The sequence below is a fragment of the Eschrichtius robustus genome, chromosome 11, assembly GCF_028021215.1.
Source record: "Eschrichtius robustus isolate mEscRob2 chromosome 11, mEscRob2.pri, whole genome shotgun sequence".
In the NCBI taxonomy this organism is placed as follows: domain Eukaryota; kingdom Metazoa; phylum Chordata; class Mammalia; order Artiodactyla; family Eschrichtiidae; genus Eschrichtius; species Eschrichtius robustus.
This window is the reverse complement of record NC_090834.1, coordinates 59,422,532-59,999,247: the sequence shown is the minus strand read 5'-3', so window position 1 is coordinate 59,999,247 and position 576,716 is coordinate 59,422,532. Positions and strand designations below refer to the sequence as shown.

The following is a 576,716-nucleotide window of genomic DNA, read 5'->3' as shown; positions in this document are numbered from 1 at the left end:
AGGACTCCATAAGATGTGCTCCTACCGTGTTTCATCACATCAGAGTGTGTTGTTGCTTGTCTTGGAATCAAATTTAGTAATCAATTCTATCTCAGTAATGAGCTGGAGAAAGGCTCCACATCTGTGATCGTTACTAACCCTCAAAGCGACTTTGGGGGCAGGTGGTGTTACCTCCATTTCACAGGTGAGGAAACTGAGGCTCAGCTAGGAGGAGAGAGCCCGGACTCAGGTCCAGGTGCATTTTGAATTGAAGATTCGATTTGGGCTTAATGTGTATTTTTGAGTACCTGTATGGATAGCACTGTTCCTCTCACGGCATGCTGTGAGGATGAGGTGACCCCTCTTTTACAAATGAAGAGACCAAGATAGGGGTGAAAGGTCTTGCAGCCAGTTGGTGACTGAGACTGAATTTGAATACAGGTCTGTATGTGACATAGGGCAGGTCTCATGCCTCTGTCACATATTCATGGTTTTTTGGGTCATTTTTGGGGGCCCAGAGACAGGGCTGGCAGACAAGAATTAAGGGTGGTCTTGGGGCATCCCCTGCCCAGGGCACAGACCTCAGTTAGCAGGTGGGGTGGGAAGTCTAGCTCAGCGCATGTTGCACAAATGCCTGACAGTTGTCAGGGCAGAGGTGAACATGGTGGTAGCTGAGCAAGGGTCCTCCTTCTGAAGGCACCCCCTGTCATGCGGAAACAGGTAGGCCCTAAATATAGAGAGCCATATCTTCAGGCAGCATGTCCTGGGGCCAAGACCCACAACCCCAAAGCAGGGAACATGTACTCTGTGGGCTGGATGCTCAGGGGGAGGTGGGCTGCAGTTGAGCGCTGAAGACTTGAACAAAGGCCTTGAGCAGGGAAAAATCCAGGGTATGCAGTTGAGGGGAGTGTCTTGACAAGATGGGGGCATCTATTTCTGACCTTGTGTTCTACTTCCCACTACAGCACACTGGGATGAGAGATTCCACCACAAGATGGTAGACAACCGAGGCTTCATGGTGACCCGTTCGTATACCGTGGGTGTCACCATGATGCACCGGACAGGTAGGTTCCTTGCAGGGCAGCGTTGGGGGGGCAAAGTGGGGGCTTGAGGGTGCTTGGGGCCTGGCCCGCCCCTGCCCCACAGTGTGCCCAGCGCCCTTTCTGCTCTTCTCCCAGGTCTCTACAACTACTATGATGACGAGAAGGAGAAGCTGCAAATTGTGGAGATGCCCCTGGCGCACAAGCTCTCCAGCCTCATCATCATCATGCCCCACCATGTGGAGCCCCTTGAGCGCCTTGAGAAGCTGCTGACCAAAGAGCAGCTGAAGATCTGGATGGGGAAGATGCAGAAGAAGGCTGTTGCCATCTCCCTGCCCAAGGGTGTGGTGGAGGTGACCCATGACCTGCAGGTGAGGGATGGCCCAACTCAAGGGCCTGCAGGGCTTGGAGGGGGGCATGGCGCATGGGGCACCCATTCACCAGCTCAGCAGGTCTGTCCTGAACCCCTCTGGGTGTCCAGGCAGTACTGGGCTGTGCTGGGGGAGGAGGCATGGTCCCTGCCCTTGGGAAGATGGCGATAACATCAACAGCTAAATATTGGGTTGGCCAAAAAGTTCGTTCAGGTTTTTCTGTAACGTCGTACGAAAAACCCAAACGAACTTTTTGGCCAACCCTATATAATTGAGCACGTGCTGTATGCTAGGCACTCTTCCTAAGCACTTTGTATGTATTAAACTCTTAATTCTCAAAACAACTTTATTAGGTAGGACTATCAACCTTATCTTACAGATGAGGAAAGGGAGGCTCAGAAAAGTTAAATAACATATCCAAATTCACATTGTCAATAACTCAGGCATCTAGCACCAAGCCATGCCCTTAATCTTAGGCTGTGCTGCCTCTCAGAGTCTGAAGTGCCCCAAAGTGCAGGCATGCCTCATTTTATTGTGCTTCGCTTCACTGCGTTTTTTTACAAACTGAAGACTTATGGCAATCCTGCGTCAAACAAGTCTATTGGCTCCACTTTTCCAACAGCATTTGCTCGCTTCGTGTCTCTGTGTCACGTTTCAGTAATTCTCGCAGTATTTCAAACCCTCCACCAGCAAAAAGATTGACTCCCTGAAGGCTCAGATGATGGTTAGCATTTTTTAGCAATAAAATATTTTAAATTAAGGTATGTACATTGATTTTTTAAGACATAATACTATTGCAGAGTTAATAGACTACAGTATAGTATAAACATAACTTTTATATGCACCGGGAAACCAAAAAATTCATGTGACTCACTTTATTGCAATATTCACTTTATTGTGGTGGTCTAGAACCGAACCCGTGATATCTCTGGGGTATGCGTGTATAGATTGTTCAAGCTGGAGGATTGTCCCCCATGCAGTAATAAGACTAATAATGGCTTTCGGCTCTGAGTCACTTGGCTGGAAACTTAACCAAACCCGCTCAACATCATTTCTCCCTCATGACCACTCTGGGTGGTGGGCAGCAGCTCGGAGAGAAGCAGTGACTCGCTAAGGTCACCCTAGCTAGCGAGCAGTGGAGCTGCAGTTAGTTCTCAAGGTGAAAACTCAGGGTGGCCTTTTTGTCAATCAGGAGAGAAAGATCTTTTCCTCTACTCAAAAGGGAAAACTTTCATCTCATTCCTCCCTTGGATTCCAGAAGTGATTCCTTGGCAGGTCTCTCACCTACAGAATTGTTTCAGACTTGCTGCTGAGAGAGCGTGGAGAGAGAAAGCTTGAGATGAGATGGGGCTTAGGCTCCAAACCAGAGACTAGTGGAGCTTGTGTGGTCTGTACTGTAGACAGCACTGAGGGTTTCCAGAGAGGAGCCACCCGTCTCCTTCTTGTGCTTGTCTCGACTCTACCCCAGCCCCTTCTCCTGCAGTTGCTGTCATCTGACTTCCCTTCTTTCTCCCGTGTTTTCCTGGCACCCTGGGTGGACACACTACCCGCTACCCTGCAATAGACTGAGTTGGGAAATTCCAAGAGGGTGATGCGAAGTCATGGGGACTGGAATAGCTGGGCCTAGAATGCCTGTCTCAGGACACCCCGACTCTCAGATCCCTAGGTCTCGTGCCCGTTTGGCCATGCTGGGGAAGTGCACTGTCCCGCAGAAGCCTGGGCCCTGAAGGCTGCTGTTCACTCAGCCGACAGTCCTTTACTGCCACCTCTTCTGCACTGAGAGCCAGGGAGAGCCCTGAATATGGGCCCTGCCTTGAGGGAGCTCTGAGCCAGGTGCGAGAGACAGACAGGACCACACACTGATAGACAGAGGGAGGCCAGGGGTGCTTAGGCCCAGAGAGGCGTGGCTCCAGTCTTGTGGGATAGGAAAGCCTTCCCAGAAGACATGGAGTCTAAAGGGCCCTACAGAGACAGGGTAGCCACTGAGATGCCATCGAGGATGCAGTTTCAGGGAGGCTGTTGAGTGGAGAGCAGAGTGGGACATGCTGAGGGTTAAGGCTGCAATGCAAGCACAGTTCACAGGAAAGAGCTTGTCCTTGGCTTCCAGGGGTTGTGCAGAGCCTTGGAAGAGGGCGTGTGTGTGTTTGTGTGTGTGTGTGCGTTTTAACTTTTTACTATGGAAATGTATAAAAATATATTAAAAATAGAGAGATTAGTATCAGGAACCCTCATGTATCCATCACCCAACATCAACCATCGTCAACTCATGACCAATAAGGATTCATTTATACACACCCATTCCTTCCCCATCAGATTATTATTATTATTTTTTTAATTAATTAATTAATTTATTTATTTTTGGCTGTGTTGGGTCTTCATTTCTGTGCGAGGGCTTTCTCTAGCTGCGGCGAGCGGGGGCCACTCTTCATCGCGGTGTGCGGGCCTCTCACTGTCGCGGCCTCTCGTTGCGGAGCACAGGCTCCAGACGCTCAGGCTCAGTAGTTGTGGCTCACGGGCCCACTTGCTCCGCGGCATGTGGGATCTTCCCAGACCAGGGCTCGAACCCGTGTCCCCTGCATTAGCAGGCGGATTCTCAACCACTGCGCCACCAGGGAAGCCCCCCCCCCCATCAGATTATTTTGAAGCAAATCCCAGACATCATATCACTCTGGAAAGGTTTTAAGCCCCAGAGTGATGTGGTCATAGCTGTCCTTAGGACAGTCTTTCTCAAACTTGAGCATGTCAAGAATTACCTGGAGAGTTGGTTCAGAAAGGTTCCCAGCCTCCCCCCAGAGATTGTGATTCAGTGGCTCTGGGCTGGAGTCAGGGAACGTGCGCTTCATGTAAGCCCCTGGGGCATGCTGGTGCTGGCGGTCCACCACCCACAGTTTGAGAAGCACAGGTCAAGGTGGCTCGGCGGGGCCATGCATAAATTCTGCCTTTTCCCCATGAGCCTTAGTTTCCTCATCTGTGAAGTGGTGATTGGAAGCTCTTGCAGGGTTTTCATGAGAATTAGGAAAGCAGTGCTTGGCAGTGCCCACGCCATGTCTGGCACACACAAGGTGGCAGGGAGTGGTAATCTCTGCTCTGAGGAAGAGACGGGAGGAGACAGCAGGTGGTGTGGGTGGAGGGTGAGGGTCTAGGAGCCTTACCCACCGTGGCCTCACCGGCACTCATCTGGTCCTGCAGAAACACCTGGCTGGGCTGGGTCTGACTGAGGCCATCGACAAGAACAAGGCAGACCTGTCTCGCATGTCCGGCAAGAAGGACCTGTACCTGGCCAGTGTGTTCCACGCCACCGCCTTCGAGTGGGACACAGACGGCAACCCCTTCGACCAGGACATCTATGGGCGTGAGGAGCTGCGCAGCCCCAAGCTCTTCTACGCCGACCACCCCTTCATCTTCCTGGTTCGAGACACCCAGAGTGGCTCCCTGCTGTTCATTGGGCGCCTGGTCCGGCCCAAGGGCGACAAGATGCGAGACGAGTTATAGGGCCCCAGGGTGGGTGTGGGATGGCAGGGGGCAGCGGGAGGCTCCTGAGACACATGGGTGCTATGGGGGTGGGGAGCTGAGGTACTGACCTTGGATAGTCCACGGGATGGGGGGTGGGAAAACAGGATGACTGGCTGTGTCTGAGCAGACCTTCCCAGCCAGGATTCAGTCTGCCTGGACACGGGCCCCCAGATGTCAGGATGTTGAGCCCAGAGACCCCACATCCTGTGGGAGCTGGGCAGTAGTCGTGGAGCCCTGCCCTCAGCCCTGGGATCCAGCCTGCCTCCGTCAGTGTTCATATTTATAGCCGTGTGCTTTCTCATCTGTGAGACGGAATCGAGCTGGGGGTTCAGCCAAGCCCTCATGGAATGGGGGCCCTCTTCCTGATATTACCACCACCTCAGCCCCTCCCCAGCTCCCTCCCAATCTTCTAACTTCCCTCAACTATAAAACTAGGTGCTGCAGCCCCTGGGACACGTACCCACCCCCCTCCATGGGTCTCACCCCAGTGAGGGGGTCGGGTATAGCTTATGGGGGGGCAGGGGGAGCTCTTGGGCAGACTCCAGTCAGGCATCATGGGGATGAACTTTTTTTTTTCCTTTTACAGATTTTCAAAGATGGGGAGGAAAGGGGGGAAATGAGCCTTTGTTGCTGTCAAACAAAGAACTTATTTGTACAATTGTTTTTTTCAATAAAATTTTCCAGTGAAATTTTGTCAGAGCATGGAAGGGGATTGGATCAGAGATTCCCATCTCATTCTTCCCCGGGGATAAGGGCTCCTTCTGTTAAGCCACGTTTGCTACTAATAGCCCTTGTCAGGCCCTGAAATCCTGGCAGATAACTGCAGATAATACCGTGTGGCAGGCCCACTATGTGCTCAATCGGAAATTGTTTTGGCGGTGGCTGCAGAGCCGGAATGACAGCGCTGGACCTGGAGCCCAGAGCTTTGCTGTCCTGCTGTGCAGGGCCCCAGGGTCCCAGTCTTCAGCCCCCTAGGCTTTCACTTAAAGCTGACCTCATCCACATCCAGGGCCAGAGGGCACAAGCTCAGGCTGCCCAGCTGGGCAGGACTTTGTGAAGAAGGAGCTCGTGGGAACCTTGCTCTGTGTTTGGGTTTGCAGCAGGAGACGAGGGACCTGATACAGCCCTCACATTGGTTACCTTTCATGGTCCTTGGGGCTCCTGACATCACAGCTCAGGGAGGGAGAGGGCAAGTGGGATGCACGGGACAGAAGACCAGTGGCCAGGGAGGCAGAGGAACAGAGGAAACTGGATTCATGACCCATCTCTGCTGTTTGCTGGCTGTGTGACTTTGGGCAGGTCACTACCTCTCTCCGGGCACCTCTCCAGCTTCCGTTTGCCAACAACTCTGCCCTGGGGGTTGTTGGTCCAAGGAGGGAGTCCCTGCTTGGCTGGGCAACCTAGTTGGAGTCCTCCAAGATGTGAATGGGGCTGCAGAAGGGCCAGCTGATTCACTCCCATTATTACCATAATGCAACACAGCTGTTCAGAACTCCAGGTCTGTTCTGTGCTGTGAACCCAATAAATTAGATCTCTGCCCTCAAGAGGCTTCATCTAGAAGTGGAGACGTAGGGACAGTGACAAGTATGCTCGGTACTCACTGTGTTCCAGTCCCCTGGATCATTCTGTTCCCAGACAGGCCACACTTACTCTCCTGCCTCAGGGCCTTTGCACTAGCTGTTCTTTCTGGCAAGTGGTTCTTCTAGATCTTTGCAACACTGCTTTTTTGTCGTCCAGAACTCAGCCTAAATGTCATCTACTCCACAAGGCCTTCCCTAACCACCTAGTATAAGCAGCTCCTCCACAACATCAGTTTCTTTACTACGTTTTCTTGTTTTACTGACTCAGTGCTCCTAAATTATCCACCTATTGACACATTTGGTTTGTCCCCACTACTAGAATGGAAGCTCCACGAAAATAGGGACGATGACTTTTTAAAAAAAAAATTATTTATTTTTGGCTGCGTGTGGGCTTTCTCTAGTTGCGACGAGCGGGGGCTACTCTTCGTTGCGGTGCGCGGGCTTCTCATTGCGGTGGCTTCTCGTTGCGGAGCACGGGCTCTAGGTGTGCCGACTTCAGTAGTTGTGGCATGTGGGCTCAGTAGTTGTAGGTCACGGGCTCTAGAGCGCAGGCTCAGTAATTGTGGCACATGGGCTTAGTTGCCCCGCGGCATGTGGGATCTTCCTGGACCAGGGATCGAACCCATGTCCCCTGAATTGGCAGGCAGATTCTTAACCACTGCGCCACCAGGGAAGTCCCCATGTCTTGTTCATCACTGTATGTCCTGCACTCAAATTCAGTGTCATACACACATAAGGCACTCAAAACGTATTTTATTAAGTGAAAGAGCAGTGTTAGAAGGGCACCAGGGCTTCGGGAATCCAGAAGGGTGCCACGGGTGGGTGCCATGACTGCCATGGGGAGATCAAGGAAGACTCCCAGGAGGAAGTGACATGTGGGCTGCCTTGAAGGGTAAGTAGGCATTTCTTGATCAGAATAATGATTTTAATAATACCAGCTGGTCCTTCCTTTGTATTTTGCTTCTACTATGTGCCGAACACCATGTCGGTCACTTGATATATATAAATTTTATCACAGCCTCCTAACAGCTTGGCTAGGTAGGGATTATTCCCATTTTACAGGTGAGATAACCAAGGCTGAGAGAGGTTAAATGACCTGCCGGAGGCTCCACAGCCAGTGGGGCTGAGCTGGGAAATGCTCCTAGCCAGCTGGAGCGTTGTTCTAACTCCATGACACACAGAAAGGGCAGGAGAGGAACTGGCCAGATTTTAATAGGAAAGGTGCATAACCTCACAGTCTATATACGTTGTCCCACTTAATCCCCACAATAGCCCAGTTAGGTGGGAAGTCTTCCTACTCACACAGGTATAGTTCAGAGATGGGGAGACTGGACTAGAAGTTGGGACTCCTGGACCCAAAGCTCAGCCTGCAACAGCTTCCCCACCAGGTGGGCATGGGCAGTGAAGGAAGGCAGGGCTGAGTGTGGGGCTGCCCAGATGACACAAAGGGGGCCCTGAGGCCACCTGCCTCCATCCGGGCACAGGCGGGAGGGTGGTGGGAGGTCTGTGCTCCCACCTCACAGTGAGGGGTGGGGTTGCTGGTGTGAAGGGCAGGTGGTGGAGGTGGATAGGTCAAGGTTGGGCTGGGGCTGGACCAGCCATGTCAGTGCCCTTGATGGCCCATCACAGCTCTGTGTGGAGCTTTCTTGCCACCTGGAGGCCATTGAAGGGACCTCCTTGTTATTTCCACCACTGCTTGCTAAAAGTCTCAGAGCGATGATGACCTGCTGCACTGTGTGGGTCCTGGATGTGAGTGCCAGTGTGGGGAGATGGGGATTAACTTTTACTGAGCACCGACTATGTGCCCTGCACTGCCGGGTACCCCTGAGGGAAGCTCTTAATTATTAGAGCTTCCCTCAGGGGTAGCTATTACCATCCCAAGTTATAGATGAGAAAACTGGGGTTTAGAGAATAACGTGACCAACCCAAGGCCACCTAGCAGGTCAGTGACAGAGCCTGGCACGTATGGGAGCGCAGGTCAGCTGGCTGTGGAGGAGAGAGGTGGTCGATACGCGTGAGCTCCGTGCTCCACGGTTTATAGGAGGCGGTCAGTAACCAATGGGATTCTATATAATCTTTACTCCAGTCCCCGCAGCTAAAACCTCCTTGAGAGTAGCCCTTGTCTGCCCACGCCCTGGCCACATCCCCAAACCCAGCACAATGCCTGGCACATAGGAGGTACCTAATAAATGCTCATTCAAAGGAAGTGGTCCAGTGGGTGCTTTGGTGCTTCGCAGCAGAGGCATTGGAGCCTGGCAGACCAGACTGGAATCCCTGTTCTGACACTCCTAGCTGTGTGGCCTTGGGCCAGATACTTAACCTCCCTGAGCTTCAGTTTCCTCACTAGTAAGATGGGAATGATAATAGTAAGTACCTCATAGAGCTGTGGTGAGAATGAAATGAGGTAACCCATGGTACCTGGCAAATAATATGTGGCCGAGAAATATTAACTATTAATAAGAGAAGGTAAATAAATCAAGATCATACTGCAGAGCTGGGATTTGAACCCAGATCTCCACAACTTTAAAGCCTGATTCTTTCCATCATGCCATACAACCTGGGGGTCAGGCAGAGCTGAAGTGGTCAGGGAAGACTTCCTGGAAGAAGAGGTGCTAGAGGTTGGTAGGAAAGAGGGGAAGAGGCATTCTGGAAGAGAGGCCCAGCGTGAACAGAGGTGCGGCCGCTGGAAGGGCCACGGGAGCTTGGGACACAGCGAGGGGCCTGGGGGAGGGTGGGGGTGAGATAGAGGGAGGCCTGGCTGCCAGGTGCTGGGCTGAACTGCTCTGAGAGAGGCTGGGAGGAGGCGGCTGACGGGGAGGCCCCGAGGTCAGTGAACGTTTCTGCAGGAGCAGAGCAGTTGGTTTTGCCACTCCCACCGCTCCAATTTCCCTCCTTTTCCCACAGCCCCGGCTTGACTTATCCCCTCCCCTGGACTTTCCTCCCTCTCCTTTTGCTCATGTGGCCTCTTCTGCTGGTATCATGTCTCCCCCCACCTCTGCCAGTGGAGCCCTCCTCATCCTTCAAAGCCTATCTCAAAGGTTACCGACTCTCCAGAGACCCTTCCTGGGCCCCTGTCAGAGGCGCAGCTGCCTCTGTGCTCCCAGAGCTCTGGGGAAGCATCTCTGGGCAGCACGCGCCGCATTTCCCCTCCAGGTGCTCTTGGGGGGACTTGGTCCTTCCATACCTCTTGCTGTCACCTTTCTTCCTCTCTCTCTGTGACATGGACATGTCTGCTCAGCTCCCCTACACGCCTACCACGAGTGTTTCATTTGTGGGGGGAGCACGGAGTCCACATGTCCGGGCACGAGCTGATCCACCTGGCTGTTCCAGCAAGAATTAGAAAGTGTTCTGACACTTCAAATACACCTACTGAGAAGTGGTCAGCTCTCAGACTTCCTTTTTTTTTCATGTCATTCTTCTGTCTTGGTGTAAACCAGAGATGACAAACTCAAGAGGGGAGGCGAGAGGAGGCCCAACGGCAGGGGAGAGCTAAGCTATGTTATATAACTTATCAAGACAGGAGTTTGATGCTGCAGTCAACAAATTACATTGTCAGTTTGTCAGCTGAATTCACAGTGCTGTTAGATCTCAGGTGAAATTTAGGGCACTGATCTCAGGGAGGGAATTAGAGGCCATATGGCAGGATTTGGATGATTTAGAGCACCCCTAGCTCCAGTAAACCCCCGTGCAGCACAAGCTGCCTTGCCTGAAGACCTTGAAGTGACCTTGTCTTGGAAGTTACCCTGCAAAGTGTTTTAGTTGCTTATTGCAGAGAAACAAGCCACTCCACACTTAGTGGCTTAAAATGACAATTCATTCTTTTTCACAGTTCTGCGGATTGGCTGGGCAGTCCTTCTACTCGTCTTGTCTGGGTTCGCTCGGGTGACTGCATGCACTGGATGCTGGGCTCAGCTGGGATGGCTGGGCGCTGAGCCACTCTCTTATGTGGGCCTGCATCCCCGGCTTCTTCCTGGCACAGTGGTGGCCTCAGGATTCTGAGAGGATAAAGGCAGGAGCTAAGCCTCTGAGGCCTGGGCTCCGCAGCTTATATCATGTCGCTTCCATCACATCCTGTTGGTCAAAACAAGTCACGAGGCCAGCCCAGATTCAAGGGGTGAAAAAGAGACTTCACGTCTGGATGGAAAGAGCAGCAATATATCATGGGCACGATTTCAATCTACCCCACAGGGGGAGGCCAAGCCTCTTCACGCAGCAATCCCATTGTCTCCAGTCCCAAACTGGAATTAGACACTTTCCTGTCTCAGAAGACTAGTTCCAGAGTCAGATGGGGGAGGAAGAAGCAGCCACATCAAAAGAATTGCAAGATTTTGCTAATTTATATCACCAAAAAGTCTGGATAATACATGTGGAAATGTTTTCTGTGGGTGCTAGTACATGGAGGGAGGAGCACAATTTTCACTGGGCTGGATTTATTAATATGGGTTCATTTACCTAGGATTCTAGAGTCAGTGTGCCAGCTTGAGCAGCTAGGAGTGGTTTGCATTGTTTGCTTAGCTGGTTGACTGAAACCTGGATTCAACTGAGGCCTATGCTTAATTGATATTGAAATGCCAGAATTCCTTGCTTTAACATAGAGGAAAGAATCCAGTGCTAAGGCAGGGAGCAATGTTGATGTGGATTTACCCTGTGTGACCCACTCACATACTCCCAAGCCAAGTTCCACACTCCCGACTTCCTCTTATGGAGCCTGGAGGAAATTCCCTTCACCAAGGCATGGAGAAACATGTGAGTGAGGGGAGCATCTCTGAAACATGATGTAGTACTTGTTCTCTGCAGGCTAGGGATACTAGTGAAAGACACTGCCACAGAAATGGGCTCCATGATTTTAGTGGAAATGATGGGATCCCAGGGGAGCAGAGCACAGACAGCAGCACTTGGCCATCTGGGACGTCAGATGCCAAGTGGTACTCAGAATGGTCTAACCCACAGATGTCTTTAGCAAAGACTAATTGTTTAAGGGCCAAATAGGACCAAAGGGACCAAATAGATAGGCAGCCTCTAAGTCCTCTTTAATGTATAACAGAAACAACAAAGCAAAACAACAAACAAAACCCTCCAGGCCTGGTAGCAGAAGCCTGATTTGACCCACTATGAAAGAGAACTTTGGTCCCTCACCCAAAGCCCCTTGAATGGAAGAGAGGTCAGTACCCTTCAGAGCGGCCCCTTCAATAGCACCCCAGATACATACTGTAAATCTTCCTTTTAGCAGCCTACCTTCCACAAAGGGCCCTAGGCCATTTGCCAGAGAACTGTGCTCTGTGAAAGGAAAATACATAGGCTTTTCAGGGATTAGCAGACCTTGAGTTTATCTAATGCTAATTCCTGAGGACATAGAAAGCCACTGTGTAGAGGCTCAGGTGTGTCAGGTGACAATTGGAGTTTTGACTCAAGTCCAGGCATGGTGCCTGGACTCATCCTACAATTGTATTTTTTGTTTCAGGGTGTATAATTGAAATTTACAGCACACATGAGCCTCTAGACCTGCGGAATAAGGGCCATTATGGTAGAAAGGGCCAAGTGGAAGCTTCTGGAACTTTTTCTTCTTACCAATCAATAAACTGGTACAGATCTGGGAGAATCACAGAACTTTGTGCCCTCATCAAAACTTGAGAGATGTAGGTTGGTTTCTATTACATCCCACTTAATTTACTTCTTTGGTCTGTGAAGAAGGCACAGGTCTTGAAGAATGACAGCGAATTATCATAAGCTTGCTCAGATGATTCCAGCAGCTGCTATTCTAGGTATAGTCTTTTTATGGGAGCAAATATACATATATTTTGTTACTTAATACGAAACTATTTATCTGAAAAAGAATTTTTTTTTAAACTTCCTCTAGGGAAAATACCAGAAGCAGCTTTCTTTTTCTTGGCAGGGACAGCAAAACAGCTTTCTCATCTTGTCTTGAAACTCCCCAAGTCTCTGATTCTCTGTTACAATGTAACCTGTGGGGATTTTGATCATCCTCCCATAACACACAACATCATACTTGTCTACTACACTGATTACATCATGTTCCTAGGATACAGAGAGTGGAAAGTAGCAGGTACTTTAGATGCGTTGATAAGATACAAATGTGCTGAGAATGGGAGATGAATCCCATAAGAACATAGGGCCCTGCGCCCTGAGTGAAGTTTCTGGGTGTTCAGTGGCCTGGATCATGCCAGGAAAGATATATTAGTCAGGGTTCTCCAGAGAAACAGAATCAATAGAAGATACAGCTATAGATACATGTATATAGAGATAGACACAAAGAGATGTATTATAAGGAATTGACTCACAGGATTATGGAGGCTGAGAAGTCCCGTGATCTTCTGTTTGTAAGCTGGAGACCCAGGAGAGCCAGTGGTATAGTTCAGTCCAAGTTTGAAGGCCTGAAAAGCAGGAGAGCGGACGGTGTTTAGTTCCAGTCTGAAGGCAGGGGAAGACCAGTGTCCTGGCTTGAAGACAGCCAGGCAGACAGCAAATTCTCCCTTAGTCAGCCTTCTGTTCTATTTCAACAAATTAGATGAGGCCTACCCACACTGGGGAGGGCAATCTGCTTTACTCAGTCTACAGATCCAATGTTAATCTCATTCCTTACAAACACACCCGGAATAATGTTTGACCAAATATCTTGGCACCCAATGGCCCAGTCAAGTTGACACATAAAATTGTCACATCCTGAAAAGTGAAAGGAATTTGCTGTTTTCTGCCCCTAGTAGTAGTAAGAAAGAAGCACGCTTGTTGGGCTTCTGTGTATTTTGGTGGCAATGTATGTCACATTTTGGTGTTCCGCTCTGATTTATGGAGTAACTAGTAAGGCTGCCAGCTTTGAGTGGAGCCCAGAGCAAGAGAAGGCTTCCAGGTGTCCAGGCGGAAGGGCAGGCAGCGCTTGCTCATAGCCCTGATGACCCAGCAGATTCAAAGGTGATTCAGGTATCTGCAGCAGATGGGGATGATGTCTGAGCCTGTGGCAAATCCTGAGAAAAGAACCGCAATGGAGTACCTAGGAGTTAGGAGCAAAGCCAGGCACCCCTTGGCAAGCAATTTTCCTCCTTTTGAAGAAGAGCTCTTGGCTGGCTGCTGGGCCTGCTGAGAATGGTCCTTGTGTGGGAGGCACCAGCAGCTATGAAAAATTAATGCCTGTCACACACAATCTTCTCTTTTCTCAGGAATACTTGGGGTATATGTGCCCAGTGATTGCTTCCTGGAATATTAGTGAATCATGTGTCAGGTATAATACATGATTTCTCCCCTTTTAAAGTCCCCCATTTACTGGAATTGGGTTTCTGTTCCCTCCACTCCAGAGACTCTGCAAATGCCAAGTTCACCAGTGATCTCCTCATTGTTAGTGCAATGGATATTTAAAAAATTAATTTGGAAATACGGAAAATTTCAAATGTGCATGAAAGTTGAGAGAATAGTGTAATGAACTTCCACGTACCCATCACAAAACTTCAATATGTATTGACATTTTACCCATTTTGTTCAATGGACATTTTTAATAATCCATCTCATAGGGAAGCACTCATGTCTCTGATCCTGTTGACCCGTTCCTCCTTGATGCTTTCTCCAAGGTGGCAATCTTTTCCAGTTCTCTTCTGACCTCTCTGCTGCGCTGTGGCAGGCTCCACTCAGGGCCTCCTTCCTCTCCTGTCCCTTAAATGTTGGTGTTTCCCAAAGCTCTGTCTTGGATCCTTCTCTCACTTTCCACACTCTCCTTGGGTAAATGCACCCTTTCTTATGGCCTCACATAACTTCCCAGGGCTAGTGAGGCCCACGTTTTAATGAGGTCCCCATCTCTACCTTCATCCTAGACCCTGTCCCAGGTTGAGGCCACTATATCCAGAAGTCTCCTAGATACAAAGCACCTCCCACTCAACATGTACCAAACTGAGTTCATCCTCCTGCCCAAACCTTCCGTTTCCTGTTTTCCTATTCATCCACTCAACATATAGTTATTACATATCTATTGGGTGTGTAGGCAAGAATGGAAGGTTCTGTAATAGGCAAAGAAATCACTGCTATAATAAAAATGATGGACAAGAACAAGTGTTGACAAGAATGTGGAGAAACTAGAACGTTCATATGTTGCTGGTGAGAATATAAGATGGTGCAGCCCTTGCCCCCCAAGAATCAGGTCTAAGCTCACAGAGGATGTTAAACTGGATGGGTTGAGATGGAGAGGGGGTAAAAGTGTAGGTGCTTTGATGGATGAGGGGGTAGAGTGGCCTGACTTGGGAATGGGGGTGTGTAGAAAGGGCAGGGAGCTGGGGGTCTGGATTATGGGGCCTCTGAGGGATGGGCTCAGATGTGGATGGCTACAGGAGTATTTGGGGAATGGCATTAACACCACACAACCTGGGCAGTCTTTGGGAGCTCCGCAGCCAAACGTGGTGCAGGGGGTGTGGGGCAGCCATAGTGACAACCTATGTGTCTTCTCAGGATGGCCTAAGCCTCCTGGACCTAGGGACAGGGTGAGGCTCCAGGAAAATGACTAATATTAGAGTTCCTGCCCACCCTGGCAGTGAGAGGAGGGGCTCCAACTTGATTTAATTTGATTTATCAGAATAAAGAAATGCCTCATTTCTTACACCCTGAGTGCCACCATGTAATTCACATACAGAATTACAAACTGTGATATGTGTGACGTAAGAGGGGGTGGCTACAGAGATAGAGAAAAGAAGGCAGATTCACCATGTATTTAGCCGGTAGAGGGCGCAGGTCTTAGTGACGGATTGGAAGTGGAGGGCTGGAAATTGTTGCAAAAAATTATTTCCAGGTTTCGGACTGAGAATGGCGTGCATTCCCCATCCCCTTCCTCTAGATGATCCATCCTCGCCGCGACAAAGACAAAGACTACGGAAGGTGCCGCTGCAGTACGACTTGGCCCCATGGTCTATCCTGAAACCGCACGCACCGCCTCCTCACTACACAAAAATGCCAAAAAGTGCCCAGGCAGTGCGGGGGTGCCCCCGGCAGGTGTTCAGGGCGGGGATCACAGCGCGAGAGGAGTAAAATCGCAGTCTTTCCCTGGATCCGCCACCAGGGGCTCCAGCGAGGCCTCAGCCCAGCTCCAAGAGGGCCCCCCAGACCCGCCTTCGGGTGGCGCGCGCCCGCGGGTCCCCAGGCTTCTCTAGCCAGCCCGTGCCCGGGCCCTGGTCCGACCCCGCGCCGAGAAGCTCCGGCAACTGGGCCCGGAGCCCAGACGGGGAAACTGACCTGGCCGCACGGGCAAGACGGTGTGCGCGTGCGCGGACGGCCGCGGCTGGGGACTGGGGCTCAGCGCCGCCCGCCCGGGAGCCATGTCGGATCCCCAGCTGTCAGATTCAGAGCCGGGAGCCTGGTTAAGGGCTCTTGGGTGGAGCCTGGGCATTTTCGGGATCCGAGTTTCGGATGCCGGCGCGCTTCCGAGGCCGCTCCGCTGGGAAGGGGCTCCGCCCTCCCCTCCTTCCCTCAGGCAGCCGCGTCTGGGCGGGTGGAGTTACTGGCCGCGGCCCGCCGGAGTCCTTTATCTGGATTCGCCAGGCCGCCGAGGGGAGGGATTGAGAGGGGTGGAGACGATGCGTGCTGGGGAGGGGCTGGGAAATGGCTGCAGCTGGGAAGAACCAGGCCAAGGATGAAGTCTGCATCTGAGAAGGGCCAAGAGCATCTAGTTCATTTCCCGCCTTTCGCCGCCCCATCCCAGGGCGGGGGCCTGAGCCGACCACCTCCGTCACTGGGCCTTCTTCCAATGCAGTAGAGAGCTGGGCGTGATGCAGTGGCCTGCAGCTCAATCCTGAGCTGGAGGTTTTCTGCCTCAGGATCACCTCTTATCATCAGAGCCACTTTATCATCTGGAGGAAATTGAGGTGGCTGGCGCTGGGCTGGAGGTCGATCTGCTTCCACCACCGCCGCCTCTCGGTCATCTGCACTCTCTCCCTCAGCTTTGGACGCTGGGCATCGCTCTCCTTATTGAATCGCTCCTGGCACCGCAGGCCCTGGTCTCTCCTTACAGCTTTGGGCGAGCCCTTCCTCAGCTTCCTTTGTGCCCTTCTCTTCCTACCTTTAAAAAGTCACCAGAGCCTTGGGCTGGGCCCACTTCTCTTTCCATTCTGACACTGTCCCTGAGGGAGCTCAGCCTCCCCATGTGGGGCTGACCCCCGCACCTTGTTTCCAGGCAGCTGTCTCTTCAGAGGGGATGCCCTGGTAGCCAGTGGCTTTCTGGACATTTGCCCCTGGATGTTGCCCATCTCAGAGAGAGCACCATCTGCCTGTCCCGTGGGAATGTGTGTGCCATAGGACCAGGTGTGTGGGTCAGAGGGAGAACTGAAAGGAGGGGCGCGGTGTCCATACACAATACTTCTTTAGCCTCAGCGTGGTCTTTTCTTATCTGCAGGGCCCCATTAGAATTCATATGGCAGCAAACTCTGTGTTGGGTGGGCCAGGAAGAATCCTCATAGTGTGTGTGTGTGTGTGTGTGTGTGTGTGTCTGTGTCTGTGTGTGTGTTTATAGAGGTGGCTTGTGGGGCAGAAAACACTGGTGCTATTGGGAGTGGGGTGAGGAAGCAGAACTGGGGCCTGTTGCTCAGAAAACTGCACCATTTGGAAGCCATCAGTACTTCCTGTGATTTCTCTGTTAGAACCAAGCTGAGCTTCTTTAAAAAGAGACGTTTAAAAAAGAGACCTTTAAAAGGGGTTAGTGTTCATAATGGGTCTCAAAGGTCTTAAAGGGGTAGGAGTGTTCCTTGGGAGCCAGCTTTGGTGGGGTCAACAGGTGGAGCTCTCCTCACACCCCCAGGCCCCTGAGGGCTCTGGGTTTTAAAGGGGAAGCTACTGTGACCCACACCAGTGGGATCCTAGCAGGACCCATCTCTGAGCAAGGCTGAGCCTTAGCCCCCAGCCTTCTTCCCAGTAACACACTCACAGCCTACAGGACTGACCCCCTGACTCCCTCCCTGAGGTCCGGGGGTTCAGAAAACTGGTCACCCCTCCCTGGTCTCTGTTGTCTGCCCCAGAGGCCTGCTACACCCTTTGGTCAGGCCCTCATGAAAATCAGGTTTCTTTCATTCAAGGACATCCAGAGGGGGCTTACCCTGGCCCTCCCAGCCACATCCATGATACCCCTTCCTACCCCCGCTGCCTGGGCTGTCTGTACTTCATAGCCACTTTCTCTGAGAAGCCTTCCTGGATGCCCCTACTAGATTTTCTTTCTTCACTGTCCTCTCAAAGCCAGGCCTTTAGTTGTCCTAGGGCCTCATCCCACGCCACCTTTTATTGTCATAAGACTGGGACTTCTGTACCAGAGTGACCTCATGCCCAGCACTGAGCGAGGCACAAAGTGAGTGCTAAGGACAAGTCAACTGCAGGCATGAATGAGTGGGGGACTTGAGGCATTGTTTTAAAAGCCCTGGCTGAGCTGTCCTGGATACTGAGTGAGGACCAGCAAATGTTAGGTTCTACCCTCATGAGTGTCCTGGGACTCTTCTGATCAGAGGCCTGGTTTACTCAAGAAGCATGACCTCTGGATGATCTTTAGGACTGAGCCCTTGGCAAACAACTGTCATCCAGGATTATCCTGGGCCAGCTGGGTCCCTGCTCCTGTTTCCTCTGCAAGTTTCAACTCTGAACAGTCCAGGGCTCAGCTTGCTGCAGTTTGGTACCTGTTTGGTACCTAGGCTTTCATGGAAACTGACCTGTGAAATAATAGAGCTCTTAAAACCCTTGAAATTTCCTGGGTTCTAGCAGTGTCTTTTGTTTTAATGAGGGGACTCTTGGTGGTTTCTGGATCACTTCAGGATGGGGGCTGGTCACCAGAAAGACCAAGTCACGATTAGAAGCTTGGAATTTTCAGCCCCACCTTCCATCCTCTGGGAAGGGGAGAGGGGCTGGAGATTGAGTTAATGATTGATTATGCTAGCATGATGAAACCTTCATAAAAATCCCCAAAGTTTGAGGTTCGGAGAGCTTCTGGGTTGCTGGAGGCACTGGCAGGGTGGTGTGCTTGGCAAGGGCAGGGAAGCTCCGTGCTCCTTCCCCTATTCCTTACCCTATGCATCTCTTCCATCTGGATGTATTCTTTATCCTTTGAGGATAAATAAGTAAACATGAGTATGTGTTTCCCAGAGTTCTGTGAGCCATTCTAGCAAATTACTGAACCCAAGCAGGGGGTTGTGGGAATGCTGGTTTATAGCAAGTCAGTCAGAAGTACAAGTGATAGCCTGGGACTTGCAATTGGCATCTGAAGTTGGGGGGGGCGGGGAGACAGTCCTGTGGGACTGAGCCCTTCACCTGTGGGAGCTGACGCTGTCTCTAGGTAGATAGCGTCAGAATTTGTTTCAATGTAGGGCCCCCCAGTTGGTGTTAGATAATTGCTTGATGTGCGGGACCTCCTCCACCCCCGCCCCGCCACCACCACCTCTGGTGTCAGAAGTGAAGTGTGGTCACAGTGTGAGAGTAAAAGGGAAACACACGGTGTCCCGCCCACACCCTCACGATGGGGTCCTGTCATCAATCTCCAAGCAACTGCCACCCACTCCCATCTCATGCTGACAACTCACAGGAGCTGGGAATTTCTCAGATGGCCCGGAAGGATGAATGCAGAGCCCTGCATGCCCACCCTCAAATGTGCATGGCGCGCACACACACACACACACACACACACACACACTCTCTCTCTCTCTCAAATGAAGCCAGACAGGGAGAGAGACACTGCTGAGCAAGAGGGACAAGTTTTATTAGATTCCAGCAAGACTATACAATACGTGTTTCATGCAGATTAAATAAGTGTCTTCGCTGCCCCGAGAGGGAGCACTTTCATTGCCAGCTCCTTCTTTGGCATGTCAAGGGGTGAGTGTCAAGGAGAACTTTCAACATATTCTGCATAGGGGACAGTTGGGATCATGACTGGGGGTGGAGGTGATACAGTGGGCAGCTGAGGGTTCCTGAGACCTTGAATCTTCAGAGGCTCAGGGACCACAGGACCTTGGTCCTTTGCTGGTGGTGGCACCAGAGGACCTTGATCTTTCAGAGGCACTGGGGGTATAGGAACTTGATTCTTCACAGGCTCATGGACCACAGGACCTTGATTCTTAGGAGGCTCTGGGACCACGGGGCCTTGATCCTTGACTAGTTCTGGACCTTGATTCTTTACAGGTGCTGCGATTACAGAATCGTGATCCTTTAGAAGCTCTGGGGCCCCTCCACCTTGATCTTTGACTGGCTCTGGGACCACTAAACCTTGATTCTTTATAGACTCAGAGAGCACAGAACTTTCACTCTTCACAGGTGCTATGACCATGGCACTTTGATCCTGTGGTTGCTCTGGGACCATAGGACCTTGATCCTTGACAAGTGCTGGGACAATGGGGCCTTTATCCACAGGTTCAGGGACCATGGGGTCTTGATCCTTGACAGGTGCTGGGGCCACGGGGCCTTGATCCTTCAGAAGCTCTGGTACCACGGGACCTTGATCTTTAACTCTTGCTGGAACCATAGGACTTTGATTCTCTAGAGGCACTGGGGCCAAGCAATCTTGGTCCTTGACTGGTGCTGAGATCACAGAACCTTCATTCTTTAAAGGCTCAGGGACCACGTGATCTTGATCCTTAACTGATGCAGGGACTATGGGACCTAGATCCTTCAGAGACCCCGGGACCACAGAAGCTTGATCCTTCAGAGGCTCTGGGACTGTGGGGTCTTCACCCTTTGAAGGCTTTTGGATCACAGGACCTTGATCTTTCAGAGGCCCAGGGCCCACGGGACCTTGATCTTTGTCTGGCTCTGTGGTTACAGGACCTTGACTCTTACGTGAATCACTGGTGGGTTCGACCTGGTTCCTGCAGAGGAGAGAGAGGTGGTCACTGTGAGGGCCAGCGCTCAGGCCAGGGACAGGGCAGAGCACAGATTGCCTGATAAGTCTTGGCCTAGTGGAGCCTGGGCAGGGCAGCTCTTGCTGGAGAGTCAGGAGGAGAACCTGATCTCCACGTTCTTAGTACAGAATGTGGGGTGGGGTGAGGAGCGGGCTTGGGAACTGGTCATTCAATGTGCTTGCCAATTGATTATAACCTGTGCGTGGCACGGAGGGCAGCCCCCAGGTGACAGTGGCAGGACCGTAGCGGGACTCAGAGTCCTCCAGTGAGCGTCCTAGCAGCCTGTCCACCCCGCACTCCACCCAGGCCACGCTGCCTTCCTCCAGAATATCTGGGCCCATCCTGGGGGCCCATCTTAGCTATCCTCTCAGAGGACCCTACAGGCTAGGGTGCTCCTGTTCTCAGGGCCTTCCCAGGCTCCTTCCCTCCCCAACCCCCTAGTTAGGTGCTGAGTGGGGAGGGGCAAAGTGTCCAAGGCATGCATGAAAGAAAGAGGGAATGTTCCTCTTCCCCACCTCCCTTAAAAGGGAAAACGTAAAAACATATTTTATCACTGACATTGTTTACAACAGCCAGCTGGCCGGGGTGACAATAAAAAGCAGAACAGCTTTTAATTGGTTTTATTATTGCTTTTAAATTCTCTATAAACAGTGCTCCCCATTGTTGCCTGTATCACATTTGGTAGGTGACTGGCTGGGACTCCCCATTCAGGCAGTGAAGAGGCCCTGCTCCCCTCGCTCCGTCCCCACTCTGGCTCCCTCTACTCTCCCTGGGCCCTTGCCCTACTTACTCCAAGGCTCTGGGGCTGATTTTCCAGCAACCAAGAGTCCAGGCCTCTCATCAGAACCCTCACAGTTTTCTCCACCTGCCTCACCGTGGACACCCGCCCCACCTCTCGGCCCACCCCCATCATGGAGAGCAAGTGACATCACTGACACCAAGGGCAAACGTTGCCACACTCAGACCACCCCAGTCAAGATGAGAGTGCACCCTCCTGCCCTGCAGGCTGGGCTCAGCCAGTGTCACAAGCCTATGCACACTTACAGCACATTCTACTTTCCAAATCACTTCTTTCCAAAGCTCATTTCAGCAACCCAGCAATCCTGTGAAGCTCGAAGGGAGGATTTATTACCCTTACTTGTATGATATACAGATGAAGAAACTGAGGTCGAGTGGGCAAGTGACATGGGAAGTGAGGGAACCTGCATGGACTGTAAAGTCTGGGTCTTTCCACTCCTGGGGCCTGTGCTCCTTCCCTTATAGCACCTGCCACATAGTAGGTGCTCAATATTGGTTGCTATTATTACCCTTTTACACATTGCAATCAAGTCTTTATGCTTAAAATCACTTCAGTATTTTAACAGTTCCTATAGTTTAAAGCTGGTCCAGTAAGACTTCTACTTGGTAACACTTTCTTAGCTCATTATGGTTTCGTCTCTCTGGGCCCCAAGTGTGTCATCTATTTCATTGGGTAAAATGATATTTACTCAGAAATTTATGATGATTAGAAATTATGTACATAGAGCACCTTGTACCATATTACTTTGTAATATTATAATGATTTTTCTATTTAATTAGAATTAAGTTACACACATCTGGACTATTTTTAGTCTGACATGTCATCCTGATCCAGAAGCTTTTTACTATATTTAGCATCTTGAGCCCCGAGGAACTGACATCTCTCAGCAGAGCACACGGTGCCACAGGCAGCCTGTCCGTCCAGTCCCTCTTGATGTCTCTGAGCATCACAGTGGACAGAGAGGGGCCGGGGTGGCCCGCTGGTTCAGCACAACACAGAGCACAGCTGCCCTGGCCACAGAAACCCAGCTGGCTGCCATCAGTAGGACCTTAGTGTTTGTGGAGGGAGCCAGGCAAGGCCACGAAAAACATGCAGAATCCAAGGATGGCATTAAAATACCTCTAATACCTGGTGGTTGGCCAGAAAGGAAAAATAAAAACCTAATTCAGAATAGAATCCAGCAGGACACTGATTAGATGAATCCTATCTGGGAGTGAACAACTTGGGTAGAGTCATCCTGAAAGGGGTGAGGAAGCTGAGACAGGAGACAAAAGAGGTGACCAGGGCTTAACTTGACCTCAGGAACTTGGGTTGCAAAACCTATTCCATTGGCAGGACATGGACTCAGTGTCCCATTGGCAGGACATGGATTTAGTGTCCCCTGCTGCCATGGAGATTTAAAAGAGGGCCAGACCCACAGCATGGGGTGCAAAGTATATTTTCCCGGGTGTTTGTGGCACTGGCTCCCACGCCCTGCCTCATTTTTCTGCTTAATGAGCATTCTCAGCCAGCTGTGAACTAACCTTAAATTTGCTCAGATATACACCCCTATGTTGCTCTGGTTAGTAAACTTGTTTCCTTAGTAAGTAAGTGCCTTTAATCATGGAAAGTTTTAGAAAAAAGATTAGAAATGATAAATTAAATCAAATCTATATATTACCTTTTTTGGGTATTAAATTTAGGAAAAATCTGTGTAGATTTAGTTTGAAAGTATTTGTAATGTTTAAAATAATTTGGCATATTATATCTAACAGATTAGCTTTGTGATTCCAATATAAAAGGTGTAATTTAATAATTAATTTAGACTTGATTTTAAGTTGAAAGATATAAGTTAACTGTCCTGAAGCTCTCATACTGTAAAGAAGCCAAGTCTGGACTTTTGGAAAAGCCACTTGGAAAGGCCATGTGGAGAGAGCAAGAGGTACCCAGCCAGCTCCCAGCTGCTCTAACCCCCAGCCGTTCAACTCACCCCAGTTGATACACTGGAAATTTTAGGCAAGGCCGTGTGGCTGACAGGGTCTTGGTGCTCCGGCCGGGTGTCAGGCCTGTGCCTCTGAGGTGGAGGAGCCGAGTTCAGGACATTGGTTCACCAGAGACCTCCCAGCTCCATGTAACATCAAACGGCAAAAGCTCTCCCAGAGATTTCCATCTCAACGCTGAGACCCAGCTCCACTCAATGACCAGCAAGCTACAGTGCTGGACACCCCATGCCAAACAACTAGCAAGACAGGAACACAACCCCACCCATTAGCAGAGAGGCTGCCTAAAATCAGAATAAGGTCACAGACACCCCAAAACACACCACCGGACATAGTCCTGCTCACCAGAAAGATCCTGCCTCATCCACCAGAACACAGGCACCAGTCCCCTCCACCAGGAAGCCTACACAACCCACTGAACCAACCTTAGCTGCTGGGGGCAGACACCAAAAATAAACGGGAACTACGAACCTGCAGCCTGCGAAAAGGAGACCCCAAACACAGTAAGTTAAGCAAAATGAGAAGACAAAGAAACACACAGCAGATGAAGGAGCAAGGTAAAAACTCATCAGACCAAACAAATGAAGAGGAAATAGGCAGTCTACCTAAAAAAGAATTCAGAGTAATGATAGTAAAGATGATCCAAAATCTTGGAAATAGAATGGAGAAATATAAGAAACATTTAACAAGGACCTAGAAGAACTAAAGAGGAAACAAACAATGATGAACAACACAATAAATGAAATTAAAAATTCTCTAGAAGGAATCAATAGCAGAATAACTGAGGCAGAAGAACGGATAAGTGACCTGGAAGATAAAATAGTGGAAATAACTACTGCAGAGCAGAATAAAGAAAAAAGAATGAAAAGAATTGAGGAGAGTCTCAGAGATTTCTGGGACAACATTAAACTCACTGACATTCAAATTATAGGGGTCCCAGAAGAAGAAGAGAATAGAAAAGGACTGAGAAAATATTTGAAGAGATTATAGTTGAAAACTTCCCTAATATGGAAAAGGAAATAGTCAATGAAGTCCAAGAAGCACAGAGAGTCCTATACAGGATAAATCCAAGGAGAAACACGCCAAGACACATATTAATCAAACTATCAACAATTAAACACAAAGACAAAATATTAAAAGCAGCAAGGGAAAAACAACAAATAACATACAAGGGAATCCCCATAAGGTTAACAGCTGATCTTTTAGCAGAAACTCTGCAAGCCAGAAGGGATTGGCAGGACATATTTAAACTGATGAAAGGGAAAAACCTACAACAAATATTACTCTACCCAGCAAAGATCTCATTCAGATTCAACGGAGAAATTAAAACTTTACAGACAAGCAAAAGCTAAGAGAATTCAGTACCACCAAACCAGCTTTACAACAAATGCTAAAGGAACTTCTCTAGGCAGGAAACACAAGAAAAGGAAAAGACCTACAATAACAAACCCAAAACAATTAAGAAAATGGTAATAGGAACATACATATAGATAATTACCTTAAATGTAAATGGATTAAATGCTCCCACCAAAAGACATAGACTGGCTGAATGGATACAAAAACAAGACCTACATATACACTGTCTACAAGAGACCCACATCAGACCTAGGGACACATACAGACTGAAAGTGGGGGGAAAAAGATATTCCATGTAAATGGAAATCCAAAGAAAGCTGGCATAGCAAGTCTCCTATCAGACAAAGTAGACTTTAAAATAAAGACTATTACAAGAGACAAAGAAGGACACTACATAATGATCAAGGGATCAATCGAAGAAGAAGATATAACAATTGTAAATATTTATTCACCCAACATAGGAGCACATCAATACATAAGGCAAATGCTAACAGCTGTAAAAGGAGAAATCGACAGTAACACAATCATAGTAGGGGACTTTAACACCCCACTTTCACCAATGGACAGATCATCTAAAATGAAAATAAATAAGGAAACACAAGCTTTAAATGATACATTAAACAAGATGGACTTAATTGATATTTATAGGACATTCCATCCAAAAGCAGCAGAATACACTTTCTTAGATGCTCATGGAACATTCTCCAGGATAGATCATATCTTGGGTCACATATCAAGCCTTGGTAAATTGAAGAAAATTGAAATTGTATCAAGTATCTTTTCTGACCACAACGCTATGAGACTAGATATCAATTACAGGAAAAAAACTGTAAAAAAGACAAACACATGGAGGCTATACAATACGCTACTAAATAACCAAGAGATCACTGAAGAAATCAAAGTGGAAATCAAAAAATACCTAGAAACAAATGACAATGAAAACACGACCACCCAAACCTATGGGATGCAGCAAAAGCAGTTCTAAGAGGGAAGTTTATAGCAATACAATCCTACCTCAAGAAATAAGAAACATCTCAAATAAACAACCTAACCTTACACCTAAAGCAATTAGAGAAAGAAGAACAAAAAAACTCCAAAGTTAGCAGGAGGAAAGAAATCATAAAGATCAGATCAGAAATGAATGAAAAAGAAATGAAGGAAACAATAGCAAAGATCAATAAAACTAAAAGCTGGTTCTTTGAGAAGATAAACAAAATTGATACACCATTAGCCAGACTCATCAAGAAAAAAAGGGAAAAGACTCAAATCAATAGAATTAGAAATGAAAAAGGAGAAGTAACAACTGACACTGCAGAAATACAAAGGATCATGAGAGATTACTACAAGCAACTATATGCCAATAAAATGGACAACCTGGAAGAAATGGACAAATTCTTAGAAAAGCACAACCTTCTGAGACTGAACCAGGGAGAAATAGAAAATATAAACAGACCAATCACAAGCGTTGAAATTGAGACTGTGATTAAAAATCTTCCAACAAACAAAAGCCCAGGACCAGATGGCTTCACAGGCGAATTCTATCAAACATTTAGAGAAGAGCTAACAGCTATCCTTCTCAAACTCTTCCAAAATATAGCAGAGGGAGGAACACTCCCAAACTCATTCTACGAGGTCACCATCACCCTGATACCAAAACCAGACAAAGATGTCACAAAGAAAGAAAACTACAGGCCAATATCATTGATGAACATAGATGCAAAAATCCTCAACAAAATGCGAGCAAACAGAATCCAACAGCACATTAAAAGGATCATACACCATGATCAAGTGGGGTTTATCCCAGGAATGCAATGATTCTTCAGTATACGCAAATCAATCAATGTGACAAACCATATTAACAAATTGAAGAATAAAAACCATAAGATCATCTCAATAGTTGCAGAAAAAGCTTTTGACAAAATTCAACACCCATTTATGAGAAAAAAAAAAAAAAAACTCTCCAGAAAATAAGCATAGAGGGAACTTACCTGAACATAATAAAGGCCATGTATGACAAACCCACAGCCAACATAGTCCTCAATGGTGAAAAACTGAAACCATTTCTACTAAGATCAGGAACAAGACAAGGTTGTCCACTCTCACCACTATTTTTTTTTTAAATTTATTTATTTATGGCTGTGTTGGGTCTTCGTTTCTGTGCAAGGGCTTTCTCTAGTTGTGGCAAGCAGGGGCCACTCTTCATCGCGGTGGGTGGGCCTCTCACTATCGTGGCCTCTCTTGTTGCGGAGCACAGGCTCCAGACGCGCAGGCTCAGTAATTGTGGCTCACGGGCCCAGTTGCTCCGCGGCATGTGGGATCTTCCCAGACCAGGGCTCAAACCCGTGTCCCCTGCATTGGCAGGCAGATTCTCAAACACTGCGCCACCAGGGAAGCCCTCACCACTATTATTCAACATAGTTTTGGAAGCTTTAGCTTTAGCAATCAGAGAAGAAAAAGAAATAAAAGGAATCCAAATCGGAAAAGAAGAAGTAAAGCTGTCACTGTTTGCAGATGACATGATACTATACATAGAGAATCCTAAAGATGCTACCAGAAAACTACTAGAGCTAATCAATGAATTTGGAAAAGTAGCAGGATACAAAATCAATGCACAGAAATCTCTTGCATTCCTATACACTAATGATGAAAAATCTGAAAGAGAAATTAAGGAAACACTCCCATTTACCACTGCAACAAAAAGAATAAAATATCTAGGAATAAACCTACTTAAGGAGACAAAAGACCTGTATGCAGTAAACTATAAGACACTGATGAAAGAAATTAAAGATGATACAAACAGATGGAGAGATATACCATGTTCTTGGATTGGAAGAATCAACATTGTGAAAATGACTATACTACCAAAAGCAATCTACAGATTCAATGCAATCCCTATCAAACTACCACTGGCATTTTTCACAGAACTAGAACAAAAAATTTCACAATTTGTATGGAAACACAAAAGACCCCGAATTGCCAAAGCAATCTTGAGAAAGAAAAACGGAGCTGGAGGAGTCAGGCTCCCTGACTTCAGACTATACTACAAAGCTACAGTAATCAAGACAGTATGGTACTGGCACAAAAACAGAAATATAGATCAATGGAACAGGATAGAAAGCCCAGAGATAAACCCACGCACATATGGTCACCTTATTTTTGATAAAGGAGGCAAGACTATACAATGGAGAAATGACAGCCTCTTCAATAAGTGGTGCTTGGGAAAAGTGGACAGCTACATGTAAAAGAATGAAATTAGAACACTCCCTAACACTATACACAAAAAAAAACTTAAAATGGATCAAAGACCTAAATGTAAGGCCAGACACTATAAAACTCTAAGAGGAAAATATAGGCATAACACTCTATGACATAAATCACAGCAAGATGTTTTTTGACCCACCTCCTAGAGAAATGGAAATAAAAACAAAAATAAACAAATGGGACCTAATGAAACTTAAAAGCTTTTGCACAGCAAAGGAAACCATAAACAAGGCAAAAAGACTACCCTCAGAATGGGAGAAAATATTTGCAAATGAAGCAACTGACAAAGGATTAATCTCCAAAATTTACAAGCAGCTCATGCAGCTCAATATCAAAAAAAACAAACAACCCAATCCAAACATGGGCAGAAGACCTAAATAGACATTTCCCCAAAGAAGATATACAGATTGCCAACAAACACATGAAAGGATGCTCAACATCACTAATCATTAGAGAAATGCAAATCAAAACTACAATGAGGTATGACCTCCCACCAGTCAGAATGGCCATGTCAAAAAATCTACAAACAATAAATGCTGGAGAGGGTGTGGAGAAAAGGGAACCCTCTTGCACTGTTGGTGGGAATGTAAGTTGATACAGCCGCTATGGAGAACAGTATGGAGGTTCCTTTAAAAGCTAAAAATAGAACTACCATACGACCCAGCAATCCCACTACTGGGCAAATACCCTGAGAAAACCATAATTCAAAAAGAGTCATGTACCACAATGTTCATTGCAGCTCTATTTACAATAGCCAGGACATGAAAAAGCAACCTAAGTGTCCATCGACAGATGAATGGATAAAGAAGATGTGGCACATATATAGTCTGTAAAATGTCCCACCACTCACAGTGCCATCTGTGTGAATGAGACAGAGCCACTCCCCCAGGGTGGAAGCCGATGCGTGGTGGGTGAGTGGAGATGGGCTGGGTTCAGCCCCACTCAGCTCACAGGCCAGCTGCCCAGGGGCCCAGCCCAACCCGCACAACTGAGTCTGAGTCTGGTGCCTTGAGCCAGCTGCAGATCTTCTCAAGACAGCATACGAGACAGGCTCCTTTCACCTCCCAGCCTGTGTACCCTCTCAGAAACTAAAACGACCGCTGGCTTTATCTTGGTTTCTGTGCTAATTGCCTGCCAGGCCTTGGGCAATTACTCAACCACAATAGACCTCAGTTTCCTCATCTGTAAAATGGGGATAGCAATACAAATGTCAGGAACAATTATGACAGAGGATCAGATGATCCTGTTGGGCAGGGATCTGAAATGATAATTTGTGACATTTGTAGAGTGCTTTTGTGCCTTACATGAATAAGTCCATAACCATAATAACTGTGTAAGAGTTTATCAGATGATCACGCGCTCATTACTTTAGCTCACTGGAGCCTCCTGGCAGCCCTGGAAGAAGGCAGGGAAGGTGGTGGACAGCCCTGCAGCCTCACCCTCCTGCACTGTCCTCTGGCTACCCCATGCTGCTGTTTTGTTTCTTTTTGTTTCTGCTGCCTGGATTGCCCTCTTTAACCCACTTTTCCTGTCTGTCCCTGATGGCTTGGCTCAGATCCCACCTTCTTACAAGGTCTTCCTGGAGGCACCTCTCCAAATTAGTTTTGTCTGTACCTCCCTTGCAGCACCATTTTACAGTCTCTCCCCACATTCATAGATACCCTAATCGCATGTCAGTTTTCCCCCATTCGACTGTGAACTCCCTGAAAGCAGGGGCCATCCACCTGGCCTGCAGCCCCAATGCTCAGCACAGTACCTGGAACAAAGAAGGTCAAACAGAAAAATTTACAAATTGTTGTTGCTGAAACCTGGTTCATCATCTATCCTATGGCCCCAGCCAGAAACTCAGAGTCATTCTAGATACTTTCGACTCCCTCAAAACCTTCACCCAGTCCATCAGGAACCATCTGTTCCGGCTCCTAACATTTATTTCCTGAATATTCACATTTCTTTCCCTCCCTCCCTTCCCCCACCAGCTGTGCCATCATCTCTGTGGACCACTGTCACAGTCCCCTAACTGGTATCCCTGGCCCCTCCTCCAATCCATTCTTCACACAGAAATCAGGATGACCTTTCAAAAAAGCAAATCCTTCCCCTGCTGAGGACGCTTCAAGGTTTCTCCTTGCGCTGAGAATAAAGAGGTTTTACCCTGTTCCATGGCCTCACCTCGCTGACCAGCCTGCTCCCACTGTCTTCCAGCTCTCTATGCCCCAGCCTCCCATGCCCTGCTCCTTTCCATTTACAGCTTTTGCACATGCTTTTGTCTCCTCCTGGGACCTTCTCTTGCTCCGTCTTCTCCTGTTAATACTACTCATCCTCCATCTCTCAGCTCACCTTCCCAGGGAAGCAGATGTGACCAGGCCCCTGCTACAGGCTCTCCTAGTCCCTGACACTTTCTTTCATATCCCTTATCACAGCTAAATACTTGCATTCTTTTCCATTAATGTTTCTCCTACTAGACTGAAGCTTCAAAGGGCAGGACCATGTCAGTTTTGTAAGTCATTGTACCTAAAACAGTACCTGACCCAGGGAAAGCCCTGACTAAATACTTGTCGAATGAATGAATAAATGAGAGACTTTTCTGTGCCAGGCTCTGTCCTATTTGCAAAATGTAGCGTTCCAAGGTTACATGAGACAACCAAAGTCTTAGGAACTTAATTTTCTTCCCTCCTTCCTGTTTCCATGGTGACAGGCAATGCCTCCTGGGTACACACACGCTGACCTTGGATCCAAGCTTTATTAGAGTCTGTAAGCAGGATTACCAAGCACTGCCCGAGACTATCTGGAGAAAGGCTGATTCCTGCCATTGCACACAACTCTAATCCTATAATCCACCTGTTTTGTTTTCTTCTCAGACTCTCCTGATGCACCATCACAGCAGCCCGGAGCTGGGGCAGTGCTCCTGGTGTAGGGACCTGTTCAGAAATCAGGGACCTATAGACCCTGTCCTTGAACCCCCTGCTTCCACAGCTTAGAAAAGCCCTGAGAAAGAAAGAAACTCATATTTTCTGAGCAATAACCATGTGCCAGGCTCGGTGCTGGGTATTTTAACCTAGGTCATTTCTTGGACGGTATAGAGCAGGCTGCTGGAGGAGCAGTGCTGGAGGAGAAAGTGCACTGACGGGGCTCGAGGCCAGAAGAGCTGGGTTCGAAGGCTGACTCAACTCCATCCTAGCCATGGGTGCCATCATGGGCATCCAGGCTGCAACGTTTCAGTTTCCTTAATCTATAAAATGGGGATTACAGTGCCCACCTTCCAGGGAGGGTTCATTTATGGAAACACTCATGGCATGACCCCTGGAATACAGGTGATATTTAGTATTAACTAAATGTTAGTCCCAGAAAGGGACTCGGTGATCTGGTCCAATGTCTCACTCTACAGATGGGAAACTAGGTCCAGAGTGGGCAAGCAGCTCTCCCAAAGCCACACAGCTAGAAATAGCAGGTCCAGGACTAAATAGAGGCCTCTCAAAATCTCACTGGGTGGGTAGAAGGGATGGAGCAAACTCACTTGAAACAAAGATGGGCAGGAGGGGCTGAGAGGGGCCAGGCCGCTTGCGCCTCAGGGGCCCTGCAGGAGGAGGGGGGACAGTGGGCTGGGCGATTTCATGGCTTTGTCTCCTCCTGTCTGCCTCCAAGGGTCCTGGACAGGCGCCCACGTTTCCTAGACACAGAGAGAGCTCTCAACACATTATAAGAGATGCAGTTACCCGAGGGGGGGTGTCAAGGAAACCGTCTTTGAAAGGCTTGTTATTCTTATGAAGGATTGCAGGAGACAAGGCCTTCTCAAAACAAGAACTCTCGCCCCGCCCCTCTCTCCCACGGGACTCTGTGGCCTCTATTTTAGCAATTATCGTGGTGTTTGGTAATTACCTGCCTCTCCCCCTAGCTCCTGGGCTGTGTTTTGTCCATCTCTGCGTCGTGAGTACCTAGTGTCTGGCTCATAGTACCTGGCAGCTATTTGTGGGAGTACCGGGTGGCTGGCATACAGCTTTTTCTCTATATTCTATTTGATGTTTTTTCTCCTTTAGCCATTCATTGGACAAAGTCTGCTGAGCCTGCGCTCTGGGTTAGGCCCTCTGCTGGGGGAACAGGCGGGAATGAGCCCGGGGCCCTGACTTGTGGAGGCCCCCGTGTGGGGTGCACACCACGAACACTGTAAAGCTACCAGTGCACCAGGACCACCAGCCCCGGCCCCAAGCCCTCACCTGCCTGAGTTTCTCCAACCCGAGAGGCCTGAAAGTCCTTTCAGTGCGACGACGTCACTTTGCTCGAGAAGTCCTTTCTCTCTGGTCCCTGAAAGCACAACTCTGCAGAGCCACTTCAAAGGCGCCCAGGCTGAAAGGACAGACCTGGGGGTCGTCGGGTCTCCTGAACTTGTGCTGCTGTCTCCCGCTGGCTGGCCCCAGCCTCTGCCCGCGCTGCCCCGGCGGGGGGTGGGGGGGTGGGTCAGGGCCACACAGCCGGGTGGGGCAGCCCACCCTCTGTAGCCCGGACCCTGAGCAGAGCCTGTATTTCTGTCAGCTCCACTCCCTGTATCCCTGCCCTGATCCGGGTTCTGTGCTCTGGGGCCACCGTTCCAGAGAATGCCATGCTGCCTGAGCCAGGACTGATATCTGAAGATATTCCTGGCTTCTCTGGGCAACGCATGTCCCCCGACAGCTCAGAGCCCTCACCATCCCGACTGCTCTCCTCACTGCACATCTCCGTTGGCTTCCCTCCCTTGGAAAGTGTGCTCCCGGCACTGAAAGGGATGTCGCAGTTACAGTCTCCAAGAAGCAGCACCCCCCCCCACCTCTGCCCTGGCACCTCTACTGATACGGCCCTCGGCTGCTCTCTCTAAGGCACGTCAGTGCTGTTGCCCAGCACCACCGTCTGTCTGCCTAGTAACGCCCTCAGCAACTAAAGGTTCGGGTCCGGGGTTACTCCCTCAGGGAGATCACCCTGACCCTCCACCTCCAGGGGTCGAGTACTCCTTCTCCTGTGTCCCCGCAGGCCCCCTCTGTCCCCATCCCCTCGCCCCATCACAGCAGCCTCCATCAGATGAGCTGCCAACCGTTCTGTAGCTGCCTCTCCAGACTGGGGCTCTTTAGGGCAGAGACCATGTCTGCTTCATTCTCTTTCCTCTCTCTTTCCCTCCCTCCCTCTCTCCTTCCCCACCCTGCGCCCTCCCCTCCTCTTTACTCCCTCCATCTTTCCACAAACATTTAATAAATGCCTACTCAGTGCCAGGCTACTGACGAGAGTGGAGAGCCAGAGCGCCCTGGCATAGGGCTGGCACATACAGGAGGCCTCCACCCCAAATGGGAAGCTTAAAAAAAAAAACTCACACAAGATCAAATTCTAACAACTGCATTTACAAGACACACAAATGCTTTCCTATTCTTAACTGCCTTAGCACCTTTTTTGTCCTCCCAAACTGGAACCTCTCTTTATGGTTTTCTAAGAGGACTTTACATTCAATGTGGCACATTGTATCCTCACAGCAGCCCGTCACCCAGGCAGACAGGGGTCACTCGTGCCCCCATTTTCCAGAAGTGGAAGCGGGCCTCCGAAGGGTCACATAGTGAGTCGGTGGCAATGTCAAGACCTTAACTGAGGATGACAGACTTTCAGTCAAGCTCTTTCCTTTCTACAACAGTATCCCTCAGGGGTGTGACTTCAACCATAGAGATTCCAAATTTGTCTGCAGAGGTCTGAACTGGGTCTGGCTTGACATGACTCTGACTGGTTCTGCCTGGTCCAGGAGGCTGGAGCCATTGACCTCTGCAGGTCCCCAGCTCCGAGCTCCCAACTGTTTCTCCTGAGAGTTGCCCCTCTGGGACTCCAACAACCAGTGCCCCTTTGCCTCAGCCCTTCCCGCATCTACTACACAAGGACCTCCCTGGTTTACCTCCTGGTGTTCAGCAGACCCTGGCAAAGAAGACTGTCTCAGAAAACAGGGGCATCCTGGTCTAAGAGTGCCCATCTGCACCCACACCTGTAAACCCTACCTGTATGGCTGCCAGTCAGTGTACCAGCCCGGGGCTACACAGGGAGTCCACCCAGATGTGGCTCATCGCACAGGAAGAGCAGCTAGGACCATGGCTAGAAAAATGGCTGCCACCACAAGCCTTAATTCTGGGTGGGGTGGGTAGGAGGTCGTAACTGTGCTGATCAAACTCAGCATCTGTGACCTTCATCTGACTCACTTTCGAAAGATGATGAGAATACTTAGGGTCACTGAAGGTTTTGGAGCAAGGAAGAGAGAGGATGAAGAGACTGCCTTTTCAGGAATTCTTTACAGTAGGAATCCTAGAGATGGTCCCAAGTACTGGACAAGGAATGGGTTTCAGTCACCCAAACCAGGCTCCAAATCCTGGCTCACCACTTACAAGTTGTGTGACTTTGTTATTTAATCACCTAGACTTGACTTCTTTATCTGTGAATGGGGATGATGCCTACAACAGACTCTCTAGCCCTATTGTGAGGATTAAATGGGAACAAGTGTGTAAAGGTCAAATAAATGCTCCTTCCCTTCCCCTAGGTTGTGCCACCTCTGCATTTTACAAAAGTGGCACCAGACAGCTGGGGCAGATTCCTAGTTTGGATTTTTCTCCACCACTCCAGGTTCCCTGTGGGAAGATGTGTTCTCCTGAAGTACAGGGAGATGGTTGCAGTACGTAGCTAGATAGTTTTGTTTTCTGCCCTGTGTTGTTGTTGCCTTTTCTTTCTTTCTTTAAAAATTTTTTACTTTATTTATTTATTTTTTGGCCACGCCATGCATGGCATGTGGGATCTTAGTTCCCTGACCAGGGATCGAACCCATGCCCCCTGCAGTGGAAGCACGGAGTCTTAACCACTGGACCGCCAGGGAAGTCCCTGCTTTTTCCTTTTTCATTTTTGCTGGTAAATACCTTTTCTAGATATAATCTGCTAAGAACAAAATAAATTCCCATTTGTATAATAAATATTTTAAAAGCTTCCTTGGTTGTTTTAATACCAAGAAGGCAAAGTCAGGGGCATAGTTGACTGTCTCGATGAGCTGCCATGAATCTGATAATCCTGCTAATGACGCTTTTAAAAATGTGAAATGCTGCATTAAAAGGATCATACACCATGATCAAGTGGGGTTTATCCCAGGAATGCAAGGATTCTTCAATATACACAAGTCAATCAATGTAATACACCATATTAACAAACTGAAGGAGAAAAATCATATGATCATCTCAATAGATGCAGAAAAAGCTTTCTACAAAATTCAGCACCCATTTATGATGAAAAACCCTCCAGAAAGTAGGCATAGAGGGAACTTACCTCAACATAATAAAGGCCATATATGACAAATCCACAGCCAACAGCATTCGCAATGGTGAAAAACTGAAATCATTTCCTCTAAGATCAGGAACAAGACAAGGTTGTCCACTCTCACCACTATTATTCAACATAGTTTTGGAAGCTTTAGCCACGGCAATCAGAGAAGAAAAAGAAATAAAAGGAATCCAAATCGGAAAAGAAGTAAAGCTGTCACTCTTTGCAGATGATATGATACTATACATAGAGAATCCTAAAGATGCTACCAGAAAACTACTAGAGCTAATCAATGGATTTGGTAAAGTAGCAGGATACAAAATCAATGCACAGAAATCTCTTGCATTCCTATACACTAATGATGAAAAATCTGAAAGAGAAATTAAGGAAACACTCCCATTTACCATTGCAACAAAAAGAATAAAATATCTAGGAATAAACCTACTTAAGGAGACAAAAGACCTGTATGCAGAAAACTATAAGACACTGATGAAAGAAATTAAAGATGATACAAACAGATGGAGAGATATACCATGTTCTTGGATTGGAAGAATCAACATTGTGAAAATGACTATACTACCAAAAGCAATCTACAGATTCAATGCAATCCCTATCAAACTACCACTGGCATTTTTCACAGAACTAGAACAAAAAATTTCACAATTTGTATGGAAACACAAAAGACCCCGAATTGCCAAAGCAATCTTGAGAAAGAAAAACGGAGCTGGAGGAGTCAGGCTCCCTGACTTCAGACTATACTACAAAGCTACAGTAATCAAGACAGTATGGTACTGGCACAAAAACAGAAATATAGATCAATGGAACAGGATAGAAAGCCCAGAGATAAACCCACGCACATATGGTCACCTTATTTTTGATAAAGGAGGCAAGACTATACAATGGAGAAATGACAGCCTCTTCAATAAGTGGTGCTTGGGAAAAGTGGACAGCTACATGTAAAAGAATGAAATTAGAACACTCCCTAACACCATACACAAAAAAAAACTTAAAATGGATCAAAGACCTAAATGTAAGGCCAGACACTATAAAACTCTAAGAGGAAAATATAGGCATAACACTCTATGACATAAATCACAGCAAGATGTTTTTTGACCCACCTCCTAGAGAAATGGAAATAAAAACAAAAATAAACAAATGGGACCTAATGAAACTTAAAAGCTTTTGCACAGCAAAGGAAACCATAAACAAGGCAAAAAGACTACCCTCAGAATGGGAGAAAATATTTGCAAATGAAGCAACTGACAAAGGATTAATCTCCAAAATTTACAAGCAGCTCATGCAGCTCAATATCAAAAAAAAACAAACAACCGAATACAAAAATGGGCAGAAGACCTAAATAGACATTTCTCCAAAGAAGATATACAGATTGCCAACAAACACATGAAAGGATGCTCAACATCACTAATCATTAGAGAAATGCAAATCAAAACTACAGTGAGGTATCACCTCACACCAGTCAGAATGGCCATCATCAAAAAATCTACAAACAATAAATGCTGGAGAGGGTGTGGAGAAAAGGGAACCCTCTTGCACTGTTGGTGGGAATGTAAGTTGATACAGCCACTATGGAGAACAGTATGGAGGTTCCTTAAAAACTAAAAATAGAACTACCATACGACCCAGCAATCCCACTACTGGGCATATACCCTGAGAAAACCATAATTCAAAAAGAGTCATGTACCACAATGTTCATTGCAGCTCTATTTACAATAGCCAGGACATGGAATCAACCTAAGTGTCCATCGACAGATGAATGGATAAAGAAGATGTGGCACACATATACAATGGAATATTACTCAGCCATGAAAAGAAACGAAGTTGAGTTATTTGTAGTGAGGTGGATGGTCCTAGAGTTTGTCATACAGAGTGAAGTAAGTCAGAAAGAGAAAAACAAATACCGTATACTAACACATATATATATGGAATCTAAAAAAAAAAAAAGGTCATGAAGAACCTAGGGACAGGATGGGAATAAAGACGGAGACCTACTAGAGAATGGACTTGAAGACATGGGGAGGGGGAAGGGTAAGCTGGCATGAAGTGAGAGAGTAGCATGTACATATATACACTACCAAATGTAAAACCGATAGCTAGTGGGAAGCAGCCGCATAGCACAGGGAGATCAGCTCGGTGCTTTGTGACCATCTAGAGGGGTGGGATAGGGAGGGTGGGAGGGAGGGAGATGCACGAGGGAGAAGATATGGGGATATATATATATATATATATATATATATATGTATAGCTAATTCACTTTGTTATAAAGCAGATACTAACACACCATTGTAAAGCAATTATACTCCCATAAAGATGTTAAAAAAAAAAAAAAGTGAAGTGCTGGACTAAGGCCGTCAGACAGTAATGGCTCAGTTCTTGTCTACCTGGGAACTTGCAAATCAATCTTTGTCCTTCCCCCCACCCCATCTAAAGCAAAGGATGGGATCTTGAGCCATTAATGAGAAATTGGTTTGGTGTGTCCAGAGGGGATCAATGAAAATGACCGTGTAATTGCAGAAATGGAATCTGCACCAGGAGGTTGATTGATAAGGTGCTCAGGGAGGAGGGGCTGGGGAAGGGCTGGGAAGGCGAGGGGGCAGCAAGAGCCAGTCCTAGAGGGGCATCATCTCAAGCTGTTGCGTGGCTGAGAGAGTGGATTTGCCATGTGTAGCTCCAGCCACCACCACTCCGTTGGGACTAAGGGTAGTAAGTAACTGGGAAGTGGTGGTCAGCAAACTACCCATAAAGTGAACTGTGACAAGGGCGTTCCACTTACAGTTCACAGAGGCCTTCGTATGCATCCTCACGGGGCCCTCATAATAGTCCTCTGAATCACAAACAGGATTTTCTGTGATCAGACCTCTTACCACCTGCTACCCACACTCTGGAACCAAACAGATTGAGGTCACACTATATTCCTTGCTGACCAAACTCCTACCTTCTGAATTTGGGAGTCATATAGATCTGGGTAGTGGTTGATACTTGTATTCTTGTTATTTCTTTGAGGCTCAAAGAAAGTTAAGAGAGTCAGCCAAGGTTACACAGCTAGTAACTAGTAGAGCTTGGATTTAGAACCAGGCCTGCTGGCTCTAATTCCCAGCCGTTGTTGCTAAGACATGCCCCTGGAGGTGCCTCTGCCATCATGGAGTTAGCAGCTCTGCACTGGGCAGGGGCTGGGCTCAGCCAGCCTCTTAAGATTACCCTCTAACCACGAGTCTATGATTTTATGAAGTCAGGACTGTTTAGAAAAAGTGGTCACGTGACGTACAGAGGAGGCTGGCCCAGAGGCTGGCCATTATAAAAGCAGCAGTTGACTCCTCTGTGCTCAGCCGTTGCCATGACCTTTCTTGAAACCACCCCTGTCTTGTGAGCAGAGCCAGTTACTAGGCAGAATAAAGCCTTGCGGAGGCTCGGTGGTCTCTATGGAGGCAGATGGTGAATATCATCATTCATTCATTCACTCACTGTTCATTCAGCAAACACTTTAGAAGACATTATCCGTGGAAGACAATGGGCTGGAAGCTAGGGCTACAAAGATGAGCAGAAGGACAGGGTCCTCGCCCTGGTGGAGCATAGTCTAGTGGGGGGGACACACACACACACATATGAGCAGATGACACAGTACGTGTGCTAAGTTCCACGATGAAGAACACACAGGGAGCATCTTACCCAGCCTGGGAGGTGCGGGAAAGGCTTCCTGGAGCTGTCCCCTGAGCGGAGTCTTGAAGGATGAGTTAGCCAGGTGGAGAAGCAGGAGAAGGGCAATCTGAGCAGGTGGGGCAGCGTGGGTAAAGCATGGAGGTGAGAAGCAGCATGGTGCGCTGAGCAGACATAAGCTTCTGCAGGCCGAGAGAGGAACCCACGGATGGTTTAAAGCAGGGCGTGACATGGTCAGAGCTGCGTGTTCTAAAGATCCCTCTGGCAGCTTAAACCAGTACCAGTGGCAGTAATTTGTGTATCTCAGCATCTGAAGCTCCCTTGGCCCCAGGTAAGATGTCCGGGTTGAAATAGATATATACAATACCAAATTAACAAGCGACTGAGGGCCACTTATATGAGGACAAGGGACAGAGAGTTAAGCTCGGTTCCACTGTTTGAAATAAAATGCACAAGATGGCGGTCTCTGATCCAACACCTCCAGTGTCAGGTTTGGGCACCTGTTTTATCTTGGTATCTCTAGTACCAAGTATATTTCTTATGAATGAAAACAGCTGGATCATTCTGTATTCAATAACCCAGTCAGTTAATTTAGCACCCAAAAGAGAAAACCTATATATTTGGCTGAGACAATCAGTCAATTCATTCAGGATGTTTGAGCCAGTTGTGTGTGAAAACCTGACCGAACTCTTACTTCCCCTCATTTCTATCTGGTTCCCAAGATTTAAAGGGGATCCTAGGTTAGCCTGCAGTTTGCCCAAGCAGACAGGGCACCTCGAGGTGAGGATATAGCTTAGGAGTCCAACTTGTCTGAAACCTGACTCCCTTCAGGCCGGCCCCCTCCCTTGGGTGAAGGGGAGAAGCAGCCCAGGTGGAGCTGGCAGACACCCTCCTCTCTGAGCTTCCCTCTCCTGTCTGTCACCTGGTGCAAACCCTGTTCCACTACATCAGGAGGGCTCAGTGGGACTGCACAGAAGGAAAGGCTTCGTAAGCAATCGGTAGTTATAAATTCTTAGAATATTATTGCTTAGGTTTGTGGACTCAAGGTAATTCAGTGGCTGGGATTCTTTAAAAGTGTTCTTCTTGATCAGTGTTTGCCTCAATCAGCTTCATATATTGTCAGAGTAACTATCAGAAAGACAGAGAACACAGACCTTTCAAGTACTGTACAGGGAAGGCAGAGGGGCCTGCAATGAGCTCTATTTAGTGTCCACTATGGGTTCCCTATAGCCATCAAGTCACTTCATCCTCACTCCTCTCATATGAGGTGGGTATTAGTGTCCCCATTTCCATAGGAGGACAGTCTGTGTTTAGTGAAAGACACAGACTGGCATAGCTGCCACCGACTTCCATCCACGAACCTGGTAAAGGCCTAAGGGCACCGCCACTGTTAACCCGTACTCACATGCTAAGGAAGAAAATATGTAAGGATGGCAACTCTGTTATTAGAGCTATTCTAGGGTGGTCTAGGTGTCATGAGGGTCGATGCATCAGTGGCAGTGGGATGGAGAGCTTTGGATCACGTGCCGGGTTCTGCACGTTGGTTCCATTGGTTTGAAACAGCTGCCTCTCCTGTCTCGGCTCGGCTGTCCCTGCCCTGTTGGCCTCAGGTGGGGCTGCTGTAGGGTCTCCCCTTAACTGTAGATGGTCCACGGTCTACATCCTGAAAGAAACTTTTTATACCTGAGGTCCTGAAAATGTAAACTGCTCTAAGCATTTTAGCAGGGAGAGGGCCTTGAAACCATGATGACACGTAGAGGGAGTCCGCACACAGAGGGCGTGCACTTGACACTCCCTGAATCTATGGGAAGCAGGCTGTGCATTCTTAAACCCTAGTGGAAAAAAAAAAAAAATGAGGGAAGAACTTCACTAAGAACACAAACTCTAAGGAGGGATTAAACTACGCTTATAACGAATGTAGCAGTGGGGACCTATCTTAAAACTAGAAGCTGGTTTTAACTTCGTTTGCTGTTTCAGGGACGTGATGATAGTAATGGGTGGAGATTTGCCTCCTGGGCTTGGGCAGCATCAGGGAGCACAGCGGACGCGAGGCTGAGGCTCCGGGTGAGCCTGACCACTGGGTGGTTCCCACCTTCCTGCTTCTCCGCTGCCCATTCTTGCCCTTCGATTCTGAGTGCGTCTCACCTTCTCCTGGGTTATTCTCAGTGTCTTCATACATGTGTGTTTTCTGTGTGTCTTCTCTCTTTGCCTCTCTTTCTACCTCTCCTGTCTTTTCATCTCTCTCAGTCCCTAGTTTTGATCAAACAATTCTTAACTGATCAAAAGAGAGCTAAATAATATACTTTTATGTATGTTTTATTATTGGACAGTATTTTGCATTTTTTGCCTCATACAAAAGCAGGCAGGTGGGTGGAATGCTTTCTGTTCATCTGGAAAACAAATATATAGTGTTTTTTTCCACATACATGATCCTTGATTATTCCTACCACGGCTCCTACTCAAAGCCCAGATTTTGAGAACCAGCAACAGAATGAGTCCCAGCCTAGAGCTCCTAGCCTAGAGCGAGAGAGGACCTGTGGCTGGTGCCCGGCTTGAGGGTGAGGGTGAGAAGCACGATGGCAGGAGCATGCGCAGGTGGGGTACAGCTGGGGGTGTGAATGGAGACCCTGGTTAGTGACCCCCCCCACCGACGGCACCAGGACGTCCACGGCACCCTGACCCTCCCAAGGACTGAGCTCACCTGGCATTGGGCTCCCACATCTCTGCTCCTGCAGCCCCTCTGCCTGGCATGACTGGCCGCCGCCCCCCGGCTCTGTTCACTTGGTCGCCACCTGCCCATCCACCGAGGTCCTCCCTGACCCACAGAATCTGCTAGAACAGACTCCTTCTTCATGTTTCACTGTGACTGGAGGTGCGGTCTCAGCCATCCTGGTTCTCTGTTCCAGGCACAATGCCTGGCACATGAGAGGTATTCAATCAACATGCACTGGCAAAAGGAAGCGGGATCCCAAAGTATAGAATCTTTTGTCTCCCATTCCAGCAGAAGGATATCAAAGTGGGCACCCTCGGCCCTGGCTCTGAGGTGCCCACCCTTCTGCTCTCCTGCCTGTAGGCCTGCCCCTGCGTGCCCCACATACCCACGTGCCACCCACTCTCCAAGGTTCCCCCCCCCATGAAGACTACAGATTCCCCACTCCCGGTGGGAAGAATCCTGTCCTCCATCTGAGCTCCCAGCTCCCTGGCCTGTCGTTACCTTGTATGGACTCTCTTACGGCGGCTTCCACACCCCCGTGTTAGGCGCACACCCGACTGTCACGCCATCACCCACACAGCGAGCCAGCCCCTGAGCGTGGAGCCTCCACAGTGACCAGATTAAATAAGTGAAGGCATCTCTGCCATCTCTTGGGAGGAGAAAAACCAGAACAGACAGTCCTGCGGGTTGACGGGAAGAGGGTGGAGGTCGGGGGCCGGCCTCCCGCTGAGGCGAGGTGGTGCTGGCCACTCACCCCCAGCAACATGGGATCAGATCGTTACACTACCTTGTTGGCCACTGGGTCTCCTGGTCCATCGTCGCCTTTCCCAACACTTAGCTCTGACTGCTTGCAATTAGTATCTGAGAGGCAAGTATCTAAAAGAGTCAAGCTGCGTTATGGAGAACCCCAGAGAAACTGCAGGGCGCAGCTCAGCTCGTGGAGAGCGGCTCAGATGGCAAAAGTTGGTTCCTTCACCTACTCAGCTGGGCCTTACCAAGGAAATAAGATCAAGAAAGTGGTGTTCGTCTTTAGCATTTATTTATAATTGGAAAAACTGTTTGTTTGTTTTTCTGAGCAAGCACAGACCACAAGCACGTCACAATCAATTGGCTATACATGAATATTTTTGTCATTTTCTTACTAACAGCAGGAATGAAATAGCACCAAGAGAGGTGTGCGCTACACATACATAGACAATCTGTGGTACGCAACAAAACCCAGGCCACAAAATCGTAATTAGACGCTTCCGGTCTGCCTTGAGAGAGGCAAAGGCATAATGGGAGCACCAGCGGATAACAAAAAGCTTTAAGGACCCAACGCACAGCTTTAGGGATCATCTTTGCAGGTGAGTGAAGCAGAAGGTGAGAAAGCTTCAGTCCTAGCTCTTTTGTCAGGGGAGTTCAGGGAACCACAGGGAAGTGTACAAAAATGGGGCGAACAGGCATTTGAAGCTTGGCCACCTTCAGGAAGGCAACACTAAAACACTGCTTGTGAAACTGAAATCAGTTCCAGTCAGCGCATTTGGGATGCAGAACGAGACCGGCTGAGTTTTATTTGTAAACAGTAGAAATCAAAGGAGGTTTCTTGCCAGTGAAGTGACACATTCAAGAGTCAAAGCGAACTACCAACAGGGTTTTCTCAGTTGGAGGCACTAAAAAGATGGGGAGACTAAAGGCCTGAAAAGACATCCTATAGGTGATCTAAAGTGTCAGATGGGGCAGGGAAGAAACTCAGTGCCTGGGGCCACAAGGTGGGTGGGAAACTCTACAATTTGGGCAACACAAACTTGAATCAGACACAGGGGTGAAGTCCTACGTATCCTGGTTGTGCTGTGGTGGAGACATTTATACACACTACCCACCACGGCTGGCCCCGTGTCGGGCACACAGGCATCCAATAAGCGAATGTTGAGTGAATGGTCCCCTGTGCGTCGTAAAGTTTGATTTAGTTGATGTGCAAAAAATAGATGACTATTCTACGGAGAAATCCAAATCGTGGCTAACATCAACATGTCTGACGAATGCCAGATCTCAAGAGAACGAACATACGTTGGCAGAGTCTCTGGACAAAGTTAAGGTCATGCTGACCGAGCTCTCAGCATGAGATTATTGTTAAGATCAGCTAGCAAATACCTGAATCAGTACCGAGATCTACTCTAGCCCTTTCCAGCTAGGCATCAAAATCTGTGATTCATAAACACTGAAACTCACTAACGTTTTCTACCTTCCTCGGTACTTCTTCCTCACAGTTCCTTCCCTGGGACAGAAAGGAAGATGGCAGAAAGGGCTGGCCAAGCGCTTCATTTCTGCAGGTTCTGTCCTCTTAGGAAATAGGGCCTGCATAGCACAGGCTCAATTAATTTGCAAGAGACTTCTCAATCAGCCCAAAGGTGACAAAATAAAATGGTGTAAATGGGGATTTTGCTGCCTGAACGGTCAGAAGATGAGAGAGCTTGTGGAGGCTCTATTTCCTCCAACTTGAAGGACCTAACGGGACTTTCGAGGTAGGGAACTGTGAGGACTTCACTCATTACCACTTTTATTACAAAAGAAAAGTACGCCTGAGCAGAGGCTGGTGTCACATAACAGCCCAGCGATTTCAGAATGCCGGCGACAGGAAGCACCCTGGGGACATGAGCAATAAAGAGTACTGAGCAACCTACACGCCACCACCACGGGGTTTGCAAACGTAATTTTTCTGGTAGGTACGTGGGGTCTTTCCACAACTCCCTGGCTAATGCCTACAACACAACTCTAGCACAACTAAGGTGGCACTGCTGCCACTGGCAGCTTTGGCCACACAGACACGAGACACACAATACAGGGAGAGCTGCTTTTATTCAGAAATGAGGTCAAAAATGCTTGCTAATCACACAGCAGGGAACTTTCCTCGTCTTAGGCTAAGTCATAGAAATTTCCCATAACCTGAAGTTCAGCATCTCCTGTCCTCTCCGAGGAACAGAGCAAGAAGAGTCCAGGCAGGAACAGTAAACATTGTCACAGTGGCCACTACATCTGCTTCCTGCTGTGTGTTTCTCAGAAGCCAGAAAGCCACATTCTAAATACACTATCCTTACACCTTGAACCTTCTTCCTGGTTTCTCTGTAACCAGTCACTTTGCAAAATCCACAGCACTGGATAGGCGGAGAGTTAACAGGAAAACAATCTTCTCATTTTTGTCATCTTCCTATGATGTCTGGAGTGTACCTACAGCACCTAACCCTTTTGCCCTGGCCTAGTTTTGGTCATCAGTGGCGCGTCATTTACTTGGTATACAATTTAAAGCCCACTGATAGGAAACTAAATGCAGTCACGTGTTTCTAACAGAAGAGTCTATGAAAAAATTACTTAAACTTAACAGACACAACTCATTTTATTGACACGAAGGCCAGAATTTTTTTGTTTGCTTGTTAAATATTTCCACAAATTTTGTCAATTGCCGAAGCCCAGGTCAAGCTTCTAGAGCGCATGAATTTTGGAAAAGAACACTTTTACCTAAAGTTCAAAATTGACCACTGGCACAGACCCTGGGGAGGAACAGGAGGAGGACGCCCTACATTCATGTCTAAGCACCGCCAGGACGGTTCCCCTATGGTCCCCGGGCCTCCCTCGGCGGGTATATTCTCCCCCGCCAGGAGGCACCGCCCTGCACACAGGCTCTGGCTGGTCCAGGGGCCCGTGGTGCAGACCTGGTCTAGAACTGCACGGGAGGCAGGCCGCCCAGTCTCTGAAACAGGATCCGTCTGTTCAAAGAAACCAAAGAGCTCCTAGGACACTCAGGACCCAGGCAGATGGGAAGCCTCTAATCAATTTTGTGGCCTTTTTTGTTGGTTAGTGAAAAAGAAAAAAGAAAAAGGAGAGAAGAAGCAAGGGAAGTGCAGTGCATTACTCTTTAGCCTCAGCCAGCTTATTGTTCATCTCTGCGCTCTGCTCCTTGTCAGCAGGCGGGGCAGCGCTGGCGCCCTCGGCGCTCTTTTTCTTGGTGGCCCGGCCCAACACCACCTGCTTGTCTTTGGCCTTCCTCAGGGGCTTATGGCTCGCGGAGGTCTTTTTTGGTTTGGAACTCTGGAGACTAGGTTTCTCCACCTGCACGGAGAGACAGACAGACAGACGGCGAACAGAAACACAGAAGGGGAGGGAGTAGGAGGGCGAATTTAGAGAGAAGACGTGATTAGTGAAAGGATAACAGTTAACAGCACAGGACTCTGAGGAGCATGGCATGTAAAGCCTCTTCAGTGACGCTAGGCCATCCGGCGTCTCCCCTCTGAAGCCCCCGCTCAGCCGTTCCGGCCGCCCTCTCGCTGGCCACACTGGCCCCCGCTGCCAGCCCTCGCCCCGGGCCACGCCAGGTGGGCTGTGTTTTGTGAGGCGCTCCCTGCTGCCCCTCCCTGCGGGAGGGCTGTACCTCACCATCCTGCTCAACTCAGGCAGGCACGTGAGTGGCTTTAGGCAATGAAATGTGAGCAGAGGTGACGGGTCACCTCCAGACAGAAGATCAAGAGTCACAGCCTGTGCTTCCCAATGTGCCCCTTTCCTCTGCCACAGAGAGGCTACTCCTCACCCTGAATTCCAGACGGAAGAGGTGCCGACGAAGAGAGCTGCAGCCCACCCACGGTGGACCCATACTGGTAAGAAATAAACCTTTGCTGATGGAAGACACTGAGATTCTGGGCGGTTTACTACCACAGCAGGAGCCGGCCTTTCCTGCTTCTGAGCTCCTGTGGACAAACGTCCTCACTGAGAGGCTTGGGCGGGCAGTCTCGACCAGTGAGGCCTTCAGCACTGTCCAGCCATCCCCTCCTCCCCTCTGGTGGCTCCCCACACGGACTTCCCCAGAGCTGCTGTTCAAGCCCACTTCACTCTCCCCAAGCTACCTCCTGCTAGTTCTGCCCCCTCATTCCTGGAAGATGGTCTTTCCTTCTCTTTCTCAAGAACTCTGGGCCACTGGGTATGATCCCTCAATATGCCACCCTCCTCCCACCCACCTCTGGATTCACTTTCCCCAATCTTCCCTCCCTCCTCTACTTGAATCTTCTTTTGTCCAAAGTCAACCCCATGTCCTGGGTCCTACTTCATCTGTGGAAGGTGGGCAGAGATGATGTTGGGCCTCACAGGCTGGGTCATCCACTCAATGAAGTCTAAGGGTTTTCAGTCACCCCTGACCTGTAAATAAGGTAACCGATCGTCCTGGTTTGCCCAGGACTGAGGGCTTTCATGGAATATGGAATTTTCAATGCTTCATCTGGAGTAGTCCAGGCAAACTGGGTTGGGTAGTTGCCTTACCTGTAAACCAGTCCTGGGCCAAAGAGGAGACTCCACTTGACTGCAAGACTTTAAGGCAAAGCAGAGCAAAGGCTCTTAGGTTTTCAGACTTTTACTGCTATTATAGAGAGGAGAGCTGATATTTGCACAATTCCGTATGGCTTGACATCATAGAATAAGCTATGGCATGTATGATTCCTGCCCCAGCAGCGGAGTCTCCAACATGATTCTCCCTCTCATGAATGCATATTGCGATGCAAATAAGGCAAAGCTCTGTTGTCATTGGAAAATCCCTGAATCCATTGTAACTTACTTAGAAATGAAAATCATTCACAAACTGTTTATTATAGTACCAAATTACTTGGAACACATCTTGAAGCTGATGTGACAGGTGTATTGTGATAGACTGAGGATTGTTGCTGGCTGGAGGGAAAGGATAACAAAAGGCAGGTGATTTTTAGGGATTTGGGAGGTCAAGAAGTGTCCAGTGATTGGAGCTGAGGATGAGGCAGGGGCCGGGTGGGAAAGGAGTCAGGCAAGGAAACCTCCAAGGCTGGGTCAGCACTTCAGGGGCAAAAGCACAGTTATTTTAAGACAAGGGGATTTAGGGCTCATGTGAGATTTTCTGCCATTTTTGGGCGGGGGTTTCTCAAAATCAGAAGCTAGTTCTCTGGAAACCTACCAGTCTTTAAGCTGTTTTCATTTTAGGTAATGTTCCTTTAAAAATTCACTTTGAATTTAGCAAAGGTCCCGGGTAAGAAGCCCCTCTGTCTCTGTGTGCTGTGAAGGAAAGGAGGGGCTTTAAAGAAGCCCTTGGGGGCGGGGCCAGAGTTGGCAGTACCCCCTTCCCCGCCCCCCAATCTCTGCTGCAGTTAACCCCTCCATGCCGGACAGTGCTGATGGGTCCCCAGAAGTTCAGTCTCACCTTTGGCGGTTCCTTGAAGGGCTCACTGTAGAGGCTGCGTATTCTTCTGCGATCAATGAACTTATTGTCAGCTGGGGTTGGCTTATTGGCCTCCCCTTTGAACTGGGAGCTGTAGCTGGTCTCATGAGCCATCTTATCGTCTGGTGGCTTGTACTGGGGCTTGGCTTTTATGGGTTTCACAGGCTTGATGTCAGTCCATGCTCTGAATTCATTCCTGCAAATCAAAGAAAGCCTAAGTGATACGATACATCCTGTATCCAGAAGCAGTGCTCTCGCACAGGGCGGCAAGCACAGCAGGTTCTCAGTTAGTGCTTGTCGTGCTGACTGATGTGTGGCTGAAGCGTGAACTCACTCTCTCCTCCTGCGTAAGGGTAAGTGTTCCTTCCTGCCCGGTCAAGGCAGGTTGTGACAACAGCAGGAGCACTTCAGAGAAAGAGCGCGGGCTCCCAGCTCCCACTGTGTGACCATGGACAGGCAGTTCTCATCTTTAGGCCTCATTTTCACAATACCTAAAATGAGGCTGAAAAAACTCAACCCATTCAGTCATTTATGAGTTCAACACGTATGACCGAATGCTGCTGTGTGTGAGGTTAGAGAGCTGTGACTGTTAAATGAGACAATGTGTTGGACGTTGTGCCTGGTACGTTGTGGCCAAACGAAAAAGTGCCAGTTCTGATTGAGTTATTTGTAGTGAGGTGGATGGACCTAGAGACTGTCATACAGGGTGAAGTAAGTCAGAAAGAGAAAAACCAATACCGTATGCTAACACATATATATGCAATCTAAAAAAAAAAAAAAAGGTTCTGAAGAACCTAGGGGCAGGACAGGAATAAAGACACAGACAGAGAATGGACTTGAGGACACGGGGAGGGGGAACGGTAAGCTGGGACGAAGTGAGAGAGTAGCATGGACATATATACACTACCAAATGTAAAATAGATAGCTAGTGGGAAGCAGCTGCATAGCACAGGGAGATCAGCTCGGTGTTTTGTGACCACCTAGAGGGGTGGAATAGGGAGGGTGGGAGGGAGACGCAAGAGGGAGGAGATAGGGGGATATATGTATATGTATAGCTGATTCACTTTGTTATACAGCAGAAACTAACACACCACTGTAAAGCAAATATACTCCGATAAAGATGTTAAAAAAAAAAGAACTCTACCAAAAAAAAAACCATCAAAAAAAAAAAAATGCCAGTTCTGTTCCTTCCTTTGTCATGATGAAGATGCTTTGTAACCCTGAATCTTTAAAGTTAATACTTCTCTTCAATAGCAGAGGGCTTGCTTCTTGTGCTACCTGAACCTTAACAATCTCAATCACTTTAGATGAAAATCCTTATGAAATGTCTAAATGCCTGCAGATCATAAATAAGCAAAATGTACTGAACACAACCGGATGTCACCATGGGGACTTGTGTTGGGATACATGATGTGTAAGAGAGTCTTGGTGGGTTTGGTGTGAATGGCTATTGGTCCTTACCCTAAATGATCCCTATTTGGTGTTTTTTGAGTCAGTGTGCCAGTTTGCTTGTTCATAGCAATCTCTCTCCTGGTTTCTAATCAGCCATATCTGATCTGTTACAGGACTGGAGAGTAGATGGTGACAGTGTTCAAAACAGGGTAAAATAAATGTCGCTGCTGATGTAGGCCACAGGGTCCATCCTGTTTGTTGAGTGCAAGACATTCAATACATAAGCTTTGTGGCTCTGAGGTCTTTATCAGGTCTTCCCTCATTTGGGGCCATGAGAAGCTGTGCTGTGGGAAAGGAAGAGCCAGTGTACGAATATCTGTGGAGTTAGGCTCTCCAGCACCCTCTCTCATCCTCATGGTAACTCCCTCCTTCACGGCTCAGACATGAGTACCACAAACAACAGGCCATAGGGGACGGTAGAGAGAGCTCAGGCTGCCAAGGAGACACACGAATTCTAGCCCTAGCTCTGCCTCTAGGTAGATGCTAAGCAGGCCTCTCCCCTCTCTGAGCCTTAGTTTCCTCATCTGTCAAAAAAAGAATTGACCAGACAATGTCCTTATAATGTCCTTCAGGCTCTGAGGGTCTCTGAGTTGATAAAGCTGGTTTGGTAACACTAAGCCATATCCTGGTCATTTGAGCTTCTGAGGGGCACTGGCTCACGTGTGAGCAGACTGACCACAGTTTCTTAAGAGATCCTCCCGAAGCTTTAGACTTGCCTTTCCAGTGCAGTTGGACCTCCTTCTAAATGTCCCACCAACTCAAACTCAGCATCCCTAGAACCAAATCATCTTGTCTCCCCTGCCAAGTTGTCTTCTCTTCTTGGATTCCCTGACTGCTCCATTGCACTCATTCATTCATTCATTTATTCATTCGTTTATAAAACATTTACTGAGTGCTTAAGGTCTGCCTGGCAGGACTGAACTCAAGGCGTGGGAGAGGGAGGGACTGGAGTTTACTTCAGGGCAATAAGATAGGCTCCATGAAGGAGGAGGGAGTGGGAAGCACAGGGGAGGAGCTCCTGCACCAGCCCGGGAGTTGGGGGTGGATTCTGGAAGGAGTCACGGAGGTTGACAGGGAGCTGGCCGAACGTGGCAGGGCGGGTTTCCAGGCAGAATGAGGGGCATACAAAGAGGCTCACGAGAGGCCCGGCCCCCCAGGAGGACCTGCGGGCAGCTCGGGCGGCTGGGTTGAAGCTTGGTGGGGAAGGACGGGAGAGGCTGGGTAGGTCATGCAGGTCCTGCCAGCCACGCCAAGGGGATGGTCTGGAGTGTAACAAGGAGTTGCCATGGATGCATGGGGCCAGATTCTTCCTGGGGAAGAGAACTTCGGTAGCAGTGTGAATGGGGACAGAGGGGGAGGGGTGGAGTGGGAGGCCAGAGGGGATGTGCAGTGAGCCGGGAGGAAAGCGGAGGCCTGAACCAGGATCGTGGCAGTGGGGACGGAACACGGCACTGAGTCGAGGGAAATGGGTGGGACTCGAACATGGCTGAGCTGAGGGAGGCCAGGCTTGGAGAGATATTTGGGTTTGTGGGTGGGGACACTATCCCCTGAGCCGGGGAACCTGGGAAGAGAGGGGGTTTGGGAGGAGGGTTGAGACCCTCCTGATTCTGTTAATGGCAGCCACCCACTCGGCTTCAAGGCTGCTTTTTGATCCTCTCCTCCCCTCCTCCCCCCCACCCCCCGCCCCCGGCTTCGCCTCTGTAGCCTCAACCAGTTACCATGACCCGACTTCTGAGCCATTTTGGCTCTACACACAGACCCAGTGCTGGCCTGGGTTGCCTCTGGGGCTCGGGCCACATTACCTGCCTGAGGCGCCAGGACTCCCTTCCTTCCTCCCACCCTCAGGCCCTGATACTTGGCCTGCATCTCCCAGTAGCCAAAGCAGTAACAACCTGCCTCCCAAAATACGATGGCAGAAACCTGGATTCTCTGCTCCCACCCCTGCCTGCCTGCCTGCTTGCAGAATGAGGGCTGAGATAGGTATACACTGGCCCTAAGCACTGATTCTGGGTCATTTCTCCCAGGCCAGCTTCTGCAGCTTTCTCTCTCTCTCTGCAGCAGCCCCTGTGGGCTGGCAAGTGTCTCTCTGTGAGCATTTTCCATGGGACGTGTCCTTGTGGGGACAGTTTGGTCACCCTGGTCTTGAACAACTTTGGTACATCATCTTCACGTGGGATGTGTTAATGAGTCCCATAATAAGTTCACTGTACTGATAACAGGCTGTTAGGTTTAAACCCAAATTCTATTACCTAGAACTTTCTTTGAACTCTCCACAAAACCTTCCCCAGCCACATGGAACAATTAATCATATGTCATAAAAAAATTATGTACCATTCATTAGTCACCTCTCATAAGCTGGAAGGTTGTTTTTGTTTTGTATATTCTCTATAATCCTTACAACAACTTTGAAAGGAAGCAGTATTATTTCCCTTTTATGAAAGAGGGTCACCAAGGCTCAGAGAGGTTAAGCGGCTTGCATAAGGCCACACAGCTGGCAAAGAGCAGAGCTGATTCTCAGCCCAGGTCAGTCAGGCTCCACAGCCCACATCCTTCCCACTGCACTCGGACAACGTGCTGGGGCTGCAGCGTGCTGGCGGCCCTCACCGGAGGTGCTTGTGCAAGCTCTGGCCTGCTGTCTGCAATGCTGTGGAGGGTTTATACGACACAGACTGGACAGAGAATACCTGAGCTCCCCAGCCCTGAGATGCTCCTCCCAGAGCAGTATGGACCACACTCTCAGGTCAGCCATGTCCAGTTCCTTTTGCCATGAGTTCATGGTCCCCTGTAACCATCAACTCCCCTTTCTGTGCAATCAGATTTCAGCTTGATCATTCATTCATTCATTTGTTTGGCATTTGCCAAACTCCAGCCATGGCCATGGCATGTGGCCCACAGAGAGGAGGAAGCCAAGGTTGAGGTCTCTACAGTTTAGTGAGTCAGGGTCTGTCCATGTGTGACCCTAAGAAAAGGCAGAATGAAGCAAATGGGACAGAGCTCAGAAGGATAGAGGGGAAAGGATGCTTTATTCTGAGGGGTGAAGTGGGGAAGGCGGCACTGAAGGATGCAGATAGAGAAGTGGGTGGGGGGAATCAGGCAGCGGTGAGGTATTTGGGGCAGGTTCACAGAGCAGCTGAACTGCTCAGGGAGCTGGAGGGTGGGGCTCTTGGAGGGATGGCAAGGTGACCGGGTGGGCAGGAGCTAGGAGCAGGCTGTACAGAGCCTGGAATGCCATGCCTGGATGCTAGTGGGAGGCCTGGGGAGCTGCTGAACACTTCTGAGCGAGGCAGCTCTATTCCTATTCCTCCACTGACGGTGTCCTCCTCCTCTCAGACTGTCCCAATTTTAGTTATTCTTCAAGGCCCAGCTCAGGGCTCTCCTCTTCCAGGAAGCCCTCCTGGATTACTCAGCCCAAAGTCTCCCAGTTCTTGGCTCCTGGACCCCCTACTGTACTATCCAACTTTGTGGTTACCTAGCAGTTTCACATTCTTTAATTCTTTCATGAGTCCGTTTGTCTCTCTCGAGGGATAAGATATATAACAGAAAATTCATGACAGAACTCTCCTTCAAGTCCAATCTCATTTGCGTGGCTGCAGAGGGATATCCTTTAACTTACCCTGTGTCAGACTACAGGTTAGGGGCCTGGCTGGGCGAGGACCTCAGTCCCCACCTGCCCGCCAGGGCCCTTCCCTCCCCCTGGGCCATCATTCAGAGCCACACTCCATATCTTTCCTACATTCCTCTCAGGATTGAAGGGTTTGGCATTCAGTAGGCATTTACTAGAAACAGCTGTTATTTGATTTCCTTTCTGGTCAGCAACTGGCCCTCCTCCTGAGCCCTTCCTGCCTGCCCAGATGGTGCAGCGCTTGCTCCTTGGAGGCAAGAGAACATCTTATGCTTCTATCCGGTGCCCATCATGCTGAAATGATGATGGTCTCACAAACTTGTCTCCTGCCTTAGCCAGAGGCCCTTTTCACCAGGAACTGAGCTCTGTTTATCTGTGTTTCCCTGCCGCCCTGAATAGCATAGAGCAAAACATCCAAGAAACATTTGGAGAATCAAAGAAAATCAAGGGTTCTGTTCTACTACAGAGACTTGTGAAGGCTGCTCAAGCATGGAAGGCTGCTCACACGTGGGGCTTCTATTATTGCTTAAACCACCCCCCTAAAACCCATGAGCCGCAAGTCTGAAGTCCTTGTTGGGAAGAGTTTCCCTTATGAAAGTAAACATGCCAAGTCACCCAAGCGTCCACAGAATCCATCCTCCCTAGATTGACAGGAGGCACCTAGCGCCCCTGCTGAGTGAAGCTGCCTCAGGTGGGAAAGGGGCTGGCTGCGGGCAGCGGGAGCACGGAGAATCAGGACAGGGAAGGAGAGGAAAACTTAACAAAAACTTGCCCAGCACCTACTTGTTAAAAGGCTGAGCCCTTTAAGAATCTAACCCTACTTTAGCCTTTGAACACCCTGTGTGGTCATTGTTATTCACCCCATGCTGTGTGTGAGGAACTGAGCACGGAGAGGTGAAGGGACACCAAGCCAAGCCAGTACAAGCCAGTACATGGTGAGGCAGTTACTGGACCGAAGTCTGCCTGACTCAAAGGCCTTGTTCTGTCCGCTTCTCCACACTTGGGGGTGGGTGAGTAACCCACCTCAAGCTCATAGCGACTCTGGATCCTGGCAGCAAACACAAAAAAGCACTGCCCTTCAGCCTGTCTGGTACACACCACAGTGAGGCTCTGGGCAAACTGGGAGGATCCACGTCTGCAGGCTGCTGCGCTGGCCTCCCAGAGATGTTCCTCATGCCAAGGCTTCTCCTGTATCGGGATGTAAGGAAGTCACGGGGATAGGATGATCCAACCACATTGCCAAGGCCCCACTGTCCCCTAGATGGACCCCATCACTTGAGGCTTAGGGCATCACTGATGTCCTAATAATCCCTGCAGGGGCAGAGAATGGGTTTGGGACTATGATGTCCCTCTGTGGGTGAGTCAACTGCACAGAGAAGTGGCTCCACTGCTATGTTCAGGTCCGGGCATAAGGACTCCTTACAGGACTCCGCTGTTGGCCCCTGTGTGCTGGGGAAACCTATGGAGGGGAGCCTGGGTCGGCCCCCGGGCCCCAGCCAGGGATGGCGGAGCCAGGCCCGGTGTGAGCCGTCTCGGTGTGTGGGGACTTGGTGGACAAGATGTTCCTGGGCTGCTCCCTCGGGACCTTCAAATCACAGCATAGTCACGCTTAGAGCAGCTGCTGAAGTAGAGCTTTTGGATTGTGCTGACCAGGCAGAGTTTTTAAAGGAGTCAACAAATGCTCTACCTTCACCTCCTCCTGTCCAGCCCCTGTGCCCACCTCACCTGGGCCCTCAACACCTCCTCTCCCTGGACCACGGCATCAGGATCCTGGTCCCCATCTCCTCACTTGGACCCACCCAAGACATGCTGCAGGATAAATCTGCTCGGCTGTGAGCACACTCTCCCCTATGGGAACACCTTAGCAGTTCCCAGTGTCCTAAAGGACCAAGTCCCAGCGAAGGTCCCTTCTAGTTGCCACATGTCACGATTCCTTAGGATGATAGGCAGAGCCCTGTGACTTGGCCCCAAGTGACCATTCCAGCCTCACTTCTCTGTCTTCATCAGTCGTCCACATCATCACTGAGTGAGTGTTTTCTGTGTGCCAGGCTCTTTGACTGCGCTGTCTTATGCTGTCCTCACAACGACACTGTGCCACAGGTACCATCACCGACTCTGCCCAGAAGGACTCCACACTGCCCTTCCCCAGACACAGGCTGCACTTTCCTGCTGTGCTGTTCCCCTTCCTGGCACGCTATTCCCTCCACGCCTCCAGTTGCTGAAGCATTACATGACCTACCGTGCCAGGATCCAGTGCTCTCCCCTCCAGGGAGTCCCCAGGCCCACTGCTGAATCAGGCCTTCCTCCTCTGACCTTCATCTCTTGGTAGCACTCACTGTCCTCCAGCTTGTCCTAGGCCACCTGTGTAAATATCTTCCTTCCCTCCCAGGCTGTGCCCTTGTTGAAGGTCAGGACTGGCTTTCTGCATCTGTGTACTCCTCACTGTGCCCTGGAGAGGGATTCAGAATGCAGCCTCCGCCTCACTCCTGTGAACAGCTAAACAGGAAGTCCCTGGGCTGCCCAGCCAGGGAGGGGGCATCAAGTTGCTACACGAGCATCTCATGGCATATATACCACTTCTCACAGTATGTCCACAAATTCCTTGACATTCTTCCCTTAGGTGGAGTTTAATTCCCCGCCCCTTGAATGTGATTGGACTCAGTGACTTGCTTCCAACAAACAGAATACGGTGGAAGTGATGGTATGTAGCTCCCGAGACTGCACCACAAAGCCATTGTAGCCTCCTCCTTGCTCTCCCTCTCTTAGATCACTCAGCCTGGGGACAGCATGCTGTCACGTCACGAGGACACTCAAATAGCCCCTATGGAGAGGTCCATGTGGCAAGGAAACGAGCCTCCTGCTAAAAGCCATATGAGTGAGCCGTCCTGGAAGTGGACCCTCAGCCCCAAGCAAGCGTTCAGGGGACCTCACGAGAGACCCTGAGCTAGAACTCCCCAGCTAAGCTGTTCCTGGATTTCTGACCCTCAGAAGCTGTCTGAGATCATTAACGTTTGTTGGCTTAAGCTGCTAAATTTTGGAGTAATCTGTTACATAGCAATAAATTCTAATACAGACCCCAATCAGAAATTATTCTTCCCATTGAAAGGAGTTTTAAAAACCCAGGGTTCAGGTCAGCAAGGCAGAGAGCACTGGTGTGAGCAGAGCCCAGGAAGTTCAAGTTCCCAGCAGAGCTGTGGCATCAAGTGAATAGAGACGGTCATCCTCGGGTTGTAAGGACCTGAGCGGGAACATTTTGCAGCCTTCACTAGAGGTAGCAAAGCCTCCTATGCAGCAAAGCTGGTTAAGAAATACGTGCCTGGGGGCCTGGTCACAAGCAGAAACAAAGAAACTCAGGCCCTCACAGGAGAAAATGATGCCTCAGCGCACACAGCACATGCCAGGGCTCAGGGAAGCACAGGCCGAGGGCAGGGAGGTGGGAACAAGCATAGAACCTGGGCCAGAAGAGAGACGGTGGTTCCCTGGCAAGAACACAGGCTCTGGAATAAAATAAACCTGGGTGCCATCTTGGCTCTAACCCTCCAGTCAGTCCCTCACTTGCTCTGAACTTCAGTGAGCTCATTTGGAAAGGATTTGCTCAAGGCCTGTTTCACAGGATTGACGTGGGGCTAAATGAGAACGTATTAGTTGCAGAAGACCTGAACATCAGAATTACCAAGTCTATGGTGGATAACTGTATCATAATGTGTTTGGTTTTCATTACAGAGTCACGTGCTCAAGAAGAATGACTGAACGTCTTCTTCATTGCAGTCACGAAGCTGGAAATGCAGTGTGGAAGCCAGATGCTGCTGCAGCCTCACTGACCTTGCAGTTAGTGGGAAGGTCTAAACAATTACACAGACATCAAATATCTGTCCAACTCTTGTTTTTTCTGGCCACTGCAGTCAACAGTTTGGTGCCCAATGTGGACAAAATTTGGACAGAAGCTTCCAGTGGCAGGTTCATTTCTGAATGCATTTCACGTTAGACTTGAACAAAGTAGTGTTCAATGAATGCCTGATTAATTGAATCTCCAATACTGAGGGCCCACTATAAGCAGATGTTCACTCCTTAAGGCCTTGTCCCACTTAAGCACATTTTCTTGCAGTGACTCAAGGGGAGATATTGAAAGAGCAGTTACAGAGGGAGAGACTGAAGACAGGCGAGAGCTGGGTGATTGATGAAGCCAGGTCCCAGAAGAGGAAGGGGGGAGGCATCAGGAGAATGCAGAGAGGGTTTGGCCTTGGAGAGACGGTGTTGTAAAAGAAGAGAATAGAGGCTGGTCCTTCATTTCTCATTTGGAAAAGCCTGACGTTTACAAGAAACAATGAAACAGAAGTATAGAAGGACAATTTTACTGCTGTGAAGAATATCTACATGTGTTAATTAGTACAAATCACCTCTTGACAGAAGTGGAGTCTTAGAATAATAGATTATTGCCAACTACAATCATATATAAATTCTACTTCTCTGCCCATAAGCCCCAGATATATTTATTATGTGTCTAAGTCCTTGGGAAAGATACTTCTTTCCCAATTCTCTTGACAACGAAATTTTCAACAACATTCCTCAACTGCTTTATGAAGGAAGAAAACCACACTTTTAAATCTTAATGGTTTAAAACCTTCGTGTAGATTTTCATCAGTAATTTATGTTGCCATGGAAACATTGTCTTTGTTCAAAAATCGTGTCCACACTTGTTATATTAAAGTGTTCTAGAAGAAGGGAAGCAGGCTCCTTCTTGAACTCAGGTGGAAGCAGTCAGTGAATGCTGTCGGTTGCCAAGCTATTGTCAGGAGTTGGTTAAAGGAAGTAGGATTTGTAGATTAAAAAGAAAAGAACATCCCTGAGCCTGGTGGGGTGCAGGGGGCTTAGAGAGGCTTCTCTCTCCTTCTAGGGGGAGTGGATGATTGCTTCTTCCCGCCAGAGATGACTGGGTCAAGAAAGGAGCTTTATGATCTATGCGTGTGTATGTACTGCATGCATCTTGCAGCTTCTTTTGTGTGAAAGGGAATCTTATAGAGAATGCCAACATTCTAATCATTTAGGATTGCTCTTCTTATCCATTAAAACCCAATAAACACATGCACACCATGTGTGAGATTTTTTTGAAACGAGGAAAGCACACAGTGGGCAAAAAAATTGTCAGTATATAAAGTTCGAAGCTTATCTAATGTGAACGGAGAATGAGAGGAAAAGAATCCTCCTTTCCCTTCCACGGAAAGATCTAGCATGGGCATCAGTTGGCAATGACAAGTGTCAGGACATGGGTTCCCCTCATTAGGTAAATGGCTCATTCTGCAGGTAACTGCTGTCTCAGTCTGTCACGGGCTGCATGGGGCTCACAGGCCCCCGTGCACCTGGGAAACAGTGCCTCACACAGAGAAAGCCATGTGCACGATATATATGAGTATGATATATATGAATTATGAGTACAGATAGTTAAAAATGAAAACTGCTCAAAGTAGGAGTCAGTTTGATTCTACACAAATTAACTTAGGTTTCAGTATCTAGCAGGCACTACGCTAGGAACTGTCGGGAAGAAAAAGGGTCCAAAATAAGAAACGTACAGTTGGCAGAGGTGGAGGATAAGAGTGGGGGAACGTGGTAGATAAAGTAAGTGCACATACAAATACACCTCACGTAGAAACGAGTAAGAGCTAGATGAGAGGTTATAAGAAAATTACAGTTCCCCTTCCTTGCTTGCCAACCCCCACTTTCGCATTATTGTCTGCGTTTATTATTCGCAGGAATGCAGGGATTGTTGCGCTACAAGACCATAGTTATCTGGTTGAGGCTGCTCCCTTCTGGATGGTTGGGTCCCCAAGGATCTGTGTCCATTACTTGAAGAAAGGTGGTTCCTAAGACAGGGAATGGGAACCCTGAGAGTTGCCCTGAAAGGGGGGAAAGAGTGCTGCCTCCTTCTGGGTAAACCTAGAATTCTGGGAGGACACTCCTATGAGATGATCTATAAAAAGTGCCAAGGACATTGTATGATACATACAGTGAAGTGCTCAATAAATCCAGGTTTCCTCATTCTTTGCTCTGTGTATAGGAGGGACTTGATAAATATTTTTTTAACAAATAAAGCTGGTGCTGAAGATAATATCATTTTATGACTTCTTGAGACCTATGCTAATTTACTCTTTAAAGTGTAGCTCCATTACAAGGAAATACTAGGAACAACTTCATGTCATTAAACTTGACAATATAGATGAAATGGACAAATTCTTAGAAAGATGCAAATCACAAAAGCTGACTCAAAAAAGAAATAGAAAATCTGAATAAATGTATATCAAGTAAAGAAACTGAATTAGTCATTTGAAATCTTTCCACAAAGAAAATCCAGCCCCTGGTGATCTTCTATCAAGCATTAGAATTAAAATTCACATTGTTGAATTCTATCAAACATTAAGGAAAAAATAAACACCCAGCCTAACAATCTCTTTTCAAAACAGAGGACGAGAGAACACTTCCTAACTCATTTTAAGATGGGTAAAATCACGTATTACCCTGATACCAAGCCAGTCAAACACATTTTAAGAAAACTACAGGCCAATATTACTCATGAATATAGATATTAAAACCCTTAACAAAAGATTAGCAAATCAAATCCAGCAACATATAAGACGGTTTAACAAGTGATGTTTATCCTAGGAATGCAAGCTTGGTTTAAGATACAAAAAAAAAAAAAAAAAAAAAATTAATGTAATATGCCATTTTCATAGAATAAAGAACAGAAACCATATGATCATCTTAATAGATACAGAAAAAATGTTGGACAAAATCTAATACCTTTTCATGGTTAAAAAAACTCAGTAAACTAGGAATAGAAGGGAACTTCCTCAACCTAATAGAGGACATCTACAAAAACCCTACAACTACCATCATACTCTATGGTGAAAGACTTAATGCTTTCCCCTTAAGATCAGGAATAAGGCAAGGATGTCCACTGTTATCACTTGTATTCAACATTGTAGTGGAGGCCATAGCCAGTATAATAAAGCAAGATAAATAAATTAAAGGCATACAGATTAGAAAAGGAGAGTAAAACTGTCATTATTTGCATATAACATGATCTTGCATTTAGAAAATCGTCAGGAATCTACAAAAAGTTCTAGAACAAATGAGTGAGTTTAGCAAGGTTACTGGATACACAATGAATATACAAAAATTAATTATATTTCTATAGACTAGTCTCAGACAACAAGAAAATAAAAAATTTAAAAATCCATTCACAACAGCATCAGAAAGAATAAAATGCTGTGGAATAAGTTTAACAAAAGAAGTGCAATGCCTGAACACTGAAAACTACATAATATTGCTGAGAGAAATTGAAGACCTAAACAAATGAAGTCATATACAATGTTCATAAATTGGAGGATTTAATATTGCTAAGATGGCAAATCTAGAAATTGATCTATAAATTTGAAAGCAAATATTATCAAGATCTCAGCATGACTTTTTGTAGAAAATGACAAGCTGATTTTAAAATTTATATAGAAATACAGGAGGTCTAGAATTGATACAAATTTTTTGAGAAAGAGAAACAAAGTCTGAGTATTTATATTTCCTTATTTCAAAACTTGTTATGAAGCTATAGTAATCAAGTATGTTACTGGCATAAAAGTAGACACATAGATCTATGAACAAAATAGAGAGTTCAGAAATTGATCTTTGTATACAGTAGTGTGTTGAAGCTGGCCTATCCTGGCTTACAGAGCTGACTGTCAAATTTTCAGGAATTTGGTGAGCTGATTGTTAAACTATTGGTAGCTTGAAATGAGCCATGTAAGAGTATTCATACCAGGAAATTGGCCAACACTACAAATTAAGCCCCTTCTTTTCCCCAGAGAGTTAGTTGTTAAACATTTACCATCATACCATTGCTCACATATATGGTCAATTTATTTTTGACCAAGGTGCTAAGGTAATTCAATGGAGGAAAGGATAGTCTTTTCAACAAATGGTGCTGGGAAAACTGGATATCCATATGGAAAGAAAAGTAATCTCAACCATTACTTTACACTACACACAAAAATTAATTAGAAATGAACTATAGACCTAAACTAAATGTAAACCTGAAAATGATACAACTTCATAAAGAAGACATGGAAGAAAATCTTTGTGACCTTGGAGTAGGCCAAGATTTCTCAGATATGACACAGAAGGCAAAAACAATAAAATTTAAAAAATGATAAATTCAATTCATCAAAAATAACATTTTTAGTCTTCAAAAGATACCATTAAGGCAAGGAAAAGACAAATCATAGTCTAAAAGAAAATATTTGCAAAACATATATCTGATTAAAAATTTGTATCCAGAATATATAAGGATCTCTTAAAACTCAATAATAAAAGACAATCAACCCAATTTTAAAATGGGAAAACTACTGATAGACACTTTACTAAAGAAGATATACAAATGGCAAATAAGTACATGAAAAGATGGTCAACACCACATTTTGAAGGGAAATACAAATTAAAACCACAGTGAAATACCACCACACTCACTAAAATGGCTAAAATAAAGATCACTGACTACACTAAATGTTGGCAAGAACGTGGAGCAACTGGATCTCTCATACATTGCTGATGGGAATGTAAAATGGTACAGCTACTTTGGAAAAAAAATTGTTTTTAAATTAACCGTACACTTACAACATGCCTCAGCAATTCTATTCCTAAGTACCAAGGAGAAATGAAAATATACATCTACAAACAATTGATACACAAATGTTAATAACAGTATTATTCATGGTAGCCAAAAAGCTAGAAACAACCCAAATATTCATCAACCAATAAATGAATGAAGAAAATGGTAAATCCACACAACGGAATAACACTCAGCAATAATAAGGAATGAACTAACATGGGTGAATCTCAAAAGTATCATGCTAAATGAAATAGCCAGACAGAAGCTATGACATATATGATTTTGTTTATATGAAACTGATAGAAAAGGCAAATTATAGAAACAGAAAGATCAGTGGTTGCCTAGGCCTGGGAGTGGGAGGGAGGATTGATTGTAAATGAGCGGGACAGATGACAATATTCTAATACCATCTTTCAGGGATGGTTGCCCCGATGAATAAATTTACTAAATCTCGTCAAACTGTACTTAAAAGGGGTTAATTTTATGTTATGTAAACTATACCTCAATAAAGCTGTTAAAACATCCAGCTGTCTTGTCTTCTTTCCTGACATCCCTCCCCTTGCAGGGAGCTGATCCCTGCCTCCTTTAGTGCCCTGAGACTTCCCTGTACCAGCTTCTTTGTCTGGTTGCTCACACTGCATTCTTGGTTGTTTCCAAGCCCACCTAGGAGGCCCGGGAGGACAGCCAGGGCTTCCAAGCCCTCTCTGTGTCCCAGGTGCCTGGTTTGGAGGCTGGAACGTTTGATCATTCGCCCAGTCAGTGTTGCTGAACACGTAGATAAACACCCTTGTCTTTACTTTTTTAATTGTAAAAGTAACACGTAGCAGTTACAATTAGTTGTCTACTATTCTTTTTCCTATTAATTGGTATGAATCTCTATAAGTATTAGAGATAAAAATAAGACACAATATTTCTTTGCCACTGTGTTTCCCAGCTTGTCTTTTGCCTACCTCTCTATGGCTCTATGTATGTCTATGCAAATCCCGGTTTACATAACAGTGACCTACCATGGTCCCCTGTTTGGACTAGAGCCCTGCTGCTCGGGGCCTCAGGGTGTTTGGACAAGCGCATGATGAGAGACCCCAGTGTTCCACAGCAGTCCCCTGAGAATCACTGGAAAGCTGTGTACTTAAGGCCTGAGGAGGGACAAGAGTCAGCGTGACTTCCTCACTTGTGGCTGCGTCCACATATAAGCTTTAAATTTGCACATGGCCTATTCTAGCAGTCTTTTCCTTTATCCTTTTACTCTTGAGGTTAAAAACCTTTAAAAACCCTTCTCTATGCCGTAATCATATAAATATTTACCTATAGTTTCTTCTTTATGTATTTATTTTTTACCTTTAAATCTTAAGCCATTGGGAATATATTACTATTTTCATGTAGACTGCCAAAACAGAGAAAGAATCACAGTACCCACTATTGTCAAGGATGTGGGGAAAGTGTAGCCTGGCCTAGTGCAGCAGGGCACTACAGTAACTGCAGGGCCCAGCAGAGGGTCTGGAACAACATAAGTATTTGTTGAATTTGTGAATTAGTGAATGAGGCCTTTAAAATTGCTATCCTTTGATCTAGCAATTCCATTTCTAGAACTTGCCATAAAGAGACAACTGGACAAGAAAGTATTTTTTTCAAGTATCACAAACTCTGGATTATCATATGTGAAGGCTGCAAATCACTCCTCTGTTTGGAAATACGAATGCATTCCAAGTCTGACAGTGCTGGAGCACAGCTAAATCTCAGAAATTATTAAATAATATTTAGCCTAACAAAATTAAATAAGTGATCTCCATGATGCCATTTTTCGTGCATTTAATGTCAGTGTGTTTCTTGTTGCTAATGATTCGTTGGAAGCGGTACCCCTTAAATTCTGCCTTTGACTGCCTACGCTCCATCTTGTCTGAGGTCAGGGGAACTCTGGGATGTATCAGGGAAAGAGCAGCCTGGCAGGAAAGGGGTGGGCAGTCGGGTGAGTAAATTAAGGACTTCATTTACCCAGGCAGACTAAACTTTATGGCTTCAATATCATTCTTTCTTTTTACACGGTAAATTTACTTGCAGGAGTCTTTCAGCAGCCTGCTAGGTCCGAGGAAGCAAGAGACATCTCAGAGGCATCAGAGTCTGAGAAAACGTGAGCCTGTTTCAGGCCACACAATCTGGAGGGGCTTCCTCAACACTGGGGTCGAGAATTGCTTCATGAAGCTGCAGTGTAGAACTCAAGTCTTGTTTGTCGCTTGCCTGGGTCAGGGACCAGCGTGACAGTGATTTGGTGTGGCAGGCGCCTTCAGAGGCTGTTTGCTAAGGGGCCAGAGAAGGGCTAGGGCTGCATTACATCCTTCTTCCTCTCTGTTCCAGGGGCAGGAGGAATTTACACGTTCGCTCTTCAACCATCAGTGCAGCCCTTAAGGCTGCAGGTTCCCTGAGTCTCAGATTGGGGCAACAATTTACTTGGGGTGTGTCTGTCAGTCAGGGCCAGATTTGAGCCCAGGTCTGTTCAGCTCCACATTTCAACTCCATAAGCTGCCCCGTGAAACCTGAAACACTCCCATTACTCTGTGTGTTACGCAGGCCTGTCCTTACCTGGAATTTTTTTCTTCCCCCTTTTGACTGGGGAAACCGCTGTGTCAAGATGCAACTCAAATACAGGCCCCAAAAGAGGTCAGGAAAAGGTCTGCATTCCTGAGACGGGCACGTGTTGGGCTGGGACTAGATCCTGCCTGACCCCTGGCCACATCCTGGTCAGCAAACGTGATTGAACCCAGCACCTCGCACACAGCAGGCCCCCAAACAATATTTCAAGTCCTGTTTCATGCCTCTGAGCCTCTGCTAGCTCTCTGTTCAATAGGCACGCATGAAGCATCCCTGAGTAAGGTGAAGTATGAACTTGCCTTTCAGGAACTTTCTGCCCCATGGGGCAGAAGCCCCACCAACACAAGAAAGCAAAGGTGAATGGCAGGGCCTGAGGAGGGCAAGTGCTCTGGAGCTGAAGGTCCCACAGAGGAATCTGAGGGGGTTCAGAAGGTGAGTAGGGGTTTTCAGAGAAGGGGAGGCACTGACATTTCTGGAAGAAGCATTGAAATTCCTGCAATCCTTTCCCCCTCTGAGCTTTCCAGGGCTGTTGATAGGAAGGAGATCCCGTCCATAAACTCATGGACATTGTCTACGCACAGAGCCGTCTTAGCAGCACCCTCCCCCAGCAGCCTGGAAGGGTAGGTTCTAGCTGGTAAGGTCACAAGCTTCCAGCTGGGCAAGCAAAGCCCTTCAGAACACCTAGTCTTTGGGGGAAGCAATTAATATTTCATAGGCAGCCTCCTTCAGATCAGTGCCCTGCCTTCTCTATCTGACACACTGAGCAGGTTATCAGGCCGGCGACTGAGGGGGAGAGAAGAGAAGGGATGTGTCAGGCCCACAGTGAGCCACGTGCTTCACAAAAACACGCTCTCACCTAAATCCCCAGGCAGGCAGAGGACTCCCACCCCAGCCCCACAGCACATCCTCTCTGCTGCCTTCGTCTCTCGACAAGCCTGCATCCTCCTCTAACTGGAGGTTCTTGAGGGAAGGAGCTGTGTCCCCAGAGCTGAGCCCAGGACCAGGCACAGAGCAGACACTCAGAAAAGGCTTGTTGGGTGAACACAACTGCATGAGAATCACAGAACAGCAGAGCCAGACAGGCACCTGGAGACTCTCACCTTATTTTACAGCAGAGGATTACATGAGGGGCAGTGGAGGCAAAGAAGGTGGAGAGGTGAGGTGGGAACACGTACTGGACTTGGACTTGACTCTGGAGGCAGCAGGAGTCACTAGAGACTTGGGAGCCGGGGAGTGATGTGATGATGTGGCCTGGGAGGTACTTTGGTGGGGTGACTCAGGCCACCTGGGGACAATGAGGGGTTGGGGATATGGAGGGACTGAAGCTGTAGATTCAGGTACGTTTTAGTTAATGATGACAGCATTACAAACTTAGTGTCAACTCTGCTAACAGATTATTGAATTTCCCACTTAGTGCCTACAGCAGTTGTAAGATGGTTTTCCTCTGTTGAGGGCCTGCGGTGTGCCAGATGCTTTGTACTCATTTAATCCTCAGAACTACCTTTTCAGATGGACGTGATTACCTTCCATTTTAAGGGTGAGGACAGGACGCTCAGAGAGGTAAAGTGAGTGTCTAAGGCCTCAGAGAGCCTGGGGGCCAGGCACCGTGTCAGCCCCTGGGGAGAGAGAATAAGGCGCTCCCCGTCGAGTGAGGGCAGAGGAGAAAGATAAGCAGCCTTGAGACCTGTGGTATGAGAGGTGCTGTAACCAAGAAACACAGGGGCTGGGAGGCCACAGCAGGGCTCTAATCACTCTTAGGGGGTGACGGATGAAGTCTTATTGTGACAGGTGACAGGAGAAATGCATCACAAGTTGGAAACAGGCCATTATCCTATTAGTACTTGTCTTTTTTTGGGAGCAAAACCAGGCTATGTAAAACCTAAAAAGAAACAACTAAAAGCAGAAGGAAAAGTATGCAGAGCATCACTGCATGAGATTCAAAAATCATCTCCACGCTTATAATCATTTAACACAGAGGCTCCTGCGTGTGATTTCCCAGCAATGGGATGAGCCCTGTCTTTCTGCTGCAGGAAACTCCGGGGCCATTAGTGGAGTCCCAGGGATCGTGGGAGAGAGATGGCTGACAATCCAGCAGCGGATGGCCTCACACAGGCCCACCACTTAATTAGTGAGGGACAGTGTAAGAGAGACACAAGTCAGGGGTGGTGGGGGACAGGGCACCTAGGGTGCTTCTGCAGGAGAGCCAGCATCAAAGGGGGTCAGGAACTGAGACACCGCAAACAGCCACTACTCTGCACATGTGGCCATGCCTGCATGTCCCATTTGTGTTCCTATGTGTGTGTGTGTGTGTGTGTGTGTGTGTGTGTGTGTGTGTGTGTGTGTGTACGGTCCGGCCAAACAGTAAGAGGAGGGAGGGTTGGCCACAAAAGGACATGAAAATGAGGAATTTTCCCACTTAGAGATTGATTTGCTTTGAGATTGATCATGATAATGGTGATGGCAGTGCAGGCAGCTCACATCACAGAGAACCTTCTCAGTGCCAGGGATTGTAGGAAGTTCATTGTGTGCGTTCTCTCATAGGTCACAGAGGACCTATGGGGCTAGCGCTCTTGTTATCGTTCTCGTTTCACAGATGAGGAAACAGGAGCTGAGGGTGTTAAGTGTCACGACCTTGGCTAGCAATAAGTGGAGCTGCTGGAGGTCCTTTATCAAGGGGCCTGCAGGCTGGCATCCGCGCGATGAGTGGGGGCCTCCAGAGAACCCCGCACGGCGCCCCCAGGAGAGAGTCCACCTCACAACACCTGTCGGTCCAGATAGCAGCGGTCACCACGACTGTGTCAGTCCAGGCTAGAACCCTCCTGCTCCCCTCCCTGGGCTCTTGCTCCCTGAACGCCAACCTGGGCAGGTGGAATGCTGGAGGAGGAGAGCCGGACAGGTGGGACATAAGTCCCACCACAGACTTCCGCGCTGGAGCAGGCAGAGCTGCAGGAGGGGAAAAGCCTCAACTTGAAATAGACTGACCCTTTTCCTACAACATGGGACTGGACTTTTTAATGACTGAAGGACTTTCATTCACTGAAATCTGATGTACAAGTGATGGGACTTGCCCAAAATTTCATGCCAGGGTACGGGAAGAACTTGTCCCAGAATAAATTTGAAGGGATAGTGGAGGCAAAAATAAAGTCGCCTTACTATTCTGTCCTACCCTATGAGTTACAATTAGTGAAAGCCTACTGTGTGCCAGAAGCTTTCATAGTTGATTCACACCCTTGATCTAATTTAATCTCAAACCAATCCTTCAAGATAGAAGTTACTATTCCTATTTTACACATTAGAACATGGAGGCTCAGAGAAGAAAAGTGCCCCATCTAAAGTCACAGAGCTGGCAGGTGGCAGTGCCGGGGCCCAGGCTCACAGGGACTCCACCCCAGGATCTTTCTCCCATGTCTTTGCTCCGGACGCCGGCAGCTCAACCTGAGCCAAAGAAAGTCGGGATGGGAGCTTCTTTGACATTCTGAATCACAAGTACATTTATTCTGCATTAGTTCTGCTCTCACTCAATAAAGACTTCACTACAAAGGATAAAAAGGCTTTGGTCTAAATACTAAGTGACTCAAGTGTATTTTAAAATTCTGAGACCAAAGGGATTGGAAAGGAAACAGTTTATTCTGAAGACGCCATCACCTAACTGGCTGTCAAAGGATTACCATAAACGGCAGGAGCCATAATCAAGTAAAACAATGAGAGAGGCTGGATCTGCATCTGCATTCAAGTTGTGAAACAAGGCTGGAGCTATACTGGCAGGGGTGTGCTTGGGTTCCATGGAGTGAGCTCTTATTATAGGACAGGAGAGAATAGGAGGGAAACCACGGCTGAGGGGAGAGAAGAGGAGTCAGGGAGAGTAAATCTCGCTGACACAGGAGCAAGAGTCCCGATTCTTGCTCATAGATAAATATTTAATTTTAATATCTTCTGTTACTACATTATAATTATCCACAGAAAGGAGCTATCTAGAGAAAGGCAAAGACCAGGATCTACCTTAGAGAAGATGCCTCACAAAAACACATACATGGCTGAATTTCGGTCTGTGTGTGCGAGTGTGCCCGCCCTGTTGTAATTATAATCACTACCCCCATCTTGTCATTGTTCTCATCACAGCTGATCTTTCTGTCTCACCCGCTCCCTGAAATCTGCCTGCCAGAGTCAGAGAACGAGCAGGTGACTCGGGCTCACACCTCCCACCTTTGCAGGTGCATTTATGCCTTTGTCTGGTTTTGGTAACAGGTAACACTGGCTTTATAGAATGAGTTGTGAAGCGCTCTTTCCTCTACTCTTTTTTGGACGAGTTTGCGAAGGATTGGTATTAATTCTTTTTGAACATTTGGTAGAATTCACCAGCTTATGTATTTAGTTATTTTTGGTAACCCATTGCACCTGGCACAGAATTGATGTTCATTAAAGGATATTGAAAAACAAAGAAAAAACTAGTGGAGAGACAGAAGAGGGAGGGGCAAAATAGGGACAAGGGATTAAGAGGTACAAGCTACTATGTATAAAATAAACAAGCTACAAGGGTATATTGTACAGCACAAGGAATACAGCCAATATTTCATAATAACTATGAATGGAGTACAGTCTTTAAAAATTGAGAATAACTCTGTTGTACACCTGAAACATATAATATTGTACATCAACTATACCTCTATAAAAACTTTTTAACTTAAAAAAGCGATATTGAAGAAATGAATCTGTTTCTATAATTTTGCATCTTATAAAATTTATAAGATTTTACTTAAATACGTAAGAGGTTACTTGATACATCATAGAATATTACACAAGTCCAGAATGGAGGCCATTTTCCAAACTATTTATACCAGGACTTGAATTTTACAGTTGTGACCTACAATCAGTCCTAAAAATAAACTCCCTCAAATTCCTCTGACTGCCCAGAAATATTCACTTGCCTCAGCCTGTAATGAGTTCCAGCTTCCTCCTTTCTCTTTCCTAAACTCACTCACTGTTCACTAGAAGAACCTATAACTGCACTTCAAATACAAAATGCTTAGCTCAGAAAGCCTTCAAAAAAAGTAGTGATTTTCAGTGTTCCATTAATCACAAGAATTTATTACCTTTTAAAAACAACTGTCCTCCACCTTTGAGTGGCAAACATTACCAGAGAATTTGTTAATAGTGAAAATTCCACTGTTCGCACCCCTGGGATAAAGTCCTGGAATCTGTATTTTAACAGGCTCCTTGGGTGATTCTAATACAGCTGGTCAGAGGAACTCATTTTGGGAAACATCACTTTAAAGTTACCATGACCGTGTGGATGGAAGGTGATGAATAAAGAAACCGTGTCTGGAAAGGGCCAGGCACAGCCCCAGGCTCAAGGCACATGCTGAGGGGCCAGTGTGACTAGTTTAAGTGCCAGCTGAATTACCTCCAAGAGGGTTGCACCTGGGTAAAAAGTTAATTGTTGGCAGGCTTATAGGCCATATCCAAGTATTTGGGGTCACTCTTTCACAATCTCCATTCATTCCCAACAAAGCCTGGCCTATCAGAAAGAGCTTGGGTTTGAATCCCAAACATGCCATTGACCAGCTGTGTAACCGAGAAAGTCACCTGCCCTTTCTAAGCCTCAGTTTCCTTATCTGTAAAATGGTGGTAATGTCATCTACCTTGCTCTGATACTGTGATGATTTAATGAAGTACAGTAAAAGTATTTTCTTACCTGACCTTTGCCCTTTGCTAACCCCCTTCCCTGTCCCTCCTCCAGATGAGACCATTTAACACAGAGCCAGCAGGACACGGCACAGATGCACTTTCACAACTCTGACTATGGATGACTGTCAGGTGGCTGGCTCCCTGAGCTAACAAAACTCAAACATGAAAAGGGGGAAAAAGAGGCAGACTCTAAGGCTGGTGACCAGAAGATCACAGGCTTGCTTCTGAACACAAACCTCAGCATGAGAGCAGTGAAACTCAACTGAAGGAGAAAACGCTTATATCCTTGGTGCTTTGATATATTTAGGGGGAGACAGGAAGGAATACCAAGGTCAGATCTAAAAGCAGATCAATGTAAAGTGATCATTTCTGCTGTCCCAGGAGATAGGCACTGAGTATCCGATTATGTTACTTAGATGGGATCATACAATTCCATCCAGCAAATACCACCTGCCAAGGCATTTCTGGCATATTTTGCTGCAATGGACACCAAGTGTGTGAGTGAGTAAATCTCTAGCGGTGGTGAAATTACCTCGGCGGGCACCATATAGATATTTCTTACTTTAAATCTGTTAATCAACAGATAGTCTAAAACTATGAGTCTCTTTTGATTCCTTTTATATCCACTTCCTACGAGAGCTCTGGGGTCCAAATGATTAGTTCTGTGACCTTGGAGGCATGTTACTTTACTTCACTGAGCCTTTTTATTGAATTCTCACTTCAACCCTATTAACTCTATTCTATTTCCAAGAAAATGAGGTGTAGGGGGTGCCTTACCCAAGGTCACCTAGAAAGTGAGTGGCGGACTGAAACTGGGCAGGCTCCTCTGTGTTCTCATCCACTGCAATTCTGGGCATTTGCCCAAGGACACCAAGTTAGGTGGGCAAGATCTCCTTCACATGTTCTTCTGGGTCTTTCCATATCCATCTATCTGGGATTATAATTTGCCAGAGGGAAGAGTCAATGTGTAATTCTTGTGCAAAAGTGTGTAAAGAAATGACTCTCAAAAACAGACAGTAACAAGTAAAGCAGGCCCCATGAACTTTATCTTCTCCCCCAATTCTTGGAAGTAAGTCAGTATATTTATCCCTCTTCTTCCTTCCTTTCTCACAGAATAAATATGCTTCAGTTACCATCACTTCTGCTTTTTACTATTCAATAATCTACTGTTTTCTAACTGTCTACTAGTCAAAAAAGACATAAGGACCTCAGGGGTATACATAAAAAATTTTCAGGTAAAGAATAGGGATCTTCTGGACTAGGAAAGAGTAGAAAGAAGAAACTAGAACCAACCAGGAGAGTTAATACTGGGGAAATGTGGTGGAATTTTAGAGCTGGTAGATTCTGGAGATGATTTAATCCAGTATATTAATCTTACAAATTGGGAAAATGAAGTAGAGAGAGGGAAAGTAACTCCATGGAGTCACATAAAAACTAGTGGCAGAGAGAGAACCAGCGCTCAAGTCTCTCAAGTCCTAGTCCGTTTTTTTTTTTTTTTTCCCCACCAGAATAGACTGATTGTTTTAAAGTTGCTAATATATGTTGTCATTAAAAACAACAAGAGATACCATCTGCGCAAAACCTAACAGTTTGCAACGTACCTTTATGTAAGTATTTCACTTGAGTTACCATTTAGAGGGCATTAGAAATCATCCCATTGTGTTCTTCAAGTTCCTTGGTGTTTGCTCATAAATCCCTATCCCGCAGGACTTGTGAAGGCAAATGATCTTTCCAACAGGTCCACCTGCCTATTGTTCTTTAGGTTAATCCTCATATGACTTGAAATTAAATCTCCCTCCTTGGGCAGATAACCTGAGCACACAGGATTTTCCATCAGTAACTACTGAGGGATCGCTGAGTGATGCTCAGTAATTCGCTCATTCATTTATCTGACATATATTAACCTAGATTCTGTGGACAGGAGATTGGGATACAACAGAGGCCACAAGAGACCAAGTCCCTGCTGTCTTGGAGAGAGTGACATACATTCCGGTGAGGGGAGATGGGCAATAAACCAATAAGCAGTTATATAATAAGTCAGGTGGTGGTACGTTCTAACAAGACTAATAAAGGTGAACAGAGAGTCACATGTGCCTGTGTCAGTTTGTGCTGTGTTACCTAGGGTCAAGGACAACCTCTCTGATGAAGGGACATTTGGCAGAGACCTGATGAGGTGAGCCTTGTGAATGTGTGGGGAAGAGTGCTCCAGCAGGATGCTAAGATGCTGAGGCAAGAGGTGTGTGAGGGACCAAGGTCAAGGCAGCCGGGAGCAGAAAAGGACAGGCAGATGGGTAGGCCTTGCACATCCGAGCGAGGGATATGATTTTATCCTGCGTGAGTCAGGAGTCACCACAGGATGCGAGGAGACCCCATCCAGTGCTGAGCACCACGATTCACTGGTCATTTTAGGAGGTTAAGAACAGCCACTACTTATGCAGGGAGGAAGCAGGGAGGCCAGGGAGAGGCTACTTCAACAGTCCCCGTGAGAGATTACAGGTGAGTGAGCTGCAGTAGCTGTGTCCCCATCCCCAGGCCAGGCAGATGACACTCTGAGTAGAGACAGGTGCTGAATGAATGAGTAATCTCATACAGGAAGTATGTAAAAAGTGCTAAGGGCAAATAAATGAGAAGATTTATTCCACTTTATGGGAGAGGGGACAGAAATGTCAAAGAAGTCACAGTGGAAGCTTGATGATTAAGAATTCACCAAAGATGCAGAACATAGGGCTTTTCAAGGTCAAAATGGTGAAAGCAAATTCACAAAGACCCCCGTGGTCAGAGTCCTGAGGGCAGGGAGCACGGGGGCGCGTGGCAGTCAATGACCACACGGCGGGCAGCCACTGTGCCGAGAGCCCACTCACATCCCTCCACTCCTCAGGCCGAAAGCCACGCCGGGTAGGCCCAGGCAGGACAAAGGCTTGGCCTCCAGGGGCTTCCGACCTGGTTTCAGCAGAATGGACTTTGAGGGGCTGGTGCCAGAGACCAATGGCCAGGATACTAGTCCCCTTGTCGGGTGTGTCTCTCTCAGCTTTACGGGGGGCAGTGGGGCACAGGAGGCTGATCATCATTGTTGCTGCTGCTCTTCTTTTCTAGAACTTTCAGAGGGCCTTCATTCACTCAGGAATGGGCTCTTCGGAGCACAAGGGAAACTTAGAGAAACATGTATTGAGTTAGAGTCTGTCATACAGAGTGAAGTAAGTCAGAAGGAGAAAACAAATACAGTATGCTAACACATATATATGGACTCTAAGGAAAACAAACAAAAAAAAGGCCATGAAGAACCTAGTGGCAAGACGGGAATAAAGACACAGACCTACTAGAGAATGGACTTGAGGATATGGGGAGGGGGAAGGGTAAGCTGGGACAAAGTGAGACAGTGGCATGGACATTTATACACTACCAAATGTAAAATAGCTAGTGGGAAGCAGCCGCATAGCACAGGGAGATCAGTTCGGTGCTTTGTGACCACCTAGAGGGTGAGAGGGAGATGCAAGAGGAAGGGGATATGGGAATATATGTATACGTATAGCTGATTCACTTTGTTATACAGCAGAAACTAACACACCATCGTACAGCAATTATACTCCAATAATGATGTTAAAAAAGAAAAAAAAAAAGAGATATGCTGACACTTTTCAAAACACTGTGCAGGAAAAATTCTCCCTTTTCTTTTAGTAAGGGTTTAAGGGCTATGAAAACTGCAATTGTCATTTGTAATCTTTTCGCTATAAAGAGACGCCCCTTTTATTATTCTTTCCCAGAGCTTTCTCACACCAAATTACTAATGAGGTAATTACCAACACGATAATTACGGCATGATTACTAGGGGAGTGGAAGGAAAACGCAGAACAAAAGCAGCAGCCAGGGTTTGGGTTGTTCTGTCAGAGATCCGATAAGTATGGTTTCTGTGAAAGGCAGTAACTGAAAGTTTTTCAGTTCATAAAGTGAGAGCTACATCACCAGGGTTTTATAAAGTAATTAGTTAGAAGCATGCCTTTAAACCCCAGCCCCCGGGGTTCCAGTATCTTCTTGAGGCAGCCTGGCTGGGAAAGCAAGGGGCGTCTGTAATCAAACAGCTGCCTGGAATCCCCTCCACCCCTTCTTTCCATGAATCCTGCACAAGCACCTGAATCCACCCGAGCCTCGCTGTACTAGAGACACAGGGGGAAATGCACCTTGGAGGTCTTCCGGGAGGATTAACACAGCGACCCCAAGGTCAAACTAGCGCGGCTTACTAAGCCTTCCTCTCAACCTTCCCAGTCACCACCGGTTGCCACAGCACCATCTGCCGAGACCCCAGGTAGGGAAGGCCAGAGGACTCAGCATTATTCATAATTCTTGCCCACGTATTTTCCCTTGAAAGTGCCCCAATCACTTTCAGTTAGTCTGTCAGTTCATATTTTTTTAAAAAATCTGAGCTAAAAATAGAAATACCGGGGATAAACATGGAATTCGAAAGATCACACAGCTGCACTGGAGGCCAAGCTGGGCGTGGAGCCTGCTGGCCTTCTGAGGGGACTTGGTTCCCTGGCTGTGTTCCCTCCTGAGGCCATCAGAACATCTGTAGCATCAGCCTTCCCCAGCAGCCAGTCTCAGACAGCCAGCGCAGAGGAGGCAGGGCCGGGGCTGTATCTCTGTCGTCCTGTGTTTTTTAACACCTAGCTCAGCAGATGCTACATGAGGCAGGCAACCCAAACATAATTCTTGTTTAAGAGCTGACATGTAGAAGATACTGAAGCACAGCGAAGGTCATGGTTGGAATAAGTACCTAAGATTTCTTTACATATGTATAGTATTTTACTCTTTAGATTCTAGAATGCACCTAGCTTGTTTTCCCTAGGCTGGTCTCCAACTTCAGTGTTCCTGAGGATCAGCTAGGGTGGGAATGAGGGGCTTTTTAACATGCAGACTCCTGGGCGCCATCCTCATAGTCTGATTCTGAGTCCCAGGAAGCTGCATTTTAAACAGACCTTCCATGCAGTTCTTTCTTTTTTTTAATTTTTTTTTTTTTGGCTGTGTTGGGTCTTCGCTGCTGCGCGCAGGCTTTCTCTAGTTGCGGTGAGCCGGGGCTACTCTTCGTTGCCGTGCGCGGGCTTCTCATTGCGGTGGCTTCTCTTGTTGCAGAGCACGGGCTCTAGGCGCACAGGCTTCAGTAGTTGTGGCTTGCGGGCTCTAGAGTGCAGGCTCAGTAGTTGTGGCACACGGGCTTAGTTGCTCCGCGGCATGTGGGATCTTCTCGGACCAGGGCTTGAACCCATGTCCCCTGCATTGGCAGGCGGATTCTTAACCATTGTGCCACCAGGGAAGCCCACTGTGCAGTTCTGATGCAGGTCCATGGACTGTCACAGGGAGAGAAACAACTGAGGTATTCACTTGTTCTGCACAACTTTGATATAAACAGAATATACACAGATATACACAAGATATAAACAGAATAAGCTTTGGTCAGAGGGTTTAAGTTATTTGCCCAGGGTGGGCAACTGGCCAATGAATGCAGAGCTGGGACTCTCTCCCCTCACCCTGCCCTGCTGAAAACCAGTTTCTTCCATTAGCCTTTGTCAGAACAAGTATTCTTGAAATAATCTTTTCCTCTTAACACCCCAAGTGTGCTTCTGTTTTTATTACAGCTTTCCTCCTTGTACAATACAATGCTAGAATAGGCACCTGCCCTGTCTCTGCGTTAAGCATGTCTTTTTATTCTGGTGTTTTGGTATCTGGGGACTTGCTGACCCTGGGGAGACTGCTCCCACCTCCACCCCAGGGCTAGCTGTTCCTAGAGAGCAGACAGGCCTTTCACATGCAAACCACCCAAATCCAGTGCTCACCTCCACCACCTCCGTTACTGGGCTCTCATTCCTGGGCCACTACCCTCCTGCCCTAACTACCCCAGGGCCAAGGCACCAGATAACCATGGACCACCTCTATGCCCCAGAGCCACTGGAATTATTGAAACTCTCCAATCCTGACCCTGCTCAGCCTGTTTACTCTGCCTCACCCATTCCTTCTTGTGAAACCCACAACAAAGGCTCCTGCCCAAGCTTTCCCTCACTCCTGCCTCCTGACCAACCCTCGTGCCTCCCCACGTGGCCCTGCAGTGCATGTGTGGTCTGCCCCTCCTCTGAGAACAAACTGTCTTTTCAATGGCAGTCCTCTCCCGGGTGTGTTGGCTTATCACACCTGAATAACAATAAAGCCTACATTTTCTAGCAGTGTCCCATAGTAAACTAGAAGCAACTTGAGGATAAATTCTGTCTCTCTCCAAACAGCTATTAGATTAACTCAGTGTCTTGTTCACTATGGGTGTTCAAAATATACTTGTTGAATTGATTCTAAAATTTAATCGAGAAGCTTAAGTGAAGCTTCAGTGACTTTGTTCATTTTGGGGGTTAGAATTGGAAGTAAAATTTCAAGCTGCTCCCAAACTTACATTGTTTCTCTCAAGCAGGAGCGTACAAGTGAACAACATATGGTAATATGATGGTTGGGCTATTGAAACTGTGGGTCAAATCCATTTCATCTGCCTTCACTAATCAAGGTCATTTTATTTATTATTTATTTATTTATGGCTGCGTGGGTCTTGTTGCTGCGCACGGGCTTTCTCTAGTTGTGGCGAGCAGGGGCTACAGTTCGTTGCGGTGCGCGGGCTTCTCATTGCGGTGGCTTCTCTGTTGCAGAGCACGGGCTCTAGGCACACGGGCTTCAGTAGTTGTGGCACTCGGGCTCAGTAGTTGTGGCGCATAGGCTTAGTTGCTCCGCGGCATGTGGGATCTTCCCGGACCAGGGCTCGAACCTGTGTCCCCTGCATTGGCAGGTGGATTCTTAACCAGTGCACCACCAGGGAAGTCCTCCAAGCAGCACTTAGCCTAAACAATAAGATGTTTGCCTGAGTTGTTTTCCAGGAACTTGGAGTCAGCTGTGTCTTCTCTGAGCTGAGTTGATTAAGGCTGGATAGGACCACTGACCATTCAGCTGAGCATGCGTGAATGTCCACTCTCCCCTCGGTAACCTTTTGAATGTGCAGAGGGCTGAAGCTTAGTTTCACCTGCACAGAAGACAGTTGTCGCACCTTTTCCCAATCACCTTTCCCCTGCTCCCCAAGCCTCAGACCACCCTGCTTCATTATTCTTTACCCCGTAAATACCCTGAGCCCTTTGCCTTCGGGGAGGCAGATCTGAGACTTTTCTCCCATCTCTTTGTTTCGCTGTCTTGTGAATAAACCCTCTCTTTGCAGCAAACCTTGATGTCGCAGTGTTTTGGCTTGCTGAGCATAGGGGAAAATGAACCTAGTTTGGTAACATTATCACAGGCTCCCTTCAATCATGCAAGGACAGTATTTACTGACACTGAGTTGAAAAAGATACATTTCCTGCTTTCTAGTCTGCCATGAAAACAGACAGTTTTGACTCATTAATAAACATGTAAAAGGACAGAAATATTTAAAAGGGCAGAAACATATCCAATAAAATAAACTCAGCTATTTTATAGAGTCTCCAGTGGGCTAAATTGGGAGTACTTCTGTGCAATGGGATGAGAAATATGCGAGCAAGCAAAATAAAAAGATGGAGCTGCAGGTTGCTTGGTGAGAGAAAAGAAAGCACTGGACCAGGAGTCCAAAAAGACTTAGATTTGATTCCCTACTCTGAACCCATCTGTGTGTGTCACTGGGCGAATCACAAACCCAGATGTCAGCCTCAGCTGCCACATCTGTAAAATGGGAGTTCAGACAAATTACTTTTAAAACTACTTCCAGGGTCTTCCCTGGTGGCGCAGTGGTTGAGAGTCCGCCTGCCAATGCAGGGGACACGGGTTCGAGCCCTGGTCTGGGAGGATCCCACATGCCGCGGAGCGACTAGGCCCGTGAGCCACAACTGCTGAGCCTGCGCGTCTGGAGCCTGTGCTCCACAACAAGAGAGGCCGCGATAGTGAGAGGCCCGCGCACCGCGATGAAGAGTGGCCCCCGCTCACCACAACTAGAGAAAGCCCTTGCACAGAAACGGAAGACCCAACACAGCCATAAATAAATACATAAATAAATAAATAAATAAATAAATATTTAAAAAAAAAACCAAAACTACTTCCAGTCACCAAGCTGCCAGTGGATAAAAATTAAGGCCTTGAAATGTAGTTCTTCTGAAAGAAAGAAGAAAAGAAGGAAGGAAAGTAGGAAGGAAGGGAGGGAGGGAGGGACAGAAGAGGTGCAGCAGGGAAAACGACGTCCATCATGATGTTTTGAATTAACAGCGGTAAAAAAGTGAAAGCAGGTGAAATGTGCAGTAATAGAAGAATGGTTAAATAAAAGGTACTATGCCCACGTGATGGAATAGTGTGCAATCATTTAAATGATGTAAATAAGGAGTTTAATGCTTCAGGAAAATTTGAGGATACTAAGGTAGCCCTTATTAGCCCTTATTTGATCACACTCTCCTCACTCATCCCCGATAGCCCTTATTACAGCTCTCGCGGTGGCTGCTATCACCCCTGTGGAGTGTCTTGCTCACGGTCACACAGAACTGAGTGAACCCATGAGAAAAGAGCTGGTGTCAACAACGAACCAATCTGAGAAACACTCTGTTTCAAATGGCATCTTGGTCTCACCAGCAGTTTGCATATTTCAGTTGGTGATGCCACTTTCCCTCAAATATGACTGGTCACTTGAGGACGCAGCACCCGCCATGCGGTGCAAGTGCTCTTGGGGTAACAGGAATGATTGGGCTTGGTTGTATCAGGAAATTCAGGAGAAATGATCCAGATACACAGTTCTTACCCACTATGCCACATTCTATGTGCCATACAGCATTTAAATCTCAATGCTCTTTTCAAAAATTTCTCAGCAAAACAGTCTCCATTCTCTTCTCCCTTTGGAAGTTGCTTTTCTTTATGCACAGGCTTTATCAAAGTTGCTTAAACACACAAGAAATACCCAATTCAAAAACTGGTGAGACGACTAAAATGGGCACCACTGGCTCAGATGGCACAAGAGCCATCACTTAGGAATATCCATTTTGCATCAATTTGTCCTTTTGGCCTCAGCCATTCATTTTCAACCAGGCAGATCTGCGATGCGAATGCAGGGGGGCGTCTCACTACACATCCCATGTTTTTTTTTTTTTTTCTTGAAGCTAAATGCCTGACTCAAAAGAACCTTTAAGAAAGCAGAATACAGAACTGAAAATGCATGATTTCAACCTTACAAAAATATGCATAGAGAAAAAGGCAAACTAACACCAAAATTAAGGCACCCGATTATGAGTGGTGGGATTTGAGGCAATTAAAAATTTCATGTTTTACTTTTCTACTAAGTTGTACTTTTTTTTAAAAAAAACTAAATTTCCTATTAAAGGAGGGAGGGAGAGAAGGAAGGAGAGAGGGAGGAAGAGAGAGGGAGAGAAATGCTAACATTCAAATTGCCTCAAGAGATCCTCCTGGGCGCAGCTGTGCAAGTCACAGTGCTGTCTGGAGGTTTCCTTCCGGGGCCAGATGCTGGGCTGGCTATGCTCATGCCTCACCCTTGCTCTCACAGCTGACGGCCTCCCACTCCATTGAACACACATGAGTCTGTCGCTTTCAGTTCCACTTGATTTCCACTCTCCCCTCTGGCTGGTGGCCCTGAAGCCCTCCTGGCAACCTCCATACTGGTTCCCATGGATACTCTCAGCTCCCAGACAGGCGGCTGCTCAGAGCAGATGGTCGCTGGCTCTGGGTGGGGCACAGACTGGGGGACATGGGAGTTATCCAGCACCCTGCATCCTTCTGTTCCCCCCCTCCCAACGCACTGCACACGGACACGGACACATACACACACACACACACACACGTCTTTCCCTAGATCCTGCTTGGTTCTGGCCTTGACAAGGAACTCATGATGTTTCAAGTATCACAAACACTACAACAACAATGCTAACATTTACTGAGCACCAACCATCTGCCGGTCATTGACCTACGAAGTGCTTTGCATACGAAGCAAAAGAAATAATTTACCAAAAACAGTTTAAGCAGTTCAGTTTTTCTGACCCAATTCAAACATGACTGTTTGGACCAAGTGTTTTGGGGATTAATGTGACTGTTGACGTGCCTAGGAATAATCTCAGAAGCATACTGAAATTTCAGGTTCCTGGGCCCAAACTTAGAAATTCAGATTCAGAAGGTCAGGCGTAGGACCCAGGAGTCTGGGAGGGGGCACAAGTGATTCCAATGCAGGTGGTCTGGACCACTTGAGAGAAAGCCTGCCCTAGCTCAGGGATGCTCAGACTTTAGAGTACCCGTGGGGTCTGTTAAAATGCAGTCTGACTCAGGATGTCCAAGGTGGTCCCTGAATTTCTGCATTTCTGATTAGCTTCCAGGTGAGGCTGATGCTGCAAGTCATTGGAACCCACTCTGAGTAACAAGAAACTAAACGGTCAGTCTTCCAGAGGCTGGTGCATGCAGCACTTACCTGCCAACAGCCCAATTAGGTAAACCATTGGACTTAGCAATTATTCAGTAGTATGGTTCAGAGAGAGTGCAGAACACTGACCCCACTTCCTGCCAGTGCAGACCAAGAGCAGGACTATATCCAACACATCCACTGGCACGAGAGTCCTCGGCACTGTGCCAACAGTGCCCAGGTTTCCAGTCACGTCCCTGCTCTTCCCCAGCAGGAAGTCTATGCCCAGGCCTCCCATACTATCCCATTTCCTGTGCTTGGTTTCTCACGCCTCAAGCCTTTGCACATGCTGTTTGGGGTGCAATTCCCTTACTACGTGACCTCCATTACCTGGCACCTTGCTGACTGCCCCACAGCATCATGGCACACCCTGCATCCAGCCTTGGTCCTCTCCCAAACCTCTCACCACACAGCTCCCAGACAGGTCTCCTGAGAATGCAAATCCAGTCACTCACTCTCTTGTTTAATATTCTTCAATGGTTCCCTAGAATTCTGGGGATAAGGGGTCCACAAGACCCTTCATGAATTACCTCTGCCCTTCTTCTCTGGTCTTCTTCGACTTCTCACTCTGTTCCTCAGAAGCCTGGGAATGAGCTTCCCTCATTCTATTCCCTCTGCCTGAGATGCCTCCCTCTACCCAGCAGACTTCTATTCAACCCTCAGAACCCTGCTCAAACATCAGTCCTTCAGAAGCTTTCTCTGATTTCCATGTCTATTTCAGATGTCAGTGATGTGCTGCAGCCAGCTCATACTATATGGAGAGAGCCAACTGCTAGATTTTCTGAGCTAGTTGTTAAGCATAGCCATTACAGAAATGTAATTATATAAACATATGATTAAATAAATTATATTAAAAATAAAGGTAAATGCTCAAAACGCACAACTTTCTAATTATTTTACCACATTTTACTGTTATCTATGCTCTGGGGATGATTTAGATCTACTGTATGCATTGGATGGAAAGGCTACATACCGGTGTGCTCCTGCCCACCCTGTAGCAGGTGATGTCAGGTGGGCAGCCTGAAATTAGCCGTGGTGGGAGGTGGGGGGATGTTGACACCGTGGAAATCAGCAAATGCTACAAATCAGCACTAGCTTTCTTGTTTTGCTGATTGTCCAGACTTAAGGAAGTGATAGGGTAAATGTTAATAAAGCAGATTAAACTTAAAAGTGTGCTATATCTGTGGCTGTTCCATTGTGAACAGCACAAAAAATTGAGGAAATATTTTTCCAGTATTCAAAACTATTATCTGAGCAAAGACGCTCACAGCACTGACTAATGAGTGAAGTTCTGATCTGTCTTTGCATCTTCATTGCTTCCCTTTCACCTCCTCCTTAATATAAACAAGAGTAGCAACCAACGTTTGTCAGACCTACACTCGTGTGTCAGTAACATCAGTGCCTTCTTTGTAAAGTCAGATGGTGACGAAGCACATAGTCAGTCTGGTCTGTGACCTATTTGTTGGTGGTGGAATTGTAAAAACTGACGGTGGATTTTTGCTAAGAAATATAAAATCATACTGAAGTTATAGGTGTTTGGAGTTTTCAATAAGAATATTGTGTATTTTATTATTATTTGTCAAGTGTGTTCACATCCTTTATGTCAATAGTATAGAATGTATTTTTTTCTTTGGGGACCTGGTTGTTAACCATTTTCCAGCACAACACTGCAGATGCCCCTGCTCTGTTTTCTTACAGCAGCCCAATCTTGCCTCTTTTTAAATACTTATGAGCCCACAGTCTATAAAATCCCTGATTTACATATTTGTTTCTTCACCCAGTATGAAGACTCCTTGACAGCAGGGACCTCGAACTTTCCATCTTCACAAACCCGCTGATTAATAAGGTTCTTGGCACAAAGGAGGACATTGGTAGGTGCTGAAGGCAAATCTGACTTCATCTATCAAGTCTTTCTTGAAACCCACACTTGACAGAACCAGCCAATTCTGTGCACCTACAGCAATTTCCACACGTCTCACACGTCCCTCCTGGCGGTCCTAGAGATGGAGCTCAGAGTAGGCCTTTGACTGTATGCAGAACCAAGTAATAATAGTAAAACCTGACATTTCCTGCAGATGTTATGTGCCAAGTGCTTCTCTAAGTGCTTTACATGCATTAACTCATTTAATCCCCACCCCATGAGGTAGGTGCTGTTATGATTATTCTCATTTTATAGATGAAGAATGTGAGGTCTAGTGAAGTCAAAAAGCATGTCCAAGGTTAAGGAGCAGAGCCAGGATTAGAACCCCGGTCATCTGGCTTTAGGCATCCAGAAATGAGTGGATGGATGGATGGATGGATGGACGGACGGATGATTTGCAAAGCAGCTCCTCTCCTAGGTAGCTTCTGATTCTATATATTATAGTTTACGTTTTCAACACACTGGAAAACAGGAATTCTTATTCTTAGAGGCGCGTGGCTATAAGCTCATTTCTTTCTTTGAGGTTCCTCTCAAGAAGCCTGCCTGGCCCTGAGCTTTTCTCCCTGTTTGCTCTGGAAGTGCTGAGCAAGGTACCAGGACCCTTGTCAGCCAGTTTCCCACAGATGGCCTGGCAAGTACTCTGCCCAGGGCCTGATTCTGCAACTGTACAAACCACTACTCCAATGGGGGCAGGATGATCTAGGGAGGGGAAGATACAGCTTCAGAAGACCTGTTCTGGGGTGTAAATTATGCTTCCCGTTATTAGCTATGAGACACTGGGGAAGGTATTCAACCTCTCTGAGTCTCAGATAACAAACCTCTACAACAGATTTGGGAAGACTAGCTATAATGTATACTAAACTTTTACTATTATTTCTACTACTACAACTACTACTGCTGATAGTTAATATTTATGATACTTGTATTATGTCAGGTACTAATCCAAGTGGTTTATGTATAGTAACTAGTTTAATTCTAAAAATAATTCTTCAAGGTAAATACCATTATTATCCCATTTTATAAATGAGAAAACTAGGTTTAAATAAGTTAGCAACCCGCACAAAACCAGAGGTATTAAGTCACAGAGCTTGAATTCAATCTAGACTTGCTAGATACAAAAATTAACCACTATATTATACTTCCTCCGCCTCTATACTAGTCTATGGAGAAGCTTTGCAATGGTGTACTGGTGTTCCTAGACAGTGATATAAGATAAAACTGAATATATAAGAGGGAGAAAGATTGTGAAGACAGAGAAAATACTGTCATTAATTGTAGATAATATGATCATCCAAGAATGGAAATTTGGTTGAGTAAGCTAAGTTCTCCTCCCCCCCTTAAAACACATAGAAATGCTGGATAAATTATAATAAAATATAACAAAAATCTTTTTTACATTCAGAGATGAGCTCAAAAGAAATAAATGGGAAAGCTCAGATGCCAAAAACAAAGGCATCCCCACATCAGAGCAGTAAGCCTGAGAAGTGACACCGCTATGGCCGAGGGGAACCCTTGGACCCCAGTATCAGCTCTAATGGTAAGGCAGTGGGAGGAGACCAGGCCTCTGGAGTCTGGGGAGTGGAAACTGAAACTCCAGAATGAAGCAGGGCCACAGAGGCACTCCTGCTGTGTAAGGGAGTTGCTGGCCTAAAGAAGTAGCAAGGAAGCCCCTTTCTGCTAAGGGTCTAGGTGGGGGTGATGGCAGGGGTGGGGAAGTCTGTCACAACCAATCAATCTGCTCAGCATGGGTGTGGAGTCCCTAACTGTGCATAATTGCTCTAGGAGGCCACTTTTACAACCCACAATAAAAACTTTAAAAGCATATGAGGAAATGGTTTGCCATGATGATTAGTGTCCTAAGAACTTGAAATAACATCATGACCTGAAAGAGACTATTTAATAAATGTTTAATGACACAAAGAAAAAGAAATCATAATGAGACAATAGGGCACTATGAAAAAAAGAATAGCATATTTGAAAAAATCAAATAGAACTTCTAGAATGAAATACCATAGAAATGAAAAACTCAGTGGATGAGGTAAAATCATATTTGTGAAAATTAGTGACAAATTGAGAAAATTATCCAGAATTAAGCACAAAGAGATAAGACATATGAAAAGAAGAAGGACTTTCAAAGACAAGGAGGATATATGAGAAGAAACAGCATATGTAAGTTCTAGGCGAGAGAACAGAGAAAAAGGAGAGAGGCATTATTCAGAGATACAGCCTGAGAAATTCATGGAACTGAAGAAGTAATGCATCTTCAAACTCAGGAAAACAGTGAGTCTCAAGCATAAAAATAAATCCATGCCTAGATGCATTATAGTAAAGGGTAGAACAGCAAAGACAAAGAGAACAACGTTTAAATAAAAACAAGGAAGAAAGATCACACAGAAACGAATGACTGTTAGAGTTATGGCAGACTCCTCACAGGTAATGACAGAACCCAGCAGACAGTGGAATGAAGTCTTCAAAGAGCTAGAGAAAACTCTTGTCTACCTAGATTCTTCACTCTGCTAACTATCACTAAAGCATGAAGTGCGATAAAGATATTTCAGACAAAGGACATACTCCAGAAGGCAAGAGTGATAGTCAAAAAGCAATGGTGAGCAAGATATTGCTGAATATTAAGGCAAATCTAAATAAGAATTGAATATAAAAATGTATGATTAGGGCTTCCCTGGTGGCGCAGTGGTTAAGAATCCGCCTGCCAACGCAGGGGACACGGGTTCGAACCCTGGTCCGGGAAGATCCCACATGCCGCGGAGCAACTAAGCCCGTGTGCCACAACTATCGAACCTGCGCTCTAGAGCCCACGAGCCACAACTACTGAAGCCCATGCACTTAGAGCCTGTGCTCCGCAACAAGAGAAGCCACTGCAATGAGAAGCCCGCACGCCACAACGAAGAGTAGCCCCCACTCGCTGCAACTAGAGAACGCCCGCGCGCAGCAACGAAGACCCAACACAGCCAAAAATAAATAAATAAAATAAATAAAATTTTAAAAATGTATTATTGATTATTTCTATATGAAATGTCTTATAAAGCAAAGATGAGCTAAAATATAAGACAACAAGAACATGCAGGTTGGGAGGGGTGATCAGAGGTAAAGTTTGACTAATTGGAAACTGAGATATACAGATTGAAAAAATAAGGATAGCCACCAAAAAACTACCCAGCAACAATAAAAAACAGAAATAGAATGTATAACTTCTACACAGAAGGAAATACAGAAAAGTTTAATCAATTCAATAAAAGGCAGGAATGGATCAAAGCAGGAGCAAAGGAAATCATGGCAAATAGAAAACCTAAGACAATCAGAAGAGAAAATATTAGAATTAATGGGAGAATACAGCAAGTTTATAGGCACAAGGTAAGTATACAGCAATCAAATTGTTCCTATGCATCACCAACAACCAATTAGAAAAGATAATGGGAAAAAAATCTCATTCACTACAGCAACAAAATCTAGAAAATATCTAGGAAAAACAAAGAGAAAAGGAGCTTTTTGAAGTATATAAAAGAAAACCTGTGTAGATGTAATGACATACAGTCATCCCTCGGTATCCGCAGGGGATTGGTTCCAGGACCTCCACGAATACCAAAATCTGAGGACGCTCAAGTCCTTTAGATAAAATGGTGCAGTCCAGTCTGTCCTCCGTATGCCTAGGCTCTGCATCTGCAGAATCTTGTTTACACATAGAAGTATTCAGTATTATTCAAGATCAATTTTCAGATTAATCTATAACTTTAACCCAAGTCCAATCAAAATCTCAACAGTAACGTTTGTGGTGGCTGAAAACTGAGTCCAAAATAATTATGAAAGGGTAAATGCCTAAGAAAGATGAAGACAATTCTGAAAAAAACAAAAAACAACCAGAGGGAGACTTCCCTGTTAAAAATCAAAACACATTGCAAGGCTATAATAGTAAGTGTGGTGTTTGTGAGGAACAGAGAAGTAGGTCATTGAACAAAATAAAGAGCCCATAGCAGATCCACACCAATGAGGGAACTTGCTATGAGACAGAGGGAACTTTTTAAATCGGGAGGAAAATGACCCTTTAAACAAGTGGATTTGGATCACTGGCCTTCTACACAGAAGAATGTGAAACATATCCCTATCTCACACTATACAGAAAAACTAATTCCAGATGTATTACAACCCTCAATGTGTGAAAATAAACCTTGAAATTATCAGGAGAAAATATAAAAGAATGCATCTCTCTCTTTGGGATAGTGAAGTATTTCTTCACTTAGGAATAAAAACATAAACCATAAAGGCAAGGACTAAATACACTGAATACATTAAAATGAAAAACTTCTGTGTGACAAGAGACTCTGTAAATAAAGGTAAAAGACAAGACACAGGAAAAAAGGATAATAATCAGAATCAATGTAGATCAATTAAAAAAAAAGATAACCTCCTAATAGGACAACAGCCATAGGGTATGAATATTCAGTCCACAGAAGAGGAATGCACATGGCCAATAAACACATGAAAAGCTTCTTAATTTCACTGAAAATTAGGGAAATATGAAATAAACAATATACCATTTCCACACTATGAAATTGGCAAAAATTTTAAATTCTGACATTAGAAGAAAAAGGGGTATCTTTATACACTATTCATTGAAGTATAAATGAACCCAGTAATTTTCCAATATCTAGTAAAATGTGTACAACCCAAGATCCAACAGTTTCATGTTTAACTCATAAATATATTCACAGAGAGACATAAGAAAATTCATTGCAATATTATTTGTGATAGTTAAAAATTAGGAAAAAAAATTAGGAAAACCTAAATATAAATAAAGATAAGTAATAATATGTAAATATATTCATATGCTGGTAGATTATACAGCCATTAAAAAGAAGGAACTATATGAGTGGATGTTTACATATGCATGTTTGTATTTTTTCAAGATATATAATGTTGAGTGAAAAAAACAAAGTCACAAAATGATACATAGCGTTGGAGGTCATTTAAGTAAACACACACACACATACAGCAATGCCTTACATAGTTTATGGATAAAGAGGTGTGTACACCAAAAGTGGTGACCTCCTGGGGAGCAGGGGGAGGAACAGAATGGGTCTTTTGGCCAGGTGGGCAAAAAGACCTTTACTATGAAAGACAAAATGTTTTAACACAAAAAAGACTGGAAGTAAATATAATAATTTTTAAAATTCTGGGTAGTAGCAATATGGGTGTTATACTATTCTTTGTAGAGTATTTTTTAAAGTTCTAAAAAAGAAAGAAAAGAGAAAGTGCTTTGAAGATTTCTCGGACAAGAGAGCATCAGCTATTTAGCAGGGAATAAGAGCAGTATCAAATGCATGAAACCAAATCCTTAGCCACAAGCTCCCTCTTCAATGTCATTGGATTTTCCAGTCACGGTCGTGCTCCCTCCTCTACCCTGTGTTGTCTACTGCAAGCCAATGACAAGGGCTCTCTGGTACCATGCATTGGGGTCTTTGAGTCTGGTCCTTTAGCACTGGGAAGGACTTGAGAGGGGACTGGGCCAGACTTCTAGTGACAGGCGAGGAAAATGAAGCCAGAGGAGAGGCTTGTTCAGGGTCACACGGGAAGGCAGACGTCAAGGCTCATCTTCATCCTTCAGGGCTCGGCTCAAATGTTACTTCCTCAGATGACAGCTCCAACTCCTGGTCTAGGTTAGGCCTGTCAGCTCTCATTAAGTGCTCTGTTAGCACCTTGTACTTTCCTTGCCTAAAATTCCTCACAGCTGTGTTTAATATTAGTTATCAGAATGCATGCTTAACACCGTATCTATTGTTGTACTGCTCACCCACGATGAACCGCATCTGTCTTGCTCATAGCGGTAATCCAGGGACTTAAATGCAGAGTCTGATCCCTGAAGTGACTGCTCTCCTGGCCTCTAAAGTGCTGTGCATTTAGATTCCATGCTCATTTCTGAGTATAAATATTTAAAACTGCAGGACCTAATGGTTTACAAAACATGTTCACATCCACACAGCCTATGACATATAATACTGCCCATTTTCTGGAGGAGGAAATTGAAGCTCAGAGACTTGAAATAACTTCACCAAGTTTACATAAATAGTAAATGGAAAGGCTGGGATTTGAACTGAGGTTTATCTGATGCCAAGACATTTGGTTGATCCACTGCACCATGGCTACCAGATCAGTATCAGTGATTATTATTATTATTTTTTAACATCTTTATTGGAGTATAATTGCTTTACAATGTTGTGTTAGTTTCTGCTGTATAACAAGGTGAATCAGCTATATGTATGCATATATCCCCATATCCCCTCCCTCTTGCGTCTCCTTCTCCCCCTCCCTATCCCACCCCTCTAGGTGGTCACAAAGCACAGAGCTGATCTCCCTGTGCTATGTGGCTGCTTCCCACTAGCTATCTATTTTACATTTGGTAGTGTATATATGTCCATGCCACTCTCTCACTTTGTCCCAGCTTACCCTCCCCACTCCCTGTGTCCTCAAGTCCACTCTCTATGTCTGTGTCTTTATTCCTGTCCTGCCCCTAGGTTCTTCAGAACCATTTTTTTTCTTTTAGATTCCATATATATGTTAGCATACGGTGTTTGTTTTTCTCTTTCTGACTTACTTCACCCTGTATGACAGACTCTAGGTCCATCCACCTCACTACAAATAACTCAGTTTCGTTTCTTTTTATGGCTGAGTAATATTCCATTGTACATATGTGCCACATCTTCTTTATCCATTCATCTATCAGTGATTATTAATCTCCCTTACGTTCCTCACAATTTCTTCAGAACTCTTCCCTCTTCTATTGCCCCCAGCCCTAAACACCCTTTTGGTTAAAAGCACTCATGCTTCTGCCAGTGCAAGATCTTCTGCCTTTTCCTCCTTTTCCATCATCATCATCACCATCTTCCTCCTCCTCATGTATCTCCCTGCTACTGAAGTAGGAACAGACACAGAGTAAATCAGGATGTCTCAAACTGTGGACCTCACAGTCATATCCCCAGAGCTGAGCTCAGTGTCTTATACGTAGGAAGTACTCAACAAATAGGAATTGAATTAAACTGAACGAATGAATTGAATATGAATTGAACTGAATCCATTCATTCACAAAGTAATACTCTCTACCAAAATTCCTCCGTCTAGGTAGAGATTAAGGTAGCACTTATAAAGTGTCACCTTCTCACAAATGTTGTTTGAATTAGGACTATCAGGATGTGCTAAAAAGGCTCCCCAGAGAATGGTGTTAGATTAGATTCTTAGCAGCTAGAATCACCAAACCTCTCTCCAATTCATAGCCAGCCTTTGGCTGACTCTGGAGGCATGCTGGATCAGGGGCTTCTTTGAGGAGTCAGAACAAAACTCTCATGGTAGAGCTCTCTTCCATACTTTTCTTGGATGCTGAGTCCTAGGCAAGTGGATTATGTCCCTCTACAACTTTTAATACCACTATTTCCTTGTCTATTTCTTTTAAAGTCTGTTCCAGCACCTGGGGAAACCCTAAATGGATGGTCATAGCAGCCAGAGACTAATAATATTTCACAATGGAGACTCCTGTACCTTGTATCCTTGGTTGCTATGAGAGATGGGTTGGTTACCCATTATATATAAGGACAAAGAGACTCTCACTCATACATCAGTGCCCTGTTGCTTTTCAGTCGTAAGGAAATAAGAGAGTGACTATGTCACTTGGGAAGAATAAATGATGTGCTTAATAAGGCATGGTCAAACCAAGTATTCTCAGGCACTCTGTTCAGGAGGTGATTTGCTACTTAAATACAGAGTCTGAACCTTGGTAGCACAGTATTCCGTCCTCAGTGATATAGATCAGAGATTGGCAAACTATGGTCCACAGACCAAATTTGGCCCTCAACCTGCTTTTGTTCAGCCAGGAGCTAAGAATGTTTTTTGTAGATAAATGTTTGCAATCAATATGATGAAAAAGATCACTAATTTTGAACCCAATTTCAGCAAATGTTATTCCCCTAAAAAATCCATTCTTCTCATTAGTAGACCCATATTGCAAAAGATTATATTCTATTATTATTATTATTATATTTTGAATTTCATCAATAAAACTTTTTTGGAAATTTGTTCTTTCTGGTTATATAAGGGCCAGCAAAGCCTAAGATATTTATTATCTATCCCTTTACAGAAAATTTTCCGATCACTGGTCTAGACCTTTTCAGACTTGCCTCCTGCTGTATCATTCCTCACACTGGGAATATTTGCCATATCTGAATAGCTGTGGTCTCCAAATGCACACCTAGCTCCACATGCTTCAGCTATCCCTTCTGCCTGCAGTGTGTCACCTCCCTGCCCACTGATCGTTTTGTCTACTGAAATCGGCTGATCCTTCAAAGTTCAGCTCAGATGATACCCTCCTCTCTGAGGTCTTCCCTGATCCTTCAAGTCAGACTAAAAACACTCACAGAAAATCTTTTATCTGAGCAGTTCATGGTTCTGTTCCCAGAAATACAGAATGTGTGCACACAGAAGGGCAAAATTACCTCTTCATATTAGCCAAGTGGTACTTGAACCCACTGGGGAGATGGATGATGAGGATAGTTGTTGTTTACTGAGCACTCACTATGGGCTAAGCATTATGCTAAGTACTGCACATACATCATTCATTCATTTGTTCAATTAAAATCTATTAAGCATCTCCTAAAGACCATGCACTAAGCTTGGTGCTCGGGGTGCAGTGGTAAATATGACAGGTAAGAGAGTCATAGACTTAATGAAATGTTAAGTCTTTCAACAACCTTGCAATGTAGGTGTCATTGTCAACCAGGAAACAAAATCAGAGAAGAGAGGTTAAGCAACTTGACCAAACACATACAGTTAATAAATGGTAAGCAGGATTTGAACGCAAAGCTCCAAATAAAGCTAGATATCTGGGAGGGGCTGGAATTACTATTAAGTATTGTATTCTTAAAAGGCCTTCTTCATTCTTATCTCATTGGTAAAGACCTCTAGGAAGGAATGTACAGTTCCTAATCTTTGCCTTCCCGGTGGAACTAACTCCACGCTTTTGACACACTGCACAGGTCAACACCTCCTCAGGAAGTGGTCCCTGATTCAGAATGAATCAGACCCCCCTTTCCTCTATATCCCCTCAATACCTTGTGCATATTTCTATTATTGTACTTGCTACCATTACTATAATTTTCTTAATATGTTTCTCTCACTAGACCAAGAACTCTTTTAGGACAGGTACTATGTAATTCATTTCTAAATCCCCAGGTTCTAGCATAGTGCCTGATACAAGATGTGGCAGATGTTAAGTGAATGAATCACTGAAAGACTTTTATTGGTAACCCACTCTGTTCTGTTCTCTCAGTGATAACAAAAGTGGGCAGCACTTACTGATGGGCATGCACTCATAAAAGCATTATCTCCCTCCACCTCCATCATGACTCTGTGAATTCACTACTGTAATTATCTCCTTTTATTGATGAGAAATATAAAGGCTTTCTAAGGTCACACAGATTTTTAGTTAGAGAGAGATGATTCAAACCCAGTTTTAGTGGTTACCAAATCCTTTACTGGACACCAGGACACCGCCCAGGACTCATACAACCATCTCTTCCATGAATCTTGCAACAGAATTAACCAGCCCTTGCTGTGGCCCTTGAGAACTCTGGCCCTGATTAAACCTCACCAGGCCCTGCCTGGTACTTATGATACTTGCATCCATGTTACCTCCCCCACCAGACGGCAAGCTACTGTATGGGGGAGCGTGTGCTCTGCACCTTGAATCCTCATAGCCCATAGCCCCAGCCGTTGCATGCTCTTAAGATGATGCATTGAACTTGAAATAAAAATGATATTAAGCCCACTACATTATTATTATGATATTATGATCAAATAAATCCAACCTAATTCCCTGCTTTTATAGTATAAGCCTCTTTCACAATGGACTAAAAGCCCTGAAGGATAGGAAGGATTTAGAAAGAAGATGGAAGGCGGGCAGGAGGGGAAATTGTGAGCAAAATCCAGCAATGGTTACGTGTGGAGCTTGTCAAGGCTCAGCTCAGCCTGTGATTTGGCTAGATCACCCGCTGGGGACCCTGAGATTTTAAGGTACAACCAGAACTGAGAATCTGCAGGAAAAAGCATCAGGTGTTGTGAAGGGAGCAGTGGGCAAAAATGCTGGATGCACCAGATAGGTCAGATCCTGGAAAGCCTTGACCGCAGGCTGAGCTGCCAAGGCCTTGCCCTGGAAGGGAAGGGGATCCATGGAGAGTTCAGGACAAGGAATAGTGAAACCATCCATCCCTCTTCCCCTGCAGAACCAGGTGGTGAAGGAGGACGGCGTGGGCTTAGGAGAGTGGGAGTTGGGGGTGCAGGTAGCAGCCCTCCCAGGAATGGCATGTTGAACTGCGGGGACATGGCAGGGGTCTGCCTGAGCCCACGAGTAAGACACAGCTGGAGGCCGGAATGAGGAGAACCAGGCTCCTGAGCCAGACCAGTCACTGACTGGTTGTGTGACCTCAGTCCCCAGACCTCCCTGACTCTATTCTTCATCTTTAAAGAGAGAGACGTTTACCTTAAAAGGTCATGATAAAGTCTAAATAAAAAAATACTTTAAAGCAATTGGCATTGTGCACTCAGCAAATGAGGTTGAAACTCAATTACGTCTCTGTTCTAACATTCTGCTCTTTTGCTTTCTGCCATTGTCTACCTTTCACCCATTATTACGGTTTAATAGAGAACGATTCTTAGGGGCCAAGAAGATTGCAAAAAGGCACTCTAGGATATGCCACAATGTGGGCCAGCTTTTTGAAGTCATTGCACAAAGTAGACAGTGACCACAAGCAACAGCACAGTGGAGGCACTTACGGTGGCTTTTGTGGTTTGGGGCTTGGGTCCTATTTTCCTACCGAAAGAGGTTCCATCAGGCTTGTTCCTGCAAAGCCTCTTCATTCAATTTGAAAAGGAACACACACTGACAATAGACTATGCCGGGATAGGGAGGACGGAGAAGACTACTATTAGGTTATACATGTGTGGGTAGCTTTTGTGGGACGATGGTGGGCCTATGCTCTCGCTCTCGGATGGGAACAGCACAGACACACGTGCTCCTTCCTTGCCTGACTCTTCTTCTGCTCATCCCTGATATGTCGGGGAGGCTGGGCTCTGGCCGCAGCATGTTTTTCTTCTCACTCTCTTTCTTCCCACCCTCCCTGACCGCTACGGGTTAGATCCTCACTGACAGCTCGATATCCAGATATTTCTTTTCCGTTCTGCCTTTTCTCCTGAGCATCAAACTTATATCTCCATTTACTTAGTTTGTAATTTGTTTCTTACTTTTTGTTGAGTTATAACAAACAGAATAAAGCCCATAAATCTTAATGGTTCATATGTATAGACCCACATGACCACCATCCAGATCAAGATATAGAACATTTCCAACATCTTGGTCCATTACCCACCCCACCCCCAGAGATTATCACTATTCTGACATCCATCACCATCACTTACCTTTGCCTGTTTTTGAAATTTCATATAAATGGAATCATTCAGTAAGTACACTTATATCTGGTTTCATTCACTCATCATTATGTCTGTAAGATCTATCCATATTAGTGAGTATTGCAGTAACTTTCTTTTTCTGCTATGTAACCGTGGATCTCAACCAGTGGCAATTTTGGCACACCCAGAGGGCTTTTGGCAATGTCTGGAAAGATTTTTGATTGTCACAACTTGGAGGGGGATAATGTGGGGAACGCTACTGGCAAGGCGTGGAAAGAGGCCAGGGATGCTGCCAAACATCCTACAGTACACAAGACAGCTCCGCACAGCAAAGAATTATCTGGTCCAAAATGTCAGTAGTGCCGAGACTGAGAAACCCTGTGCATTCGTTTGCTATAGCTGCTCTAACAAATTACCACAAACTGGCTGGCTTAAAACCACATGAATGTATTCCCTTATAGTTCTGTAGTTAAGAGTCAGAAATGGGTCTCACTGGCTAGAATCATGGTGTCAGCAGAAGCAAAGGGTTCCTTCTGAAGGCTCTAGGAAGAATCCATTTCCTTGCCTTTTCCAGCTTCTGAGAAGCTGGTGCATTCCTTGGTGCATGTCCCACTTCCGTCTTCAAAGCCAACAATGGCTGGCCAAGTCTTTATCACACTGCATCACTGTGACACTGCCTCTTTCACTTATAAGGGTCCCTGTGATTACAATGGGCCCATCTGGATAATCCAGGATACTCATCCCACCTCAAGAGCCTTAACTTAATGACACCTGCAAAGTCCCTTTTGCTTTGTAACATAACATATTCACAGGTTCCAGGAATTAGGATGTGGACATTCTGGGGTGGGGGAAGGGGACCATGATTCTTTCCACCACACCCTACCAGGTGCTGGTCCACTGTATGAATATACCACAGTGTATTTTTCCTATTGTGGATGGACATTTGGGTTGATTTTACTTTTTAGCTATTATTAATAAAGCTGCTAAACATTCTTGTACAAGGCTTCTGCACTCATTTTTGCTAGGTATATACTCAAGAGTGCAATTGCTGGGTCATAGAGTAAACATATGTTTAACTTGAATAGATAATGCTGTAGAGTTTTATAAGGTGATTGTAGCAATTTACACCCTTTACCAGCAGTGTGGGTTTCTATTTTCATTTTCTATTGAACGCCTCCATGTAGTCTTTCTAAAGACACCTCAAATTCAACTTATCCAAAACTATGCTATCTAGCTCAGTGAATGATTGTTTCCCCAGACATCCAAAGCATCCAAAGGAAACATCCTAGCCTCTTCCCTCTCCCTTTCTGCAGACTTTCAATTAGCCTTACGTTATTCTGTACCATCAGTGCTTGTTTACATCCTTTCCTGGCTGGAGGTCTTCATCATCTCTCACCTAGACCACAGCTTCCTTTCTGGATTCCATGCTCCCAGTCTAATCCCCTCCAATCCATCCTTCCCACTGCTGCCAAAGTCACCTTTGCTAAAATCCAAAACCTAATCCTCCTTCTTCATTTGCTCATAGGATAAAGGAGCTGGCCCAGCCTACCTACCTGGTACACCTCTCACCATTCTATCCTCATCCAATGAGACCTCTAAGTTCTACCTGCTCAGAACTGCTGACAATTTCTCTTCTGTACTTTTACTCAGACTGATCCCTTCCCCATTTAATGCCCATTCATCTTTGAAGATTCAGCCTAGCAGTCCCTTCTCTACTGAACCCTTTCCCTGATAACCCTCAAATCAAGTAGACTTAACCTCTCTCTCCTCTGTGCCCCACCAAACCCTGCATAGACTTTTTGTTAGGGCACCTATAACTTTTCAGCTCACCTGTCTCTGCCTAATAAACATAAGTCTTCCAAGAGCAAGGACTACTTTGTCTTCCTAGGAATTAGCCAGATATAGAGCAGACACTAATCAATATTCAGTGGATTGAAAATGGTTTGAGACAATACATGTTAATATGACGTGGAGGAAGTGCCCTGTGGAGAGAAAGATTAGTGTTAGACAGAGTCTGTGCCTTCAACAGTTTTAAAACCTAAAGACAGACAAGAGGCCTTGTGGGTCCTCAGCTCTAACAGGGAAGTAACAGTACCACTTTTGCAGAGCTACTATAAAGATTACAGGCAAAAATGCGTCTAAAGTTTCTAGCAGCCTGCCAGGCACATAGGAGGCACTTGATTAACTACTACTGTTGTTTCTAATGGTGAAAACTAGCATCTTTAGTGAACATCGAGAGAATTTTTAGTTTGCTGGTCGCAATCCATTTGCAGTTTTCTTCATTTGGCGGAGAATTAGAAGCTCACCTGTTTAGGTGTCTACAACTGACCTAATTTGAAAAGCTAAAGCTGCATTGATTACAGAGATGGCTCTTTAATCCTAGTGGACATTGCTGGATTATTTTAGTTTTATATCCTGGACACAGTGATTCTTTGTGATTATAGATTTAGAACTATCACTGGCTTGACTTTTTTTGAAAGTTCATAGATGCATTAGATGCCATTTTTTTCTAGGACAGCAACCAAGGATTAATTGTGCGTATCTTATCTCCTCTCCTCTTTGTGGGTTAGTTTCAGTAACATTATATCTAACTGCGCAAGGTCAACCAGTGATCTAGAAAAATGCTTTGCACACAGTAATTCCTCAGTCAAAATTTCCAGGGCAGCATAAGGCTTTGCTGAGTTAGGTGCCCAATGTGGTTTCCATGATTAGTCTCTCTCCTGCTTTTCTTCCCTCCCTTCTGATCACTCTTTTGTCTTTTTCATGGTTATCCCTTCTGCTGTCAGTACCCCAAATACATGTATCCCTCAGGGCTCCATTCTCTGATGGCTAATTTTCTCTACTTCCTCTCTAGGGATGATTTCACCTCCTCCCATGGCTTTAATAATATCCACAGGATGTTTCAAATCACAGCCCGATCTCTCTCTACACTTCAGATCCATTTATTCAGCTGCCCCTTGAAACTTCTTGTCAGATATCTCATAGACAACTCAAATTCTAGATACTAAAAATAAGCTCAACTTCCACTCCTGACTTTTTTCTCCTCTACATTCATCATAGAATTCTAAATAAAAGTCTGTTCCTTTTTTTAAAAAATATCTTTATTGGAGTATAATTGCTTTACAACGTTGTGTTAGTTTCTGCTGTACAACAAAGTGAATCGGCTATATGTATACATATATCCCCATATCCCCTCCCTCTTGAGCCTCTCTCCCACCCTCCCTATCCCACCCCTCTGTTCCAATGACTAGGACCACTACCAGTTACCCAAGCCAGAAAAAAGTTATCCTGGATTTACCCTCTTCCTTGCATCTCAATTGGTCATTAAGATCTGTTTTTCAGTAACTGTATGTACTATGTTATAAATCTCCAGTCCCACAGCCTCAGTTCAGGCTTTATCATTGTCCCTGGATTATTCCAATAGGCTCGTTATTGAAAGGTCACCCTTTCTCTAACCTCCCCTGGTCACCGGTCAGTGGGACATTAATAAAATTTAAATCATATTAAACTATCATGTAGTTCCTCTACCTAGATTCCTTCAGTGACTCATTTCTTTAAAAAAAAAAAAATCCAAACTCCTCAGCCAGGGATATAAAACTGTTCCTAACATGACCTATGCCTACCTCTCAGAGAAAAAAAGGTAAAGGAATAGTAAAAATAAGAGCAAAACTTACTGAAAAGGGAGATGATCAACAAAACCAAAATTTGATTCTTTGAAAAGACTAAGCAAACCTCAATAAGACAATTATGAAAAAAAAGAGAGAAGGCACCAATTAATATTAAGTATGAAAGGGGATGTAACGGCAGATAAGTAGAGATGATTTTAAAATCCACAAGATAGTGCTATGGTGACTCTTGTGTCAATAAATTTAAAAATTAAAAAAAATTATAACATTTCCTAGAAAAATATAAATTACTAAAATTGGCTCAAGAAGAAATACAAAAGCTTGAATAAATGAATAACTATTAAAGACATCAAACTGGTAGTAAAAGAATAGTCTATTCATGAAAAAGACACCAGGTACAGAGAGCTTTACAGGAGACTCTTATCAGATATTTGAGGAGGAGTACTTGTTATAAGAATTGTTCCAAATAACTGAAAAGGAGAAAAATCTAACTATCTAACTTTATAGACATAACCATGATTCCAATACTGTACCAGACTGATATAAAAAAGGAAAAGAATTTAGACTAATTTCACTTATGAATATATATGCAAACATTTCAAATAAAAAGTAGCAAAAGAATTCAGCATCACAAACTATATTTTTATTTAAGTAAGATTTATCCCAGGAATGGAAAGATGGTTCAGTATCAGAAAAATCTATTAGCAGATTAAAAATAAAAACCGTAAGACTTTCTCAGTTGATGCCAAAAAAATCATTTAATAAAATTCCATACCAACTAATAAGAACCTGCTGTATAAAAAAAAAAATAAAATGGAATTCAAAAATTCAAAAAAAAATTCAATACCAATCCACATTTTTAGAAACCCCTAGTAAACTAGTATAAAGACAAGTTTCTTAACCTGATATGACGCTATATTATAATGACACAGAACAATCCTCATACTTAATGATGAAACTTAAGAAGCATTCCCATGTCTCAAGACAAAAGCCTATTATCAAAACTATATGGAGGGACTTCCCTGGTGGTGCAGTGGTTAAGAATCTGCCTGCCAATGCAGGGGACACGGGTTCGAGCCCTGGTCCGGGAAGATCCCACATGCCGCGGAGCAACAAAGGCCGTGCAGGAAATGCAAATCAACACTACAAAGAGGTAGTGAGCCTGTGCTCTAGAGCCCGTGGGCCACAACTGCTGAGCCCGCATGCCACAACTACTGAACTAGAGCCCGTGCTCTGTAACAAGAGAAGCCACCACAATGAGAAGCCCACGCACCCCAATGAAGAGTAGCCCCCGCTCTCAGCAACTAGAGAAAGCCTGTGCAGCAACGAAGACCCAACGCAGCCAAAAAGAAAGAAAGAAAGAAAGAAAGAAAAAGCATTAAAAAAAAAAACTATATGGATATCCTCACCAGTGTAGCAATATACATACACACAAAAATATATGAATATCAGAATGAAGACAATAAACTGGTATTTGCTAAAAGTATACATTATCTCCACAGACAGTCCAAGAGAATCTACAAACAAAATTAGAGAGTGTGGTAAAGTTGTTGAATACAATAAAAACATATAAAAATTAATACATATGAGCAATAACAAATTAGAAAATGTTAAGATATATGCTTGAAAATAGGAAAACTAATTTTAAATAGCTCAGAAAAAAAAGATGATAGTATGGCATTAGCTCAGATTAATGGAATACAACAGAGATCTCAGAAATATATTCAAGCATACGCGACCCTTATGTGATAGAAGAGATATCAGTGGGGATATTAATGGGGAAAAGTTGAACTGTTAAAAAGGTTATTGGGATAAATGACTTTCCATATGGGAAAAAGGAAAATCAGATCCCTGTCTCATTCCATACATAAAGCTAAATCCAAATATATTATTAGAGGCTTAAATATAGAAAAATAAAACTTAAAAACTATTGTGTGTGTGTGTGTGTGTGTGTGTGTGTATGTGACTTTTGTGGAGAAAATTACAAAATGTAAGTGAAGGACAAAAAGACAAATAAATGGCAAGCAATACCACGTTTGTATATGGGAAAACTCAATACCTTAAAGATAGCAAACCTTCCCAAGCGGTGTTTTCGCCAGTAAGTCTGAAGTTCACCTGCATAAAAATTACCTAGAGTGCTTCTTAAAATATAGATTCTTAGGCTCCATTTTAAAAGTACTGAATCAGCATGTCTGAGGATGAGGCCCGGGAATCTGCATTTTAGAAAGCTCTCCAGATGATTTTTTGTGTGTACTAAATTTTGAGAACCTCTGTCTTAAGGGAAGAGGTCATAACCTGAATTGCACATGAGAATTATCTGGGGCAGTTTGAAAAGATTCACATGCGCAGGCTATACCCCAGACCAATTAAATCAGAATCTCTGGGCAAGGCAGCTATGTAACAGCATTTTTAAAGTTCTCCAGTGATTCCATTATACAGCCAAGGTTGGGGACCACTGCCCTGGGTGAAGGTGCACCTAGAGTCAGGTCTGTAAGGTTTGCCGCCCTTCCCCATTTGAACATTTACTTCTGGTGCTAACCAAGTAGGAATCCCCCTTTATTTTGATTAAGGAAAACACAATTTCTTTACATAGGGTTATCACTTTTTGGTATCTCCAGTATCCTGTCTGATACATTGCAGGGGCTTGGTGGTCATTTTCCAAAATTAATTCAGCTAAATGAAACTGAATGAAATGAATCAGTATGTAGGCGAATAAATTTTTCATCTAACTTTAAAAATTTCACTGGATTCAACAAACCTATATGATAGTTAGGCACAATGTTACACTGTGAGAGATAGAGATGAACAAAATACAGCCTTTCCCTTCAAGTGTTCCTATCTGGTAGGGGAGGCAGATAGAGACAAAAGTATCTTACAATCAAGCAGACAATGAGAAGTGTACAGAATACGAAAAGGGAATAAGAGAAAAATTAGTCCTGCGTGGCAGGACCTGGAAGGCGTTGTTGAAGACTAGTATCTGAGATTGGCCTTGAAGTATTGCTGGGATTTAGTCAGGAAGATCCTAGGGAAACGGGCAGTTGCCCTGTAGGCACAGGGCAGTTCTGTATAGCATAAGCCAAGTCAGATGGGCCTTTCTCTAACCTTTATGGAAGACTGCAGGGTAGATAGGAAAGGCTCTTTTTCTTTCTGATTTCCTTGTTACCGCTCTCATTTTTCAAGTACTATTTTGCCTCTGGTTTATTAATTCTACCTCCTGGTGCCCCAGCTGATTTCTTCCAGGAAAAGTTGCTCATTAGCATTTCTATGGGGAGCACCTGCTACCCCATCTATCACTCTTAACCGATGGCTGGGGCAATGGGGTTGGCTGAGAGAGGAATTTTAATCCCCTCCTATGACTCATCTATTTCCTAACTGAGAATGCTAGGTCTAAAGTCACAAATAGCTGTGCAATAAAATCCATCCTTAACATTAAAAATAACGAAGACATGTTTCTCAATTTTATAATATCATTTATGTAATATGAATGTATTGAAAATCAACTTCATGATTGAGAATAATTCTAAAGATACCTCAGATACCACTTGAATGCAAAAAGTCTCAGGCTAGTGTGGATAGGTTATGAATTAAATGAACTGTTGAACAGGGAAGGTTTCTCAAAACCATAGTGTCAAAGGACATTTGATGTTATCTACTGATCGTACATTGCAGGAGAAAACCAAATAGCATGTATATGACTCTGGATGCTGAATATATATTTTACATTATGTACCAATATATCCAGCTGATGGACTGTATATCCTTTCTCTATTTAAGCAAACTGCACACACTGATGTTACGTGACAGATGTCATTTGTAAAGCCCATGGGATGAACCAGTCACCATGGTGTAAACCACCATGATTTATGTAGAGTGGCAGAAGAAAAGGATTTGCCAATCAAATTATCAGTGAAATGTAGCCCAGCTTGGCTTCTAAGGTGATGTAAGGCTCATCTACAGAAGACATGGAACATACTTAAATTCAGGAGATATTTAGAATCCTAGCAAGGAAAAGGATGTGAGAGAAAAGGGGGGGAAAAATCAATGTTCCAGATAAGCCTATAATTTCCAGGCATTTTTTTCTTTATAGTATACTTAATTAATTGATTATCTTATTTCTTCATATCTACTTTCACCCAAAGTGCATTTCCCTATTATTAGTTAATTTTTCTTCTGGAAGAAAAAATAATGTTAAATTTCACATCAAATTTGTCAAGTACTTAAATTGTCCATTAAAGAAATTGATGTTTCTTAGCAATACTTATTCTCTTAATGCTTCAAAACCCTTCTGATGATACAGCAAAATGGAACTGCTGATCCCAAAGTCATATGCATAATTAAATTTTACAGAAGACTCAAATTAGAAAAAAATGCTTTTTGAGGTACACAGAGATTTTTCTTGACAGGTTGGTGAAATTCTGATAGCTATGAAAAATAATCATTCTTACCAGCTGCAAGAGCATAGTCTGCCCCTATTCAATCAAATCACTTGCAGGATGTGTGTAATTCTAACTGTAAAGCATGACATGCTTACTGCACAGTTAAGGTGTTGTTTGGGAGGAAAGAGGCTACACAGAGCAAAGGTACAACCCAAAATATTTGGAGTGACTTGTGTCTGAAGGGTGGTTTACGCCCTGACTGTCTGAACCATCATTTATGAACAAAGCAAGTCCTACCAGCCTGGAAACATAAACTGAGTAGGATCATCAAATGAGATTTGAGAATCTGGATCTCTCTTGATTGGCATTGACTATATTGAGGTGAGGAGAGGTAGATTCTGTCTGGTAGGTGGTAAGGTTCCACCTGCCGTAGGGTGGTAGACTGGGCGTAGGATGATGAAGAGGCCAGTCCAGAAATCTGTGATGTTAGGCCAACCTTAGGGTTCTTAGGGAACAAAGGTAGGGCCTTGTAAACAACAAAGCCATGACAGAGTCATAAAATTGTATCTTGGCTTTGTTTTTTTTATTCCCCTTGCTTATTTGTTTCCTTTCTTTTCTTTTTGATCCTCCTTGGGAACAGCATAAAGATTTTGTGAAAATTTCACCTTCTCACAGCTAGAACCAAGGAAAGGATCCATGTCCTTGCCTGACCCAGAGCTTTAAAAGGAAGTGGTGTATTCCTGGGGGACCAGTGTGGTCATGATAACAAGACACCAAGAGACAAATGCCAGGTGGGAGGTGGAATTCGGGAAGAAGGAATAGGGGCCAATTGATTAACTGCCCCTTTTCATTGGGAAATGCTTTCCAGAGGTAATACCTGAGTGGGGGGCAGATTTTGTCTTAACAAGAGAGGATGTCTATCAATGCTATTCTTCCTCAGCATAAGAGGGAGTGTTTGTCATATTTAATGGAGAAGGACATCAGTCTGATGAGGCTACAAATAAGGTCATGGCAAAAGACACTAACTCTGCAGTCCTCCTGTCCACACCCTCCTGCAGGAAGGAGGCAACTGGCTGTGGCATTGATGAAGGACCCCATAAGCCACAGTTTGAACACCTCTAGCTCAATTACTCATCGTGTACATCCGCTTCCCCAGAGACCCCAAACCCAATGCCACATATTCAGAGTCAACAGTGATCTGTTAGCTAATTGTTTCCATTTGAAACATAAGGGCAGGACTGAAAGCTAAGCATTCAGAAATACATATTAAATGAATGAAGGGTGAGAAAGCAGACTGGAAGGACTGAGGCTGCAGCAGAGGGAGAATTCTAGAAAAAGAGAGAGGGAAAGAGAGAGAGAATGAATGAATAAATATGCTCTTGTTTGAAGGCATTCACTTAAAGGGAATTTAAATGTGCTGAAGAGGGGGTTCTTGGTGGTAACAGAATGAGAACCACATTTGGCAAACATGAAAGGAAAGGAGATGCATCAATAGGGGAGAAGGCTGGAAGTGTCTGGGAAGTGGAAATCAAAATAATGAGGCATCATGCAGAAGGCTGGAATGGAACCAAGATGTACTAATTACCTACCATGTGCCAGGCATAATTCTCCTCCTGAATCATCTCATTTAATCTTCAAAATGTCTAGCACAGTGCTTAGCATATAGTAGGTGCTCAAAAATATGCTGAGTATTTAATATTAAATCAATACATGAGCAAACAATCTAAGAGAAGAATCTATTATCCATCACGTCTTACAGATAAGAACCCTAGGCCAAGAAATGTTAAGAAACTTGCCCAGCGAGTCACAGCTAGAGGTGTAAGGAATCTGCCTTCAGCGTAAGTGGCTGAAAGAGGAAGGTGCTCTATAAGGGACCGGCAGGGAATCTAGAAAAGGGTGTGGTGCTTGGTCATCTCCCAGGGATTGAGATAGAGGGGGTAAGAATGAAGGGCCCAGTGAACCGGGCTAGGGAGGAGAGGAAGGGGGAGAGATCACTCTTCTTTGTGGAGGATTGGCCCTGCAGGAAGGCACCGAGGCCCTTGGGCGGCAGCTGAGCCAGCAAGGGGCAGCATCCAGGCTAATGCAGCTGGTGAGTTGGGTGGGGCAGAATGGAAGCACAGCCAGTGAAGAAACTGCAAAGGTCTCTGTTGGGCAGGCAGGGACTCGGGGTGGGGCAGAGATGGGGAAAAGATGGCTGAAGTGGTTAAGTGAAAGACTTTGGCAAGCTGGGATGGATAATACTAACAGCTTTCACCAAAGAAAGAGCCAAAGAGCAGTCGGCCAGGGCTGGGGAGGGGGAGGGGGAGGGGGTGTGTTCTGGGCTGGAGGGGGAGGCTGACAGGGAGGCCTGCGATGCAGAGAATCTGTGGGAGAGGGTAAGGATGACCAGCCCCGTGGCCTGAGCTGCGGGCCGCGTCTCACCTGTAAGAGCTGCTCACCGCGCTCGCCACCTCCTCGCGGATTTGCCTGTTGAGGGCGTCGGCCGCCGCACGCCCCTTGCCCCCTTCGGGGGCCGTGGCCTGGGCTGCGGGCAGCAGCGTCTGCTCGTGCCCCTGGCCCTCGGCGCGACGCAACATCCAGGCGGGCCCAGGCTTCTTGCGTGTGTCGCGGTCTTCCTCACTGGTCGCCCTTCCAGCCGCAAGGCCACCTGCTCCTCCAGGGGCCGCCTCCTGCTCCTGGGCCTCGGCGGCGGCCTGCACCGGCCAGCGCTCCTGGCTCTGCGGCCGGCGCTGGGGCGCCCCGAGCACAGGCGCCGCCGCCTGGGAGGACGTGGGGATATGCACTGGCTTGGGAATCCACGGGTGGTCCCCGCGTCGCGGCAGCGGCCAGGCGCGGAAGTCCTTCTGGTACTGGGTCTCGCGCTCAAAGGGCGCGTCCGAAGGCTGGTACTCGCTGCGCGGCCGGCAGCTCGGCTCCGGCCGCTGCACCTTCCAGGCGCGGTAGTCCTGCCGCATCACCGAGTCCGCGGGGCCCGCGCTGGAGGTGGAGCCGGAGCCAGAGCCCGAGCCCGGGCCCGGGCCGCTCCGGCCAGAGGTGGCCCCAGCCTCGCGTTCGCCGCTAGGCCCCGGCGCCGGCCCTGTTGCCCGGGCAACCGCATCCCCTTCGCCTTGGGCCGGCTGCGTTTCTATGGCGACCGCGCGCGCCGAGGGGGGCGCGGGCGCCGGCTGCGCAGGCTGCGCCGGCTGCTGGGGCGGCGGCTGGGCGCCCGGGTGCTCGGTGGCCTCCGAGTACTTGGTGAAAACCAGCGGCACGGCGATGTCTGCCTTGTCCAGCTGGTTCCAGAAGCGGGCGATGCAGCAGGCGCGCGTGATGCACGGCCACGCCATGGTGCTCGCCGCAGAGCTAGTCCTCCCTCTTCTTGCTCGATTCTAAAGCAAGGCCCTAATCTTCCTCAGTCCCCTGGCCCTCGTCCGGCCAATCTGGTTCTCACCGTGTTTTCCTTGGTGGCCTGAGCTACCGCGCCCTCCTACCTCAGAGAGCACCCGGGAAGGTTGGGTGGGCAGAGCTATCACTGAGAAAGTCCGTAAAGTCCCTCGATGCCCGGCTGTAAACGCCTCCGGGAGCCGCCGCCCAGGTCTCCAGAGCGCGGTCTGCTGTGGGCACCGCAGCGTGAGACACCGCGTCCCGGGTCCCCGGGCGAGGGCGTCTGGGACGCGCCCCTCCCTGCGGCTGCTGCGGCGCTCAGACCCCTGCCAAGCAAGGCAACGCGAGGCAAGGTGGTTGCAGGCTTAAGCCATGGCGCAGAGGGACGGCCGGGCAGTGTGGCCGCAGGGGCCGCGGACAAAGCTCTATCTTCTCCTTCCCGCCGGCGTCCAGTCGCAGCCGGCCACCTAGCAGGGCTCAGAGGATATCACGTCTCGAGGAGACCGAGCATTGCTGCCGCCACCGCTGCTCCCAATGATGCTGCAGCCGCCGCCGCCGCTGCCGCCGCTGCTATCTCTGCTGCGGGGAAGCGGCCCCACCCTTTTCTGCCGGTCAGCAGAGGGGTGGGGGTGGGGGATCCAGGAAAGATGCTGAGATAAAGCGCGATGCAGGAAAAAAAATCACCTGCTGTCGTCAGCGCGCGTTGCTGGGAACTCGCCCTCTCTCTTTTCCCTCCTCCCTCCGATCTGGCAGCTCCTCCCTCTTCAGTTCCTAGGCAACAACAGGATCTGGGGCCTAGGTAGGTTCAAGTACCAGGCTCCTTATGACTTGCTGTCCTTACACTGGTTGCTTCCCAACTGGGAGCCTCAGGCTCCTCTTCTGTGAAATAGGGTCAAACATGTGGGAAGGGTGGGGGGGATTCAATTTAAAAATACGGAGGAAACCCCTAGTGAAATGTCTGTCCCAGAATATAGGTTTTTTAAAAAGGAAGCTCCTGTTATTGGCCAAAGTCTCTGGCCTGGATTTGAACCCCTTTGGCTGGCTTCTGATCCAAGCACTTGTCAGTCTTATCCACAGACCTTGCTCAGATGTGGAAACAGGAACCTGCAGACTGATGGTACCTTAGCTGTTCCCTTCCTAGGGGACCCTTGGGGGAAGGAACGTCTTAGAGCTTCCCAAGAACCATCCAATCCCTGTTCAGCCCAGGGGCCACAGTGGAGGGGAGACAGTGAGAAGTAAATTCTTGAAAGGGGCCTAAGTGGGGAGGTCGGGGAGGGTGGGAAACAGCGAGATCGTGTCCTGGGAAAGGGTAGGCCTGACATGCAGTGGCTTTCTGCCATATTCCTGACCCCTAGCCTTTGCTTTTCTTCTACCTGGGAGGCAGAAAAATTTTGGAGTCAGATGTTCCTGCTTTGGCTCTGATACTTCCTACCTGTGTCACTTGGACAAGTTGGGTCATCCCTGAACTTCAGTCTCCTCACCTATAGAATGGAGGAAATAATAGCTACCTCAAAGTGGTTTTGTGAAGATAGCTAAGGACTCAGAGCAGAAGCTGTGAGTCAAATCAGATCCCAGAGGATTCAAATCCTGGCTTTTGCATGACTTAGCTCATGGCCATGGGCACATCACTGCAACTTTCTGACATTTAGTTTCATCTTTGAATGGGGGTGCCAGCTCTCAACTCACAAGGTTGTTCCGAGAATTAAAATGAGATAATCACTAAAAGTGCTTACCACAATATCTGGAATGTACCAATGGCTCAATAAATGGTAGCTATTAGTATTCACAGGACCCACCCTGGGAAACCCATAGGTGGAGCTTCCCAAGCAGGCCAGGCACTTGGACACCTTCTCCAGGAAGACCTCTTGTTCTTCTGAGTATCTCCTTTTGGTATCTCCTTGCACTGTTTCCCACTCCCTACCCCTAGCTACATTCACTGGCCTACAGCTCTGTTTCTCTCCAATACAGACAGAGTTTTCAGCCTCAGTTAAGCTGGGGGCATTGGTATCTATGAGGGAAAAAGTCATTTATGTGTTTAGATTGGGAATTGATTGCAAAATACAGCTTTTTTTTTAAACCTTAGAATCAAACAGGATGAGAAGACAGCTCTAATTAGTCAATTGTCTGCTGAACTTCCTCCTACTTGGGTCTTGACCTCTTGGTGATTTGATTTGAGTTCCACAAATAAAATGATGCCTGGCACTGTTTTCAGTCATAAGGAGATATATTTCTATAAACAAAATAATCTGGTCTCACCCTTCCTCTCCCCAGTTCTGCAGAACTCCCTGGGATTTGGCTTCTGTCTTTCCAATAATTATTTCCAAAGGTAAAAAGATGGACTAGCAATTGGAGTTGGAGGTCATTAAGTGTCACTGAGACTTTACCCTTCCTTAATTTAGATGCCCACTCTGTGCCTTGGGCACTGTGGAACACAGATGAATTCTAGCTCTGGGGGAGCCCTCAATTACAGGGGTGCATTATGAAAGGACTGGGAGATAGATACATAAATAAATAATTAGCAAATAGTATGGTCAGCATAAGAGAGGTTCATTCACAAGGTGCTGAATGAATGACTAACGACAGATGAGTAGGAACTCTCCTAGCAGAAGTGTAAGTAAGAGTGCTCCAGGCAACTTCATCATCAATATCACCTCCCACATTCATTCATTTGGATTTTCTAAACACGTTCAATCATACAACCTTCCTGAACCATACAATGGCTCAGTGGGATAGTCAAGTCTAATGGTTGTCTGTTACGTGGCTTGCTTAGCATCAATTCTGAAGATAATAACACCTCCTTATTTGATTTTGGAGACTGCTCCTTTTCTAATTTCAGTCCATATGATTTGGGTGGGGTTAACCCTACTCAGTCCACTTCCAGATGTGACTATGTGACCCACACCTGTTTGCCAGTCACTGCATCATGCTGGCCAAAGTGACAGTTTACTGATTGACATGTGATCCACATTGGACCAATTGGAGGAAATCCTAGACTTTAGCTGAAACTATCTGTAAAGAGCCACTCTCTTTTTTACTGAATTGCTACATGGGAGACCATGAGGCTACTGTTGTTAGTGACCATCTTTGCCTTCACTGGGGGAGGCTGCCTGCCTAAGGCTGGTGACGTCAATGTTCTGGATTATGGCCTTTCTAATAGGTGTGCAGTGGTATTTCATTGTCCTAATTTGCATTTCCCTAATGAGATATGATGTGGAACATCTTTCTATATGCTTATTTGCCATCTATACATCTGCTCTGGGGAGGTGTTTGCTCAGATCTTCTGCCTATTTTTTAATCAGGTCGTTCATTTTCTTATTGTTGAGTGTTAAGAGTTCTTTGTACATTTTGGATAACAGTCCTTTTTCAGATATGCCTTTTGTAAATATTTTCTCCAGGTCTATGCCTTATCTTCTCATTCTCTTGACAGTGTCATTTGAAAAGCAGAAGTATTTAATTTAATGAAGTCCATCGTATCAATTCTTTATTTCATGTCCTCCTATGCTATTTTCAAGGAGTTTTATGGTTTTGCATTTTACATGTAGGTCTATGATCCATTTTGAGTTAATTTTTGCGAAGGGTGTAAAGTTTGTGTCTATATTCATTTTTTGTGTGTAGATGTCCAGTTGTTCCAGCACCATTTGTTGAAAAGACGATCTTTTCTCCATTGTATTGCCTTTGTTCCTTTGTCAAAGATCAGTTAACTATACCTACATGGGCTATATTGGGGATCTCTATTGTGTTCCATTGATCTATTTGTCTCTTATTTTGCCAATACTACGCTGTCTTGATTACTGTAGCTTTACAATAAGTCTTGTAGTCAGGTAGTGTCAATCCTCCATCTTTGTTCTTCCTTTTTCAATATTGTGGCAGCTATTCTGGGTCTTTGTCTTGCCATACAAACTTTAGAATCAGTTTATTGATATCCACAAAATAGTTTGCTGGGATTCTGACTGGGACTGTGTTGAAGTTTTAGGGTAATTTTTTATGCAGCAATACAACTAACCCACCCAGGAGAAATAGAAAGTTTTCTTAGGAAAAAAATATATCTTACTAAAACTGATTTTAGAAGGAATAGAAAACTTGAATAGTTCAATAAGTTGAATCAGTAGTTAAAAATCTACCCACAAAGGAAAACAAAACAAGACAAAATAAAATACCTGATACACTGACCTTACAGGTGATTCTCACAAAACTTTCATAAAACAATCCTTATGCTATGTAAATTATTCCATAAAACAGAAAAACAAGGGAGAACTTCCCATCCCAGTTTAGAAAGCCAATATAATCGTTGTACCAAACTAGACAAGGATAATATGAGGAAGAAAAAATTATAGGCCAATCATAGCTGTAAAAATCCTAACTGAAATGACAGCAAACAACTCAAAATTCTACATAAAATTACTAAAATTTCAATATTAGTGTTTAATCCCAAGAATGAACACTGTTTTAATAACAGAAAATCTGTAGATATAATGCTAAACGCTTCTAGATTAAAGAGAAACATCACACAACCATCTCAAATAGATGTAGTTATTTTGAAAAACATGATAAAAGTTGACACCCACTAATTAATTTTTTAAAACACTTAGCAAGCTAGAACGTTCTAATATGTCAAAGGATATCTACCAATAACCTACCAGAAATAGTACACGTTACAGTGAAATATTGGAAGCCTTCCCTCCGTCTTCAGGAACACAACCAGGGAGAGCTGATCCCAGTCGTTAGGGTTGGCTGAGAGAGTCTGGTGGTTTTGGATTTCCAGTTCTGACGCTAGGTAAGGACTGGAGTCAAATACCTCAGTGCTTTTGCTATGGCTGGTATGACCACAGAAACAGGAATTACACCAAAATTGTGAAATCTTTGAATCCTGGAATCAGAATAAAAGAAGGATAGAATCTTAGAATCATAAAATATTTATTTAGAGTCCTAAATCTCATAATAATAGAATGATACAGTCCTAGAATCCTAGAAAAATGAATGTTAAATTCCTAGAATCTGGGAATAATTGAATATTCTTCTAAACTATTTATTTATTTATTTACTTGTTGCAGGCTAAGAAATTCTTCCTTTATTGAGCCAAAATAGGAATTCTTGCAATTTCTTTCTTTCCTTGAGACCACCCATGGCAGCATTTTAAAGTCATATTCAAAAACAACTGTTATATCCCCTAATCTTCTCTTCTCAGGGTAAATATTCCTAATTCTTTCACTTATTATCATATCCAAATATTATACTAAAAGCCGGATACTTTGATACTCTATAGATCTCCTGTTACTCATCAAACTTTCATCCACTGTTTTAACAACTATTGATGGCTCTTGCCTGAAATAACTATTATTATGTTGTTTGCCAAATAGCGATTTTCTACCTCCATTATTCCTTATACGTTTATTAGTTGACATCATTGTTTATACATGTATGGATTCGTGAACTCTTTTTTTTTCCCAGTGGGTTTAGTTTATTACTATCACTTTTTATTTTGATCCTCAAACTACTCCAGATTTTCACAGCAGGAGCCCCTTGGTATGACTCTGCAGCTCCGTTTGAATAAATGATACAGACACATCTTAAGTTCCATAGTGAACACACTCCCTGCCTTCCTTTCTCCAAAGTTACCTCCAAAAGAAGATGGTATAGATGCATGTTTTTGTACATGGATTACATACACATGTACCTACAATAAATGTGGTATTTTTTCCTGAGTGGTATCATACTTAATGAAGCCTTTTCAATGTGCCTTTTCCCTAATCAATAGGAATTTGAGAGTCATCCATGCTGATACAGCTAGATTTAGTTAGGCCGTTTCAACTGCTCTCTAGTAGTCTGTTGCATGATAAACAACTTAAAAAAATCTACATCTCCATTGATGAACAGTTAGGATGTTTCCATTTTTTTTTTTTCATATAATGTCTGAAACCTTTATATTAACATATTTCCATACATATTTCCATACAAATACAAATATAAGATTTTTAGAAATTTCATGTAATGTCTGAAACATTTATATTAACATATTTCCATACAAATAACCCAATGAAAGTTTAGTATTAGTTGTTTTGTTTGTTGTTTTATACTGCAGGTTCTTATTAGGCATCAATTTTATACACATCAGTGTATACATGTCAATCCCAATCGCCCAATTCAGCACACCACCATCCCCACCCCACCGCAGTTTTCCCCCCTTGGTGTCCATATGTCCATTCTCTACATCTGTGTCTCAACTTCTGCCCTGCAAACTGGCTCATCTGTACCATTTTTCTAGGTTCCACATACATGCATTAATATACGATATTTGTTTTTCTCTTTCTGACTTACTTCACTCTGTATGACAGTCTCTAGATACATCCACTTCTCAACAAATGACTCAATTTCGTTCCTTTTTATGGCTGAGTAATATTCCATTGTATATATGTACCACCACGTCTTTATCCATTCGTCTGTTGATGGGCATTTAGGTTGCTTCCATGACCTGGCTATTGTAAATAGTGCTGCAATGAACATTCGGGTGCATGTGTCTTTTTGAATTACGGTTTTCTCTGGGTCTATGCCCAGTAGTGGGATTGCTGGGTTGTATGGTAGCTCTATTTTTAGTTTTTTAAGGAACCTCCATATTGTTCTCCATAGTGGCTGTATCAATTTACATTCCCACCAACAGTGCAAGAGGGTTCCCTTTTCTCCACACCCTCTCCAGCATTTGTTGTTTGTTGATTTTCTGATGATGCCCATTCTAACAGGAGTGAGGTGATACCTCATTGTAGTTTTGATTTGCATTTCTCTAATAATTAGTGATGTTGAGCATCTTTTCATGTGCTTCGTGGCCGCCTGTATGTCTTCTTTGGAGAAATGTCTATTTAGGTCTTCTGCCCATTTTTGGATTGGGGTGTTTCTTTCTTTAATATTGAGCTGAATGAGCTGTTTATATATTTTGGAGATTAATCCTTTGTCCGTTGATTCGTTTGCAAATATTTTCTCCCATTCTGAGGGTTGTCTTTTCATCTTGTTTATGGTTTCCTTTGCTGTGCAAAAGCTTTGAAGTTTCATTAGGTCCCATTTGTTTATTTTTGTTTTTATTTCCATTACTCTAGGAGGTGGATCAAAAAAGATCTTGCTGTGATTTATGTCAAAGAGTGTTCTTCCTATGTTTTCCTCTAAGAGTTTTATAGTGTCCAGTCTTATATTTAGGTCTCTAATCCATTTGAGTTTATTTTTGTGTATGGTGTTAGGAAGTATTCTAATTTCATTCTTTTACATGTAGCTATTCAGTTTTCCCAGCACCACTTATTGAAGAGACTGTCTTTTCTCCATTGTATATCTTTGCCTCCTTTGTCATAGATTAGTTGACCATAGGTGCGTGGGTTAATCTCTGCGCTTTCTATCTTGTTCCATTGATCTATGTTTCTGTTTTTGTGCCAGTACCATATTGTCTTGATTACTGTAGCTTTGTAGTAGAGTCTGAAGTCAGGGAGTCTGATTCCTCCAGCTCCATTTTTTTGCCTCAAGACTGCTTTGGCTATTCGGGGTCTTTTGTGTCTCCATACAAATTTTAAGATGATTTGTTCTAGCTCCGTAAAAAATGCCATTGGTAATTTGATAGGGATTGCATTGAATCTGTAGATTGCTTTGGATAGTATACTCATTTTCACAATGTTGATTCTTCCAATCCAAGAACATGGTATATCTCTCCATCTGTTGGTATCATCTTTAATTTCTTTCATCAGTGTCTTATAGTTTTCTGCATACAGGTCTTTTGTCTCCCTAGGTAGGTTTATTCCTAGGTATTTTATTCTTTTTGTTGCAATGGTAAATGGGAGTGTTTCCATAATTTCTCTTTCAGATTTTTCATCATTAGTGTATAGGAATGCAAGAGATTTCTGTACATTCATTTTGTATCCTGCAACTTTACCATATTCATTAATTAGCTCTAGCAGTTTTCTGGTGGCAGTTTTAGGATTCTCTATGTATAGTATCATGTCATCCGCAAACAGTGACAGTTTTACTTCTTCTTTTCCAATTTGTATTCCTTTTATTTCTTTTTCTTCTCTGATTGCCGTGGCTAGGACTTCCAGAACTATGTTGAATAATAGTGGTGAGAGTGGACATCCTTGTCTCGTTCCTGATCTTAGAGGAAATGCTTTCAGTTTTTCACCATTGAGAATGATGTTTGCTGTGGGTTTGTCATATATGGCCTTTATTATGTTGAGGTAGGTTCCCTCTATGCCCACTTTCTGGAGAGTTTTTGTCATAAATGGGTGTTGAATTTTGTCGAAAGCTTTTTCTGCATCTATTGAGATGATCATATGGTTTTTATTCTTCAATTTGTTAATATGGTGTATCACATTGATTGATTTGCGTATATCGAAGAATCCTTGCATCCCTGGGATAAATCCCACTTGATCGTGGTGTATGATCCTTTTCATGTGTTGTTGGATTCTGTTTGCTAGTGTTTTGTTGAGGATTTTTGCATCTATATTCATCAGTGATATTGGTCTGTAATTTTCTTTTTTTGTAGTGTCTTTGTCTGGTTTTGGTATCAGGGTGATGGTGGCCTCATAGAATGAGTTTGGGAGTGTTCCTTCCTCTGCAATTTTTTGGAAGAGTTTGAGAAGGATAGGTGTTAGCTCTTCTCTAAATGTTTGATAGAATTCACCTGTGAAGCCATCTGGTCCTGGACTTTTGTTTGTTGGAAGATTTTTAATCACAGTTTCAATTTCATTACTTGTGATTGGTCTGTTCATATTTTCTGTTTCTTCCTGGTTCAGTCTTGGAAGGTTATACCTTTCTAAAAATGTGTCCATTTCTTCCAGGTTGTCCATTTTATTGGCATAAAGTTGCTTGTAGTAGTCTCTTAGGATGCTTTGTATTTCTGCAGTGTCTGTTGTAACTTCTCCTTTTTCATTTCTGATTTTGATTTGAGTCCTCTCCCTCTTTTTCTTGATGAGTCTGGCTAATGGCTTATCAATTTTGTTTATCTTCTCAAAGAACCAACTTTTAGTTTTATTGATCTTTGCTATTGTTTTCTTTGTTTCTATTTCATTTATTTCTGCTCTGATCTTTATGATTTCTTTCCTTCTGCTAACTTTGGGTTTTGTTTGTTCTTCTTTCTCTAGTTTCTTTAGGTGTAAGGTTAGATTGTTTATTTGAGATTTTTCTTGTTTCTTTAGGTAGGCTTGTATAGCTATAAACTTCCCTCTTAGAACTGCTTTCGCTGCATCCCATAGGTTTTGGATCGTCGTGTTTTCATTGTCATTTGTCTCTAGGTATTTTTTGATTTCCTCTTTGATTTCTTCAGTGATCTCTTGGTTATTTAGTAACGTATTGTTTAGCCTCCATGTGTTTGTCTTTTTTACGTTTTTTTCCCTGTAACTGATTTCTAATCTCCTAGCGTTGTGGTCAGAAAAGATGGTTGATATGATTTCAATTTTCTTAAATTTACTGAGGCTTGATTTGTGACCCAAGATGTGATCTATCCTGGAGAATGTTCCGTGCGCACTTGAGAAGAACGTGTAATCTGCTGTTTTTGGATGGAATGTCCTATATATATATATCAATTAAATCTATCTGGTCTATTGTGTCATTTAAAGCTTCTGTTTCCTTATTTATTTTCATTTTGGATGATCTGTCCATTGGTGTAAGTGAGGTGTTAAAGTCCCCCACTATGATTGTGTTACTGTCAATTTCCTCTTTTATAGCTGTTAGCAGTTGCCTTATGTATTGAGGTGCTCCTATGTTGGGTGCATATATATTTATAATTGTTATATCTTCTTCTTGGATTGATCCCTTGATCATTATGTAGTGTCCTTCCTTGTCTCTTGTAACATTCTTTATTTTAAAGTCTATTTTATCTGATATGAGTTTAGCTACTCCAGCTTTCTTTTGATTTCCATTTGCATGGAATATCTTTTTCCATCCCCTCACTTTCAGTCTGTATGTGTCCCTAGGTCTAAAGTGGGTCTCTTGTAGACTGCATATATATGGGTCTTGTTTTTGTATCCATTCAGCCAGTCTATGTCTTTTGGTTGGGGCATTTAATCCATTCACGTTTAAGGTAATTATCGATATGTATGTTCCTATGACCATTTTCTTAATTGTTTTGGGTTTGTTTTTGTAGGTCCTTTACTTCTCTTGTGTTTCCCACTTAGAGAAGTTCCTTTAGCATTTGTTGTAGAGCTGGTTTGGTGGTGCTGAATTCTCTTAGCTTTTGCTTGTCTGTAAAGCTTTTGATTTCTCCATCAAATCTAAATGAGATCCTTGCCGGGTAATCTTGGTTGTAGGTTCTTCCCTTTCATCACTTTAAGTATGTCATGCCACTCCCTTCTGGCTTGCAGAGTTTCTGCTGAGAAATCAGCTGTTAACCTTATGGGAGTTCCCTTGTATGTTATTTGTCGTTTTTCCCTTGCTGCTTTCAATAATTTTTCTTTGTGTTTAATTTTTGCCACTTTGATTACTATGTGTCTCGGCATGTTTCTCCTTGGGTTTATCCTGTATGAGACTCTCTGCGCTTCCTGGGACTTGGGTGGCTATTTCCTTTCCCATGTTAGGGAAGTTTTTGACTATAATCTCTTCAAATATTTTCTCTGGTCCTTTCTCTCTCTCTTCACCTTCTGGGACCCCTATAATGCGAATGTTGTTGCGTTTAATGTTGTCCCAGAGGTCTCTTAAGCTGTCTTCATTTCTTTTCATTCTTTTTTCTTTAGTCTGTTCCGCAGCAGTGAATTCCACCATTCTGTCTTCCAGGTCACTTATCCGTTCTTCTGCCTCAGTTATTCTGCTATTGATTCCTTCTAGTGTAGTTTTCATTTCAGTTATTGTATTGGTCATCTCTGTTTGTTCTTTAATTCTTCTAGGTCTTTGTTAATCATTTCTTGCATCTTCTCAATCTTTGCCTCCATTCTTATTCCGAGGTCCTGGATCATCTTCACTATCATTATTCTGAATTCTTTTTCTGGAAGGTTGCCTATCTCCGCTTCATTTAGTTGTTTTTCTGGGGTTTTTTCTTGTTACTTCATCTGGTACATAGCCCTCTGCCTTTTCATCTTGTCTATCTTTCTGTAACTGTGGTTTTTGTTCCACAGGCTGCAGGATTGTAGTTTTTCTTGCTTCTGCTGTCTGCCCTCAGGTGGTTGAGGCTATCTAAGAGGCTTGATGGGAGGCCCTGGTGGTGGGTCAGGATGTTTCCATTTTTTAGTTGTTACAATTGGTACAGGGTATTTTTCTTTATGTCTGTCTCCATTGACGGTATGAGAGCATTTCTCCAGGGCTGACAATCCAGAAGTAAAATTTCTTGGTCATACTATATGCTTCTTTTACTATAGAAGGAACAACTTGCTCTCCAAAGTGGTTTTACCAATTTACACTCCCACCTGTGACATGTGAGAGTTCCTGTTTCTCAGTATCCTCACCATTATTTGGTATTACAAGACTTTTAAACTTTTGCCAGTGTGAAGGCTGTGAAATGTTATATTAGGGGTGTTTAAATTTGAATACTACTAGGGAGGTTAAGCATATTTTCATGTGCTTATTTCCTGTTGGAGTTTCTGTGCATTACCTGTTTGTCTATTAGGTTAACTTTAAAGAATTATTTTATGAGTTTTTTATACATCCTGCATATTAATTACTATGGCTTGTATGTATTGCAAATATCTTCTCCCAGTGTGTAGCTTATCTTTTAACCTTGTTTATAGTGTATTTTGGCATACAGAGGTTTAAATTTTTAACATAGTCAAATGTATCAGTGAAATCAAAGTTTATCCAACTTTGTGGGTTGTAATTTTTGCATCTTTAAGAACTCTTAGCTACTCTGATGTTAAAGATAATCTCTTATATTGTCTTTAAAAGGTTTTGTCTTTATATTTTTAATCTATCTTCTGTGTGTGATGTGAGGGTGTGTGGCAGACACCCATTCTTCCTTGTTTACCATACCCCAACTTATTTCAGTTCCCAATAACAGTGTACTTCCTTCCCTTTCTGACTTCCTTACAGCCAGAAGTGGTCATGCGACCTGATTTTGCCCAATGAGGTATAAGCAGAAGACTGCTTACAAGAAGTTGCAAAAATACTGCACAGAGGACCCTGTATCCATCACCTATCATCACCTAACATCTCAAATAACTATAGTACATTACCAGAAGGAAATTGACATTAACACCATACAATTATTATTTTTTTAACATCTTTATTGGAGAATAATTGCTTTACAATGGTGTGTTAGTTTCTGCTTTATAACAAAGTGAATCAGCTATACATATACATATATCCCCATATCTCTTCCCTCTTGCGTCTCTCTCCCTCCCACCCTCCCTATCCCACCCCTCTAGGTGGTCACAAAGCACCGGGCTGATCTCCCTGTGCTATGCAGCTGCTTCCCACTAGCTATCGATTTTACATTTGGTAGTGTATATATGTCCATGCCACTCTCTCACTTTGTCCCAGCTTACCCTTCCCCCTCTCTGTGTCCTCAAGTCCATTCTCTAGTAGGTCTGCGTCTTTATTCCCGTCCTGCCCCTAGGTTCTTCATAACCACTTTTTTTATGTTCCATATATATGTGTTAGCATATGGTATTTGTTTTCTCTTTCTGACTTACTTCACTTTGTATGACAGACTCTAGGTCCATCCACCTCACTACAAATAACTCAATTTCGTTTCTTTTTATAGCTGAGTAATATTCCATTGTATATGTGTGCCACATCTTCTTTATCCATTCATCTGTCGATGGACACTTAGGTTGCTTCCATGTCCTGGCTATTGTAAATAGAGCTGCAATGAACAGTGTGGTACATGACTCTTTTTGAATTATGGTTTTCTCGGGGTATATGCCCAGTAGTGGGATTGCTGGGTTGTATGGTAGCTCTATTTTTAGTTTTTTAAGGAACCTCCATACTGTTCTCCATAGTGGCTGTATCAATTTACATTCCCACCAACAGTGCAAGAGGGTTCCCTTTTCTCCACACCCTCTCCAGCATTTATTGTTGGTAGATTTTTTGATGATGGCCATTCTGACTGGTGTGAGGTGATACCTCATTGTAGTTTTGATTTGCATTTCTCTGATGATTAGTGATGTTGAGCAATCTTTCATGTGTTTGTTAGCAATCTGTATATCTTCTTTGGAGAAATGTCTATTTAGGTCTTCTGCCCATTTTCGGATTGGGTTGTTTGTTTTTTTGATATTGAGCTGCATGAGCTGCTTGTAAATTTTGGAGATTAATCCTTTGTCAGTTGCTTCATTTGCAAATATTTTCTCCCATTCTGAGGGTTGTCTTTTCATCTTGTTTATGGTTTCCTTTGCTGTGCAAAAGCTTTGAAGTTTCATTAGGTCCCATTTGTTTATTTTTGTTTTTATTTCCGTTTCTCTAGGAGGTGGGTCAAAAAGCATCTTGCTGTGGTTCATGTCATATAGTGTTATGCCTATGTTTTCCTCCTAGAGTTTTATAGTGTCTGGCCTTACATTTAGGTCTTTATCCATTTTGAGTTTATTTTTGTGTATGGTGTTAGGGAGTGCTCTAATTTCATTCTTTTACATGTAGCTGTCCAGTTTTCCCAGCACCACTTATTGAAGAGGCTGTCATTTCTCCATTGTATAGTCTTGCCTCCTTTATCAAAAATAAGGTGACCATATGTGCATGGGTTCATCTCTGGGATTTCTATCCTGTTCCATTGATCATATATGTGTTTTTGTGCCAGTACCATACTGTCTTGATTACTGTAGCTTTGTAGTATAGTCTGCAGTCAGGGAGCCTGATTCCTCCAGCTCCGTTTTTCTTTCTCAAGATTGCTTTGGCTATTTGGGGTCTTTTGTGTTTTCACACAAATTGTGAAATTTTTTGTTCTAGTTCTGTGAAAAATGTCAGTAGTAGTTTGATAGGGATTGCACTGAATCTGTAGATTGCTTTGGGTAGTATAGTCATTTTCACAATGTTGATTCTTCCAATCCAAGGACATGGTATATCTCTCCATCTGTTTGTATCATCTTTAATTTCTTTCATCAGTGTCTTATAGTTTTCTGCATAGAGGTCTTTTGTCTCCCTAGGTAGGTTTATTCCTAGGTATTTTATTCTTTTTGTTGCAGTGGTAAATGGCAGTGTTTCCTTAATTTCGCTTTCAGATTTTTCATCATTAGCGTATAGGAAGGCAAAAGATTTCTGTGCATTAATTTTGTATCCTGCTACTTTACCAAATTCATTGATTAGCTCTAGTAGTTTTCTGGTAGCATCTTTAGGATTCTCTATGTATAGTATCGTGTCATCAACAAACAGTGACAGATTTACTTCTTCTTTTCCGATTTGGATTCCTTTTATTTCTTTTTTTTCTCTGATTGCTGTGGCTAAAGCTTCCAAAACAATGTTGAATAATAGTGGTGAGAGTGGGCAACCTTGTCTTGCTCCTGATCTTAGTGGAAATGGTTTCAGTTTTTCACCATTGAGGACGATGTTGGCTGTGGGTTTGTCATATATGGCCTTTATTATGTTGAGGTAAGTTCCCTCTATGCTTACTTTCTGGAGGGTTTTATCATAAATTGGTGTTGAATTTTGTTGAAAGCTTTTTCTGCATCTATTGAGATGATCATATGGTTTTTATTCTTCAATTTGTTAATATGGTGTATCACATTGATTGATTTGCGTATATTGAAGAATCCTTGCATTCCTGGGATAAACCCCACTTGATCGTGGTGTATGATCCTTTTCATGTGCTCTTGGATTCTGTTTGCTAGTATTTTGTTGAGGATTTTTGCAGCTATGTTTATCAGTGATATTGGCCTGTAGTTTTCTTTCTTTGTGACATCTTTGTCTGGTTTTGGTATCAGGGTGATGGTGGCCTCGTAGAATGAGTTTGGGAGTGTTCCTCCCTCTCCTATATTTTGGCAGAGTTTGAGAAGGATAGGTGTTAGCTCTTCTCTAAATGTCTGATAGAATTCACCTGTGAAGCCATCTGGTCCTGGGCTTTTGTTTGTTGGAAGATTTTTAATCACAGTTTCAATTTCAGTGCTTGTGATTGGTCTGTTTATATTTCCTATTTCTTCCTGGTTCAGTCTTGGAAGGTTGTGCTTTTCTAAGAATTTGTCCATTTCTTCCAGGTTGTCCATTTTATTGGCATATAGTTGCTTGTAGTAATCTCTCATGGTCCTTTGTATTTCTGCAGTGTCAGTTGTTACTTCTCCTTTTTCATTTCTAATTCTATTGATTTGAGTCTTCTCCCTTTTTTACTTGATGAGTCTGGCTAATGGTGTATCAATTTTGTTTATCTTCTCAAAGAACCAGCTTTTAGTTTTATTGATCTTTGCTATTGTTTCCTTCATTTCTTTTTCACTCATTTCTGATCTGATCTTTATAATTTCTTTCCTTCTGCTAACTTTGGGGTTTTTTAATTCTTCTCTAATTGCTTTAGGTGTAAGGTTAGGTTGTTTATTTGAGATGTTTCTTGTTTCTTAAGGTAGGATTGCATTGCTATAAACTTCCCTCTTAGAACTGCTTTTGCTGCATCCCATAGGTTTGGGTGGTCGTGTTTTCATTGTCATTTGTTTCTAGGTATTTTTTGATTTCCACTTTGATTTCTTCAGTGATCTCTTGGTTATTTAGTAGCGTATTGTATAGCCTCCATGTGTTTGTCTTTTTTACAGTTTTTTTCCTGTAATTGATATCTAGTCTCATAGCGTTGTGGTTGGAAAAGATACTTGATACAATTTTAATTTTCTTAAATTTACCAAGGCTTGATTTGTGACCCAAGATACGATCTATCCTGGAGAATGTTCCATGAGCATTTGAGAAGAAAGTGTATTCTGTTGTTTTTGGATGGAATGTCCTATAAATATGAATTTAGTCCATCTTGTTTAATGTGTCATTTAAAGCTTGTGTTTCCTTATTTATTTCATTTTGGAAGATCTGTCCGTTGGTGAAAGTGGGGTGTTAAAGTCCCCTACTATGATTGTGTTACTGTCAACAGCTGTTAGCATTTGCCTGATGTATTGAGGTGCTCCTATGTTGGGTGCATAAATATTTACAATTGTTATATCTTCTTCTTGGATTGATCCCTTGATCATTATGTAGTGTCCTTCTTTGTCTCTTGTAATAGTCTTTATTTTAAAGTCTATTTTGTCTGATATGAGAATTGTTACTCCAGCTTTCTTTTGATTTCCATTTGCATGGAATATCTTTTTCCATCCCCCCACTTTCAGTCTGTATGTGTCTCTAGGTCTGAAGTGGGTCTCTTGTAAACAGCATATATATGGGTCTTGTTTTTGTATCCATTCAGCCATTCTATGTCTTTTGGTGGGAGCATTTAATCCATTTACATTAAAGGTAATTATGGATATGTATGTTCCTATTACCATTTTCTTAATTGTTTTGGGTTTGTTATTGTAGGTCTTTTCCTTCTCTTGTGTTTCCTGCCTAGAGAAGTTCCTTTAGCATTTGTTGTAAAGCTGGTTTGGTGGTGCTGAATTCTCTTAGCTTTTGATTATCTGTAAAGGTTTTAATTTCTCCGTTGAATCTGAATGAGATCCTTGCTGGGTAGAGTAATATTTGTTGTAGGTTTTTCCCTTTCATCACTTTAAATATGTCCTGCCAGTCCCTTCTGGCTTGCAGAGTTTCTGCTGAAAGATCGGCTGTTAACCTTATGGGGATTCCCTTGTATGTTATTTGTTGTTTTTCCCTTGCTGCTTTTAATATTTTTTCTTTGTATTTAGTTGTTGTGATTAATATGTGTCTTGGTGTGTTTCTCCTTGGATTTATCCTGTATGGGACTCTCTGCACTTCCTGGACTTGATTAACTATTTCCTTTCCCATATTATGGAAGTTTTCAACTATAATCTCTTCAAATATTTCCTCAGTCCTTTTCTTTTTCTCTTCTTCTTCTGGTACCCCTATAATTCGAATGTTGGTGCATTTAATGTTGTCCCAGAGGTCTCTGAGACTCTCCTCAATTCATTCTTTTTTCTTTATTCTGCTCTGCAGTAGTTATTTCCACTATTTTATCTTCCAGGTCACTTATCCGTTCTTCTGCCTCAGTTATTCTATTGATTCCTTCTAGAGAATTTTTAATTTCATTTATTGTGTGTTCATCATTGTTTGTTTGCTCTTTAGTTCTTCTAGGTGCTTGTTAAACGTTTCTTGTATTTTCTCCATTCTATTTCCAAGATTTTGGATCATCTTTACTATCATTACCCTGAGTTCTTTTTCAGGTAGACTATTTCCTCTTCATTTGTTTGGTGTGGTGGGTTTTTACCTTGCTCCTTCATCTGCTGTGTGTTTCTCTGTCTTCTCATTTTGCTTAACTTACTGTGTTTGAAGTCTCCTTTTCGCAGGCTGCAGGTTCGTAGTTCCCATTGTTTTTGGTGTCCTCCCCCAGCGGCTAAGGTTGGTTCAGTGGGTTGTGTAGGCTTCCTGGTGGAGCAGACTGGTGCCTGTGTTCTGGTGGATGAGGCTGGATCTTGTCTTTCTGGTGGGCAGGACCATGTCTGGTGTAACACCATACAATAGGCTACATATAGACCTCACTTGGATTTTAGCAGTTTTTGCATGTACTCATTTTTTTAAAATTATTTATTTATTTATTTTTGGCGCATTGGGTCTTCATTGCTGAGCGCGGGCTTTCTCTAGTTGTGGCAAGCGGGGGTTTCTCTTCATTGTGGTGCACGGGCTTCTCATTGCAGTGGCTTCTCTTGTTGCGGAGCACAGGCTCTCGGCACGTGAGCTTCAGTAGTTGTGGCACATGTAGTTGTGGCACATGTAGTTGTGGCTCGCAGGCTGTAGAGCGTAGGCTCAGCAGTTGTGGCGCATGAGCTTAGTTGCTCCGCGGCATGTAGGATATTCCTGGACCGGGGCTCAAACCCATGTCCCCTGCAGTGGCATGTGGATTCTTAACCACTGTGCCACCAGGGAAGCCCCTGCATGCACTCATTTTTAAAAAATCTCTTGTGGATAGTCTATGACATTTTATCACATGTATAGATTTGTATAAACACAACTACAGTCAAGATACAGGACTGTTCTATCACCACAAAGCATCTCTCTCTCCTGCTACCTCTTCATAGTCACCCCTTTCCCTGATTTTCCTGGTGGAAAATGCCCAGAGAGGAGGGGTGGCAACCACTGGTCTGTTCTCCATCTCTAAATTTTTGGTGCTTGAGAATGTTATGTAGATGTAATATGTAGCATATAATATTTTGAGACTGCTTTTTTCACTCAGCAGAGTTCCATGAAGATCCACCCAAGTTGTATATGTCATTAGTTTGTTCCTTTTTATTGCTGAGTATTATTCCTTTTGTATAACCATTCACTCATGGAAGGACACTGGGGTTGTTTCCAGTTTGAGGAGATTACAAACAAAGCTGCTATGAACATGCTTGTACAAGTTTTTCTGTGAACATGTTTTCATTTCTTTAGGATAACTGCTCAAGAGTGCATTTACAGGTTGTATGGTAAGTGTATGTTTAATTTTTTAAGAAACTACCATCTGTTTCCAGAGTGGCTGCACCATTTTTCATTCGCATCAGTGGTGGATGAGAGATTCAGTTTTGTCACTGTTTGGTGCTATCAGTGTTTTTCATTTTAGCCGTGGGTGTGTAGTGGTATCTCATCATTTTAATTTGCATTTCCCTAGAGGCTAGTGATGTTGAACATATTTTCATGTGCTTCTTTGAAATGACATATTTAAAATTACATCTTTCACTGTACTTATAAAAAAGATTATTGAATTTTGGCACATACTGATCTCTACTCAGCAGCCATACTAAATTCTTTAATCAGTTTTAATAGTTTCTAGATGATATTGAACTTATTGTTCACAAAAATGACTATTTTGCCTCCTTCCTTCTTACTTATACTTCTCTTCTTTCTCTTATCCAGTTGTCCCTAATGTACCCCTAGAATTATTATTCTCATCTTTAATGCAAATGTTTCCACTACCTCACCATTAAGCATGATGTTGATTTTTGGCACAAGATGTTTAGAATCCATTCATCTGCTCCAATTTTACTAAGAATTTTTTTAAAACATCAAGAATATATGGTGAATTTATCAAATGTCTTCACAGTCTCTTCAGAGAGGATCACATCTTTTCCACCTTTATCTTTCAACATATTTAATTATAATTTAGATTACTAATATTGCTGTATGGTGAGGCAAAAAAAAAAAAAGAAGAGAGAGAGAGAGAAAAGAAAAAGGAAGCAGTCCAAGCTTGTTTGTAAGTTCTTTTTTTTTTTTTTTTGGCTGCACCACGTGGCACGCAGGATCTTCGTTCCCTGACCAGGGATCGAACCCAGGCCCCCTGCTATGGAAGTGCAGAGTTCTAACCACTGGACCACCAGGGAAGTCCCTGGACTGTTTTCTTTTTGCTGCACTTTTTTTGTCACAGTGGCCAACAGTGTTATGATAACTTTACAAAAAGCATTTGGATACTTTCCTTTTCTGTGCTCTCTAACAGTTTAAATGGAACTGGAGTTATCCCTTTCCTAAGGACTTGAGATAACTTACCTGTGAAGCATCTGCATCTGGGGCTTCTGGGGGGCAGCTCCTTGCCACCTGCCAGAGGGATCATGTCATTCCCTTATTTGAGACTCTTCAATGGCTTCCCAGTGCCCTTAGAATAAAATCTGACTCCTAGCCACGGCCTTCCAGCCTTGCAGGACTGGCCCAGATCTGTTAACAACCTCCTTTCATACAGTCTCCTGCTTGCTGTTCACTGCACTCCAGCTCCACTGGTCCCTTTTCTGATCCTGAAACACACCAGGCTCTTTCCAGCCCCGGAGGCTTTGCATTTGCTGGTTCCTCTGCCTGGAATGTTCTCCTTTTAGCACTTATATTGCATGGCTTATTCTCATCCTTCAGGTCTCGCTTAATATCACATCTCAGACAAGCCCTCCCTCACCATCTTATCTGCTGTGAGGTCCTTTACTTCTCTCTCATCATTCTGTTTATTTCCTTAATGTATCACTCATCATGCTCTGTTATTATCTTGCTAACTTTTTACTTGCTTATTGTTTGCTACAACACCGTCTATCCCACTGTCGACTATGAACCCCTTTGAGTTCCCTGGAAACTTGCCTGTCTTAGGTACTCTGTTTCCATTCTCTAGAACTCTGTTTGGCACATAGCAGACAGCCAAACAAACAAATGAATAAAAAATATTGTTGACTGAATGAATTAATCAGAGGACCAGTGAAGGGACCACCGTTGTCAGAAAACAGGTAAGAAGGAATCACCTAGGGTGGAGCTCAGGTTTGTACAGGTTTAGGTGACAGCGAAAGAGCCAGGTGGAAAGTTCTGATAGGCATTTGGAGATGTAAGAATGTAGTGAATTGAAATGTCGATTTGAGAGTTATCCTTAACCATCTGTTAATGCACTTAATTACCTGCCTACTCATCCATTAATCCATCTGTCTCTTCATTCATCTGTCCATGCATTGATATATTCATTCATGGATTCAGGCCACAAACTTTTGAATAAACCGTGAGTAAACCATGAGCCAAGCCCTGGGCACCAGGGTTACATTGACCAATAGATAGTCTCTGCCCTCAAGGAGTATAAGTCTGAAAGGGATGGGAGAATAGGGGACATAAGTAATAACAGACTCTAGTGAGCACTGCTATGAGGTAGCTACAAGTGCATAATACAGAGAATAGTTGAAAATATACAGATAAAGTAAAGAATTTAATCTTGAGGGTATGCCAGAAATTAGCAAGCAGTGGAGAGGAGGAGCTTATGAGAGCTGACAATCAAAGGAAGAGGTGGTTCATGGTGATAAAAGGAGACATGGGAGAGAAATTATATCACAGTAGAAAAAACTTGGGCTTTAGAGTCAGAATGACCACACTTTGAATCCTAGCCCTGCTTCTTACCAGCTGGGTAAATTTGGAGAAGTGATTTATTCTCTCTGAGCCTCAGTTTTCTCCCTGGAAAATAGAGGTAATAGTGCTACCCTCATAGCAATGTTGTAGGGTATATCCTGCCTGACACATAGTAGATGCTCATGATGGTGGTTGGATGATGATGATAATAGTGGTGATGGTGACGATAGCAGTAATGGTGGTGATGATGACAGTGATGGTGGTGGTGATGGTAGTGATGGTGGTGGTGGTGATAGTGTTGAAGATGGTGATGATGGTAACTGGAAGACAATTTGGATCAGGGGTCCCCAACCCCCGGAGCCTCAGACTGATAGCGCTCCACCGCCTGTTAGGAACTGGGCCGCATAGCAGGAGGTGAGCGGTGGGCAGGCGAGCGGAGCTTCCTCTGCCGCTTCCCATCACTTGCATTACCGCCTGAACCATCCTCCCCCCTTCCCCCAACCCCGTCCGTGGAAAAAATTGTCTTCCACAAAACTGGTCCCTGGTGCCATAAAGGTTGGGGACCGCTGATTTAGAGACCTTACTTCTTGCTTGTTGAGCAGCATTTGACTTGGATTTCTTGAGGCGTTGCCCCTTGTTAGGAGAAAGCTGCATGAAGTTTTGGTGGACAGTAGAAGGGTGGGCCAAGTTTGTGCTGCCATCTTTTGCAGGATGACTGTACTTTTGGTGGAAGCTGGACACAGGCCATCCGCTTCCTGCAAGGAAAATGCATTAGCTACAATCCATTAAGCTGCTTTGCTGACTCAAAATTTTTTATGATGAGCGCTGAAATTAAGTGATTATATTTTTTTCTATTTTAAAAGATATGCCTTCCTGCTGGGCTTAGATAGTAGGGTCAAGTACGATGGTCAGGGGAACTGGTTTTTAGTTAGAATTAATTTTCTCTTGATGAATATGGGGGACTGTGGCTTGTAACTTTGCCAAGAGGATCCGCATTTTGCCTTCTGCAGCTCTGCAGAGTGGAGAAGCACCGGGGATACTGAGGGTGGGAAGGGGGAGCAGGGCCTGTTGGAAAAAGATAACTATTTCTGTCAGGCAGGCCTTAAAGGGTGATTGATAGTGTCACCTGCTTAAAGCACCCACCACTGTGCCCAGCACCCATCAGCTATGTGGCAAATAGACGTCTCAGGGACTTCCCTGGCGGTCCAGCGATCAAGACTCCGCACTTCCACTGCAGGAGGAGTGGGTTCGATCCCTGGTCGGGGAACTAAGATCCCACATGCCACGCAGTGTGGCCAAAAATAACACAAAAACCAAATAGACCTCTCACCCCTCCCTCACATAGGCTTGGCATCCTGGTGCCCTATTGGCAAGGACCACCTAAAAAGGGCAGGAAGCCAGGACATGAGAGCCAAACTCAATGACTGGTGAGATTGTGGGTTCCGAAATGGCTGGAGCGAAGGAGACTGCTCTTTAGCAAGTGCCTTCAGACTGCCCAGCATTGTGCTAGGGGCTTCATGTTTGATCCTTACCATAGCCAGGAGTTAGTATTATCAACTCATTTTGCAAATGAGGAAATCAGGTCTCAGAGAAGGGAAGTGACTTGCTCCAAATCATCAAACTAATTCAAGGTTGAGCCAGCATGTGAGTCCAGGCCTTTCTGACCCCAAAGTCTCCACTCTTTCCATTATATACCCCTGTGAGGTTGGAATGCTGGGGACATGGGGTATTAAAAATGGAGTATCGGAAAGAAGTCTGAGGTGTGGGACAGCCAACAGCTCTGATCTCTCCCCACTTATCTCAGGGCGTTAAGTTCTTGGAGAAGCCAAACTTCAAGAGAGCTAGGTCTGAGCTGGCAGCACATGGGGGGAGGGAGCATGGGAAGCAGGAAGGTACGAGGGGAAGGTGGGAGGGGGTGCTCAGAATTTCCAGGATCTCCTCCTACCCAAAGCCTCTCTCCACCATTTCTCATCCCCAGATCCTCCAGGGCACAGTGCAGGCCGGGAGCCACCCTGCTCTGGTGTGAGTTCAGCCCTAAGCTCTTTGGGGAGCCAGGCCTCTGCAGAGACCCAGGGACCTCTTAACAGTCTTGTGGCCTCATGGCTTGGGGCCCATGAGCTTTCCAGGATCTTACACAAATATTTAAGCCCTGAGAAGAAAACTATACTGGCTCTAAAACATGAGCAGATAAACAGCAACATCAAAATTAATAAATGTTTAACTAAATGACTACAAATGCAGTATTATGCCAACTAGTCACAGGCATCCCAAACTAATTCTTAGTTAGAATAAAGTTAAGTACAAGTTACAAAGCAAAATGAATAATTCACTCTTCACAAAACTCAAAATTATAAAAATCCGTTGCAAAACTTTTACTGAAGTAAATGGTATTTGATGCAGGATCCGTTTATAATGCTTGTCACAGCAAGTTTATTATGCTTGCCAGCCTATGAAGGCCTTAGAAGGCCTCTGCTGGTCTTGCAGGGTGGGGTCCCTTTGGTTCACAGCAGTGGCCACAGAGGAAGGAAGCTGCAGCTGGTTTCCTTGTAGAACTGGGTATCACAACTCAGTAGACAGGGATGTAGCTGGAGGCCATCTGCCATCAGCAGTTGTGGTCTCCTAGGAAACACTGGAGGAGGACAAGGAGCGAGGCAGCTGATTGGCTACACATAGGAGACCAAAACACCCATCTGTCATCTGCTCTGCCTGGGCCAGGAGAGCAACATGCTCAGATGTGGGTTTTAGCAGCTCCCTCTGGCTGCTGCTGTGTGGAGAAGGGGCTGGTCGGAGCAGAAAAACCAGGGAGGAGACTGTAGCAGGGTCCAGTGAAGAGGTGATGGTGGTGTGGCCTGCAGGAGGGGCAGTGGAGACGGAGGAAAGAAGATGGGTTTGAGAGATGTGCATAAGATAGAAACAGCAGGACTTTCTAAATAACTGAATGTGGAGAGTGAGAGGAGGAAGAGGCCTGGATTGGAGGAGGGGATGCATGGTGGTGCTGACAGCAGCAGGGGATGCAGGAGAGCAGTGTTTGGTACATGCCGATGTCAGTTGGCATCATGCAAACCTAGTAGGCTTGAGGGGCTTATGGGATGTCCAAAGGAAACTGTCCAGGATGCAAACTGACGTACTGGCTTCACAAGGTGGGCCCAAGGTGTGGACACAGATGAGGGCACACACATGGGTCAGGCAGAGCATGTTGATTTCACTGAAGGACCACAGGGCAGAGCCCTCTTCCACCCTGGGCTTTCACCTTATACACCATTCATTCGCTCCATCCACGAAACCTCTTCCGATGTTCACAGTCTGGTGGGGGACGAGACGTGGATGAGGGCAGCTGTGCTGCGAGGTGGACAGGGCCCCCCACTGTGAATGCTGTGGTCTCCGCTTTATCTGTTCGGTGTGGCGGGGTCATAGCAGGCCTCGTGGAGGAGGAGGTATTTAACTGGTTCTGGAAGGTTGGGTTGGGTACATACAAGAGAAAGTTACTCTGGGCAGAGAGAAGAGCAGGCTAGCTCATGGAGCACAGATTACTGGCTAAGGGTTTTGCCATGGCTGTTTGGGATTGGAAGAGAAAAGAAAAAGTTCTGAATGAAGACTTACTGAACCTCTACAAGGTGCTGTATTAGTTTCCTATCGCTACTGTAACAAATTACCACAAATTTAAAACAACACAAAGCTATTCCCTTACACTTCTAGAAGTCGGAAGTCTGAAATCAGTCTCACTGGGCTAAAGTCAGGGTATCAGCAAGGCTGATTCTTCCTGGAGGCTCTGAGGGGAGCATCTGTTCCTTTGTCTTTTTCAGCTTCTGTATTCCTTGGCTTGTGGCCCCTTCCTCCGTGTTCCAAGTTCGTCACTCCAGCCTCTGCTTCCATCATCACATCGCCTTCTCCTGTGACTCTCACCCACCTGCATCTCTTTTATAAGGACTGTTGTGATTATATCAGGCCCACCTGGATAATACAGATTAATCCAGGATAATGGCAAACTCCTTACTTTAATCACGTTGGCAACGTCCCTTTTGCTATGTAAGGTAGCATTCACAGTTTCTGGGGGTTAGGATGTGGTCATCTTTGGGGGCCATTACTCAGCCTACCATAGGTGCCCAGCACATTCATCATCCCCAGAGTATGGAGAGCACACTCAGGCCCTGAGGAGCCTGTCTGGTCCAAGGCCCAGCCTTTCAGTTTCTACTCCAGGCTGACTGCAGAAATTCTGTGTGGAATCTGGCCACTGCCCCTGAGCTCAGAGAGTGCCTAGTTTCTAATTAAGTTGTACTGCAATATTTAGGTAAACGAGGTAGGTGGGGAACAGAGAAATGGAACAGGGCTAAACAGGCTCTTTACAACAGGACTTCAGCATACTGTGTACTTTGACTCTCAAAACTTAACTCATCATGAAACCTTTATGAGATAGCAGCGCTCCACTGAGCACAGTCTAGGCAGTGCTGCATAGACCAGGCTACTGCGTTGACTCTTTAGCCTGAAGGGGAAAAAACCTCAGGGGAGGAGGTGTTTCCTTCAGCTCTGAGAAAGAGGAGAGTGGGAAGGGGAAAGCCTTAGTCCCACATTTCTTTACTCAATAAATGCACCTTCTAGGTGCTGGGTATATATTGGTGAGTTGTATAATCGTGTTTCTTGCCCTAAAGGAGCTTACAAACTATGTAATGGATAAAAGTAAAAATGATTGATTTCAACACTACCCCTTGAGATAAGGGCTGTGGAGGAAATGTCCAGGATGGAAGGAGAGGGAATAACAGGGTGTTCAAAGGTGTCATTTAAACCAGAACCTGAAGGAGAAGGAGACAGCAATCCAAAGGCTGGAGCAAGAACACTCCAGGCAGAGAGGACAGCATGAGTAAAGGCCCTGAGGTGGGAGGGTGTGTACATATTTACGGAACTGAAAGGATGAAAGGAGGGCAGTGTGGCTACAGCACATGAACATGGGTGGAGAAGAGGAGAAGGTTGGCAGGAGAAACTACCAGAGAGGTCAGATCACATGGGCACTTGTGGGCCAAGGTGAAGAGTTTGGAAATCGTTGTGTAATTGTTAAGCAGGGAAGTTGCATAATTAAAAAAAAAACAAAACAATAACAACACAATGGCAACATTGTTTGGAGAATAGACTGTAAGAAGCCAGAGGGTAAGTCTTGCTCCTACTGTGTTCCCAGTGTCCAGAGCGGTGCCTGGCAAATAGGACGTGCTCATTTAACAACTATTGGTTGAGTGAATAAGTCAGTAAGAGAAGTAGGACCCTTAAAACAGAGGCTGTTGTGGTAGTCCCTGCAGGTGAAGGACAATGGATATGGGAAGATGTGGGGACATTCAAGATGTATTTTGGAACTAGAAGTGACAGGTGTTGCTGATGGGTTGAGGGTAAAGGGAGTGGTAAGGGAGGAATCTAGACTGTCTCCTGGGTTTCTGTCTCAAACTCCTGGGTAGATGATGGTGCCATTTTCTGTGAAGGGAAAGATTGGGAGAGGTTAAGGAATATTGGGAGTGGGAGTGAAAAAGAAAACCAAGAGTCCACTCTTGCACATGTTAGCCCTGAGATGCCTTTGAGATATCCAAGTGCAGATATCAAGATGGCAGTCTGGAGGAGAGGTAAAGTGTGGATTTATAAAAGTGGAAGTCATCATACACAGATGGGTATTAAAACCATGTCATTTTTTTTTCTTTTAGATTCCATATATATGTGTTAGCATATGGTATTTGTTTTTCTCTTTCTGACTTAACTTCACTCTGTATGACAGTCTCTAGGTCCATCTACCTCAATACAAATAACTCAACTTCGTTTCTTTTTATGGCTGAGTAATATTCCATTGTATATAGGTGCCACATCTTCTTTATCCATTCATCTGTCAATGGACACTTAGGTTGCTTCCATGTCCTGGCTATTGTAAATAGAGCTGCAATGAACATTTTGGTACATGACTCTTTTTGAATTATGGTTTTCTCAGGGTATATGCCCAGTAGTGGGATTGCTGGGGCAGGACAGGAATAAAGACGCAGACGTAGAGAATGGACTTGAGGACACGGGGAGGGGGAAGGGGAAGCTGGGACAAAGTGAGAGAGTGGCATGGACATACATACACTACCAAACGTAAAATAGATAGCTAGTGGGAAGCAGCCGCATAGCACAGGGAGATCAGCTCGATGCTTTGTGACCACCTAGAATGGTGGGATAGGGAGGGTGGGAGGGAGGGAGATGCAAGAGTGAAGAGATATGGGGACATATGTATATGTATAACTGATTCACTTTGTTATAAAGCAGAAACTGACACACCATTGTAAAGCAATTATACTCTAATAAAGATGTTAAAAAAAAAAAAAACCATGTCATGATCAAGATTGCCCAGGTTGAGAGTGGGACTGAAGGGAGAAGATGGCCAGGACTTAGGTGGATTCAAAATGGTGGTCTTAAGTTCAGACAACACTATAAAGCTACAGTAATCAAAACAGTGTGGTATTGGCACAAAAACAGATATATGGATCAATGGAACAGATTAGAGAGCCCAGAAATGAACCCACACACCTACGGTCAATCAATCTTCAACAAAGGAGCCAAGAGTATACAATGGAGAGAAGACAGTCTTTTCAGCAAGTGGTGTTGGGAAAGACAGACAGCTGCATGTAAATCAATGAAGTTAGAACACTCCCTTACACCATACACAGAAAGAAACTCAAAATGGCTTAAAGACTTAAATATAAGATATGACACCATAAAACTCCTAAAGGAGAACATAGGCAAAACATTCTCCAACATAAATCGTAGCAATGTTTCCTTAGGTCGGTCTCCCAAGGCAATAGAAACAAAAGCAAAAATAAACAAATGGGACCTAATCAAACTTATAAGCTTTTGCACAGCAAAGGAAACCATAATCAAAATGAAAAGACAACCTACTGAATGGGGGAAATATTTGCAAATGATGTGACCAACAACGGCTTAATTTCCAAAATATACAAAGAGCTCATGCAGTTCTATCTCAAAAAAAAAAACCCAACAACAACAACCCAATCAAAAAATGGGCAGAAGACCTAAACAGACATTTCTCCAAGGAAGACATACAGATGGCCAACAGGCACGTGAAAAGATGCTCAACATCTCTAATTATTAGAGAAATGCAAATCAAAACAACAATGAGGTATCACCTCACACTAGTCAGAATGGCCATCATCAAAAAGTCGGCAAATAATAAATGCTGGAGAGGGTGTGGAGAAAAGGGAACCCTCTTGCACTGTTGGTGGGAATGTAAATTGATGCAGCCACTATGGAGAACAGTATGGAGGTTCCTTAAAAAACTAAAAATAGAGTTACCATATGATCCAGCAATCCCACTCCTGGGCATATATACAAAAAAGATGAAAGCTCTAATTCAAAAAGATACATGCACCCCAATGTTCATAGCAGCATTTTTTACAATAGCCAAGACACGGAGGAAACCTAAGTGTCCATCAACAAATGAATGGATAAAGAAGATGTGGTACATATATACAATGGAATATTACTCAGCCATAAAAAGAATGAAATAATGCCATTTGCAGCAACATGAATGGACCTAGAGATTATCATACTAAGTGTAGTAAGTCAGACAGAGAAAGACAAATATCATATGATATCACTTACATGTGGGATCTAAATAAAAGATACAAATGAACTTATTTGTAAAACAGAAACAGACTCACAGACATAGAAAACAAACTTAGGGTTACCAAAGGGGAAGGGGGGGAGGGATAAATTAGGAGTTTGGGATTAACAGATACACACTACTATATATAAAATAAACAACAAGGTCTTACTGTATAGCACAGGGAACTATATTCAATGTCTTGTAATAACTTATAATGGAAAGGAATCTGAAAAACAATATATATATGTATAACTGAATCACTTTGCTGTACACCTGAAATTAACACATTGTAAATCAACTCTATTTCAATAAAAACAAACAAAAAGGTAGTCTTAAAAACAAACAAAACAAAAAACAAGTAAACAAAAAGGTCATATTAGTGTGATGATCTGGAGAAATCTGTTTAACCCCTGTGAGTTTGCTTCTTCCTCTGTAAAATGAGAAGAATTCCTCCTCCTAGGACCATACTTCGAAGCACCAGACACACAAGTAGGGGCTCAACAGGGGAGACAGCCCTAAGAGGGCTTAGAATTCCCCATCCTGACAAAGCTGGAAAAGGGACAGACTTAGCTCTTCTGCAGCCAAACGCAGCAGAAATAGACCACTTAGCCATCTCTGTGAGCAAGTTCCCCTCACAGCTTTGCCTGTTATCCAGGCTCCTCCCCGCTTGCCAGCCCTGCCCTACAAAGGCAGTCCATCCTGCTTGCAGATTCTCAGAATGGCCACCAGAGGGAGCGCCTCCTCACAGCTGGCACAGGCTGGCTCTCTCCTCTTTCCCTCCACCCTAAAACTCTCCCACCTCCTTGCCCTCCCTTTCCCTTTACTCGCTTTCCCCCTTTCGGCTTTGTTGTTGTTGTTGTTTTGTTTTTTGTTTTAATTTCAGAAGTATCTGCGAGTTTTAATAAACACAAGAGTCCAAATAGAATTTGGACAGCTCCCAAATCTTCTGTATTGTTACTGCCTTTTATAGTCTAGTTGTAATTACTAATAATCCTGTTTGAAGACTTGTTAGAGCCTTGAGAAATTTTGACCATTTAGTCTGGGTCTTAGGAGCATCATTTCTTTGTCTTTAAGGAGAAGATGGCTCCACTGAAGACTCCGTTCTAATCCAGAAATTTTAGGAATACAGGCTAAGTGGACAGACAGAGGGGCTGAGGCTGGAGCCCGCAGGGCTGCTTTCGCAAACCGCTCTGAGCGAAGGTGGGATGTGAGAGGCAGGTGAGCCACAGGTTCTAGAAAGGGGTGGACGCGCCACGAGACTCGGCGTGGCGTATGCAACCTGCGGGCGGGCCCAGCAGCACCGAAGGCTGGACAGGAGCACGGCGCCCAGACCCTGGCCGGCAACCAGGCTGCTGGCCTAGGGACAGGGGCGGGGGCAGGGGTTGGGGGCAAAGGTTGAGGGGCGGCAGAAATGGGCATCGGGTCAAGGGCCAGGGGCTCGAGGTCAGGGTCAGGGTGGAGGGCAGGGGGGTCGAAGGCAGGGGTCCGGCGGGGCGGGCGCGGGCCCCACACTCAGCAATTTGCCCGAGGAACTCGACCCTGATGCCCTGGTGTTCCAGCCGCTTCTTGGGGTTCTTGAGCGCCAGGCTCACCTTCGGGACACCGTCTTCCAGTCGCAGAAGAGGAAGTACTTGTCCTTCTTCCCATCTTCCGTCTTGTGCTCGGCCCGCTTCCTGCTGTTCGCATCTTTCAGGAGGAAGTCCACCTCCACGCTCTGCGTGAAGCCGCAGAAGCTCACGTCTCCGCCGAGCGCCCACCAGTGGAAGGGTGGGAGGGCTGCACGCGGCGCCGACGCCCGCGCTAACCCGGCAGCGCAGAGCCGGCGCGAGGCCCCACCCGCGTGTTCGTGCGGCGGGGACCCGCCAGCCAGCCGCCCGGCCAGGAGCAGCGCACGCCGCTTTGGCCGCTCTGCCGGACGCGCCGGCCTCCCTCTTTTCTGTATTTTTTTAATCAAAACTTTTCTCTCATCTTCTCTGGGCTAGACTCTGTCTCTCATACTGGGGACATAGGATTCCTGAGCTTGAAGATTTCATGGACTGTTCAAGAAAGGAAACCAGTCATAATCATGGAATGGAGAGTGTGATGTAGCGGAAAGAAGGCTCTGGAGCCAGAAAGACCCAAACGGAACCTCACTTCTGCCTCCTGTGAACTGAGAGCTCTCAGGTAGGCCACTGTGCCTCTCAGAGCTGTGATGGGACCAACAGCTACGTTGGAGAGTTGTTGTGAGGATTATGTGAGATGACAGTTTTCATGTGTGTAAATTAGTGACCTCAAGGTCACCTAGAGAATGAGAAGCAGAGCAGGGACCAGTCAATACCTTTCTTTTGTGCCCAGCATAAAGCCAGCAGCAAAGACAGAAATCCTGGGCTCTTAGGGTCAAACTGTCAAAGAGGGTTCCCTCCTTCTTTTGCTAAAGGCAGGAGGCCACCTGGATGGCAGAGCAGACAGGACCTTGCCCACATGCCTGGAGGCTCAGCACCCAGCAGCTGATGGAGTCCTCTGCACAGCACCCACCTGCTGCACTTGGCTTTGGACTCAGGTCCATTTGGTTATTTCTAGTTGGACAGTTCAGCCTGCTTGCTGGGAGCTCAGAGAAGTCAAGGCCTTTTACCAATTAGTTATAATTGAGTTCTTAATTCCATGCTTGTCTCCCTCCATTCTCCCAACACTTTATGCTCCAGATACTTTCATTCATTCATCCAATAAATATTTGAGTGTCTATTATGTGCCAGATCAGGGAGGTCTTGCCCGTTATAGGCTTGAAAGGACAAGGGGAGAAGCTATCACTGGAGCCTGGGAGGAATGGCGAGACGGAGAAGGTCACCTGACAGGATCTATGCAGCCAACCCTTGAGACCCAGAAGGGAGGTAGTGGTTGATGAGGAGCATAGGAGAACACAGGACCAAGGAAGTGCATGTCTCAAAGATAGGCAGCCTGCTGTGCTGAGAACCTAGTGTTAAAATTAGCAGAGAGCTGGAAATAATAAGAAAGAGTCCAATGGAAATACTAAAATTTTAAAAAACCAATGAAGAACTTCTCAGGGCTCACCAGTAGGCTCAACACATCCAAAGAAAGGATCACTGAACTTGAAGATAGGTCAATAAAAATTACCTACATTGAAACACAAAGAGAAAAAGGAAGGAAAACAAATAAACAGAATAGAGCCCTAAAGTGTTGTGGTACAATATTGAACAGTCTAACATCCATGTAACTGAAATCCTAGAAGGAGAAGAGATAAGAAGAGAGCAGAAGAAATATTTAAAGAGATAGGCTGAACATGTTCCAAAAATAATGAAAGAGATGAAACCATAGATCCAAGAACACAGAGACTCTCAACAGGATAGTTGATTTTTTTGTTTTGTTTTTTAAATCTAGACACATTATATTAAAACTGCTGAAAACCAGATGTAAAGTGAAAATCTTGAAGGCAGCCAGAGAAAAAGATACAATATATTCAGAGGAACAAAAAATTGCATCTTTAAAGAGCTGAAAGAAAAAATATTGTCAACTCAAAAGTCTTTACTCAGTGAAAATATCTTTCAAACATTAAGGCAAAAATACAGATGTTTTTAGACAAACAAAAGCCAACAGAATTAATTCCCAGTAGGCTTGTGCTATAAGAAACATTAAGGGAAGTTTTTCAGGCAGAAGGTATACGACACAAGATACAAACCTGGGTTTACACCAAGAAATGAACAACTCCAGAAATGGTAATAATGGAGACAAATCCAAAATACTTTTAGGGCTTTCCAGGTACACAATCATATCACCTGCAAGGGATAGATTTACTCCTTTCCTCCCCAATGCTTATGCCTCTTATTGATTTCTCTTCTCTCACTGCTTTGCCTAATGTGTCCAGTACAATGTTGAATAGTAGAGGGCCTCTTTGGTTTATTGCTGATCTTATGGAAATGCCTTTAGTATTTCCCCATTAATTTGGATTCTAGCTTTAGGAACAAAGTATATATATTTTACAATATAAGGAAACCAGTCATCAATTTCACTCTGTGGTGAGTTTGGTCAAGAGCTTTTTCAGCATCTATTGAAATAACCATGTGATTCTCTTCTTAAATCTATTAATCTGATGTACTATAGTAATGGTTTCCCTAATCCTGCCTGTTCATGGTATATGATGTGATGTTGGACTGTTTCCTGAAATTTTCTACTATAATATTTCTAATATTTTATTTAGATGTTTTGCTTTAATATTCATAAGTAATAATCAGTCTATAGTTCTCTTTTTTGTGCTGCTTTCTGAAAAATTGAGTTTAAATATCAATGTAATACTTGCTACCTAAGAAAGAAATTGCAAGTTTTTCTTCGTTTTAAAAGATTTGAAACAATTTATGGAGCATTGGGGCTCTTTAGTCTTTACAGATTCGGCAAAATTCTCCTGTGGAACTGTCTGGGACTGGTGCTTTTTTGTGGGGAAATTCCTTGGTAATATTCTCTGTTTCTTCTATGGAAATTCATCTGCTTAGGTTTTCTATCATTAATTGGCTCAGTTTGGTAAATGGTATTTCCCTTGGAAACAGTCAGTTGTGTCTAAACATGCAAATGTTTTTGCATTAAAGTTTACAGAGTAGTTTATTTTGATTTTTATTTATTTATTTTATTTTATTATTTTATTTTGTCCACTCCACACAGCTTCTGGGATCTCAGTTCCAGGGATCGAACCCCGGCTATGGCAGTGACAGCGCCGAATCCTAATCACTAGGCCCCAGGGAACTCCCTCGTTTGATTTTTTAAATTTCTTCTATATCAATTATATCTCCACTATCCTTTCTTCCTTTGTGTATGTGTGGTTTGTCCCTTTTATTCTTGATTACATTAGCTAGTAGTATGTTTTTTTCATTAGTTATTTTTAGAAAACTAAAAATTTATTCATTAGAGCTATTCTTTTTCTAACCTCTCATTAATTTCTGCTTTTATCATTATTATTTTTTTCCTGTGGTTTCTTTGTTGCTCTTTTGATAGATATTATGATGTAGGAATTTAATTCATTTATTCTTTCTTTCATTTTTTTTCACATGTGTGTTTCCTCAAGATGAACTGTGATTCAACATTTTATGAATTCCAACATTCCAAGAGAGAATTTTGGGAATTGTTGAGATGATTCTAAAATGTATATGGAAGAGTAAGGGTGAATTATAGCCTGGACAATTGTAAGACAGAAGAGCAAGGAGGCTTGCCCTCCTAGATATTAGAGCTAAGTAAATAATTAAGATGGTGTGGCACTGGCAGAGATAGATAAACAGACAATAAAAGAGAATAAAAGCCTGACACAGGCCACAAATGTGTAGAAATCTATTGTATGACAGAGGTGGCACATTACCTCATTGGGGAAGGGAGCGGGGGGTGAACAAATGGGGCTGCACAGAATGGTTCTCATATGTTAAAGATACAGTTGGAACCTAACTCATACTGTATAAACATCCAGATGCAGTAAGGACTTACATATGAAAAACAAACAACAAACTTAAAAATTTTTTTTGATTAATTAATTTATTTTTTGGCTGCTTTGGGTCTTCATTGCTGTGCATGTGCTTTCTCTGGTTGCGGCGAGTGGGAGCTACTCTTCATCGCGGTGCACGGGCTTCTCATTGCGGTGGCTTCTCTTGTTGCGGAGCATGGGCTCTAGAGTGCGCGGGCTTCAGTAGTTGCATCACGTGGGCTCAGTAGTTGTGGCTTGCGGGCTGTAGAGCACAGGTTCAGTAGTTGTGGCGCACGGGCTTAGTTACTCCGTGGCATGTGGGATCTTCCCGGACCAGGGTTTGAACCCGTGTCCCCTGCATTGGCAGGCAGATTCTTAAGAACTGTGCCAACAGGAAGTCCCAAATTTTAAATTCTTAATGGTAAATATAAGTAGGAAAAGATTTCCTGAATCAGACCAGGCAATGACTATTTAACAAAAGGCTGATGAATATGAATACATTAAAATGTAAAATGTTTGTTCATCCAGTGACACCTTAAAACACAAGCTAAAAATTGGGAGAAGAGATTCGCAATATGTGCAACCTCAAAGGTTAGTAACATGAGTGCATAAAAAACTTCAAATTTAGACAAAAACCACAAAAAACACTGTAGAGGAATGGAAGAAAATTAAGAATGAGCTTTTCACAGAAGAGGAAACTCCTATGAATAAAGCCACGTGCAACATTCGTGTTCAGGAAGTGCAAGATCCCAACCAGATATCACTCTACACACTAGCAAATAATAATAAGTCTGACCACACCAAGGGCCAGAGAGGTTACACATCTATGGGATCTCGCATATATTTCTGGTAAAGGTATAAACTGGTGCTGCTGTTTTGGGAAAAGCCTGGCACTGCTACTGCCAAGCTCCTGCAGTCACATACTCTGACCCAGCAGTCCCTCCGGCTGTTGAGATTCTGGGAGGGAGAAAGGGCACAGTGACAGAGACCAGTGAGAACGCTGATGTCAGAGTCAATCAAAGAGGCTGGCTGTGGGTGTGGAAAGCAGCTTTCCAACGCGAGAGATATTTAAATCGACAATAGACTAGAACATGAACTTGACATAAAATCATATCCAAATGGCCAATAAACATACTAAAATGTGCTCAACCTCTTAGGCATTAAGAAATCACTATAAGCACAATGAAGTATCCCTGCATACTCACTACAATGGCTAAAATGTTGAGAAGGATGTGGAGCAACTGGAATTCTCATGCGGGCCTTGTGGGTGTAAATTTGTACAACCACGTTGGAAAATATGTGGCTTTTTTTTTTTTTTTTAAATAACAGAAAGGCAAGTTAAATCTTTTTTTTTTTTTTAATTTTTATTTATTTATTTATGGCTGTGTTGGGTCTTCGTTTCTGTGCGAGGGCTTTCTCTAGTTGTGGCAAGTGGGGGCCACTCTTCATCACGGTGTGCGGGCCTCTCGCTATCGCGGCCTCTCTTGTTGCGGAGCACAGGCTCCAGACGCGCAGGCTCAGCAATTGTGGCTCACGGGCCTAGTTGCTCCGCGGCATGTGGGATCTTCCCAGACCAGGGCTTGAACCCGTGTCGCCTGCATTGGCAGGCAGATTCTCAACCACTACGCCACCAGGGAAGCCCAAATATGTGGCTTTATGCCAGGAGACCCAGCCAGTCTACTCCCAGGCACACACACAACAGAAACGTATAGAAATGTGCACCACAAGCCACGTACAGAATGCCTGTACTGCTCTGTGATACATAGGAGAGTTGGGAAGAGAGTAGATCAGAGTTCTCATGAAAAGGAGATTTTTTTTCCTTTCTTTTTATTGTACTGTGTGAGACAGTGGATGTTAACTAAATCTATTGTAATCATTCACAATATATGTGAATCAAACCATCACGCTGTATACCTGAAACTTATACAATGATATTTGTCAATTTTTTCTCCAAAAAATTGGAAAAAAAAAGAAAAGAGAAAAGAATGCCCATAGCAGCACAATTCACAATAGCCAGAAACAGACAACAGCCCAAATACCTCTCAACAGTGAAATGGATGAATTCTGGCATATTCACAGAGTGAAGTCGTATATGGCAACAAGAACAAACGTACTACAAATACACACAATTTGGATGACTCTCAAAATATAATCTTGAGCCAAAAGAGACCATCCCAGAAGGTATATTGTGTAAAGCTCACTTATTATAAAGTTCGAAGCAGAGACGAGGTTGGTGTGAGGGTCGGAGAGGAGAGGAGTGACGGGCAAGGACACGGGTGCTGGTCAGGTTCTATTTGTCCATCAGAGCAGAGGTCACACCAGTATGTCCACTCTGTGACAAAGTATCACTCCTACACTTAGGATTTGTGCCTTTTACTGTATGCTTGATATATTTCAGTTCAAAGTGTACATTTAAATGGAGAGATTTAGGAGAACCGACAGACAGTTGGATGGAGAGGGACGGAAAAAGTCTAGTGTGACTCTGAGGTTTTGGCCTGAGGAACCAGGTCACTGGAGTCCCCTTTCCTGAGATGGCAAACAGCAGAGGAAAGGCCAGACTGGGCAGGTGAGGGGAGGTCAAGTTCAGTTTGAGACAGGCTGTGATGGAGGAGCTGAGCGGGCTGTCAGGGAAGATGTCAAGTAGCCACCTAGCTAGTCAAGTCTGGAGCCTGGGGGGAAGTCAGGGCTGCAGATGCAGTTTGGAAGTGTTTGTCCTGCAGATAGACTCCAAGGCCATGAGCCTGGAGGAGGTCTCTGCAGGAGAAAGGGTGGAGAGAAGAGGGAGGTTCTAAGTGAAACCATGTAACTCAGACTGGGGCTTGAACCTATGGGCTGGGACTTGAACCCAGCCAAAACCCAGACTGGGGCTTGAACCCACAGTCTTTTAACTGAGATCACACACCTGGTCTCAGGACTTAATGAAGCTCAGATTCTTGGTGTCTCATCGCAGAAAGAATTCAGTGAGAGACAAAGAGATAGGTAAGAAGTGGATTTATTTAGAGAGAAACACACTGCACAGACAGAGTGTGGGCCATCTCAGAAGGTGAGAAAGGCACCAGGGTATGGGGTTGTCAGTTTTTATAGGGATGGGTAATTTCATAGGCTAATGAGTGGGAGGGGTATTCCAGCTATTTTGGGGAAGGGGTGGGGATTTCCAGAAATTGGGCCACTGCCTACTTTTGACCTTTATGGTTGGCCTTGAACTGTCATGGCGCCTGTGGGTGTGACATTTAGCTTGCTGATATGTTACAATGAGTGTATACTGAGGCTCAAGGTCCACTAGAGGGACTTCCCTGGTAGTCCAGTGGTTAGGACTCTGCACTTCCACTGCAGGGAGCACGGGTTCGATCCCTGGTTGGGGAACTAAGATTCCACATGCTGCATGGTGTGGCCAAAATTAAACACACACACACAAGTCTAGTGAAGGTCGACTCGTCCGCCATCTTGGACTTATTTGGTTCTAATCAGTTTATGTCGTGTCCTCGGGCTATGTCATTCTTTTAAAGGTTGTGCCCTGCCCTCTTCCCTCTTGTTTCACAAGGACTGAGTGGGCAAAAGGGCACTCCAACACTTAGCCTGATGAAGGCTAAGAGCCACAGTTAGACCCAGGGGCAGCCAGAGGGGCAGGAAAGAAACCAGGAGAGTGTGGAGTCCACAGACCAAGTGGTTTCAAGGAGCAGGGAGTGACCAACTCTGTCTAAGGCTGCTGAGAGGTCAAGATGAGAGCTGAGAATGGACCACTGGATTCGGCAGCATGGAAGCATTGGTGAACTTGTCAAGGGCAGTTCCATGGAACAATGGCATCTGAAGTCTGGAGGAGGGAGGACAGAATGGGAGGGAAGGATGTGGAATGCAGAAGGGGCTCTTCCATGAATAGGGCAGGAGGTGGAGGAGATGGTGGGGCCAAAGGATTTGTAGACAGGAGTTGCTACTCCATGTTTGTGGAGGGGAACAGTGGCAGAAGAGAGGAGACAGTTATTGCAGCCATGTCATTGGGTAGGTGAAGAGGGACAGGATTGCCCTGTACTCAGTGCTTTACCTGCCAAGTGGAGGGCAAGATTCAAGCAAACAGAGAAAGGCATCTGGCAGATAAGGTTTTGCTTGAGGAGGCAAATGTCCTTGCCTTCCTCCTTCCTTTACCTGGCTCCAGGGCAAGTGGGTTCAAAGGTTTCTACCAGGAAACAGATCCTTGCCAGGGCGGGGGCAGGGAGGCGTTGGGCTGGGCAGTGTGGGGTGGGGCACCCTCCCCCCCAACCACTAACGCTTACTCAACCTCTGGCAGCAGCAAAAACCAGTAAGTAGGTGCCTCAGACCACAGCAGAGCTCAGAGAAGACACCGGAATCAACCAAAGAGACAGCATGGTGAAGTTTGCACCCTTGTCCGTGCCATGGGAGCGCAGGATGCAAACCTTTGTGGTCCTGCAGTGGGTTTTCTCCTTTCTGGCTCTGGGTAAGGCGGGCTGGGCTGGGGGGACGGGAGGCCATGGGATTTTTCATCTCACCTGCTGGCACCAGACTGGGTAGGGACTGCTCCCCCCAGGGCTAGTGTTCAGCCTGTACACTGATGCCACTACACTGGCGTTAAACTGTGGGCATACTCTTTACAGACTGGTCAATAGCCATTTCACACACCCACACACAAACATGCACGTGCACGCGCGCACACACACACACACACACACACACACACACACACAAATACCATACACATACCCCATGTCCTCTCTCAGAAGCTCCCCGAAATTTTGCAGCTAAAGCAAGCCTCCAGTTCCCTGCCCCTAGCATCCCTGATGATTGACCTGTGTCTCTGCCCTAAGGGTTGTTAAAACATTTAAAATATCCCCGGTTACCCCATTCCACAGATGAACAGAGAAGCTAATTGCCTTAAATGTCCAAGGCTGTAGGTCTGGGCTTCTCCTACTGCCAGAGGAGGAGAGGGAAGGCGGCAGAGGGAGGAGAGAGGGCTGAGGGCATGGGAGGAGGTGTGGAGCAGGGGCAGGAGGCGACAAGTCGACAAGTAGGCTGCCTCCTGGGCATGGGGCACTGGGGGCCCAGAGCCAGGTGGGCTGAGGCCCGGGGATTACAGGGGATGAGGGACATCTTGCCCAGCTGGCCTTGGGAGAGCTTTCCCAGCAGGAGTGTGTCTGACTGTCTGTGCCCACCCCCAGCCCAGCCCGGGGTTCCTGGGAATGTCAGGAGCAGCACTGGGAGGTCAAGCAGCGCTGGGGCGGGAGCTAGAGGGAGGGTCGCTGAGCAAAGGGATCTGAGCCCACTCGTGCCAGGAGCAGGAGCTTGTACCTTGTCCCTTATCCTGGGGACAAAGGGGAGCCCAGGAGGCTTTTTGGTACAGGAGTGACAAGGTCCAATCTGTGTGGGGCAGGTCTCAGTGCCTGAAGTCTATGGATCTGCTGTGTTTGGGGTGTGGGGCGTAGACCAATAGCAGGTAGTAGCCGCCAGCTAGATCGGGGTCCCCAAGTTATGTGGCATGGGCCAAATCCAGCCCACTGGTTGCTTTTGCATTTGTACAGCCCATGAGCCAAGAATAGTTTTTACATTTTAAATGTTGGCATAATTCAAATGATTATGTGCCTGTGTAATACCCTCCAAGTTGCCCCATATAGCCTCAGAGTCTAAAATATTTACAATCTGGCCCTTTAAGAAAAAGATTGCCTCCCCTGGTCTGGCAGTGGGTGGAAAGAAAGGGCCCCTTTTCAAGGATACTTAGGAGATGAGTCCACAGGGTGGGATTTACAGGCTGGCAGGAGAGTAAGGGCTTCCAGTGGGGGAGTAAACACCACACATGTTGTGAACAGCTGGCTCATGCTGGACATAGAGCAGGCATTTTGGGGAGGGGCAAAGAAGTGGCCGGAGAGGTCAACCAGGACCTGTCACTGAGGACTCAGGGCCCAGAAACAAATACTTTACAGTGGGTTACATGTTTACTCTGTTTCCTTTCCACTCCTCTATAATTCACACACCCACACAGGAAGAAGGTAAGCTCCATTCAAATAGTTGGTCTTGTTCTCAGCTGCATCTCCAGCTCCTAGAAGAGTTGGTGTTGATAAATGTTGAATGAATGAATGTTGGGAGCATGATGTAGACAAAAGAGTAGAATTGAATGCCAGGTCCCAGCCTACTAGCTTGCTGTGGGACCTTAGCCAATTTGCATACCCTCTCTGGGTCTCAGTAAAGTGGGTTCTTACATTTTTCCCCCTTGGTGTTACAAGGTGAAAGAAGGTGTCTCCCTTCCTAAGGGACGGAAAAGATCCCCAAGTTTGGGTTTTGCCTGCTGACAGGAGTTAAAAGGTGACCTCAGGGTGAGGGGGATGGTGGAGAGTTCTTTCTGTCAAGTGCAAGTTCCTCTTGTGTGGGTTTTTTCCTAACCTTAACATGCTATGTTAGTTATAAAAATGAATATGTGCTGTTGTAACACATCCAAACAAAATAGGTATCCTAAAAGTGAAAGACTTCCCCAAATCCTACCCTCCAGGGAGCCACTATTTTTATTTATTTATTTATTTATTTATTTATTTATTTTGGGCCGTACACATCGTGGCTTGTGTGAAAGCAGCCGTGAAAGCGCGGAGTCCTAACCACTGGACGGCCAGGGAATTCCCTCCAGGGAGCCACTATTAACAACTCGGTTTTATTCTCCAGAGGCGGTTTTCTGAAAGGGGGAGCGACCCACATAGACTTTTGATTTTGCCCAAGGGCAGAGAGTCCTAGCTGAGGTTATCATTTTCTCACATTAAATATTTGTTATGTAAATAAAAATGATAAAATCTAAGTCAACTGCCAAGCCATCCTTATCCCTTATCTCCTGGCACCTGCCTCCTCCCTCCAGATCTGCAGGTGTCCTTCCATCCTCTATGCATGGGCATCACAAGGGTGGACATGTTATTCTTCATGCAAATGGTGGCATTTCATTCCCACTCTTCTGCAACTTTCCCTTTCAAGTTTTTTATTAAAAAAACTTAAAGGCAAACAAAAAAGTGATCAACTCACCAGGAGTGTGGTTCGTCCTTTTTCTGAATCCTCCAGGAATCATGAGGCTGATGTGAGAGAATGGGTTCCAGCAGCCATTGGCCAGCAGGCCTGGGAAGGAGGGGAAATGCCTGGAGGGGAGCTGCCTGCGATGGCAGTGACTCAGGGCTGCCGCTCCTTCCGGCTGTTTAAGAGACGCCAGATGAATGGGTTTGAGTGTGAAGCCTCCCCATTTTTCATTATTAGTAACTAATTCAATGCTATTTTAAAATAAAGTACAGAGGTGGAAGAAACCCAAGTGTCCATCGGTCCATTGATGGATGAATGTATAGCAAATGCCGCAAATAACACAATGGAATGTTATTCAGCCATAAAAAGGAAGGAGTTTCTGAAACATACAACAACATGGATGAATCTTGAGGACGTTGTGCTAAGTGAGATAAGCCAGTCTCTCTCTCTCTCACACACACACACACACACACACACACACACACACACACACACACACACACATATTTTATGATTCCTCTTATGTGGGGTTTGTAGACTAATCAAATTCATGGAGACCTAAAAGAGAATGGTGGTTGGCAGGGGCTGGGGGAGGGGGACATGGGAGTTTTTGTTTAATGGGTACAGAGGTTCAGTTTGGGAAAATGAAAAGAGTTCTGGCAATGGATGGTCACGATGGTCAATGTGAATGAATATAATGCCACTGAACTGTACACTTAAAAATGGTTCAGATGATAAAGTTTATGTTACATATATTTTACCGCCATAGAAATTTAAAAAAACAAAACAAGTGCCCCCAAACACAGCACTGGAAAGTCAGCTCCATGAGGGCAGGAATTTTTCTCTGTTGTTCACGGCTGAACCACCAACACCTGGCACATAGGTGTTCTGTGTAAAGTGAACATCTGTGAGCCCCAACCTATTTTCTCTGGCTTATGAATTTTACTACTGTTCAGACTGGGTCAAAAGTCCCCTTCTCCTGGAAGCCTGCCAGGAATGACAGACCCAGTCTACCCCACTTTCAGATGCAATACAACCGGAGGCTGACATTTCTAAGAGTGTGGGTGCATGGTGTTGAGTGGAAGGAATGGGATGGGGAGGGAGAAATATTCTCTGGGAATGATGTTCCATTAGCATCAGGTTAGGGTCAGCCCCACAGACCCCCTGACCCTGAGATGAAGCCAGGATTAGCTTGCAGCAAGGGACTTGGAATCATAGGTAAGAAGGTATTTCCTCACTTGGCCTGGTCCTAGCCATGCTGCACCCCAACCCATGGGCCAGCCACAAGTTGGCCTCTTCCTTCCTCCCTCCTTCACCAGGAAAGGGCATGGCAGGAAGAGGAAGCAGCATAAGCAAAAGCTAAGAGATTGAAGGAACTCAGTCTCTCAGTGTAGGTACACTGAGCAGTTTCATGTGGCCGGAGCATGGGGTGCATGTGGGTGAGTGAGGCCGGAGTGGGAGGGGGATCAGACCAGCCGTGGGGAGCCTGAATGCCAGGCTGAGCTACATGGGCTGTTTTTAAAGTTATGAGAAAACCATGGAAGGACTTTAATTAGAGGCGGGATCTGGCAGGATTTATCTATGGAAAGATGGGCGAGAGTGGACAGAGAGAGGGCTGGGCAGAGAGAATGTCTCCTTTTTCTCTGAGGGCCCAAAGGGTGGAAATGAGAAACAGTTAAACTAGTCACTTCTCCCCCAGGCATTTATTGAGCACCTGGTGAATACAGATGCTTAACTGGACAGAGAGGAGGTGGAGGGGGAAGACTGGAGTGAATGAGGCAGCCTGGTGCAGTGGGAAAAAACGAGTTTGGAGCTAGGCCTACCTGGCTTCAAATCCAGGCTCCCAGTGTGACACTGCATGGGCTGCATTCCTTCCTCTTTGAAGGCAGGGGAGGCCGACCCCTTCTCCCTGGGGTGAGGGCTGGACAGGACAGTGCTGCTAGTGATGGGCATAGGGGGAGAAATCCTTCCTTCACCCCTCTGACCACTGATGGTTCCTGCTTCCTTCCCCAGCCCAGATCTGCATTGTGGTCTTCATAGGTCTCCTGTTCACAAGATTCTGGATCTTCAGTATCCTGTATGCAACCTGGTGGTACCTGGACCGAGACAAGCCACGGCAGGGGGGCAGGCGCATTGAGGCCTCAAGGCGCTGGGTCATATGGAAGTACATGAAGGACTATTTCCCCGTCTCGGTGAGTAATGGGGCTGGCTGGGGTGTGGCCAGGACCGTAGTGCCCCACGTGTCCGTGGGGAAGTGTGGCCCTGTGTGCAGTGAGCAGAATACTGGGCTGGGAGGTAGGAGCCGGGCTTCCACCACTATGTGGCCTGGGGGAGAGTCCAGCTTCTGTCTGGCCATGGTTTCCCACCTGCAGGGATGTGGGGCCAGTATGAGGACTGATGAATGAACAGGATTTGAAGGAGCTCTGTGGGCCATGTAGTGTGGCACACATGTGTATCTTATAGGTATAAAGCCCTCAGTAGCCATGCTTGGGGGTGAAGGTAATAAACTTAAGGTCCTAAGAGACCCTCTAGCCCCACACTTCATAAGATGAGGAGACTAACCCCTAGAGAGGGACAAGGATGTGATCAAGTTCACGTACAAAGTTCTTTTACTGGTTTAAAGTTTGTACATTAAGTCAGTTTAAAGGGACAGGGGAGAGGACCCTGAACTTGTTCTCAGATTCTGCCCCTCACTCTGGTATGTTAGGCATCCTTGGACAAGGCCTTGCCCCATTCTAAATCTTAGTTTACAAAGGTATCCCGTGAGCACACTGATCCCTCCCAGTTGAGTGCTTTTGAATCTCTGACTTTCTGACTCAGGGCACCTCATGGCCTTTTGGACCCTTGACCCTGGACCCAATTCAGTCCTGAGTGGAGCAGAATCCTTGATTTGAGTGAACTGACCTTGGCTCCTTTCCTGAATCCCAGACAGACTAAACTCTTGGGTATAAGCAGCTGGGCAGGGATGATTTATTGTCCAGATAGGCTGGGGAAGGCAATGGGGACTCAGAGAGGTGCCAGACAGGGGCAGGTGGCCCTCCTCTGGAAACAGGAGAGAAGAAACATATAGAGTGTGGCCTCTGGAGCTGAACAGACTAGGTTCTATTATCAGTTCTGCAACATACAAGTGGTGTGACCTTGGGTGGGTTATACGGTCTCTCTGAGCCTCAGTTTCCTCATATGTAAAGTGGAGATAATGCCACGTACGTCATTGGGTTGCGTGGATTCCATGAGACAGCAAGTAAAGCACTTTGTATGTCCTCAGTAAACTAGTAGTTTTTATTATTTTACTGAATCGCTGGGGATTCTGGGGAGATGTGGGCATGGCTACGGGTCTAGGGAGGACTCTGATAGCCCAGAGACCGGCTGTTCTGCCCTTCACACCTGCATGGCTTCTCCCACCCCAGTCTGGGAGCCCCACCTCTTCCTGGCCCTCCAGAAATTAGGCCCCCAGCTGGTAAAGCGATAGGGAATGGAGGAAACAGGCTCAAAGAGGGTAAACAGCTTGGCCAAGTCATGGGCGTTCAGCAGCAGAGTCAGAGTTCCTGCCTTGCTCCCTTCTGAGAGTTCTGGGGCCCAGCAAGGACTAGCAAGGGCTGGGCAACAGCTCGGGTACAGGAGCCCTTAGCATCCAGTGAGCAGGGCCTCCTGGGCAAAGGTAAAGGGTGCAATGGGGCAAGGCAGGGCAACAGGGCAGGGGCTGGGCAGAGGGCAGGAAGTTGGCTGGCAGAGGCTTCCGTGCTCATTAGGGGTGATAGATGTTGAAGGGCAGAGCGAGTGGGCAGTGTTGAGCCAACCTGAGGGGCCCGGGTGGGGGCAGTCTTCCTCGACCCCATATCTGCTTCCTCTGCAGGGTGCCCTCCCAGGACCTTGTCAGCAGAAACGAGCAGGGTTTGCTGGGTCCCGAGGGAAGCCATGGGAATGTCATGGGCAGAGTCCCTCATCCCCACCCCAGGACCTCTGAACTTTGAGATTCTGAATTCCCATCCCTCCCTCTCCTCTTCCCAGGCTCGCTCTTCTGTGCCAGGAAGGCCAGAGTCTCCATGGGAAAGTATGGCCTGTAGCCTGAGAGTGTTTGTGACATCAGCTACCAAGCCAAAGAAAACTATAAGTGGTTTCTGGCCTCAAGCAGAGCTTTGTAGATTCTGGCTCTGTGGTCTCACTCCACACTGTGAGCTAAATCCTGAGTCCACCAGGGAAGGAAAGGCGGCCTGCGAAGGGAAGAGCGCAAGCTCAGGCCCAGAAGCCTGCCACCGCGTGGTTTCTGAGCAATAGTGTGACTAAAGCAGAAGGTGCGCCTGGGAATGAGGCTGGAGAGGTTTTTAGGGATAAGGTAATGGAGGCCAGTGCAGGCCATTCCGCAGAACTGGAGCTCTTCAACTGAAAGCTCTCCAAGGGGCTGTCTTCCTGCCATCCCGCGACCTCCAAAGGACAGCATCTGGCTCTCTTTACAGCTGGAGCTGCTGACAGCTGCAGAAAATGAGGCTGAGCAGCTCTGTGCCTGTCCTATCCACCATCCCCCTGCTCCTCCCCCAGCCAGTTAGCTCCCCAGGAGGGTTTCTCAACCCTGGCACTACTGACACTGGTGGGACACTGGACCTGTTTTGCAGAAATTCCACGTGCACAGTGTTCAGGATTGTTGCCCACTGCAGGCCTGTGGCATCACCACCTGCAGAGGGCGGGCTGTACCACCAAGAGGCCTGCAGGGAGTGAGAAGATGAGCACTTTGACTTGCCTGTCCTGGGCTGGGAGCCTGCGGATTCTGGACCCCACCACCTCCCTGGAGACCCTCCTAGTCTTCCACATACTTTCAAAGCGCAGGCCCTGCAGGGATCTTAGGGTGGCCAGGAGGTAGGGGGTCCCGGATAAGGAGTCCCCACTCTGCTGGAGCTTCCCCACACTCACAAGCCTCTGCCTTCCCTGTCAAATGCATGTGGATCCCTGAGCTTCTATCAGCTCTTACTGTGATTTTATGAACTAGCATCTAGTGGTGAATTTCAAGCAAAATTAGGGCACAGTCTCTGTGTCTTGGAGCTTTCCAACCTCACCCTTAGCCTTCCTAAAGAGCTAATGGTGGAGAATCAGGCACTGTTTCCCCCAGGAGGAGCTGGCTCCACCTCCTGTTACCCTTCTCGGCACAGCTGGTGACGTTCTGCACGCATTGTCTTGCTTTTTCACACGACAGGTGATTGTGGCATCTTCCCATATCAGGACAGGAAGAGCTATGTCGTACATCCCTATGGCTACACAGTGGCCCATGAGGGAATGTTCCATAATTTGTCTAAATGGGCCCCGCTGATGGACATTTGAGTGGATGCTAAGTTTTGGTATTACTAAAAATAATGCTTCAGTTAATAATCTTGTTCAGATGTCATTTTGCACAAGTATGAGAAATTCTGTAGCTAAATTCCTCAGCAGTGGAGTTGCTGGCCTAAAAGGTCAATTACGTTTTTCAATTGTAATATCGATAAATACTGCCTCATTACATTTAGACAGGTTGTACAAAATTATTTTCCCACTAGCTGAGAAAGAGAATTCACAAGCAAGTGCTTCAGTGCAGGGAGCCAGGTATGTTTTTCAAGAAACACACCGAGATGTCTTCCTAAGGAAACACCTTTCCCAATGAGAATAACCAGAATTATCTCTGCTTGCCCTTATTTTCACGTCCAATAAATCCCCACCGAATGAGTGGAAGAGGTTTGTCCTCATCTGGGAAGCAATGGCGCCTCCACCTGTGGTCCCCTCAGCCTTTCTGCAAAGGGTCAAGGGTAACCAGAGGGCATACTGGGGGGTGGGGGTTTGCAGAGATCAAGTCCAGGTCAAGGACAGGACAATTTGGGGCTGTTCAGCTTGGGTAGGGCAGACAGGATCAGACCCCCATTGCTGTCCCTTGGGTCCCACCAGGCTGCTCTGAGAGCGGGCAGCCAGGCCTCTAGGGCCCGAAGGCAACAAGAATCCTCAGGGTCATTCTGAAAATTTCAGCTTGGTGACAGGATGAACTTTCACGGTGCCAGAGCTGAGCCAGAGTGGAATGGACTGCTCATGCCTGGAAGTGCAAATTGCAGGGCCTGTGCAGAATTGTCAGGGAGCCTCCTGCCAGGGGCTTAGGGCTTGGGCCGGGGGCCTCAGGGCCTCCAACTCTGATGGCTGTGCCTCCCAGATAACAGGGCTCTTAAAGGGCAGGCCCGGCAGTTACTGGCAGAGTGGGAAAGGGGTTGGTCACACACACAATCACTGCCCCGGCAGTAATCTTTGCACACTGAAGCCTGTCCAGTAAATGGCGGGAGCAGCATTTGTTAACTCAGTTCCTCTCCTTCCACCCTCACCCCACTTTGCCTGGAAGCTGCTAATGACAAACAGCTCTCCTCTCCCACTCCCTCTACAATATCTAGTGGTCTCCCCGGCACCCTCCATGCTGCAGGACTGACCAGACCAGGGCAGAGCTGCCAATGGCCAGGGGAAGAGGTGGATGGATGGCAATGAAGGTCTGACATGGGGGGAGCAGAGAACCACCAGGGAGACATTTGCATTGTACAGCGGGGTAAACAGGACTAGGGCCAGTCTCCAGGTCTGCACGCTCTTTCAACCACCCCTGATACATCTTGCAAATGCTCACTCCCAGGTCCTAAGCACCAAATTTTCTCATAGGGAGTTTTGTTAAAATAGGGCTCTTCAAGCATAGTGGCACCCCTGTGTGGCCCTTGATGGTGTATGAACTATACCAATTATAATTCAATGTATCAGTTATGATTATCCTGTCCTGCAGTCTTGATAATTCCATGGCACTCACGGACCTAAGCTTCTCAGCAGTCCTGGGAGGTAGGTGGGACAGGGTCAAATGCCCGCATTTGATAAATTAAAAGCCAGAGAGGGAAGCAATTTGTCCGAAGCCAGCAGCGAGTCTGAGACACAGATGGCACCACGGTCTCCCTAGATGCATTCAAACGCATATCTCCATCTTCATAAGAACCTGAGGCTCAGAGAGGGGGAGCAAGTTGCTCAAGGTCACACTGGTGATGGCAGAATCAGGGAGGGCCTGAGATCCAGCCCCGACTCACGAGGTTGCTATCCCTGCAGCTGGTCAAGACCGTGGAGCTGGACCCCTCCCGGAACTACCTCGCTGGCTTCCACCCCCATGGGGTCCTGGCGGCCGGAGCTTTTACCAACCTGTGCACCGAGAGCACCGGCTTTTCTTCACTGTTCCCCGGCATCCGCCCACATCTAATGATGCTGAACTTGTGGTTCTGGGCCCCTTTCTTCAGGGATTACATCATGTCAGGGGGTGAGTCTTCCCACCCCTGGGTAGCCCAGGAAGATGAGGGCTGGAGGCATGGAGGAGGGATTTTAAGGAGGACTTCTAACAATTCTGTACTTAATCCAAGAACATGTGTAGTGGAGAAGGAGGCTAGACCCAAGGAAGCACTTCCCACAGCTCCGTGCCCAGCAAAGAGCTCGGCAAGGGGTCGGGAAGAGGAGGAGGACTCAGCCCCAGTCCTCAGGGAACTCCCAGTTTGGGGGTGGAGCCCAGAGCACACCTCCTCCACCATCCCTGCCCGCTTCACACCATACTTGACCTTCTTCCTCTCCCCAGGGCTGGTCTCAGCAGACAAGGAGAGCGCCGCTCACATTCTGAACAGGAAGGGAGGTGGCAGCCTGCTGGCCATCATTGTCGGGGGCGCCCAGGAGGCACTGGACGCCAGGCCTGGAGCCTACAGGCTGTTGCTGCGGAACCGCAAGGGCTTCGTCAGGCTCGCCCTGATGCACGGGTATCGGGGCAGAGGGCTCTCGGTTCAGTTGGAGATCGGCAAGGATTGTATTTTAGTGGGAAGACAGCAGAGGTTAATGCAGATCCTATTTTGGCAGAGAGACTTTTTTTAAAAATTTATTTATTTTATTTATTTATTTTTGGCTGCGTTGGGTCTTCGTTGCTGCACACAGGCTTTCTCTAGTTGCGGCGAGTGGGGGCTACTCTTCATTGCGGCACGCAGGCTTCTCATTGCGGAGCACAGGCTCTAGGTGCCTGGGCTTCAGTAGTTGTGGCGCATGGGCTTAGGTGCTCCGAGGCATGTGGGATCTTCCCGGACCAGGACTTGAACCCGTGTCCCCTGCATTGGCAGGTGGATTCTTAACCACTGTGCCACCAGTGAAGCCCTGGCAGGGAGATTCTCAATCCATTCACAATGAAGATTCTGTGTTGGTGACGATGTACTGTCTCATTCCCAAATACCCAGAAAAGAGTCTAGAAGGGAGATTTGGTGATTAAAGGGACTAAGTGTCAAGGGTCATACTGCTGAAAGCTTGCATTAGGTCTGAGACGGAGGGGATCTGGGAGAATGGAGTTTGGGGCATTGCTTAGAACTATTCTCCTACCTTGGATCATCTTTGAAGAATACAAGCTAACTGGGGCAGGTGAGATTTTTCCAAAGTTTGCAAATGTTTTTTATCTGGGAGGACTCTCTATAGCATTCTAGTCTCCCTGTCGTGTTACAACTGCCAGGCAGTGGCCCTGAGAGGAGCTGGGACCTGCCCACAATCACAAAGCAAGGCCATAGCAGGACTGGGAGACACCAGAGGCCTCCTACTTCTGGCCCAGGGCTCTGTTCTCTACCCCAATTCCTGGTCACTGGGTCCCTGCAGGAAGCTAGGTGAAAAGTTTGCACCTTCTTGCACCTCCTAACCCTCTCTCCTGTCTCCCTCCAGGGCAGCTCTGGTGCCGATCTTCTCCTTTGGGGAGAATGACCTATTTGACCAGGTTGACAACTCTCCTGGCTCCTGGTTGCGCCGGACCCAGAACCGACTGCAGAAGATCATGCGAGTCTCCCTCCCACTCTTCCATGGCCGTGGTGTCTTCCAGTACAGCTTTGGTCTTATGCCCTACCGCCAGCCCATCACCACCGTGGGTGAGCCAAGACCCAGGCTGGGATGGGGAAGCCTACAGGGCAAGGGGCCCAGGCTGTGTGCTGCAAGGGGACATGCACATGGGCCAGGCACATCTTTGACCTTGTGGAACTCACATTCTAGACTGGGAAACAGTCACACAGGCAGATATAAGGCAGTCTGGGAGGAGAACTCTAACAGAGACACAAAGAACCGTAGCCACTACTGAGTACCGAGCACCTGCTGTGTGCCAGGCGCTGTACTGACTCCTTACATGCAGCAGCTCAGTTATTCCAACAACCTTGGAGGCAGGGACTATCATCCCCATTTCACTGATGGCAAACTGAGACTCAGAGAAGTTGAATCATTTCCAAAAGAACACCCTGCCCTTGAGTAACTAAGTTGAGGTTTGGTCAGGATCTATTTGACTTTTTTATTACACCAAAGAAGGAAGGTTTAATTCGGACCAGATGATCTCATAAGGCTTATTGGAGAAGATGGATACAGGGGAAGGGCATTCCAGGTGTTAGAATTGTGTGTAAAGTAACAATCAGCAGGCTATGAAAGAGAGCCTGAGGGATTTTCCTGTAAATAATGGGCATGGGCTTCAGTGCATGGACTTAGCACCATCTTTCCAGCTATTTGGACAGCTCATTTGCTTTCTTCTTGGATTCCACCTAGGTTCCAATGGCAAAGCTTGTAGAGAAAGGTCTGTTCATCTCCAACCACCCACTCATTTCTTAGTTGAGTACAGACTTGGTCAGCTCCCTACACCATGACTTTCCCTGGGTTGTGTGGTAATATTTTCATGAATATAATTCACAAGTGCTGCCTCCAGAGCCATTCCCAAGAGAAGAACACATAGCAGCTCCTTTCTGAGCCAGGCAGAACCAGAGGAAGGAGGTAGATAGGGCCTCCCGATTCCTCCCTAGAAAGGGGGCACTGCAGGCCAGCATGGAGAGAGAGGGGGAAAGAAGGGCGCTTGGGCTGTGGGCCGCCTCCCCCAAAGACATACAGGCGCTTCCCATCACGGTATCTGAGACTCTCAGAACCACCTGGCCTGGAGGTTAAGAGCACATCCCCAGGGCTTACCACCTGGCACTGATTCTTCCTGGCTATGTGACCTTGAACAAGTTACTTAACCTCCTTGAGCCTCATTGCCTGGCCCGTCAAACAGGAATAATAGCAGGTTCTATCCATATAGGATTGTTAGGACGATTATAAGAGATATTGCTTGTAAATGCCAGCTGGTGGTATTGTTAATATATGAGAATCTTGGAGTTGCCCTAACATCTTAGAACTTATCACCCAAAATAGAATTGAAAATGAGACAGTAAGAGCACTTTCCTGCACCGATGACCATTGTGGTGTGAACCCCAAGTGCCCTGCAGCTCCGGTGGTTCCTGCTCTGGGCCACCTCACTCCTTTGTGTCTTGCAGTGGGGACGCCCATCGAGGTGCAGAAGACACCGCGTCCCTCCCAGGAAGAGGTGGACAACCTGCACCAGCGCTACATGAAGGAGCTAAGCAACCTCTTCGAAGCCCACAAGCTCAAGTACAACGTCCCCAGTGACCAACACTTGGAATTCTGCTAGTGCCTCCCCAGAGGAGGGGCTGCCCCAAAGGACAGGGCTGGCATTAGGGAGAATAGAGGGAGGGGCTGTGATCCCAGAAGGCTTCCCGGAGGTGTCCGTTGAACACATCTCCAAAGCCTTCGATGGCTCCTGCGTTTCTAACCCATGCCAGGCCCCGAGTCACAACTGGCAACGTGGCAGAGGAGACCAGACTCTGGCATCGGTGATTTGCACTCCTGCTGTGACCCCTCTGCAAGGAGCCCTCTCCTTGGTCTGCCCACCTGAGAAATGGGAGAGATGCTGGGAGAGAATAATGTCTGTGTTCTCCGTCCCCTGTGGTCCTGTCACTCAGTGGGCAGGAAAAATTACCAGGTTTTTCTTCCTCTGCCTTGAGTGACAGCTGCAAGAAGCCACCAGCTGCAGCCCTTTCTCCTACAGTTTCCCTCGTCCTGCATCCGGCCTGTCCCAGCTCCTCCCTCCCTGAGCTGGAGAGGAGGGCGAGGCCACAAAGCCCCTGCACTCGCCCTGGGCACCTTTGAGTTTCTGAGTCCTCTGAGCCCTGAAATGGCAGCCAGAGGGGCCCAGAAGGTAGGGAAGGAGAATTGCACTCTGTCACCAGCTGAATGACCGGGGGCGGATTTCTTCGCCCTCTTTCTGAGTCTCAGTTTCCCCGAGTGACTAGGATGACCTCTGACTCTCAGCTCTGATGTCACATGGGCTGAGGGCTCCATGAGGCAACTCCTACTCCATCCTTTGTAAGTTCAGCCCTGACCTTGGTATAAAAAATGGGCTCCATAAATGTCAATTCATCAAATGAAAGATTCTATTTTACTTTTTTTTCTCATCCTCCCCACTTCCACCTGGGAGCGCTGGTCAAAGCCTCACCTTTGTCCCCCAGCCTGGCCCCCCAGCCCTGCTGCCCTGTCTCCCCTTCCCAGATGGTGGATCAGATGGGCCAGAGAATGGCATGTCGCCTCTTCCTCACTGAACAGTCAACTCCAGCTTACCTCCTGTGACCTGTTCTGTAGGAAACAAGGGGGATGTTATGTAAAGACACTGGGCAGACCAGCCAGAGAACGAACACCCTCAGGGATGGGCAGAGCTGCAGTCTCCTCTTGAAATCAGGCTGCCCTTTGACCTGGGAGAAGTTCTCAGGCATCATTATCCACCGGGGACAAAGAGCCTGCTGGGGCCCAGCCTGATGACACAGCTTGCGGGTGACGGGTGGGACAGGGGTCAGCCAGCACAGCTCTGCCAGCAGCCACGTGGCCCGGCCCAGCCTCATCCTCTCAGGCGGACTGGGCTTTGCTAGGGATCAGGAGGAGGCGAGGCGGGAACACGGGAGCTGCTGAGCGAGCAAAGCAGAGAGGAGGGAGGGGGCAGGGCACACGTGGGTGAGAAGTACTGGGGAGGGTCAGGGTCAAGGTGAGGTTTAGGGAAGAGGAGGCTGAGGTTTAGGCCTTTGTGCAGCAAACTTCTATTGAGATAGAGGCGGGGCAGGCAGATAGGGTCCCTGACGATGCCTGGCCTGCTGTCTGGGGGAACTAATGTCCAGTCAAGGAGTCAAGAATTGATCCCCCAGGTAGGAAGGAGCCCTGGGAGGTGCTTGAGCTGGAGCGGGTCATGGGCCAGGTCAGAGGGGCAGTGGATGCCTCAGGCTGAATTGGGCATCTGTCTTAGTGACCCCAGAGAAGGGCAGAGTCAGCTCCCTGAGCCCCGTCCTGAGAACCTGCTACACTCTGGGCTCTGTCTGGGTGGATGCTTCACATGCATTATGTCGATGACACTTACAGTGACCTCTTCATAACAAATGAGGTTCTTGTTAGAGAGGTTAAAGAATTTTAGTCATCCTGGTCCCGATATGAAAGCTGCCTTCCCAGGCAGCTATCACATGCTGCGCTCATCCTGTCTGGTTCTGGACTGAAGCTGCACAGAATGGTACATTGGAAATGGCAGGCGCCTGAGAGCCAGCCAGGCACACAGTACCCACCCCCCGCCCAGCGCCCGCTGCCACTGGCTGTGGGACCCCATACAGGACACAGTCCCTCGTTGAGTCTCAGTTTCTTCACCTTTAAATGGTTCATCCATAAATGATCGTTGAGTAAATGCCAGCTCTTCCTCACCCCTTCCATTTATACATGCCTGGAAAAGTTTTCGAAAGAGCTGTGAAAATTCATGTCTATCACAGACCACATTTGGGCTTTTCTTGGATTCTATTTCTTCCCCTCACTCCCTGCCAGAAAGATGACCCGAGTGTTTCCCTTTTCAGTCTGTTGACCTGGTGCCACGTACGTCCAGTTACACCCTTAGTGAGAGAATGGATAGAAATAGATGGGCAGGAAGACTCCTTCTAGCAGCTCCTTTCAAAGGGGCCCTGAAAAATGCAATAAACAGCAACATATTTTGGCCCTATCAACAAAATGTCAATGCTTAAGGATCAAAGGTGCCCCCTGCCCCCTGCTTAAAAAATGTAAGAATTGTCAGAAGCCTGCATTGGGGATGCCCTAGATCAGTGCTTCTCAAAATGTCTGTGGCAAAGGACCAGATTTTGTATTTTTTGTTCCAATCCACCATTGATCTATCCATTTGTAAAATACAATATAAATTACCCCAGGAATGAAATAAGAAAACGAAGCAAACATAGTGCAAATCAAATTTTTTATTATTAGTTTCAATACACATAAAATTACTCTGCCACATTGCTCTAACATTTCTGAACAGTTACTCCCAAGTTCTGTACTTCCTTTGTCTGGCACCAGTAAGAAGCAGCTGGTGGATGCGGGCAGGTCCTCAGACCACACAAGAGCAGCACCGCCCCAGGACCTGTGGTGCTGACTCGCTGTTGACATGTAAGGTGGTTGTGAGGTGAGGTGCACAGAACCACTGGTGAACTGCTAAGTGCTGAACGCGGGTCAGTTGGGGCCGTGGTCTTAGCCCCTTATATCCTGGTAGGATGAGGGGCTCTGGGAAGGGAAGGACTTGTCTGAAGTCACACAGCTGGAAAGTGGCCAACACAGGGCTGGTCTTAGCTCTCATCCAGGGCTCTTCCAGTCTGCCTTGAGGATGGACACTGGAAAACGCCACCCAGCTGCACCTTTAAGGAAGGACGCGTGGCTGCAGCTGCAGAGCTACCTGCGCAGGGGCAACTGATCCTAGACTGGATCAGGATGTAAGCCTCGGCCACTTTAGCACAAATCAGGACAACCTGGATGGGCCATTTCAGTTCACCTTCCCCCTGTGCCCAATTCCACTGCCTTCCCTTCCTCTTACAGGTGTTGTCCCCAAGGCTCTCCTTAACAAACATCCTGCAGACTAAACGCCATCTCAGAATCCACTTCCTGGAGAACCTACCCTGGGACATCAGGCATGTATGAAAAATGAATTCCCAATGTGAGGCTCAGAGAGGTTAACTGACTTGTCCAAAGTCACTCGGACTTTAAGTGGTTTTTACGCTTGCAGAGCCAGGACTTGAACACAAGTCTGACTGCAAAGCTTGAACCATTTGCCTTGTGAGTGTGACCTCCTGACTACCAGCTTGGAAACAAAGGGCAGAGGGAGAAAAGTTAGATATAATTTGTGAAATTCAAAGTAACTCTAATTTATACAAAATGACACACCATTTTGGAAGACTTTTTGGCAGTTTCTGACAAAGTGAAATATAGGCTTACTGTATAACACAACAATCATGCTCCTAGGTATACACCCAAGGGTTTTGAAAATAAGTCCACACAACAATCTGCACATCAATATCTATAGCAGCCTTATTCATAATCTCCAGTAATTGGAAGCAACCAAGATGTCCTTCAGTGGGTGAGTTGAGAAACATCCTGTGCTACATTCATACAATGGAACACTGCTCAGAAATAATGAGAAATGAGCTATTCACACTGCAACATGGATGAATCATAAATACATTTTTTTAAGTGAAAGAAGCCATAGAAATGGCTACACTGTATTTTATTCCATTCATACGATTTTCTGGGAAAGGATAATTATAGGAAGGGAAAATAGGTTAGCAGAAGTCGGAGATTTAAGGGGTAAGAGCCTTTGACGGGGGAAGCAGGGGAGTTCTTTAGGGTGGTACAACAAATCTATGTGGTACTGTAGGGTGTATATATGACACTATGCATTTGTCAAAACCCACAAATAGTGAACCTTAAAATACAGAAATTAAAACTAAAAAATCGGGACTTCCCTGGGGGTCCACCGGTTAAGACTCTGTGCTTCCACTGCAGGGGGCGCAGTTCAATCCCTGACCAGGGAACTAAGATCCCACATGCTGCAGCAGCGCGGCCAAAAACTAACAAACAAAAAAGGTAAAAGTCAACCAAGAAGTTGATGGATCCCAGGATGGAATGCAGACCGTGACAAAAGAATCTTAACTGAATTACAAATGTATGAGAAAATTTCACTGAACTGAGTGGAGAAAAAGGACTGACGAAAGTAACGTTGGAAAATAGTGTGTTGACTGGAAACTGCCAAATTATAAGTATGGGTTAGTATACAGACCTGTATTTCCAAGCTCTGTCTCCTGAGAGAGCCTAAAAGAAATGTCACCCCAGTAGCAAGTAGCATAGAGCCCAAATCATTGTTTCTAATACATTTTCTAATTCCTGAGATACTTGGAGAAATGACTGATGCTAAGGTAGGGCCAGACTATAAGATGAGGCTGAAGCATCTTATAGTGCCAGAGTAAGGGAATGCTCAAAACACAAAATGATGAGAGCATCTCAAAGAAACACAGGAGCCAAACTGGGAAAGCTCCCAAGGGCCATGACTGGAACAATTTGATCAACAAAACGAATAACGTACTCTTTGGATTATAATCCAAAGTATAAAATAAATGTCCACAGTACTTACTGATATGAATATGACTGATTAATGAATACGTAGGGTAGAAGAGACAGCCTCCCTTATGGAAGAATCCCAAGTAATTCGTGTAGACATTGTCCTCTCAAGGAAGTAGAGCACAAACCTCACCCACTTGAGTTGGGGTAAGACTAGTAGCTTGTTTCCATGAGTCGACTATGGAAAGAGCTGGGGACAGGGGAGGAACAGGGAGTAACTGCACAATAGAAAACCTGGCAAACACTACCTCACGGTCACCAGGTGATCAAGGTCAACATTATCAGTGATGTCATGTTGACAGTATGTACCCTTGATACGATGTGATGAGAATGGCACTTCTCTTCCATGGTCTGCATCTCTAAACACCATAACCCCAGTCTAACGAAGAGAAGAACATCATATAGATCCAAATTGAGTGACCTTCTCCAAAATACCTGAGCTGTACTCCTCAGAACTAAAGGTCATCAAAAAACTAGGACTGAGAAACCATCACAGAGCAGAGGACACAAAGAACACGTGATGAATAAATGTAATGTGGTATCTTGATTGGAATCCAAGAACAGATAAAGGTCATTAGGAAAACCTGGTGAACTTTGAATAAGTTGTGGAGTTTAGTTAGTAATAATGTACCAATCTTGTCTCTTAGCTGTAACAAATGTACCAGAGTAAAGTGAGGAAACTGGGTGAGGGGTATAGAACTCTGTATACTGTCATTGCAACTTTTCTTTAAATCTACAACTATTCTAAAATTAAAATTTGATTTAAATTAAGAAAAATTCTGGGGCTTCCCTGGTGGCGCAGTGGTTAACAATCCGCCTGCCAATGCAGGGGACACGGGTTCGATCCCTGGTCAGGGAAGACCCCATGTGTCGCAGAGCAACTAGGCCCGTGCACCACAACTACTGAAGCCCGCGTGCCTAGAGCCTGTGCTCTGCAACAAGAGATGCCACTGCAATGAGAATCCCGCGCACCCCAATGAAGAGTAGCCCCCGCTCACCGCAACTAGAGAAAAACCCACACGCAGCAACAAAGACCCAACACAACCAAAATTAAATTAAATTAAATTAAAATTAAAAAAAGAAAAGAAAAATTCTGTCGGATGCTGTATTAGCTTTCCGAGGCTGCCGTAAAAAATGACCAAAAGCTTGGCCACTTGAAACAAGAGATATTTATTTTCTCTCATTTCTGGAGGCCAGAAGTCTGAAATCAGTTGCACTATGTCAGTTTACAAATGGTTGGCAGGGCCATGCTCCCTCCTGAGAGTCTAGGGGAGAACATGTTTCCTTACCTTTTCCAGCTTCTAGAGCTACACGTATCTCTGGGCTAGCAGGCTCCTTCTCCGTCTTCAAAGCCAGAAAATAAGTATCTTCAAATCTCTTTCTCTGTTTCCGTTGTCACATCACCTTCTGCTTTCTGGATTTAGTCAAATCTCTCTCTGCCTGTTTTATAAGGATACATGTGATTCCATTTAGAGCCCATCCAGATAGTCCAGGATAATCTTCTCATCTCAGGATCCTTAGTTTAATCACATATGCAAAGACCCATTTTCTCCACATATAAGGTAATATTCACAGGCCTAGAGATTAGGAAACAGATATCTTTGGGGGGACCACATTTTAAGCCCACCACAGATGCCAATCAAGTTATTCATTCCCTTGGAGCCTCAGATTCCTCATCAGGGAAATTTATGTATGCAAATATATGTAAATTAGGAAAGCTGATCTCCCCCTGGACCACTAACTGGGGACGGGAGGAGTCTGAAGAGCATCTTGTCCTAGGCAGATGAGTCCTGACACTACTACACGTTAGCCAGGGTCCACGGTGATAAGAACATGGTAGCATAGGGAAAGCCCCAACTGGGAAGCCTGAGACTTGTGTTCAAATCCCAGCTCTGTTGGCAACTTGCAAGTCACTTTCCATATGTGGAATATTTTGCATTTCCTGGAAACTCATGTATATTAGTCCTGCCCTGCGGGAGGGCCGGGGAGGGACCTCTCAGATCCCTGTAACTGTGAGATGTTATAATTATAGACCTTCACTTTCCTGGGGTCTTCCTATTGCTAAAGCATTTTGGTCCCTCCTAGTAACAAGGGTGATTTTCACTGAGCCCCCTGGAAGTAGTGTGGTGTCCCAAGGGAGTGGCAGGCTGTTGGAGGTCTATTGTGGAGGGGGAGGGGAGATCCTCTTTGTTTCCCAGTTGCTTCCACCCAGGCCCACTGGTCTAGACCAGGGTCAGCAAACTACACTCTGTGTCTGAACGACCTGTGAGGTACGAATGACTTGTCCAGATGAACATTTGCCATCATTTGATTGTAGGGAACTCTGACTGAGCCCCAGTTAGGTGAAATGTCATCCTCCAAAAATTCTGCCCTTCTCATTAGTAGACCCGTAATACAAAAAACTATACTCAATTATTTACTTTGAATTTTGTCTATTATACTTTTGTGACCATTTCTTTCCTCTCTTGTTAGATGACTACTGCATAGAGTCCTTCCTTTGCCTCTTGGCCTGCAAAACCCCCATCAGCCCCCACTAATCGGCTGCCCTACATTCCACTCAAATCAGTCTCAAGCCATCCCCAGATCCACCCTGCACTTTGGAGCCAGAAGGACCTCCCCAGTGTAGGACTGACAACATCAGTCCCCTGATGAAACTGCCCAGTGGATTCTCTGTGCCCTCAGGATGCCTCTAGCCCCTTGGCCGGCTTACTGCCCTTGCAGTGTGGGCTCTGCCTTCCTTGCCAGCTGCTCCCTGCCCTCCTCCAGCCTTGCTGAGCTTCTGCCAGTTCCCTAAGACATCGAGCTTCCCCTAGCGTCAGCATTTTGCAACAAGGTGTTGCCTCTGCAGGAAAGACCTTTTACCCAAATGTCATTTGTCTTGGTCTTTCAGGAGTCCTTTCAGACACCACCTCCTCCAGAAAACCTTCCCTGATCCCACCCCCTCCAGGCTGTCAGGTGCCTCCTCTGGGCTACCATAGTCCCCTGATTCCTTTCAGCAGAGCAGTGACCAAGCTTTTTAAATATCTATGGCCTCCATCAGCCTGGGAGCCCCTCTGAGCCAGGGTCATTCTGATTCTGCACTGATGGCCCTTGCTTCCCACTGGCTGTGATCCTGCTGGCTCTTGCCATTTGGGGAGGATGCAGGCTACATGTCAGGGGCTGGGGCTGCACGTTAGGAGGCCCATTTCATTCCTTCCATGACTGCAGGTCCTCATCTGTACAATGAGGCCGAGAGTCCCCTGGTTCTCGAAGGACTAAGACCTGGGTCCAAGGTGTGATTTGAACAGTGGGAAGATGGACTGGGCAGGGGGCAGCAGCTGAGCTTCCAGATGCTTTTATCAGTGCTCCACAAGCAACACCAGACAGCCAAGCGTGGGTTCTGGGACTGTGTGATCTGAGCAATTCCAGCCAAAGTTCGCCCTTCAGCGGCCAGCTGCAATCAGCCAGGCCCTGGACTCTGCCCAACCCCCTACCTCCCCCTCCCCGGAGAGCCAGGAATAAAAAGGACCTGGCTGGCCATGTGTCTGGCATGAGCTCAGGGATATGCAAGCAAGTGTGAAAATCTATGGATATGTGTCTGCAGGATTATCAATGTGTGTATATGTGCCTGTGTATAAGTATATAGCCTGCACACACCTGTCTGTTACTGGCTCGTGTGTCTGAGTGTGCCTGGGTGTGTGTGTGACTCCGTGCATGTGCAAAGCAAGAGTCAAAAAGCAGGAGGAGAGTCAAGCCCCTCAGTCCTGCCAAACTGTGACATCCTGCTCCCTGGGACTCCCCTGATGCTGTACCCTCCAATCTCACTCCAAAGCTCCAACTCACCTGCAGCTTCAGGCTCCCAGGCCATCAGTGTCCTCACCCCTTCTCCTGTCCATCCAGCGCTGCTGGGAAACACCCGGGATCCTGAAATGTGAGGATGAATCCTGAGGGTGGTGTGCGGACACAGTTGGTGCTCCACCAGATTCCCTTCGCCACGACTCTGCACCCCGTTCTGGGTTCTGTCAACCTTTCCTTCTAACACCTGCCCCTGCACCTCTCCTGGGCTTCCTGGCTCTACTGAGGACACAGTCCCACGTGCAGAGTAGGGGAACACCGCGAGTTCACATCCCCCCTCCTGCCCCGTGCACCCAGGCAGCCCACAGCCCAGACTGACTGGGGAAAGCCAAGCTCCTTGCTCTAAGCGGTAACACGCTTGGGGCATCAATTTTGCTGCCCTGCCAGATGGGGCTGAGGACGCTCCTGATGTGGATCACACCCTGCTTAGCTGCTTCCCCTTCCTCGCTCTGCTGCCCCAACTTCTTCTCCAGCTCCTCCCGTGGGCATGTCCTCAGCAAACCAGGCTCACTGCGCTCCTATCCTATGTCAGGGTCTGCTTCTGGGGAACGTGGGCTTAGAAAACACTGACCCCAACTACCTCCACGCAACCTGGCTGAACAAGGAGCATGGTGAGCCCACAAGGGGACGTGTGTCTCCAGCGGCTCCTCTTGGCCTGCTGCACCCTACCCTCCTCACTGTAGCCCCCCCCACTCCCCATCTTTACTGTAGACCCCAGCCCCTGTCTGCAGCACCCTGCACAGCCTTGGGTTAGGAAGGTTTCTGAGCCTGCTGGGTCCCCCGTTCCTCAGGGTGTCCCTTTAAACCATCACCTCCCCTTGGAGAATGAAGCAGTCATGGTCAGAAAGCAGGAAAAGAGACATCTTACCAGGTGGGGTCAGTGAGGCAAGAGCTGCTCTGCCAACACCCCTCCCCACGCTGCCTTCAAGGGGCCCAGCTGGGAGGCACATGGGGGTCCAGTTGACAAAATCTAGACCTTCCCTTCCTCAGAGGAGGCCTCGTATGGTAGAAAAGGCTCCAGTCTGGGAAGTGGGATTCTTGATCCCAATGGCACCTCTGCCATTGCCTGGCTGAGTAACTTTAGGGAGTCAGCGGACAATCTGAGGGGCTCAGTGTCCCCGTCTGTGAAGCCAACAATGGAGAACAGAGAACATGACACTCAGAGCACAAGATTCAAGCTGCAAACCCACCTATGAGTGTGGCACTCTCTCTCTGAATGAACGAAGCAGCTGCTCATTTCCACAGCACCTTCATTTTCTCCTGTGTCACTGGAGATGCCCGAGGACAGACCTCAGGGCTTGTGAGGATGACAGAGGGTAACTCACTCGGAGCCCTTGGCAGTCCTGCACAGAGTCAGCTTTGGGGGCTGGTAGCTATTTTTGCTCGTGTTATGGACCATAACAGGGCTGTGTGACTGGCTTGGCCATGTGTTCTTGCTGACTTGACACAGCTCCCTTGCTTTGTAAAACCAGAGGACTTCTGGGACTTCCCTCGTGGTCCAGTGGGTAAGACTCTGTGCTCCCAGTGCAGGGGGCCTGGGTTCGATCCCTGGTCGGGTAACTAGATCCCACATGCATGATGCAACAAGAGTCCACATGCAGCAACTAAGAGTCTTCATGCTGCAACGATGATCCCGCGTGCTATAACTAAGACCCAACGTAGCCAAAATGAATAAATAAATAAATATTTTTAAAAAACCAAACAAACAAAAACAGAAAACCAGAGAACTTCCCACAAAGGGCACACCGTCTGGTGGGGGGAGATTTTAAAGTGTTCCCCTCCTTTCTGTCCCATCGGCCCTGCCTCTAATGCCTCCCTGGCTTCACAAAGAAGAAACAGATTCCCCAGGAGCTCCAGGCCAGGGCTGGGGCCCAGTAGGTCCTCAGGATAGGTGGGCTAATTGGCTGGGGATGATGTGTGTGTGAGTATCTGACTCCGTCTGCTGTAGGGCACAGCCAAACTGTTTCCTTTCCATTTGCTAAATGAATAGAAGTGATGTAGGCTTAGCTTACTTTGTTTCTTCAGGTGAAAGAATGTATTTATCTTGTCAGATTTCTTTTCAGTTTTAAAAATATGGTAAAACATAAGTAACATAAAATTCACCATCTAAACCATTTTAACATGTACAGATCAGTGGTATTAAGTATGTTCATATTGTTCCAACCATCACCGCCATCCAGCTACAGAACACTTTCCATCTTGCAAAACTGAAACTCTGTACCCTTTAGATAAAAAATCCTCATTACCCCCACCCCCCATGTCTTTTTTTTTTTTAATCTGTGCAAGCATTGGGTTTTGTGGTGTGATCTCTTTAATAAATATATAGCCATGGTTTCCCACGTGCCTGGCACTGTGCTAGGGCTGAAACAGGAGCAAGTCTAGGGTCATCGCTGGATTCAATGGTGTAGGATGCAATAAGCCTGAACAAAATAGAAGAGATTTTTTTTTTCATTTCTTCATTCAGTAAAACTCTCCTGACCGTGTCTGGCCAGGGGGGCCAGGAAGAAGTGATGGAGGACACGCTCTCCCACACCAGTGGTGCTCACATCTGGTCCAGGGAAAGAGGGCTCGAACCTCCACCCATGCAGGCTTCTCTTCCCCAGGCCTCTGCTTTCACAGATCCCACACACCTTACTGTGGAGGGAGCCACAAGCTGCTGCGGAAATGCAGGGGTGCTGGCACCCCACTGCCTGGGCTGAGGAAGAGCACGGCACAGGGAGTCTGGATGCTGGGATCCAGCCCAGCTCTACTACAGTCTCACTGGGTGACCTTAGCCTCATCCCCGGCCCTCTTTGGATCTCACTCTGCTAACTGTCAATTTGGGACCAACAATCCCCGACACACACACCACAAGTGGCCCTTGTCATAATTAAATAAGATAATGAATATGAGTGAACTTTGCTGATTAAAGTGCTCTGGGAATATGAGGGCTCTGATTACTGTCTTCTGTGATTTGTAATTTAGAGGAATGGGCATGACCATCTCTGTGGGCTGACAGCTCCACATCTGCCTCTTGATTCCCTCCCACCCTGCACCTGACACAGATTCAAACAGCCCCATCCTGTCGGTTCAACCTGCCCTCTACAGAAGGACATTATAGTCCAGAGTTGGCCACGGACTGAGCAAAGGTCGCACGGCAAATGGAAGCCTGCCCTCCCCTTCTCAGGTGAGTATTTTATTACCTAGCCTACCAGAGTATCTTACTAAAATAAATGAGTAGGGACTTCCCTGGTGGCGCAGTGGTTAAGAATCCGCTTGCCAATGCAGGAGACACAGGTTCCAGCCCTGGTCCGGGAAGAACCCACATGCCGCAGAGCAACTAAGCCCGTGCACCACAACTACTGAGCCTGCGCTCTAGAGCCCGCAAGTCACAACTACTGAAGCCCGTGCACCTAGAGCCCATGCTCTGCAACAAGAGAAGCCACCTCAAGGAGAAGCCCACGCACTGCAATGAAGAGTAGCCTCCCACTTGCTGCAACTAGAGAAAGCCCGCGCGCAGCAGCAAAAACCCAACGCAGCCAATAAATAAATAAATAAATAAAATTTAAAAAATAAAAATAAAATAAAATAAATGAGTAAATATTTCATATTGTCCCAAATAGTTCCATATTGTTCAAATAGTACTGGAAGGAACCCTAGAGACCATCAAGAATAATAGAAATAGAAATAGGAATAGAAATACTACTATTAGTACAGTAACTCCACTACTACTGCTATTACTACATTGCTACTACTGATGATGATAGTAGCTAATGTCCTGTTCCAGGCATCATGATGAAAGCTTTGTATGGGTTCATTTAGTCTTCACATCATTCCTATGAGGTAGGTTTATTATTATTCACATTGGACAGATGAGGTAACTGAGGCACGGAAATGCTGAGTAACTTGCCTAGGGTCACACTGCCATGTGGGGCAATCTGATCTGGACATCCCACCTTCACCCTTCTATGGGTTGCCCTGCACATCAGGAAGACTGAAGGAGTTTGTTCAAGGTCATATAAGAGGGGTACCTGACCCTCAGGCTCTGACATGTATCCCCACAGTCAGGAGTGAATCTCAGTGGAACACCATTCACTTCTGCTCCAGACGTCATGCTTGAGGTCTTCTGCTGCAAGTTTATGGGCAAACCCTCCCAGAGAGAACACAGGAACAAGTTCACCTTGTCAGTACTCAGAAGAAAGGTGCCACTGTGCAAGTGGAATAGAGGAAATCAGATAGCATCTAATGAATTCTTAAAGGTCTAATGGGCCCAGCATGTCAGGTGGAAAGAACTGAGAACCTCAGATACAGGGGAGTCAGACTGACATCAAGCTCTTAGCCACAGGCCTCCACCATCACTCCCTCACAGGAAGATCGCATGGGGCACCACAGAGACCTGTCCTCCACAGTCAAAACACCCCAATCTCTTGTTCTGACCCTCTTCTCTACAAAGCAAAACCTTAAGCATCTGGGAAGGGACAGAAAATCAATTTGTTCCGAGGACCCAGGCAAAATTACATTACCTCTGAGGGAGGAATAAAAGCAAAATCATCTATTTCTTGGGAGAGAAGTAGGAAACTTTCTCACTGCCCCTAGGACACAGTCCAAGATCCACTGTTGTCATAGAGAGGATAGAAAACCCCCCTCTCCCCTTGGGGGTAGGGGGCACAGGAAACTGTTTCCAGCCCAAGATCCTGCACTGGTACCAAGCAGAGGTGAGTACCACTGGGGGAGGGTCAGGAAACTCTTTCCCACCCAAGACGAACCACAGATATAAGGTAGCAAATAGTTGCCATGGGGAAGAGGTTCAGGAATGCTGAGAAAGCCCTATGTCCATGACCAAGGTATATAGAGCCTGCTCAAGACTCAGCTGAACCTTCAAATTGAGAAGCCACTGTGCCCTCCATGACCCTATAACAGTGTAACAAGCCAGCAACAGTCGACCACCCAGGGGAGAGACAAGCATGGAGAGAGATGTCCCTGTGTCTTAGGAGTACAGGGACTATGGAAAACTGAGAGTGGGGCAAAAGCCCTGGGAAAGACTTCATCAAAATTTTAAAATTTGTGCTTGAAAGGACATTAACAAGAAATTGAAAAGACAACCCATAGAATAGGAGAAAATATTTATAAAGCATATATCTGATAACAGACTCATGTCTACAATATGTACTATCTGTAAAGAATCTTATAACTCAATAGCAAAAAGACTGCACAATTAAAAATGGGCCAGGGGGGCTTCCCTGGTGGCGCAGTGGTTGAGGGTCTGCCTGCCAATGCGGGGGACACGGGTTCGAGACCTGGTCTGGGAAGATCCCGCGTGCTGCGGAGCAGCTGGGCCCGTGAGCCACAATTGCTGAGCCTGCGCGTCTGGAGCCTGGGCTTCGCAGCAGGAGAGGCCGCGATGGTGAGATGCCCGCGCACCGCGATGAGGAGTGGCCCCTGCTCTCTGCAACTGGAGAGAGCCCTCGCACAGAAACGAAGACCCAACACAGCCAAAAAAATACATAAATAAATAAATAAATAAATGAATAAAAAAAAAAAAATGGGCCAGGGACCGAAACAGACATTTCTCCAAATAAGATACAAAAATGGCCAATAAGCATATTAAAAAATTCTCAACATCATTAGTCATCAGGGAAATACAAATCAAAACCACAATGATATAACACTTCACACCCACCAGGATGGGCACCCACTAGAATAAAAAGTCAAAATATAACAAGCGTTGACAAGGATGTGAAGAAATTAGAACCTTCAATGACTGCTGGCAGGAATCTAAAATGGTGCAGGCACTTTGAAAAACAATCTGACAATACTTCAAAAAGTTAAACATAGAGTTACCATATGACTCAGCAATTCCACCCCTAGGTATAAACCAAGAGAAATGAAAACATATGTTTATGCAAAAAATTATACATAAATGTTGATAACAGAATTATTCATAATAGCCAAGAGATGGAAATAACCCATATGTCCATCAGCTGATGAATGGGTAAACAAAATATAGCACCCACACAACGAAATGTTATTTGATCATAAAAAGGTACTGATACATGGTCCAAAAAGGATTGTCTTAGTCCATTCAGGTTGCTATAAAAAAATATCACAGACTGGGTAGTTTCTACACAACAGAAATTTATTTCTCACAGCTCTGGAGGCTGAAAATCCAAGATCATGGTCCCAGAATGGTCAGGTTCTGGTGAGGGTCACCTTCCAGGTTGCAGACTGCTGACTTCTTGCTGTGTCTTCACATGGCGGAAGGGATGAGCTAGTTCTCTGGGGTCTCTTTTATAAGGACACTAATTCCAATCACGAGGGCTACCCTTTTGACCTAAGCATTTCTCAAAGGGCTCACCTCCTAACACTATCATCTTGGGCAATAGGTTTTCAACATATGAATTTTGAGAGTATAAAAACATTCAATTTATAGCAAGGATGATCCTTACAAACAAGCTAAGTGAAAGAAGCCAAACACAAAATGTCATGTATTATACGGTTCCATTTATATGAAATGTCCAGAATAGGCAAATATATAGATGTAGAAAGTAGAGAAGTTGTTGCTTAGGGTTTGGAGGGATGGGGGATTGGGGAGGTACAGGATTCCTTAAAAAAAAACTTTAATTGTGGTAAAATACACATAAAACTTACCACTGTAACCATTTTAAGGTGCACAGTTCAGTGGCATTAAGTATATTCACAGTGTTGTACAACCAACACAAGTTCCTAGTTCCAGAAGTTCATCATCCCTCAAACAGAAACAGAAACTCTGTACCTATTCTCCCTTCCCTCTAGTTACCCTGGCACAGGGTTTTTGTTCTTGTTTTTGAAGTGATGAAATGTTCTAAAATTGACTGTGGTGATGGTTGTGAAATTCTGTGAATATACTAAAATCCATTGAATTGTACACTTTAAATGATGAATTGTATGGTATGTGAATTATATATCAATAAAGCTATAGAAAGACTGAAAGAAAGAAAGAAAGAAAGAAAGAAAGAAAGAAAGAAAGAAAGAAAGAAAGAAAGGACTTCCCTGGTTGTCCAGTGGTTAAGAATCCACCTTCCAATGCAGGGGACATGGGTTCGATCCTTGGTCGGGGAACTATTATCACATATGCCACGGGGCCACTAAGCCCACCTGCCACAACTACTGAGCATGCGGGCTACAACTAGAGAGAAGCCCATGCACTGCAATGAAGAGCCTGCATGCCACAGTGGAGGATCCCACATGCCGCAACGAAGATCCTGCATGCCTCAACTAAGACCTGACACAGCCAAAAATAAATAAATATTAAAGAAATTGGCCCTAAATCTCCACAAGATTAAAAAAAGAAGAAGAAAGAAAGAAAAAGGGAGGGAGGGAGAGAGGGAGGAAGGAAGGGAGGAAAGGAGGAAGGAAGAGAGGGAGGGAGGGTGGGAGGGGACTGAGAAGAACCCTCTGACACCCTAGACCCCACTCGAGGCACAAGCTAACATCAGTCAACCACTGGAAACATTTGAAATCTATGATGCCTTCAAGACAATGAAAGAAGCAACAAGACCCAAATCCAGCTCAGCTCCTGACTAGATTGACTCCAATAGACTAACTGTCTGAGAGAAAAGGAGGCATGCCTACTTTCAGGCATAAATTCTATTTACCCCAGTTTCTTCTCTTTTTCTGCACACAATGATTAGCATTCCAGCAAAAACTAGGAGATGCTTATAAAAACCCTAGATCAACCCTAAAAATATTTCAAAGAGGTATAATCAATAACCAAGTAGTAGAATAAAATGGAATCATAGTAAAATACTAAATTAATTCCAAATCAGGCATAAAAAGAGGAAAAAAGGATACAAGACCAGATGGCAAAAAACAGAAAGCATCTAGCAAGACAGTGGGTTCAGATCCAGCCACATCTATAATTATATTAGTTGTGAAAGATCTAAACACCCACTTAAAAGACAGAGATTGTCAAACCAAAAAAAAAAGACCCAATGATATGCTGTCTATGAGAACCTCACCTTAAATATAAAAACATATATATGTTAAAAAGGGATGGAAAAAATTACCCCATGCAAACACTAATCAAAAGGAAGTTAGGGTAGCTATATTAATATCAGACAAAATAGATTTAAGAACAAGGAATATTACCAAGAATAGGGAGAGATATTATATAATGATAAGGGAGCCAATTTATCAAAAAGACATTATAATCTTAAATACATACACTAAGCCTGTAACAGTTCATCAAAATATGTGAAGCAAAACCTGATATAATTGAAAGGAAAAATAGATAAATCCACAACTATAGTTGGAGATTTCAGATTTCCTCTCTCCATTCAATAATTGATAAAAACAAGTAGCCAGAAAATCACAAGAATATAGAAGACCCAAATAACAATATCAAAAGACCTGATCTAACTAACATTATTAGAACACTGTACACAACATCAGCAGAATAAGCACTCTTTTCAAGTGCATATTAAAGATTTGTATTTGTATATATGTATTTGCCAAGACAGACCATATTACCACATTCTACCCATGAAATAAACCTCAACAAATTTAAAAGAATTGAAATCACATGAAGTATGTTTTTTAAACAAAATGGAATCAAACTAGAAATTCAAAACAAAAAGATATCTGAAAAATCCCCAAATACTTGGAAACAACACACTTCTAAAAAAACAGTGGGTCAAAAAAGAAATTACAAAGGAAATTTTTAAATATTTTGAACTCAGTGAGATTAAAAACACAACATATCAAACTTTATGGGATGCAGGTAGAACAGTTTGTAGAGGAAAATTTATAGCATTAAAATGCTTGTATTAGAAAATAATAAAGGCTTGGAATCAATGGTCTAAGCTTAAGAAAAAGAAGGGCAAATTATAACTGAAGCAAGTCAATGAATGGAAATAATAAAGATAAGAGCAGAAATAAATAAAATTGTAAACAGATGGAGAAAATCATTGAAACCAAAGATTGTTATTAGGCAAACAAATAAAATTAATAAACCTCTAGTCACACCGGTCAAGAGGAAAAGAATGAACACACAAATTACCAATACCCAGAGTGAAAAAGAGACATCACTACAGCTCCTACAGATATTAAAAGGATAATGAGGGACAATTATGAACAACTTTGTGCCAATATATTCAATATCTTAGTTGAAATGTCCTAATGGAAGGCTCTCAGAATGGCTAAGCTATTTCTTCCTCATTGGTGCCTGGTATAATACGGAGACTTGGCAGACAAGAGGGAAAGTGTGGGTCACAGAGTGCTCAAACTGCTATAAAGAACAAGCCTCCAGACCCAAGAGGATTGGCCTGATAGAGGTCACACTGAGCTAGCTGCCTGGGTTCAAATTCCTCTAAGTTTATTTCAGGTCTGAGCCTCTTTCCCGATACCACGTAGACAAGAGGTAACAATCTTGACTGAATTCTGGGGATAGCCCAGTGGCAGTGTTGGAAAATCCCCAGATTTAGGCTTTCTTTCCACCGAAGGTACTTCGACAGCACCATCCCAATACAGAACTGAAAGGGTGGTTAAAAACCTGTGTTCAGGTTCTCTCTCTCTCCCTCCCTCCCTTTCTCCCTCCCTTCCATCCAAGCGCAGGTGAATTAAAACAAGCAAGGGCTTTGGCATCAGACCGACTAGGATTCCAGTCCCATCTCTTCCTCTAACTAGATATCATCTCTCTAAGCCTCAGTTTCTTTATCCATATTTTAAGGTTCTTGTGAACTCATACCTCCAGGGTTGTGAAGGTTAAATAACAGGATCCTTGTAGAGTGTTAAGCACAAGGTCAATGCTAAATTCATATCAGTCTCTGGTCTCTTCCCTAAAGGACTGTATTTCCTCTTCTCATTTTGACCTTGAACTACAAAAGCTACAGAATGGCAGCAGCTGGGTCTCCTCACCATTGTATCCCCAGTACTTACACAAGTCTTGGCAAAGAGCATGTATGTGATAAATGTATTGAATGTATGAATGAATGAATGAATGAATGGTGACAATTATACTGAGTAACATGAGATGTAATACTGGGTCCCACAATATATTTTTCAAGTGGCCAGAGTGCACATGATTGCAGAGGCAGGGAGTGGACAATGAGATGAATAAGATCCAGTCCTTGCCCTTAAGGAAATCAAAACATTCTTTGTGATATCTTCCCTGTACCAGGTATCGTGCTAGGTGCTGCGACCTTTGGATCAGCCTTGTCTCTGCCTGAGACAAGAGGAGGAATTTAGACTGATAAACTGTTCTATAAACTGTTTCTCCAAAATGTATGCTTCTCCATGCACTTCTCAAGCTATGAAGTTTCAGAAGGCAGGGACCCTGCCCTATATACCTTCAAATTCCCAGCCCAGGTCCCAGTGTTACAGTTTAAGTGAAAGTTTTTAAAAAGTGGGTTTATAAAGAAGGCTTTTTGGAGGAAGATGCATAGATAGGAAGGATGGGCAGGGTGTGGAAAAAGAAAGGCTGGAGGAAGGACACTTCAGTTCAAGAGCACAGTGTGAGCAAAGAGCCAGAGGTGGAAAAGCACATTCAAGGACACAGCAAGTGACATGATGCAACCAGAGAACTGAATCCATATCAGAGAGAGGCAGTGGGGAGAAGAGTGGAAGGAGGCTGGAGAGGGTGGCAGGGCTGTGATCACGTGAGGTCTTGCATGCCAAGTTAAGGAGCTTGGGCCTCATCCTAAGAGCTATGGGAGCTAAGGGAGAAAATGGCTGGACAGTGTTTCCCACACATCATTTCGGGGGTCAGTGTGGAGCACAAGGCTGGAGATGGGAGACCAGTGAAGAGTCTAGTACAGCTGTCTCTGCCAGGGCAGCAGGGATGGAGAGAACGGTGTCCTGCTTGTTGAGGACAGAGGTGTATGTGTATATGATTCTAAACGTGCCCATGAATATGTGCATCCTTCCACAGAGCGTCAGCCTAATCAGAAATCCCAGCGCTACTCAGTTTCACGACCCACCAAACCTAAAAGCCTGGGGGAGGCCAAGAAAACCAAAGAAAGCAGCTGAGATGCATTTGGTCAATTCCTGACTGTATTTCTTCCTCTTCAACATCATCCTGTCAGATTCAACCCGCTTCTGCAGACTTTCAGGGTCTTCTAATCTTGCTTATCTCAGGTAAAAGATTTGCTTTACACCCTTCTTTGTCTCCTGCATGTTCTGTGTCAAAATCCTTGTGTGGGTTGCTGATTTTAAAGCCCCACAACGCCAGGCTGAGAGTGGAGCCTGGAGTTGCCAGGATACTTCACCCTAGGATTAGCTCCCACCTGGAACAGCTACTCTTCCCTGGCCCGGCCCACTCTGGTCTGCTGGTCACCCTCATGCTCATGAACTAGGCTGACACCCAAGGGCCTAGGCCTGGGCCAGCTTGGGACTTTAGTGAAGCCACCGGAGAGGGAACTGGTGCATGAATATCACTCCTTCTTGCTAACTCAACCTCAGCTCCTGATAACCAATGCTTCCTTCTCTCCAGGGCCACCTTTTAAAGTATGAGGTTTATACCATTGACCTCAGAACCAGCCAGGACTTTGCAGCTATTATAGAGCATAGGCTCTGAAGCCAGAATACCTGGACTTAAATCCTGGCTCTGCCTCTTACTAGCTGTGTGATCCTGGGCAACTTTTTAAACCTTTGTGCCTCCATTTCTTCAACTGTAAAACGAGACAAATTACAATAGGATCTACTCCATAGGGTTGTTTTGAGGCTTCAATAAATTCACGCATGTAATATACCTGAAACCAGAACTGGCAGACAATACTCACTGAAGTTTAGCACCTGTTACTACCTGCTGTAGTTCATGAAAGCTGCTGCTTCTCCTTTTGGAAAAATAAGGACTGCTCCACCCTACCTCCAGTCTCCCAATGCTTCTCCCACTGAACATCACTTCCCATCACCCCCCAGAGACTACAGATTCCTCCTGCAGTTTCTCTGAGATGCACTGTCATCTCCTCAGTGCAGAGCAGTTCAACAGTGATTCTCCAAGAGTGGGCTTCAAACCAGCAGCTTTAGCGTCCACCTAGGAACTTGTTAGAAATGCAAGTTCTCAGCCCCACCCCAGACCTACTGAATCAGAAATTCTGGGGGTATGACCCAGCAATCTGTGTTTTACCAAGTCCTCCAGGTGATTCTTTTTTTTTTTTTTTTTACATCTTTATTGGAGTATAATTGCTTTACAATGGTGTGTTAGTTTCTGCTTTATAACAAAGTGAATCAGCTATACATATACATATATCCCCATGTCTCCTCCCTCTTGCATCTCTCTCCTACCCTCCATATCCCACCCCTCTAGGTGGTCACAAAGCACCGAGCTGATCTCCCTGTGCTATGTGGCTGCTTCCCACTAGCTATCTATTTTACATTTGGTAGTGTATATATGTCCATGCCACGCTCTCACTTCATCCCAGCTTACCCTTCCCCCTCCCCATGTCCTCAAGTCCATTCTCTACATCTGCGTCTTTATTCCTGTCCTGTCCCTAGGTTCTTCAGAACTATTTTTTTTTAGATTCTATACATATGTGTTAGCATATGGTATTTGTTTTTCTCTTTCTGACTTACTTCACTCTGTATGACAGACTCTGGGTCCATCCACCTCACTACAAATAACTCAATTTTGTTTCTTTTTATGGCTGAGTAATATTCCATTGTATATATGTGCCACATCTTCTTTATCCATTCATCTGTCGATGGACATTTAGGTTGCTTCCATGTCCTGGCTATTGTAAATAGAGCTGCAATGAACAATGTGGTACATGACTCTTTTTTTTTTTTTTTTTTTTTATGGTCAGTCTTTTTTTTTTTTTTCACACACACACACTGTATTTTATTTTTACAAGAGATAAATAGACTGACACCAAGCATTGTAAATGGATGACCACAACAAAAGCAACAATGATTGCAATTACCAAACACGAAACACACTCATACTATGTCATAATATTCACATTCAGTCCAGTAATCCTCCACTGTAACAGCTCCTTTACTTTGCAGTGAAAATTGATTTGTATATTCTTTGCCTCTGAGTCCTTGTGGGATTTTTTTTTTAATTCAAACAGAAAGTCACAAAAATTATAATCATCCTCATCAGTTCACTCAGTCCCATGTAATTGATTTTTTTTTATCTTGATCTTTTGTTAGCACTTTTATGAGTTCATCAGTTTTTCATTAGAGTTCTGAAAATGCTTATTTATTCTGTTCAGCAATACAGTCAGTTACCAGAAACCTGTACTTGTCAGAGTCTTTTCCATGAATTCCTTGAAGATGAAACCCTTTTATATGAACATATTTGCAAAAGCATCAGAGTACACCCAGAACTGTCTGTAAATGACAAAAGACTTAGAAATGACCACAGTTAAAGATTTGATGAAAGTTCATAATAATGCAATTGACAAGGAAATTTAGTTATTTCTGAGATATACATTTTAAAGTAATAACTAGAATTATGACTTATAACATTATACCAGAACATATAAGATTTTTAGAAGTTTCATGTAATGTCTGAAACATTTATATTAACATATTTCCATACAAATAACCCAATGAAACTTTAGTATTAGTTGTTTTGTTTGTTTGTTTGTTTATACTGCAGGTTCTTATTAGTCATCAGTTTGATACACATCAGTGTATACATGTCAATCCCAATTGCCCAATTCAGCACACCACCATCCCCACCCCACCGCAGTTTTCCCCCCTTGGTGTCCATATGTCTGTTCTCTACGTCTGTGTCTCAACTTCTGCCCTGCAAACCGGCTCATCTGTACCATTTTTCTAGGTTCCACATACATGTGTTAATATACGATATTTGTTTTTCTCTTTCTGACTTACTTCACTCTGTATGACAGACTCTAGGTCCATCCACCTGACTACAAATAACTCAATTTCGTTTCTTTTTATGGCTGAGTAATATTCCATTGTATATACGTACCACAACTTCTTTATCCATTCATCTGTCGATGGACATTTAGGTTGCTTCCATGTCCTGGCTATTGTAAATAGAGCTGCAATGAACAATGTGGTACATGACTCTTTTTGAATTATGGTTTTCTCACGGTATATGCCCAGTAGTGGGATTGCTGGGTCGTATGGTAGTTCTCTTTTTAGTTTTTTAAGGAAACTCCATACTGTTCTCCATAGTGGCTGTATCAATTTACATTCCCACCAACAGTGCAAGAGGGTTCCCTTTTCTCCACACCCTCTCCAGCATTTATTGTTGGTAGATTTTTTGATGATGGCCATTCTGACTGGTGTGAGGTGATACCTCACTGTAGTTTTGATTTGCATTTCTCTAATGATTAGTGACGTTGAGCATCCTTTCATGTGTTTGTTGGCAATCTGTAACTCCAGGTGATTCTGATTTACAGGAAAGTTTGAGAACCACTGCAGCAGAGCGTGGCATAGTGGTGTATTTTGGTAGATCTGGCCCAGAGTGACTGCACCCTCCTCCAGGAAGTTGTCCCTGATTTACCCAGAACCCTCTTTCATTGACCACCCCCCCCAACTTCCTCCCTGGATTGCAGTCATTTGTGCCCAGAGTGCCTCCCCGGATTGCAAGTTCCCTGAGAGCAGGGTTGAGTCTCACCCATCTCCGTGCCTGCACTGGGCTTTGCTTAGAAAGATAAGCTAAATCAAGCACACCACATTTCCAGTTTCCTCTGACTGAGGCTACTATTACTGGGCCTCTGCTCTCTGGGACCCTCGCTCACATTGTGGTTTTCCTCTGGGTATGTTTTCATCTCCGTACTGGGATGCCTGTCTCTTTGTCATTCCTAGTGTCCTCCAGTTTCACTGGTTACTCGGGACATTTTACCTTTCCCTCCGCCATTATGTTTGTCCAAATCCTGTTGGACAGGTTGCCCCATCTCCCGGTAAATCTGGCCTCCCAATTTCTATTTTCAATCATAACTCTTCTATTGATAACATTTGTCAAGTACTAGATGCTAGGCCCTGTGCTGGGCACTTCGTTCATTCTTTTAGCCCTTACAACAACCCTACGAAAGAGATACTTTACTTATTCCCATCTGGATGGAGCATAGGGATACTGAGGCCTGAACATGGTACGTAACAATCACATGTCATCTGTGTCGCCTTGTGGGCTTCTGAACAAGGCTGCATTTGAAGAAAAGATTTCACTGCTAAGGAAAGCTGGGAAAACTACTGCTGGAAAGTAATTGTCTTTTTAAAAAATATAATTAACATATAATATTTGTGGGCTTCCCTGGTGGCACAGTGGTTAAGAATCCACCTGCCCATGCAGGGGACACGGGTTTGAGCCCTGGTCCGGGAAGATCCCACATGCCGCGGAGCAACTAAGCCCGTGAGCCACAGCTACTGAGCCCGCGTGCCGCAACTACTGAAGCCCACGAGCCTAGGGCCTGTGCTCTGCAACAAGAGAAGCCACCGCAATGAGAGTCCCGCGCATCACAACAAAGAGTAGCCCCCGCTCGCCACAACTAGAGAAAGCCCGCGTGCAGCAACGAAGACCCAATGCAGCCAAAAAATATATATATAATATTTGTTTCAGGTGTACAGCATGATGATTTGATATATGTATATTGTGAGATGATCACCACGATGAGTCTAGTTAACATCCATCACCACACATAGTAATTGTCTTTTAATGTGTCTGTTTCTTCCCCCAGAATGCAGGCTCCCAGAGAGTAAGGACTGCACCCCCAGATCAGCACAGGGCTAGGAGGGTCTCCGGAAAGGTGAGCAAGAGGGAGGGAGGGATAACAAAGCACGCACGAGGAGCCCTCAGTGTGAGGGAAGATTTACTCCCTGTCCCTTCCCTGCAGGGGAAAGGTCCTGGGAGAGTTGAGTAAAAAACTTACAGACGGAATGATGCAAGGGGCACTTTCTGCATGTATTGCAACAAAAACATGCTAAAATGGGGCAGGGATTGTTCTGAAGGCTGGTTCCCAAGTGTCTCAGGCCTATTCCTCTCCAGTCAGCCAGACCTGTCCCACAAGACAGGGCCAAAGGCCACTACTGAGCCCGCACTCCCAGGTCAGGCATTAGAGCTGGAGGTCAATGCTCCTGGGTTCTTGTCTGAAACCTGAAGTTATCTTCAATCATCTCTTTGTGCTTCAGCCCTACCTCCATGTCACCAGGTCCTAGAGATTCTAAGGCCTCAGCATCTCTCCAGCCTTCCCTTCTTACATTTCACCCACCACTACTTTAGTTCAGTCTACATCCTCATCACCTCTCCCTTCCTTCCTCCTTTCTTCCTTCCAACATTAGCCAAGTCCCTCTGGTGAGCCAGGCCCAGTGTTGGGCACTGGGACACAGAGAGCACAATGATTCTACCTTTGCCCTCAAGTAGCTTCTTCTCTGCAGGACATGTGTGTAGACACTCAGAGTTATAGATGCTCTGAAAGAAAGAAGCTAGGGGGTCTGACGGGGACACAGAGGTGGAGAGGGTCCTCCTAGGGCCATTACCCTCCAGACCCACTCTCCACCTTTCTCTACCCTAAACTCTGCCTGGATTCCCTGTATAGACTGTGTCACTGGGCTCCTTTACCTTCTGGCCATTGGGAAGTCCTGGCAGAAGATGGGGAGGAGGGAGGGACAGAGAGTGACCTTGCTAGGTCATATGGGCTGTCTGTGCCACAGCTTCCATCAGGCAGCCCTCTCCACACACCTCCCACTCCAGCTGGCCTCCTCCCTTTGCCCTTCAGGCCACATGCCCCCAAAATGTCACTGGCCTTGGGGTACCGCACCATCCCTTGAATTTTTCCCTATATCCTGCCTACATCTTTGCAAATAATCTTTGTATTAAAATTTCCCCAAATTACCCAACTACAGCTATGCTGTTTCCTGTGGGGACCCTGACTAATCCAGGGCAGAGGTAGCCAGGAAGTGTGTCATGGAGGTGACACGGAAGGTGTTCTTACCCGGACAGTGATCCTTCTAAAGCCAAAACCGACCTTATGTCATCCCTGCTAAAACCCTTTATGGCTCCCCATTTCTCTGAGGATAAAGTGCAGACTCCTTAGCCTGGCACCTGAGACTGTACACCATCTGGCCCCGATGAACAAGCAGCATGTGGTGAAATCACTCAGACGGGGGACAGTAGAGATTTAGAAGGGAGAGAGGGAGTCCCAGGAGGGAAGGAGTTCCGTGCCCCAAAGCAGCCCTGCCTGGCAAATTCCTGGATGGGGAAGGAGAAGGTGGGTGACATGTGGCACCGCAGAGCCACACCAGGCCCCCCTCCCCTTGCCATCACCTCTGTCCTCCAACCCTCCAAGTGAGCCCAGCACTGGGAATGAGTTTGACCCAGACAAGCCCTAGCCTTGGGCTATGAGAACTGGTTCAAATCCCAGCCCCAGCATTGACATCTGGCAAGCTCTTTGGGTCTCTGAGCCTGAGTTTTCCCAACTACAAAATGGCAACAACCTCACAGGGCTATGAGAGAAGCTTAAAGGAGGAAAAGGATGGGAATTTCCTTTTGTCAAGCAGTTCCAGTGTTAGGAACTCCCCGTCTCCCCCATCCCACCCCAGCCTTGTGAAGCAGAGAAAGCACATGGACTTGTGGCTCAGGAAGACTTGGATGTGAATCCCAGCTTCACTACTTAGTCACTGTCTCATCTTGGACAAATCCCTTTATCTCCCTGTACCTCATTCGCAAAGCGGGGTGGTAATCACTCCTGGCAGGGTGGCTACCTGGACCGGGTGAGCTCACACGGGCCAGGGCCTGCATGGAGCAGAGCGCTTGTAATTGTTTGTTTCTGCCTTTCGCCCTGTGACTCTCTTAGGACAGGTGTCCTCTCTGCCTTGCAGACCGGCCACTCACCTCCTCCCCTGTGCAATGGAGGGGCTGAGGCTGCCATCACTGTTAGGGGTCTCAGAGGTGCCAGTATCCAACCCCTCACATACCATAAAACTGCACCCATAATTCCTAATGGCAGCACAACCTTCCTGACTGAAGGGGGCGTTAGGACATGCCACCTTTGGGGAAGCCCACCCTGGTCAAACCCAGCTTGGTGGCTTGATTTGACCTCTCCATCTGGGGTTTGGCCAAAGCACTGTGGGAAAAGCACTGGGTTGGGAAATGATGAAGGAAAGGTGACCCAGGTCCTGGAGCCGTCCTGCCCACACACCAGCAGGAGCAGCGGAGCAGTGCATTAGGGCGGGAATAGAGGGATGCTGGAATGAGTGGGGAGGGGCCAGGAGAAGTCAATGCCTGGTGTGAGCTCCCCACACTCACCTCGTGCAGGGAAGAACAGTCATCCCAGGACACAGAAAGCTGCCAAGAAACGTCCTCTCTGGGTTACTCTAACGCTGGGTCTGGTTTTCCATCCAAGCCAAAGTGGACCAAGCTGTTTAAGCAGGAGCCCTGGGCATGGCAGCTGGGGACCAACGGGAGGGAGTTGTCACTCTGTGAGGTGACCCAGAAGGAAGCGAGTGCCCCTCTCAGCCCTCGGACTTGCCTCAGCATCCTTTGGTGAATATTCCCATGTGTGTGAGAAAGGCCCAAATTGGGACTAGGTGTTATTGCCCCATCCCAAGCCCTCACACCACCAAACCACCCACCCACCTGATCTTTCTAACCCTCCAATCTAATCAAGGTGCTCTGGTCATACTCCTCCTTTGGTCCCATCCCACAGGATGAAGCCCAGGTGGGATTACAAGGCCCCTCAGATCTGGTCCAGTCAACCTCTCCAGCCTCATCTCCTACTCCTCCCCTGCCTGCATCCCTCTTCCAGCATCCTTCCTCCAGCCATATCAGGGTGCTCATGGTTCCCACCTCCAGGCCTCTGCCCAGGCTGTAGCCTCTGCCTGAAGGCCTTCTCCTTCCTTTCTGCCGGGCAGAATCCTACTCTTCATCTCAGGTCCAGCAGCAAATGTCGTCATCTCTCAACCTTCTCGATTACCATTCCCTCCTTGGTGCTCCCCCATAGCGCTTTGTCCATGACTCTGTTGTACTCATTCACTGGTCAGTCCACTGTTAACTGAGCCACAAATCTGAGCCAGGCCTGCACTGGGGCACAGAGTGATGAAGTTCCTGCTGATCCTGGGACAGCTCCTGGCCCACGGGAGAGGCAGACACTGCAGACAGTGACAGCACAGAGGAAAGGACTGAACTCGGCACAGCCTCCCACATTTCACTGCACCATAGCCTGGCTGTCTTGCTGCAACCACTGACTTGGGGACACTATCTCTGGGTTGGGGCTCCTCAAAGGCAAGACTATGTCTGATTACCTTCTGTGTCCCAGTGAGAGCCGGGCCCAGGAAGGTGCACAGGAAAACTGTGCTGAAGTAGGTGAACCTGGGATCTGAATGTTTCAAAGGGGCCTTGGTCTTGATCCAAAGTCTTGCCATCTCAGTAGCTTACTTTCATAGCACAGTGGTGACACCCTTCTACATGCTGTGGTTTCATTTGCGCCTCAAATATGGGATAAGAACTGTCACCTCCATTTCATGATGCAGAAACTAAAACCTGGGCTGGGAAGATGACTTGCCCAAGGACACACTGCAAGTCAATGGGACAGGAAAGGCCAAAATGCAGGCCTCCTGCTTCCCAGCCCAAGCTCTGCCCCTTAGATCATACTATGAGGGGAGTGGGTGGGCCATGTGTTCTAGCCCCAGGCCTCCTCCACAGGAGACCCTTCTGGAGCAGGCACAAGCCACACACTGACTTGGGGTCCTTCCAGGCCAGTAGGAGTCTTGCTTCCAAGGGGACCCAAAACACCTCTGGGGAGAGGACTGAAGAATTCACGACACCTTCAGCATCCACCTTGCTGCACTGCTCTTTCCCCAGAAATACATCACACCTGTCCCAACCTCCCAGCCTTTGCACATACCAGACCCCTATGTCCCCCGCAAACCTGGAAGCCGCTAGCTTTACCCCAGTTTCCTAAAAGGCACCAAGCTCTTTTCAGCATCAGAGCCTCACCACATGCCGGCCTCTCTACCTGGAATGCTTTTCCTTCTACTCTTAGCCAACTCATGCCTCAGGGCTCCATGACTTTTTCTCAAGGTTTACTCCTATGGCCTTGAGTGGGTGGAACAAATGGCAATGTTTCTAGGTCCCATCAGTGGCATTTGTCACATGCTGCCCTGGAACTGTGACTTCTGACAAGAAGAGATGGTAAAGACCTCAACGGCAGAGACTCCCTCTCCTCTTACGCCGTGAGCCCACACCCAGCTTGCTCAAGATGTCCCCAAGGAATACGTCTCTTCACTCACATGCTTGTTGCCCACACACCTCCCTTTACCCTCCACATCCAATAATTCATTCCACCACATTCCAGTAGATCTCACCTCCTCCTGCACTTTTCTCCAGACCAGGCCTTCTTTCCATCCTTCCACCACCATCCGAGCTCAGGGATCATTCTCTCTCACCTGGGACCCTCCCGCAGGCTCTTCACTGCCCTCTAGCCTCTAGCCTCTCCCCACGCTATGCCTGGAGGATTCTTAAAAACATAGGTGACCACTGTCATTTCCCTACTCAAAGCTATCCTCCCTAATGTCTCAAGAGTGGCAGTCAAGAACCTTCCTAAGGTCTAGCCCTAGCCTCATTTCCCACAGCTGCCTGGGCTCCAGCCACTGCAGGTGCCCTAACCCTGCCCCAAACATGCTGCCTTTTCTAAGACTTTATGCCTTACCCCTACACCCTCCATCTACAAAACTACTCATCAAAGGGCAATGAAAATAATTTTGGAACCCTTTCTATGTGCCTGGCACTATACTAGGCTATTTTTTCACTTCACCTCATTTAGTTCTCAAAGCACGTCACAAAATAAGTGTTATTGTTCCCATTGTACAGATATGGAAACTGAGGTTCAAGAAAGGGAGGGCCAGAACTGGGCTCCGGGTCGGTCTGATTCCAGCTCTGCTGTGCACTAACCTCTCTGGGAAGTGCACCCAGCCCCCGGCCCGCAGTCCAAGGAAAGGACCTCTCTCCTCTTGGTCTACAGCCAGAGGTTTCTCTCTTGCCCTAGCATTGCTGCCAGCATCCCTATGGCTGCCTCTCACTAACGTGAGCATCCCCAGGACAGGGCCGAGACTGACTGGTTTGGGTCCCCAGCACTCAGCAGTGTATAGATTCTCTGTGAAGTTTCTACAGAAACAGATGGAAAAGTAGAGGCAGCGTGAGGGCTTAAGGAGCCCACCCCTACCTAACTAAGCCTGATACAACCACCAATCAGAGGCGGGACCTCAGCATCTGTAGCCAAGGCGAGGCCCTGCCCAAAGTAAAACACAAACCCACGCCCGCCCCCGCCTGTCCTGCCCATGCCGGGGCTCCCGGCCCAAGTTCCTGCTGGCGGGCTGCACCAACCGCCGCGGGGGTGCGGCGAGGGGCGGGCGGAGGGAGCGGCAGGAATAACCAGGCAGCCCCTTGCAAGGAGGACTCCGCTTCGCGAGCCGCCCACCTGCGCCGAGCAGGGGCCTCCGAGCAGCCCTCCCGCGCCAAGCCGAGCCCGGCGCTCCCCCACCCCAATGGAGCTGGTGCGGCCGAGGTTGGAACGGCCGACCCCGCCCCTGCCGCGTCGTCCCCGCCCCCTTATGAGGTTACAAAGTGCCGCGCTCCGAGCCACGGGCGCAGTGGCCGTGGCCGTGGCCGTGGCCAAGGCTCCAATTTGGGCCGCCGCTCGGGCCCGTCTGGCCGCCCACCCCCCGCTCCCCAGGCCGTAGCCGCCGCCGCGCTCCCGTGCTCGCCGCGAAGCCCTGGCCCAGGCGGCCGCGGCACGGGCCAGGGGCGCGGGGTCAGGCGGCTTCACGCGGAGCCCCGACGTGCACCGGCTTCGCCATGAAGACCCTCATAGCCGCCTACTCCGGAGTCCTGCGAGGTGAGCATCGGGCCCAGCTGGCCGGAGGGAGAGCTTTGACTGAGGAACCATGCTGTCCCGTGAGAGCTCTCGGAGCTGGGCTAAGGGTCTGGGAGATGAGCTGTCACAGCCTAGGGTCTGCAGGGCCTTGCGGACTTTCTCCTGGGGCAGTGCAGCTGCAAGAAGGTTTTCAGGAAAGGATGTGATGAAAGGCTCGAAGGCAGGCAGGAGTGTGTTGGTAAGGTGGGGGCACGTTGCTGGAGGACAGGCCGCTATGGGGGCCGAGGTCCCAACCCCTTTCTTTTCTTTTTGGGACGGCTTGCCGCCCTCTCCCCCATCATCACTCCCATTCTTCCCCCCAACTCACCTGGGTCTGAGATGAGGTTAGAATAATGGTTACCGGGTCTGAACCAGGCAACCTGGCATGGTAGTCATGTGGGCGCATTCTCCACTCTGGCACTCATCGATTTTGGGGACCTCTGTTACATCACTTCTCTTCCTCCAGCCTGTGAGATGGGGTGATAGCTGAGAACTCCTCTCAAACCCCCAGCATTGCTCCTGGCCCCTGGCAGTTCCCTCCCTCTCTCCTCACCTGGTGGATCAAGCTGTGAGGCACTGGATGGGGCAGAGTGGCAAGGGTTTTGCAATCCCCTGAAGCAGCCACCAGACAGGGAACATGCCTGGCTGGGACAGGTATGCCCACACTGTCTCCTTCCTCACACCCATTCTTCAGCCCAGGCTTGGGAGCCCACTCAGCAGCAACTGTGAGCCTGGCACACTTAGAAGGTGGGGCAGAGGACCCTGGGTGCCCTCCAGTGTGGCCCGGGCCCCTGTTCCACCGGTGTGCAACTGAGGCCCTCCGTGAATCAGGGGCAGAGTGGAGATCAAACTCCAGAGCTTTTCCCACTCAAGGAGGAACATCCCTTGCATGCCCCCACCTCTCACCTATACTTGGAGAAACTGCGGTGGGAGGAGGCAGGACCCACCCAAGGTTTCCTTAACAGGTGCCTTGGCCAGGGGATTAAATACAAATCCGGGAGAGCCTGGGACATTCTCACAGCTGTCCTGGTCTATGTGTCTGTCTTGCTTGAATCCTCCGTCCCTCCACCTAAGTCTTTATTCTGCTTGCTGAACCTCTCCTACTTAGGATTTTTCTTCAGTAACTAACAGTAGCCTACTCGACACATCTTCATTATAAAAATAAAACATATGAATTATTGGAATTTTGAAAAATATAGAAAAACAGGAAGAAATTTTAAAACTGCTGGTTAACTGACTATCCAAAGATAGCTTCCTAATAGCATTTTAGTATATTTCTTTATAGTTTTATTTGTACACATTATTTAGATAAAAGTTGAAAGCATGATGTAGATATAGTTCTGAATCCTGTTTTCTCCCTCTTAAGGTTAAATCATGAGTATTTCCTTCTGGTACTCCAAATCACTTATAATATTCTAGTGGCTGCTAGGTGAGCACCCTGGAGCTGTGTCACAGTTTAACCATGTCTGGGGCATTGGCGTTGTTCCCCGTGTGACTATTGGTGTGATTATCTGCCCCTCTTGGTCTGGGTGCTGCTCGTTGCCCTTGGAGAGGTACCGAGCTGCTGTCACCATCTTCGGGACAAGCAGCCTGAGCTGCCCCAGACACCCAGCCCGACAGCCTCTGACAGCCCCTTCTCTCACTTAAAAGAGCTTGTCCGTTCACTGTGCCATTTAATGCCCATAACAGGGGAAGGAAGGGACCTAGCCATGTTCATGCTTTTAAAAATGCTTTTGTCTCCACAGAATGGGATAGGGGTGCTCTCTGTGGTGGTCCTTCCTGGAGATCCCCTTCCCTCACCTCTGCTGTCCACAGACTGTGAGCTCTATCTTCCAGGAGCAGGTGACCCTGACTTCCTCGTTTTTGACCTAGGATTTGTAATTCAGGAGGACTTCCAGTGAATGATTTTGACCAAGTCACTTACTATCCTACCAGGCACATTTCTCCATGTTGTTATCAGGTCTTGAAAACATTAAAAAAAGAAAAAACTGGCTGCAAACAATTCCATCATGGGATGTAGCAGGGGCTGGTATGAAATACAAACCAATTACTTTAGGTGTCTGGGCTCCGCTTTGGTGAAAGACTTGGGTGGGGAAGGGAGAGACTGAAGGAAATCTTGTGTTATCTGGCATCTCCATTAGACCTGCTTTCTACATCCTTGGTCTTTGAAGACACTCCCCAGTGGCCTGGTTTGCCTCTGCCAGTGAGGTCCCATTGTTGGGAGGTGGTGAACACCCTGTTGGTGGTGGTATTCAAGGAGAGACCATGGCTTCTGTGAAGGGAAGACCTGTAATGGGTGAGATTGAAATAGATACCTTGGTGTCTGGTTTCTTGACCAAAAGCAGAGGCCAGCTGTGGGTGCGTGGGTAGGTGGGTGTGTGCTGGAAGTGTCGGGGAGACAGGTGTCTCTGTTGGTATCTTCTAATATCTGAAGGATTTACCTGTGCCAGGGGTGGAGAATGCAGAGTTAGTCATATTCGCACCCCTGCCTTTGCCCCTGGATATGAGGCTCTTCAGGTCAAAGCCCTCTGATGCCTGCCTCTATCCCCAGGCTTCACCATAGGACCCAGCATGAAATGGTGGCAGCCCCAGTAAAATCCTGAGCTGATTTGCTCTGTGAGGCTCCGAAAAGCAAGGCCAGGAACAGGGGTGGCATCATGGGGGGCAGATTTGATGTAATGGAGGAATCCTTTCTGATAGCTATTGAGGATTGCAACAGGTTTGGTGTGGGTGGGGATGGAGCTCTCCATCACTGGGAGTGTGCAAGCAGGAACTTGGTAGGAGGTGAAACTAAGAGGCTGGATTGTTGGAGGCTAACTCTGGAACTAAGGATTGACAGTCACCTAACCCAGTCCTAAATCATAGGATGAGAACATCATTCTCATGTTCCTCCCTCCCCCAATTCTTTATAGCTTTCCTTCCTTGCATAGACCACTTCCCCAAATGCACAAATGCCACTTCAGGGCTATCTGTGCGACTGAGGGCTCTTCTGGGCTGGGAAAGGAGAGCCAAGAGTAATATTTTATTAGCAGGCTAGGTGATTCACTAGCCAGTGTGGCAATCCTGCCCCACCCCCATCCTCCCACCCCTGATTTCAGCAACAAGTACTTGAGTCATAAAATCAAAGCTCTCTGGGAGCGCTGCATCTGGCACAGCCCTCACATTACAGATGGGACACTGAGGGGCCCAGAGAGAAGGGACTGGACCAGGGTCATCAAAGCCAGGGTTAGAACCCAGATCCATCTGCCAGTCACTGGCCGCCTTAAACCAAGAGAGAAGCGTGGTGAAGCCGCGAAGGGCTGAGTGCAGGGCTCTGGCCACTGTAGGTGGTCGTTTCTTGAATGAGTGTAGGTTGCTCCCAGACCATGATGGGAGTGGCAGATCACCCCTTCCCAAGCTTTTTCAGGAAGCTCCCCCAACTTGCCTTGATGAGTACATGCACCACGAGCCCCAGAGTTTTGAGGCCAGGGGAACAGCCAATTGCCCCTCATCGTACTCCAAACCTTCCAGACTCCTCCTTGTGGCCGTGGAGCCCCCTGTGAGCAGTCCTCATGGCCTCACAACGTCCTCTCCTACCATGTCGTGCTCTAGAACTGCCAGGGGTCTTCCTGTTCCCCCAGCATTCCCACCAGTTCAGTCCTACCTCAGGGCCTTTGCATGTGCTGCCCTCTGCCCAGGTCACTGCATGGCTGGCTTTCAACCATTCAGTCTCCTCTCAGAGGCCTTCTCTGACCACACCATCTGGAGAGCCTCCCCATCTTGTTTTATTTTTTATAGCCCCTCTCATTACCTAAATTCTCATGTGTACTTATCTGTTTAGGTGATTGTCTCCCCCAGAAGAATGTCAGCCCTTTGGGAACAGGGACCCTGTCTGTCTTTTTCAGTGTTTGTCCCAGCATTTAACACAGTGCCTGGTGTATAGTAGGTGCTCAGTAAATATTTGTTGAATGAATGAATCATTAATGGGACCTCAGCCCTCCTGAGCACTGCTCCTTCCTCTTGGCAGGAAGCCCTGCTTTTTGCTTCGGTGTGATTTCTCAATTCTTCCTCAGGCCTCCTCTGTGCCCACCCGTGCTGGGTGCTGGGCCTGCAGCTGTTCCCTGCTCTGGAGACACCACAGTCTCACGAGGAGCCGGTTCCAGGGCTGAGTGCCGAGGGTGGGGGGCTCACCACAGTTCCCCCCATTACTTCCAAGGCTTAGAAGCCAGAGAGCCAGGATTCCAGCCCTGGCTTCACTTCTCCTCTGGGTATCTCACTACTCCCCCTAAATGGAAAATAGGATCAGAAAATCTCAAACTCTCAAGGATGTGAGGGTTTAGGTTAACAGGAATGGAAAGAGCTTTGTAAACTAACTTGTGACTCGCCTGTTAGTCCTTGTCATTCATTTTGTGTGTCACGTGCAACAGCCTCCAACACTATGGAGAGTGGCAGACTCAGCTCTGGGACATCCAGGAAGGCTCCTCACCGTGGGGACTTGGGTGTGGGCCCTTCAGTTTATTGATGGAGCACCTCTGTGTGTCAGACTCTGTGCTGCACACAGGTCAATCCATGGTCCCTGCCTTTGAGGAAGTGAGACTAGGGGGTTGACAGTGCACAGCGATCCACATAGTGAAAGGGGAAGGAAGCATGGGTGGAGGCCTGGAGGTGAGGGTTAGGCAGCTAAATCATCCTGGGGTCAGGGAAGGCTTCCTGGAAGAGGCGACAGTCAATCCGAATATTGAAAGATGAACAGGTGTTACCAAGACAGGCAAGAACCTTCAGGTACAGGGACCAGCATAAATAGAGACATGAGATTTGGGTGGGAGGGAAAGCCTGACTGCAGGGTCTCTGGGCTACCAACCTGAGCTGAGGTCCTGGTGTGCTGAGAGACAAGGGAGACAGAGGTCGCTGTATCCAGGCCTGGGGTGGCTCGCCTATGCCCTTTGCAGGGGTTGGGGGTGGAGATTTGAGAGCTGCTGGGAGAGGCACCTGGTGCACTCAGAGTTTCTTGGCCTCTACCACTTCTGGAGCCTCCTGGGTGTGGAGTTGCTACTGGCAGTTTTGAGGGCTTAGGGCTAGGAGTCTCAGTATCCTCATCTATAAAATGGGCAAATGCATGATAAGAATATCTGCCCAGGTTATGGTGCAGACCCAAGGAAGCTGAACACACAAACCCTTTGGGCAAATCGACAAAAGCAGGAAATGTGAATTCATTTCACTATTAGAGCAGATTTAGTGGCCAGGAGGCTCACTCTGCATCTGCTTCCATTGTGACCTTGGGCAAGACCCTGCCCTCTTGGGGCCTCAGCCTCCTCGTCTGTACAGTAAGGAGGGCTGCATAAGGCAGCCCCCTTGGGTTCATTCCAGCTCGGCTGCAGAAGTGTGATTCCGATCATGCCCGATGGCTGTGGGATCCTGGGGGTCAACCTCCTACTCATTCTTGTCCTCAACTTGTCCTTGTGAAAATGGGCTCATGTCCTGTTTGGGGCCCAGGTAAGAGCCCCAGAAGAACCTAGCTCCCCACGCTTGCCCATGTATTGTGATAAGGGCCTATTTTGAGGACTCCTTGGTGGTGACATACCCACAAGCTGGTGGTGTTGCCATGGCAACCCCTCCCACTTCAGTAGCTATTTTTTTAATGTGTCAGAAGATGGGGGTAGAGAAAGCAGGCCGTTGGGGTCCTCAGCAGTCACCTCCAGGGTCCTCCAGGGACACCTTTGGGTCAGCTGTCCCAGTGGGCCCTGCTTTAAGGACACCTAATTTGCTTTAAGGTTACCTACTTAAAGAACACCTAACCCTTAAAGGGGAGATTATTAGTCTTTCGAGAAAAGAAATCACCAGTGGACTGGGACCAGGTGAATGGCTGGCTAGTTGCCTCGGGGCCCTTAGACACCATCTGAAGCTGGTGGAGGGAATGGAAGGGGTGGGCAGCAATTTTCTCCGCTTTCAGGATGGAGCCCAGGACTCCTCGGCCTGGCATTTCCAGTCCTCCATGGCTCACTCCCCCTGCACGTTCTCGACTAGCTTCACCCATTCACACTGTTGCTATGCTTCAACCTGGTTGAACTATTTGCAGTTAATTCCTCAAACTTGTGTGCTCTCTCCCTTCCATGCCTTTTCCGGTGCCATTTATGGGACTCCAGTACCTGGGGTCCTGACCCTGCACCTCCCTCCTGTCAGCCTGGCAAACTTACTCATCCTTTACATCTCACCTGACCCATCCATGACAGCATCCTCCAGGCCAGTTGGGTACCTCCCATGGATTCCCCGGCCCTGGCTTACCCTCTGGGCCTCATTGTTCACAGCCCTGTCTCCCCAGCCGTAGCTGAGGTGGGCAGCCCCGGGGCGGAGCTCCTCCTCCCACAAGAGCCCAAGAAGCAGGGGCAAGGCAGGGTCTGGCAGCTCCCACCCTAGACCAGCGCCTAGCCTGGCCTGTAAAGGATACTCAGAAAGTACTCGCTGAATGAATGTTAATGTTTGGCCTCCACCCTTCTCTCCCTCCTTCTGGAACCTTCCACTGTTGCCCCTGCCTTTAACCGTGGCCCCTCCAGCTAGAGGAGACCTTTCCCTCCTGATTCCCCAGAAAGTTCCATTTGACCCTCTGCCATGACACAGGTCCGTCATCTCTGTTCTTGTGCAGGCCCTGTTTATTCATCGCAGGCCCCTCGAGCATCCAGTTGGCAAACGTTGACCAAGCATCTGCTCTGTGCCTGACCCCGTGCTGGGCACAGGGACCCAGATGAGCAAATGCGCACTCTCTCCCAGAATGAGAAAGGCTGAGTGCAGGGTGAGGTGGGGCACATGGGGTGGGGGAGGAGGGCTACCCCGAGGAAGAATCAGCCAGGAAGGATGAGGCCCTTCTCTGACGGACCAGCGTTCAGGGCCTGGTAGGTACCCAGTAAGTGTGAGCTCAGTGACTGAGCAGATTGGGCCTGGAGGTGACAGGACTGTATTTGGAGGGATGGCAGGCAGGGCCAAGAGTGTAGGGAGACTTCCTAGGGGAAGAAGGGTCTGGCTGAGCATGTGGTAAGGCAGAGAATGGGCACAGCTTCATGTGCAGGGCTATTTGGAGCCCAACCCAGGGCTGGGCCTCTGAGATCAACAGGCATGACCCTCCAGAGCCATGACTGTCCCCCATCGTCACACGTGTGGACTCCTGCTGAAAGGTGCTTGGCGGGGAGGGGACCTGGAAGAGAGCTTGCCTCTGGCCTTGAAGATGTGGCATTTCTTTGGCACTTGGCCTAGCTTCCTGGACCTCAAAGGGTCTGCCAGGAGTCAGAATGTCCATCTCTGTGCCTCTGTGCAGACTTGTTCCCAGCCCTTTGGAGTAGCTTGGGGCAACTTCCTCACTGTCCACTTGGCAGCTGCTGGACCAGGGCAGAGCTTAGGTCAGGCTGGGCCCAGGTGCGGCATCCTTGGGGCTGCGGACGTGAGCAGGATGACTTCCCCACTCAGGAGCCTCTGGCGGCTGTCCACATCTCTGTGACCTCACTGGCATCTTTCTAGCTCTCTAACAGAGGTGCCAGATGCTGTTTGTCCCTTTGCCATAAGTTGTTTGGATTCCTCCCAACAATTCTGGATCATAACAAAGGAGGACGCTGAGTCTTAGACGGGGGAAGTGACTTTCAGGGTCTCACACTAAATAAGAGTCAGAGCCAGGATTTGAATCCTAAGTCTACTGACGCCAGTGCCTCTGCTCCAAGGCAAGGCAGGGGTTGTGAAACCCATTAGACAGGAGTGGAAACCCAGGCTTACTTGGTAATTACCCCACATTCACCCAGGTCTTTCCTTTTTATGATGCTCTTGCCTATACATTACCTCATTTAATTCTCCCAAGAATCTGGCAAGGTAGGTATTAGCCCCACTGTACAGACGAGGAAACTGAGGCTTGCACAGGAAGTGACTCACCAAGGCTGCACTTCCTGCGAGTTGGAGGTCAGGTTCTCCTGACGCCCGTCCGCCTGTCCTCTGTGCCTTCTCCAGGCTGGCATCCCTTCCCAGGATGCCAGTAGCTAAGGAGGGTAGAGGAGGCAGTGTGGGGTACCGAGAGGCCTGACCCAGGAATGTCATGTGTGCTCCAGTGTCCCCGTGGAGGGAAGTCAGCCTTGCTCCATGCCTCCTCTCCACAGGTGAGGATCCTCTTGTCTATCCCTCTAGCTTATTTTTCTTCAGAGCTCTCATCACTGCCTGATGTTACATCCTACATTTATGTGTCGGTGCTTTGTCTCGCCCTCAGCAGAATTTAAGCCCCCTAACAGGTGAGACTTGACCTGCTGCGTTCACTGCTGTTTCCCCGGTGGCTGGTACAGTGCTGGGCACCTCATAAGTGCTCCATGCTTATCCCTGTCCCCACCCACCTCCTCCAGGAGCCTACTTTGGGCTGCTTGAGCCCTTTCCATCTTTCCTATTCTCAGCGTCTGTTTTGGGTAAATGTGAACCCCTGTTCCTGGGTCATTGAACCTTCTGGGTTTGGGCCTGCCTCTTTGTAACTCCGTCTGAGTCTCTATTCCGGCAGTTGCCCCCAACCCCGAGTGCCCACTTTCCTCCTCTTCGCCTCCCAGATCTTGTCTTCCAGGCCCTGCTGAGGCCTCGTCACCTCCTTGGAGCCTCCCCTGCTGATGCCCCCACTCTGCTCCCTCTCCTCATAACACACACCCTTATGACCACATACATCTTGAAAAACTTTGTGTTTGTTCATCAATTCCCCTCCCACTCTGGTCAGTGGTAAAAGCCATGACGAGAGCTAATCACCTAACAGGTGTCAGTCACCTAACAGATGCCAAATGGACTTACATGCATTTTTTATTCTTTTTTTTTTTTTTTTACCTTCCCAACCACCCTGACAGGTAGGGATTCTTATCTTCACTTTACAGATGAGAAACTAAAGCTGAGAGAGGCTAAGTGACTTGCCCCAGGTCACAGAGTTATGCAGGGCCAGGGCTGGCCCAGGGCCCTTTCTCAGATTACGGGGACTGGGGCTCAGACGCTGCCCCCTCGAGCCTGTGTGAGAGAAAGCCCTGGTTTCATCAGTCCTGGGTGCGGCCTGGTCACTTTACTATCAGATGTTGGGCAAAGAGGCATTACACACCCATCCCCACCCGCCATGAAACTTGGGACATGGTTGGGACAGAGAGGCAGCCCTCCCTTCACCAGGAGTGTGTTCCTGAAGTCGGGGTGTAGACAGGCTTGTGTAGTGGGGACCAGCCCTCAAGAGCCTGGCATCATGGAAATGGTGAGAGACTCAGAACTCAAATGCCTGCTGAGAGTCCTGGCTCCCCTATACCCTGACCTCAAGCAAGTGGGTTAACATCTTTTGGCCTCAACTTGCCTCAGTTTCCATCTCTGTGAAATGGGGCTGCCCATCCCTGCCTGTCTACCTTCCCGGAGAGTGCTGTGGGACAGGGAAGCTCCGTATAGACATGGGGGCAGGGGGTTCCTCTCTGGGGGTAAGAGAGCTGCTCTGGGCCTCTCTGGCTGCTCCACTCCCTCTGCCCTCCCCAAATCCAGGAGCAAAGGAGCTGTATAAAATAAATGGTGAGATCAGTGGTGCCCTGGAGCAGCTGTTTGGATTGGTTACTGGCAGCTTCTCTTCATAGAATGAGTCAAGTTACTCTGTGGCCTGTCTCGTCTTCCTTCATGAAAATGAGACATCTGTAGGAAGTGGGTTCTGTTCTTATCGTGGGGTGGGGGGAAACTCATGCTCAGAGAGGGCGAGAGAGGCTCACTCCCCCACCCCATCTCTGGGGTCCTCAGTGATAGGGCCGGGGGCCTTCCTGTCAGGCAGCTCAGTCTAACTTGGGCATCCAGGCCTTCAGCTGCCTCTGGGACTTATGCATTTGTCGATTCATGCAGTAAACCTCTATGAGCTCCTTCTCTCGCCGGCCTGGCTGGGCTCTGGGCACATGGATGAATCAGGTACCAGCCCTGGAACCCAGGAGACGCTGGCCAAGGAGGATGACCAAGGAAGCAGACACTGGCTGCAGTGGGACTGGCGCTGAGAGGGTGTGCAGAGAGTGCAGTGTGCCGGCGGAGGCTGGGGGAGCGGTGGGGAGAGAGCAGATTGGTGCTGAGACTTGTGGTGCCAGGTTGTGGCTCCCTGCTGGCCACACCCAGGACTTGAGGACAGTCAGGCTGGGTATGAAGGTAGTGGCAGTGGTGACATCTGATTGCAGCACTGGCATCTATACCAGCTTCTGCAGGACCTCTCCCAGCCAAAACTGGGGCAGAGGAGATGCTGACAGCTGAGTGGTGAGGTCTGGCAATGACCTGGGGGTGCCCAGCTGAAGCCCCACTTCCCATCTGCCGAGCACCTGTACCAGGGCTATTGCAGGGTGGTGAGCCTCTAGGTGGTATCCTCAGGAGGGTGGACATCAGAGTCCAAGCAGTCAAAGAGATCATAAAATTCATCCTCCCCACCACCATTTTATATATGGGGAAACCAAAGCCCAGAGGGGTGAAGTGACTTGGCCAAGGTGACACAGGAGTTGGTGGTACAACTGGGAGTGGAACCCCAAGGCCTGCTGCCACTTAACTTACTGCACAAGATGCCTGCTCCTCGCCTGCCCCTCTAGAGGAAAATAGGTCATGCATTTCCTCCTGTCGCCTCCCAGCCTTCCCCCACTTTCTTCTGGGGAGAAGAGAGAAGGAACGTGGGGAGACCTGCAGCACAGGGACAGAACGCAGGCCTAGAAGTTAGGCCTGAATTGAGTCCAACTTTGCCACCCCCTGACCAAGTGACCTTGGCTATGTCACTTCCCTGAGCCTTTATCACCATCAAAATGGCAGAGATGATGCCAAACTCACAGGACTGGTGAGGAACCAGAGTGCCTATGGAAGCGCGTTGGAGGCCCTGAAGCTGCATGGGCCGTGCGGGCCGCCTACCTGTCACCCAGCCCCACAGAGAGAGAGCCAGGGGTGGGGGAGGGGGGCCTGAGGATCAGCCAGAGCAGAGACCTGCTCGTCCTTTTGCTCAGCAAACCTTGCTGAGTGTTGACTCTGGGCCAGACTCTGAGAGGCCACTGGGAACCAAGACATGGATCAGACCCAGGCCCTTGGGCAGCTCCCAGTGTGATGGGAGAGTGGACTTGTAATCAGCAGTCGGTACCAGGTGAGGGGCTGTGGGAACCTGGAAGGAGGACTCCATTCCTCTCTTATTTCTCTGTTCTGCTGGCCTCTCCCGACTTCATCTACTGACAGGTTCTTTCCAAGATGGGTGGGGGCTGGTGAGATGGCCCTAGAGGGTTCCACGCTTGCATGGGCCTTAGAGCTGATAATCCCAGAGAAGGAAAGGTGACCTCTCTCCAAAGGCTCGCCTGTTTGGGTTCTGAAGGACGAGCTGCCTTATCTCATTGTCGGGGGTCATCAGGTGGGCAAGGCAAGGAGCGGCTTTCTAGGCAGGGGAGCAATGACTGGATATTTCTTAGATCCACAGGGGGCTTCCACTGGGCCTGTGGTTCAGCATCCTGGACAGGCCGGCTCCCAGGCCTGGGCTCTGTGGTCAGCCAGGTCGGGATGGTCTGGCCAGGAGGCAGCCGAGTGGGCCCAGGCCTGAGGGACACAGAGTGGCAACACCCTCCTGGCCTCCCCCTCCAGGCAGCCCCCTCACTGTGCTGCCCACAGGAACACCTGCCACTCCTCAGTGGACTTTGCATTTCCTAGTTGGTTGCAGAGCGGGCTGTGGGCGGTAGTTGGGCCGAGGCAGGGAGGACAGACTGGGGAGTGTGGGAAAGGCCTAGCTCTGGCCAGCCTGCCCTGGGGCTTGTGGGAGCCCTTCAGGCCTTCTTCTTCTGTGTGGATAATAGGGTGACGGTTGAATAAGACAGTCTACATTTCCTGCACCCTGACTTTATCTAATTGTGAGAGACCTGTAATAGCAGACGGATTTGGATTAGGAAACAAGGAAGAATTTTTCAGTTGTTTCAGTGGGGGATATGTCACCAATATGGACTTACTATGCCTACCCCACCTGCAAAGCAGGAGAGCTCCATGTAGTGAGTGTGACCAGTTGGTTGGTCCTGACCCAAAGGCAGGGGCTAGACAGGGAGCCCTTTCTCTGAGCACTCCTCAAACATTCCTCAAGCACTCTTCGGGGTCCTGTTTGCAGTAGGAAGTGGTCAGATGAGACAATGTCTGATGCCTTTCCTTCCATCACCTTTTCTCCCCTGCCCAGTAGAAGGTGGAGGCCCCCAGCTCCTCCCTGCATGCCTCCCACCCCAAGCTTACCCTACCTAAGACTTTGGACTGAGTGTCCTGTTAAAATGCAGATTTTGGTTCAGTAGATCCAGGCTGGGGCCCTGCATTTCTAAACAGCTCCGAGACCAGACTCTGAGTAGGAAGGTGCTGGAGAACATTCTATCCTCTCTGCAACCAAGGCAACCAGCCTGCCCCAGACCCAGGGCAGGGACTCGCCTACCATGGCCCCTGCTTCCCTTCATCCCGTACATCCCCAGTGGCTAGGGAATGACTTGGCAGGCCGGCCCTTGGATTGGGGTTCGGGCCTATGCTTGGCCTCACTTCCCTCCCGCCTGTACTCACCCAGTACACTCTCCCCACTTCTGAGCACAGGCCACCCTTGGGCCTGCTGTACCCTGAGCAGGGGGCGGGAATCCTGGGTTCTGGCCCTGGCTAGGTAACCCTAGACAAGTCAGTGCTCCTGTCCTCAGCCTCCCCAAATGTTCAGGTGGGCTGTACCAGACGACCCCAGAGGGCCCTCGGGCTCCAGGATGGGGTGTTGGAAAAGTGTGAAGGTAGAAACGGCTGTGATGGTAGGATATTTACGTAGAGGGCAAAGGAGCAGTTATGTGCTGAACCCCTGGCATGCCTGTGTAGCCCAGCCTATTCATTTGCTTTGGTGGGTTCACATACTACCACCTCCGCCCCAGGTGTCCTGTGGAGCGGTAGATGCTACTGGGCACCATTAGACCAGGTGAAGGGGGCAGGACTGATGTGTCTGCCTTGAGGCCTGGTGTTATTTACATGCCTCCCGAAAGTCAAAGTAATTGTTAACTTTCGGCAGATGAGGGTTGTGTCCCTTTCTAATCTCTGCTGTAACCTTGTTGAAATACAGATTTTGAAGAAACACAAGGGCTTGAGTGTAAGCCCTTATACCGCTCGCCCTCCCACTTCCGCAGTAGGCCAGGGTGAAAGGTCACGAGACCCTCAAGGACAAGATTGTGACTCAGCGGGGGGCCTGGCAGAGTGGGTCGTGTGAAGGAATGTTTGACCAGCACACGGTAGGTAGGCACTCGGTGAAGATGTGCTCAGCAAAGGGCGTGCAGTTGGGACTCAGCACATGTGGAGGTTTGAAGCGGGGCACTCCTTTGGTCCGGCTGCCGGAAGGAATGGGGTATGTCAGGAGCCTCGCCCATGCTCTTCCCCAGCGCTGCCTCTCCTGCAATCACCAGGCTTTCCGGTCCCTCTGCCCATCAGCCGCTGGAGTCCAGGGCGTCATCCTGGGGCCACGGCCACAGAGCCAGTTAACTGGGCACATCTTGTCCTAACTTATAGGCTTGGCACTTGCTTGGTAGCAAACAGAATTGCAGCCCTCAGTGTCCCGAAGCTCACTGGCCACTGGAAGCAGAGGTTCCTGGCTGGTTCCTCTCTGGGCCCCAAGCTTTGGGCGCTGAGATGAAGCGCAAAGTGTGAATCCCTCTGAAGGTGGTATCGGTGGTGTTGGTGGTGGGGCAGGAGGGCTCAGCTCACTGGGAAAGGGTGTTAGTCCTGGAGATACAGGGGTGGGGAGTGGGTCAAGGATTGGGGGTGCGCAAAGTACACTTGGAGGAAAAAAACATTGCAGGTTGGATGTTGGCCCTCTGTCCTTGGCCTCACAGACACAGAGAGCAAAGATTAAATATTTGTACTAGATCCAGATAAAGGATAAAGACAGGAGTTTGATTGGGGTGAAGGGGAGGGAAGAAAACTGGCAACTATGGCAAGCCTCCCCCTAGCCTCTTTGGATACCCTGTTTGTTCTCCAAAATGATCCTTTGAGGGGGGACATCATTCCCGCTGGGTATATATAGAAACTGAGGCACAGGGAAGCGAAGCATGTGAACAGCCCAGAATTATCAATACAAAACTGTTGTGTGGCAGGGCTGGGATGTGAGCCCAGATCTGTCTGACGTGTTGGCCCGTGCTCCTCTCGTGTCTAGGAAGGTGTCTGTGGGAGATAACTTGGTGATGGGGACTCTGAGGCTGGAGGGAAGGGTGGACAGGCTGACGTCTCTTTTCTGTCGCAGGCACTGGCTCCAGCATCCTCTCCGCCCTCCAGGACCTCTTCTCCATCACTTGGCTCAATAGGTCCAAGGTGGAAAAGCAGCTACAGGTCATCTCGGTACTCCAGTGGGTCCTGTCTTTCCTCATGCTGGGTAAGCTGGGGCTTAGAAGGTGAGGGCAGGCAGGGGCCACCTCCCCAAGAGATGTTGGAGAGGTGAGGGGTAAAAGCATCCTCCCACCTACCACCTTTTGGGTCCCCGATCAAGTGCTCTACCCCATGTATGCATGAGGACTCACCAAGATTCACTGGGAGGTGGTGGTATGCTTCTCATTTTATAGATAGAAAGCCCAAGTCTCAGAGAAGGTAAGTAACTTGTTCGAAGTCACACAGATTTGGGTCCAGGTCTATAGGACCCCCAAAGTGTGTGCTGTTCCCACATGCTGCCCTGCCTCCCAGCAGACATTTTCCCACAGGTATGTTGCTTTGCCTTAGGGTGGTGTGGTCCTGGGATTGAGTCCTGACTCCACCACAAACAAGCTCTATGACTTTACACAGGTTCCTTGAACTCCCTGAAAGTCAGTTTCCTCATTTTGAATGTGAGGAAGACACTGTCTCACATGTCGCGTGGGGCCAGGGCGTGGTGGGCCCCCAGTGTAGGGAGCTGCTGTTGGGAAGCGCCCTCGGAGCCCCCTCCCAGGCCTCAGCCACCCTCTGCTGAACATGGTCCCCAGCTGCCTCCTGCAGCCCGTTCAAGGCTTCTCCTTCTCTCTCTCGACACCTCCCACGTCAGTGCTTTGGTTGCTTCTCCTGCAGGTCCAGGTTGGTGCCCCCGTCCCCTGGGTTGCCATCTAGACTGGGGTCAGGGTACCGTAGGTTGTCCAGGAGGAGGAAAGGGCCCCTGGCCTGGGCCAGGCCCTGCTCTCCCAGCAGCCTCTCCTCTTCCCCAGGCCCCAGTGTCCTCAGCATAATAAGTGACTTCCCCAGCACCTCAGGGCAGACAAACCTGCTGCCGAGCATTGTAGAGTACATTCCAGAGCCTGTGAGTGAGTCTCTCGGGGCAGCCCACCCTTCAGGATCGTTCAGGCCAATGGGGATCACCAGGAATTACCGTGTCAGTGCTGAGCCGCGTCCTCCCAGCAGGCATGGGGGCCTCTGAGACCACATTTCCAGGGCAGCAGCTGCCCCTCCCTCCCTTGGCAGGGCAGAGGGATGGGACGGGGGTTGCTATTTATAGAGCCCCCTCAGTGGACCAGGCACTTGATGTGTCTGTCTTTCCTTGACTTCCCACTTCACAGGTGAGGAAATAGGGACTCACAGAGGTTCCGTGACTCTCCGAGATGGTGAAGCTCATTCAGAGGCAGAGTGAAGGATTAAGCAGAAGCCCAGAGCACTCACCAGGGAGTCCGGAATTAGTGGACCTGGTCTGAAATAGCCAGTCTTCACCTTGAGGACCAAGAGCGGGCTTTAGGGCGTTCTGTGAACCCCTAAAGTTAGGCGCAAAATTATATGTGAAAGTATGTTCACATTTTTCTGGGGTGAAGGACAATTACTGTCCTCAGATTTTTGCAGAGGCATATGGGCCTCAACAAGATAAAGAGACACTGGTCTAGGGAACAGAGCAAATTAAAAGGGAACAGAGCAAATTAAACTGGCTCCCTGAGGGCTCAAACCTCCAACTTGGCCTGCTTGGCCAATTTTTAGAATCCCGGAGTAGAGAGCACCGTGTAACCCCTCCATTTTCAGATAAGAAGCAGGGATCCAGTGAGGGAAGAGCCTAGCCCAGAATCACATGAGAAGGAAGTAATGGGACCAGAACAAGACCCCATGGACTCCAGCCTCCAGGCCCCTGCCTAGTCTGCTGTACCAGCTCCCTTAGTCCCCATGTGCACCCAGAAGCCACCACTATCCCACTGTCTTAGTGAGTCAGAGCTTGGCTGATGGGGAGCTGAGCAGCTGGTAGAACCTCAACCCATGCAGCATGCGGCAGGGACTGGCCCCAAGCTGTAGGTTAATAATCCATCAAGCCTAACCACAGCCCGGAGACCGGCCCAGCATCTTCCCGAGCCCTTGTGTAGGTGGGAGCCAGGCCTGCTTGGATGGGCAGGTGTGCTGAGCTGCTGCTAATTATTGTCCTGAGCAGCCCTGGCCACTCGCTCCCGCTGCCACCCAAATCTACTGGCAGGCGCTCGCCTGGAGTTGCAAAGGCTGCTGTGGCCCCATGGGCCTCCCTCTCGAACAAAGTGACTCTCCTCCATTTTTTGTGCCACGGATCCCTCTGGTATTCTGGTAAAGACTATAAACCTTATTCAGAGTCTTTAAACGTGTACTACAAAGTACACTGGATTTCAAAGGAAATCAATGGTATTAAAATATAAATATGTACACATTAAGACATTGAATTCCACATATAGTGACACACTCTTTTTTGTTATTACGTTAAATAAAAAGATCTAGCAGCAGGCATAATCATTACTATAATTCTTTTTTTTTTTTTTTTTAGCTGCGTTGGGTCTTTGTTGCTGCGCGCAGGCTTTCTCCAGTTGTGGCGAATAGGGGCTACTCTTCATTGCGGTGCGCGGGCTTCTCATGGCGGTGGCTTGTCTTTGTTGCGGAGCACGGGCTCCAGGCACGTGGGCTTCAGTAGTTGTGGCACATGGGCTCAGTAGTTGTGGCTCGCGGGCTCTAGAGCGCGGGCTCTAGAGCGCAGGCTCAGTAGTTGTGGCGCACGGGCTTAGTTGCTCCGCGGCACGTGGGATCTTCCTGGACCAGGGACCGAACCTGTGTCCCCTGCATTGGCAGGCGGATTCTTAACCACTGTGCCACCAGGGAAATCCCACTATAATTCTTTAGTGATGAGAATAAATGATTTTTCAAGATATCCCCAACTGCCATAAATGTGATACGGAAACATTTTCGGTTTCTATTGGCGTCACTGCCTCCAGGGGCTGCTGCTAAGACTGCTGTGGTCTGGTACGTTCATAAATGAAGGAAACATTAAATTTCTATAAGAGGTGGGTGAAAATTAAGATGTTGGGTTTTTTTTCCACATCCAAGCCCATGGATCTCCAGGTTGGACACTTATCTTTGTGTTAAGTCCTCTTCACACACTATCTCATGTCGTCCTCCCAATACCCTGTTGGAAATCGAGGCTCAGGGATGGGCCATGGCCAGTGAGCGGCAGGGCCCCGGCTTCATGGAAGAGCGTGTCCATGCTCTTCCTGGGCTCCACTGCTGCGTCCCTGCAGTGAGCAGCCATAGGCTGCCCGCTAACGGGCCTTGGGGAGCAGAGTTTTGAATCACGAGCTTGACCATGATGTGTGGGGTGGGGTGATTGTAAAGGTGGGTCCTGAACCTTCTGCATGTGGAGCCAGAAGTTGTTTGCATCTCCGGGCCCCAGGGGGGCTGGTTCCTGCTGCAGCCGCATGACCCAGGGGTAGATCAGGGAGCCCACTGTTCAGAGGACTGGGATTAGACTCTGAGAAAGGCAGGTTGTTTGGTGGGTGTAATTCATTTTTGCTCAATAAACCTTTCCTGTGTTGGTTGCTAGGGCTGGAGGTATTCATCTGACCTGGTTCCAGCTCCCAAGGAGCTCAGGGGCTGAAGGGCCGTCTGCTGGAAGGAGTCTAATGGGGGACGCAGATAACTATGAGACAGATGATAGGGGCTGTGGACACACAGGGGTGAGAGGGAGCGGGGCCCCCCAGCTGAGAAAGTCCAGAACTAGAATGCAGTCTCTGGACTCTCCATCTGTTCTCTTTCCTCCTCCCAGGCTGCCTTAGCACCAGAGTGAGGACAGTGGGTAGGGACTCTCACCTTCCCAGAGAGCCCAGACATCTGGGCAGTGCAGCCTGGGGCTCTGCCCCCTCTGATCCCGCTACCCCTCAGCCAGAGTTAGGCGTTTGATGGCAGCTAGGTTTCCAGGCTGCTCAGACCCTAGCCCGAACCTCATGGCCCTGCCCAGGCCCACCTGGAGCATCCATCTAGCTGCTGAAGGCGCTTGGATACCTGTGGAGTCTAGGGGGCTTGTGACCCCTTTTCTAGGCCTAAGAATGGGGACCAGAGGCAAGCTGCTCAACAATGTGAGTGACTTTGTAAGTGGTCTTAACTTAGTCATAGCCATCCACCAAGCTGCCTCAAGTACTTCACAGTTTGCCTTTAACAGGGTTTTACAGGCTGCAAATGCTTCCCTAGAGACTCACCTTCCCTATCTGTGACGTCACACTCCTAAGCTGGTCCTGAAAAACTGGACACCTGGCCACTCTATGTTCACTGCCTCTCCCAAGATAGTTGTACCACTTTAAGCTACCTTGGGGAGAGACTAGCTCAGAGGCTTAGAACAGGACCGCGTTGTGGATGACAAGGGACCACCATTTTCCTGCCCTTAGCCTCATAGAGTGTCTGTGTCCGGCCCTCCCCTCTCCCTCGGGAAACCAGAGGAGGCTGAGCACGGTGGGAAGAAGAGAGCATGGAATCCAAAGCCAGGCAGCCCTAGAGCACCCGTGACTAGTGCAGCGCCCACCAGAGGGTGTGCAACCAGGGTTGGCTTCCCTTCCTAGGCAGTGGAGGGGACGCTGGACGGAGGCCATGCTTTTCCCAAGCATGAGTGCCTGTTGCCCCTGGTCCTGTGCTAAGTGACAGGGGGCAAAGAAGATGTGGCCCCCCCAGTGTGGAGAATTCAGAGATGAGAGGTCCGTGTGGGAGGATAGTATGATACTGGAGAGCAGTTCCTGAGGTGAGGTCTGAGCTTAGCCTTGAAGGCTCGGTAAAAATTGGAAGGATAGAAGCTCTGATGAGGGCTTTCTGTGCCAGGTTATTCAACCTTATGGCCGGCAGGCCCAGAATAAAGGGACCACTGGAAGCTGGCCCCAGGGAGTCTTCAAGTGTCCCGCTGGGGGTTTTGAGAGAGGGACTGATGGGCTCTGGGCTTTGGCCTAGGACTGCCTGGTGCTTGGTTATATTGGAAGGGGACCAGCCCTCCTCCTGGGGCAGGAATCCCACTCTCCCAGGTCCCAGGGGCTTCTAATTTTTAGTGAATCTCTAAAGCCTGGTACAGATTTTGGTCTTAATAGTCAGACTTGAGGTTTTTTTGTTTTTTTGTTTTTTTGTTTTTTTTAAAGGAAAGTTTTTTGTTTCTTGTTTTTTTTTTCACACTATTTTAAATATTTATTTATTTATTTATTTTTGGCTGTGTTGGGTCTTCGTTTCTGTGCGAGGGCTTTCTCTAGTTGCGGCAAACGGGGGCCACTCTTCATCGCGGTGCGTGGGCCTCTCACTGTCGCGGCCTCTCTTATTGCGGAGCACAGGCTCCAGACGCGCAGGCTCCGTAGTTGTGGCTCACGGGCCTAGTTGCTCCGCGGCATGTGGGATCTTCCCAGACCAGGGCTCGAACCCGTGTCCCCTGCATTGGCAGGCAGATTCTCAACCACTGCGCCACCAGGGAAGCCCCCCAGACTTGAGTTTGAATCCTGGCTCTGCCTCATTTCTGCTGGGTGACCTTGGGCAAGTTACCTCCCCCTAGAGCCTCAGTGTTATCTCTAAAATGGGGTAAAAGTCACGCTGCCCCACACTTGAGACAGTGACTCGGCCCAAGTCCTGAGACATAGAGGCACTTGGCAGGTCCCTCCCTTCGTCCACAGTCACTATGCTGGGCACTCGGGTGGGGAGAACATGCCAGGAGGGGCAGAAAGAACAGCTCTAAGGACAGCTTCACAAGACATCCACCACCTCTGGCACTGCTGCCCAGACAACATGGAGCCCACGTGCCCCTCGATGCCGGGACAGCCCATCAGAGCCTAGGAGATGAGGCTCAAGTCCCCGCGAGCCGGCTCCTCCCCTGCCCCCCCCGCCCCGCCCCCCGCCGTGGCTGTGGGCCCCCTCTGCCCAGGGCCCCAGCTGTGCCTAGCTTAGTGCCATGGTAAACACTCAATCACTTGGTGACCCCCTGCCCAGAGGGGACTGAAGCCCACCCAGGGAGGACAGGCCTGACCGGGAGCCTTCTGCCTCCCCCCCAGGAGTGGCCTGCAGCGTCATCCTCATGTACACGTTCTGCACCGATTGCTGGCTCGTTGCCGTGCTCTACTTCACCTGGCTGGTGTTTGACTGGAACACTCCCAAGAAAGGTAAGACCACAAGTCGCCCTGCCCCACCCCCTCGCCCTCGGGACACTCCCTCCTGCACAAGCTGAAGTTCCTCGTCATGGGTGCTGCCCCTTTTTTGCTTAGCACCTACTATGTGAATAGCGTTGGGCTAAGCCAGGCTGTGGTTCTGGATGGGGGGCGAGGGGGGAGGTTAATAGTGGCTGTGAGGTCACATAGTGGTCCTCACGGGAGCTCACACTCAATCCAGGGTTTGCAAAACGTGAGGGAATGAACTTGGAAAGGGGCCCAGGGGGAGGGAGGAGGATGCTGTATAGGGCGCTGGTCCCCTAGCTCAGGGGTTCACACTGGCTCTGCCTGAACATCACTCTCTCCCACTCCTACTCCTTCCCAACACTGTATTTTGTTTCCTGGAAGGTGGCAGGAGGTCACAGTGGGTCCGAAACTGGGCTGTGTGGCGCTACTTTCGAGACTACTTTCCCATCCAGGTAAAGACTTGTGGGTGTTATCTTGGGAGGGTGGGAATGGATGGGAAATCTGACTTCAAGCCTTAACCCACCCATGCACAGTGACCAGATGTGCTGGGTTGAACCATGTGACATCTCCCACTATGAGCATCTGTTGATACTCTACCCCACTTTACGCAGGATTTGAGGCAATTTAGGATACGTATAATGCTATAACAGGTAAAAAGGAAAATCAGGACTTTGGGGAAAATATACAAGTATTTCACCCATAAGGGTCAACAGAGTTGCAGTGGTTGAGCTTCATGGTCACCTCTGAGCTTCCTGGCAGCCAAGGCAAAAAGGGAAACATGATCGTTATTGGTCCTCATTTTGAGAAAGGAAGAAGTTTGTTTATTCCTTGGGGAAACAAGAGTTGTTCTAGCATTTGGATCTAAAAGGTGTTTCAGATACTGAGATCCTGGGTGATGTAAGGAGCAGGTATAATAGCAGATATTATGGCCATTGCTTGTCTGCCTTTCAGTGAATATTAAAGTCATAACTTAAAATGGAAGTGATTGGGAATTCCCTGGTGGTCCAGTGGTTAGGACTCAGCACTTTCACTGCTGTGGCCTGGGTTCAGTCCCTGGTCAGGCACTAAGATCCCACAAGCCACAAGGCACAACCAAAAAAAAAAAAAAAAAAAAAAGGAAATGATTTATCAGGAGCAATACTACTAAGGTAGTCCAAGTTCATCTGGGCTGAACCAAGGATAGCAAAAGGTGTGAAGGGCTTTCTTTCCTTCTGAAGCTCTTACAGAAATATCACTTCCCTCAGTCAGTCATGGGTAGGTCACTGGGGGTCCTGGCCATGGGGATTAGGGCCCAGAAAATTTGGTGGGCGCTGAATGGAGAGTGAGGCCCTAATTGCAGAAGTGCTTGGGGAAGGCTTCTGGAGGCACTGCTGCTGGAACTCCGTCCTGAAGCTAAGTAGCACTGAAGGGTCAGGGAAAACAATGAGAGCACCTGAGTTTGAGAAGAAGCCTGGGATGTGGCAGATGGTGAGGAGGTGGAGCGGAGAGGGAGGATCTCCATTTATTGGGAGGCTTCTAGGAGCCAGCACTTTTCCCCAAGGAGTCTGTCCTTTAACCCTCACAGTACCCTGTAAGGCGGGTATTAATTTTATCCCATTTTCACAGAAGAGGAAACTGAAGGTCAGAAAGTAGCACAACAGAATGAGGCTAATAGGGGGTTGAGCCAAGATTCCAGTTGCTGTCTTGCCTCAAAGTCTGGGTTCTTCCCACCACAGCATGCTGCGTCCCTATGCAGCAGAGCTGTAGGAAACAAGCTTGGACGAATCCTCAGGCTTCCCTCAGGCTTGGAGGACGGAGGCAGGAAAAGCAGTGCAGTCTGACCCTGGGTGAAGCCAGGGTGCAGTCTCCCCATATGAAGCTGGTTTAGACCAAGTTGATCTCTGGGTTTCCTTCCTCCTGCACCGCTAGCTGCTCTGGGTCCCCCATACTGGTTTTCTGAGCACCTGTCTTCTCTGGGGCCAAACTCAAGGTCCTGACAAGATAAAAAGTGGCTTGGTCTGGCTTTCAGTTACATTCTACCAGACCTCCTGCTGGTGGTCTACGAGCTAGGTTTGCAGGGCAGAGGCATCTGGGCCCTGGTGCATGTTGGTGACGCTGGTGGATTGTGGGTAACTCTGGCAGAATCCTGAAGGTTTTCCCTGCAGGGGAAAGACCTGCCTAGCCAGCTCACTCAGCACCCCAGCCCCGGCACACCCTAGCTGCTGAGGTAACCCGGCAGAAATCGGTGGGGAAATCTGGGATTGGATCCCACCGGACTAAATTTTGAAAGTGGAGGCAGCGTGTGTGTGTGCGGAAGTGTGAATGACGCAGGGTGGTGTATGTTTGCTGTTGTGAGTCAGCAACTGAGACATCCTGGCATGCTGCCTGGGGGAGGTGGCCAGGTAACCCTACATTTCTCCGCTGCACTCACAGGACCAGCTCCCTCTGCCCATTCCAGCCTGATCCCAGTTTTCCCAGGACCTTTGGGGTCAGGATCCCTGCTCCTCCCTTTCCCTGACCCCATCTCTCTGGCTGCAAGGAATCCAAGGCGGTTGTTGCTGGGAGGGTGTTGCATCATAGGACCCAACCCTCTCATTTTGGAGGTGAGGAAACTGAGTCCCAAAGAGGGACAAGGACTGGTCCGAATTGCACAGCGACTCCATGCCAGGGCTAGTACTAGAATCCAGGCCCCAGGTTCTTTCCCACTGGATCCCTACTGCCTGTTTCTCTGCGAGAGATCCAATCCCAGATTTCCCCACTGGATTGAGCCCCACTCCATGGGTCTTCCTCCCTCTGCTTTGCTGTTGGAGACCTGGGTTGAGGTCCTGCCCTGTCACTCTATTCACTGGCCAGCACTGTTGCTCCCCGTGTACTGCTGGGCTCCTGCAGGGCATGGGGACACAGAAGAGTCAGCCCTGGTCCCTGCCCTTGGCTGGGCTCACCCTCTAATGGATCTTGGTAGACTCTGTCACTTTCTGCCCATGGGACCGTGGGCATGCTTTCTCAAGCTCACTGAGCCTCATTACCCTCATCTGTAAAATGGAGCTGTTCATATGATAAAAAGTGGTAAATTATGGTTGGATGTGAGGGATTATGTACTCTTTCTCTCTGCTAGGGCCCTTACCTTGGGGGCCAGGCCCCAGAGTGGCCTGCCCCTCAGGAAACCTCTTCAAGGCCAATAGCTCCCCCCATCCAGAACAGGATGACCTGATGACCGTTGGTCAGTGCTGGGACAGACAGGTACCCTTCCCCACTGATCTCTGCCCTTCCCAAAGAACCAAAACAAAACCCCGTGTCCCTTATCTCACCTCTGTTCCAAGAAGACAGCTGGGAGTTGGAGCCACATGACACGTGTGAGCTGGCCCTGGGAGGGCCCCTAGGCACCAGGACCAAAGCCAAGCTGGGCCTGAGGCATTATGCCTCAACCTGGGCTCTGCTCTTGCCTGCTGGTTGACCTTGGCCAAGCCCCTGCCCTTGGGGCCTCAGGCTCCTCTTCTGTGCATGGAGGGTTTGGCCTTAGTGACCTGATGTCAGGGCTGATGCTCTGTGGAGTCATGTATGACCCTCCTGCCCCACCCGCTTTTCCCAGCCTCTTGCCAATGGTTGGGTAATGATTTCTAACTGTGCCCACCCACCCCTCCCCACTCCCTTATTGGTGAAGCTGTTTGCTCTTTGCCACCAGAGCAGCTCAGCTGGCCCAGAGAGCATCCCTTCTCCCAGCAGATGTGGGGCTCATGTGTTAACAGCAGCCACCAGGACCACCAGCTACCTGGAAGAGGAGTGGGCAGTGCCCGGGTCACCTCTCCTTGAGAGATGGGCAGGATCTTTGGAGAAGAGACTAGGAAACACTCTCTGAGCTTACAGTCACCTATCTGTCCATCTGCCTCATTTCACAGATGGACCTACTGAGGCCCAGAGAGGAGGGACTGTCCCAAGGTCACAAAGCAAGTCAGTAGCAGGACTGGTATAGAAACCAAGGCTGTGTCTGCTTCAGGGCCTGTGTTCTCATTCCTTTGTTCCCCTGCCGTGGTGCCCTGCTGTGTAAGCTTAGGCGAGTCTTCGTTCCTCTCTGGTTCTGAGTTTCCTCCTCTGTATGGTGCCAGGCTGGGACAAGGCTATCTGAACACCCTACCTGCCCGGGGAGGCAGGGTGGGAGGGGCAACTTGCCAGGAATGTGTCCCAGGCTCATGTCAGCCAGCGGGCCTGACCTGGGCAACCCCTCGGGCTGAGACTTTGCCATGGGTAAACAGTCAGGGGACACGAGAGCAGGTATGTCAACAGAGCCTTCATCGGCAGTGGCCTCCCTCCTCCCTCCTGAATGGACACTCTGTCCACCCATGGCGAGGGGAGTGTGGCATGAAGACAGATCAAAGCCGTATCAGAGGCCCGTACTTTTCTGGGTGCTGCACCAAGGGCCATCAACCTGCACTGTGCCCCACGGCACCTCATTTAACCAATGTCCCACCAGATAGAGGCTTGGGGGAGGGAGGAAATGATTTAAGGAGCTAGCTAGGGTTCCACCAGCTGGCCCATCTGTATCCCAGGTCCAGGGAAAAGCACAGCTGGGTGGCCTAGTCTAGAGGTGGAGGATGATTTGCTGTGACCTCCGGGGAAGCAGCAACTCCTTTCTCTAGGTCTTAGTCTCTACCTTGTAATCAAAGGAATGGCCCAGATCAGGGGTCTTCCACCCCATTCTGTGCTGGGGGCTCCCAGGCCCAGCCATCAGCTCAGGAGCAAGTTTCCAACGTGGTACTGGCTGCCTCCGCTCTCACCTCAGTGCCTTCCTCGCCCATGGAAACTGGGACAAGGTGCTTTTTCCTTCTGGCTTTCCCGAGAGCTAATGCGGTAGGGCAGACCTGCTCTCTGGGGCAAACCCTCAGAACAAACACCTCTCGAAGCTCATGCAGAGCTGGGCTTGCCCCACCTCACTGGCCGTGGATTCAGCTGCTGCTCTTCCCCATTTATGTGGTGGGCAGCTAAGGATTACTTGGGGTTTTGAGCAGCTTTAATCTGCTCACCAAAGGCAGAACGGGAGAAAGAGTACAAATGCCCCAAGCAACAGGGTACGACACAGGGGGTCTTCCTCACAGTCACACGTACTGGCAGTTACAGAGCTGGGAGGGGTGCCAGCCACCCTCACTCCCCTCCCCTTCTGGCCTCCATCACCTGAAGATTCAGATTTCAGTTTCCCGGAGGCCAACCACCAGCACCCCACACCCCCAAACTGAGTGCGAGGTTCTCCCCTCAGTCAGGGAGTTCCCAAATCTTGCGTCATAGAAAACCCAGGCTCTTGACATTCTGCCGGTGGCCAGGGGCTCTGCTCCAGCTGGCACCAGCTCAGGGCAGGGGGAACCTTGAAGCACTGCAGGTGGGAATGTCATCAGTGCCACTTCTCCAGAGGCAGGGCAGCCCACCGGACCAAAACGGTCATACCCTTTGACCCGGAAACTGTCTTTCTTGATGTTTGTCTCAAGAATGCAAGCAGACATGAGGACTAAAATAAGGTATTTATGGAAGCATTATTTCTGAGGGAAATTTTAGAAGCTTTTTAAAGGCCCATCAGTCAGGGTTTGATTACAGTTCTATTCCATGTAGCATAGCCATGAGAAGACATGTTACTGAGGGATTCTGATAAGGAAAAATAGCTATGATATGCTTGGGAGGTAATTATTTAAAAATCATATCAACCATATGACCTCAGTTTTGTGGTTTTTAAAAAAGAACATGTGTCTATTTGAGTAGAAAAAAAGCTCAACATGTCAGAGTGGTTTATCTGGATGGAGGTGTGACAGGCGCTTTGGATTTTCTTCCTACTTTCCCATAGTTTTAAAATTCTCTGATTATTCATTAGTTTTCTAATCCTAAAAAAAAGTGATGTTTTTCTGAACAAGATGCCCATCCTCTCCATCCCTCTTAGTACCCCCCATCCCATCATGTTTCCTGTAATACTGGGTCGGTGCCTCTTGCTGCTTAGGGTTTAGGGAAACTTTGCAACATCCAACCCACCGTCCAAGCCACCAGTCCCAGGGCAGGAAGCCAATCATCCTTTAGAGCATCCCAGGACAGCTTTGTTGATAGCACAGCAGGTGAGCTACTCCAGCTGTACAGCTGACCTCCCCTGCCCCCAGCGTGGCTGGCACAAGGGCTGTGGCTTGTCCTTCTGCTTCCTGCATCAGAGCCTGAGCTGAGTCTGGCTGCCTGGAAGGAGGTTTCCATTCAGGCCAGATGCACTGTCCCTTCTCTGGCCAAAGAAAGGGACTTGGACTTTATGCCAATGGAAGCTGGACATCCCTCTTTATCTGAGAGTGACAGGAGTTGCACTGGGGTTTTAGAGCAATCACTCTGGCTGTGGTGAGGAGGATGGGCCCAGAGGGAGGGAATGCAGGAGGCTGGCAGAGTGCAATTAAGAGGACCTGGTGTGTTCGGCTGGAGAAATAAGGGGAATGAGGGAGAAAGTTTCCCACCCCCTTCCCAGGGACTCGAAGTCCAAATGGTGACTTCCAAGTACCCGGCACTGAGACCCCAGTGATGAGAGTCTGAGGTCGGAGGAAAGAGTCAGTCCAGTCCTTCAGGCCCAGGCTTCCAGGGGCCAGGGCACATCTAGTGCCTCCCCTACCTCTGGGTGTACCCCAGTACTCCTCTCCTGGCCAGCTTCCTCTGACCTGAGGTCTTCCCTGCAGCTGGTGAAGACACACAACCTGCTGACCACCAGGAACTACATCTTTGGATACCACCCCCATGGCATCATGGGCCTGGGTGCCTTCTGCAACTTCAGCACGGAGGCCACAGAAGTGAGCAAGAAGTTCCCCGGCATAAGGCCCTACCTGGCCACGCTGGCTGGCAACTTCCGGATGCCAGTGCTGCGGGAGTACCTGATGTCTGGAGGTGAGAATCCACCTCTGCGTGCCCCTGCCTGAGCCACTCCGTTGGCCAGAAAGCCAACCCACCGTGTCCTGGTGCCTGGTCCTGTGTTGGAGATGTGGCCTGCCGAGGCACAGTGGGTCAGGGCTGAGTCGGAGAGCTGTTCATACAATCTTCAGGGTTCAACTAGGATAACATCTTCCCTAGGAAGCCTTCTCTGACCCCTTTTCTGGGCATCGCCAGCCCCTGTGCTGCCCTTTGCACGACTTAATCATCGTCCATGACTCTCATTCTCCACCCACCTTGATCCCCACCAGCCTGACTTACTGGGATTCCCTAGCACCTGGCACCAGCGTGACACAGTTAGGACCTCAGGGAACATTTGCCAAATGAATGCATTCCCTAAACAACCTTGTGTCATTGTCCCCACTTTACAGATAAGTAAGCTGAGGCTCAGAGAAAAGAATGGCTTACGTGGGGCCATACTTCTAAGTGGCTGGGTTAGGTCTGGGACCCAGGCACACGGCTCTGTCTATATTTGACCATGTGCAGGGGGTAGGGAGTGCATCCATGGGCAGCCCTGACTGTGTGTCCCCCCTCCACTCCCCAGGCATCTGCCCTGTGAACCAGGACACCATAGACTACTTGCTTTCAAAGAATGGGAGCGGCAATGCCATCATCATCGTGGTGGGGGGCGCGGCCGAGTCCCTGAGCTCCATGCCCGGCAAGAACGCAGTCACCCTGCGCAATCGCAAGGGCTTTGTGAAACTGGCCCTGCGCCATGGGTGAGTGCCTCCCAGAACACATGTGTGCACACACATGCACACACCCCTCAACAGCTCTGCGCTGTTGCAGCCCAGGGCAGCCGCTCCTTGCCTCCTGAAGGCAGAACCCAGACCCCAGGAAGGCAGAGAAGGGGGTTAGCTATCCTGTGGGGAAGGGGAGGTTGGAGCCCAGAGGTTCAGGCCAGGGTTGCCCAAGCTCAGGCTGGGCGGCCGAGCGGGCAAAGGTGCAGCCTGGGTCTCCTGGGCCCTGGCAGGTGGGCTGAGAGGCCAGCCACGCCCAGAGGCAGCGCTGTGCCCCAGGGCCAGAGCGTGTCATGCAGCTAGGAGAGCGAAAGGCCAGGAAGGAGGATGTTGTGGCCCGAAATATCAAGGAAGGCTTCTTGGAGGGGTAACCCTGAGGACAGGCAGAGAGGAGCTAGGCAGCTTGGATTTCTCTGACCTTTTCTAGGGGTACATTCTGGATAGCCACCTGTTCAGCACATTTCACTGGACAAAGTGCATTTACTTCTACAGTCCCGTTTGATTCTCCTGCAAAATCCTGTAGGGATGCCATCCCCATTTTCCATTTGAGAAAACTGAGTGAAGCTATAGTGACCTGGTCAGGGCCACATTGTAAAGCCCTGACATGCTCCCCAGTCACTAACAGGGGCAGAGGGCCTGTCCCCATCTGGCAGGGAGGCGACATGTGGTTTGGGGTCCCCCGGGTGATTCTTGTACACACCTGACGGAGGGGAGTTTGGCTGGTGTCTGGGGCCTCTAGGGCTGCCAGGAGGAACTGAAGCCAGTGATTGGGCTATGACAGACCCTGGCCTCTCCCTTCCAGAGCCGACCTGGTTCCCACCTACTCCTTTGGGGAGAATGAGGTGTACAAGCAGGTGATCTTTGAGGAGGGCTCCTGGGGCCGATGGGTCCAGAAAAAGTTCCAGAAGTACATTGGCTTCGCCCCGTGCATCTTCCATGGCCGAGGCCTCTTCTCCTCCGACACCTGGGGGCTGGTGCCCTACTCCAAGCCCATCACCACCGTGGGTGAGCCCCCCTTCCTCCAGACCCTGAACTCGGGTGCCGCAGCTAGTTTAGTGGCAGAGTTAGGATTCAAACCCATCCCTGGCTCTGATGTCCATGCTCTGAACCATGAGGACGTGGACCTGTTTGGGTGCTGATGGGAATGATCGTTGGGGGAGGGGGATAGGGGGATAGTTCCATTACCACGAGCTAAGCTGTGCTAGGTGAGAAAACAGGACTCAGCAATTCTGTGTTTTCAGAGCCCAAGTCTATCAGGGAAGACCCCCTTACAGCAAAGACCAATAAGGGGTGTGAGGAGGACGTGCAGGGTGCTCTGGAGGGTCATAATGGACCCCAGGGAGGAGGTGACTCTTTTTTTTTTTAATATAAATTTATTTTTTTATTTTTGGTTGTGTTGGGTCTTCGTTGCTGTGCACGGGCTTTCTCTAGTTGCGGCGAGCGGGGGCTACTCTTCGTTGTGGTGCATGGGCTTCTCATTATGGTGGCTTCTCTTGTTGTGGAGCATGGGCTATAGGCACGCGGGCTTCAGTAGTTGTGGCACACGAGCTCAGTCGCAGTGGCGCACGGGCTTAGCTGCTCCGCGGCATGTGGGATCTTCCCAGACCAGGGCTCGAACCCGTGTCCCCTGCATTGGCAGGCGGATTCTTAACCACTGTGCCACCAGGGAAGTCCCTGTGACTTACACTATTAGCTGAATAGGATTTATCCTGAAAAAGAGGGGAAGAAGAGACTTTTTGTCAGAAACAATAGCCTAAATGAGGTTCCTGCAGCGAGACTGTATAGATTGTTGAGGAACAGGTGCAAATCAATATGACTGGAGCAGAAGCCTGTGAGAAGTGTAGCAAAAAAACTGGCTGCACTTCGCCCCCAGCTGTGTTGTTTTGCGTTCATATGAGACAATTTAGAGGATTGCAAAGAATTATCTATTGTAGGAGTATGTGTGTCTGTGTGTATCTGTTAATGGTTCACAATCTAGAGACCACATAAGAGCATGGAGGCCGCAAGCCATGGACTTCAGGGGCCAAAGCTCACATAGATACTTTGAGTTCTTATCAGGGCCAGATGTTTTGCTTTGTACTTTTTCCAGAGAGATCAACTTCCTGCATTTTAGGTCACACGACCCAGACTCACCCTTGACTCTTGTTATACACAAATCCCGTACCAGGTCTGATGTCTGTGAGGCAGCAGGGACATTTCCATGCACAGGGTGGCTGGAGAGGGACAGGGTCTAGTGAACAGTGTGAAGGAGTTTGCTCCTCACCTTAAGAATGGAAAACTGGGGAGTTTCCTGGTGTCCTAGTGGTTAGGATTCTGGGTTTTCACTGCTGTGGCATAGCCCTATAAGGAAGGATCCCCATGTGATAGGTGAGGAAACTAAGGCGCAGAGAGGTGAAGTGACGTGCCTAGAGCAGGGCAAAAGCAAAGCCATTACCTGATCCCACACCTCTCACAGGAGCTCCCAGCTGAGTACTGTGGGTACAGCTGGACTTGATCCTACCTGCTGCTTAGTGGCTTTGTGGCCTTGGGCAGGTCCCTTCCCATACCCCTGGGCCCCAGTCTTCTCACCCGTAAAAGGGACAACCTGAAATGGAGTACATTCAGCACAGTTCCTGCCAGGTGGCTGGCAAGTAGCACAGGGTCGCTACCATCGGCATTGTGGTGGACGCCCAGGGAGGGTGGGCCGAATGGCGCTGACTAACCAGAGGCCTCTGCCCCATCCCTGCAGTGGGTGAGCCCATCACTACCCCCAAGCTGGAGCACCCGACCCAGCAGGACATCGACCTGTACCACGCCATGTACGTGGAAGCCCTGGTGAAGCTCTTTGACCAGCACAAGACCAAGTTCGGCCTCCCGGAGACCGAGGTCCTGGAAGTGAACTGAGCCTGTCCGCAGGGGCCAGCTTCTGGGAGGAACCAGCTGCAAATCGTTTTCTACCAAGTTCTCTAGTGCTTCTTGTTCTGTAAATGTGGAAGCGTCATGGGTGTCTGTGGGTTATTTAAAAGAAATTATAATAATTTTGTTAAACCATTACAATGTTAGGTCTTTTTTAAGAAGGAAAAAGTGAATATTTCAAGCTCTTTCACTTCCAGTTTGTCCTGCTCTAGGTGGTGACGGACCTATCTGGGCCTTTATGGCTTCTCAGCCAACCCCTCTTCTCCGCTTCCCAAAATTACAGAGAAACTCAGTCCTGGTTAACTGGGGAAGAAGGACAGCCATTCGTGACTCAGGCCAGTTAGATTCTTTGCCCTTTGTCCCTGGGGGATGAGGGGCCAGAAGCTTCCTCTAATACAAACATCTCTATGGCCAGCTACCCCACGCTTGACTGCAGGACCAGCTGCTTCTGCCAAGGGGAAGACTCAGAGGGAACAGGGGTCCCCGTTTTGAAGAGCTCAGGGATCAACATCTGGAATATTCAAGCTCAATTCTCCTTTCTGCCACCCCCCACGGCCCCAGTCTCTGAAATCTGAGCCTGGACTGGCCTCCAGAGAGAGGATGGAGGTGGCGGTGATCCCAGGCTGGGGAATGGCGCTGTCCAGTTTCATCATCTCTTGGGATTATCAAGCCCCACCACGTTCTGGTTGGAGTGCTGGTTTTCCTCAGGGAGCTGACGACATGGACCCAGCACAGACCCTGCATTGGCCTAAATCACATACTTCTCAGTGGCCTCGGTTTGCTTAACCCACACCCTCAGTAGTGGATGTGGGGAAGGGGTCCCATTTCCTGTTTACAGAGGGACCTGGCCTTCTGAGCAGCAGATTGGTCCAGAACAGAAGTTCCCCGAACCCAAACCTCATATATTTGTGCCTTTCTGAGAAGGGGGCCAGGGAGGAAATCTAGTCCTTCGTGTATTCTGTTTTCTCTTGATGAGATCATTATACCATGTTCAGACTTTTGTATATTCCTAAATGAATAAATGAAAATGAGTGTCCTCTATGAGTTATTGCAGGGGCCACATCTGCATCTTGCCACTGACACTTGGGGAGACCACCGCCCCCGCCGGGCTGCCTGCTGAGCCCTCTCCCCCTTGCTTCTTTGGCCCACATAACCCTGTGTGGTGTATTAGTTATTAATTGCTGTGTAATAAATTACTGCAAAACTTAGTGGTTGTTGGGACTTCCCTGGCAGTCCAGTGGTTAAGACTCTGCGCTTCCAGTGCAAGGGGCACGGGTTCCATCCCTGGTTGGGGAACTAAGATCCCACATGCCACTGCAGCGCAGCCAAAAAAAAAAAAAAGACAGAACTTAGTAGCTGCAAACAACAATGTCCACTTTCTGAGGGTCAGTAATCAAGGTACAGCTTAGCTGGGCCCTCTGCTTCAGGGTCTCACACAAGGCTGCAATCAAGGTATCAGCCGGGCTGCGATCATCCCAAGGCTTGACAGGGGAGGATCCACTTCCAAGGTCATTCTTTTGGCTGTTGGCAGGATTCACCTCCTCACTGGCTTTGACCAGAGGCCACTCCCAGTTCCTTGCCACACGGGCCTTTCTGTGGAGTAGCTCACAGCGTGGCAGCTGGCTGCATCAGAGAGAGTAAGCGAGAAGAACCAGAGAGAGTACAAACAGAAGCCACAGTCTTCTATAGCCTAATCTTGGAAGTGACAACCTATCCCTTTTGCCATATTCTCTTCATTAGATGCAAGTCACTAGGTCCAGCTCACACTCTTGAGGATTACACACAGAGTGAATACCAGGAGGCAGGGCTCACTGGAGCCCCTTCACAGCTGCCTTCCACCTGTGGTAAAGGCTACTGTCCTGCTGTAAGGTCCTAGAATAGCTGAGCTAGAAAGGTCCATGTGGATCACTCAACCATGTTCCTTGCCCCTGGCCTCAGTTATACCACAAAGAGGGAGGCCTGGCCTGCTGTCACTCTAGTGATTTCATACCATACCTGGATCTCACAACATGCCACCTCTCTCTGTTCTAATTCCATTCAGTTCAATGAGTACCAAGTACCTGGGGGAACCCTTCCTACCTGAGACTAAAGTGACTTTCTCACTTCCCACTACCTAATGCCTGTCTTTACCATTCACCTCAGGGACCATTCCTCTGTGCCAGAAGATGTGAGCTGGCTGCGTGGGAGCAGAAACAAACACTGGAAACAGCTGAGGATATGCAGGTGGTCAGAGCTGTGACGGAGAGGCCCCTAATCCAACCTGGGGTGCCTCATTGATCTGGGGCCCCAGCCTGAGTTGGGACTCAATGGGTGACTAGAAATTTGCCAGGAAGGAGTTGAAGGGCAGAGCAGCAAGTGCAAATTGGGGAGGCTGCTGATTTGAACCACTGAGAGGTGGCGGTAGAGAGGTCTGCAGTGGGGCTTCCTGTGGAAGGGCAGGGAGCTGGCTTCTCCAGAGTTTTTCGGTGGGGAGGAAGGCAGGGCAGAGAAGAGGTGCCCTGGAGGCCAACAGAGGCTAGATTCTGTAGCTCCAAGCAGGTCTTAGGCCTCAGGCCACAGAGCCCAGGTTAGAGGACAGACATTTCCTTTAGGATGGAGGAAAGGCCTGTTTTCTGATGCATCTCAGCCCCATACCAGCCCCAGCCTGAGGCCAGCCATGACCCTCATCATCTGGCTCCAGGCTAAGCTAGGCCAACCCACAAACATAGGCCATTATTCTCAGCATTAATTTTGTGAAGATTGGATACCTACTGTGCATCAGGGAACTCCACCATCTCTGCCTAAGGACAGGAACAATAACCAGGCCCCAAATCTTGGAGGGGCCACCCAGGGCAACGTAAGTTTGGCCCTCTGTATCCATGGGTTTTGCATCTGCAGATGCATAGCGCCAACTGTACTACTCTATTTTATATGAGGGACTTGAGCATCCTCACATTTTGTTATCCATTGGAGGGAGGGGAGTGGAGTAGGGGTGGGGGGGCTCTACAACCGATCCCCTGCAAATAGCAAGCGTGTCTAGCAGCCAGCTGTGCAGAGCAGAGGCATGCCTCGCTCTAAGCTGTGTGTGGGCAACTCTAGGTAAATGCTACGAACATTGCCTTGGGTTGGGAGTTGTTACCTTTGGAGAGGGAACTGGAAACTCCTTTTCCAGAAGACCCTCTGCCTTTGGACGGTGGGAGTGGGGCTGCTGTCTCAGCCTGAAGGTCAGTTCCATGATTCTGCTTGTTGTTCCCAGATATGGCCACTAGGGGGCACTGAGGATAGGTCGGAGGCAAACGCTGCGTAGCTTCCTAAGCTTTCTTTTCACATTTTGACGCTCATCTAGCCCCTACCCAGGGCTAGAAGCTAGAGATAAATAAAATCACAGACTCCCAAAAGCTCAGAGATAGACAGAAATTTAGCATTCACCGTGAGCAATTCCTCCTAATCTGGGAAACTTGGCACAGAAAGGCCAACAGACTTGCCCCTGATTACTCAGCAAATCAACACTCATCGAATTCCTCCTCTTGACAGGGAATGAGGGGCTTCCAGATTGAATGTCCCCGGTTCTCAGGTGCTTGAAATGTAATAAGGGCGACAGAAACGTAAAGCACTTATCTTTTAAAAAACCTTTGCCTCCTTTTATATTCCCTGTCTAGGTTCTAGATGTCACTACTGCCCACCATCAGCACAACCAGCCTCCAGTCGTGGTGGGCTCTTCTCTCCTCCCCCTTCCCTGCCCCACTCCAATAGCTGCTTGCTGATGCTGATGCTGACATTTTTGTCTCTCAAATCATTCCCTCCTTTCTCATCCCTGATAAAGTATACGAATGAGTGTGGGATCCAGCCTGTGACACTGCCCTTACCAGCTGCATTATCATGTCACTTAACCTTTCTGAACCTCAGCTTCCTCATCTGTAAATGGGAATAATCTATATTACTGAGTAAATGAGATAATAGGTATCTAAATATATGATATAAAAGTAAAATGTATTCATCCAGCTCTCTCAACAGGAAATAATAGCTGTGATCATCATCATCATCATCATACCCTTACTGGGTCTCCCGGACCTATTAAATTGAGCTCCCTGTTTCCAGGCCTCTCTCCAGTTCACTGTTCCTGCAGCAAAGTGGCCAGTCTTCCTTATGTTTTTTTTTTTAAATAAAAGCTTTATTGAGATATAATTCACGTATCATAAAGCCCATCCTTTTAAAGTATATACTACAGTCAACAAATCTATGACAAAGGAGGCAAGGATATACAATGGAGAAAAGACAGTCTCATCAATAAGTGGTGCTGAGAAAACTGGACAGCTACATGTAAAAGAATGAAATTAGAATACTTCCTAACACCACACACAAAAATAAACTCAAAATGGATTAAAGACCTAAATGTAAGACCAGACACTATAAAACTCTTAGAGGAGAACATGGGAAGGGCACTCTTTGACATAAATCACAGCAAGATCTTTTTTGACCCACCTCCCAGAGTAATGGAAATAAAAACAAAAATAAACAAATGGGACCTAATGAAACGTCAAAGCTTTTGCACAGGAAACTATAAACAAGACAAAAAGACAACCCTCAGAATGGGAGAAAATATTTGCAAATGAATCAGTGGACAAAATCTCCAAAATATATAAACAGCTCATGCAGCTCGATATTAAAAAAAACAAACAACTCAATCAAAGAATGGGCAGAAGACTAAATAGACATTTCTTAAAAGAAGATATACAGATGGCCAAGAGGCACATGAAAAGCTGCTCAACATCACTAATTATTAGAGAAATGCAAATCAAAACTACAATGAGGTATCACCTCACACCGGTTAGGATGGGCATCATCAGAAAATCTATAAACTACAAATGCTGGAGAGGGCGTGGAGAAAAGGGAACCCTCTTGCACTGTTGGTAGGAATGTAAATTGATACAGCCACTATGCAGAACAGTATGGAAGTTCCTCAAAAAACGAAAAATAGAACTACCATACGACCCAGCAATCCCACTACTAGGCATATACCCCGAGAACACCATAATTCAAAAAGAGTCATGTACCACAATGTTCATTGCAGCTCTATTTACAATAGCCAGGACATGGAAGCAACCTAAGTGTCCATCGACAGACGAATGGATAAAGAAGATGTGGTACATATATACAATGGAATATTACTCAGTCATAAAAAGAAATGAAATTGGGCCATTTGTAGAGACATGGATGGACCTAGAGCCTGTCATACAGAGTGAAGTAAGTCAGAGAGAGAAAAACAAATATCGTATATTAACGCGTATATGTGGAATCTAGAAAAATGGTACAGATGAACTGGTTTGCAAGGCAGAAATAGAGACACAGATGCAGAGAACAAACGTATGGACACCAAGGGGGAAGTGGGGGGGTGGTGGTGGTGGTGGTGGGATGAATTGGGAGATTGGGATTGACATGTATACACTAATATGTATAAAATAGATAACTAATAAGAACCTGCTGTATAAAAAAATAAATTAAAAAAATTCAAAAAAAAGGAATAAATTTTAAAAAAATGAAGTATATAATTCAGCGGGTTTTAGTATATTCGCAAAGTTGTGCATCAATCACCACTCTCTAATTCCAGAACAATTTCATCACCACCAAAAGTAATCCCATACCAGTTAGCAGTTATTCCTCATTACCCTTCCCGTCAGGCCCTGGCTAAAACTAATCACTAACTTACTGTCTGTCTCTATGAATTTTCCTATTTTGGACATTTTCTACAAGTGGAATTATACAATAGGTGCCCTTTCGTGTCTGGCTTCTTAGATTTAGCATAAAGTTTTTGAGGTGTGTCTGTGATGTACCATGTTTCATGAATCATGTACCATTTGTCCTTTGGAGCATGAAAGTTTTTAATTTTGGTGTAATCAAATTTATCTAGGTTTTTTGTTTTTTGTTTTTGTAGTGTGTAGGCTTCTTAGATATGAAAGCCCCAGCCTAATCCAAGGTCACAAAGATTTACTCCTATGTTTTCTTCTAAACGTTTTAGAGTTCTTAGCTGCTACATTTAGATCTCTGGACTATTTTTTTTAATAAAGTTATTTATTTTATTTATTTTATTTTTGGCTGTGTTGGGTCTTTGCTGCTGCACACGGACTTTCTCTAGTTGCAGTGAGCGGGGGCTACTCTTCGTTGCGGTGCACAGGCTTCTTGGCTTCTTATTACGGTGGCTTCTCTTTGTTTCGGAGCACAGGCTCTAGGCATGCAGCTTCAGTAGTTGTGGCACCCGGGCTCAGTAATTGTGGCTTGAGGTCTTATTTGCTCCGCGGCATGTGGGATCTTCCCGGAGCAGGGCTTGAACCCGTGTCCCCTGCACTGGCAGGAGGATTCTTAACCACTGCGCCACCAGGGAAGCCCGTCTGGACTATTTTGAGTTAATTTTTGTGTATGGTTGCGGTAGGGTCCCACTTCATTCTTTTGCATTTCCATTCTTTTGGATATCCAGTTATCCCAGCACCGTTTGTTGAAAAGACCATTCTTTCCTCATAAAATTGTCTTGGCACTTTTGTCCAAAATCAATTGATCATAAATGTAAGGGTTTATTTCTGGATTCTCAGTTCTATTCCACTCATCTCTATTTCTATACTTACTCTAGTAGCACACTGTCTTGATTAGCTTTGTAATAAATTTTGAAATTGGGAAATGTGAGTCCCGACTTTGTTCTTTTTTAGATTGTCTTGGTTATTCTGTGTCCCTTGCATTTCCATATGAATTTTAGGATTGGCTTGTTAATGTTTGCCAAAAAGGCAGCCAGGGTTTCGATAGACGTTGCATTTGAAGCGACAGATCAATTTGGTGAATGTTGCCATTTTAACAATATTAAGTGTTCTGGATGTTTTCCCATTCATTTAGGTTTTCTTAACTTCCTTTAATGGTGTTTGTAGTTTTCTGTGTACAAGTCTTGCACTTCTGTTAAATTTATTCTTAAGCATTTTATTTTTTTGATGCTATTGTTAATGGAATAGTTTCCTAATTTTGTTTCAGATTGCCATGTTAGTGTATAGAAATACAATTGGTTTTTGCGTATTGATCACGTATCTTGCAACTTTATGGAACTTGTCTGTGTCAAATGCTTTTTCTGCATCTGCTGAGATGATCGTATAGTTTCTGTCCTTTATTCTATTAATATGGTGTATTACATTAATGGATTTGTGTATGCTAAACCAATCTTGCATTCTTGGTAAAAAAAATTTATATGTTTGGATTTAGTTCACTAGTGTTTGATTCACTAGTATATTGTTGAAGATTTTTATGTCTATATTTATAATGAATAAGGGATATTGGTCTGTAGTTTTCTTGTCTTTGCCTGATTTTGGTATCAGGGTAATGTTGGCCTCATAGAATGATTTGGGACGTCTTTTCTTCTGTTCTTGGAAGAGTTGTGAAGGATTGATGTTAATTTTTCTTTAAATATTTGGTAGAATTCACCCCTGAAGCCATCTGGGCCTAGGCTTTTCTTTGTGGAAAGTTTTTGATTACTAATTTAAACTCTCCTTGTTATAGATCTCTTTAGATTTTCTTTTTGTTCTTGAATCAGTTTTGGTAGTTTGTGTGTTTCTAGGAATTTGTCCATTTCATTTGATAATCTAATCTGTTGTTATACAATTGTTCATAAGATTCCCTTCCAATCCTTTTTATTTGTGAAAGGCTGGTAGTGATGTCCTCGCTTTCAGTCCTGATTTTAGTAATTTGAGGCTTCTCTCTTTTTTTTTCTTGATCAGTCTAGCTAAAGATTTGTCAATTTAATTGATCTTTTCAAAGAGCCATCTGGTTACACTGATTTTCTGTTCTTTTTCTATTTTTTATGTCACTTATTTGTGCTTTGTGTAAACGTATTTAGCGTATTTCCCTCTAGTATTTCCTCTGAGTTAGTTTGCTCTTCTTTTTCCAGTGTCTTTAAGGTGGAAGTTTAGTTTATTAATTTGAGATTTGTTTTTCTTGTTTAATACGGGTGAGTTATAAGTTTCCCTCTAAGAACTGCTTTAGCTGCATCCCACAGTTTTGGTGTGTTGTGTTTTTGTTTCATTCATCTCAAAGTTTTTTATAATTTATCTTCTGATTTCTTTGTTGACCCATGGTTATTAAGAGTATGTTGGTTAATTTCCATGTATCTGCTATTTTTCCAAATTTCTTTTGTCATTTATTTCTAATTTCATTTCATTATGTTCTTAGAACATACTTTGTATAATTTCAATCCCTTTTAATTTATTGGGGATTTTTTAATGACCAAACATATGATCTTAGAGAACATTCCATGTGCATTTGAGAAAAGCATGTATTCTGCTTTTGTTGGTTGGAATGTTTTATAGATTAGATATCTATTAGGTCAAGTTGGTTTATTGTGTTGTTCAAGTCTCCTTTTCCTTGTTGATCTTCTGCCTAGTCGTTTTATCCATTACTGAAAGTGGGGTATTGAAGTAACCAACTATTGTTGTTGAACTGTTTATTTTTCCCTTCAATTCTGCAAGTTTTGCTTCATATATTTTGGGACTCTGCTGTTATGTGCTTATGTTTATAATTTTATATCTTCCTAATGAAGTCACCCTTTTATCATTATAAAATGTCTTTAGTAACAATTTTTGTCTTAAAATCTGTTTTGTGTAGCCTGTATTAGTATAATATAGGCACCCCAGTTCTCTCTTGGTTACCATTTGCATGGAATATCTTCTATCCTTTCCCTTTCAACCTATTTGTGTCTTTAAATAAGGAGTGTGTTTTTGTAGACATAATAGTGTTGGACTTTTTAAAAATACATACAGTACTTCTACTTTCTGCCTTCTGATTGGAGCGTTAATTACATTTAATGCAATTACTAAGGTAGGATTTACATCTGTCATTTTGTTGTTCTTTCTCACCTTCCATCCCTGCCTTCCTTTGTGTTAAACATGTATTTTCTAATATATTATTTTAATTCTCTTTTACTGTATATTTTTGAGTTATTTTCTTCATGGTTACTCTGGAGATTACAACTAACATCTTAATTTAAAACTATCTAGTTTAGGTTAATACCAACTTAATTTCTCCATCTTTTGGGCAGGCTGGCCTGAGAGAAAAGAGGGGCAGGCCATACATAGGAATGGTGTGATGGGTTAAATGCTGACCCACAAAATAATATGGACATGTTCTAAGCCCTGGAACTTGTGAATGTGACTTTATTTGGAAAAAGTCTTTACAGATATAATTAAGGATCTCAAGATGAAATAATCCTGGATTATTTGGGAGGGCCCTGAATTCTATGACAAGTGTCCTTAAAAGTAGAAGAAAGGAGAGACACAGGGAAAGGGGAGAGGCCATGTTGAGGAAGCAGGGACTGGAGTTATGTAGCCACAAGCCAAGGAACAACTGGAGCCACCACAAGCTGGAAGAGGCAAGGAAGGATTCTCCTTAAGAGTCTTTGAGGGAGTGTAGCCCTAACACCTCCTTGATTTTGGACTTCCAGCCTCCAGACCTATGAGAGAGTAAATTTCTGCTGTTTTAAGCCAGCCAGTTTATGGCTTAAACGAATACAAACAGTGACCTTCAATCTTTTAGAGGGGTTGTGCCAGTGGATGGCAGAGTCTGGTCTTCTCATCCGTGAAACATTTCACTTTACTTGGGGTAGGCTGCAAATCTGACGCTTTTTTCTAATACTTCTGAGAAGGTGGAAGAAATTCTCATTTAATGGGTTATAATGGGATCACTAGGAGGAGAAAAATAGGAATTTCCCCCACCCCTTGGCTTCAACCACAATTTTTATGACAAACTTCTGCCCTGTATATATTCTAAACTTCTTTTGCGTAATCCTGTTTTTCTTCCTTGTAAACTCTTTTCAAGCTATTTTTCACCACTTATTGCTTAGGGAGTTTTGGTTTGTGTATTTTCAGCTCATATTTTATCATGCATACACACAATTGTATCTCCTACACTTTTTACATAACATTACAATGCCCTTACGCACATTTAAAAAGCACCTATTCTCATTTGTAAAATACCAAATGATTTTTGAGATTTCTAATTACTTTTGATGAAAACCAATACAAAGTATTTTTTCCTCTGATTAAACACAAATGATATATTTTTTAAATTTCCTGTATATGATATAGAAATATATTCTGAGAAAAACATGACTTCACTGTATAAATAAAATTTAAAATATACGCTATAATACTCTTTAATTAGAGGCAGTAAAATGTAGGATTAACAACATTGGAGTTAGACTACTTTCAAACCCCAGCTTAAAACTCAAAACATGTGACCTAGGGCAGGTGACAGAACTCTTGCTTTAGCTCTCTAATCTCCAGCACTGTGGTGAGTGTACACATGAACTGCTTACAACAATGCCTGGCACAGGGACGTCCCTGGTGGCCAGTGGTTAAGAATCCGCCTGCCAATGCAGGGGACACGGGTTCGAGCCCTGGCCCGGGAAGATCCCACATGCCGTGGAGCAACCAAGCCTGTGAGCCACAACTGCTGAGCCTGCGTGCCTAGAGCCCGTGCTCTGCAACAAGAGAAGCCATGACGATGAGAAGCCTGTGCACCTCAACGAAGAGTAGCCCCCACTCCCTGCAAGTAGAGGAAGCCCGTGCACAGCAACAAAGACCCAACACAGCCAAAGGAACAAACAAACAAACAAAAAACAAAAATGAAAAAGAAAAAAAAATAATGATAGGTAGAATTTATTGAACACTTACTCAGGAGACTATTTCAGTTTTCTGCCATATCCCTAGGGGTGAGTGCCAGCTCTCCTAGGGTTTGTGGCATGTAGGTAGAAAAGTCTGAGAAGTGTTATTTACCTCAGTTCTGTATATCTGGCGTCTAGTAATCTGCCTGATGCAGAGTTGAACCTCAGTAAAGGCTTGTGGAAAATCGCTCCTGCTCTCTGTGCTGGAACATCCTTTCTTCCCTCCTTGCCTGGTGAACTCTTATTGGTCCCTCAATACCCAGGTTAAATGTCACCTCCACTGTGAAATCTGACTGTCTTCTCTGGCTCCCACAGTCCCTGGACTTCTTCAGACCCAGCACTAAGCCCCTTGATTTGGGGCTTCTGGCCTCTAGAACTGTGAAAGAACAACTTTCAGTTGTTTTAAGCTAGCCAGTTTGTAGTAATTTGATACAGCAGCCTCAGGAAACTAATACAGCTTGGAAACAGACAAATGTTTTCTGTGAAATTCCACCAGATCTTGGAACCAGATACTTGGGATTTCTCAATTACTCCCTTCTCAACAAACACCTGACTGCATACCCTAGGCTCTAGCCATGAGGAACTACTCAATGTTTCAGAATAGGAGACGGTGTGACATACATCTTAGCCAGCTCTGGGATCAGATCCAAAGTGTCTTCAGCCTTCTGAATACCCTAGAAAGATAGTATGCTTACCTTTTATTAAAATATTTTTAGTGCAATTATTATATATGAGGTCCTGCACTGGGCACTATACTTACATTAATTTACTTAATCCCCACAGCAACCTTGTTACTATTTTACAGATGGGAAAACTAAAGCTGAGAGAGGGAAACTGGCTTGCCTAGGAACATATAACTAGAAGGTGGCAGAGCCAAGATTCCAAAAGTTCCTGATTCCTGTTGTGTCTGACTCTAAAACACTGTGTTCTTTCTGCTAGGTCAGTCCAGGTGGTGGAGAAATTCACAGTCTAAGGGGGAAAAAAGGCAGATCATTATTCTGCAGAATGACTCAATGATATTTATTACAGAAGCAATTGCTATAAATGCTATCATTATGATCAAGGAGGTCTTCATGGAAGAGGTGGCATTGGAACTGTGCCTTCACTTCAAAAACACATGTCCTGATTCTCTGCGAGGTACCGGGAATCCAGAGGTTAATCAGACAAGGTTCTTTTGCTTGAGAAATTCACAGTGTGTAAGTTTGTGTGTTTGCAGGAGGGGTATGTGTGGCTGCACGTGTGTTACACACTTATTAAAAGACAGTAGAACGCAATAGAATAATCAGGAATGTGGTAGAGGCAAGTTTCCTAACTCAGGGTCCCAGAGTGTATCTGAGAAGCCTTTTGGGATCCCAACCCCAGATGAGATTTGATGGGTAAGTAAACACTAGTCAGGAGGAGAAAAGTAGCAAAGGCTTTTCAGGAACAGCATAAACACCCCATTCACAGAAGTCAAACAGCGTCCTGAGGTGCCTGGCTCAGCCTACCAGTTAGTGGAGTGTGAGGAGGGGCGGGGACTTGTGGGTTGGAACTGGTCGTGGGTGGAGCTGGCAGGACTGCCCGACAAGTTTCTGGTCTTGGTGCATCCTGCGTGGTGGCTTTCTGTCGAACCATAAACTATTCCTTTTCAATCCTTACACGTTGACGAGAGTCCCCTCAGGAAAAGATTACTCTGGGAAACTGCAACTACAGACCGGCCACCGCCACCCAGCTGGCGCCAAATGCGTCCCCGCCCTCCAAGGGAGGCCCGTTACCATGGCAACTAGGTCAGGGCGGAAGTGGATCCCAAAACTGACTCTCACTAATCAGGTGACTCTGCTGCCTTCTGCACGTGACACCGGAGCCCAGGCGCAAGGTCTACCTAATCAGACTCCGCCCCTCTTTTCCTTTACTGACAACTGACAGCGACCTCGAGCAATGGTCCTTGCGGCTCCCCCAGGAGACCCCGCCCCGTGGTAGTGGAAGAACCAATTAGACTGGGAAAAAAATGAAGCAACGCCCCAGGTTTTACCTCCCCTTGACAGACGCAATTTAGGCCATCCCTGGGTTCCTCCGCCCCCAGCCTGTTCCTGCCGGCGATAGACAGACCTTCTGCCCAATACCGCGTCCCTTTTCTGTCGTTGGGTCCCGCCCCCGTGGGAGCTGAACCAATGGGCAAGCCAGGTCTCAGCGGGTGGTGGGGGTTGCACTGCGGTAATATGGCTCTTCCTTAGCCAGCGGCGGCGGCCGGCGGTGGGGTAGAGCGGCTCTGCCTCTCGGGTGACTGGTTTCTGGGCTGCAGGGGCTCAGCGGGTCGTGACTAGGCGGTGGTGGCGGATGCCGGAGGAGCGCCGGCCCCGCCGCTTGGCGGCTCCCGGGTCAAGATGAGCGCTTCAGCGTCGGTCGGGGGCCCGGCCCCCCCGCCGCCCCCGGGCCCGGCCGCCGCGCTGCCTCCCGGTTCTGCCGCGCGGGCCCTGCATGTGGAGCTGCCGTCTCAGCAGGTAACCCCGCGGGCTCGCGGCGCTCGGGAGGGGCCGGGAGGAGGCCGATGATGGGACCCCGTGGGCGGCGGGCTGACCCTGTACCGGCCGGGAGACCCTGAGAAGTGACCGGGAAGAAATCTGAGGACCGAGGAGGGCTGTCCAGAGGTCTTGGGAGGGGAGGAATCCAGGGATGGCCGAACCTCTGGGGGATCCTCGAGTCCCAGGAGACATCCCGTTACAGGAGATGGGCTGGGAAGAGGCGGGAAGAGACCCAGTGAAACTCCCTTGGGGCCCGCCTGTCCCACTCCGTAGGGAGCTGGGAATTCCCTGGCGCAGACCCTCCCCTTTATCCCTCTTGGGAAGGGACCCGGGGAAGCCCCGGTGTCCCAGGAGAGACGGGGGAAAGCGCTTTTCCTTTCTCAACTCACTCACTTGCTGACAAACCAATTGGTACTCTGTGCTGCGGGCGAAGTGAGGAGTCTTTAGGGTTTCCAGCATTTACTTTTAATCTCTCCTTATTATGAAGTACTCCCTTAAACTCTCAAGAAAAATCCTTTGGGACTTTGGGTTTCCTTCCTAATTCTCCGACCCCCAAGGAACGCATTTTAGCAATTTAGAGGGGGGCGGGGTCTACTGCATTCCGTCAAATGAGTATCCGTGGAAGCACGTTTGCTGTATATATTCATGTCTTCCCCCATCCTTTAGCAAGGCGTAAAGGGCTTCTTGGATCCAACTTGGATCCACATTGTAAGCGGATAATAAAGAGAGAACACCGAGTTTGGGGACCTGACAAAATTCTTTGTATCACCCACCTATCTGTAGAGTACTTCTTCTTTCCTTCTCTCCCTTGCCTTCTTGCTCTCCCCCAAGAGGAGACTTTGCAGGAACTTTAGCATTAAAGAGACGGAAAGAAAGTACCTTTCATCTTCCCGCATCCACGAAGAGGACCTAAGAGAAACGGTCAGTCGTTGAGAATTTACCATGTTGGGTTTGTGCCAAGTGCTCAGCTGGCTGGTAGTTGATTTAACCTCACAACTCTGGGAGGTAGCTATTTTTATTAGCTCCATTGTGTAGTTCAGGAGACTGAGGCTTAAGTTTGTAAAATCGCTTGGCCAAAGCCTTGCTGTTAGTGAGTGGTGAATCCAGCCTCTGACTGTAGCCCCAGCACGTGGTTGTTGTGCTGCAGACTTGAGCAGTCTTTTCTCCACCATCTCCACACAGGACAGAGTTCTTTCCTACCCTTCCTCCAACTTCCCATCCCTGTCTTAGTACTTAGGAAAGAGTCAGATGGAAGAAAGCAGAGGCTGGGGGCAGAGGGGGGATGGGCAATGGGATGGATTTGAATACAGGAAAGTGTGGGGATGTGGGGACTGCTAAAGGGAAGGAGAGCTGGAGATCAGAGCTACGGTGGTGGCCATGGAGCTGAGTTGTTTGCAGAAGCAAGGGCTTTCTGTGCGGTAGAAGAGGATCTAAAAGACTGGGATAGCATGGGCCCTGGTTTTGGGGCGCTGTTGGGAAGGGAGTTTGTGGAGGGTACGAGTTTGAGGGTACTGAAGTTTGGATTGTATTTGCAAGATGCTGGGGGAGAGTGAAAGTCTGGTGGGGGAGACTAGCCTCTGGAATGAGCATTAGTGTGAATTTTCATGTGTGGGGCGGGAGGTGGGTTGTGAGAGTGGATACTGGGAGAGGCAATGATGGACACTGGTACAGGCATCCTGGAGAAATCCTAAAGGAGTCAAGAGCCAAGAGGGGTTTAGTTTGGGAGAGCTTTGGGAAAGTGTGGGATTAGGAAAGAGAAAGCATCATTTGTTTCATAGAGCCTGTTCTCTGATTACAGTTCCCAGTTTAACATTGGGGGAAATAATCCAAACAAACTGTCCGTGGAATAAATCCAACTGCATTCGTAAGCGTTTGTCCAATTTTTGGATTTGTGCCAAGGGATATGTAGTGGCTTAAGCGTATGGCTGAATGCTCTGTGATCGCTGAGTATGGTATTTACAGCTTTCTGGGGGTGTCATCCTTCTTGAATTCTTGGAAGGCAGCCTACATAACAAAAGCACTTTACTTTTGCTCTTGACATTAATTTTGCTTTCTGGGTCAAAATGCTCAAGTTTTTAGGATATTAAAAAAGTAAACATTTTTATTAAAGGGTTATCTGTATAAAGTGTACCAATTATTAGTACACAGCTTGATGAATTGTCACAAAGCAAAGAAAGTTATGGAAGTACTGCCCAGATTAAGAAGTACAAAATTATTACCATCCCGGAAGTCCCCCTCATGTTCTCTCCCATCTCTACTTTTTCTTTGTCTCCAGAGGAACCACTATTCCGATTTCTAACATAAGAGAAAAGTTTTTGCCTGTTCTTGAACTGTATATAAATGGAACCACACAAAATGTATTCTTTGCTCAATATTGGTTATGAGAATCAGAGAATGTGTGTGTGTGTGTGTGTATAAAAACTTTTTTCTTTTAGCATTAATTTGTTGTCTTTTTTTGCCTGTGGCTTTTGCAGAATTTCAAGGGTTTAGATAAATTGGAAATTCAATTAACTTTCTTTTGAGTAACACTTTGAAAATTGTGTCATTTTAATAGATTCCATGCTATTTGATAAGATGTCAATATTTCTAAACAGGTAAACAAACCTTGTTGATTTAGGATTTCTACGATAAAGTTGATTATTTCAAAGCATAGATTCAATGGTTTCTCCCAGCCATCCCCAGCCTGTTTCTAAGGTAGGGTTTTTCAACTTCAGCACTGTTGACATTTTGGGTGGGTAGGTGGGTCTGTAAGATGTTTTGTCACCTCCGTGGCCTCTACCCACAGTATACCAGCAACACCATCTCAGGCCTGACAGTCAAAAATGTCTTTAGATGTTGCCAAATGTCTCTTAGGGGGCAAAATTACTTCTGGTTGAGAACCACAGTTCTAAGGTATATTTTTGTTTTAGGACAGAGAGTACCCCTGCTATTATTTACTCATTTATTCCAGTCTTCATTAAGTCCCATTGATTCTAGTGGCTGTATTGTTTAAAATATTAATTTACTGTATATTAGTTCCAAAAGTATTGGACTCCCCCCTACCCCCAATCTGCCTCCAGAAGAAGATTTATTTTGTTTTGGCTCAAAGAAAGCCCACAAAACTGTAAGACCTAACTTATTTTTCTTATTTTAATCCACTTTTCTTAAAGAAAAAATATAGTTAACACTGCATAACTCCTGAACCTTTACATTTATGAGTACTAACTACAGTCCATAATATTATACCTACTTGGTTGTGTCAAATGGATCTACTACTTAATTTTTGCCTCCTTTTGCTTCTGTAGGATTTTGCTTTACCTGTAATTTAAGCCTGAACTGGTCACACATTTTGAAGATTGTTTTTGCTCTTTAATTTTTGGTTGAGGTTTGTAATTAACTAGTGAATATAAGCTCATCTGAAGAATAACTTCCTTCACATTAGGCATTTTGAAATAAAAATTTGTGTTTTGTAGTAGAGGTATTTATTATGTCCTTAAAAGTTTGAGAGCATTTCTTTCCTTCCCAAAGGCTTCCTCCTTTGAGTATAACCTAACTACATTTCTCAGATACTCAGAGCTGGGGAGGCTTTTTAGTGATTGTTTAGTGACCCTTTTTGGGTCACTCCATACATAAACACATAGTTTTGCATGCAGTTATAGTCCTAACCTAGTTTAATCCCTTCCATTTAAAAAATTTTACAATTCGTTATTATTTTTCTTAGACAGTTGTCATCAGTATACATACATCTGCCACATTTTTGTATAATAATGTTTAGTTATGTTTGTTTAACCCCCATTGGTAGACTTTTGGACTGTTTCCAGCTTTTCTGTGTTATTTTGTTGCAATGAATATCCATATATAGGTATCTTTGAAATCATTCACTCAAAGGATATATACACATACACATGTATACATATATATACATATACACACACATATATATAACCTACATACACATATACTTTTTTTTGTATTTCTTTAGTTATCAGTTATGTTTTAGTAGCTTCATTTATTATATGCCAAACACTGTGCTAAGTATATGAACTCATTTATCCTTACACAACCCTACGAGTTTCAATATTTTTGCATAGATTTGTGTAGCATTTTCATTTCTTTTGTGACTTGCTTGTTCATGTCCCTGGCATTAATTTTTCTGATTACTTGCTCATGTTTTTTATTCATTTAAAGAGTATTTTTCTTGTCTTTTTATGGGAGGAGGTAGGGAATATTAGTGCTGTTAACCTTTATTTCCCTTGAATTTTTAAAAATAGACTTTATTTTTTATTTTATTTTATTTTTCCTTTTGGCTGTGCGCGCAGCTTGTGGGATCTAAATTCCCCGACCAGGGATTGAACCCGGGCCCCCAGCAGCGAAAGCGCAGAGTCCTAACCGCTGGACCGCCAGGGAATTCCCTAGACTTTATTTTTTAGAACAATTTTAGATTTACAGACAAATTGAGAGGATAGTACGGAAAGTTCCCATATACTGTATACCCATTTTCCCCTATTTTTAACATCTTTCGTTAATATGGTACATTTGTTACAATTGATGAATCAGTACTGATACATTATTATTAACTAAAGTCCATATTTTATTCAGATTTCCTTCATTTAAAAAAATTGTCGTAAGATATACATAATATAAAATTTGCCATTTAAATCATTTTTAAGTATAATTCAGTGGCATTAGGTACATCCTCAATGTTGTGCAACCATCACTACTATCCATTTCTGGAATTTTTCATCATCTCAAACAGAAACCGTACTCATTAAACAACTCCCCATTCTTCCTTCCCCCAGCTCCTGGTAAACTCTGTTCTACTTTCTGTCTCTATGACTTCGCTTATTCTACCTTCTTCTTATAAGGGAATCATACAATATTTGCCCTTTTGTGTCTCGCTTATTTCATTCAACATAATGTTTTCAACATTCATCCATGTTGTAGCATGTATCAGACTTTCATTTCTTTTTAAGGCTGAATAATATTTATATACTACATTTTGTTTGTTCATTCATCTGTTGATGGATCCTTAGTGTTTACCTAATATACTTTTTCAGGATCCCATCGTGCACACCACTTTATATTTAGTTCACCTGTCTCCTTAACCTCCTCTTGGTCGTAACAGTTCCTCAGACTTTCCCTCTTTTTGATGACCTTTATCGTTTTGAGTACTTCTCAGGTATTTTGTAGGATGTCCCTCTATTGGAATTTGTCTGGTGTTTTTTTTTTTTTTTTTTTTTTTCTGATGATTAGATTGGGGTTATGGGTTTTTGGGAGAAAGGCTGGAGAAGTAAAGTGCCATTTTCATTCTATCATTTCAAGAGTGCATACTATTAACATGACTTATCACTATTGATGTTAACCTTCATCATCACCAGTGAAGTTGTGTTTGTCAGGCTTCTCTGCTGTAAGGTTACTTTCTCCCACTCACCCCTCCATACTGGCATCTTTGGGAGGAAGTCGCTATGTACAGTCCACACTGAAGGAGTGGGGATTGATACTCCCCCTCCTTGAGGGCAGAGTATCTACATAAATTACTTGGAATTCTTCTGCATGGGAGAGTTCTATCAGTAACCACTTCCTTTTACAGATGAGGAATCTAAGGTCTGGGTAACTTTCTCAAAGTAACAAAGGGTGTCACCACAGGCACTGCAGTTTAGGTCTTTGATTCCCACTTTCCATAGATACCTATTCTTTTCAGGGTCTGGTGAAAAACAAAAGCTTTAAGTTATCTCAAGGTTCGAGACCATCATGCTTTTTATTTTATTTCCCACAGCACCTTTACATAGCACTGTGCTGATTACATAGTAGGAGCTCGGTACATTTTTTATTTTAAAATTTTATTTGTATACGGATTATTCCTTTGAAGAACTTAACAGCCTACAGAGAGGAAGGAAATGGGGTTGAAACACATATAAGAAAAAAATGATAGAAGCACAAAAGCTTTCTAAAACTTAATTTAGCTGTATGTGATATATATTTTTCCCTTACATGTTTCTGTTTATTAGATGTCTTACTTTTGTCAGTCTGATTTAATCATCTTTTTATTATGTGTTTAAAAGATCTGTTTCGTTGGCAAGGCCACTGAAGGCAGAGAGAAGGCCGTATCTTATTGGAAACATATGCCCCGTGCAATGTTATGTATATTTATTCCTTCCACAAATATTTGTTGAGCCCCTTCCTTGTGACTCAAATAAAAAAATAGTGTATAGTTGTGTTGTATAGCTATACAATAAAATGATGGCAATTTTTGAGCTGTTTTGGTTCTTGTAAACAAATCGGTGTGAGGAAGCTTCAGAAACAAAGAAAATATCAGCATCCTAAAATCATTATTTTTATGTGATAAAATGCCATTAGGAATTCAAGGTTTTTAAATTTTTGTGTGTGTGTGTGAAAATGTTTAGTTTTCCTTTGAAAGGAAAAGCTATGTTCTTATTCAGTGTTAACTTTAAAATTTCTCTACTGGGTCACAGTTCTTAACTTTGCGGCAGAAAATTCAGAAGTGAAACTGACTGGAAATAGAGCCGGAGCAGAATTGAAACCAGTAAGTTAGGCCTGAGTGAGTAGTAAAATGAAAAAAAAAAAAAATTAGGTTTTCATATTTTCCAAATGTATATTTTTGATAATCTGTGTATTTTCATCAGTAGACATATTACTACTGGGGGAAAAAATATTTGTCATTTTTGATGTGCTTGAATGAGTGCAGATACAAACTAGGGATGTTTTAGAAAAATTAGACAGGTCTATATTAAGAGAGGGGTTGAAACATTCTAGGTTTTATACTTTGTTTTAGGTTTAATGGCATCAGTAACTTCTCAGTTAAATTTTTTTAATATCTTGTATCTTAGGAGTTGTGTTCTTAGCTTATACATGTAGAGGAGCACATGGAGAATGGAAACTTGACATTGGAATTTTTTCAAAAACATATTTCATAGTATACTTTTTTGGTTTAATATTATATACCCTTGTTTTCCATCTTATTTTAAGATGGAAGCATGAATTTTGAATCATAGAATTTTATAGATGCAAATTCTGAAGCCCTCAGAGGTGAAACTATTCTCCTGGCCAGAGACTTGGTCCCTCTGTTTATTTCCACCCTCAGGGAGTCAGTAAAGAGTATTAATTTAACAAATCTGAATTGAGTGCCCTGCTCTTCCTGCTGGTGGCAAAGACCTGACCAGATCCTGGGTCTCTCATGAGCATTTCACTGTGCTTGGCTTGGAGTTTTGAGAATTTGTTTCTTAGACTTATCTCTGGGCTTTGACACATTATCCCTACAACTTTGGGGATTTTAGGCTAGAATTAAAATGTAGGAGAGACTGTATTTTAAACTTCTCTTTTCAGGCTGAGCTGTCAGACTCCATCCCCTTTGCCCCTGTTATGGTATGTATTAGTGAAACTTTGGAATGTCCCTGTGTAATTTGAGTGATCAGTCTTCCTGTTTTGTTCCTGTCTATCCTTTTTTGAATATCCCACTTAAGAAGTCCTGATTCTTTACCGCTTCACATTTCTGAAACAGCAGCCATCTGGTGATTGTGGGGTTTTTGATGTGAGGAATTTTATTTGTGTAATGTTTGATGCTGATTGCCATAGACGTCATTTACTAGTAATGTTATCAGTCATTGAAAAACTGGAGTCAAGTGCATTTATTGGTTGAGAAGCTGAGAAAGCTGAGTATTAGAACCCAGCACTTAGGAATCTCTGTTTGCTGGTCCATTGAAATATCTGGTACTTTTTCCCACCATGGTTTTTAGAATGTCCTACAAGATGCAGTCAGGCTTTTTTGAAAATAATGAGGAAAACAAAGAAGCTGAAACTGACAGCTGCCTTTGGCTTTTGTCAGTGGATTCCTGGGTAAGAAAAAAAGAGAAGATACAAATGAGTGAAAGTGGAAATCAGACTTTTATGGTCTATTTTTTTCCGGGAAAAACTTGGACCTCTTTTACCATAACTATATTTTTTTGACTAAGGGCTTAACTGTGAGCTACATGTGTTCATGTTAACCTATGTCAAAACTAGTTCTAAGTGCAGAAGTGGAAGAAACTGACCGAGTAATCCGTCTATTCAACAGATATTTATAAAGTACCTCCTTTGATTTATGTTAAGCACGGGATTAGCAACTATATGTCTTGTTTCCTCCAACCTACTCAAGTCTTTCAGAGGATATGAATTATTTCCTGTTACAATTCCAGTCTTTTTTTTTGTATAAGAGCTAATACAGGGGCTTCCCTGGTGGCGCAGTGGTTGAGAATCTGCCTGCCAATGCAGGGGACACGGGTTCGAGCTCTGGTCTGGGAAGATCCCACATGCCGCGGAGCAGCTGGGCCCGTGAGCCACAACTACTGAGCCTGTGCGGCTGGAGCCTGTGCGGCTGGAGCCTGTGCTCCGCAACAACAGAGGCCGCGATAGTGAGAGGCCCGCGCACCACGATGAAGAGTGGACCCCACTCGCCGCAACTAGAGAAAGCCCTCGCACCGAAACGAAGACCCAACACAGTCAAAAATAAATAAATAAATTTATTAAAAAAAAAAACAAGAACTAATACAGGAAAACTACACTTTTTTTTTTTAAACACAACATGAAACTAATTTAGGAGTATGAAAAAGCTGTGTTTTAAGTCTCGCAGCATGTGGGATCTTAGTTCCCCGACCAGGGATTGAACCCGTGCCCCCTGCAATGGAAGTGTGGAGTCTTAACCACTGGACCACCAGGGAAGTCCCTAAAATGTTAATATAAGGGTATATTTGAAAAGCAGCAACATGGGAAAGACTTTATAATTTTTCATTCTGAAAATAGATCAGAAAGCAAGATAGGCAGGTAGGCTGCAGGGTGCTCATTTCAGGTATAGGATATTTTACAGGACTGTACTCATTACAGGATAGAGTTGGTCCCATCATAGAACTGTACATATAGTAGGTATTTCAAGCTTGTTTTAATGAATTGACTAAATGGAGTTTTTCCTACATGCAAGGTATTTAATATAAATATAAAAATAAAGAACAGTTGTCCCAGTGCTCTTGAGTGACTGGTTTACATTTGATATTCCTTTATTTCTACCAAAAGAAATCAGTCTGATTATTAGATGGGGGCACTAGAATTGCAGAATTTCTTAATTGTACATTAGCTGCATTTTTGATATTTTATAAACTTGGATGTTTTAAAACTACCTGCAAATTACTAAAAATCGTTGCTCACTATTACTACCTTGTATTTTCAAGAATAGGTTACCTTATCAATGCCCTCTTCAGTGAGGTAGCAAAATATGCAGTGCATTTTAGATATTTTATCAAAAATAAAAACAAAGTAAGTTGGTACTTAGAAGTAAACATAAAATCTGTTAAAAAATGGAAAAATTTAATTAATTGGTATTAAATTTCTGATGTGTACCAAATACTGTGTTAGACTCTGGTGTACTTCTTTCTCTAACTTCTCTTATTGTTGGAGTACCAGAATATCTTTGAATACGGTTTTACAATTTCTTAAAAGCAAATAATTATTTCTTTTCTTTTTTTCCCTTTAATATTTATTTATTTATTTGGTTGCGCCAGGTCTAAGCTGCGGCACGTGGTGGGCTCCTTAGTTGTGGCATGCGAACTCTTAGTTGAGGCATGCATGTGGGATCTAGTTCCCTGACCAGGGATCAAACCCGGGCCTCCTGCATTGGGAGCACGGAGTCTTAACCGCTGCACCACTAGGGAAGTCCCTGTCCCTAACATTTTCATTCCTCAAATATTGTGCTCAACTCTGTTCTACACTATCATTTGTATAACAGTTTTTTTGTTTTTTTTTTTTTTTTTGCGTTCCTACCATGTATACCACAGTGGTGAAAAATATGTTTTCTAGAACCTGATGCTTGGGTTCAAATCCTGGTTCCACAATTTCCTGGTTGGCAGTCTGGAAGCTACTTAATCTCCCTATGTCTCAGGGAGGCTCGGATCAAATGGGCATAATAGCACCTACCCTGTAGGGTTGTTGAAAGAATTATGTGGGTCATAAATTTGCCTGAAAAGGTGCTTGGTGCGTAGTAACTGCTCAATGCTCACGAAATATTAGCTCTTGCTACTATCATTACTACTACTACTGCTGCAGTTTGTCAGGCTCCGAGGATACAGGATAAATAAGGCACTGTCCTTGCCCTGGAGGGATTTATAATCTAATGGTTAAGGCAACTACGTCAGCAGACCATTTTAGTGTAATATAAGAGATGGTTTGAACTAAATGCTGAAGTGGGAAAGAGAAGGAAAAGCATTCTAGCAGAGGGACCAGCTTGAGCAAAAAGGTAAGTAGGTGTAAAAGCGAATGGCAGATAATTATGTGAGGCTGGAGTTTAAGGATCTTGGAGGAGGATGGTGGAAACAAACGAGCTGGAGAGGTATAGTTTGGGATTAGATTATGGGGGGCCATGTGTGCCATGCTTTGGAATTTGGACATTATCCTGGAGGTAGAGGGGAGGACTGTCTTTTTTTTTTTTTAGTAGACTTTATTTTTTAGAGCAATTTTAAGTTCATAGCGAAATTGAGCAGAAAGTACAGAGATTTTCCAAGTACTTTCTGCCCTGTACGTACATAGCTTCCCCCATTAGCAGCATCCCACACCACAGTCACATGTTTGTTACAGTTGATGAACTACACTGACACATCATCATCAGCCAAAGTTCATAGTTTACATTAGGGTTTACTCTTGGTGTTATACGTTCTGTGGTTTTGAACATATGTATAATGACATGTGTTCACCAATATAGTATCACGCAGAGTAGTGTCACTGCCCTAAAAATCCCTTGTGCTACACCTACACCCTGTGCTACATCTACAACTCCCTCCCCACTAGCCATGAATGAAAATTGTTCCACATCCTTGTTAGCATTTGGTGTGGTCAGTATTCTGGATTTTGGCTATTTTAATAGGTATGTAGTGGTATCTTGTTGTTTTAGTTTGCATTTCCCTAATGAAAAATGATGTGGAACCTCTTTTCATATGCTTATTCGCTGTCTGTATATCTTACTTGGTGAGGTGTCTGTTAAGGTCTTTGACCCATTTTTCAATCAGGTGGTTTTTTTTTTTTATTGTTGAGTTAAGAGTTCTTTGTATATTTTGGGTAACAGTCCTTTGTCAGATGTGTTTTTTGCATATATTTTCCCCCATGGCTTGTTTTCTCATTCTCTTGACATTGTCTTTCAGAGAGCAGAAGTTTTAGATTTTAATGAAGTCTAGTTTATCAATTATTTCTTTCATGGAGAGTGTGTTTGCTGTTGTATCTAAAAAGTAGTTGCCGTTCCCAAGGTCACCTAGATTTCTTCTATGAATTTTATAGTTTCGCATTTTTACATTTAGGTCTGTGGTCCATTTTGAGTTGGTTTTTGTGAAAGGGTAAGGTTTGTGTCTAGATTCTTTTTTTGTGTGTGGAGGTCCAGTTGTTCCAGCACCATTTGTTGAAAGACTATCTTTGCTCTACACCTACACCTTGCGCTACATCTACAACTTCCTCCCCACCAGGCATGAATGAAAATTGCTCCACATCCTTGTTAGCATTTGGTGTTGTCAGTATTCTGGACTTTGGATATTTTAATAGGTGTGTAGTATTGCCTTTGCTCCTTTGTCAAAGATCAGTTGACTATACTTATGTGGTATAAGTTTCTGAGCTCTCTATTCTGTTCCTTTGATTTACTTGTTTATTCAGTTTGTCAATAGCCACAAAATAGCTTGCTGGAATTTTGATAGGGATTGCACTGAATCTATAGATCAAGTTGGAAAGAACTGACATCTTAACAATATTGCATTTTCCTATCCATGAGTATGGATTTTCTCCATTTATTTAGTTCTTCTTTGATATCTTTCATTAGAGTTGTATAGTTTTCCTCATGTAGATCTTGTTCATATTTATACCTAAGTATTTCATTTTGGAGGAGTATAATGTAAACGATATTGTGTTTTTAAATGCAAATTCCCTTTGTTCATTGCTGGTATATAGGAAAGCAATTGGCTTTTGTAAATTTATCTTGTACCCTGCAACCTTGCGATAATTGCTTAGTTCCAGGAGTTTGTGGTTGATTTTCTCAGATTTTCTACATAGATGATCATGTCATCTGTTGAACAAAGACAGTTTTATTTCTTCCTTCTCAATCTCTATACCTTTTATACCTTTTCTTGTCTTATTGCTAGTACAAGCTAGTACTTGTTTTTCTTTTCTTTTTTAAACTTTTTGTTTAGAAAGAATTACAAGCTTATTGAAAAATTGCAAAAATAAAACTTGTACAAGAATACCTTTATACCCTTTACCCAGAGTCATCTATTGTTAACATTCCATTTGCCTTGTCATTTGCAAGCTATCTCTTCCTAGGTCTATACAGATATAGATAAGTTTTTTGTGTGTGTGAATCATTTGAAGTTAAGTTACATACATCCTGACCTTTTATCCTTAAATACTTGAGTATGTATTTCCTAGACGAGGTATGTTCTCTTTCATATCTGCAGTATAGTTATCAGTTTCAGTGAATTAACATTGATATAATGCTTTTATCTAATCTGTGGTTCATAATCTGTCAGTTGATCCCATAATGTCCTTTATACAACATTTCTTTCTCCAGTTCATGATCCATTCTAGAGTCAGGTATTGCATTTAGTGGTTTTATCTCTTCTTTAAGGTAGAACATTTCTGCAGCTTTTCTTTGTCTCTTTAAGGTCAGTGTCATTATACAGATAGACCCCTTCCTCCCTTTTTAAAATAGACTATTCTTCATTTTCTGTTTACCTGATGTTTCCTCATGATTAGATTCAGATTATGCATTCTCTCAATTGGAATTTCTTTTTCTTTTTTTTCTTTTTTATGGCCATGCCGCATGGCACGTGGGATCTTAGTTCCCCAACCAGGGGTTGAACGCGCACCACCTGCATTGGAAGCTTGGAGTCTTAACCACCGGACCACCAGGGAAGTCCCTTCAATTGGAATTTCATGTGTGGTGATGCGTCCTTCATAGGGTATCACTTCTGGAGACAAATGATGTCCATTTGTCCCTTACTGGCGATGTTTATTTTGGTCACTCAGTCAATATATTATCTGATTTCTCAACTATGTAATTCTGTATGTGTGTGTCTGCCCTTGAAACTAACTAATAAACAGTCTATAGGGAGACACTTTGAGATCATGCGTATATCCTGCTTCCCCCCCCACCCCCCCCGCCCCAGATTTATCATCCATTGATGATTTTTTAAAAAAATTAGTTTATTTGGCTGCGCCGGATCTTAGTTGCGGCACACGGGATCTTTAGTTGCGGCATACGAACACTTAGTTGCGGCGTGTGGGATCTAGTTCCCCAGCCAGGGATGAACCTGGGCCCCTGCATTGGGAGTGTGGAGTCTGAGCCACTGGACCACGAAGGAAGTCCCCATTGATGATTTTTGTCTGAGGTAATCTTGGCTATCATTGTGGTAAAATTATGATTTACGAGCTCTTAACACTCCCTCCACATTTACCAGTCTGCCCTTGGCATTGTATTGTGAGAGTAGGAGAGTTTTGAGGAGAGACTGGCAGTGAGAAGAGTCATTGAGAAGGCGGTAGGGAGAAGGCTGCTGATGAAGTTTCTAAATAAGGGGAGACTGAGGCCTAAGCTGTGAGGCAGTGTGAGATATTCATTCATTCATCATTCCTTTATTCCTTCAGCAAACATTTATTGAATATCCGTGTGGCTGCGCTTGGGATAAATAGATGGTTTTTGTTCTTAAGGAGTTTATAGTCACAGGAGGCTACAGAAAGGCCAAGAGTTGTGACAAAATAGAAGTGCTATTAAGAGGTATATATAAAATATAACTTTAATGTGTATGTTAAATATAACATACACATAAGGCTACTGTCATATGGCACTGTGAAATATCTAATCTTGTCCGTGGTTTACTCATTGGTTCATCCATCAAACACTTACTGAGTATCTACTTCGTGTCAGGTGCTAAGTGCTATGGGTAAAAAGAGGAATGAAACTTGGTTTCTTTATTTAAGGCTCACCCCTCTTTTGGGGGTACACAGCCATATAAACATAGTTGATAAAGCATGATTGTGAGCATGATTGTGGTAAGTGCTGCTGTGATGGTGGCATGTATATAGCATAGTCATGGCACAGAGGGGAGAAATTATCATCTTGGTTTAGAGTAGTGGATGGGGCAGTGTGGTCAGGAAGGATGTCTCAAAAGTGGAGATTCTGAGTTGGGTTATGAGGAATGATTTGACATTTGTCTGCTTAATTGTAGATACTCATTTTAGTCCAACTCTGTGATTACCATTTGCTGTCATATTTTCCTCCAGTCAAGATTCATGGCTCGTTTTCAAACACTACTGCAGAAATATCCTTTAAAAATTATTCATGAATGAATTTGCCACTCTTACCCTTTTATCTTTTGTCATGCTGCCTTGTGTTTTTAGTAGCTAATGTCTTTAAAACCATTCTCGTAGTATTTTTAGCTACAGTAGTTAGAACCATCTCCCCCACTTAACAGGTGAGAGAATCAAGGCCCAGAAAAGAACAATGAAGAGCTAGAGTTCATACCCAGCTATTTTGGTTCTAAATTTGGAGCTTTTCCCACTATCTTAGTCTGTTTGCTTCTTGGATTTAAAGCACAGTTTTCCAGCTTCTTTTTTGTCTCTACCTTCACAAACCTGTATAGCTCGGGTTAGGTGGATAGATTTTGAACCTACAGGTAAACTGACCACTAAAAGCTGAGGCAACCTGTAGGGTAATAATTGTTACATTATTGAACTACCTTATGCACTAGCACTGTGTCTAAGTGCTTTGCAGTTCTTCCCTTTACTCTTCATTCATTGCAACTCTATGAGGTAGAAGCTGTTATTAGCTCCATTTTACAGATGAGGTGTCTGAAGGTTAGAGAGATTAGTTACATACCCAAGGGAAATAGCAGAGCTGGGACTCAAACCTAAGTTGGCTAAGTTTATACCACAACACAAAACCAGTGTTTGGTATAATTGGAATAAATAGCTCACAGTCTGATTTTGATCTGAAGCACATGCCCTTTGTTTTTTCTCAGGTTGATTTAATTGAACTCAGTTTGTATCTGGGAGTCTCTGGAACTGTTTACCCTAGTGCTGCAGTGTACTGGCTGTTGCACAGGAGTTAGTCCTCATGTCACGAGTGGCTTAATCTGCCTCTTCATCTGTTTCTTTCGTGGCTGAGCATCTATAAAATCCCATATTATTGGTTCTTAAAAAAGTCAAAACTTCTTGGTGCAGATGTGGAAATGGGGCAGAGACCAGGGCTCTTAATTTTATTGAATTTATGTAGGAGAGGTAGTCAGAGGTATTTAGTCCTCCGTTTCGTTGTGTAGTTCCTGGCACATCATGGGTACTCCAGAAATGTTGAAATACTTTGGTTTGTTAGGGTACAATGTATAGGAGAGAATTATGAAGACATGAGGATGTTTGTGAATGTTGCGAGCTTATTGAGACAGATTGGGATTGAAGATGGTACTGGAAAGTAGATTTAGGGCCTTTGGATTTATTTAGTAAAGCTTGATTATAGTGGGAGGACCTTATTAGATAAAGGCAACCTGGGTTAGTTCTGGGGCAAAGAGAAGGGGGTAATGGGAAAGAAATAATGGAAATGAAGACACGAAGATTCTAATTTTGCTAATCTTGGTAGGTTTTAAAAATAGAGTCTCCCTGAAATCAGTATGTTAACATTTAATGCATAATGAGGAATATCCTGGCGGTCCAGTGGTTAGGACTCTGCGCTTCCACTGCAGGGGGCATGGATTCAGTCCTTGGTCGGGGAACTGAGATCCAGCAATGCCATGCGGCTTAGGGGCCCCCCCATCCCCACCCCCGTGCGCCGCCAAATGCATAATGGCTTGTACTTGTTTAAGGAATTGTATAGAGATTACTATTTGTGAGCTCTTGTTTGCAGAAGAGGAAGTTGATATGTGTATAAGAGAAGAAAGCTGGTTTTTACAGTATAAACAACAATAGCTTTAGGGAAATGAATGAAGAGTGTGGAAAAGAAGAAACACATGCCAGAGATAACTGTGAAGAAAGAATTGATGGGCTGGGTGGCTGATTAGAAATGGGAGTAGGGGCATGGGACATCTGCCAGGCAAAGATGTCTCAAAGGTTTTGAAACAGGGTATCTGGGAAGCAAATACATGGTGTACATGCACACATGTACACATAGCCTAGGAGATCAGGCCTGGGTGCAAACCTTGATTTTGCTACTTACTAACAGTGTAAACATGGGTAGGTCCATTTACTTAGGACCTCAATTTTATTATCTAAAAAATGAGTAAAATGGCTTAGACTAGTGCTTATTAAACTCAAAATGTAAATACAGATTACCTGGGGATCTTGTTAAAATGTAGATTCTGATTGAGTAAGGTCTGTAGTGGGACCTGAGAATCTGCATTTCCAACAGGTTCCCAGGTGATACTGAGTAGCAAAGGCTTAGATGACTTTCAAGATCCTTTTCAGTTCTGTAACTCTATAATTCTATTTATTGAATGTTTGTCCTTTGGAGATCTGTTATACTCTTGTGACTATTACCTCTATTTAGATAGATGAATTCTAAATCTGTCTCTTTACTTCAGATTAGAAATGCCTAAACCAATTCATCATTTTACACTAACCACATCCCTTTCTTGACATCTCTATTTCTGTTAATACTTTATACTTGTAAAATACTTTACAGTTTTTCAGAGAGCTTTTATATCCATTATTTCATTTGATTCTTAAAATAACCCACAGAGGTAAGCATGCAGGAAATATCTCTGTTTTATGGAAAGGAAAACAGTCTCAGAGAGACTAAGTGGTTTGCCCACTAGTGAGTGGTTAGAACCACCCGTGAGTTCAGAATTACTGACTCTCTTACCACTATGTCACACTGCTTCTGGTAATGACTATCACAGATACCTGGGCTTAAGGGTTGGTTGCCATCTCTGTTTTTTTAAAGATGTAAATTTAGTTTTATTTTAAAAGATAGGTAATATATTCATATGGATCGCAATTCAAAGGTATGTAAGAGGATGCAGTGAAGAGTCTCCGTAACACTCTGTGCCCCAAATACCCATTTTCCCTTCCCTTGGCCAACCAGTGTTATCAATTATATTTTATGCATCTCCCATCATTACATAATTATATTCTTTTTCCCTATGAAACATAAATGATAATTTGTTAAGCACAGTGTATACACTGTTTTGTACTGTTTTTAAAAAACTAATAGTATATCTTATAGATTGTTCCATATCAGTGCTCAAAAAGCTGCCACATGATTTATTCTTTATAGCCCCATACTGTTCCACTGTAGGATATACATTCTGTAATTTAGCAATCCCCTGTTGACGAACATTTAACTTATTTCCAGTTTTTGCTACTGTTGTATTCCATACATCATATTGTATATCTGCAAGTGTATTTTTAACACAAATGCAGAAGTGGAATTTCTGGGTCAAAGAATCTATGCATTTGTAATTGTGGTAGGTATTGCCAGATTGCCATCTTAGAGGTTTTACCAATTATACTTTTTTCAGGGACGTGTCTGTTTTGCCACTGCCTGCCTCTGAATATGTTTTCAGACTTTGTGATCTGTGCCAATTTTAGTGTAGTTTTAAGTTGCATTTCTCTTATGAGTGAGGTTGAGAATCTTTTGTTTGTTTAAGTGCTATTTGTATTTTCTGTGAATTAATCTGTTAATATTCTTTGTCGGTTTTTCTGTTGGGTTGTTGGACTTTTTGTTCTATGAACTCTTTATTTTATTTTTGGCTGTGCCTCACGGCTTGCGGGATCTTAGTTCCCTGACCAGGGATTGAACCCGGGCTCCTGGCAGTGAAAGCGCCGAGTCCTAACCACGGACCACCAGGGAATTCCGATATGAACTCTTTATGTTTTAGTGAAATTGTCTTTGTTATATGAATTAAAATCCTTTTGTTTGGTTTTTTTCCTTTGATTTTGCATATGCTAGTTTTTGTCATGCATAATTTAAAAACATTTTATGTAGTAAATTTTATTGATTTTTTTTTTCTTTCTTTTTATAGCTTCGGAGTTTTATGTCATTCTTAGACTTTTGAGGTTATAAAATAATTCTTCATGGTTTCTTTTGATACGTTTATGCTTTAATTATTTACATTTGAATATTTTTAAACCATCTGGGATTTGATGTAAGGTATAGGGTATGTTTCTTGTATATATACATATTTCTTTTCTTTCCTTCCCTTTCCCTTTCCTGATGGCTACTCTATTGCCCTAACACCTTTATTGATTAGTTCTTATATCTCTAGAGGTCCTTTAACTCCTTTATTTCTTTTATCAGTCTTCTCTTTGTCTTCAACCATATCCGTTATCTGGTTAGTCTCCCCATTAAGCCCGTTTTTGTCTTTGTGCTCCTATAGAGTCTTATCCTTTCTTTCTGGTCTTACTGATAATACTTTAAAACTTTTTATTATGGAAATTTCAGTGAATGAAGAAATATAATGTATATTTTATATATAAATGTGTATTGAAATGCATACATACAGGGTGGGATGTAATAAACTCCCAGGTACCTATTACCAGTTATTGGTAATAACTATCAGTAACTATCACCTCATGGTAGATCTTGTTTTATCTATATACCTAACTAACAATACTTGTCCTCCCTCCCTCACCCCAATTATTTTGAAGCAAATTACAGGCACGATACTACTCTAAACACTTGGACCACTGAAGCTGTCTTCTGTCTTCCGGTTTTTATCCTCCAGGTCATCCTGTGTAATTCTGTGTCTTTCTTCTTACATTTCTAAAATAACTGTTCTTTAATTAAATGGTCTTTGAAAGTATATGTTGGATACTTTTACCTCAAACTGGCTTTTTCATGTGCTGCCCAAACTCCGGTTCTTTAGAAAGATTACATACTCTGAAACTAGGGAATACCATGTTTGTATCCCCACAGTTCCTAGCATAGTCTGTAAAGGAAATAACAGCAAGTAAAATAGAAGAAAGGGGAATGAGAGAGGGAGGATGAGAGAGACATACATGGAGAACAATACTGGATCTGTCACTACAAAGGCCTATTTCTTAGAGCAACACTACCCAGAGGAAACATGGGAGAAAAAGGGCAAGTTTGGACTTCCCACCAAGATGGGGGTGAATAGGGTAGAGATTAAAAAAAACAAAAAAACCCAGAGCCAAAATGTATAAGAAATGTAGGAAGTTCAGAGACATAGATAATTTTGTCTTTTCTTGTGGAGAAGCCTGTTAGTGCATAGTAAATGACTGAATTAAATTCTAGGACTTATTTGAACTTGAGTGAGAGGAGAGTTAATGTCAAAATAAGCGCTTTGGTTCCAAGGTTGTGTAATTTGTGTCAGAGAAAGTTCTCAGTTAGGAACAGGAGCTATAAAGTTTTTATGAGAGATCAGAGTTGGTGGTTTGTTTGTTTAAATCTGTAACATTGGGTGTTGGCACCATCTGCTTTCTCTCCAGCAGCATCGAGCGCTAGTTTTAAAGCATTTTTGTGTTCCTCAAAAGTTTTCACAGTGAGTCTTTCAGCTGGGATCAAGAGATTAGAAAAAATAGTTAGGTGATTGAGACTGCTATAATATAGAAGGGGCTTTTGTATTTTTAAAAAAGACTGACCTAATTTATCAAGCTTAAATTCTTGATTTGGTAATTCAACATTTTTACCTTCCATGGAAATGTGGAAAACTAATTTTCTCCCAGGTTTGCTTTTGTTGTCCCTCAAAAAAGTGTACCAAAGTAGCAGTAATCTGACTTAACCTGGGCCTTAATTCTTCCATGCCAGTTAGCCTGGCCCCAGGCTGAGAATAAATGCCTGACCTGAAAAAGAAATGAACTGGGAATAGGAAAGGGGAACGGTATTCAGAACAAGTTTGACTACATTTCCAAATCAAGTGCTACTTTAAAACTTCTCATAACTCAGTGATTATCTACATTAGGGGTCAGCAAACTGTGGCCACCGGTCACTGGTTTTTTGTAACAACTGATGAAATAAAAAAGGTTTTGACATCGTCAAAGGATTACAGACAAACAAAAACCCAAAGAATTTGCGGAGACAGGATGCACCCTGAAAATCTTGAAATATTTACTTTCTTTTCCTTTTAGAACAAGTTGACCAACCCACGATCTACATCATTCAGGGTATATAGTAGTATTTATTTATGTGGACATTTAAAATTTCTTGTTCTTTTGTTTGTGTTTCATATTAGCACTTTGTTTTTGTAAGGGTTATGCAATTTTCCATTGGGTGAATATACGACAGTTAGAGTGGTTATTCAGTTTTTGCTTTTATAGCCCGTATTTGCATTTGGGCTATAAATCACATTTTTGTGATTTGTGGAATTTCTTGGTCAAATATTATGTGCAGTTTAAAATTTGGTAATTGTTGCTAAATCACTGTCCGTCCAAAATGGACCATTCTGTAAATTCCCCAACATTGTTTTTCTTACTAGCATCAGCCCTGACAGAGACTAAAATGGTTTGGTTAATCATATAGAGCTCTTTGTTTTCTATTGCTGAGTAACAAACAAAAAATTTAGTGGCTTAAAACATCATCATTTATTTTGCTCATGAATATGCAGTTTGGTTCGGGCTTGGTGGGAACAACTTGTCTGTGCTTTACTTGACGTCATTTCTGGCGTCTCAAAGGCTGGGTACTGAAATGGTCACTTGCGTGTCTGGTTATAGCTGGGATCTCTCAGCTGGGGCTGAGAACACCTGCAAAGTCTTTTCCACTTGGCTGCTTGGCATCCTCACAGTGGGGTGACTGGATTCTGAGGAAGAGCATCCTGTAAAGAGGACCAGGTAATTTTACGATTTAGCTTCAGAAGTCACATGGCATTATTTCTGCCACAGTCACAGGCCTGCCCTCATTTAAGGGAGAGGGAACATAGACGCCACTTCGTCAAGGAGGAGTGGCAGCATCACATTGTGAGAGAGCACGTGGGATGCGATGTATTGGTGCGGCCATTCTTTGGAAACTACAGTCTCCACAAGCTGGAATATTTGTTTTGGTGTGCATATCTTTATGAGTGGGATTATACGTCTTTTCATATGGTTATTGCCCATTTCCGTTTCTTTTTCGGTGGCTGCCTTTTTGTATCCTTTGCCCCCTTTTCTATTGGACTATAGATTATTGATTATATTATTGATTTGTAATAGCTCTTGTAGACTAAGCAAATTAGACTCAAAATTTGTTTAGAAGATACATCACCGTGGTCTTAGGAGTTATAAAAGGTGTGTGGGATGATAGCTTAGTTTGGTGATGGTGGGGATTTGTGGAGTCATTATAGTTAAGAAGCGCAGTTTCTCTTGTTTTTTAAGCAAGGGGTACAGGGAAGGGGGTGCACGATAGCCATTTCTTCCTCCTTCTGTTGGCCATCAGCCTCCCTGAGTCGCTCTCCAGCAGTGACGAGGAACAAGATCAAGGACACCACATTTCTCTTGGGTCATTATTATACCTCAGAAACCAGAAAGTTTTAGATACCAGCCAGGGAAAGGTAATATTTGGGAGGAAGATAGAACACCGATGGCGCACCTTACTACTGAAAATTGCTTTGGTTTTCTTTTAGTTCTGGGGTGTGTTTTGACTTGCTGTCACCAAGGTTAAGGTCAAAAATTATATCAACAAAAATGGATTGACCCACCAGAAATGACCATTTTCTAAAATATGGAGATGTTTAACAAAATAAAACATTTCTTTGTACCTTGTCTCTAAATTAGAATGTTCTCTTCATCTACTAACCTGTTAATGGGATAAATTCTTTGTTTTTAAATTAATTAATTAATTTAAAAATTTTATTTTATTTTTGACTGCGTTGGGTCTTCCTTGCTGCACGTGGGCTTTCTCTAGTTGCGGCGAGCGGGGGCTACTCTTTGTTGTGGTGTGTGGGCTTCTCATTGAGGTGGCTTCTTGTTGTGGAGCATGGTCTCTAGGCGCTCGGGCTTCAGTAGTTGCAGAGCGTGGGCTCAGTAGTTGTGGCTCGCGGACCCTAGAGCGCAGGCTCAGTAGTTGTGGTGCATGGCTTAGTTGCTCTGCAGCATGTGGGATCTTCCCAGATCAGGGATCAAACCCGTGTCCCCTGCATTGGCAGGCGGATTCTTAACCACTGCGCCACCAGGGAAGCCTTGGGATAAATTCTTGATAAACAGTTACAATGTAAGTCTTCTCTCTAGTTGTAATCTTTGATAGTTTTATAGGGACTGGGTATGTCATTGTACAGTAGTTCTCATTTTAGGTATGGTTTGATCCAGAGACAAGTTCTGTTGCCAGGACTTTTTTACTTTTATTTTTTTAATTGAAGTATAGTTGATTTACAATATTAATTTCAGGTGTACAGCATAGTGATTCAGTATTTTTACAGATTACACTCCGTTAATAGCTATAATGGCTATAATTCCCTGTGCTCTACACTATATCCTTGTTGCTTATCTATTTTATGCATAGTAGTTTGTATCTCTTAATCCCTTACCTCTGTCTTGCTCCACATCTCTGGACTCTGCTGTCTAACTTGCTGTTTTCATTTCACTGTGGTGGAAGGATGACTGCCAGCATCTCTAGTCCCATGCCCTTTCCAGGTTCTGGGCCAGTAGGGGGAAAAAAAACCTCTCAACAATTTAATTTCTGGGTTTTCTAGGATCCTAATCATGTGTTATGGTCAAGGGGATGGAATGTGCTGATTGGCCTGATCTGAGTCACGTGAGCCTCCTTGGAGTTGGAGGTGGAGTTAATTCTACAGGAAGTATTATATAGATTGATAGCAGAGGAGAGTGGTTCTACAAAGGAATATCTGAGTGTTTTTTTGTTTGTTTGCTTTGTTTTTTGTTTCTTAAACCAAATAGGTGCTGGGCAGGACAAAACAAAACAAAATAAATAAAAACAAAGCAAAAAAATTATTTAATCTACTGTTATGTTTTAAAGCAGTTTTCTAAGAGCATTAGTACTGTTAACAAGAAGAACCAACCATTTTAGATTCTTTAGAGGCACCAGTTTACAATCATACTAATGAGTAACGCTTACTTTTTTACTTAAGCAAATGTTTCAGATCTACAACATATGGCAGTTAAGTCTTGTTTTAGAATTTATACTTGAGAGATTTGTAAAAGAAAAAAGTTAAGGAATTTAGGATCATACTGGTCTTCTACCCACTGCCAACACTGCAGGTAGCAGAGTTGTGCTCTAGCTACATCTATCAATCCTCCAAATCAAAGCTGAGTAAGAAGATTTAATTTTATTTGTTAGTGAACGTTTTTAACCTTTATATAGAATGTTTTATAGTCAGTGTTTCAAAGACATTAAAGCCATGTTAATTCCAACTTAAAAATTAAAATCTATTCAGCTTTAGTTTTAGGGATAGGTGTTTTTAGAGCACAACTTGGATGCCTAAAGCTACTGCTGTAGAAATATACGCAAAGAGCTTTTTATAACTGTGAAAGCTTAGAGCTTTGAGAAAGTATAAGGAGATTGGCTGGTAAAGAAGCTGCATGGAATGTTATCTTAAAGAGTAATTCCAAAGTCTGTGTAAATTTTAATTACTCAGTATTTTTACTTTTCTAAGATAATTGAGCCAGTTTAGATCATAAGACAGATTTGAATTTAACTATCTTTAGATGGGCCATTGAAGAGATAATCTGATATTTAATTTCTGTTTAGACAAGGTCTAAAGCAGTGTATTTATGCCAGATGGTGCCACCAGGCCACAAACTACTGCTAGATTGTATACCCTGGCGCAGTTAAAGGTAGATGAGTGCTGAGGATTTGCTGTAGTCCAGAAGCACTGCTAAGATTTGAGCCCCCTTTCAGTTCTGAGGTCCATTCTTAGGTTTGAAGTGCTCCCTATTCTCCCACCATCTCGTGGGTGGGTGTCAGAATCCACTAAGGGTTCCAGGCCACTCAGGTTCATTGCAAGGCCTAGGTCATACCAAGACCTTCTTGACTGGGTTAATTCACTGGACATGTATTAATTCAGTCAAAAACCGTTTATTGTGTTCCTGCTATTTGCTAGGTACTCATCTAGATGCTGGAGATACAACAGTAAATAAAATAAAGTCTCTCCTTTATAGAACTTATAGTCTAGTTGGGGAAGATTGATAAATATCTGGAACTATCCATAATTCCATATTAGGTATAATTATACATTGTTTTGGTCAAGTATAGATGCCCTGGGGAACTGAGAACCAGAGAGGATCCTTTAGGTCACCTTGATTTCTTTAATATTTCCTTGGATCATAGGGTAGTGTTTTGGGCAAAGGTGGGTGTTATAGCCTAAGGCTGGTGGTAATTTTTGGTATTGCTATTATATTTTGGACTAGGTTTAGTTGATTTAAACTTTTTCTTATTTATTTAACTTTATTTTTTGATTATGTAAATCATTCTTATGGTACAGAAGTTAAAACTACATAAACAAGTATCAGGGAAGTCTTGCTTTTATCTCTATTCCCTTCAACCTGTTCTCACCCCCATAGGTAATAATTTTTCTGCGTTTCTGGTTTAACCTCCCAGTGTTTCTTTTTAATTGCATTAAAAAGAAATGTTCAGTTAGAGAATCAGGAAGGAGGAATCTTCTCTCCTTAACTTTGAAGCATAAATGGATTTCCTTAAAGAGAGTAGTATTCTAGATTGAGGGGCTAGCATTAGCAAAAGCATGGAGCTAGGACCATGCATGATCTTTTTCATGGAACCTTAAGCAGTCATGTGTGACTAAGGGGTTGGGTATATGGAAGATCTAGTGGGAAGTAAGGATAGGTTATGGAGAGGTCGGATTGCACAAGGCTTTGAAAGGAATAACGGGAAGTTTGTACTTTATGCTGGAGGCTTTGGGTAATGTTTTCAGGTTTTTGAATAGAGGACCAAGATTGGAATCTTACGGCAGAATAGATGTGATTGTTGTGTATAGGCAATTAATAGTTCCTGTCAATTAAAAATCTTGACTGAGAAGGTTGATGAAAAATATAGAGTAGAAGGAAATAGTTGCTGTAATCCAGGGTGTGAAATGGAAACCTTTGGCAGACTGTAGAAATATAAGTCTTTTAGAGTAAGCCCTAGGAACTTTTTGTAAGTACATTTGGGACTTTTCGTAGCTTGAGTATTAAACAAATTTATTAGACAATCACCTTCTCTGTCAAAGAATCTTAATCTCTAGATTGGGAGAAAGGATTGGGTTGGTATGTGCATGGAAGGGAAGAACTGAACTTTTCTGTCTGACTGCACATGTAGTTGAAGATGGACTTAGCAAAGTAGGCTTTCAGCCTGAAGGGAGAGCTTTAAGCATATTTTAAAACTGAGCCTATGGTTTCTATTTTTAAGTCTCTGAAGATAATAATCTGACACAGGGAACTAGCTTTTGAGAATGAATCTGTTGTGCTTAGACTTTAGCATTGCCAACTTTTTCTCTTTTTGATATGAGATGATTTGGCTATCCCTTAAGTTATCTTATATTTTTGTTGATTTCTACTGTTGCTTATGGAGCTTTGCCTTTCCAACACTTGTGACTCCAAGTAATTCATGCATCCTAGTTGGAGAAATTGTTGGGAAGGATGCCTGATTAGGAAATAGGGGCTGGTTAACTGCTGGTCAAGTGAGAATTTAAGCTGACAACAGTTGGGTTACTGGCTGGATGGAGTGAACAGTGAGTTATTGCTTTTATTTTTTGGCTTTGGCTTCTTTTCCTGGTTGTAATAGATGATCTGGCATCAGACTGAGCTAGCAACAGAGGTGTATGTATGTAATAATGGCTGATTTTCTGTTGGTATGAGGTGGACTTTGCATGTCTACCAGCATCCTTCCGAAGGAAAAAAAGCAAATTACTATTATACTTAGTTTATGTTCCAGGAAATACTAACGCTATTCTACAGGTATATAGCATTGATATAACATTTATACTTTTCAAGAATGTTTCATATCTGTTATTTCATGCTCCCAACAACCTTGTAAATGATATAGGGCAGGAATAGTTCCTATTTGACAGAAGAGATGCTGAGGCATAAATAAGAGACTGGGTTAAGGTTGCTGGCTCAACAAATAAACGACTGGGACAACTTACTATATTTTATGTTTGAATTGTAACTTTCAGAAAGCTTTATAGGAGGAAAAAGCTGAATACTCCTCTTTTTTTGTTATTATTTTTCAGCGACGTCTTAGACATCTTCGGAACATTGCTGCCCGGAACATTGTTAATAGGAATGGCCATCAACTCCTTGATACCTACTTCACACTTCACTTGTGTAACACTGAAAAGGTATATAAAGGTAAGGGAATCTGGACTTGCCACCCACAGATCGTTGCATCTCATTTTTATTCTTTTGTAACACGAATGATTCTCAGTGCCTCCTGCTAGTATTGCTTACTAGAAAGCTAAGTTGTCATTGCTGTCTGAAAATACTTCATGAGCAGTTGTTATACATATTGAAGAAACATGTCTTTTGGATAGTTCTTTCAGATAACTGACACTTACATTGATAAATTTATCATTCTTTTATGAATGTTAACGTTTAATATCTGTATTCCAGTAGCTGTCATTTAAAACAGGTTATTTGATGGGACTTCCCTGGTGGCGCAGTGGATAAGACTCTGTGTTCCCAATGCAGGGGGCCCGGGTTCGATCCCTGGTCAGGGAACTAGATCCCACATGCATGCCGCAACTAAGAGTTTGCATGCCACAACCAAGGAGCTGGCGAGCCACAACTAAGACCTGGCTCAACCAAAAAAAAAAAAAAATAAATAAATAAATAAAATAACTAAAACTTAAAAAAATTTTTTTTTAATTTATAAGAAAAAAAGGTTATTTGAAGGACTTCCCTGGCAGTCCATTAGTTAAGACTTCGCCTTCCAATGCAGGGGGTGTGGGTTCGATCGCTAGTGGGGGAGCTAAGATCCCACATGCTTCGTGGCCAAAAAACCAAAACATAAAACGGAAACAATATTGTATCAAATTCCAGAAAGACTTTGTAAATGGTCCACATCAAAAAAATCTTAAAAATAAATAAAATAGGTTATTTGAGTCCAGTATCCAGCACTAATTTGCTTTTCTTTGAAATATAATTGATTCCTTTAGTATTATGGTAAAATTTGGACCTAGTTCATATCTTCTCATATCTGTACTTCTTTGTGTACATGCGGTCATTTTTAGAAGGATGGCATGGTTTCTTTGAATTCAGTTCCACATTGAAATGTGGATTCTTCCATAAGTGATAATTCTAAGAGTACATCAGATATTTGATTCAAAATCACAAGCATCTTTTGAATACATATTGGATGAAAGGCACTTTGATATAATCAGTTGACCTGTGTTGGATGCTGTAAGAGAGGAAGCATGGTATAAGGACAGGAATATTGGATTAGGATTGAAACTACATTGATACTAGTGCTAGCTATTTCAGCTAGTATATAAGTATATACTAGCCGTATACTATATACTAAAATAGCTATATGCTAGCTGTGTGTTTTTTGGACAGAGATCATGGCTTTTTTAGCCTCACTTTTCCCATTTGTAAAGTGGAGATAATGAGGTCTTAAGAAGTCAGGCAAGACAGATTTTTATGAGGATCAACTGAGATAAGATGATAACACTTGGTTACATGTGAGTAAAGGTCTATTTATATTAATAAAAGGTGGCATTATTTTAATTTTTTTCTTTTTTTTGGCCGCGCTGCACGGCATGTGGGATCTTAATTCCCCGACCAGGGATCGAACCCGTGCCCCCTGCATTAGAAGCGCGGAGTCTTAACCACTGGATCGCCAGGGAAGTCCCAGATGGCATTATTTTAAAAAGAGGTACTAAGGACTTATTTGAATTCTATCCTGTGGCAAAGATGAAAAATTCAAATGACATTTTATGTTTTTGGTTTTAATTACTTTTAAAAATTGTTATTAAAGCAGTAGTTGTTTAACAACTTTTTTCTTTTTTTAATTTCAGTACCAGTATATGCTAATTTAAAAATTTAATCAGAAATTATATAGAGTAGAACCCCCCCTTCATATACAAATAGCATTAAAGTAATTTCAATGGGTAAAAAAAAAGGACTCTAAATTCCGCCATTTTTACATAGTTTTATTTCATTCTTACTTTTGATTCTAACCATTGCATATTTTTAAAACAATTGTATTAATCTGAACGAGTAACACTAGCTACAATAACAAATACCACAAGTCACTCAGTGACTTGACATAATAAATTTCTTAAACACTAAGTTCAATGTAGGTGTTTTTTTTTCAATAATAATTATAATTATTTATTAAGAAATAAGGAAATTTAGACTTAAATCTAAAGTCTCCCAGTTCTTGAGCAGCAAACGATAGCTAGAAGGCAGGCTTTTCACAAGTATAATCAATTCTTTAATTTATTTGCTTTTCAGTTTTAACTGCAAGGCATAATGTGGTTTGCAGAAATAGACAAGTATTTATTTATTTATTTAGCATTTAAACATATTATCTAATTTATTTATTTATTTTTTAACATCTTTATTGGAGTATAATTGCTTTACAATGTTTTGTTAGTTTCTGCTGTATAACAAAGTGAATCAGCTATGTGTATACATATATCCCCATATCTCCTCCCTCTTGCGTCTCCCTCCCACCCTCCCTATCCCACCCCTCTAGGTGGTCACAAAGCACGGAGCTGATGTCCTGTGCTATGCGGCTGCTTCCTACTAGCTATCTGTTTTAATGTAGGTGTTCTTTATCAGACATTGGCTTGGCAGCTGTCCTCTAAGTGGTGACTCAGGTATCCAGGCTCCTTCTATTTTGGAATGATGCTTCTGGTATGGCAAGAGCAAGGGATTATTTGAGGGAGATTTTTTTGATGGAAATGGTCCACATGAATTCCACGACATTCCATTAGCTGTATATCAGTTGCGTCATCCTTTTTAGATGAACAGGGGACTGAGAAATGTTGTCTTCCTATGTGTCCAGAAGAAAAATGAAAGTTGGGTCACTATTTGTCCGAAGGGTGTAAGCATTTTTGCAGATCTTAATGCGTTTGGTCTGCTGCTCACTAATTGGTTTTATCACTAGTAATATATGACAGTGCCAGAGTACTTCACATTTTTGATAGGTTTCTATGTAATCAGTTCTTGGTTATTACCTTGGTTAGAACTTCTGTGTCCTTGCTCCAGTGTTATCTCTGATAATAGTTACTAATATTGAACTTGGTACATTTTAGGTATTTGGTAAATGATAGCAATTATTATTGGCATTGTAATGTTAACAAGCATAATAGTAGTTTCCAAAAAGAGTAGTCATGGGACTGGTTGATGACCATGATGTTGAAAACTTGTCTAAGAGGGGACTTCCCTGGTGGTCCAGTGGGTGAGACTCCATTCTCCCAATGCAGTGGGCCCGGGTTTGATCCCTGGTTGGGGAACTAGATCCTGCATGCATGCCACAATTAGGAAGTCTGCATGCCACAACAAAGATCCTGCATGCCACAACTAAGACCTGGCGCAGCCAAAATAAATAAATAAATAAATAAAAATATAAAAAAAGAAAAGAAAAACTTGTCTAAGAGATACAATGAAAGCAAAGTGATTTTTTTTTGTTCCTTTTTTTTTTTTTTTTTTGTCTTCTCCAGCTCTGTTTATATCTTGAGCTTAGAAGTTATTATGGACTGTTTCTTGAAGTTATTTCAATAAAATGATTGTTAACACAATTAGGGAATAGTTGGTTTCAGACCACAGGGAAGTCCCGTGTCTAGTAGTGGTATTGAGTCTGTCACTAACCGGCAAGCCCTTTGGCTAGGGCATTTAGTTCCTCTTGTGTGCCGTTAGCTAATTTATCTCTAAAATGAGAGGACTGATGATTTCTGAGACTTTCTACTGCTCCAAAATGTCATGGTTGAATGAAGTCTATTATGTCTTCTTGTTGGGCCCACATATTATGCTCTATAACTTTCAACTACCATAGGAGGAGCCAGGAAGCTCTTTCCTTAGTAAACCTAATTAATACCACCTTATCTTCTTGGACCTGTGATGATAAACATAAATATTCATTGCATGATCATTATGTGGCCCTTGGTGTAGGATGACCACGATGGAAGGCCTATGGGCTTTTCTTACAAAGCCACCTGTCCCACCTGTCTAGTGGCATCATTTCTCAGTTTCAAAAGAAGATTTTTTTTTAAATTAGAAGAATATCTGAAATGCTGATTTCTAAGTTATTCTTTTATTTCAGCTGAATTCACAGGAGAGCATAAGAAGTTACGTGTGAGTTTTTTTGATTTTTGACATTTTTTTAATGCTCTTAGGAGACGGTCTATTTTTCAGGTAGTTCAAATCGAACACCATTTATTACATTCCCAGGGAACAAAGCCTTGTGTTAATGGATGAGGAGCTAGGTTCTAATCCTGGTTCCCTCTTAAACTTGGAAGTTTTGTAAAATCAAGTTTGCTCTTCAGCCACAGTTATTTTCTCACCCATGAAATGTGAGCGCCTGTCCTTTCCTGGAATACCAACCAGTTATTTTGAATACATCAGAAGACAACCTCTATATAATCCAATTTGGTGATCTCATGAATGTCTCATAGTTTTAAATATCACTTATCACCCAAACAGCCCACAAATGTATATCTTTAGCTTCAGCCTCCCCCCTGAACTCATGTTCCTGTATTCAGTTGCCTACTCTACATCTCCATTTGGAGTCTAGTAGATACCTTAAACTTGATATATTCAGCACTGAGATTCTGATGTTTCAGCTCTCATCTACCTCCTGTGTTCTTCCTTCTGTCAGAAAATGACAACTCTATCCTTCTATTTCCTTGGCCAAAAACCTTGGAATCATCCTGGATTGTCCTCTTTTATATTCCACATTCCATCTTTCAGCAAATACTTTTGGTTCTTACTACCAAAATGTATCCATAATCTTTTCCCTTACTACCTCCAAACCACTATCATCTCTTGCCTGAGTTTGTTGAAGTAGACTTCTAACAGGTCTGCCTGCCCACTCACTCTTTCTAGTGTGATCTCAACCGAGATCCTATTAAAATCAAAGTGAGGTCATGTTATTTCTCCCCTCAAAACCCTCCAGTGGCTTCTCATTTCATTCAGAGTAAAAGCTAAAGTTCTTTTGGTTTCCTAGGCCTTTCATGATATGGCCGTCTGTGACCTCCTTCTACTCTTCTAGTTGTCTCTGTTCCCACGCAACTGCCCTTGTTGCTGTTCCTTGAATTCATCAAGTTGACTTCAGTTTAAAGGCCTCTGCACTGGCTGTTTCTTTGGCCTGGGCACTCTTTCCTCCTGATAGCCACATGACTAGCTCCTCTGCCTTCTTTCAGATCTTTAATCCAAATGTTTTCTCAGAGAAACTCTCCTTGATCACTGACTAACCCCTTTTAAAAATTGTGACTATTCTCCTCTCTGTCTTTTGTGCTTTATTTTTCTCCACAATACTCCAGATTGTCTGGCATAACTGTATGTTTAATTATTTGGCTAACGCATGTCCTCTTCACTAGAATGTAAGCTCCACATGGGCAGAAATGTTTAGGTCAGTTTTGTTCACTGCACTATTTCCAGTACTTGGAACAATGCTTGGCACAAAGTAAGCCCCCAAATATTTTGATTGAACTTTTTGGCTAGCTAATGCCATCCATGGTTCAAAATATATTAAAGGTTTATATTAAAATCTTCCTTTCACCTGTCCCATCTCCCTAGTTTTTCACCCCACCGTAGTTTATCTTTACTGAGATTCCTTATGCAAATGCAAGTAAAAATAGTACCAAATTATATATCTATATCTATATCTATATATATATGTCTGTGCCTTGCATTTTTTACTTAATGTAATTTAGATGTTTTTCCATATTATTTCGTAGAGAGCTTCTTTAATTTTCTTTTTTTTCTTTTTAGTTTTGCATTGAACAGATGTACCATAATTTACTTAATTGGCTCCTATTGGTAGGCATTTAGGTTGTTGCAGGCTTTTGCTATACACACAGTACTGCAGTGAACAATTTCATTGGTATACATTATTTTGTATGAGTGCTAGTATAGCTATAGGGTAAATTCCAAAGAGTGGAAGTACAAAGAGAATGTGTACTTAGAGTTCTGGTAGATATTGTAAAACGGCTGTTGTTGACATTCCCACTTGCTATGTACAGGTACCCTTTCTCCCACAGCCTGACCAACAGACTGTGCGGTCAGACTTTTGAAATTTTGCCAATCTGATAGGTGAAAAATAGTTTCATAGTAGAGTTTAAGTTTGTATTTCTTCTATTACGAGTGAGGTTGAGATACTAAAAAAGCATTTATTTAATAAATGGAATGCTGTATAACAGCCAAAACATGCCATTGGAACCATGTCCTGCAATCTCTGCTTGCTTTGTTTGTTTAGGTCTTAGCATGGATAGAGAAGCATTTGTATCTAATAGACCCTTTCACGTAGAGCTAGTCTTGGATGATATCTTTTTGAAAATTTACATGTCTAATAGTTTTGCTCAAGTCGAATTAATAAAAATTCATAGAATTGTATTAATAAAAATTATAGCTTATAAAGTATTCACTATTTCATTTCAGCCTCATAACAACCCTGTTATTTTCTAGGTGTCATTCTCCTTTGAAAGGTGAAGAAACTATGGCCCAGAAAAGTTAATTGACTTGTCCAGGGTCAAGCTTACACATGGTGCACTGGGGGACCGAACTATTTTTTTACTCTAAATTCTCCTAAATTCGCTATTCTGTTGTGCGCCATGCTGCTAATTTCATTGACAGTATTGTAAGTGTAACACAGTGATAGACAGTGTAGGTCCACATTTAACACTTTAGAAATTACCTCAGACCCAGTGATTCCTTTCCAAACTGTATGGCTCCTTTGTTGACCTCTCTCTATTTAAATTAGCAAGTCCATTTTGAGGATCTGATGGAGAAGGCAAATTGTTTAGTTTCATTTATATATACAGTTAGTCAGCAAAGTTTTGGAAGAAATAATGATGCTGTTCATCTTCTTAGAGCTGGAGATACATATTTTGGGGACTGTTTAATTTAGACACTTTACAGATTAAGCTGAGGAATTCTCTCTCAAAAGAAAAGAGGAATATCTTTATTTTTTTCCACTGATTTTAAAAGTATTACCTACTTGGCAGCAAATTCAGACAATACAAAAGTGTATTAAGTGAAAGTACCTTGTAATAACAAACAACACATTTTTAGCACAAAGTCTTTTTTTTTCTAATAACATATTTGACACATATAAATTAGAGTATATGTATGCATATTAAAAAAAGAACATATATACACACACATACATACATATGTACATTTATGTAGTCAATTTACGATTGGCATTGGTTAACCATTTGGGAAAAAATGAAAAGGATAATACTTAGGATTGCCTAGTGTTAAGTGGGATTGTAAAGTGGTACAATATTTTTAGAGAACAATTTGGCAATATATCAAATTCAAACTGTATTTTTCTTTTTATCTTGAAATTTTACTTCTAAAAGTTTATCTTATAGATTCAAGTGTCTTAGGGTATATATCTTTCAAAGATTATTTATAATATTGCTTGAAATATCCAAAAATTAGCAGTAACTTAAATGTTCATCAATAGAAGTTTCCTTTTAAAAACAATTAGAATTCTCCCTTCTCTTAATTAAAATAATTGTTCAAAATAGAAAAATTAGAAAACTGCCAAGCAAAAAATAAAAGTAAGCAGCCTAACCCTATCACCTAAAATAAATGTTGTAAACATAATTGTAAAACTTTGGATCCTGTTGTAAATTCTCTCATAGAACCTGTTTTTTTTCACTTACTGTGACTATCTCACCACAAAATAGAATGATTATCCTTATTATTATTAATTTTTTAAGGGAAGATAAGCATAGAGTAATGTAGATGGTATGTTTTGTCAAGAAACATTTTAACCAAGAGAGCTTGCCCATAAGAATTTTATATCCAGGTCCACTTTTCCTTTACTGCTTGATGGTTCCCAAACTTCAGTCCTGTGGACTACTTCGACAAGTTTCACTGTCTTCGAGTTTCATTTTTAACATATTTTTAAAAGTTCATTATTTCTAAACTCAGGTCTAAGCATAATCTATGAAGTTGTTGATTCAAGAAAAAAATTATTGAGTGCCTACCCTGTGCCAGGAATAGCTTGACATGCTGAGGAGACAGCAGTTATACAGAAACAAATGTTACTGCCCTTATGGAGCTTAAAATTAGGGGTTGGATAGATGAGACATACATTTCAATATGTTAGAAAAAAATAAAGTTTGTTCATGTATCACCTAAAATGGTCTTATGTATCAGTGGTATGTGCATCACCCTTGGAAAACATTGCCCTATAGCAACATAAGGATACAGGGTCCTTGTAGGCTCTGCATTGACAGAGCACCACGGAAGTGACTTCGGCAGGGTCAGCAGAGGGAATGTTGGAGGGTTGTTAAGAATGTCTGTCTGAACCTCTGACACAGTCTCTCTTTTGATTGTATCTTCAGGTTTTGTAACATTTACAACGTAAATGAAGGTTTGTAGAATCATGAAATTTTAGTGCTTAGAGGACCTTGATTATTAGTCTGATTGTCAGAATTGTCTAATGAAGAAATGGGCTCAAGGAAATGAGAGGCAGAATGTTAATGACAAGTAGAACTAGAACTTGGGTTCCCTGGTTGCTAGATGAGTGTTCTTTCCACAGTACTACAATGGATAATTATTGGAGATGTTTGAGAAAAACAGAGAGTATAGAATTGGCTGTAGACAATGGCCGTTGGTAAGGGAGAATGAAGTCTGAGTTTTTAAGGGCTTACCTTAGAATCTGGGGTAAAAGGAGCCAGTAAGGGAAAAATCACTAAATTAAATCTTAACAGATTTTGACCTTTCTTTACTAATGTTTTTTTCCCTTTAAAACATTTAATTTAAAACAACAAGGTCCTACTGTGTAGCACAGGGAACTATATTCAATATCCTATAATAAACCATAATGGGAAAAGAACATGAAAAAGAATATGTATATATATGTACAACTGAATCACTTTGCTATACACCAGAAACTAACACAACATTGTAAATCAACTATCCTTCAGTTAAAAAAAACCTTTTATTTAATCATTATTTCTATTTTAATTTAATTTTTTGCAGATAAATATATGTAGAGAATAGATCCCTTGAAAATGTTTGAAGTGTTTTTACTAGAGCATATGTTAAAAAATTTGTAGGGTTCAGAGTTAGTGAGCTTATTTTCTTCCACGTCACTTATTGTTCTTTTTCTTCTTTTCCAGAATTTTATAAGAGTGAAGTGATTAAGAATTCCTTGGTAAGTTGCCTTTTTGACAGGTACACATGACTAAGCCGATAACTCCTATTTTAGAAAATGCTGAGACATAAAATAAGTTGAAGTTCAGTTTTGGTATTATGATAAATCTACAGTTAGATCTTCTGCTCAGTTATTGCTTAAATCTTCATTGATTTGTTCATTGTTGTATCTCTAGTGCTTAGAGCATGCCTGGCACAAAGTAGGTGCTTGATAAATATTTGCTGAGTGAAATGACATTTTTTCTGTTAAAAACTTGTGGTTTTTTTTAAACTCATTCTATAATTTTGTCACTTCTATTATTAAAAAATAATTAATTAATTAATTAATTATATTTTTGGCTGTGTTGGGTCTTTGTTGCCGCGTACCGGCTTTCTCTAGTTGTGGCAAGCAGGGGCTACTCTTCGTTGCGGTGCGTGGGCTTCTCATCGCGGTAGCTTCTCTTTGTTGCGGAGCACGGGCTCTAGGCCTGTGGGCTTCAGTAGTTGTGGCACACGGGCTCAGTAGTTGTGGCTCGTGGGCTCTAGAGCGCAGGCTCAGTAGTTGTGGCACACGGGCTGAGTTGCTCCGCGGCATGTGGGATCTTCCTGGACCAGGGCTCGGACCCGTGTCCCCTACATTGGCAGGCGGATTCTTAACCACTGCGCCACCAGGGAAGTCCCCTGTCAAGGTTTTTGACTGTTGGACTTACCAAACATCATAATAAATGATACCTTTGTATGTAGTTCTTAAGAATTTTATATCTAGGGCCATTGCATAGGCTCCTTCCACTTGTTTTTTGGCGATAGCATTGCTCAGTTAGAAAGTTGGAAATGTCCTACTTTTGATAATGGGTACACTAGATATTTGCATAAATGGCTCAATTTATTCGGCCATGTTGATAAAAAGAAGAGCTTTTTGGTACTGATAATAATCGTTTTAACAGTCCAGGACCATCCTGGATTTGGCCCCTGTCCACCTTTTCAACCTCATCTGCTAGCAGTTTTCCTCACTCATTGTGTTCCAGGCTTACCTCATTTTTCCAGTGCTTCAAACATGCCAAACTTGTCTTGTTCCTTATGCCACAGCACCTGTTTCCCCACTTCTTCACTTGGCTGAATACTCCTTTGAAGTCTGAGCTATGTTACTTCAGCCAGGCCTTCTATGACTATTCTATCTAAAGTAGTTCCCTTTCCACTCTTTTTCACATCACCCTGTTTTGTTTTTTTTAGAGCATTTGTCACTGTTGGAAACTCTTGTCCATTTATCTGTTTATTATCTGTCTCCCACCTACAAGAACACAAGTTTCATGAGAGCAGGAACCTTGCCAGTCTTGTTCTCCTCTGAAACCCTAGAGTCTAGAATATTGCAGATGCTCAGTGAATATTTGTTAGATGAATAAATAGATATCAGCGATGTGTTATATTTACAGAATCCTTTTACATATGTTGTCTCATTTTGATTCTTAGAACAACTTGTAAGGTAGAGGGGGTAGATCTTAAGAAACTGACATCCAGAGAGACTCAGTGATTTTTGCAGAGTCACACAACTGAGGGACCAGAACCCCAGGTCCAGACCTTCCATCTTCAAGTCTCTACTACTCTTTCCTCTTCATCAAGCTGTCTTCACTGCCCAGCTTGCGGGATCTTAGTTCCCCCACCAGGGATTGAACCCGCGCCCTTGGCAGTGAAAGTGTAGAGTCCTAACTACCAGACCACCAGGGAATTCCCTATATAGGATTTTTTGTTTTAATTTAAATCAAGAGATACATTTTAAATGGCAGACTGAGCACATGTAGTGCCAACAGTGTGCCTAGCTCGAAAGAACTAAGAACAACTATTTTTAAGGTTGTGCATTTAGAGACAGTGACACCCGATGACTGCCACCTGGTGGTCAAAGAGTGTAGGACCTTATTCATTTTAACATTTCTAAAGTCAGAATTTATCTTACAGTGGAAGAAAAATGCTTGTTAGAATTGATGCTAAATTGGAATACGTTAGATGGTAATAAATATAATGGAGTAAAATAAAGCAGTATAATGGAGTATCTGGCAGGGGTGGTTGCTGAATTTTTATGGCAGTCACATAGAAGATCTCATCTGAGCAGACACCTGAAAAAAGTGAGGGAACATACTGTGTATCTAAGTGGGGAAGACTGTTTCAGGCCAAGAATCAGGAAAGTATGAAGGTAGGAGTGTACTTGAGGTTTTTAAGGAATGGCTAAGAAGTTAGTATTGCCTGAGTGGAGTGAGTGGTTTGAGATTTTGCTAAGCAAGCATGACAAGACAGGGGTAAGGGAATTGAGGATCAGGGCAGCAGAGGAAATGACCTGGAGAGACAGCAGATGATAGTCAAGGGGTGGGTGGCATGAGGATGAGATTTTGGGAGGTAACACAAAATTGGAAGCATCTAGTGGACAAGGACCCCCAACTTACTCATTTTTCTATTTTCCAATGTCCCTAGCACAGTGAAGACCAGTAAGTATCTACTGCAGTAACTGGAATAATCCACCGTTGATAGGCTGGATGGTGGAGATGTGACTCCAAATTATATGTCAGACTCCTGGTTTCTTCTCGGATATATTTAGCATAGAACGATTAATGGTGAATGTATAATTCGACTTTTTTATCTCTGGCTTCAGCTAACCATACCCTCCAAACCATTTGTTAACTTTTGGGAACTTTTTTTTTTTGGTTCCGGGGGAAGTTAGATCCTTAGTATTATCGAAGGGCCATTGGGTAATTAAAACTGAAATAATTGAAGCAATAAGAATGGAAGTAACTAAATTCTCTCAAATGGATTTTGTACATACACAAAAGTAGAGGTGAATGGTGTAATGAACCCACATGCATCATCTTTAACAATTATAGTTAGTTATTAGTTTTTGGTTTTTTTTTTTTTACAAAAAAGGAGTTTTTACTTTTATTAGAAAATTAAAAATCTCGTGGTGGGAGGAAGAAGAGTGATAGCTAGTTCGTATGTGTTTTGAACTATCTCTGTATGTGTGTTTCTCTAATAAACAATTAACTACTCACTTGTGATTCAGGTAGTTTATTGGATGCATTGTATACGTTGTTTCTCATCCTGATAGCAGTGCTACAAGGTAGGAGATATTCCTGTTTTACAGTTAAGGAAACCAGGGTTCAGAGAGGTTGAGGAATTTACTCTAGGTCGCAAAGCTGGTGGTGACTGGTAGAACCGATATTCGAGAGCTCGAGAGCTCTGCTCTTTCACAGCACTGTGCTGCCTCCGTTACATCAGTGATGGGCCTTATAATTGAATAAACAAAGTTCTAGAGCAGTGGTCCCCAACCATTTTGGCACCAAAGACCAGTGTCTTGGAAGATAGTTTTTCCACGGACCGGGGGGTTGGGGTGGAGGGATGGTTTTGGGATGATTCAATTGCATTACATTTATTGTGCACTTTATTTCTATTATTATTACATTGTAATATATAATGAAATAATTATACAAGTCACCGTAGTGCAGAATCAGTGGGAGCCCTAAGCTTGTCTTCCTCCAACTAGATGGTCCCATCCGGGGGTGATGGGAGACAGTGACACCCGAATGTTGCTTATGTGTGTTGCTTACGTCCAGTCTACTCTGTAAGATGCAGCTTAATTGTCATTTGCCACTCACTGATAGGGTTTTGATATGAGTCTGCAAGCAATTGATTTATTATGGTCTCTGTGCAGTCAGACCTCTCTGCTAACGATAATCTGTATTTGCAGACACTCCCCAGCGCTAGCATCACCGCCTCAGCTCCACCTCAGCTCATCAGGCATTAGATTCTCATAAGGAGCGCGCAGCCTAGATCCCTTGCATGCGCAGTTCACAGTAGGGTTTGTGTTCCTATGAGAATCTAATGCTGCTGCTGATCTGACAGGAGGCGGGGCTCAGGCAGTAAGGTGAGCAATGGGGAGCGGCTATAAATATAGATGAAGCTTCACTTGCTTGCCCGCTGCTCATCTCCTGCTGTGTGGCCTGGTTCCTAACAGGCCACAGACTGGTACCCGTCTATGGCCTGGGGGTTGGAGAGCATGTATTTTTAGGGAAAACATGTGACAGTTATCAGAACCAAAACTTCTGTTGGAATTGTGACTGCCTGAGATATTTTTAAATCTTTGGGAAAAAAGTGAACAATATAAATACTTTTTACGAGTTACTGGCCTGAGGGATTCTCGAACAAGTATATGTTCTAGTTGAATTGTGACTGAATGAATTAGCATTTCATCTGTGTGTGTGTGTGTGTGTGTGTGTGAGAGAGAGAGAGAGAGAGAGACAGAGGGAGACGGAGTTGGCTCCTCTTGCTTATGCCATCTTATCTTACCTTGTGTTAAACTTCATCATTTTCTAACCTCTATCTGGTCAATTACATAATTTGGAGAGAGTCTAAGATAATTGACACATGCAATTATAGGACCAGGGAAGAACAGGATTCTATGGAAACATGTAGGAGTATCATTTATCTCAGTTTGAGGAGGGTGATTAGGAAAGGTTTCTAACAATAAGTAATTTCTAAGTTGAGACATGAAGGATGAATAAAGTGAATGAGAGAGGGGGAAGAGAGTTTATTGGGCTGAGGAATAACTACTACTTATAAATTTAGTATGCAATTCCTGAGAGTTGTCTTGTATGTTTTGGGAAAATTGGAACAGCTTTTATGAATTCTTAGTCATGTTTCTTGTGACCATACGTTTGCTATTGAGGGATAAAAATAGTGATAACTTGTTTGTGTTTTGAAAATTTTCTATATATGTGTGTTTCTTTAATATATAAGAGGTATCAATTGAGAAGTGTTTTAGAGAAATTGCCCAGGTAATAAATAATAATTTTAGATTCTCCTGGAGGTAAACTTTTCAAAGCTATAAATATCCTAATATTCTGCCACTGTACTTTCAGTGAATAAGATATAGGTCCCTAAATGATGTTAGTATACTTGAATAATTTGTTCCATCTATAAAATGGGCTGATATGTATAGGTTAAATATAAATAAATATCATCTGGATTAAAAAAAATTTTTTTATTATTATTTTTTTTAATTTTTATTTATTTAATTTTTGGCTGTGTTGGGTGTTCGTTTCTGTGTGCAGGCTTTTTCTAGTTGCGGTGAGCAGGCTTCTCATTGTGGTGGCTTCTCTTGATGCGGAGCATGGGCTCTAGGCACGCAGGCTTCAGTAGTTGTGGCACGTGGGCTCAGTAGTTGTGGCTTGCGGGCTCTAGAGCACAGGCTCAGTAGTTGTGACGCATGGGCTTAGTTGCTCCACGGCATGTGGGATCTTCCCGGACCAGGGCTCGAACCCGTGTCCCCTGCATTGGCAGGCAGATTCTTAACCACTGCACCACCAGGGAGGTCCCATGGATTTTTATAATAACATTATCGGGCAGTAGAGTCTTTGAATGTGTGGCAAACTGTATCTGTATCTGAAAGGACCAGCTCAGGAATGATTGCTCGTTGTCTGGCAGCTATTTTATAAAAGCATGAAGGAAGGTCATTGTAATGAGAGGGTTGACAATAGCTCTACTGTATTAACGTTGTATTGGTTTAGAACAGAAACCCAGGCCATCTATTCAACCACAAGAAACAACTTCGAAAGACTACTTCCCTTCCAAAGGCTTTTAATTAGTTTTAGAATGAAGTATTTAAGAATAACTAGTATAATAACTGCCCCCCAAATCATCCCACCCCTTATGCAATATGGCCCTTCAGATATATTCACCAGGTCTTTCTCTTTTTCACTTTGGAAAGGGGTGGTTATTTCATGCTTTTTCTGCTGAGAATTTGAAATTATACTCATTCATATTTCAGAGCACATATATTGATACTTTTGTTGAGAGGTGATCTTACACATAGGGGAGTAAGTGGCTGTATTTTCAGGTGGTTGTAATCTTCCAACTCCTGCTCTTTAGGCTTTAGGACCTGAAATGACATCGTGAGGAGATATCTTTGTTTTATCTCTGTAGGTGTCTCTTTGTAAGATGCTGTATTTTTTCCATTATTGGGTCTTTAAAAATTTTTGTTTTATTACTTTGTATTGAGATACAGCACATATTACAGTAAAGGGCACAAATAATAGTCTGATGACTTTTCAGAGGGAACGGATCTTTTAACCAGATCAAGAAGCAGAACATTATCTTGTGTTCTCCCTCTAGTTACTACCTCCTCCCAAAGAGCACCATTATCTTGACCATAGATTAGTTCTGCTTGTTATTGAACTTTTGTATGGCATATGCTTTTTTGCTTAGCATATATGTGAGATTCATACACATTATTATCTCTTCCCTCTTGCATCTCCCTCCCTCCCACCCTCCCCATCCCACCCCTCTAGGTGGTCACAAAGCACCGAGCTGATCTCCCTGTGCTATGCGGCTGCTTCCCACTAGCTATCTATTTTACATTTGGTAGTGTATATATGTGCATGACACTCTCTCACCCTGTCACATCTCACCCCTCCCCCTCCCCATACACATTATTCATTAATTCTATGTGTACATGTCCTTTGGTGAATATGTGTATGTATTTCTGTTAGGTATATCCTTAGGAGTGGAATTAAGTGCCGGATCATAGGTTATTTTCAGCTTTAGTAGATACTGCTAAATAGTTTTCCAAAGTGTTTGTGCCAGTTACATCCCTACCAGCAATGTGAGGTTTTTAGTTGCTCCACATTCTTGTCCAAACTTGGTATTACCTGTTTTGAAAATTTTAGCCATTCTGGTGGGATAGTGGTATTGTATGATGATTTTAATTTACATTTCCTCATATACTATTCTAATTGGTCACCTTTTCTAGTGTTTATTGGCCGTTTAGATATTCTTTTTTTAAAAAAATTTTGGCCACGCTGTGCAGCATGTGAGGTCTTAGTTCCTGGACGGGGGATTGAACCTGTGCCCCCTGCAGTGGAAGCACAGAGTCTTAACCACTGGACCGCCAGGGAAGTCCCTACATATTCTTTTTTTTTAATTTATATTTTTATTTTTATGAAGTGTCTGTTCTGGAGATACATGCCAATTAAGAACAAACAAATTCTGTGCAAGGAGTTGACTTTTTTAAAAATAAGTTTATGGGATGTATTCAGTCTAATTTGATAGTTTACATAGTCCTTTTTTCATGCTTCCTGTTTTTGGCTATCTAAGGATTTGTGCAGTTGGTTTGTTGAATTCTCCTCTACCCTGTTGTTTCACTCATGCTCTGTGAGTATATAGCATTTTTGTGATCCCAGTTCAATGTGGAGAGGGACTTCTTGTAGACATGAGTACGACCTGGGTCTGGGCTTTGAATTATGTTCTTGTCTCCCTTTAAGACTGCCAAAACCAAAACGTCAAGTTTATATAGGTCAGCAAATGCCTTTAAGAGAAAAGCCCTCTAGATTTACACTTTGGGTTCTAGCTTTCCTTTTTGGCTTGGAAAATCTTTGGTGATGATGGTGGTTATTATTATTTTTAAAATATTTTAGCCAGCATTTTTGTTTTCAGTGGGATGATTGTCTAGCCTGCCATTATCAGAAATGGGTGGTTCCCTTCCATTCATTCCTTGGGCCATGTGTGAAATCTAGTCTTGCTGTTTCATAGTTACCCATCATGTTTTACCCAAAATATTATTATCTTTCCTTATTGTCTGTATTTTTCAATAAATTTTTCTAAGAATAACTTTGGCTTCTTAAAATAATTAAGACTACCTTCAAAGAAAGATTTGCTATTATCAAATATTTCAGTGTGTATTTCCTACAAACGAGGACAGTCTCTTACATAATCACATTAAAATGATTAAAATCAGGAAAGTGTAACATTGACACAATACAGTTATTAACCACAGTCCTTCATCCTCCACCCCCAGCTTTATTGAGGTATAGTTGACAAAAATTGTATATATTAAGGTGTACAACGTGATGTTGTGATATATGTATATATTGTAAAATGATTAACCAAAATTAAGCTAATTAACATACCTATCACCTCATGTAGTTACTGTTTTGTTTCTGTTTTTTTTTGGTAATGAGAACACATTACTCTTTTAGGAAATTTCAAGTATACAATACGGTATTATTAACTATAGTCACCATGTTGTCATTAGATTTCCAGAATGATTTCATTTTGCAGAACTGCAACTTTGTATGTTTTGGCCAACATCTCCCCGTTTCTCCCAACTTCAACCCCTGGCAACCACCATTACACACCCTGTTTCTATGAGTTTGACTTTTTTAAAAGATTCCACATGTAAGTGATATTATGCAGTATTTGACTTTCTTTTTCCGACTTATTTCACTTATCATACTATGCTTCAGGTTCATTCATGCTGTTGCAAATGGCAGGATTTCCTTTTTTAAGGCTGAATAATATTCCATACATATATATGCTACATTTTCTTTATTCAGTCATCTGTTGATGGACACTTAGGTTGTATCTGTATCTTGACTATCGTGAATAATGCTGCAGTGAACATGGGAGTGCCTCTGTCTCTAAGACACTGTTTCATTTCCTTTGGATATCTACCCAGAAGAGGGATTACTAGATCATATGGTAGTTCTATTTTAAATTGTTTGAGTTACCTCCATACTGTTTTCCAACTGGTTGTACCAATTTACATTTCCACCAATGAATTCCTAGTCTTTATTCAGATATTGTCAACTCTCCAGGACTCAATTCAGAATCACTCTGTCTTTAGTTGTCATGTTGCTTTATTCTTCAGTCTGGACGGTTCTTTAGCCTTTTTTGGGGTGTTTTTGACTTCAGCATTTAAAACCATACAGACCAGTTATTTCATAGACTGTCTTTCAGTTTGATTGACTGATGTTTCCTCATGATTAGATTCAGGTTATGCATTTTCGGCAGGAAAACTATAGCTGTAATACTGTATTCTTTTCAGTGCTTTGGTTTAGAAGGCACCTGTTGTTGGTTTGTCCCAATATTGATGTCAACTTTTGTCAGTTGATTAAGGTAGTGCCTGTCACATTTCTCCACTATGAAGTTATAATTTTTCCATTTATAATTAATAAGTGATTTGTTAGGGAGAAACTTTGAGACTTTATATATCCTGCTTCTTATCAACTGTTTGTTTACCAGTTTTAGCATCCATTGGCAATTTTCTCATTCCCATCTTTCAGACTTTTATATTTATTAATTGGCATTCTGTCTTTATTTCCCATTTAATTATTAATTAATTATTAATCTATATCATTATGGATTCAAAGATTCTTATTTTATTCAATGGGTTATAATCCATTGCTATCATTATTTATTTTGTTGCTTAAATTATCCCACATCGGGTTAGTGAAAGCCCTGTGAATTGATTCCTCTTTCCTTTGGATATGTCCACATCATTCTTTGAGTACTTACTTACATTCTGGCACGAGATGTTCCAGATTCATTTTGTACTCTTCCTGCCACAGCCCTGGAATCAGTCTTCTCCCCAAGGAACCGTTGGTTCCTTTTAGTGAGAATGCTAAATAGACAGCAAGATCTGAGCATGCTCATTGTTACTAGTGTGCTCATTACTTCTAGACTTTTTAAGGGACTGAGCTAGGAAATACACACACACACACACACACACACACACACACACACACACACACACACACACACACACCCTATATCTATTGCTCTATCTGTGTATCGATCTATCTTTTAAAAACCATGCATTCATACCAGCATCTCCATTTTCAATCCAATTGAACTCTCAGTTCATTTGTAGCTCCATTCTCCGACAGTGAAAAACCTGGCTTCCACTGTCCTCAGCATCTTTACTCATGCTTAGAATACACAGAAAGTGGCTTTAGAATTGCTAATCCTTACCACTGTAAGAAGCAGACCTATACATTAGAGTTCAGTGTTTATTTACAGTTTTTTTCCCCTGAAGTAAAAGTCATATACAATGAAATGCACAGATTTTAACTATATAATTTGCTGAGCTTTGATAAGTGCATACATACCTGTCAAGGTATGTACATTTCCTATCATTCCAGAAAGTTCCCTTGTGCCCAAGCCCTCCCCCCACAAGAAGAAATCATTTTTCACCACAGATTTGTTTTGCCTCTTTTAGAACCTCATATAAATGGAATCATCATACAGTATGTATTTTTTTTTTCATATTCTGTTTTACATTCTTGCCTTGCCTTTTCAGCTGTACTTCTTTGCGTTGATTTTTTAATCATTGCTTTAGGGATTACTGTATGTTCTCTTAACTACTTCATGTAAAACAGGGGAACCTGGCAACGATATGGTTCCAGTTGTCCTATTTGTGCTATTACTTTCATATTTGTGAACCTATACATATGTTATAAAACCCTTTATACAGTTATAGCTTTTGCTTTAAACAGCCATATATGATATAAATAAAATAAGAAAAATACATGGTCTTTTTTTTTTTTTTTCCCTTTTTTTTTTTTCTTTTTTTTTTTTTAGGATTTATTGAATTATGAACACGCTTAATCGGCAAGGTTCCATCTGAGTTATAATTAAGAAACTATAGTAGTTCTCATTTAAAAAAAAACTTTCTGAAACCAAATCAGGCCCATGTTGAATTTTGGATTCTTTAACATATGCAATTTTCAATAATTGTCAGGTTATTATTGCATTATTTTCCTTTAAGAGTTTAGTATTAAGAAGAGAAACAAATGTTTTGCCATTTAAAGTCTAACTATTTGATATTTTAAAAAGGCTGAATAATAATATATACTGCATGGCTGACTGGCTATTTTATTCACTCAAGAAAAATACCTTACAATTGTTTATCATATATACCTCCTCCAGTAGTTCAGGTAAGTTTGTACAATCTTTCTCTTCTGTGGAGGGAGATGCCAAACCCTTTTGATTATGACATAGATATATTTGTTTATCTTCTCAAAGAACCAACTTTTAGTTTTATTGATCTTTGCTATTGTTTTCTTTGTTTCTATTTCATTTATTTCTGCTCTGATCTTTATGATTTCTTTCCTTCTGCTAACTTTGGGTTTTGTTTGTTCTTCTTTCTCTAGTTTCTTTAGGTGTAAGGTTAGATTGTTTACTTGAGATTTTTCTTGTTTCTTGAGGTAGGCTTGTATAGCTATAAACTTCCCTCTTAGAACTGCTTTCGCTGCATCCCATAGGTTTTGGGTCGTCGTGTTTTCATTGTCATTTGTCTCTAGGTATTTTTTGATTTCCTCTTTGATTTCTTCAGTGATCTCTTGGTTATTTAGTAACGTATTGTTTAGCCTCCATGTGTTTGTCTTTTTTACGTTTTTTTCCCTGTAATTGATTTCTAATCTCCTAGCGTTGTGGTCAGAAAAGATGCTTGATATGATTTCAATTTTCTTAAGTTTACTGAGGCTTGATTTGTGACCCAAGATGTGATCTATCCTGGAGAACGTTCCGTGCGCACTTGAGAAGAACGTGTAATCTGCTGTTTTTGGATGGAATGTCCTATATATATCAATTAAATCTATCTGGTCTATTGTGTCATTTAAAGCTTCTGTTTCCTTATTTATTTTCATTTTGGATGATCTGTCCATTGGTGTAAGTGAGGTGTTAAAGTCCCCCACTATGATTGTGTTACTGTCAATTTCCTCTTTTATAGCTGTTAGCAGTTGCCTTATGTATTGAGGTGCTCCTACGTTGGGTGCATATATATTTATAATTGTTATATCTTCTTCTTGGATTGATCCCTTGATCATTATGTAGTGTCCTTCCTTGTCTCTTGTAACATCCTTTATTTTAAAGTCTATTTTATCTGATATGAGTATAGCTACTCCAGCTTTCTTTTGATTTCCATTTGCATGGAATATCTTTTTCCATCCCCTCACTTTCAGTCTGTATGTGTCCCTAGGTCTAAAGTGGGTCTCTTGTAGACAGCATATATATGGGTCTTGTTTTTGTATCCATTCAGCCAGTCTATGTCTTTTGGTTGGGGCATTTAATCCATTCACGTTTAAGGTAATTATCGATATGTATGTTCCTATGACCATTTTCTTAATTGTTTTGGGTTTGTTTTTGTAGGTCCTTTTCTTCTCTTGTGTTTCCCACTTAGAGAAGTTCCTTTAGCATTTGTTGCAGAGCTGGTTTGGTGGTGCTGAATTCTCTTAGCTTTTGCTTGTCTGTAAAGCTTTTGATTTCTCCATCAAATCTAAATGAGATCCTTGCCGGGTAGAGTAATCTTGGTTGTAGGTTCTTCCCTTTCATCACTTTAAGTATGTCATGCCACTCCCTTCTGGCTTGCAGAGTTTCTGCTGAGAAATCAGCTGTTAACCTTATGGGAGTTCCCTTGTATGTTATTTGTCGTTTTTCCCTTGCTGCTTTCAATAATTTTTCTTTGTCTTTAATTTTTGCCACTTTGATTACTATGTGTCTCGGCGTGTTTCTCCTTGGGTTTATCCTGTATGGGACTCTCTGCGCTTCCTGGACTTGGGTGGCTATTTCCTTTCCCATGTTAGGGAAGTTTTCGACTATAATCTCTTCAAATATTTTCTCTGGTCCTTTCTCTCTCTCTTCTCCTTCTGGGACCCCTATAATGCAAATGTTGTTGCGTTTAATGTTGTCCCAGAGGTCTCTTAGGCTGTCTTCATTTCTTTTCATTCTTTTTTCTTTAGTCTGTTCCGCAGCAGTGAATTCCACCATTCTGTCTTCCAGGTCACTTATCCGTTCTTCTGCCTCAGTTATTCTGCTATTGATTCCTTCTAGTGTAGTTTTCATTTCAGTTATTGTATTGGTCATCTCTGTTTGTTTGTTCTTTAATTCTTCTAGGTCTTTGTTAATCATTTCTTGCATCTTCTCAATCTTTGCCTCCATTCTTATTCCGAGGTCCTGGATCATCTTCACTATCATTATTCTGAATTCTTTTTCTGGAAGGTTGCCTATCTCCACTTCATTTAGTTGTTTTTCTGGGGTTTTTTCTTGTTCCTTCATCTGGTACATAGCCCTCTGCCTTTTCATCTTGTCTATCTTTCTGTAACTGTGGTTTTTGGTCCACAGGCTGCAGGATTGTAGTTTTTCTTGCTTCTGCTGTCTGCCCTCTGGTGGTTGAGGCTATCTAAGAGGCTTGATGGGAGGCTCTGGTGGTGGGTAGAGCTGACTGTTCAATACATGGTCTTTTATATTTACTCCATGTTTACCATTGCCAGTGCTTTCTATTCCTTCTTAAAGATCCAGGTTTCTATCTGGTGTCATTTCTCTTCAGCCTGAAGAACTTCCTTTAGCATTTCTTGTAGTACAGGTCTGCCTGGTTATTCCTAGACCTTAATGTTTATCTTCATTTTTAAATGAAACTCTACCCCTATCTAGCAGGGTTGCTAAAACAATTATGGTGGGATAGAGACTGGGGGTCATGTAAGAATGGAGTTCTGTTGATCTTAGGTTGAAATTCTTGGATGGTGTGGAATCAGAATAAACCTGATTGCACAGTGTGTTTATTGTGTTATTATCATGCTATTTATTGATAATCTTTTGGTGTCCTCAAACATCCATTTTGGTTAATTGGACATTCATTCACTCATTCAGCAAATGTATATTTTTTAATTAATTAATTAATTAATTAATTAATGGCCGTGTTGGGTCTTTGTTGCTGCACGCAGGCTTTCTCTAGTTGTGGCGAGCAGGGGCTACTCTTGGTTGTGGTACGCAGGCTTCTCATTGCGGTGGCTTCTCTTGTTGCGGAGCACGGGCTCTACGCATGCGGGCTTCAGTAGTTGTGGCACGTGAGCTCAGTAGTTGTGGCTCGCGGGCTCTAGAGCGCAGGCTCAGTAGTTGTGGCGCACAGGCTTAGTTGCTCTGCGGCATGTGGGATCTTCCCGGACCAGGGCTCGAGCCTGTGTCCCCTGCATTAGCAGGAAGATTTTTTTTTTTTTTAACATCTTTATTGGAGTATAATTGCTTTACGATGGTGTGTTAGTATCTGCTTTATAACAAAGTGAATCAGTTATACATATACATATGTTCCCATATCTCTTCCTTCTTGCATCTCCCTCCCTCCCACCCTCCCTCTCCCACGCCTCTAGGTGGTCACAAAGCACCGAGCTGATCTCCCTGTGCTATGTGGCTGCTTCCCACTAGCTATCTGTTTTACGTTTGGTAGTGTATATATGTCCATGCCACTCTCTCACTGTGTCACAGCTTACCCTTCATCAGATGAATGGATAAAGAAGATGTGGCACATATATACAATGGAATATTACTCAGCCATAAAGAGAAACGAAATTGAGTTATTTGTAGTGAGGTGGATGGAGTTAGAGTCTGTCATACAGAGTGAAGTAAGTCAGAAAGAGAAAAACAAATACAGTATGCTAACACATATATACAGAATCTAAGGGAAAAAAAATGGTCATGAAGAACCTAGTGGTAAAACAGGAATAAAGACACAGACCTACTAGAGAATGGACTTGAGGATATGGGGAGGGGGAAGGGTAAGCTGTAGCTGGCAGACTCTTAACCACTGTGCCACCAGCAGCAAATATTTATTGAGCATATAGCAGGTACTTTTCAAGCATTGGGGATCTTGTGGTAAACAAATCAGGCAATGTTCCTATCAGAGCTTTTATTTTTTTTTTTTTAGAGCTTTTATTTTAATGCAAGGAAATCAGACAATAAAAATATACAAGTGAAATACATACAAGTCAAAAAGATAGATCAGACATAAGTGCCATGAAACTGGAAGTCATGTTCCCACTCCTGAAATGTCAATGGCCAAACCCACAAAAGCACATACATCAATATATCCCCTAAAACAGAAACACTGCCCTAGTCTGTCCCCGCTTTGGTCAGGAAGAAAAACTGCCACAAAGCAAAGACTAGTTACCCTTATATGAGGACCTTTTGATTTACTGATTAGTGTAATATGAAAATTGATAATTTAATGAGATTGATTATAGTTACATTCAGCAATGAAAGCCCTAACATTTTAATGTAAGGGAAATAAATGAAAGTAAGTAATTGATGCATTGTAGTTCACATCTATTGATAATATTAAAGCCCCTTAACTTTTTCACTTTTCAGAGAATGTTTCAACTATCTGCATAATCCTCTTAATGAAAAACAAAGTTCTTTCAGAGCATAAAGTTGACCATGCCATTCTTTTTTTTTTTTTTTTTAAAGATTGATTGATTGATTGATTGCTATGTTGGGTCTTCGTTTCTGTGCTAGGGCTTTCTCTAGTTGCGGCAAGTGGGGGCCACTCTTCATTGCGGTGCGCGGGCCTCTCACTGTCGCGTCCTCTCTTGTTGCGGAGCACAGGCTCCAGATGCGCAGGCTCAGTAGTTGTGGCTCACGGGCCTAGTTGCTCCGTGGCATGTGGGATCTTCCCAGACCAGGGCTCGAACCCGTGTTCCCTGCATTAGCAGGCAGATTCTCAAGCACTGCGCCACCAGGGAAGCCCACCATGCCATTCTTAACCTTAAAACCTTTCAGTGGCCCCACATCTTGTGCACAGTAAAGTACCACCTCCTTGGCAAGGAGTCTCGTGTTGGTCTCTCCAGCTCTGCGTCCTGCCACTCTTGTGTTGTGCGCTCCAGCAGTTGTCTTAGTTCCCTGACCACACTGTGCTATTTCACACCTCCGAGCCCTTGTTTATTATTTTCCCTTTGCCTGGAATTCCTTATTTTAACCTGGTGAACTACTGTTTGTCCTATAAGAGCCAAGTTTCATAGCCTGTGTGCTGTCTTTCCCCTGTTCCTTCCAAGTTTATTATTCCTTCCTGTGCTACTTTGTAACCTTTTGCATATTGCACTTTACATGAAACAATGTAATTATTTAAAGAGAGGTTTGAATCCAGCAACAAGTTGGAGGTACTTTGAGGGCATTGTGTATAAGTTGCTTCTTAATAATTGTGTATTGTGTTGAATAAATAAATGAATTACCATAGGAAGCCATGTTAATGAGAGATTAGAATATATGCTCCTTCTATTGACTGTAATAAATAAGCAGAGAAATTAAAAAGTACCGATATCACCCTCTTTATGTTAATTGGAATGTCTTCTTCACTTGTTTGCAATTTAATAGATTTATGAGTTCTTTTGGTTAAAGAACAAAATGATGTACAACCTAACTGAAATAACTGTAAACCGTAAACATTCAGGGTCTTCCTAAAGCATGTTTTCATTTCCATCAACAGAATCCAACATGGCGGAGTCTTGATTTTGGAATAATGCCGGACCGTCTTGATACATCTGTGTCTTGTTTCGTGGTGAAGATTTGGGGTGGAAAGGAGGACATCTACCAGCTGTTGATTGAATGGAAAGTCTGTTTGGATGGGCTGAAATATTTGGGTCAGCAGGTAATTTTTAGACTGCAGTTTCAAGTAGTTGTCTTCTCGAAATAAACAGTCTAGCTTTTTCTGTTGAATCTTCTGATTCTACATTTCCTGTTATAAGGAGAGACCCTTTATGATTGTTCACTTACATACAGAAATTTGAGTCATTGCCAGTTTAAAAAATGACTGAAAAAATTTATGAAGAACTGCCTTAAGCTGATAATTTAAGAGGATATTTTTGGGGGGGGGGGGCAGGTAGAAAAGAATATGCTTTCTCATAGCACTCTGCTTGTTCTGTCTTATTGGATGTCTCCCCTAGAATCTGAAAATTAAGTTGAAAATAAGCACCTCTCTTATGACCAGTAGAGTGGGGTTATTCCAAGAATAAGAAGATCTACTGTTTATTGAGCACAGGGATGACAAATGCCTGGCTTATATACCACTACCCATTCCCCATGACTGGTGTAGCTAACTCATCATAGCACTCTTCTAGCTGAGCTCAGAAGTAGCTCCATAATCCTTTCTAACACAGTGTTCCAGGATGCAACTAGAAATATATCAGAATTGCATATGAAATGAAACCTGTTTGCCATTCCCAGACATAAGTAATTACAGTTAATGTTTATAGTGACCTTGTGAAAGTTGATATTATTGCCCATAGTTTCCTGATGGGAAAATTGTGCCTCAGAGAATTTAAGAAACTATCAAGATCACACTGCTAGGTGGAGCTGGGATTTAAATTAGGCCTGACTTAAAAATTCATTCTCTTTCTGCTGTACCACACTGGTATATACATGTAGTCCTTGGTAACCACTCAGCCCACATTGGAATAAATGCCATTTCTATTTTGTGATACCTGTGGGACTACTGATAAAGGTAACCCTAAAATGTTAGTTATATCTACAAACATCCTTCATGTTTTTTTACTATTTATTCAGTATATACTTTCTGGTATGTTTCTTTTAGAGAAACCATTCTACATTTTTCTTTTTCAGATTAAAAAAAAAGCAAAACAGCTCTTCCCTTATTTTGCATAGTATATTTTATTTTGTGTTCTTTTTTGGTGACCAGAACAATGCATGCAATGAATATTTTGCTTAACTAAATTCTAACCTGCTACAAATTCTGTTTTATTTTTATTTTTTTTCTTTTGTTTTAGGGCTGGTCTTAATGAAAACTCATGAAGTAATGACTTGTGGCTTAGGGTCTTTCTCCTCTCTTTTAGTACCAAATGCTTGTTGCCTTTAGCCTGGCTAACCAGCCCTGCCCTGAGGCACGTACTCTTTCTATCTTGCTACCTGCTGGAGTTGGCTCTCTGTGTATAGATTATGATATTAAGCACTTGTTTACGTTGTGTGTGGGTGGGGCTTCTTAACATTAGAGTTGCAGCCTATAGGCTTGTAGGGGAGGGTTTTTTTTGGCCAGAGAAGATGACCTTCATCATGCTTTTCAGTTCACGCATTCCTTAGGTGGTTGTCTTCTTAAAATACCCAGCTGTGCTTATGTCTAACTTACCCTAATTTCAGAGAGTTAGCATTCAGGTGTCTTCTTACAAAGTTGGTTATGTTGGTATCGCAGAGAACAAGAGAAAGAGAAAACATTTTTCTAAGCCAACTAGACACTTAATATCCTTGTAGAAAGTCACTTATGAAATAGGTATAACAAGTAACAGGCTACTAGAAAATCAGATATAATAGAATTACAAATTTTTAGAGGAAAGCAAGGCTCAGATGTGTTAGGTTAATAGCCAGAATCACTGAGGTTCATTGATTGGTCATCTGCTTTCTAGCAGGCATCGTTCTTAGTGTTAAGGATCCAGAGATGAGTCAGATAAGGTTCTTAGACCCGGTAAACTGATGATCGATGAATACCTGCAAAGAGAGCTATGGGAGTATGTTTAAGAGGTATGTAGACAAACCTGGATAGAGTCAGGGAATGAATGACTTTTGAATGAAATTTTTTTACAAGTTAGGTTTTTTTGAGGTATAATTTACATACAATAAAATTTACCCTTTTAATGTATACAGTTCAATGAGTTTGACAAATGTATGAAGTAAGTAACCATCACTACAATGAATAATGCTGCTGTGAATATTTAAATATAGGTCTTTGTGTTGATGTAAGTTGTCATTTCTCTTGAATAAATACCCAGTAATGGAATTTCTGGTTCTAATGGTAAGTGCTATGTTGAAATTTATAAGAAACTGTGAAACTCTTTTTTCGGCGTGACTGTCATTCTGCCTTCCCATCAGCAATGTATGATAGTTCCTTATCTTTGTAAGGACTTATTATTGTCAGTCTTTTTAATTTTCACTATTCTGATAAAGTGGTATCTCATACTGATTTTAATTTTAATTTTCCTAATGATGAACTGATGTTGTGCATTTAAAAAATATGTTTATTTGCCATCAATCCCCCTACCTTCTTTTTTTGTGAAATGTTCGTTCAGATCTTTTGCCCATTTTTTATTTGCTTGTTTGAGTTCTCATTACTGTGAGTTGTACAATTTCTTTAGGTGTTCTGTATGAGTTAGTCCTTTATGAGATATATATTTTCCAAATATTTTCTGCTAATCTGTGGCTTGTCTTTTCATTTTTTTTAAGTGTCATACTTTTTGTTTCTTAGATCTAAGACGTCTCTGCCTAACCCAAGGTTACAAAGATTTTCTTTTATAAAGTTCTTCTAGAAGTTTTATAGTTTTAAGTTTTAGTTTTACATTTATGTCTATGATCCATTTTGAATTAACTTTTATATAAAGAGCAAGATTCATTGTTTTGTAGGTGGATGAACATTTGTTCCTGTATTCTTTGTTGTAGAGGCTGTTATTTCTCCATTGAATTACCTTGTCTTTGTTGAAAATCAGTTGTTGAAAATCATTTATGTTGATCTGTTTCTGGACCCTCTGTTCTGTTTCATTGATCTACATTTCTGTCCTTATGCCAGTACCACCTTGTCTTGATTACTGTAGTTTTATACAGTCTTGAATTCAGATAATATTAATCCTCCAACTCTGTTCTTTTCTCAAAAATCTTTCTGGCCTTTCTAGATCTTTTGCCTTTACATATACACTTCAGAATTAGTTTGTCAGTTTCTACAAAAATCCTGCTGTGATTTTGGTACGTGTTGAATCTAAGAAAATTTGGGGAGATTTGACAACGTAGTGTTGAGTGTTTCAATCTATGGACACGATATAATCTCTCCATTTGTGAAAATCATCTTTGATTTCACTCATCAGTTATTTGTAGTTTTCAGCATACAGATCTTACACATATTTTGTTAGATTTGTACCATGGATTCCATGTTTGTTGATGCTAATTTAAATGGTATTCCTTTTTAAAATATTCCTATTTCCAATTTTTGTTCCTTGCATATAGAAACATTTCTGTTTTGAGCTTGTATTCTATGACCTTGCTAATAAATTCACTTATTAGATCCAGTAGACTTCTCTATTGTGGATTCATTTTGTAGATTGCCAGGTAGGCAATCATATTGTTTGTGAACAGAGAAGATTTACTTTCTTCCTTTCTAATGTTTATGTCTTTTTCGTTTTGTTTCTTATTTCACTGGTTGAGACTATTGAGGTACAATGTTGAATAGAAATAAGTAGAGTAGGCATCTTTGTTTTGTTGCTATTCTTGAAGGAAAGCAGTCTTTCACTATTAAAAATTAATACTGGAACTGCACCTTAGATGGGACTCGAACCCACAACCTTCCAACTGAGACTGCACAACTCATCTCGGGACTTAATGAAGCTCAGGTTCCTTCTGTCTTGATGCAGAAGGAATTCAGCGAGAGGCAAAGTGATTGGTAAGAAGTAGATTTATTAATACAGGACGCTTGTGAAGGATACAAGTGGGAAGGCAAGAGGGCTCTGCCCCGAGAACTAAGTGGGCTACATTTTTATAATCAAAGGAAAAGTGGGGATGGAGAGAAGACCACCTTCTTCCTCTTCCTTTGTAAAGATGTTGCAGGAAAATGAGGCACAAGAGGGTGGTCATGTCCCAGGTCTCGGGTGAGTTCCTGGGACAGTCCTTGGCTTCATGCAGGAAAGAATTCAAGAGTGAGCCATAGTAAGTGAAAGCAGGTTTATTTAGAGTGATAACGCATTCCACAGGTAGAATGCGGTCGGTCTCAAAAGGTGAGAGCAGCTCTGAAATATGGGGTGGTTTTTATGGGCTGGGTAATTCCATAGGCTAATGAGTGGGAGGATTACTCCAACCATTTTGGAGCAGGGGCAGAGATTTCCAGGAATTGGGCCACCGCCCACTTTTCACCCTTTTATGGTCAGCCTTGGAACTGTCATGGCACCTGTGGGTGTGTCATTTAGCATGCTGATGTATTACAGTGAGCGTATAATGAGGCTCAAGGTCTCCTGGAAGTCGAACCTTCTGCCATCTTGGGCCTAGTTGGTGCTAACCAGTTTTTGTTATATTCAGTTTTCCTCAAAGGCTGTGTCATTACTTTTTGTTTGTTTGTTTGGCGGCATCTTGTGGCTTGCAGGATCTTAGTTCCCCGAACAGGGATTGAACCTGGGCCACAGCAGTGAAAGCGCCGGGTCCTAACCACTGGACTGCCAGGGAATTCCCAAGACTGTGTCATTATTTTAAAGGTTGTGCCCTACTCCCTTCCCTCCTGTCTCACTATTAGCCATAAAATTTTAAGACACTTTATTGGGTTGAGGAAGTTTCCTTTCATTTGTAGTGAATTCGATTTGCTAATAGTTTGTTAAGACTTCTTTCACCTATGTCCATGAAGGGTATTATTAGTCTGTACTTTTCTTGCAATGTCCTTGTCTGGTTTAGTATTGGAGTAATGCTGGCTTCATAAAATGAATTGGGAAGTGTTACTATTCTTATATTTTCTGGAGGAATTTGTGTAGAATTGTTATTATTTATTCCACAGATGTTTGACAGAATTCTTCAGTGAAGCCATCTGGTTGTTAAGATTTCTTTGTGAGAAAGTTTAAAAGTATGACTTCAATTACTTTATTAGCTATGGGGCTGTTTAGGTTATCTGTGAATTCCTAAGTGAACTTTGATACTTTGTCTTCCAAAGCATTTGTCAGTTTCATGTACTATTTCAAATTTATTGGTATAAAATTTCCCAGAGGGACTTCCCTGGTGGTCCAGTGGTTAAGATTCTGTGCTTCCATTGTAGGGGGCGTGGGTTCCATCCCTGGTTGGGGAACTAAGATCCCACATGCTGCGTGGTGCGGCCAAAAAATTAAAAAAAAAAAAAAAATTTCCCACAATATTACCATATCCCTTTAAAGTACGTAGGATATATAATGATCCTTTCCTATTTCATTCTTGCTGTTGGTAATTTCTGTTTTCTCCCCTTTTCTCTTGATTACTCTGAACAGAGATTTATCAGTTTTATCAGCTTTTCAAAGATCTAGTGTTTGGTTTAGCAATATTGTGTTTTATAAGAAATATATATATTTGATGCACAGTTCTTGGCTCATTTCTCCTAGAACTCTTGGAATTTCCTAAGTGTTGAGAGTGATAAAGGTGTCTTTTGTTATGTTAATGAGGTGACTTTTGGAAAGCACCTAAGGGTGGGGGCTGGTTGCCCACGGAGCAACCATGTGATAAGAGGATTAGAGGATTGGAACTTTCAGTCCCACAGTCTGACCTCTTGGGAGAGGAGAGGGATTGGAGGTTGAATTAGTTGCCAGTGGTCAATGATTTAATCACTCATGCCTGTGTAATAAAGCCTCCATAAAAACTCCAAAGGATGGGGTCCTGAGAGCTTCTGAGTTGGTGAACACATAGAGATTGGGCAGTATGGTACACTTTGAGAGGGCACAGAAGCTTTGTGCCCTTTCCCCATACCTTGCCCTATGCAGCTCTTCTATTTGGCTGTTCCCTGAGTTACATTCTTAATAAACTGGTGATCAGTAAGTAAAATATTTCTCTGAGTTCTGCGAGCCACGCTAGCAAATTAATTGAACCTGAGGACTAGGTTGTGGGAACCTCTGATTTACAGCCGGTTGGTCAGAAGTACAGGTAACAACCTGTACTTGGGATTGACATCCTAAATTGGAACCTCTAATCTGTGGCCAGTTAATTAGAAGCACAGATAACAATCTGGGTTTTTGACTGGCCTTCCATGTGTGGGGGGCAGTCTTGTAGGACTGAACCCTTAACCTGTGGAATCTGATGCAGGCCTGAGAGCAGGACACCCTGCTGGTGTCCAAGAATTGCTTATTGTTGGTGTGGGAACTACCCACCCACCCCACTGAAATTGGGTCACAGATCACTGAAAGAGGTTTCATTGATTATTGTTATTTTTTTCAATTTCATTGATTTCTGTTTTTTTCCTTTTTAAAAAAAAATATTTATTTATTTGGCTGTGCTGGGTCTTAGCTGCAGCATGTGGGATCTAATTCCCTGACCAGGGATCAAACCTGGGCCTCCTGCATTGGGAGTGCAGAGTCTTAACCACTGAAGCACCAGGGAAGTCCCTCATTGGTTTCTGCTTTTACTCTTATTATTTTCTTCCTTTTGCCTGCTTTGGGTTTAATTTGCTCTAATTTGCTAATTTCTTAAAGTAGGATTCCTGGATTACTGATTTGAGACTTCTCTTTTCTAAAGTAAGCATTTAATAAATTTTCCTCTAAGCATTGCTTTAGCCCTGACCCACAATTTTGATACTGCATTTTCATTTTTGTTCAATTTGAAATATTTCCTAATTTCTCTTTTATTTCTTCTTGACCGAAGGGTTATTGAGAGGTATGTTGTTTAATTTGCAAACATTTGTGGAGTTTTCAGATATCCTTCTTTTGTTGATTTCTACTTTAATTCTGTCGCGTTTAGAGAAAATCATATTACTTTAATCCTTCTAACCTTTTTGAGATTTATTTTATGGTCTGTCTTGGTAAGTGTTTCATGTACATGTCATGTGTATCTTTCTGTCATTTGAATGGACAGAGTGATGATGCAGCTTGTCCACAGTAGCCAGAGCTACAACTACAAGCCAATTTCCTGAATAGCCTTTAGAGACAAGAGAGTTAATCAGGAAGTTTTCCCCAGAAGTCATGAACTAAAGTTGGTTTTGACTTGAATTTTGATGACGAAGAAGCAGAGGAGTTTGAAAATAGCTCTATTCAAGGTAGGAATTTGGAGAATTTGTTGATAATGCTTATATGGGGCACTTGTGGTGGCAGAAGTTCTTGTGCTTAGTTTAAGTGGTTAGAACTTTGTATTAATACCAACAACGATTGTATAGTCTTTCAGTGTTTGGGTATCTTTTTACATTCATACAATCATTTTACATGCACCCAGTGACTTTGGGCCTTTTGAAGGTCATGCGAGCAAGTATGATTTTCCTCTCAGTATTTAACTGAGAAAACAGAAGCTCAGAGAAATTAAGTAACTTGTTAAAGGTCACACAGTGATTGGTGGATTTAGGCTATTATTTGTTCCATTGCTCAGACTATATTTATTATTCATTTCACTAACTTTGATTATGTCTTTAAAAAGTGTGCCTTTTTTCATAGACGGATCAAAATACAAGATTGTGGTTGGATTAAAAGGCTCTATATTCTGTAGTCTCCATATTAAGATTCTGACACGTTTTGGGGTCAGTAATCTATAATTAATGGTAAAGGATAGTAAGTAGTATGGAGTATCATGCAGCCTGTTTTGCTAATTTTCTATTTTTTTAAAATTAAATTTATTTATTTATTTAATTTATTTATTTTTGGCTGCGTTGGGTCTTTGTTGCTGCGCGTGGGCTTTCTCTAGTTACGGCGAGCGAGGGCTACTCTTTGTTGCAGTGCGCGGGCTTCTCATTGCTGTGGCTTCTCTTGTTGCAGAGCACGGGCTCTAGGCGTGCGGACTTCAGTAGTTGTGGCACGTGGGCTCAGTAGTTGTGGCTCACGGGCTCTAGAGCGCAGGCTCAGTAGCTGTGGCGCAGGAGCTTAGTTGCCCTGCGGTATGTGGCATCTTCCTGGACCAGGGCTCGAACCTGTGTCCCCTGCATTGGCAGGCGGATTCTTAACCACTGCGCCACCAAGGAAGCCCTAATTTTCTTTATTAATCGGGAACAAAGGGCTCTGTGGTTGACTGATCCTGATTTTTTCCCCCAGTATTGTTTGTGTCTAACTTCCAAAAGTACTTTCATATCCAGTGATAATTGGATTCATTTCATCTCTATGACACCACTATAAAATAGAACAAGGAGTGTTTCTGCTTTTGGCTGATGAGGGATTTAAAACATGGCCCATTAACATTGATTAGCGATTATATGTTGAGTAGAGCGCTAGGCACTAGGGCTATAAAGTCAGAGTTCCTTATGAAGCACTCGAAGGTTGGAATTAGAACTCAGATCACTTGAATTTTTTTTTTTTTAAGTCCAGTACCTTTTCAAGTCCTAGAACCATGTTGTCTCTTATTTTTCAACAAATTAATTTAATGCCCATCTTTATGAGGCTTATGCTTTGAAAACTTTACCTTCATGTTAGATTCAATCCTGCGCATAATCTCACCCCACCCTTTCTTTAATGGCATGTATTTTTCTGATTTTAAAAGTGATCCATGTACTTTGTGGACAATTTGGAAAATTTTGAAAAGCACAGAGAGAATAAAAAATTATGTGTAATCCTTCTGCCCAGCTGCAACCATTGTTAACATTTTGATGCATATGATTTTATTTAATCTTTTTTCTCCCGAGGTATATATGTGTATAAAATATTCTATGTTTGTAAAATTTTGAGTTTCTTCTAATCTTGAAACTGATTTCGTAGTGCTTTCTCTTTCTCTTTCATAAAATAAAACACTTGAAATTGGTTTATAGTTTTCATTACAAGTTTATTATTACAGGCCCATCTTTTGGTATTGTATTCAGTTAAGTAAATGATGTAGGTAAACAGGGAGCATGTGATTAATTTTGCTTTAGTAATAGATGTAGCAGGTATGGAAGTCAGATAAGTGTTCATAGGACTTTTCTGCTGCTGGCTTTGACCTTTCTATCTCTAGCTAGAAAGAAGAGATGAAATATTCTATTCTGGTAATCCCCCACCTGAACCCTCACATTAATCCTTCACTGCAGAAGCAATTAAAATTTTTTTAGCCACAATTCTTTCTGATCAAGTAATTAAATCTGTTTTTATAGACTTTATACTATTTCGAGTTTTTTAAAAAAATCTTAGTTCTTCAATTTTAAAAGTTCTAATTCTCCCACCTTTTAGGTGAAGTTTAATTCGAGGTTGGCACTGACTGAACCTCGAATCAGTTGCATTTGAAAGAGAGTAGTAGACAGAAAATAATTAGTAGACTTTTAAAGACTTTGAGGATTGGATATTATCTTTAAACTGTCTTTTTGAAAATAGAAAATAATATTAATCTTTTATGTTTTTTCTAGGGCTTCATGTTTTTTAAAGCACTCTAGTAGACTAACTTGGGCTGTGTTTTCTTTGAGATCAGAGAATGTATAGTGTGCCTCTGAATCCCTTATACTTATGGAATAAGTATATATGCTTTCTGTAACATGCTTTCTGTATGCTTTCTGTAACAACCTCAAGAAGTGTTTGTGAAAAATGTGTGTGAATGATGGTGCCTGTGATCTCATGTGATGATTTTGTGAGGACTTTGACTAAAGCAGGAAACTCTAAATTGATCACCTGGTCTTATGATGAGTGATTTGTTTTCTGCTGGCTTGTTAGACGTAGCCAACCTCTTTCTCAGCATTGAAGTAGGTCCTGTCATTTTCTAATCACATTAAAACTTGATTGGAATGAGATGAACTAATAATGTGTTTTCCTCCTCTCTTAGATTCATGCCCGCAACCAAAATGAAATAATTTTTGGGCTGAATGATGGCTATTATGGTGCTCCATTTGAACATAAGGTAAGGGGATTTGCATAACACTGTGAGTTTTGTTTAGTGCAGGTGTGCTTTGATGTATCAGGTAAAAGCTCTGTGTAAATAAAATGTTTTAAGTATCATTATAAGTTTGTTGTTTAGTGTGGCTTAGGGTGAATGCTTAAAGTGAAAACTCATTTTGTAACCACATCAACACATCTTTTCTAAATCCAGATTATATTAATTTTCCTAAGAGAAAATCTCATGTAGCTGTTTTCTACATAATTCTTTAGAGGTTAAAGAAGAATAATGAATTTTAATTAAGTGTAATACAATTTTATTAAATGTTTCAGAAATCTTTTACAACTTTGAATAAATTTAAGAAACCTGAGGCAAGTTATATTGTAGTCATTTGTATTATAGTCTGTGCTGTCTCTATATCTAAAGGTGATTAGAGAAAGGAGAGGTATTTACCAAGTACCTGCTATCTGTGGCACCATGCCAGGTGATTCATGTTCTTTATCCCACTTAATACTAGCCACAAACCAATGAGGTGAGTTTTCTACATTATTTCCTCTTAGTGATCATGTTGTTTTCTAATTCTTGGTTGTCTGAAATGCTCTTGCTAGAATGCTTCATTCATTCAACAGCTATTTACTGAGCACCTGCTGTACATCAGCTACTGTGCTCTAAGCGCTAAGGGTACAATGGTAAGCAAACAGATTTTTTTTTCCCTGCTGTCATGGAGTGTATGAGGGAGACAAGCACTGATAAGGTAACCTGATAGATAACTATATAAACACAATGTTGGTAGGTGCTATAAAAGCATGTGATGAGGATCTTACCTACTCTAGTGGCTCAAGAAAGTTCTTCGGGGACTTGACTTTTAAGGTTACAATCCAGAGGATGAATAGAAATGAACAGTATGGAGGGATGGAGGCTGAAATGGAGAGAGCATTCCAGGTAGAAGAGGGTAGCATGTTGGAAGGCCATGAAATGCTAGGGCAAGTGGTGAGTTTTTGGGACTGAAGGAAAGTCTGGATGATAAGGGAGAAGGATACCAGAGGAGGCTGGAGAGGTAGACAGGGACCACATAACACAGAACCTTTTGAAGGATTTTATCCTAAGAGCAGTAGAGTATGTTGAAGGAGTTTTAGCATGGCAGAGATATAATTAGATTTGTGTTTTAATAATTTCACTCTGGCTGCTTTAAGGACTGATTGTAGAAGAGGCAAGAATATACGTGGGAAGATAGTAAGAAGGATCTTACAGTACAGCGGGTAAGAGATTTGATACTTTGGAACAGGTTTATGGTCAAATAGCAGATAGATTTAGGAAAGTTTTAGGAGGTAAAATCAGTAGGACTTGGTGATGGTTTGAATTTAGGGTGTAGGGAAAAAGAAGGTGTTAAAGGATGACTTTCGGGTTTCTGGCTTAGATGAAGTAACCAGATGGATGAAGGTGCCAGGCACTGAGAGAACTAAGGACACTGGAGGAAGACAGCTTTGTTGGAGTCAGATCGTGAGTGAGTTGAGATTTGATCACATGGGCTTTGAGATACCTTCAAGATATCCATGTGTAAAGTAGGCATTTGGATTAGATGAGTCTGGAGTTCAGAGGAGAGAAGTAGGTTAGAGATTTAAATACAGAGATATAATAATGGCAAATAGTTATTGAAATCATGAGTTCAGATAAGATAGACCAGCGACAAGCTGTACAGTGAGAAAAAAGGGGCTTAATAGCAGGGGGCCTGTGAGGGTCTCCAACTTTTAGAGGCCAAATATGGGAGGAGGCTTTGGAAAAGGTGGCTGAGAAGGAATGGTGAGAGATAGAGGAGGAAAAGAGAGTGAAGTCTCTTGTGGAATCTCAGAGGCTAAAGGAAGAGAGGTTTTTGTTTTGGTTTGGTTTTTGGTTTTTAAGAAGAGGGTGGTCAAAAGAGATGAAGACTGAAAAAGGCCCATTCAGTTTGGCAGAATGCAAGCTATTCTAGGTGACTTCATCAAAACTCAGTTGAAGCTCTGATAAGCTTTTTTTCTTTATTTTAAAGCCCTCATCTTCTAAGTTCCTATAGTATATCAACACCCTATGTACACCTTTGACATAGGTTTTACCACTTTATAGCTCTTCCTTCCTTTCTCGTCTGCAAGCTTCTTAAGGACAGATTTCCATATGTAATTTTGAATTCCTAGTACCTATCATAGTCCTTGAGACATGGTATTTGCTTCGTAAAAATGTTTTATTTAATGAGAGTATTGTGGGAACTGCCACTGCTGTTGTTTGTAATGTCCCACTTATAGGGTTAGGCATCCTGAGTCTGTTGAAGGATTAAGTTCCTCCTGCAACAGGTAACCAACTCACCATCTAGCACAATGTCTGGCATATAGTAATAATATTAATAGTTAACATCTGTTGAATGTATTATGTATCAAACAATGTTTTAAGAGCTTTATATCTATTACTGTATGTAATCTCCCTAAGAATTTTGTAGCCAGAGGCTAATAGTAGTTGAGATTTTGGGTAGGTCAGTAACTAATAACCCTTTCTTCTTCTCCTGAATTTGGAACAAGTTTAGAAATAAGACAGGTGATAAATGGAGATCAGAATGTTGGCGTTATTACTGATAAAACTAATTGGCAAACGTGGCTTAAATTCTGCAACTGAAAGAGCTTGTATACAGTACTTTCTCCCAGAATGAATCCCCATACCACCAAGTAACAAAACAAGCAAAACTACGTTCTTCCCCTTATAGGGACAGATCCTGACCCTCCAAGACAAAAGCAGAATTTATGTGTACTTTACACAGGCTGTTTCTGAATGGGAGGGAACCTGGAAAGAACTAAGGCAGTCATGTTCAGTTTCGTCTCCTGAACTCAGCAGTCAAGCTCCTGCCTATTCTGGGGAGGAGTGAGTGAAGGACACAGAAAAACTAGACTTTTTTTTTTTTTTTTCTTTATAACCTTCTTTCCTGGGAAATGGAGTGGAAAGTTTTTCTCCTATGTGGAAGCATGGGAGTGCAGAGTAAGTGTTTTTCCCTAACAATAATAATAATGTCTAATGTTTAGTGAGCACTTATGTGCCAGGCACTATTCTAAGTGCTTTATATATTTTACCTCATTTAAACCCCACAGTTGTCCTTTTATAGAAGAGGATGCTGGCACAGAGAACTTAAGTAACTTTCCCAAGATTACAAAACTACTAAGTAGCAGAGCTGGGAGTCAAGGCCAGATGAATAAATGTTTTATAATAAGTGGTACATTTTATTCTATAGTCCTTCAGTTAATAAGTTTTGTAAATTTATAAGGCATGCTTATCTTGCCCTGTACTAGCTTTTTTAAAATAATTAATTAATTAATTAATTTTTGGCTGCATTGGGTCCTCATTGCTGCGCACGGGCTTTCTCTGGTTGCGGTGAGCGGGCGCTACTCTTCGTTGTGATGCGCGGGCTTCTCATTGCGGTGGCTTCTCTTGTTGCAGAGCACGGGCTCTAGGCGCGCGGGCTTCAGTAGATGTGGTGTGTGGGCTCAGTAGTTGTGGCTCGTGGGCTCTAGAGCGCAGGCTCAGTAGTTGTGGCGCACGGGCTTAGTTGCTCCACGGCACGTGGGATCTTCCCGGACCAGGGCTCAAACCCGTGTCCCCTGCATTGGCAGGCGGATTCTTAACCACTGCGCCACCAGTGAAGCCCCGACGTAAATGTTTTTAAACATTTATAGCAATTTGACCTTATTTTGCCTTTTTTGTATTTTATAAAAGTATCAGCTCACAGTGGATTGAAGGAAAAGCAACTGACCCTTTCCCACAGAGAGTTTGAGGATCACTGCTATAGACAACAGTAATAAGGTGAGGGAGGCTGTTTAAAGAGTAAGACTCATTGAGGTCGTTGATTTGTTCAGGAGGAGGATAGAGATAGTAAACATGTTAAGAATTTCTTAGAAAAACTTGTGGTCGAGTGTGCATGTTAAAAATGTAAAGATACCTAAATGCTAGAAACAGAGTATAGATTTTTAATTAGCAGAGGGAAAAAAGGAGGAGGAGAAAACTTTGTCAACTTGATAGGAGTCAGAAAAGGAAAACAAAAAAGAAAACAAATGGTAAATAGAAACATGCAGTACAGTGATAAAAATAAGTCCAAATATACTTGTAATCACAGTCATTGAATATGGATAGCATATCTGTGGTTGAAATATTTCATAAAGGATTAAAAAATGCTAAATCAGCAAGGCTTTAAGAATGTATGTTCTGGGGACTTCCCTGGCAGTCCAATGGTTAAGACTCCACACTTCCAATGCAGGAGTGTGGGTTCGATCTCTGGTCAGGGAACTAAGATCCCACATGCTGCGTGGCACAGCCAAAAAAAAACAAAAAAATGTACGTTCTGTACGGAAGGGAAAGGTTTATACTTGTGAAGCGATAGGAAGCATGTTTTAAAGCAACTTTTAAAATACTGACTGAAGTTTTTGTTGACCAGTTCTTCAGCATTCTTGTTTTTTACATTAGCCATAACCAGAAACAACTTGTTATTACTTCTGAGGACTATGTTCCTGTTAATCCTTCCTCTGTGCACGTTAAAGTGTCTTCAGCCACTATGGGTCTAAAAGCTGGAACTTACTTATTTGCTCAAAACTTTTGCCTCTTTGTTTATCTGCTTCTCAAAAAGGCTTTACTCATTTCTGTTGAGTTTTTAGGAACCTAGTAAATCTCTCAACTTTTTACTATATTGGATGAGTATTCAGTCTCACTCCCAGGGGTGTCTTTGGAAACTAATACACTTGGAAATCTTTGACTAAAATATATACTGTGGGTTTGAATCCTTCATTCAGTAACTTCTGGCCTTATTAGGGAGTGATATCTTGTTAATTTTAGGTAGTAAAATTTCATTTATTTGGCATACATATGTGTACATATTTAACAGCAATGCAGACAAATAAATAATTGAATAGGTGATAAAAATCTATCTTTAGTTGTAAACGTGATTCATGATTTTTTTTCTATCAGTAAATATCAAGTACCTACTATGTGCCCATTATTAAACTAAGTACTGTGGGATACAAAAGTATTAGATGCAGAGTCACAAACACTTATTCTTTTAGCAGAGATAAAACAGCATTTATTCTGGAGAATTTAACTGGAGAAGAGCTTCAGTTTACAAATAGTTTAGTTTGAAAAATTATTTTTGATGTCAGTTGTTTGGGTCTTAACACAGGTGAATTACAGCAGAACATTAAGTTATTTGAAGAGAGCCTTAGGAAGAGGTTGGTGAATAAGGCTAGGTGATCTGGAGAGATGTTTCCTAGGTGGATTTTACTGCTAGGATGGCAGTTGGGGGAGCATGGGAAATGAGAGGCTGTTGGGCCAGCTCTTGATCCAATAAGCTGGAAACTTTTCAGATTCCTGTATAGGAGTTTTGCCTTTAATATAGACGTGTAAGATTATCTTTGCCTGAATTTCCTTTTGGCAGCTATTCTTCTGTTTGGGAGGATGCTGACAACTACCTGGGTGAATGGACACTCCTAGTGGTTAAGAATATGGGTTTTGGAGCCAGATTGATGTGAGTTTAATTCCAGGCACCACTGCTTACCTATGAAAGAGATTTTGGGCAAATTGAATCATCTCTGAGTCTGTTTTTTCATCTGTAAATGGAGATAACAATTTCTACCTCATCATAAATTGTTTTGAATATTAAAGGTGATATAATGTATATTACAAGGCTGGCTCATGAGTAGAGTTCAATAATATATGGAAACTACTACTCACTAGACTCTAAACCCTATGATAAAAGGGATTACATCTCTAATGCTTACCACTGTCAGCAGTTGTGTCCCTTGAACAGTGCCTGGCATGTAGTAGGTGCTCATTTTGTTAATGAATGCAGTCCTATATTTAGGACTATCATAGCAATAATTGAGATTCAAAATCTCGAGGGGATGGTATTTTTCTCTCTTACCCTACCTTATCCCTAGCCCCAACTTTTAGTTTTATTTTTATGTAACTCATACTGTCATAATAACTCTGTGGTGTTATTGATAAAGTACAAAGAGCTTTAGATTGTTAAGAATTCTTGTTTTCAGACTTAAAACTATAGCAGCAGTGTCTTCAGAGTCCAGTAGATGGCAATGCTTTCTCATTTTAATGGAAAAAAATTAAAGCAGGAGTAGAATCCAAATAAAAAGGATCAAACCTTTTTGGAATAGTGACACTCTCAGGAGATTAAAATAGCAATTTGGTGATTACTTTCACAAACGCAGCCACATGATTTGACCATCTCAAGTACATAGTCCAGCTGAGATTGAAGGTTTAGGGACAACGGCAAGTTTCAGGGTCTGTTTTGAGAGCCTGTACAAATGAAAATTCCTTATATTTTTCAAGGCATGATACTTTTGAAAAGTAGAAAACCTGAGTTCTAATCCCAGTTTTGTTCTGGTACTGTGTTCCTTGAGCAAATCACTTAACCTTTGTTAGTTTTAGGTTCCTCATTTCAAAAGTAAGAAAATTCTTATCAGCTGATTAATGCTAGAGGGAATATTAGAGTTATCTAGCTCAACACCCTTATCTCAGGGATGAAGAAACCGAGGCTCAGGGAGCCTCATGACCTCTTGAACTTGGCATGGAAAGTTAGTTTCATGCTTTAAGTGGTAACTTAGACATAGCTATAATAATATCATATATATAATATAAAAAAATCACTACATACTTTCATAGCTCTTTTGCCTTGAAGGATTTGCCTGTAAATTATTTTACTCCATTCTTACAACAACCTGTGGGGAAAGTAGAGCAACTGTTATTAGAAGTTTTAGTAGTAGTAGTAGCAGCAGGCCTATATGGCTAACAGTAAGTATTTGGGGAATAAATGAATGGCCAGCATATCAGGATGAGTTGGTGGCAGAACCAGGACCAGAACACATATCTCTGTCTTTCTAGACATGCACTTTCTTCATTACACCATGTCACCTGTGTAAAAGTGAGGAGTAGATGATTTTCCTCGTTAAATTCCTTTTTGAGGTTCCTTCCATCATTTTATTTGACTGTGATTGTGATTAAATGCTGTTAGAGGTATCTTCAACTTACAGCAACTCAGGTGGTCAGGTATTAGTATTTTTGTTTTCAGAATGAAGATGCTGAAACCTAGAAAAGTTAAGAGATTTTTGTTTAGTTAACTTTATAGAACTGAGAAATTAAAAAGATGGCTATTTTCCTCTTGCTGGTTAAATTCATGGATGCTAACTTATTTCCAAAGCACGTCCCATGTGGTACTCAAGCAGAACATTTAGAAGTGGGGATTAAGTATGTCAAGCAGCCTATATTTTAACAACAGAGAAAGGGATATGGTATAACTTCTACCCAGGTCTCTCAGTACGTCATCAGGTAAAAGTTGGAAGATCACAAAAATAGCTCATTCTGTACATACTCTACTCAGTTTTCCTCCCAGAGCTCTCCCCCGACCCTGCCCCCCAACCAGGTTACAAAATACAAGAAACAGACCAGACAGATCCTAAGGGGCTGTTTCTAGTAACTGCCTGCTTCGTTACAAAACATCTAGGTATCTGAGCTCAGTTTAAATCCAGGGTGAAACTTTGTTTCTGAATTATTTGAGCTGGTGTGATATCCTAGTAACAGTATTACTCCAGGTGGGTATGGAGCTTTTGAAAACTACCATTGCTAGTTTTCATTTAGTGAGTACCTACTATATGTCAGACCCTCTACTATCTACTTTACATGTTTTGTTTAATCTGTGTAACAACTCCATGAGGTAATTATTGTCATTTTATAGGTACAATATCCTAGAAGAAAAGGTTCAAGTACTAATCCCAAGATTACTTAGTAAGTAGCAGAACCATGATTTGAAACCAGGTCTGATTTATTCAAAGGCTTTTTCTTTTAACAACTACGCTACGTGGTATCTCTACATTCTTTCCTACTTCACATAGCATGTCAAAGTACCACGTCACTATCTTTACATTTAACCAGAGATATCCACTATGTGTGTTGTGAGAATCAAATGAGAGAGTACATGGGAAAGTGCTTTGAATGGTATAAAGTGCATTATTGTACAGACTTTGGGTATTTATTATTGTAGAGTGGGCATGCAATGCCCATGAGGCCATCAACCCACCAAAGTCCACAGAAGTTCCACATATTAGTCACTCTGTTTGGCTTCCCTCTGAGTCTTTTTTTTTCCTTTTCTCTTGGATCAAATTAGCTTCTGACACATGTTTGGAAAATCATCTCATCCTGTAATTCATATTTATAAATCCTGTGGTCCCCATTCTCTCTCTTCATTGAAGCCAGAGAATAATCTGGGAAAATGCCACATTTCCTGTTATGAATTTGGAGGATCTTGTCTCCTTAGCACAATTTTTGAGCTTTTCAGAATTTTAATACTGGAAAATTCAAAGCCAAGCATGGTTCTTCATGTAGATGTTTTAGATTCTTAGAAAGTAAACAGAAACAGAGCTCCAGACTCATCCGCACTAGGGGATTCAGAGAGTTGGAAATTTTGTTTAAATTTTGAAAACTTGTCTTTACTATTCTTTCTTAGATTTATAATTAGGGCATTCTTGACTTTTTTTCCTTTCCCCTCTGTGAGTCAGTTTTGGTTTAAATTGTTCCTCTAGAAAGCTGGGAATCTTTTCTTCTTCTTCTTTTCTTTTCTTTTTTTTTTTTTTTTTTTACCTAGTTAACATGGTACCACTGTTGCCTTTTCTTCCGTCTCACTTCTCTTCTCTCACAGTTACAGTAACTGTGTATACATCCTTCTTCCTGTTAGGGCGTAAGCTCCTTTAGGGCTGAGATTGTGTCTTACTCACTTTTTTGGTCCCAGGATTTAGTGTAGACTTTGCTTAGAAGATATTTTTCCGGAGTGAATGAAATCCACTAAGATCACATGGTTCCTATCTCTATTCTGTAGTATACTTTTCTCTGAAAGGATGACTACTTTAGCAGGGTCGCTTTCAGTCCTCTTGTTATGGAGTTGCATTGATGACATTTAATGGACTTCATACTTGGAGTGTGTGACTATGATTGTGATTATTTTTTGAGGGTAGTTTAAAACACTGAAGTATGAACAAGAACCTCTTCATCCCTGTTGACTTGAATTAAAAAGAATTGATTTTAGTTTCAAGATCTGTATACCTTTGCTTAATAACACTGTTCTTATTTTCATTGCTTCTTACTGTTTTGAAGGAGAAGAAAACATCTGTTGTCTCAAATCTCAGACTAGATCTGGGGGAATGTACATATTCAGCTCAGGTTCATTGTCGAAGAAGAGGTCTTGCTTTCCCTCCTTAACAGCTCAGCATCTGGGCTTTGTCAGAGCCCAGGGACAGTGGGTGTCCGAGGCTCGAAGGTGCTTGACAGAGACATGTGCACATTTTTTCTTGGTTTTAACTTGCCTGACTCTTAAAAGTGTGTTAATGTCCAAATGAACATACACACATAGGAACACAGGCTGTCCTTTGATTCATCAGGTAGCCATTTTAGGAGGAGTTGTACAAATAAATATTATATTTTTTAAAAGTTTACTCATTGAATCTGAAAAGGTGCTCAAGTTGTAGAATGAGCCATTGGTTTTTTTCCTTGTCCATTATGATTTCTTACTCTACCTAAGTAAGTAGAAGAAGCTCTAGACTGTACACTGTGTAAGGGCAGAGACAGTGTCAGTCTTTGCCACAGAATTATCCCTAGTGCTTAGCACTGTGCCTGGCATGTAGTATTAATTCAGTAGATATTTGTTGACTGAGTGAATGAATGTTGTTGTAGCAGATCATTCAAAATTCTGCTGGCATATACTACTTGTTTGGCATCAGTTGTATAGCTCATTATTCAAAATTCTAGTTCATCTATGTTTAAATAGTTTCTGACCACTTCTGCATAGATATCTGCCATTTGCAAATAATTATACTTTATTTTTTTATAAATTTATTTATTTATTTATTTATTTATGGCTGCGTTGGGTCTTCGTTGCTGAGCGGGGGCTACTCTTTTTTTTTTTTTTTTATAAAGAAAGATATCATGATTAATTTTACACATGGCTTCGGTGTATCATGTTTCTTTTTTTTCTTTTTTTTTTTAGAGATTGGAGTTTATTTATTTATTTATTTATTTTATTTTTGGCTGTGTTGGGTCTTCGTTTCTGTGCGAGGGCTTTCTCTAATTGTGGCAAGCAGGGGCCACTCTTCATCGCGGTGCGCGGGCCTCTCGCTATCGCGGCCTCTCCCGTTGCGGAGCACAGGCTCCAGACGCGCAAGCTCAGTAGTTGTGGCTCACAGGCCTAGTTGCTCTGCGGCATGTGGGATCTTCCCAGACCAGGGCTCGAACCCATGTCCCCTGCGTTGGCAGGCAGATTCTCAACCACTGCGCCACCAGGGAAGCCCCGGGGGCTACTCTTTGTTGCAGTGTGCGGGCTTCTCATTGCGGTGGCTTCTGTTGTTGTGGAGTACAGGCTCTAGGCACGTGGGCTTCAGTATTTGTGGCTCGCGGGCTCTAGAGCACAGGCTCAGTAGTTGTGGCGCACAGGCTTAGTTGCTCCGCGGCATGTGGGATCATCCCAGACCAGGGCTCAAACCCGTGTCCCCTGCATTGGCAGGCGGATTCTTAACCACTGCGCCACCAGGGAAGCCCCCTGTTATACTTTAAACGGATCTCTTCATTTTTCTCTCCAGGTTTGCTTTCCCTTCCAGTTTTTTACATTTTTATTAACTATTTTTCCATTTATCCAGGCCTCAAATTTTGCAGTTAGTTTTGATTGATTTCTTTTATCCACTCGATTCATTCAGCTACTAGACTCTTTTGAGTCCTTTGAAATCACTCATATATATGGCTACTTTTCCATATCCATTGTCATGATCCAAGCTCAGCCTGGCACCCCCATAAGGCTGGATTACTGCAGTAGTTTTCTGGCAGGCCTATGGCTCTGGTCTCTTTGTATCCACTTTGTCTTATTCACCACTGCCTGATTAATCTTCCTAAAGCATACTTTCATTATTTTTTATTCCTTTGCTTAAACGTTGTATGGAATAACTTCTTGTCTGCTAGATGTGTCCAAATCTCTGACCTAATTTCCTTTTCTCCATCAACCTAAATTCAGTCAGTGGTATAGTACTTTTGGTTATATCTCTGCTTTTATCTTTACTTCTTTTCTCTGTCTCTCTCTTTTTTTCTTCAGAGTTTGAGCTCTCATTACCTCTAGTATGTGTGGATTTTTAGAATAGCCTCCTAGTGGTTGTCTGGACATTCTGCTTCTCCTAATTTGTCATATTTGTCATTACCGAAGTAACCTTCCTTAAATGCAGCTCTGATCATTGTCCTGCACTGTCAGAAACCTTTCATGAGTCCAATAAGCATGTAGGTTGTCTCCCTTTTTAGTATGACATTCGAGGCTTTCTGTGCTCTGGCCCTCTCAAATTAGTTATATAGCTATATCTCCCACTATTTCCCCCTCCAGGGTTCCAAGTAATTTTGACATCATTGGAGCTGAACAAATTGGACCACTATTTAATCTTCTCTGAATACAGCTTATGTTTTCCTACTGTCATGCTTTGGCTAAAGGTGTTCAGTCTGTGTGGGACTTTCCTTCACTGCCATTCAGCCTTCTATGCTTCTTAATCTATCCCAAATATTGCTACCCCTGCTGCAGCCTTTGATGTTCCTTCTTCTGCTAGATGGAATCTTTACCATATTGGAACTCCTGTGGCTTTTCTTTTTAACCTTTCTTATGGCACCTTTGCAATTTTTACTTCACTTGGAACCTTAACTGGGTTATATACTTTATAGTATATTGGGTTGTATACTTTCATAAGGATGATAGCAATTGCCTGACACTCTGTATGTATAAGATGTTCAGTAAACACTGAAATGAATAAGTATATATGTATAATGTTGTTTGCTTCATTAACAGTTATCCTGTCAAGTGGATTATTTTAGTAGAACTTTTATAGTTTTAATAAAGGATAGTCTTATGATTGTTGTAGCAGCTGAAAACTCTAAAAATGTACAGTAACATGTTTTAAAAGGTGACTCATTCAGCGATCTAGTACAGGGATTACAGGGATAATCAAATTACAGTCCCCACATGTTTTTATATGGTCTGGGAGCTAAGAACGATTTTTACATTTGTAAAGAATTTGAAGGCGAAACAAAGAAGAATATGCGATGGAGATGATGTGGCTTGCAAAGCCTCAAATATTTACAATCTGGCCGTTGACTGAGAAAGTTTGTTGACCACTGATCTAGAAACACACCTGATCATCTGCCTGGAATTACTCTCGCTCATTGGATATGTGAAATTATCTGTTTCCTTGAATGGTTTAATAGGCACTCACCCAGACTAGTGCCTATTCTGTTCCATTCCTTGAAAAAGAACTGTTAGGCCTGGCTTCAGAAGAATTTTGAGTGACATGTAAATCTCCTCTGGGCTCTTTGGCACTTGGCAGTATCTCACACAGATAACCAGATACAAATGAGCCATTTCTTTCCATTATGATCCTTCATCAGAGGTCTGCCGGGATCGCACATCTGGTGAAGTTAGATGTCATTCAGAGCAAGGCTCTTAGCATATTTCAAGAATGTTAATTGCTAAGTGGTGGCTGAAGCAGAAGGGTTTAATAATGTCCTTGAGTTGCCTTAAATGTACATGGACCCAGAATTTTAGACCTGAAAAAGGTCTTAGAGATCAAGTGTAGCATGGTCATTGAGAACATGAGCTGTGGAGCCAGACTGCATGGCTCTTCTACTTAATCCTCTCCGTGTCTCAGTTTCCTTACCTTTAAAGTGGGGATAATAATAGTACCTGTTTCACAGCGTTGTGTGAGTATTAAACATGTTAACCCTTCACATTAACATTGAAACGTTAATTTAACTTGGAAAACAACACTGCCTGGCATACTGGAAATGCTCATACGTGTTACTTTTGTGTTTGGCTATTATTCTTTACTATTGTTTACATTAGTAGTAGTCTCATCTCATTTTGTAGTTAAAGAAACTGAGGCTTAGAGGAGTTAAATGATTTTCTTCACTTCCGTGACAGGCAGAGTGGGTTAAGACCCCGAATCCTCGCTGTAATGTGTTGCTTTTAGTTGTACATTAGTTGTATGTTAGTAAGTGTGGATAAGGTTTTTTTTTTTTTTTTTAAATTTTATTTATTTATTTATGGCTGTGTTAGGTCTTCATTTCTGTGCGAGGGCTTTCTCTAGTTGTGGCAAGTGGGGGCCACTCTTCATCACGGTGCGCGGGCCTCTCACTATCGCGGCCTCCCTTGTTGCGGAGCACAGGCTCCAGTCGCGCAAGCTCAGTAATTGCAGCTCACGGGCCAGCTGCTCCGTGGCACGTGGGATCTTCCCAGACCAGGGCTCGAACCCGTGTCCCCTGCATTGGCAGGCAGATTCTCAACCACTGCGCCACCGGGGAAGCCCAAGTTTTTAATATAAGAAATGTTTGGCAGCTTTTTGCATAAAATAAGTATAACTAAGTGGAATGTCATTAATCATTTCTCCTGAGAATCTTAAATTTACTTCTAGTATCTTTTTGGGTTTTGTAGCTCATTTATAGGATTATCTATCTCCTGTCTCTGTCCTTTCTTTTCAGCTGCTCTCATGATATGTAGATTATTTCATAGCCAACTCTCTCTCTTTTTTTTTAATTGAGCTGAAATCCACATAACATAAAATTAAGCTTTTTTTTTTTTTTTGGTTTTTTTTGGCCGTGCTGCATGGTTTGCGGGATCTTAGTTCCCCGACCAGGGATCGAACCCGGGCCCCAGCAGTGAAAGCGCTGAGTCCTAACCACTGGACCACCAGGGAATTCCCTAAGCATTTGAAAGTGTGCAGTTCAGTGGCACTGGGTATGTTCACAATGGTGTGCAAACACTACCTCCATTAAGGTGCATGACATTTTCATCACCCCAAAAGAAAATGCCCATTAAGCATTCACTCTTCATTTTGCGCTCCCCAACCCCCAGCAAACACCAACCTGCTTTTCTCTCTATGGATTTGCCTATTGTGAGTATTTTATATAAATGGAATCATACAATATGTAATATTTTATGTTTGGCTGCTTTCACTTAGCTTGAGTTTCTGAGGTGCATCCATATGTAGCATGTATCAATACTTCTTTCCTTTTTATGGCTGAATGATATCGCATTGTATGAATACTCTGTACCACATTTTGTTTATCCATTCATCCACTGATTGATGTTTGAATTGTTTCTACCTTTTAACTGTTGTGAATAGTGCTGCTATGAACATTTATGTACAAGTATTTGCTTTCAGTTCTTTTGGTTATATACCTCAGAGTGGAATTGCTAGATGATGTAGTAATTCTATGTTTAACTTTCTGAGGAATTGCCAAACTTTTTTCCACAGCTGCTGACCACTTTATGTTCCCGACAGCAATATACTAGGGTTCTTAATTTCTCCACATCCTTAACCAACACTTATGTGCTGTTTTTTGTTTTGCTTTCTTTTAATTTTGTTTATTTATTTATTTTTTTTACTTTTCCTAGTGGGTATGAAGTGGTATCTCATTGTGATTTTGATTTGCATTTCCCTAACGACTAATGATGTTGAGCATCTTTTCATGTGCTTATTGGCTATTTGTATATCTTTTTTGGAGAAGTGTCTCTTTAAGTCCTCTGCCCATTTTTTAATTGGGTTGTTTGTCTTTTTTGTTGTTGGGTTGTCAGAGTTCTTTATATATTCTGAATATTAGACCTTTATCAGATATATGATTTGCATATATTTTCTCCCATTTTGTGGGTTGTTTTTTCACTTTCTTTATAGTGTCCTTTGATGCACAAAAGTTTAATTTTGATTAAGTCCAGTTTATGTTATTTCTTTTGTTGCTCTTACTTGTGGCATCATATCTAAGAACCATTGGTAAATTGAAGGTTTTACAGATGTACCCTTGTGCTTTCTTCTAATGGTTTTAGCTCTCACAATTAGGTCTTTGATCCTAATTGTAATTTTTGTATACGGTGTTAGGGATGGGTCCAACTTTATTCTTTTGCATGTGGCCATCCAGTTGTTTCAGCATCGTTTGTTGAAAAGACTATTCTTTCTCAGTCCTGGCACCTTTGTCTAAAATCAGTTGACCATAGACATATGAGTTTATTTAGTATTCTCGGTTCTATTCCATTGATCTATATGTCTGTACTTATGCCAATACCACACTGTTTTGATTACTGCTGCTTTGTGGTAAGTATTGAATTGGGAAGTATGAGTCCTCCAACTTGGTATGTTGTGTTGATTTTCATTTATCAAACCACCCTCACGTACCTTGGGAAAATCCCACTTGTTCCTGGTGTATAAATCTTTTCTAAAAAATTATTTTTAATTGTGGTAAGATATACATAATATAAAATTCACCATCTTAACCATTTTAAGTGTACAGTGTGGTGGCATTAATGACATGCACCTTGTTGTGCAACTGTCACCACTATCCATCTCCAGAACTCTTTTCATCTTATAAAACTGAAACTCTCTACCCATTAAGCAGTTAACTCCCCATCTCCCCCTTCCCCAAGCCCCTGGCACTCACCCTTTTACTTTCTGGTCTATGAATTTGACTACTCTTGGTACCTTATGTAAGTGGAATTATACAATATTTGTCCTTTTGTCTCTGGCTTATTTCACTTAACATAATGTCCTCAAGGGTCATGCATGTTATAGCAGAATTCTTTCCTTTTTAAGGCTAACTATATTCCATTGTATGAAAATACAACATTTTGTTTTTCTGTTCATCTGTTGATGAATACTCAGGTTGCTTCTACCCCTCAACTACTGTGAATAATGCTGCTGTGAACATGGATGTACAATTATCTCTTTGAGTCTTTGCTTTCAGTTCTTTTGGGTATATACCCAGAAGTGGAATTGCTGGACCAGATGGTATAAGCCTTTTAGTATGCTGCTGGATTAGCTTTGCTAGTACAGTTGACCTTTGAAGGACATGTGTTTGAACTGGGCAGGTCTACTTATATGTGGATTTTTTTTTTCAATAAATACAAACTACAGCACTATACAATCCACAGTTGGTTGAATTCATGGACGCAGAATCATGCATACCAGAACCATGGATACAGAGAACTGACTGTAAAGTTATATATGGGGAGCTCAAGGCCAAGTGCAGACAGAGAGATGCAGGACCTGGGACACATGTCTTTATTTAGAGTCTGTGGGTAGAGTGCTTTGGGGTTCCTGGGCTAGGGCTGGATTGGTCAGTTCAAACCAAAAGAGCAGGGTTTTGGTAAGCTCCATGGAGATTTTTATCTAAGGGGTGTGTAAAGTATACAGGTGCTGGGAAGCAGGGGAGACTGTTGATCACAAGTCATAACAGAAGCTACATTTGCTTGTGACTCTGCATCCTGCTATCTAGGGTATGCACTCCATGGGGATTTTTATCTAAGGGGCGTATAAAGCATGCAGGTGCTGGGAAGCAGGGGAGACTGTTGATCACAAGTCATAACAGAAGCTACATTTGCTTATGACTCTGCATCCTGCTATCTAGGGCATACACTTCCCTGAAAGGGGGTCTAGTGTTAGTTTAAGGTCCCTGCAGGCTGCTTGGCCAAACAAAATGGATGCCAGGGCAGCAGTACCATGGAGTAGCTTAGCTAAACTCTTTTACAACTTGTAGATCTGTTCAGACTTTCTGTTTCTTCTTGAGCCATTTTTGGGAGTTTCTGCGTTCCTAGGCATTTCCATTTTATCAAGGTTATCTGATTTGTTTGCATACAATTGTTCATAGTATTCTTCTATAATACTTCTTATTTCTATAAGATTGGTGATAATGTTCTCACTTTCATTCCTGATTTTAGTGATTTGAGTATTCTCTATTTTTGTCTTGTTCAGTCTAGCATAATGTTTGTCAATTTTATTGCTCTTTTCAAAGGACTAACTTGTTTTTTTTGATTTTTCTGTATTGTTCTATATTCTCTATTTCATGGATCTCTGCCCTAATTTTTATTATTTATTTCCTTCTTGCTTTGGGTTTAGTTCTTCATTTTCTATTTCCTTAAGGTGGAAGATTAGGTTAATTGATTTGAACTGTTTCTTTTTTTAAATGTAAATGTTTACAGCTGTACTTTTCCCTCTGAGCACTTTTTCACTGTATCCCATATGTTTTGATATGTTGTATTTTTATTTTTATTCTACTCAAAGTATTTAATAATTTACCTTATGATTTGTTCTTTGACCCACTGGTTGTTTAAGATTATGTTATTTACTTTGTAGTTTGTGAATTTTCCAAGTTTCCTTCTGTTATTGATTTTTAGTTTCATTCCATTGTGATCAGAAAAGATACTTTGTATGATTTCAGTTTTTAGAAATGTATTGAGATTTGTTTTGTGGCTGAACATATGGTCTATCCTGGAGAATGTTCCATGTGCACTTGAGAAGAATATGTATATGGTTGTTGTTGAGTGGAGCATTCTGTATACATCTGTTAGGTCTAGTTGATTTATAGTATTTTTCATGTCTTCTGTTTCGTTGTTTATCTTTCTTATGGTTGTGCTACACATTGTTAAAAGTGGGATGTTGCCTTCAGCTATTTCCCATTTTAGTTTTTGCAGTTTTGGCTTCATATGTTTTGTTATATGTTGCTAGGTACATATACGTTTATAATCATTTATATCTTCTTGACCTTTTAAAAATTATATAATATCCTTTTTTGTCTCTTCTAACATTTTTTTTTTGTCTTAATGTCTATTTGTCTGTTATTAGTATACCCATTCCAGCTTTCTTTTGGTTACTGCTTACATGGAATATCTTTCCATCCTTCCGTTTTCAACCTATTTGTGTTTTTGGTTCTAAAGTGCATCTCTTTTAGACAGTATACAGTGGGTTGTTAAGAAGAAAATCCATTCTTCCAGTCTCTGCCTTTTAATTGTAGTGTTTAATTCATTTACACTTAATGTAATTACAGATGGAAGGACTTCTGCCACTTTTCGATTTTTTTCTTATATCTTTTTTGTTCCTCAATTCCTCCGTTACTACCTTCTTTTGTGTTAGTTATTTCTCACATTTTGATTCCTTTCTCATTTCTTTTACTGTATATCTTTTAGTTATTTTCTTAGTGGTTGCCCCAAGAATTACAATTAACAACTTAATTTATAACAGTCTAGTTCAAATTAATACCAACTTAGTTTCAATATTATACAAAACTTTTCTTCCATATAGCTCTGTTCCCCCATTTTTATGTTGTTGTCATCACAAGTTACATCTTTATAATTGTGTGCTCATCAAAATAGGCTTATAATGATTGCTTCATTTATTTGCTAATTGATTGATATTAAATGCTAAACCCACCTTACATTCTTAGAATAAATTCAGTCAATAACGATGCGTTACTATTTTATCCTTATAACATATTGCTGGTCCAACTTGCTAATATTTTGCTAAGGATTTTTGTGTCTATATTCGTGAGGGATACTGGTCTATAATTGTGTTTGTGTGTGTGTGTGTGTGTGTGTGTGTGTGAGATAAGTTTTGGTATCAGTAATGCTGGTCTTATGAATTGGAAATTGTTCCCTTACCCTCTGTTTTATGAAGGAGTTTGCGTTAAATTGATGATATTTCTTAAATGTTTGATATAATTCAGTGAACCCATCTGGACCTAGACTTTTTTTGTGGAAAGATTTTCAATTACTTATTCACTTAAAAAATAGAGTTATTCAGATATTGTTGTTTTATTGTTAATCAGTTTTGTCATGTATTTTTTCAAGGATTCATCTAAGTTGTTAAATTTGTTGGCACAAAGTTGTTTATAATACTCTCCTAATAACCTTTTAAAGTCTGCAGCAATGTAACTTTTAGAAAATGCTTATACTAGCATTATAGCAAACATTTATACAGTGCTTATCACATACCATTGACTTTACAAATATCAGCTCTTTTAATTCCCACAACAATTTGTGAGGTAGATAATATTACCATCTCCATGTTATAGATGAAGAAACCAAAGTTAAACTAAAAGAAGTTAGGTGCCTTGTTCCAGATTACAGAGCTGGTGTGTTAAGGGCTTAAACTGTAATCCAGGTGGTCTGGGTCCAGAGTCCTTTTTTCTTAACTACTATTTACTTTGCCTTTCTGAAATGCCAGATAGCTGTTCTGTTCTTCCTATGGAATTGTGCTGTGTTCTCTCTAGAAACCATCCTTGCTGCCACCACCTTTACACCACTGAGTGGAAATGTTTCTGGTATTCCTAATTAAAACTTGGAATGCCTTTTCCCCCATAAAAACATTACATATGATGGCTAGGCATACTTGAAATATTATTGTTAATACTCTTCTTCAGCCACATAATATGTTAAAAAGACTTCTGGGGTTTCACTGGGAAGTTCACCAAAAGTTATAATGTGAAACATTGTTTCTGTGGGAAAATGTTAGAAGAAATTTATTTTAAATTCACTTGCCTATAAGGTTAAACTTCAATTATATGAAAGTGTTTCTTAACTTTTTTGTAATTTCTTAATGATTTGAATTTACTGAGTTGTTATTGAATCATAATTTTAAAAATACAAACATCACGATTAATTTGGACACATATTTTGTTTTACTTTGATTAATTTGTTAATTAATGTCTTTTAGGGTTATTCAAATGCTCAGAAGAGTGTTCTTCTTCAGGTGGATCAGAACTGTGTTCGCAATTCTTACGATGTCTTCTCTTTGCTGCGGTAAGAAACTTCTTAGAGTCCTCTTGCATTTTGTCAAGAATCTTCCTCATCCTGAGTTTGTGACATTTCGATGTGAGGAAATGTATGGAATCTTTAAAAGCTGTTACTCAGACTTAGCATTTTTTAGTGAGAGCTTCATAAATGTTGTAGCTACAGTGATTTATCTCTTTACAAAGCCTTTGGAAGGCTTTTTTTCCTCTGGACAGTGGGAGAGAGTGATTGGAAGCCAGTGATCTTAAAACAGGGACATGAGCTGTTTCCGGTCTTCTGCACAATAAAGAGCAACAACCAGAGGTACAAAATTTAGACTTATCAAAACTTTAACAACTATGGCATTACTAGAAAACCCCTTCAGTAGCCCCAGACATAGCTTAGAGTTTTGATCTGCTGTTCATCTTAAAAGAATCATATTTGGCAAGGCAAAGGAGCTCTGCGTGAATCTCATGTGCTCAGAGGCTTAACTGCCTCAGCTCTATATTTTCATAATGTCTGGGCTTAATTTTGAAAGATTTTTAAATTTGGTTTTAATTTTCAACGTGGTAGATCATCAAGGACGTTTCCCCAGGAGGCAGGCTACCAAAATAAATGCAATTTAAAAAAGTTAAGAGTGACACTCAACCTGTGTTCACCCTACTCAGACAGATGGTTCATTGAAATTCGATTTTGACAGTATTTCCTAATGTTTACATAACACATCATAAATTCCAGACCATTAGACATTCTCTATATATCTACTAGAGGAAGAGTCCAGAAGGGTGATTGGACTCTTATCCAACTGGATGATTGTTTATTTTTTAAACATTATGAAATGGGCTTTTCCTTTGCAAATCTTGAATCTTACTGTACATAATGGTAGAGAGTTTGCTGACATGGACTATGTAAAATGCTCTTAAGAGACAATGATTTCAACTAAAGTAACCACACACATTTGATGACTTTTGATTCTTACCTGAGAGGTACTTTCACTTTGACTTCTTAGGATATGTGCCAGAATGGACAGAATTTAGTAATTGGATGGTAGAGATAGATAGAAAGCAGGAGGTGTCTATTATATAACTCTTATTTTTGAGCCTATTCAGTTTGGGACTACATTGAGTTTTAAGTATTGAAAAGAGGAATGTACAGAAATAGTTTGAAATGCGAGGAAGAGACTAATATTTCTTGGCTTGTTTTGCTCAGTAAAATGAGAGTATAGATACTATAATTTTTGAAGATATTTTCCAAGTATGAGATTGTGTGATCTCATTAGAGAAATCAGTGGAATGAAAAGAAAAGGGAATACAGAGTCAGTGAGAAGAGGAGGAGTTAGGAAAGGTGGCATCATAGAATCTGAGAGATTAGAGATTTAAGGAGTATTGAAGGCTCTGTACTGTAGTGATACAGGAGAATAGGAGCTGAAGAAAGACTGTAGGATCTTGGGAATCAACTTGATATAATGGAGAATGCTTTGATTGACCTGACTCTGACTTTAATTATCCTTGATTTATCCTAATTCATTTAACCTCTCTAATTGTTCCAAAATGTGGAAGCAGTGATGTTTCAAATTTGTCTAATTTATAAGCATTTTCACATCTGTTATCTTATTCTCCTAGAAGTTTTTTGTGTTCACAAATCAGGGATCAGCTTTTGTCTTCCATGTAGAAGCTGAGGCCAAGGAGCGTTAAATGATTTACTTATCTTAGGGGGCGCATAGCAAGTAGAGCCAGATTGGAGATTGGTATGAAGGTTTTCTGACAAGCAAATTTTGCAAACCCTTTTCACACTCTCACTTACCTTCCTAGACTGTTGGTTGTTAGGGGCACATAGCATAATGATGGAGAAAATTTCTGAAAATCGTGGAACCCTCCATAAATGCAAAATCATCAGGTTAGTTTGGTAGTGGCTTCATTATTGAACACTGGTTTTGCAATGAACCGTCTCTTGGGGGTTTCACTTCTACCGTGCCTTCTAGATTCCTCAGGTGTGTCGGCCGTTTGAATTGCCTTATTAGGAGTGGCCTGCTCCTCACCGTCGTGTAAATCATTTATAGCTGGTAACACAGATATACTTTTTCTGAACCAGATCAAGTGTCTATTTTTCAAGTAAATTACCTGAACTCAGAGAGTTACTCTGGAGCTAGAAACTTTAAATTTTACTTGTCAAAGTTAATGAGTAAAATGGAACTTTCTCTGGTAATTCAGGCAGTTCAGAGTAACTGTCATGTATCTGCTCAAGCAAAAGTTTTTCTTTTCCCACAGTTCTTGCCATGATATATATAAAGTGATTGCCGAGAAACTTAATTTTGTGCCGATCAATTTTGTTTATAGTTTCCTGTGCTTAACTCAGGCAACATTGTTCCTGGATGCAGTAATTTTTAAAAATATACCTTTTCCTTTCCTGATGATTTCTTGTTCTTTTAATTTATTTTATTTTTTTCATAAATTTATTTATTGATTTATATATATACTTTTATTTTTGTCTGCATTGGGTCTTCGTTGCTGCGTGCAAGCTTTCTCTAGTTGCGGCAGGCGGGGGCTACTCTTTGTTGTGGTGCGTGGGCTTCTCATTGCGGTAGCTTATCTTGTTGAGGAGCATGGGCTCTAGGTGCGTGGGCTTCAGTAGTTGTGGCATGCAGGCTCAGTAGTCGTGGCACACGGGCTTAGTTGCTCTGCGGCATGTGCGATCTTTCCGGACTAGGGCTTGAACCCGTGTCCCCTGCATTGGCAGGCGGATTCTTAACCACTGTGCCACCAGGGAAGTCCTCTTGGTTTTTTTTAAATTGCTAGTCCTCCCTCCCTCCCTCCCTCCCTCCCTCTCTCTCTCTCTCTTTCTCTCTCTCTCTCCTTCCCTCGTTGGGTCTTCAGTGCTGCGCGTGGGCTTTCTCTAGTTGTGGCGAGCGGGGGCTACTCTTCGTTGCAGTGCGCAGGCTTCTCATTGTGGTGGCTTCTCTTGTTGGGGAGCACGGGCTCTAGGCACATGGGCTTCAGTAGTTGCGGCACATGGGCTCAGTAGTTGTGGCTCGCGGGCTCTAGAGCGTGGGCTCAGTAGTTGTGGCACATGGGCTTAGTTGCTCCACGGCATGTGGGATCTTCCTGGACTAGGGCTCGAACCCGTGTCCCCTGCATTGGCAGGCAGATTCTTAACCACTGCACCACCAGGGAAGTGCTGAATTGTTACTTCTTGATCTGTAATTTTATGTAAAAACACACAGAGTCTGAGTTCTTTAATATTACTTACTCCACAAAGTTCTCAGTGCTGTTTGGAGGCAGGATTAGAACCCAGGTCTCCTGTGAATAACTCTTCCTGTGTTTTCGTGCCACTAGTATGCATCTCTACCCTCAACCTTTTTATGTGTAAATGTTACACAAAAAATAGGAAATTTTGACTAAGTAAAGGCTGTTTTTGGAGCACCTAAGACCCTGGCATTATAGCCCCTTCAGATGGATGCATTGTACCATTTTGTAGGAAAACAATGACCTGAGGTTTTATTCTTTTGCCAATAGTTAGGAATTTAGACTAATTCCAATGTTGCCAAAGTAAGAGCAGCTCTTTCCAAGTTTACATTCGGTATGTGTGATGGTAACTGATTTTTTGCTTCTTAACCCTTGTAAATCTCTGGATTAAGCATTATTTTTCATGTAAGCAGACATTTATTTAGGAGACACTTCACTCATTGTCACATTTGATACTTTAGGATGTTCACCACAAGGTGTCAATGTTGCTGTTTAACTGGCATTTGAAATTTCATTTATTTTACAGTTTTGGAATGAGAAACATAAGGTTATGAATCATAAGTGAGCCTTTAATTTAGAAGTTAACTTTTCTTCTCTTTATTGTTATTCTTCCTAGGTTAAGGAGTTTCTAGACTTTCTAAATAGGTTTCTCTTTTTGGGTCTGTTTTTTTTGTTGTTGTTTTTTTTTTTTAATTGTGTTCATGAGAGGGAGTCATTGAAAGATTATAAAGAGAGGAGGAGTGACAGGCTCAGGTGTGTGATTTCGAATGCTATCCATGGTGACAGTGTGGAAGAGACCTGAGGGACGAGACTGGAAGCAAGGAGATTCCTGTAAATCCTACCTGTCCTCTGGAATTGAAAGATTATTTTTAGTGTTTAAAATTTGTTTTGTTTTGTTTTGTTTTTGTTTTTTCCTTTCATACTTTCTCAAAAAGGTAGCTCTATGGTAGTGAAATAAATGACACTAATTCTGTTTTCTTTGAATATAGTTTTTATTCTTTATTTTCCCTCTTTTTTGGCATGTCCTACTTTTGCCAGTTTAATAAGTGGAGATATGGTGGAGGAACCATGGGCTTTGGCCCTCCATCCAGGTTCCAGTCCTAAACTGCCGTATGCCCGTCACTGGGTGCAAAACTATGGGCAAGTTACTTAACTTTGGTATGCCTCAAACTGCTCTTGTAAAATGGGGGTAATATTTGTCTCATAGGAATTATTATGAGAATTAATAAGGTAAAGTAATTGAAAGATTGTAGGACAGTTACTGACACATAGTAGACATTCAATAAATAATAGTTTTCATTTTCCCCTTTACGTCTTCCATCTTGGAATTAGCTTTTTTCTCTATGCCCATGTTCCTTTTTTATATTACCACTAGGTTTTCCAATTTTAAGCATAATTCCCTTTCCGTCTTGCCATTCTAATGCCGATACCTCTGTTTTTTAGAATTACTTTTGTTAATCCTATAACAATCATGATAAAAGTTGTTTAACATGTGCATGTCTTGTCTTCCCTGATGGCACTGAAAACTACTTGAAGGAAGGGATTATTTCATATGGCTATATTTTCTCCTCTCTATATTACTGACAATTCTCAGTTATGTTGGAGTTACTGTGGATTGTGTTGTGATCCTAGAGCCCTAGGTCCTGTGGGTCCTGCATTACTCTTTCTCCCTAGGACTGTCTTTCATAACCAGCATGTCCACATATTAATAACTCTCAAATCTATGTCTCTAGTTCCTACTTCTCTTTTGGAGTTCTGATCTGTAGTTTCCAATGACCATTAGACATTTATACTTTCATGTTCTGTGGGAACCTCAACCCTAACATGTCTGGAGCTCCGTACATTGGCTTAATTCTCCTCTTCCTTTTCTTTTCCCTGGTTTCTCTAGTAGTATCATCATCTCAGGCAGCAAGTGAGCGTAGCCTTCTTTGTTCTCACCTCTGTTTTCCTGGCCTGTTTCCTGACCTCCTAACTAGTCTTCCTACTTCCAGTTTTTCTTTCATGCAGTTAATAGGTATTATTTATTGAGCACTTCCTTTGTGCCAGGAACTATTCTAAGTGCTTTACATGAATTGATTCTTTTAATTCTTACAACAGCCCATGTGGTAAGAACTGTTTATTCATATTTATGGATGAGGAAATAGCGGCACAAAGCAGTTGAGTAGCTTATCCAAGGTCGTATAGCTAGTTCATGTTAGCCTGTATTTAAACCCAGTTTAGCTCCTGAGCCCATGTTCTTAACCAGTATGTGTTATTATTATTTCTCACCCTGCTTTAGTACAATTCATCTGCCACATTGCTGCCAGAGTGACCAAAGATACATCAGTTTTGTCACTCATTGGGCTTAGAAATCTTTGAGCCATCACATACAGGATAAAGTCCATACTTCTTAATTTGCTATTCACTCTAAACACTAGCTCTAAACAGTGTAGGGACTAGTGTTCTTATTTCAAGTCCTCCTGCCACTGCCCGTGCAGTTAGTAGCTAGCATTTACCGAGCACGTAATGTTGTTGTAATTAGTTCTTCATTGTCTGATTCGCTCTCCGCTCAGCATCCCCAAACTGAGAGCTCCTTTAGGCAAGAATCCTCTTTTTACTGATCTTTGTATTAGTCCTGTGATGCTGCATATCAAATATATTAAGCAGGTAATAAATGCTGTTTTGATTGATCAAATCAAACTATTCTTCAAGTTACAGAGAACTGGGTTTTATTTTTCCGATTTCTGGTTTGCACCTGGTAAAATGAGAGTTGTAAAAAATTTCTCGACCATTATGGAAAAAGTGTTGAAAATATAATCAGATCCGTAAACCTTCAGCTGCCTCTTTTCTTTCTGCCACTGCCCTCCATATAATGTCTGGTGGGATTTCAGGATTTTGTGACTTATAATCTTATTCCTTATATAGATTTTTTTCTGGAAGATCTTTATCTGGCTGGCTGGAGGCAGATTGTTGCCCTGTCCCCACCACCAACTTTGACAGAAAATACTTTCTCCTATAAAATTCCAGTTACAAAAGGGAGATGCTCATATCAAATAAATTGTTCTTGCAGTAACGTTTAGAAAACAGAGAGGATGACATGTAAAAGGGCATAACTGTTTATAATCTTTAAATTTTGAACGTGATAACCAACTTTTGGTTTGCAGGGAGGGTTTTTCCCCCTCTCCCCTCCTAATGATCTCTCCCTAAGAGGTAACTGCAAGTATAGAGAATATAACTAAGAACCCAGCCGTAAGCAAAAGTTGTCACAAAATTTATGTACTAAGACTCATATATGTTTCTATTCTTGGTAGAGGCTAAGCTCCTACCCAGTGTCTATGTGCTCATTTTTGATAAATTAGGGGAATTAAGAGGATTACTATTAAGGTAGACACACTGACAGTAAGGAGAAACAAAATCTGATAGTTTGCTCTGTTTGTGCTTTACTCTGTGATTCTGGAATATAACTGAGTGGTAAATCATATCAGCTACTGTCCTATGTTTATACTTACAGTGTTTGGATTTGTAAATAGTCCTCTGTCACTACTTCATGTAAAAGGAGGGCAGAGAGAAATAGACCAGCTGTAAAGAGAGACAGACTAGGTTAAAAAGCGTAGCTAGCATACCTCTTCTGTGTGTGAGCATTCAGTCCTTTACCCAAGTACATCTCCATATTGTAGTTCATAACTGAAGTTAATAATGAGAATTATTAAGTCCACCGTGTTAGTTTTCACTAATGCTCTCTCCATTTAACAGACGAGGACACTGAGGCTTAGAAGGGTGAAAAGACTTGTCTAGCACCATAAATAAGTGTTAAAGCAGGTTTGAATAAAGAATGCATGTGCATGTGCTTTCTTCCATTATGCCATGTTGATACCAAATCATCAGTGGAATATAAAGTTGTCATTGTTAAGGTCTGTGTAAGAAAGCAGAGACATGTGACAAGTTTTAGAAAGGTTTTTAATCAAAATTAAAAATGAAAAAGTTTAGTTATTTAATGTAAATTTTAGTTAAACAATTGATATTTATGTATAATAGCACATTTTATTTTTATTCATCTTTCTCTATACATACACACACACATATATGTACACATACACAGAAAGACACATATATACTTACAAAAATAGAATTTTAACAAAGTACTGGAGTAATTTTAGGTGGAGTTTTTTTTCCCCTTTCTTTTTACTTTTTGGCTTGTCTTCTTCCTTAAACCCTTCTCCCTCACTACCAAAACCACCAGTTATAGACTGAATGTTTGTGGTCCCTCCCACCCCAAATTCATACATTGAAACCTAATCCCCAATGTGATGGCATTTGGAGGTGGGGCCTTTGGGAGATGATTAGATCATGAGGGCCGAGCCCTCATGAATGGGATTAGTGCCCTTATAAAAGAGGCCCCAGGGAGACCCTGTCCCTTTCTCCATGTGACGTTATAGTGAAAAGATGGATGTCTGTGAACCAGGAAGCAGGCTCTCACCAGATACCAACGATGCTGGTGCCTTGATTTTAGACTTCCCAGCCTCCAGAACTGTGAGAAATAAATTTCTGTTTATAAACCACCCTGTCTATGATATTTTGTAATAGCAGCCTGAACTGAATAAGATACCATCCAAACACAGAACACATGTTCACATGACCCCAGTCACCCATGTACCCATGTTAGCAGTCTGTTCTGTATATATTCATATTTTTTCCTATGATCTCTGTGTATATGTTATAGATATCACTGTATGCATATTTATGTACATATGTTAGGAGTTTTAATTGCTATTTTACAAAATTGGAGTGGATATTATATACATGACTCTACATCTTGTTTTTCTTGTTTAACATTCCATGTACAAATCTCTTCAGTTCACTGTTTTAATGATTTCATAATAGCCCATGGTGAGGGTGTACTATGTTTTTCAATCATTACCCTGTTGATAGACATTTAACATTTACTCTGGCTCTGGTTTTTTTATTTGTTTGTTTTGCCATTATGCACAATACTGCAGTAAATATCTATATATGTATATATCCTTATATTTATGATGTTTTTGTTTCTGTGTATTAAATTTCCAGGAGTAGGATTTCTGAGTCAAAGGGCATGTATAGTTTTAATTTTAAGAAATAACATACTGTTTTCCCAAAGAGTGCAAATAATATGTGACATTACTCTTTACCCTGAATCCCTGCTGGCAGTGGGTATCATCATCTTTTTTTGGGATTTTTATTAATTTGATGAGTATAACACCTCAGTGTTACTTTAATTTTTATTAGCTTCAGTACTAGTGCTTAGTCTGAGCTACAAGTGAAAGTGAACATCTTTTCTTGAGTTTGTTAGCCATTCAGTGTATCCTTCTGTGAATTTGCCTATTCATATACTTTACCTATCTTTTTAATTGAGTTGCTTGCATTTTTTTCATAAAATTTTAAGAGTCCTTGGTATTTTTTCCAAATATGCCAGTTATGTATTGACTTAGTATACCTTATACAAAAAGTTTTTATTTGCCATATCATATAATTCTGGTTTTTCTTTGATATCTTCTGGATACTCTGTCTTGGTTTAAGAAGTCTCTCTTATACCTTAGTTCCACCTATATTTTCTAAGTTTTCTTTTGAGATTTATATTATTTTACTTTTAAAATTAAATCTCTAATACAATTAGGAATTATTCTTAAATATATTGTTTAGATATTCCATATATTGTGAGATATAAATTAATTTTCTTCATAGATGAATATCCAGTTGTGCCAGTAACTTCCTTTTCTCACTGAATTTAAATACCACCTTTGTCTTATGTTAAAAGCTCATATATACTGGTATCCATTTCTGGATTCTTTATTCGTTCTGCTCGTTTTGTGTAGTCCTTCGACAATTTCAGATTAATTTAATTACAGTAGTTTTTTGGTATGTTCTAATACCAAGTGGGGCAAGTCCCCTTCTTGCTACTATTCTTTTTCATACTATTTTTGGCTAGTCTCAGAACTTTATTCTTCCATGTGAACTTTAAGGTTATTTTATCCTTCTTTAAAAAAAAAAAAGTTTATTGGAATTCTAACGGGAATTTTTATATTCACGGACTTTTTAATATTTGGAGAGAGCTGTCATTTTTATATTAGTATTCCAATCCAAGACATGGTATGTCTTATATTTGTTCAAATTTTATTTCATTCCTTTGGTAAGATTTTATAGTTCTCTTCATATGGTCATGTGCTTTTCCATTAAATTTGTTCTTATAGTTTTTACACTATTTTTTATAAAATATGTTTTCCATTTCCATTCCTGTGTGCTTATTACTGTTATAGGGAAAAGCTGTAATTTTAAGAAAGTTATATTCAGTGACTAAATCAAATTATTTTTTCTTGTTTTTTAAGGAAAGGTCTCTGATTTTCTTGGCATACACTCATTATTATCAATTAAAAAATAGGTTTATCCGTTCTTTTCCAATGTTTATACTGTTTTCTAGTCTCTAGTACATTTACTAAACCTTCTAGAACTTTAAAAATAACGTTGAAAAGTAATGGGCATAGTGAACATTTTAGTCTAGTTATTTTAATTAAATATTTTGCTGTTCAGGATATTTTCTGTTAATTTTGGAAAATATTTTAGATAGTTCTTCCTATTAACTTTTTTTAGCAATAGATGCTGAATTTTTTGAAATGCCTTTCCGCATTTATTAACATTATATGTTTTTTTTCCTTTAATTTATAGTTGCAATAAGGTATGTAGATTTTTTGATACTGCATTACTAATTAGTTATAGATTATTCTTTTGATCATTACTACAAGTGAGATTGGTGTATAGTATTTGTTGTTTTTGGGAGGAGGAGAGGAAGGCAGAGTAGATAAACATCTTTCCTAAGATCTTAAAATTGAATTGGGAAACTTGTCATCTTTTTCTGTGACCCTACTCTGTAAAATGATAATAATAGCATATACCTCATTGGGTTGTTGGGAGGATTAAGTGAATTAATATGAAGTGCTTAGTACAGTGCCCGAATATAGTTAATGATATATTTGTTAGCTATTAGCATCATAATCAACTGAAACATATTAAATAATTTTGGGAATTTTTAATTCTTTAAAGGTTTGTTAGAGAATTTAGCTATTAAATCATCTAGTTCAGGTGACTTTTATGATAAATCTGACTCTCATACCTTTAGTGCTGTTTGTTCTATTTTATCCTACTTCTCCGTGGTTTATTCTTGATACTTTATTTTTTGCTTGGAAACCATTTACTTCCTCTGGATTTTTAAATTTATTGCTGAAACAGTGCATGTAGTTTTATTTTATAATTCTTTTAATCATTTCAATAATTTATAGCAAATTTTCTAATTAAGCCCAGAAACCACTCTAGTATTTCAGTTAGAAATTTTGTTATATTATGAGCTCTTCCTGGACAGGATGCTTTCTAATGCTGCAGTTGTAATGCTTTTTTGAGTGTGAACTAAAACAAAATATTTGATATGCTTTTTGCCTTTAAAATATTTCTCAGAATGAGAATGGAGAATATAAACTACATAAGTGTAGGGAATTTAGAGCTCTAGTTTATAATTTTGTCCCCAGCATATATAGCACCAACCTAACTCAGAGTAGATACTCAGTAAATATTTGTTAATTGAATGAATGGTAAATTAATAAGTGAATGGATGAAATACAATCCAGTTGGATAATCACTGAATAATAGGTAGGTTTTTGGAGGAATTTTTTAAATGGTAGTTTTTAATCACCTTTTCTAAGATAATTAATACTAACTTTGGATATGTTCTCCTGCAATTATGGTATATATTTACTATAAAATATCTGAGTACTTCATTTTAGACAAAGCGCTTGCTAATGAAAGTCACGTAAAGGCGTTGTATGGTAAATTAACTCTAGTTTATTAAATGAGTTAACCAGTAGTTGTGAGTTACTGATAGGTCTCATGGTCTTTAACTAGGACCTTTTGTAGGCTTTTCATGCTGCTAAGTCCATTTTCTCTAGTGGACTGAATGTTCAACAGGGGTAGCAACATAGTGGGTAAAATAAATGAGCCCTCCCCAAAATAATGTTCAGAACTTCTGGCTTGGAGCAATAGTCAGTTTTCAAATGATGTTGGAATGGTGAGAGAGGTGTATAAAATCAGTAGAAAGAGGTAAAGAGCATCCTTTGAGGGCAGTTAAATATATGAGTAGTCTTCTGCCCCAAGAGATGTTCTCTGTCCCTGCCCCTGTCCTTCAGTTCTGGCTTGATTTCACAGGGTTACTTTACTAAGACTGCTTTGTTTAAGATGTCACTGCAAATTAAAGCTTTACCATTACACCCCTCATAGCTGCCTTGTAACTTCTACATTCCCACTGGTGCCAGGCATGTTCCAAGGCAGCTTTCCAAGGTTTAGTGATTTCACCCTGATGTCTCTGCCAATAAAAACAAACAGTTACCATTAAACACCTACCCCACCCATAATTTGATTTTTACATGCTGTTTTATTAAGAGAACTTAGAGATTTTAGGAGAATTAATACATTATGCTCATCAGGATATCACCTGGCCCTTGAAGTAACTTTTATTCTAAAAGGTGGGATGCTTTACCTTTGAAGAGAATCTGAGACGCAGCATGTTTATCTGTTGAGGAGAGTGGATATTGTAATAACCTCGTTCTTACAATTGATTCTTTATGACTGGGAGTACTCTATTAACATGAGGAGCAAGATTCTAACTTTAGGGACTTATATTCTAGTAGGACGGATTAACAGATACAGCAAACAAGGGGTCTTATATTCATTGAGAAGTTAATAATAATTTCTAAATATTTTGTTGGTATTGTAGGAGTAAGTCAGAATCCCATTCGTTTCTATGCCTACACAGGTGGTAGGGAAAGTGAAAAGTATTTGAATATCTCAAATATGAAAGGCACTTAAATGCTAAAAACTTAGCATACATATTTTTTACAATATTCACAATACTATGCTGCTATTATAGTTCTGTTTTGCTGGTAAGCGAACTACAGCTTAGAAAAGATGAGCTACTGTGTTATTCAGAGTTCAGATCTATTTGATGGCAAGGACCTTTCCAATATATTTCTTCATCTCATGTGGAAGAATTCCTTGTGATCTTCCTTGAGGCTGCCTAACAGCTCCTATGCCCCTTCTGATAAAATTTCTTTGGTGGTACACCTGAGTGTAAATGAGCCAGGCATTTCTCAGAGAGTCTTGTGGCCCTAGCACAATGGAGACTTTCATAATAGGCTCTCCTAGAGCCTCCAAAGTACTGTGCCTCTGTGCCTCCCCATGCTGGAAGTGTTAACTAAAGCCTTGTAGGTTTGCCGTTGAGGAGCGTCTCTATAACTCTATGACCACGTGGTTTCTTTTACTTCTTTTCCTTCAATATGGTGTGAGGTGAGTAGACACAGCGACTTTTCCTTAGTTGGCATGTCTGTTTTCAAGCTCCCAACCATTAAATTCTGACTCTGTAAGAAGCAGAGAGAGGTCTACCGCCATAGAGGTAAAATGACTTATGTAGTAGCATTGATTTTTTGTTTTTGTTTTTGTTTTCTTTTTAAATCTCAGAGATTCTTTGATTCTAGTGACAGAGTCAGATATGAACCTTGGAGTAGAACTGGCTTTAAACAGTTTGTGGGGAGAACATCTGGAGATTTAAATTTATGAAAAATTTAGTATAAGCCAAGAAATTGACTCAACAGCTCTCAGAAAGGAGTTAAGATTATCTTATGTTGCATTAATTAAAATATAGTGCCCAGATCAAGGGAAGTAATAGTCTTCCTGGACTTTGTGTTCATTAGATCATATTTGGCATATTCTGTTTAATTTGAATCCTAGTTTACGTCCATGAGAAAGAGCTAAGGGAGAATGCCAGGGTGATGAGGGGTTTTTAAACAGTCATATGAAAACTAGTTGAGAATAGAGGATATTTAGCTTGGAGAAGAGAGGACTTTGGGAATATGGTTGCTGTATTTAAACTAAACAGTTATTTAGTTAATTTGGCAAACAGTTGTTGGGTAATAATAGTAAAATAGACACATTTACTGAATATATACCATCTGTCAGGTAAGTAGTTTATGTGCTTTATCTCATTTAATCCTCAAAGCAAACCTATGAGACTGATGCTATTGTCTGTTATCCCTATTTTGCTAATGAGGACACAGATCCAGAAAGGGGAATTGACTTGCCTAAGGTTGCATTGTGACAGAGCCAGCCAGCCAAAGTTTTTACTCCATTTTCTTTTCTTTCTCCCATGCTGCCACCCACATTCTAAAGAATGTGGGCTCTTTCTGAAGGGATGTAATTTGGAAGAAAAAAAGTATGTAGCTATATTTGTTCCTGTGGGTAGACTAATGATAGTGCTATGGGGATGGGGATAGAGTGTACTGGGGATGGTAGGATGAGTTATTTTATTTATTTTTATTTTTTTAAATAAATAAATTTATTTTATTTATTTATTTTTGGCTGCGTCAGGTCTTCGTTGTGGCGCACAGGCTTCTCATTGCAGTGACTTCTCTTGTTGTGGAGCACAGGCTCTAGGCACACGGACTTCAGTAGTTGTGGTGTGCAGGCTCAGTAGTTGTGGCTCACAGGCTCAGTAGTTGTGGCTCGCGGGCTCTAGAGCGCAGGCTCGGTAGTTGTGGTGCACGGGCTTAGTTGCTCCGCAACATGTGGGATCTTCCCGGGCCAGGGATCGAACCCGTGTCCCCTGCATTGGCAGGCAGATTCTTAACCACTGCGCAACAGGGAAGTCCCGGGGTGAGTTATTTTAAATAGAGTAGTCAGGGGAGACCTTACTGAGAAGAAAATATTTGAACAAAGACTTGAAAAAGATAAGGCAGCAAGTTGTGTGGGTATCTTTAGGAAGAACATCCCAAAGAGCAGTAATAACCAATATAAAAGCGCTGAGGAGGGAGTGAGCTTGGTTTGTTGAAAGAACAGGTAAGAGGTCAGTCTAGTTTGAGCAGAGTGAGCAAAGTTGGTGGAGACCAGATTGTGTAGAGTTTTTAGAGTTTTTCTATGTATGATGGGAACATGGAGGGGTTTGAGCCAAGGGAGTGATGTGATCTGACTTTTATTTAAAGAAAATGACTGTGACATGGAGAATAGACTGAGGGGAGGGAGAGTAGCAAGAGAGAGAGATTAGTTAAGAGGCTATTGTAGTATCCAGGCAAGAGACGAGAGTGACTTAGGTTGGTCTGATAGCAGTTGAGGTAAATGAAGAGAAGTGGTCCGATTTCTGACATATTTTGAAGTTGGAGCTAACCAGCCTTGGTAATGGATTAGATGTGGGCATGCAAGAGAAACTGGACTTAAAAATAATTTATAGATATTTAATCTGTGCAAGTAGGTGAATTGTGGTGGCATTTATGAAAATAAATGGTATGAGATTTGTAGGTGGAAGGAGGATCAGATAATGGGGAATCAAGAATGTATTTGGGACGTTAGGTTTGAGATATGTATTAGTTATGAAGGTGGAGGTACTGAGAAGGCAGTTGGATATGCACTTTTGATCTCGGGGCTGATTGTTGCCGGAGATGTGAACTTAGGAATTGTATCAGTCAAGGTTCAGGGTAGAAAACATAAATCACTCTAGAGATTTTCATCAGGACGAGATTTCACACAGAGAATTGGGTATTTATAGAATCACTAGACAGCTGAAGGAGAAGAAGTCAGGAGGCTGCTAGGCTTCAGGGACACACTACTTACTGCTAGGCTTCGAGGTCAACCCAGTGATCCAGTGCTCACAGAACTGCTGCTAGTGAAGTAACCATCCCACACCCACCAGACACCTAAATGAGGAAACTGGCTGCTGCAGAAACTCATACCGGAGAGAAGTCTGTCACTGCTGCTGGAAGAATGGCCTCTCCACCTTCTACCTTCCAGAGTTTGTTCAGGGTTCTCCAACATGTAGGAAGGGGAGGATATGGCAGAGGACTAGGGGCAGCTAATAAGTTCTGGGGGAAATCTAGGACAATGTGGTGTCCCAGAGCCAAAGTAAATTAAGTATTTTCAAGGAATTGATCAACTGAATCAAATGCTGTGATTGGTTGAGTAAGAAGAGGGCTGATAATTGAATGCTGAATCCAGCAACTTGGGGCTCACTGGTGTCATTTATAAGAGCAGTTTTGGTGATGTTGTAGGAGTGGGTTAAGGAGAGAATGGGAGTGAGGAAATGAAGGCAAGAAGTGTAAACTATTCCTGCGATGTTTTTCCGTACAGAGTAGCAGGGAAGTGGTACTAAAGCTGGAGGGTAATGAAGGGTCAAGCGAAGAGTTTTTCTGTTTTGAGATGGGGGGAGGTATTTAGCATATTCATGTACTTAAGGGAAATTTGTGGATGCCCGAGAAAGAGAGGGGATAATAGCAGGCACAAAAACCTTTGATAAGTGAGAGACAGCGAGATCCAGTGTACAAGTGGATGGTTAGGCCTTACAAAGAAGGGCTGTCTGTACATACGTGGGGAAGGCAGAATATACGGGTACAGATACAGAATCACATGGTAAATTTGGTGATGGGAGAACGAGTAAGTTGTCCTCTGATTGCTTCTGTTTTTCAGTAGGGTCATCAGCCAGGTGTCAGGAGGTGGAAGGTTTGTATACAGTTTGAAGAGAAAAGAGAAGATTTTAAATAGTCATCCTGGAGAATGAGAGAGTGAATTATCTAGGCCTGATAGTTCTCACACTTTAGCCTGCATCGCAATGAGCTGGAGGGCTTGGTGCAACACTGATTGTTGTGCCTCCCCTGCAAAGTTCCTGATGCATTAGGTCTGGGGTGAGGTCTGGGAATTTGCATTTCTAACTCTTCCAGGTGAACCTGATGCTTCTGGCCTAGTTTCCGTGCTTTGGTTATACATTTAAGGGAGACCATTCAGTATGCTGAGTGTTTTTCGCCAGCTGTATTCAGCCACTTGGGTGCAAAGGTGGAAAAGACAATGAGTTGAATTTAACCAGAATTAGGGTTTTGCCAGGTGAACTCATGGGGAAGAAGAGAGGTCCATAGGAGTGATTTATAATGATGGACCATAGACTCTAATTTGGATAAGGAGAGAAGTGAGGACGTGAGGGAAGTGATGATCAGTGAAAAAGAGGTGGGACGATCAATGGATTGGAAGTTCTGATGGTGAGAACAGATTGTTGGAGTGAGGTACGGAGAGCAGCGGTCAGAGGTTGGGATGCTTGAAGTTGAGGTTTTAAAGCTGTAGTTATTAACTATGATGTAAAGTAAGAGGATAACTGAACTGGCTGAACTGGGTGGAGGTCAAGAATCTGAGAGGTTGGAGTATTGCATGGACGTAAAAGTCCATCAAGAACAATGGCAGGAACAGTAGTGGAAAGAGAGGATGGTGAGTCAGGTGCTAAAATCTTCCATTACTAAGCAGCGATGGGAGGACTGTAGATAACAGCAGCAAGAAGGGAAAGTGGCAAAATCATATGTATGTTAAAAGGACTGTGGGTTTTAGGGAATGGAGGAGAGCAGTGGTCTGGAAAGCAGCAGTGAGTGGCAAAGGAGACATCTACTCCATCTCCAAGCTCGGTGTTATGCAGGGTGTGGGAAAAAACAGTTAAGCTTATTTAGTTCTGACAACAGCCCCTGTTATCCCCACTTCTACAGTTGAGGAAACTGAGTCTTAAAATAACTGGCCTTAACAGTCATAGCTTGTGAATACTGGAGGTGGCATCATGTGAGTCCAGTGGAAGCCTAAGGAAGGCAAATGTTGACTCAATGTAAGAAAGTACTAGAGGTGTGCACCAGTGACAGTGTTCCTTTGGAGGAGAGGGTGAGCTCCATGTCACTGGAATGGATGCCTATCTGCTGCTGCGACCACCGCAAACTAACTTAATCACAGACTGACATAAGAAGAAAACCAGTATATAGTAAAGGAGGAAGGGAATTGATATTTATTAGCTATTGGAGGAGAAGGCAGCGAGGGAGATTAGCTGAATTCAGTTATCTCTGAGATAAGAATTAATGATTATAGTTGCACAATATAGTGAATGCACTAAATGCCACTGAATTGTACACTTTAAAGTGGTTAATTGTATGTTATGTGTATTTCACCACAATTTTAAAATGTCTGTGATTAAACTGGTTATTTCCATTTCATTCTGTTGGCAAGTCATCTTTCTACAAATTTCACATGTAAGGCACTTTGGGTACAAAAAGTAGAAAAGTGGTTACTGCTGTCATGGAACTTAGAGTTTGGGTAAGTGTGTACATGTCTATGTGTATGAAGAGAACTGATTAGGTGAGGTGATAAATCTTAAGTGCCCAAAAATGGTGTGAATAATTGCTGTTGAGCTTCCAAGGAGGAGGAGCTTACATGTTCTGCTACATGTTCTTACCTCAGTGTACTTGGCACAAAACACCTTTCCAGATGTCCTACTTTTTCTCAGTGTTAGAATTTGGGACAGCCCACTTTGCTCAGTTTTCAGCTTGAACTGTGACATCAGTTCAAACATTTGTGGAAGAGGATTAAATTGATGTTTGAAAAGAGCATCTTGTCAACTAAATCCCTAGGGAACAGACACAGTGACAAAATACCAGGATTGTTGATCTTGCAGGGGATGGTTGTATTTTTTGTTAGGCTTGATTACAATCTGGCAGAATTGTTTTTGAATATACATTCTTTGTTTAAATAAAAAGGACTATTTGTTCAGGTTTTGTTGGCTAATTTCTAATAGTATTTTAGGTATTGATTTTTCACAATGGTGTTATAAACATCCTGAGTCTGATGTTACGAAAAATCCGCTGTTCTTTATTTTGTTTTCATTTTTGAACATGTCTGTTTTTATTTTACAAAATGCTTTACAGAAACATTGAAGGATAGTACAGAGAGTTCCTGAACACCCTACCCCTCGTTTCCCCTATTCTTAATATCTTCCATGAGTGTGGTTGAATAGGAAAAACTCAGTCCTCCTCCTATGTTTCTTTTTTACCCTCACACTACTACTACACTCACAATATTTCTGATGCCAGATGTGTGGATTTTTCTTCACACCAAGCAATTCTGCCAGCTGGGTGTCCTGCAGTTTAACTTAATCCTGACACTGTTTACCTGGAGACAGTGTCCGATCGCACAGGTTAAGGGCTCAGTCCCACAAGACTGCCCCCAACTTCAGACACCAATCGCAAGTCCAGGTTGTCACCTGTGCTTCTGACCAACTGGCTGTAAATCAGAGGAGAGGTTCCTACAGCCCTCTCCTCGAGTTTGATCAGTTTGCTAGAAAGGCTCACTGAACTCAGAAAGACAAGTTTACTGACTGTTTACTAGTTTATTATAAAAGGATATGGTGAAGGAAACAGGTGAACATCCAGATGGAATGGATGCTTAGGGCGAGCTGTGTGGGAGGAAGTGCGGGGCTTCCATGCCCTTCCTGGTGCTCCTAGTGCTCCAGGCACCTCCGTGTGTTGAGCAACCCAGAAGCCCTCTGAACCCCACGTTATTGGGATTTTTACGGAGGCTTCATCACGTAGGCATGATCTATTATTGGTTCTGTTTCCCGCCCCTGCCCCCTCTCTGGAGAATGGGAGATAGGGCTAAAGATTCCAAGCTTCTAATCGTGACTTGGTCTTTTTGGTGACCAGCCCCTGTCCAGGAGCCCACCAAGAGTCACCTCATTAGAACGAAAGACACTGCTATCACCCAGGAGATTCCAAGGGATTTAGCAACTGTGTGTTAGGAACTTGGGTCAAGGGCTAAATATTAGAACAAGAAATGCTCCTAGTGCGTCTATCATTTAGGAAATTACAAGCGTTTGGGGAGCTCTGTGCCAGGAACTAGGGGCAGAGTCCAGTATACATGTTTTCTGTTGTCTCACAATGGTATATTTGTTATAATTTGTGAACCAATATTGGTACATTATTAACTGAAGTCCATACTTCATTCAGATGCCCTCTTCCAGGATCCCATTCTGGATGCCATACTGTATTTAGTCATTATGTCTCCTGAGTTTCCTCTTGGCTGTCAGTTTCTCAGATGTTTCTCGTTATTGATGCTCTTGACAGTTTTGAGGATGACTGGTCAGGTATTTTGTAGAATGTTCCTCAATTGAGATGTCTGATACTTTTCATGTTATTAGATTGGGTTTATGGGTTTTCTAACATTTATGATGATCAAACAATTATTACATGATTATAAGAATGTATAAAAATACTAACAACAAAGAATTTTACTATATATTATCCATATAAATTATGGAACATGCTGTGCAATAAACTTTACAGTTGAGAATTTTAGGATGAATTAGGTGCAGGGTTTACTAATCCAGTAATCTAAAAAAGGAATGCCGGTTAGTCATTTGAAATAAAATGTCGCTAGCAACAAATCTTTACTGAGATCCTGCTATTAGTAGAGCCTTGTGTTACTCTGTCAGTCACTCCTCCTCCCTTTCAGTTCCAGCAGGAGCTCTGCACAAAATAAACAATAGCAGAATGAAGATCAGAGTGCTGCTTCATGAGTACATACCCAAACGAAGAGTACAATCAGCGCAGCTCGCTGGAAAAAGGCTGGGTTAGAGCAGGTGGTATAGGCCTAAGGGAGCCTCCTACCTTACCCTCATGTAAATCTTGGCCTTAGATTGCATCTTCATTTTGGGGTGTGTGTTGATGGAGGAGAGGAAGGAAGCGCTGTGCTATCTTCTGTTATAAAACTGTACGTGGTGACATAATTGCCTGTTTAATTACTCTGTTTCCCCTGATAGATTGTAACTTTAGTGAGGACAGGGAGTCTGGTTTATCTTGCTCCCTATTATAGCCTCTGGTGCTTAGCCTATTCCCTAGCACATGGTAGGTGTTAAAGGGGAAGGGGAGGGTGGGACGAATTGGGAGATTGGGATTGACATGTATACACTACCATGTGTAAAATGGGTAGCTGGTGGGGACCTGCTGTATAGCACAGGGAGCTCAGCTCAGTGCTCTGTGGTGACCTAGAGGGGTAGGATAGGGAGGGTGGGCGGGAGACAGATGCAAGAGGCAGGGGATATGGGGATATACGTATGCATATAGCTGATTCACTTCGTTGTACAGCAGAAACTAACACAACATTGTAAAGCAATTATACTCTGATTAAAAAAAAAAAAAAAGAGTAAATGGGAGTTCGTCAGGCAGTACAAGGAACAGAAGACCACACTGGGTAACAACATGTAGAAAGGTAGGGAATGCTTGCCTGACACATAAAATAAATTCTTCCAGATGTAGATCACATTCCTCTACTCTAGGAAACCTTCTTGGTTCATTTCCTGTACCCTTATTGCACATAACAAGCATTCTGTGCCCTGGTTACTTAGCTTTATTAACCTTGCATTATTTTCTTTTTTAAAAGATGCCTTATCTCCTCAATGCTAGCTACTTTTTTGGGGGGGGGGGCGGGCGCAGAGTGCCTGTTATGTGCAGATATTGTGCTAGGTGTCGTTCATATTTTGTTATCCTATTTAATCCTTTCAACAGCTCAACACAATAGGCAAATGAGGAAATTGAGGCCTCCGAAGGTTTAATAACTTGCCTGAGGTTGTACATGGCTTTCTTGGCACCCTCCAGAAGGTTGAGGCCTCTTCTGCCCTTTCATGCTGTTTCTAACAAGATACATTGCTTCAGCAGAATTTATACTCTTAATGAAGGTCTTTCATACTTTTTAGACCTCACCACAATTCCATTCTGGTTGTTTTTTTTTTTTTATTACTATTTGATCAAAGGACCATGCACTCCTAACACTTCTTGAAACTTTGGAGCTCAACCGCAAAACTGGTGAAATCGAACTTCAAATGTTACATTTTCAAGGCTAAAAATGAATGTCTAAGTTAGCGATTCACTACATGATAAACTATTATTATAAAAATGTTTTTATATAGAGCAGATAGAAAAAGAAAGTTTTAAAATTAGTCAGAGAAAAAACATACTTTTTCAAAGTGTGTTAGGCATTTCAGTTTTGATGCTTCAACATTGGGCTCTCCCCTGTAGCCTTGGAAACCATAACTTCTCAGTGCTTGTTTTTAAACTATGGTTTCTTTTAATACAAGTAGATTTTGATGGTAGAAAAAAAGTTGTCATGTGGAATTACTCTGTGGAGCCACTTGAATAGACTTGAAACATTGTTTATGCATAACTAAATTCACCACTCTGAAAAATATTCTCAACAGGCCCAGTATGTGCTGGCATCTGCAAGTCAGCCCATATTTGATACTGAGTTTAGACTGCTCGTAAGAGGTGGTGAAAAGGGTCTCTGATAGAAAGCAAATGGAAACAGCAAGGTGTTGGGGTTGGTTTTTTCCCCCTTTGTTTGCTTTTTAAATTTCTTTTAACCTTTCCTGAGAAGTCATCATTTTCTTTCAAAATGAATTATTTTGTGAATTATAGTTAGCATGACACAACTGTAAATGTTGATGCTTGCTTTATGATTTTTTTTGCTTTGTTTTCCCTTTTTTAATGCTGTTTTCCAAATGAAGAATTGGTGTTATCAGTTTTATTCACTGTGACCATCATTCATATGCTGTTCATTCATTCAGCAGCTATTTATTGCTCTCCTACTAGTTACTGTGCAAGTATATGCTGGGGATGCAAATGTAAGTAAGATATGACCCCAGCCTTCTAAAAGATTTCAATCTATGGGTTAGTCAGACAGCAAAGCACAGAAACACGGTACTGTGTAATAAATACTCTGTGTTCCTAGGAACACAGAGAAAAGAGGCCCCAGGGTGGTCATGGGAAATTCCCTGGAGGTAATGAGGCTTTCTTTCCTTTTCTTTTCTCCACCACCCTTTCTCTACCCTTTTTAAGAAATTAAAGTGAATCCTGCATACTATTCTTATTTAAAAAAATCAAACTCTAAAGAAAAGTAAAAGTTCCTGTTCTACCCACCCTAACCCTGCCCCAGTCTCACTCCTTAGCAATAACCATCTTTAATACTCTGTTTTCCTTTATGATGGTTACTATAAAAACTTAAAATAATATACTTTGTTTCTATTATTTGATAAATTAAACTTTAGATAATGACTCTTGACTTCAGACAATGAAAGAATTTAGCACATTTAGAGTACCTGCCACCTTCTCTCTCTCTCTACCTCTATGTTTTGTTTTGTTTTGTTTTTAATTTTTATTTATTTATTTATTTTTGACTGTGTTTGGGTCTTCGTTTCTGTGCGAGGGCTTTCTCTAGTTGTGGCAAGCGGGGGCCACTCTTCATCGCGGTGCGCATGCCTCTCACTATCGCGGCCTCTCTTGTTGCGGAGCACAGGCTCCAGACGCGCAGGCTCAGTGATCGTGACTCACGGGCCCAGTTGCTCCGCGGCATGTGGGATCCTCCCAGACCAGGGCTCGAACCTGTGTCCCCTGCACCGGCAGGCAGATTCTCAACCACTGTGCCACCAGGGAAGCCCTACCTCTATGTTTTTGTTAGTTATCTTATTCTTACATTATCAAGTTTTTTTTAAAAAAAATTAACGTTTTGCTGTTATTGTAATTAACTCTTCCGTGCTTTGTCTGTAGGAGAACTTAAAAAATTGAGCCACAAAGAAATAACATTACTATAGATCTAAGTATATGTTAATACATAGTTTAATTAGAGTATATAGTAATACACACACACACACACACACACACACACACACACACACACAATATTACTATAGATCCAAGTGTGATTGTCCCATAGCAAAGGACTGATTTTATTTTATTAAAAAAATTGTTATACTCCATTTATAGTTATTATAAAATATTGGCTATATTCCCCATGTTGGTCAATATATTGTTGTAGCTTATTTTATACCTAATAGCTTGTACCTCTTACTCCCCTACCCCTACATTGCCCCTGCCCCCTTTCCTCTCCCCACTGGTAACCGCTAGCTTTTTCTCTATATCTATGAGTCTGCTTTTTTTTGTTATATTCACTAGTTTGTTGTATTTTTTAGATTTCACATATAAGTGATATCATATAGTGTTTGTCCTTCTCTGTCTGACTTAGTTCACTTAGCGTAATGCCCTCCACATGCATCCATGTTGCTGCAAATGGCAAAATTTCATTCTTTTTAATGCTGAGTAGCATTCCATAGTGTGTATGTGTACATGTATGTATGTATATATATATATACACACACATACCATATCTTCTTTGTCCATTCATCTGTTGATGGAAACTTAGGTTGACTTAGGTTGTTTCCATATCTTGGCAAATGTAACTTATGTAGCTATGAACATTGGGGTGCATGTATCTTTTTGAATTAGGTTTTGTTTTTTTTTTGGTACCCAGGAGTAGAATTGTTGGATCATATGGTAAGTCTATTTTTAGTTTTTTGAGAAACCTCCATACCGTTTTCCACAGTGGCTACAACAATTTACATTCCCACCAACAGTGTATGAGGGTTCCCTTTTCTCCACATCCTTGCCAACATTTGTTACTTGTGTTCTTTTTGATGATAGCCATTCTGACAGGTGTGAGGTGATCTCATTATGCATTTCCCTGATGATTAGCCTTGTCGAGCATCTTTTCATGTGCCTACTGGCCATCTGCATTCCTCTTTGGAAAAATGTCTCTTCAGTTCTTCTGCCCATTTTTTAATCAGTTTGTTTTTTTTAATGTTGAGTTGTTTGAGCTGTTTATATATGTTGGACATTAATCCCTTACTGGTCATATCATTTGCAAATATTTTCTCCCATTCAGTAGGTTGTCTTTTTGTTTTGTCGATGGTTTCCTTTGCTGTGCAAAAGCTTTTAAGTTTAATTAGGTCCCATTTGCTTATTTTCGCTTTTATTTCCTTTGCTTTAGGAGACAGAGCCAAACAAATGTTGCTGCAATTTAGGTCAAAGAGTGTCCTGCCTATGGTTTCCTCTAAGAGTCTTATAGTATGTGGTCTTACATTTAGGACTTTAATCCATTTTGAGTTTATTTTTGTATGTGGTGTTAAGAGAATTTCTAATTTCATTCTTTTACATGTAGCTGTCCAGTTTTTCCATTTTCCCAGCAACGTATTGAAGAGATGGTCTACCCTCCATTGTATATTCTTGCCTCCTTTGTCATAGATTCTGGGCTCTCTATCCTGTGCCATTGATCTGTGTGTCTTTTTGGTGCCAGTACCTTACTGTTTTGATTACTGCAGCTTTGTAGTATAGTCGAAGTCAAGGAGTATGATTCCTCCAGCTCTGTTCTTCTTTCTCAATATTGTTTTCACTATTCGGGGTCTTTTGTGTTACCATACAAATAAAAGGTTTTTTTTGTTCTAGTTCTGTGAAAAATGCCATCGGTAATTTGATAGTGATTGCACTGAACTTGATAGGGATTGCCCTGGGTAGTATGGTCATTTTAACAGTATTGATTCTTCTAATCCAAGAACACAGCATATCTTCCCATCCGTGTCGCCTTCCATTTCTTTCATTAGTGTCTTACAGTTTTTGGAGCACAGGTCTTTGGCCTCTTTAGGTAGGTTTATTCCTAGGTATTTATTATTTTCGATGCAATGGTGAATGGAATTGTTTCCTTAATTTCTCTTTCTCTCTTTTTTTTTTTTTTTAATTCATTTATTTATTTATTGGCTGCATTGGGTCTTCATTGCTGTGCCTGGGCTTTCTCTAGTTGCGGCGAGTGGGGGCTACTCTTCATTGCAGTGCTTGGGCTTCTCACTGTGGTAGCTTCTCTTGTTGCAGAGCACAGGGCTCTAGGCGCACGGGCTGCAGTAGTTGTGGCAAGTGGGCTCAGTAGTTGTGGCTCGTGGGCTCTAGAGCACAGGCTCAGTAGTTGTGGCGCCCAGGCTTAGTTGCTCCAAGGCATGTGGGACCTTCCCGGACCAGGGCTCGAACCCGTGTCCCCTGCATTGGCAGGCGGATTCTTAACCACTGTGCCACCAGGGAAGTCCCCTTAATTTCTCTTTCTGATAGTTCATTGTTACTGTATAGAAATGCAACATATTTCTGTATATTAATTTTGTATCCTGCAACTTTACTGAAGTCATTGATGAGCTCTAGTAGTTTCTGGTGGTGTCTTTAGGAGTCTCTGTGTATATAGTATCATGTTATCTGCAAACAGTGACAGTTTTACTTCTTCTTTTCCAGTTTGGATTCCTTTCATTTCTTTTTCTTCTCTAATTGCTGTGGCTAGGACTTCCAAAACTATGTTGAATAAAAGTGGTGAGAGTGGGCATCCTTGTCTTATTCCTGATCTTAGAGAAAATGCTTTCAGCTTTTCACCTTTGAGTGTGATGTTAGCTGTGGGTTTGTCATTTATGGCACAAAGGACTATAATTTTATGTTGCGAACTAACACCAAAGAATTTCCCTAGAGTCAGGGTCTAATGGATTGACTTTTTGGATTCTTTTTGTCTCTTTTTTCCCCAAAGACAAATAGACATTATTTCCTGTGATTGGATGTATGAATTCCAACCTACTTTCTGAAAAAAATTTAATGTCTTTTTTGAAAATTGAAATAACGTAGTGCCTCATTTATTTGGCAGTAGCAATTTATAATAGCCAAACAATAACCTAAAAGTTAACGTGAAGAATCTAAGCTGCAGAAGTATCTCATACCTACAATGTTCTATCTACATTTTATGCATAAGAAAAATCCATAGGCCTCATTCAGAAACTGTTTACTTTTATTTTGTGTGCCATTTTATAAATCATAATGACCTAGTTTCCAAGTTCACTGTAGATTAAATGCTATAATTTAGTGATGCTACTGGAAGGCACATTGAAAGCCTAGAGCAATGTTATGTGAAAGCCTTTCAGAGACAGGAAAGGCAGAAAAAAATTAAAAGCTGACATCATAAGTTAAAATGTATTATGATGTAGGACTGTATGTAACAGGGCAGCTGGTTCTTCAAACCTCGGCATCCTGCTTATGTTCATAGTGATGCACAGTCTTTAAGAAACGATATCATTATTTTTGTCATAACACATTGTCAGAAACCAGGGAAGTGGGTAATACATTGAGGAGATAGCTATTCCTGTGCAAAATAGTTAAATTAAAAAAAAATTGTTTTGACATTTGAAAATGATAAGCATGTGATAAAGTTATCTGGGAAGTTAGTATGTATGAGATGTCTTCTCTGATGTCAGTGGAATTGTATAGTTATTCTGTATATTATATTTGTGATCTCGATAGAAATGCTTTGTTAGATATTGAAAACTCAGTCCCGACAAATTAGCTACAGTGTGGTTATTTTTTTTTTTTAATAAATAAATAAATAAATAAATAAATAAATAAATTTATGGCTGCGTTGGGTCTTCATTGCTACGCATGGGCTTTCTCTAGTTGCGGCGAGTGAGGGCTACTCTTTGTTGCGGTCTGGGGGCTTCTCATTGCGGTGGCTTCTCTTGCTGTGGAACACGGGCTCTAGGCACGCAGGTTTCAGTAGTTGTGGCATATGGGCTCTGTAGTTGTGGCTTGTGGGCTCTAGGGCGCAGGTTCAGTAGTTGTGACGCCCAGGCTTAGTTGCTCTGCGGTATGTGGGATCTTCCCGGACCAGGGCTCGAATCTGTGTCCCCTGCATTGGCAGGTGGATTCTTAACCACTGTGCCACCAGGGAAGTCCCTACAGTGTGGTTTTTACTGTGAAGCAGCTGTTGACCTTGTTGTGAAGTACGCCAATTGGGGAAAAGGGCAGTTTTTTTTCCCCTTTTGTTTGTTTTTGCCATGAATACATGGTTTAAGTGCTATGTTAATGTCACTGGATTGACCTTTGTTTCTACAGAATAAGGGATTGGACAGGCTGCCTTGTGTGGAAGAGTCTTGGTTTGGGATACTGCTACCTTCTTCCAGTACTCCCTGCTTTTATTTCTTGAGTATTTCATGTCTTTTTCCCTCCGAAATGTTTTAAAATGTACAGATATATTGTAGAAATAGTATGAGCCCCCCCACCCGCCTTTACCATTTGAGAATAAATTAGAAAGATGATCCCTTATCACTCCTAAATAAATTAGTGTGTATTTTCTACAAATAAGAGCATTCTTCTTTTTAACCACAGTATAACCATCAAAATCAAGAAGTTAACGTCGACACATTACTACCATCTAATTCACACACCCCGTGCAAGTTTCTCCAACTGTCTCAATGTCCTTTATAACAAAAGGATTCCATCCAGGATCACACGTTGCATTTAAGGATCATGTCTCTTTATTCTCCGTTAGTCCAAAACAATTCCTCAGTCTTTCCTTAACTTTTCTGACTGTGGCATTTTTAAAGATTTTAGGCCACTTATTTTGTAATGTTCCTCAATTTTGGTTTCTCTGATATTTCCTCATGAAGAGACTGAGGTTATGTATTTTTAGAAGGAATGTTATACAAGTGATGTTGTGTTCTTCTTGCATCCTGTCAAGCAGTACACAATTTTGATTTGCCCCATTACTAGTGATGTTAACTGTGAACACTTCATTGGAGTGGTGTGTGCCAAGTTTCTCCTCTGTGAAGTTACCCTTTTTGACTTTGCAGTCTATAAGTATTTTGTGGGGAGGTACTTTTAGATTATGTAAATATTTCATTTCTCATCAATTTTCTGCCCATTAGTTTTAACATAAATTGATGTTTCTTGGCTGAATTAATTGTAAAGTGATGGTTGCCAATTGGTTACTCTATACTTCTATTCTCTTCTATATTCATCGGTTGAGATTCTACTGTAAGGAAAAGCAGTTTTCTTCGCTTCCTCATTTATTTATTTGCATCAGTATGGATTCATGATTCTTTATTCACCCGATGGGTAATAATCTGTTACTATAGTTATTTACTTTGATACTTAAATTAGTCCAGGTTTGGCCATGAGAACTTCTTCAAGCTGGCTTCTGTTTTCTTACGACATATTTCCATCACTCTTTGAGTCCTTCTTTACTTTCTGGCACAGAATATTCCAGCTATGTTCCCTGTGCCCCTGCATTAAAATTAGTCATTTCTCCAAGGACCTTTGATTTCTTTTAGTGAAGAACAGTGTTTTAGAAAGCAAGATCTGGGTCTGTGTGTGTTCTTTGCACCTGGGTTATCACTGCCCCCAGGCCCTCAGTGGAAAGAGCTAGGAGATACATGTATGTGTACACACACACACACACACACACACACACACACACACTCCTGTACTGCTATATTGTCTTTCTCTCTTGTCTATCTATCTAGCTATCTACCTACCTAAGTCGGAAACCGTGAGTTCACACAGATATCATCAATTCCAGTCCAACACCACAGGTTCATTTTAGGTTTCTTTCTGTATTGTGACTCCCTTCTCCAAAAATGGAAACCCAGCTTCCCATTATCTTCAATTTACTTATAAGATCAGTTTCCTCTATATGTAATCAATCTGTTGCTACTGCCATCCCACCACCACCACCATGTGGATACCATGGTTTTGTACCCTGCAATGAGTCATCATCCTCCTACCTCCATTTGGACTCCCCTGTGACCTTGATCAGCCTCTTACAATCCGAGTTAGACTGAAGTAAGTAATTCTGAAGGTTCCTACCAGCCTGGTGATCAAGTATATTTAAAATGTAGAGCAGAATATTACATCAGTTTTTTAGAGCGATGTGAATAGTCAACATGTGGGTGCATCTCTGTTTGCATGTCTATGAATGAGGGACCAGAAAATGAGAAGGGTCATTGTTTCTTATTATCATTAAACTTTAATTAAATCTTTTAAAAGAGGTTGTTGGAAAACTCAGATCTAATTCATCTTTGTACTCTTAGCATCTAGCTCAGCACTGTTCTGCATTTTAGGTTCTGAAAAAATGCTGGTTGAAGGAATGAGTGGATGCTAATGTTTGAGTGTGTCTAATAAATACTTGGTGAATTTTTCACTGTATTTTTTAGGAAAGTACCATAATATCTCTGTCCAAGGGCTAGCTGTGTACCTGTGTAAGAATTAATGCAGATGAAGGTTCTTGAGCTCTGGTGCTAAGGACTTTTTTTTTTTTTAAATTTTTTGTCAACGTAGAGTGGCATGCAGGATCTTAGTTTCCTGACCAGGGATCGAACCCGTGCCCCCTGCAGTGGAAACCCGTGCCCCCTTCAGTGGAAGCGTGGAGTCTTAACCACTGGACCGCCAGGGAAGTCCCCTAAGGACTGTTTAAAAAAACAGCTTTATTAAGGTATACTTGACATATAAACTTCACATAGTTGAGGTGTACAATTTGAAAAGTTTTGATATGCAAACATCCATGAAACTATCACCAAAATTAAGACAATGAACATATCCAACAGCTCTAAAAGTTTCCTTGTGTCCTTGGTAATCCCTCCTACCCACTCATTCTCTCCCCATCTCCAGGCAACCACTAATATGCTTTTCGTTGCCATCGATTAGTTTGAATTTTCTAGAATTTTAAATAAATAGAATCATATAGTATGTGTCCTATTTTTGTTTGCTTTCTGTAGCTCAAGAGAATTATTTCATGTGTATCAATATAGTTCATTTATTTTTGTTATTAAGTTGTATTCCATTATATGGATATTCCACAATACATGTGCCTACCGTTATGACTCAGCCATTCTACTCCTAGATATTTATTCAAGAGAAATGAAAGCATATGTCCAAATAAAGCTTTGTATACAAATATTCTTAAGATCTTTATTTGCATTAGCCAAAAAGTGGAAACAATCCAAATGTGCATCAGCAGTTGATCACTCTGGATCATATAATGAATTGCGAAATATTTCCTCTTCAATTTTCTGGAAGAAATTATATTGAATTGGTATTCTTTCTTCTTTACGTGTTTTGTAGAATTCACAGTAAAGCCATCTGGGCCTGAAATTTTCTTTTTAGAAAGATTTTAACTAAAATTTCTGTAGATATAGGACTATTCAGGTTATCTGTTTCTTCTTGAGTGAGTCTTGGTAGTTTATGTCTTTCAAGGAATTTGTCCATTTTGTCTAAGTGGTAAAATTTAATATATATATACTCTGTAGTGCTATTACTTCTCCTATTCCTACTACTGGTAATTTAAGTCTTCCTTTTTTTCCCCTGGTTAGTGTAGCTGTAGGTTTACCAATATTATTGATCTTCTCAAAGAAGCAGCCTGTGGTATCATTAATTTGTCTCCATTTTGTTTTCTGTTTCATTGATATCAGTTCTGAATTTATTATTTCCCTTCTCCTGTTATCTTTGAGCTTAATTTGCCCTACTTCTAGGTTTTTTGGGGGTTTTTTTGATGGTGAAAGCTGAGGTCATTAATTTGAGGCTTGTTTTCTAATGCATAGTTTTAGTACTATAAATTTCTAAGGAGGAAGCTACTTCATGCATTTTTATGTATTCTGTTTCCATTTTCATTCATTTAAAAATACTTCCTAATTTTCCTCTTGATTTTTTTCTTTGACTCATGGGTTATTTAGAAGTTTGTTACTTGGTTTTCACATATTTGCATATTTTCCAGATTAAAAAAAATTGATATCTAATTAAATTCCATTGTGATGAGAGAAGTTAACATTGCATGGCTTGACTCCTTTTAAATTTATTGAGACTTGTGTTATGGTTCAGAATATGTTCTTTAATGTTAAACATTTCCTGTGCATTTGAAAAGAATATATATCCTGCTGCTGTTGAGTGGAGTGTTCTATATGTTCAAATGTTCTATATCCTTACTTAATTTCTGTCTGTTTTTTTCTATTACTTATTTAAAGAGGGGTGTTAAAATATCCTGTTATAATTGTGGATTTGTCTGTTTCACCTTAACAGTTTTATCACATTTTGCTCATGCATTTTCACACTATTATTAGGTGCATGAACATTTAGAATTATTATGTCCTCTTGACAGATTGACTTTATCATTATGATATTGCCTCTGTAATCCTGGTAATATTCTTCACTCTGAAGTCAACTTTGTATAATAGTAATATAGCCATATAGCCACATCTTTCTTTTGAAAAGTGTTAGCATGGTGCATCTTTTCCTTATTTACTTTTTATATTTTAACCCTTTTGACATTTTTTGTATTTAAAGGAGTTCCTTGGAGATATCATGAAGTTGTCTTGCTCTTTTATCCAGTATGACAGTTTTTACTTTTTAATTGGTATATTTGGACTATTTTTAAATTACATTAATTACTGCTATTGTTGAGTTTAAATCTATCTTGCTTTTTGTACTAAATTTGTCCCATCTATTCTTGTTCCCTTTCTTTATCTGTTTATTTTGGGACTTTATTTCCTTTGTTGGCTTATTAGCTACAATTGTTTGTTTTTGTTATTCTGGTAGTTGTTTTAAGGCTTGTAATGTACATCTTCAACTGATGGTATGTCATGCCACAGACAGTATAAGTACTTCACATCAGTGACCTACATTTTTCTCTTACCAGCCTTTTTGTTGCTTTTGTCATATATTTTACTTATACATTTGTTATAAACCCCACAATACTTTATTATTATTTGTGCTTTAAACAGTTGATTAACTTAAAAAGATTTATTTATTTGTTTGTTTGTTTGTTTATTTTGGCTGCGCCGGGTCTTAGTTGCGGCACATGGGATCTTTATTTGCGGCATGTGGGCTTCTTAGTTGCGGCATGCATGCAGGATCTAGTTCCCCGACCAGGGATTGAACCCGGACCCCCTGCCTTGGGAGTGCAGAGTCTTACCCACTGGACCACCAGGGACGTCCCTAAAAAGATATAAATAATAATAACAGTCTGTGTTTGCCCGCATAGTTATTATTTCTGATGCTGTTCATTCCCAAATGTAGATCCACATTTCCATCTGGTATCATTTTCCTTATGCCTGAAGTATTTCCTTTTGCATTTCTTATTGATGCATTTCTGCTGGTAATTGAATTGTTTCACCTTTTGCATGTCTGAAAATGTCTTTATACCGTCTTGGTTTTTGAAAGATAGTTTCATTGAGTGTGGAAATCTGGGTTAAGTTTTTTTCTTTTCATTCTTTAAAGATGTTACTCTGCTGTCTTCTAGCTTGCACTGTCTCTGATGTGAAGTCTGTCATTCTTGTATTTGTTCCCCTTTATGTCATTTTCTTAGGCTGCTTTTAAGATTTCTTCTTTAATATTGTATGAGCAATTTGATTATGATGTTCCTTGGTATAGTTTTCTTTGTGCTTCTTATCGTTGGAACTTGTTGGGGATTCTTGGATCTGTGGGTTCCTAGTATTCATCAGATTTGGAAATTTTTCAGTCATTAGTTTCAAATATTTTTTTTTTCTGTCTCTTTCTCTACTGTTTTTTCCTTGCACTACAATTCACATGTATATTGGGTCTTGTTAAGCTGTCCCACCACTCACTGATGCTTTGTTTTGTTTTAGTCTTATTTCTTTCTTATTTTGAATATTTCCTATTCAAATGTCCATAGACATTTAGCATATCTTCAGGTATCTTCTTCTGTAATGTCTAATTTGTTCATCCACTAATTTTTTTTCTTTTCAAACATTGTAGTTTTCCTCTCTAGAAGTTCAATTTGGGTCTTTAAAATTTTTTCTGTCTCTAACATGTTCAATCTTTTCTGTCTAGCTTTTGAACATATGAATTACAGTTGTAATAACTGTTTTAATGGCCTTGTACTAATTATATCATCTCTGTTAATTCTGGGCCAGTTTTGATTGATTGATTGATTGATTTTGCTACTCATTTTGCGTTCTGTTTTCCTGCTTCTTTGCGTGTATGGTAATTTTTGGTTGGATGCCAGACACTGTAAATTTTGTTTGTGGGGTATTTTTGTAGTCCTATAAATATTCTTGAGGTTTATTCTGAGATATAGTTCTGTTACTTGGAAAAATTTCTGTCCTTTCAGATCTTGCTTTTAAGCTTTGTAAGGCTGGACTAAAACAGCATTTAGTCTAGGGTTAATTTTATCCACAAACTCTTCTCAATACTTTATTATATGGCCCATGAATTATGGGCTATACACTGTCTAGAAGGAATAGGCACTATTCCTGGCCCTGTGCAGTCTCTGCTTACTTTTTTTCTAGTCCTTTCAGGTGGATTTTTTTTTTCCCCCTGGCCTTGAGTAGTTTCCTCAGGTGATTCACTGATCAGTACACAGCTGAATACTTGAGTATGACTCTCTGCAGATTTTGGAGTTTTCTGTTTGTGCTCTCTCTCTAGAACTGTGTGCTGAGAACTGTAGAACTTGTGGTTTCCCCTGGACTTTCAGTTTTCTCCTTAACTCAGGTAGACGTCTGTACTCGTTGGGATCTCCCTCCCTGTGCTTTGGTCTTTTAACTTTCTCCAGGCAGTAAGTTTGGGGCAATCATAGGGCTCACCTTATATGTTTCTTCACTCTCAAGTATTATTGTCCTTTGTTACCTGATGGGTTACTTGAGACCACTGTTTCACATGTATTCTTAGTTTTTATTCTAGTAGTTTTAGGTGGGAGAGTAAATCTAGTCTCTGTTACTCTGTCTTGGCCAGAAGTAGAATAAGGTAGGCTGGTCCTAAGGATTTTGATGTCCTGAAGACCATTTTGGTAATTTCAGGGTAAAAAATGACTTTATACTGCACTTAAATACAAGGTGTGGACCTTACCTTGCTACCTCTATATCATTTTCTTTACCTCCCTTTGTTCTCATTCAAATTTGAACTGAGCCAAATTTACAGAAAGCCTACTATGGCCCAGGCACAGTAGAATGGAAGTTAAGAAGATTATTATGATCTAATCCCCTTCCACAGAGAACTCAGAGCTTAGAGATGATTAGAGAGGTTATATAATATCCTCCAAATCATAGCTCTTAAATTGGTAGAACTGAGTTTGAACCAGATCTTTTAGCTTCCAGCTGAATGTCCTTTTCACTATAGTAATGCATCCTTATATAATCCCTACACATACATATACAGACATAAAAACATATATGTACCTATATACATACACATGCATATACGCATACATACCCTGTAGAGCTCAGGAGGCCACATGAACATATAGTCTAAAGAAGACAAGACTATAAAGTCTCACCCTCTAAAGATTATATTTTGCTTGTCAGTGACTAAAAGACTTGTGAGACATCTGCAGTTGTGTGAGACTGGTAATGAACTGGAGGTCCAATGGGATGAAAAGGGAGGAAAAAAGAGAGTTGTGCTGGTTTCTTTTTTTTGGAACAGACTTCAAGAGTTTTAAGTAGTAGTGTGCTGGTAGGGGCATGTCTTTGGAGACACTGCACTAATTTTCATTTGTGTCCAGTTAAAACTGCAACAAAACTGCCAGTTTAGAAGGAATTCTGTATTTGCTCATTTTCTTCAGATAGTAGGCCAAGTGGAGAAATTTGTTAAGCCAATTCTGAAATACTATACTAAAAACCAAAATGAGCAAAGTTAATCACATGTATTGGCAATAGAGGATTGCAAGAAAACATTTCAGTTTTTTCACTGATAGCAGTAAGAAGACAATTTGTGTAAGTATAAATGTGGCATGCAAACATGACAAAGAGGACAACAAGGCAGTGTGGCGCAGAGGAAGGAGAAGTGAATTGGAAGTTACGAATCTTGGACTTTAGTCCCCGCTTTCTGACTAGTGTAGCTTTGAGACTTTGGGCAAGTGTCTTTAGCAAACTGGGGTTCCATTTACATATTTAAAATGAGAGCATTGAATTAAAAGACCTCTAAAATAGCTCTGAATACTAACATTAACATAGTCCTTTGACCATAAAAGTGCCCTTAATTGACAATGAGTCGAATTCCTAGTTACAGTTGACCCTTGAACAATGCAGGGGTTAGGGGCGCCAACCTCCCCCCACCGCCCCGCCCCGTGCAGTCGAACATTTGCATATAACTTTTGACTCCCCCAAAACTTAACTATTAATAGCCTAATGTTGACTGGAAGCCTTGCTGATAACATAAACAGTCAGTTAGCACATATTTTGTATGTTATGTGTATTATATACTGTATTCTTACAATAAAGTAAGCTAGAGAAAAGAAAAACGTCCTTAAGAAAATAATATGGAAGAGATAATACCTTTACAATACAGTATTGAATGTATCCATACTGTAAGTTTTCATTGTGTGTTTTCAAGATGAATCATCTGCCAGTACCTACATCAGTGTTGTCTTACATCCTACAAAACACTGTAGACGTTATACAGATTACTAAAACTAGACATCGAAAATGAAAAAATAATGTGAAAAAGAAATTCATATTTATTTGCAGGTATAATGATTCATGTATTGATAAGGAAGAAGCAGCAATATGATTGCTTTATGGTAGCCTCGTGTAATTGGTAGGATTCTTCACGGTAGCCTAGTCTATACACTACTGAATGAATCATTATAAACTTTTTATGGCAAATTACAATTTTATTCATTAATACAGTATTAATTATACATAATTAATACACTCACCTTGTGCCTATGTAAGGATAGACTAATATCTACATAAATTTTATACATTCATGACATACCTAACTTAAATTTTTTTGATATTTCTAGGCTACATAGTTCGTCTGAGTTTTTTCAAATTGTCACAGATCTCCAAAAGATTTTCCAATATATTTATTGAAAAAAATGCACATGTAAGTGGACCTGCGCAGTAGAAACCCCCTGTTGTTCAAGGGTCAGCTGTATTTCTAGAACTAACAACATTTTAAAAATTGCTTTACTTATAGCACCACATTTTAATTTTACTTAAAAGGTGATTATCCAGCCTGATTGCCCATCTAATTCACAAGTTTGGCCCAGATTAATTTTGATGATTTCTCAGTTATCAAGTCTTCCAGCAGAGATAGAGATTTGCCATTATTGAAGATATCCAGAGATTATACCACAAGTTTTGTGGGCAGCTCCCCAAAATGCTTTGCATAGTGGCATTCTTGCTGGAATAAATAAATAGGCTTAAAGAAGATAATAATAATTAGAATCATAGCTAATATTTGAGTACTTTTCAAATGATAAAAACATAGATGCTTTATAAGTATTAATCCTCAGAATAAACCTTTGAAGAATATATTGTTTTTATTCTCACTTGCCAGCTACACACTTAATCACTATGCTATACTACCTATTATATTTATAAAATCCAAGGTTATCAAATTGCCTATTGTAGTTCCACAAATAGACAATATTCATTAATTTTTGTAAAAATTGTGCTTTTAAAAAATCCTATGACTTTATTATATATATTTGCATGTTGATAATTACCATTTTAATTCTAGGTTCTGATTGAAAGGCTTCAAGAATGAGTCATTACATATTGTAAAAAATAGCATCTCGGGTAATTCTGATGCACACTCTGATAATTATCAGGTCATCTCTGGATAGTCTGTCAGTGTGAACTGCTTGTTACTACCCTTCTATTAACAAAATGAGTTTGAGCGAAATGTTTGCAGCTGTCATTAAACACGTTAAGCACAGCTGTATTTTTTGTAGGAAGTTTTTCTCAGTGAAGGAAGCATATTCACTGATTTACATTCAGGAGTAAGCTTCATAAATATGCCTTTCTAACTTTGCTTTTGTTATCTGTATAAACGCATAGAACATGGCTGAAACCAACTCCTCTGTTCAGATTGTTTACATGCTTCTCTATGTCTTTATTATTAATTTCCCTGGAAGTTAGAACTTTTCTGCGAGTGTCTGACAAGATCCAAGAAAAATCTTAAATGTGTCATCTCTTTAAATAAAGCCTCCTTTAGAGTTAGTCATTACTGTCACCCTATCTGTCATCTCCCCCTCCAACCTGATCTTGTTTTATTTTTTTGGTGCAGAGTTCAAGATTAAAATTAAGGAAATGTCATTTTCCACAGTTGAGTAATCTGAAAATCTTCCAGTTTATGCTGGAAGTCATTGTCTACAAGAATTTCATATAACTGAACCTCAGGACCAAGTGGAAAATCATTCTGAATCCTTGTGTTGGTCTATCTGATGATCACAAGCCTGAAAATTGCAGAATCCTAGGTACAGTGGCGTCTCTCAATGTGCCCATGTAATTTTTCAAAAGATGAAAGGTACTAAGGCTTGATGGTAAAAGATCAGGACAATGAAAATGAATGATAATGAAAAATGGGCACTAGTTGCAATATTACATTGCAAAGCACTATTTTTAAAAATAAAAAAATTAAAGGAAAAGAAAAATACCTAAATTGTTGAATAACCCTCCCCTGTTTGTTCCTGAAAAACTTCAGTCACATCTTCCTGTTTTATTTCCAGTTCTTTTGGAATGTGATTATCAGCAACTTTCTGACCTTCAAAGAGAAACAAGAATGAGTTAATTGGAACTCTGTGTATTTGATAGTGTGATTTTTTAAAGTTTCTTGAGATGTGTTGTCATTTTTACCTTGAAGTGAATCTCACCTCTGTCCTGTCTGATGACTTTGAATTAAATGTATTTTCCTTCTTTCTGGTCCCTCAACTCCTTGGTGGAAGCTTTCACCTCTTGGTTAGGCATGGTATAGGTGGCTTTTCCTTGGGGTCTATACACAGTAGCAACTTTGCATAGGCAGAATCTCTCTCCAAGGTTTACAAATTCATGTCTTTTTTTCATGGCTCCACGGCACCATTTTCTGTTAAGATTTAGCCAGTGGCTATAGTTAATAATACTGTATTGCATATTTGAAAGTAGGTAGGGGAGTGTGGATCTTCAAAATTTTCAGCACGAGAAAAGAAGGAATGTGTAACTATAGGTGGTGTTAACTGGACTTATTGTGGTACTCATTTGGAACATATGCAAATATGGAATCATTATGCTGTACACTTGAGACCAACGTAATGTTATGTCACTTATACCTCAGTTAAAAACAGGGGGATTTAACCAAATTAGTAATTTCTTTTTAAATGCTGTTCTTATGAAAGCCGATTAGTTGAAGAATATTATTCAAATCATAATTTAAAAATATATTTAAAAAATCATCAAGTATATATATTAAATACTTGCTAAGTGTGCAATCCTTTGTTAGTTTAGGCACAGTGAGGGAGAGGATCTGAGAAGAAAGCAAGTGCTAAACTTCATGGCACATATGCTTACTGAATGAAATAATGTACAAGATGCTTAGTATTCTTTTTTTTGTGAGCATTAAAACAGATTTAGACGAGATGCCAATGTGATTTCCCTGAAGCCTTCAGGGAAGGATAAAGAAAACTCTTGGATTAGAAGAGTTTTGAGGGTCCATAGAGAGGTATATGAGCATACAATAAGGACGGAGGAGGAGGTAAATATACTAGGAAGAAACTCCTGGAGTAGAAGGGGCATCTTGAAATTATACTGAGTGCAGGACAGTGAAATTCACACTCAGAAGTGTTATTTTGGTGGGATAGGTTGTATGGAGGCAGTGGATTATTTTTAATGAGACCTGAGAGTGATGAGATTTAAACAGTATTTTCAGAATGAATATATGCTACTTCAAATACATTCTTCTTGCCCCATCTTTCTTGCGATCAAGCATTCAAATTTACAAGCTGGTTGACCAGGGTTAAAGATATAGTCTATGGGCGTGAGCCAAAAGGAAAGCCAAACAGTGCATTTGTGGTAATGCAAGTATATTTTATACTGCACTGGTACAATGATTCCACCAATTGAAATGATTAATCTCTTCAGTATGTCATGCAAGGTTAATGGAGAAACTGTTGAAATTAAAGGCATTCTAGATTATGCATGCTGATTTTTGCATCCAGTTACTTTACTGAAGTCTTTTATTCTAATAGTTTTTAAAGACTCTCTAGGGTATATTATGTAAATAATAATACCATTTGTAAATGGTGACAGTTTTGTCTCCTATTTTCTAAGTGTGTTTGTCTTGTTTTATGTACCTTATTGGCTAAGTCCTTCACAGTGAGTATTCTAGTATTACATAGCGAGTCATTCCCAAACTTAGTAGTTGAAAACAACAATTAATTATCCTCAGATTCTTACAGTTCTGTGGAATGTCTTTAAGCTTAGCTTGGTTGTTTTCCCTTGGGGCCTTTCAAGTAGTTGTAATCAGATGGCAGCTGTGGCTGGAGTCATCTGAAGATTCAACTAGGTTGGACATATGGATGCTTCTTCACTGACATGTTTGGTGCCTCAGCTGGGATGGCTAGAACAGTGGAGACTGGCCAGCCATCTCTATCTCCAAATACTTCTCTACATGGCCAGCTTCCTCACATATGGCATTCTCAGGGTAGTTGGATTTCTTGCATGGAGCCTGGTTTGCCCCAGAGTGAGTGTTTAGAGAGAGGAAGTAGAAGTTAAGGGCTGTCCCTAAAACTAGCACAGGCTCACTCCTGCCATATTCTATTTGTCGAAGCAGTCACACAGCCTGCCCAGATTCAAGGAGTAGAGAAATAGATTCTGCCTCTTGGTGAGGAAATATTAAGTCCACACTGCAGAAGACCATCTAGAATGGGAGGTATTATTGTGGTCATATATGGAAAATTCAGTTTGCCACAGAGGGCATCCTTGATATTCTGACATTCCACCATTCATTATGATATAAGTTGGAGTTTTCTGATAGATTCCTTTTATCAAACAAGAAAGTTTCTATGCCTAGTATAACTAAGGATTTTTCTCAGGAACAAGTTTAGTGTTTCTCCTTTGTTCTATTAATGTAGTGAATTACACAGACTTGATGTTAAATGATGTTAAACCATCTGTATAATCCTGTGATAAATTTTACTTGCTTATGATGTATTTATTAATACAGCACTGGCTTAGATTTGCTAATATTTTGTATTTTGCAGTTTTTTATAAGTGAGGCAGACATGTAGTTTTATTTTTGTGTGTGCTGTTCAGGTTCAAATCAAAACTCGTAAGGGTTACACTAGCCTAAAATGAATTGAGAAGCTCTCTATATTTTCTCATGATTTAAGACAATTTATGTAATTTAGACTTAGGTGGTAGCTCTCACCTATAAAACGATCAGGGCCTGCAGTCCCTCTACCCCCACAAGGTATTACCCTTTGGTTACCTTTCTGATTTCTTTGTGGTTATTGGCATAAAGTCATGTATAGTATTACTTTTAAGTTTTAAGACCGTGTCCATATCCTAGTTTGTACTCTTTCTTGTTTCTAATTCTGAAGTACTTTTTATGTACTTCCTCAAGTATGTTTATTGTACAATGAATATATTTTAAATTAAACTTGCATTTTAGCACACGGATGGTTATTATGAAAAAATCTGGGAATGATTTAGCCTACTCTTATGCCAGCTGTGGTTCTTCTTGCCTGAAGTGAGTTTTTGAAATGTAAATTGGAAATTCAAAGCGTTGATTATCGTTTTATAACTTTTGCTTCATCAGTGCTGTTTGTTATTTTTTGAGGACACATCTTGGTTAGACCTGACACACTCATTATCACATGCTTTCACATCACCTACTGTCTCCTCAGTTTCATAAGTAGCAGTAGTGTTCTGTCTTATTTGATGCCATTACCATGATACTGTGTATTCTTCTCAACTATGTGCATGGTCTAGACAGAGGAATGTAGAAGCAGGCTTTAGGGTGGACTTCTGGTCTTTCGGGAAACTGTCATATTTAGTAAACCCATCAACAAGTATTTGAGTGATTCCCATGTGTCCAAGATTGCTGTAGGTGCTATGAAGATACAAAAGATTTCTCAGGCATTCAAAGTCCACAGCAATTTGGCTCTGATCAACCTTCCCAGACTCAATGACATTCTCTCATGTGCCCTTTGCTTTAGCACACTACCTACTTCCTATTTTGAACATGCAAGGCACTCTGCTCCCTTAATGACTTTGAAAAGCTAGTCCCAATACCCTAAATGACTATTCTCTTGCATACAGTTGTCAGAATCCTACCCTTCCTTCAAATTGAAGCTTAAATCCCTTCCCCTTAATGAGCCTTTCCCAAGAACAAGTTATCTCAGACTGATGTGTCCATTTTGAAAGGGTAAGTAGATTTGTAGATCCAGATAATAACTCTGGTAAGGTCTTTGGCAAGCTATGATTGAAAGCTTGGGGAGCAAGATAAGAAGGATAAGCTAGATGATAGTAAAGATAGGAAGATTTATAACTGCTTAATAACTTACCAACCTAGAGGGAAATTTCTAATGGCATGGCATAGGGCTCTGTTTTTTTATCTAGTCTTGTTCAACATGTTCATTCATTCAGTTATTTACTCGTCATATGTTTATTGAGTACTGCATGTTGGAAACTGTGCAATATGCTGGGGATATAATGGCAAACAAGGGAGACATAGTTCTTCCCTTTACGATATTACAGTCTAAGCATTAGAACAAAGGTATAGAAACTTCTGCAAAGCTTAAAAACTTAGAAAGCTAACGCAATGATAGTGTGGAGCTTGTAGAGATGGTGATTACTTTGTATAACAGAATCAGTATATAAGATGATCTCTGGGGACTGGAAAGGTAGAATATATATTCAGCCCATCTTCAATTTCAAGTTGCAATTTAACTGGGATAAATTAAGTTCCCAAACCAATTGTATAAGAAGAGGAAGGCTTGACATATGGACACAGCCTGAGTGAAAAAAAGACGTAGAACCTTTAGTCAGTAGTCAAGTCAGTGTTAATAATCAGTGGAATGTGACTCTCAGAAAAAAATCAGGCTCTGTTGACAGACATGTAGTATCTAGAATGAGAAGTAATAGATCTTCCCAGCAGACCCATCTGAATCGCTATGTTCCTTTATAAAAATCACTCTGTAAGAGGGATTTCGACAATCAGAAATTTGTACTCTAATATTAATGTGATTTGCAAACTTTAAAAAAATGTTCTCAAGGCAGTTTTCCAGGAATTTTTCTATGCTTGATACACTTACAAGAAAACATGAGTAAATTTATCAGTCAACAAGTATTTCATAGAATCTGAGGAAAACAGAATCAGAAGAAATCTTAAAATAGTCATCTGTTGTTTATCATCTACTGTGCTTTGAAGGTCTAAGAGGAAGGGTGAGATAGGCCCCTCTCCTGAGGGATGGAAGGGAAGCTGTGTACTGAAGGTCTGTACCAGAACTGTGGGGAAGCTCAAGAGCACAAACACTAATAAGATATAGCTCTAGGTTTTCAAGGAGTATGGAATCCAGTGCTGGAGAGAGGCAGTAAACAGAGGATCAGAGCATGATGTGAACTCTACATAGAGCCGTCCTCCCAGGGTTATTGAGGAGGACCACAACTCAGATGAGGGGTAGCCTTATCAAATATTATCTATTTCTGGACTTCTACTTGAATTCTTCCTCTTCCAAAAAGGAATTTCTGGGTCGTTTTGTACTGGGAAGTACCCTAGTCTTTTCACACTGCGGCCCAAATAGTCTTAAATTTAAAACATATATTTGGTCAGGTCTCCCACTTTAAACTTTATTCCATTACCTTGGGAATAAAACTCCTTAGCCTGATATACTGAGTCTTCATAATCTGACCTCTGTCTACCTTTGCACCCTCATCTCTTGCCATCCTCTCGCGTATGAGAGGATGCCCCAGCCTTGCTGGAGCCTTGTGCTCCTGTGCTCCAGCCTTGCTAAAGGCTTGCAGTTCTTGAAAATGTTGTGCAGTCTTTTTTCTCTGTTTTTGTATTTGCTTCTCCTTTTGTCTGAAATATCCTTCTTCGTTTTTACCTAGTTAATTCTACTCTTACTTTTAATATCAACTTAGTTTTTACTTCTTCCTAGAAGACTTTACTTCCACTTGATACTACCTCTAAAACAGATGTCCCTCCTTTATGCTCAGCTATTACCCTATATGTACCGCTATCATAGTATTACACTATTATAATTTTTTTTTTTTAGAATTTCACTTATTTATTTATTTATTTATTTATTTATTTATTTATTTATTTATTTATTTATGGCTGTGTTGGGTCTTCGTTTCTGTGCGAGGGCTTTTCTCTAGTTGCGGCAAGTCGGGGACACTCTTCATCGCGATGCGCGGGCCTCTCACTGTCGCGGCCTCTCTTGTTGTGGAGCACAGGCTCCAGACACGCAGGCTCAGTAGTTGTGGCACACGGGCTTAGTTGCTTCCCGGCATGTGGGATCCTCCCAGACCAGGGCTTGAACCCGTGTCCCCTGCATTGGCAGGCAGACTCTCAACCACTGCGCCACCAGGGAAGCCCCTATTATAGTTTTTTGCACACCCATTTCTCCACAATGTTTGTGCATTTGTGAATATAAGATGTAGATCTCTGATCTCTGTATTTCCATTACCTAACACAGGGCATGGGCTCACATTTAGGCACTTGAGTGTTTGTTGCATGAATATGTAAATAAATTGTCTGTTTCTGGAGAGACAGACTGTCTCCAATGACTTTTCTCTCAACACCAGGCTCAGTATTAGCAACATGGAAAGTGCTCAGTGTGAAGATAGGATGAATGAATAAATTAAAATGTGTGTTGATTATTATCAGATAAAGGATTAGACTAAAGATTTATAAAGTGCAGATATTATCTTGACTAATGTGATAATGTGCTCTGTAAATGAAATAATGAAGAGATGATATTTGATCTGGCCTTGAAAGCAAGGTAGTCAAGATTTGGATTGGAAGAGAGTATTAGTTTTCTATCGATGGATAATAAATTACCATAAATTTAGTGGCTTAAGACAATACTCTTGTATTATTTTGTGGTTTCTTTAGGTCAGAAGTTTGGAGCACTGTGGTGATTCATGACTATTGTGTCTAGATTTATTTGACTAGAATTCTAAAAAAAATATTGAAAATTGTATTTAGTGTGGAAAAAATTATAGGTCATAGCCTTTTCAGTCACCAGAAAAATCCTTTTATCATTGATGGAAAGTATTATAAACATGACTAAAAGTACATATATGTTAACTACCTTTATTTTATTTATTTTTTTAAGTAATTTAATATTTTATTTATTTATTTATTTTTGGCTGGGTTGGGTCTTTGTTGCTGTGCGCAGATTTTCTCTAGCTGCAGCGAGCGAGGGCTACTGTTCGTTGCAGTGCACAGGCTTCTCGTTGCGGTGGCTTCTCTTGTTGCGGAGCACGAGCTCTAGGTGCACGGGCTTCAGTAGTTGTGGCACGTGGGCTCAGTAGTTTTGGCTTGCGGGCTGTAGAGCACAGGCTCAGTAGTTGTGGCACATGGGCTTAGTTACTCCACGCCATGTGGGATCTTCCCGGACCAGGGCTCAAACCCGTGTTCCCTGCATTGGCAGGCGGATTCTTAACCACTGCGCCACCAGGGAAGCCCTGTTAACTACCTTTAGATGTATTACCTAATGAAAGGCATTGTATAGGTAATCAAACACTAGCTATTAACACTAGCTATTATTTAGAGCCTAGAGTAAAACATTTCATGTCTATCAATCAGAGATGAAGAAAGGTAAAGTGGTTAGGCCTAGCTATATTATACAACACTAGTCTTTTAAATTATAAGTTTGTAGATTGTGATATTTCTATAGTTGTCTCTAAGGGAATTTAATCGCAGACATGTATTAGAGACTTTGTAATTGCAATGTAAAGAGAACTTGTTTACTATCTCTCTTAGCCTGTAAGAAGAGAAACCTGGAGTACTGGACTGTGTTGCTGGTAGGACAAAGTCTTTAGTTTTTATATTCTGTTTCTCAGTCTAGAAAGATTGTTGACATGTTGCAACATGCATAGTGATGTAGGTGATATCAGACTATGGACACAGCTCTATAAGGCAGGCATTCTGGAGACCGGGCAGATAAGCTACAATTAGTACTGACCAAATGATGAACAGGGTTACCTGTGGTACTGAGTAGAGATTGGAATTGAGAAGAGCAAGAGTTGAAGCTTAGAAATCAGTTAGGAGGCTACTGGTTAGATAGAAGATGATGGTGGCAGTAGTTATAGAGAGAGGTGAAAAGATTTGAAACAGTTTTAATCAAGTCCTTGTTGCTAAATCTGTAGATACTGTCTAGGCCTCAGGTTACTTGATTTTATGACAGTGATTATTACTTCCTTGAGACATTCTGTTCCTTTGACTGCTGTAACACCAACTCTCCCAGCTGTCCTTCTACTTCTCTGGAATTATGGGTCAGAATTTTTTGCAGCTTTTATTTCTTTATTTCTAATCCGTTAAAAATTGATTTTCCTCAGAATTCTGTTCTAGGCTCTGTTCTCTCTCATTCTCACAGTCTTCCAGAATGATGTCATTACTTTCATAGCATTAATAACCATCTGTGTGCTAATGATTGCCATATTTTTATCTCCGGCCAAGATCTGTCTCCTAAGCTCCAGATCCTTGTATTCAACCCATACTCAACACCTCCTCTCGGATGTTGCACAGGCGCCTCAAACTGAAAGCAGAACTTTCTTCTCAAACTGCTCATCCCTGTTCACCCTTTCAATAAATGACATCACCATTTTCCTGGTTCCCCAAGCCGTACATCAGTGATCATTTTTTTCTTTTTCTTTTGCAGTACAATTTATACAACATAAAATTAAGAGAATTTAAATGTATAGTCTGATGAGTTTTGACAGATATACACACCCACATTGTCATCATTCCATGAAGATACAGAATATTTTTCTCTCTCCAGAAAGTTCCCTCATACCTCTTTGCCAGTCATTCTTACACCCTTGTCCCCACCCCTGGCTGAGTCAAACACGTTTCTTATTGCCTCATTTATTAGCTTTTCCTGTTCTTGAACTTCTTATAAATGGAACCATACGGTATACTCTTTTGTTCAGCATACTTTTGAAATTTATCCATATTGTAGTATAGATCAGTAGTTTGTTCCTTTTTATTGCTGTGAGTGGTTTTTCTATGAATATACCACAATTTGCTTATGCATTGTCTTGTTGATGGACATTTGAGTTGTTTACCCTGTGCTATAGAGTAGGTCCTTGTTGTTTTTTTTTGTATATAGAGTGTGCATCTGTTAATCCCAAATTCCAAATTTATCCCCTCCTCTTTAGTAACCATAAGTGTGTTTTCTATGTCTTCAAGTCTGTTTCTGTTTTTGTAAATAAGTTCATTTGTATCTTTTTTTTTTAGATTCCACATATAAGTGGTATCATATGATATTTGTCTTTCTCTGATTTACTTCACTTAGTATGATAATCTCTAGGTCCATAGCATTATTCATTCTTTTTTATGTCTGAGAAATTTTCCATTGTATTTATTGTATTTATGTACCACATCTTCTTAATTAAATTAAATTAAATTAATTAATTTATTTATTTTGGCTTGCATTGGGTCTTTGTTGCTGCACACGGGCTTTCCCTAGTTGCGGCGAGCGGGGGCTACTCTTCGTTGCAGTGCGCTGGCTTCTCACTGCAGTGGTTTCTCTTGTTGCGGAGCCCAGGCTTTAGGCACATGGGCTTCAGTAGTTGTGGCACGTGGGCTCAGTAGTTGTGGCTCGCGGGCCCTAGAGCGCAGGGTCAGTATTTGCTCCGTGGCATGTGGGATCTTCCCAGGCCAGGGATTGAATCTGTGTCCCCTGCATTGGCAGGCGGATTCTCAACCACTGTGCCACCAGGGAAGTCCCAAACACATCTTCTTAATCCATTCATCTGTCCTAGGTTGCTTCTATGTCTTGGCTATTGTAAGTAGTGCTTCTAAGAATACTGGGGTGCATGTATCTTTTCAAATTTGAATTTTCTCTGGGTATATGCCCAGGAGTGGGATTGGTGGAGCATATGGCAACTCTATTTTTAGTTTTTTAAGGAACCTCTGTACCATTCTCCATAGTGGCTGCACCAATTTACATTGCCACCAACAGTGTAGGAGGGTTCCCTCCACACCATCTCCAGGAGGTGTTTACACTTTTTGACTGTTATAAATAAAGTTGCTAAGAATATCTTTCCAAAAGACTTTTGTGAGGGGTTGGAGGAGGAGGATTTGGATGAAGGTGGTCAAAAGGTACAAACTTTCAGTTAGAAAGAGAAATAAATACTAGGGATGTGATGTACAACATGATTAATATAATGAACACCGCTGTATTATTATATATGGAAGTTGTTAAGAGAGTAAATCCTAAGAGTTCTCATCACAAGGAAAAAAAAATTTTTTCTTATTCTTTTATTTTGTATCTATATGAGATGATGGATGTTCACCTAACAGTGCTGTATGCCAATTATATTTCAATAAAACTGGAAGAAAAAAAAGTCTCTTGTGGTCACATGCTTTCATTTCTCTTATACCTAAGAGTGGAGCTTCCTGCTCATATGATAGGTGTATATTTAATTTATTAGAAATTACCAGTTTCCAGAGTAGTTATACAATTTTAGAATCCCACCAACAGTGTTTGAAAGTTCCAGTTGCTCTACTCCTTGACATCACTTGGTATTGTTTTGTAAATTCTAGCCATTATAGTAGGTTTGTACTGGTATATCATTTTGATTTTAATTTTTAATTCTTTGATGACTAATGATATTGAGCAGCATTTTATGTGCTTATCAGCCATTCTTGTATCTTCTTTTGTGAAGTGTTTGTTCAAATATTTTGCCCTTTTTTATTTATTGGGTTGTTTGGTTTTTATTGTTAAGTTGTAGGAATTCTTTGTATACATTAGAAATACAAGTCCTTTGTCAGATATATATATATATATATATATATATATATATATATATATATATATATAAATATAAATATTTTGTCTCATTCTCTGACTTGATTTTTCATTTTCTCCATAATGTCTTTTGATCAGAGTTTTAAATTTTGATGAAGTATGCTATATCAGGTTTTTATTTTATGGCTAGTACTTTTTGTGTCCTATTTAGGAAATCTTTGCCTAACCCAAGGTCATGAATATACTTTCCTACATGTTATTTTAGAGGCTTAATAGTTTTAGCTTTTACATTTAAGTCTTCGATCATTTCAAATTAATTTTTATGTATGATGTGAGGTAGAGTTTAAGGTTCATTTTTTTCCCATATTGATATCTAGTTTATTTTAGTGTCGTTTGTTGACAAAGCTTTTCTTTCCCTAATCAAAATATAAATTGATTGAATAGGTCTATGTCTATATCCTGATTTCTGTTTCATCCATCTATTTCTTTAGCTTTATGCAACTACTACTGCTTTACAAACTAGCTTTATGATAAGTCATAAAATCTGGTAGTGTAAGCCTCCCAGCTTTGTTCTTTAACATTTTCTTGGCTATTCTAGGACTTTTATATTTCCATATCAATTTTCGAGTCAGCTTGTCAATTAAAAAAAAACTACTGCTACGCTTTTGATTGGGATTAATTGACTCTAGATAAATTTAGGGGGAGACTTGACTTCTTAACATCCAATCCATGAAATAGTACATGACTCCATTTGTTTAAGTTGTTTTTAAATTTCTCTCAGCAGTGTTTTCTAGTTTTCAGTGTACAGGTCTTTCACCTCTTTCACATCTAGTTATTTAATGATACTATATAAAAATACCAGTTGATTTTTGTGAATTAGCCTGGAATCTTGCAATGTTGCTAAGTTTATTATTAGTTTGATTATAGATTAAAACATTTTTTTTTCTATGTACACAATCATATAGCATCTGTGAGTAGACATTTTTGCTTCTTCCTTTCCTGTATTTATGACTTTTTAAAATTGCCTTATTACAATGGCTTGGATCTTGAGTACAGTGTTGAATAGAGTAGTGAAAGTAAACATCTTTTCTTATTCCTGATGTTAAGTATTACCTGCAGATTTTTAGTATAAACCCTTTATCAGAGTGAGGAACCTCTCCTTTTTCCTTAGGTTGTTGAGAGATTTTTGTTCTAAATCATTAACAGGTATTGAATTTTATCAAATGCTTTTTTGGGGCATCTTTTGAGATGATATGTTTTTTCTCTTTCATTCTGTCACAACTGATTTTCAAATGTTAAATCAACCTTGTACTCCTCAGATAAATCCACTTCATCAAGATGTGTTATCTTTTTCATATATTGCTAGATTTGATTTGCTAATTTTATTAATGATTTTTGTATTGTCTGTAATTTGCTTTTCTTGTGATGTTTTGGTATCAAGGTTATTCTGGCCTCTTAAAACAAATTGAAAAGTGTTCCTTCTTCTTTGAAAGGTTTTTGTTAAGACTAGTTTTTCACCAGTGAAGCGATCTGAATGTAGTTTTCTGTGTGAGAAGGTTTTTAATTATAAATTTAGCTTCTCTAACTGATAACAACTATTCAGATTTTCTATTTCATTTGTTTGGTTTGGAAACTTGTGGTTTTTAAGCAACTTAACTATTTCATCTAAGTTGTTAAATTTATTGGCATATTGTTCATAATTTCCCTTAATTCCCTTTAAATGTCCATAGGATCTGTGGTGATGTCTTCTCTTGCGTTCTTGATGTTGGTAATTTTCAGGCATCATTTTTTATATCTCCTCTCTAACTTTTCACATCTACATCATCCTTTCTGTTCCTATTTTAATTTAAGACAATGGCTACACTTTTGCTAGGACTGTTAAATTAACCTCATACTAGCCTTCCTGTTTACAGTCTTGTTTCTCTGTATCCCAGTCACCTAATTACAGGAAGAAAGTGCAAATGTCATTAAATCTTTCTTGGCTTAAAACTTTTTAATGGTTTCCTAATACCTTCAGAATAAAAATCTAAGCTCCTTCATATGGAATACAAAATCATTAATGGTAAGGTATCTATTTCTCTCAATAGAATCCTATATATTCTTTTCCCTTTTAATCTCTCCCTGCAAGCCATAGGGAGCTATACTTCACTGACTTTCTAGGTGCTCTAATTTGTCATTCATCATCTTAAAATTGAATGCAACATTCAGATGTGATATGATCAATACTAAGTAGGCAAAAATTGTTTCCTAACTTCTCCTTTACTGAGATTATTGTTAATATCTGATAGGTATGGTCTCAATATTCATTTGACATAATACTTTTTGTTCAATGTATCTTTACATTCACAGCAATATCTAGCTGCAAAGCATTATTTTTAACCCACTTTCAATTTTACTGTTATCTCAAAACATATTGTTATAATATGCATGTATTTGCTATAACCAGAATACCTATCAGATAGCTAGTTGATCCCTATCCTCCCCACACCAGTGATGATGAGTTTTATTTCAGCTTGAGGGTGTTAGTGTTGGTATTGACTAATCACCCAGATGACTGGATGATTTATATTTCTTTATAGTACCATTTCATAGTTTGCAAAATCAAGAAACATTCCTCTGAAACTGGCTAGCTGGTTTGGAGGTAAGGCAGTTGTTTCTTTTCTTGTCAGTCCTTCACCTCTTCACCCCCAGGGGAATTAGGATGTCCCATGTTATGTTTAAAAGCCTAAACACTTCAAACTTTTATTCTCCTGTTGAGCTTGAAAGGGGGACGTCATTAGCTCTGTCTTGATGTAGCAGGGGCTCTGAAAGTCTATTTGGATAACACTGAAGATTGGAGGAAATGTGACTCTGTCTGTGTGTTTTAAGCCCCTAAGGTAAGATCAGAAAGCGTCTGGGGCAGTGAGAGCCAAATAGTTGAAGTCATACATTAATTATGGTCATGAATCATTTTTATTTTTAAAGTCTTTACCATTTGACAAGGTTGTTTGCATAGTACTCTAGTGAGTTTTAGGCAGCATTTTCCCTCCTTTTAAAGTAACAGGCTATTTTGTTGATTTCTACTTTGGGTTGATAATGCCTATCAAATTAGAATTCTGATAACATTTTTAGTAGAAATTGCTTGTTTCTTGCCAGAGTGAACGGTCTTTAATTTATGTGATTTTTGTTTGGAATATATTTTGAAGTTATAGATATAGAAAACTAGTACGTTAGTCTTTTAGTCTTTCACTGATATCAGTAAAAATAATCAAAATCTTGGGACTGACTTTTATATGCAGGCATTAGTCGACCTTCAGTCAGCAATATATTTTGAGTGCCTTTGTGCCACATTCTCTGCTAAGTACTGGGAATGTAAATGAAAAAAATGAGTGTTTTTATTTTCTTTTTTCCCAGAAATCTAGTAAAGAAATAGATAAGGAAATAGGCAGTTGCTGTAAAATGTGGTTCTATAATCTTTGTTAGTGTTGTTGTATACGTGATGCTGTGGATCTCCATAGGAAGAAGTGCCTCTACCTGTCTGGAACAGTCGGGAAGGCCTTTGAAGAAGAAGGTATGCTTGAGCTGCCTGTTAGTGGGTTTGGGAGTATACTTATCTGTTAAGAGAGAGTGAAGCTTGTAGGCAGATAGAACAGCTCACTCAAAGGTACAGAAGGAAGAAATGGCATGATGTGTTTGGGGAGACTTGTTAGTAGTTCAGCACTGCTGGAGTTGCGCGTGCAAGGGAAGAATATCAGAAACGAGGTGGGGACCACATCACAAAGGGCCTCTCCTTGCTTTTAAATTTCTTTAGTGTCACCTTTGTAGGCGAGTATTGCCATCAAGAGAGTGTGTACGCATTCACACCCAGAGCAAGAGGCAATAGGATGAAGGATAATCTCCTCTATTGGATTCCTTTGGAGTCCTGAGGAAGTTGCAGAAGAACTGATCTCATGAGTAATCTCATAAGATTTGCTCCTTTTTAGATGACCTAAGAAATCCTCAGTAACTATCAGGCAACTTCTGAAAGTGCAGAATATGTCATGAATATTTTTAGCGCAAGGTGTCGTAATAATAATGTTGGCAGAGGTGTTGATGCCATCAACTCCCTGATAAAATTAACATCCTCGTATGTAGGATAACTTTCAGTTTAGGACAGTTGACCAGTTTTAAAAATCGGAAGTAAAATTTACATACCGTGAAATACTTAGATTTCAAGTTTAAATTCTGTGTATCCTCCTGTGCGGCTCACCCCAATCAAGACATGGAACATTTCCATCACCTCAGGTAGTTCCTTAGTTCGCCTTGCTCTCTACCCGTCAGTCCTGCCTCACCCAGGCAGCTAGCCACTCTTGATTTCTGTCACCATAGATTGCTTTTACCTGTTCTTGAACTTTGTTTAAATGGAATCATATAGTATGTACTTTTTCGTTCCTGGCTTTTTTCACTCAGCATAATGTTTTTTTGAGATTCATTCAGATTGTTGTGTATTTCAGTGTTGTTTTCCTTTTTATTGCTGAGTAGAATTTCACTGTATGAGTATACCACAATTTGCTTATTAATTCTCCTGTTTGATGGACGTTTGGATTGTTTTCTATGAACGTTCTTATACATATCTTCTTGTGGACGTGTTTTTGTATTTCTTGAGTAAATGGTAAGGAGTAGAAATACTGGGTCATAGGTTAGATGTATGTATAACTTTACAAGAAACAGTTTTCCAAAGTGATGATACTATTTTATACTTCTATCACCGATGCATGCAAGTTTCAGTTGCTGCACATCCTTGCTAGCATCAGGTGTTGTCATTTTAATTTTAGTTATTTTGACAAGTGTGAAATGCTATCTCATTACGATTTTAATTTTCATTACCATGATGACTAAGATTTTGAGCACCTTTTCCTATGCTTATTGACCTTTCTTATATCTTCTTTTGTGAAGTGTTTCACTCTTTTGCCCATTTTTAATTGGGTTGTCTCTTTGTTACTGGTTTGTAAGAGTTCTTTATATACTCCAGGCACAGTACTTTGTCGAATTACTGTTTTACAAATATTTTCTCCCAGTCCATGGACTGCTTTTATATTTTCTTAACAACATCTTTAGATGAAAAGACATTTTTTATTTCGGCAGTGCCTTATTTATCCATTTTTAATTTTAAGGTTAGTGCTTTCTGTGTCTTCTCTAAGAAATCTTTGCCTACCCCAAGGTTGCAAGAGATTCTGTGTTTTCCTCTACAGATTTTATGACTCTAGCTTTTATGTTTACTATGATCTCCATGAATTAGTTTCTTTTGTGCTGTGAGGTAGGGAATGAGATTCATTCCCTACCTCACAGCAACTGTGTTTATCCACTGTTCCAGCACCATTTGTTTAAAAAACTTTCCTTTTTCCATTAATTTGCCTAGGTTCCTTTGTCCAAAATCAGTTGGCCATATATGTGTAGGTCTGTTTCTATACTCTTTATTCTGTTCCATTGATCTGTTGTTTGATCCTTATGCCAGTACCAGATTGTTTTGATTACGTAGCTTTATAAAAAAGGAAGTCTTGAAATCTGGCAGATTTAAAGATTGGTTTATCTCTTCTAGATTCTTTGTTTTTCTATATAATTTATAGTATCAGCTTCTTAATTTCTACAAAAAGAAGCATACATACACACAAAAACAAAGCCTGTTGGAATTGGAATTGTGACTGTGAAATTATTGACCCATATATAGAAATATAAATGAGTGTTTGTTGATCTTGTATCCTGTGACATTATTAGTTCTAGTCGTTGTTTTGTGGATTCCTAATGATTTTCTACATGAAAATCATGTTACCTGTGAATAAAGACAATTTGACCATTTTTAATATGTACATGTATACAAAATATATAAGCTATACTTGAAGACAAAGAGACAAAGAAAAACACAAACCCATAATTAAAGCAAAAAAGAAAAATAGTTAATTTTTTCAATGCTCCTTGTTTCAAAGGGGCTGTTGCTTTAATTCAGTCTTCTTAACTTGGGATCATTGTTAATTTTTTTTTCTTTATGGATACCCAACAAGTAATAGCCTTCATAGCAGTGGGTTTTTTGGGTGACTTTAGTAATGTAGTTAATTTCTCTGGGCCTCAGTTTCCCATCTGTAAAATGATATAGTTCAGTCAGATTATTTTCTAAGGTCTCTTTCAGATTCCTGTGAGTTCTTCATTTTAGCTCTCAATATATCACAGACAGTCAGATGGGTACAGAAAGGGTGTTTTTAGAACATATCGTGACTCTTGTTATTTCCCTGTTGTAAATATGCTAGAGAATTGTGAAATCATCAGTTGAGTTCATTATTAATTCTCTTTATCCTGGAAACTTTGTCCTCATTTTGTTCCATTTATGCCTGTGGCTCTGTGTTGAGTTTATAGTTAACTCACTTAAATTTTTCTACAACTTTTATTTCTAGGCTTCATAGAGCCCAGTGTGCAATTAAACAGACTCAGGTAACTGTTCAGAAAATTGGAAAGGAAATTGAAGAAAAACTAAGACTCACATCTACAAGCAATGAGCTGGTAGGTTTTTATATATTAACCTATTTAAATTCCTTGACTTTAAATATTGTGATCACCGTATTCTTCTTGTATTTATTTCCCTCTTTTTTTCCCCCAAAAAACTTCAGGTAGTTTTTTCTTTCTTTTTATTTTTTTCTCTTAATGTTTCACTGAGACTTCTGTTGGCATTTAAATGTTATAAACAAACTTTCCCATCTGCTAATAGTGTAACATACAAAGTGCCTGCCTTTTTATGCTAGTTGAAACTTTAGATTACATACAATTACTTAGAAGATAATCAAAAGATATTTTATTAATATCTTATAAATGTGAACTCTAGACATGAACTGTCTAGTGAATGAAAAATAGCTGCCAGAAGAAAAAAAATAATAAACTGTAGATACTAATCTGCTTTTAAAAGATGAATTTAAAATTATTTGGATTGAATTTAATAGGTTAGTTTATGGACAGTATTCTGTTTTGGGAAAGATTCTTTTAATGAGGTATTTCCAAAGAAATAGAAATTCCAATCCAAATGGACAGATTTAAGATTTTAGTATAATTTTGGGGTTGCTTTATACTCTTCCTAGTGGGGAAAAAAATATTAATCTTGGAATGAAGATTCTGTCTTTTTAAGCAGAATAGTGGGTATAACCAATAAATGGAACTTTTCTCAAAATGAAGTCACAGTGCTAATGATAGCTTTTGATGAAATTTGTGCTATAGATAATGATACTTAAAACTCAAATCCTCAAATTAAGTCCGAAGTGAAAAATTTTAAGTGTTTGTTTGCACAAACTCGATACCATAGATAGGCAGTATCTTCCAGCTGTCGTTCACAGCACTATCAACTTGGCAAAAGGTCTTTATGTCCCCAAACAAAAGTTCCATTATCTATAAGATTTGTCTGAGATAATAATTCAATGGATGAACTATAGAAAGCAACATTGCAATTAACCTATACAGACTTCTCTCTCGTGGAATTTGAAATTAACGGATGATAAAGTATTTAATCTATATAAAACTGCTGACTTTGACCTATAAATGGCAGTGTCATATAGTTCAGTCTAATATGTAAAATGGCTAGTGCTGTACCTGGCACATAGCAGGCATACAAAATATGGTAGCTGCAATAACTATGGTAGTGACACTTTTTATTCATACGACTTTTCACACCTATGGAAAATCTTCCACTTTGGAGAAGCTGTTAAACCACCTCCTTTTGTAACTTAGGTCCAATAAAGGACCAAACTCCAGGCCACAGATACATTGGAGGAGGAGAAAAAATAGCTAATTTTAATCCTTTCTGTAGTGTACAAAAATACCACATTTTTAGAGCCTTTGGGGAGAAACTGCTAGGTTTTTTCTTATTTTCCTCTCTCAAGGCTGGGAAATTACTTATTTCATTAAGTGACAGCATATGCTTTGTCTCAGTATGGAAAAATGTATGTTTAATCCTATTTTTCTAAAATATAAGTGGTGACACGCAGAGCAAGGTGATAGAATGTATGAGTTTAAAGAGGTCAGGTTCAGAGGTTCACTGTGTGTTTTTATGCGGCCTAGTCAACATAGAAGAAAATCACTGGATTTTTGAACTGAAATTGAACCTAGAAATCTAGTTCCTTTATAACCTCACTTAAAACCATACTCCCCTCAGTACCTTCTGTCCCCTTCCCTGTTTTGTTTTTCTCCATAGTATTTTTTACCCTTTAACATGCTGTATACTTCATATATGTATTTTATTTGTCTGTCTCTCTAAACTCTGTGAGGAGAGGGATTTTTGTCTATTTTTTTTTTTTTTTCCTCACGGCTGTATTTCCCAGTGTCTAGAAAGTGTTTGACACACAGTAGGAGCTCAATAAATATTTGATGAATTTAAGGATGAATCTAGTGTAATCTCTTTTTAAAAGAGCAGGAAAATGAGACCTAAAGAAAGTAAGCAACTTTCCCATGATCATTGACAAATAGAGACAGAAATTTTGGTTTCCTTGTCTCCTTTCAGAGAGTAATACCAGGTACTTGTTTGTTATCTACTGTAAGGTTTACCTGTAGGAAATTAGAAGCCCTTACTATTATATTTTTTTCTTCATTCCCTTTCCAAATTGGCCCAAGGTCATTATACTTCAACCCAAGCATTTTCAATATATAAGCATTAATTTTAGTCTAAGTGTAAATACAGTCAGAAGGCATATTTGATGTGTAAAGAAATCAGATTACCTTCTAAGATCAAATGTAATTAACTGTACAGAAGAAATTGGGTTCATACTTGATGACTTTCGAAACTTTGACATCTTCTCGTCAATGTCCAACATAATTTTTTGGCATTTAATTATGTTTTTTAGGAAATTTCTGCTGTTGTCATTTTGAATTTTTGCTTAAATGTTTTGGGTTTTGTCAAATTGCCTTTCCTTGTATCTGTTGAGATAATTTTATGTTTTTTTCTTGTATTATGATAGTGAAGTACATTGATTGATTTTTGAATGTTCATCCAACTTAGGATTTCTAGGGAAAGCCCCTCTTGTTCATGATGAATTATTCTTTTTATGTATGTTTCTAGATTCAATGTGCTAAAATTTTGTAAAGGATTTTTGCATCTATATTAAGGTGAAATATTGATCTGAAGTTTTGTTTTCTTGTCATCTTGTTGTTTGGTTTTGTTGGTGTAATGTTGGTCACAACTAGTGAATTGGGAAGTGTTTCCTCTATTTTCTGGAAGAGTAAGTGTAGAATTGGAATTATGTCTTAAAGGTTGGTAGAATTTACCGGTGAAGCCATCTGGGCCTTTGTGGAGTCTTCTTTGTGGGCTTTGAGTTAGGAATTCAATTCTTTAATAGTTGAGGTGTTACTGAACTTAGCTACTTCTTGAGTAGGCTTTGGTTGCTTGTGTCTTTCAGGGATTTGTGCATTTCATTTAAGAGGTGGTCTTTTTAATTTTAGCTATTGGGTATATAGTGCTTTCTTACTTTGGTTTATAATTGTATTTCTATGATGATAATTTTTCATATCTTTATTGGTTATCTTTTAGGAGGTGTAATTTTAAATATTTTTGCCCATTAGGAAAAGAAAAACTCTATTTAGATTTACAGAAAACTTGTAAAGATAGTTCAGAAAGGTTCCATACACCTTTCATCCAGTTTCCCTTAATGTTAGCTTCTTGTATCGCCATGTTACATTTGACATGGTACATACAACTTGGTATATCATCAAACCAAGAAATTAACATTGATACATTACTATTAACTGTGGATTTTATTCAGGTTTCACCAGTGTTTCCACTATGTCATTTTTATTTTACTACAGTTTTAGATTTATAGAATTATTACAAAGATAGTACAGAGAGTTTACCCTGTAAACCCCACAACCCAGTTTCTCCCATTATTAACATCTTACCTTAGTATGGTACATTTGTCATAATTATTGAACCTGTATTGATAAGTCATCATTAACTAAAGTCCATGCTTTATTCAGATTTCCTTAATTTTTACCTAATGTCCCTTTTCTGTTCCAGGATCTCATCCAGGAAACCATACTGCTTTTAGTAGCTAAGCTTCCTTAGACTTTTCTTGGTTGTGAAAATTCCTCAGACTTTGATTTTTTTGATGACTTTGACAGTTTTAAGGATTACTAGGTCAGCTGTTTTATATAATATCCCTTGATTGGGGTTTGTCTGATGTTTTGTTGTGATTAGACTGGATTCTAATGTCTTTTTTTGTTCCAGTATCCAGTCTAGGACACCACACTGGTTTTAGTCATCATGACTTCCTAGGCTTCTCTGATCTTTGACAGTTTTTCATTCTTTCCTGTTTTTAAATCACCATGACTAATCACTGTTGATAGTAACCTTGATCACTAGGTTAAGGTGATGTCTCCCAGGTTTATGCACTCTAGAGTTCCCTTTCCCTGCTCAATTTTTCGAAAGCCAGATTCTAAGCCCAGCCTCCACTCCAGAGGAGGGGACTGAAGCTCCACCTCCTGGAGGGGAGACTGTCTACACACATTATTTGGGTACTTTGTGAGGAAGATTTGTTCCTTCTTCCACACATTTATTTATTCAGTTGTTTAATTATCAGTATGGATTTGTATCTATTTATTTTATACTTTAGGTTACAATCTGATACGATGTTCTTTATTTCCTTGCTTCAACTGTGGCATTGAGAGCTCTTTCAGGATGGATTCTGTGTCCTTTTGACATGCCCTCATCTCTTTTCTGTTCGTTTGTTTTTTAAAGCAAGTTCTTAATTTCTGGCACTATGTGATCTGGACTCATCAGGTATTTTCCCTGTCTCAGCCCTAGAATCAGCCATTTCTCCTAGGAATCCTGTTTCTTTCATTTAATAATGGAATTTAGAAACAAGATCTGGGCACTGCGTGTGCTTGTTGCTTCTGAGTTGTAAGTGCTTCTAAGCCCTCTCAGTGGACAGAGCTGGTATATACGGGTATCTGTCTTACTATGTATTAAACTTAACATACATTTATTTATCTATTTTTTGCTGCATTGGCTCTTTGTTGCTGCGCGCGGGCTTGCTCTGGTTGCGGCGAGCGGGGGCTACTCTTCGTTGTGGTGCGTGGGCTTCTCATTGCGGTGGCTTCTCTTGTTTCGGAGCACAGACTCTAGGCATGCGGGCTCAGTAGTTGCAGCGTGTGGGCTCAGTAGTTGTGGCTCGCGGGCTCTAGAGTGCAGGCTCAGTAGTTGTGGCACACGGGCTTAGCTGCTCCACGGCATGTGGGATCTTCCTGGACCAGGGCTCGAACCCGTGTCCCCTGCGTTGGCAGGCGGATTCTTAACCACTGCGCCACCAGGGAAGTCCCTTCCCTCATTTTTAAATGGGACTTTTGTCTTCTTATGCTGTGGTTAAAGACTGTGTGGGCATGCACGTGTGTGTGTGTGTGTGTGTGTGTGTGTGCGTGCACGTGCACGCTCACGCATTTCTGGATACAAGTCCTTTTTCTGATATGTGTGTTGGCAGTATTTTCTTCTAGTCTGTGTCTTGCCTTTTTGTGTTCTTAATGATGCTTTCTAAAGAGCAAAAGTTTCAAAGTTTGATGAAATCCAATGTATTTTTTTAATTTATTTTATGGTTAGGGCTTTTTGTGTTCTTTCTAAGAAATCTATGCCAAACCCAAAGTCACATAAATTTTCTTCTGTGTTTTGTTCTAGAAATTTTATAGTTTTGGACTTTACATTTAGACCTATGATCCATCTCAAGTTTTTTTATAAGTTAAGTGAGGTAACAGACTCCCTTATTATTATAGCTTTGTTGTCTTAGAACCAGATGGGGTAAGTTCTCCAGCTTTGTTCTTTTTAAAAATTCCGGTAGGTTTCTAGGTTCTTTGTGTTTACAAGTGAATTCCAGAATAAATTTATCAGTTTCTACCAAAAAAAAAAAAAAAAAAAAAGCCTGCTGGAATTTTGATAGGATTTATAGATCAATTTGTGGAGAATTGCAATCTTAACCATATCGAGTTCTCCAATCCATGAACATGGCATATCTCTCTCTTTTTTTTTAATAAATTTATTTATTTTTATTTATTTATTTTTGGCTGCGTTAGGTCTTTGTTGCTGCACATGGGCTTTCTCTAGCTGCGGAGAGCGGGGGCCACTCTTCATTGTGGTGCGTGGGCTTCTCATTGCGGTGGCTTCTCCCGTTGGGGAGCATGGACTCTAGGCGCGTGGGCTCAGTAGTTGTGGCACGTGGGCTCAGTAGTTGTGGCTCACGGACTTAGCTGCTCCGCGACATGTGGGATCCTCCCGGACCAGGGCTCGCACCCGTGCCCCCTGCATTGGCAGGCAGATTCTTAACCACTGCACCACCACGGAAGTCCCGGCATATGTCTCTTTTATTTTGATTTTTTCTTTAATTCTCTCAATAATATCTCATAGCTTTCACTGTAGAGATTCTGGGCATCTTTTGTTAGTGTTATTCCTACGTATTTTATGAGAGGTTTTTTTGTTTTGGGCATTATTGCAAATGGGATTGTTTTTGAAATTTTGTTTCTCATTTGTTTCCTGCAAGTATATAAGAATACAGTTCATTTTAATTTAGTAATCTTGCATCTTGCAATCTTGTTATATTAACTTTTAAATTCTAGTAGTTATTTTGTAGATTTCTTGGGATTTTCTATATAAACAATCGTACCTGCAAACTTGGACTGCTTTATGCACTTTAATTTTTCTGCCTTATTTCAGTAGCTAGGGCATACAGTACAATGTTGAATGAAAGTGATAAACATGGAAATCCTTTACTTGTTCCTGATCATAAGGGGAAATCATTCATCCTTTCTCCATTAAATATAATGTTAGCAATGCCTTTTATTGGCTTTAGGAAGTTCCCTCTTATTCCCAGTTTCTGAATTTTTATCGTGAATGGATGTTGAATTTTGTCAAATGCTTTTTCTGCATTTATTGAAATAAATGATCATGGCATTTTCTTCTTGATTCTGTTACTACGGTGAACTACATAGATTTAATTTCAAGTGTTTAATTAACATTGCATTTATGGAATAAACTAATGGCTACAATATAGAGTACAATCTTTTTTATACCTTGCTAGATATGATCTGGTAATAATTTAAGAGTTTTTGTGCCTATATTTATTAGGGATATTGGGAAGCTGTGTTTTAAATTACTTTGTTAGACTGGTGTTAGGATTATGGTAGCCTGGTAAAATTAGTTGGGCAGTGTTCCTTTTGCCTACTCCACCTTGACTAGAAGCGGAAGCCTCCTGGATTTTTAACATTTTCAAATAGTCTGCCGAGATTTCATGTCTTTTTATTCATTATGAGAATATTTAACTTTTTTTCACTTAGCATATTTGTAATAGTGACTTTCTTTGATAATTTTAACATCTGGGTCATCTCAGAGTTGGCATATGCTGATTGTCTTGTCCCTAGAGAGTGAATCACATTTTCCTGGTTCTTCGTATATTGGGTAATATTGCATAGTACCCTGGACATTGTGAGTGTAATTTTGTGGAACCTCTGGATTTTGTTGCTTTTTTCCAAAGAATATTGATGTTTTAATTCTAGCAGGTAGTTAACTTGGTTAGGCTCAAACTGTCATGCCTGCAATGGACATTGCCTCAGATTTCAGGTCAGTACTCTCATCCTTAGGCACAGCTGCTCTCTGTTTGCCTCATGCAGGTATGATTTAGGATTCGGAAACTCAGATTGAATTTAAACAGAATTCGGGGTGCCCCATTCTCTGGCTTCCTCCATTCTGGTGGCCTTGATTGCCTAATCTCTTTTCCCTGGTTCCTCCTGCCAGAAAGATAGTTGTCTTTGTGCTGGTGTTTAACCATAGACACCCTCTGGGCAAAGTCACAGAAAAGGGGAATTTCACTCCTCGTGTTGGTTGTTTGCACCAGGTTCTGAGTTTACCCCAAAATCTGCCTGCCATTGATCAATTTTTAGAACCCTCATGTAGTAGCTTTTTGTATTTTATCTAGAGTCTATAGCTGTTATTTATGGAAGGACCAGTTTGATAGGTACTTATTCTCTTATATCAAATGCAGAACTCCTGTATGTTTTATTATTACATATATTTTTGCTTTATCTCTCTAGCTGGACCTGGGTTCTAGGCCTGACATTGCCACTGAGTCTATGAAATTAATGGATTGGATTGAATATTTTCTAAGGAAAATTTTGCCCTTTCTTAGTGGCTAAGCAGGTATAGGTACAATAGAAACAATCTGTAAATGACGTTTTAAAGCAAATTTGTTAACTTACAGGACAACTGCCATAGTTCTAAAACTTTTTTTCAGATTGTTAATTATTTCCATTTTTTGATGGGAAAACTAGTATAGATGAATAATGCCCTAAACCACTCAAGACCCCTTTATACTCTAAATATTGTAAAGGTCTCAAGGAATTTAGGGTATATCTATTGATAATGCCTAGGTTAATAAAAGACAGATGAATCCTCACATTTACTTCTGCAATCAATCTGTTGTGATATTACAGATCTTATAGACTGGAAAACTCCACTATACAGTTATGAGAAAATGAGAGTGAAAAAGGGAGATAGCAGCTTAGTATTATTATGAAAATATTTTTGATCTCACAGACTGAAATGGTGTTAGGAATCCTCATGGTTTCCTGAACCATGCTTTGATAGCTTTTGCCTAAAAAGCCTTTTTGGCTCCAGCGTAATCTACAAGAAGAAAATTGTTTAATATGTCATTTACAGATTGGTGTGTCATACTGAAAAGAATCTTTAACATTGTCCATCACTGTCTTTGTAAAGATGCATAAAAAGGAGTATGCTTGCAAAGAGATGAATGTATCTGTGATTTTCAGATCACAGACAGTGTTGTATAAAAACACTAAAATCCAATCAAAAGTGATCCTTTGGAGATATACATATGACATTAACTATACTTGGAGTAAACAGGTAAGTAGAATGCAGAAACCATTAGAAGATATTATACTTATGGAACATTAAGATCTTTGAGTACTTAGATTCATTTGAAAGGAAGCAGAACCAGATTCCACTTGGTCAGGGTTTGTTTACTCATCAGCAATTAGAGCCAACAATCCTGGTTTTGAATGACTTGATTTATTTCTGTAAATGGGCCAGTTTTTGCACATGGACCATAACACAAACACACTATACACACACCTTCCTGTATTAGTTTAGTATTTAGACTAACTTGTAGCCTTAGTTCTTTGATTCTAGTAAACATAACCCAATTTGAGCATGTACCCTGGAATAGAGCAGATTAACCCCCCTACCTATGCATATCCCTGTGTTCTTTGAAGAGTTGTTTTTCTTTTCTGTTTTTTTTCTCTACATAGGTAGAATCTAGTTTACATATCTTGTGGAGAAATTCAAGTTAAGGAAATTGAACACATCTCTTTGTGGAAAAAGATTACTTCCTAAGAATTTGTATATTTTTTCCCTCAGTGATGTAAAAACACTGATCACACTACTGGATTACCAAAGAAACCCAGATTGTTTCCTGATTCCTCTCTCTTTCATGATAAGCAACCTCACTGACTTTTGGTCTTTGTTTTTACAGGGAGTTGGCAGGGCAAAATGGCTTTTGTCTCCACTAGACCCAAGCCCTTAGAAAACAGAAACTGTTTCTCATTTATCTAGAAGCACGCAGTAGGCCCTTCATAAATATTTGATTCATTCAGAAAAAAATTGCTTAGGAATGTTTTATATTTCATAGAGTTTTCCAGTAAAATATAATAATGATGATTGGAAATAAGCTTTACTGCTGGAATGTCTTTAACAGACGATCATACCACTGTTCAGAATCAGTATTTCAGAGATGAGGAAGAAAGCATTTTGGGTGAGAAACGATAGCTGTAAAGCACTTTCCACACAACTGCCAAAAGTCATTTTCCATGCCCATTGCCTCAACAAGACCATACCATTACTCATCTCACTGAGTACCCATGCTTCCTCATTGTCTGTGAATCAAATAGAGGTGCTGAGTTTTTTCTTTTAAAGTTTTCCACCAGCTCATCCCAGGGCTTAGTAACCTATTCAGTTTACTTAATGAATGGTTTTTTCTCCCCATTAAAATTTTACTTAGTATATGTCTTAGGCAGGAGACTGTTTGGTTAAGATTTTTCTCATGGAAAATGATGGAAAGCGTATTATTGACACTATTGATAAAGACTAGGAGAGAAGGGTACATACCTTCATAGTGCAGTAATTGTGTGTGAATGCAAACATGTGCAGGCACATATATGTTCATTGTGGGGGTAGGATTTCAGATTTTATCTGGAGGCAAATTGTGGCAAGGTATTTGGATTAAAAGGGAGTCAGAGTAAAGTTTAAACCATGGCTTTATAGGTTGAAGTAGGAAATATTTTTATGGAAAGATAAGTTAACAAACTTATTTGGTAAACTTAATTGTATCTTTGGTAGAATGTGTTCAGATTTGTTTTATTAAATGAACATTCAGTAAAATTGACTTTTTTGAGGTACAGTTCTATCACTTTTTAAAAAATGAACTTTGTGTTTTAGAGTAGTTTTAGGTTTACAGAAAAATTGTGCAGAAAGTACAGAAAGTTCCCCCCCATTTCTTTTGTTATTAACATCTTATATTAGAGTGACACATTTGTTACTATTGTTGAATAAATATTAATACAATATTATTAACTAAAGTCCGTAGTTTACCTTCGGGTTCACTCTTAGTGTTGTATAGTTCTATAAGTTTTGACAAAGGCACAGTGTCATGTATCCACCATTACAGCGTCATACAGAATAGTTTCACTGGCCTAAAAATCCTCCATGCTTCACCTATTTATACTTTTTTCCCTCCCTCAGAACACCTGGCAACCACTGATCTTTTTATTGTCTCCACAGTTTTGCCTTTTTCAGAGTGTAACATAGTTGGAGTCATACAACATGTAGCTTTTTCAGATTGCCTTCTTTTACTTAGCTATATGCATTTAAGGTTCCCTCATGTCTTTTTAATAGCTTTTCATAGCTCATTTCTTTTTATTGCTGAATAATGCTCCATTGTTATTGGATATGCCACAGTTTATCTTTTGACCTATTGAGGCACATTTTGGTTGCTTCCACGTTTTGGCAATTACAAATACAGCTGCTATAGGCATTTATGTGTAGGTTTTTATGTGAACACAAGTTTTCAGCTCATCTGGGTAAATATCTAGGAGCACAATTGCTGGATCATATAGTAAACCTATGTTTAGTTTTGTGAGAAACTGCCAGACCATCCTCTAAAATGGCTGTACCATTTTGCATTGCCATCAACAATGAATGAAAGTTCCTGTTGCTCCACATCCTTGCCAACATTTAGTATTGCCATTGTTTTGGATTTAAACTATTCTGATAGGTGTGTAGTGGTATCTAATTGTTTTTCATTTTTTAAATTTATTTTATTTTTTATTTTTTGGCTGCGTTGGGTCTTTGTTGTTGTGCGCGGGCTTTCTCTAGTTGTAGCGAGTGGGGGCTACTCTTTGTTGTGGTGCGCAGGCTACTCTTCGTTGCGGTGCATGGGCTTCTCATTGTGGGGGCTTCTCTTGTTGTGGAGCATGGGCTCTAGGTGCGCAGGCTTCAGTAGTTGCGGCACGCAGGCTCAGTGTTGTGGCTCACGGGCTCTAGAGCACAGGCTCTGTAGTTGTGGCTCACGGGCTTAGTTGTTCCACGGCATGTGGGATCTTCCCAGACCAGGGCTCGAACCCGTGTTCCCTGCATTGGCAGGCAGATTCTTAACCTGCGCCACCAGGGAAGCCCCTATCTAATTGTTTTAATTGCAATTCCCTGATGACTTGTGATATTGAGAATCTTTTCATATGCTTATATGCTTATTTTCATATGATTATCTCTGTATCTTCTTTGGTAAGGTGACAGTTCAGATCGTTTGCCCATTTTTTAATTGGGTTGTTTATATTTCTATTGCTGAGTTTTTAGAACTCTCTGCATATTTTGTATTCTATTCTTTATCAGATAAGTGGTTTTCAAATATTTTCTCCCAGTCTGTGACTTGTCTTTTCATTCTATTAATAGTCATTTTTGCAGAGCAGAAGTCTTAATTTTAATGAAATCCAACTTAACAATTTCTTCTTTCATGGCTCATGTGTTTGGTGTTGTATGTAAAAAGTCATCTCCAAGCCTAAGGTCACCTAGGTTTTCTCCACTGTTATCCTCTAAAAGGTGAATAGTAATTATTATTTCACATTTAGTTCTGTGATTGATTTTGAGTTAATTTTTGTGAAAGATATAGGTCTATATCTAAATTTTTTGTTTTGTTTTTGTTTGTTTGTATGTGGGTGTCCAGTGGTTCCAGCACTGTTTGGTGATAAAGATTATCCTTTCTCCATTGAATTGCTTTTATTCCTTTGTCAAAGGTTAGTTGACCATATTTGTGTGTTTCTATTTCTGGGCTCTGTATTCTGTTCCACTGATTTGTTTGTCTATTCTTTTGCCCATACCACATTGTCCTGATTACTGTAGTTTTATAGTAAGTCTTGACAGAAGATAGTGTCAGTCTTCCAACTTTGTTCTTCTACAGTATTTTGTTGGTGATTCTGGGTTTTTTGCTTTTCTCTTTAAACTTTAGAATCAGTTTGTTGATATCCACAAAATAATTTGCTGGGATGTCACTGAATCTATAGGTCAAGTTGGGAAAAATTGATATCATAATAGTGTCTTCCTATCCCTGAACATGGACAATTTCTCCATTTATTTGGGTCTCCTTTGATTTCTTTCATTGGAGTTTTGTAGTTTTCTTCATATAGATCTTCTACATAATTTGTTAGATTTGTATCTAAGTATTTTATTTTTTCATACTAATGTAATTGATGTTGTGTTTTTAATTTCAAATTCCCATTATTCCTTGTTACATAAGAAAGCAGTTGACTTTTGTGTATTAACCCTGTATCATGCAACCTTGCTGTAATCACTTGTTAGTTCCAGGAGGTTTTGGGTTGGTTTTTGGTTTTTGTTTTGTCAATTCTTTGGGATTTTCTACATAGACAATCATATCATCTGTAAACAAAGATGACTTCATTTATTTCTTTCCCAGTATACATAGCTTTTATTTCCTTTTCTTGCCTTATTGCATAGCTAGGACTTTCAGTACATGTTTAAGAGAGTGGTGAAAGGGAACATCCTGTGTTGTTCTCCAACATAGGGAGAAAGCGTCTGGTTTTTCACCATTAAGTATTTTGGCAAATATTAGTAGGTTTCTTGGCAAGTATTCTTTACCAAATTGATGAAGTTCTCCTTTATTTCTAGTTGAATGTCACATGCTTTTTCAGCATCCATTGATATGGTTATATGATTTTTTTTTCTTTAGCCTGGTTGATGTGGTGAAATCCATTAATTGAGTATTGAAAGTTAAACCTGTCTTGCATACCTGGAATATAGTTCATTTGGCCATGGTGTATAATTCTTCTTATATGTTGATGGATTTGATTTGCTAATATTTTGTTGGGGATTTTGTATCTATGTTTATGACAAATACTGGTCTGTAATTTTCCTTTCTAGTGATGGCTTTGGTTTTGGTGTGAGGATGATGCTGGCCTCATAGAATGAGTTAGGAAGTTCTTCTGTATTTTGGAAGAGATTTTCAAAAACTGGTATAATGTCTTATTTAAATGTTTGGTAAAATTTACCAGTGAAGCCATCTGGATTGGTACTTTCTGTTTTGGAAGGTTATTAATTATTGATTTAATTTCATATATATATATATATATATATATATATATATATATATATATATATATGTATAGGCCTATTCAGATTGTCAGTTTCTCCTAGTGTGAGTTTTGGTAGATTGTCTTTCAAGGAATTGATCCATTTCATCTAAGTTACCAAATTTATGGGCATAGAGTTGTTTATAGTATTTTTAATTATTCTTTTAATGTCCATGAGATCAGTTGTGATGGCTCCTCTTTCATTCTTCATATTAGTAATTTCTGTCTTTCCTTGGTTAACCTGGCTAGAATTTTATCAATCTTACCTTTTCAAAAACACAGCTTTTGGTTTTGTTTACTTTGTGATTTTCTCCATTTAATTTATTCTGTTTGGAGTTCACTAACTTCTTGAATCTGTAGATTTATTTCTTTTGCCTAATTTGGGAAGTTTTTAGCCATTATTTACTAAAAGTCCTTTTCATTCCTGCCCACTTTCTCCTTTCCTCCTGGTACTTGATGATACAAGTGCTAGATCTTTTGGTATCATACCACAGATTTCTGAAGCTCTGTTCATTTTTATCTCTATTGTTTAAATTGGGTAGTTTCTATTGTTTTATCTTCCAGATTAAAGATTCTTTTCTCTGTTTCCTACATTCTGCTGTTGAGCTCATTCATTGAGTTTTTTATTTCAGTTCTTTAGGTCTTCACTTTCTTTATTGAGATTTTCTGGGGTTTTTTTGTCAAGATGTTCTATTTTTTGTTTCAAGCATGTTCTTAATTTCTTTTTTTAAATTAATGTTTATTGGAGTATAGTTGATTTACAATGTTGTTTTAGTTTCTACTGTACAGCAAAGTGAATCAGTTATACCTTTACATATACATATATCCACTCTTTTTTAGATTACATTCCCATATAGGTTCTTAATTTCTATTGAAACATTTTTGTGATGGCTACTCTCAGATCGTTGTCAGATAATTGTAACATGTCTGTTTGTCTCAAGTGTTGGCATCTATTGATTATCCTTTTTTATTTACTTTGACATCTTCCTGGTTCTTGGTCTGATGAGTGATTTTTGATTGAAACTTGTACATTTGGGGTATTATGTTACAAGTCTCTTGATCTTATTTAAACCTTCTATCTTACCTGGCTTCCTCTGACACCTCTGGTAGTGGAAGGAAGAAGCACCATCTCATTACTGCCAGGTTGGGGTGGAAGTCCAAGTTCCCCAAGAAGCTTCCATTGACACTCATGTGGCAGAGGACTGTTTGCGTGTGAGTGTAAGAGGGCTTGTTAGTGCTGACTAGGAATGGGAGTTCCAGCGGCCCACATAGGGAGTAAGGTGGTCTCAATAGCACTGCATAGTAGTGAAAGTTCTGACTCTCTACTTGGCCTCCTCTGATATTACCCAGCAGGAAGGGAGAAGGTTATCTTGTTACAGCTGTAGTGAGGCTGCAGGCTCCCCCTGTGGTATCCACTGACATTATAGGGGGCTTGGTTAGTTACTGTCTGGAAGGGATGAAAGCACCAGGTCTCTGCTTGGCTTTCTCCAAAATCTGTGGAATATTAAGAGCACCTATGTTCAGCTTGGTAAGGATGGAAATCTACTTTTTGTTTCTATGGATTTGCTTATTTCGGTAATTTCATATAAATGGAATCTGTGGCCTTTTAAAACTGGCTTTTTTTTTTAGTTAGCATAATGTTTTCAAGATTCATCCATGTTGTAGCATATATCAGTACTTCATTTCTTGTTATTGCCAAATAATATTCCATTGTATGTATACCACATTTTATTTATCTGTTCATCAGATGGTGGACATTTGGATTGATTTCATTGTTTGGCTACTATGAATAATGCTGCTATGAACATTCACATTCACATTTTTGTATGGGCATGTTTTTTATTCTATTGGGTATATACATATGTCTAGAAGTGGAATTGCTGGGTCCTAAGGTAATTCTGTGTTTAACATTTTGAGAACTCCATTTCTTTTTTATTATTAATTTGTGTCTTATTGTACTGTGGTGCTAGGAAAGAGGCCTGATATATTTTATAGTGTATTTTAGGTTCTTAGAACTGTTCCCAGATTTTAGATTTTATTTCTACTCTGTTCTTTGCTTACATCTGTATTCTTTCCATTAAAATGACAGGTGCTGATAATTAAGTTACTCAAGAGATCTGTAAGTTACATGAGTATTAAAGTGCTTTAAACCAATCACATTTTGAAACATTGTGAGTGCTCAGTTATTCATAGGCATAACTTTTATATTCATAAATTTACCTGTGCTTTTAATTATTTAGAAAAAAGAAAGTGAGTGCCTGCAGTTAAAAATTTTGGTGCTTCGAAATGAACTGGAAAGACAGAAGAAAGCTTTGGGACGGGAGGTGGCATTACTGCATAAGGAACAAATTGCATTACAGGACAAAGGTGAGTAAAAACACCATACAAACAGCCTAGCCTCCACATTCAGTAATTTTCCTTTCTTTTTCTCTATAGGCTCAAATAGTCATCTTTGTATAAATATACTAAAACAATTTTTTAAAGATTTTTGAAGTATTTTGAAGTTAATATGTACAGTATAGTGTATACACACACAGACACACTTCACATTTTCACAATGAACACACCTGCATAAGCAGAATCTCCATCAAGAAACAGAGACAAGGACCCCAGAAGCCCAGAAGTTTCATGTTCTCTTCCATTCATGGCATCTCTAGCCAGACTAACTACTACCTTGACTCACTATACCAAGATTGGGTTTGCCTAATTTTGAACTTTATACACATAGAACCATATAATATATACATTTTATGTGCTGGCTTTTGTTCAACATTTTGTTTGTAAGATTCATCCCTACCTGAATGTAATGTAGTCTTAGTTTATTTTTGCTGCCAATAGTATTACACTGAGCGAACATGTATTTATTTATTCTTGCTTTTGGCATTTCATTAATTTCTAGTTTGGGACTATTACAGGCAATGTTTCCGTGAATGGTATAGTACATGTTTCTTAAAGAAGTTTTTTGTTTTTTTATTTATGGCTATGTTGGGTCTTCGTTTTTCTGTGAGAGGGCTTTCTCTAGTTGTGGCAAGCGGGGGCCACTCTTCATCACGGTGCACGGGCCTCTCACTATCACGGCCTCTCTTGTTGCAGAGCACAGGTTCCAGACGTGCAGGCTCAGTAGTTGTGGCTCACGGGCCCAGTTGCTCCGTGGCATGTGGGATCTTCCCAGACCAGGGCTCGAACCCGTGTCCCCTGCATTGGCAGGCAGATTCTCAACCACTGCACCACCAGGGAAGCCCCTTAAAGAAGTTTTTTAATGCATTTCTTTTGGATATAAACCCAGGAGCAGAATTACATAGTCCTAGTATATGCACATCTTCAGCTTTAGTAGGTTGTGTCCAAAACTTTTCCAAAGTAGTTGTGCCAATTTACCTCTTCTCCATCCAGCAGTGTATCCGCCATCCTTGTCAGCCTTTGGTACTTTCTGTCTTTTGTATTTTAGCCTTCCTGGTGGGTATGTTGTTAGTGTCTCCTTGCAATTTTAATTTTGATTTCCCTGAAGACTAATGAAGTTGAACACTATTTCGTATGTTTCTTGCTGATTGGGATACATTCCTTTTGAAGCACCTGTTAAAAGTCTTTTGCCGCTCCCCCCACTTCTATTGGTTTGAGTAATATTGTTTTTTGATTATATATTATGGGTATGGTTTCTTTGTTTGAAATATGCATTGAAAATATATTCTCCCATTCTGTGGCTTGGTAGTTCACCCTTTTGTGATACCTTTACATGAACACAAGTTCCATTTTATCAGTCTTGTCTTTTCTAGTTAAGGTCTTTTGTGTCTAGTTTAAGAAATATTTGTCTATTTTAATGTCGTAAAGATCTTCTGTGTTTTCTTTTAAATGCTTTACTCTTGAACTTTTTACATTTATATCTGTAATTCATCAGGAATTTATTTTTTTGTGTATGATGTAAGATAAGAGTCAAGACTCACTTTTTACATATAGATAGTCAGTTGGCCCAGCACCATTTATTGAAAACCATCCTTTCCCCATTGCACTGCTGTTTCTCTTTTGTCATAAATAAGGTAAACATATACTTGTCTGTTACAAGACCATGTGTTCTGTTTCACTGAACTGTTACTCTATTCTTTTGCCCTTATCTTACTGTTTTAATTTCTCTCATGTTATATTTGGTCTTGCTCTCTGTTAAAGTTCTTCAGCTTAGCTGTTCTTCAAGATCACCTAGGTTATTCTTGTCCTTTTGCATTTTCATATGAACTTCTACACAGAAAAGAAACCTTATTAGGATTTTGATTGGGAATACATTTGATATATTTACCAACACAATTGGGGTTAATAGACATCTTTACAGTATTGAGTCTTCCAATCCAAGAAAATGGTATATGCCTTTGTTTGTTAGATCATTTTTACAAAATCTTATTGAAATAAAGTAGTTGTTAGTAAATGGATGTTTTCCATGATTCACTGAATTTATCAATATTTCTATTTTTGATGTTTTATGATAACTGTTATAACTAACTTTTATTTTCTACTTGTTGCTGATATATGGAAATATGAATGATTTTTTTAAAGTGGTATTGATTTTATTATATGTGCAAAGAAATGTTCCCCGGAAGTTTCATAGACAAATTAGCAATTCTAATGTTAGGGTAATGGCCCTGCAGCTGCAGCTCTCACAGTGATTGATGATTTATTTATTTATTTATTATAAGCTAATTATATTTACAATTAAATTCAATTATACTATAATTAAATTGATTCTATTCTAATTATTTTATGACATAAGATAAGAAAATTACAGAAAGTTTTTAAAACAGCTTTATTGAGATTTAATTCATATACCATGCAGTTCATTTTAAAGTGTATAATTCAGTATTTTTTGGTTTATTTATAGGGTTATACAATGATCACAGTCTAATTGTCCCTCCTAAAAGAAAATTCATACCCATTAAACAGTTGTTCCAAATTTCCCCTTTCATAAATCCTAAGCAACCACTGATTCATTTTCTGTCTCTATAAATTTGTCTTTTCTGGACAATTTATGTAAATGGAATCATGCAATATGTGGTCTTTTGTGACCAACATTTTTCATTTAATGTAACATTTCAGGGTTCATTCATGTTGTAGCATGTGTCATTACTTCTTTTTTTAAAAAATAAAATTCAATTACATGGATATACTACGTTTTATTTATCCATTCATCAGTTGATGAAAATTTGGATTGTTTCCAGTTTTTGCCTATTATGAGTAATGCTTCTATGAACATTCATATATAAGTTTTTGTAAGGAAGTATGTTTTTATTTCTCTTGAATACGCCTGAGGGTAGAATTGCTAGATCATGTGATAACTGTTTAACTTTTTGAGCAATTGCCAGCTGTTTTTCACAGCAACTGTACCATTTTACTTTCCCACCAGCAATATATGAGGGTCCTAGTTTCTCAATGTCCTCACCAATACATGTTATTTTCTCTCTTTATTAGTGTAGCCTTCCTAATGAGTGTGAAGTGGTATCTCATGGTAGTTTTTTTTTTTTTTTAATATTTATTTATTTATTTATTTTGGCTGCATCAGGTCTTAGTTGTGGTACGCAGGCTGCTCTCTAGTTGTGGCTCACAGGCTCAGTAGTTGTGGTGCGTGGGGTCTAGAGTGTGCAGGCTTAGTTGCCCCTTGACACATGGGATTTTAGTTCCACAGTCAGGGATCGAACCCGCGTCCCCTGCATTGGAAGGTGGGTTCTTAACCACTGGACCACCAGGGAAGTCCCTCGCATGGTAGTTTTGAATCACATTTCCCTAATGGCTAATGTGCTTATTACAGTTGATTTTTGTATAATAATTTTACAGGCATACCTAATTTTATTGCACTTCACTTTATTGCACTTTGCAGATAATTGCTTTTTTTTTTTTTTTAAACTGAAGGTTTGTGACACTCCTGTGTTAAGCAAGTTTATTGGTACCATTTTTACAATAGCTTTTGCTCACTTCATGTCTCTATGTTACATTTTGGTAATTCTTGCAATACTTCAAACTTTCACATTATTATTGTATTTATTATGGTGATCTGTGATCAGTGATCTTTGATGTACAATTGTACTTGTTTTGGGGCACCACGAATCATGCCCATATAAGACAACGAACTTAATCGATAAACGTTATGTGTGTTCTGACTGTTGCAGTAACTAGCCATTCCCCTGTCTCTCTCCCTCTTCTGGGGCCTCCCTATTCCCTGAGCCACAATAATTTCGAAATTAGGTTAGTTAATAACCCTACAGCGATCTCTAAGTGTTCAAGTGAAAGGAAGTGTCATACGTCTCTCACTTTAAATCAAGAGGTACAAATGATAAAGGAAAACATTTTGAAAGCCAAGATAGGCTGAAAGCTAGGCTCTTGAGCCAAGCAGCCAAGTTGTGAATGCAAAGAAAAGTTCCTGAAGGAAATTAAAAGTGCTACTCCATTGAGTACATGGATGATAAAAAAGTGAAATAGCTGTATTGCTGATATGGAGAAAGTTTTAGAGGTCTGGATAGAAGATCAAATCAGCCACAACATTCCCTTAAGCCAAAGCCTAATCCAGAGCAAGGCCCTAACTCTTCAATTCTATGAAGGCTGAGAGAGGTGAAGAAGCTGCAGAAGAAAAGTTTGAAGCTAGCAGAGACTAGTCCGTGAGGTTTAAGGGAAGAGGCGTTCTCAATAATATAGAAGTGCAAGGTGAAGCAGCAGGTGCTGACGTAGAAGCTGCAGCAGGTTATCTAGAAGATCTAGCTAGATAATGAATGAAGGTGGTTACACTAAACAACAGAGTTGCAGTGAAGACAAAACAGCCATATACTGGAAGAAGATGCCATCTAAGGTGTTCATAGCTAAAGAAGAGAAGTCAGTGCCTGGCTTCAAAGCTTCGAAGGACAGGCTGACTCTCTTGTTAGGGGCTAATGCAGCTGGTGACTTTAAGTCGAAGCCAGTGCTCATTTACCGTTCTCAAAATCCTAGGACCCTTAAGAATTATGCTAAATGTACTCTGCCTGTGCTCTATAAATGGAAAAAGAAAGCCTGGATAGCAGCACACACCTCTGTTTACAGCATAGTTTACTTAATTTTTTTTTTTAATTTATTAATTTTTGGCTGTGTTGGGTCTTCGTTTCTGTGCAAGGGCTTTCTCTAGTTGCGGCGAGCGGGGGCCACTCTTCATCGTGGTGCGCAGGCCTCTCACTGTCGCGGCCTCTCTTGTTGCGGAGCACAAGCTCCAGACGCACAGGCTCAGTAATTGTGGCTCACGGGCCCAGTTGCTCCGCGGCATGTGGGATCTTCCCAGACCAGGGCTCGAACCCGTGTCCCCTGCATTAGCAGGCAGATTCTCAACCACTGCGCCACCAGGGAAGCCCTACCGAATATTTTATGCCCACTGTTGAGACCTACGGCTTAGGAGAAAAGATTTCTTTCAAAATATCACTGCTCATTGATAGTGTACCTGGTCACCCAAGAGCTCTGCAGATGTGGTGGAAATAGTAAGAGAACTAGAATTAGAAGTGGAGCCTGAAGATGTGATTGAAATGCTACAAGCTCATGGTAAACTTAAACGGATAAGGAGTTACTTCTTACAGATAAGCAAAGAAAGCTTGAGATGGAAACTACTCCTGGTGAAGATGCTGTGAAGATTGTTGAAACAACAACAAAGGATTTAGAATATTAAATAAACTTAGTTGATAAAGCAGCAGGGTTTGAGATAAGATTGACTCCAGTTTTGAAAGGAGTTCTACTGTGGGTAAAATGCTAACAAACAGCAAGCACTGCATGCTGCAGAGAAATTGTGAAAGGAAGAGTCAATCTATGTGGCAGACTTTATTGCTGTCTTGTTTTAAGAAATTGGCCATAGCCACTCCAACCTTCAGCACCCACCACCCTGATCAATTAGCAGTCATCAACATCAAGGCAAGACCCTCTACCAGCAAAAAGATTATGACTCTCCAAAGGCTCAGATGATGGTTAACTTTTTTTTAGTAACGAAGTATATTTTCATTAAGGTGTGCACCTGGTTTTTTTAGACATAGTGCTATTACACACTTAATAGACTACAGAATAGTGCAAACGTAACTTTTATGTGTACTAGAAAACCAAAAAAATCATGTGACTTGCTTTATTACAATATTTGCTTTATTGTGGTGGTCTGGAACCAGACCTGTGATATCTACGAGTTATGTGTGTATATCCAAGGAACTTATTAATTCTGATTGTTGTTAGATTCTTTTGAATTTTATGTGTACAGTCAGTTCACCTGCAAATAATGGCATTTTAATTTATTTCCTAATATTAGTGCCTTAAGGGACTTCCCTGGCAGTCCAGTGGTTAAGACTCCACACTTCCACTGCAGAGGGGCGGGTTCAATTCCTGGTCAGGGAATTAAGATCCCACATGCTACACAGCCAAAAAAAAAAAGAGAAAAATTAATGCCTTAAATTTTTTTTTCTTGCCTGATTGCACTGTCTAGTACATCCATTATAATATTAAATAGAAGAGGTGACAGTGGATATCTTTGTCTCATTTCTAGTCTCAGGGAGGAAGCTTTCAGTGTTTCACCGTTAAGTATGGTGTTTTATTATAAGCTTTTTTGTGGTTTTTATTTTGTGGTTTACATTTTTAACATCATTTCCTCATTTTGTCATTTTGTGTTACTATTTTTTAATGAATTTTTAAGAGTTCAGTATGTGAGCATTCATTTCTTTGTCTTTTTATCTTTCTAAAAATCTGTTCACTTGAGGTATAATTTATATACAATAATATTAATCAATTTAATAAGTTTAACTAATGTATTCAGAGAAGTAACTGCCACCATGGTGAATGAAAGACATTTCCATCACACTAAAAATTTCCCCTTTCCTCTTTGTAGTCAATTCATTCCCCTCCCTTTTGACCACTGGCAACTACTGATCTGCTTTCTGACATCATTTGCCTTTTATAGAATTTTATATAAATGGAATCATATAATATATACTCTTTATATTTGGCTCTTTTTCACTTAGCATAATGATTTTGGGATTTATCCATGTGGTTGCATGTGTCAGGAATGAATTTCTTTTTACTGTTGAGTAGTATTCCACTGTGTGTTTGTGGAAAACACACACACGATTTGTTTATACATTTACCTATATACTAGATTTGTTTCCTGTCTTGAGTTATTATGAACAAAGTTGCTGTAAATATTTGAGTAGAAGCCCTTGTGTGGGCATATTCTCTTGGTTAAATAACTAGGGGTGGGGGCTTCCTTGGTGGCGCAGTGGTTGAGAATCTGCCTGCTAATGCAGGGGACACGGGTTCAAGCCCTGGTCTGGGAAGATCCCACATGCCGCGGAGCAACTAGGCCCATGAGCCACAACTACTGAGCCTGCGCGTCTGGAGCCTGTGCTCCGCAACAAGAGAGGCTGCGATAGTGAAGAGGCCCGCACACCATGATGAAGAGTGGCCCCCGCTTGCCGCAACTAGAGGAAGCCCTCGCACAGAAACGAAGACCCAACACAGCCAAAAATAAAAAAATACAAAAATAAATAAATAAATAAAAGATTACTATAAAAAATCCATTAAAAAAATAACTAGGGGTGGGCTTGCTGAATGTATATAGTAAGAGTGTGTTTAACTTTGTAAAACTGTTATACTGTTTGGCATTCCCACTAGCAATGCATGACAGTTCCATTTACTTCATATCTAAACATTTTTCATTTTAGCCATCCTAGTAGATGTATGGTTGTTTCTCATTGTGGTTTTAATTTGTATTTCTCTGGTAACGAATGAGGTTGAACATGTTTTCCTGTACTTATCTGTTATCTGTATCTTTTCTCTGGTGAAATGTTTAGATCTTTTCTGGCTACTTTTTAAAATTTTTTCCCTTTGGGAGTGTTCGAGAATATCTTTTTATTGATGTCTAAGAGTTCTTTATATACTCTAGATACATGTCATTTATCAGATACATGTTTTACATATTTTTCTCCTTAATAATGTCTTTTGAGTTTATTCATCATTTCTTTTTAGATAAACTTTGTCTTGTAGAAATCTTTGCTTAACTCAAGGACACTTAAGATTTTCTCCGGTTTTCTTCCAGAATTTTTATCATTTTAGTTATTAGATTTATGTCTGTCATTTATTTGGGGTTAACTTTTGTGTATGGTGTGAAGAGAAGAGTCTCCTGAACACTGCTGGGACTCTTATTTGTCTACCCGCTCTGCACTGTGGCCTAGAAACAGTCCCCACCCAGTAAGCTGGAGGAGTATAGGGCTCACCTTGTTTGTTTCCCTTCTCTCAGAAACCACTGTCCTGGGCTGCCTATTATCCAGTGTCTGAAACTGTTGTCGTGTATAATTTTGTATGATTTTTTAGTTGTTTACAGTGGGAGGGTAAATCTGATGTATGTTATTCCATCATTCAGAAATAAAAGTCTTTTTCCTGTGCTTTCTCACCTCTGTGCTTGTTATGAGAATATGCTTTTCCCATCTCTACTTGGTTCAGTTATTTTCCTTCTTCAAAGACATACTTAAATATGAGCTCTCTTTCGAGGCTTTTTTCTCCCTCATCCAGAGATTTCTTGCTCCTCCTGTGACCCCATAGTATTTTTTAAAAAATATTTGATTTATTTATTTATTTATTTATTTATGCATACTTTGCCGGGTCTTAGTTGCGTCACATGGGATCTTTAGTTGTGGCATGCAGACTCGTAGTTGTGACATGCATGTGGGATCTAGTTCCCCAATCAGGATCGAACCCAGGCCCCCTGCATTGGGAGTGCAGAGTCTTACCCACTGGACCACCAGGGAAGTCCCCCCCCATAGTATTTTTGATGTTGCTTATTTTACTAATTAGTTGGTTTGGACTTTGAGGGCAGAAACTTTACATTTTTATGTTAGTATCCTTCTTAGTGCCCAGCGTAGTGCCTTACGTGGCACCCAGAGAGCATGAGCACAGAGTGAGGCTCTGAGGGGCTCTCTTCTAGGTAATGTGCATTACATATAGTGCATGAATCTTTTATCCTTAGTTCATCTGCAATGCATCCTTTTTTGGCTACCTGTTTGTTTTCAGTGTATTTCAGACAGCTGAGATTGATAGATAAATGACATGTAATGGCAAACAGAAAATCAGTTGTGTTGGGAGTGTATTTGGAATGTGAATAAAGTAGGCCATAGTTAACAAGTTTTAAATTTTTATACTGTATGAAATACAGGTTAGACTCAAAGAATAATTTTACTTCATTTCAGTAATTTTAGAAAAATATAGTTTAAATTTAAAGGGATAGGTTTTGATTCAGAGTGCTTTGATGCATGCCTGGCTTCATTATTTGCCAGTTGTGTAACCTTGTCCAATTACTTGGCTTCATCTCTAAGATAAAGTTAATAATAGTACTTATGACTATGTTGATATCCTGCTGAGTTTTAACAGGCTCCTAAGTTCTGCTCATGTTGCTGGTCTGTGGAGCACACTTTGTGTAGCAAGGATGTGTATGATGATCAGATGAGTTGTAAAATTGAAATGATCTTATAAAAATAGGAACAAAATGCTTTCTGTCTTATTCCTATATCACACCTTGTTGAATTTCTGTACTGTTTAAAACAAAGTCCTTCCTGACTGAAGATGGCCTCCTATGATCCACCTCAATCTGAATGCTTTAGCCATACTCACGTTCTTTTAGAACTTTTAGAAACTTAAATTTGCTTTAGTCTGTCTCACTTGCATTTAGGCCTCTGTTAATTGGCGCTTTCTCCAGGAAATCTTCACTGGCTCTCTTCCCTTTCGTGTGTTTCCATAGCACCTGTGCTTTTCCATTATAGCACTGTAATTGTTAGTTTCTTTCTTCCTCTAGACTGTAACATCCCTGAGGGTTGGGATAGTGCCTGGGGCATAGTAAGCATTCAATAAATATTTGTTGAAGGAATGAATCATAGTCTGATGTTACGGGCATCACTGCTAAAGGACAAAGACTTCTGTAGCTTCTAGCTTAGTATTCATTTGGGAAAACTGATATTCTCATGAGAAATACTGTAGAAAAAGTGTATATTCTTTGGCAGTGATTGTCAGAACTATCCGCGTTCCAATACAGATTGCATATTAACGTTTATACCTGAGAGTCTGGGATAATGCCATTTAAAATCATGACATATTATGAGCAAAGTCCATTTCCATAGAGTCTCTGTTAGAATGACTCCAAATAAATAGATAGCTGTTGTGTACATATAAGATCTATTTTAAGAGGTCTCATCTTCTGTGAAAAGACACATTTCTTTGGTGCTTTGGAAGTACCATCAACTTTTATAATACTCAGATTGCCTGCTACCTGTAGCATGTATGCCTACATACCTTTTTCAAGACCGTAAGTTTTTAAAATGAAAACACTATAGGATTTTAGAGGGATTAGGGACTTTTGCCTTCTTCTAATAAGAGAAGCAAAAATAATAACAGCTACAGTATTTCAGTTACCATACTTATAGGTATGATATGAGTTATTTAATTACCACATTAACTTTATTAGGTGTAGGTACTATTATTATTTACATTTACAGTTGAGGAAACTCTAGGTCACAGTCAGAGACAGTAAATACCTTACTGAAGTTCACACAACTAATGACAGGTGATGTGGTTAAAATCTTTCTATTGATTCCAAAACTCAATCACAATATGATCACCTTTTTATCAGTAGTGTGATGTGTAAAGTCCATGGAATGTATATTATTAAGGCATATGGTAAAAAGATAGGGAGATATAGTTCTTCAGTTGTGTTCCCAGTTGTGTTTTTCCCTCTTATACTGATAGAGGGAAGTCCCAAGAAGTCTATCACCAGCCTTGAAACAGGTGAACTTCTAAACAGTGACTTCTATCCCATTTAAAAGACTGAGGTATAATAATAATTGCTCATATTTGTAGAATGCTTATTAGTGCCAGGCAGTGTCATGTGTTTTCTATTCTTCATCTCATTTTGTTCCTACTAATTGTCCTATGAATTAAAGGTATTGTTATTATCTCCCTAGTAATAAAGATATCATATATTATTATCCAATTTATAGATGAGGAAACTGAGTTTCAGAGGCCCAAAGCCACATAGCAAGTTATGACAGAGCCTGTGTTCAAAGTTACTGATACCAAACAGTGCTGCAAAGGAAGATTATAGGATTTTGTAAATACCCATTTTAATTCTGACAGTCAAGTCAGAATTAGTTAGCACATTCTTGTATCTCCACTTTATCATGGACAGAAAGGCTGGTAATGCTCAAGTTAAATATGTATTTGCCAGAATGGGTCAGAATTGTTGGTTTTTAACACTGACTTTGTACTTCAGGAGCTTTCATCCCACTTTTATATATGTTTTTTGAGATGAGTATTATTTTATATTTCTCTGAACTCTTAGAATCATGGGCGGGTTAGGATCTAATGTTGGCACTTTGGGCTCAAATCTAAGCAGGAGAAAGAGTGCTGCTATTGGCTGTACTTTTCTGCCATTGGGAATCTCTATATACTGTGGTGGTAAGATCTGACGGGTTGGAAAGAAGGGTTGGCTAGATACAGATAACCATATTTCAGTACCAGTAGATCCTGATCTACTTGTTAGGGACCCCTGTTCTTTATAGTGATTCTGCTGGGTTACCAGGGACTCATTCTTATCTATTAAAAGTTCATTTGTGTTGAACATCATTCTTGTATACTTACATGAATGTACTATTTAATGAATCTTGAGCCAAGTTAAAATATTTTAGAAGCACTTGAGTCACTGGTATTGGTAACATGAAGGGGAAAAGTGTATTTGTCACTGCGTTTGCAGCTTTGATTTAGTGTGTTTGCTAGCCAATAGTGAAATGATTTGCTAATAAAAATATTACTAGTGGCTTCTTACATATCATGACTTCTCTTTGACACTTGGTGCTTATCTACATACTTGGTTCTCAGCCCAAAAGCTCAGTTAAGATACAGAGTCAGTAATATATGACATTTTGTATTTGCTACTGATTTTTCTGAGTGACCATAAAGGATCTAATTAACTTCTGAATCTTTTTATACATCTGTGTAGTAAGGATAGCAGCTCATAGCAGTGCCATAGGGATTAATTTGTGTAAACATTTGGAAGAAACTACTACTTATTATATATTTTATATTTTTGTTCATGAGACTTCATTGCGGCTGAATGATTTATCGCAAAGAGGCAAAAAGATAATTTCTATCCATGTCTCTGACTTGCTGGGTGGCCACATAACTCTGAGGGGCCTCGTTACTCCATACCTGTAAGTTTCCCCTTCCCGTTCCTGGAAGGCAGTGGTTCTCAACTTATGGTCTACAGCAACTTCCAGCTGGGTCACGGGCTGATCTTTTCAGCATTAATGTTTATTTATGTATATATTTTCATTTCCGGCAGATAAATTAGTTATGATGTTCAATAAAAAAAAAGATTTCCCCTCATTAGTGTCTCAAGCCGAATAACCTTCACATTAACTAATTATATATTGGTTTACAGGGTCTTTTGCTCTAACTCAACCCCCAAATCTTTGAAATGAGAAGCAGCACTCTATAATTAATTTGCTTGAAATTTGGTTTAGAAAATGGTATGAAACATTGGTCTTAAGGAAATGTGTTTAGTAGAACTGAAACACATTTAAACATGTTGATAAAATTTAAGAACTCTTCAGTGGTGCCTGGGGAGTGATGTTAACTTTTTAAAAGCAGAGTTCCCTAATCTTTGTAGGAAGGAACTACTTTTTAATCCAGTTAGTTTCTTGATATTAATGATAACATATATGTAGTACTTTATAGTTAGAAAGTGCTTGCACAAAGATGATCATATTTGATCCTTAAAGTTTCTCTGAAGCTAAGTATGGCAAGTATTGTTACCTTCATTTTATATATGAGATGCTGAGAAGGTAAGTGACTTAGCGAGGTACAGACAGGAGCAGAGTTGGAATGTAGATCCAGACGTTTTGTCTCCAAATTCTGTGCTTTTCTCACTATTCCATACTATTTAAAACCTTGCAAAATCTGAATCCTACATAAATCCTATGAAGCAGGTAATTTTTATTGAAATCCTGTAGCATGCCAGATCTTTTTTCACTTACGGTATTATCATTTAATTTTTAAAATAGTACTAAGAGATAATAATTATTACTCCCTTTTTCCAAATGAGGAAAACTGGGGCTTAGAGACATTTCTCAAGGTTGCATAGGTAAGTAACAGATCCAGATTCTGATTTAGATTTATTTCATTCCAAAGCCTGTCTTGTTTCTAACTAAACATAATATCATTGTTGCTTTCTCTGGTATATGTCTAACAGATAAACTGACTGACAGTTTGCTAGTTTTCCATTTTACCTATGGACTTAGATGGAGAACTTTGCTCTGCTATATTCATTTTTATTACAGGATGAGTAAAGTGAATTTTCTCCAAAGATTTCTTTGATTTGGTTGTATCTTAATTAAGAGATCTAGATTAAAGATCTGTCAGTCTCTCAGTTTGTCCTTAGGCAAATCATCCAACTTTTGGGGCTAATTTTCTTTTCACAGACAAACCAAACAAAATTTTGAATTATATAGTCAAGATTTCTTATAGCTCTGAGATTCCAGTTATCTTAGGAGATAGGATTGACAGAAAGGATAGGGATCTCTTCACCTTTTTTGGTGAATCTCTTTATTTTTTGAAGTTTTATGCTAATGATAAATTTCCCAGCAATGAAAGAAGAAAAGAAAAAAAAAAGAAGATTCTCTGACCCAAGTGTGTCTATAGATGCCATTTTTTAACTGGAAAGCCTCCATTTGGTGGGAATGACCTATTGGAATTCTCTAATCAGCCATACTCAACTCCTATTTTACAGAGTCTTTGATCTGTTTTGGTAAGCAAGGGCAAAAACTCATTCTGTAAGTGACATTGTGTGTAGAAGAGGTCAGAAGTGTCAGATTTCATTGCTCAGATCTGGGGAGAGAAATTCCTCTTGGTAATTTCAGTGAATAAAAAGTTTTGATCCTTTATTGCCACAATAAGAAATTATTTATATGAAGTTTCCATCAATTATGATAATTATTGTCATTTTGCAATAAATTTGAGTAATTAAGGTGAAATATATATATATATATATATATATATATATATATATATATATATATATATATATATATATATATATATATATATATATATATATATATATATATATATATATATATATATATATATATATATATATATATATATATATATATATATATATATATATATATATATATATATATATATATATATATATATATATATATATATATATATATGGTTTGTTCTATTTAATTAGCTTCTGCTTGGTCAGTAAATTATTATGCTTATTTGGCCTGCATCTCGGATAAAAGAAGAATCACACAATATATTTAAATTGGTGCTTTAGCTTCCATCAAAAGGTTATAGATTTCTATTTGAACATACAAAGACATTATTAAGCATTGTGTAAGAATTTTCTCCTCATAGGTTATAAGGTCACAAGTTGAAAAATTAGTTCTCACAAACTTTATAATTCAAGATATATTTATTACACATGACAGCAAAATTTAAATTTTATTCGTCTGTAAACGTGCTCTGATTTTCTTGTAGCCATCTGACAGAAATTCCTAAACAAATTTCCTTCAAAACTAATATCTGCCTTTCAAAACTTTGGGGACCTGAGGACAGTTTTCCCCTGGGATTTATTAAAGTTTCTTTACTTTCAGTTGTTGGCCTGTATGCAGCTTGTGAAAGGCAGTAAAAGACAGACAGACAACTTGGTGGTGGGGCGGGCAAAGGTGGATTCTAAGTAAACCTCAGATTTTCTTTTCAGAATGATTCATTTTCCATATATTTGTAATGATTTATTTCAGTAATATCTTGATTGTAAGAAAGTCAAACTGTCATATTTTTATCTCCCCCTCTTGCCATGGAAAATATAGATGTGTAGAAATAAGCCACCGGACAGAATTTTATTTTGGTTTGTCATCATTTTTTCTCTACTTATTACCCAAAAGCATTGGGAGTAGCATTTACAAAAAATACATTTACAATTAGATGTTTTAACACAGAAGTAAAAGGAGATCGTAAGGCATGTAAAGGATGTGGGAAAGGCATTGACGTGTGTTTGTACACGCGTGCCTTTGTCAGTTCATTTATTCATCATTTATGGAGCATACAAAAGGAACCAGGCATTGTGTAAGATGTTAGAAACAGAATGACAGATGTGATGGTTATATGACAGAAATACATGGAGAGTACCATCGGAACACAGAAGATGAGCATCTGAAAATCAGAACACCATGTAAAGGAGGTGACACGAGCTGAGTCTAGAAGAATATGTAGTAGATAGCTAGGGAGAGAAGGTGCGACTTTCCAGGTAGAGAGAACAGTTATACAGAGGCATGGAAGTAGAGTAGAGAATTTCAGGTAATTCCAGTAAAGCCTCAGCTAACCTTTGAGTAAAGGTCCCTAGGAGAGGCTAGAGAGGTAAATAACAACCTAATCATAAAGGAAGTTATGTCAAAAAGTTTGGAGATCTGTTGAAATAACTTAAGCAAATTTCTCAAAGCCAAAAAGTAGATACAACTGTGTTGATGACTATAATATAGAATGGAGATTAGACGTATGTTTTAGAAAATTCTCTTTGAAGAGTTAAGCGTAGAGAATTGTCATGACAGAAGTTATTACAGTAATCTAAGCAGTACATAATTAAAATCTAAACAGTTTGGAAATGTAAAGGGAGGAGGGAGTGTGTGGGTTCAAGAGATATTTAATGATGGACTCTACTGTTAATGGTTTAGTGGATTGGAGGAGAGAAGGAGAGAGAAAGATTTAGATAGTTTCCGATTTCTGGTTTGGACAACTGGCCAGATAATTAACCATTCATGGGAACAAATACTGGAGGAGAAGCAGATGTTGGGGGAAAGGGGGAAAGGGGAAGAATCAAGACTTCCAATTTTGGATAATTATCTAATGGGTAAGATAGTAAACAAGAAACCAACAAATAAAGTAAATGTCAGATTGTGAGAAGGACTAGAAACAAGCTGTGGTGATAGAAGTTAACTATGGGAGACCATTTTTACAAAGATTGCTCAGAAAAGGATGGCTTGAGGAGCTCAGTCTTGCAAGATAAGAATTGCTGGGGTACCAACAATGGGAACAGCACGTGAAAAGGCTTGGACATAGGAAGTGCCTGTATTGTAGGATAGAAAGGACGCCACTGTAGCTGGAACATAATTTGTTAGGAAGAGAGTAGCAGCATGACATGAGGTTGGAGAAGAAGGAATTCAAAGTGTAAGCGAAGATATTTGCCTTATCCATTGAACAGGAGGAGAAGGCTAAGAAAATGGCATGGAGGCTGCTGAGTTTCATATTAGGTTGTAGGTAGGATTATGAAGAAATCCTTCTATTATTTTAAGGCTTATGAGGTAAGGTAATTAATATATTGGATTTAGGGGAGGTTTAAGGATTGGGGGGAATGTATGGAGTAGTCATCTCCAAGAATGAGAAAGCAGACTAAGGAGGAAATTGTAATAGGATTATTGGATGTTGTGCCTATTTGTGCTTTGTGGTTGTTATTTTTAAGGTAAAATCAATCAGGCTGGTTATGTACTTTTCTCTCTCTACTTGGAGCTTCATGGGGGCAGGTTGAGAAAATGCAAGTATTCAGTAAAAGTGAAATTATCCCCATTTTACAGATGAGGAAAATGAAGTTCAGAGAAGTTAACACTTGTTTAGAGCCGTGAAAGTAAAATTTAACCCAGATCTTTCTGATTCCTAAGTCCATGGGCTTTCCAGTATAGTACACTTCCTCCCATAGGATCTGCCTGTTGTTTTTAAGCATTAAATTAGCTCTGACTTTCTTAGCTGTCAAGCCGATTGTGTAGAGTTATGAAAGGTATCAGTGCTTCCCTTTGCCTGTTACAAGGAAGTATATCAGTTCTTTAGGGAGAAAAAAATCTTCTCTTGGCACCAAATTCCAAGAGGAATTTAGCATGCAGTTTCTTATGTGCTAGATATTAGATATCATAATGAAATACAGCCAATTGCAAATTTTTGCAAAAGTTACAGCAAGAAATATCTATTAACCCTTGAGAACGGGAGCATCATAAATCATAGTACAGAAAAGGCATTTCTGTGGGGAGAAAAACTAAAATAGTCGAAGTATATTGCTTTTTGGTCATCTGCCTTGATGTAGAAAGCTCAGAAGAATGACAATTTATTGGTTTTAACTGTAATTTTGACAGGAGCTGGCCACTGGCCAGTCTGAGACCAAACTCTCGGTGAGAGGGAGCCTAAAGAGTCTGTGTTTTGTTTAGTTGATTGAAACAAGATTCATATTCTTTAGCTATTCAATTTATAGGAGACAGCATTGACATTTGGTTATTAAAATTAAAGTGCCTGACTTGAGTTCTTGCTGAACAGAGGGGCCATGGTGTATGCATGGATAGGGCCAAGGGTTTCAGAAAGCAGTTTCGAAGTATGGTAAACCAAGCCATGTACTTGCTTTCTCTCCCTCTCAATGACTCATTGATATGATGATAAAGATACATGCATAAAAAGTAAGTCCTTGGTGATGGTGAAAATAAAAGAGGGTGCCATTGGAATAGCAAAGATTTTTGACATAGTTCTCAAAGACACAAAGTAGATAGAATTGTATTGATGAATAAACTAGAGCAGAGGAAAACTGCAACCTGGAATACAGTGGAAAAGGCTGAAGTGGGAGTTTCTGGTAGAGCTCTCAGATGCCTCAACTTGCAATTCCCAAGTATCGAAATCAGGAATGATGGAGCAATAATTAGGGTAACCGGGCCTACTGGCCCACTTTCTTTCCTTTGTGAATTTGGGGTAACTTCCTATAACATTTGCTCCAACTGCTTTCTAAACATAATGGTTTCCTGACCTGGTTAGGTTCCATGGTATGAGATTTTGGCATAGAAAGGTAGAGCAAAGCCTGACTGTGGAATTTTACAACCAACCCAGAGAGAAGACATGAAAGGCAGCTCTACTTAGGAGTGAAATACCCTAAAGTAACATAATCCCAAAGTAAACTTCACCTTATTTGATAGTGATTTAAAGTAAAGGTACTGCCTTCTCCCAGCATATATACCTTGAAGGAACGCTAATTGTCAGCAGGAACTGCACACTTACGCTGAGCTGCCATTCAGGGGTGAAGCCTTTTATGTAAATAAATCTTTATAGCTTCAAAGGAAACCTGCATTATTACCTATGCTAACCAATCTAATCACTTATTCGTGGATTTAAAGGGAAAACCAAGGGTCATCAGATATTTGAGGAAAACACTATGAATTAGACCAGGTTGAACAAACAGAATCGCTGACCTAAACGAAACAGAAAATACAAAGAACAGAGAAGAGCTTTAAAAAAACTTAAATTAATATCCTCAGATTTGACTTCCAGCCTCTGTCTGGGATGTAGAAAGGTGGAAGGAGCATCACTTCCACACTAACAACAAGAGAAAGCTGGATAATGTACAAAATTATAACTTTTCTTGAATCTATCCAAGTACTAAGATTTCAAGGCAACCAGTCCCTAGGGAAGGGAAAGTATCACTGAGAAAGCCCTACCCAGGGACACAGAGTATGGCCTGGTTTAACCAGGACAACAGAGGAACTCCCTGCCTTCCTCCCCGGCCAGGCTAGAAAGCACAGAATAACAAGTCACTGTAGGTGGAGAGGCAAGAGCATGGTGAGACACCCTTACTTAGGTGCTGGTTCACAGGGAATACCTAAATCTGGGAATAGTATAGTGTCATTGAGAAAAAGCCTCTGTCAGACCATCCTCACCATTACCACCAATGCCACCACCACCCCCAAAAGGGAAAAATTAGAGGAAATTTGAAGAATGTGATACACTGAAGGTAATCATGGCAGCAGTGGAACCCAAATCCAGCTCGGTTCCTGATTGTATTGACTCATTCCTCCAAGTTAACAGAAGAATAAGCATGTCTTTTTCTTTCTCTGTTGCCCTGCAAATGATGTTCAATATTAAATCAAAATTTTTGAGACAAAAAAAAAAAAAAAAAAAGCAAAACCAAACCAAACCAAAAAACCATCACTACCATTACCAACACCACCACCACCAACAAAAGGTTGACAGGAGAAGAAATTAACAGAAAAAGACTTCAGAGATGACTTAGATGTTGGGACTGTCAGAGTATTTAAAATAACTATGGTTAATATGCCTCAGAATTTTGTGGAAAGGTGGATAACATACAATAACAGATGGTAAATTTCAGCTGAGAGGTGGTGGAAACTGTAAGAAACAGTCTAATGGATAGACTATAAACCAAAAACACAGTAATGAGATGAAGAATGCCTTTGACAGACTCATTGGTAGATTCAACACAACTGAGGAAAGAATCATTGAACTTGAAGATAGGTCAACAGAAATTACCCAAACTGAAGTGCAAAGAGACTCTTTCACATAAAACTAAGTTATTTCATTATCAGCTGTCTTATACTTCAAGAAATAATAAAGGAAATTCTTCAGCAGGAGAAACATGATACCATACAGAAACTTAGCTCTACACACAAAAATTGAGAGCTCCAGAAATGGTTGAAAGGAAGATATTATAAAGAAATTTTTTTCTTATTTTTAATTGCTCTAAAAGACTATTGATTTTCTAATGCAAAAATAACAATGTTTTGGAGTTGGTAACATGCATAAAGTAAAATTTATGAAGTATTTTAAGAGTGGGGAAGGGAAGAGTTGGGAGTGTACTGTTGTCAGGATTTTATACTCTACATGAGGTGGTATAATTTTATTTGAAGGTAAACTGTTATGAATTTAAGTTATATATTGTAAACTCTGGGGCAACCACTAAAAATTTTAGAGGGAGGTAAGAACGAGCTGATAGTGAAGAAAGAGGAAGTCATAAAAAAATAATCCAAAAGCACAGAAAAAGAGGGATAAAGAAACAAAGAATAAATGGAACATTGAGAAAACAGCTAACAAAATGGTAGTTTTTAATCTAAATGTATCAATGATTATATTAAGTGTAAGTATTCTAAATACCTCAGTTAAAAAAGAGATTGTTCAGATTTTATAAAGATAAAAAAAAAGACCCAACTAAAGCCTATCTACAAGAAACACACTTTTAATTTAAGGATATAGATAGAGTAAAGGTAAAAGAATGGAAAAAATGCACTATGCAAATACCAACCAAAAGAAGGCCAAAGTGGCTCTAGTAATATCAGGCAAGGTAGACTTCAGAACAATGAATATTACCTGCAATAAAGAGGGATATTACATTATGGTGAAGAGGCTAGTTCATGAAAAGACGTAACAATTCTAAATATGTATGAATATAACAACCAAGCTTATATATATATATGTGTGTGTGTGTCTATTATATATATATATATAAATCAAAAACTGATGGAACTGAAAGGAGAAATAGCTAAATGCACAATTATAGTTGGTAACCATAACACTAATTTCTCAGTAATTTGTAGAACAAGTAGAGAGAAAATCAGTAAGGAGAGAAGACATTAACAACATTATCAACTAACTTGACCTAATTAACAGTAGAACACCAGCAGAATATACATTTTTTTCAAGTACATATGGAATATTTAGTTAGGCCATATTTGGTGTCATAAAACAAATAAATGCAAAATAATCAAAATAATGCAAAGTATTGTCTCTCACCAAAACAGAAATAGCTAGAAATCACTGACTGAAAGATATCTGCAAAACTCTTAATATTTTGAAATTGTACAACACACACACACACACACACACACACACATATACATACCATGGGTCAAAGAAGAAATAACAAGGAAAATTGGAAAATATTTTGATGTGACTGAAAGTGAAAATATATCAACATTTTAAGGGATGCATGCTTAGAGGAAAGTTATATCATTTGATGCTTATACTAGAAAAGAAGAAAGGACTTCATTCAATAACCTAAGCTTATACCTTAACTAGAAAAGAAGAGCAAATTAAACCCAAATCAGGCAGAAGGAAGGAAATAATCGAGGGCGGTAATCAGTCAAATTGAAAACAAAAAGAGAGTAGAGAATGTCAATGAAACTAAAAGGTGTCCTTTGAAAAGATCAATAAAGTTGATAATCCTCTAGCCAGACTGACCGAGTAAAAAGAGAGAAAGTGTGAATTACCAGTATCAGGAATGAGAGAGGGGATATCACTACAGATCCTGCAGCAATTAAAGTAAATAGGTAATATTTTGAATAACATGATCGTAGTGTGTCAGAAGGGCACTGGAACAAGGCTGAAGGCTGGTCAAATCTGGGACCACTTGAGCACCAAAATAGTTAAATCCAGTAATGAATTATAAATCTTTGAAAAATAAAAGAGAATTCATGATTCCATACTGATAATAGATAGCTAATGGAGAAGGAAGGGCTCTTGCTTAGAGAAGAATGCTGACTGATAAGTATGGAGGAAGTACTGGAGTTGGAATATTATTTTGCAACCATAGTAGTAAAAATTGATTCAAGCAGAAGACACCAATCAATGCTAAATCTGGGGAGGAAGTTCGATGAGAAGCAGGATATATCCACGGTCTTAAAGATGGATATCATCGCTTCTATATGTAATATCCTTAGGAGGACACAACACCAATCATGTAGTATTCAGGCTGGTAATATATAACCTGAACAACATGTAAAGAGCTTGAGCACATCATTGCCTCAATGTTATTACTTCCTATGAAGTGACTTTTGGAACTTAGGTTGAGTTTTCTGAGGTATCTTGAAATACTTAGTTCTTCTCTACCTGAGGCTGATTAAACCAGACTCGCTCAGTTTTGTTCCATAGACCACCCGGTGACCAATGAGGTGTATTACCTTTTAACAGAAAAATGAACCTGATATGTTTTGGAGAGATGTTGCCAGTCTGTGTTCTAAAGCCTTAGTTCTGTTAAAGCCTGTGGAAAAACCATAGCCTTTCAGGAGACCTTTTTCTGGGTTTGGATCTACTCTTTTACTTTTTATTTGGAAATCATTTTGGACTTACAGAAAAATTGCAAGAATAAGAGTACAGAGAACACTTACATTCTTCACCCAGATTTACGTATTGTTAACGTTTTACCCCATCTATTAGCTGGCTGTGTATTTTTAAATTTTATTTTCCTTCTTTGTTTTGCAAGGGTTTTGTTCTTGTTTTCTTTTTGGTCGTGTAATATGTTCTAAAGACCTTCAAAGCTAAAGAGGGTGCATAACATTTGCATTTTGAAACCCAGATCTGTCTTGGCCCATTTGTGATTTCACTAGAATTGAGGCAGCCTTTTATCTGGGATGAAGAATAACATTGCAAATTTGTAGATGGAAGAATTCACGTGCTTTCTGGTAAAAAGTGCATTGGGTGAGGGGTAGAGGTTGTCAACCCAAGTGTCTTCTGAAATCATTGAAGGATTATCTCAATGCTATCTATTATCAATATGGAAATCTGGGGAGGAATTATATTGGGGCTAAAGAAGGTAAGTGGTATTCCTTGATTAAGTTCTGTTTGGGGAGCAGAGTTAACAACTTACTGGTCATTTAAATACAGTTGAGAGAGAAGAGCAGGGTGCTTAGACATATGTTGATAAAATTACTTAGGTTGGTGAATTTAGTTCTAAGGTCCAAACTGTATTTTGATCAATTAACCTACTTCTTGTTCCTCCCTAGATGTGCGGAAGAGTTTAGGGCACCTTTTCCTGTTAGATCACAGTTCATGAAACTAAGCTTCTTTTTTTTTTTGGCTGCTTTGGGTCTTCATTGCTGCATGTTGGCTTTCTCTAGTTGCAGTGAGCGGGCTTATTGCGGTGGCTTCTCTTGTTGCAGAGCACGGGCTATAGGCGCACGGGCTTCAGTAGTTGTGGCTTGCGGGCTCTAGAGCACAGGCTCAGTAGTTGTGGCACACGGGCTTAATTGCTCCGCAGCATGTGGGATCTTCCCGGACCAGGGATCGAACCCGTGTCCCCTGCATTGGCAGGCGCATTCTTAACTACCGCGCCACCAGGGAAGTCCCTAAGCTTCTTTTTAAGATCTAGAACTTAGTATGTCAGGATCTAAGACTGTTTTTCTGTGCTTTAGGACCTTTGGACTTTTCTGAGACAGGCTCATTTTCTTAGAGTAGGAAGATGTAAGAGGATTTTATGATCACATGAATGAAAATGGAAGTTCGAAAGTTGATATAAATACAAAAGACCAGGCTTATATACAAATATTAATCATTGCAATGCTAAAGCAATCCTGTAGTGGAATTGAGGTATTGGGGTATCAGTTAAAATGTGGAATATTCTTTTAATTCACATCTATGGAGTTAAATTTTACAAGCCATTAAACATTGTAACTCAGACTATCTGTCAGCATGTAAAAATGCTTGAGACATAATTTGGAAAAATCAGAATATACATTTCCTGCACACTGTGATTGTAACTAAAACTACTTATGTATATGAATAAGATGAAACTTCATAAAAAACTTAATATTGATGAACTATATTGTAGTAGTCAATATGCGGGTAATTTTTCCTGCTCTACTTTTTATACTTTCAGTAATGTTATATAGCATTTGCAGTTAAAAACAAATTAACCACCTTTTTAGAAAAAATTAAGCTTTACTTTTTAGAGCAGATTTAGGTTCATAGCAAAATTGAACAGAAGGTACAGATTCCCCATATACTCCCAACCTCCCACCTGTGCAAAGCTTCCCCCACCAAAGTGGTACATTTGTTACAATTGATGAACCTTTAGTGAATCATCCTTAACACCCAGAGTCCATAGCCAGTTTTTTTAAAAATTAAGTTGTCTGAATTTTGAAAATTGCATCGGGGTTTCTTGGTCAGCGACCCAGAAATCTGTAGGCAGAGAATCCTAGACTCTTACTCTTTGACTCCTGCTAGAGGCTGTATAAAAGTGGAAGCAATAGGCAGTTTATTCTCATTAATCCCCCCAGAAGTCCTCTATCCCCAACCCATTTTACCTTTTAACTCTTTTTATTTCCCTCTCACAGTCAGGGGACTGGGCTCTGCCTGTTCGGTTGTGACTGGGCAGTCCTGTCTGCAGTGTTCCATCTGGAATTGTCTCCTTTCGTCCCTCTCTAGGAAGTGCATTTTCGGCTGAGCACCTCAAGCTTCAACTCCAGAAGGAGTCCCTAAATGAGCTGAGGAAGGAGTGTACTGCGAAAAGGTAAATGGAACACTGAGAATGGTTGTTATGAGTGTCGAGTTTACTTTGAGGAGAGGATTTGGAAAAGGAGTATTTTTTAAAGCTGCCAGTATTAATACCAGTTAATATGCTCAATGCCACTTTCATTTGTTCAACACGTACTGTGCTAGAGGCGGTTATGAGACCTCCTAGTATGTAGTCAGAATCGGAAGCATGGACACTGTTCTTCTAGATTTCAGGGCCACAGCACTGTGACTTAATGTTTGCATCTCCTCCTCTTCCTGTTTTCTACCTTTAGTGCAGCTTACAGTTTTTCTTCAGTAACTTCTTCAGACTTACTCCTGTTAGCTCTCTTGGCTGACCTCAACAGCTCCCAGGTTCTCTCTCTAACATCAGTCTCTCCAATTTTCAGTTCATCCTCCATGTTGCTAAGTAGACTTCTCCTGAAATACTATTTTACCATCATTTTTTCTCTTCTTAAGAACCAATGGTGATTGTTTTGCTTCACTGTCAAATAACCTTCAATAAAATGGCCCCATACAACTGTAGCTAGTTTCAGTCGCTCCGTGACATTCATTTAACAAATGCTAATAGTTTTTCCCTTTATTTTTTCCAGCACATGCTTAACTTGTTGCCACCTCTGATCTTTTCCTCATCTTCACTCACTTTTTCTAGAAAGTCATCCCAGCCTGCATTTTTCTTTAAGAAACCTTAGCAATTGAGAAACCTGAAAATAACCTTGGAGATCATCTAATCCTCTCAGTTTGCAGATAGGAAAGCAAAGCTCTGGAGGTTACTCTGTCCAGTTCACTAGGAAAGCAGGACTAAATCCCTTTAAGTCTTCAGTGCTCTTTGCATTGTACTACTTTAGATTCCACTTTGACCTACTGTTTCTCCTAAATTACCTCCTTTTTAATTGTTGACACAGTTGAGCAGGTAATATGCTCTACGGGTATTTTAGCTGTTGGTCATGTTTCTTAAATAGTTCAAGAGAAGAGCTACATCATCTCATGCCACAGCTTTTTGCTTTGTCCTTTTTTTATTCTGTTATTTTTGTAATATGGCAGCAGGTTATTTTTTGAGGTAGTTATAACATCTGTAGTTGTAAATGAAAATAGAATACTTTTTTGAGGAAATACCATACGGATATTTCCTAAAAACAAATTGGCCTCAGGTTAAATGAGACCTTGGTCAGCTTACTGAGCTTCTCTAAATCTTGTTTCCTTGTTTGTAAAATGGGTATAGTAATATCAACCGAGTAAGTTGTTGTAATAATTAAATAAAGCCATTTGTGAAGCTCCTGGCATGTAGTAGTAGGTGCCCAGTCAATGATTTTGTACGTTTCACATCTCTTAGCATGGTGTTGGACACATAAAATAGGCCTCGGTATAGTTAGCTTGATTGATAGTATTTAGTGATAGGTCAGGACTCATGCTAGTTATTATTCTTGCTTCTACTTCTGAATTTCTATGGCCTAGTACAGACCATTAATCTTTCTGTGCATCAGTTAGGTGGAAATAACTGTTAGAAAGCATGCAAACATGTTTTTTTTTTAACAAATGTGCTTTTTTTTCCCTCATTAGAGAACTCTTTCTGAAGACTAATGCCCAGTTGACAATTCGTTGCAGGCAATTACTATCTGAGCTTTCCTACATTTACCCTATTGATTTGGTAAGTTTCAAATTTTCTGGGGAAAAAAAAAAATTTTTTTAAGATGATTTCTGTTTGAAATTTACTCTCAAAGCAAAAACTCATTGCTCTAGTCTTAATCATATGGTCTGTCATGATTCATTCAGAAGCTAATATTTATTTAAAAACAATAAATGCTGGAGAGGGTGTGGAGAAAAGGGAACACTCTTGCACTGTTGGTGGGAATGTAAACTGATACAGCCACTATGGAGAACAGTATGGAGGTTCCCTAAAAAACTAAAAATAGAACTATCATACGACCCAGCAATCCCACTACTGGGCATATACCCTGAGAAAACCATAATTCAAAAAGAGTCATGTACCAATATGTTCATTGCAGCTCTATTTACAATAGCCAGGACATGGAAGCAACCTAAGTGTCCATCATCAGATGAATGGATAAAGAAGATGTGGCACATATATACAATGGAATATTACTCAGCCATAAAAAGAAATGAAATGGAGGTATTTGTAGTGAGGTGGATGGAGTTAAAGTCTGTCATACAGAGTGAAGTAAGTCAGAAAGAGAAAAACAAATACAGTATGCTAACACATATATATGGAATCTAAGGAAAAAAAAAAAAAAGGTCATGAAGAACCTAGTGGCAAGACGGGAATAATGACACAGACCTACTAGAGAATGGACTTGAGGATATGGGGAGGGGGAGGGGTGAGATGTGATAGGGTGAGAGAGTGTCATGGACATATATACACTACCAAATGTAAAATAGATAGCTAGTGGGAAGCAGCCGCATAGCACGGGGAGATCAGCTCGGTGCTTTGTGACCACCTAGAGGGGTGGGATAGGGAGGGTGGGAGGGAGGGAGATGCAAGAGGGAAGAGATATGGGAACATATGTATATGTATAACTGATTCACTTTGTTGTAAAGCAGAAACTAACACACCATTGTAAAGCAATTATACTCCAATAAAGATGTTTAAAAAAAAAAAAAAGTAGATTTGGAATTAGTTGTCATTAGGTTCCACCATTTGATTTTTTTCTATCAATTTGGTGGTGGGGTGCACTCATCTTCATCTGAAAGAATGCCAAATTATTTCTGGTTTCTTTAGGACCTTTTCACTCAACCAAATTATCAACCTTCACCATATCTGACACATAGATGCAGATACACATGCATTGCTTTAAAAATATAACGGCTAATTAATTTATATTTATTAGTATTACTTAAGATATTCCTGAGGTAACTGTCAGGATATTAAGTTTCTGAATCTGGTTTCTTAGAGTAAATACAAGTGTAACTGGTTAGGATTTGTTTTAGAGAACTAAATCTGCAAAATTTGGTGGGTTTGTTTTCTTTTTAATGAAAAGAGACTTAAAAAACTAATTTTCTGAGAGGAAACCTAATAGGATTTTAGGTTGCTCACAGAATCTTGTTAATTCTACTTAAAATTTTTCATTTATAGCTATGAGTTGGTCAAACGATAGTTTTATGATTAAAATTTGACACAGTTTTTTGCTTAGATATGATGTTTTAAATGTTTATAGTATAGAGAGTTTGAAGTGTATATCAATGTACAGAATAGTATAATAAATCATCATGTACTCATCATTCAGCTTCAACAATTAGGTTAATATTTTGAGTCTGTGACAGTATTGTCTTTGAATTAATACTGACGTAAATTTTTTAGATTTAGAGCTTCTTTGCTTTATACATAAACAAAATTAATTTCATTCTTTGGTTGTATTTACAGAATGAGCATAAGGATTACTTTGTATGTGGTGTCAAGTTGCCTAATTCTGAGGACTTCCAAGGTATTTTATTTCTTTTACTTCTAAAGATTTGGTATAATATATGGGTATGTTACAGGGAAAAAGAGAGATATCTTGAAATGTTGGTTGCCTGGCACTTTATCCAGAAGGGTTTCTGGACCTTCTGTCCCTTCCCAATTGTAAGTATATAGAGTCAGATTCCCTGATGGAAGGCTTAAGAGGATATTTGGTCTAATCATGAAAAAACAAAAAAATTGTTGAACTTTCTATTTGAAAGTTAAAAGAAAATAGTTTTTGAATGGGCTTTAAGAAAATCAGACAGTAGGATTCTCAAGAATACTAATAATATCCCTGTCCTTTTGGTTTGATTTTTCATGAAAAATTTGTGTTGGGAACAAAGCAATAAACATTAATTTGTTCTATTTAGAAAACCGTATTTCTGCTGACGTAAAATGTATTTGGAAATTTAATTTTGTGACATTCCCACCCCCGTAGGTTAAACTTGTTGTACTGTCATTTCTGTGCTCTTTTAACTAAAATAAATTTACATTAAAGATTTTATAGATATGATTCATAGTAATTGCTATATTTAAAAATATTTTTCCTAATCCCTTTACCAGTATGCCAAAGAAAAGAACTTATATTATTTGGCATATTGGTTAGAAAGATTACTTTTATTGTTAGCAAAGTAGGTTCTTTTCTCCTAATATAAACAATGCTTTGAGGACTATTAAGTAGTTGTGTAGATTATTCCCAAAGCTAGCACATTAATCTATTTGGGAATAAGTTATTCAAGAAGAAAGCATTACTAGTTCTGATTGGGACTTTCTTCCATTTCCCTATAAAGAAAATGTTATTTGTGGCCCTTTAACATTAAGACTGTTTTAATATGTTACCTCCTTTGTCCTTTACAACAAGACTTACAACAAGTAGTTGGGACATAAGAAGAGTGATACAAATGAACCTAGCTATGAAACAGATACAGAATCAGGGACACAGAGAATAGACTGGTGGTTGCCAAGGGGGAGAGGAGTGGGATTTTGGGATTAGCAGATGCAAACTGGTATATATAGAATGGATAAACAACAAGTTCCTACTGTATAGCACAGGGAACTATATTCAGTATCCTGTGATAAACCATAATGGAAAAGAATATGAAAAAGAATGTAAATATATGTATAACTGAGTCACTTTGCTGTATAGCAGTAATTAATACAACATTGTAATTCAACTATACTTCAATAAAAAATAAATTTAAAAAAAAATGGAAGAGTGATTAAAACAGGAATGGGAAGACCTGTATTTGAGTCCTGGTTCCCCTTCTAGAAACCATCTATTTTGGAGCAAGTCATCTAAGCTTTGAGTTGATTTTCTAATTGATAGTATGAGCACATTAGTTCATGTACTGCCTGTTTTACATGATTGTTAAGATTTTATTTAAGAGCAAGACATTTTGCCTTATCTTTAATCCTCCTGAACACACACAAAAGAAACCTATAAGGAAGGTGGTATAATCTCATTTTACAATGTGTAAATGAGCTATTTAGTGACTTGCATGAGACCACAAAGCTAAGTAATGATCTTGCTGGGATTTGTCTGGTTTCCATTGTACAGTGTTCCCTCTAATCTCTGTAAGTCATACAGATGTGCTTTGGTGTTAATTTTAGGTGTTACTTTTATGTTATGGTGTCTTGAAGCTCATGACACATCTTTTCCCCCATTCTTTCATTCATTCATTTATTTAATAAACCTATTAAGTACCTTGAGCCCTGTGTCAGGTTGCAGGGATACAGAATATTCATTTATTGAAAAAAATATCATTTGAGCTCCTGAATGCCAGACACTGTGCTGTGTTTTGAGGATATAACGATGGAAAAAGCAAATATATTCTCTTCTTTCATGGAGCATACAACCTATTGAGGGAGACAGGCAATAAACAAGAAAATAAGTATTTAAAAAGTGTTTAATAAAGGAATACACTATCTTAGAGAATAGTGGAACCTACTGTAGATAAAGCAGTCAGAGAAGACCTGTCTGAGGAGAAACATTTAACCCAAAATCTGAAGGCTGAAAGGTACCAACTACACTACAGCTGGGGGAGGAGCATTCCTAGAAGAGGGAGCGGTCATGATGGAGGATACGGAGGAATGGGCTTGATATATGTGAAAAATTCAGAGTGAGGGGCATGGGAGAAGATACCTGTATTTTGGGCAGATCACGTAATCTCTCAGAGCTTAATTTCTTCACCTGTAAAATGAGGTAATATTTACATCTTAAGTTCATTGTGATGATTGACTGAGATTGCATTTGAAAGGGCTTTTCATATAGAAGGCACTCAATAAATGTAATTGGAATTAGTTGCAAGAGAGAGGAAGGAAGGAAGGACAGAAAAGACCAGAGCAGCCCTGTGTGGCTGGAGCATAGTGAGAAAAGGGAAGAGTTCCATCAGAAGAGGTAAGAGGGTCAGCCAGGGCCTTGAGGCCACTGGAAGGAGTTTCTAGTTTATTCTCAGTGGAGTGGGAAACCCCTGAAGGGCTTCAAGAGGGGGGATGATATGAGTTGATCTATGTTTTTTAAAAGTCACTCTGGCTGCTAAATACAGAATGATTTGAGAGGTGGCAACAAGAGAAGCAGGGCTATCGGTATTGGAGTATCACCTTAATTCATTCTGGGATGTTTCTTGATTCTATTTTTGTTTTCTGGAGGTGATTTATTTCCTAGCTTTTGTTTGCTATCTATACTTAGTATGCCCAACAAGCTGAATACATTTCTTCTTCCCTTAACAAAGTTAGTTTAGCTTTCAAGTGCAGTTTTTACTGCTAAAAAAATGAAATGGGAGATAAAGTGAAATAAATATTTCATTCTACTCTAAGGCCCTGTTTACTTCCCATGACTCCTAGGAGTCAGAAATTTTAAGAAGCACATATGGTAGTCTTGGACTTTAAAATCTTACGTTGGCATTCTGTAAGGCACTTCCATGTACTAAATTTACTGAGTGCCTTGTGTGTGTCATTTACGGTGTCAGGTGCTGGGAGTGTACAAAGGTAACCAAGGCATTGATACTACCTCTGTGAAACTTCAGTCCACTTGAGGTTAACCAGGCACTTAGAAGTTTATACCGGTACATGGGACTCAGAGAGTGGGAATAATCAGGTCTATCAGGAGGGAATCAGGAAAATCTTTATAGAGAAGATGATGCCTGAGGTATTTTAAAAGATGAAATAGTATTCCGCTGTTGAAAGAAGGATGGGACATTTTAGGTTTGATGAGTAGAAATATGGTAACGTGGAACATCATACATGATGCTGTCTTGTTTATTTAATTCTCACCACTGTGAGAATTAATTCCTTCTGTGAGGGAAAGAATTATACTCAACTTTTTTTTTTTAAAGACAAGAAAATTGCGGCTCAGAGAGATTAGTTAATTTTTCCAAAGACTCATGCTAGCCAGTGGCAGAGCTAAAATCATCCCTGGTCAGCCTGATTTTAAGGTCCATATTATTCCTGTCATGATGCAGTTTTCTTCCTTGTTTTGAATAATAACCTCTTCCAGACTTCCGACAACTTTTAGTGTTCTGTAGCAGCTGCATTCTTAGTAAGACTCTAGTGACAGAACTCTAAACTGGTTATTCTGTTACATTCATGAGACTTTGCTGGGATAGACTTTACATTGTATGGCTTGATACTGTTTGGGAAACTCCTCCATAGTGACCCAACACTTACTGTGCTCTTCTACTCTTCTAACTGGGTAAGTTTCAGTTAGAATATTCCAGAGAGACTGGGACACAACGGGAGAAAGTTGTCCAGTGAAGGGTATTCATATGAGTTCCATTGACTGAGACATTTCTCATCCGAAATAAAAAAAAAAAAAGAAAACTGTTCGTGTGTGTTTTTAAGTAATCCATAACACGAGAGCCTTTGGTGGTAATGAGACCCAGATTTCCTTCTGTGTCTGTATCCCTTCATGCAGGCATGATTTCTTGGAAAGGAGAGTCCGTATGTCAAACAGTGTCTCATTGAGAACATGGAATCATTCCATAGATGCTGTGGCAATGATTAGAGTCTTAAATATTTTGTCCTGTCTGGATCAGTGGGTGGATGGTTCCTTACCAAATCAGCTGCCTCAGTGATTGGGAAGGCAGGATGGTAAGAGCTTTTAGATCACTTATTGTACTTGGATGCATTTGAATATTAGTAGTTTGTCCAACATGTAAGTCAAAGGGACATTTGAATGAATTTATAATGTTGTCATGGCCATTGTGGGTTTGTGGAATCTATTATCATAACAATTACATAAAAGATTTAATTATTATAAAAATTACTGCCCCCCCGAGTAGATACCTACATTTAAAAAACAAACCGCAGGGGCTTCCCTGGTGGCGCAGTGGTTGAGAATCTGCCTGCCAATCCAGGGGACACAGGTTCGAGACCTGGTCTGGGAAGATTCCACATGCCGCGGAGCACCTGGGCCCGTGAGCCACAATTACTGAGCCTGCGCGTCTGGAGCCTGTGCTCCGCAACAAGAGAGGCCGCGATAGTGAGAGGCCCGCACACCGCGATGAAGAGTGGCCCCCGCTTGCCACAACTAGAGAAAGCCCTCGCACAGAAACGAAGACCCAACACAGCCATAAATAAATAAAAAATAAATAAATAAATTTAAAAAACAAACCAGAAATATTTATTATGAGGAAACTGCAGAATTTTGTTTTGCTTGTAAGCCCCTTAAAACATTGTTTTAATAAGGGCTTTTTCACTTACCTGAGTCTACAGTTTATTCCTGTTCCTCCCTGAACCCTCCCACTCCCCCTCTAACTTCTTTTCACCGACAAACCTATCATCTGTGACCTTTCTAACCCCCAGAGCAGCATAAGGAATACAAGCCTCTGCTCTGCATTAGGTGTTAGGGGCGTCATTAATGCTTACTGGAAAAGCACACCCCAGAGAGCCAGGTTTTGGCTTTGGCAGGTAAAAAGTCTTTTAGATCTTGGAATGCTGGAAACCTTAAACCTTTTGGTTTTTTTAGCTAAAGTGATTGGCAACAGAATGTGACATCTGAGGTTTCGTGGCCAGCAATAGCCATAATTAACCACATGAGCTCACATTTTCCCACTGGAGGTTCAGTGGTCTTGGGGTGATGAAAGTGACTTCCCTACCAGGAGGTGGTTTTCCTTTTGAGGGTATTGGAATACCCTTGGGCCCTGTAATGCCTTACCCGTGGTCCTTTTAAAATGCTTTTTAATGTAAAGCTTCAATATTGGAAATCCAACACCACGGTGTTTAACTGCGAGGCTGTGACGGAGCACTATGGCCTGGAATGGGAAACAACCTAGGGTTTTTAATGGGTGGAGTGGGGAGTCTTGTGGTGGAAACAATGGTGAGTGTGAATAACGAGAATCAAAACTGATTTCCAGTATTAGCCAGTTTTCAGTTTTTGCTATTTCTTTTTGGTTTTTGATGTACATATATAGGATTCTCTTAGAGATGCCCTTTTATGTTTAAATTTAAGCAAAATTGTTTTGTTTTTAATTCATTTTATTTATTTATTTTTGGCTGCTTTGGGTCTTCGTTGCTGCGCGCAGGCTTTCTCTAGTTGCGGCGAGCGGGGGCTGCTCTTCGTTGCAGTGCGCGGGCTTCTCATTGCGGTAGCCTCTCTTCGTTGCGGTGCACGGTCTCTAGGTGCGCAGGCTTCAGTAGTTGTGGCGCACGGGCTTAGTTGCTCCGCAGCATGTGAGATCTTCCCGGACCAGGTTCAAACCCGTGTCCCCTGCGTTGGCAGGCAGATTCTTAACCACTGTGCCACCAGGGAAACCCACAAAATTGTTTTGATTATTGAAAGGAGGTGATGTTAGAAGACCAGTTTCCGTTCTTTTAATATATATGTGGATGTAGTCCTCGAAATAGGCAAACTTAATTCTTTAGTATTACCCTTTTAGTAATACGGAAAACTGGAGATGCTTGAGAGTTTAGCATTGGATAGATTTTTTAAACTATAGTTTGCATTTGACCTATTTTGGGCAGGCTAACTAAGAGGCCTTCTGATTTTTGGAAGTTTTCAAATCCTTTTCTGTCAGGTCACATACGAAAGGAAAAGCTTACTTACTGTACGTTCTCTTTTTCTTCCTCTCCCTTCAAAAGAAGGTTCTGAAAGACCAAGTCCTTTTACTGATAGAAATATTTTAAATTTGATAAGCCCTATTCTTCAGAGAAAGCAGGAGGCAGGATTCAGCAACATCTGATGGAACTCACCATGCCAGCTGTGCTTCCAGGGATAAATATTTGGGGGGCTGGGGTGTAGATACAATTCTCTCTCCCACTCCATCCTCATAGTTTTTACTTATATGGCTTTGACCAAGTCACTTATGCCACATGAATCTTATTTTTCTCATTTCTAAGTTGATAGCATCAGATTCAGTGATTTCCAAGGTTTCTCCTGGCTCTAATATTATATAAGATGATTAAATTATAATGTAATGCATTTACAATGTAATGTAATTTCAGTCTATAAGGTAGTCTGATATACATATTTCAACAGTAGTAAAGTATTGTAGTACTGTGAGTCTGGGCCAAGAGCACATGGTCTAAAAATAGGATTCTCGTCAGTTCGGGCATGCCCAGTAGTCAGTTGAAAGGAATGCTGTTTGATTTTTTTTTTCATCAGTTTGATTTGAGAGAACATGTTACCAAGGACTTTTTATGTGTTCTTTGCCCTTTCTAGAAAAGTGTGAAGAAACTAAGATAATACACGTGTGTCATATGCTTGGTGTGTTCTAGGCTCCGAAGTTAAAAATTGTTACACTCCACAGTAAAGTTCTGCGACAGTGTGGTAGGGTGCTTAAAGACAGAGGCATCCGTGTCAGGTCAACCCATATACTAGCTGTCTTAGTTTGGACAGGTTCCTTAACTTCTTTGAACCTTATTTCTTCACCTATAAATGGAATGAAATAGCATATAAAACATGCCCAGTTTATTAATTGTTGATGAATGAATGACTGTCAGAAATAAAGCATCATGGTCAATTCCTGGCAGAAAAAAAAAGTGTACAATAAAAGTTACCTATTTTTACAGTATGGTCAAGGAATCTGCTTTGGTAGTCAAGGGTGGAGAATGCACTGAGTAGTATACGGCTATAGTAGGGGTCCTACAGTAAGAAGGTAGTGCTTAGATAACCAAGTTTAAATATAAAAAAGAGGAATGTGGAAAATATTACTAATAACTGAAGTTAAAGGTACTCCTAAAAATCAGGAAATACTCAAGCCAAGGTCATCTCAATCATTTCAGCCTTTCTCTAGCCAGATGTATTACAGATATGTGTTAAATGTGTATGTGTGTGTGTGTGTGTGTGTGTGTGTGTGTGAGAGAGAGAGAGAGAACTTTTTAAAGTATTTTAAGAATATTGTATACCAAGCAGTTACTTTTTCCTTCCCCCTGGGGCAAGCTTAAAACTTTTTATTGTGTTACCCTCAGTTCTGGGTACCTGAATGATTATTTGTCACTTGGGTAGGCAGTAGCAGAAATCCAGATGTTGAGTTAAAAATCTGTGACTTCTTAAAATCTGTGACTTCTTAAAAGATACATACTTATGTTTGACTGTAGGAGACAGGTATTTTTTCCAACAGTTGCTTCCACACAAAAATTGCATAAATGGAACATATATGAACAATGTGGTTTTTGGCCTTTTACTATTAAAAACATTTTTTCTCCTTATCCTATCTCAAACTTCACAGACTTAAACAATGCTTTCTTTATGAATATTGAGAACATACCCCGTAAGGATGCACTGTGTTGTTTCACTTCACCTTGGAATTAATAATGTTGTACAATAGTACAACAGTACAACTGTTTTGCTTATAAAGTTGTTAACAAGTAAAATGTATAATGTTAATATAGATGTAATGTTTAAACCTCTGAAACTAATTTTTGCATTGTATAATAGACTCAGGTATTATTTTTGCCCTTAAAAATGCTGGGAAAGAGAGTAATGGAGATTTGAATGCAGTAAGAACTCTTAAGATTATATATCAAATTTTAATCTCATCACATTAATTATTGGGAAATAGTTTTAAATGTAGTAGATAAAATTTCAAATCTTATTAATGTGTTTAGATTTCTATAAAATTCATATAATTTAGATAAGTGAATAATATTTTATCAATTATTTCTTATAAAATCTCTCTTGAAATTGATTTATTATGATCTCATAGCTACATTTATAAGGTAAATAGTTATTTTCTATTTCTCTGTTTTTGAATTTACAGCAAGAGATGATGGAAGCATTGCTGTTGCCCTTGGTTACACTGCACATTTGGTATCAATGATTTCCTTTTTCCTACAAGTGCCCCTCAGATATCCTATAATTCATAAGGGATCTAGATCAACAATCAAAGATAATATTAATGACAAGCTGACTGAAAAGGAGAGAGAGTAAGTATCCTTTTAAAATATTCTTTTAACATTAAGGCAGCATGAAGCATCGACTATATTAGAAATATAAAACGTGACCTAGATTGTGGTGATTTTTGTATATCCTTTGTAAAGTGCTCCATTTCTTTTAAATAGAGTGTAGTCAAAATTGCTATTGTTAGCAAAATTGACTCATTCAAATTTAATTTGCTTTTGTGAGGCAAGTATCATATACTCTGCAAATATTCATGTAATATCTGTTGCCGCTAGTCACCAAATGAAATGCTTAAAGATTTGTCAGAGAGACAACCAGGAAAAAGATAAAAGACTTAACAGCAGATTGTACATATCTAAAGAATGGGTTTGTTAACTGGAAGATAGCCCAGGAGAAAATACCTGACCAGGCACAAGTACAAAAGAGATGGATTTATCGAAAAGTGCTAGACATATGTAGGACACAATAAAAAGTCTAATATACATATAATTGGAGTCACAGAGAGGGAGAAGAGAGCACATAGGGTAATTGTAACATTTTAAGAGATAATGACAGAGTTCAAATTTGACAAAAGACATCAAGCTATAAGTTCAAGAAGCATTAAATGCAACACAAAATAAGTACAAAGCAAACACACTTAGGGGAATTATAGTAAAACAGCTGAAAACCAAAGAGATAAAGTGAAAATATTAAAAGTACCTAGAGAGAAAAGAGATTTGCTTCAAAAGAGCAATAATAAGGCTGAAAGCTAATTTCTTAAGAGAAACATTGGGAACCGGAGGTGATGCAGTGACATTTTTAAAGCATGTAAAACAATACTGCCAACTTAGAATTCTGTATTCAGTGAATTATCCTTCAAAAATAAAGGCAGGGGACTTCCCCGGTGGCACAGTGGTTAAGAATCTGCCGCCAAAGCAGGGGATACGGGTTTGATCCCTGGTCCGGGAAGATCCCACATGCCATGGAGCAACTAAGCCCGTGCACCACAACTACTGAACCCCATGTGCCTAGGGCCCGTGCTCCACAACAAGAGAAGCCACCACAATGAGAAGCCCCGCACACCACAATGAAGAGTAGCCCCCGCTCGCCGCAACTAGAGAAAGCCCACGCACAGCAACAAAGACCCAATGCAGCCAAAAATAAATTAATTAAAAAAAAAAAAAAAGTAAAGGCAAAATAAAGACATTTCAGACTGTCAGTACTGAGAAAATGCATCTCAGCCGACCTATACTAAGGGAAATACTAAAGGCAGAATAAAAATAATCTAGCATAGAAACATGGAAATGCCTCTCCTCCAGAAATTCTGATCCAGTTGATAGGCCCAGACATGAGATATATTTTTCTAAAGCCCCTGAAGTGACTGTAATGTGCAGTCAGGTTTGAGAACCACTGTTCTATTGATGGATTGCGAACGTTGTGTTCGTGGGCGTGAAGAAATGAAATATCCTCCACTCTATTTAGGAAACTGCAAGAGAAAAGGCAGGAAAGGTGGGCATCAGTGGAAGAATTTAGTACTATATCTGGTAGGGCTTGTAAGTGGAGGGCAGGGAGCACATGTATAGTTTTATTCAGTTCCTTTTCAAAGGCATTGATTAATTTATAGCCCAAGTATTATTTTCAATTTCAAAACCTTTTATTTAAAGAGAGCCTGAAATACATATGTTTGACAGAAGGGGACATGAGTATGGTTTCTTTCCTCTTTTTAAAAAATTGAGGTGAAATTCACATAACATAACTTTTTTAAAGTGTACAATTCAGTGGCATTTAGTATCTTCATGGTGTTATGTAATCACCACTTCTATCTAGTTCCAAAACATTTTCATCACCCTGAAAGAAAACCCTGTATCTATTAAGTCACTCCCTGTTCTCCTACCCAGTAACCCCTTTCTTCAGTCCCTGGCAGCCACCCATTTGCTTTCTGTCTCTATGGATTTACCTGTTCTGGATATTTCGTATAACTGGAATCATTTGCAACATGTAACCTTTTGTTTAGGGTTTCTTTCACTTAGCCTAATATTTTCAGTGTATTCACATTGAGCACAATCAGTGCTTCACTTTTATGGCTGAATAATATTCCATTGACTGTATATACCACATTTTGTTTATGCATTCATCTGTTGATGGGCATTTGGGTTATTTCCACTCTTTGGCTACGATCATTCATGTACAAGTATTTGCTTGAGTATCCATTTTCAGTTCTTTCGAGCATATAACTTGAAGTGGAATTGCTGGGTCATATGGTAATTCTATGTTTAACTTTTTGAGGCACCACCAAACTGTTTTCCACAACAGCTACACCAGCTTACATTCCCTGGTATAAAGTGGTATACGTATCATTGTGCTTTTGATTTGTATTTCCTTTATGACTAATGATGTTGAACATTTCTTCATGTTCTTGCTGGCCATTTGTATATCTTATTTGGAGAAATACCTACTCAGATTTTCAGCCTGTTTTTTTTCCTTTCAGTTTTATTGAGATATAATTGATATACAGCACCGTAAAAGTTCAAGGTGTACAGCATAATGACTGACCTATATACATCATGAAATGCTGACCACAGTAAGTTTAGGGAACACCCATCATCTCATATAGGAAAAAAAATTAAAGAAATAGAAAAAAAATTTTTTCCTTGTGATGAGAACTCTTAGGACTTACTCTCTTAACCACTTTTATTTATAACATTCAGTGGTATTAATTATATCAATCATGTTGTATGTTACATCCCCAGTACTTGTTTATCGTATAACTGGAAGTTCGTACCTTTTGACTGCCTTCATACAATTTCCTCCCCACCCCTTACCCCTCCGCCTCTGGTAACCATAAATCTGATCTCTTTTCCTATGAGTTTGTTTGTTTTTGAAGTACAGTTGACCTACAACACTATGTCCTGGTAACAACATAGTGATTTGATTTTTCTGTGCATTTCAAAATGATCACTACAATAAGTCTAATTATTGTCACCATATGAAGATATTACATAATTAAAACTATACTCCCCACACCGTACAATTCAAACCCGTGACTCATTTAATTTGTAATTGGAAGTCTGTACCTCTCAATCTCCCTCACCTCTTGCCCATATTTTTAATTGGGTTGTTCCTGTTTTTGTTGAGTTGTAAGACTTCTTTATATATTCTGCATACTAGACTCTTATCAGATAAATCATTTGCAAGTATTTTCTCCCATTCTCTAGGTTGTTGTTACAGTTTAAGGCCTAAAATTAAGGTCAGTATTATGTGCTGCCTGGATATCTGGTGAAACCAGGAGGGCCTTGAACAGTCCCTCCCAACTCTGCTTCCATGGATCAGGCCCCCTATCCAAACAACCCTCTTTATTCAGGGGTCTAGGTAGTCTCTGCTTATTCCTGAGTAGTGAATTTCAGTTCCTTGCCAGATGGGTAATTATGGAAACAAACCAATCACATCCTCCCCTGGGAACCAATCATCATCACTCTGTCCTTTTCATACTACAGAGCCTGCCACCCATAGCTCCTGGTTGTTCACTCTCTTCTCAAGTGTAACCCCGTGTGAGCCTGCGTGGCATGCGGTGTCCTCCTCCCCTGGGATTTGAGTATGTGTGACTAGTAATCTGCTTTTAATCTCATATGTCCAGTGTCAGATGTTGAGTGTTCAACCATCCCCATGACCCTAGGGGTCTCTTATCAATGGGGTGAATAAGAGGAGATTAAAATAGTTGTTTTACTTTCTTTATAGTGTACTTTGATGCATAAAAGTTTCAGATTTTCATTAGGTCTAATTTATCTTTTTTGTGTGTATTTGTTTCTAGAGCTTTTGGTTTCATATCTAAAATCCATTGCTAAATCCAAGGTCATGAAGATTTACCCCTTTGTTTTCTTGAAATAGTCTTATCATTTTATCTCTCATATGTAGGTCTTTGACCCACTTTGGGTTAATTTTTGTATATGTTATGGCTTAGGGGGTCCAACTCCATTCTTTTACATTAGGATATCCAGCTGTATCTGCATCATTTGTTAAAGAGACTATTCTTTCCTCGTTGAATGGCTTTGGCACACTTGTTGAAAATCAGTTAGCCATAGATTATTTCTGAACTCTCAGTTCTAGCCCACAGGTTCATTTGTCTATTGTTATATCAATTCCACAATACGTTTTGAAATTGGGAATTGTGAATCCTCCAACTTTGTTCTTTTTCAGTACTTTTCTGGCTATTCAGAGCCCTTTACAATTCCACATGAATTTGAAGATCATCTTTTCTATTTCTGCAAAGAGGACCTTTTAATAAGCTGTTGGCTTCAGTTTGCTAGCAATTCATTGAGGATTTTTGCATCTATATTTATAAGGAATATTGGTCTATAGTTTTCTTGCGTGGCTTTTCTGTCAGAGTAATAGTGGCCTCATAGAAAGCATTATGAAGTAAGTGTTCCCTTCTCTTCTACTTTATTGGAAGAGTTTGAGGATTGCTGTTAATTCTTCTTTTAAATGTTTGTTAGAATTTACCAGTGGAGCCAAGTGGTTCTGCACTTTTCTTTGTTGGGAGGTTTTTGATTAGTGATTCAATTTCTTATTATAGGCCTCTTCATATTTTTTATATATTCCTGACTCAGTTTATACCATTTGTGTGTTTCTAAGAACAAGACCATTTCGTCTAGGTTCTCTAATTTGTTGGTGACAGTTGTTCATAGTATTTTTTATAATCCCTTTCGTTTCTGTAAGGTCTTTAATGATGTCTATTTTCATTTCTGATTTTAGTTGTTTGTGTCTTTTTTATTTTCTTATTGTAGCTAAAAACTTTTAGCTAGAATAAGAAGATTTGATGGATCTTTTCAAAGAATTGACTTTTTGGTTTTGTTGATTCTCTCTGTTGTTTTTGTCTCTTTTATCTCTACTCTAATCATTATTATTTCTTTCATTCTGCTAGCTTTGGGTTTTGTTTTCTATTCCTTTAGATGTAAAGTTAGGTTATTGATATGAGAGCTTTCTTTTTTAATGTCAGTGTTTATACCTTTAAACTTCCACATCTCATAAATTTTGACATATTGTATTTTTATTTTCCTTCCTCTCAAAGTATTTTCTAATTTCCCATGTGCTTTCTTCAGTTAACCCATTGGTTGTTTAAAAGGGTTTAATTTTCACATATTTGTGAATTTTCTAGTTTTCCTTCTGTTATTGAATTCTAGTTTAATTCCATTGTGATGGAGAGATAATTTGTATGAGTTCAGAATTTTTTAATTTATTAAGACTTGTTTTGTGGCCTAATATATGGTCTATCCTAGAGAATGTTCCACATGCATTTGAGAAGAATGTGTAGAATATTGTTAGATGCAGTGTTCTATTATATATGTCTGTTAGGTCTAGTTGGTTTATAGTGTTGTCAAGTCTTATATGTCCTTATTGATCTTCTGTCTATATATGCTGTCCATTATTGGAAGTGGAGTATTAAGCTCTCCAGCTATTATTGTAGGACTGTTTCTCCTTCAATTCTGTCAACATTTGCTTCTTTTACTTGGGGGCTCTCGTTTAGTGCGTACGTTTTGAGTTACTACTTCTTCTTGATGAACTGACCCTTTTATCATTATATAATGAACTTTTTTGCCTTTTGTAACAATTTTGACCTAAAGACTATTTTGTCTGATATTCGGATAGCCTCCCAGCTCTCTTTTGGTTACTGTGTTTGGGAATATCTTTCCCATCTTTTCATTTTGAACCTATTTGTATCTTTGGATCTAAAATGAGTCTCTTGCAGGGACTTCCTTGGGGGTCCAGTTGTTAAGAATCTGCTCTTCCACTGCAGGGGGCACAGGTTCGATCCCTGGTCGGGGAACTAAGATACTGCATGCCCCGTGGTAAGGCCAAAAATATAAAAATTAAAAAACAAAAAATTAATTAAATGAGTCTCTTGTAGGCAGTATATAGTTGGATCATTTTTTTTTTAAATCCTTTCTGCCAATCTCTGCCTTCTGACTGAGAGTTTAATCTACTTATACAATATTTAACATAATTTGTGGTATGGAAGGATTTACTTCTGCATTTTGTTTTCCATATTTCTTATACCTTTTTTGTGCCTCATTTCCTCTATTACTGCCTCTTTTTTTTTTCTTAATTGATTTTTTGTAATGTACCATTTTGATTCCCTTCTCATTTCTTTTTCAGTGTATTTAAGATATTTTCTTATTGGTGACTCTGGGGATTATAATTAGCATCCTATAACAATCTAGTTTGAAATGATACCCACTTAGCTTCAGTAGTACGTAAAAATTCTGCTCCTCTATACCTCTGTCTCCCCACCTTTATGTTGTTATTGTCACAAATGACATCTTTATACATTGTGTGCCCATAATACTGTCTTTTAAATTTACCTGTGTAGGTAGTTACCTTCACTGGAGATCTTTATTTCTTTGTCCAGCTTTCAGTAACTGTGTAGTGTCCTTTCATTTCAACCAGAAGTCCTTAGCCTTCACTTCTTGCAGTAAGCCTAGCAGTCAGCCAGAGGTGAAAGCCTAGGGTCTTCTCAGGTGTTTTCTGAGCGTGCATTCTGTTCTGAGCATGTACGTAACTTCTTTTCTATTTTTTAAATTTTTTAATTTAATTTAATTTAAAAAAAATTTTATTTTATATTGGAATATTGTTGATTAACAATGTTGTGTTACTTTCAGGTGTACAGCAGAGTGATTCAGTTATACATATACATGTATCTATTCTTTTTTCAAATTCTTTTCCCATTTAGGTTATTACAGAATACTGAGCAGAGTTCCCTGTGCTATACAGTACGTCCTTGTTGGTGATCTGTTTTAAATATAGCAGTGCGTACATGTCAGTCTCAAACTCCCAATCTATCCCTCCCTCCACCCTTCTTCCCTGGTAACCGTAAGTTCCTTCTCTAAGTCTGTGAGTCTGTTTCTGTTTTGTAAATAAGTTCATTTGTATCATTTTTTAAAGATTCTGCATATAAGCTATATCATGATATTTGTCTTTCTCTGACTTACTTCACTTAGTATGATAATCTCCAGGTTCATCCATGTTGCTGTAGATGGCATTATTTCATTCTTTTTAATGGCTGATATTCCATTGTATATATGTACCACATCTTCTTTATCCATTCATCTGTCGATGGACATTTAGGTTGCTTCCATGACTTGGCTATTGTAAACAGTGCTGTGATGAACATTGGGGTGCATGTATCTTTTCAAACCATGTTTTTCTCTGGATATATGCCCAGGAGTGGGATGGCTGGATCATTTGGTAATTCTATTTTTAGTTTTCTGAGGAACCTCCATTCTGTTTTCCACAGTGGCTGCACCAACTTACATTCCCACTGTAACTTCTGATTCCCCAGTGTGTGTGGGTACTTTTGAATACACTAATTTCTCAGAGAAACTCTCCCCAGCTTTTCCTCCCAGACTTTAGACAGTTTGTTGTGTGTCTCAACCTTAATCTTTTGCACAAGGAGGCTATGGGGTTTGTTGGTTTGCCTTACTTCTTGAGCAGTGTCTTCTGCTTTTCCTCACTGAGTGAGTTCTGACTAGGCAAAACAAAGGCAAGTACCTTGCATTAGTCCTGCAGGTCGCCCCCAGACAAGTTAGGACAAACCAACCCAAATTTTTTTAGAATAAGATCTGCTCTGCTCCCTTAAGAACCAGGGGTCAGGGCCCCACAAGGGCAGGCTGCTGTCTTTAAGACCACTGCTGAGCTGGAGAGGGGGTTAAGGACAAGATAAGTAAAAATGCTGCAAAGCATTCCTTCTGATTTTGAGCTTCCTTTCTCTTGATTCATTGTTCAGGCAGTTGTTGTAAGCCTTTGACTGACAGTTTTTGCTTGATTTTTTTTTTTTCAATGTTTCTCTAGAGGGACAAGTCCTTTGATCTACTTACTGTACCATTTTTGCTGACTCCATCCCATTTGTTTGTGTAATGATGAAAAACACTACTTGTAAGGGATGAAGGGACCCCTAGGTAATTTTAAGAGGAGGAGAATACCATAACCAGATATGTCTTTCACAGAGATGACCTTGTAGTTTTGTGGAGAATGCCTCCCAACCTTCTGTAGGTTCCATATTAAGAAAATTAAGTATCTCTCCAGATTTTTATCAAATTATGCATGATGCTCTGCCTTAAAATATTAGTTATGTAGGAAAATCACTTTGAGAGCTTGAAGGAGGGGTGCTCCTCGAAATGATAAATACCCTCTCTCCAGATCAGCAGCGCACTTTAATTTGTGAAGGAGCAGCTTAACATGTGAGCACTCCAAGTAGTATGCGCCAGTGTGAGTAGTAGGGATGATTTGTTTATTGATTGATTTTCCGAAGCAATGTGGGAAGGCCAGCGAGATTGTGGTGATTATGTTACTCATTTTTTTCTTTGGCAGCCAGGAGAACCACAGGAATTGCTTTTTAGTGAACGAATTTTATATTATACCTCCATCTTCCCCTTTTCACTGAAACACAAATTGTATTTTATTGATTCTAATGTAAATACTTTTGACATTTTAATATTGCTAAAAATGAGATACATCTTACAATTAATGGCATGATTGATAGCATTTATCTTTTCTTAGTGGTACATAAGTTAATGATGCAGTTCACAGTTGATGCTGTCTTAGATTTTATGAACTATCAAATATTTTCACTGGGCAGTAAAGCACTTCAGATCCGTTTTGGAGCAACATAGATGTGTAAATAAATATCTAAATACAAATACATTTATTGATTATGCTTGTTGATTGAATCAGCCTCTCGATTATTAGCCTGGATGACTGAAAGAGCAGATTAGACATGGTTTTCTTTTCTCCTGAGTGTGTCGATTTTCATGTGAACCTTTCCAGGGTATTAGGTGGAATCAGGTCTTCATGGGAAAATAGGAATTAAATGACTCATTGGATAAATTATGCTTATTGTAATAGGCCTAGGAATCCTCGGCCTCTGCCCTCTCTGATTACCTGTTTCATCTGGCTTTTGGAATGTGATATATTAGGGTTCAAAGCTCTATTTAGCTAGTTTTGCTAGAAGGGGGAAAAAAACACCAAAAATTAGTTTTTTCCTTTGTCTGGTCTGTTTGAAGCCCAGGTCTGGACTGATGCCTTGCCTAAACCATTACTTGTGCACCTGCACACTGTAAAGGGAAACTCTGAAATCTTTGCTGCATTTCATTTTGAGGCTCAGACCACAAAACACGAAGGAATGTAGCCAGAGTCCAGCTGCAATGTTCTTTTACCCCTTATTTCTTTTTTCACTGAGGACTGAAAAGTAGGTTTTAAAGTGATTTTTGAAATGAAATGTGTTGGTCATTGTTGTTGTGCTACTTAACCGTCTGTTAGGTAATACATTCAGAATAGACTAGCTCAATAGATTGAGCTACGACATAGCTGGTCAGAGCATTTGGCTTTTTCAAGCCCTCAAAAGATGTCTGAAATTTTTTGTTTTATTTTCAGAAGGAGAAACAGGGAGTGGTGTAAATTGGCAGGCACTTTTGAAACTTCCTGGCCTGTCCCTGACAAGGTTTTTACAGATCTCTAAAAGCTGGTCAGCTATTTTTCTGTAGTGGAATTATTGGAACCAAGAGAAATGGTAGTGCTGCTTTTCCCATTTTGTGGATTTTTTTGTGCTTATGTTTATTCCTGTGGAAGATCTTCTAAAACCCCAGGAATTGCTTTTTTAACCCTATTGGTTCTGATTTCTTTTAGAAACAAATTCTAGAGTGCAAAGACATTGTGATATATCCAAAATCAGACAGTAATGGGCCCAGATTGTAGGCATTGCATGTGGATCTCATGCTCATGAGAGAAGGAATGGTCAGTTTTAATGATCTGCCACCTTTTTGTGACTGGGGTGCATATGGCCATCATGCATACTTATACATAAAGGAGCTGGTGAGACAGATCCCCAGGCCTGTGACTTGAGCCACCTTGCAGCCGCCTTGGCATGTCTGGATGTTTATGGAGCTTCCCCTTCAGCATAACCAGGTTGCATTTTGCCAGGAGGGAAGGGACAAAGGAATTTGCCGAGTGGCAATGATCAGACTGATGCCCTATCTCTGTATTCCTTCAGCCTACCTCTTGGCCTGGCCACATTGACCTGTTAATAAATGAATGAGAATTTTTTCTAATGGTGTCTCCTTGAATCAGTGAGAATACTTTGAATTTTATTTGCATAAGTAGCAGATTCTCTATAGAAATAGTGACTGACCCTTGGGATTTCATTAGCATGTATTGAAAACCTAAATTTTTTTCAGACTGTAATTCTGACTCCTCATTGCTATTCTTCTCTGCTTTAGGCATACTTAAACACCTGTTGACACATCTTATATTAAAAATTCTAGATTCTTTCCTAAAAACATTCTCAGCTTCTGTTTGTAATCAAGCTGTTTTAATGTGGAGAGTTCAGAAGTAGTCGCTGTTTTCACTAAATTAGCATGTTTACTTTCATGGCGTCCAATTAAATCTGATGGCCTCCTTCCAGAAGTGGGAGATTTTCACATGATGCTTAGGCTTAAGTGATGTGGCCTTAATTTTCAACTCTTCTACTGTTTATCCTATAAATTAGAACATTTTTTGTAACCTTCATCTTCATTTTATTATATGTTGTTGCTCAGATGCTGGCATTTAAAGTAGTCAGGAACTCAGACCTCAGACCTTTATATTGAACAATGATTGTGATGACTTGAGGCAGAGGGTGAACCAAATGCTTTGGTTTTCTATTTTTTCTTGCTGTGCACCTTAAAAGTATAATCAAACAAATATTTTTCAGTGTGACTGATATAGCTGAAATGAATAAAATTATTAGTTCTTTCAGGTTTTCTACTTGATTACAGGAGTGTGGCCTAAGTTGAAAGATCTCTGTTCATGTGAAAACTTTCCCAAATGTCTATAGTACAGCTCCATTATAACTACCTAAGGGTACACCATGGAACAAAAATAAAGATGAAAAAAAATGTTTCTGAACATGCAGCATTGTAGATGTTGTGTTTTAAAACCAGTCAGAATATTCTTAGGTCGTATGAGTCACCCCTTCATTTCACAAATGGAGAAAGAGGTTGAAAGATGAAGTAAGGTCAAATAAGAAGTTAACTAAGCCTTCACGTTGATCTGGCCCCCTGAGGGAATCAAGCCCAGAAGATGGTCCAATTGTTAAGTGTAGTACTTTTAAGCGAGCATTTAGGAGATGGAAGAAGTATATTTATCAAAAAGGGGCTATATATGAGACTGAAATACCCCTTTCCTGGTTTAGGGGAAGCTCACTGGTGAAAAATGCCATGATGTGAATTCCTATATATTAAGCGGAGTCACCGTGTTCTTATTGAAAATGTTAATTATTTAAATCTCATTTATCAGTTGGTTCACTTAACATTTGTTTTTCCTCTAAAAGGTACAATGCAAAATGCCTCTCTTTTCTTCTCTCTTTCCTCAATTTATTTAAACTAGGCAGAGTTTGTTTTTGTTTTTTAATCACTTAAGTCTTTGAAGTTATGTTGGTACTTCACCTCTAATCACTGAGCAACTGGGGAAAGGTTGTCCTCTCTGAGTCTTGGTTCACCTGGTATAATATCTATGCCACTAGATTATCATGAGGTTTAAATGAAGCACAGTGCTTGGCACACAGAAGATGCTCAATAAAATTTTGCACCTACTATTATGTATACATTGAGCTTTGCAACAGTAATTCCAGGCAGCCATGTAATTTTTTTTTTTTTTCTAATTCTAGGTGCCAAAAGGAAAGGTGGGCCTAAGAAAAGGTTAAGGAAAATTAAAAATGCAACCCAGTAGAATAGTGCTAGATTTCTTTTTGTAGTAATGCCACGAGGTACATCGTCTTTCAGTCATTGGTGTAAATGGAAAGGACTAATGAAGTTTCCCAGAGCACTGGGTAAAAAAAACTGTTGCAGGTCTGAAGGCTTGTTTCTTACTTCAACTACTCAGGGAGTTTACTGCCTAATATCTGCTAATGAGTCGAGCAAGTGTCTGTGTTTTAGAACCTATCAGTTTAGCGAATGCTGAAACCCTTATTCTTAAAGGGAATGTAGAGCATGTTCAAATAGTTAAACAGTTCCCAGCCTGGCCCGCTACTTACTTTTTTAGTCTTATCCCAGTGCCCTCTCAGTTCATAACCTAATTGTGGTTGTACATAAAGCTCTTCCATTATTATCTAAAACTTTCCTCATAAAGTCTTTCTTAAATCCCCATAGTTTGATGGACTGTCATAGTCTTTTGTAATCCTATGAACAATTCTTTCTATATAGTATCTCAGAAATGAATTATGTTTATATATGTTCTCATTTCATTTTAACAACAACCCAGTGATACAAGTGATGTATTAGAGTTATTTGTCTTTTTCTTGTCTGAAATATTTTCAGTGTAGAAACTGCATCTTACTTGGCATGAAACTTACTCCATTGTCTTACCGAGAGCCTTGTATTGTGTAAACACTCAATAAATATTTTTTGAATTGAATTAGGAGAGCAAAAGGGATGTTCAGTTTCTGCAAATGCTATTAAGTAATCTGACACTCCATGCTCTAGCCCATAGTTTTAACTCTAGATGCTCTGGCCAGGACAATCCTTGTTTCATACACTTCCTTAGGACCATGGGAAGCTATTAACTTCAGTGCCTCTTGTAATCCAAGGCACAGGCAGCCGTGCTAATGGGGCTGTGTTCAGGAGTGAGAGCAAAGAGTGTGTTTTAAAATGAGGAATCCCCATGGAAATTTTAGGCAGCAGAAATCAACAAAATAAAAATGCAGAAGGTGGTTGCTGGGTGAAACAGGAAATGAACACCTTATGGAGATTAGGCAGTCCACTGAGAGAGGGGAAATGTGGAAAATGAGTCAAAAGTAATTGTGTAGCTATTTCATCTCTGACACTTGGAAGCATATTGTTGTGTGTGTTGTTTTTAATGAAGTGTGTTTTACAGTGCTGATGTTATTATCTGGATGAGGAAGTCTTCTCTAGTATTATTGTCATCTCAGCATTCTGCAACCAACTAAATTAAAATACAGTAATGTAATGGGACAGTGGAATAAAAAAGAAAACCAGATGACTCTGACATGTGACCCTAACTTGAACTTACTGCTTTTCTGGTTTGCAGTGTGCTCCAATCAGAGAGGTTCAATGTAACGCTTTGAGGGACCGGGGAAGGTAGAGGAATAATATATTTAGTTAATAGTGGGCTATGTCATGGGTTAAAGATTGTTACATTATTAGAATATGTGAAATCAGTGTTTCTCAACAGGAGGTCCCCAGAGCATCAATGAGCTCTCCAGGTAGCATGGACTGGCCTTCTGCAGTCTGTTATTAATGTGTATCATATGACAGCATAGATGCTTTGGATTCTGATATGAATTAATCATTTACTCTAATAAATAAGACTTAATTTTATTGATGTTACATTGAAAGTAGTATCTTTCTTTCCTTTAATTCTTATGTTAGATTTTTTGGTAGGCAAATAATGAGGGATATGAGGATAATTATATCAAGCCGGAGAGTTTGTTGTAAGTGATTTGTGGAATCTTTTGGTTTTCTGAAGAAATAAATGGGTGGAAAGAATAAGAAAATTATTTTTAGGTAGATGTGAACTTATTTTAACTTCCCAAAGCATCTTATTATAATAGTTCTTTAGACAGTTTTCTAGGAATAACATTTATGTCCTGGATAATAGTGTAATTGTAAAACAAATTTATATCATTCTTTTAACCAGATAGTTCTATTCACTGCCATTTTTTACGCCTCTCCCCACAATAATTTACAGTTATAAGATCACCAAATGTAACTTCTGAATTGGATTAAATGATCAATTGGTATTCAGAGTTTTTCTTCTCTAATTCCTTGAAATGAAAAATTGATATGAGAGTTAACTCATGTATAGTTAAGTCACAGGAGAGTTAAATTGCAAAAGAGTTACATCACTGAAGTCAAACCATATGTTGAGGACTAGTACACGTTTGTCACTGCACAAGTTGCTGGTATTAGGTGAAATTACTCAGCTGCTGAAGTGGCATCAGGGATGGAGAGCAAGTCAGTAGACAGTCATCCTCAGCATTATAAGGGTCATGTTAGAAATACTTGGGGATGAGTTGAGCAGCCAGCAAAGGCATGCTTTAGGAGGTGGCCCCTAAACATCTGAGCTGCTGAGTGTGGAAGAGGCTTAGGAGCTGCCCAAGCAAAGGCTAGATACAACAGAAGCACACACACCCTGGCACAAAACAGGTATTGCACCTTTCCATTGGCCAAAGCATCTAGTTTCTCACCCAGCCTGGTGAGTGACTTCAAGTTGCTCAGCAGTTTTCTTTTAGGCATAAATAAAAGAGGGATAAGTTAATAGTTCAATCTTTAGTTGAGGTAAAAATGAAAATTACTTTCAAAGATGATTAGCTTTGAGTGGTTAATATCAATATACATATATCCATTTATTCAAAGCATAGTAATATATCTTTATAAAGTGTTCTGGATCACAGGTTGGTTATAATAAATATATGACTGATTTGACTTAAACATATAGTCACTTCCATGTATAACTATTTAACAGGGATTAACTATATATATTGGCATGTGAATAATAAAAGTTGTGTTTTCTAAACTTAGGAAAGGAGAAATGGCTTTTCCATTTCACTCTTCTGAAAGAACTTCAGTATCAAGCACATCTTGAACCAGTTTATTTCGCCTCACTAGTCTCCGTGCACTGGCTTTAGAGAAATGTGAAGAGTAAAAGAGGGAATTTATATAAAATTACCATTGCATATAATAGTCAGTCAGTAAATATTTGTATACTGGGTGATAATAATAAGTAGAAATGAGAAATTTGAGAAGTCCATGGCTTCTAATTCAGAAAGGATCTCTTAAATAAATCACAGAAACATACAGACCATAATATGAGAAATGATCCATAACTTTGATTTCATTTTTTAAAACTTGCTAATAACAAAAGAAAACAAAAACAAAATGAAAAGGTAAGCCACATATCAGGAGAAGAGATTCGTATCACATAGATCAGCCAAGGGTCAGGATCCAGAATATGTGGGAAAAAAACCCTTTATATATTGATAAGAAAAGGAGCAGTCAACCCAATAGAAATATGGACATAGTGTATAAGGAAGCTGTTACAGAAGAACAAACCCTAAATATCTAATAACATAAGGAAAAAATACTCAGTGGTATTTTACTAGTCTCACTAGTAATCGGGAAAATGCAAATTAACACCACAAGAGATACCATTTTACATCCATCAACCTGGCCAAAAATCGAATGTCTGTTTAGTACCTAATTTGGTGAGCATATAGATGAAAAGGAACTCTTATCCTTTGTGAGAGCTTCAATTAGTTTGTTTCAGAGGGCGATTTGAAAATACAGTTAAATCTGCACAAACCTTCCTCAACCTAACAGCCTCACTCTTGGTTATATATTAGGCTTTTGAGTAGCTTTTACATATATGCTATCTATGAATATTTATTGTGTCTATATTATGTAGATAATTAAATTATCTCTTGGTTACCCCTATTATTCTGTATTGGAATTATTCACAATTATATAGCTAGTATTTACTTTTTTTAAAGTGACTCTATCCTTTTGTACTATTCCTTTCAGGGTCTCCATTACAGTGAAACATAATTTTCTTTTCTTATAAATTTATTTATTTATTCATTCATTCATTCATTCATTCATATATTTATGGCTGTGTTGGATCCTCATTGCTGTGCGCGGGCTTTCTCTAGTTGCAGTGAGCGGGGGCTACTCTTTGTTGCGGTGAGCAGGCTTCTCATTGTGGCTTCTCTTGTTTTGGAACACGGGCTCTAGGCGTGCAGGCTTCATTAGTTGTGGCACGTGGGCTCAGAAGTTGTGGCTTGCGGGCTCTGGAGCTCAGGCTCAGTAGTTGTGGTGCACGGGCCTAGTTGCTCTGCGGCATGTGGGATCTTCCCGGGCCAGGGCTCGAACCCATGTCCCTTGCATTGGCAGGCAGATTCTTAATCACTGCGCCACCAGGGAAGCCCCCCCCCCTTTTTTTTTTCTTAAAGCTACTTCCTTTAAGACTAGAATACATGTTTCTTTGTATACAGCGTCTCCTTTTCATACAGGGCTGATGCAGGTGGTTACTTTTTCTCATAATTCATATAATTTTCATATACCAGTTCTTGCTTGATTAGTTTTAGATTTATAATAGTGGTTCTCCATATTTACTTTTGAGGAAGTATTGATGATAATAATGCCAAGAATTTTGAGTGCTACTCATTTATAATATTGGAAACCTTTTTAAAAGACTTACAAAAGAATTAATTCTTCCCATCCTGCTTGTTAGTAACTCCCATTAATATAAATGATGACTCCCAGGTTCATGATGTGGAGAGTCTAGTGATGAAATACTAGAAGTGTTAACGGTAGTTATAGAAATTTACTGCTGTTTAAGTTAATTAAACACACCAGTAAGCAACTGGAGCATTTTATTATTTAGTTTGTATAAATATACAGTTGGAAAGTTAATGAGAAATGGCAAGTGTCTTGGAGTTTGATTGACAGCTCTACTAAACCTTTTTAAAATGTGTAGATGAGGAATGAATTTACTGAGACAACTTCTGTTGTAAAATATTCCATAGAAGGAATATTTATTTTTGAGTGTGCAGTAGCATAATTTTGTCATTTCTGACTTTAAAAAATTAGTTACTAGAGGAAAAACTTTTTAGAAGTCACCTCCTAATATTGAATTTGCTAAATAGTGTTCTGTATGGGAGATACAAGACTTTCTTTTATTATTTTCTGGCTTCTATATTATTTGTGGTCTCTGCATAAATAAAAAAATGGGAGATTCCTGAGGTGGTTGAAAAGAATTTGGTAAATAAATAGCATGTTATTTTCCTTCAGAGATTTCTAGGGGAAATGATAAGCAGTATTCTGTTCTAAGAAGATACAGGTTGGTCACACTTAATTGAAAGAAGTTTCCTTTCTCATTTTGTATCATTTTGGGGGGAAGCTACCTGTCTTTTTAGCATGCAATTTGGAATAGACACTTAACTCAATTTTGTAGTATTTGTATTATTAAATGCTTATTCAAAGTCAGGGTTCATAGTATCAGAATTATAAACGCATAAATGAACCTGCTCACCTATTCATTCATTCATCAAATGTTCAGTAATTATGTACTGCCTGAGAGACATTTTTCTAGGTCTTTGGATTATACTAATGGAGTGGCTGGTGGGATGAATTGGGAGATTGGGATTGACATATATACCCTAATATGTATAAAATAGATAACTAACAAGAAGCTGCTGTATAAAAAAATAAAATAAAATTCAAAAAAAAAAATGGCAGGGACTTCCATGGTGGCGCAGTGGTTAAGAGTCCACTTGCCAATGCAGGGGACACGGGTTCAATCCCTGGTCCCGGAAGATCCCATATGCCTCGAGCAACTAAGCCCATGCACCACAACTACTGAGCCTGCGCTCTAGAGCCTGCGAGAGCCACATCTACTGAGCCCACGTACCTAGAGCCCATGCTCCGCAAAAAGAGAAGCCACCGCAATGAGAAGCCCGCTCACCGCAACTAGAGAAAGCCCGAGCGCAGCAACGAAGACTCAACACAGCCAAAAAAACAAAAAGGCACAAAATTCTCAGAAGTTATGTATATGTGCCATACAAATTATATTCCCATCTGTGGATCAAATGGGGACACGTACCAAAATGAATGCTTTCTCAGAAGGGCTGCTTGTAAGCACCAGGAAGAGATAATAGTAGTAGCAAGGGGACCATGCTACTCTGATAATGGCTCTGGATCTGGAGAGAGAGAAGATGAAGGGGCAGGGAGAGTTGTTCGCAGAAAACACTCCAAGTGTGGACCTTGCAAATATAAAGCTGAGTGTGATGAAGATGCAGAGAATGTTGGGTGTGTATGTAATATAGATGGCAGTGGATACAGTTTTAATCCTGTGTCTGCTTCTGATGGGAGTTCCTATAACAATCCCTGTTTTGTTCGAGAAGCATCTTATATAAAACAAGAACAAATTGCTATAAGGCATCTTGGTCATTGCACAGACACAGATGACACTAGTTTGTTGGGAAAGAAAAATGATGGACTACAATATCAACCAGATGTGAAAGATGCTAGTGATGAAAGGGAAGATGTTTATATTGGAAACCACATGCTTTGCCCTGAAAACCTCAATAGTTACTGTATCCATGGAAAATGTGAATTCATTTATTCTACTCAGGCATCTTATAGATGTGAATCTGGTTACACTGGACAGCACTGTGAAAAGACAAGACTTTACTATTCTCTATGTAGTGCCAAGTAGGCAAAAGCTCACTCATGTTCTTACTGCAGCAATTATTGGAGCTGTACAGATTGCCATTATAGTAGCAGTTGTCATGTGCATAACAAGAAAATGCCCTAAAAACAATAGAGGATGACGACAGCCGCAAAACCTAGGCCATTTTACTTCAGATACATATTTCTAGAATGGTTTAAACTGATGACTTTTATATGTATACTGACCATGTGATGTACATTTATTATGTCTTTTTTTTAAAGAATGGAAATATTTATTTCAGAGGCCTTATTTCTGGACATTTTTAGTGTAGTACTGTTGGCTCGTATTTAGAATATTCAGCTACAGCAGTTTTGGACTGTTTAGTAGTCTTTGTTTTATGTTTTTAAATACAGAAATTGATTTCACAAATTTGTACTACATGGTAATTCTAAGACTTGTTCTTTACCCATGCAATGTAATATTTTTGCAAAGACGGACCACTTCCAAATGGTTATAAAGTCATACCCACTTCTTCCACAATGACCACAGCAAATGACCAAGCTTGAACTGAAGGTATAGATGTTTACAGATTACTTTTCTTACAAAAAAAATCTGGAAGACACTGTGTTTAGACATTTCAATGTTCTTGAGATTTATTAACTGATTTTTTAGACACTACCTGTTGCATGAACTGTAAAGCTATGTGTGTTAGATGTAAAATATTTATAAGATGTATGAACTGGAATTTGGTCATTTCTCTCTTTGAAAAAATAATTCTGAATTTTTAAAAGTATATGGTAGCAGTGATGGAACGGATCACTGAAAAGTAGATTTAGATGTTGTGAAAATAGTCTGTTTAACAAACAGATTTGAATAAAGCCTACTCTATCATTTTAAAAAAAACCAGTTAAAACCATCTCTTTTTTTCCCTTTTAAAATAAATGATTAGTTTAAAATCAGTTCTGTAAAGGCTAGATGTTTTTATAGAGCAGATACAGACTAAGAAAGTGAGCATATTATCTCAGTTTATTATCTAATTTGAGAGATAATAAAAATACCTTGTTTTGTGCCGTTTATTCAGTAACACTCCTTTCTTTACCTTGTCTTATGAACACATTGCAAGATTCATCAGACATACCCCTGGGAGAGCAAGAAAGACAATCTGATTTTGAGCAGAGAATGATATGGCTGGTTGATGGGTGGTTTGGGACTAGTCTCAACAGTCATTTTGTCACTGAGAGTAAAGGCCCGATTATTGACTAGAAAGTACTTTTTAGATAAAGTTTTAGGGCCAACTTAAAAGTTGTTAGTTCAGAATATCTATTTCAGTTTTTTGGCTTTTCCAGTGAAAATAATGTAATTATGCTTAAATGACCCAGTCCTCTCTCCCTGCAAAAATATGCTGACATCAGGACCTATCTGTTTGACAAGACTAATTCAGAGGAACAATAAGCAGTGTTTTCACACTCAAAACTAGCCAATGAAATAAAAGGTTACAAATATTAAATTAGAAATGATTCATTGTCGTGAATTTCACACATGGGTGTGCCTGAGTGTACCCTTGTATACACAGAGCAACATCAGATAATATTAGAAAAAGATTGATTCCTAGAACCCAGCTAATCATTCTGTTCACCAGATGTCTTTTGAGTAAAATATTCCTCTTTTCTCTATTGTGTTGCAAACACTTGAACTCCTGGAAGACACTAAAACTCAATTTGAGTATAGATACTCTCTTTTCATCTAGGAGTCATACACTTACTGAGGGTTAAATTGTTTATAGCTCTTTCAGTTGACTCTTTTCTACTTTAATCTTTTATGAAACGTCCAGGGGGTAGGAAACCCAAAGGGGAAATCCACGGACATACGAAGAAAGGCCAAAAAATAGGAGAATACACATATAAGGAAATAGAAATAATAATATAAAAGAAGACTTTTAAGAATTTCAGAATTCTCAAAGGAGGAAATAGCATCCATAAAAAAAGAATGAGATTTTATGAAACAGAAATAGGTAGTTGTTGGGACTTCCCTGGTGGTCCAGTGGCTGAGACTCCATGTTGCCAATGCAGGGGGCCCAGGTTCGATCCCTGGCCAGGGAACTAGATCCCACATGCCGCAACTAAAGGTCCTGCATGCCGCAATTAAAAAGATCCCACCTGCCATGCAATGAAGATCCTGTGTGCTGCAACTAAGACCAGGTGCAGCCAAATAAATTAAAAAAAAAAATAAATAAATAAAAAGAAATAGGTAGTTGTGACTCAAAAGACATAGAAAAATGTATTTTTTAAAAAGACCCTTGGGCTTCCCTGGTGGTGCAGTGGTTGAGAATCTGCCTGCCAATGCAGGGGACACAGGTTCGAGCCCTGGTCTGGGAAGATCCCACATGCTGCGGAGCAAGTAGGCCCGTGAGCCACAACTGCTGAGCCTGCGCGTCTGGAGCCTGTGCTCCGCAACAAGAGAGGCCGCGATAGTGAGAAGGCCCACGCACTGCGATGAAGAGTGGCCCCCACTCGCCGCAACTAGAGAAAGCCCTCGCACAGAAACGAAGACCCAACACAGCCAGTAAATAAATAAATAAAAGTCATTTGTGAGACAAATATTAAAAAAAAAAAAAAAGACCCTCATAAATAGTAGACTAGACACACTTAAGGAGAGAATTTGTGAATAGTAAATAGAAATGAAAAACGTCACCCAGATTGCAGCCCAGAGAGATAAAGAGATATATGAGACCGAAGTTATAGGACACAGAGGTTAATTAAGAGGTGTCAACATGCATCTAATAGGAATTCTAGGAATAGAGATTAGAGGGAATGGCAGTGAAGAAATATTATTTAAAAGTGGCTGAGTAAAAAAATACAGAGAGGAAATTATGACAACAAAAAAGGAGACACTTATAGATACAACAGAGACTGAAAAATCATAAGAACATGCTGTGAACAACTTTTAGGTAGAATGGAATTTTTTAGCAAAAAGTATGTAAAATATAACAAAATTGATTTAAAAAGAAATGGGAAAACTGAATAAGATCTGTTTCCAGAGCATGATAGAATAGATATCTGGACCAACACTGAAAATGTAGGATTAAAAAAAGAATCTTAAATGTATCTATTAGTTGACAATAAAATAAAGAATACTTAGGTCAAAAGCTGAGTGATGGCAAGAACCTAGAGAGATAAGGTGAGCAAGCTTTTGCCTTGAAGGCATTTAATAAACAACCTGATCAGGACAATATGAAAAACAGACTGGTAGACAAACTGATTTATGGACATAAATACAAAAATACAAATTAAAATGTGTGCAAGCTGAATCTAGCAGTTGAGAAGAGTCAGTGGCTCAACACTAAAAAGTCTTCCACATAATTCACTCATTAACAGATAAACAGAAATATCATGTGGTTGTTTTTTTACTAAGTGCAGAAAAAGCATTCAATAAAATTAAACACTTATTTAGAAAGACAATAATAGGTTTTGATTAGGAGCATAAATTGTAGAACCAGATGGCATGAGTTTGAATCTAAACTCTTACTTATTGTATATGGTATTGTCTTGATTTCATGCTTGTTAGATGTTGGGCAGAGAACCCAACTATGCTGTGCCTGGACTTCTGACCTACAAAAAATATGAGCTAATAAATGAGTGGCTTTTTAAAAAACTTAAGGTGTGATGGACATATAACATTATGTTAGTTTCAGGTATACAATATAATGATTCAATATTTGTATATGCTGAGAGCTGATCACAACAATAAGGCTAGTTACCATCCATCACTATACAAAGTTACAAATTTTTTCCTTGTAATGAGAACTTTTAAGATATATAATCTGTTGTTTTAATCTGAGAAATGTTTTGTATTTTTTTTAAATAGTAATAGAAAACAGTTACATCATGTGACCTTGGACAGATTACTTGATCTCCCAATGCTTTACTTTATTGTCTGTAAAATGGAGATAATAATAGTACCCACCTCATTAGGTGTTTGGGTGGATTCAATGAGCCAGTATATGTAAAATATATACAGCACATGGTAAAGCCTCAAATGATTGCAAATAGTACTAGTCGTTGTTATAGAAACTATTTGAAAACTAGAAAAAGCAGGGAATTTCTTTAAAATGCTAAAGAATAGTTATCAATCCTATAACAACCATTAGGCTAAATAGTGAAACTATTTCCATTAAAGTCAGAAAGCAGATAAGGATGCCAGTTATTATATAATAAAATATTTAAAAACGTTATGCTTGAGGTCCTGGTCTATATAATTAAATGGAGAAAAGAGATGAAGTATAAATATTTTAAATAAAGGGACAAAATTGTCTTTTGCAGATATGAATGTTATGTAGAAGCTGTGAGGGAATCTGCAAACGGTTAGAGTTAGAAAACTAGCACATTTGTTGGATATAAGATCAACATGAAAATTAAGTAAATTCTATATACCAGTAATAACCAAATAGAGAGTGACAACAATATAAGTACCTCGTAATATATTTAATAAAAATGTGAAAGACCTTTATCAATGAAAAATATATAACATTATAAAAATGATAATGAAGGACACAAACTATCTGAATAAACGAATATACACATATATGTACCTGGTTTAACTAGGCCTTCTGCTACTCTGATTTTTATGAAAATATATCAGAAATTAGTTTAGCTAAAAAATAAATAGGATACCCAAATACTTTTTGGAGACTTTGGTTTTTTGTCCAGAAAATCATGGGAGAATCCCTTCTTCCTGTCAAGATTCAATTTAAAACAAAAATTTCCTTTTATAAGTTAGTGAGTGAAAACTTCAGCATGTAAATAGCAAAAGAAAGAAAGGAAAGAGGGAGGAAGGAAGGAAAGAAAGAAGGATGGAATCCAGACAGTATAAAAAGCTTTTGGTTCAGTAGTTAAAAGAAACAGCTCAAAGAATTATGAAAGGATATTAATTCCATCAGTCAGATTTCAGTCAGGAAAGCAGAATCAGTATGAGTGTTACGGTATAAGGGATTTATTATAAGCATAAGATATTACAAAACTGTGGGAGAAGCTGGAGAAGAATCCAAAACGGGGAGTTGGAGGATCAGAGAAAGTCACTAACCAGCCCTTCAGAAGCTTGGTGCAGGTGGACAGCTCAGGCCAGGAGGTGGGAAGCAAGATCTAACCAGCTGCTGAGTGGAACCCCAAAGGAGAGCAGGTGGAGAAACATCTAGGGAGGACTGTTACCACTGCATCTGTTAGTGGGCCTGGAGTCACTATTTGTCAGCAGCACCAGCGGTTGGGAACAAGAGCTAGATGCAGAACAGGAGCACCAAGACCAGGTGGAATCTGCAGGCAGCCCATGTCTGTCTCTTACTGGGTCTAACCACCATTCACTTCAGAGCTTCATGGCTGCTGCTTCACTTCTGTTCTCCAAATCTCATGCCAATTTTTGTTCAGCTCTAGCCTGGATCCACACATGTGCTGGTATTCTGGGAAATAGTTCTTATTTAACCAGGTGCACACAGTAAAAAACCCACGACAGATATGAATAGGCTCTGTACTCTATTCTAGGAATATAAAGAGTAATAACAACAAAAGTAATCACTCCGAAAATTATAGTTGCTCTTACTATGTTTCAGGTACTGTTGAAAATTATATAGTCACAATAGAGAGAGATTAATGCTGTTATTATTCCCCTTGTATTGATGTGTAACCTGAGTCACAGACAGGTCAAATTTACTTCCAAAGCTACACATTGTTCTCTAGGGTTAGCAGCAGTAACATTCTGGAGGAATCTAGTAAAATGGGGACATACTTAGAAACTGTATTCATACTAGAAAAACTTGCTCAAAGGAGGGCAAAAATTAGAAAAAAGTAGAAACAGCCTAAATCTTCGTCAGTAAGGAAGTAGAGGAGTAAAGTCTGAATATCCATAAGATAGAGTACTAATTAGGAGTTCAAAGAAATGCATTACATATGTATATCAGCAAAAATACCTCTTAAAAAACACTACTGAGGGGAAAAGTGAGTTGCAGAATGATATACATGATCTCTCATTGTTCATTTAAACATTTGTATTTTAAAAGTATAAAAAGTGACATATACAGATGTTCACCAAATTTATAAAGCTCGTAGCTTGTGGGAGGGGGCCATGGCACATGCAGTTGCTGGTCTACCCACAGCCATTCTTGGCTTCCTACTTATCAGCAGAGCTCCATTTTGTTAATTATTCTTTCTCTTCATTTGCTATATGGAAGGTGGGGCTCACCCCCAGCAGTAAATTACAACTGGCTTTTTACCAATCATAGTAAGTCCGTTCCATCACCAGAGCTTGGTTTGTGCATAAACTTGTGTCACAGTTATGGCCAGTTCTCTGGGGGTATTTCTGGGAATGAGTGAGTCCCATCAATCACTGTTTTAGTGCCTCACTTTTAAAAATGAATGGTCAGGGGGCTTCCCTGGTGGCGCAGTGGTTGAGAATCTGCCTGCCAATGCAGGGGACACGGGTTCGAGCCCTGGTCTGGGAAGATCCCACATGCCGCGGAGCAACTGGGCCCGTGAGCCACAACTACTGAGCCTGAGCGTCTGGAGCCTCTGCTCCGCAACAAGAGAGGCCGCGATAGTGAGAGGCCCACGCGCCGCGATGAAGAGTGGCCCCCACTCGCCGCAACTGGAGAAAGCCCTCGCACAGAAACGAAGACCCAACACAGCCAAAAATAAAAATAATAAATAAATAATAAATTAAAAAATTAAAAAAAAAAAAAAATGAATGGTCAGGGACTTCCCTGGTGGCGCAGTGGTTAACAATCCGCCTGCCAATGCAGGGGACGCGGGTTCAATCCCTGGTCCGGCAAGATCCCACATGCCACGGAGTAACTAAGCCCGTGTGCCACAACTACTGAGCCCGCATGCCTCAACTGCTGAAGCCCACGCACCTAGAGCCCGTGCTCTGCAACACGAGAAGCCACCGCAATGAGAAGCCCACGCACCACAACGAAGAGTAGCCCCTGCTCACCACAACTAGAGAAAGCCCGCATGCAGCAACAAAGACCCAACACAGCCAAAAACTAAATAAATGAATGAATGAATGGTCAGCCAAGGATCATCAGATATTTGGGGAGAGCTCTCACACGAGATACAGAAGCCAAAATAAATAATCAAAAAAGAAATGTGAAGGGAAGAAAGACTAGGGATCAACAAAAAGTAAAAACACATAAATATCTAATGTTGTACAGCTGAACTAATATAATGTTACATGTCAATTATACCTCAATAAATAAAGTTGACTTTTTATAAAAAACAAAATTTAAAGACTATTAATATGCTCTGTGAGACAAGGGAAAGTACTACATCTAAGAACAAAAACAAGATGGTATGAAAACGAGCGTTCATTAAAAGACAAGCAAAGCTTCAGAAAGTAAAATGATGGAATAAAAAAAACAGGACAAAGTTGGAACGTGAAGTTAAGGAAAGCTCAAAAAAAGAAAAAATACAAAAGGCAGAGATTCAAAATATGAGAGAAAAGATAAGAAATCAGAGCCATTCTTCAAATATCTGATAATCCAACATTCATTTAATGGTGAGTACAGAAAAGGAAGAGAAAACAAGAGGGTAGGAAATTATTCAAGAAATAACATAAGAAAAATTCTAATAATTTGAAGGACTTGATTTCAGATTGTGGGAGCCCAGTGAGTGCCAAGCACTGTGATATTTCGAAATGCTAGAGGTAAACTGAAGATTCTGAAGCCTTGCAGAGGGGGAAAAATACAATGGAATGGGAATCGTGATATCTGACTGCTCAAAGGCAACACTGAAAGGTAGAAAGTGATGGAACAGTGCCCTCAGAATACCGTGGGAAAATTATTTCTATAAGCTTGGCATCCCTGGGCAATACTGTGGGCTTGATTCTAGACCACCACAATAAAGCAAATCACACGAATTTTTTGGCTTCCTAGTGCATATAAAAGTTACGTTTACACTATATTGTGGTCTGTTGTGTGCAATAATAGCATTATGTCTAAAAAACAGTGTACAAACCTTAATGAAAAAATACTGCTAAAAAATGCTAACCATCACCTGAGCCTTCAGCCAGTCGTAATCTTTTTGCAATAGTAACAGCAAACATCACTGATCACAGATCACCATAACAAATATGATAATAGTGAAAAAGTTTGAAATATTGTAAAAATTACCAAATTGTGGCAGAGAGAGGTGAAGTGAGCAAATGCTGTTGGAAAAAGTGGCGCTAACAGACTTCCTCGATGCAGGATTGCCACAACCTTCCATTTGTAAAAAATGCAGTCTCTGCGAAGCACAATAAAGTGAAGCACAGTAAAAACCAGGTGTGCCTATATGTGTCAAACTATCAGTCAAATACATGGTAGAAAAGTCTTCTCAGACATGGAGGTCCTTAAAAAAAAAATCTCCCTATGCACCTTTCCTAGGAAACTCTTGGAAGATGTGCTCTATTAGTACAAGGGAATAAACCAAGTAAAAGTAAAACATCATTCAAGGAAAAGAAGGGATCCAGCACAGCAGAGAAGCAGAGGGATCTCAGGATGATGGTGAAGGGAAATTGTAGAAGGTCAGTTCTTCAACTGGCCTAGAGAGCAGGAGGACAAAGAAAGAGTGAAAGATTATCTGATGTATTTAATTATATTTTGAGGGAATTTTCATTGCTTTCAGGGAGTCAGAGAATGAATTAGTTAGAGGTACATCAATAAATTTAACAAGTGAAGAAATTAGATGGTAATTAACTCCAGGAAGAACCAATGATGAAAAGAAAGAAAATATAAATATCATTCATTATATGGCTCTACTCAAAATAATAGTTACGTAGTTATAATACTGTAACATTGCACATTGATTTCACCAAAGAATGTGTTTTTGTTTGTTTGTTTATTTTTGGCCACGCTCAGCTTGTGGGATCTTAGTTCCCTGACTAGGGGTTAAACCCGGGCCCCGGCACTGAAAGCGCTGAGTTCTAAACATTGGACTGCCAGGGAATTCCCCCAAAATGTGGCGTTGACCCTGTTGAGACAATGGGAGGAAGAAGTGTGGTTGTTTTGGGAAGAGATGGGGAAGCAATGTGTAAGAGAGAGAAATCCTCATCTTTTCCAGTAGGTTGTCAATAGATTGTTTTTAAAACCAGAGAATCAAGAAACAGGAATATAGAATATTAATTATGTATATGTAGGGTAAATATTTTAAAAAGCAGCTTAAAGCATTGAGAATTGTTGGCTCAGGGGTTTAGGAGTTCAGGTAGAGGTATTACCTAAGAAACATGTAAACTAATATTTTTACCATCAAGTTTGTAGAGCAGTTTGACTTTTTAAACCATGTACATGTATTCTTTTGATAAATAAACATTAATTTTTAAGTATGTTTTATTTATACAAAACCTTTTTATTTGTAAACCAATTTAATACAATTCAACAAACATTTATTCAGTGCCTGTTATGTAGATTATTGTACAAGAGAGAGATATGTAAATATATGATTATAAAGCAAATCCGTAATGTGATTACGTGCTTCCAAACGGAGGATAAATACTAATGAATCTTAAAGCACCATCCATTCTGATCTGGGACTTGGGGGGAGGCTTCAGTGGACTGAGTATTTGCATTGGGACTCAAAGGATGAGAGGAATTTGAATGGGAGATTAAATGCCAGCTGTGGCCAGTGTTGTCAGGTCCCACCATGACTGCAAAAGTAACTATGTGTAGAAGAGTCTGGGAGAGCCGTGGGAGGCTATGTTGACTTCTCTGCCTTTCCTAGACATTTCTGTTAGTCACTTTTTCCTGAGGATTTACTCCTCCCTGCCCTATCACCCAGACACTCTTAATTTTAGTATTGACTTTACCATGTTGTGTTAGGTGGTGGTTCTCTCTCTGCCGGCACCCTGCCTCTTCTTCAACTTTTGGTCTAATTTAGAGAGGGATAAGGAAAGAGAAAAGAAAACCTTGGTTTCACCTGGCCAAATGTAGATTCCTGAATGTAAAGATAGGAACTCTCTTCCGTAACCTCACAGGCAACTAGATATGGCTGTTACCTTTTTTGAGGTCCTAAGGTTAAACAGCCATTTTCACAGTTTGAACATAATTCTTAGAAACCTCAAGAGTAATGTAGGACACATCTAATTGTTTGCCAAGGAATGTAATAATTTCATAACTATAAAATAATTTACATTTAGGTCTTTAACCCATTTTGAATTTATATACACTACCAAATGTAAAATAGATAGCTAGTGGGAAGCAGCTGCATAGCACAGGGAGATCAGCTCGGTGCTTTGTGACCACCTAGAGGGGTGGGATAGGGAGGGTGGGAGGGAGACGCAAGAGGGAGGGGATATGGGGATATATGTATACATATAGCTGATTCACTTTGTTATACAGCAGAAACTAACACAACAATGTAAAGCAATTATACTCCAATAAAGATGTTAAAATAAATAAATAAAAATTTAAAAAATAAAAAAGGAAACTAAATAATAATTTATTCCTGTTATATGTCAAAACTGCTATTCAGAAGTAATGGGCCAAGTGTGTGTGTGTGTGTGTGTGTGTGTGTGTGTGTGTGTGTGTGTGTGTGTGTGTGTGTGTGTGTGTGTGTGTGTGTGTGTAACATCCTCCAAATTTAGGTTTTTGTGCTCTGGATTTGTTTTCTTTTATATTGTTGGGTCCATAAGAGGAAAGGCTGGCTTAGAACAAAATAGCAGAGCTAAACCATATGTTTTGTACCAAATTAGAAACAGGTGAAGGTTGTTAAAATCCCGCAAGAGTTTACAAAAGCTTTAGACTCAAGTTTGTATTAAAGGCAGGTGGTTATATGTACAATAAAAAGCAGTCACCAGCACACCAGCTTATTGATACATATGTGATTGATCTTTTTGGATAAAAACAAGGAGGAGTTAATAAATCACTGCACATAGCTATAAAGATGTTTGGGCTTGAAAGCCTAGCCTGTAAGAGCAAATGTGGACCCTGAAGGAAATTTATGAAGCATAGATCCTTTTAGCTTTACTTAACAGCTAACATCTGACTGACCCAGGGGGACCATGGAAATTTACTGCTGGGCCATTCAAATATGTAAGCTGTTGTGTGATGTAGAACAGGTAAAGATTAGCCCAGTAACAAATATGAGGCTATAAAATAAAATGAGATTTCGATGACTTGTAAGTACTTGTCAAAGGTCAGCTCTAAATGACTGGTCAGAAATGGGAAAAACTTGTTGATAATTAAAGCAGATTGATTATGACAACCTAGGCGTTAGCATTGGTTGCTCCCAGATCAATGATTCTTCAAGTTTCCTCCTCCTGTGAAATCCATACTTAAACAGAATGACTTTAAGGGCCTTTAAATTGTCTTTTTGTGTGCTGAAATTGGGTAAAATTATGAGTTGAGGTAATTCCTTTTGCAATTCCATAATTGAAATACATCTTTCTCAAATATATTCTGAATATATGGAATTTGTAGACAGCCTATTCATTCTCGAACACTGACTTTAGCTAACTTATGTATGCAATTTTGAGCTTTGACATCTAGAAAGCAGGTAGAAGTTTTTAGGCTTTCTGATAGATGACCTTGAATTAACCTTTAAACTTAGGTAGTTAACAGATTTATGCACACAGTTATTGAAAAATCAATTTAGTGAAATTAAGCGGATATTTCAAAAATGTGTGGATTTATTGCCAAGCTTTTTGTCTGCTTTGCTTTATGTAAGTCTCCAAAGTAATAAATGTATGTAATATTGTTACTAGGATTTTAGGAGTTGCATTTTGGACTTTAATAAGATCTATAGTTATTGGTGTCAACATTCGCTGCCTTTTTGACTTACTAAACCCCAAAGGTTGCCACATAAAGGCTAGATTTGGTTGTTTTCAAGGTGCCAGCTTATGAAATCAGTGAAATTTGGTAATAATTTGGTTCATGAACATCTCATTTGTGAGTTGAAGAAATCCCACAAATTTTTTATAGAAATCTTGACTAAGTGAAACTTACAAAATAATACAGATTTACAAAATGGGATTATTACTGGGCGGGGGTGGGGCTTGGGTCCATGGTGTAGAATTAGTTTAAGATGAGGAGTCAAAAGGCACCAGTTGGAATTCTAGCTCTACCACTTCATCCCTACATTTACTCCTCCCTCCATTGAACAGGTAAAAATGTTCCAGACATTGTGCTCGAGGAACTAGGATACAGTATTAATAACAGTTTCCATTCTTGTGGAGGATACAGAGGCATAAACACGCAATTACAATAGTGTCAAAGGTCCTGCGTTGGTGAGTGTACAGGGTTCTATGAGAGAGGAATAGCTAATCCCAACTTGAGGCAGAGGTGAGGTCGAGTTGGGTAAGATCTGTGGTTGTAGTTGAGTGTTAGATAAGACCGTGTGACCTTGGGCACCTCAATAACAGTGCCTATAATAGGACAAGTGCTTGTATTGTATTGATAATGTATGCTAAGTGCAATACCTAATGCATAATAGATATTCAGTAAATAAAATCCAGCATCAGCATCCCTGTTGTTATTTTGGCAGTGCTCACTGGCTCTTTTACTCTGGTGCTGGAGCTCCTTGCCTCCTATTAATGTACAGCAAACATAGTATCTTCTCTTGTGGCACTTACAGATAGGTACTGGGGAGGTGACGCATAGTAATAATGATAATTGAATGCCTACGGTATCCTGGTAACTATGCTGGGTCTTCGCTTTTTTTTTTGTTTAGTTTAATTCTCACAAGCAGTCCTGGAAGATCGGTGTTATTAAACCCATTTTAGAGATTTGAAAACAGGTTCAGAGTAGTATGCCCAAGTTCACACTACAAATAAGTAACAAAGCTGGGGGCCTGAGTCTATGCCTTTCTGACTTCAAAGCTTAACTCCTTACACCTAAATCCCCCTTCTACTTTTCTTTTCTTCTCCCCCCAGAAATAGGTGTTATAATTAAATAAATAACTTTGATGTAAAGGGTTGAGCACCTAAGTGGCTTACAGAGCATATTCCATTAGTTGCACTGATATATTTAAGCAAATCTATATTATGTGCACACATTGTGAAGTAGACATTTAAAATGGTGAGCAGTTTTTCTTCCAAATTCATATTCCAGATGGAAACATCTTTTGGCATTACCAAGTATGTAGGTTTATGCACCTTGCACGCTTAATTGTAGTTAAAAAAAAAAAAAAAAAAAAAACCTTTACAGATTTTGTGGGAAACAGGTGCTGTTAAACCTGGGCAAATGCAGGATGGCTGTTAATGTTGTGGAATGTGATTTTGATTTACTTGGCAGAATTTTTATTTTATAAAAATGACTATTAAAATAGACATGCTTTCCATCCTTTAATTTTGCTCTGTTCACTGAAATTTGCCTGTAGAATATTTTTCAACAGTTACTAAAAGGGTGTGGAAAAACTGGAAGGTTTCTACAGGGAAATTGATTCTGAATTCTTTAACAATTTTCACAACCCTGCAACTTACAAAGTTTTTAAAAAATGGGGATTTTTTTAACCTTCTTACTGAAATTATTTGGAATTCGATTTCCCTGAAATTCCCTTCTCTTTTTAGTACAGCTCTGTCTAAAGAACTATATTTAATATTGGCAAAGAGAATAATCTGATGTAAATCTTTTCATTACGTAATTTCTCCTTTAAAAACTTGTGATGGCATCTTATTACCTGTTATATCAAATTTAATATCTTTTTTTCACTGGTATATATGATTTCCTATTATACATTCTCTCTCTCTTCCTTCCCCAAAGGAGGAGAGGGGAAGATCACTCTTCTTCTTACCCTTTTATAAGGACTTTTGTCACCCTCTGCCCATGAATTATTTCAACATTGTTATCTTTTGTTTGCTGCTTCTCCTTTGATCTATTATCTCTCTCTCCTCACTTCCCTCCTAGACCTTTCCTCTGTGTTTTCTGAAACCCCTCTTCAGTGACTATAATATATACAAGTCTTCAGCCTCTTTACTATATATCTGTAGTATACAACTGCTAGAGGTAAGTAAAATCACTGGCTCTCTTCTGAAAGTGTCATTTACCCTGGAGCCTTCTCAAGAGGAGACTTGTTTCTTCTACCTCCCATGTCTCTGGGTCTAGAGAAGGTAATGTCAATTCAAAACCACTTCTCAGTAGCATGTACCTAGTGTTTTGACACTTGGAGTAGATCATTTTCAACACCTCTTTCTCTATATGATAAAATTATTTTCAGTAATAATCATGACATGAAACAGATGATAATAGCCAAAAAAGAAAAGCAGAAAATTTTCTTTTATTGAAAAAAATATACATATATATATACTTTTTCTTTTGAACAGTTTCTGTGTGCCCATCTTCAGGGAGCAATTTTAAAGGTTTGTATTTTACTGTACCTTGTTCAAGGCTGATTGTAAATATTTTTGTATCTGAATAACCTTATCTAAAACTACACCAGGAAAAAAAGTAATTCGGAACTAAGAAAAATTGCACATTGCTATCATTGTTTATTTTGAACCTACTGTTTAAACACGGGAATATGTGGGAATATGTTACACCAGACAGTCTGGGGACACAAACTGTGTCCAAAGGAAGCTTCGAAGATTCCAAACCATTTGAAATTTAATCAAATTGGAAGTGTGTAGTTTAGTCCACTTTGTTGGGCTGACTGTACAGCTGGGAGTTCTTTGAATTAACTTCCGTGTTGATATAATATTTATTAGCATATGCATAATGAAAACATCCTGATTTGAAGATTGCATACATATAGAAATCAAACAGTCACTGCAGCAATTGTTTAGAACTTAGACCAACAAAAGATTTTTTTTCTGGGAGGATTATTTTATCACTGGCATTAGGCATTAGATTTGTTGTTTTTAACCCATTTTATTATCATTTTAAAAGTCTCTGCAGATTTATGCACCTCCTTATAGACTGCCCCCATCTTCCTGCCCTGGCTAGGCCACTGTCATTACCCTAGTGGCTTCATGCTTGTAGTTTCTCTCTTTTCCATATCCTAGATATTCTTATCCCATCATCCTTACCTCTAACCCACTTACCTATGGGAAAAAAATCAAACAGTTGGAAAGATTGGAGCACTGTAAATTCAAGTCATCTATTTCAGTTGGACTAATACATCCTTAGATATCTGATTCTCCTTCCGCATGACCGTCTTAAACCTTCTCTCTTTTTTCCCCATCCCCAGTTTTCCCTTTCCTTCTTGATAAATCATCCCATTTCTGACTTTATAGAGAAAATAGAAGCTACCAGATGGGAATACCTCACCCTTCCATTGAAACACATCAAAACCTTTTGTAATCATCTCCATCGTCTTCAAAATGCCCTCTCCTTTGTGGACCCTGACCCAGCCCTCTATTTCCCCCAGCTGCTTCCTCTGAAAGTGCATCTGTATAATCAGCAAATCCTCCTGTATCTTCAGGCTCTTCTCAGGGAGTTCAGCCTATCTCTTGCCCTAACTGAATTTGAATTTTCCCTGAGGACCTCACGAGTACCCATTTGGTAGCTATTAATTTTCTTATGTGCTAGTAGGTATTCAGATTCAGGAGATGAGATTGGGGTTTTCTTCCTCTTGTTGGTTTTTCTAGAGTCTTACCTCTTTACCCTGTTGGCAAAGCAAACATACGAAAACCTATTCCTTTGAGACATACGCTCTTCAACTTTACCACTCTTTCGGTCCCTCAGTTATAACCCCATTACTCATCATGTGTTTTGGCAACAGAGAAACAAGAAACAGGTAACATAGGAAAGAGAAACAGTCTTTCTCTTTCTATTCAAAATCTTGCTGTTATGGGTGACACTAACACACAAGTGGGTGATTCATTCAACACCCTAGCCTTTCATTTTCTTGATCTTTTGGCACCAGTGATCTCTTGCATCCCATAGTTTTTATCTACTCCCCTGGTTACTCTCTGAATCACATCATCATTTCTTTCAGTCCACATCCAGAATCTGATTCAGGCATCCTGCTCTCTGATGACTACCTCAGCTCCTTCAGCTTGTGTGTTAGCCTCTTGTTCATTGTTCTTCTTGGTGACCTTCAGACCTGGCTTTTTTATTTAGTTTAGATTATATGGCCCATTATTTTAGTAACACCTTTGTCTTGCCCCCGCCCCCCCATGACTTTTTGGCATTCTTACAGCCCTGTTGTCCATTTTCTCTGTACCTGCTGCACCCAAGCAGATGTGTAGAGAGTCACGCAATAGTATCATTACAAACTCATGATTAATTACCATTTCTGGGCTCTCAGTAGTGCTCAGCAGTTCTATTACATTTCTTTGTTGAAGTTCTACCATTTGATCAAACTTTCATTCATTTGGGCAAAACAAAACATTGAGTTCTTCATGATCCCTCTCTATCCATCACCCTTCACTTCCAAACCATAACCAAATCTTTATGAGTTATCTCCTAAAAGTCTTCCAAATTAGTCTCCTTTTTTCCATTTCTAATATCACCACGTTAGTCTAAGCAACCGTGATCTCTCACCTAGATTACTGCAACATGCTGGTCTCACCTTCTCTAAACCATTCTCCACAGCAGTCAGCATATTTTTTTTCAAAATGCATATCGGTCATTGTCAGCAAAGTTCAAGGAGAAAGGGTTAATTAAAGAAGGAATGTATCAAATGAAAATCTAAGCAAGTTACACCTTTGTTTAAAGTCCTTCCATGGTTTCTTATTTCTCTTAGGAAAAAAAATCAGACTATGGTCTGACATGGTCTAGAGGGCCCTGCATAGTCTACCTTCCTATCCAGCTTTAGCTTCCTCTCTCGCCAGAACTCCCTTCAGACCAACTATACTGTCCTTCTTTTAATTCCATGAAGCAGCATGCTTACCCCTGCAGTGGTTCTTTACATACGCCGCTTCCTTTAGTTGGAACATTCCTTCCCTTAGCTCCTACTCATCTTTTTTTTTTTTTTTTTTTTTTAAATATTTATTTATTTATTTATTTGTCTGCGCTGGGTCTTAGTTGTGGCATGCGGGCTCTTTTAGTTGCGGCATGCGGGATCTAGTTCCCCGACCAGGGATCGAACCCGGGCCCCCTGCATTGGGAGCACGGAGTCTTAACCACTGGACCACCAGGGAAGTCCCCTACTCATCTTTGAGGTCTCAGCTAAAATGTCACTTTCTCTCAGAAGTCTTCCCTGACTCTCTCAGTCTTTTTGTCCACCTCTTTTCTGGAATACTGTTCCTTTCCTTCAGAGTACTTCATTTATAAACTATGTATTTGTTGGTGCGATTATGTGAGCCATGTCTGCTCCACTGGACTTTAAGCTCCATTGTCTGTGTTTGCTCACCCTTGTATCCCCACCACCTAGCACCATACCTGGCACACAGTGTGAGTTCAGTGAAGAATTGTTGAGTGAATAAACTGTTTCCATAGTGATCAGTTTCTTTCATCCTTCCTGTTATAATGGGAGACTTGGCCCACCTGCCATCCAAGGCAAATCCTTCTCCTGTGCTCTCACCACCTGTAGGATGGAGACCCTGTTCCCTCTCACCTTCTCAGGGCATCCCACTATGCTTCACCGTGTTTCTGAGCTCTCTTCTCATTGTGGCAAACTTCACATCATCTCCCTTTCCTCACCTCGTCACTCCTGAACTCACACCAGTCTTCCATCTGCCACTGCTTCATTTAAACTTGTGTTTACCGTATTACCAAAGCTACCTACCAATGAATTCATGTAATTACATCCAATAGACATGTCTTCATGTCTCCGTTGCTTGAACTGTCAGCAGCATTTGACTACTGATGATATCTTCCTTCTTAAATTAACACTTTCTCTGTGCTTTTCTGGTGAGACACTTGGTTTTCCTCAAATCTTTCTGAGCAGTCCTTCTTAGACCCCTTTTCATTTCCCCATCTCTTGTTGATATTCTTAAGGCTCTGAAACAACCCTCTTCTTTATGATTTTTTTAAGTTTCCCTTTAAGGTTTTGTAATTTTTGATATTTTTACCCCAAATTTCTCTTAACTTTATGTATAAGAATATTTTATGTAAAATATATTATCTATCTTATATACATGTAAAGTATATACACCTGCTCCTCCTCAGCATTCCCTATCTCAGTTCATAGACACCACCATCTACCTAGTTACTCAATCAGGAAACCGAAGGGTCATCTTTGACCCCTCTGTCTTCACCACTGTCACAACTGTCTATCACAGAGTCTTGCACTCTACCTACAAATCATAGCTCAAATCTGTTCACATATGTTCGTCTCCACTATTGGAACCGTAATCAAAACCATCACCATTCTGGTCTGAACCATTGCAACAGCCTCCTAACCAGGTCTTGTTCCCCTTTATTTACTGCACTGTGGCTAGAGTGGTCTTTAAGAAATATAAACCCCAATTCTGTCACTCTCGTGCTTCAGAAATCTCTAATTATCCTCCCATTGTCCTTAAGGATATAGTCTAGATGTCTTGTGGTTTACAGGACCCTGTGCAGTCTGGTCCCTGCTGGCCTCTCCAGCCCAATCTTCTAGCACTGAGCACTCATACTCTGTTCCTCACCCCACCCCCTAGCTGTCTATTTTAATGTCGCCTGTACTTTTATCAAATTAAGATGACAACCTCATTTTATCAGTTGCTTAGGCCCAAAACTTTGAAGTTATCCTTGACTCCTCTGCCTCTCACACCTCATGTAAGATCTTTCAACAAATCATTTGGCTCTATCTTCAAAATACAGGAATTCAGTTACTCCTCACCACTTTCACAGCTACCATCCTGGTTTATACCACCCTCGTTTTCTTGGCTGGGTCTTGGCAGTAGCCTCTCCATGTTTCCTTTCTTCCTCCCCTGCAGTTTGTTCTCTCAGAGAAGCCAAAGCATCTGTGTCTCTCATCTTTTCAGAACCCTCCAGAGCTTCCCCTCTTGTTCAGAGTAAAAACCAAAGTCCTTACTCTGACCTACTAGATCTTGCATGATCTGGACCCATTACCTTGCTGACTTTATCTCCTCTTCCTTTTCCCTCACTCTGCTCCAGCCATTTTTTATCTTGTGTGCCTCTGGCCTGCCTTACAGTTTTACTGCATCCTCATCAACTTGGAATGAATTATAGATAAAGCTTTAGCGTTATTATACAGCTCAGCAGAAAAATGTGAGTTTTTCTTTTTTTAGTCATGACAAAGTAAAACATAGTAGTCTCTTTTACTCTGCCAGGTGGAAGGAAAGAGAGACATGGGCATTTTCAGGAAGTGTGCAAAGGCAGAGAGAAATGAGCTTGGTGTGTTCATGAGACTGAGAAAACCACTTGAACAGAATAAGGTTGCAGATAACTCTGACAGTTCAGATCACTAAGGCCTTGAAAGCTAGGCAGAGAAGTTGAAATTTAAAACAATAACTGGTTAGGAAGCAGGGCTGCTAAGTGACATGATAAAAAGTCTTACTTAAGAAGGAAAATAATGATACTACTTTCTAGTGAGTAGAGGACAGGAATGCTGCTAAACATTCCTACAGTCCACACAACAACAAAGAACTTTCTAGAGTGGCGATGGGAACGGAGAGCTGAGAATGTTTCACAGGGAAAATGGCTTGTGGACCTGGTGGATCACTGCATATATAAAATGCAAAAAAGGGTAAAAATTGAATGCCGCTCTAAGCCTGAGTAACTGGTAAAAGTTGTGGGAGAAGACTAATCTAGACAGGAGAAAGTAAGTTGAGTTTGAAGCAAACTCATGGCCTCAGAACATACTGAGGATGTGTTGTCACATTTTCTACAAACACAATGAGCAGAAGTGATCTTAATATGCATAATAAAAATTTTGAATTAACTATAGCCATATCCTTATCCCCAGCTGAGCCATCAAAGAACCAGACGTGGATGTGGGGCTCCGAAGGTGAAGGCAAGAAACTAACCAATGTGGAGTCCTTTTAAAAAATGTCTGGTTTGGGGAGGAGAGGGAAGGGCTTATGATAATTGTATCTTTTGAAAAGAAGAAAGGTTCAAAATAAATTTCTTTTACAGTTTTATTCCAAATTGATTGTGGCATATCCTTCATATATACATATACACATGTGAAGTAATTTGAATATGTATTATATATAATATTTATATATATATAAATTTAATTTTAAAACTTTTCCTACTTTCAGACCATACATATGAATCTCTTTTTCTCACATTTCATTTGCTAGCACTTCAGTAGGTCTACTTTGCAGCCTTAGCTGATGCCTATCATCGTGACCCTTTGGCATTATACTCTTGAAATATTTTCTTGGTTCCTGAAGGAAATATGAAGTTATAGTCAATATATTTATTTTGGCATATTCAGAATTACAGAATCTTGGAGACGGATGAGTTACTATACCTCATCGAGTCCAATGGGTCATCCAGTGTTTGATTCCCCCCCGTGTTAGGCTCTAGGGCTGCTGTAACAAATTACCACAGACTTGGTGACTTAAAGTAGCAGAAATTTATTCTCTCATAGTCTGGAGGCCAGAAGTCCAAAATAAAGGTGTCAGCAGGGCACTGAAAGCTCTAGGGGAGATTCATTCCTTGCCGTTTCCAGCTTCTGCTGGCTCCAGGCATTCCTTGGCTTGTGGCTGTGTAACTTGAATCTCTGCTTCCATCTTCAGGCGACCTTCTCCTCTTCTCTGTGTCTCTCCTCTGTGTCCTTATAAGGACACTTAACTGGAGTTAGGGCCCAACCGGATATTCAAGGATATTCTAATCTCAAGATTCTTCCCCTTTTCCCAAATAATGTTGCATTCACAGGTTCTGGGTTTCCAGATATGGACATATGTTTCGGGGGGACCACCATTCAGCCCACTAGACCCCTGAATGCATGGGGGTTTTTTGTTTTTGTTTTCATAGTTGTAGTTTTTCGTTTTTTTGTTTTGTTTTTTGTTTTTTGTCACACAAAGAGGGAGAGAAGAAGTGATGGGACGGGGCCCAGTGTTGTCCCCCAGAACCGCTTCTGAGGCAAAGGTTCATCTGGATTCATTTTGAAAAGGCAATTTTGGGGTCCGTGTTTCAGGAAATTCTCCAGGCTGTCAGTCTCAGTGCAAACAGCTTAAAATAAAAACCTCCCCTCTGTTCATCACACAGGGATCTAACACAAAATGCAAAACAGACCTGTTTGGAAAATGCCTGACCTTAAAACAAGAGTGAGGCCTTTAAAGATGCATTACATACAGAATCTTCCAGGAATCAAGTCTGCTGCGACTTCACAAAACCAGAAGCACAGAATAACATTTCCAACTGTAGAACTCCTGGCTAACAAAAAAAGAGGAGGATCACAGATGACAGGCAGGGGGTCCTACCCGGACACCTGCCTCTTCGTTTTGTTCTGAACAGACTCATAAACTGGAGCGTAGAAAAGCGGCCTCGGGGGTGGGAGCAGATGCTCGGTGGTTGCGGCTCAGTCCCTGGGGAACAGAGGGGCGGCTCACTGTTTGCCCGCCTCTCTGCCCGGCCTCCTTTCTGGCTGATCTCTGCTGGTCCCTGGGATCCCTCCTCGCCCGGCACCCCCCATGCCATGGCCCTTCTGTCACTTCTGCTGCTGCAGGCCCCCACGGCCACGGCCCTTGGCCGCCACCTCCTCCTTGACCGTGTCGGTGATCTCATCGGGGATGCGCAGGTACTTGATGGTGCTGCCGCGGATGTAGCACTCGGGCATCAGCCAGAATTTGTCCCTGTCCCTGGACTTGCAGATCACCTCCCGCAAGTTGATGTTCATCCAGTTGTCGCAGCTCACCAGATGCCCATTGTACGTCTCCCCGTTTTTGAGCTCCACCAACAGTGGGTGATTCTGAGCCGTTTTCAGCAGCCACAAGTGAAGCATGGTGCCAGCGGGGACCGGGCTCCCCGGCCACTTCCACCACAGCCGCCGCAGCTCACCGCATGGTTATTATTGGTTGACCGACCTCTGCTTAGCTTCCTCTACTCAAGATCTTTTGGATTTTGATTAATTCTGTGGTGACATCAACTTTCCTGTAACTTTTTGCCATCAACTTTGGGTTTTCCTGCTTGAAGCCATGAGAACAAAACCAGCTTTTTTTCTCTCTGAAAGTCCTTCATTTGTTGTCCATGAGACTTCTGCCCTCCAGGCTAAACACCTGTGGTTCCGTCAACCATTTCTCTCAGAACTATGGCTCCCATTCTTCTAATCATCCTGGGTGTTCTTCTCTAAAGGACCCAGTGACAATAGAAAGAATACTGAGTATATATAACTGAAGACCTAATGCTGAGGTGTCATATCTTTTCCACTAAGTAGGTGACCAAGGCAAGTTAGTTTCTTTTAAATAACAAAAGCACTGGACCACTCTGCTTCACTGCATGCTTTTTATAGTCAAATGAGATTATTACAAAACCTATAAGAAACATAACCTATAAGAAAGGTTCCAGTTATTTATCTGTATGCTTGTAAAAAGAAATATTAACTCCCAGAACTAAACATAGATCTGTCAGTATCATCTGACCCAGTACTAAGTATTGATAGTTGGCACTAGCACGTTCCCTGGTTATCTGCTCTCTTTCTGTTAATACAACCTGGGATCACATTGGCTTTTTGGTACTCATGTCATAATTCTTTAATCACACGGAAATTATTAGGTACTAAAGAGCTCCAAACCATCTTCACAGATAATCTATTTATTGCTTTCTAACTCATTGACTTTTACCAGGTGGAGTCAGTGAATTTTTCAAACAACTTGGAAATATAATTTAATTTGGAAAAGAATTTAATATTGCTCATTTTAATTGCATTTTCTGTAAAAGTATAATAATAGGAAATGTATAGTTATCCCTCTAGTTATTTAATCTAATACTCCCTTAAATTAATTCTATTTATGGTGCTAAGGACATTTTTCTGGTTGTACTTGAATGACCACATTCTTATCTAAACCTTCTGCAGTTTGCTAATGAGATTCTCTATGTATATTGAATTAAGATGCCTTTGATTTGTATCTTATATCCTGATGGTAATAGGTTTTACCCTTTTAGATGGATTTCATTTTTCTAGATTGCTTAATAGATCTATAAATCCATGTACTTTCGCAGAGTAAGATGACTGTGTAATGGTTAGAAGCTATTATACTGTTAAACTTGACATGACCCCTTAAGAATTTGAAAGCAATATAAGATGTGAACTCTGTCCTAATATTTGATCTGTCTTAAAGTTTCCCTATTTGAACCTTTGGCTCTAATCACTCTTTAGATTTGTTTTAATGGTACATACACACCTTGGGGCTCCTTCTTTCTATAAAGAAGTCCCAATGAAGTAATAAAGTCAATGTCGTAAGATCTATTCTTCAGGATTCAGAGGCTTGGTTTTCAATGTATGCTTATTTCAGTTTACTTTTCCAACATTTGAAACAGTTTCTGCATTTATACCTTGGAAGTGGAGATATTTGTGAGTTTGGAGAGCTATGCAGATAGTCTACATGTAATGGTTTATAGTATAACAACTATACAGTATAGAGCTTTAGGACACTAGTCAATTTCTTCATAATTGCCCCTTTGTTAATATATCCTTTCAGTTAGGTAGTTTCTTTGCAGGCTACCCCATGCAAGTTTGAATGATTCCCAGATACCCTGTAAAAGCCTGGTGTGTTACACTTTGCTTATCCCGAATTTGCTTTGCTGTCATTTTTAATGCATCTCAATTTAGGGCCAAACCGTATGTCCTAGTTTATTTTTTATAGCTTCAATTAAATACAAAGCTATATCTTCTTGATGGCTGTATGAAGCATGTGGTGTTCCACTGTAGAGAATACAGACAGATCATGACCTTGCTCGCTCCCCAGTGCCTGTAATTTTACAGTACGACAAATTTACCTTTTGGACATTATGTAATCAGCAACTCGAGAATTTAATATAAAGCTTTAAATTCTGTTTCCTTTCTTTCATTTTCCCTAGAAAATAGTATCCTCCAAGCATTATGGAATGTATCTTTTCCTCAGACAATTAAAACACAATTGAAATTAAGAATATCCAGTAATTGTCACCTACCATTTATTTCTGTAAGGTTATGTTATTCTTAAGAATAGTCATATATTGCAAAACGAAGGAAAGTAAAGTTTCTTCTTGACCCTGTCTAAGTTGTGATTGATCTGCTTGTAGAGAAATCTGTTGCAGGGGCCAAAATGTATGCTTGGTCTTGAGAATCAGGGGAAAATATGACTAGAACATAGATATACTCTAACCTTTTCTTCTTCATTTGCAGGAGTAGGAAAAGGGAATAGTGAAGGAAACTTATTCCCTAAAATAACTCATCACTTTTATGGAGATCTACAGATCTCATGCCTTTGTTGCTTCAGTGAATCAGGTTAAAATGGAAAGTCTTATGAGAACTCTATGGCATGAGTACATTGCCTTGGAGAAGTAACATCCAAATAGCCACCCCTGCGAATGTGAATGAATTTTTGATGAATTTTTGCTCATTGGTGCTGTTGATTTGACTAGCCACCTCAGAAGCAACAGGAACCTTAGATATCGCTTTCACGTCTGATATTTTTCTTAATCTTTCTGTCCCTTTTAGTAGAAGTTGAGATGTCAGGTCCAAAGTATTAGAGGAAAAAAAATTCTAGGATCTTAATCTCAGGGTGGTAGGTTTATGATATATAAATAAGAGACATAGTGGCCTCAACTCCTTGAGGATAGTGGGTCACTTCCTTATATATTTGTCCCTTATTGCATGACCTGTTCAATTTTTTCTTTGAAACAAAGCAGCCATCATTCTGATTTGACTAATGTTATGAAGATATTAAGATAATAGGTTACAGTGACTATATAAGTGACTTAGTCCAAGTCTTCAGATGTTTATGCTGTATCCAGGAAACTTCTGCCTTTGTCAACAACTTGGAGGTTGTTTTACTCAAGTTTTTGAAAACTTCTGACCCTACTTTACCTTTTTTAGGTTTCCATTATATCCAAAAGGAGGGGAGAAGTTGCAGTTTGATTACGGTGTCTATCTTCTGAACAAAAATATAGCACAGGTAAGTAACTCCTCTTTACTCCCCTCCTACTTCCCACATGCAGCCTGCTTCCTTGGATCTCTAACCCTCTTTATGAATAAGTACTACAGTTGACTCCTATTTAACTAGTTACAGTGGTAATGCAAAGTTCTTTTTTGGCCACAGTCCTTTTCTGTGCCATTGTAAATGCCACAAAGAAGCAATGTGTACAAATTGCAATCCTCCTGCTAAACTCAGAAACCATTTACTGAATTGTTACCTGCTAGTAGACTGTACTTGAATGTGTGGGCTTTATAACCTCTTGCCTCTACAGCTTGACTGGTAATAGCTTTCTTCTCACACAGCTTTCTTCTCTTAGACCACTTCTGGGGGCTCATTTTGCATTGGGAGTTGTTTACGGAGTAAAGGTTTACTGACTTTGGCAAGTCCCTAATAGTCTCCTCATCTGTTATCCAGGGCCCCAAAGAAAAGACCAAGCACATGGTCCTTCCAACCCAGCTTGGATTTTTGTGGCTCTCCCAACATCACACCAGTTCGTATCTCACTTAATGCCTTTCCACATGCCGTAGAAAGGCTGTCAGATGCTTGGGTTTGCATTTTCCTGAAAGAAATATATAGCATTTCCTTAGCTCACTTGGCTCTACTTCAAGAGGTGGACATGCCATAAATTTTCTAGTTGTAAAGGAAGATCAGCTTCAGCGCCTTGTTTTTATTTGGACATCCTTCCAATTGGAATATCACATGGATGAGATCCCACTGTTTGGCTGTTATTTAGTGACATTATCAGCTGTATCCTCAGACCTTTCCTTTTTATAGAAGCAATAAGGTTTGTGATGCTTTTGTTTTTATGAGCCTGAGTTGCCTTTTAGCCGTATGATTCTGAAGACTCACTGAACAATTCCCATATTCATTTCTGATGGATCTAGAATAATTCCTCCATATGGTGTCATCTTTGCCTTTCTTCCCCTCATCTAATCTCAGTTTAATGTTTTTTTTAAAAATAGGTTTTTATTAAGACTCTTATACTTTTCTGATACTGGATCAGATTTCTAGTTTGCAGTCCTCGAGTAATCATTTGCTTATAACCTCACACTCATACTGCTTTTATTGTTACTGCCATCCAGCTCATGTTCTTCATTCCAGGCAAGCAGCCTTGCTCACAGCCTCTGGCCCATGACTCATCTTTCCATGTGCCATTCTTCCCACAACTGATGCTTTCCATCCCTCCATTTTTGGCAGAAGAGTATCTCAGTCTAGGAAACAGGACCTTAATTTCAAGGCTACCTAGCTCACATTACTGATCCCAGATGTCATACCATAGAAAAGGTAGTACTTAGACAGAAATGGTCAAGAAGGGGCCAGACTAAGGATACATTAAGGGAGAAGAGGTCTAAGTAAATCAGAGAGTACCTCCAGTGAAGTCAGCCAAGGTGGAAAAGAGCACCTGGAAACGGGGGTCCAGAGTCTGGGAGTCAGGATGTCAGGAAGGTTGGCCTCATTTAGTAGAACTAAGTTCTGATCCGAGTTCAGAGATTCTTCTCTCTTTGCCCTATTTTCTGTTTCTTGCTTTAAACACATAAGGCCTAAGATCAGAAGTCCGTTGGAAGTTTCCAGGTGAAACCTACTCCTAATTAAGGCTAGGGCTGAAATCCCTGGATTTCCTCATAAATCCCAGCTTCAAACACACACGTGCGCACACGCACACACTTAATTCTTCCTTCTCAGGGCCCAATAGGAATGGCAAAGTATGGTATAAAGGAGTGCTAAGAATAGCCGAGCTTGCTTTGAGAACAAGACCAACAGGTAGACTGACTATGTGCAGTGGAAAATTTGGGACAGCCAGCCCTTCACATCACACTCAGCTCTAGCACCTGTTTGGTTCCCATTTTAGAGCACTTCCCAGGTAGCTTCTGATTTTATTCTTAACTGAACCAAGGCCACGAGTATGCGGAACTAGTTTTATTCATCCGTTTAAAAAATGGATTACTTCTAGTAATTTTGTATCCTCTGCAACTTTATACTGTTTGAAATTGAGAGATTACATTTGTGTGTGTGTTTAATGGGTTAACCACTCTAACTCCATAGGGAGCAAGTATCTTGCTCTCTAGTGTTTTTTCATCACTGTGATGGCAGTTTTAAAAGGAGATGACAATAAACTTCTTATAAACAGACTTTCTTAGGTTTCAGGGTTCATTCCGAAAGCCTCTTCTGAGCCTTTAGAAAGAAACTTTTAGCAAATTTGTGACCTTCAACTTTTTTCACTTTAACTCCATTTTGTCTTTAGCCTTACTACCATCACTTTCTTACATTTCAACTTATAACAAATCAAAGAACCATTAATTATTATGGCTCCTAACCAGGTATTATATTAATAAGATATTTCTAACTTGTGAAGGTTTATTTTTATATACATATATACCAATACATGTTGTCAAAGGGGAGTTTGTCTTCTCAGTCAGTCCCATTTAGACTCTAGAGATGTGAACAAATCATACTATTAAAATGGTCCCACCTCAGTAATTTATAAGCCACGTTAGTGGAGGTGGATGAAAGCATTGGCATGTGTTAAAGTGCCAGAGAAAAAGGAGTGAAGTCATTTAATACTGCATCCATAACTTGGTTGAGGATTTGAATAGTCAATAGGACCTTTCATCACAGCCAGAAATAGTAGTAAAATCACTTTTTTGGTAGAGGAAATGACAGAATTTAGTAATATTTGTTACTTCAGTATTTGGGATCGGTCCAGCTCAAGTTTTGAAAGCACAAGCTTAGAAAGACGGGCCTTCAAGTAGAAATCCTCAAGTGTTGTTTGAAGAGCTGAGAGGGTTGGTAAGGTCTGCTTGCCCTCTTCCTGTCACTACTGTCTAAAGGGGTGTGTGTGCTGGGTTGGGTATTGAAAGTGAATAAAGCAAAATGCCTTGTTCTTAGCACCATTTACTAATATTTTTCAAGTGCCAGCCCCTTTGGCTGGAAATAGTCTTCCCTGTTGGGCAGCCTGCAGCACTATAGGAATGGACCTGGTAAAATTCAGGTACAGTGTAATTAATGTTGATTTAAGAAACCAACTCCTGCCATAATTGTCAGTAAGTTTATAAGGACATTATATTAGTATTTGTGTATAGCACAGTAGTTTGCTTTTAGTTCCTAGAGTATAAAAAGTAGTAAATCAAAAATTCTAATACTTTTATCTTATGTTTGTGGAAAGCTTTGTAGTTAATGATATATATATATACATATATATCCATGTGACCCTCATCATCACCCTGCAAAGTGAAAAGGGCAGCATTTGATCCAGCATATCCACTTTGGGGTATTTGTCCAAAGGAAACGAAAACACTAACTTGAAAAGATACCTGTACCCCCCTTGATTATTGCAGCATTATTTAAAATAGCCAAGACATGGAAATAACCTAAGTGTCCATCAATGGATGAATAGATAAAGAAAATGTGGTGTGTGTACGTGTGTGTACACACACACACACACACACACACACACACACACACACAGTAGAATATTATTCAGCCATGAAGAGAAGGAAATCCTGGCATTTGCAACAACATGTGGATGGACCTTGAGGGCATTATGCTAAGTGAATTAAATACCATATGATCTCACTCATGTGGAATCTAAATTAAAAAAAACCCCCAAACTCATAGATAAAAAGAACATATTGGTGGTTATCACAGGTGGGGGTAGAGGGCGGTAGAAATGGATGAAGGTTGTCAAAAGCTACCAACTTACAGTTATAAAATAAGTAAGTCCTGGAGATATAATGTACAGCATGTTGACTACAGTTAATACCGTATTGTATATTCAAAAGTTGCTGAGAGTGTATATCTTAACAGTTTCACCACGAGAAAAAAAAAAGTTTGTAACTATGTGTGGTGATGGATGTTGACTTATCGTGGTGAATATTTCGCAATATATACATACATCGAATCATTATGTTGTATACCTGAAACTAATGTTATATGTTGCAGTATATTATGGGAGATGAACTAATGGATTGAATGTGGGAGATGGAGGAAAAGGAGTAATCAAGAATGACTCCTAGGTTTTGCGTATGAGCAACTGGATGTATGAAAATGCTGTTTATTGAGATGGGGAAGGGTCCAAGAGATGGGGGTTGGGAGAACCAAAAGTTCTGCTTTGGAAATGTTAAGCTTGAGTTGCCTTTTAGAAATCCAAAGCAGAGTCGTCAAGTAGGCAACAGAATATATGGGTCTGGACTCAGGGTGGGAGGTCAGTTACTAGAGGTACAAATTTGGTAGTCATGAATATAAAGATGATGTTTAAATCCATGGAACCAGGTGCTATCAACCAGGAAGAGAGTGCAGAGCTAGCCAGAGCAGAGAGAGACAGATGCAGACAGAAACATGCCGTGGGATTTAGCCCTGGGAAATCACGTTTAGGTGTTGGATAGAGGAGGACGAACCAGCAAGGACTGTGAGGAATGGCCAGTTGGGTAGAGAGAAAACCAGGAGAAAGTAATAATTTGGAAACTAAGAGAAGTAAATTTCTGGAAGGAAAGAGTAGTCAACTAAATATGTGAGCTCCTTCTGTCAGATGAAGTATCCAGTGGACTTGGGAACATGGAAGTGAAGTCATTAACGAGCAGTTTCAGTAGAGCAGCAGGTGTGTTGAAGAGTGAATAGGAAGTGAGGAAGTGCCATTGATTATAGACAATCCTTCTGAGGTGTTTTTTGTGCAGTGAGATAGACATGTGGGTTCATAACTGGAAAAGACTGTAGGTTTAAGGGAGGTCTTTTGGGTTTTTTTGTTTTGTTTTTTGTTTTTTATTTGTTTTGTGGAGATGTGGAACCTTTTTGGTGTGTTTTATTTTTTAAGATGGGAAATATCAGGGCATGTTTATATCCTGATGAGAGTGATCAAATGAAGAGAGCAATTGCTAATACAAGGTAAAGAAGGGATACTTGAAGAAGTAAAGTCTTAGGGAGAGGGAAAGGAAATTGGTTTCAGAACATGAGTTTGTTGACCTAAGATAGAAAAAGGGGCACTTTCAGCAAACTCATAGTTTCAAAACAAAACAAAAAGGCAAAAACTAGTTTAACTTAAGAATGTCCTTGGGACTTCCCTGGTGGTGCAGTGGTTAAGAATCCGCCTGCCAATGCAGGAGACACGGGTTCGATCCCTGGTCTGGGAAGATCCCACGTGCCGTGGAGCAACTAAGCCTGTGCGCCACAACTACTGAGCCTGCCCTCTAGACCCCATGAGCCACAACTACTGAGCCTGCACGCCGCAACTACTGAGCCCACACGCTGCAGCTACTGAACGACACCACAATGAAGAGTAGCCCCTGCTCACTGCAACTAGAGAAAGACCACGTGCAGCAGCGAAGACCCAACGCAGCAAAAAAAAAAAAAAAAAAAAAGAATGTCCTTGATGAAGCAGTAAAAGTTATTAATTATATTACATGTTGGCCCTTGACTACATACTTTTGTAATATTCTGTGTGATGGAAAGGGAAATAGGCATAAAGCACTGGTGCAATTGAGTTGCTAACTAAACCAGCTGATAGTTTTCACGGAGCACCATCTTGAAAGATTGACTAACACACAGCCAAGTATACAGACTTAGGTATTTGGCAGACATTGTTTTCAAAAATGAATGAAGTGAGCCTCTTAAAGGAAATCAACTGATGACGAGATTCAAGATTTTGAACGACGGTATCAGTAGTATGTCGGAAAACTGGCATTTGCCACCATGACCTTGACAGCTTCCCATTTCTTAAAGGTGTTTTTGATGAAGTTGGTAGTGATATTTAACAAATGAGACTAAAATATCTTATAATGAATGTGTTAGCATTTAAAATGTATATAGCTCAATGAGCCAGTATTTTCAAAATGACCAATGTATGTTGCTATGAAGTCATGTACAGCTAAAGATCTCTTCAAAGTGCAAAAACCCCAATGGATTTTTTTTTTATATATATAAATTTATTTTATTTTACTTATTTTTATTTTTGGCTGCATTGGGTCTTCGTTGCTGCACGCAGGCTCTCTCTAGTTGCGGCGAGTCAGGGCTACTCTTCCTTGCGGTGCACAGGCTTCTCATTGCGGTGGCTTCTCTTGTTGGGAGCATGGGCTCTAGGCGCGCGGGCTTCAGTAGTTGTGGCACGCGGGCTCAGTAGTTGTGGCTTGCAGGCTCTAGAGTGCAGGCTCAGTAGTTGTGGTGCATGGGCTTAGTTGCTCCGCCGCATGTGGGATCTACCCGGACCAGGGCTCGAACCTGTTTCTCCTGCATTGGCAGGCGGATTCTTAACCACAGCGCCACCAAGGAAGCCCACCCCAATGGATTTTAATGTAACAGCTGTAAAAAATATATTGAAATGGCTTCAGATTCTACGTTGCTACTAACCTTTAAGAAGCTACTACTTGTTAAGTTTGGAGGTAGTATCAGGGAAGAATATCTACAATTATCTGAAAAAGGCTATTAAAATACTCCTTTCTTTCCCAATTCCATTTTCTCATGAAACAACATGTGGTAACAAAATGAATGCAGAAGAATATATGAGAATCCAGCTGTCTTCTATTAAGGCGGGCATTGCAAAAGAGACTTGCAAAAATGTAAAACAATGTCGCTCATCTCACTAAATTTCTTTTTTTGAAAATATGCTTGTTTTTCATTAAAAATGTTATTTATATTAACAAGTAATAGATTTCTATTATTATTTTAAAGTGAATTAATAAATACTTAAAAGCTTTTTCAGTTTCATATTTGTATATGCCCTACATAAACAAAAGCTTTTTGGGGTCCTCAATTTTAAGAGAGTAAAGGGATCTTGAGACCAAAAAGTTTGAGAACCACCGTCCTAGAGAATGTAGTCATCCAGCTTTCCTATAAAACACCTCAGTTGCTCATAGTCTGATAAACCAAGACACATGTGTCAGTTCCCCAAATGTGGAAACATTATATAAGAGACCTACAAATTTGAATTCTGGTAGTACTGTGCAATACAAATCATCAGGCCAGCAGCTATCAGTGGATTCTTCCCTATTGCTTTTGAGTTTTCTTGAGCCAGGCTTCTCTCCTTTCTTGAAAGTTCAGGGACTTAAGAGTAATACTTTGAGGGTGTAGTTTACAAATATTAATGATGATTTAAATTTGTATTGAACTTAATGGTTTTTGGTATACTTACACTTCTGTATCTCATTTCATATCTTGTGAAGTGCGTTGACCAGGTCTATCTTTAGTTAAGAGATTGAGTTGCTGCTATGCTAACTTCTCGAGGATGACGAAGCTATTAGATGACAAACAATTCAAGATCAAATCTTCTGAGGTCAGATCCAGCTATATCCCACTTTGTTCCTTCTTCTTTTTTTCTTTTTTAATGTGGGCCTTATTACAATCCTATGAGGTGAATAAGGCACAGACATCTGCCTTTTTACATATGAGACCCCTGAGATCAGGAATTAAGTAGAACTAGGATTAGATCCTGGAGATTTCATGACCTCTCTTCTTTTTACTCTGTTACCTATCTTTTTCCTCAATTTACTTTAAGACTTCATAGAAAGTAACAGTAGCTTCTCCTTCCAAAAACAGTTGGAAACTTCTGTTCTGCCAGGGACATGGTCTTTCTGTAAAACTTGACTACTCATGGGGCCCACAGTGCACAGCTATTTAGAAGGGATCAATGCCAGTTTACACCCAGCAGCTTAAATTCATGTCTATTTCTTTAACATACAGTTCAATATATATGACACATGAGGAGAAAATGCATTTTTATTTTCTTAATTCTTCTTGGAATCAAGAATACAAATTCCGAGGGTATTTTAATAGTCAAAATGCCATCATTCCCTCCTGCTGCCTACAAAATTGCCAATAATAGAGTAGAAACTATTTTTTAAAAGTCCTATATCTTAAGAACAAACAAACAATTTACTGAGATATAATTCACAAACCATACAATTCACCCACTTAAAATGTATAATTCAATGTTTTTAAAAATATATTCAACTAGTGGTGCAACTGTCACCCCAGTCTGCTTTAAAATATTTTCATTGCCCATAAAGAAACCCTGTACTCATTAGCAGTCACTCCCTGTTCCCCTAAGACTTCCGACCCTAGGCAGCCACCATTCCACTTCTGTTTCTATTCTGGACATTTCATGGAATAGAATAAAATATGTGGTCTTTGTGACTGGCTTCTTTCCCTTAGCATAGGTTTATGGTTCAGCCATATTGTAGTATGCATCAATCATTGCTTTTTATTAACAAATCATTTTGGCAATTCAAAGATGTACATGGATATACCACATTTCATTCATCCATTCATCAGTTGATAGACATTGGATTGTTTACACTTTGGGGTCATTATGAATAATGCTGCTATGAGCATTAATGTATAGATACAAGTTTTCTGTGGGGACATGTTTTCATTACTCTTGGGTGTATATTGGTATATATTGGGTTGGCCAAAGAGTTCGATCGGGTTTTTCCATAAGATGTTACGGAAGAACCCGAACAAACTCTTTGGCCAACCCGGTAGTTGTGAGTGGAGTTGCTGAGCCATATGGTAACTATGTTTAACATTTTGAGGAATTGCCAGACTGTGCTAAAAGCAGTTACACCATTTTGCATTCCCACCATCGATGTATTAAAGTTCCAATTTCTGTCCTTTCTTTTTATTATAGCCTCCTACTAGATGTAAAGTGGTATCTCATTGTGGTTTTTTGTTTGTTTTTAACATCTTTATTGGAGTATAATTACTTTACAGTGGTGTGTTAGTTTCTGCTTTATAACAAAGTGAATCAGCTGTACATACACATGTGTCCCCAGATCTCCTCCCTCTTGCATCTCCCTCCCACCCTCCCTATCCCACCCATCTAGGTGGTCACAAAGCACCGAGCTGATCTCCTTGTGCTATGCAGCTCCTTCCCACTAGATACCTGTTTTACATTTGGTAGTGTATATATGTCCGTGTCACTCTCTCACTTCATCCCAGCTTACCCTTCCCTCTCCCTGTGTCCTCAAGTCCATTCTCTACATCTGCGTCTTTATTCCTGTCCTGCCCCTGGGTTCTTCAGAACCATTTTTTTTTTTTTTTTAGATTCCATATATATGTGTTAGCATACGGTATTTGGTTTTTTTTTTTCTGACTTACCTCACTCTGTATGACAGACTCTAGGTCCATCCACCTCACTACAAATAACTCAATTTCGTTTCTTTTTATGGCTGAGTAATATTCCATTGTATATGTGTGCCACATCTTCTTTATCTATTTATCTGTCAGTGGACACTTAGGTTGCTTCCATGTCCTGGCTATTGTAAATAGAGCTGCAGTGAACATTGTGGTACATGACTCTTTTTGAATTATGGTTTTCTCAGGGTATATGCCCAGGAGTGGGATTGCTGGGTCATATGGTAGTTCTAGTTTTTAGTTTTTTAAGGACCCTCCATACTGTTCTCCATAGTGGCTGTATCAATTTACATTCCCACCAACGGTGCAAGAAGTTTCCCTTTTCTCCACACCCTCTCCAGCATTTATTGTTTGTAGATTTTTTCATGATGCCCATTCTGACCAGTGTGAGGTGATACCTCATTGTAGTTTGTTTTTTTTTTTCTCATTGTAGTTTTGATTTGCATTTCTCTAATGATTAGTGATGTTGAGCATCCTTTCATGTGTTTGTTGGCAATCTGTGTATCTTCTTTGAAGAAGTGTATATTTAGGTCTTCTGCCCATTTTTGGATTGGGTTTTTTGTTTTTTTGATACTGAGCTGAATGAGCTGCTTGTATATTTGGAGATTAATCCTTTGTCAGTTGCTTCATTTGCAAATATTTTCTCCCATTCTGAGGGTTGTCTTTTCGTCTTGTTTATGGTTTCCTTTGCTGTGCAAAAGCTTTTCAGTTTCATTAGGTCCCATTTGTTTATTTTTGTTTTTATTTCCATTTCTCTAGGAGGTGGGTCAAAAAGGATCTTGCTGTGATTTATGTCATAGAGTGTTCTGCCTATGTTTTCCTCTAAGAGTTTTATAGTGTCTGGCCTTACATTTAGGTCTTTAATCCATTTTGAGTTTGTTTTTGTGTTAGGGAGTGTTCTAATTTCATTCTTTTACATGTAGCTGTCCAGTTTTCCCAGTACCACTTATTGAAGAGGCTGTCTTTTCTCCATTGTATTCTCATTGTGGTTTTGATTTGAATTTCCCTAAAGGCTAATGCTGTTGAGCATCTTTTCATGTGCTTATTGGACATTTGTATATCTTCTTTGGAGAAATACCTGTTCAAACCCTTTGCCCATTTTTAAATTGGGTAATTTTTCTTTATTATTGAGTTGTAAGAGATCTTTATATAATCTAAACAAAAGTCCCTTCTCAGATGTATGATTTGCAAATATTTTCTCCCATTCTGCAGGTTGTCTTTTTCACTTTCTTGATAGTGTCTGTTGAAACACAAAGGTTTCTGGTTTTGATGAAGTCCAGTTTTATCTACATTTTCTTTTCTTGCTTATGCTTTTGGTGTCATATCTAAGAAAGCTTAGCCCAAGTACTTTTAGGTTTTCTTCTGTGTAGTTTTAGCTTGCACATTTAGGTTTGTGATCCATCTTGAATTAATTTTTTTTGTATAGTGTAAGGAAGGGGTCCAACTTCATTCTTTTGCATGTAGATATCCATTTAGCCCAGAAAAATTTGTTGAAAAGACTACTCATTACTCATTGAATTGTCTTGGCACTCTTGTTGAAAATTAATTGACTCTAAGTGTAAAGATTTATATCTGAACTCTAAATTCTGTTCCGTTAATATATATGTCTGTCCTTACGCTAATACCACCATATCATTTTTCTTTAAAAAATACTCTTCAAAAATAATACATTCCAATTATAGAAAATTTTTAAAGTACAAAAAAGATAGAAGCACAGAATTTTTAAAATAGTCTTTTAAAATTCACATGCGCCTTCTGGATATTCCAAACTTTTTTGTCTTTTCCTTTATAGTTGAGATAACATTATGTATACTGCTCAACTAAAAACTCTCTAAGTCAATATTTTTAATATGTAGTATTTCATTTATGTGCATAATGTGCATATATTATCATTTATTTAACCATTCCACTAATCTTGGACATTTGTTCTTCCATGTTTTTCTTAAAAATAAGGTTTCAGTTACCATATTAGCACTAATAGGTGTTTTACATATACATATATAAATTTGTTTCTGCTCTGTAGAGTGACGTTTTCAGATATAAGAGACAGTAAGGTAAATATTAAAGCACTTTATTGTGACAGAAATCCTGTCTCTTAAGTTTTTCCATGGGCTCTACATTGTTTCCACTAAATCAGTTCAGACTTAAGCTTCATACTGCTGTGGACAAAGAGGATTTTCAGTCAGATCCTCACTTTGAAAGATGATGGTGATCTCCTCTACTCATAAGTATTCCTTGGTGGACTTTTTTTCTTTTTAATAGTAGAACAATTACATTTTTGTGTATGTGTGTAATGTCAATCCACAAATATCTGAGTGAGCTGTGCAAGGCCTATGAGAGTCTGACTTTACCCCCAGGGTGTTCATATTTGGGGATAAAAAAATATGCACACTATGTAAATAGTTAACTAGTACAAGGCATGCAGTGATAACTGTCAAAGGAGAAGTTCCAGTCAAAGTGCGGTTCTGGCTCTCAGCAGGGAGAGTCCCAAAGACGTGGATGGGCATCCCACCGAGGGGATGAGCTTGGGCATGTAATACAATTCACTGCACTTCCATTCCCTTATCTCTGTAAAGGTTGGATACTCATTATAGGATTGTTGCGGGGACAATAAAAAATGAGGGTTAAGTTTGTAGCTCAGGCTTTGTCTGCAGAAAGGGTACTCAATAAATAGTAGCTGCCATTTTTTGTGCTTCATGTTGTTGTTATTCTTGTTAGGCTCATGTGGAGAGGGAATGCTTCAGTAGAAAGATACGGTACCTGAACTGGAAGTTCAAGGAAGGAAAGCCTCTGGCTAGTGAGAGGGGAGGAGGAGCAGAGGTGCAAAGGAAGGGCTGTTTAAGGTATATCACGGCCAGCCTGGCTGGAATAGGTTACCTTAATAGTGGGGATAGGAAAGACATTTTTGACTGACCACCATTGGCCCTGGCACCATACTGTTACCAGTTGTTATACTTGGAACTACAACTGGTCTATGTGAGCTCCCTGGGCATGTTTCAGATGTTTAATAAATATTTATTGAAAGAATGAGTGGTGAATGAGTCAACCAGGAAATTTTTCTTTCCTTCCTTAAGATTGATAGTTAATGAACTTATTTCTATTTAAATATGTGTGTGTATTTAAATATATATTTAAATGCATCTTGACTTATGTCTGTTTAAATGGAGGCTTTAATTGAAGTAGAAAAATCATGTATATAGTTGTTTTTCAAAAGTTCCATTCTGTATTTAAGGGATAACTTACTATCTTTTTGAACTTGCAAGTGATTGGTTAAATGTTCTTGTATTAATTTTTTAAAGAATCATATCAGTTATTAACCAATTTACTAAATATTTTTAATGATATATTGGCTGTGATCACTGTACTTTCAAGTGCTGAGGGTGATAAATTAACAAGATAAAATAATTTATTTTTATGTCAGTTGGACATTTTCTCCTACTTTAAACTGAAACTAGAAATCCAATGCCAAAAATATCTTTCCAAATGAAAAATAAAACAGTTTTAACTCCTATTTATATAGCTTACTTTAGGGTACAGAGATCTTTCACATATATTACCCCTTTCATCCTTTTCAAAAGCCCTAAAAGTGTTGGTATTATTATCCCCACTTTACATTTAGGTAAACTGAGACTCTGAATAGTGAGCAAAGAAATTCAGATCCTAATCCTCTCACTGTAAGTTCAGGGGACTTGCTGACTTCCTTTTATCAGTCAGAAAGAAACATTAAATAGCAGGTTTCCCTTTTGTCTGTGGCTACCTAAGAGCCAAGTAAAAATTTAGCACCTTACTCGGTTTAGCATCTTTGATAACTTCTGTCTCTTCCTTTATCCTAGTTGTTTTTAAAAATTCACTTTAGGCCTTTATTCTGCATGTTTTAATATTTTAAGCTGGCAAGTTTTTTTCTTTAATTAAAGAAACAAGTTGCTTATTCAGTAATGATGTGAGCCTTTTCCGAGGCACTACTATGAGTAACATTTGTTGCTGGGAGAAAAATATTTAAAGAATGCACCTCAACTGAAATAAAATATATAATGCTTAGTTCAGAGACGGTAGGATATAAATTCCAACTATTTTTTATGGCTAAGCCTCATGAAGTGAATTATGAGAAATAATATATATGAAAAGTGAATTTGGTCTGATTTTAGTTGGCATCAAAGGGAGCAGCATAGCTTAGGTTTAAGCTATTTAAAGAAATGAACTTCAAAAAATTGTTATATGTAAATTTTGGTGTCTAGTAGAGAAAAGCATTTTAAAATGTGCTGATTTGGGTTTCCAGGGAGGATAAAATTAGTATCCTAATTAATGTAAGTTTATCAAGGGAAAGGCCAAAATCCTAGAATAAAATGAACTAAAATAAATGCAGCATAGCTGAGTATTTAAGAGCAAGTACTATGGATTTAGACTGCAAGGTTCAAATGCCAATTTATCACTTTAGCTGTATGATTTTGGATAAGTTACTTAATCTCTCTGTGCTTCAGTGTCTTTATCTGTAAAACAGGGATAATAATACCTATAATTATAATTCCCATCTCTTAGAGTTGTTATAAGGATAAAATAATATTTTTAAAGCATTTAGAATAGTGCCTGGAACTGAGTAAGTACTAAAAAAGTGTTTGCTAACTAAATAAAATGCAAAGTACAGTGTAATCTTTGTGATAAAGAAATTCCATATTCCACAAATACAACATGAGGTGAAGATGTGTGGAAGTGGATTACAAGCTAAATGCAAGTTAAGAATAATAAGTAAAGGAGTGGGGGAGTTGCCTTTTTAGCTGCATCAGTGAGAGTACCATGTATAAGGAAGGAAAATTCAGACACCTTGTTCACTATCAGTGAGCTTTTAGTTTCAAGTTAAGGTAGTATTTTTTCTTCTTTCTTTTTCAAAATAGAAATAACTTTTTTTTTATCATATAAATGATTCAATCTCAGTATAAATTTTTTTCAAAATACAGAAAAGCATTAAGGAAAAAATTAAAACCACTTTGGATTCCATTACTCAGAGACAACCATTGTAATATTTTGGTGAACATCTTTCCAAACATCTATGCAAATAAATATACGTGCATAAGTTAAATAGGTAATATTTTACATAAATGGTTTCACATTGTGCATTCTGTTGTGTGTCTTACTTTTTTCATTTAACTATTTTGTGAAGATAGTTTCATATTGATGAATATAGTTGTATAAAATTTTGTTGTCTGCATTGCATTCTGTTGTGTGGACATTAACAGTTTCCTTGTTGTTGGACATTTAGATTATTTCCAAGATTTGCCTATTATGAACAACATTACAATGAGAGAAGCATCTTTCTACTTAGATAGTTATACCTGTGTTCAGTTATTCCCTTAAGATAAGTATCTCATTGCTAGGTCAAAGAATACATAAATTATAAAGTTTGACATACCTGTTTCTTTATCCTCTTGCCAATGTTGTTTGTTATTAACCTTTTTTATATGAGAGAAGAAACATAATATCTCTGTGCTTTTATTTGTAGCTCTCTGATTATTAGTGAATGTTAAGTTCAGGCATTTCATATTTTATATATATATATTTCATTTCATTTCATATAAATATTATATATATAAATACATATATATATTTGCTGTTTCAAGTTCTTTGGTGAATCACCAATACCTTCTGATAAATAATGCCTTTTTAAAAAATTATGGTAGACTGTAGAACCCCCCCAGATGATATAAGATATAAGAAAATAATACATAGGCCTTGCAGGTAAGGGTGAAGAATTTGCTGAGTCACAGACATGTCAGTTTTCCTCTGTTTTTACCTCCTTTCTTCCCCCAGTCCTCTCTAGGATTGTCAGTTCCCTTGCTGTATAAAAGCAGTCTATGGCAGTAGGACAAAGGCTGGACTGAAGACAGCTTTTGGAAGAAGCATCTAAACTCCCATCTCCTACTGCCTGGCTCACTTCTTCATTCTTTTCCTCTGCTTGGCACTTTTCATCTGCTGTAAAATGTTTCTTTTCTTTCATCTGAGTCCTAAGACTGGGACTATGATTTCTGTTTACTCTCTTGGCGTTTCTGTGGCTCCGAGCAGGGCTGATGGATCGCTTACTCTGTGTCAGGTGCTGGGCTGGGCATTGAGGAGAAAAGGATGAAGAGGACTCCGTCCCTAACCCTGGTGCTGCTCGCCTTCTAGCCAGGGTGACGTTACAGTGTAGTGTGCACTAATAATGGATGTATGTGTAAAGTTCTTTGGGAAGTACAGTTTTGTTTTGTTTTTTAATCATCACCTTCAAACTTTTTGACTTACCACAACATGATCAAAAAGATTTTAAGATTCTCTAAGAGATCATTTACAAACAGTATGCTGTATGTTGGTGATTTTGTTTACAGAAAATAAGCAAAGATTTATGGAATACCACGTCAGGTAAATAAGGGGTCAAGTCCAATACAAGATGGACTTATAATAATAATGATAATACCACCATACATTTAAGTAGTGCTTTATAGTTTTCGAAGTGCTTTCACACAAAAAGCTCATAACTGATCCTCACAGTTTCTTCTCTGAAGTAGATTTAATAAGAATTTTCAACTTTAATTAAGAAGTTCTTCTTAGGAACTCTTATCATGAGGAAATAATTCTAACTTCCTGAAAACAGTTAAAAGACATTTATCATACTGAAAACAGCTATCTAGGGGTAGGTTAAATAAAGGAATATCCTTAGTCATTAAAAGTTTTATGAAGATTAGATAATAGCAAAGAATTCATTTGTTATTAGTGGAGAAAGGAGGGTAGGGAGTTGAATACATATACTACAATTAAAATTATTAAAATAAAAAATTTAAAGGCACCAAACAAACATTTACCCTTTATGTAGGCGGAAGAATATTGCCCAGATGTATGCTAAAATTGTGGACATGCTTGTCTTGTGGGAGTGTTGCCACTTGATAATTGTGGTGTTGTGTAAGAAATTTCACTCTGGGCCTCAGTGTCCTTATTTATCTAATGAGGCTCTCAAAACTCATTGTACAACAGAACGTTGTTGTTGACGTGTTTTTCTAAATGGCTTTAAAACATTTCTTTGTCCGCACTGTGTTCACGTGTATAGCTGATAGTTGTATCTCTTTGTTTCCAGACTGCCTTCCTTGCAAGGCTGCTTAGTGTCTTAGCAAGAGCCCTAGATTGTGCGCTAGCCTTTAAGCAAAGAGTTGCCTCACAGTGACATTAGGCAAGTCTCTCAATCTTTCTAAGCTCTAGATTCTTTTAAAATAAGGAAGTTGAAGTAAATAACCTCTTCATTTCCTTCTAGCAGTAATGTTCTATGATTCCTCCCAATCTTGTTTTGAGCAAATGCATGATTTAAAAAAAAAGAAAGCACAATAAATTGGTTAGGTAGAGGTGATGAGTGTAAACTGATAAAATCATTTTAGAAAACACTTTGGCATTTTCCAGTGAACTTGAAGATATGCATATGAGAATGTTTGTGGCAGTGCTGTTCATAATACCTGAAGACTGGAAACAAGTTGAAAATGTCAGCAATATGTTTATCTTTAATCATGATATATTTATGTAATGGAGTACTGTGCAGCCATGAAACCATAGCTATATGCAATGATTAAGGTAAATTTTACAAGCCTAATGCTGAGTAAAAGAAGCACAACAAAAGAGAATCTCCACAAAGTTACTCTTTTTATGTATAGTTCAAAAATGGGCAAGATTAAACTATATTGGTTGGGGTGAAAACTATACAAAAAGCATGGATAGTGATGAGCTCTGGGTGAGAGGAGGGGCTATAATGAGAAAGGGGCTCACAGGGAGCTTCTAGGGCGCCAGCGTTCTGTTTCTTGACTAAGTGGTGGTTACACAGGGGTTTGCTTTGTCCTTTAAACAGTGCATAGCTGTTTTAAGCATTTTGCTATTTGTATGTTGTATCTTGACATTAAACAGTTACAGGATAGCAACAATAAAAAAGTATATATGTGGGAATTCCCTGGCAGTCCAGAGGTTTGGACTTGGCGCTTTCACTGGTCAGGGAACTAAGATCCTGCCAGCCATGCAGTGCGGCCAAAAATAAAAAATAAAAAAAGTATATATGACACCATTCTTGTAGTCTTTGAGACATATTTGCCAGTGCAAAGGACTTGATAGTCATTGTCATAAACCAGAAGAAAAAGAATTTTGAAGTAGAGCACTTGGAAGTTCATTTGTCTTAGCTTCACAAATAAGAGTGTCTGCTTTTATTGATTACCTATATGCAAAGCACTTTTTACTCTGTCTCTAATTTTCATAATAACGCTTTCAGGTTTTTATTATTATCCTCATTTTACAAATGAGGAAACTGAGGCTTAGGGTAATTAAATAACTCCTTGGTAGAGGAAGAATTTTAAATAAATCACTGAAACAAATCTGCATGGACTATTTTTGGTATATTTTTTTTCTTGTCCATGTAATGGTAAGATAAATTGGAAACAACTTTTGTAACCATTTTAAGATATGTAATACGAAAGTAAGCTCTGAATAAATGAATAGACTGAGTTTTGGATAGAGATCTTTTTTTTTTTTCCTTTTTTTAGATATCGTTTCTTTGTGCCTAAAAGCATGGAAGATTTCCCAAATGCCTAGTAGTAAATGGGTTTTTGGGTATTTGGGCATTTACCACTTGTAGGTCAAGCCCCTGCACTGAGCATTAAAATCGAACCTAATTAGAAGAGAAAGTGGGAGACACAATATCTACATGTTTTTAAATTTAATTTAATTTAATTTTTATACAGCAGGTTCTTGTTATCTATTTTATACATATTAGTGTATACATGTCAATCCCAATCTCCCAATTCATCACACCACCACCCCACCCCTCCCCCACTTCCCCCCTTGTTGTCCATACGTTTGTTCTCTACATCTGTGTCTCTATTTCTGCCTTGCAAACCAGTTCGTCTGTACCATTCTTCTAAATTCCACATATATGCATTAATATACGATATTTGTTTTTCTCTTTCTGACTTACTTCACTCTGTATGACACTCTCTAGGTCCACCCAATTCTCTACAAATGACCCAATTTCGTTCCTTTTTATGGCTGAGTAATATTCTATTGTATATATGTACCACATCTTCTTCCATTCACCTGTCAGTGGGCATTTAGGTTGCTTCCATGACCTGGCTATTGTAAATAGTGCTGCAATGAACATTGGGGTGCAAGTGTCTTTTTGAATTATGGTTTTCTCTGGGTATATGCCCAGTAGTGGGATTCCTGGGTCATATGGTAATTCTATTTTTCATTTCTGAAGGAACCCCCGTATTGTTCTCCATAGTGGCTGTACCAATTTACATTCCCACCAACAGTGCAAGAGGGTTCCCTTTTCTCCATACTCTCTCCAGCATTTGTTGTTTGTAGATTGTCTGAAGATGCCCATTCTAACTGGTGTGAGGTGATACCTCATTGTAGTTTTGATTTGCATTTCCTAATAATTAGTGATGTTAAGTAGCTTTTCTTGTGCCTCTTGGCCATCTGTATGTCTTCTTCGGAGAAATGTCTGTTTAGGTCTTCTGCCCATTTTTTGATTGCATTGTTTGTTTTTTTAATATTGAGCTACATGAGCTGTTTATATATTTTGGAGATTAATCCTTTGTCTGTTGATTCATTTGCAGATATTTTTTTCCCATCTGAGGGTTGTCTTTTCGTCTTGTTTATAGTTTCCTTTGCTGTGCAAAAGCTTTTAAGTTTCATTAGGTACCATTTCTTTATTTTTGTTTTTATTTCCATTACTCTGGGGGTGGGTCAAAAAAGATCTTCCTGTGATTTATGTCACAGAGTGTTCTTCCTATGTTTTCCTCTAAGAGTTTTATAGTGTCCAGTCTTACATTTGTGTCTTTAATCTATTTTGAGTTTATTTTTGTGTATGGTGTTAGGGAGTGTTCTAATATCATTCTTTTACATGTAGCTGTCCAGTTTTCCCAGCACCACTTACAGAAGAGACTGTCTTTTCTCCATTGTATATCCTTGCCTCCTTTGTCATAGATTAGTTGACCATAGGTGTGTGGGTTTATCTCTGGGCTTTCTATCCTGTTCCATTGATCTGTATTTCTGTTTTTGTGCCAGTACCATATTGTCTTGATTACTGTAGCTTTGTTATATAGTCTAAAGTCAAGGGAGTCTGATTCCTCCAGCTCTGTTTTTTTCCCTCAAGATTGCTTTGGCTTTTGTTTGTTGGAAGATTTTTAATCACAGTTTCAATTTCAGTGCTTGTGATTGGTCTGTTCATATTTTCTGTTTCTTCCTGGTTCAGTCTCGGCAGGTTGTGCATTTCCAAGAATTTGTCCATTTCTTCCAGGTTGTCCATTTTATTGGCATAGAGTTGCTTGTAGTAATCTCTCATGATCCTTTGTATTTCTGCAGTGTCAGTTGTTACTTCTCCTTTTTCATTTCTAATTCTATTGATTTGAGTCTTCTCCCTTTTTTTCTTGATGAGTCTGGCTAATGGTTTATCAATTTGTTTATCTTCTCAAAGAACCAGCTTTTAGTTTTATTGATCTTTGCTATTGTTTTCTTTGTTTCTATTTCATTTATTTCTGCTCTGATCTTTATGATTTCTTTCCTTCTATTAACTTTGGATTTTGTTTGTTCTTCTTTCTCTAGTTCCTTTAGGTGTAAGGTTAGATTGTTTATTTGAGATTTTTCTTCTTTCTTGAGGTAGGATTGTATTGCTATAAAGTTCCCTCTTAGAACTGCTTTTGCTGCATCCCATAGGTTTTGGATCATCATGTTTTCATTGTCATTTGTCTCTAGGTAGTTTTTGATTTCCTCTTTGATTTCTTCAGTGATCTCTTGGTTATTTAGTAACGTATCATTTAGCCTCTGTGTGTTTGTGTTTTTTACATTTTTTTCCCTGTAATTTATTTCTAATCTCATAGCATTGTGGTTGGAAAAGATGCTTGATATGATTTTGATTTTCTTAAATTTACTGAGGCTTGGTTTGTCACCCGAGATGTGATCTGTTCTGGAGAATGTTCCGTGTGCCCTTGAGAAGAAAGTGTAATCTGCTGTTTTCGGATGAAATGTCCTATAAATATCAATTAAATCTATCTGGTCTATTGTGTAATTTAAAGCTTGTGTTTCCTTATTAATTTTCTGTCTGGATGATCTGTCCATTGGTGTAAGTGAGGTGTTAAAGTCCCCCACTATTATCGTGTTACTGTTGATTTCCTCTTTTATAGCTGTTAGCATTTTCCTTATGTATTGAGGTGCTTCTATGTTGGGTGCATATATATTTATAATTGTTATATCTCTTCTTGGATTGATCCTTTGATTATTATGTAGTGTCCTTCCTTGTCTCTTGTAACATTCTTTATTTTAAAGTTATCTTATCTGATATGAGCATTGCTACTCCAGCTTTCTTTTGATTTTCATTTGCATGGAATATCTTTTTCCATCCCCTCACTTTCAGTCTGTATGTGTCCCTAGGTCTGAAGTTGGGTCTCTTGTAGACAACATATATATGGGTCTTGTTTTTGTATCCATTCAGCGAGCCTGTGTCTTTTGGTTGGAGCATTTAATCCATTCACGTTTAAGGTAATTATGGATGTGTACATTCCTATTACCATTTTCTCAATTGTTATGGTTTTTGTAGGTTTTTTTCTTCTCTTGTGTTTGCCACCTAGAGAAGTTCCTTTAGCATTTGTTGGAGAGCTGGTTTGGTGGTGCTGAATTCTCTTAGCTTTTGCTTGTCTGTAAAGCTTTTGATTTCTCCATTGAATCTGAATGAGAACCTTGCCAGGTAGAGTAATCTTGGTTGTGGGTTCTTCCCTTTCATCACTTTAAGTATAACATGCCACTCCCTTCTGGCTTGTAGAGTTTCTGCTGAGAAATCAGCTATTAACCTTATGGGAGTTCCCTTGTATGATATTTGTTGTTTTTCCCTTGTTGCTTTTAACAGTTTTTCTTTGTCTTTAATTTTTGTCAGTTTGATTACTGTGTGTCTCGGCGTGTTTCTCCTTGGGTTTATCCTGCCTGGGACTCTCTGCGCTGCCTGGATTTGGGTGGTTATTTCCTTTCCCATGTTAGGGAAGTTTTCGACTATAATCTCTTCATATATTTTCTCGGGTCCTTTCACTCTCTTCTCCTTCTGGGACCCCTATAATGGGGATGTTGTTGCGTTTAATGTTGTCCCAGAGTTCTCTTAGGCTGTCTTCATTTTTTTTCATTCTTTTTTCTTTATTCTGTTCTGTGGCAGTGAATTCCACCACTCTGTTCCAGGTCATTTATCCATTCTTCTGCCTCAGTTTTTCTGCTATTGATTCCTTCTAGTGTATTTTTCATTTCAGTTATTGGATTGTTTATCTCTGTTTGTTTGTTCTTTAATTCTTCTAGGTGTTTGTTCTTTAATTCTTCTAGGTCTTTGTTAAACATTTCTTGCATCTTCTCAATCTTTGCCTCCATTCTTTTTCCGAGGTCGTGGATCATCTTCACTATCATTATTCTGAATTCTTTTCTGGAAGGTTGCCTATCTCCACTTCATTTAGTTGTTTTTCTGGGTTTTTATCTTGTTCCTTCATCTGGTTCATAGTCCTCTGCCTTTTCATTTTGTCTATCTTTCTGTGAATGTGGTTTTCGTTCCACAGGCTGCAGGATTGTAGTTCTTTTTGCTTCTGCTGTCTGCCCTCTGGTGGTTGAGGCTTGTGCAAGCTTCCTGATGAGAGTGGGTAGAACTAGCTGTTGCTCTGGTGGGCAGAGCGCAGTAAAACTTTAATCCGCTTGTCTGCCAGATGGGTGGGCTGAGTTCCCTCCCTGTTGTTGTTTGGCCTGAGGCAACCCAGCACTGGAGCCTACAGGCTCTTTGGCAGGGCTAATGGGGGACTCTGGGAGGGCTCACGCCAAGGAGTGCTTCCCAGAACTTCTGCTGCCAGTGTCCTTGTCCCCGCAGGGTGAGCCACAGCTGCCCTCTGGCTCTGCAGGAGACCCTCCAACACTAGCAGGTAGGTCTGTTTCAGTCTCCTGTGGGGTCACTGCTCCTTCCCCCTTGGTTCTCATGCACACACTACTTTGTGTGTGCCCTCCAAGAGTGGAGTCTCTGTTTCCCCCAGTCCTGGCAAAGTCCTGCAGTCAAATCCTGCTAGCCTTCAAAGTCTGATTCCTGGGAATTCCTCCTCCCATTGCCAGACCCCCAGCTTGGGAAGCCTGATGTGGGGCTCAGAACCTTCACTCCAGTAGGTGGACTTCTGTGCTATAATTGTTCTCCATTTTGTGAGTCACCCACCCAGCAGTTATGGGATTTGATTTTATTGTGATTGCGCCCCTTCTACTGTCTCACTGCAGCTTCTCCTTTGTCTTTGGATGTGAGGTATCTTTTTTGGTGAGTTCCAGTGTTTTCCTGTTGATGATTGTTCAGCAGTCAGTTGTGATTCTGGTGCTCTCACAAGAGGGAGTGAGCACACGTCCTTCTACTCCGCCATCTTGAACCAATCTCCAATGTCTACATTTTTGATATATTAATTGTGGTGGTCACTTTATCCATAGTTTACTGATCTATGACCACTAAACTAAGCACTAAAAGGAAATTACTTTATCTAGCTAAGCCAAAAAAGATTATTTTACATTTAGTTTGTAATGTCACTTAGGATTCTTCCTAAAGGCTTGTGAACCTTCGCCTTCTTTTAATAAGGCTTCATAATAAGGTCCCCTGAGAGTGAAATCATCTGAGCAGAATGTGCCTGTGTCTTAAAATCTGATAAACATCACTTCATGGTATTTAGGAGATTAAAAGAGACTTAAAACATGTAAATGTTACTTTCAGGTTATTACAGCCAAGGAAGCCTGTGGCCCAGCTATCCAAACAGCTTAGCTTCAGCAAGTTGTTGTGAGTAGTGGGTTAGCCAAATTGGTTGGCCCACTTTAAGACTGACTATACTGTCTTTTGAGTTGACTTTTAACTTATGATATAGAATATAATTGTTTCATCTCTGAGGCACATTTATGTGTCCCTTTGCCCCAACACTAATTCATCATCTGCTTTATAGTAATTCCACTCAGATGTCACCATCAAGCACACTGGAGGCTACTAAATGATGTGATTTCCTAATCAGTGACATTAGTTTATATCTCCTTATTAAGATACCCATTAAATTCATACTGGGAGAGATAACATGAACACTAATGCACTTTACATCTTCCATCAGTGCTTTTTTATTTATTTCTATAAAGGAGTTATTAATATCTGAATTTAAGAGTACAAGTGAATGCAAAGCTTTTAGTAATGGTCCACGATCTTTTACTCTGGTAAGATGTGGAAGATGTGAAAAGCAAAGACATTCATTATTATGTTGTCATTTTTATTCTCTCTCCCTCTCTAAAACATAGCCATGGGCTTCCCTGGTGGCGCAGTGGTTGAGAGTCTGCCTGCTAATGCAGGGGACGCGGGTTCGAGCCCTGGTCTGGGAGGATCCCACGTGTCGCGGAGCGACTGGGCCCGTGGGCCACGGCTGCTGAGCCTGCGCGTCTGGAGCCTGTGTTCCGCAGCGGGAGGGGCCGCGATAGTGGGAGGCCCGCGCGCCGCGATGGGGAGTGGCCCCCGCTCTCCGCGGCTGGGGAGAGCCCTCGCACAGAAACGAAGACCCAACACAGCCAAAAAATAAATTAAAAAAATAAATAAATAAAAAAAATTTAAAAAAAAAAAAAAAAAAAAAAAAAAAAAAACATAGCCATGAAAATATACATAATACCATTTATTTTAAAAGTTAGTTAATATCTTACTTTCATATAATCTCCTTCTAATTTTAATTTGGAGCTCAGAATATATGCAGAATTTTGTGTGCCTTTTGAATATGATGGCCAAAAAGTATAATCGAATGTACTGTACTAGGCTCTGGTGGGTGAGGGGTTATACAAGAAGATGCCCCTATGAAAATTAGTCCACATGTATATAAAATATAACTATTCTGATGAATTCCCCACCAAACTGCCTTAACCAAGAGAGATATTCAGTAAATATCTCTCCGTTTCCATTCATCAGCATATGCATTTGAGACAATTGGCAAAGTTGCTAATGTGACTTTCCATTTGAGGAATCCATAAACTACTGCCTTCAGGGCCTATGGCAGCAACATGGTACCCTTTGTTTTGCTTTGGGTTTTTGCTATTACTGCTTTTTCAAAACTGGTAATATGAAGTAAATAATACCAAGAAGTGGCACTTTGGCAAATCTGTTAGCACATACACTTCTATTCGTCTTACTATCAACATCATTACCTTCCACCTTTGGTCCTCACTCTTAGTGTGTTATTATCCCAGGTGCAGAAAGAGAAAGTTAGGCAGTGGCAGCCTTTTTAGTTTGCTACTTGTATCAAACTTTCTCTACTGTGAGTAAAACACAATGTCTTAGACTCACTGTATTTAATTTTATATTAACATTCTCTTCCCCCCCCCAAATAATCACATGGTTCAATACTAGTACCCACATTTACTAGAGCTGCATTAGTTTGGATTTAACAAGAAGCAGACTTCAAGAGGGGATTAGATGGACAAACGATTCATTGAAAGAGGGAGTGGAGGAAGGTGGGAAGAGCCTTCAGACTGCAATGCAGATATGATACTTGTAGAAGGAGAGAGGGAAGGAAGGAGAACTAAGTAGGAAGATTCTTGGACTGCAGCTCAGTTCCAAGAAAGGTTCATCCAGGGTGATGGGAAATCTTCAAGCCAAAGTTGCCCATTGGAGGAGTCGCACGTTTCACCGAAGTGGGCCTACCTCAGCAGCATTGCTGTGCACAGTCATTGGCTGGGAGCAGCCTGTAGGAAGTTTGGCATGAATGCAGTGAGGATCCAGAGGTGCAGTAGCTGGAGCCATCAGCCTGCATGTATATACCCTGCTGCAGAAGATCTAAGGGACACATTTTATGGCTTCCATACCAGTTCATGACTTCAGATAAATTTAGCACCTACTGCCAATACAGGGTTATTGTAAAGGTTAAATAATGTATTTTAAAACCTTGGAACATGATAATAATAAATGTTAGCTCTTTTTCTGCCTCCCCACCCTCCACTTCTAATAGAATGTGATAATTTTCTAACTTACTTTACTTAGAAGAATATCATTAGGGTAGAAAATGTGCCAAGGTTGTCTATAGCAGTGCTACTCAAAGTGTGTTCTCCAGACCAGCACGTTACCAGTCTGCAGCAGAAGTAAGGAACTTGTACCAAATGTAAGTCAGCTATGTCAATAAACACAGTACTTAGTCCAGGTGCAATTTTTTTTTCATATCAAGACAATGAAAGAAGCACTGTGTTTAGTTATATTCCAGCACAAGCTCCTTATTTAATGCATATTGGCACTTTGAGTAGCATTGGGGTTTAGTCAGATATAAGAAGCAAAATATAATACTCTTTTAAAAATCAGATTTTCTTTTTCACTCTATATGCGACTTCATTATATATATTTCTGCTTGTCTGCTACAGAGGAAACCACTCAAAGCTGGGCATTGGCAATTCATGTTACTTATGTCAGTGGCAGCCAATGGCACCGTTAGCATTTGTCAGCTTCAGGGCCTGTGACCAAATATCAAAAGTAGGCAGGTTTGTCACTGTCATATTTCTAGGCCCTTTTTCCCAACTCATTTACCAGCAAATATTCATTGACCTTCCACCACCTGCCAGATACCATGTGCCTGCTGACGCCCAGTGTTCTCACGCTGCTGTGTTACAGCCTTACGAGCCCCCAAGTTTGATGCGCCACCAAAATCTACTTTCCCACACAGTTCCAGGGAACTGAAAGTCCCATTCCCTCAGTAATACAAAGGTGACTTTACCTCCTAGTTACATATTTGCAATTTAAAGTTTGAGCCTCTTACTGGAATGATACAAGACACATTTCTGAACTGTGGACGCACTACCTTAATCCATGAGCTGTAATCTTTCTTTAGTTCTGTTAACCATATATACCAGAAATACTTGTCATCACACATCTGTAAAGCTGCTGACCTCTGCCCTAAAGTGGGTGTTGAATTTTCCCACAACCTTTTACTTTGGTAACCTTCTGCCATGGAATGACCGTGGGCATGGAGACATGAATCCAGGAAGCCAATCAGACCTGTTCCTTGTACGTTTAAGGATTTAAAGTATTGGCTGTATATTGTTTTTAATTGCAGGCATCCTTTGATATTTGAAACTAATTAGATGGAGGCTTGGTGTATTTTTTTCCTATGTATTCCCAGATCTTTGATGGTTTGTTAACATGATGTAGTAGACTAGGAATATCTACTTTTGCCTTCAGACTTTCGAAAACTAAAGTGCATGTTTCGTAAAATTAAAGTGTCCCAAGAGTCAGTTAATATAAAGCAATATTTTACCAAGGTCATAAGTGATTTAATATGAAAGATCATATTTTATTGTAACCATAACAGACTTAACAAAACCTAGGCAGACAAATTGCTGGTTTAGAAATGATCTGAACTTATTTTTCCCAAAAAAACAAAACCCACGAGATTGTGTATATAAGGCAACAGGCATTATTTCATTGATCCCCAAGGTTGTGGATCTAGCAGCAACTATTATAGTGTGCTTTGTTTTTATTATTGCTCTGTTTAGTTAGTCATCCAAATTCTAGCCATTTCTGTTTATAGCAAGATATAGCATATAGCCCAGGCAGCACAGCTAGTCATACCTTTTTATTGATGTAATTTGACTTATTTTGGTTCCTTTCCTAGTGTCTAACCTTTTGTGAAGCCCTGACATAAATTATTGGCTTGTATAACCCACTGCATCACCTTCACCCAGAGATTTGCTGCCTATGCAGTTCCTTAATTTTCAAGTGTGCGAGATTTATTTTTCCTTAGTGAGTCCTAATGTTTCTGCATGCACATGCACACATGCTTGTGAATGTGTGTGGGTACATAGGAATGCCAGTGAGAAAGTCAAACATATTCTTGGTTAATTCCTGCATGAGATTCTGGAGAAATCTTTAAACTTACAGATACTGGTTGCTGTGTTCTCAAATTGACTTGATCGTGAACAATATGGTGGTATTTTTAAATTTTTGTTCCAGTTTTGCTTATTTTTCCAAGGAATTCTGACTAATCAGGACTCTACACTTCATCTCCTCAGTGAATACTTATTGACTGCATAGCTGACCAATTGATATTCCCTAAGCCAATGTAAATGCGTAAGATACTCTTACAAGTGTTGTGTATCAGACAAGGCACTTCAGTCCTCATGAGACCCTATAAGATAGAAGGAATTGTCTCCACTTTAAAAATGAGGACTGTGTAGCTCAGAAAACTTCAACACCTTACCCAAAGTCATACAGTTTATAAATGAAGGATCGGGATACTTTATCAGAAGACCTTTATGTACATTATTTTATTTGATCTTTATAACAGTCCTGGAGGTGGACAGAATAAATTCTTTTCTATGCTGTTGATTACGTGGTCACTACAGTGGACCTGGTTCAGTCCAGTACTGTCCTCTGAACTCTGATATTACTTGGCATTTGTTTAAAGTTTATAGGCCAGTAATGGCATTGGTCACACCATTTTAGTGCCCCTGTGGTTTCCCAGTGGATAGTTTTTGTTAAGTGATTCTCTGTTGTCTCCAAAGTAGAGTCCCTGCTCAGATACTTGGTGTTCATGTAAGCACTCTTACAATGAAAAAACAACGGGGTGGGTCGGGGGCGGGGGGAAACCTTGCAAATCTGTTCTTGTCAACCACCTGCTTAAAACCTTCAAATAGTTTCCACAGGCTACCTTCCCACAACCCTTCCCCCTCAAAAACAAAAACGAAAGGACACTTTAGCATGCCAAAGGCTTCACGTGATCTGTCTTCTTCCTCCCTTTTCAGCCTCACCTTCTGCTGCCACTTACCCCAAAACCCCAGCTACTGGCCCTTTATGCCAGGAAAGCTGAACTGCTTCACTGAGGTGAGGCCCACCTTCCACTTTTGCTTTTTTACCCCCTTTTACCCCCTTTGCCTGATATCTCCTCCTGTCATCCATGTGCTAAACTTCCATTCAGTCTCCACTGTACAGCTCTGCAGTCTTGTCTTCTATGAAGCCTTTCTTTACCCTCCTGAACAGAGTTGTTGTTCATCATCTGTTCTCCCTGCAGAACTTAAAAAAAAAAAAAGAAAGAAAGAAAAACTCAGTTGGGAATTCCCTGGCAGTCCAGTGGTTAGGACTCCCCGGGTTCCATCCCTAGTCAGGGAACTAAGATCTCACAAGCCACACAGCACGGCCAAAAAAAAAAAAAAAAAAAAAAAAACCTCAGTCAAATATATCAATATTTTTACATTTCTGTTGTTATATATTGTGTGTGTGTGTGTCTCCCCTACTAGACTAATAAACTCTTTAAGGATGAGAGACCAAAGCTTACTCATCCCTTTATCCTAACACAGTGCCCAGCACGAAAAATGGGCTCAGGAAAGGTTTGTACCTAGAAGACAAAAAGAATCATGACCTTCCTCTGTGGATTAAGGACTAAGAATTCAACACTGAAAGGAAGAACTTGCCATTTAAAAGGAGAGGGGGGTACACATTTGTATCAAATGAAATTACTGTCTTCACTTATAAATGTGCTGGGCTTGGCATGTGTCTAGGAAGATAATGCAGGGCTTTGAGAAGTGGAGTTAGATTAAAGAGAAATTATGCAGTGAGTGAGCATTTTCCCCAAAACTATTCCTTTGGTAATAAGTTGTTATAAGTTATTGAGTACCTTTTTCTCTTCTAGTTAAACAGAGAGCTGACAAATGTTTTCAAAGTGTTATCAGCATTTTCTAATAGTTTGTCTTTCACTGACACTTCTATTTAATTATTTCAGATGTAGTAGTAAATTACTGCCCTTGTGTGTAATTCAACTAGTGGCAATATTAGGCAGATTGTTACCAACTCACCAGGATGTGTGACATGATGCCATTTGAAACTCTGAAAATGGAGGGGAAGGGATTGTGTCTTTAGATAACTCAGCTGTGGAGTTCTGGACCATTAATACTGTTTTTAGTTTTATAAAAATTGTACATGCTGTTAAAGAGTCAAATAGTTCCATAAGGTTTATTATGAAAAATAGTATTTCTCCTTGTTCCCCAAAGGCAACCACTTTTCTATAATTTTAACAGATTCTCTTAGTATTTGCCTCCAAATAACTAAATAACCTGACACTATTGATGCTTCTTGGGTTTTGTTTTAGGATTACCAGTGATTCCTTCAGTGAAGGAGGAGAATTTAGCTCCCTTTCACCACCTCTTTACTGCAGCTATATTCCATTCTACCAATGTAGGTTAGTATTTAAATTACCAGTTCTATGTAAATTTCCCTCATAGATAAGAATGCAGTATACTATCATTACTTTTTTCCTACCTAATATTTTTTGGTTTCTTTGAAGTTTATGATTCTCTTATTTTTACTCTGATTAGTTTTCAATATGCTTATAGCTAATTCTACCCCAAATTCTCCACCAGTTATCTAAATCTCCTTTCAAAATGTTCAGACATATCAGCTGTACAATCTGTTACTTGTCAGGTATTCAGTCAATTTAATCTTTGGAAGAAATCTCTCCTGAAGCCTTCTGACATGCTCCAGTCTCTATGCCTTTACTATAATCCTAGGGATTCCCATCACTTCTCTTATGTTGAAATCCATTTCTCAAATGGATTCCATGTCTTCCTCTTTCTCAGTGTACTCTCTTGTTTTGTTGGCGAATATCCTCCTATAGCTTCCTGAGAAGAGGTAAATTTTAGTGACTTTGTAAATATAAAAATATCTTTATTCTTTTTTGGCTGGGTATGGAATTAGGCTGGAAAAAAATATCTATATATATATGTATATAGGTATAGATTTTTTTAAAGAATTTTCAAGTCATTGCTCCATTATGTTGTAACTTCTGGTGTTACTTTTGAGAAACCTAAAGATATTTGATTCCCCTTTTTTTGAATGTGATCTATTTACTTATTTTGTTTTGCTTTGCTTTGTTTTCTTTCTGGAAATTTGTAAGAACTCCTCAGTGTTTTAAAATTTCAGACTGATGGGCCTTTGCGTTTATTTTTATCCATTGTGCTAGGTACTCAGTGGATCCTTTTAGTCTGAAAATTCATGTCATTAAGTTCTGGGAAATTTCTTTGAATTATTTCATTGATGATTTCTTCTTTATTTTCTCTTCTCTTTCTAGGCTACATTATATTTAGGTGTTTGATCTCCCATACTGATCCTCTAATGTTCTTATCTCTTTTCTCCTGTTTTTCATCTCTTTGTCTTTTTCTTCTAACTCCTCAGAGATTCCCTTAACTTTACGTCTTGCCCTTCTATTTTTTGTTTTTCATATTTCACTTTCATATTTTAAATTGTTAAGAACTCTTTTTCTCTGAATAGCATCATGTGTGTAGTATCTTCTTTTATCCATCTGAGCATATTAATGGTTTTTAAAATTTTTTTAAAAATTTTATTTATTTATTTATTTATTTATTTATGGCTGTGTTGGGTCTTCGTTTCTGTGCGAGGGCCTTCTCTAGTTGCGGCAAGCGGGGGCCGCTCTTCGTCGTGGTGCGCGGGCCTCTCACTAGCGCAGCCTCTCTTGTTGCGGACCACAGGCTCTAGACGCGCAGGCTCAGCAATTGTGGCTCACGGGCCCAGTCGCTCCGCGGCATGTGGGATCCTCCCAGACCAGGGCTCAAACCCGTGTCCCCCGCATTGGCAGGCAGATTCTCAGCTGCTGCGCCACCAGGGAAGCCCCTAAAATTGTTATTCTTGTTTCTGTTTTCGGTTTGATCTTGATACTATCATTTGCCTTAGAGGCTTTCCGTAAGTTTGGTGATACTTGATTGCATGTTTCTTTTTAAGAGGAGGGGACTAGAAAACATTGGAAGCTCTTCATATGTGGATAGAGGTTGTTAACTGTGGGGTTCACTGTAGGGTAATTTGGCTCCGCTCTTTTCATTGGGGAACACACCTGATGTCATTCTACTTAGGTCCTTCCTCTTGGGCTTGTCTAGGATCTTTCAGTTACCCACCGTGAAGTATTTGCCTGTGTTCTGGAAGCAGAGTGGAGGGGAAGAGGACTGGAGGTCACAGCGTTTATTATGCATACATTCATTTAATCACCTTGTTTTCAGTACAGTGCCTTTGCCCTTAATTGTGTTGATGTTTCCCTCTCCAAAGAATAAAATTCTAGTTTATTTGCCAAGGTGTAAGAGTGGTTGTTGCCTGACTCTGTGGAGTTGCGAGGAGATCTGGAAATACAATTCTCTTACAGATTTTCAACTAGTCTTCCTGGTTTGTTTTTTTTTTTTGAATTGAGATGTAAGTGAAATACAACACTATATCAGTTTCAGGTGCATAACATAATGATGCACTGTTTGTATACACTGCAAAATGATCACCCAGTTTTCTGTTCTTTAATTCCAGTTTTACTGCCACTTTAAAAAGTGCTTGGGGGTCACCAATTCCTGAGCCTTATGGTTGTTACTGAATTATAGCTCACATCACCTCTCAACCCCCCTCTTCTGGCTTAGAATTCAACTTTTTAAAGTCAGCTTAGTTACCACTCATCCATCTGCTTTTCAGCTTCCAAAATTTTGTTGCTATTATAACCTTTCCTATTCTCTCTCTTTGTTGTATTTACATATAAGCACGATACATAACAGTGGATAATAATTTAAAACATTACTGTCTTCTCATTAGAAACAATGGAAGCATAAAGATAGAAAACCCCATTACTGACATGTTATTGGAGTTTTTGGAGGTTGCAAAAGTAAATGTACAGGGTGGTGCAGTGGTTAAGAATCCGCCTGCCAATGCAGGGGACATGGGTTCGAGCCCTGATCCAGGAAGATCCCACATGCCACGGAGCAACTAAGCCCATGCACCACAACTGCTGAACCTGCACTCTAGAGCCCGCGAGCCACAACTACTGATCCCACGTGCCACAACTACTGAAACCCGTGTGCCCTAGAGCCCGTGCTCCGCAACAAGAGAAGCCACCGCAATGAGAAGCCTGCGCACCACAACAAAGAGTAGCCCCCACTCGACACACCTAGAGAAAGCCCACGCACAGCAACGAAGACCCAACGCAACCAAAAATAAATAAATAAATAAAAATTAAAAAAAAAAAAAAAGTAAATGTATATGTTTCAATCTTCCATCTTAACCCACAAGTCCCCAAAAGAAGTTTTTAAATGAAGGAAGGTTTTTTAAAGGTATAAGAAACCAGTGAACTTTAAAATATTCTTTTTATTTTAACCAAATTCAGCCTGATTTTGTTATATTTCCAACAATAGGAGAATGAGATCCAAATACAGCTAGTGAATGTCTCAAAGCCACAACCAGGCTTTTTGACTGTTTGTCTTTTCCTGTCAAGAATTAAAATCCAGAGAGTCACAAAACCTAGAGATCAGAGACATTTCCTCTAATTTCCAACATTTTTCTGCAGTATTCCTAAGAGATACTCCTTGTGCTCCTTAAAACTATTTGATGAGGAATGTATTACCTTCTGAGACAGTTCATAAATTTATTTTGTGAAAATAGGGAGGGAAGTAGGTTAGAAAGTTGGCTCTGTCACTCTGTAATGTTTATCCATAATATCCATGTTATAAAAACAGTATCCTGGGAACAGCGTTATTTGATATTCATGGCTTTAAATCAGATAGACTAGAGTTTTATTGGTTTTATCAGTTGTGTAACCTTTAGGAATTACTTAACACTCTGAACCTGTATCATCATCTGTGAAGCAAAGATTAAATACAGTCGGCCCACCTCGTCCACGGGTTTGGCATCCGTGGATATGGTGGGCCCATGTAGGGACTTGAGCAACTTTGGATTTTGGTATCTGCAGGGTTCCTGGAACCAATACCCCACTGATACCGAGGGACATCTGTAATACCTTGAGGGTTTATAAACTTTAAATAAGATACAGTATTAAAGGATATGGCAAAGAGCTTGGCACATAGAAGCTGAACACTAAATGATATCCATTTTTCTTCTTACTGGTTCAATCAGGGAAAGCTTTTCAGTGTATAACATTTGGACTATACCTGAAGAGAGGGTAAGATTTTAATAGATAAGCCAGAGATGGAGACCTTCCTGGAAGGATGGACCTTCCAGACTGAAGGAATAGCATGACAAAGCCATAGCTGTATCAAAGAATCAAGATCTGAGGCTTATTTAAGAAATGGCAAGTATTTTTAGGTGTTTGGATTGTAGAGTACATGAAAGGCTACAGCATAATGTGAGTGAGGCTAGGAAGGTTTTGACATAGGACACACCTCAGCAAGAAAATTAAAAAGCTGGTGTTCTCACATATTGCAACACTGAGTGAGACACAGACAAAGCAAGGATTCATTGGGAAATCAAGGCTCCCTTCTCTGTTAAAGCTTACTTAACATGGCTTTTTAACGACCTGATAGAGATCAAAATTGTAATGGAAGTTATTGATAATCCTGGAAAAATGTATGTTACGTATGTAGTTACTCTAAACAAGTCAAGAACGTAAGTAAAGAATATGTCCAAGAGAAGAAGATTGCTATCTTCATATTTCAAAGGCTGTCAGGGGAAGAAGGAGTAAAATTAAACCTTGCTGATGGATTAGATTAATACAAATAAGTAGGAATCAGAAAGAGGGAGTTCTTAGTTCATATGAGAAATAATATTTTTTATCAGAACGACCCAACAGTGAAATGGAAAGCTTGGGATGAATTAAGTATCTAGTCATTAGAGGTGTACATACTAAAGCTAGGTGATTGTCAAAGATGCCGTAGAAAATGGGACTGTTCTTTGAAAAGGTAAAAGCAAGTGTCTTCTAAGGTTATGCTCTACTCCATATGGTTCTGTGCCTGACCAGGGCTCTTACATTATCTAGGTATAAACCTTGTATCAAGCTTTGCCCACAACAAGCTATTCCACAAACTAGAACCTTGAGGACTGTTACAAATACCCTGAGGCAGTGCCGTCCTTTATAGTCAACTGTTTAAACTGCTTCAGAGAGTTCCAGTAGCCCTCACTAGAGCAGGCTCCTGATGGTGCCTTAACCAGGGACTTCTCCACAGTTCTGCTGAACACAGTGGGACAGTCTCAGCCAAGTGAAGCCTTTGGTGCTGCTCAGTGGACCTCAAGGACATCCTCGCCCGAGCAAGAGCCTCCAGACTCTTGAGACAGTGCTTGTCATCCCCTTGCAAACCCCTAGTAGCTATAAAACGCTTTCCTTCTCTTTGTGTTAACTGAAACTTGAGCCCCTTCCATTGGAGACTTGTGCTTTGACACTCCACAAGAGCAAGAAGGTGATAAAGATGGAGGGAGGGATGGGTAGTTTGTACATTTCTCCAGACCATTACTTTTCCCTCCTTGTGTAAAACCATCATTCCTTCTTTGGAGCTGTTTAACTGTTCAACTCTCCATCACACCTAATCCTGAACATCTGATATGCTGGTTACTTCTTTGGGGCACTCAGAACTTGGAAGCTTGCTTAAGGTCTTCCTTTCTAGGCCGCTGCTCATATAATAACCATGTTTTACCCTAATCTCATCCCGTCTTTCCCATACCAAACTGTGTGCTGTTTCCCATGTTCTCTCTTGCTTCTGTGCTTTTATGCACACAGTTTCCTCTATTTGGAATACTGTTTCCCTACTCTTTCACCTAATAAAATCCAGCTTGCACTGTGTGGCCATATAGGTTATTACTTCCTTATCACTTCCTTTCCAAACATACTTGTCTCCCCTAGACTTGGTTAGGCGTCCTTCCTCTGTGTTCCTATAATTTTCTCTAATGTGATATTTATTATTCTTTAACATATTTATGTTTCTGATTTTTAAATGTCTTTTCCATTATATTATTATTACCCGGAAAGCAGGAGCTGCCTGTTCTTTATTTGATAACTCCAACCCATGGCCTAGCGCATAGAAGGTGTTCAGTATCTATTGGCAGAATGCATACATGATTCCATCTGGTTGTCTTCTTTGTGCCTATACAAGACTGAAGGTGGAACAAAAAGGAGTAGACTAGGTCTTATTACTGTAGCTAGTTTATATCTAGCTCAAATTCTGTTTGGAATGTATATATTCATACAAGTTAGATAAATAAATACACACACACTGATGGACTTAGGTTCAGAACGTAATTCTGCCCTTTACCTCCTGTTGTTTTACGCTTTCTTCCTGATAACCCTACACTGTCACCCCACTTTTCTGTTTCTGCCAATTTTCCCATCCCCTTACTTCAGCCCTTTGGCATTTCTTATCTTCAGAATGTTGTGAATATGTCACTTACCTTGGATGTTTTCTTTTTGGTGAGTCCTGTCTTTTAAGGGTATAGAACAGCGGTCCCCAACCTTTTTGGTACCAGGGACCGGTTTCATGGAAGACAGTTTTTCCGCAGGTGGGGCGGGGCGGGGGGAAATGGTTCAGGCAGTAATGCAAGCGATGGTTCAGGTGGTAATGCGAGCGATGGGGAGTGATGGGGAGCAGCAGGTGAAGCTTCGCTCGCTCACCCGCTACTCATCTCGGGCTGTGCGGCCCGGTTCCTAACAGGCTGCGGACCGATACCAGGGGTTGGGGACCCCTGTTATAGAATGTTACATATAAGACATGTCTGATTCAGTTGAGACCAAAAATAACAACATATAGCCTTCACTAAAGGAAGTTAGGAGAAAAACTAGTAATGAATGAAGCAGAAAAATAAGGTACAGCATTAATGGTTAAGTGTAAAAAAACAGTATTGTTCTTAGGAATAGCTGTTGAGGAAAGGGGATGAGAACTAACAACTGTAAGATACTTATAACTCACAAGACTGTGTTGAGAGTTTTACATACATTATTTTATTTATTCCATACAATAACTCTGAAGCAGATGTTGTTACATGTATTATGTGGATGAGGAACCAGAGGTTCAGAGGGGTTAAGTGACTTGCTCAAGGTCACAAAGGTGTTAACTTGCAAACCTGGAATTCCAACCCAAGACCTTTTCACTTTTTAGTTCCTCTCCATTACCACTTCATATATATTAAATTGGCTTTTTATTAGATTATTTTTGATTTAAGATTTTTGGAAGTTAGCTAGGAAGTTAACGTGAAAGTGGCAGTTTGAAGATAGAAGATCATGTGGTTTAATAACCTTGGAATAGTCCTTGGAACAGCCAATTGGTTTGATGGGGTGGTTTTGTGTCATAACCTGTTCGAAGATTATTAACTAATAGTGCCAGAGAACAATATTTAAATAGCAAATGGAGCTCTCATTTACCAAATCTCTTGATGGAAATTTTAACACAATCTAAAATTTGTGCTGATTTTTTTTTGTATCTTTTTTTTGGGACAGTTGTCCAAAATTGTTCATGCCTGCTTAGATGATTAACACACTATATAAACTTTATTTTCAATGCACTTTGTCCAGAAGAAAATTGTATTCACACTCTATTGTGAGAAATTAAATAAAATGATTCCTTGGCCAATCTGCTCCTCTTCCCCTCGACACCCCCCCACACACACACACACATACATATACACATACATTCATCTAATGCACTTACCTGCCTGTGAGTTTCACTTAGATTCTTTCCTCCATCTCCACTGATTTGCCTTTCTTCCTACTATTTACTGCCCAGCTTGGCTCAGCTCACTTTTGTCAGATTATGGCTTAGGTCCCAACACTTCAAGAAAGTTTTTCCCATGGAGATTTCTCCGTAAATCAAATAAGCAAATTTGGATTTCACCCCTGCAGTCTGCAACTCAATTCTCCCCAAAAGTTTATTGATTACCATGCACCTGGCATAATGTTAGTTGGCAGGCATTTAATGATAAATAAAATAGATCTGTGCTATTAACATAGTCTTATTGTAGGTATTGTGTAAGGTGTATGGGAGCAAATTATTTACTCTTTCTGTATCTCAGTTTCTTCATCTATAATATGGGGACAATAATAGTACCTGCTTTGTTACAGTTCTTACGATGATGATTGCATGAGTTAGTATTTGTATAGTACTTAAGACAGGGCCTAGCATATAGAAAATGCTATAGAATTGTTTTTATTTACCAAAACAAAAGTGAACATTGCAATACTTTATCTAGTTCTAAAAAATCCTATTGGTATCTACTAGTATCATAATAAATTTATAGATTAGTTTATAGAAAAATGTCATTTTTTAGTAACAAATCTTCCTATCCAAGAACAGGGTGAATTTCCATTTATTAAGATCTTCTTTTGCATCCCTTAATAGGATATTAAGGTTTTCATCATATGGATCTCACCATTTGGTTATTTTTGTTTCTAGGTATTTTATCTTTGTTGCTGTTTAAACTAGCACCATGTAATAGTCTGATTCAATATTATTTATATAAAGGAAGACTACTGATTTTTGTTTTTAAATTTTCTACTGAATTTGTGATGAATCTTCAGTTGGTTTGCTTGGATTTTCTAAATGTGTAATCATATCATCTCTAAAAATGGATCATTTTACCTCTTTTTCCCCAACTTTTATAGCTCTTAACTCTTTCTCTTATCTAATTTGTATTAATTAACTATGGTAGTAGTGAATAGCCTTATTTTATTTATATTGTAATTTTTGACTTATGACCATTATACTTGAAAAAGATTATTATATACAACCTGGTGTGCTTTCCCAGTTTGATAAACAAGGTCACTTAATGCTGTGCTTTGCTTTAACAACCAAAGATTTCATCCTGTTCTGAACTAGTTATTCATGTATTTTTTAGTTTTTCAGTGTGTCTTCCATAAACTTGAACATCCACATTTGGCTCTTAGCCTGACAGGATCTTGCAAGATATTTTAGAGAACCATAGTCTCTGGAGAATAAAAGTTCAGACTCCTCAAAATAAAGTTAGGGATAATTCTTCAGTGTCTCAGACGCCTTCCCCTTGAGCACTTAAAGTATGTCCCAGCACGTGTTTAATGTTCAAAATATTATTTGCTATCTAAAACCCCTGTGTCCTTGTGTAGAGCTATCCCTGTTGTGCCTGACACATAGTAGATACACAGAAATGTTACCTGTTCGTCAAGGAACTGCTCAGGCCACATTCTCCCCACGAATTCGCTCCAAGTATCTTCAAGTAAAAGGTAGATGTAATCTTTTCCACCTGTATTAGTGTTCTGTTGCTGCATAATAAATTACCACAAATTTAGCAGCTTAAACAACATGCATTTTTTAACCTCACAGTTCTGCAGGTCAGAAGTCTGAGTGGGCTCATCCGGTCTCTCTGCTCAGGGGCCGACAAGGCCAAAATCAAGGTGTTGCTCAGGCTGGGCTCTGATCTGGAGACTCTTGGGAATAATCCACTTCCAAACTCATTGAAAGTGTTGGCAGAATCCAGTTCCTTGCAACTGTAGGTCTGAGCAGGCTTTACTGGCTTTCTGCTCCTAGAGGCCTCCTGCATTCCTTCTCACATGGTCCCTCCATCCTCTGACCAATAATGTCCTATCAAGCACTTCTCACAGTGCAAATCTCTCAGAACGTTCTCTTCTGCTTCTAGCCAGAGAAAACTCTCTGCTTTCAAAGGCTCGTGTGATTAGATTAGGCCTACCCAGATAATATCCCTTTGCCATAAATATAAAATAATCAGGGGAGTAACACTGGGGCTAAGGGTCATAGAGGCCATCTTAAAATTCTGCCTATTGTCCCACCCTTCAGACTCTCATTGAAAGTTGTACTTTCCTTCTAGATTCACTTAGTTATCATTCATTTACGAGGTAACTGCCTCAGAGTGGCATCCATGGCTGAGTCACTTCATGACACTCTTATCATACCTTGCACACCTTCCCTGTAGTAGATATTCAGTACTTATCCAATGAATTAATTATACTTTTTGTTAAATGAATCGTGAGATGAAAAGATGAGCAGAGTTATTCCAGACCAGATTGTAAGAACATCTGTCCAATTGGAAGGGCAGTGTGCACTTGACAGTTCATTGCCATTTGGGAGGGGGTTTTTTTGTTTATTTTGCTTCTCCTTTTTTGAGGCTACATTTATTTATGATCAACCAGAGAGACTAAACAATGGATGCATGGGCTTGGACTCTAATGCAATTCAAGTGAGGTCAGAAGAATTCCACACACACACAAAAAACCTTAAAAGGCATGAAGTAGATATTACAGTAAAGTTAATATTTGAAGGGGAAAAAATCATTTGTAAGAGAAAAAAGCACTCTGGAAAACTGTGTTCCATTTAGGGCACCTCATTACCAGATTATTTAAGGTAAACTGGAGGGAGTTCAGAGACATAAAGAATGATGAAGAGGCTGTAGCGATTAATACAAGCAAAGACTTTAAACAACTAAATATGTATAGCTTAACTGAACAACAGCTGAGTAGAGATGTAACTGTTGTCAAATGTCTGATATCAAGAGAAGGAACGTGTTTCTCTGAAGAGTTGAGAGTCCCTTTCTAAGTATTAGAATTAAATGAGAAATGAGAAAACAATCTTTTCTATCCAACTTGTAAGCAGTATTTAGACTGTGTGTTGGGATGTGAAGTGTCAGAGTTGAATTCAAATCCCAGCTCCTCTACCTGCTCCCTGCGAAAATTCAGACAACTCCTTTAACCTCTTTCACTTTGTCATGTGTAGAGTGGGAATTACACGACCTACCTCATGGGGTTATTACGAAGATTAAATGAAGCAGTAAACAGTGAGGTTCCGTGCCTGGCACGGGTTGCAAGTCGAGAAGAATGGTAAATGCTATTGGTATTACCATTATCGTCTTCATTCTTAAGTGGTTAAGAGTTCAAAGTGCTAGAGTCCGACAAAGCTGGGGTGCAGATTCAAGCTCTACAATCTATTAACTCTACCTCTAAGTCTCAGTTTCTTCAACCATATGAGCGTAATAGTGAGAACTAATGAAATAATACAATCTGAAATACTTATCGTAATGCTTGGCACATTATTCAGTAAATATATTAGCAGCTGTAGCATTATTTTAATTATCATTAACACAGTCAGCATTCAACCTAGAACCTGGCCAAAGTACTAGTATATATTCAAATTATTTCCAGATTTCCCCTATTGTAAACAATGCCACATATGTATCTCTTTTTTCATTATAATCACCACATGTGTGTGTGCATGCGCGTGCAGAGTTCAGTAATTATTTGTTGAATTGAATTTGGTAATTTCTACCAATAATCATGTCAGATATTTGTGGTCACTGTGCATTGCTAGGGAGATGCCGGAATTGGCTTCTATACTCCTTGTGTAATCAAATTTATGACAACAGATTTAAGTGCTTTTTTCAGTCTAATAAAACTCTTGACACTTAGATTTACCTGAGTTTCTATGAAAGAATCCCCGCTCTTATAATGGAATTTTCATTTTTGTCTTTTACACACATAAGAACATAAGCCCTGTGGCTCCTCTTTACAAATAGGATTGTGTTGTGTAGTAAATAGAATCTACTCTGGCTAGATTAAGCAGAAATGGCATTAGTTTAGAGGGTTTCCAATTAGAAGATATTAAGATTAATCAGATAATCAGAGTGTATTAATCAGATGTATTCATCAATGAGTGATAGCTCACAGAAAGTACAGGATAGCCCAAAGAAGAGCTACAGATGACAAAAAAAAAAAGCCACATGAAAGGATGCTAAATATTATTAGTCATTAGGGAAATGCAAATTAAAACTATAATGAGACACTACTACATACTTAATAGAATGGCTAGAATTTTTAAAACTGACAGTATCAAGTCCTGGCAATGATGCAGAGCAGCTAACACACTCATCCATTGCTGGTGGGAATGCAAGATTGTGTAGCCATTTAAAGACATTTTGGCATTTTTAAAATAAAGTTAAACATATATCTGCCATTCAACCCAGAATTTCCACCCCTAGGTATTGGTCCAAGAGAAATAAAGAATACAAATCCAAACAAAAACCTGTGCCTAAATGTTTATAGCACCTTAATTCGTAATAGCCCAAACATGAGACAATCCAAATGTCTATCAACCAGCATACAGATAAACAATTTGTGGTATATCCATACAATGGAATACTACTCAGCAATAAAAAGGAGCATATACTCATACATGGAACAACATGAATGAATCTCAAAAACATAAAAAAGGCAGGCACTAGAGGCTAAATATTCTATGATTCCATTTGTAAGATATTCTAGAAAACTGTCTCTGCCCTATTAGACTGATCTCCTTGATCTGATACAGCTTTTAACAACAAGATTGCATCAAAGTCGGTGAACTGGAAGTAGAAATGGCTAAATTTGATCAGTTTAGGGAGCAAGTTTCAGCTCGCAAGGGAATCAGGAATCCAGATTTGGCCAAAGGTCAATATAAGGTAGCCTGGGGTAAATCAGAGTGCACAGGACTGTTAACAGGAGGGCAGGGAGCCAAGGTGGAGCCTGCTGGACCTGACATCATGAATATCTGCTCTAATGGATCCTACACAAGTTTGTCCACTCACACAGCCTGCAGCCTCCAGAGAATGTAACCTTTCTTTGATGATCACTAGTTAAAGCTGATTGCAGTTGCTATCAAGGGTCTAATTTACCTGCCTTTGACAAATTTCCAGCTGTACTTTGCTTGTCCATTTGTAGTATGCTTTACTGATCCTCTTCAGCAACTCAAGAATCGGCAGTGACAGAGGCCACACTTACAGACCAGGGTGACCCTGGAGTTGCATCAGTTTATTAGTGCTTCTAGTTATTTTCTGGCAAATGTAAGAATCTGAAGCAAAGGACCATCTTAATTAAAGTGTTTTTAATATGACAGATTTTATAATGATAAGTTTGGCTCAAATATAACCTGTACCTCGTAAATACAACATATGCTATAAAGAAAAGAGCCTGCGGTTAGAACTCACAAACTTAGATTCTGGTCCCTGGACTCCACCTCTTCACCCTTGGCTAGGCCACTTAGCCTCTCACTTACCTTCCAGGGTGAATGGAGCAGGTGGGCCAATACTCTCAAAAGTGCCACTCAGCTCTAACTTGAATCCCGTGATTCTAAGAGTAGTTGATAGGATGATTGGGAGGAGGAATGGAAGAAACTTTTCCATTCTTAGACTTAAGAGCTTTTAGACTTGACTCAGACTTTTCAGACCTCAGAATGTCAGGCTTCAGCTGTGTCCAGTGTTTACATTATAACATCTATTTTGGAAAAAAACTGGCAAGGTTTATAGATGAGGATGGAAAAGTACTTAGGTTGTTCTTGCAACTAGAAGCCCATAATCAGGTTTTTATCCTTTCCTTAGAGGTATATATTGCAAGACTCACTGTAAGAAACAATATTATTACTCATATTAAATATTCAGGTAGCTTTTCCACATCTTTGAAAGAGTTGTATTTTCTTCTAGGAAGGAAGATTTTATTTTTGACATGGTCGTGCCCTTTTTTTAGGCTCTTAATCTAGTTTTTTTTTAATGTCAGTGAAACCTTAGCATTTAAAAATGAATTGAAATATCGGTAACTAGTCCTATAGAGATTTTTGACTACATAAGCCAGAATTCTAAAGTTAAGTCTTTGATGTATATGTGCATTTTTAATTTCTTATTTTTTCAATTCCTCTCGACCAGTTCTTTCTGTAGTCAAATTCATTGTAATCCCATCGCAAAAGTGTTGATCTTGTAGTAAACTTTATTGAAGCATTGTATTAATGCACATTCCCTCACGGTAACAGACACTTTGTATCAAACCTATCATGCAGCTCAGCTCAAGTCCCATATGGAACTAATAAGCCACGCAATAAGTGGCCTTGTGTAGATGAATATGGCTTGGAAGGGTGTGAGAGAGAGAGAGAGAGAGAGAGTGTGTGTGTGTGTGTACGCGTGCGCGCATGTGTTATCTAAACTGAATTTCTCCTGCCAAAACCTAAATGACAAAATGATGCTTGAGCCCCCAGAGTCTTTACCAGCCTGGAAAAATTGGGTGTTTGAAAAATAAAAATAAAATTGAGCACTTTGATATTAAATTAGGCCTCAGCTCAATAGGAGGATGCTCACTGAGTACAAGAACTCAGCATTTATTTCTCAAAAGTACAATCACACTTTATTTTAAAATATGATTTCCAGAGCTGCAACTGGTCTTAACCTAGTCAGCGGAACACCATTAATCAAGCTGTATGAACTAGTTAATTTCAATTACAAGAGCTCTAACATCATAGTTGATCTGTCTATATATAGTGATTTGAGATGAAACCAGCATGTGGCTTTGGAAAAATACTGTATTTTTATACAAAAAGGTGGTGTGGGAGAAGAAAACAAAGAAGATAATGAATGGAATTGACATGGTTATAGTGTCTGTTGAGGGCTGAATGTATTCATTGCTCTGGTTTTCTTTCCTTTTTTTTTTTTTTTTTGTTCCAGTAACCATAAAGCTAGATCTTCCTGGTTATTTTAGTATAGGGATTTTCTTCTGCTAGTAGACAATAGCACTTGTTCATTTTTCTGGGGAAACCACTGAACATTGCTTCTCCCTACTTCCCATCTAATTTATCATCTATGTGTAGTTTTCACCTACTAGCCTACTATAGAGTTGCACAGAAATTTAATTGCTCCCATGGAGTTCTAAACCAATCAGAGTAAAGCTGAAATTCAAGCTAATTGAAACCAAAATTCCACTTAAAACTGCTTAGACTCTTTGGGTGGTGGTGCAGTAGGAAGTTGTTACAAAAGGTGTTTATTTCAGAGACTAATCTGTGGCAGTTAGACAGACCCAAAGCAACATTTTATTTGCCTGCATTTCTTGGCATCTGCCTTCCCCAGTAAGAATTGAGAGCAGAGGGAGCTGCATTTAGGGAACTGTGGGATTTATTGGTAGTAGTTGGGAAGGGCAGGTTTTGATGGAATGTTGGAGAAAGATTTCTTAGAGAAAAGAGTACTTTAGTCTTTTAACCTATCCTTCACAGCTGCTCCTGGAGTTGTTTTCCCCATTCACTTTCCTGCTTAAAACCCTGTAGTAGATTCTTACTGCTGTCAAGGAAGATAAATCCGAATTCTTGAGCTAAGTGCTCTAGGCCCTCAGTAGTTTTAATGAATACTCTCTAATCAGGCCTCAGAAGTTTCCATTCTCTATAAAAATCCTGATTGAACTCTTACAACAATTTTATGAGACAAATATTGTTGGTCCTGTTTTATAGACAAGGCACAGATTGGTTCTGTACCTTGTTCAAGGTTACATTATATGGTGAGAACAGACTATGAGTCCAGCCAGTCACTCAGAAGACAGAGAGCTGATTCGCAGTGCCTAGCCTAGTGGACACTAAATAAGTATTTGTTGTATGAATAGGATGTGTAGGAACTTAGTAAATGTAGCTCTTTCTCTCCTTTCCCTATCCTTGTTCTTTCTTTTCCCCTTGGCCTCACTCCTCCTTTAACTTCTTGTTTTTACTAATACCTTACCAGGGAGCTAACGTGTTAAAGAATTACTTAATAAAAATATAGATTTGTTCCTTTCCTGAAGTATTTACATTTTAATACCAGGTCATCTCTACCTGACATAGTAGAGCATTAGACTGAACCCCATTTTACTCCCTCCATTTTTGGACACTTCCCTTAAGGTGTCCAGAAATGTATCTTCTGGAGACTCTTCCATCAGACCTACCCCTCAGTGAACACGTAAAGATTTGACACCCTCTTAGCCAACTTTGACTTCTGACACCATCAGAAGTGAGCAACACCTGAAATGGGGCTGAGTGGACTGATGTTCCTTCATCACTCACATTGTGAATGTGTGCTACCCTAACCGTATTTTTATATCAAAATCCATAGATGCATGGTTTCTATAACTTATAGAGCATTTAAAGTGGACACGTAGAACTTTGAAAGGCTCTTGGAGATGACCTAGTCCAGGGGGGTTTACACTCCAGATGGGTTTAAACTCCAGATGGGAATGCCTCCTTGGCTCTAACTCTACTCCCCAGCAACTGCCTACAGTTAGAGCAGTTTCCTATTTGTTTCACACTTGGGGCTTCTACATAACATTTCATGTGAACGAAGGATTCCAGGGCTACCAAAAAAAGAAGTTTGAAAATTATTTGACTAGCCCAGGCAGGGAAGGGACTTACTCGTAGCCATACAGCAGAGCAGTGTCTGTCACCCAGGTCTTCTGACCACCCATATCATGAGTCGATCTTTCCACTTCACTGTGTAATTATTTTAAAGATATTGATACGTATATATGGGGTTTTTAAAATTTATTTATTTTATTTATTTTATTTTTGGCTGTATTGGGTCTGTGTTGCCACGTGCAGGCTTTCTCTAGTTGCAGCAAGCAGGGGCTACTCTTTGTTGCGGTGCGTAGGCTTCTCACTGCGGTGGCTTCTCTTGTTGCGGAGCACAGGCTCTAGGCATGCGGGCTTCAGTAGTTGTGGCTCACGGGTTCTAGAGCGCAGGCTTAGTAGTTGTGGTGCACGGGCTTAGTTGCTCCACGACATGTGGGATCTTCCCGGACTAGGGCTTGAACCCGTGTCCCCTGCATCGGCAGGTGGATTCTTAACCACTGCGCCACCAGGAAGGCCCTGTATATGTGTTTATTGCTGCCTCTCTCGAGTGCTTGTAGTCAGAAACTTAGTAAATTAGTAAAAATTAGCTTTTAAAAAGGTGAACTATGTACTTAAGATTTTTTCCCCTTTGATTTGAATTCTGTTGTTCACCTTTTCTGATTCTAATCGTAGTTAGTTAAGTGATAAGCCATTTTTGAGCACCAGTTTTATGCCCAGCTTAGTGATAGATGCTATGATAATGATATTATATGTAGCATGATGATAATAGGTATAGTTTATTGAGCACTTACTATGTACCAGATATCGTTTTGGGTCCTCTACATACTTTATCATATTTAAACTTTATAACAGCTCTGCAAGGCAGATAACATCCCATTTACAAGAACTGACTTACCCAAAGTCAAACAACTAATAAGTGACAGCACTGGTATTTCAAACCCACATTGTCTGCATCTATGCTCATTCCAGTGTGTCAAGATGCCTCTCATTCCCTCCCATAGAGCATTAATTTTAACTTACTAATTAATTAATTAACAAATATGTTTTAAGTATCTATTCAGTTAGTTTAGGCTTTCCAAAGACAGCAAATGGAAAGGTGGTGTAAGAAGGGATTTGGCAGAGGGGTAAAATGCCCCCTATCCTGGAGTAATCAGAGACCTTCCTACAGGAAATGGAACTGGTGTTGGCTCTCTGAGAATGGACAGAATATGACCAGATGGAGCAGAAGCAAGAAGAACTACAATCCTGCAGCCTGTGGAACAAAAACCACATTCACAGAAAGATAGACAAGATGAAAAGGCAGAGGGCTATGTACCAGATGAAGGAACAAGATAAAACCACAGAAAAACAACCAAACGAAGTGGAGATAGGCAACCTTCCAGAAAAAGAATTCAGAATAATGATAGTGAAGATGATCCAGGACCTCGGAAAAAGAATGGAGGCAAAGATCGAGAAGATGCAAGAAATGTTTAACAAAGACCTAGAAGAATTAAAGAATGAACAAACAGAGATGAACAATACAATAACTGAAATGAAAAATACACTAGAGGAATCAATAGCAGAATAACTGAGGCAGAAGAACAGATAAGTGACCTGGAAGACAGAATGGTGGAATTCACTGCTGCAGAACAGAATAAAGAAAAAAGAATCAAAAGAAATGAAGGCAGCCTAAGAGACCTCTCAGACAACATTAAACACAACAACATTCGCATTATAGGGGTCTCAGAAGGAGAAGAGAGAGAGAAAGGACCCGAGAAAATATTTGAAGAGATTATAGCCGAAAACTTCCCTAACATGGGAAAGGAAATAGCCACCCAAGTCCAGGAAGCACACAGAGTCCCATACATGATAAACCCAAGGAGAAACACACCGAGATACACAGTAATCAAATTGGCAAAAATTAAAGACAAAGAAAAATTATTGAAAGCAGCAAGGGAAAAACGACAAATAACATACAAGGGAACTCCCATAAGGTTAACAGCTGATTTCTCAGCAGAAACTCTACCAGCCAGAAGGGAGTGGCATGATATACTTAAAGTGATGAAAGGGAAGAACCTACAACCAATATTACTCTACCCAGCAAGGATCTCATTCAGATTCGATGGAGAAATCAAAAGCTTTACAGACAAGCAAAAGCTAAGAGAATTCAGCACCACCAAACCAGCTCTCCAACAAATGCTAAAGGAACTTCTCTAAGTGGGAAACACAAGAGAAGAAAAGAACCTACAAAAGCAAACCCAAAACAGTTAAGAAAATGGTAATAGGCACATACATATCGATAATTATCTTAAACGTGAAAGGATTAAATACTCCAACCAAAGGACACAGGCTCGCTGAATGGATACAAAAACAAGACCCATAAATATATGCTGTCTACAAGAGACCCAGTTCAGACCTAGGGACACATACAGACTGAAAGTGAGGGGATGGAAAAAGATATTCCACGCAAATGGAAATCAAAAGAGAGCTGGAGTAGCAATACTCATATCAGATCAAATAAACTTTAAAATAAAGAATGTTAACAAGAGACAAGGAAGCACACCTACATAATGATCAAGGGATCAATCCAAGAAGAAGATATAACAATTATAAATATATATGCACCCAACATAGGAGCACCTCAATACATAAGGCAACTGCTAACAGCTATGAGAGAGGAAATCGACAGTAAAACAATAACAGTGGCGGACTTTAACACCTCACTTACACCAATGGACAGATCATCCAGACAGAAAATTAATAAGGAAACACAAGCTTTAAATGACACAATAGACCAAATAGATTTAATTATATTTATAGGACATTCCATCCAGAAACAGCAGAGTACACTTTCTTCTCAAGTGCACAAGGAACATTCTTTAGGATAGATCACATCTTGGGTCACAGATCAAGCCTCAGTAAATTTAAGAACATTGAAATCATATCAAGCATCTTTTCTGACCACAATGCTTTGAGATTAGAAATCAATTACAGGGGAAAAAAATGTAAAAAACACAAACACATGGAGGCTAAACAATACGTTACTAAATAACCAAGAGATCACTGAAGAAATCAAAGAGGAAATCAAAAAATACCTAGAGACAAATGACAATGAAAACATGACGATCCAAAACCTATGGGATGCAGCAAAAGCAGTTCTAAGAGGGAAGTTTATAGCTATACAAGCCTACCTCAAGAAACAAGAAAAATCTCAAATAAACAATCTAACCTTACACCTAAAGGAACTAGAAAAAGAAGCACAAACAAAACCCAAAGTGAGCAGAAGGAAAGAAATAATAAAGATCAGAGCAGAAATAAATAGGAACAAAGAAAACAGTAGCAAAGCCAATAAAACTAAAAGCTGGTTCTTGGAGAAGATAAACAAAATTGATAAACCATTAGCCAGACTCATCAAGAAAAAGAGGGAGAGGACTCAAATCAATAAAATTAGAAATGAAAAAGGAGAAGTTACAGCAGATACCGCAGAAATACAAAGCATCCTAAGAGACTACTACAAGCAACTCTATGCCAATCAAATGGACAACCTGGAAGAAATGGACAAATTCTTAGAAAGGTATAACCTTCCAAGACTGAACCAGGAAGAAATAGAAAATATGAACAGACCAATCACAAGTAATGAAATTGAAACCGTGATTAAAAATCTTCCAACAAACGAAAGTCCAGGACCAGATGGCTTCACAGGTGAATTCTATCAAACATTTAGAGAAGAGCTAACACCTATCCTCCTCAAACTCTTCCAAAAAATCGCAGAGGAAGGAAAACTCCCAAACTCATTCTATGAGGCCACCATCACCCTGATACCAAAACCAGACAAAGAGACTACAAAAAAAGAAAATTACAGACCAATATCACTGATGAATATAGATGCAAAAATCCTCAACAAAATACTAGCAAACAGAATCCAGCAACACATTAAAAGGATCATACACCGTGATCAAGTGGAATTTATCCCAGGGATGCAAGGATTCTTCAATATACGCAAATCAATCAATGTGATACACCATATTAACAAACTGAAGGATAAAAACCATATGATAATGTCAATAGATGCAGAAAAAGCTTTCAACAAAATTCAACACCCATTTATGATAAAAACTCTCCAGAAAGTGGGCATAGAGGGAACTTACCTCAACACAGTAAAAGCCATATACGACAAACCCACAGCAAACGTCATTCTCAATGGTGAAAAACTGAAAGCATTTCCTCTAAGATCAGGAAGAAGACAAGGATGTCCACTCTCACAACTGTTATTCAACCGTTTTTGGAAGTCCTAGCCACGGCAATCAGAGAGGAAAAAGAAATAAAAGGGATACAAATTGGAAAAGAAGAAGTAAAACTGTCAGTGTTTGCAGATGACATGATACTATACATAGAGAATCCTAAAGATGCCACCAGAAAACTACTAGAGCTAATCAATGAATTTGGTAAAGTTGCAGGATACAAAATTAATGCAGAGAAATCTCTTGCATTCCTATACACTAATGATGAAAAATCTGAAAGAGAAATTAAGGAAACACTCCCATTTACCATTGCAACAAAAAGAATAAAATAGCTAGGAATAAACCTACCTAGGGAGACAAAAGACCTGTATGCAGAAAACTATAAGACACTGATGAAAGAAATTAAAGATGAAACCAACAGATGGAGAGATATACCATGTTCTTGGATTGGAAGAATCAATATTGTGAAAATGACTATACTACCAAAAGCAATCTACAGATTCAATGCAATCCCTGTCAAATTACCAATGGCATTTTTTATGGAACTAGAACAAAAAATCCTAAAGTTTGTAAGGAGACACCAAAGACCCTGAATAGCCAAAGCAGTCTTGAGGGAAAAAAACGGAGCTGGAGGAATCAGACTCCCTGACTTCAGACTATACTACAAAGCTACAGTAATCAAGACAGTGTGGTACTGGCACAAAAACAGAAATATAGATCAATGGAACAGTATAGAAAGCCCAGAGATAAACCCATGCAGCTATGGTCAACTAATCTATGACAAAGGAGGCAAGGATATACAATGGAGAAAAGACAGTCTCTTCAATAAGTGGTGCTGGGAAAACTGGACAGCTACATGTAAAAGAATGAAATTAGAACACTCCCTAACACCACACACAAAAATAATAAACTCAAAATGGATTAGAGACCTAAATGTAAGACCGGACACTATAAAACTCTTAGAGGAAAACATAGGAAGAACACTCTTTGACATAAATCCCAGCAAGATCTTTTTTGATCCACCTCCTAGAGCAATGGAAATAAAAACAAAAATAAACAAATGGGACCTAATGAAACTTAAAAGCTTTTGCAAAGCAAACTACAAATAAGATGAAAAGACAACCCTCAGAATGGGAGAAAATATTTGCAAACAAATCAACGGACAAAGGATTAATCTCCAAAATATATAAACGGCTCATGCAGCTCAATAGTAAAAAAACAAACAACCTGATCCAAAAATTGTCAGAAGACCTAAACAGACATTTCTCCAAAGAAGACATACAGATGGCCAAGAAGCACATGAAAAGCTGCTCAACATCACTAATTATTAGAGAAATGCAAATCAAAACTACAATGAGGTATCACCTCACACCAGTCAGAATGGCCATCAGAAAGTCTACAAACAACAAATGCTGGAGAGGGTGTGGAGAAAAGGAAATCCTCTTGCACTGTTGGTGGGAACGTAAATTGATACAGCCACTATGGAGAACAATATGCAGGTTCCTTAAAAAACTAAAAGTAGAATTACCATATGACCCAGCAATCCCACTACTGGGCCTATACCCAGAGAAAACCGTAATTCAAAAAGACTCATGCACCCCAATGTTCATTGCAGCGCTATTTACAATAGCCAGGTCATGGAAGCAACCTAAATGCCCATCAACAGACGAATGGATAAAGAAGTTGTGGTACATATATACAATGGAATATTACTCAGCCATGAATAGGAACGAAATTGGGTCATTTGTAGAGACGTGGATGAATCTAGAGACTGTCATACAGAGTGAAGTAAGTCAGAGAGAGAAAAACAAATATCGTATATTAACGCATATATGTGGAACCTAGAAAAATGGTATAGACGAACCGGTTTGCAGGGCAGAAATTGAGACACAGATGTAGAGAACAAACGTATGGACACCAAGGGGGTAAAGCGGTGGTGGGTGGGGGTGGTGGTGTGCTGAATTGGGAGATTGGGATTGACATATATACACTGATGTGTATAAAACGGATGACTAATAAGAACCTGCTGTATAAAAAAATAAATAAAATAAAATTTGAAATAAAAGAATATTACCAGATGTAGGATGCCTAGAGGGAGACTGGGAGACAGGAAAGAGAGCTATCTGCCAGAGTGGTGAGCTCTGCATAAACCATTGTTTATTGGCTAATACTGGAAAGCTATTTTATATATATATGTATATATATAGGGGACTTCATGATAAGCAAATTGAATATTCTCATTTATGTCAGCTCCCTAGTGAAATGCTACTAATAAAGATAAAATAGTTTAAAATTGTAAACACGCAAGGATGAAAAGAACAGAAGAGACAAGAGCAGGTAATAGAGTTGACAACATTTTAGAAAATCACAAGCAAATAAATGCGTGATAAACTGAGTTGGCAGAATGGAAAAAACTAAAACCTAAAGCCTTCAAGAAGCAATGTAGTTCAAGCCGTAGAACTCCAGAAGATCTTAGGATTTGGAGTTATCAGGTACCTCATAGAGTGTAGGGTAAGGAATAAGTCTAAGAACAGAAGGATTAGTTGAAAGTCTATAGAAAGAGAAGTAAGACTCCCAGTTCACTTGCCACTCTGCATAGCCAAGCAACTACCCGAGCACACACCCCAGTGGGAGACTGGAGGTTTACTTTCTGAAGAAAATCAAACCCAAGAAGCTTTGGACTCTGAACTGCCTGGTATACTGGGGCAAGAAGTAAGACGCCTTACTAAAAACAAGGGGATTCAGTGAAAGTCCTACATACCAACACTGAATTCCCCAACCGTTTTTTCCTGCTTAACTCCCAAAATGGAATCCAGATTATACCCCTAGGCAAAAGGTTGGAGGATGCTCTCTGGAAAAAAACAGTCCGAGCAATGAGAGTTGCTGGACTGGCATGTCCCCCACAGAAAGGGCTCACCCACTCATTCTACAGTGAAGTCCCCAGTCAGCAAGCACTGCCAATACACAGACTATCTGATCAGCTTTTTTAAGTCTCATTCATAAAGAAGAATTGACAACCAAAGATTACTGGACATTAAAGAAAGCCTGTATTTTTTTTTAAAGTCTGAAACAAACAGAAAAAGAAAGAAAGAAACCCAAAAGTAACAGAAAATGGAGAAGGAGGAGACCAAAAAATAATAATAACAATAATAATGATAATAGAAAATAATCGGAATTAGAGGATAAGAGTTTTCTACTGAAAGGACTCACTAGCAAGGTAAACAAAAGCAAAATAAACAAATGGGACTACATCAGACTAAAAATATTTTGCACAACAAAGGAAACTATCAACAAAATGAAAAGGCCGCCTACTGAATGGGAGAAGATATTTGCAAGTGATATATCTGATAAGGAGTTAGTATCCAAAATATACAAAGAACTCAGACAACTGAACATCAAAAAAACAACCAACCAGATTAAAAAATGGACAGAGGACCTGAATAAACATTTTCCCAAAGAAGACACAGAGATGGCCCATAGACACATGAAAAGATGCTCAACATCACTAACCACCAGGGAAATGCAAATCCAAACCACAATGAGATATCATCTCACACCTGTCAGAATGGCTATTATGAAAAAGACAAGAAATAACAAGTGTTTACAAGGATGCGGAGAAAGGGAACCCTTGTGCACTGTTGGTGCAACCACTATGGAAAACAGTATGCAGGCTCTTCAAAAAATGAAAAATAGAACTACTACACAATCCAGCAATTCCAAGTCTGGTATTTTTCCGAAGAAAACAAAAACACTAATTTGAAAAGAGGTATGCACCCCTATGTTCATTGCTGCATTATTCACAATAGCCAAGATATGGAAGCAACCTAAGTGCCCATCAATAGATGAATGGATAAAGACGATGTGGGGTATACACACGTGTGCACGTGCACACACACATACACTGGAATATTACTCAGCCATAAAAGAGAACAAAATCTTGCCATTTGCAGTAACATGGATAGACCTAGAGGGTATTATGCTAAGTGAAATAAGTCAGACAGCGAAAGACAAATACTATATGATTTCACTTATATGTGGAATCTAAAAAACAAAACAAATGAACAAACATAACAAAACAGAAATAGAGTCAGAGCTACAAAGAACAAACAGGTGGTTGCCAGAAGAAGGCCAGTAGGTGGGGGAAGGAGTGAAACAGGTGAGGGTAATTAAGAGATACAAACTTTCAGTTACAAAACAGATGAGCCACAAGGATGAGATGTACAGTGTGGGGAATACAGTCAATGATAATGTAATATCTTTGTCTGGTGACAGATGGTAACTAGACTTATTGTGGTGATCATTTTGTAATGTATAGAAATAATCGAATCACTGTGTTTCGCACCAGGAACTAACATAGTGTTGTAGGTCAGTTATACTTCAAAAACGAACTCATAGAAAGAGAGATCAGATTTCTGGTTACTAGAGGTAGGGGTGAGATGGGAGGGTGGGAATTAGGTGAAGGTAGTCAAAAGGTACAAACTTCCAGTTATAAGATAAGTAAGCACTAGGGATGTAATGTATACCATGATTAATATAATTAACACTGTTGTGTGTTATATATGAAAGTTAAGAGAGTAAATTTTAAGAGTTCCCATCACAAGGAAGAAAATTTATTTTTCTTTAATTTTGTGTCTATATGACATGATGGATGTTCTCTAAACTTATTGTGGTAATCATTTCATGATGTATGTAAAGTCAAATCATTATGCAGTACATCTTTAACTTATACAGAGCCGTATGTCAGTTATATCTCAATAAAACTGGAAGGAAATAAACAAACAAAACAAAACAAGAACAAAGGACTCACTAAAGTGAGATCAAAACAGTGAAGAAAAAAAGACCCAAACAAAAGCTTATCACTGTGAAATTTCTGAATACTGAGGTTAAAGAATAAAATCCTAAAAGCTTCCAGAGAGAGGAATCAGCTCACACACAATGGATTAGGAATCAGAATGTTATCTGGTTTCTCAGTTGCCACATGCAAAGTTAAATGACAGTGAAACAATACTTCAGAAATTCCAAAGGAAAGATCATTTCAGTCTTGAATTTTATATGCAAGCAAACTATCATTCAAGTGTGAGAATGGAATAAAGGTATTTTTAAATATTCAAGGTGTTAAAAAAGATACCTCTCATGTGGCCTTTTCCCAGAAAGCTGTTATAGAATATGCTTCACCAAAATGAGGCAGTAAATCAAGAAAGAAGTGATGATATCTAGGAAACAAGAGCCTCAGCACAGAAGTACAGTTGGCCCTCTGTATCCACCGATGCAAAACCCTGGATGTGGAGGGTTGACTATGTTCATTGTACATTCAACACCATTTTATATGCAGGACTTAAACATCCACAGAGTTTGGTGTCTGCAGAGGCTCCTGGAGCTGATCCCCTGGGGATACAGGGGGAATGACTGTAAACAAAATTTCCAGAATTATGGTGAAAGGAAGTTCTAGGAAGGTAACAATGGAACCAGCCTAGAGAACAGCCTGTTCAGATTGGAGCGGAGAGAAGGGTGCTTCAGGAAACAATCTCCAAGGGGGGAAATGGGCTTGATAGATTATATGGTGTCTTTAATCAGATTGGGAAGGATTTACAGTTTTGTCCTAATTGGGGGAAAATCTAGTGATAGGTACATGGATACTCAACAAGTAGTACTATCCACAAGATAGGTACTCAACAAGTGGGGAAAATGGCAATTATCACTTCAGGAAAAACAAACAAAAGGTCAAAAAAGGAATAGTATACTATATGGCTTAGCAGTAAACAGTATTTTTGTAGGTATAAGGTAAACACTAAATATTGATTTAACAAAAAATGTTATATTCAAAAATAATTGAATATCTTGAGAGGATGAGGAGAAGTATATTTGGGAGAGTGGAGAGTTAAATCCTCATATTTAATAAGAAGTCAGTAGGTAATGTATGGGGATAAGGAGATAAAATGTGCTAAGAAAAGAGCTAAATTCTCATTTTACATAGCACGAACATAGTAGATGATGTCTAAATGAGGGGGAAATAATAAGAAATATTAATATAAGTGTGTTATTTAGAAATATTAAGGTAAAGAAGAAACAACTAAAAGTGGTCGCTACTGAAGAGCAAAGAACTGCTTTTTCATTGTAAGCCTTTCAGTAGGTTAGACTTAAAACAGTACATGTACTTTATTTTAAAATTTTAATATATTCTTATTATGTATGAATGTCTATTTTAGTTCTGTATGTTGAAAGCTAAGAGGGCGACATGATAGAAGAATTCAGAGTTGTTATTGAGAGGTTCTAGCCTTGGCTTTGTCCCTTATCAGCTTTGAGACCTTGGGCAGGACACTTGTCTTACTGAGTCTTAGTTTCTTCATTTATGAAAGGATGGAGGTTGGAAAAGAAAATCTCCATGATCTCTTTAAGCTAGATATCCCAAGATTCTATGATAAAGATAATAATTCTATACAACAAATGAAGAGTTAAGACTTGGGTGGAGGCTTGAAATTCCCACATTTTCCTTTCTTAGTTGAAATCAGACTTGGAGAGAAATTTTCACTGTGGTATCTGAAAAGAATTCAACACCCACCTTCCATTGTGGAGCCTGGGGCAGGCAATTGACTACGTACTGGCTCAGGGACACATAGTTTAGTGTTATTTTAGTATGGGGTGGTTTTATTTTTTTTGATATTTAATATTTTTCAGTATGAATCACAGGTGAAATTTCCATGCCATGTGTAAACAATTTCACTTTTTTATTGAAACAATGAATTCAGGAATGTCATATTGGGATGTCAGCCATTTTACTTTTATCAGTGTATGGAAAAATGCTTTTATATTAATATAAGAAATGATGTCATTTAATATGGAGGAGATCTTATAATTCAAGGTCAGCAAATCTCAGGAGGTGATTTAGGTCACCAAGCTAGCTTTGGAAAAGGAAAAGAATATTTTCCCTTTGTCTTCTCAAGATTTTGTTTTTTGGGTTTTTTTAACCAATTTTCCTCTTAGACTTTGGGGTAGCTGGTGTAGTGGCACGGTTGTGAAAAGGAGACTCTGACTAATAATATCTTTGCCATTGAAACATGTGGCTTTGGAAAATTTCCTTGCTCTTTTTCTGGGCTTCAGTTTTACCATCTGCACAAGAAAAGGATTAGCTTAAATAATATTCAAAATACCTTTTAGCTTTAACATTCTGTGTTTCTACCTCCTTATTTTATGTGTGTATTCAGACCATTCAAGAGACCTGATTAGGTTTGGGGGTTTCTTTTTAAAGTTCAGTGTAATGAGAGTGAACTCTTTCTCTGTTAAATGTCACTCACTCACACTTAAGTGAAAAGTCAATTGAGTACTAGATACAAACAAAAGAAAACTTACTTTGATTTTTTGTTGATAGTGGTTTAATTTTTTAAAAGAGGAAAATATTTAAAAGTTTAACTTAGCCACTTTTAAATTAGGTGCTAGAAAAGTAAAACTTCAATACAGATGACCCTTCATATCTGTACATCAGTATGCAGTTTACAGAGTCCTTTCTTCATATATATTATGTCATTTGAAAAATACATTTCTACAGGACTGTGTTGTATACTTACTCTGTATTTGATGCTGTGTGTGTGAGCGTGTGTATGAATATGCACATATACTTAACCTCGGGTCTCTATTATGTTTAGTGAAGGAAGCAAACGGTCTTCAGAGACAAAGTGAGAGGAGATGGGAACAGACAGATGAAAACCATTTAGTAGGTTACCCAAGGCACACAGAAGGACACCTAATTTTAGAAAATCAGCCTCTAGCAGAAATAAGTAAAGCTAAGAGCAGATCTTGCCCACAGGCCATAGTTTCCTCATACTAGCTCTATAGCTCTGTACTCTGGTCCTAGAGAAAGGAAAGTTAGAGGCACAAGAGAAATAACATAAAGCACAGCCTCTGTCAAAAGTGACTTGCTGTTTATTTGTTTAATAAGCATTGACTGAACACTAGCACTGTGTCAGACACTTGGGGATCAGAAATGGATACAACATGACCCTTATTCTTGATTCTACAAAGGGAAAAGGGTCCGTGTAAAAAAGGGCTGAATGTGCTCAGAGTGTGTGATACCAACCTTCAGTACCTAAAATGAAATACTGGTTTTATGGTATATGTCCCTGGAGTTGATGTTAGCAAACTCTACAGGGGTCTTGGAAATATCCTGATTCCACAGTTGGTGGTTCTTAGTCTTCTCCAGCGTTAGAGGGCAAGGGAGCAGGAAATGAGGAGCTACCTTTAAACACCATCCAAAAAGTGAGGTTGATGATGTTGGGATCATACACTCACATTTCCTCTTTCAGTGTTTAAAACGGCGTGGGGTCGGGGGGACACTTGTTTAGTGAATCATGTTTGGGAAGCATTGCCTAGTATCTGCCAAAATTTCTTTTAATTCTGTTTTTCCACCTTTGCAGCTAAGATATCAACATGGACTAGGGACTCCAGACTTGAGGCAAACCCTCCCTAACCTGAAAAACTTCATGGAGCACGGACTAATGGTCAGGTGGTGAGTACCTTTATCTCTCATACCCAGAAACTGCAATGTGGATAATAATCCTGAGAAACTTGCCTGACTTCCACATCGCTCCACACCTGCCTTCTGGGTTTTCTTCTGTAATAAGATATCTGAAGAAAAGGAAAGGCAGCCATCATACTTGTGTAGGTCTAAGCTCCAGTCTGGCTAAGAGGGCAAAACACCCACGAAGGGGGGGCAGGTTCAAAGGGGTATTGTTTGGACATGGGAAGGTTTGCGGGACAAGGAATCCTTGAGCACTTGGCTGAAGCAGAGACTGGAGGATAGCCATGTGATTCGTAAAAGGGGGACATGGAGCCCCCAAGACTTTTCCAAAGAACAAGCAAAGGACAGAATAAGCTTCAGGATCAGTGGTTGTGAGAGTGAAGGGAAGAAAGCACACAAGGAATAGGTCAGACTGTCAGGACCTAGTCTGAGACCAAGAGACACACACATACTGGAACGTTTCTCATACGTGATGTCAGTGCCTATTGTGCCATAAGGGCAAGCTGCTGCCTAAAAGTGCTTTGTCAGGATGGACATGACCCTCTTCCAAAGACAAGGGGAGAGGGAAAGTGATGCAAAGAAAACATTAGATGATTCGTTTGACTTAAATAAATGGAAAGCTGTTGGCTCAAGTCATTTAGTAATTTGAATCCTTGGATGATGGGCAATGACTTACAAAATCACGTGAATTCAAAACAGGCCTTTAGAGTTAGACAACTGGGAACAGCATGGTTTCTTCTAAAGAACACTGGCTTCTGATCCCAGATCTTTTTCTGATTTGCTATGTGAATTTTTTTTTTTTAAGTTTTGAGATCCCTTCAAGCCAAATTGTTCAACCTTTATCACAGTGTAATAACCTATTTTAAAAACCTCAGATAAATAAGTTATCCATGTAACCTTGCCATTTCAAATTTCTGATTTGCTGTGTAAATTTAAACTCCTACCTCTCTGAAACGTAATTTCCTCATCTATAATCCCTGCTCTGCTCATCTCACTGGTTTGTGGTGAGGATGAAGTGAGATGGTAGGTGGAAAAGTAATTTGTGGGGAGGAAAGTACAAGAATAGTTTCAATTTCTTGAGGATAACAAGAAAGTGACATCTATGATTTACCTTTGATGTTTTCTGTTTTTGTCTCATGATCTTCAAAATGCAAATTCTGGATGTCTGACTTTAGATAGGACTTCTATTAAGCAAATACACAATTGTTTAAAAAATTCTACTCAGAATATCAAAATAATTATCAAAAATTCACGTTGATGTGGACCTGTATGCCCTGAGGAATGAGGTCTAGGAACTGAGTTTTAATGTAAAACAATAATAGTAATGATAATAATAATAATTTTAAAAGTGAGCTAGCAGGCGTGTATTTAACATTGTCAGTGTAAAGTTCCGTGATAGGTACTCTGGAGGTAACAAGAAGTATAAGGCTCAAGCCCTACGTTCAAGGGATTTGTGATCTAGTTGGAAACAGGTATATAATTCATGAAAGGTTTTATAACACAAATGGTAACTAACTTAAAATGATCAAAAAAAGAGGCAACTCACAGCACCACCTGATTAATCAACTAAAATGAATCTTGTTCAGTACAGACAGCAAATTGTCCCAGTGTCATTTATTGAAGACTCTATCTTTTGTCCACTGTTGATAACGCCGTCTCTTTCATACATCAAGTTCACTTACACACAGATTTGTTTCCAGGCTCCCTATTCTGCTTCATCATTTTATTGTCTATCTATAGGCTAGTACCACATTTTTAATTAATATAAGGTGTAATTTCTATAAGTCTTATTGAGGTTTGAGCATCTCTCTTCCCCCTGACATTTGGAACCACTTGAGAGAGGAGATACAAGAGACAGACTAATAGGAATCAAAATGTCAGTTTTATTACTGATAAAGCTGCATTTTCCAAGTGGCTTTAGATCTATCATAAAAGGGCTTGCAAAGACACCACTCAAAATTAAACTTACTCTTGCAATCACGATGTGAACTGGAGAACCTCAGGCTTTCCCCGCAGAGGCAGGCCCTTAACTATACTGTAGAGGGCTGTCAGGTGACTCCTGCAAGAACCCAGATGGGGCTAAGCCAAGAATACCCAGGTTTTATTTTTCCCTCTAAATTCACTGATTAGAAAAGGCCCTCCTCCTCTAAGAGCGAGTGGGAGGATGGAGAGAGGCCAGGAGTGTTACTCTTAAATCATGTTCCTTCATAGCAAGGGAAAAGGAAGATTTCCCCAACTTACTTGATGTCTGGTCGGGTGAGGCTCCTACTTATGATCCTTCTTCAAAACTCTTTTGGCTTTTCTGGACTTATGAACTGTATTTGAGTGATTTGACAGCTTTATGATATTGAGTCTTTCTAACTGTGAACATGGTATCTCTTTATATGCTTTCTTTCCGTTTTTTAAACATACCTCAGTGAAGTTTTAAAATTTTCTTCATAAAGATCTTACACATCTTTTATTAGATACTTAGTCCTAGGTAGCTTACCATTTTGGTTGCTGTTATAAATTTTTTTATTACAACATCCAACTTTTTTGTGGCTAGTATACAGGAATACTACTGATTTTTGTATTTTGAGAATGTATCCAGCAGCCTTGCTAACGTTAATTACAATGGTTTATCTTAGATTCTCTCGGATTTTTCTGTGGGTACAGTCATATTTTTTTAGTGAATGATGGTGTCGTTTCTTCCTATTTTTACAACTTTTACTACTTTTCTTGTCCTTTGTTTTATTATGGAAGAGGAGCAGCAATAGTGGATATCCTTGTCTTATTCCTGACTTTAAAGAGAATGCTTCTTTTCACCATTAAGTATTATATTTATTGCAAGTTTGGATAGATATTATTTATTAGCAAAAGGAAGTTTCTTTCTATTCCCAGTTCACTAAGAGTTGCTCTTTTTAAAATCATGAATGTGTATATTTTGGATTTTATAAAATGCTTATTATGTTTATTGAGATAACACTATATTCTTCTTTACTGTGTTAATAACTAGTAAATACATTTTCTGATGTTAAATCATCTTTGCCTCCTGGGCTATAATCTGCTTGGTTGTGATGAATTATTTTTTGTATGTTGTTGGATTCGATTTGCTGATTTACTTTTTTATTTTTTTAAAAACTTATTTTATTGAAGTATAGTTGATTTACAATGTTGTGTTAGTTTCTGCTTTACAGCAAAGTGATTCAGTTATACATATATATACATTGTTTTTCATATTCTTTTCCACTATGGTTTATCACACAGGATGTTGAGTATAGTTCCCTGTGCTATACAGTAGGACCTTGTTGTTTATCTATTCTATATATAATAGTTTGCATCTGCTAATCCCAAACTCCCAATCCATCCCCTCCTTACCCGCTATCCCCCTTGGCAACCACAAGTTTGTTCTCTATGTCTGTGAGTCTGTTTGTTTCATAGATAAGTTCATTTGTGTCATATGTCAGATTCTACATATAAGTGATGTCATATGGTATTTGTCTTTCTCTTTCTTACTTAGTATGATAATCTCTAGGTCCATCCATGTTGCTTCAAGTGGCATTATCTCATTCTTTTTTATGGCTGTGTAGTATTCCATTATAGATACAGGTATAGATATATAGATCATATCTTTTTTTTTTAAATTTTATTGGCGTATAGTTGATTTACAATGCTGTGTTAGTTTCAGGAGTACAGCATAGTGATTCAGTTATACATACACATATATTCATTCTTTTTCAGATTCTTTTCCCGTATAGGTTATTACAGAATATTGAGTAGAGTTCCCTGTGCTATACAGTAGGTCCTTGTTGGTTATCTATTTTATATATAGTAGTGTGTGTTTCTTAATCCCAACCTCCTAATTTATCTCTCCCCCACCATGTTTCTCCCTTGGTAACCATTAGTTGGTTTTTGAGTCTATGTTTTGTAAATATGTTCCTTTGTATCATTTTTTAAATTAGATTCCATGATTTGCTAATATTTTTAGGATATCTGCCTCTGTAAATGAGATGAGGCTAGCCTATAATTTTTCTTTCTCATATAATAATCTTTGTCTGATTTTGGTAACAAGGTTGTAACAGCCCCATAAAATAAATTGAGGCTCTTTCCCTTCTTTTCTATTATTCTTTTCTGTCCTCTGGAACAGTTTATGTAACATAGGAATTATCTATATCTTGAAGGTCTGAAAAACCTAGTATTTTTCATTTGTTGAGAGGGAAAGTATAGATTTTTAGCTACTGACTTAATTTTCATGATGATTATGAGTCTATTTATGTTCCGTTTTTCCAGTTCCTCCTTAACGTACTCCAGTCTGATTTCAGTTCTATCAGTATACTGAAATTCCTCTTATCTAGGTAGGTGTCTAGAACTCTGTGTTGCCAAACCCAGCAGCCACTTTTCCATCCTTATCCTACTAGTCTGTATTTCGTGGCATTTGGCCTTGCTGGCCGTTCCTGCCTTCTTGAAACATTCTCCTTTCTTGGCTTCCACAACACTACCCTCCCCTGGTTTTCCTCCTTTCAGCTGCACTTTTTCTGCCTGTTTTTCCTGTTCGTCCTCCTTTTCTTGATCATTAAATATGGAGATCTCCACAGTATTCTCCTTTTCTCTCTCTTTCTTCTCATGTGAGCTCATCCACTGCCCCCATTTTGAAAACCATCTGTATGCTATGACCCTCCAAGTTATGTTTTCAGCATAAACCTCTCCTGCAAACTCTATAGTCAGAGACCTGCTTGACACCTCCCCTTGGAGTATCACAGGCACCTCAGCCTCAACATCTAAAACTGTCCTTCACCAGGCTTCTTCAGCTCAGCAAATGACACCCTGTCTACCCAGTTGCTCAAACCAGAGAAACATCCTTGATTTCCTTCTTTTCTTCACTCCTACCTGAGCCAGTCTAGTTCATCAGCAAACCATGTCATCTCTACCCACCAAGTGTACTTCCCACCATCTCTGCTGCCACCACCCCAGCCCAAGTCACACCTGCTCTTACCCAGACACTGCACCAGTCCAGTTTGTCTCCCTAATTTCACTCTTGTACCACCTCTGTTCATTCTCTGCAGCAGCCAGAGTGACTTTTTAAAATTTTAGCTATATCTTAATCACTCCCTAGCTTCAGCGGCTAGAGTAAAATCCAAGCCCTTTTCTGTGGTCTCCCGACCACCTGCCTCTCCCCCTCCTCTCATGTATAGTCCTATACTGACCTCCTCTTAGCATGAAAAAGCTCTTTCCTGACTCGTCACACTCGCTGTCCTTCTGTCTAGAATGTGCTCTCCCTCTTGCTTCTCTCCCACCACCATCCACACCCATCCCTTCATATAGAGGGAACAGTTTTAGAAAAGGCAAAGTAGCTTTACTGGCAAAGAATAGACCACTTGGCTAGAGTGCAAATTCATTTTAGAAACAGAGAGAATCTGGGTTTTGTGGTACTTAGAGCTTATACAATTTAGGAACCCTTTCAAGAAAACAATACAAAACTGAAAATACAAAATTAGAAGAAAAAAAAAAAGTAAATATTTTAAGTGAGAAACAAAATCACAACAAATTACTGGAACTTTAGAGATCAGATCCCTTTCCCTTTCTTCTGTGCTCTCTTTAGACAATTTACCCGAAATGCTTCCTCACTGCAACCTGACTGTCCTTTCCCTCCTAAAACACTGTCATTTCCAACAACTCTCATTTCTGAGGTTCAGATAAATTAAATGACTTTCCAGGGACTTCCCTGGTGGCACAATGGTTAAGAATCCACCTGCCAATGCAGGGGACATGGGTTCGAGCCCTGGTCCGGGAAGATCCCACATGCCGCGGAGCAGCTAAGCCCGTGCACCACAACTACTGAGCCTGCGCTCTAGAGCCCACGAGCCACAACTGCTTAGCCCACGTGCCACAACTACTGAAGCCCACGTGCCTAGAGCCCGTGCTCTGCAACAAGAGAAGCCCCCACAATGAGAAGCCCAAGCACCGCAACGAAGAGTAGCCCCCGCTCGCCACAACTAGAGAAAGCCCACATGCAACAACGAAGACCCAGCTCAGCCAAAAATAATATAAATTAATTTTTTTAAAAAAAGAAAAAATATAAATGACTTTCCAAGCATGATTGACCTATGAGCCTGTGGCAATAAAACTGGAGTCTAGGTCTCCTGGCACTGACGTAGTAACCCATTAAGCCCCACACTCACACATTATGTAGTGCCCCTCTGAGCCACTGTCCCAAGCACATTAACACTGAATGAGTAGTAGGTACCACTTTATGGTGCTGTAATGAAAAGTAGGCTACTGAGACAGATGCAAAGTACCACAAAATGCATGCTACATTACGATCCAAGTAAAGACCGCTGCGGAAACCAGGCTGGAGGTTACAAATCTAAACAAAGCTGGAACAAACACTTCTAGCCTCAGAGGAAACCTCAGAATTTCTGAGAGCAGCCATGAACTGAGGAATTACCTCCCAAGCCCGTGCTCCTTAGGGCAAAGGGTAAAAAAACTCACGCTACTAAGGGAGCCTCTTACATCTTTTGTAAAAGAAAACACTTCCAGTTTCTGTGTGATTGTTACCATTCACAGATTGGTCCCTTGTGGAAGCAGGTTGCCGTATGTTCTTTTGGTGTCGAGGATTTCAAACTGGCTATGAGGATCAGTGCAGCCACTGAATTCCTCCTTATGGCAAGCTTCAAAGTTATGTGACAGCTTGTTTTGTTTTGTTTTTCAAAGAAAAGACAGTGTGATTAAAATTCCTTTAATGAAGTGATTTTTTTTTTCTTTCACATTACAGAATTCTTATCTAATATCAAAGCATCTACCTGATTAATCCTAAAACTATCCCTTTTCCACATGAACGCAGTTACCTGGGGCACAGTTCTCAGCGCTTTATGCTAGTCCTTTCCAAAAGAAGTCTCCTTTTTCTCATCCTTGGATCAGTAACCTCGTTGTAACTGCGAAGCAACACAATTTTGAAAAGCAGAATTTCAGCTCAGAGGTTGTACTCTTGAATATTTTGGTTAAAAGCCACCAGCATGCCACTTAAACATCGCATTTTTTCTTTCTTTTACTACTAACTACAAAGTGGTCCAAGATTCCAGTTGACATGCGCATGCACAGCTGATGCTGGTGCTGAATTATGGTCAGGGAAGAATGTACACACAAGGCGTTGCTTGATGGCTGCCAGTGAGACGATAAGTTTAGAACTGAGAGGAAGAGATTATGTGCTGTGTTGCTGTGAATGGGCTGTGCGACGGGGCCCCCACATGCAGGTCCCGGGACAGCACCTCCACCGTCTCTCACCCCAGCTCACCTGACCTCGAGACATGCCCCGCTCATTTCTGACCTCAGTTCTTTTCTCAGACAAGTTCCTACCACCTAGAATCACCTGCTTTTGCCTCTGCCCTCTCCAAATGTCACTCTTACTTCAAGAGCCAGTTCATGTCCTACCTCATTCATTCACTCACTCAGCAGGTGCAGAGATAACACGTGCTCCCTTGGTAGCTTAGGTTCACTTCTCCACCAAGTCTTACCCACTAGGCTTTTAAGCAGCAATGAGCAGGCAATGAAATGGCAACAAACAATATATAATAGACAGCAGAAAGTATGAGTACTGAAGAAAGGTGGATAAGTTATTTGGAACATTCTGAGGATGTCATTTACTTCCTGGTGTGAGGGGTGTGGGTGAGAATTGGACAAGCCTTCACTAAGGAGATGGCATTTAGTGGACCTGGAGCACAAGGAGAATTAGGGTGTGTGAAGATTGGGGTGTAGGCCAGAGTAGGAAGCCGTTGGCCAGTTGTAAAGAGCATGTAAAGACTATAGGTGTGGGCTTCCCTGGTGGTGCAGTGGTTGAGAATCTGCCTGCTAATGCAGGGGACACGGGTTCGCGCCCTGGTCTGGGAAGATCCCACATGCTGTGGAGCAACTAGGCCCGTGAGCCACAACTACTGAGCCTGCGCGTCTGGAGCCTGTGCTCCGCAACAAGAGAGGCCACAATAGTGAGAGGCCCGCACACCGTGATGAAGACTGGCCCCCGCTTGCCGCAACTACAGAAAGCCCTAGCACAGAAATGAAGACCCAACATAGCAATCAATCAATCAATCAATCAATCAATCTTTAAAAAAAAAATAAAAAGACTATGGGTGTGAATACCAACCTTACCACTCACTGTCTCTGTGACTTCAGGCAAGTTTAAGCTCGCAGCTTAAATTTATCTGTAAAATGGAGATAATAGTGCCTACCTGAGAAAGTTGATATAAAGATTAAATACGTAAACACTTAGCATACTTCCTGGCACATAGTAGTACTCAGTAAATGGTAAGTATGATAAATATGTAATGGATAAGTGAATCATAGTTATCTCTGTTTTAAAAATTAAATCCATTCTTTATTATAGGTATTTTGTTTTTCCCTTAAAATCTACAGTCTTCTCCTTACAGATAGGTATAGAACATGGTTCTTGGTCACATTTTTAATAATGGCTCATGCTGCCTTGTACGTTAGTGGTACAAAATATTCACCATCTCCCTTCCACTTTTCCCCAAGTCCTTTATATGACCCTTCTGAAGCCTTAGAGATAAGTACCCTACAAATCTATCTGCCTACCTACTTTTTTTGGTACCTACCTTCTTAGGTAACTCTCACCTCTAGTTAGAAGTTATGTAAAATAAAAGTTTCTTATTTGCAGAATTTTCCATGTTTTTATTTAAGCTTCTAACAACCCTGTGAAGGAGGCAGGGCAAGGATGATGATCACTAAATTACAGGTCAGAAAACTGAGACTTAGAAATATGAAGTGATTTGCCAAGATCACATGATAATAAGTGATGGAACTGGGACCAGAAACCCAGGTTATCTGACTCCTAGTTGCATGCTCTTTTTATCATACCAGGCTGCCTCTTATTAGTTAGTGGTCATTCTTTTCCTTCTCTGCCCTTCCCCAGCCCTCCTGTCTCTCTGCCACTGAATTTCTAACACCTATTACCTTCTCCAGGAAAGCCCATCAAAGTCAAATCCAGAGTACTAGAAAAATACACTGCAAAATCAGGACAGGCAGGTCTGGTGAAGACATTCTTTGTTGCTTATTTTACCCCATTTACTTCAGAGAGGTAGGAAACTCTTAAGAGTCATAAAACTTTGTGAAGAATTTAAAAACTTTAAGACCAAAGAAACAAAATTGATTATATGTTTCAACTCCATTGGTTAAGAAACAAGAAAGCTAAGGGAAGCACATGAGTTGGCTTAAAACATGTTTGCCCAGAGTGTTTGTCTTCCTTGAATTTCATGTTTTTGTTTTTGTTTTCTCAGAATAAGACATGATAAAAGCAGGATTTCAAAACCATCTTTCCTGCTTTATACATGGAATCTTTTATTCTAAGTTCAATTTTTACTGACTGTAAAGCTTCACAATAACAGTGGAAAGAGCACTGAATTTGGGAGTCAGAAAACGTAGGCTCCAACTTCAGCTCTTTCATGTAATTTTCATAAACTGTTTTTGAGTATCAGTTTTTTTTAATGGAGTTAATAGCACCAGCCGTATTTCCCAAGCATAATTGTACAGAACAAATGAGATAATGTCTGTCCAAGTGGTTTAGAAACTAAAAAGGACTATACAAAATATTAAGTATTATTCATGCATTTAGCAATTCATTAAGGGTCTCCTCTGCATATAGCACTATTCAAGAGACAAAAGAAAATTCAGAAGTGTAAGATTTGCCCTGCCTTTGCTTAGTTGACAGTTGTTTAGTTTATAATCTGAATGAGTAGATAAGACAAATATTTTGAAGAACAAGACTTGCAAAACTATTCTCATGCATTATTCAGTGTCGCTGTCGTGTGGGACTTAGAGCCTGAGCCCCGGCTTCAGTGGACAGTCTGTTACAATGATGGCGCTCAGCCTTGCACTGACTTACTTACTTGATGTTTTAGGACCAGGTGTGCCGTTTTTATAGAGACCACATGAATTTCAGTGACCTTAGTGAGAACACTGAGGAGAAGTATCCTTGGCTGTTCTGCAGCTTGCTGGAATACTTCTGATTCCCTCCAGCGTTTAATGATGTGACTTTGGGAGAAGCAACGAGTGGCTTTATGTAAGGTCATATCATTTCAGTGGTAAAATCTCTAGATAGTATTTCTGCTGACCTATTTCTGATCTAGTTCTCTATTCCTTTTTATAAATAGAGAGAATAAAGCTCACTCAAGCTTTTTTGAATGAACGAATGAATAAGAAAGAAAGAAGCTAAGAATTTTGACACATTTTAAGAAAATGGGCTTTTTCAGTCAATTAAAAATAATGAAAATCTAGAGCAAGTGAGCCAGTCTTTGTATAAAACCAGAAGGTAGCGATATAATAGTTCAGCTCTTAAGCCAAACCGTCCACCTGTGAAAATGAGACCCTATCCAGCATTAACATTTTTTTAAAGCCTTACTTTTTAAAAGCAGGTCTGTCTTCTCTCCTTCCCTCCATCATTTGCTCATGCTGAATTCAGAACTGGTCTCTAGCAGGTGACCCCCGAGGGACTTAAAAACCCTGTTGTCTAGCTGACGTTGGTTTTTAAATTTAGATCAAATGACATTGTGTTTGAAGTCTCAAGAGCACTACTTAAGGTAGCTGTATCATATGCGCTTGCCTTTCAAAGTACTCCTTGCAGGCTGGCATCCTCAATAGGAAAAGTGAAGCCTGGTCAAAAATAAATGAAAAAGAAAGTTTTATTGGAGTTATTTACTCTAAGACAGCTATTTTAGACGGAACCTTGACAAGTCATCTCATTGCCTCCAGACAGGAACACACAAGGCATATGGGCATCTATAGTATTTTAAATGACCTTGGGGGATGAGGCTTCTTCCATAACTCATTCCAGAGTTTAAACACCCTCGCTTCAGGAAATTCTTCCCTATATTTAACTTACAGGCCCCCTTCTGCGGTTAACACCCATTTCCGCTTTTTTCTGTCTCCAGTCAGGATGGAGAACAGCTGGCCAACATCCTTTGTGTGCTAACCCTCCATCAGTGAGAAACTCATTTGGGCATCCCCGGGCTGCTTTTCTCAACCTCCAGCAACCAAGTCTTTGAACCAAACTGAGATCTTTTTCCGTTTTTATTTGTGCCTTGTCTCTCTCTTGTCATTCCTTTTGATTATCAATGAATAAAATTTGGAAAATGTAAAAATATACAGACGAGGGGAAAACAATAGCCCTATAATCCAGGGAGCGAAACCACTGTTAAGTTAGTCAGTTTTCTATGTGTTTCTTATGCAGTTGAGATCATGTCATCTATACCAGCCCTGAAATATAGTCTGATCCACATATATAGAAACTTACATTTTCTGGTAGCCACATTGAAAAAAGGTAAAAAGGAATAGGCAAATTAATTTTAATCATAGTTTTTATTTAATTCCAATAAAACATGTTAATAGTATTAGTTAATAGTAATTAATTAGTAGTAGTTAATTAGTAGTTAATAGTATTAACTATTTATAGTAGTTAATAGTTAATAGTAGTTAATTAGTTAATAGTATTAATAGTATTAATAGTATTTTAACTATTAACAAAATATTTTACATTCCATTTTTTATACTAAACTGTCTAAATCCAGTATATATTTTACATTTATAGCACATCTCAAATCCAACTGGCCACCTTGCAGGTACTCGGTACCATGTGACTAGTAGCTATAGTGTTGAAGCACAGTCCTTGCAGTTGTATATGCTGCTTTTTTGTCTGTCATATCTTAAGCCTTTTACGAATGGCGTTACAAAAATTTTAGCATCATTTTAGTGGCTGCGTAGTATTTCATCATTTAGACTTACTATAACTGTATCTTTAGAAAGTTTTGTTCTTCATGTTATGAGTAACCCTGTAGTGTTCTTTTTTTACTTCTTTTTTACTTTTTTTTTAAATTAATTAATTTATTTATTTATGGCTGTGTTGGGTCTTTGTTTCTGTGCGAGGGCTTTCTCTAGTTGCGGCAAGCGGGGGCCACTCTTCATCGCGGTGCGCGGGCCTCTCACTATCGTGGCCTCTCTTGTTGCGGAGCACAGGCTCCAGACGCGCAGGCTCAGTAGTTGTGGCTCACGGGCCTAGCTGCTCCGCGGCATGTGGGATCCTCCCAGACCAGGGCTCGAACCCGTGTCCCCTGCATTGGCAGGCAGACTCTCAACCACTGCGCCACCAGGGAAACCCCTTTTTTACTTTTATATCAACCGTTTCTCAACACATTGCCAAAAGAAAAAAAAAAAACATAAATTATTCCTTTTGGGTGCAACTAATCAAATCCACTTATTCATAAAACAAATACATCCACTTAGCATCTACTGTATACTCTGTACTACATTAGATTGGGAAGTGGAGCAGTGGATTTCAAGAAATAGAAGACCAGGTCCCTCCCATACATTGTTTACAAGACTTGGCTCCACAGTTGGACTGCACACATATTGTATTTTATTCTGACTTAAATATCCTTCCCTTCATTTCTTACTCCCCTCTGCCCCTACATATACACACACAGCCTGGTTGACTCCCCCTTATCCTTCAAAGTGCCAGTCAAAGGGAGCCGCCTCTGCTGAGTCCTCTAGGTGACTGCTGGCTCCCTCCTCCATTATACAAAATGTATATTGTGTACAGAGCACCATGGTGTTCTGGTTATTGGCTAACTCTCTGTCTTCTCTACTAGAGTGGAAACTCTTTAATGACAGAAACCTTATCTCATAAGCCTCTTTATTCCCAGTGCCTAGCAGACTGCCAAGGCAGTGAATGTGGATTTCAGTAATATCTACTGAAATACTTGTTGAAATACAAGTGATCATATTAAGCATCAGTTGGATAATATAATTACAAGTATTGATCAAGGAGTTCAGAGTTCAGAGAGCTCACTTTAAATTGGCATATGGTTGAAGAAGGCTTTAACAAAGGAGGTGGGACTTGAACTGGGCTTTGGAAGATGATCATGCTTAAGTGAATGGATGGGAGATATCATGTTCTAAGAAGCCTGTTTTTCAGGAGGAATTCTTTAGCATGTGCTAAGTATCAGCAGATAAGCATCTTTCTAGATCTAAAACACTATACTAAGTTTCAAGAAGGCTGTAGAGATATGGTCTTGGCCCATGAAAAACTGTCAGGGCGGGGCTTCCATGGTGGCGCAGTGGTTAAGAATCCACCTGCCAATGCAGGGGACACGGGTTCGAGCCCTGGTGCAGGAAGATCCCACATGCCGCTGCGGAGCAGCTAAGCCCGTGCACCACAACTACTGAGCCTGCGCTCTACAGCCTGCGAGCCACAACTACTGAGCCCACGCGCCACAACCTCTGAAGCCCACGTGCCTAGAGCCCGTGCTCCGCAACGAGAGAAGCCACCACAGTGAGAAAGCCCGCACACCACAACGAAGAGTAGCCGCGGCTTCCTGCAACTAGAGAAAGCCTGCGCGCGGCAACAAAGACCCAACACAGCCAAAAAAAAAAAAAAAAAAAACTGTCAGGGCTTTGCAGAATTAGAAATTACCACTGGCTGCTTCAGTATGATCTTTGAGTTTAAGCTCTGTTTCAACTTTGGAGTTGTTAAAGGTCATTTTATATGATGCTTGTTCAATAATCCTTCTGGTAGTGGACAGCTGTATATAGATAATAATAAGTATGTCATTATAGCTAATATCAAATGACCATTACTGCAAACCAGGCACTCTTCCAAAGCATTTTGAATGTATTATTTAGTTAAGTCATTTAATCCTCACAACAGTCAAGTGAATTAGGGCCCATTATCCTCTCTCATCTTACAGATGAGGAAACTGAAGCACAGAGAGGTTTAAATAACTTATATGTAACACAGCCATCAAGTGGAAGAGCTAAGATTTGATCCCAGACAGAACAGCTTTAGGGCCTCTACTTTAACTATCACCCTGTACAGCCTCTCTTATAACTATGTTAAGAATAAAATGTTTTATACAGGGATCATTTAGCATCTTGTGGTTCCAGAAAAGGAATCCTATTATTATAACCCTCCCCTAGTTTTTTTCGTTCCTCTGACTGCTCCTTATCTCATTTGCAGGCTCCTCTTCTTCTACCTCATCATAAAAAACTGGAGCTCCTCAGGCTCAATCCTCAGCCCTCTTTTCTCTGATTTTATTCTTCACCACCCTTGCCCAGTGATCTTATCTACAACTATCATTTTAATTATCACCCACATTGAAAGGAAGCACAGTGTAAATCTTCAGCCCAGATCTCTTTTGTGATATCAGACCTCTATTCAGATCGCCTCCTGGACCTTTTCACAGCACATTCTGTGTGCCCGTGTTTTTTTCTTCCTGTCTTCCACCCCAACCATCACAAGCCTCATGGTCTTCCAGTGCTCTGTTTTCAGCAAATGGAATCTCCATGCATTCTTTTACACTGGCCAGGAAGCCAGCTGGTTCCTCCCTTTCCCTCTTACCCCCATATCCCACCTTCACAACCTCTGCTGATTTCCCCTAATATGTCTATTTGTCTGTATCTATACATTTCCACTCTGGGCCAAGCCTCCATCATCTCTCACCCATACTACTGCACAGCCTGTGGTCCCCCAGCATCTGCTCCAGACCCACTCCACTCTGTTCTCCAGCTTCAGTGAGAGTGTACCTGTCAAAATACAAATCAATCAGTCTCTTTCTTTCTCTCCTTACCCCCCTAGACACACACACACACACACACACACACACACACACACACACACACAGACCCCTAGCCTAAAACACTTTAATGATTTAAATAAAGAGAAAAGTTCTAAACATGGCCTCTGGGCTTCTGCACAGTCTAGACCTTGTTTTCCTCTTCAGCTTTATCTTCTGCCATGCTACTCTTCACTTGATGACCTTTTGGATCCTCAGACGTTCTCTCTCTTGACATAGGGTCTTGACATACGCTATTCCTTTTGCCTGGATGTTCTCACCCACCCACCCACTCTTTACCTGGTGAAGAAGTCTACTAGCCCTTTGAATCTTGGCCTTTGCTGGGTTAGTTGCATAGCATGTGTCAGAGGTTGTCATTTTACATTTATATCTATAATTTTGTGACAAATGTCTATCCTCTCCCACTGTGAGCGCCACAGAAGCAGGAACCATGGCTTTTTCCAATCACTATTGTATCCCCAGAGTCTAGTGCACAGTGCCTTGTGCATAGACACTCACTATATATTTGAATGAGGGAGTAAATAATTTGGTAATATGTTCTGTTAATATACATACAGTTTATACTGCACCTCTTGCAGTAGTACAGAGGGCTACAAAAAATAAGGTTCCCGAGACATTGTCCCTGGAGTCCCACAGTCTCTAAGCAGTGATTAAATGACGGCTAACTGTCATTTAAGCATTTCTTCCAAAGGCCTCCAGCATCTCTGAAAATGGTGGCAGAGCTATCCTTTTTTCTTTTAAAATAAACAACTAAGGCCCCATGGTTCGGTTCGTGTCAGAGCTTATTAGAAATGTGATGGTGGTTCAGCTTTAGCAGTGTCTTTCAAAAACTTAATTTCACAGATTCTGTCTTTGGCCTCTGGAGTCTAAAGCTTCCTTTAGCTCTCTCTGCAAGTCTACTTTTTAAATTCTGACCAAGGTTTAAATTTCCCTATCAAGTTCTTTCTGGGGCTGGGCTGTGACATTGCTATTCCTCTGGTTTCCCTGGCAAAGGTAGATTTTTGTTTTTTTTTTCTAGTTTCAGCATAAACACTTTATCACTCCCATGTTTCAGGTGCTATCTAGACACTCCGAGGGGTCATCAGGTATCTTTCCTGGCATCTCTTTCTGTTTCTACAGACCATGTTACAGCCCTCATAATGTTTGTTGCCTTGCCTGGCTGTGATTTCAGTACGTTGAATTTGTGTGATGATTTCTTAAAGTGAAAGCTGATGGGTGAAGTGGTTGACCTGCCAGCTCCTGGGACCTTCTGTCTCCCTGGAGGATCACTCTCTATTCCCTAATCCCAGGGAGCTCAGCCTTGAGAGAACCAAGCTGGCTTCCAGGTGGGCTCCATGCTGTGGGTACCCCTTCAGCCTCTGCTCATAGCGTGTGCTGGGACCTTTCTTTTCCATGGTGGGCCCTGTTGCCCAGGACCACGGAGGCCCTCACATCACAGAGTCTGGGGAAATGGATTTCTTCAGCTTGCTTGTTTTATCCTTTGCCTGTGGAATTTTCTCTTTCACAAATTCGTCTCTCCATCAGAACTCAGTTTAAATAAAATCTAAAGGCTCCCTTGTTCAGTTATTCCTTTTTAAACTCTCTGTTTTTATTTAGTCAGGCTTTGGCAGGAAAACTTCTAAGCGGAGCCCAGGGGAAAAGTGACCATTGGCACAGATTTTAGCCTGTGCTTTGGGCCAAGATTGTTTCTATTTTTATTTTGTTTCTTGTTTTTGTTAACATCCAGAGCACAGATTAAGCACTTTCACTTATCTGTAATGGTGAGAGGCCTTTAGATTGCTTGTCTGTGGCCAAGATTCTGCATGCTTAAAACTATTAACCCCCAGCTACCTCCTGGGAGATAAGATCTAGCTGTTCAATTTGGCTTTTCCAAAAGGAGGCTCTGTGCTTCTACGTGATCTGAGATAGAAGAAGGAGAAAGGTAAATCCCAGCCTTTGCTGGATTTTGAAAGAGGTTTAGTAGCCTAATTTATGGGTTGTCTTTTTTTTTTTTTAAACTAACTTTATATCATAATTTCTCAGCTGCCAAAAGACATAATTCCACCTCAGCTTCGCCTTGGCCACCTGCTTTTGGCACTCTGTGCAGCCCTGTCGTTGCTCTGCATTATTTAAGCAGTAATCTTTAAGAAGGTGAGAAACTATTATTGCTTTCTAGCAGAGTTGACACGCTATTGGCGCAGAGTAGTACCTAGAGCTTCAAACATTTCTAATGGCTGTAAACCAACTTAAACACCTCCATGTAGCTGTCTCACTGCCATGAGGTCGTAGTTTGCTACAAGGGGGAGAAAGAAGAAGATCAAATGTTATTTAAAAGTGTGGGTTGTTGGGTTTTTTTCCCTTCTTTTTAAGTATTCTTATTCCACTGAGTTGTGGCTGTAGATTTTGGCCAGGATCCAGACCATCAAGATTTAGCATCTTGGGCTTCCCTGGTGGCGCAGTGGTTAAGAATCCGCCTGCTAATGCAGGGGACACGGGTTCGAGCCCTGCTCTGGGAAGATCCCACATGCCGCGGAGCAACTAAGCCCGTGCGCCACAACTACTGAGCCCACGTGCCACAACTACTGAAGCCCACGTGCCTAGAGCCCGTGCTCCACAACAAGAGGAGCCACCGCAATGAGAAGCCCGCGCAACACAACGATGAGTAGCCCCCGCTCACCGCAACTAGAGAAAGCCAGCGCGCAGCAACAAAAGACCCAACTCAGCCAAAAATAAATAAATAAATAGATAAATAAATAAAATTTAAAAAAAAAAAAAAAAAGATTTAGCATCTTGACCAGCTGTGATCTAGTAATGTTCCTCAGAGGAAGCATTCTGTAGGAGGGAAAGACACACATTTGAGACTGTGAATTGTACTCCTTCCTAATACTTTACAGTGTGAGACCTGGTTGTAGACAGATAAAACAAGCCCAAGTGAATCTGAAAGAGAACAGAGGGAAAAAAAAAGTTTTCAAAGAGCTAAAACTTCACTCCAGCTTGAAGAACTCTCTTGAGATGGGAAATCTTTACATTTTTTTCTTTATTTCATTTTTCCCTAAGTCTTCACATTCATATCATTCCATGGCAGAATGTATTTCTGTTAATAATTGATACTTAGAATGCATTAGCATTCTTATAACAGCATAACAAGTCTTAGGAAGTAAAAATGCCACACAAACTTAAAGTAGGCAAGAAGAGAAGAGAAGGAAAAGGTATCAAGCCACTTGACCTAAAAAGTATTGTTCTGATTCTCACTCCTCCCTCAAATAGAAGTAGAGCGTGTTTTGGTGGCCAGTCCTATGGATTGGGAGAGAGAAGGAAATTAACATTTATTTAGTCAGACTCCCTCTGTTAAAGCACAGTTAGTTGCTTTGTGATCTTAGGCAGGTTACCTAACCTCTGTGCCTCAGTTTCTTCATCTGTAAAATGAGGATGTATACTTCATAGAGATGTGAGGATGAAATGAGACCATGTATAAAGCTGTTAATAGATTAGTTATTCCCTAGTACTTCATAAATGTTAGTTGCTATTGTTTTAATATTAATAATTTATGGAGTACCTACTCATTGTACTAAGAATTTTACTTGTATATTTTGTTTAATCCTGACTACAACAACTGTTAGATGGATATACCCATTTCACAGGAGAGGAAACATAGGTTCGGGGTAGTGAAGTGCTCCACCAGTCTCCCATATTTTATAATGGCGGAGTTATATGTGAAGGTCTGGAATATTATGTATGGGAGATGTGGAAATGGGAACACATTTTGGACCAGTGCTTTCTTACTTTGTTTCCTCTCTCCCAGTCCCTTTTCTGTAAAAAGAGGCTATAGCTTCGGGCAATAAAACCAACAGAAAAGGAAGATGGGGAGAGAGTGGTGGGGCAAGGACAGTGGAGTGGAATGAACTGGTTCTGCTGTCTCCCGGGTCGGGCTGGCTTCATGGCGAGGTATTCGTGTAATGGTTATAGAAGTGCTGAACAGGGTCCTTCTCTTTTAGGTTGGGGAAGCAGAGAAAGTCTCCCTCTTATAAAAATTCCCTCTCCCTGAAGCTAAATTCATACAGAAAAATGACACATCAGAGGTTTGGGGACAATTGGAATGTACCTCAAAGGATTCTGGGAAGCTCTTCTAGTCCCTCAACATTTGGTAGATCGTGTAAATAGAGGCAGTTGAGCATTTCCACTTGATTCAAAGCCTTTCCCACCCCATGTCCTCAGGAAAAAAGGAAAAACCTGGAATGAAGTTTCACATTGGGCAGAATAAACCTTTTGATTTAGTACTTTCTCCCCCAAACTCTTTTACACTTGCCTTGACTCCTTTTCTTCTTGCAGGCAGCTCCCTGATGGGCAGGAGTGGAGATGGGGGTGGGTGGGAGGAGTTCTGAGTTTGTTCCTGCTATAAACATTATTCTGTATAGGAGGAAACAGTAGAAGGAATGAGATCTAGATTCTGGTCGTTCCTCTGCTACCTGTTACCCTGTGTTTCCATCTAAGACGTTAATGTCTTTGAGCCTCAGTTACCTCTTCTGTAAAATGAGGCTAATACTTTTGGAATCCAGAGCCCATGGAAGCAAATAATAATGACAGCAACCACAATTACAGCTACTACTGCCATCGGTATATATGCCAGGCATTCTGCCAAGGATTTGAAGTGTGTTGTTTTATTTAATCCTTACCACAGTCCAATAATCTATTTTACAAAGAAGAAAACTAGAGCACAGAGAAGATAAGTGACTGCCTACAGTCATATAACTAGTAAGTGGTGATTTCGACCTTAAGTTATAACTCCAAATAGGATCACAGTTGCCGATCCAGAAGTTTGAGCATCCTTTCTCATCACCACCACTATCTCCAGATATCTCTAGATATAGCTGAAGGGATAACAAAAGGTAACTGACTGCAGTAAATAAGGACAGAATGAAAAAGAAATTAATGACCTTAATTTAGAGAGATCAAGGAAGACTTGATCCAAAGAAGCCAAATTTAAACCAGACTGTCCTCCTTGACCTCTAAACTCCAAGCCACTTGCCTTCTCCCTCATCATGCTATTGTTTGGGATCCTAGGATATCCTTTTTTACTTGTAGCAGAAAGGCTTATTATTAAGTAATTTAACAGTCCCCGATGTGGTTCAGTTATTCAACAACCTATGCCCTGTTTCACTAAACCGTGGCCTAGTAAATTTGTAATTACAATATCTTTGGGTTGTTTTTTAATAAATTCCTTTTAATTGCAGCATTAAACCCCAGATGTCATGTTTCCAGTTTGGACCTAAGCCAAGCTAGGAGAGGCATCCATTCAAGGCAAACAGCTGATGAGGAGAATGTGTGCAGTGAACTGGGGGACTCAGTCCAGTTGCTAAACCTCAGGCTCTGTGCCCCCAAATCTAGTGCCTTAGAACATAGGGACCCTTGGCTGAAGTGGGGGATAAAGAAATGCTACTACATTTCCTGCTGCATCCACTCCTCCCCAGAACACTCAGGTTTACTCTGGTTGTCTCTAAGAGTAGAAATTCCCTGTAAGTTATTCATCACTATTTAAATACTGTACTAATTTCATTTGATAAGTAAATTGTCAATTGCCTTTAAAAATTGGTCTTAATAATTAGTAAATCTAGGCGTTTCAACCTCTTCTTCCATCTAGATAAAATAATTATGAAGCCAGACTGTAATCAGACAAAAAGAATCTTGAAACCTTCTGGGCATTCTTTATTAATCTATCATTTGCCTTTTTAATTGCTGCCTTTCTCTTTTTAGGCAATAGTAGAGGTATAATGTTCCTATTTTTCTTGTAAGAATTTAACTAACACCAAAACGTGTAATGAAGATTCCTTCTAGAAACCTTCTATTAAATATGAAAGTCAGAATTATTTTATTAAAAATCTATGCATTGGGCTTCCGTGGTGGCGCAGTGGTTGAGAATCTGCCTGCCAATGCAGGGGACACGGGTTCGGGCCCTGGTCTGGGAAGATCCCACATGCCGCGGAGCAACTAAGCCTGCGTGCCACAACTACTGAGCCTGCGCGTCTGGTGCCTATGCTCCGCGACAAGAGAGGCCGCGATAGTGAGAGGCCCGCGCACCGCGATGAAGAGTGGCCCCCGTTTGCCACAACTAGAGAAAGCCCTCGCACAGAAACGAAGACCCAACACAGCCATAAATAAATAAAAATAAATAAATTTTTAAAAAAATCTATGCATTGTGTTTTTATACAGAGATACAACAGTTTGTTTTTTAATAGTAAAACTTTAGAAATATCCTAAATCCACAAAAATAAGAAAATGATTAAGTAAATTATGATATTCCATTCAATGGAGTAGCCATTTAGAATTGTTTACCAAGAGGTCTGAATAACTTCCAACAACAGGATACAGAATTGTATATATATACTGCAAACACAGCTTTCATTTTGTTTTTTGTTTGTTTGGTTTTGTGTCTTTTTTAAATTAAACACATGTATAAAATCAAAGTCTGAAAGGAAAATATCCAAATAGTGGTTATTTGATGAGTAATAGGCTTTTGAGTGATTTTTATTTTTTAATATGGTTTATATTTTTTAGTTTTCCGGGGAGTATAAATTATTATAATAATTAAAAATGCATGTGTGTTTGTATATATTTTAATGCAGTCATTCAACACTTGAGCTGTTTAGACCTCAGCTATCTTAAAAATTTGGAACATTGCTAAGATTATGGAAGTAATAAAAAATTAATTCTGAGCAGCCAAAACTAATGTTACAAAACTCATATAATAAAGCGTATTATGCCCAGGATATCTGCTCGTCCATCACTCAAATCCTGTTTACTCTTGCTTTGCACACAATTCTCAAGACATCTACTTTACAAGAACACAGCAAATTAGAAGCAAATGTCAAAAAAGGAGAAGCACTCGCAGGCAAGAGCACTGACTCGGCCACACGTGACAGCCTGACAGTGAGAGAGGACACAGAAAAGCCTGAGTGCAGACTTAAGAACTCAGACTCAGATCCCAGATTCAGAAACACGCCCCTGAAAGGCCCATAGTCTCTCTACTATGTCATAGTCAGTAAGACATGTTAATACTGATGGCCCAAAGTTATCAAGAAAATACGTTTTTTAATTGGAAAATGAATAGATACATGTATATGTATAACTGAATCACTTTGCTGTACACCTGAAACTATCGCAACATTGTTAACCAACTATACTTCAATACAAAACAAAAAGTTAAAAAAATTTTTTTTAAATAAAAAAAGGGAAAATACCTTTTTTGTTCAACTTATTCTTTTTAAGATTATAAGAAAGACTAATAAAAATTTTTGAAAGGTTTCATGGCACATAGCTGCAAATGGGAAAAAAAGAGAGTGTGTGATTGTAGGGTAAACGTTAGATATGTAGACTTCCTTATTTGTCTGTGTAATACCTCATCTTCTTACCGTTCTTAAGAGGGAATGTTTTACTGTTACTTAGGTTTTCTAAATTGTATTTGATACTGTCATTACCCGGGTTCTCATAAAAACCCAGGAAAACTGGGTAAGATCCCAGGATCAGGATGTCAGCAAATGCCAACGTCTCCAATCTCGCAAAAGCCTTTGAATCCATAACCCTCCTACCTGCCTACCTTTTTCACAGGGCGGATGTGAGAGTTCAACATTATTGATGCTCAAGAAAATGGTAGTTCCCTGCCTATTGTAGCTGCAGGGGAGGGATGTCATACTTTATTACTTTTCTGTTGTGCAAAGTTGAGGAGAGCTTTCAGGGAGTCTCAGAATCAAAGAGGGCTACAAAAACCCTTTTCTTGTGTCGTAAGCACTGCTTGTTGTGCCCTGACCTGTTTGTTTCTCATGCCCTTTTATCAGCCCACCTGGAGCCCAGCAGAGGGAAGCAGAGCAGGGTCCCCTGGGGTAGGAGGGTGGGTGGCGGCAGGGAGGGTGTCAAGTCATTCACCCTTCATAGCCATAAGTGGTTAAGCACCTGGCCTGTGGTCACGTGCCAGCAATATCACCTTCAGTGTTCCGGGCGGGTTTACCTGGTGCTTCCCACCCCTCATGGGCTGTGGTGGCAACTGAAAGCGTGGCCTGTCTGCCCAGAATAGACTGTCTGTGGGTGGTGCTGATGCTGTTTTGGTTGGATTACCTAGGGCCCCTGCAGAATCATGTAGAGAGGGACACTTGTCAGCAAGTAGCAGTGAAAACAAGGAGGTTGGCCAAAATGTTCAGCTAACCCCATTACTGTGAGTTTTGACAACATATTAACTGAAAACCTAGATTAAGACCAACAAGTTTTGCTCTGTTTAGTTTTTCTTGAGAACTAAAAACAGTAATTTACTAGTCTCCTTGCCTGGTTCCACGTGTGCCCCAGTGACCACCCCTAATTAGGAAATCGCTCTTGGCACCAACACTCATAGCCAAGCAAGGAGTCTGATGGGCACGTGGATTAGAAGAAGCCTTTTGGTTGCCGTTCCTCAAGAAGCTTGAAGAACCTTTGCTTAGACCACAGGGATAATCGAGCATCAGGAGAGATCTGAGAGGAGAGGGAGCAGGAGCTGGCTTAAGGGTTTGTGGCTGTGGACACAGGGAGAAGGAACCCGAGATCCTTTCTTCTTTCTCAGGGCACTTATCGTGACTGTAATTTGAAAATGTATTATTTCAATAATTGTGGACGTCTTTCTACTGCAAGACCGGAAGCTCCTCAGAGGCAGGGCCAGCACGTCTTACATCTGTTTCCCCTGCGCAAGGCCTGGCACATGTAGCAGCTGTTTGTTGGATAGGTATAGTTTTAAGTCTAACCTCTGCTCCTGCCTGGTACTTGCCTTTTTTGCGAGCCACTTCTCTGTGTGTGTTTCCTCATCTAAAGAACACAGGTCAGATGGATCTTGTGTTTGCACCTCCCTCTGTCTCTGGACCCAGTTTGTTCATATAGTTGTATTGAAGCTGACTAGCTTCAGCCAAGTATGATGTCTAGAACTGTGATTAGTACTCCAGGGGTGGCTTCGCTAGCATAGTTTATAAAATGACTATCATTTCCAGAGTCTGGATACTCTATTTCCATTAACTAATTATTATTTATTATTTCAGGCTTAAGATTAATAATGTATACCCTGCTTTCTTGATGGGGTTTTTGTGAGGACCAAGTGAAATGATGTATATGAAATAACTTCAGAAACTATAATGCTTTGGGTAGCCAAACAGTGATTATTATTGCTGGCCCAAAAGTATCTTCCTGAGAAGTAACTCAAGTTTGAAGGAAGGTACTGAAGACCAAGTATTGTAAAATGTGTGTGACTAGCGTTATAAAGGAGAGGTCATTTCCCAAGTTAATTTTTCGTTAAACACACACACACACACACATCTCCTTGGTCCTCTCCCTGCCACTTATCTAAGGCAAGGCAATTAGCATTTGCGTATTGGAAAAGCTATTGGTCATTGAGTTATGAGTCATGGATTTCAGTCCAGCCTCACCCCTGTCTCGTTGAGGTTATCACGGGCAAGTCATTGAAGTTCTCTGTCAAATGGGGATACCTGCTTTATGAAGGTAAAATAAGACTTGAATATTAAAAACAAGAATAAGATATTGGTAGCCCTGCAGACATACGAAGTTGATCACATCCTCATATATTTTTCTTGCCGGATCCAATCCCTCCAGTTGCCTCGAATCCTCCCCATATGACATTGTCTCTACCCCCCCGCCCTACCCTCTGCATATATTTCAGTATATCTTGTATCCTTCTTAAAGGAAGCTCCCAATGCTGAACTCAGAATACTTTATGTTGCATTTTGTATTTGGACACTAAAATTAATACTAAGGTTGAGTATTATCAATTTGTATTATCTCAAACCTAAATATGTTATTTCCTATCTCTGGACGCAGAAGGTTTAAGCTGAGTTCTGAAGTTGAAAGTAACTTCTCATTTTTGTTTGTCTTCTAGCGACAGACATCACACCTCCAGTGCAATCCCTGTTCCAAAGAGACAAAGCTCCATGTTTGGGGGTGTAGATGTAGGCTTCTCTGGAGGGATGCCTTCACCAGACAAAGGACACCGGAAACGGGCCAGCTCAGAGAATGAGAGACTCCAGTACAAAACCCCTCCCCCCAGTTACAGCTCAGCGTTAGCCCAGCCTGTGACCACCGTCCCCTCCACGGGAGAATCTGAGAGAAAGACAACATCTCTGTCTTCCTCCTTGGACACCTCCTTGGACTTCTCCAAAGAAAACAAGAAAAAAGGGGTAGATCTGGGTGACAGCTTCCATGGAGGCCATGTGCGTGTGAACACTAGCCAGGAACAGGGACAAGCCCTCCCGGGGCCTCCAGCCACAGTCAACGGCACCCTCCTGCCCAGCGAGCAGGCCGGCTCCTCCAGCGCCCAGCTTCCCGGGGGATTCCACCCGGTCTCCGAAGCCGAGCTCTGCTGTACCGTGGAGCAAGCAGAAGAGATCATCGGGATGGAAGCCACAGGCTTCACCTCAGGCGATCAGCTGGAAGCATTTAACTGCATCCCCGTGGACAGTGCCGTGGCAGTGGAGTGTGACGAACAAGTTCTGGGAGAATTTGAAGAGTTCTCCCGAAGGATCTATGCACTGAACGAAAATGTATCCAGCTTCCGCCGGCCACGCAGGAGTTCTGATAAGTGAAGCGAGCGGACAGACGGTAGGACCAGGACAGAGTCACTGCTTGAAATGAGGATAAAGCTGCACTGGTTACCCTTTGTAATAATTATGACACAAAATGAATATTAATGGAGGATATTCCTCACAAAAATAGACTTTGTGAATCGAGGAGGGACTCAGGATCATTGTGTATCAGTGGGCCAAAGTTAGATTTTGCTTGCAAGAGTCGCTTTTCAGGCCTGACAGTTATTTTAAGGCAGAAGTCTAGCTCTAGTCACCTTATAGGCATTTGTCTGCTTTTTTATTTACACTTCTGTGTTATCCTCAGAGGGAAGATGATAATATATAAATAATATAATGAATTCGTCTTTAGTTTCTTATAAGCATTTGCCCTCACCATAGTTTATGAAACTTTGGGAAAATTGAATATTCAGTAAAAGGTCTCCACCATCTACTGGAGGATCTTTGGCCATCCATTAAGTTGATGAATAAGAAGCACAATGGTCTCCTTATACCCAGGCCCACCTGCCCCTGCCCCTGCCCCTGCCCCTGCTCCCAGACTCCACAGTCAACCTAGCTGTCGCCCCATCTGCACAGTAGATACCTTGTGCATCCTGACGACTGAGGACATCACATTTGCTGGTTCTTTAATGAAGTTGCCATGACCTTCCAGTCAGCCATACCCTTGATGCAGCCCTCAGATTATAGGAAAGACCTCACCTCGGGTGGATCCCAGGGGATCCTCAAGGACCCCCCCGAGGTTACTATAGTCAGATGGCATCCAGTTCCCTCTGGGGGCCAAAGTTATGTGGGCAGAGGCTGTTGTCAAAAGCTGGGTGTGCTTTCTGGCAACACACTCACCATATAGAAATCCCTATATGTAAACCCCATGTTAATTTATTAAATTTCAGTTGGAAAGGAAGGCATTGTACATGATGAAATATGTGTAGAGAGTCAGGCTGTCCAGTGTGCAAACTGCAAGGCAGTTGAGGTAGTTAGATTAAGAGACTAGATGAGGCATAGAATACTATCGGTATGTGTGCAATTGCATAAATATTAAATTATGTTTTTGAAGTACATTTTCACTCCTGGAGCTCAGATATCATTTGCTATTGCTATATACTTTATATACCCAAGGACATCGCCTCAGGGTTGCAAGCTCTTTAAGGAAATTTTATGCTTATATCCGTGCATTGTATAGAAGAATAAAAATTGAGTTTACTTCACTCAACCTGATTTTTTTTTTTTCCCCAGCTTTGAAATTCCTCTTGAACCTACATCTCCATATGTTACATCGTGACAGCACTAGCCTGAACAAAACCTGTGGCTATGTCTAAGCTAATGCCGTTGACTTCATTTGAGTTTACATATTGTGTATAGCAACGGACCGTCACAGGCGTACTCTGCAGTAGCTCATTTGTCCTCCATAACAACTTAACTCATAGGTTTCATAATCATTTTCATATTTTGTCCAAGCATTCCTGGGCTCAATTATAAATATAGCTACACTGTTAAATGGAATAGTTCATGTTGTTATTTTTCTTGTAAAGAACTCACAAAATCATTGTATGACAGACAGACCCAACCTGCAAGCAATTAAAAGCTTTAACTTGATCTGAAGAAATCCATCTTATTCCTCTAAACAGGTGGAACTACTCCAAACCTGGAGCAGAAGCCATCTGTAGAGTCACGGCTTCTTTGCAGAGTACTGTCATTCATTTTGGAGTCAGTAAGGGTGGAGCTAGACATGATCTTGGATGTACATCAGACTGGGCTGTGGGGTCCTCCGGTGAAGTAACATCTATCGCCACAAGCCCAAAAAAAAAAGGTTTTGAAGGACTATGTTAGTATTGAACAATGGAAGGTGAATCACATGTGACGTGTGATTCCTCAGATATGGGAGAGACCTTTAAACTTCATGCGAAACTCAGAGACAAGGTGCGTTCAATGCAGGTCCTCCAGCCCGGCTTCTGGCATCACCAAGCAGAGGGACCACATACAGGAGCACCCATAGTTACAGTGTTCATCTCAGATTCCACACAGCCAGATAGAGCCTGGAGCTCCAGGGTTCCGTCTGTCAATCTCCCATTTGTGGACTCTCTGATCCTGGGGTTCACAGCTTTTCACCCACACAGCATGGAACCCCACCATTGAATGTGATCTGGTAGGCCAGAACTGATCGATAGTTACCTACACATTTGCCTGATCCACACTGTGTCCAGTGATGTTGTGCCTCAAAACACTACTTAGGTTTCAGTTTATTTAGTTTAGGTTTTGGGTTTTCACTGAGTTTGTTTGATGTCTGCAGTTTCTGCCAAACTTGGGTAGATCCTACAGCATTACATTCTCCAGGAGCAACTCTGACATTTCCCAAAGCTGCAGAATTCATTTTGCCTCTGTTTAAAGTGGCCAAGGCCAAAATATGGGATGAGGTATTATCTCCTATTAATCTTTGTAATTTTTGCTGTGAGAATGTAAGTTGAAATGAAAACTCAGTCCTATCCATTTCTGAACTGCTAAGAGCCCTTTCAGTTTTCATGTAGCTGAGACACTTTTACAGCCGGCAAATGTTATCAGATGAATATTTGCTTGTGTTTTCTCTCTCCACTTCCCCTTACCCACTTTAAAAATTCCAGAGATTTTTTCCCCCCAGAATATTAGTTTTGGAAGATTGTATCCAGCTATATTTTTTTAGCAGTTCTAATAGTGCCCATTTATCCTGACCTAACCAGTTATTTAAATAATTTTTTAAACCACCACCAACAATAAATGGCATGTGAAACTGATCTGTTGGTAATTGAAAGAAAACTCAGCATCTGTATTTATAAAATAAAATTGATTAGTATTTATTTTGAGAGTAAAAGTGATTGTTACTTCCCTGCTATGTTTGAGTCCTGTCTTCTTCACTGTTTTGAATTTCATACTAAAGCTGAGTTAACTATGAAAACCTCATTCTTAAACAGTCAGCCAGCCATTCCACATTTACTGAGCTAGCTCTCTCCCTCTTTGCAAGGGACTGGACTAAACAAGGTTATACAAAGATTAATAAGCCTTGACCTCTGCCACATTCTCCAGTTGTGGGGGGAAGGGTGGCATAAGTATATTAGCAAGTATAATTCAGTGTGATAAACTCTATGATGGAGAAATGTATAGCCATGCTACGGAATTCAGAGAAAGCTATTCTGCCTCAAGGACCAGGAAAGGGTCATGGGGGTAATACAGATGAAAGATGTATAAGATTTCACATTACAGATGGAGGGAACAGCATGGGCAAAGCCCAGAGGCAAGGCAGGGCTGCATGCATGTTTGCAAAATTGCAAGGAGTTTGCTGTGCTTGGGCCCTGAATGGATGTGAAGGAAGGTGAGAGGAGAAATTGAATTGCAGGCCCATGGGGAAGGACTTAAAATGCCAGTGGAAGAGATTTCAATGCATGCAGTGGGCGACTGATCGGTACCCTTTCCAGACTTTAAAGCGGAAGAGTAACTTGGTTAGATGTGAATTATGACTAGCAGCCAAGTTGAGGCTGGACTGTAGTGATACTCTTCTTAATCTTCTTCTGTACTACTTTGTTTAGAAAAAAAAGTCTGTCTGAAAAAGAGGTTCATCCTTGTGTCCTTAATGGTTTCAGGATAAATACTCAATAATGAACTGGGTTTTTACTGTGTGATACAAAGGGCAGCCAGCATCTATTCTTTAGAAGCTAGATTCCGAATGCCCCAATTCAGCCACTTTGAAGTTATGACCCTGCTCAAGTCATTAAACCCTTAAGGACCCCTCATTTCTTAATCTGTAAAGAATTGGAGAGAACTCTGCCCTTGCCATTATGTTTGTATGGGGCCTACACCATCAATGTTGGCTCCCTTTTGTCCTGTGGCAGGCTGCTGCCTAGCGACAGAAAGGATGCCTGAGACTCGTTATCACCATTTCTTGTTCTAGCACTTGGGCATGGCCACTTAACCCCTCCGAATCTGGCTCCTAATCTGTCACGTAGGGATGATACCTCACACCGATCAGAATGGCCATCAAAAAGTCTACAAACAGTAAATGCTGGAAAGTGTGGAGAAAAGGGAACCCTCCTGCACTTTTGGTGGGAATGTAAATTGGTACAACCATTATGGAGAACACTATAGAGGCTCCTTAAACTAAAAATAGAACTACCATATGATCCAGCAATCCCACTCCTGGGCATATATCTGGAGAAAAGCATCATTCGAAAAGATACATGCACCCCGATGTTCATTGCAGCACTATTTACAATAGCCAAGACATGGAAGCAACCTAAATGTCAATTGACAGATGAATGGATAAAGAAGATGTGGTACATATATACAATGGAATATTACTCAGCCATAAAAAAAGAATGAAATAATGCCATTTGCGGCAACATAGATGGAACTAGAGATTATCGTACTAAGTGAAGTAAGTCAGACAAAGACAAATATCATGATATCGCTTATAGGTGGAATCTAAAAAATGATACAAATGAAGTTACTTACAAAACAGTCACAGATGCAGAAAACTTATGGTTATGGAGGGAAAAGGGGGGAGGGATAAATTGGGAGATTGGGATTGACGTATACACACTACTATATATAAAATAGATAACTAACAAGGACCTACTGTATAGCACAGGGAACTCTACTCAATACTCTGTAATGACCTATATGGGAAAAGAATCTAAAAAAGAGTAGATGTATGTATTTGTATAACTGATTCACTTTACAGCAGAAACTTAACAAACACAACATTGTAAATCAAGTATCCTCCAATAAATTTTTTAAAAAATTAAAAAGTAGGGGAGATACCCACATCTCTCCCCACCCTCCCAGCCCCGCCTTGGGGTCAGATAGAGTGTAAGAAGTGATGAGTATTTTTATGAAACACTTAATGATCTTTACAAAGCACCATGCACATTGGGAGGAGTTAGTCATTCAACAAGGATTTCTTGCATTATACACATCAGGCTTTGAAACGGAGGTCTCCATTCTGTACACAAGAATGTGTCAGCGCTGAAACTGCTCTTTTGAAAAACAGCTCTAAACAAATGTAAAGTGTTTCGAGGTGTTTTGGTGGGTGGCATGGACACAGTGTTGAGACATGGTCCATAAGCCTAATTAGCTTAATTTTTATGGGTTTTTTTTTTAACACCTGGCAGATGAGTTTATTTAGGCCACCTCATCCATACATATTCTCTCACACAGCTTCTGGCTGCCTTGCTGAACGCTGAACTAGTGCCCAGAGCTCTTAATTTTGCTCAAAATAGATAGAAGCTTGCTTTCTTTTTTTTTTTTTTTTTCCCCTCTTGGCGCATCTAATCATGGTTTTGTAGGTAGACAGCTCAGCCTTGTGGATTTTAAATGAATAAAAAAAATACATGTCTATGAAATAATTCCACACTTTTTTAGAGACTGGCGATGTCAGCAAAAAATCCAGAAAAAGCATGGTCATGCGTCTCGATAAAAATGCAAAAGACAGCCAGTTGGAGAAATAGCTATAGTCAGCCAAGCCCAAGCCCAGAACTACAAGGGGGAGAGTGGTAGGCTCAGATCCTTTTGGTTTTGTACAGAACACAAGTCTAATGAACTTCCTTTCTCTCAGTCCCCATTAAAGTACAAGCAGCAAATTAGAAAGGAATCAAGGTTGGGAGTAGACAGAAATAGTGGATAACCTGACTCGAAGAAGCAGATACAAACAGGCAGGAAGGAAGCAGTCTGGGCATCTTGAGTGAGAAGCCCTCGGCCCCGTAGAGCAGCCGGTCAGAGGGATTCAGATCCCAGCCCCACCGCTCACTGGCTGTGCGGCCCAGGCAAGGCGCTTGACTTCTGAGCCCACGTGCTCCTCTGAAACGTGGTCAGCCCCTTGCTCAGGTTTTCCCCTTGCGCCTGGACAGAGACTCCTCTGGCCCTAGGAGCAAATTAGTATTCATTCTTCAAAACCCATCTCAGATCGCCTTGGGGTCCAGAGCATGGCAGGAAAGGAGAAGACCCCCACCTGTCACTCTCTACCTGTTGTGAATAACTTGGGGCTAAATCATTTCACACAGCCTGCTTCTAGTCAGGGTTTTATATGTAGCAAAACAGCTACTACCCTGCCATCTACTCAAGATCCTCGACACAGTGGTTGTAAAGTATATCACAAAAATTAACAAAACAGCTAGCTTAAAATAACTCAGCTTAAATGATTTTACTGTTTCTAAATAGCCCTCAGTCATCAGAAAAAGGATAAATTCATTTTAGTTTGATAGGAAAATGCATAAAATATTTTAAGGGAGTATATTATTCAAAATGGTTAAAATAAATTGATACTTTAAGGGATAGACTTGTTCTCTCAAAAATTTACTTGCAAAAAAGTTTTTAATTCACTTTGAGGGGATACCTTATTCCTTAAAGAAACCGGAATCACTGTGTCTTCCTCTTTGAGGTTTACTGTGTTGTGAGGAGACCCCCAGGCTACTTTACATGCAGATGGTCTGTGAGCTTTCACTCATGCAAGCTGAGGTCTGTCTCCAAGCTTGCTGGCCACGGGGCCAGGCCTTTTGCTCCCAGAAACCTGCCAGTTGCCTTGACTTCTCTGCCCAGGGCACAGGCCAGGGCAGAAAGGGCGACCTTGGGGGGACCAGGGGAGGGCAGGCATTTAATTGGCCTTTTGAAGGAGATTGCTGAGGTTTAGGGGCGAGAACTGGTGGCTGCGCAGGGCTTGGCCATGGCTGGGGTTGCCACCTGGATTGCAGTCACCTCCCCCCTGGCGCCCTTCAGCCACCTTCTCGCCCTCCAACCCATTCTGCATACTGCAAACCCAGTGACCCGTCCTACACACAGCTCTAACCCTCTAGGAACTGTTAAATAAAGGGAAAAAATCAGACACATACTAGTTAACCAAATCGTTGATGAGGGGAAGTTTCTCTTACAGAAATATTCCAAGTAAAATAAAATTCAGGAGGGATAACAGAAGTAGACTGTCACCACTTTACGATTCCAGTGAATCTAATGCATCTAAGACAATGATCATCGGTGACTGCTAATATCACAAAAAGAGAGAAAACTAAGCCACACTAAGCCACTATTAAACTAACTAACTAAGCCACTAACTAACTAACTAAGCCACTAACTAACTAACTAACTAAGCCACTAACTAACTAACTAAGCCACTAACTAACTAACTAAGCCACTATTGGTCAGAACAGCTCTGGATCTAACTACTAGGAAAATCAGAGGGCAAGTGAGCATGTTAACACCTGGAACATGCAATCAGCAAAATCTAGACAGTGGGAAACTCTATAGGATAAAGAACTTGGTTTCCTCAATAAGTATATTGCAAGAAAAAAAGAAGGAGGGGGAAAACCTGTTAAAAAGAGACATGAGACTTCCCTGGTGGCCCAGTGGGTAAAACTCCACGCTCCCAGTGCAGGGGGCTGGGGTTTGATCCCTGGGCGGGGAACTAGATCCCGCATGCACACCGCAACTAAGAAGATCCTGTGTGCCGCAACTAAGACCCAGCGCAGCCTAAATAAATAAATAAATAAATAATTTTTTAAAAAAGAGACGCAATAGGCATATCAGTTAATCCCATCATGGACCTTGTTTGGTTCCTGTAAATCAAACAACCTTAAAATAAAGGCATAATCAAAATGTAAACACTGACTAAATATTTGATTGTATTAAGGACTTTTTTTTTTAGATCTGATAGTAGTAATAGTAAAAAATAGTGTAAGTTTTTTGAGAAGTCTGTCTCTTAGAGAGGCATATGAAACATTTACAGATGAAGTGCATTTGTCTGGGATTGGGGTGGGGTATGCAGTGGGGTATAGATGAAACAAGATTGGCCATGGGTGATGGTAACTGGAGGTCACCCTGTTGCCTCTAGCCCACACCCTACCCTCCAGCCAGGTGGATGCTTGTCATTCCCAGAATGCCCCTGCTCCCGCATGCCCCAGAGCCATTGCCCCCATGGCAAACGGCAAACCAAACCACTGTTCCTCCTATAAGCCAGAGTTCAGCCATTCTCCTTTCCTCGTTGAAGTCCTCCCTGCCGTCTTCCCCAGTCTCCATCCCCACCTCCACCCTGAAACAGGTAGGCCTCCCTCCTTTGGGATCCTCCCACCACCTGTGTGTGCTCCCACAGCGGCCCTTACATTTTCTCTAAGTGTCTGTTTCCCTGTCTGTCACCTTCAGCAGGCTGTGAGCTCCCAGAGGGCGGGCACCCTGTTGTAAGGCACAACTAGTGCTCAGGAAAGTTTGCTAGACCAGTGTGCTGAGTGCCCGTTTTACAAATGAAGCAGTTGAGGCCCAGAGAAATCAGTGTCATAGCCAAGTTCCCAGAGCTAAAACTTGACAAGAGCTAGGACTTGAAACCAGAAGCTTCGAGTCGTTTCTCTACATTCCAGCTGAGCTGCAGGGCACAGTTCCCTGCATGCATTCATTCATTTAGCATTGATTGGGCGCCCCCTATTGACTGGCCCTGGTGGAACAAATCATGGGGCAGTGCTATGAAGGAAAACCACAGGCGACCAACCATGGGAATCTGACATGGGGGAGCCACTCTGCCCTGGGATCTCAGGCAAGCCTCCTTGGGGAAGTGAGATTTAAACAGATTTGAAGCTATAGAGAGCCCATTCCAGGCCAAGGGGGCCGCATATGCAACGCTTTGGAGTAGAGAGTGACGAGCCATGAGGCTGGACAGTGGCAAACTGGGTCCACAGACAACACCTCCACACCTACCAGGGTTGTTTCCTTTCAATTATATTTTGCACTGTAGTGTTGATGATTTTTAAAAAAAAAATATAAGTACATCCTGACCACTCTGGCTGGCCCCCTTAGGACTCGGCTTCAGCGCTGGCCCCTGCATTTGTGTCACCAACCCACTGGCACAAGGAATTCTACTGTGGGTGGAAGTTTCTGATGTACGGTCACAGCCCAGATGTACAGAAATGTAACTTTATTTCCCCATAACAGTCTTCATCCAAGCTCATGAATGCCCTTTTCAGCTAATGGCAGAAGACTCTTCTTTTTTTTTTTTTTAATAAATTTATTTATTTATTTATTTATTTTTGGCTGCGTTGGGTCTTCATTGCCGCGTGCGGGCTTTCTCTAGTTGCAACGAGTGGGGCTACTCTTCGTTGCAGTGCGCGGGCTTCTCATTGTGGTGGCTTCTCTTGTTGTGGAGCACGGGCTCTCGGCGCGCGGGCTTCAGTAGTTGTGGCACGTGGTCTCAGTAGTTGTGGCTCACAGGCTCTAGAGCGCAGGCTTAGTAGTTGTGGTGCACGGGCTTAGTTGCTCTGCAGCATGTGGGATCCTCCTGGACCAGGGCTCAAACCCGTCTCCCCTGCGTTGGCAGGCGGACTCCCAACCACTGTGCCACCAGGGAAGCCCGCTGGCAGAAGACTCCTGATCTTGCTATTTCAAGGCAACTCAGTCATTTCTGGTTAAACCATATCTTCTATGGGGTAAGTGTTCAAATTTCCAAATCCTCCCTGACCCCACCCTTCACCCAAGTGGCCCCAGGGCTTCTGACAAGTCTCTCTGAACTGCCCATAGTGTGGCTTATTTGGATGTTGGCTGCTGGCCTCCATTTTTCTGATCTCTGGGTCCTCACACCTGTGTCATCCTTCCCTAGGACCCTCTCAGCCCTGCTCGGCTCCCTTGGGGACTCAGGCCACCTGGCCCACCTTCTCTCACCTCCTTGTGAGGCTGCCCTCAGGGCTCCCGGCCTGGACTTCTCGCCTCTGCTAGTTGGCTGCCCGGCACCCTGAGGAGCACAGAACTCCTATGAAGGCTTGCCTAGGTCTACCTGGCAGACTGTGGGCAGTTGGGTCCCTTGTCTGTGACTGGCCCAAACCTATCTCCTATTTAGACCCCAGACGGGGTCAGGGACAGGGGAGGAAGGGCCCCTCTCAGCCTCCACCAATCTTTTGGGGTCTAGCTCCACCCCTTCCAAATAGCGCCCCCTGCAGCTCTTCAAGTTTCTACTCCCTTTTTGCAGAGGTGGGAAAACACCCCTGCATCACCACCTGCATGCATTCTCTTCTCCTCCATGGCAATATTTTTGTTTATGGCTATACACTAAAGTTCCCTAGGCTCCAGGCTCTGTCTAGTCAGACAAAACTTTTCTTGCTCCACAAAGCCTGCCCTTGCAATGAAAGCCTGGCTTTTGAGACATTCAGCCCTTTAATTCCCTATCTTGTGCTGGACTCTATCTACTCTGCCCTGGAGGCAGTACATCTCTGTTCTCTCCCGGTTCTACCAATCAACCGAGGAGCGAGGGAGGCCCGAGCAAGCTGGCACACTCCTTCCCTTTCCCCACAGCCTTCCTTCTTCGTGAATGAACAAAAAGCACCACAGGAACAGCAGAATCCAGACCTAACGCAGCCAGCTGCTACCTGAATCCACTGGTCCTTCGGGAACACCCACTGCTGAGGTTCTGCTCCAATCGGTCAGTCGGTCAGGAGGAGTTGGCCCAGACCTCTGCACCTGCATCAAAGGCGCTCCTGTGCAAGGCTCTCACTGAGCACCGGGCTGCAGGTTTAAACTACAAAAGGAAGCATCCTAGGAAGCCAGACAGGGGGACCAGGTGCCCAACCACTCTGCTTTTCCCAGTAGAGCATTTTGTTTGTTTCTTTGTTTCCCCTGAACAAGGAACAGTAGTTAAGGGCTAGATTAAAGGTAGGAGGTTGACATTCTTATAAAATTATCAGTTGGCCCATCCAGAACCCCATCACCCTGCCTAGATCAATGCAGAGAGAAATGCCTGAATCCAACACCAAAATAAAACTGGTTATTTCATGGGGGAGGCGATTTAGGGTCAATTTTTACTTTCTTTTTTAAACTTTTATGTATGGCTTATTTTAAAAAAAAAAATCAACTATGATGTTCATAAAAACAAGCAATTCACTACTTTAAAAAACTGCTGAAGGTTGGAACAAGTAGATGCATTCGGAGTTTATTTATTCCCTCTCACAACAGTATTTAGTGAGCACTTAGTACACGTCACGCCAGGAACTGCACTAGGGGGACGGCAGTGAGCACGGTGCCTGCTCCCAGCAGCGCAGGGGCTAGTGGGAGAGGCAGGCAACAGAGAACACGCGCACGAGCAAGAAAATGCCACAGTGATGGGTGTAGAGAAGCAAATACAATACTCAAAAGTATTGGCAGCAGGATCTTGATGAGATATCTGTACACCCATGTCCATAGCACTGTTCTCAACAGCCAAAGGTACAAACAGCCCAAGTGTCTATCAGCAGATGAATGGAAAAACAACATGTGGTCTATACGTACAACAGAACATTGTTCAGCCTTAAAAGGGAAGGAAATCCTGTCACATGCTCCACATAGATGAACCCAGAGGACATTATGCTAAGTGAAATAGGCCAGTCACTAAAAGACAACTACTGTATGCTTCCATCACAGGAGGTTCCTAGAAGAGTCAAATTCATGGGGACAGAGAGGAAAACGGTAGCTGCCAGGGGCTGGGGGCAGGGACGATGGGGAGTTGTTGTTAAATGGATACAAAATTTCAGTTTTGCAAGATGAAAAGTTCCGGAGATTGCACAACAGTATGAATGTACTTCACACTACTGAATTGTACACTCAGAAATGGTTAAGATGGTACATTTCATGTTATGTGTATTTCACTACAATTAAAAAAAACCCACCAGCACCCAGGTGTGATCAGTGCTGCTGACATGATTGGGAGGCTGGGCAGGAAATGACAAGGGGCAGGGCCCTCAGGGAGAAGGGGTCACTGAAGTGTGCAGGCGAGAGAGCTGGTGAGGGTGGAGTGGCCTGAGCAGAGGTGTCTGGGGAAGATCCGGGTGAACTGAGGACTGGAGTGACCTGGAGACGGGGATGGGCAGGCCATGCCACGGGGGCCCCTGACAAGTCATGGCAAGACATGTATCCAAAGGCAAGGGAAGGTTCTGGAGGACTGAGTCACAGAAGCATTTACAGAGATCAACCTTCCTGCCAGTTGGATGGGGTGGGGGCAAGAATGGGGCCAGGAGAGCAGTGAGGAGGCACCCACGGGAGCCCAGGCTGGGGGGCAGGGGGTGCCCTGCACTCAGATGGTGGCAGCATGATGGAGAAGACAAATTTGGAGAGGTGAGGGTGACGGAATCAAAAGGACCAGCTGGTGGCCTGGCCATGGCGAATGATCCTCAAGTTCCCTCTGTAATCTATCTGTCCTCCGTAGCCTCCACGATTTTAGAATTCTTCAATGTGTTATCATGTTTGATCCTTGTAACCGCCCATGGCTGGGCAGAGTGGATGAAAAAACAGGGTTCAGAGGGCTAAAGGACAGGGGCCATTTCTCAGGTCTCACAGTGTCCGACACCCCAGCCCACCCACCAAAGCCACCTCGGGGTCAACATGAACCCCTTGTACCACCCCTGGCCCCGCACCCTTACTGGTAAGAAGCTGCTGCTTTGATCTCCTTCTCCTACAGCATAGCAAGCAGCATCATATCCAAATACTCTCAAGTTGTGCTTTGATTCATACAAGTTATCTCTATTGCTTTCTCCCATCTGCTACCTTCCTACTTTCGATCAGAGAGCAGGAAAGTAGATTGGTTTGGCTCCTTCTGCTTGCCACAGAGCTATGGAGGTTGAAATTTTGTGTTTTTCCAAGAGGCTATAAACAAATGGATATATTTTTTTTTCTTTTTAAATTTTTGGTTGCTCACTAATTCTTATGAAAATCCTCTCACTCCCCAAGTGAGAGCTCCAACCCTTTAAGCACTGCCCCTATCTCCCACAAGCTCTCAAAAAGACCAGTGATGGTTTGGCAGTGAGCTATTGTGATTTTTTTAGAAGAGTATGTTTCAGCACATCTCTGAGCTCGTAGACCAGAGAGGTGATTCTGGCCCCGAGTCACAGTGAAACGCCTGCAGGGACAATGTGGGGAATGCAATGAGCAAGGTGGTCCAGGTGTCTTAAGATAAATCCTTTCAACACAGAAGCTGCTGCACTAAACAGGGAACAGTCTTCAGTGTCACATCACACTCCCCACCATTTTTCCTTAAATGTGGGGCCCTCTTGGTCTGTCTTTCACATTTCCACTGTGAGAGAGAAACGACTTTAAGAAAGATCCACTTCCCATCTACCCAAAAAGAATTCAGAGTAATGATAGTAAAGATGATCCAAGATCTCAGAAAAAGAATGGAGGCACAGACCAAGAAGATAAAATAATTTTTTTTTTCTTTTGGCCATGCCGTGTGGCTTGTGGGATCTTAGTTCCCTAGCCAGCGATTGAACCCAAGCCCTCGGCAGTGAGAGCATGGAGTCCTAACCACTGGACCACCAGGGAATTCCCAATACGAGAAATATTTAACAAAGAGCTAGAAGATATAAAGAACAAACAGAGATGAACAATATAATAACTGAAATGAAAAATACACTAGAAGGAATCAATAGCAGAATAAATGAGGCAGAAGAATGGATAAGTGAGCTAAAAGAATGGTGGAAATCACTGCCATGAAACAGAATAAAGAAAAAAGAATGAAAAGAAATGAGGACAGTCTAACAGACCTGTGGAACAACATTAAACACACCAACATTCACATAATAGGGGTCACAGAAGGAGAAGAGAGAGAGAAGGGGCCTGAGAAAACATTTGAAGAAATAATAGCTGAAAACTACCCTAACACGGGAAAGGAAACAGTCACCCAAGTCCAAGAAGTGCAGAGAAACCCAGGCAGGATAACCCAAAGAGGAACATGCCAAGACACATAGTAATCAAACTGACAAAAATTAAAGACAAAGAAAAAATATTAAAAGCAACAAGGGAAAAGCAACAAATAACATACAAGGGAATCCCCATCAGGTTATCAGCTGATTTTTTTTTTAGCAGAAACTCTGCAGGCCAAAAGGGATTGGCATGATATATTGAAAGTGATGAAAGGGAAAAACCTACAACCAAGAATACTCTACCCAGCAAGGCTCTCATTCAAATTCAACAGAGAAATTAAAAGCTTTACAGACAAGCAAAAGCTAAGAGAATTCAGCACCACCAAACCAGCTTTAAACAAATGTTAAAGGAACTTCTCTGGGCGGAAAAGGCCACAAATAAAAACAAGAAAATTACAAATGAGAAAGCTCACCAGTAAAAGCACACAGAGAGTAAAAGTAGGAAATCATCCACACACAAATACGATATCAAAACCAGCAATAGTGAGAAGAGGAGAGTAGAAAGGAAGGATATTGGCAATGCATTTGAAATTTAAAAGACCAGCAACTTAAAAGAATCTTGTTTATATATAGACTGCTATATCAAAACCTCATGGTAACTGCAAACCAAAAATCTACAATAGATACACACACACAAAAGAAAAAGGAATCCAAACACAACACTAAAATTAGTCATCAAATCACAAGAGAAGAGAACAAAAGCGGAAGGGAAGAAAAAAGACCTACAAAAACAAATCGAAAACAATTAACGAAATGGCAGTAAGAACATACATAGTGATAATTACCTTAAATGTAAACAGATTAAATGCTCCAACCAAAAACATAGACTGGCTTAATGGATACAAAAACAGGACCCATATATATGCTGTCTACAAGAGACCCACTGCAGAGCTAGGGGCACATACAGACTGAAAGTGAGGGGATGGAAAAAGGTATTTCATGCAAATGCAAATCAAAAGGAAGCTGGAGTAACAATACTCATATCAGACAAAACAGACTTTAAAATAAAGACTATTACAAGAGACAAAGGACGCTACATAATGATCAGGGTATCGATCCAAGAAGAAGATATAACAATGGTAAATATATATGCACCCAACATAGGAGCATCTCAATATGTATGGCAAGTACTAAGAGCCATAAAAGGAGAAAATGACAGTAACACAAAAATAGTGGAGGACTTTAACACCCCACTTTCATCAATGGACAGATCATCCAGACAGAAAATCAATAAGGAAATGCAGGCCTTAAATGACACATTAGAACAGATTGACTTAATTGATATAGAGCATTCCATCTGAAAGCAGCAGAATATACATTCTTTTCAAGTGCACATGGAGGAGAGACCTTCAAGATGGCAGAGGAGTAAGACGTGGATATCACCTTCCTCCCCACAAATACATCAGAAATACATCTACATGTGGAACAACTCCTACAGAACACCTACTGAACGCTGGTAGAAGACCTCAGACTTCCCAAAAGGCAAGAAACTCCCCACGTACCTGGGTAGGGCAAAAGAAAAAAGAAAAACCAAAGACAAAAGAATAGGGACGGGACCTGCACCTCTGGGAGGGAGCTGTGAAGGAGGAAAAGTTTCCAAACACTAGGAAACCCCTTCACTGGTGGAGACAGGGCGGGGGGCGGGGGGCAGAGGGGAAGCTTCAGAGCCATGGAGGAGAGCACAGCAACAGGGATGCAGAGGGCAAAGCGGAGAGATTCCCGCACAGAGAATCGGTGCCGACCAGCACTCACCAGCCCGAGAGGCTTGTCTGCTCACGTGCCGGGGCAGGTGGGGGCTGGGAGCTGAGGCTTGGGCTTCGGAGGTCAGACCCCAGGGAGAGGACTGGGGTGGGCTGCGTGAACACAGCCTGAAGGGGGCTAGTGCGCCACGGCTAGCCGGGAGGGAGTCCGGGAAAAAGTCTGGAACTGCCTAAGAGGCAAGAGACCATTATTTCGGGGTGCGTGAGGAGAGGGGATTCAGAGCACCGCCTAAATGAGCTCCAGAGATGGGCGCAAGCCACGGCTATCAGTGCGGACACCAGAGACGGACATGAAATGCTAAGGCTGCTGCTGCAGCCACCAAGAAGCCTGTGTGCAAGCATAGGTCACTACTCACACCTCCCCTCCCAAGAGCCTGTGCAACCCGTCACTGCCAGGGTCCCGTGATCCAGGGACAACCTTCCCAGGAGAACACACAGCGCACCTCAGGCTACTGCAATGTCACGCTGGGCTCTGCCGCCGCAGGCTCACCCCTCATTCCGTACCCCTCCCTCCCCCCGTCCTGAGTGACCCAGAGCCCCCTAATCAGCTGCTACTTTAACCCCATCCTGTCTGAGTGAAGAACAGACGCCCTCAGGCAACCTACATGCAGAGGCGGGGCCAAATCCAAAGCTGGACCCCAGGAGCTGTGCGAACAAAGAAGAGAAAGGGAATTTTCTCCCAGCAGCCTCAGGAGCAGCGGATTAAATCTCCACAATCAACTTGATGTACCCTGCATCTCTGGAATACCTGAATAGACAACGAATCATCCCAAAATTGAGGCGGTGGACTTTGGGAGTGACTGTAGACTTGGAGGTTGCTTTCTGCATCTAATTTCTTTCTGGTTTTATGTTTATCTTAGTTTACTATTTAGAGCTTATTATCATTGGTAGATTTCTTTATTGATTTGGTTGCTCTCTTCCTTTTCTTTTTATATATAGATATATATATATATTTTGCTTTTTCTCTTTTTGTAAGTGTGTATGTGTATGCTTCTTTGTGTGATTTTGTCTGTATAGCTTCGCTTTTACCATTTGTCCTAGGGTTCTGTCTGTTCACTTTTTGTTGTTGTTGTTTTTTGCCTTTTTTTTTAGTATAGTTCTTAGCACTTGTTGTCATTGGTGGATTTGTTTTTTTGTTTGGTTGCTCTCTTCTTTCTTTCCTTCCTTTTTTTCCCTTTCTTATTACTTTTTAATTTTTTTATTTTTAGTAATTAAAATTTTTTTAAATTTTAATATCTTTATTTTATTTTATTATTTGTTTCTTTCTTCTGTCTTTTTTCTCCCTTTTCTTCTGAGCCCTGTGGCTGACATGGTCTTGGTGTTCCAGCCAGGTGTCAGGCCTGTGCCTCTGAAGTGGGAGAGCCAAGTTCAGGTCATTGGTCCACCAGAGACTGCCCAGCTCCAAGTAATACCAAACGGCAAAAGCTCTCCCAGAGATCTCCACCTCAATGCTAAGACCCAGCTCCACTCAATGACCAGCAATCTACAGTACTGGACACCCTATGCCAAACAACTGGCAAGACAGCAACACAACCCCACCCATTAGCAGAGAGGCTGCCTAAAATCATAATAAAGTCAAAAGCACCCGAAAACACACCACCGGACGTGGTCCCGCCTACCAAAAAGACAAGATCCAGCTTCATCCACCAGAACACAGGCACCAGTCCCCTCCACCAGGAAGCCTACACAACCCACTGAACAAACCTTAGCCACTAGGGGCAGACACCAAAAACAATGGGAACTACGAACCTGCAGTCTGCGAAAAGGAGACCCCAAACACAGTAAGTTAGGTAAAATGAGAAGACAGAGAAACACACAGCAGATGAAGGAGCAAGGTAAAAACCCACCAGACCAAACAAATGAAGAGGAAATAGGTAATCTACCTGAAAAAGAACTCAGAGTAATGATAGTAAATACAATCCAAAGTCTTGGAAGTAGAATGGAGAAAATACAAGAAACGTTTAACAAGGACCTAGAAGAACTAAAGAGCAAACAAACAATGATGAACAACACAATAAATGAACTTTAAAATTCTCTAGAAGGAATCAATAGCAGAATAACTGAGGCAGAAGAAAGGATAAGTGACCTCGAAGATAAAATAGTGGAAATAACTACCGCAGAGCAGAATAAAGAAAAAAGAATGAAAAGAATTGAGGACAGTTTCAGAGACCTCTAGGACAACATTAAATGCACCAACATTTGAATTATAGGAGTCCCAGAAGAAGAAGAGAAAAAGAAAGGGACTGAGAAAATATTTGAAGAGATTATAGTTGAAAATGTCCCTAATATGGGAAAGGAAATAGTCAATCAACTTCAGGAAGTGCAGAGAGTCCCATACAGGATAAATCCAAGGAGAAACACGCCAAGACACATATTAATCAAACTATCAAAAATTAAATACAAAGAAAAAATATTAAAAGCAGCAGGGAAAAGCAACAAACAACACACAAGGGAATCCACATAAGGTTAACAGCTGATCTTTGAGCAGAAACTCTGCAAGCCAGAAGGGAGTGCCAGGACATATTTAAAGTGATGAAAGGGAAAAAACTACAACCAAGATTACACTACCCAGCAAGGATCTCATTCAGATTCAACGGAGAAATTAAAATCTTTACAGACAAGCAAAAGCTAAGAGAATTCAGCACCACCAAACCAGCTCTACAACAATGCTAAAGGAACTTCTCTAGGCAGGAAACACAAGAGAAGGAAAAGACCTACAATAACAAACCCAAAATAACTAAGAAAATGGTGATAGGAACATACATATAGATAATTACCTTAAATGTAAATGGATTAAATGCTCCCACCAAAAGACATACACTGGCTGAATGGATACAAAAACAAGACCCATATACATGCTGTCTACAAGAGACCCACTTCAGACCTAGGACACATACAGACTGAAAGTGAGGGGATGGAAAAAGATATTCCATGCAAATGGAAATCAAAAGAAAGCTGGAGTGGCAATTCTCATATCAGACAAAATAAACTTTAAAAGATAGACTATTACAAGAGACAAAGAAGGACACTACATAATGATCAAGGGCTCAATCCAAGAAGAAGATATAACAAGTGTAAATATTTATGGACCCAGCATAGGAGCACCTCAGTACATAAGGAAAATGCTAACAGTCATAAAAGGGGAAATCGACAGTAACACAATCATAGTAGGGGACTTTAACACTCTACTTTCACCAATGGACAGATCATCCAAAATGAAAATAAATAAGGAAACACAAGCTTTAAATGACACATTAAACAAGATGGACTTAATTGATATTTATAGGACATTCCATCCAAAAACAACAGAATACACTTTCTTCTCAAGTGCTCATGGAACATTCTCCAGGATAGATCACATCTTGGGTCACAAATCAAGCCTTGGTAAATTTAAGAAAATTGTAATCGTATCAAGTATCTTTTCCGACCACAGTGCTATGAGACTAGATATCAATTACAGGAAAAAGTCTGTATAAAATACAAACACATGGAGGCTAAACAATACACTACTAAATAACCAAGGGATCACTGAAGAAATCAAAGAGGAAATCAAAAAATACCTAGAAACAAATGACAATGAAAACACGACGACCCAAAACCTATGGGATGCACCAAAAGCAGTTCTAAGAGGGAACTTTATAGCAATACAATCCTACCTCAAGAAATAAGAAACATCTCAAATAAACAACCTAACCTTACACCTAAAGCAATTAGAGAAAGAAGAACAAATAAACCCCAAAGTTAGCAGAAGGAAAGAAATCATAAAGATCAGATCACAAATAAATGAAATAGAAACAAAGAAAACAATAGCAAAGATCAATAAAACTAAAAGCTGGTTCTTTGAGAAGATAAACAAAGTTGACAAACCATTAGCCAGACTCATCAAGAAAAAAAGGGAGAAGACTCAAGTCAATAGAATTAGAAATGAAAAAGGAGAAGTAACAACTGGCACTGCAGAAATACAAAGGATCATGAGAGATTACTACAAGCAACTATATGCCAATAAAATGGACAACCTGGAAGAAATGGACAAATTCTTAGAAAAGCACAACCTTCTGAGACTGAACCAGGAAGAAATAGGAAATATAAACAGACGAATCACAAGCACTGAAATTGAGACTGTGATTAAAAATCTTCCAACAAACAAAAGCCTAGGACCAGATGGCTTCACAGGCGAATTCTATCAAACATTTAGAGAAGAGCTGACACCTATCCTTCTCAAACTCTTCCACAATATAGCAGAGGGAGGAACACTCCCAAACTCATTCTACGAGGCCACCATCACCCTGATAGCAAAACCAGACAAAGATGTCACAAAGAAAGAAAACTACAGGCCAATATCACTGACGAACATAGATGCAAAAATCCTCATCAAAATACTAGCAAACACAATCCAACAGCACATTAAAAGGATCATACACCATAATCAAGTGGGGTTTATCCCAGGAATGCAAGGATTCTTCAATATACACAAATCAATCAATGTGATACACCATATTAACAAATTGAAGGATAAAAACCATATGATAATGTCAATAGATGCAGAAAAAGCTTTCGACAAAATTCAATACCCATTTATGATCAAAACTCTCCAGAAAGTAGGCATAGAGGGAAATTACCTCAACATAATAAAGGCCATATATGACAAACCCACAGCCAACAACGTTCTCAATGGTGGAAAACTGAAACCATTTCCTCTAAGATCAGGAACAAGACAAGGTTGTCCACTCTCACCACTATTATTCAACATAGTCTTGGAAGTTTTAGCCACAGCAATCAGAGAAGAAAAAGAAATAAAAGGAATCCAAATCGGAAAAGAAGAAGTAAAGCTGTCACTCTTTGCAATGACACGATAGTATACATAGAGAATCCTAAAGATGCTACCAGAAAACTACTAGAGCTAATCAATGAATTTGGTAAAGTAGCAGGATACAAAATTAATGCACAGAAATCTCTTGCATTCCTATACACTAATGATGAAAAATCTGATAGAGAAATTAAGGAAACACTCCTATTTACCACTGCAACAAAAAGAATAAAATACCTAGGAATAAACCTACTTAAGGAGACAAAAGACCTGTATGCAGGAAACTATAAGACACTGATGAAAGAAATTAAAGATGATACAAACAGATGGAGAGATATCCCATGTTCTTGGATTGGTAGAATCAACATTGTGAAAATGACTATACAACCCAAAGCAATGTACAGATTCAGTGCAATCCCTATCAAACTACCAATGGCATTTTTCACAGAACTAGAACAAAAAAATTTCACAATTTTTATTGAAACACAGAAGACCCCGAATAGCCAAAGCAATCTTGAGAAAGAAAAACGGAGCTGGAGGAATCGGGCTCCCGGACTTCAGACTATACTTCAAAGCTACAGTAATCAAGACAGTATGGTACTGGTACAAAAACAGAAATATAGGTCAATGGAACAAGATAGAAAACTCAGAGATAAACCCACGCACATATGGTCACCTTATCTTTGATAAAGGAGGCAAGAATATACAATGGAGAAAAGACAGCCTCTTCAATAAGTGGTGCTGGGAAGACTGGACAACTACATGTAAAAGAATGAAATTAGAACACTCCCTAACACCATACACAAAAATAAACTCAAAATGGATTAAAGACCTAAATGTAAGGCCAGACACTATAAAACTCTTAGAGGAAAACATGGGCAGAATACTCTATGACAGAACCTCACAACTTTATGAGCAGAAAAGACAACTTTCAATTTGATTTTTTAAAAATGTGTTCCAAAAACAAATTTAAGTGACACACATTACGGCACATAAAATAGAATGGTGACATAAAATAGAAGCAGGGGAGGACCAAAAACGATATACTGAAGGTGAAGAGAAGGCACAGGGAATGAGGCTGATCCACAAAAATGCATTCCAGAAAGTCCGACTCACTGGCTAAAGGTGCCCAGAAATTTGGCCGTAAGGTGTCTCGAAGCCATTGGAAAGAGGAAGGAGTGATCAGCTCCTGGATCCACCTCAGCCATTAATTAAGAAAACAAAAAGACTGCCCCCAAAAGGCAACTCTACTTTTCTAGCACGAAAACCATTCTCTGTGCTTTAAAAGGTCCTCTGGCACCCCAAAACTTAACTCCAAACCTTTCCCAACTTCAGACCAAGGACGAAATGGCCAACAAGTCCCCCTCAGCAAGTGCTGGTTGGGTTCGTGCAGCCCAGAGGGCTGAGAAACAGAAGCCTATTAAAAATGTCATTCCAATTATTTCCCATCCCTCTAAGGCTGTTTATAGGAACCATTATTGAGTATAATAGCATTTTAAATGCCAGGCTCAGTGGGTGAAAGGTTAAAAGTGAAAACATGCTAATACACTAATGCAAAGAAGACCACTAAATTATGTAGGAGGGACCAACACACACACACACACACACACACACACACACACACACACACACACACACACGGAGTTTCATTGAACTTTTAACTCAAACAGGGCATCAAGCACAAAGGCAGTGACATTGAGTGTGCTTGTGTAGCCATTACAAAACTAAAACCGTTTCACATGCTGTGTCCTATTAGGGGCACATGAATCTGAGCTCCCAGTTGCAACTAGACCAAGGATGTCAGTAAACAGCTGCCTCCAGCAAAATATCGTGGACTTGGACTCCAGTCCCACTTCTGCCGGGGGTGGGGATGGGGTGGGGGGAGCTGTGTGACCTCAGGCAAGGCACTGCACCTCTCTGGGCCCCAGACTTTCTCATCCATGAACAGCAACAACGATAACGATGGTAAATGTTATCGAGGGCTTACTCAGTGCCAGGCATGGTTCTAAGTGCTTTATAGAAATTATTTCATGCAATTTTCACAATGACCCTATGAGGCAGACACTCATAATAGTCCCATTTTACAGATAAGCATAGAAAGAATCAGGCCAGCTGAGGTGGTCAGAATGGATGTCCTCAAAGGTCCTCACTACCTTCAGCTCCAGAAGACTATCATTCCTGGTTCCGCTTACTGTCAACGCCAAAAACACAGCCTTATGCTGACAGCTTGCTAAGAGGTCTTCCCACACGTTTAAAATATATTACTGCTTCTGCATCTTGTGAAGACAAGGTCCAGGTGTCATCTGTATTCAATAGCGAGAAAACAAGGCCTCTCGAGTTAACCTGACAGCCTCAGACTCTGGGCCCACCTGGGCTTCCCAATGTCCCGATCTGCTCTCTTTCACTGCAAGCCAATATCTGAGCACCAAAGATAAGAGAGAAGAGATGTGATGAAGGCAGTCTCATGGCTTTCCTTGTAGGCGGTATTTTCTTTTTAAATTTATTTATTTATTTTTGCTGTGTTGGGTCTTCGTTTCTGTGCGAGGGCTTTCTCTAGTTGCGGCAAGCGGGGTCCACTCTTCATCGCGGTGCACGGGCCTCTCACTATCGCGGCCTCTCTTGTTGCAGAGCACAGGCTCCAGACGCGCAGGCTCAGTAGTTGTGGCTCACGGGCCCAGTTGCTCCGCGGCATGTGGGATCTGCCCAGACCAGGGCTCGAACCCGTGTCCCCTACATTGACAGGCAGATTCTCAACCACTGTGCCACCAGGGAAGCCCTGTAGGCGGTATTTGACCTTTGGTTTGGTTTATTGTTTATTTCTTGGCCACATTCACGTCCTGGTCCTTGGAAGGGGCTGCATTGGAAGACTAGCCACCAAGGATAGGAGAGGGGAGGAGGCCCCGTGTTCACAGGCAGCCCTGCTCCAAACCACTCTGCCCCATGAACACCGCTTCTCCCACCTCGGGGCTGAAACACAGATTCCACGTGGGTGACATGTAACCCCCATGACTGACAGCAGGGATGCTCATGCCTTCCTCCTCAGGAGCACAGGTAGAGCCAAGTGACCTGTCCCCATCTCCCAGCCCAGCCTGCTCTCAGGAAGCCAAGCGATCTCCACTCAGAATTTCCCAAAATCGATTTTGCATCTTTCTGCCGAGGTGGTGAATAGAGAAATTTCAGTCAGACAGGAAAACACTTAAAAGTCATGCCCAGGGCTTCCCTGGTGGCGCAGTGGTTGAGAATCTGCCTGCCAATGCAGGGGACACGGGTTCGAGCCCTGGTCTGGGAAGATCCCACATGCCGCGGAGCAACTAGGCCCGTGAGCCACAATTACTGAGCCTGCGCGTCTGGAGCCTGTGCTCCACGACAAGAGAGGCCGCGATAATGAGAGGCCTGCGCACCGCGATGAAGAATGGCCCCCACTTGCCACAACTAGAGAAAGCCCTCGCACAGAAACGAAGACCCAACACAGCCATAAATAAATAAATAAAAATTAAAAAAAAAAAAGTCATGCCCAATTGGTGAGGAAGCGTTTTTTAAAAAAAATAAAACAGTCTTTTAGCCCTTCTCACCTGGAGTGTTTGCTTCCTGAGTCCGGCTGGTCACCTGCACACACCTTTTTATGGCCGGGACTCGATGGACATGGTTTGCAGCCCCTCTGTCACTCAATAAAAGGCAGATACAGCTGAGACAAAGATGCTTTTCACGCTTGCTTTCTGAAATTCTCCATCTGGATTACCAGGGCCTGGTGGGGAGGCCCAAGTGCTTACAGCCAGGGGCACGGTTCTGACAGGACCTTCTGTGTGACTTTTAGCAATGCCTAGAGATTCCGTTTTCTCACTTGAAAAACTGTCTTGTTATAAGAACTAGGCAAAGCTATTCAGACACACACCCACAGATTCTCTACAAGCTCGTGTTCACCATGCTGAGAAGACTCACTATTAACAGTCACGATCATAGTTTTATATCGGATTAAAAAATGACACTGTATATCGTTGAGAAAAACCCATAATTGGAGCAGCCATGATAAAATGATAGTAATTGCTTTAGCACATTCATCAGTTCCAAGGTCTAAACTTTATATTGGAATCAAGAGGAATTTAGAAAGGGTCACTTATAGAGTTTTAAAAACTTTGAAGTTGAGCTTTTTATAAAAGATACATAGGAAGACGGAATTTGAAGTTAATCCAGTACTAAAACACGGGAGGTGGTCTAGGGACAGCTCTTCCCCACCTCCTTTACAGCTACAGAATAATTAGAACCTTAAGAAGACTACATATTTATGCAATCTATGCCTAGATAGATTGAACTTGACCCACTATGTGCCTTACAGATAGCCTTAGATAAAATACATACATTCCGTGTAATAAATATATTTCTTCTCCTAATATATATACACTCTCATCTGCTCCCTTAAAAAAGAGCTCTGGGTCAATATTTCAAATACTCTTACTTGATTATACATTTCACTCCCCTTTGCCCGCAACCCCAATAGCATTCCCCTTATTTGGATGGCTCAGCACACTCATAAACCATTCCTCATGGAAGCTAAAAACTAAATAAAAACATAGAAGTGCTTGCTCATTAAAAATAAAAAAAAATAATAAAGTGTTCACACAAAAAAACTTTTTAGAATATCAATGTTCTTAAAATGGGTTTTTCTTGCACTGCAGGCACAGTTCAGATTTTTTGTGGATATGCTAAAATACACACGTGGGTCAGGACAAAATATTGTTACTTTGGGCAAAAGCCACCTGGTTCAGATGCAATATCATCTTTAAAATAAGTTAAAAATCAACACAGAAAAAAGAAAGGGTTTTAGAATGTAGAATTTTAGGCTCCAAGTGATTTTTGGAGGGTTAAGATTAAGTAACATTGATTGCAGAAAGGGAACCACTGAACCAATACATCACAGCATCTTCTGAGCTGCAGTTTCTAAAGAAGCTTTAGCTCCATAAGGCGGGAAGCACAAAGAGGGAGGCAATTCTAACCGGTACAGATGTGTCTGAGATAGCCAATCACTAATCATTGGCAATCATCAAGAGTGGCTGCCAGGGGCCTCCCTGGTGGCGCAGTGATTAAGAATCTGCCTGCCAAGGCAGGGGACATGGGTTCGAGCCCTGGTCCGGGAAGATCCCACATGCCGTGGAGCAGCTAAGCCCGTGCACCACAACTACTGAAGCCCACACGCCTAGAACCCATGCTCCGCAAAGAGAGAAGCCACCGCAATGAGAAGCCCACACACCTCAACGAAGAGTAGCCCCCGCTCACTGCAACTAAAGAAAGCCTGCGTGCAGCAACAGACCCAATGCAGCCAAGAAAAAAAAAAAAAAAGAGTGGCTGCCAGGGAGAACCATCCCCAAGGAACTCATGGCTTTTCCTCCTGTTTGGGGGAAATGAAAGATTATTCAGGGGCCCTCAAGAGCCAGGGTAGCTGGACCAGGCAGGGCCCAGGTAGATTTGCCTTCATTTGCATATTTACAATTAGGGTAGGAAAGAGCAGGCAGACAGTGATCTGCTGCCACCATTTTTAATTATTCTCCACCGTCTGGAAAGTTTCCTACTTAAAACATCAACATGTCTGTCCCCACATTCTGACTGAAGAGCCAGGCACGTGGAGTAGAGCTTGCTAGAGAAATGAACTTGAGACGGGCAAGAGGCGTCCCCAGGGGCTACCACCTGGGCCTGTCGGCTGACGGCTGATTCACACAGGGAACCCACAGATTCCTCTCGTACTTGTGTCGGGTATATTAAGAGAGGCCTTAGCTCAGGCTATCCACCTCCGCCCATACTCAACCTGAGCAAACTAGGGCAAGAAGGCAAATAAATGAGTTTTTGCAGTAAGCAATTCCTCAGAAACTGAAGATGTATGACCTCTGCTGTCCCAGTTTCTGCACACCCCTACCCCACTGAGGGGTGAGGGATTAGGTGACGGGTCCCAGCAATGGGCCTCTGTAACACCATCTAATATGAGGAAGAGCCTTACCTTCCACACTTGCAAGAAGCTGAGGCCAGGCCAGGAACTCTGCTCTGCGCATCCTGAGTCCGAATCACCTCTTTCCTATTTTCACGGGACCTGCGTTATAACCCCACTCTGTGCTAGCATCCAGCCTATTTTGCATGAGCCTACAAAGACTTGCCAAGGACCACCTGCAGACGGGCATGTGAGAAGAACTTAATGGATGATGATATGATTCAGGTGAATTAAATCAAGGCCATCAAGGTGAATGAAAAACACCCAGCACAAACAGGGACAAATATCCCTGTTTGTCAGCAAATAATATTCACAAGGGGATGTTCCAAATCGTCTTCAAAGTGGAGAAGGAAAATAACAACATAAAAGGCAAGAGTTCCCAGAAAATGTACAGATAAACAGAAAATACAAATCTAACCCCAATGGCACCGCTTGAAGTAAACACTACCCACGCTTCACCACAAAATTACCCCTAAACCGAATAAACACAGCCTAGGCAAACGCTGATATCTAGGTTACATGCTATATTCCAATATCCTTTCTCCCTCTCTCTCTCTCTACACACACACACACACACACACACAAACACACACAAACACACACACTCAGATAGTACTAACTATATATGTTAGTACAAAATCTCATTTTACTAGTTGAAAGTGGTATTTTTAAATGACATCTTAAAATGTGTGGTGCTTTCTCTCTGTCCAGGAGGCCAGCCTCCATCACAGCCTCTCAGCACCCCAGGAAGCTGCCTGTGACCTCACGCAGGTGAAGGCAGCCCAGGAAGAAAGCCAAACCTCAGAGGGAGAGGCCAGACTGAGTCTGAACTCACAGCGGGTCTTCAGAGGTGACGAGAGGTGGCAGGCACCCGCATCCGATGCTCAGCGTGCAGCCCCGCCCTCGCCTGCTGATGAATCCAGGCCTTGGAGTAAGAGCCAGGGGCCAGGTGTGCCCCAAAGAATGAAAACTCCCTCGCTGAATTCAACACTGCTCTCACTGACATGGAGCAGGGACAAAGGAGACCAGATGGACAAATGAAGAAGCCTTCCTGCTGAGGGAAATCCAAGTGACGTCAGGGCCTGGGCCCAAAGAAAGGAACCCCAGAAATCCCGAGGGAGAGAAACGGCGGGAGAAGTGATTCCTCCTGGGTGTGTGGGCATATTAAAGGCTACAGAACTTGCAACACAGCAGGTAGGGCCAGAGTCACGTGACAGAGGTGGTTTAGTTTTAGGAAAACATGAGCCACTACATTAGATTTAATATTGCTGATATGAATTTAATTGGCTTTGTAGTTTTGTGTGGTTTTAATCTGTAAACTTGTTTTGGTTTTATAGTTGTAAGAGAGCTATAAACTTTATATTCAGGTTTTTGTTTGTAAAGTGTTCTGAGAGTAAAAATGGAAGGGTGGGGCCGTCTATGCTGACGAATTTTTCCTTCTGGTTGTTCAACACTACCACCCCCAACCTCCCAAGAAACAGGCTTGACTTCAGGATTGGGCCATACCTGCCCATCCGTGAGATAGGAGATAGGATAGGGCATTCACCTGCCCCCAACCTTGACCTTTGTTCTAGATTCTTGAGTGCCCGCTGTAGCCAGCCCTTTCTTCTAGACACTGTCCCTCCTTACCATTTCCATGGATGCCTTTAATCCCTTAGTTTCCGTCTCCCTTGGGTTCCGCCTCTTCTTCTGCTCACCCTCTGGAGGGCCTGGGCAAGAAGGAAGGGGGCTTTGCATCCTGCTGGCAGAGCATCCACCAGACAACCTGATCTTTGCAGTGCCCAGATGGGGCCCCTCCTAACATTGCTGTGCCAAAAGGGTTTCTGTCTCTCGCTTCACCTTGGCCGTATTCCCAAATACCCCCTCTGTTTTCTGGCTTCAGTGTGGGCCAGGCCCCAGGAAGGGGTTGGAGAAGGGAAGAATCCTATGCTGCTACAGACTTGCTTAGGTAATATTATAAATGAAAATAGGCTTTCAATCTTAGGGGAGCTCCAGGAATTTTTAACCTTAAAAGAGTACATACATCACTTTTTGTATGGGGTCACAGGTCTTATTAGGGATTTTGTACTTTAAGTGCAGTGGGAAATCTTTGATGGGTCTTAAGCATGGAGAGTGACATGGTCTAGTACATGTTTTTAAAAGAATTCAGTGGGAGAAACTTCCTGTAATGGTGGCAGTATGAAGTAATTGCATGAACCTTCCTGCAGATAATAATTATGAAATCTGGACAAAATTAAAAAAATATATATTTACAGGCCCTGAGAACTATCTCAAAACAGAAGCCAGGGGCGAGTTTACTCTTAAAAAACTACAATTGGAAGAGGTAAGAATCATGATGGTGCTCTCAAACCCCCACGGCTAGAGCAGGTGGAAAACCACAGCCTCACCACGTTTAGGTTGCAGAGAGTAGAGTTCAGAACTGAAAGAATAGGTGTAAATTTAAGGGGGAAATTCTGGAAGTGAGAGAATTTCAGAAGGCCTAAGACCCAAAATCTGAGCAAAAAGTCTGTCCAAATCTTTAGCCAAATGCTAGAGGGCCTTGTGAAAAAACTAGGCAGGGACCAGAGAGGAAGCTACCCTTGAAAAACAGAGCTGCACTAGGCTGGGAAGATATGTGAATGTGCTGCTTTTAAAAAACTGAGTGAATTTCCCAACCTGTGTGCAACACACGTAGCAGAAAGTTAAAACCTTACTGGCTTGAGGTGTCAGAGGACAGAGCCCAGGACTGACACAACAGCTGGAAATTTAGGAGAGAATCCATGGAAACAAGAGGATTACAGAAAAATGAGCACCAAAATCTAAATGTAAGCTGCCCAAATCCTTGGATGATTGCCAAATTACAGAGGTGCAGGGAGACACCTAGGAGCCAGACTTAAAAAAAAAAAAAAAAAAAACAGCAGCTGGAATCTGTAGGAACTGAGCAGAGGGATCTTCCACTGCACACTGTGGAAGAGACAGAGTTTGCAGGAAACAGGAAAACGTGATTCTTACTCGGGGAGGAAAAAAAGGCAAACTAACAAGTGATTCTGAATGGGGCATAGATGTTGGATTTAGCAAACAGATTTCATGGCAGATTTTATACATACAAAGAAGAAGAATGTGTTCAGAGATTTAAAGAAAAAAGTGGTTTTAATTAGGGAAGAGAAAGGGAATCTCAACAGAGAAATGGAAATTATATATTTTTAAAAACTAAATGGAAATTACAAAGCTGAAAAGTACAATCATTGAAATGAAAAATTCACTGGCTGAGCTCAACAATAGATTGGAGAGGCAGAAAAAAAGAACTACTGACCCTGAAGATAGACTAACACAACTCAATTTGAAAAGGGGAAAAAGAAAAACTGAAGAAAAATGAACAGAGCTTTGGAGACCTGAGGGATAACATCAAGAAGTCCAAAATTTGTGTAACTGGAGAGACAGAAGGAGAGGAGAGAGCAATAAAAAGGTGTTAAAAGGTATTTGAATACAAACTAGCCAAAAACTCCCCAAATTTGGTGAAAAACTAACTTCAAGAGCTAAGAATCTCAAATCCCAGACAGCAAAACACAAGGAAAACCACTTCTAGGTGTATAATAGCCAAACTCATGAAAGTCAAAGATAAAGAGGAAATCTTGAAAACAGACATTAAAAAAAAAAAAAGATACCATACATAAAGAAGAACAGTGATACAACTAATGGCTGATTTCTCATCAGAAACGATGGAGGTCAGAAGAACAACACATTCAAAGTGCTGAAAGAAAAAATTATCACCAATAATTCTATATGTAGCAAACTATAATAAGACATTTTAAGATAAATAATTAAGGAGATAATTTATCACCAGGAGTCCTTCATGACAAGAAATGCTAAAGGAAATTTTTCAGGCTAAAGGGAAAGAAGAAAACTGGAATTGGTAAATATGTGGGTCAATTAAAAGATTACATATGTATTTTGGGAGGTTATAAAGTATACACATAAAATTGACGACAATAGCATTAAGGACAGTGGGGGTGGTAGATAAATGGAAATATATTATTGCAACATTCCCAAATTTTACCTAAAGTAATTCATTAACTCTAAGTGGACTCATAAAGATATGCATATGTATACATATCACATACATAGGATCATAAGGAAGATACATATTGTAATCTCTAGAGCAACCACTACAAGTTGTGTAAAGAGAGATAGCTAGAAAGCCAATAAAAATGGAATAAAATGGAATATTTTAAAAATATATGATTGGCACTTTGGGGAGACTCTGCTGAAGTTTAGATGATGCTTCTTTAGTGGCTGATGATGATTTAGACATTTTCAGTTTAAAGTAATTTTCATACCACTTCGGTGGACTATGAATTCCAATATATCCCCCATCTGAAATTTCTCTGAAAGTTTCACAACAAGTTGCTGCATAGATGGCTGTAGAGAGAAGACTTGGGTTGGAAGTAAGGAGGTTTAAAACCCAAATTGATGAGAGCTCCTTCAGTGTCAAATGGAAGAAGTTCTCCAACCTGAGGCTTCACCAAACTCCAGATCATTACCAGCCGTGTGGCTGACAGGGTCTTGGTGTTCCAGACCTGGGTGTCAGGCCTGAGCCTCTGAGATGGAGAGCCGAGTTCAGGACACTGGACCACCAGAGACCTCCCGGCCCCATGTAATATCAATAGGCGAGAGTTCTCCCAGAGATCTCCATCTCAATGCTAAGACCCAGCTCCACTCAACGACGAACAAAATCCAGTGCTGGCCACCCCATGCCAAACAACTAGCAAGACAGCAACACAACCCCACCCATTAGCAGAGAGGCTGCCTAAAATCATAATAAGGTCACAGGCACCCGAAAACACACCACTGGACGTGGTCCTGCCCACCAGAAAGACAAGATCCAGCTTCATCCACCAGAACACAGGCACCAGTCCCCTCCACCAGGAAGCCTACACAACCCACTGAACCAACCTTAGCCACTAGGGGCAGACACCAAAAACAATGGGAACTACGAACCTGCAGTCTGCGAAAAGGAGACCCCAAACACAGTAAGTTAAGCAAAATGATAAGACAGAGAAACACACAGCAGATGAAGGAGCAAGGTAAAAACCCACCAGACCAAACAAATGAAGAGGAAATAGGCAGTCTACCTGAAAAAGAACTCAGGGTAATGATAGTAAAGATGATCCAAAATCTTGGAAATAGAATGGAGAAAATACAAGAAACGTTTAACAAGGACCTAGAAGAACTAAAGAGCAAACAAACAATGATGAACAACACAATAAATGAACTTTAAAGTTCTCTAGAAGGAATCAATAGCAGAATAACTGAGGCAGAAGAAAGGATAAGTGACCTCGAAGATAAAATAGTGGAAATAACTACCGCAGAGCAGAATAAAGAAAAAAGAATGAAAAGAATTGAGGACAGTTTCAGAGACCTCTAGGACAACATTAAATGCACCAACATTCGAATTATAAGGGTCCCAGAAGAAGAAGAGAAAAAGAAAGGGACTGAGAAAATCTTTGAAGAGATTATAGTTGAAAATATGGGAAAGGAAATAGTCAGTCAAGTCCAGGAAGCGCAGAGAGTCCCATACAGGATAAATCCAAGGAGAAACACGCCAAGACACATATTAATCAAACTATCAAAAATTAAATACAAAGAAAAAATATTAAAAGCAGCAAGGGAAAAGCAACAAATAACATACAAGGGAATCCCCATAAGGTTAACAGCTGATCTTTCAGCAGAAACTCTGCAAGCCAGAAAGGAGTGCCAGGACATATTTAAAATGATGAAAGGGAAAAACCTATAACCAAGATTACTCAACCCAGCAAGGATCTCATTCAGAGTCAATGGAGAAATTAAAACCTTTACAGAGAAGCAAAAGTTAAGAGAATTCAGCACCACCAAACCAGCTTTACAACAAATGCTAAAGGAACTTCTCTAGGCAGGAAACACAAGAGAAGGAAAAGACCTACAATAACAAACCCAAAACAATTAAGAAAATGGGAATAGGAACATACATATCGATAATTACCTTAAATGTAAATGGATTAAATGCTCCCACCAAAAGACATAGACTGGCTGAATGGATACAAAAACAAGACCCGTATACATGCTGTCTACAAGAGACCCACTTCAGACCTAGGACACATACAGACTGAAAGTGGGGGGATGGAAAAAGATATTCCATGCAAATGGAAATCAAAAGACAGCTGGAGTGACAATTCTCATATCAGACAAAATAGACTTTAAAAGAAAGACTATTACAAGAGACAAAGAAGGACACTACATAATGATCAAGGGCTCAATCCAAGAAGAAGATATAACAATTGTAAATATTTATGGACCCAACATAGGAACACTTCAGTACATAAGGAAAATGCTAACAGCCATAAAAGGGGAAATCAACAGTAACACAATAATGGTAGGGGACTTTAATACCCCACTTTCACCAATGGACAGATCATCCAAAATGAAAATAAATAAGGAAACACAAGCTTTAAATGACACATTAAACAAGATGGACTTAATTGATATTTATAGGACATTCCATCCAAAACAACAGAATACACTTTCTTCTCAAGTGCTCATGGAACATTCTCCAGGATAGATCATATCCTGGATCACAAATCAAGCCTTGGTAAATTCAAGAAAATTGAAATCGTATCAAGTATCTTTTATGACCACAACGCTATAAGACTAGATATCAGTTACAGGAAAAAACTGTAAAAAATACAAACACATGGAGGCTAAATAATATGCTATTAAATAACCAAGAGATCACTGAAGAAATCAAAGAGGAAATAAAAAATTCCTAGAAATGAATGACAATGAAAACACGACGACCCAAAACCTATGGGATGCAGCAAAAGCAGTTCTAAGAGGGAAATTTATAGCAATAAAATGCTACCTTAACAACAAGACACATCTCAAATAAACAACCTAACCTTACACCTAAAGCAGTTAGAGAAAGGAGAACAAAAAACCCCAAAGTTAGCAGAAGGAAAGAGATCATAAAGATCAGATCAGAAATAAATGAAAAGAAACGAAGGAAACAATAGCAAAGATCAACAAAACTAAAAGCTGATTCTTTGAGAAGACAAACAAATTGATAAACCATTAACCAGACTCATCAAGAAAAAAAGGGAGAAGACTCAAATCAATAGAATTAGAAATGAAAAAGGAGAAGTACCAACTGACACTGCAGAAATACAAAGGATCATGAGAGATTACTACAAGCAGCTATATGCCAATGAAATGGACAACCTGGAAGAAATGGACAAATTCTTAGAAAAGCACAACCTTCCGAGACTGAACCAGGAAGAAGTAGAAAATATAAACAGACCAGTCACAAGCACTGATATTGAGAATGTGATTAAAAATCTTCCTACAAACAAAAGCCCAGGACCAGATGGCTTCACAGGCGAATTCTATCAAACATTTAGAGAAGAGCTAACAGCTATCCTTCTCAAACTCTTCCAAAATATAACAGAGGGAGGAACACTCCCAAACTCACTCTACGAGGCCACCATCACCCTGATACCAAAACCAGATAAAGATGTCACAAAGAAAGAAACCTACAGGCCAATATCACTGATGAACATAGATGCAAAAATCCTCATCAAAATACTAGCAAACACAATCCAACAGCACATTAAAAGGATCATACACCACAATCAAGTGGGGTTTATCCCAGGAATGCAAGGATTCTTCAATATACACAAATCAATCAATGTGATACACCATATTAACAAATTGAAGGATCAAAACCATATGATAATATCAATAGATGCAGAAAAAGCTTTCAACAAAATTCAATACCCATTTATGATAAAAACTCTCCAGAAAGTAGGCATAGAGGGAAATTACCTCAACATAATAAAGGCCATATATGACAAACCCACAGCCAACAACGTTCTCAATGGTGGAAAACTGAAACCATTTCCTCTAAGATCAGGAGCAAGACAAGGTTGTCCACTCTCACCAATATTATTCAACATAGTTTTGGGAGTTTTAGCCACAGCAATCAGAGAAGAAAATGAAATAAAAGGAATCCAAATCGGAAAAGAAGAAGTAAAACTGTCACTGTTTGAGAAAGAAAAACGGAGCTGGAGGAATCAGGCTCCCGGACTTCAAACTATACTACAAAGCTACAGTAATCAAGACATTATGGTACTGGCA

The 576,716-nt window shown here is 41.5% G+C and overlaps 5 protein-coding genes, 1 long non-coding RNA gene and 3 pseudogenes across 8 annotated transcripts in view; 5 read left to right on the top strand and 4 right to left on the bottom strand.

Annotated features, from left to right (window-relative positions):
• Positions 1–5,592, top strand: part of SERPINH1 (serpin family H member 1) — a 10,671-nt gene extending 5,079 nt beyond the window's left edge. Inside the window, exons 3-5 of the mRNA XM_068554112.1 lie at positions 945–1,043; positions 1,158–1,390; positions 4,580–5,592. Coding sequence (XP_068410213.1) covers positions 945–1,043; positions 1,158–1,390; positions 4,580–4,882 — 635 coding nt within the window. The 3' untranslated portion in view covers positions 4,883–5,592. The remainder of the gene's footprint in view (positions 1–944; positions 1,044–1,157; positions 1,391–4,579) is intronic.
• Positions 5,593–6,868: 1,276 nt separating this feature from the next.
• On the bottom strand, positions 6,869–15,965 carry LOC137772478 (uncharacterized). The gene is made up of 3 exons (XR_011075479.1): positions 15,706–15,965; positions 12,783–12,875; positions 6,869–10,478 (listed from the first exon to the last, which is right to left on the bottom strand). It is a non-coding gene; the product is annotated as an uncharacterized lncRNA (long non-coding RNA).
• Positions 15,966–19,289: 3,324 nt separating this feature from the next.
• On the bottom strand, positions 19,290–104,741 carry MAP6 (microtubule associated protein 6). The gene is made up of 4 exons (XM_068556294.1): positions 103,837–104,741; positions 47,591–47,804; positions 45,293–45,489; positions 19,290–20,300 (listed from the first exon to the last, which is right to left on the bottom strand). Exons 1-4 carry the CDS (start codon positions 104,739–104,741, stop codon positions 19,319–19,321), a joined length of 2,298 nt encoding a protein of 765 aa, XP_068412395.1. The 3' UTR covers positions 19,290–19,318.
• A 38,235-nt stretch (positions 104,742–142,976) lies between these two features.
• MOGAT2 (monoacylglycerol O-acyltransferase 2) lies at positions 142,977–156,081 on the top strand. The gene is made up of 6 exons (XM_068555849.1): positions 142,977–143,067; positions 147,624–147,802; positions 152,688–152,892; positions 153,202–153,376; positions 154,311–154,510; positions 155,927–156,081. Exons 1-6 carry the CDS (start codon positions 142,977–142,979, stop codon positions 156,079–156,081), a joined length of 1,005 nt encoding a protein of 334 aa, XP_068411950.1.
• A 44,658-nt stretch (positions 156,082–200,739) lies between these two features.
• On the top strand, positions 200,740–218,578 carry DGAT2 (diacylglycerol O-acyltransferase 2). Its single transcript, XM_068554583.1, has 7 exons — positions 200,740–200,864; positions 206,725–206,832; positions 207,226–207,296; positions 213,504–213,708; positions 214,295–214,469; positions 215,293–215,495; positions 217,219–218,578. The coding sequence occupies exons 1-7, from the start codon at positions 200,858–200,860 to the stop codon at positions 217,371–217,373; spliced, it is 924 nt and encodes a 307-aa protein (XP_068410684.1). The 5' UTR covers positions 200,740–200,857; the 3' UTR covers positions 217,374–218,578.
• An 11,655-nt stretch (positions 218,579–230,233) lies between these two features.
• UVRAG (UV radiation resistance associated) lies at positions 230,234–543,580 on the top strand. Of its 3 annotated transcripts, XM_068554579.1 has the most exons (15): positions 230,234–230,531; positions 256,640–256,757; positions 265,715–265,749; positions 281,794–281,955; positions 291,708–291,782; positions 311,309–311,394; positions 365,204–365,309; positions 380,708–380,834; positions 404,493–404,577; positions 406,140–406,227; positions 407,959–408,019; positions 416,232–416,397; positions 459,376–459,454; positions 517,083–517,174; positions 541,676–543,580. In XM_068554579.1, the coding sequence occupies exons 1-15, from the start codon at positions 230,415–230,417 to the stop codon at positions 542,376–542,378; spliced, it is 2,100 nt and encodes a 699-aa protein (XP_068410680.1). In that variant the 5' UTR covers positions 230,234–230,414; the 3' UTR covers positions 542,379–543,580. The 3 variants fall into 3 exon arrangements, with proteins under 3 accessions (XP_068410680.1, XP_068410681.1, XP_068410682.1); XM_068554580.1 differs by lacking the exon at positions 265,715–265,749 and having other exon boundaries at positions 230,416–230,531; XM_068554581.1 differs by lacking the exons at positions 230,234–230,531; positions 256,640–256,757 and adding an exon at positions 258,245–258,282.
• LOC137772364 (small ubiquitin-related modifier 1-like) lies at positions 348,498–348,807 on the bottom strand (annotated as a pseudogene).
• On the top strand, positions 433,937–434,771 carry LOC137771325 (tomoregulin-1 pseudogene; annotated as a pseudogene).
• LOC137772588 (U6 snRNA-associated Sm-like protein LSm4 pseudogene) lies at positions 455,905–456,300 on the bottom strand (annotated as a pseudogene).
• Positions 543,581–576,716: the final 33,136 nt, after the last annotated feature.

Bases quoted from the DNA above. Each gene is read 5' to 3' on its own strand.
- MAP6 (XM_068556294.1), bottom strand. From the start codon at position 104,741: ATGGCGTGGCCGTGCATCACGCGCGCCTGCTGCATCGCCCGCTTCTGG. The intron at 47,805-103,836 runs GTGAGACGCGGC...TTTGATTTGCAG, and splicing joins GCGGTGAGCAGCTCTTACAG to GAATGAATTCAGAGCATGGA. The intron at 20,301-45,292 runs GTAATGCACTGC...TCTCCTCTGCAG, and splicing joins AAGCTGGCTGAGGCTAAAGA to GAACCAGGTCGAACCCACCA.
- MOGAT2 (XM_068555849.1), top strand. From the start codon at position 142,977: ATGGTGAAGTTTGCACCCTTGTCCGTGCCATGGGAGCGCAGGATGCAA. The intron at 147,803-152,687 runs GTGAGTAATGGG...CTATCCCTGCAG, and splicing joins AGGACTATTTCCCCGTCTCG to CTGGTCAAGACCGTGGAGCT. The intron at 152,893-153,201 runs GTGAGTCTTCCC...TCCTCTCCCCAG, and splicing joins GGATTACATCATGTCAGGGG to GGCTGGTCTCAGCAGACAAG.
- DGAT2 (XM_068554583.1), top strand. The intron at 214,470-215,292 runs GTGAGTGCCTCC...TCTCCCTTCCAG, and splicing joins AAACTGGCCCTGCGCCATGG to AGCCGACCTGGTTCCCACCT. The intron at 215,496-217,218 runs GTGAGCCCCCCT...CCATCCCTGCAG, and splicing joins CAAGCCCATCACCACCGTGG to TGGGTGAGCCCATCACTACC.
- UVRAG (XM_068554579.1), top strand. From the start codon at position 230,415: ATGAGCGCTTCAGCGTCGGTCGGGGGCCCGGCCCCCCCGCCGCCCCCG. The intron at 404,578-406,139 runs GTAAATGGAACA...TTCCCTCATTAG, and splicing joins AAGGAGTGTACTGCGAAAAG to AGAACTCTTTCTGAAGACTA. The intron at 517,175-541,675 runs GTGAGTACCTTT...TTTGTCTTCTAG, and splicing joins CACGGACTAATGGTCAGGTG to CGACAGACATCACACCTCCA.